Genomic DNA, 542,324 nt, shown 5'->3' with positions numbered 1-542,324 from the left:
CTTTCAAACAAATAAACAAAACTTATTTTTAAAAGTTGACACACTGCTATATTTAAAAAAGAAAGAAAAAGAAAAGAAAGAGCTTATCAAACGAGGATCCTTCCTGAAGCTTCAGCCTACCTATCTAGAAGCAAAAGTCTCAGCCACAAGCCAGGGCTGGGGATGGGGATGGGGATGGCTGAGCCAGCAGGTATGACTTGCCCAAGGACACACAGCAAGCCAGCAGCCCAGGCAAGCCTCCTGCAGGGGGGGGGGGGGGGTGTTCTTGGGCACTAGCCTTGGAGAGTGCAGAGCAGCCAAACGTGGCTTTCCCATGGAAAGCAGTGGAAGATGGCCCCTGTCACCCATGTGGGAGACCCAGATGGAGTTCCAGAATCCTGGCTTCAGCCTGGCCCAGTCCTGGCTGTTGCAGCCATTTGGGGAGTGAACTAGTGGATAGAAGTATTTCTCTGTGTGTCTGTTTCTCTCTCTGTTTCTCTCTCTCTCTCTCTCTCTCTCTCCCCTCTTCCCTTCAATAAATAAATCTTTTTAAAAATATATATACACTGTGGCATAGCAGATGAAGCCACCGCCTGCAGTGCCAGCATCCCATATGGGTGCCGGTTTGAGTCTTGGCTGCTCCACTTCTGATCCAGTTCTCTGCTATGACCTGAGAAAGCAGTAGAAGATGGCCCAAGTCCTTGAGCCCCTGAACCCATGTGGGAGACCCAGAAGAAGCTCTGGCTCCTGGCTTCAGATTGGCCCAGGTCTGGCTGTTGTGGCCAACTGGGGAATGAACCAGAGGATGGAAAACCTCTCTCTCTCTCTCTCTCTCTCTCTCTTTCTCTCTCTCTCTCTCTCTCTCTTCCTATTTCTCTCTCTCCCTCTCTACCTCTCCTTCTCTCTCTATGTAACTCTGAGTTTCAAATAAATAACTGAATCTTTACAAAAAATTAAAATTTCAATATACATATATAGAACACAAAATGTCCTAAACATTTCTAAGCTTAAGGTTCAGTGACATTAAATATCTTCATAATGTTGTGCCACCATCATCACCATCCACTTCAGAACTTTCTCATCACGCCTAAACTAAACTCTGCATCCTTTAAATAATTCTTGGGCCGGCGCCGCGGCTCACTAGGCTAATCCTCCGCCTAGCGGCGCCGGCACACCGGGTTCTAGTCCCGGTCGGGGCGCCGGATTCTGTCCCGGTTGCCCCTCTTCCAGGCCAGCCCTCTGCTGTGGCCAGGGAGTGCAGTGGAGGATGGCCCAGGTGCTTGGGCCCTGCACCCCATAGGAGACCAGGAAAAGCACCTGGCTCCTGGCTCCTGCCATCGGATCAGCGCGGTGCGCCGGCCGCAGCGCGCTGGCCGCGGCGGCCATTGGAGGGTGAACCAACGGCAAAGGAAGACCTTTCTCTCTGTCTCTCTCTCACTGTCCACTCTGCCTGTCAAAAAATAAATAAATAAATAAATAAATAAAAATAATAAATAATTCTCCATCCCCCCCTCCTCCTAAGCCCTAGACACCATCGTTCTACTCTAGGAATTTGACAACTTTCAGAACCTCGTGTGAATGGAGTCATACAATCAGCCTGGGTCTTTACAGCACCACCGTCTCTGTGCCTGTCTACCTCTGCCTCTCCTTCCTGAAGACCAGGTACGATGCTAACCCAGCATGGTCCAGCTTCACCCCCAGAGTTCAAAGGTCATCACATCTGCCAAGGTCCTTTTGGCAAACAAGGTAGCACGACAGGCCCCCAGGATTAGGACCTGACATCATAGAGAGGCCATTACTCAAGCTGCTACAATGAGTGAGGGAGAAGGAGTTTGTATCTGGGAGGATCTGCGGGAGGAGGCGGGTTGAATGTGCTTTGGGAGATGGGGTGAAGGAGGGTGCTGCTGCAAGGGTGAACTCAGACACGGGGAGGAAAGCCAAAAGGTTTCCAGGCAGAGAGGAGGTGAAGGTGAGCGGGAAGGGCCAGGAGAGGGGACGCTGGAGCTGATCTCAGGCTGCTCCCGGAGCTGGTGCCTGGGCGTGGAGGGAGTGAAACATCCTGATGCTCCTTCCACAGCTGAAGTCAACAGGAGGTTGACCCCTGGTGGGCTATGTCCAGTGATCTAAGCCCCCTCAGCCCCTGCTGTGCTGGGTGGCCTTGGGCTCTGGATATCGTCAAGTTCAGATCCAATTTGCTCTTACAGAGGCTGACTGAGTGTCCACTATACGTGCCAGCTCCAGACTGGAACCAGAACCCTGGTTGCTGGGCTGTGGGCTATGCCTCTCTGCTCTAGATCTCAAATCCCAGACCCACTTTAGAGAGGAGCCATGGAGCAGGAAGCTGTGACACACCCAGCCTACCTGCCTCAGAGACCTTCACAGAGCAATGGCTGTCCCCGTCCTCAACCTGGGGCTGGGTGTCAGGAGGCCTGGCTTCAGGCGCTGGCTTCTCTACCAAGTGGCCCGAGGCTACTCACTCTCTGATACCATTTCCTCACCTGTCAACCTTGCAGAATTCGACCAGTCTGTCCCTTAAGAAGGATCCTGGTGACAATCCCAACACTAGCCACGTTCCGGAAGCTCCCTGCATCTCTGTGTCTTATCCATTTACTGGGGACAATAAGCCCTGGGCAGTTATGGGTTAGGGTCAGGAGCATGTCAACCATGTCTCATCTTTTTTTTTCTTGGAAGGAAGAGAGAGAGAGTAGAGGGAGAGAGAGATTTTTTCCATTCACTGGTTCACTCCCCCAATGCCTGCAACAGCCAGGCCAAAGCTAGAAGCCCAGAAGTGAATCTGGGCCTTCCACATGGGTGGCAGGGATCCAAGTACTTGAGCTGTCACTGGCTGCCTCCCAGGATGCACAGAAGCAGGATCAGAAGTGGAGCCAGGAGTTGAACCCGGGGACTCCAATAAGAGATGCAGGTGTCTTAACCACAGAGCCACACACCTGCCTCCCCACCACACCTCCACCATGCTTAAATGCTATCCCTCGCTGCATCTGCTGGCCCCAGGGATGACTTTTCCTACTGCACACCATCATTTCTAAAAGCAGAAAGGCACAACATGACCTTTGCTCATTAAGCATTGAAGCCCTCCATGCACACTCCCCGCCCAGTGGGTTCAGCAGCAGCTACATAGACGCAGCTGGATGAAACTCTGTCTTCTCTCATTAGTGAGGACCCCTTGGAACACATTATCCAACTTGGTGGGGGGGTGGTATTTTCTTCACTTGCAAAATGGGGAAAATAATATCTAAAATACATGAGAAAACATAGGCCAACCATCAGCACACTTCCATACTCAGTTAAATGGATACTTTTTAAATTTTTGTTTATTTGAGAGAGAGAGAGAGAGAGGAAGAGAGAGAGATGGAATCTCCCATCCACTGGTTCATTCACCAAGATGTGGCCAACAGCAGCTGGGAGCTTGGAGCTGGGACCCACACATGAATGGCAAGTACCCAGCAAGTACCCATCAACTGCTGCCCCCCAGGACCCGCACCAGCAGGAAGCCAGAATCAAGAGCAGAGCTAGAGGGCACTGGAGTGCAGTGCTGGTATTCCGTATAGGCACCGACTCTATTCCCAGCTGTTCCACTTCCTAACCAGTTCCCTGCTAATGCACCTGGGAAAGCAGTAGAAGATGGCCCAAGTCCTTGGGCACCTCCACCTGCATAGGAGAAGCAGAGAAAGCTCCTGGTTCCAGGCTTCAGATTAGCTCAGCTCGGGCTGTTGCAGCCATTTGGAGAATGAACCAGCAGATGGAAGATCTTTCTGTCTGTCTGTCTCTGCCTCTCTGTCTCTGCCTCTCTGTGACTCTTTCAGATGGAATTAATAAATCTAAAAAAAAGAGAAAGAGAGAGAGAGAGAGCAGAGCTAGGACTTGAACCTAGGCACTCAGATTTAAGACACAGGCATCCCAATCAGCATCTTAACCACTAGGCCAAATGCCTGCCCCTTCGTCACCATCATCATCTTATCTAGACTCAAGGGTGAGGTGTCCTGAGCCAGGGCTCTGCCCTCCCAGAGCAAGGCACAGACACAGAAAAGAATATGTGAACTATGTGATGTGGCAGGCACTATAACTTCCGCCCTCACAATGACTCTATTGTTCTTCTCATTTTATGGGTGAGAGAACCAAGACACCAAAGGGTTAAGCAATGTGGCCAAGGTCCCAGAGCTAGTAAACAGCCAAGTTGGCTCTCAACCCCATGGTTCAAAGCCTTTATTTTAACCACCAGTGCGGAGAGGAGGGGGGAGAAGTAGATGAAGCAAGAAGTGGATTGGGTCTTAATTCCAAGGCTAGACCAGCCTCCCACCCACCCTCCCCACCGCATCACCCCAGTTTGGCCCACAGCCCACTGTAGGTGTGAGGCATTTCAATGAGCTGTTAATTATAACTATGTAGTTAATTTTAACTACTACCTTCTTCCAACGGCTGTGGTTTTCTCAAAACTCAGAGCCCTGGATGACAGCAGGTGGAGTAAGAGGGCTAACTTGTCACTCAAGTCCTGGAAGAAGTTGGGTCTCTGAGAGCCACACTTTCAGGTGACTGTCAACTCCCTCTATGAGATGAGACAGAGGAGGAGATTCAGAGGAGCATAGGATGGCTCAGAGGTTACAAGCACTGGCCGAAGACATCACCAATGCTCTTCCCTGTGGGCCATTACCCCACATGGCCAATTCACCACCCAGTAATCAATCAACCTGTCACTGAGCCTGGGATTCCAGAAACACAAAAAACAGGCTCAAAACTCTGAGGCAGGAGCAAGCATCGTGGTATAGCAGGTTAAGCTGCTGCTTGGGTGCCTGCATCCCATATCAGAGTGCTGGTTTCAGTCCCAGCTACTCAGCTTCTGATTCAGTTCCCTGCTAATGTGCCTGGGAAGTGGCAGATGTTGGCTCAAGTTGAGTTCTTGACACCCACATGGGAAACCTGGATGGGGTTTCTTTGGCCTGGTCCAGCCTCAGCTGTTGTGGGCATTTGAGGAGTGAACCAGCACAAGTAAGATCCCTCTGTCTCTCTCTCTCTCTCTCTCTCACTCTTTCTCTCTCTCTCCCTCTCCCCTGCCTTTCAAATCAGTAAGTCTTTTTTTTTTTTTTAATTCCCTTGGTTGGTTCCATTTTGGGGCATGGTTTAAGTAGTCAAATCATACAAACAGAAAGTAAAATGGCTGTTATCAGGGGGTGAGGGGAAAGTGGGGAGTTCTTATTTAATGAGTACTGAGTTCCAGTTTTACATGATAAAAAGAATTGTGGAGGTGGATGTTGGTGATGGTTGTACTTGTTACCAGAGAACCAGATACTCAAAAATGGTGAAGATGGTAAGTTGAATGCTCCAGGTATTATATTACATTTAAAATTAATAAATTTAGGAGCCAATGTTGTAGTGTAGGGGTTAAATTACCACCTGCAACACCAGCATCCCATATGAGCACCAGTTCAAGCCCCTGCTGCTCCACTTCCAATCCAGTTTCCTGCTAATACACATGGAAGAGCAGTGGATGATGGTCCAAGTGATCGGACCCCTGTCACCCATGTGGGAGACCCGGATGGAGTTCCTGACTCCTGGCTTTGGCTTGGCCCAGCCTCGGGCATTGCTGCCATTTGGGTAGTGAACCAGTACAAGGGAGAGATCTGTCTCCATCTCTCCTTGTCTCTCTATAATCCTGTCTTTCAAATAAATAAATAAAATTTTTAATAAAAAGTTATTTGTATATTCAACAAATACCAGTAGAGTATCTGTTTAAGCACTAGGAGTGCAGAGTAAGATAAACATAGCCCCTGCCTTTCAGAATCCTAAAACCCACGCACAGGTTTAATAGGCATGCAGGATGGAGCTCCTGGTCAGCTAGTGAAAATGTTTTGGAACTAGACAGAGATGGTAATTGCACAACATTGTAAACATGCTAAATGCCCCTGGATTGTTCACTTTACAATGGTTAATTCTATGTTCTGTGCATTTCAAGTCAGAAAGGAAGAAGAGGAGGGAGGGAGGAAACACGCCCAAGTCACCTGGCCTAGAGATAAAAATCGTATTCCCCAAGCAGATAACTTCTCCCCAAACTGCTGATCCCCAAAGTCGCATGCATTTCACCTCAGTGGTCCAACGTGCCATTTGCAGAGAATGGAAAGTGAATTTATTTTGCCACCAAAAGAACACTCGCAGGGCAGGCCTTTAGCCCAGCAGTGAAGACGCCAGTCAAGACACCTGCATCCCACATCGGAGTGTCGGAGTTCAAAACCCAGCTTATCTCCTTACTTTGATGCAGGCCCTGGAGGGCAGCAGATGATGGTTCAAGAAATCGAGTTCCTGCCACCCACATGGGAGACCTGGATTGAGGTCCTGGTTCCTGGCTCCCAGCTTTAACCCCTACCAGGGGCTGTTGCAGACATCTGGAAAGTGAACAAGCACATAGGAATGATCTCTCTCTCTCTCTCTCTCTCTCTCTCTCTCATACATTTTTTTAAATAAGAATGTGAAAAATGTGCTCTCTATCCCATCTAATGGCTCATCTTGATAATTCTACACTGAAAAACTAATTCACTCAGAGTATGGAGGTACTGAGGTCACAAACTTGCATGAGACATCCCTGCCTTAGGCCCCTCCTGGTCCGTCAAGGAAAGCGTATGTGTGACATGAGGTGCTGGACCCTGTGCAGGGAAAGTGACTCTCTACTCTCCACCTGGCTCACAATCCTCTCGTCTCAGCTTAATTATCTTCCAAGATGTCTTCCAACCTGCACCCCATCCCTAGACTAAATGCTCAGAGAACCCTGATCCTGTCCGTCCGATATTTGTCTCAATGTTCCAGTTTACATTTATTTCTATAACTATGCATTTACTATCTGAAGTCCCCACCAAACTCCAAGCTCCAGGAGGGTGGTGCTGGTGTCTCTTGGCCACCATTGGAGCTAGAACTGGGACTGGCAAATAGTGGATGCTCAGTGAATATTAACCAGGTGAATAAATGAATTAAAATAATGGCCATATGGGGCCGGTGCTGTGGCATAGCAGGTCAAGCTGCTTCCTGCAGTGCTGGCATCCCATATGGGTGCCAGCTCGAGTCTCAGTTGCTCTACTTCCGATCCAGCTCTCTGCTATGGCCTGAGAAAGCAGCAAAAGATGGCCCAAGTCCTTAGGCTCCTGCACCCACGTGGGAGACCCAGAAGAAGCTCTTGGCTCCTGGCTTCACAGCCATTGTGGCCATTTGGAGAGTGAACCAGCAAATGAAAGACCTCTCTCTTTGGCTCTATAACTCTGCCTTTCAAGTAAATAAATAAATCTTTTTAAAAAAATTATTTTGTGGGGGTGCAAACTGTTGAAATCTTTACTTAATATATACTAAACTGATCTTCTGTAAAAAAAAAAAAAAAAAAAAAAGAAGAAATTATCAATTCCCAACTTGACTCTCACTGGGATTAAACATGACAATAGGTCTGATCTGATTTCATCATCATTTAAAAAATCATCTATTATTTTTCACTTTATGTTTCTGTGTGGGAGCAAACTGTTGAAATCTTTACTTAATGTATGCTAAACTGATCTTCTGAGAGAATCGAAAATGAATCTTGATGTGAATGGAAGGGGAGAGGGAGTGGGAAAGGAGAGGGTTGCGGGTGGGAGGGACGTTATGGGGGGAAGCCATTGTAATCCATAAGCCGTACTTTGGAAATTTATATTCATTAAGTAAAAGTTAAAAAAATTATCTTGTGATAATTACCTCTGATAGTGAAGCAAGGGGAAGCAGAACATGTCTATTTTGTCCCACTAAGGAGGGAGAGAGAGGGGCAAAAGAGACCATCATTGCAAGGGGATATTTGCACCAAGTTTTCTCTTCTTTATTTTATTTATTTTAAAGGCAAAGAGACAGCAAGAGGGGCAGAGATCTCCAGTCTGCTGGTTCACTCTCCAAATGCCCACAACAACTACAGCCAAGTCAGGCTCAAGTCAAGAGCCTGGAGCCTAATCCAAGTCTCGCATGTGGATGGCCAGGACCCAGTTTCTTGAGCCATCAGCGGTTGCCTCCCAGGGTGCACATTAGCAGGAAGCTGCAGTGGGGAGCAGAGCCAGAGCTCGAACCCAGGCACTCTGATATGGGTTGCAGCCATCCCAAGCGGCATCCTAACCACTATGCTAAATGCTTACCCCAAACTGAGACTGAAAGGACAAGTTAGAGCTCCGGAAACAACACAGCTGGGGAAAGGTAGGGATATATGTATTCGGAGAACTAGGAGTGCTGGCTGTCTGCATGGCTGGGCAGAAGAGCAGGAGATAAGGCCAGAAATGTAGGCAGGAGTTGGACCCTGGAGAGCTTGTGTGGCACACTACACAAGCTGCATCTCCTCCCACAGAATACCAGGGAGCCAGCACAGCAGGGGGTCCCAACTCAGAGTAGATTTTAGACATCCATTACCTCCCAAAAATTGTATGCACAATAGTGGTCACATCTGTGTTTTCTTGGAAAGTGGACCCGAGGCTTTCATCAGATTCTCAGAAAGATCAGTGACCCAAAAACGGGTTAGGAACAACCACCTTCTCTCCTACCTCACCCCAATTTCATGCCTTTCCTAGTACTCATAACAAAACATAAATATCTTGTTTCTCGGGCAGGCGTTTGGAGTAGCAGTTGGAATTCCATACCAGAGTCATGGAGTTCAGGTCAGACTCAGACCCAGCTCCCTGCTGATGGACACCATGAGAGGCAGCAGGTGATGACCAAGTACTTGGGTCCCTTCCACCTGCATTGGAGACTCAGGCCGAATTTCTAGCTCCTGGCTTCAGCCTGGCCCAACCCTACCTGTTGTAAGCATTTGGGGGAGTAAATCAGCAAGTGGAACTTTCTCTCTCTTTCTCTCTCTGTTTCTCTCTCTCTCTCCATTTCAAATGCATGAATATAAATAATAATAATAAATTTCCAAATGTTAAATATCTTATCTCTTTGCTGGCCTGTTTCTTGCCTGTCTTCCCCGTAGAAGGCAGGTTCTTAAGGGCATGGACTTTGTCTTTCTTACTCACCGCTCTATCTCCACGTCCAGCACGTGTGGCCTAGAATCCATGGAAGCTCAATAAATATTTGTTGACTAAATAGATATTATTGTAGATACTTGTGTCATGTGGTGAAATACACGTGACTCAAATCTGTGCTTCAGTGGTGTTCTGTACAACCCTCGTGTTCTGCTATCATCAAACTGTCTTCTATCCACAGGACTGCTTTCATCCCACTAAACCAAAACTCTTAATGAATTAAATATTCAAACAATAAGTCTCCATCCTCCCACCCTTACCCTGTCCCAGTTACCCTGACAACCACTATTCTACTTTCTGTTTCTAGAAATTTCACCACTCATACATGGAAGCCAGTCCCTTAGCATAACATCCTCAAGGTTCCTCCACATTTTAGCAGAAGTTCCCTCCTTTTTAAGTCAGTAATATTAGAGAGATGATAGACACACTCATTGACGAATATTTGAGTTGCCTCCAACTTTTGCCTATTGAGAATAATGCTTCTTTGAGCCTAGGTGTGTAGTTATTTTTGATTCTTCTTGAAATAAAAAGCAGTCATAGAATGGGCGAATGGATGAATGAATGCACGGATACATGATCTGATGGCTATGAGAGACACGTGGAAGGATGGGTAGGGGGGCAGGTGGATGGCTAGATAAAGAGCTAGATAACGGAAGACAGGGTGGATAGGGATAGATGGATGAATGGATGGATGATGGGAGGGTGGGTGGGTGGAGATGGGTGGATGGTTGATGGCAGGAAGGATAGATAAGGGATAAATGATGGATGAGGGAAGAGTTCGTGGATGGACGGATAGATGGATCGATAACAGAGGACAGGTAAATAGGGGATGGATGATGGATGAGCGGATCATGGAAGGATGGGTGGATATGGGATGGATGATGGATGGGGAAGGGTGGATGGATGGATGGATGGATGGATGATTGGATAGATAATGGAGGCATGGGTGGATGGATGGCTGGATAGGAAATGGATGCCTGGATAGGGAAAGGATGATAGGAATTGGATGACCAGACGGGAAATGGATGGCTGGATGATGGAGAGATGGATAAATGCATAGATGGGTAATGGACAGATGGCTAGGTGAATGAACATACTCTGTTTCCTGCTCTGGCTGTCACGGCCTACCTGTATGACATATCAGGCATCAGAGATACTATGCGGTAACAATAATCCCACAGTGACAATGGCTGTAGTACTGAGTTAAAGGGAGTTCCAAAATACTTATAAAGATGAGTAACTCTGTGCTGGCTGCTGAGCACAGTTAGCAGACGTCAGAAAAGCGTTGTGTACTGAAACCCAAGGTGGTGCTGACTAAGGAAGAATGGGGTTTCCCAGCTGGGAACGGAGGAAGTAATTCAAGTTGGAAGAAACCACATTCAGGTTCAGATACGGAACAAGCAAAAAATCAGTCCAGAAGCTAAAACAGGATCAGTGACTCTCCAGGGACTTGAGCCACAAGGAGGCTGGCAGTGTGTAGGTCCCTATGCCGGGGAAGTGTGTTTAAGGAAGAGTGCAGAGGGAAGAGGTTTTGAGGATTTGGAGCTCTGCCCTGAACTGGCTCCCAGAAGTTGCTCATCTCACCATCTGAAGCAACTTCAAGAACCAACTCCAGAGTCAGGTGTTTGGCACGGCAGTCAAAATGCTGCTTGGGACACCCACATCCCATACAGGAGCCTGAGTTAAGCCTTGCATGCACTTCAGATGTACACCCTAGGTGATGACTCAAGTCCTTGGGTCACCCACGTGGGAGACCCAGACTGAGTTCTGGGTTCCTGCTTTGGCCTGACCCAGCTCCAGCTGTTGTGGGCCTTTGAGTCATAAACTAGTGAATGGAAGATCTCTCTCTCTCTCCCTCTCTCTCTCTCTCTCTCCCTCTCTCTCCCTCTCCTTCCCTCCCTCCCTCTCTCTCTCTAACAAAAAATAAATAAAACTAATTAAAGGAGGGGGCATTGTGGTGTTTGTACAGCAGGTTAAGCCACCACTTAGGATGCCAGCATCCCATAGCAGAGTGCCTGGATTCAATCCCCACTATGCTTTAAAAAAAATTATTTATTTCTCTGAAAGGCAGAGTAACAGAGAGAGGAAGAGAGACAGATCTTCCTTCCTTGGTTCACTCTCCAAATGTCCACGATGGCCAGAATTGGGCCAGGCTGAAGCCAGTAGCCTGGAGCTTCTTCCTAGTCTCCCACATGGGTGGCAGGGGCCCAAGAACTTGAACCATCTTCCTCTGCTTTCCTAGGAGCAGTAGCAGGGAACTGGATTGGAAGTGGAGCAATGGGGACTTGAACCGGTACCCATATAGGATGCTGGCTTCACAGACAGTGGCTTAATCACTATGCCACAACACTGGCCCTCTCCCTCCACTTCTGATCCAGCTTTCCACTAATGAACACCCTAGGAGGCAGTAAGTGACAGCTTAAGTACTTGGGTTCCTGCCACCCACATGGGAGACCCAAATGGACTCCCTGGCTCCTGGTTTCAGCCTGGCCCAGCATCAGCTGTTGCAGGCCTTATTGAAAAATAAATTAAAATAAGCAAATAGGAGCCAGTTCAAAACCATTGCCTGCGACACCAGCATCCCATATGGTAGCCAGTTTATGGCCTGACTTCTCCACTTCCAATCCAGCTCCTTGCTAATGGTGTCAGAAAAGCAGTGGAAGACATCACAAGTGTTTGGGCCCCTGCCACCCAAGCAGGAGACCTGGATGAAGCTCCTGGCTCCTGGCTTTAGCTTGGCCCAGCCCCATTGATTGCTGCAATTTAGGGAGTAAACCAGTGAATATTCTCTCTCACTCTCTCTCTCTCTCTCTCTCTCTCCTCTAACTTTCAAATACATAAATCTTTAAAACATAACAAATATATCGGGGTGGGCTCTGTGGCACAGTGGGTTAAAGCCCCAGCCTACAGTGCTGCCATCCCATGTGGGCTCCAGTTAGGGGCCCTCTTGCTCTACTTCCGATCCAGCTCCCTGTTAATGTGCCTGTGAAAGCAACAGAAGATGGCTCAAGTACTTGGGTCCCTGCACCCACATTCCTTGATACTGATCCAAATGAGTTAAAAATTAAAATCATAGATAGATATTTATAGTAGTGTTCTACACAATTGCCAAAGATAGGAAGCACCCAAGATGTCATCCCTCAACAGATGAATGGATAAACCAACTGTAGCACAGCCACACAATGTAATGTCAGCCGGTGAGAAACAGAGGAGCGATCAAGCCATGATAAAACAGGGGAGAAGTTTCCGTGCCTATTACTATGTGGAAGAAAAGAGACTGAGGGGCCAGAGTTGGGGTGTAGCCACCCCCTGCAGTACCAGCATCCATATGGATGCCTGATAGTATCCCGGCTGCTCCACTTCCCATCCAGCTCCCTGTTAATAGCATAAGAAAAGCAGCAGATGATGGCCCAAGTACTTGGGCCCCTACCACCCATGTGGGAGACCTGGATGAAACCTCTGGCTCCTGGCTTCAGCCTGACCCAGCCCTGGCCACTGCGGCCAACTGGGGAGTGAACCAGCAGATGTAAGCTATGTCTGACTCTGTCTCTCTGTCGCTCTCCCTCTCTCCCAGTAACTCTGACTTTCAAAATAAGTAAAAGAAATATTTTGAAAAAGAAAGAAAGGCAGAAAATAAGTCTGAAAGTCTATATACTATTTGATTCCAACTTTGTGACATTCTAGAAAATACAAAACTACAAAGACTTAATGTCAGGGATTAGCAGGGAGGGATGGACAGGAATGCTGAGACTTTTTAGTGCAATGAGACTACTCTTCATGATACCATAATGGTAGACACTTCTCATCATACATGCGTCAAAACCCACAGAATATACAGCACTAAGAATGAACCCTAAAGTAAACTATGGACTTTGGGCGATAATGGGAGTCGATGTAGGTTCATTGATTGCAATAAATGTGCCTATCGGGTGTGGGATTAACAGTGGGTGTGTGTTGGGGCAGGGATACATGGGAATTCTCCATAGTTTGTACTTGGTTTTTCTATAAACCAAAATAGCTTTAGAAATAAATAAATAGGGCCTGGTGCTGTGGCATAGCATATAAAGCTGCCACCTGCAGTGCTGGCATCCCATATGGCTGCCAGTTCGAGTCCTGGCTGTTCCACTTCTGATGCAGCTTTCTGTTATGGCCTGGGAAAGCAGTGGAAGATGGCCCAAGTCCTTGGTCCCTGCACCCACGTGAGAGACCCCAGAAGAGGCTTCTGGCTCCTGGCTTCAGATTGGCTCAGCTCCAGCCATTGCAGCCATTTGGGGAGTGAACCAACGGATGGAAGACCTCCCTCTCTCTCTGCCTCTGCCTCTCTGTAACTCTGACTTTCAAGTATATGAATAAAATCTTTAAAAATTAATTAATTAATTAAGCCCATTTTTCAAATTATGCACACACATACCATGGGACCCAACAATTTCAATTCTAAGAATTTATGTTGCAGATAGGCTCACATAATTGAAAAAAAGTTTACAAGTAACATAAAAACACATTCATAAAGCACTTTATTAAATACTTTGACATATTCAGTTTTTAAAAGATTGATTGATCTGTTTGAAAGGCAGAATTACAGAGAGAGATAGAGAGACAGAGAGCAAGAGATCTTCCATCCACTGGTTCACTCCCCAAATGGCCGCAACAGCCAGGGTTGAGCCAAGCCAAAGCCAGGAGCCAGGAATTCTATCCAGAGCTCCCACATGGGTGCCAGGGGCCTAAGCACTTGGGCCATCTTCCACTGCCTTGCCAGGTGCATATCAGGAAGCTGGATTGAAAGCAGAGTAGCCAGGACTCAAAACCAGCACTCCAATATGAAATGCCAGTGTCAGAAGCTACAGCTTAACCTGCTATGTCCCTACACTGGCCCCTGATACAGCCATTTAATGGAATAATACTATGCATCTAATTTTCTTAAGAAAAGACAGTTTGCTAGGTTCCAAAATCAAAGTTTGCAGAACAACTTACAATGTGTCACAAAAAGTCAGGGAATGAGAAGGAAATACAGGGACATATTTCCTTCTATGAGGAAAGTGCATGGAAATGCATGTTATAAGAAAGCTATGCATGGATTCCAAAATTTTTCTACATCAAAATAAACTTATCTTTTAGTTCCATTTCTTCATGACTTTTTTTGAAGTACCTTCAAATTTAAGTTAAAAACTTCTCTTGAATAAAGAAGAAATTGACAAAATTGATGGCCTTCAGGGAGAAAATCTGGGTGACTTGGAGGCTTTCTCTATGCACACATGTTTGTGTATCTTCCGAATCTTGTGGACGTACTAGTCACTAGATCAGCAAATGGTGGAAGGAACAGAGGGAGACAGGAAATGAGGAAAAAGAGGAGGGATGAATGTTTCCCCTAGGATCTTTGACCATCCAAGCCATGAGAGACCTCAGCAATCTTCTAACTCAACTCCATAATACCTTCACTGACTCAAACAAATGCTTTCTGGAGGACAGGCACAGCAACTAAGACGCCACCTGGGATGCCTTTATCCCATACCAGAGTGCCTGGGTGTGAATCCCAGCTCCACTCCCCACTCTAGCTTCCTGCTAATGCAGACCCAGGGAGGCAGCAGTTGGTGGTTCTAGTATCTGGGTCCCTGCCCACCATGTGGGAGACCCAGATTGTGTTCCGAGCTGCTGACTTCAGCTTGGCCCAGCTCTAGCGGTCACAGGCACTTGGAGGAGGCCAGGGGAGTAAGCCGGGAGATGGAAGATTTCTGCCCATCTCTGTCTCTTGTCTCTTGGCCTTCCAAAGTGAATAAATAAAATTTTAAAATAAGTACACCTTCCTAGCATGGGTGCCCCATATTTACCTTTCACTTCCAGGAGCTCTAAGATAACAAGATTTGAAACTATGGGCATAGATGGTCTACTGGAGAAAGATCTTAGAGATTATCAGTAATAAACTGAGGCCCAGGGAAAGATCAGGTCTTGATCAAGGTCACCCGAGAGGGGTGGTGGGACAGCTCAGCTGAAACCCAGATCTGCTGGCTCCTGTTGGTTTTACGACCTACCCTAGGCTTAAAGTACAGCAAAGGAAACAGACTCAGAGTCCATGTTTGTGAGTGTAACCATAACACGTTCTCTCCACCCATCTCGTCAACGCTGGTGGTGGAAAGAGCCATCCTTCCTGTTCCAACACCATCTTCATCCACGACCCACAGAGACTATTACTACAGAGTCACTGTAAACAAAGCCCACACCCACCTTCCTGAATGATGGGCCAACTCTCCCTGCTAAGGCACAAACAATGATAGGACAGAAACTCAGTGACAGCATGACCTTCTACCTGAGAAAGAGGGAAAAAACTCTACCCAGGATTTTCTAGAGGTACTAAGCAAATTCCTGAACAGGAGTTTTCCAAGTTTGAGGAATGCTAGCAGGAAATGAGAAAAGAAAAGAGGAATAACACTCTCCTCACCTTGAAGGACAAAGTGCAAGGGTTTACCCTATCTATCATTTTCAGTTAAAAATAAAGTATCACATAAATAAATTAAATAAGCAATTTTTAAAATAAAATATTCTGTAACACACCCAAAAATGAAACCATATACACACAAATATGTAGGCAAGGACTTCAAAAAGTTCATGGAAACAAAATCACTTTTTTTTTTCCATTAACATTTATTTGAAAGGCAAAGAAAGAGAGAGAGGTAGAGGATAAACAGATAAGAACTTCCGTGTGTTGGTTCACTCCTTGAATGCCTGCAGCAGCCAAGGCTAGGCCATGCCAAAGCCAGGACCAGGAGCTCAATTCAGGTCCCCCACAAGTGGTAGGTACTCTAATTATTTCAGCCATCACCTGCTGCCTCCCAGAGTACACATTAGCAGGAAGCTGGAATGGGGAGTGCAACTGAGACCCAAACTGGGGCTCTGATACGGGACCCAGCCATCACAGCTGGTGACTTAACCACTAGGCCAAATGCCTGTCCCTTCATTATCCTTTAATTCCATTTTTCCACGAGCATTTTGAAACCCCTTCATGTATAAACATCCACACAAACATGTATCTACATAGAGTCATATCCAAATATCAACTCCAGAACAAAACATAAAAGTCTGGGATGAAGAGCTATCGACTCTAAATTGTTCTTAGACAAAGAAGTGTCACACTGATGTAAACTGAAAACTCCTAAAATCTCCGTCTTTGGAGTGATTCTGTTACCAGAGGAGGGCCTTCCAGCTTTAGGTCGGCTCTCGTGGGTAAGCATAACAAATCCATCCTTGCTGAGACTTCAACTGCGGGTGGAGAAAGGAGATGGTTCAGCATCGTGCGTGAAAAGAGCAGAGAAGCCACGCAGATGGTTTCCATCTGGCATCAGGCCATGCATCCAATCACCAGGCTTCGTTTTTAACAGAAGACCACTGCAAGGTCCACTTGCTCGGCCCTCCAGAGCTCTGGGCAGACAGCCCAAGTCCAATTTTAATCTCTTCTTTGGACTTATTCTGACTCATTCACTGTTTCCACTTCCACTTCTTGACAAAGTACCAGGGCTGGGAGAGTTTCCTCCCGTGCAAAGTATACTCCAAAGTCATGGGTTCCATGTGAAAAGGCTGTGAGTTCTTCGGGGACAAAGGCCACCTTAAACTACAACTGTGATTAATATTGCGATTACAGCCCCCCACCCCAGCCCTGATACCTGATACGGGAGGGCTGCCTGTGCCCTCCTGAGCAAAGGGAATTGCTAGTGAGAGATCTTAAGGAACAGGTCCTTCAAAGCCTGAATCGGGCATGTGTCTGGTCTTACATTTCCACAAAGGGTTGAGAGCACTGAACCCACTCCCCCATTATATAATAAGGAAATCAAGACCCAAATAGTAGGCGTATTTTGTCCAATACTAGTCCAATCTCTGCTACCTCTGAGAACACTGCTCAGAACAAACCCTTACATTTCTGATAAAACTTAACTTACATCTACCCCATGACCCAGCCATCCCACTCCAAACCACTGGCTGAAAGAAATGAAAACATATATCCATGAGCAGATTTGCACATGAATTTTCATAGCTGCTTCATTCATAATGACCAGAAACTAGACACAGCCCAAATGCTCATTAATAGGTAAATATATAATCAAATTGTGTTGTATCTACTCACTGGAATACTATTCACCAACAAAAAGGAACAAACTACTGATACAAGGTACTTTAAAAATTCATGGAAAGTAGAATTAAAAGATATTTAATTTAGTGCAAAAAATTTTTGAAATCCATGAATATGAGGGATCTTTTTTAAAAAGACTCATGAAATGTGTATTATAAAAAAACTATGCATGGATTTCTTTAAGTTTTATCTATTTATTTATTTATTTGAGAGGTAGAATTACAGACAGAGAGCGGGAGAGACAGACAGAAAGGTCTTCCATCTGCTGGTTCACTCTCCAGATGGCCACAATGGCTGGAGCTGGGCCAATCAGAAACCAGGAGCCCAGAGCTTCTTCTGGGTCTCCCAAGCAGGTGTAAGCACTTGGGCCATCTTCCACTGCTTTCCCAGGCCATCAGCAGAGAGCTGGATTGGAAAGGGGGAAGCCAGGACACAAACTGGCACCCATATGGGAAGCCAATGCCAAAGGCAGAGGTTTAGCCTACCACACCACAGCAACCAGCTTATGCATGGATTTCAAAAATTTTTTGCACCAGGGCCGGCGCCGCGGCTCACTAGGCTAATCCTCCGCCTGCGGCGCCGGCACACCGGGTTCTAGTCCCGGTCGGGGCGCCGGATTCTGTCCCGGTTGCCCCTCTTCCAGGCCAGCCCTCTGCTGTGGCCAGGGAGTGCAGTGGAGGATGGCCCAGGTGCTTGGGCCCTGCACCCCATGGGAGACCAGGAAAAGCACCTGGCTCCTGGCTCCTGCCATCGGATCAGCGCGGTGCGCCGGTCACAGTGCGCCGGCCGTGGCGGCCATTGGAGGGTGAACCAACGGCAAAGGAAGACCTTTCTCTCTGTCTCTCTCTCACTGTCCACTCTGCCTGTCAAAAAAAAAAAAATTAAAAAAAAATTTTTTTTGCACCAAAATAAACTTTTGTTTTTTAATTCCATTTTCCACAAACTCTGTGAAGTGCATTCACACATACGACAGGGATGAATCTCACAGACACTGAATTCAGAAAAGAAGTCAAACCAAAGAGGACACACAGTACTACTGCATTTCTATGTGGCTCTGTGACAGGCAATATCAACTGGTTTAGAGAGATATGAAATAGAAAGTAGCTATCTGGGGCAGGAAAATGCAACCAGCTGAGAAGGGTCCCAGAGAACTTGGTAGAGTGAGATGGTGGTTACGTGAGTGTAAACATTTGTCAAAACTCATCAGCCATGACACTTAAAATCTGTGTGTTTTATTGCATGTCAGTTATATCTTAATACAGTAATTTAAAAAGAGAGGGTGGGCATTTGGCACAGTGGTTAAGTCGCTGCTGGGAATGCCCACGTCCTGAGTTTGAGTCTCAGCTCTGCTTCCAATACCAACTTCCTGATAATGCACACCCTGGGAGGCAGCAGGTGAGGTTCCAGTGGCTGGGTCTCTGCCACCCACATGGGCGACCCAGATCAAGTTCCCAGCTCCTGGCTTCAGCCTGGCCCACCCTGGCTGTTGCAGGCATTTGAGGAGTGAACCAGCAAATGGAAACGTGCGTCCTCTCCTCTCCTCTCCTCTCCTCTCCTCTCCTCTCCTCCCTTCCCCTCCCCTCTCCTCCCCCCTCCCCCCTAATTTAAGAAAAATAAATAAAGGTAAGCCCCTACAATTACATTGCTCTTTTTTGCTAACAGAGCACATTCCCACCTCCCACATACACTTCTTTTTTTATTTTTTAAGATTTATTTTATTTATTTGAAAGAGTTACAGAGAGAGATCTTCCATCCACAAAGGCTGGAGCTGAGCCAATCCAAAGCCAGCAGCCAGGAGCTTCTTCTGGGTCTCCCACACAGGTGCAGGGGCCTAAGGACTTGGGTCATCTTCTACTGCTAATGGCCTGGGAGGTGGATTAGCAGGGAGCTGGATCAGAGGAGCAGACGGGACTCGAACTGGCACCCTTATGGGATGCCAGCACTGCATCCAGGGGCTTTAACCACTGAGCCACAGCAGGGCACACAGCCCTCTCGGTGACAGCAGCCTCCACAGTGTCTACAAGTTTGAAACAACCAATGCACCAACTTGTCACAGTTTGGGCTGGGCATTTTTTTTTAGCTCCTCCACATCCCAACCATCTCACCCCAGCCCTGTGAAGTCAGCGGGGAATGGGCACCCGGCTCTGCCACCTGGGGCAGGTATGAGGAATGCCTCTCCGGTCATCGGATGGGATCGGAGGGTACGAAGACTGACCCTCATTTGTCAGCTCAGAGGGGCCGGGATCTCTGAGTCCCACGATGGTGCGGCAGCAGGACTAGAGCCCAGGGCCACGGAGCTTCCCCCTGCACTTTTCACTCTCTCCTCTCCCGTTTCAGCCCAGGGCTTGCACCTGCTGCTCTGAGTGCTCTCGGATCTCTCCTAAGCTCTTCTTTCCCCTGGTAAACTTAGGGCTCCTCAGGTCCTGCCCTCGGCTAGTTCTCAACGACTCCAGGACTGTAAAAATTCATCCACAAGGTGGTTTGTCATGAAACAGGTCCCAGCTTTCTTCCCTCCAAGGCACCCACCACCGCCAAGAGAATAAGACCTTAGTAATCGAAGTATCATTTTCGATCCATGAGATTGCCAGATGTCTAGAAGATTAATAATAAGACCCAGTCCTGGAAAGAGTAAGAGGAAACAGACACCTTCATACACTGAAAGCGAGAGTACAGATTTGTATGGTAATATGGCCATAGCTATCAAATGTTTAAGTTATATTCTCTGACTCAGCAAGTCCACCTTCTAAGTCTCCATGATATGGAAATATTTACAGAGGTGAAACCAAAATATTCCACATGCATTAGTAATCAGAGAGAAAAGCTACAGTAATGAGTGTCCGCTACGAACGCTAAGAAGTTAGTGTCCACTATAGGAGCTAGGTTAGACTATAGAATCCTACTGAGTTTTTTTTACATAACAATACATTGAGGCTGCTTGAGAAGCCTGGAAGGCTCTGCCTCCAATTCCAGCTTCCTGCTGATGCACACCCTGGGAGGCAGCTGGTGTGGCTCAAGTATTTGGGTCCCTGCCACACCCATGCGGAAGATCCAGATTGAGTTCCTGGGTCCTGGCTTCAGCGTGGCTCAGCCTTGACTGTTGCAGACATTTGGAGGTTGAACTTGGGGATGGAAGTTCTCTCTCTCTCTTCCCTCTCTCACTGTCACTCAGCCTTTCAAATAAATAAATATTTAAAAATAAATAATCACATGTTCAACTCATTAATGTCTAGGATAATAATAGCTCCAGCTGGCCTGAATATCACAAAAAATAGAGAATTTATTAAGGAAACAAATACATCAACACGATAGAATAATTTGTGGTCATGCAAACGGATGATATAGATCTACAAAATGCTATTCACAGCCCAATGCAATCTTATAAATAAGTGACTTTATCACTTCTCGGCCTTTTGGCTAAGATCAAGTGCAGTATAAATAAGTGATTTTTATTTATAAATAGACAATATAAGTACATGTAACATATAACTACATTACACTTAGTATCCACTTCGAAGTCAGAAAGAATTTATATACACCAGATGTTAACAGTGCAATTTACAGAATTAGCACTATGACACTGGCATCCCACAAGTGCCAATTTGAGTCCTAGAGGCTCCACTTCCAATGCAGCTTCCTGCTAACGTGCCTAGGAAAGCAGCACAAAAAAAAAAAAAAATAGCCCAAGGACTTGGACCCCTGCAACTCACAAGAGAAACATGGATGGAGTTCCAGTCTCCTGGCTTCAGCCTAGCCCAGCTTTGGCCACTGTGGCTATTTGGGGAATAAACCAGCAGACAGAAAATATCTCCCTCTCTCTCTCTTTCTCTCCCTCTCCCTCTCATTCTCTCTATTCCTCCCTCCCTCCATCTCTCTCTGTAACTCTGCTTTTCAGAAAATAAATAAATCTTTTTGTTTAAAATTGTTCCTCTTGAAAAAAAAAAAAAAAACAGACTTCTTTTGGCCTTCAAATATCATAATCTGGCCGGCGCCGCGGCTCACTAGGCTAATCCTCCCCCTGTGGCACCGGCACACCAGGTTCTAGTCCCAGTCGGGGCACCGGATTCTGTCCCGGTTGCCCCTCTTCCAGGTCAGCTCTCTGCTATGGCCCAGGAGTGCAGTGGAGGACGCCTAAGTCCTTGGGCCCTGCACCCCATGGGAGACCAGGAGAAGCACCTGGCTCCTGGCTTCAGATCAGCGTGATGCGCTGGCCGCAGCGTGCTGGCCGCGGCGGCCATTGGAGGGTGAACCAACGGCAAAGGAAGACCTTTCTCTCTGTTTCTCTCTCTCACTGTCCACTCTGCCTGTAAAAAAAAAAAAAATCAAAATCTGTAGCTATCAAGTACCTTACATAAAATGACATAACATTTGCATAGAACTTACACACATCCTCTCATACACTTGAAATCATCTCTAGCTGATTTATAATAGCAATCACCTAGATTATTTATAACACCGCACACCATGAAAGAGCATGCTGCATACTGTATGCTGTATGTTAGAGAATAGCAAGGAAAAAATTCTCTGTGTGTTCAGTACAGTTGCAATTTTTTTTTCTTACTATTTGCAGGCCAGGATTGGTTGAGCCTGTGAATGCAGAACCTACAAACATGGAGAGCTAACCGTACATAATATGTCAGGCGGTAATAAATGCTAAGAAAAATATAAAGTAGGGGCAGACCCTGTGGGGTAGCAGGTAAAGCCACTGCCTGCAGTGCCAGCATCCCATATGGGTGCCAGTTTGAGTCCCGGCTGCTCCACTTCCAATCCAGCTCTCTGCTATGGCCTGGGAAAGCAGCAGAAGATGGCCTAAGTCCTTGGGCCCCTGTACTCACGTGGGAGATCTGGGGGAAGCTCCTGGCTCCTGGCTTCGGATCGGTACAGCTCTGGCCATTGCAGTCATCTGGGGAGTGAACCAGCGGATGGAAGACCTCTCTCTCTCTCTCTGCCTCTCCTTCTCTTTGTAACTCTGACTTTCAAGTAAATAAATGAATCTTTAAAAAAAAAAAAAAAGAAAAAATATAAAGTACAACCAAGATAGAAGGGAGGTCAGGGGGATTGAAGAGGCTTTTCCTGAGGGTGAACCATGTAGGTGTCTGGGTAAGGGCCCACCAGGTAGGGAGAACAGCAAAGTCCCTTAAGTGTGAAGATAAGGAGAACAGAGACCGCAGAGGCAAATCCAGGACTGGGCTGTCACTTAACCCAGCAGCATAACAGAACGGCAAGAAGAGTGGACCAGGAAGCGGGGTTCCTGGATTGAAGTCTTGAGTCTGCTACTAACTGGCAGTGCATCCTTGGCCCAGTGGCTTAGGCTCCTGGGACTCAGTTTCCCCGTGTGTCTAACACAACCAATGATCTTTGCTGATCCATCTTCAGGTGTGGCTCAGAGGGAGGTGAAAGGTGTGGCAGTGTTTTGAGCACACGCAGTTTCTCTTCGAGGGGGAAGGGGATGAGTCGTGGAAGGACGAAGACAGCAAGGGGCCCTTGTCATTTTGAAGGAAGCTCTCTAGTAGGAAAGCACTAAATGAGGGCTCAGCTGCTCTAAAAGATGGCCTGAGTACCCTGAAACTCGCTCTACAGCCTCCTCCCAGGGCCACGTTGCAGGAACCAGGCAGTATGAAAGGGACTGTCTTTGCAAACTCCCTACCTAGAAATGCCTACGTGGGGGTATTTGGCCTGGTCCTTAAGTTGCTGGTTATGGCCCCCACGTGCCATATCTGAGTACTTGGGTTTAATCCCCAGTTCTGGCTCCTGACTCCAGCTTCCTGCGAATGCAGACCCTGGGAGGCAGCCGTGATGGCTCAAGGAATCAGGTACCTGCCTCTCACATGAAGATCAGGATTTAGTTCCGGGCTCCTGTCTTCAGTCCCACCAGATTTGCAGGCATTTGGGGAATAAACCAGCAGATATAGATTAGATAGATTATACATAGATATAGATTAGATATAGATATAGATATATCTCAAATAAACTTAACATTTAATGCCTGCATGATCTGGATGTGACTTGAAGTGCTGTCGATTTCTGATGCTGTGTGTGTGTGTGTGTGTGTGTGTGTGTGTGTGTGTGTGTGTGTTGCAGGGGTGAGAAATGTCCAGTCCATGGGCCATCTAGGCCTGTGAAATCATTTGGTCTCACCCTGCCAAGGCAGCCACAGATAGGGCTCAAAATTCCACAAATGTATACAGCTGGCTAATTTTTAAATTGATAATATCCAAATGCAGAAAAACAGTTCCCTACCCTTGGGGTTTAAGAATGGCCACAGACAGGAACCAGTCCTAAGCAGTAGGGAAAGGACAGAAAATATATACAGAACAGTGGAGCCACTTGAGGGGACAAGGTGAAGTTCAGGGCCTTGAGCTACAGCTTCCTCCACAGGGGCAAAGGCAATGACTCTCTGAAGAACCATGGTTGGAAGAACAAGAGTCATCATTAATCAATCGCTGGCTAACATTTATGGAGCACTACAGCGCATGCTTTTATTTATTTATTTATTTATTTTTGTTATTTATTTGAAAGAGTTACAGAGAGAAGTAGAGACAGCGAGAGAGGTCTTCCATCCGCTGGTTCACTCCCCAATTGGCCACAATGGCCGGAGCTGCGCCGATCCGAAGCCAGGAACCAGGAGCTTCTTCTGGGTCTCCCATGTGGGTGCAGGGGCCCAAGGACTTGGGCCATCCTTCACTACTCTCCCAGGCCATAGCAGAGAGCTAGATCGGAAGAGGAGCAGCCGGGACTAGAACCGGCGCCCATTTGGGATGCTGGCACTTCAGGCCAGGGCTTTAACGCACTGCGTCACAGCACCGGCCCGTTTAGGAACATTATCTCCTTTAATTCTCACAACACCCCTGTGGCACAGGCGCTATCATCCCCAGCTTTTGGGTAAACAAACTGAGAGTTAGTCTTAAGAACTCGCCTGAGCTCATACAGCTAAGGAAAGACAGAACTAGAATGTGAACCACTGTTCCTAGTTTCATGCTGAAAATGTGAGAGACAGAGACAGACAGTGTTGTGGTGCAGAGGCCTAAGCAATTGCCTGCAGCGCCAGCATCCCATATGAGCACCGGTTCGAGTCCTGGCTGCTCCACTTCCAATCCAGCTCCCTGCTAATGCACCTGGCAGGGAAGTGGAAGATGGCCTGAGTGCTTGGGCCCCTGATCCCACGTGGGAGACCCAGATGGAGTTGCAGGATCCTGGTTCAGCCTGCCCTGCCCAGCTGTTGTGGCCATTTGGGGAGAGAAACAGCAGATGGAAGATTCTCTCTCTCTCTCTCTCTCTCTCTCTCCCTTTTCTTCTTTATCTCTCCCTCTCTCTATATATATAACTTTACTTTTCAGATAAATCTTTTAAAAAATAAATAAATAAAAGAGGAGCTGGCACTGTGGCATAGTGGGTAAAGCCACCGCCTGCAGTGCTGGCATCCCATATGGGCACTGGGTCGAGTCCCGGCTGCTCCACTTCCAATCCAGCTCTCTGCTATGGCCTGGGAAAGCAGTAGAAGATGGCCCAAGCCCTTGGGCCCCTGCACCCACATGGGAGACCAGGAAGAAGCTCCTGGCTCCTGGCCTCGGATCAGCTCAGCTCCAGCCATTGTGGCCATCTGGGGAGTGAACCAGCAGATGGAAGAACTCTCTCTCTCTCCCTCTCTCTCTCTCTACTTCTGCCTCTCTGTAACTTTGCCTTTCAAATAAATAAAATAAATCTTTAAAAAACTTTTCTCTTAATGAAGAAAGGACAAAGACATTCTCCAACAAACAAAACTAAGGGGGCCATCACTGCTACACCGGCACTGCAGTAAGTGCTAACAGTTCTTCAAGCTGAAATAAAAAGATGCTAAACAGGAAAGCATACGAAAGGATGCAGCTCATAAGGTAATTTTCCTCATAAGGATAGCAAACATGCCTGCAAGTGTGAAGAATGTTGGGGATACAGAGACAAATAAAACCAGGCTCTGATCTTTGCAGACCAGTGGGGAGACAGACAACAAGGAAGCAGCTGATCTCTGTAGGGTACCTACTGCTGGGTGAAAAGTCCTACAATTTGGAAACATTAATGATAAGGATCTGTGGAGGCCGGCGCCGCGGCTCACTAGGCTAATCCTCCGCCTTGCGGCGCCGGCACACCGGGTTCTAGTCCCAGTTGGGGCACCGGATTCTGTCCTGGTTGCCCCTCTTCCAGGCCAGCTCTCTGCTGTGGCCAGGGAGTGCAGTGGAGGATGGCCCAAGTGCTTGGGATCTGCACCCCATGGGAGACCAGGATAAGCACCTGGCTCCTGCCATCGATCAGCACGGTGCGCCGGTAGTGCAGCCGCGGCAGCCATTGGAGGGTGAACCAATGGCAAAAGAAAGACCTTTCTCTCTGTCTCTCTCTCTCACTGTCCACTCTGCCTGTCAAAAAAAAAAAAAAAAGGATCTGTGGAAAGGGGAAAAGGAGAGAACAAGACAGAAAGCATGGATGGCATAAGACAAGGAGCGCAGGGGCAAGTTGTAGCACCACTGTGTACTGCAAACAGCTGATGCTCAATAAGTATTTGCCAAATGCGAGGCAGCTTGGGGTGGGGACAGAATCCCAGGCTTCTCTACCACGAGCGTGGGGGGTGACCTTGAGGCAGTCTCACCCGTGCCCTGGGCTCAGTGTCCTCAGATGACCCGGGAGACATGGGAAGCCACCTCTGTTCCTGCAGCTCAGCCAAGCAGGGGCAGGTTCCTACCTGCGCAGTCCGCAGAGACGGGCGCCACCCTCTTCAGGTCACGCCTGTCTCTGAAGCCAGAAGCACTCATCGTCTTAAGAAGCATGGTCACGCCCTCATCCTGGAAAACCTGGAGACTCCTTCACAGCTTGGCTGGGGAACGCAGGGATCCCACGAGCTGCCCAGCCTGAGTCTGTCCTTAGGACATTTGGGGCAGAAAAGGGGCAATCCCTAAATTCAGGGTGAAGATAATGAGGGTAGGTTTTGTTTTGTTTGGTTTGGTTTGGTTTGGTGGAGGGTCTAAATTTGGTTCGTCTGATGAGAAATATATAAATGACATTTAGGAACAATCATTTTGAATGGAAAAATTTGGAAGTGCATAAAACCAGACAATTCCAGATATGTGGTGTAGCAGTTAAGGCGCCTCTTGGGACACCTACATCGCATAGGGGAGTGTCGATGTTTGAGTCCTGATGCCACTTCTAATTCCAGTTTCCTGCTAGCATCCCCCCACGAACGCCGAGGGTGATGGCTCAAGAACTCAGGCCCCTGCCACCCACATGGGAGACCAGGATCCAGTTCCAGGCAGCTGGATTTAGCCTGGCCCAGTCCCAATGGTTGTAGGCATTCGGGGAATGAACCAGAGAAAGGTTCTCTCTCTCTCTCTCTCTCTTTCTCTGTGTGTGTGTGTGTGTGTGTGTGTGTGTGTGTGTGTGTGTCTCAGATAAATAACTGAAAAAAATTAAGGAAGGAGAGTCAGACATTTGGCCTAGCAATTAAGATGCCAGTGAGGATGGTGTTGTGGCATAATAGATTAAGCAACGCAGGCATCCCATATGGGTGACGGTTCACATCCCAGCTGCTCCACTTCCGATCCAGCTCCCTGCTAATGCACCTGGGAAAGCAGCAGAAAATGCTGCTTGGGCTCCTGCACCCATGTGGGAGACGTGGATGAAGCTCCTGGCTCCTGGCTTCAGCCTGGCCCAGCCCTAGCAGTTGCAGCCATTTGGGGATTGAACCAGCGGATGGAAGACCTCTCTCTCTCTCTCTCTCTCTCTCTCTCTCTCTCTCCCCCTCTATATATTCTGACTTTAAAAAATAAATATTTTAATATACCATTATAAAATTTAATCTAAGTTTCATAGTAACCACAAATAAAAAATCTATAGTAGATCACTATCAAAAATCATCAAATTGGAAAGAAAGACAGCAAGAGGGGAAGAAAGTACCAAAGGATCTATAAAACAAAACAGTGAACAGAATGGCAACGGTGAGTCCCTCCCATGAATAATCACTTTAAATGTAAATGTAAAACTCCCCAATCAAAAGACACAGTGCAGTGGCAAGCATTTTGGTACTGAAGGTTAAGCCGAGGCCCTGGTTAGGGTGAAGGCCATGCTGTTGCTGATCCGGCTTCCTGCTGATGCATCCTGGGAGGTAGCAGATGACGGCTCCAATGCCTGGGCTCCTGCCACCCACGTAGAAGACGCGGAGGGAGTACCAGGCTCCTTGCTCTGGCCTAGCCCAGGCCCAGCTGTTGCAGGCATTGGGGGAGTAAAGCAGCAGACTTCCCTTTCACTCTCTCATTCGTTCTCTCTCTCTCTCTCTCTCTCTCTTTCTCTTTTTTTTTTTTTTTTTTGACAGGCAGAGTGGACAGTGAGAGAGAGAGACAGAGAGAGAAAGGTCTTCCTTTGCCGTTGGTTCACCCTCCAATGGCCGCCGCTGCAGCCGGCGCACCGCGCTGATCCTGGCAGGAGCCAGGAGCCAGGTGCTTTTTCCTGGTCTCCCATGGGGTGCAGGGCCCAAGCACCTGGGCCATCCTCCACTGCACTCCCTGGCCATAGCAGAGAGCTGGCCTGGAAGAGGGGCAACCGGGACAGAATCCGGTGCCCCAACCGGGACTAGAACCCGGTGTGCCGGCGCCGCAAGGTGGAGGATTAGCCTATTGAGCCACGGCGCCGGCTTTTCTCTTTCTCTTTCTCTTTCTCTCTCTAGCTCTGCCTTTCAAGTAGATTAAAATAAATACACTGTTTTTATAACAAAAAAAGAGTGGCTGAATTATTCTTAAAACAACTATTTGTTGTCTATAACAGACTCTCTTTAGATATAAGGACAACACAAGCTGAAATAGAAGGGATGGAAAAACATATTCCAAGAAAATGGAAACCAAAAAAGAGCAACTGTGGAAACTTGCAACAGACAAAATAGACGTTCAAGCCGGCGCCATGGCTCACTAGGCTAATTCTCCACCTGTGGCACCAGCACCCTGGGTTCTAGTCCTGGTGGGGCACCGGATTCTGTCCTGGTTGCTCCTCTTCCAGTCCAGCTCTCTGCTGTGGCCCGGGAGTGCAGTGGAAGATGGCCCAAGTGCTTGGGCCCTGCACCCGCATGGGAGACCAGGAGGAAGTACCCAGCTCCTGGCTTTGGATCGGCGCAGAGCCGGCCATAGCAGCCATTAGGGAAGTGAACCAACAGAAGGAAGACCTTTTTCTCTGTCTCTCTCTCACTGTCTGTAACTCTCTCTCTTTCTCTCTCTCTTACTGTCTAACTCTGCCTGGCAAAAAAAAGAAAAAAAAAAAAGAAGGAACCAAGAGGGAAAGCAGAAAATATCTAGCGAAAAATGAAAACATAGCAGACCAAAATGTATGGGATGTGGGCAAAGCCATTCTAAGGGGCAGGCATTGGGCACTGTAGTTAACAACACTTGGGACACCACGTCCCACATTCCAATGCCTGTGTTCAGCTCCCAGCTCTCCAGCTTCCGGGCAATGCACCCCCTGGGAGACAGCAGATGACGGCTCCGTAGCAAGGTGCCTGACACCCAAAGGGAGACTCTGATTGAGTTCCAGGGCCTTGGTTTTGGTCTGGCCCTGCCCTGGCTGTTGCGGGCATTCGGGGAGAAACTCAGCAGATGAAAGATCTTTCCCTGTCAGTCTCTGTCTCTCTCTTTGTCTCTTTCGCAAATAAAAATGAAAATAAATAAATTAAAATTTAAAAGTAGTTCTTTAAAAGGGAAGTTTATAGCAACAAATGCCTATGTTAAAAACACATGACATTGGGTCCGGCGCTGTGGCCTAGTGGGTAAAGCCACGCCTGCAGTGCCAGCATCCCATATGGGCGCCGGTTGAAGTCCCGGCTGCTCCATTTATGATCCAGCTCTCTGCTATGGCCTAGGAAAGCAGCTGAAGATGTCCCAAGTGTTTGAACCCCTGCCACCCACAAGTTCCTTCATCCTGATGAAGTTACTGGCTCCTGGCCTTGGCCTGGTCCAGCATGGATCATTGTGGCCATCAGGGGAGTGAACCATCGGATGGAAGACCTTTTTTTGTCTCTCCCATCCTCTCTCTGTAACTCTGACTTTCAAATAAATAAATAAATAAATCTTTTTAAAAAATCACAGCAGGGAAACAAAATCATTTCTAACTAATATGTGCTGAAACAGCATATTAGTGATAGTTCTATTTGTTGAATGACAAAATGCAAAGTTAGAAATTTCCATACAGATAGAAATGAAATGTACAGGAGGCTGCGGCGCCACCTTGTGGTGAGACCCAGCATTGAATGCGGAGGCGTTAGCAGAAGCTAAGCTAAACAGCAGTCACAACTGAGAGGCAAGGGCCTTGTTCTGGGGTCTCACTGAAGTAATGGAGGCCTCTCTTCTTCCTAACCTCCTTCAGATAAGATCAGGACAGTCAAGATCAGGAACCCTGAAAGCTGGGACCAGCAATGTGGCATAGCAGGTTAAGCCACCACCTGTGACGTCAGCATCCCACATGTGCGCCAGTTCAAGCCGGGGCTGCTCCGCTTTGAATCAACTTCCTGCTAATGCACCTGGGAAATGCTTGGGCCCCTGCCACTCACACGGGAGACCTGGATGGAGTTCCAGGCTCCTGGCTTCAGCCTGGCCCAGCCCTTGCTGCTGTGGCCATTTGCAGGGTGAACCAGCAAAGGAAAGATCTCTCTCTCTCTCTCTGTCTCCCTCTGTAACTCTACCTTTCAAATAAAATGAGTGTAATAGCACCAATGATCCCAATGGCTCAATGCACCAATGGGAGAGGGAGAGGGAGAGGGAGAGGGAGAGGGAGACGGAGAGGGAGAGGGAGAGGGAGAGGCTCTCCCTGCACCCGCATGGGAGACCAGGAGGAAGCACCTGGCTCCTGGCTTCGGATTGGCGCGGCGCCGGCCATTGCAGCCATTTTGGGGGCAAACCAACGGAAGGAAGACCTTTCTCTCTGTCTCTCTCTCTCACTGTCTAACTCCACCTGTCAAAAATAAATAAATAAAAAAGAAAGAAAGAAAAGGTGCTTCAACTGCTCCCGTGAGATGCAGTCTCCAGTTTGTCACAGTCGCCATCAGCCCACATTGCATCCTCTCACTTGAAGGTAGCCTGGACCCTGCAGGACATGCCACGGAGGAGTGAGTCAGGACACGGAGTGTTCCAGGGGAACACGCGGCCAGAGGGATTCAATCCCCTTAAGTGATACGTGGGAAGACTGACGGCCAGATAGAAGGGACACCAACTTGCAAGTGACGGAGTCAGAACTAACCCCCGATCCTTCCGCCTCTCCAACGACCAACTCTTCCCTGCATAAGGCCTACTACTCCCTAGGGAAGCCCCAGGAAAGGTGCAGGAATCCCAGCCCAACCACACCAGCTAGGAGCAGAGATGCAGACGAATCGGGCAGGAGGCCCTGCTCCCAGGGATTGCTTCACGCCGTCCTCTGTCCCTTCCTTGAGTGAGTCAGGGCTGACTTAAGCAGCTTGCAAGTTTCAGGGGCCGGGTCCAGGAGCCACCTCATCTGTACTTTCCTAGGGAGTGCAATGACAGGGAAATGCCTTTCCCAGACACCTGAAGATGCCCCAGATCCCACCATCAGCTCCTCCTTCCCCTAGCCTAGGACTCCGTCCTGTGTTTAAACACAAACAGGCTGGGGAGAAATCAGCCAACCCAAGCCTCCTCCGTCCCTGTTTCTCATGAGGTCCTGTCACAGCATGTCTTCCTGGAGGAACGGAGGAAGGAAAGAAAGAGGGGCACCCCAGGCCGGCGCCGCGGCTCACTAGGCTAATCCTCCGCCTAGCGGCGCCGGCACACCGGGTTCTAGTCCCGGTCGGGGCGCCGGATTCTGTCCCGGTTGCCCCTCTTCCAGGCCAGCTCTCTGCTATGGCCAGGGAGTGCAGTGGAGGATGGCCCAGGTGCTTGGGCCCTGCACCCCATGGGAGACCAGGAAAAGCACCTGGCTCCTGGCTCCTGCCATCGGATCAGCGCGGTGCGCCGGCCGCAGCGCGCCAGCCGCGGCGGCCATTGGAGGGTGAACCAACGGCAAAGGAAGACCTTTCTCACCTGTCTCTCTCTCTCACTGTCCACTCTGCCTGTCAAAAAAAAAAAAAAAAAAAAAAAAAAAGAAAGAGGGGCACCCCAGAAGTGGGGGAAGACAACAGGAAAACCAAACAATGGAAGGAAACTCGGCTTTCAGACCCGGTTTAGCTGATGATTTGATTCAGCATACACAAGGACGCTTCAAAAAGTTCAAGAAAAGGGAGGGGGCCTGCAACCTAGCAGTTGAGATAGCCACATCCACATCAGAGCGCCTGGGTTCAACGCCTGGCGCTGGCTCCTGACGCCGGCTTCCTCCCAGTGTAGCACCTGGGAGGCAGGGGCAATGGCTCAAGTGGTTGGACTCCTCCCCCCGATGTGGGAGACCCGGATTGTGTTCCCACCTCCAGTGTCAGCCCCAGCTCAGCTTCAGCCATTGCAGGCATTTGGGGCATCTCCCCCTCTCCCTCTCCCGCTCCCTCTCCCCTCTCCCCTGTCTCCTCTCCCTTCTCCCCTCTCCCCTTTCTCCTCTCCCCTCTCCCCTGTCCCCTCTCCCCTCTCTCTCTTCTCCCTCTCTCTCCTCTCTCTCTCACTCCTCTCTCTCTCTGCCTCTCTCTCTCTTTCCCTCTCCTCTCTCTCCCTCTCTCTCTCTCTCCCCCCAACCCTCCCTCCCTTACACTCAAATAAATACTTTTAAATTCATGGAAAATGCGTACTATGAAAAAACTACCCATGGGTATCCATTTTCTGCCCCAAAATAAACTTTTATTTATTTACTTATTTATTTGAGAGGCAGAAAGATAGCACAGGTTCTCATTCACTGATTCACTGCTCAAATGTTCACAATGGCCGGTGCCGCAGCTCACTAGGCTAATCCTCCGCCTGCGGTGCTGGCACCCCGGGTTCTAGTCCCGGTCGGAGCGCTGGTTCTGTCCCAGTTGCTCCTCTTCCAGTCCAGCTCTCTGCTATGGCCCGGGAGTGCAGTGGAGGATGGCCCAAGTCCTTGGGCCCTGAACCCCATGGGAGACCGGGAGGAAACACCTGGCTCCTGGCTTTGGATTGGCAGAGCGCACCGGCCATAGCGGCCATTTGGGGGGTGAACCAATGGAAGGAAGACCTCTCTCTCTGTCTCTCTCTCTCTGTCTAACTCTGCCTGTCAAAAAAAAAAAATTTTTTTTTCACAATGGCCAGCTCTGGGCCAGGTGCTACAGCCAGGAGCCAACAACTCAATGCTCATCTCCCACATGGGTGGCAGGAACCAGTTACCTGAGATGTCTTCACTGCCTCTTAGGGTCAGCATCAGCAGGAAGTGGGGGCCGGGAGCCAGAGCCAGGCATTGAACCCAGGCACTCTGGTGTGGGATGTGAGCACCCTAACTGCCAGCCTACACTCCTGCTCCTTAGACTTGGCTTTGTAATTGCCTTTTCCATGAATGTTTTGAAGTACCCTCATTTGTAACTGAGGTTCTAGGCACTGTGTGAGATGCTGAGGATAAGGCAATGTAGTCTTGGAGGACATCCAGGCAGTGCCTCCCGCTGAATGAACTATTTGCTCAATTCCTCCCCCTTCCCGCACACACACACACACACACACACACGCACACCTCCGACCTCCTTAGCTAAGCCAGTCAGTAAACTCAGAATTGTCACTTCATGTTGCATCCTTTTTATTACAGGATGCTGTATGTTCATTATCTCAATAATTTTCTGAAGCAAAAAGGGAAACCTAGTGGTTCATATTATCTCACACAGTTTCTAGGAAAGTTTGGAGGCTGGTGCCTGACTCTGGGAACACTCAGTAAATCAATGATTGGGGCCAGCGCTGTGGCATAGTAGGCTAAGTAAGACTCCACCTGCAGCACTGGCATCCCCTATGGGCGCCAGTTCAAGTCCCGGCTGCTCCACTTCTGATCCAGCTCCCTATTAATGGCCTGGGAAAGCAGTAGAAGATGGCCCAAGTCCTTGGGCCCCTGCACCCACAAGGGAGACCTGGAAGAAGCTCCTGGCTCCTGGCCTCAGATGGGCCCAGCTATTGCTGTTGTGGCCATTTGGGGAGTGAACCAGTGGATGGAGGTCTCTCTCTGCCTCTCTGAAACTCTACTTCTCAAATAAAGAAATAAAATATTTAAAATAAATAAATGATCAGTGAAACTCTTCCAGAAGGTAAGAGAAAAAGGCAGCCACTGTTTGGTCAGAATACTTGGTCCCTCTGGAGAGCCAGTCATCCCCAGGTACAGGAAAAGCTCCTTTCGCATCTCTGACGTCACCTTGATCCCCCACCACAACCTTCTCCTGCTGGGAGAAGCCAAAAGCAGGGCTCAACGACAGGAAGTGGCAGATCTCAGGGTGAGAAATATGAGATCTCACGGTGAGAAACATGGGAGCCCTTCTTGTCACAGACAGCCAGAGGCAAGAACCAGGTTCCCCACTAGACCCCCCCAACTCCTAAGGGACGCCTACGAGGCTGGAGCCAGGGGCAGCACCGAGGGTGGAAGCTGGCCCAGGAGTTTGGGCCCCTGCCACCCACATGGGAGACTCGGGAAGCTCCCGGCTCCTGGCTTCTGCCTGGCTCAGTCCTGGCCATTGCAGTGATCTGGGGAGTGAACCAGCAGATGGAAGATTTCTCTTTCTGTCTCCGCCTCTCTCTATAATTCTGACTTTCAAATAAATAAATCTTTTTTTAGAATGGTTTAATAACTAAATGTTATGTTGTATATTTTACATTTTTATTTTGTAAAGATGTATTTGTTTATTTGAAAGGCAGAGTTACAGAGAGGCCGGGCCCACGGCTGAGCCCAGTCTTTCTCCACAGCAAAATCCTCCCAGTGGTCTCTATACCTCTTCCCCATAGCCTTGAATAGAATTTTCCTCACTCGGCTTTCCCAAGTATCATAGAACGATCTTTTATTTTCTTTAACAAAATATAGAGATAAGAGCCCCTCAATTCACAACAGCTAAGATACGGAATCAACCCAGATGTCTGATCACTGGATAAAAAAAATGTGGTGTGTATATACACTATGGAATATTACTCAGCCATTTAAAAAAAAGAATGACATCCTGTATTTTGCAGCAAAACAGATGCAACTGGAAACCATTATACTTAGTGAAATCATCCAGTCCCAGAAAAATAAATATCATGTTTTCCCTGATCTGTGGTAAGTAATAAATTATAAAAATGTAATTTATGAGCAAAATTGACATTCTGAGATTAGATAATTGTCGACAGCCCTTGTCTCTCCTGTTCAGGAACACGGGGATTTTTTCTTCTTCTTCTTCCTCTTCTTACTATTTCTTGGATTCTTTACTTAGTGCAGGGTTAAGCGTATGATTACAAAATAAACAGAGAGTCTGTCGTAAAAATTAAAAGAAAGAATATGAACGGAAAGAGCAGGGAGAGTGAGAGCATGGCCGGGGGGAGGGAAGGGTGGCAGTATCACTGTGCTCCTAAATCTGTATATACGAAATACAGAAATGTGCTCACCTTATATAAATAAAAAAATTATTTTTTATTTTGTTTCTCTCTTACAGTTTTATTTTCCCCAAAAAAGAAACCTTGTATTTAAGGAATACAAACTTCATGCATTTCATAAGTACAACTTTAGGAATACAGTGATTCTTCCCAGCATACCTGCCCTCACACCCACCCTCCCACCCCTCCTCCTCCTCCCTCTCCCACTCCCAGTTCCATTCTCCACTAAGATCCATTTTCCATTAACTTGATACACAGAAGGCCAACTCTATACTATGTAAAGAATTCAACAATTTGCACAAGAAAAAACTCCTCCTCAACAGTCTTAAAGGGGCCAGTGTTGTGGCACAGCAGGTAAAACTGCCGCCTAGGATGCCGGCATCCCATATGGGCACTGGTTCAAATCCCAGCTGCTCCACTTCCAATCCAGCTCCCTGCTAACGTGCCTAGGAGAACAGAGGAGGATGACCCAAGTGCTTGAGCCCCTGCAACTACATGGGAGACCTGGAGGAAGGTCCTGGCTCCTGGCTTCACCCTGGCCCATGCTGACAGTTGTGGCCATTTGGGGAGTGAACCAGCAGATGGAAAATCTTGTGTGTGTGTGCATGTGTGTGTGTATGTGTCTTCCTATCTCTGTGTTAATTCTGACATTCAAGTAAATAAATCCTTTTAAAATTTTTTTAATTAAAAATAATACAGATAAGATCTTAGAGGCTCCAAACAAAGGTTGTAGAGACAGAACACAGCTGCACTCAGTGCTAGCTTCCGTGACCTGCTACTTGTATAGCCCTGGACAAGCTCTATCAAAAGTCCTCAGAACTCTGATGGGCCCACAATCCCCTGGGGCAGGACTTCACCATGGCCTCAGCCTTCCAATGGAAAGAACTGGGTGCCAGTATCCATTTCACAGGGGCTGCAATGATGATTAGGTGACACTGTGTGCACAGAGCCAAACACAGATACAAGCATTGAGTGGGCACAGATGAACACAAACAGATTCTTTCTTTCTCTCTTTCTTTCTTTCTTTTCTTTTTTTTTTTTTTTTCTAAGTGTCTGTCTTTCCAAATTCAGTCATCTGAAGGTTTGGTGCAGTTTGCCTTTTGGTTTTTGGTTTGGTTTTGGTTTTATATGTGTGTGGTTGTTTGGAGAGAGAGACAGAGAGAAAGGTCTTCCTTTGCCGTTGGTTCACCCTCCAATGGCTGCCGCGGCTGGCGTGCTGCGGCTGGCACACCGCGCTGATCCGATGGCAGGAGCCAGGTGCTTCTCCTGGTCTCCCATGGGGTGCAGGTCCCAAGTACTTGGGCCATCCTCCACTGCACTCCCGGGCCACAGCAGAGAGCTGGCCTGGAAGAGCGGCAACCGGGACAGAATCCGGCGCCCCGACCGGGACTAGAACCCGGTGTGCTGGCGCCACAAGGCGGAGGATTAGCCCAGTGAGCCACGGCACCGGCTGTTTGTTTGGTTTTAATGTGGGCTTTGTTTTATGTTGTGGGGTTTGTTTGTTTGTTTGTTTGTTGCTGCATAGGCCCAAATGGATAAGTAAGTGTCCCTGCACACACAGCAAGTTCTTTGCTAGGCTGTTTGTGTTTCCTGGGAGCATGTATACAGGTGTAGACACATTCCATGAAAGGCACATGCTTGCAGCCGAGCAGGTATGCACACGTGCACCTGCATAGATATAAAAACATTGCTTCTTTACAAAACATTATTGCCGCCGGCGCCGCGGCTCACTAGGCTAATCCTCTGCCTTGCGGCGCCAGCACACCGGGTTCTAGTCCCGGTCGGGGCGCCGGATTCTGTCCCGGTTGCCCCTCTTCCAGGCCAGCTCTCTGCTGTGGCCAGGGAGTGCAGTGGAGGATGGCCCAAGTCCTTGGGCCCTGCACCCCATGGGAGACCAGGAGAAGCACCTGGCTCCTGCCATCGGATCAGCGCGGTGCGCCAGCCGCAGCGCGCCAGCCGTGGCGGCCATTGGAGGGTGAACCAACGGCAAAAGGAAGAGCTTTCTCTCTGTCTCTCTCTCTCACTATCCACTCTGCCTGTCAAAAAAAAAAAAAAAAAAAAAAAAAAAAAACCCAACCAATAATATTGCCAGTAAACACATTCAAAGTCATTTCCTCCTCCTTATCAAGGCATCAGCCAAGGTTACTGAGTAATTAAAGATTAATTGCATTTTAATTGAAGCCTCTTGTCTGACCCAAAGGTTGTAGATATTGGAGAGAAATATGATGACCGGTCATAAAAATCCTGGCCTAGAGGGTGGCGTGGATCACCAGGCTGTACGTGTCGCCAGCTCTCCCCCATCCTCTGCCCAGGCTTCCCAAAGATAAGAAGGCTGATTTGGGGTGCCCTTTGTCTTGGGACACCCTGTCTGCTGCCCTCCCAGAGAACTCCTCGGCAGGATCAGAGAGGTCAAGCCTTGTGGACTCATGAATTCTGCCCATTCTCTGCAGCCGGTTCCCTTTGCTGTGCAGGAACCCGGGACGGCACCTGCAGAGGAGTGCTGGGTGGGGCAGTGGTTAACAGCACAGGCAGTGAAGACGGACAGGGCTGGACTTCACACCCTGCGGCTGCTGCCTCCCAGCCAGTAAATGTGGGGCTGGATGACTTTTTATTCTTTAAATTTTTATTTATTTTCATTTTCACTGGAAAGGCAGAGAGACAGTGAGAGAGAAGCAACATACAGAGAGACAGTGAATTCACTCCTCAAATGCTCACAACAGCCAGGGCTGGGCCAGGCCTAGGAGCCCAGAATTCCACCCAGGTCTCGCACATGAGTGGCAGAGACCCGTGTACTGGAACCATCACCTGCTGCCTTCCAGGTTACACATTAGCAAGAAGCTGAATAAAGAAGCAGAGCCAGGACTCAAACCCAAGCACTCTAACATGGGACGTGGCTGTCTCAAGCAGCGGCTTACCCCACTGCGCCAAACTTCCACCCCAGTGACTTCCCTGCTCTGAGCCTCTGTCTCCTCAACTATGAAACATGGATTCAAACATAAAAAATTCCTTAAAAAAAAAGAAAGAAAATTCCTACCTTGTCGCAAGGCTTAGTTAAGAACTTACGTAAGATCATATCTAGTTAATAATAACAGCAAATATTGATTGAGTACTTGTTCTGTGTCTATCTATACAAATGTCATCTCTTAATTCTCAAAACAAGCCCAAGTGGAAAATATCATTACAATCCCAAGTTTTGGATGAATAAACTGAGGCACTTGCCCAAGGTCACACGGTGGGCAAGAGAGGAATCTGAACCCAGGCACTCTGACTCTTATAATGTTGCTCTTAACAACAATAATAAGACAGGAGGCAGTCTAGTGTACGGGGAGCTTGTCTGTCCTCAGATCCCATTCGTGTTACTGTGTCTCCTTGCTGTGACTTGGATATTTGGGAGTCTTCCCAAAGGCTTGATCTCCAGGGGCCCGCATTGTGGTACAGCTGGTTAAGCCACCACCTGCAATGCCAGCATCCCATATGTTGGCAGGTTCAAGTCCCCACTGTTCTACTTCCAATCCAGCTCACTGCATGCACCTGGGAAGGCAGCAAAGATGGCCCAAGTGCTTGAGACCCTGCCATCCACATGGGAAACCCGGATGGAGTTCCAGGCTCTTGGTTTCAGCCTGGCCCAGCCACTGCTGTTGAGGCCGTTTGGGGAGTGAACCAGCAGACGGAACATCTCTAATTTTGTCTCTCTCCCTCTCTCTCTCTCTCTCTCTCTCTCTTTCAATTAAAGAAGCAAATCTTAAAAAATTGGGGGGGGGGGTTGGTCTGCAAAGTCTTGTGCTAATAATATTAAAAGGGTGGAGACTTAATTCTGATTATGGAGTTTAGAAGTAAGGCATTTAGGGCTGACACTATGGTGTGGAAGGTTAAACCTCTGCCTGCAGGGCCATATGGGTGCTGGTTTGTGTCCCGGCTGCTCCACTTCCAATCCAGCTTCCTGCTAATGCTCCTGGGAAAGCAGCAGAAGATGGCCCGAGTCCTTGGGCTCATGCGCCCACATGGAAGACCCAGAAGAAGCTCCTGGTTCCTGGCTTCGCCCTGGCCATTTGGGGAGTGTACTTGCCCAAGGTCACATGGCGGGCAAGAGAGGAATCTGAACCCAGGCACTCTGACTCTTATAATGTTGCTCTTAACAAAAATAATAAGACAGGAGGAAGTCTAGTGTGCGGGGAGTTTGTCTGTCCTCAGATCCCATTCGTGTTACTGTGTCCCCTTGCTATGGCTTGGACATTTGGAAGATCTCTCTGTCTCTCTCTCTGTGTATTTCTGACTTTCCAATAAATGAGTCTTTAAAAAAAAAAGAAGGAAGGAGGAGGAGGAGGGGGAGGAGGAGGAGGAGGAGGAGGAGGAGAAGGAGAAGAAGAAGCGGCCGGCGCTGTGGTGCAGCGGGTTAAAGTTCTAGTCCCGGCTGCTCCTCTTCCAATCCAGCTCTCTGCTATGGCCTGGGAAAGCTATAGAGGATGGCCCAAGTCCTTGGGCCCCTGCACCCACATGGGAGACCTGGAAGAAGCTCCTGGCTCCTGGCCCTGGCCGTTGCGGCCATCTGAGGAATGAACCAATAGATGGAAGACCTCTCTCTCTCTCTCTCTCTCTCTGCCTCTCTTTGTAACTCTTTCAAATAAATAAAACAAATCTTTTTTTTTTTTAAAGTGGGGCATTTGGCAAGTAGTTGGACTGAATCAGGTTGTTAGGGTGGTGTCCCCATGACCGAATCACGGTGGCTTTACCAGGAGAGACATAGACAAACCATGTTCCTTCTTGCCGCCTAATGCGCTGCACCACCGTGGGCCTCAACTAGCAGGAAAGCCTTCACCGGAGGCCAAACCAACAGAGCCCACCCAGCCTTGCACTGGGAGCCTCCAACACCAGAATGAACCTCTGTGCCTTGCTGCTGCTATTTCATCATGGTGACACAGCTGACTCCCTTCCCTCCTTCCCTCCCGTCTCACTCCCAGATTGCAGTCTCTGCTCTTCTTTCATCCAGTAGACATGCATCAAACAGCTACTACAGGCCAGGCACTATGCTGGCCCTTGGGGATGCAGCACTTGACAAAATAATCAAGACCCTTCCAAGCCCTGGCATTTGCTGGGAACTGCAGAATAAGAGGAGCCAGCCATGCAGACAACCAGAGCAGGAGCAACCCTGGCGGCCCTATGGTGGGAGTGAGTGGGGCCGGCATAATAAAAGGAGGGACAGAGGGCAGTGCGGACAGCAGCAAGCAGAAGAGACGGCACGCGATGACCTCTGCCCCTCTCTGGAGCTCCAGCCCTAGAGCCACAGCTCACTGCACATAGCTCCCTGGGAGACGCCTAGACCCCCTGAATGTGCTGTGTCCCAAACAGAGCACTGCTTTCCCCAGATAGAAGCCCTCTTCCTCCCTGGCCAGCCACTGCACAAAAGCCCAAGATGCAGACCTGGCCAAATCTCTTCTTGAACTTCTAGAACTTGTCAAGTTCTTTCTCCTGCCATAACCCGTGCCTTGGTTCAACGTCACCAACCCTGAGCTCTTGGCGCAGTGTCTGGCCGCTGCCAGAGACACCTTCTCAAATCAAACAGGTGAACACACAGAGGAACTTCAAAAAGTTCATGGAAAACAATGAAATTACTTATTTTAATGCCGAAAAATGTTGAAAATTCATGCATTTTTTTTTCACAAATTTTTGGCAGGTCCCTCATAGGCATGCATTTCAAGACTTTTTTCCACCAAAATAAGCTCATCTTTTAGTTCCATTTTCCACAAACTCCTTGAAGGACGCTCTTAGAACTCCTGCAGTGTGAAAAGCTCATGGTTCCATTTTTGCCCCAGGATGAAGTCTAAACTCCTTAATCTGGCATGGACATCCTTCACAGAGAGGTCTGAGGCTACATTTTCAGAGTTTTCTCCCACTCACCATCCACACATCTCAATACCAGCTCTATGTAATTATCCTCCTTTTATTATTTGTCAGTTGAACTTTTATTTCTGCATTTCTGCATTTTATTCCAAGAACAGAAAGAGAGAGATGGCAAGAAGAGATCTCCCATTTACTTGGTCACTCCCCAAATACTCAACAGCTGGAGCTGAACCAGGCTGAAGCCAGGAGCCAGGAACTCAATCCAGGTTTCCCACACAGGTGGCAGGGATCCAAGTACCTGAGCCATCATCCACTGCCTCCAAGGTGCACTGTAGCAGGAAGCTGGAACCAGAAGTGGGGCTGGAGGGCCGGTGCTGTGGCATAGCGGGTGAAGCCACTGCCTACAGTGCCAGCAACCCATTGGGCACCAGTTCTAGTCCCAGCTGCTCCACTTCCAATCCAGCTCTCTTCCAGTCCAGCTCTCTGCTATGGCCTGGGAAAGCAGTAGAAGATGGCCCAAGTTCTTGGGCCCTTGCACCCATGTGGGAGACCCGGAAAAAGCTCCTGGCTCCTGGCTTCGGATCGGTGCAGCTCTAGCCATTGCAGCCAATTGGGGAGTGAACCAGTGGATGGAAGATGTCTCTCTCTCTCTGCCTCTCCTTCTTTCTCTGTGTAACTCTGACTTTCAAATAAATAAATAAATCTTTAAAAAAAAAAAAAAGAAGTGGAGCTGGGACTTGAACCCAGGTACTCCTCTATGGAACGCAGGTGTCCCAGGAAGTGTCTCAACTGCTGTATCAAATGCCTGCCCCCTGCTTATTCTTCCATGCCCACCAGGAAATAGCCGAACTGTTCCCTTACCGAGAATCCCTCTCCTGCTCTCCTCTCCCTGTATAAATATTGTTCCACCATTAGAATATATCATACTTCTCCACTAAAGCTTCCTCTGACACCTCCAGGCAGAATCACCCTCCCTCCCTTCCTAAGTCCCATAACACACAATATTCACAACACAGTATTGAAAGAAAGACTTTAGCACTTAAAAATATTCCAGAGTTTATTTGAGCACACAGCAATTCACAGAGTACTGAAGCCATCTCAGCCTAAAACAATTATAACAGCACCTATAGCACTCATTAAATGCATTTCTTATGATACGCTCACATCTCCCACCAGACTAAACTCAGAGGAGCCAGGACTCATTCTTGCTGAGCATGATGTCTACTATACAACAGATGCTCAGACAGTATTCGTTGAATGAATAAAGTGCTAGATGGATGGGTGGGTGGGTGGATGGATGAATGGATGGAAGGATGGATGGATGGGTGGATGGATGATGGATGGGTGGGTGTATGGGTGGTGAGTGGATGGATGGAAGGATGGAAGGATGGATGGGTTGATGGGTAGATGGGTGGATGGATGGGTGGAGGGGTGGATGGATGGAAAGAAAAGCCAATGAGCCTCAGAAAGACCAAACTCTGGCACAAATCAAGAATCTGCATGAAAACACCAAAACCAAGAACTAACGAAAAGCAGATTGTAGGCCGGCACCGCGGCTCAGTAGGCTAATCTTCCGCCTTGTGGCGCCGGCACACCGGGTTCTAGTCCCGGACGGGGTGCCGGATTCTGTCCCGGTTACCCCTCTTCCAGGCCAGCTCTCTGCTGTGGCCAGGGAGTGCAGTAGAGGATGGCCCAAGTCCTTGGGCCCTGCACCCCATGGGAGACCAGGATAAGTACCTGGCTCCTGCCATCGGATCAGCACAGTAAGCCAGCCGCAGCGCGCCAGCCACGGCGGCCATTGGAGGGTGAACCAATGACAAAGGAAGACCTTTCTCTCTGTCTCTCTCTCTCTCACTATCCACTCTGCTTGTCAAAAAAAAAAAAAAAGAAAGAAAAGAAAAGAAAAGAAAAGCAGATTGTCAGAGCTAACCAAAGACCTGGGGGACAGTAAGATCCTGCCCAGGACAAGTGATCTGTCCAAGGTCACCCTCAACAGAGCAGAACTGGAAGCCACAGAAACTCACATCCAGGCCCGCTTCCACCCAAAGTTCAAAGATGAAGGAAGTGAGGTGGTCTGGTACACAGGGGCTCCAAGGAGCTAACCCTCAGCACATCATAACGTGATCTCATTTGTAGATAGGTAGATGAGGCTAGCTCTAATCCAATATGAGTCCTGTCCTTAAAAAAGTGGTGGGAGGGGGGCCGGCACCACGGCTCAATAGGCTAATCCTCCACCTGTGGAGCCTGCACACCAGGTTCTAGTCCTGGTCGAGGCGCCGGATTCTGTCCCGGTTGCCCCTCTTCCAGGCCAGCTCTCTGCTGTGGCCAGGGAGTGCAGTGGAGGATGGCCCAAGTGCTTGGGCCCTGCACCTGCATGGGAGACCAGGAGAAGCACCTGGCTCCTGGCTTCAGATCAGCGCGGTACGCCGGCCGCAGCGGCCATTGGAGGGTGAACCAATGGAAAAGGAAGACCTTTCTCTCTCTCTCTCTCTCTCTCTCACTGTCCACTCTGCCTGTCAAAAAAAGGGAGGGTGGAGGGGGAATTGGGATATGGAGACAGACATTCTAAGGAGAACACAGACATGAAGACACCCAGCCACCAGCCAAGGAGAGAGGCCTAGAGAACAGATCTTTCTCTTGTAATGTTCAGAAAGAACCAACCCTGCCACTGCTCTGAGTTCAGACTTCAAACATCCAGAATCATGAGTCAATAAATTTCTAGGGGCTGGCACTGTGGTGTAGTGAGTAAAGCCACTACGGATCAGCGCAGCTCCAGCTGTTGTGGCCATCTAGGGAGTGAACTCTGGGTCCATCCAAAGCCAGGAGCTTCTTCCAGGTCCCCCACACGGGTGCAGGGGCCCAAGGACTTGGACCATCTTCCGCTGCTTTCCCAGGCCATAGCAGAGAGCTGGATTGGAAGTGGAGCAGCTGGGACTCAAACTGGCGCTCACATGGGATGCCAGCACTGCAGGCGGTAGCTTTACCCACTACACCACAGCACCGGCCTCCACAAAGGTATTGTCCTTTTGTCTAAAAGGCATCAAAGCATCTTGGCTTTGGCCATTTCTTGGGACTCTGCTGTCTGTGGGGAACTCCACGTGTACATAAAATCAGTACTCTATCCTGTCCTGGCCCAGTCCCAGTCAGTGCGGCCATTTGGCGAGTAAGCCAGCAGATAGAAGACCTCTCTCTATCTCTAGTGTATAGAGAGAGGCCTTCTGTCCACTGGTTCACTCCCCAGTTGACTGTAATGGCCAGAGCTGTGCCAATTCAAAGCCAGGAGCCTGGAGCTTCTTCCAGGCCTCCCACACGGTTGCAGGGGCCCAAGGACTTGGACCATCTTCCACTGCTTTCCCAGGCCACAGCAGGGAGCTGGATCAGGAGTGGAGCAGCCGAGACTTGAACCGGCGCCCATATGGGATGCCAGCATTGCAGGCAGCAGCTTTAGCCACTACGCCACCATACTGGCCCCAATAAACAAATCTTTTTTTAAAATAAAGAAAAATAAAAACTTCCAAAACCCAGTCCACTTTTCAGACTCAGTGATGACATGGAAAAGTCACAAGACTGTCTCCAGAGACCTGAGTTGAAATCCCTGCTTTGCCATGTAACCTTGTGAAATCAGAGCCCCCGTATGTGTCCTCCCCTGGCCTCAGCTTTGCCTCCAGGAAAGAGTCAGGCTTGGGCCGGGTGACCTCCTAGTTCCCTGCTCCCTCAGCTCTGCTCTGGGCTGCACAGGGTCCTGAGGCTACTTATTCTGGGAGGGACTCCAGGCACTTCCCTAAGGGGTCAAGCAGATTAACCATTGGGCTGGGTCGTGCCAGGCAGGCTGCAAAATTTAACCTGGTCACTCTGGTTTCCGCTTTTAATCTTTAGCCACGGGAACTCTGGCGAGGCGTTTGTTCACCTCCAGCCTTGTGGTGCAGGTGCCATTCTCCCTCAAACTCTCAAGCAGGGTGCTTCACTCCCCGCTCAACTTCCCCTCCCACCCCCAACCCCAGTCAAGCTCTGCCAGTCCCCACCGCCTCTGTGACACCTTTCCTGACTCCCTGGGGACCCCCAGAGTACAGCCTCCTATGATCATCTTCACGAAGCCATACCGTCAGCCCCCTGCACACCCACAGGTCCCCATCCCTGGAATCAAGTCAACCAAGGATTAAAAATGTTCAGGGGAAAAACTGCATCTCTGCTGAACATTCACAGACTTTTTTTTTTCTTGTCATTGTTCCCTAAGCAATACAGCCTAACAACTGTTTGCATAGCATTTACTTTGTCTAGGGTATTCTCTGTGATCGAGAGACGAGTCAGAGCACAGGGAGGGGCTGGGGGCTACGGCACAGTGGGCTATGCCAGTGTTTGCAAAGCTCCACATCCCACATCAGAGTGCCAGCTGCAGTACCAGCTGCTCTGCTTCCAACCCAGCCTCCTGATAATGCATCCTGGGAGGCAGCAAACGATGGCCCAAGTGCTCAGGACCCTGCCATCCACATGGGAGATCTGGATGGAGTTCCAGGCTCGCAGCTTCAATCTGGCCAAGCCCCTAGCTGTCGCAGCTATTTGGGGAGTGAAACCAGCATACAGAAGATCTCTCTCTCTCTCTCTCTCTCTCTCTCTCTCTCTCTGCCTTTCAAGTAAATCAAAAGACATTGGGGCCGGCGCCGCGGCTCACTAGGCTAATCCTCCGCCTAGCGGCGCCGGCACACCGGGTTCTAGTCCCAGTCGGGGCGCCGGATTCTGTCCCGGTTGCCCCTCTTCCAGGCCAGCTCTCTGCTGTGGCCAGGGAGTGCAGTGGAGGATGGCTCAAGTCCTTGGGCCCTGAACCCCATGGGAGATCAGGAGAAGCACCTGGCTCCTGCCATCGGATCAGCGCAGTGCGCCGGCCACAGCGCGCTGGCCGTGGCAGCCATTGGAGGGTGAACCAACGGCAAAGGAAGACCTTTTTCTCTGTGTCTCTCTCTCACTGTCCACTCTGCCTGTCAAAAAAAAAAAAAAGACATTGGAAAATGACCACAGGTTCTATGCAAATATTGTACCATTCTATACAAGGAACTTGAGCATCCATAGACTGTTGTATTCACAGGCCGGGGGGTAGCTGGTCCTGGACCCAACCCCAGGGACACAGAGGGATCACTGGATTATCTCCCAGCATGAGGCCCACTGCCCAGGTGCATGGTGACTATCTCCCGTGGGTATTTTTTTTAAAATATTTATTTTATTTATTTGAAAGACAGAGTTACAGAGAGAGAGAGAGGCAGAGAGAGAGGTCTTCTATCCGCTGGTTCACTACCCAAATGGCCGCAACAGCCGGAGCTGCGCTGATCCGAAACCAGGAGCCAGGAGCTTCTTCCAGGTCTCCCACATGGATGCAGGGGCCCAAGGACTTTAGCCATCTTCCAATGCTTTCCCAGGCCACAGCAGAGAGCTGGATCAGGAGTGGAGCAGCTGGGACTAGAACTGGCACCCATATGGGATGCCGGCCTTTCAAACCAGGGCATTAACCCGCTGCACCACAGCACCGGCCCCTCCCATGGGTATTCTTATAGTAGAAACCACACCATATCCCACACTTTATCCTATGAATGTCACGAGGTGGGCAGATGAGGATGCTGGAACATTTGAAATGCTTTTCACTGAACTGAAACACCAGCCCTGGCCGTGAGAAAACGTTCTTAACTCTTCAAAGCACAGGTTGCTCTCTCAGCCCCTTGGGTCCTCCCAGGAAACTTGTGGACAGGCTAATCACTGAACAGATGAGAATCCAGAGACCACAGAGGGGAAACCTCATAAGGCCATGTGGCAGGTTCATGATAGGGTCCCAAAATGCATGTCAGTGTTCTCACCTCCCAGTCCCAGGCTTTGAGGTGTGTGCAGCAGATACTGGCATCTTAGCTCCAACCATTGAGAAATGGGTTTTTTTTGTTTGTTTGTTTTTTGTTATTTTCATGCAAATTGTTGAACTCTTTACTTAGTATAGAGTTGGTCTTCTGTGTATCAAGTTAATTGAAAAATGGATCTTAGTGGAGAATAGGGCTGGGAATGGGAGAGGGAGGAGGAGGAGGGGTGGGAGAGTGGGTGGAAGGGCGGGTATGCTGGGAAGAATCACTGTATTCCTAAAGTTGTACTTATGAAATGCATGAAGTTTGTTATCCCTTTTAGTAATTTTTTGTTGTTGTTGTTCTAATACTATTGGTTGAACTCTGTAATTAACACACAATTATTCTTAGGTGTTTAAATTTAACTGAAAAGTGATCCCTGTTAAATATAAGAGTGGGAATAAGGGAGGGAGGAGGGCTGGCGCGGCGGCTCACTAGCCTAATCCTCCACCTTGTGGCGCTGGCACATCGGGTTCTAGTCCCGGTTGGGGCGCAGGATTCTTTCCCGGTTGCCCCTCTTCCAGGCCAGCTCTCTGCTGTGGCCAGGGAGTGCAGTGGAGGATGGCCCAAGTACTTGGGCCCTGCACCCCATGGGAGACCAGGATAAGTACCTGGCTCCTGCCATTGGATTAGTGTGGTGCGCTGGCCATGGCGGCCATTGGAGGGTGAACCAACAGCAAAGGAAGACCTTTCTCTCTGTCTCTCTCTCTCACTGTCCACTCTGCCTATCAAAAAAAAAAAAATAAGAGAGGGAGGAGATGTACAATTTGGGACATCTCAATCGGACTTGCCCCAAATGGTAGAGTTAGAAACATGCCAGGGGTTCCAATACAATCCCATCAAGGTGGCATGTACCAATGCCATCTCACTAGTCCAAGTGATCAATTTCATTTCACAATTGATCATACTGATAGGTCTAAGAGTCAAAGGGATCACACAAACAAGACTAGTGTCTGCTAATACTAACTGATAGAATCAAAAAGGGAGAGAACGATCCAACATGGGAAGCAGGATACACAGCAGACTCATAGAATGGCAGATGTCCTAAACAGCACTCTGGCTTCAGAATCAGCCCTTAAGGCATTCGGATCTGGCTGAAGAGCCCATGAGAGTATTTTAGGCATGGAAAGCCAAGACACTCTGGAAAAAAAAAAAAAAAAAAGAAGACCTAAATGAAAGATCTCTGCGAGTGAGATCCCAGTGGAAAGAACGGGGCCATCAAAAAAAGGAGGTACCTTTCTCTAAAGGGAGGAAAGAACTTCCACTTTGACTATGACCCTGTTGGAATAAGATCAGAGTCGGCGAACTCAAAAGGCTTCCATAGCCTTGGCAACTCATGACTAGAGCCTAGGGAGATTACTGACACCATAAACAAGAGTGTCAAATTGTTAAGTCAACAACAGGAGTCACTGAGTACTTACTCCTCATATGGGATCTGTCCTTAATGTGCTGTCCAATGTGAAGTAATGCTATAACTAGTACAGAAACAGTATTTTTACACTTTGTGTTTCTGTGTGGGTGCAAACTGATGAAATCTTTACTTAATATATACCAAATTGATCTTCTGTATATAAAGATAATTGAAAATGAATCCTGATGTGAATGGAATGGGGGAGGGAGCGGGAGATGGGAGGGGTGTGAGTGGGAGGGAAGTTATGGGGGGGAAGCCATTGTAATCCATAAACTGTACTTTGGAAATTTATATTTACTAAATAAAAGTTTAAAAAAATGTATGATGTTTGTATTCCTTAAATAAAAGGTTTCTTTGGGGGGAAAATAGAATAATATAAAATTTACTGCAAAAAAATTAAAAATTAAAAGTGGCTAATTTAAAAAAGAAATCTCTGCACCAAGGCCCACACCCAGCTAGGAGTGTTCTGATCCCCAGTTGAGCACACATCCTCCAAGGATACGCCCCCACATCCCACAGATCCCATTCAAACAGCACCCGTGGAAGCAACAGGGGCATCCTCTGCCCACTGCTCTCCTAGAGTGGAAGCATGAAGTGCTAGGTCCCTCCCCACGCCAGCAATTCCACCCTCCCCACGCACAGAGAGGCAAGGGCACCAAGAGACCGGGCCACCAACCGCAACCTGAACTTCAGGTGGTTTTATGGTTTCGCAGTTAACGTTTGCCCTTGGGTTATTTCTGCTCCAGGAGGGAAGTCAGAAAGTAGGAGAGAGATGGGTGGGTGCAGGGGAGATAAGGTACCAGGTCATCTGCAAGAGGCACCTGCCCTGGAAGACTACATGAATGCTACAGGAGTGAATTATTTATTGAATTAATGAATGTATCTGTTCCCAATATTATATCAGTTGGCTGCATTTCAAGGAGGGGTGGCAGGTGAATTTACACAGGACAACAAGAGACAGTCTGGGACCTGGACCACTGTGCTGAAAGACAAGGTCTCTCAACTTCAAGGCATCTCCACTGTGGTTGGAGAAGGGGACACATGAAAATAAAGTCTGGGGGCTTCTGAGCTTCCCCCCACCCCAATCCCAACCCACATCCCATCAATCACTCACTCTTGATCCAAGTCCACAAAAAAATCCAAGTCCTTTACCAGAAACACCCTAATTCCCCAGGGCAGCCTCTCTCCCACCAAGACCCACTCAAATGTCCCGTTGTCCCTGCAGCTCCAGCAACCCATTCTCTCAGGCAGAGACTCCTCCCACTGGAGTCCCCCAAGCATCACACACATCGTCACCACCACACACATCACGACGTAGCACATGCACCCGCTTGGCTGTCAAATGCTGCACTGCTTGGTGTCGGCACTCAGTAAGTGTACACTGTGAATCTGTCACGGACGGAGGGAGAAACCGAGAGGCACCCTGCAGAAAGGGCTGGTGCTGGTGCACTGCCTACGTCGCTGGTATCCCACAAGAGCTCTGCTTCTGTTCCAGCTCCTTCCCTGCTAAGGTGCCTGGGACGGGCAGCAGAAGATGATGCTGGTGCTTGGGCCCCTGCCACCCACCTGGGAGACCCAGATGGAGCTGCAGGCTCCTGGCTTCACCCGGACCAGCCTCAGCCATTGCAGCCATTAGGGAGTGCGCTGGCGAATGGAAGACACTCTTTCTTTCTCTCTCTGTCTCTCTGTCTCTCTCTCTGTCTCTCTCTTTCAAATGAAATAAATAAGCCTTAACAGGAAGAAATGAAGGAAGGAAGGAAGGGAGGGAGGAAGGGAGGGTGGGAAGGAGGGAGGGAGGAGGGGAAGGAGGAAGGGAGGGAGAGAGGGAGGGAGGGAGGGAGGGATCCTGGAGCTCAAACCAGAGCAGCAGGTGCAGCTCACAAATGACACACAGGTTGTCATCACTGTCTCCTGGTGTCATCAGGGTTGGCATGGCAACCCCTCCCTCTCCAGAGCCAGGGTCCCCCACCCCATCTCCGACCATTCTCTTGAGACCCAAACTGTGAATGATCTCCCACCCCAACACTGCACTCCTGGAAGAGACCAGCCTGACTCCTGCCTTTCACTCTGGCTGTACCCCAACAGGAGGGCCCCCCACACACACTGGAAAGTCTGCCAGCCAAGGCTACCCGAGACCCAAAGGGAGAGACTCTTGGAGGCCAAAGAATCCCAGATAAGCAGGAAAGGGTAGGAGGAGGTGGAGAGAAGAATGCAGGGGGGTGGCTGGAGCCGAGCTTCTGATAAACCAACAATAAGGAATCTGTCAGGGCAAAGGGGCAGAGCTCTCAAAGACACAATTGTTCCCCAGTCCTAGAGCCTAAGGCCAGGCCAAGTAGAGATGGTGCCAGCAGGACATGGAGACACAAGGGGCTCCCAGGCTGCATTTTAGCACCTAGGTGAGCTGCTCCTCAGTCATTTAGGGAATGCCCTCGGGGCAAGGTTATTTGTAGGATCTGAGGGAGTGCTTCCCAGGCTACACCACTGGCACAGTCATAAAACTAACCCCTGGATGACACAGCTCTACCCAACCCAGCTTCCAAACAGGGCTTGAATCTGTTCAAGTACAAAGAATGGGAGCTGGCACTGTGGTGGAGAAAGTTAAGCCGCCACCTGCGACACCGGCATCCCACCGGTTCAAATCCCAGCTCCTCCCCTTCAGATCAGGCTGCTCCCTGCTAATGTGTCTTGGAAAGCAGCAGGAGATGGTCCAAGTGCTTGGGCCCCTGCAAGCAGGGGGAGACCCAGACGGAGTTCCAGGCTCCTGGCGTTGGCCTGGCCCAGCCCTGGCTGATGTGGCCATTTGAGGAATGAACCAGAGGATGAAAGCTTTCTCTCTTCTGTCTCTCCCTCTCTCTCTCTCTCTCTGTCTCTTCCTCTCTCTGTAATCTGGCTTCCATATAAATAAATAAATCTTAAAGAAAAAACAAGTTTAACAGAATTACCACACGGTACAGCAAGTCCACTCCTAAGTATAGGCCCAAAAAAATTAAAAACAGGTAGTCAAATAAAACTTTGCACACACATTGGCCGGCTCCGCGGCTCACTAGGCTAATCCTCCACCTTGCGGCGCCGGCACACCGGGTTCTAGTCCCGGTCGGGGCGCCGGATTCTGTCCCGGTTGCCCCTCTTCCAGGCCAGCTCTCTGCTGTGGCCAGGGAGTGCAGTGGAGGATGGCCCAAGTCTTTGGGCCCTGCACCCCATGGGAGACCAGGAGAAGCACCTGGCTCCTGCCTTCGGATCAGTGTGGTGCGCCAGGCGCAGCACGCCAGCCGCGGCAGCCATTGGAGGGTGAACCAACGGCAAAGGAAGACCTTTCTCTCTGTCTCTCTCTCTCACTGTCCACTCTGCCTGTCAAAAAAAAAAAAAAATTTGCACACAAATGTCCACAGTGGCACTATTCACAACCACCAAAAGATATAAAGAACCCAAATACTCACCAATTGATGAGCAGATAAGCAGAGCATAGTGTTATCTCCACAATGAACTATTATTCAACTATAAAAGAGGAATGCAGTCCTGATGCATGCTACAATACGGATGAACCTTAAAAATATCACACTAAGTTAAGTTACATTCAAAGGGTCACACATGGTGTGATTCTGTGTCTAGGAAATATCCAGAATGGCAAATCCACAGACTGAGAGCAGCTGAGATTCGAACCGGCACCCATGTGGGGTGCCGGCGTCGCAGGGGGCGGCATAGTGGGTAAAGCTGCTGCCTGCATCCCATATGAGCAGCTCCCCGCTAATGCACCTGGGAACTTGGGCCCCTGCCTCCTACATGAGAGACCTGGATGGAGTTCCAGGCTCCTGGCTTTGGTCTGGCCCAGCGCCAGCTGTTGCAGCTATCTGGGGAATGAAGCAGTGGATAGAAGATACCTCTCCCTGCCCCCAAATCTGTCTTGGAAATAAATAAAATAAATCTTTAATTTTATCTTGTGTAGATTTCACCTTAATTTTTTAAAGACTTAGTTGTTTGGTTGAAAGGCAGAGGCAGAGGCAGAGGCAGAGGGAGAGGGAGATAGAGAGAGAAAGAGATCTTCCATCCTCTGATTCACTCCCCAGATGGCCACAATGGCCGGAGCTGAGCTGATCTGAAGCCAGGAGCCAGGAGCTTCCTCTGGATCTCCCACGTGGGTGCAGGGGCCCAAGGACTTGGGCCATCTTCTATGCTTTCCCACCCCATAGCAGAGAGCTGGATCAAAGAAAAGCAGCCAAGACTCCAACAGTGTCCATTTGGGATGCCTACTACGCCACAGTGCTGGCCCCTCACCTCAATTTTTATTTTTTTTAAAGATTTATTTATTTACTTGAAAGTCAGAGTTACACAGAGAGAGAGGAGAGGCAGAGAGAGACAGAGAGAGAGGTCTTCCATCCGATGGTTCACTCCCCAAATGGTCGCAATGCCCGAAGCTGTGCTGATCCGAAGCCAAGAGCCAGGAGCTTCTTTCTGGTCTCCTACGTGGGGCCCAAGCTGGATTGGAAGAGGAGCAGCCCGGCCTCGAACCGGCGGCCACATGGGATGCTGGCACTTCAGGCCGGGGCATTAACCCACTGTGCCACAGCGCCGGCCCTCACCTCAGTTTTTAAAAACACACTAAGGGGTCAGGGCCACGGCTCACTTGGCTAATCCTCCGCCTTCGGCTCCAGCACCCCGGGTCTAGTCCCAGTTGGGGCGCCGGATTCTGTCCTGGTTGCTCCTCTTCCAGTCCAGCTATCTGCTGTGGCCCGGGAAGGCAGTGGAGGATGGCCCAAGTGCTTGGGCCCTGCACCCACATGGGAGACCAGGAGGAAGCACCTGGCTCCTGCCTTCGGATCGGTGCAGCACACCAGAGGCCGTAGCAGCCATTTGGGGAGTGAACCAACAGAAAGGAAGACCTTTCTCTCTGTCTCTCTCTCTCTCTCTCTGTCTCTCTCTCTCACTGTCTAACTCTGCCTGTCAAAAGAAAAAGAAAAAACACACACACTAAGGATCTAGGCTGTCAGGGCTGGTAAAGTCATGTGCGGGCCTCCCCCTGGGCTGCCCCGCCCTGGATGCGGGGCCTCTCTTCATCCTCTCCACGTGGGGAAGCCGCAGGTGCCCCTGGAGCCCAGAGAGGTGTCAGAGCAGGAAACTGGGCCAAAGAGCAGCTCCTTAGCACTGACCTTCCCTCAACCTCCCTAAGCGACTCCTTCACGGGTTTGCACAATCAATTATTCACCAGCCTGCCAAGTGCCATGGGGCAGAAAACCCACTAGGGCTCTCCTGTGGAAGGGGCCAGGCTGGCCAGGACATTCTCTCTGTTCCCCCTACAAAGACACATGCCAATCATTTACTGAGGGCCTACGATGGGCCTGCATGGCACACGGTATTTGACACGATTGCCAAGTGGACTCCTACCTCCTGATGCAGATATTACCAGGACCACAGGAGGACTTTTGTGGGTCCCAGGCACTGTTGCCAAAAGCTCCATCTCATGACTGCATTGGGATAAAAATACAGTCTTAACATTCTGTATTCACAGATCCTCTTTGACTTAAAAGTTCATCTTTTCCTCCTGCATTAATAAGAAACTAAAACATTTCCACAGGTCCCTACTCCATAGAGCATGGGACCTAGACATGGCGCCTCCAGTCCTGATGGATTGTTATCATTCAGAGGGAAAAAACTGCAGTTTAACTTACAGAGCTAAAAAGGTGACAGGAATAACCTATGGCCAATTCAAGGTAGACCACGGTATCAAGAAAATTCAGCAGAGAAAGAATAGTGATTTCAACAGAAGGTACTGGGACAGCTGAATATTCAGATATGAAAGAATGAGGTTAGATCCCTGCCTCACGCCGTATACCAAAAATTAACTAAAATCAGATGAAAGACCTAAAGGTAAGAGCTAAAACCAGAGGGGCCAGCACTGTGGCAGAGTAGAATGTATGCAGCACTGGCATTCCATAGGGGTACAGGTTCATGCCCCGGCTGCTCCTCTTCCGATCCAGCTCTCTGCTTATGGCCTGGGAAAGCAGTGGAGGATGGCTCAAATGCTTGGGCCTCCACACGTATGTGGGTTAACAGAAAGAAGCTCCTGGCTCATGGCTTTGGATCACCTCAGCTCCAGCCACTGCAGCCATTTGGGAAGTGAACCAGCAGATGGAAGACCTTTCTCTCTGTCTGTAACTCTACCTCTCAAATAAATAAGTAAAATCTTAAAAAAAAAAAAAGCTAAAAAATATTTTCTTTTAAGACAGATTATTTATTGATTTATTTGAAAGGCAGAGCAACAGAGGGGGAAAAACGACACAGAAAGAGCGAGCGAGCGAGCGAGAGAGAGAGAGATCTTCCATCTACTGGTTTACTTCCTAAGTGGCTGCAACAGCCAGGACTGGGCCAGGCTGAAGCCAAGAGCCAGGAACTCCATACAGGTCTCTCACATGGATGGCAGGGGCCCGAGCACTTGGGCCATCTTCTGCTGCTTTCCCAGGCCATAGCAGAGAGCTGGATCAGCAGTGGAGCAGCTGGGATGCAAACAGGCACTCTGCTATGGGACATCAGCATCCCTAGCAGGGGCTTAACCTGCTGCTCACAACAGCAGCCCCTGCTTCTCAGATATGACACCTAAAGCACAAGCAAGCAGGTAAAAACGGGCATACTGAACGTCAGAGAAAAAAGGTTTTCAAACTTTTGTGCTTCAGAAGGTACTACCAGCCAGGCAGGCATTTGACATTGTGGTTAAGATGCCACTTGTGATGTGCACATCCCATGTCCGAGTTGCTGGATGCAAGTCTTGGCTCTGCTCCTGATTCCAGCTTCCTGCTAATGCCCACCCTGGGAGACAGCAGGTGATGGCTCAAGTGGCTAGGTGACTGCCACCCCTGTGGAAGGTCCACATTGGGCTCTCAGCTCCTGACTTTGGCCTGGCCGAACCCTGGCTGTTGTGGGCATTTGGAGGAATGAACCAGTGAATGGGAGATCTCTCTCTCTCTCTCTCTCTCTCAATCTCTGCCTCTCAGCCTTTCAAATAAATAAATATTCTATTTAAAACAGATATATCAAGAAAGTGGAAAGAAAACCCACAGCAGCAAATACCTGCAAGTCACATACCTGATAAAGGTGCAGTATACAGAATATATACCTTTTAAAGATTGACTTGAAAGGCAGAGTGACAGAGAGAAAGGAAGAGACAGAGAGAAAGGAAAAGACAGAGAGAGAGAGAGATCTTCCATCTACTGGTTCACTCCCTAAATGGCTGCAACAGCCAAATCCGGAGGAGGCAGAAGCCAAGTCTGCCACATGGGTGGCAGGGGCCCAAGGACTTGGGCCCCCTTGCACTGTCTTTCCAGGCACGTTAGCAGGAAGCTAGTGAAGAAGCGGAGCAGCCATCACACAAACCAGCAGCCTCACAAGCCACAGCTTAACCTACCGCGCCACAACACTGGCCCAGGTGACAGACTACATCAAGAACTCTTATCAACGGACAATAAGAACAACCCAATATAAACATGGGCAAAGGACTTGAACAAAAATTTCTCCAAAGAAAGATATATAAATGGCCAAAAAACATAGGAAATAATGTTCAATACCATTAAGAAATTGCAAACCTGGAGCCGGCACAGTGGTGCAGTAGGTTAACCCTCCACCTGTGGTGCCAGCATCCCATATGGGCCCCGGTTCTAGTCCCGGCTGCTCCTCTTCCAGTCCAGCTCTCTTCTGTGGCCCGGGAGGGCAGTGGAGGATGGCCCAGGTCCTTGGGTCCCTGCACCCGCATGGGAGACCAGGAAGAAGCACCTGGCTCCTGGCTTCAGATCGGCACAGCTCCAGCCATTGCGGCCATTTGGGGAGTGAACCAACAGAAGGAAGACCTTTCTCTCTGTCTCTCCCTCTCACTGTCTATAACTCTACCTGTCAAATAAATAAATAAATAGAAATTGCACACCAAAGCCACAATGAGATAGCACTTCATCCTCACTAGACTAGCTATAATTTGGTTTTTACTGGAAGTAACGAGTGTTGGCAAGGATATGGAGCAACCAGAATCCTCCTACACTGATCATGGGAATGTAAAATGGAGCAGCCTTTTCAAAAAAAAAAAAAAAAGCAGTGTGACAGTGGCTCAAAAACGTTGACATAAAACTCAATTCCACTCTCAGTTATATGCCCAAGGGAAACAAAACAGACAAACACACAAAAGAACTGTACATAAATGATCATCATTTTTCACAAAAGCCAAAAGATGGAAATAACCCAAAGGTCCATCATCTGATGCACAAACAAAATATGGCTCCACAAGAGACTATTACCCAACCATAAAAAGGAAGGAAACATAATTCATGAAGGAAGCCAGACACAGGAGGCTAGGACTCCATTTATAGCAAATGTCCAGAAAATTCCGCAAATCTACAGAGACAGGAAGTAGAGGGGTGGCTGTCAGAAACTCTGCAACAGGAGATGGTGAGGACTAATGGGTGCAGGTGAATCTTGGGGGTGATGATATGAAATTACAATGGCAGTGACCAGAGCTCAAATCTATTTCCCAAACACTTGAGAGCAAGCTACCATGCGGCCTTGTTGGCAAGCTGGCTAATCCTCGCTGGGCTCTTCACCTCTCTCCTTTACTCACACATGCCCCTTATCCTCTCCCACACCGTGGGTCCTCTGAGCACCAAAATCAAGTGGTTCCTTCTAAGTACCGCGTTGTCCAGATCAGCTCTGAAGTCCAACCTCCACAACCTTGACACAATCAAAGCCCCTCAAGATCTGGCACCAACTTTGTCTTCCTAGGACTCTTCTCCACATGGCCAACGTTCGGCCAAACCACTCCCCCTGCTCTTCCCTTTCCTGGAAACCCCACCCTCCACCCTGCGTGGCCAAATCCTGCCTCTCCGCCTTAACACCACCTAATGCCCCCACTGAGTTCAGAGTTACCCACACCCTCACCTGGGCATTAACTGTACTTCCTCCGAGCTCTCATGGGCCTGTATTTCTACCTCCACACATTTCTCCCTGTAGTATAATAATTGGGGGGACGGGCATTAGACCCAGCAGTTACAATATCATTTAAGAGGCCTGGGTTTAATTCCTGGCTCAGGCTCCTGATTCCACCTCCCCCTGCTAATGCAGACCCCAGGAGGCAGTGGTGATGGCTCAAGTGGTCAGATTCCCAAAACCCATATGGGAAGCCTGGATTGAGTTCCCAGCATATGGATTTGGCCTTGCAGCCATGTGGGTATCTGGGGAAAGAACCAACATGTAAGAGTGTTTCTCTCTCTCTCTCTCTCTCTCTCTCTGTGCATCTCAAAGAAATAATTTCTTAGAGTATTTAGCCATATATTCCTTGAGGAGAGCAAAACAAAAAACCCACAGCAGCCAGCAGAGGGACTGGCAAGCTCAGGGAAGTCACAGCAAACTAACCCAAGCGACTCCAGCCTCGGCCCCCCACCCCACCCCATCATCTCACTGCTCTCTTGTCCCTAATGGCAGCTTTCCTATCAACTGGAAACATCACAGGCAGTTTGAACACGATGTTTAGAATGCTAATGGATGAACACCGCATTTATTTCATATAGATTAACCTCTGTGAGCTTTATTGCCTCAGTTGCCTTGACTGCTCAGCTGTTGGCCCACAGACCCTGCTCAGCCCAAGGGCTGGAGAAGTTTTGGCGGGAGCTCAGTAACTTTCAGAGCTGTGCACCCTCAGGACCCCTCCTGCCTCTCCCTCGACTCCTACTGAGACAGCCAAGGAGCTGATAACTCCAGAGAGTGTGCCACGTTGTATGCAGACACGGTCCCAGGAAGGGGAGCCAGGGAGAGGGAGACCCACCATCTCTGTCCTGAGCTTCCTGTAGGATTGCACTAGTCCCAGACTACTGCTGCCCCCTGGTGGCTCGATGCACTGCCACCTACAAAACCCCACCAGCCTTACCCTCTAAGTAAATAGATAATGACATGAGTGTCATTTTAAATTTTCCAGTACACATGTTAAAAGATAAAAGAAGTGAAATTAATTATAATTATTAATTATAATACTTCTGTAACCCAATATATCCAAACTATGAACATTTCAACGTGAGATGAAAAGATTATTAATGAGTTAATCTACATGCTTTTTTCCACTTGAAATGTGGAGTGTATTTCACACCTGCAGTACACTTCAATTCATAGAAGCCCAGCAGCTTATGTTTCCATTTCTGTTTCCCATACCTTTTCTCACCCCCCGAAGGTAATGTTATCCAATATTTTTAGGGCACCTATGTTTTTCACTACAGCCCACCCCACGAGGTCGGGGGTGGAATTTGCCACTTGTAGGAGCGTGTCAGGGCTCAATCCGTTTCAGGTTTCAGATTTTTAGGATTCGGGGCACTCAGCCTGGATCTGTTCACTCTGCCTACACCATTGCTATCACCCTCGTCCAGGCCAACACCACGTTGCCTGCTCTGTGAGTGAGTCCCAAACCCTCCCACTTCTGCCCCCCTGCTGCCTTCTCACGTCCTGCACACCCAGAGCAGCCAGAGGGAGCAAACCACTCCCCTGCCCGTGTGCCACCTCCAGCTTCCCGATGCTTCTAGTAAAACCCAAACCCCTCACCCAGCTTTGCCACACTACCCCCATTACCCGGCAACTCACTGCCCATCACTCTCCCACTGCCTCCAACCTGCTACACTCATTCCCACTTCCTGCCCCGCCCCCCCGCCTGGAACGTCCTTCCTGGCTGGCTCCACCTCATCAATCAGATCTCTGGGCGGCCCTCCCCCACCTGCTTGTCTGCAACAGTCCCCTCATCCGTCTTCATATTCTATCCTATAACCTTGCTTTTATTGTCTTCACTCGCTGAAACTACTGGTCTGGCTGGTGGGTTGTTTTCTGTCTCTTTCTACCATAAGCTCCACAAGAGAAAAGATTTCCCTTATGGGGCCAGCACTAGGGCACAGCAGGCATCCCATGTCAGAGCTACAGTGAGAGTCCCAGCCACTAATGCACCTGGGAAGGCAGTGGAGAGAGAGAGAGATCTTCCACCTGCTGATTCGCTCCCTAAATGGCCACAACAGCCAGGACTGAGCCAGAATGAAGCCAGGAACTCCATCAGGATCTCCCACGTGGGTGGCAGGGGCCCAAATCCTTGGGCCATCTTCCGCTGCTTTCCCAGACACATTAGCAGGGAGCTGGATCAGAAGTGGAGCAGCCGGGACTTGAACTGGCATTCGTATGGGATGCCAGCATCACAGGCGGGCAGCAGCTTAACCCTCTGCGCCATGACACCAGTACCCCATGCTTTAGTCTCCGTCTGAGCACCCTCTGCGACCCTCGTGGCACAGGTCACAATCCTGACTTGAGCTTGTTAAGGTCGAGAACGCCCACCGCCCGAGGAACGTCTCCAAAAGACTTCTCTCATGCAAATTGCAAAGGGTTTTCTCTTATTTTTCCAGCATGCTGGGGCTCTCTGATCAAACCAGAACAGAGCAGCCCCGAGGAACTACAGCATAGGGTTTATAAAGGTAAAAACCGCAAAATCCGGAGGGGGGGGAATGCACGGTGCTATACATGGTTGCTAAGATCAAAAAGAGAGTACATAGTTTACTGGGGTCAACATAACCTAAGACCTAGGTGAAATTAATATCCATCATAATCTTGACAATACCAGTCACAATCGTACAATTATCATTTATGATCTTGACATTAATCCAAATTATATGTAAGACATAGACAAATCACATCTTTATCATTAACCCAGGTGCAACCTTTCTACTTTTAAGCTTGAGCAATCATGCTAGGGGGTTTTCTGTGCTCTGTCAAGGGTGATGTAGTGCACTGCTATTGTCCGACTATTTGAGATCATAGTTTCAGACCAGAGTCTCACGGTGGGGGTTGGGGGGTGCTTTCCCAGAATGCAGTCTCAAGTGCTCCAAAATGGAGTCCCTACTGTCAAGGTGCCACTTCAAGCTGATTCACTGAGTTTCTCTTTTTGTCGGCCCATCTAGACTCTGTACTTGCAGACTCTGCACTCCATAAACGGGGGCAATGAATGTGCAGTCCAAACCCTAGCCTGCGCCGATACCCAATAAATACCACTGAATGAATAACCGGCTCTTCCTGGTACTTCCCAGCCCTGCCCAGGTAAATGATCCCTGGACGAAATCCTACCAAGGACCCTATAAGAACCCTGCCTGTTCCTGGTGTCCTTGGGAGACCAGGAGCTATAGCTCCTGCCTCATGGGACCACGCAGGCAGCTGAGTGTGACGGGAGCCTGGTACCCTGGCTCAAAGAATGGGGCAGAAAGAGGGAGAACCTTTGTCTCCAGGGTATGCCTGCCAGATGCTCATTCAAGCCCTGCCCTCCCTCCTCCAGTGTCACCAAAGCTCTCCTCCCAACAAGCGTCTTAAGACGGAGGGTTTCTGACCCCTGGTACCACGCTACCACCCGCCCCAGTACCCACCCCTATCCCACTGGGCTGGGTGTGAGGTCAAGGACTTCACTCCCACGAACCAGGTCCAGGCAACAGTCTGTTCCCCACCCCCACCACTGAATCCAAACAGAGTTCCATAATGCTCTTGGAGGATTCCACCCTCCCCCAGCCCCACCCCCACTCCAGAAATTTTCCTTGTGTTCAAATCTCAGACATTTGAGATCTTGTAGTCTGAATTCCTGCCTGTTACAGAAGCCCAAAGAGAGGGGCTGGGGATTGTGGCTTTGCAGGTAAAGCCACCTCCTGCTGCGCTGGCATCCCACAGGGGAGCGCCGATTTGTGTCCTGGCTGCTCCACTTTTTTTTTTTTTAAGATTTATTTTATTTATTTGAAAGACAGAGTTACAGAGAGAGGTAGAGACAGAGAGAGGGGTCTTCTTCCACAGAGAGAGGGGTCTTCCATCCACTGTTTCACTCCCCAGATGACCACAACAGTCGGAGCTGTGCCGATCTGAAGCCAGGAGCCAGGTGCTTCTTCCAGGTCTCCTACATGGGTGCAGGTGCCCAAGGACTTGGGCCATCTTCTATTGCTTTCCCAGGCCACAGCAGAGAGCAGGATTGGAAGAGGAGCAGCCCGGACTCGAACCAGCACCCATGTGGGACGCCAGCGCTTCAGGCCAGGGCATTAACTCACTGTGACACAGCGCTGGCCCCACTACTCCACTTCTGATCCAGCTCCCTGCTAATGCCACCTGTGGATGGAAGCTCTCTGCCTCTCCTCTCTCTCTGTAACTCTGACTTTCAAATAAATAAAATCTTTAACAACAACAACAACAACAAAAGTAGAAGCAGCAGCCCAGAGAGAAGAAGGGATTTCTCCTGGGTCACAGACCCATGGCCAGAACCCCAAGCGCCTGTGGGTGCAGGTCACAGTCCATGGTTTCCCGTGGGGCCCAGGGACTGAGGCCACCCTGCCTTTTCTTTCTTTATTTTTTTAAGATTTATCTTACTTATTTGAAAGGCAACAAAAAAAAGAAAAGAAAAAGAAAAAAAAGAACTTAATACTTTACTCTTTTAGTATTTTTTATGTTCTACTTAAAACTATTGGTTGAACTCTGTAATTAATACACAATTACTCTTAGGTGTTTAATTAATGCTACAACTAGTACTCAAATAGTATTTTACACTTTGTGTTTCTGTGTGGGTGCAAACTGTTGAAATCTTTACTTAATATATGCTAAATTGATCTTCTGTATATAAAGATAATTGAAAATTAATCTTGATGTGAATGGAAGGGGAGAGGGAGTGGGAGAGGGGAGTGTTGTGGGTGGGAGGGAAGTTATGGGGGGAAGCTATTGTAATCCATAAGCTGTACTTTGGAAATTTATGTTCATTAAATAAACCACAATATGGTTTCATTTCACCCCTATTAAAAAAAAGAAAGAAAGAAAGGCAATGTGACAAAGAGGGAAGCTGAAGAGAGAAAGAGATCTTTCATCTTTCCGGTCATTGGTTCACTCCCCCCAGTAGCCACAACGGCCAGGCTGAGCCAGGCCAAAGCCAGGAGCCTGGAACTCCATCCGGCTCTCCCATGTGGGTGGCGGGGCCCAAACACTTGGGCTAACCTCCGCTGCTTTCCCAGGTGCACTCGCAGGGAGCTGGATCTGAAGCCGAGCAGCCAGGACTCAACAGGATGCCGGCCGTGCAGGTGGCGGCTTAACCACCGCACCACACTGCCGGCCCATCTGCCTTTTCCTTCCTCCGTTCTCCATCTCAGGAAGACCACGGGAGTGTGGTCATAACCTCCCCTCCCCTGAACTTCACCTCCATTGCTTCATCTCCAACCCACAGCATGGGGCAGGCTAAGGGGGCAGGAGGAGAGTTAGGGAGACCCTTTCCCATCTGAGAAAGGGCCCACTGGAGCTCAGAATGGCTAAGTGACTGGCCCAAGGCCACACAGCGAGGCAGAAGCCACACCAAGACCAGACCCCAGGTATCCGGCCTCCAGCTCAGGTCCCGGGGGGCGCTGGCAAAGGCCAGGAGCTGGGCCACCCACCAGGCCGCCCCTGACACACAAGAAGAGGGTAGCGACCAAAAGCACAGCCTCTCCAGGTGTGCACAGTGAGAGGCTGGACTTGGAAGCGTCTCTCCTCTGCTGCTCCAGGGCCAGCTCAGATGGACAGACGGACCTGTGGCGCGGCCACCGGCCTCTCAGCCTCCGCCTCTGCCTTCCTCCCCACCCCCACCCCCACCCCCGCCCCCACCCCCGCCCCCACCCCCGCCCTACTTGCTACCAACTCACCGCGCGCGGCCTCCGCCCTCGCGGACCAGTTGCTGCACCCAAGTGGGACGCTCCATCAGTCTCTCAGATCCCTGCGCGGCCCTGCAGCGCCACCACGCGGCCGCGCCCGGGAGCGAGCAAGACCGATTCCGGCGGGAGTTTAGTGTGGGCGTGGCCTGCGTGGGAGGGGCTACGGCTTGACGTCAGAAGGGCGGGGCACTCCAGGAGCGCCCTTTCCGGGAAGTCAATTCTCTTCTGGGTCTGCTTTGCTCCACCCAGGGCCCCGTACTCCTGTAGACCTGTCTGGGGGACCTGACGCCTGGGGGACCTGCGTGTGCAAGTGCGGACAGGAGCTGGTGGGGTTTGCATTGATTCTGTAGCCGGGCCCAGAGCTGTCCTCTCGACCCCCAAACTTGCCGCTTCCACCCCACCCCTTCTGGTCCTCAGCCGCTCACCTGCAGACTCACCTGTCTGCCTTCCCAGTGGCCGGTCTGCGGCGTGGAGAACACCGGCGCGCCCCTAGGTGGCAGCAAAGGCCTAGAAGAAAAATGGTAGCAGGGTGGCGCCTCCCACCCTAACCCAGAAAGATGGGGCTACCTCCTAGAGGAGAAAACTGGGGTCCCTAGTGATTTGAGCCCTAACTTCCGCCCCAGGGAGCAGAGAGGCTAACGGGGAGGGACCGTGGAAATTGGCAGTTCAGAGCACGGGTGCCCGTGGCGGTGGACCTGTCCTCGTCTCCCTCTCTGGCTCCCTTTCTCTACCTATGAAACTCTGGGCAAGCAGGGTGTCTGCGCACTCGGCAGAATGCTTGGCACACCGCAAAGGCCCTGTCTTTACGATCATTAAGTAAAGCAAGGCCTGGGCGTTTGGCCTCACGGTTAAGGTGCCAGCTGGGGACACCCACCCACACCCCGTTTCCCTGTGCTTGGGTACCAGTCCTCGCTCCACTCTTATTCCAGCTTCCTGCTCGTGCACACCTGAGAGGCAGCAGGTGATGGCTCAAGAGGTTGGATCTTTGCCATCCATGTGGGAGATCCAGATTATTTAGGAAATAAACCAACAGGTGACTCAATCTTTCTCTCTCTCTCTCTCTCTCTCTCTCTCTCTCCCTCTCCCTCTCCCTCTCCCTCTCCCTCTCCCTCTCCCTCTCCCTCTCCCTCTCCCTCTCTTCTCTCTCCTTCCCTCCTCTCTCTCTCTCCCCCCTATCCAAACATGTTTTAAAAACTGAACAGAAATGTCAAGCAAGCTTCCACGGCTCACCAAGGCAGTGGTGCCCCTGGTTGGCATCTACACGTGATGTCTTTTTACTGTGTCCACAGCTGGGCTGCAGGCCCCAAGTCATTCAGTCAAACTCATTGTGTTTTAGTGGAGGTATCTTGTGCGTGCAATGAAAATCCATTATCAATTGACTTCGAATAAGGGGGAAGATCTTAAACAATCTGAGCGACAGTTGAAAGGCCTGAAAATCAAAGCTGAGGCCTCCCTGAAGGAGGAGGAGGAGGAAGAGGAGGAGGATGTTTGTGTATTTTATTTATTTGAAAGGCAGAAAAACAGAGAGAGACAGACAGACAGGCTACTAGAGAGCTTTCATTTCCTGTTCAAATGCCCACAGCAGCCAGGGCTGGGCCAGGCCAAAGCCAAGAGCCAAGAACTCAATCTGGGTCTCCCTCATGAGTGGCAGGAACCCAAGCACTTGAGCCGTCACAGCTGCCTCCCAGGGTGCATTTCAGCAGGAAGCTGGAGTCGGTGGGGGAGCCGAAACTCCAAGCCAGGCCCTCTGATAGGGGATGAAGGGGTGTCGTAACCACTGTGGCGAACGCTGCTCCTATTCACTTGTGTCTTGTTATTAATTTTGATTTAACAAAATATTTTATTTTTATTTTATCAGAGAATTTAAAAATGGGCATTTTCTATCTGCTGCAACAGCCAGAATTGGGCCAGGTCCAAACCAGGAGCCTGAAACTCACTCCATGTCTCCCGGGGAAGGGTGTGCATTGGCAGGAAGCTAAATCAGAAGCAGAGGAGCCAGGACCCACAGCAGGCACTCCAACAGGGGATGTGGGCACCACGGGCAGCAACCCAACCTCTGCAACAAACGCCCACCATGTCCACTCTTTTGTGGCCCAGGGTCCAGCACTTGGAGGCTGCAGCAGATCCATCGTTGTTTATTGATGGGTCTGGGAAAGGCACAGGGCCCTCTCCACCACGCCGGCCCCCAGGTCTCAGCTTGGTGGCTTTCCCTGCAGCTGCTTCTTCCCAAGGGAGACCAGGCTTATCCTCCCTGCAACCTCCTACTGCAAACCACAGTGCAAGATTGGGAATGAGGCTTGCAAACCACAGGCTGCTCCCAGACAGCTGGTGAGGAGGAGGCTTCTCTCTCAACACCCAGCTGGTCCCCGTACCCTGCCTCTCCCACTTCTATCCACAAGCCCAAACCCCTCTCTCTCCCCCAACCAATTTTTTTTTTTTGAAGATTTTATTAAGAGGTCTTCCATCCATTGGTTCACTCCCCCAAATGGCTGCAACAGCCAGGAGCCAGGAGCTTCTTCTGGGTCTCCCACGTGGGTGCAGGGGTCCAAGGAATGAGGCCATCTTCTACTGTTCTCCCAGGCCATTGCAAGAGAGCTGGATTGGAAGTGGAGCAGCCGGGATTCGAACCGGTGCCCAAATGGGATACCAGCACTGCAGGTGGTGACTTTACCTGCTATGCCAGTGCCGGCCCCCAGTAATAACTTTTAGGAGCGCCCTGCCTGGGACAGTCCAAGAAGCCAGAACAAGAGCAGCTGCACGTCCAGTATCCCTTATGGTGGTCAGCAGTCACCAACTACACAGCCCCCCACCCCAGCCAGCAGCTGCACAGGGCCCTGCCCCTCGTGCAGGTGGATTGGATGTCAGACTCTTCACCCACTGCCCAGGAAGGCCACAGTCCTAACTCAGGTCCCCTGTGCTGTCCTTGCTGCCTTGACAGGTTGTCTCCATGCCTCCCTCCGACCGATAGCCTAAACCTATCCGTGGGGTCTTCAGCAAGTGCTGGAACCCGCCTCCGATCCCCTCCCTGTGAGATGGGGCCAGAGAGGAGCCGCCGTCCCAGGGCTGCCGTGGGAACAGTAAAAAGCAGTTCTCCTGACCCTGATTAGGGGGTCTGTGACAGTGAGGGCCTCATAAACACAAGAGATGGTCGTTATCAGGGCTGGCACTGTGGCGCAATGGGTTAGGCTGCTGTCTGTGGTGCTGGCACCTCATAGGGCACTAGTTCAAGTCCTGGCTGCTCCACTTCTGATCCAGCTCCCTGCTAATGCACCTGGGAAAACAGCAGAAGATGACCCAAGTACTTGGGCCCCTGCACTCACGTGGGAGATCCGGTTGAACCTCCTGGCTCCTGGCTTCAGCCTGGCCCAGCCCTGGGTGTTGCAGCCACGTGGGGAGTGAACCAGCAAATGGAAGCCCTTTCTTGGTCTCTCTGTAACTCTGCCTTTCAAATAAACCTTTATTTTTAAAATTTCAAATAGAAACCTACTTCTGCACACCTTTAAAGGGACACTCTTGTTTAAGGCTGGCCTTGATGGTATGTGCCAGCTTAAACGTTAGACCCAAGTCGTACCTCCTGCCTCAGCTTAGTCCCAGCCCTGCCTCCCTCTCCTGGCCTGAGAGAGCTGCAGCCTCACTCCCCCAGCCCACATCACTCCAACAAGGAACCTTAGACCCTCGCGTCGACCCCCTGCTCAGTCCTTCAGCAAATCCACCTCCCCCTCCCAGATATATCCGCGCCGGCCCCTCCATCTCACAGCCACCTCCCAGTTCCCACCACCCACGCTTCCTCCTGCACTAACTCCTCTCCCACTCTTGAACACACAAGAGGTGGCATGATTTTCTTTAATGCAAACAGGATCCTGTCTCCTGTGGCTCAAAACCCTTCCTCCAGGCTGCCTTTGCTGGCAAGATGAAAGCCAAAGCCCGGCCCCCAAGGCCCTTCGAGGCCTGGCCGCTGCTGCTCTTCCCTCTCCTCCCACTCTGCCCCCTCCCGATCTCCACCTGCCCCCATCCCCACCCCAACCCCACTGGCCTCCTGCCTCCTCCTTTGGCACCTGCTGAGCCCTCTCTGCCAAAGGTCTTCTCCTCCACCCCACACTTGAATTAACTCCCCTCCTGCCCAGGCTGTTTCAGACTTCTCCAGAGTTCAGGTCCCCTTGCCTATATCATACACACACTCACACACATACATTGACACACACACATACTTACACTCACACACACACACACTCATCCCTGACACGCATGGGGAAAGCTGAAACCTGTACTCATTGGATGAGCCCTAAGTAAGAGAACAAAGCCAGGCACTTGCCTGGTGATGGGTGTTGGGGGCCCCATGTTCTGGCTGGCCTGTTATCACTGCCTAATCATGGAGGCATGCTCACTCAGGGTCCCAATTTTGTGACATTAGTTACTGGAAAGGAGATGGGGTTCACCCCAGAGCCCCTGCTCTTTCCCAGCCCCACAATGAATTCCCACGTTCCCCTGATAACACTCAAAGCCTTTTCTTTGTGCTCAGATTTTTCTTCGTAACATGCTCCCTGCACTGCCCTCCAAGCCCCACAAATATATAAGAGGTCTGTTTGCCCATTTCTCTGCGGAAGTGTCCTCCTAGAGAGTTGTCATGGCAACCGAATGATGTCACTGCCTTGGAAGCGGTTGCCTAGGAGATGAGTGGTGTCACTTCCAGGAGGCGGTTCCCATGGAAACCGTCTCAGTGGCTCTAGGGGGTGGCCAGGAAAGTGAAGGGGGCGGGTGGGGGGGTGAATGCAGGAAGGACCCAAGTGAAGGGTGGAAGGAGAGAGGGAGGAGGGGGATGGAGTCCAGGGAAAAGGTCAGGAAGAGGGGGAGGCCCAGCCTGGAGCAGGTGAAAAAAAAAAACGCAGAACCACAGCATTCCACACGTGGAGAGGTCTCCGAGCCCACCGAAGCAACAGCCTCATTTTTTTTTTTTACTTTAAAGGTTTATTTATTTATTCGAAAGGCAGAGTTAGAGAGAGGCAGAGGTCTTCTATCCGCTGGTTCACTTCCCAATCTGCCAGAGCTGGGCTGATCTGAAGCCAGGAGCCAGGAGCTTCTTCTGGGTCTCCCACTTGGGTGCAGGGGCCCAAGGACTTGGGTCATCTTCTACTGCTTTCCCAGGCCACAGCAGAGAGCTGGATCAGAAGCAGAACAGCCGGGACTCAGTCAGTGCTCCACCATGGAATGCCGGCATTGCCAGCAGTAGCTTAACCCATTGTGCCACAATGCCAGCCCCTCTTTGTTTTTTACAGTGGTTCATTGGTAGATTTGACAGGAAATGAAAGATTGCTGCATTTGGTTTTTCAAAATTCCAGCCTCGAATCAACAAAATATTTACAAATTCAACAACTTTTTTAAGATTCCTTTATTTGAATTACAGAGTTACAGAGACAGAGGGAGAGAGAGAAATAGAGAGCTTCCATCCGCTGGTTCACTCCCCAAACAGCTACAACTGCTGGAACTGGGCCAGGTCAAAGTCAGAAGCTTGAGTCTCCCACGTGGGTAGAAGGGGCCCAAGGACTTAGGCCATTCTCCGCTGCTTTCCCAGGTGCATTAGCAGGGAGCTGGATTGGAACTGGAGCAGCCGGGACTAGAACCAGTGCCCATATGAAATGCTGGCTTCGCAGGCAGGAGCTTTATCCAGTACACCACAATGCCAGTCCCATCCAACAAATTCTTATTCTGAGTTATGTGCTAGGCCTGGCAATAAACCTGAGTAACATTTTTACAGCTGCTTTTTCTTTTTTTAAGATTTATTTATCCATTTGAAAGGCAGATTAACAGAAACAGACAGAGTCAGAGAGAGATCTTCCATCTGCTGTTTCACTCCCCAGTGACTGCAACTGGGCCAGGCAGAAGCCAAGAGCCAGGAACTTTCTCTGGGCCTCCCACATGGGTAGCAGGAACCCAGGTACTTGAACCATCATCCACTCCCTTCCCAGGCACACTAGCAGGAAGTTGGATTGGAAGTGGAGCAGCCAGGACCAGGACTCAAATAGGCAGTCCAGTGTGGAATGCCAGTACCACACGCGGCAGCTTAACCTACTGTGCCACAACACCAGGCAGACACAGTTACTCTTTTTGTTGTATTTCCACCATAGAACGTTAGCCCCCATGAGGACAAGGTCCATGTCTATGCAATTCACCAAGGCATCCCCTGGCACCTGCCGGGCATCTGCCACGTAGCAGCAACTCAGGGCGTTTGTCGAATGGATGATGATGGAATGACAAATGGGATTGTGAGGTGTGGACCCACAGGGACAGGCTATCCCTAGGAGCCTGCTATCCCTAGGCTTCTAGGAGCTCCTCCTAGAAGCTTGCAGGGAAAAGGTAGCATTTCACAGACAGGATTTAAATAGAGCAAGAAAAGACCTCCAGGAGGGAGCCTGGTGGTGTGTTGCTCTCAAAAGCAAGACCGCAGGCTGAACAAGGCAGGACCCTGGAGAGAGATTGTTGACTGGTGGTGCTTAGCACCTGTAGGTAACTGACTTTCTGGAGTGCAGGACCTCCAAGGCTCAAGAGAAAGAAAGCATTCAGAGATTGCAAACTCAGTCTAGGGATGAGGATGGGACAGCAAGAAACAGCCCAATGTGGCTGAAGAGGCAAAGATAAAGAAGGTAACAGGAAGTCTGGCTGTCGAGGGAGGAAGGGGTCTCATTAAGAAGCCCTGGAGGGATGGGGGTGGGGCCGGCACTGTGGCACAGCGGGTTAAAGCCCTGGCCTGAAGCACCAGCATCCCATATGGGTGCCAGTTCAAGTCCCGGTTGTTCCACTTCTGATCCAGCTCTCTGTTATGGCCTGGGAAAGCAGTGGAGGATGGCCCAAGTACTTGGGCCCCTGTACCCGCATGGGAGACCTGGAGGAAGCTCCTGGCTCCTGGCTTCGGATCAGCACAGTTACAGTCGTCATGGCCAACTGGGGAGTGAACCATCGGATGGAAGACTCTCTCTCTCTCTCTCTCTCTCTCTGCCTCTCCCTCTCTCTGTATAACTTTGACTTTCAAATAAATAAATAAATCTTAAAAAAAAAAAAAAAAAAGCCTGGGAGCCTGTGTTGAGGGTGCAGCAGATTAAGCTGCATCTGATGTCGGAGTACCTGGTTCAAGTCCTGGCTACCCCAAGCTTCCAATCCAGCTCCCTGCTAACGCATCATCTGCTAAGCAGATGATGGTCCAAGTGCTTGGGTTCCTGGCCACCCGCCTGGAAGGTCTGGATGAAGTTCCTAGCTCCTTGCTTTAGCCTGGCCCAAGCCACAGCTGTCATGGGCATTTGGAGAATGAATCAGTGGATGGAGGGTCTCTCTCTCCCTCCCCCCACCTCAGTCATGATGCTTTCAAATAAAGAAATCTTTTTTTTTTTTTTTTTTTTTTTTTTGACAGGCAGAGTGGATAGTGAGAGAGAGAGAGAAAGGTCTTCCTTTTTGCCGTTGGTTCACCCTCCAATGGCCGCCACGGCTGGCGTGCTGCAGCCGGTGCACTGCGCTGATCCGAAGGCAGGAGCCAGGTACTTATCCTGGTCTCCCATGGGGTGCAGGTCCCAAGTACTTGGGCCATCCTCCACTGCACTCCCTGGCCACAGTAGAGAGCTGGCCTGGAAAAGGGGCAACCGGGACAGAATCCGGCGCCCCGACCAGGAGTAGAACCCGGTGTGCCGGCGCCGCAAGGCGGAGGATTAGCCTAGGGAGCCGCGGCGCTGGCCTCAAATAAAGAAATCTTAAAAAAAATTTTTTTAAAGCCCAAAATGTTAGGTTTTCAGCCATGGCACCATGAAAGGGACAAGAACCTTGAAGCCATCCACACACTTTGTGCTACCGCCCAGCCGTCTGAGCCAAGCACAGTCACTTTTCCCCTGTGAACCTCTGACTCACATCTCCAACCTAGTTCACAGGAATTTTATATAGCTTTGAATTTCAAGACATACGTAAAGCCCCACTTAGTAAAACGAGGCCACGGAAGAGAGTAGGCAAACATTTCTTTATGTCTTCCCTTCCTGGCACAGTTTCTGTCCCCAGAATGGCATGGGAGTTGTACTTAGGGAAATGAACTTGACAATGGATTCCTTCGACCTTTCTCGACCTTTTGGAGCCTCTGCTGTGCTGGGTGCCGTCGGGGTTTATAGTCAGGTGGAGGTGGAGGAGAGACATACGCAGCAACTTAGAATAATAAGGCAGTCTGACCAAAGGGTAGCGGAAGCTTAGATGTCTCAGGAGAGATAACATTTCACTGCACCTTGAGGGGAGAAGGTGATTTGGGTAGGGTGCTAGAGACGAAAAGATAGACACAGAGGGGCTGGCTACCGTTACCACCTTTCCACAAGTCTCCTGCTTTCCAGATGGGAATTTAAAGCACCAATGGTGTAATGGAAAAAGCCTTGAAGTAGGTCAGTCCCAATTTTTATCTCGTGTTACTTTTCATCTTCTTTTTTAAGATTTATTTATTTATTTGAAAGTCAGAGATACACAGAGAGACAAGGAGAGGCAGAGAGAGAGAAAGAGGTTGTTCATCTGGTGGTTCACTCCCCAGTTGGCTACCAGGGCCACAGTTGAGCTGATCTGAAGCCAGGAGCCTCCGGGTCTCCCACGTGGGTGCAGGGGCCCAAGAACATGGGCCATCTTCCACTGCTTTCCCAGGCCATAGCTGAGAGCTGGATCAGAAGTGGAGCAGCCAGGGCCTGAACCAGCCCCATATGGGATGCTGGCACTGCAGGCGGTCGCTTTACCCACTATGAAACAGCATTGGCCCCCAATCTCATGTACTTTTGAACTACTTGTATACCCAGCTTTCTCATCTGTTCAAAATATCAATGTTCTACACTCCAGGGTCACTATAGATACAGAGACCACATATACAAAGTGTCCAGATCATTTCAGGTGGGGCTGGAGCTGTGGCATAGTGGGTAAAGCCACCGTCTGCAATGCCAGCATCTTATAAGGGCGCCGGTTCGAATCTCTGCTGCTCCAATTCCGATCCAGCTCTCTGCTATGGCCTGGGAAAGCAGAAGATGGCCCAAGTCCTTGGGTCCCTGCACCCATGTGGGAGACCCAGAAGCTCCTGGCTTCCAGCTCCGGCTGTTGCAGCCATCTGGGGAGTAAACCAGCAGATGGAAGATCTCTCTCTCTGCCTCTCCTTCTGTGTAACTGACTTTCCAATAAATAAATTTAAAAACCACCTCAGGTGTCTGAAATGGTTACTTTTTCATCATCAGCCCAAGGACAGGGTTTTATACTGGATGTTGTGAGTCAGTCCAGCCCTGGATCAGGGTTTGTGCTTGCCCGACAGGAGGGTCTCCTGAGAGCTGAGGATCCCCCTGGGGGGGCAGGCATTGTGGAGCACTACGTAAGCCAACACCCAAACCCCGTATCTGAGTGTCTGGTTTGAGTCCTGGCTGCTCCTCCCCGCTTCCTATTCAACCACCTGGGAGGCAGTGGATGATGGCTCAAGTACTTGGGTTCCTACCACTCGTGGGAGACCCTGATGGAGGTCCTGGCTGCTGGCTTCAGCCTGGCCCAGCCCTGATTGTTGCAGGCATTTGAGGAGTAAACCAGCAGACAGAATATCTCTAATAATTTTTAAACAACAACAACAACAAAGAGGAATAGGCTCCACAGTGCTTTAGCAACTGTGAAGTAGTCTTCAAAGGTAAGAGCAACTTTTTGCCTATGTCACATCAAAGCCAAATGTCTCAGCCACATAAAGCTTTTAGCTTTAAAATACCTGACCTGAATAGAAGTGAAACTTGTAGAAAGCCATTTCAGCTTAAAATTGGGTCAACCTGGAACCAGCTTCTTAAGAGTACTTTTTAATAGACCTAGGGGTCATATTTCTACCTCAGAATGAGATAGTTTAAATGCCCATGCTTGAGTTCCATGATCCACAACACAAATCCAAGGACAGTCTACTGCCAAGCAGCACTGAACAAAGTTTTTAAGGCCTGTGTTGGGGCCGGTGCTGCAGCACAGTGGGGTTAAAGCCCCAGCCTACAGCGCCAGAGTCCCACATGGGCATGGGTTCCCAGCTGCTCCTGTTCCAATCCAGCTCTCTGTTGTGGTCTGGGAAAGCAGTAGAAGATGTCCCAAGTGCTTGGGCCCCTGCACCCATGTGGAGACCTGGAAGCTCCTGGCTCTTGGCTTCAGAACAGCTCAGCTCAGTTGCAGTCATTTGGGGGGGCGAACCAGAGGAATGGAAGACCTCTCTCTGTAATTCTTCCTAATAAATAGAATTCCTTAAAAAAAAAAAAAAAAAGACCTCAGTTTAACCCACTAGAACATGTTCAGTCCTAGGTACCTGAAAGAATTGTGAGCTAGAGACCACATCACATAAGGTAGTTAATTGAAGCCAAGTCTCAAGAGACACCTTGGGGGCGAAGCAAATGAGGGAGAATTGAAGGGGTTAGGCTTTTTAAACACAGCTTTTCATTCTTAAATCCTGAAAGCTTTAACAGTCACTAAACTGGGGCTGGCACCGTGCTGCAGTGGGTTGAGCCATTGCCCGTGACAACAGCAGCCATCATCAGAATGCTGGTTCAAGTCCCAGCTACCCTGCTTCCACTGTGGCTCCCTGCTGTTAAACCTGGAAAGCAGATGATGGCTCAAGTGGGAGACCTGGATGGAGCTCCTGGCTTCGCCTGGCCCAGCCCTGGCTGTTGTGGTCATTTCGGGATTGACTCAATGGATGGAAGCTCTCTTTCCCTGCTCTGTTGCTCTGCCTTTCAAATGAATTAATAAATCCTTTAAAAAAAAATCATTTGATTATTTCAGGGATCCAGGTTGTACCCTTAATTAATGTCTTACTACATCTAATCTAGAAATAAAATGAAGAACATTTAAGGACATGCCCGAGCTCAGTATTTACCTCCAGTGTCAAATATCAACACCCCGGAGGGCATTAAACCCCTTTCCAAGTTACACACAGGCCACAACATTTCAGAGGTGCTATACTATGGAAGAAAGCTGGGCTCACTTCCAAGAAATCAGTTACGGGGAAGAGTGATTATCAGCTGGGTTCACAGGAAACTGCTGAAAATCCCCGAGTCTCACACGTGTGCTGCAAAACACGTCACAGGCTCACAGGGCAGGAAAACGTGGGTACTGTACTACAAAAGCCTGCATGTTTGAGACCTACACAGGGCTTCAAAGTGACAACCGGTTCAACAGCTCCTGGAAGAGGGCAAAATCAAGACCATACACATGGACAATATCCCCAAAGCAGCATTTATTATTTACCCATTGGATTCCAAACATTTATTTTAGAAGTCTGGCATTTCATAATCACCCATCTTGATTGACAGTGGGCTGACACACATGGCGCGGTCAGAATACACAAGGACAATAGCCAAAGAGTTACAAAAAAATAAATCCATGATTCTTAAACAATCGCAACCAAAAAAAGAAAAAAAAAGTTACACGTATCAAAACTTTAGATGCATTGCATTGAAAAGAAGGGTTTGTGCACGTCATAATTTAAAGAGGCAAAACAAGGCGCTACTGAAACCTCACATTAAACAGTTTATCATAAAGCTGACGGGAAGGAGCAAGTTGTCTTTCTGTATCAGCTTCCCTTAACAGTTTCCCATTAGCTGAGGAAAGAAGTGGGAGGGGTGAATTCATTTTTGCATGCACAAGATGTACTGCTTAACAAAACACTATCAGCTTGTTTTAAATATCCACTGTAGCCCGTGTTGGCTAATTCTCCTTTCTAAACGCCCCCATTACTTTGCCTGAATTTCCCATAGATCTACAGGCATAGTAAAATGCCCCATTCAGAACTCACTTCTCTGCACAACTCAACAAGGGAGCTCCTGTGGGCTCAAAGTAACCATCAGTCCAGCAATGCCCATGAAGATTTAGCTGCAGCTGCTTCCCAAGGGACAGGAGAGCAGCCCGGAGTAGCTGTGCTGCCAATACACATAGGTTTAGCACTAGATACTTAGTGATTGTGGCAAGGAAGAATCGGTGATGATGAGGGTGGTGGGTGAAGGGTGGGCCAGGGGACCCGAAGGAGCTTCAGTTGCCTTCTCCGGCGTCTTCATCCTGCTGGTCGCTCGTCCAGAGGGTGAGGTTGTCTCGCAGCAACTGCATGATGAGCGTGGAGTCCTTATAGGAATCCTCGTTTAGCGTGTCCAGCTCAGCTATGGCGTCATCAAAGGCTTGTTTGGCTAAGAGGCAGGCCTGCTCCGGAGCATTCTGGATCTCGTAGTAGAACACCGAGAAGTTGAGGGCCAGGCCCAGCCGGATGGGGTGCGTCGGCTGCATGTGCTCTTTGCTGATCTCAAAGGCTTCCTTGTAGGCGGCCTCAGATGCTTCGACCACGCTGTTCTTCTTCTCCCCGGAAGCCACCTCGGCCAGGTAGCGGTAGTAATCGCCCTTCATTTTCAGGTAAAACACCTTGCTCTCATACTGGAAATCATTGCAGTTCTTGATGAGGAACTTGTCGAGCAGAGCCAGGACATCATTGCAGACGGTCTCCAGCTCCTTCTCGATCTTCTCCCGGTAGGCTTTCACTTTCTCCAGCTTCTTTTCATTTCCATCCGCCATGGTTTTCTGCTCAATGCTGCTGATGACCCGCCAAGAGGATCGCCTGGCACCAACCACGTTCTTGTAGGCCACGGACAGGAGGTTTCGATCTTCATTGGAGAGGGGTTCATTCAGCTCGGTCACCTGCAAAACATTGAAGGTAAACACTGAGAACTGACTCTCAAACCCCTGGGAGACACTCTCCTTGAACGCCACCAACACTCCCGCTCAGGAACAGGGTTACAGACAGGGGAATAAAAGCCGATCCTGGACAAGACCAATGGACCCCAGATGAAGGGAGACTGCAGGCCGACAAAGAGATGAATAGTCTTAAAACACCATGTGATAGACCCCGAGAAATTCACAGCTGAGGGCTTCTAAGATGTTGCATTCATCCTGGTGGAGGAACAGGCATCAGGGTGACCACAGAATGGCTGCAGGATGCTTGGTCCACAGCGATGGCAAACAAACACCTGAGCTTCACCTCCTCGGCAAGATATGGAAGACCAGGATCCCCTGAACAGGTGTTCAGAGATGGGACAGGAAGTGTGTTTCAGATTCTACTTCCAGCTCTACTCTTTGCACAGGTACAATCACAGGTCAGATACGCATTAAAAAAGACTGATGTGTTAGTGACAATAAAACGCCCTCAGCCTCTGCTGAAAGGAAGCAAAGCTACCCAGCGGCTAGCTTCACCCTGACCGGGCCCCAAGGTGGAAGAGCAATTATTCATGTGTTTCACGTGGAAGAGTTACATCTGACGAGCCGGAATCTCCCTCAGAGCTCTATGCCATCAACTCCAAGTGAGCCGGTTATGCAGCTGGAGAAGCACCACACTGTGTCTCCCCAAGGAGGTACGCTCAAGTCCTGACCTGTGGTACTTGCAAACTTGACCTCAGTTGGTTTTTGCAGACATAATTACTTAACATGAAATCGCTCTGGATTAGGGTGGTGCCCTAAATCCAACAACGGGTGCCAGACACACATGGAGGGAGGGGGCCACGTGACAAGGGAGGCAGAGACTGTAGCCACACATCTGCAGGCCAAGGAACACCAAGGGTCGCCAAAAGCTAGAAGAAACTAGGAGAGCGCAAGGAAGAGGGCACACAGCCTTGGAACACCTCCCTTTGAAATGTCTAACTTCCAGAACTACAAAAGAATAAATTACTATTGTTCTAAGCTTATGCGACTTTGACTGGCAACCCTACAATCTAATGTTGACTTAGAAAACCCTGGTCTGGAGCCCAGCAAAGCTACCAACTTGCAAAACTATTACTGGGGGCTGGCACTGTGGCATAGCAAGTACAGCCACCACCTGTGACCCTGACATCCCACACGATATACAGGTACAATCACAGGTCAAATAGGTATTAAAAAAGACCGATGTGTTAGTGACAATAAAACGCTCTCAGCCTCTGCTGAAAGGAAGCAAAGCTACCCAGCGGCTAGCTTCACCCTGACCGGGCCCCAAGGTGGAAGAGTTACATCTGACGAGCCGGAATCTCCCTCAGAGCTCTATGCCGTCAACTCCGAGTGAGCCGGTCATGGATCACTGGTTTGGATCCTGGCTGCTCCACTTCCTGTCGAGCTCCCTGTTAAGACTGCCCAAGTGTTTGGGTTCCTGCCATGCTCTTGGGAGACCCAGCTAAAGACCCACTTCAGCCTGGTCTAGCACTGGCCACTGCAGTCATCTGGGGAGTGAACCAGCGGATGGAAGACGTCTGTCTCCGCCCTCTCTTTCAAATAAATATATATATACATTATTTTTTTATTTTATTTTTTTGACAGGCAGAGTGGACAGTGAGAGAGAGAGACAGAGAGAAAGGTCTTCTTTGCCGTTGGTTCACCCTCCAATGGCTGCCGCGCTGCGGCTGGCGCACCGCGCTGATCTGAAGCCAGGAGCCAGGTGCTTCTCCTGGTCTCCCATGGGGTGCAGGGCCCAAGCACTTGGGCCATCCTCCACTGCACTCCCTGGCCACAGCAGAGAGCTGGCCTGGAAGAGGGGCAACCAGGACAGAATCCAGCGCCCCGACCGGGACTAGAACCCGGTGTGCCGGCGCTGCAAGGCGGAGGATTAGCCTAGTGAGCCGCGGCGCCGGCCTAAATAAATATATTTCCAAAAAGTATTATAAAATCGTAATGACAGGACATCCACTAATGCAAGGGAAACCAAGTTCAATGGAGAAAGTTATCCAAGTGCATGCAGAGACACATGCTTAAAATGGACTGAGAAAATGGAGCAGTGGAGAATCAAGTTTTATGCAATGATTTATTTGAGAATTAGCACTTCAAGAACATTAAGTAACAAACATTATTATTGGCCGGTGCCGCGGCTCACTTGGCTAATCCTCCACCTGCGGCGCTGGTACCCCGAGTTCTAGTCCCAGCTGGGGCGCTGAATTCTGTCCTGGTTGCTCCTCTTCCAATCCAGCTCTCTGCTGTGGCCCGGGAGTGCAGTGGAGGATGGCCCAAGTGCTTAGGCCCTGCACCTGCATGGGAGACCAGGAGGAAGCACCTGGCTCCTGGCTTAGGATCGGTGCAGCGCCAGCCATGCGGCCACCTGGGGGGTGAACCAACGGAAAAGGAAGACCTTTCTCTCTGTCTCTCACTGTCTAACTCTGTCAAAAAATTATTATTATTTATGTAAAAATCAGAAAATTTGTGTCAGTCCTTACAAAGTAAAGCAAGCAGTGCCTGGAAGTCTCTCCCGTCCCCAAGCCTCAGCCAAGATAAAATAACTGCCTCTTCTAATTCCCCTTTCCCTGCCGCAGGACCCCTATCCTTTTTTGCAAATTCTTAACCCATGATTCTCTCTCTTCCTTTGCCTAGTCCAACTGACCAACCCCCTTTCTTCCTCGGTGGCAGTCTTTAGCCAGAAACTGCTGTGCCCATTCCCCTGGGGGGCCGCCTCCCTTCCACTCAAGCCTGGGAGCCTCAGCCCTCACGCACGCGTTAGTCTCCATGTTCTCTCACTGACACCTGCCCCAGCCCAGAGAAATGTCCTGTCCACCAATTCACAATCCATGCTTCCTCCAAACCCAGTTAAAGACCTGGAACCTCCCCAGACTTCTCCAGTAGGTGCCTTTAAACAATCATACTTACATTTGCTTACTGGAACTACAAAGAAGCTTTGCAGATTACTGAATGATTTAGTCTTTTAAAAAGCAACCCTTCTATCTGAAAGTTCCATCCCAAATGCTCTGACAAGTCTCAGGATGCTTGCCCTCCCTAGAGTGACTCACTTTTCTCAGTAAAACAAAACACGAGGCAAGGACAGAATTTACAGAACTCCTTAGATCTTGCAGTAATTAAATCCAATTAAGGCCACTTGACATTAAGATATAAATGACACTCATAAGGAGTCACAGGCCGCTTCAGCCCGTGACTAACAAAGCTGCTTCTGAGAGACTACTGCAAAGATGCATCGAGGCAACGTCCAGCGTGCTATCAACGCTGAGCACGCCCGAGCAGCATTTCAACTTCACTCAGCGCCTGCACAAGCAGCAGGGTCCTCACTCAAGCCCCGGGCATCTGCAGCTCAGTGGGAGCAGGCTGTGACCTCACACGAGAAACTAAAGCACACAGGATCAGCTCAACGGCTCTCCGAGGCCTCCCTCGGCCCCAGCTCTGTCCGATTCCATCTTTCCTGAGTGCCACTAAGAGGTGTGGTAAGACATCAGAGTGACCCTAGTAACCTAAGTGTGGGCGTCCCTTCGGCCGTACGAGCACAGTCTTCTCCATCGGGAATAAACTGCCAAAAAAGGCTACTGGGCAGTATTTATGACACCTTCTCGAGAAAAATCATTGACTGGGCGTGTTGGTGTTTATGTAACAATCAGCTGGTTGCCAGCCAGTCTGAATGAATCACTATCAGCATCAGCTGAGGGTGACTAACAGAACCCAGCAAGCAAACACCGCGCCTCAGGACCCCAGCCAGAGCCCAGCTGGGGACTAACTGGGTACGTTTAAATAGAATCTTTTTTTTTTTTTTAAATACCCCTGGTTATAACTCGGTTAACAGGAAGCTAATGGAATGCAGCCTACTACTTGATCAGACAACTAAAGAAAACTGCACTTTCCCCAAATTGAAATCAGACGGTCTACTGGCAAAAAACTGCAACCAGTCTTGCCTGGTGACATTTCACGGCAGTAACTTGCATCTATGTTAGCACCGGTCCCCAACACTTCAACTACCTAACTGCTAGGGCCAGCAGAGCCCATGCGGAGATCAGGCAGATCCCGGGGGCCGCCGCAGGGCCACGGAAGGGAGCAGGCTGTGCAGCAAACACCGAGAGGAGCGTTCCGGCATCTCTACCGTCGTAGCTTCCAAAGGAGCCAGCTAGGGACAAGAAGCAAAGACCACACACAGAATTCCACATACAAGAGGCCTCGACTACTGTTCTCAACCTTCCTTCCGTTCCAACCCTGGAGTTACACGTCTCGCCTCCAGCACAGCCGCTCTAGGCATAGTTTTCAAATGGCTGCGACCCCGCTTCAAGGGGATGCCCCTACACCTGCTCACAGCCTCTGCCTTCCTGATCTCCTGCCCACCTCCCACCCTACTCACACGGTTCTAGAAGACCTTCGAGTGGCGAGCCCCTCCCTGTAAAGGGCCCTCCCCTGCACCTCCCTGAGGGACTGGACTTCCTGCCAGCCACACTACTGATGTCCTTACCACAGCCTTGGGCCACACCAACTCCCAAGCCCAGGGCACTCACTTCACCCATTTTTCTCTTCATCATTACTCAAAAGTCACAAACAACCCAGCCTGCTAATTCTTTATCTTCCTGTGACACCATTCGCTTACTCAAAAATCCCTAGGGGCCTCCTCCCACTACCCACAAGGCAATAAACTATGTGTTTGTGAGTAAAAATAGACCCACTGCCAAAAATAGCACAGGGACTATTTAGGAAAATTCAAAGTTCTTAATCTGGGAAAAATCCGGCATCAAAAGTAATACTGAGCACACAAAATGCCCCCGAGCTGCCAGGCGCACTGTCAAGGGCAGGGGTGAAGTCACTCCTGAGAGCCCCCATCCTTCTTGGCTACACACACCTACACGCACGCGGCCGCTGCCTGGTCCTGCCAGAGCTGCTCACACCCACAAACCACCAACCGGCCTGCCTTTGATAGGAGTTTATAACACAGGGAAATGACTCTCGTGAACAACTGGATAAACATAACCACATCATAAAACCTCCTCCCCCTGGCAGAGCCCTGAATGTTTGAGAGCGAGAAAAAGCTAGAGGAATCCAAGTTGTGGCTGACCCTTTCCCAAGATGACACACAGGAAGTGAGGATCCCGCCTCAGCCCCAAGATGGCAGACTACCCAGCCTGAGACCACGCGACCACGCCCTACTGCTGGGAAAGGCTGAGACCTACCCTACCTAGCCTCAGGGGGAGGCCACAGTGCTATCAGGCCGCCAGATAGGCTGAAATGCTAGCCCAGAGCGGACCAACTTTTGGTAATCCATATTCATTCTAAGCTGATATTAATCAAACAAAAAAGCCCTGCCTGTGACATCACCCAACATTTTCACAGGGATTGGCAGGGATTACATACAGCCCCATCTGAATAGCTTTAGCACATGCTACTGTCCCCTGGAGCCAGCAGGATTTAAAGCTTCAAAAGCTGAGCCAGGTTCCGGGCCACAGGAAGTGCCCACACCCAGCACTGCAGAGGGAATGCCACGGCAGCAGAGAGCACAAGGCGGGCTGCCTCCACCTGGACAACAGGGCACGTCTTTCAGCAACTCAAATCTGCGGGCCTACGAGACTTGCACACTAAAGGTAATAGAGACATAGTGGTGCCAAGGATAAGGGGGAAAAAATTGCAGCTCGGAAAGTTCATGGGAGATGGAATTAAAAAGGTAACCTTATTTTGGTGCAAAACACAATGTAGGCATCCATGCAGTTTATCATAGTGCAGGTTTCCAGGAACTTTTTTGAAATACCCAAATAAACCTGCATTTCTTAATTCATAGCAGGAACTCAAATCCAGTACTTGGCTCTCTGAGCTAACAAACGCCGGCCTTCAGAACAAGCAAAATCTAGGTTTATGACTTTCCCTCTTCCACTTCTCTGCCATACAAAGAACCATAAACAGTAGATTGTTTCTAATCAAACTTGGCTAAAATGACTTGCATCCAATAGGTGAGAGGACTTTAGTAGGTCCACTTTGTGCAAGCGCTTGGAACCTGACTGCATGCCACAGGGACTTCTCACATAGTGGCCAAATTGAGAGTTCAAGCCCCAGCTTGACAACTTAGCAGCTTTTATTCAATAGTGAGAAAATCTTTAAGTCTCACTTGTAAAATGGCGTTAATAACACTACCTAGCCAGAGCTGTTAGACTGAATGAGAATGTCCACAGGGAATAATGGTGATTACTTACTGAGAACTTAGATGGAAAATCCCACACACTTGCTGGATGGGACACATGGTCTATTTGGGGTACCCCTTTCCCAAACCATACTATTTCTGGCCCAGTCTGTGCATAAAATCCCAAAGATGAGCAAGCACATTCTGGGTTTAAGGGAGCACTGGGATCCTTAACCGTGGAATAAACTCCTGTGGGCATAACTCAGGAACCCAAACCAGATGGAGGCCACCGTTCAGGACGGCAAAGCTGTATTAGCCCCCTGCAGTACCTTGTAATTCAGACTAGTGCAATAATCCAGGGCTTCTTCCTTCCTCAGCCAGTATTTACTGCCATTGACCACTGTAAGAAAAAGAGCTCCCTACTTTTTAGGCATCTCAAATAGTCATCCCACCCTAGCCCCAGCCTGGGTACACCTCGTCATCTTTGTTACTGTCTGCCACAGGGATCACCTCTCCCCGGGGCCCCTCAGTCATGCTCTCCATTTACACGCCACCTGCTCGTCTCCTCTCTTCCCACGACTTCACAGCTGTTGCAATCAGAGCCTTTTGCCACTGGCTGGGCCAAGCGCCTCTTCCTCTCCGTCTCCTGTTTCCTTAAACTGCACTTGTGTTCCCTGCACTCAAGTTTGCTCTAAATGTTCCAAGTCAGCCAGAGCTGCCTCTCCTGGTTCCTCCAATCAGTGTTCAGATCACTTCTACAACTTCACAGCTACCACGTGTTTAACATAAAATAGACTAGGGAAATAGAAGCGTTAAGGTCTTCCTTTGCCTTACACAGAAAGGGTGGGTTCTAGAAAGTTCTAGAATCTCGGGATAATGAAGCCACTAGGTGTGAGGACAGCTTGAATGAAGATGCTTCTTTATGCTTCACCCCCGATGTATTTCCTGACCTCTTCAAATTAAGAGGTGAGGCAGAGAATTCTAATTCGGAGCCGATCTGAGGCCACCCCGTTGATTCCAGTATGCATTCTTCTTACAGCTTACCCACGCTGTATCTCCAGGTGACGCTGGTAGAACAAGGATCAGTCGTTACAGGCAGGCAGTATTACCAAGCGACCGTTTCAATTAGAAGGAGACAGAACAAGTTAGACTGAAACAGACTTGTCAGTAACACCATGACCAGGTTTTCTACTCGATGCCCGGAGACGCAAGTTTCAAGGTCAGAGGAGCCATGGGCGGCTCCCCCTGGCTCCGGTGTTCCGCTCCATCCTCCCTAGTCCACTTACCTGCCCTTCCACCTCCCTGACGAAAGCCCGCATAAACCCAGGTGCTTCCTGCCAAGTCACTCTGCACAAGCCCTGGTTAGGGGCTATGCTAATAATATGGGGACCGATGGCCCCAGCAACATTAAGAATCCAACCTACAATTTAACAATAGAAAACAAGAAAGTGCTCTCCAAGGACCCTGCCAAATCCTTTCTGATGTTCCATTAACGAGATAAAATATTTTTTTCACAAGGCAAATTGACAAAAAAAAAAAAAAAAAAAAAAAAAGTTCTTTCACAGGAGTCACCCTGAGGGAACAGTTTATCACAATTCCGAGATGACATAATTGCAGCTTGGTGGAATTCTCCAGGCTGGATGGCTTTTCCAACCCACCCATCATTTCAGAGATGGGCATTACGGATTCCTGACATGCTCAAGGGTCCATTATTTGCAAAACCCTATCTTAACGCCTCCAGCCACGGCCATAGAAGCAGTGGCAGCTGCAGCAGGAAAGCATTTTTCAAGCCTGCTTATCTAGATCAGGAGGCCAATTTTTTTCTCTTACTCAAAACTCAATTTTGTTCTGAGAACACCTCTCCCCCTTCTTTCCTATTTCCCAACGCAGGCTGCCTCAGGTTCCCAGAATGTACCTTCCAGCTGTTTTTTCCTTAACCTCAATTCACCTTCAGGCCCCATCCCTTCTTTCCAAATCTCCATTTCCCAAAGGACTCCTAATACTGCAGCTCACAAGGCGGGCAAAGGCCCCGGGCAGCATTAACCCCAGTAGCAGGCAGGCAGAGCGGAGAACCAGCCCCTCTAAATGTGACTTGATGCAGGAACAGAGGCAGAATTACAGCCCCTCACACCCAAAATCAAGCTTTCGGGTCCCTTCATGGACATGCTCTCATAGTCACTATCGTTTCTGTAAGATTTGCGAACGCTGTACTTTAGATTCATTTTTTTTAAAAGCCCCCAGAATTTAAGATCAGACTCCCCCCCCCCCCATCTAGGCGGTTCCCTTGTTTGCATGAAGGGCTCCTAGCTCAGCACAATAGCATACAGGTTCACCAATGCACCAATGCGTTGTGGGCTGCGGGCTTCCCAACCCATGCAGCTAAACGCGTGACAGTGACAAGGACATCATAGAAGGGTAACTCACCTACTTGTCTTTCTCACTTGGAAAATCCGAAATACTGGTCTCAGCTACCTATGTCACCCGCTATTATCAAAAGCCTTAAAATGAGCTTTTTCAATGATTCTAAAATATTGGGGAGCTTATAAATTTGCCTTTTTTTTTTTTTAAGAAATCTCTTCCAAAAGCCAGCAAAACGACACAGGCGCTCCCATCCAGCTTAAGCCAACTAAAGCCTGCCTACCAAGCTGGCTAAGATGCATTTTTTCGGAGTCTCAGCCCCAGAATTTCTGACTCTTTGGGAGGTATCAAGATCGTGGAGTTCAAGGAGGCTCCTCCCAGGTCGTACGCTGGATGAACCCAGCACGCAGCTCTCCTGGCCGTGTGACCTTGAGCCAGGGAGAAGCAGCGTTCATTTGGAGACAATGTAAGATAACACGAAGCGCCAGGGACAGCGAGCTGGTAACCGGAACTCGGGAGTCTCAGAACCGCAGGTGGTGTCTAAATCCACGGTATGTGCTAGGGTGTGGCCGGCCACCACTCCTTCCCCGGAAATGGAGCTGCAGAATGGGGACCTGTGATGGCCTCGGGGAAGCAAAAGGCACACGGGTGCCTGTCCCCTGCCTGCAAGCAGGCTCAGCCTCCAGGCAGAGGGCGCGACACCCAACCTGGGGCGCCACGGCCTCCCCCCGCCCCGCTCCCCACCCTCCACCCCGAGCCCGCGTCCACCCGCCTGGAATGCAGGGAGGGGGGTCTTCGCACACAAAGCCAGACCCCGGGCGTGCGAAGGTAGGCAAAGCACGATCCAGGCAAGCAGAGCCGAAAGGAATTTCGGATTGCACAGGTTTCAGATCGTGGCTGAGAAACCCAGGGCAGGGCCCCACTCCCCAAGGTGGTTTTTTGGTTTTTTGTTTTTTTTTTTTTGGAAACAAGTGAGGGCCTTGGAGAAAGGCGGGAAGGAGGTGTGAGCCCCCAGATCCCGTAGAAGCGTCTAGAAGGGCTGCGGCTCCCTCCCGTTTCCCTCACGGCTGAGGATGCAGCGACCCCCGCCCGCCCGCCCGGTCCCCCTGCCTTCGCGACCCTGAGCGGTTCCCTCCCCGGGGACCCCACCCCACCCCACCCCACCCAGAGCCCGGTGTCAGGAAATGGCGGGCGGGCGGCCGCGCCCAGCAGGGTCGCCCGGAGCGGGACCCAGCGCCCGCCGCCCCATCCCGCCTCCTCCACGCCGGGCCCCCCGGCCGGCCACGCGCGGGCTCCCGGCGCGCTCACCGCCTTCATGGCGGAGGCCATATCGTCGTAGCGCTCCGCCTGCTCGGCCAGCCGCGCCCGCTGCAGCAGCTGCTCACGGTCCCCCATGTCGCTCGCGGCTCGGCCTCGCCTCGCGCCCCACACGGCTCGCTCGCTCGCCCGCCCGTCCGCTGCCCGGTCTCCGCGGAAGCCCGCCGCGCACGCGCACTGGCTCGCCGGCCGGCCCGAGGCTGCAGGCAGCGCCGCGGCTCGCGCCCTCTCGCTGGCTCGCCCCGCGCGCTCTGGCTCTCGCCGAGGACGCCGCTGAGGGAGGAGAGGCAGCCGCGCGGGGGGGAGCGGGGGAGGGGAGGACGGGGCGACGCCTGCGCACTGGGAGCCGCCGCGCCGGGCGGCGGGAGTGGGAGGGGGGGAAGGGCAGGCCAGCCCTAACGGTCTATTTCAAGGTGACGTCACCTACTATAAATAGCCGCCGCCGCCGCCCCGCCCGGGAGCCGCGCAGGCGCCGTGCGAGTGCTGCATTTTACCGCCGCAGAGGTGGAGGTGGGAGGTGAGGGGAGGAGACCCGGGGTGGGGACTGCAGAGCCTGAGGAGGGGGCGCCGTGATGGCGGCTGAGCCATGGAGAGCGTCCCGGAGTCCACGCTAGGGATCTGGCTTGAGAGGAGCCCTCCACCCCACAAAAAGCAAACAAATTCGCTTTTGGGGAGAGGCCGGGAGGCCGCGCGTCCTGAGGGCCGGGTCGGACCCGCCCGCGCTGGCCGGAGTCTGGTCTGGCCGCGGGACCGCGCCCGGTCGGGTCTGGCCTCCGGGGCAGCCCCGTTCCCGCCCCTGCACACCCACTGGGCTCCCACCCACCCCGAGAAGTGGTCTTGGGGCCGACTGTGGCGTCCACGAGGAGGTCCGGGGTGGGGGGTGGCGCCTCGGACAGTGGCGCTCAGGGACACCTGCTGGCTGGGAAGCAGGCGACCCGGAGCTGGGCCTTTATAGGCAGGGCCCCATGTAATCCTCACTCCAGGGAGTGGACGCAGCTGGTCGCCCCGTAACCAGAGGCAAAGCCGGGTGGGCGGCTTGCGGGAGGTTACAGAGCCGCGAAGTGATACAGCCAGGACCTTAGGGACGTGCAACAAAGGACAGCACAGGACCTGGGGGAGAGGCTGGGCACCCAACTCTATTCCCTGCACTGAGTACGCGTCCCTGCCCGGAACAGCAGAGATCCAAGCAGCAACAGAGCAGCCTGGGGCCCAGCCTGAGTTCGAATCTCGGCTGTGGTCCTCGGTCCAGCTTCCTGCTAATGTGCACCCGGGGAGGCAGCGGGGATGGCTTCAGTAATTGTTCCCCTGCCGCCGAGGGGAGGTGCGGATGGAGTTCTGGGCTCCTGGTTTTGGCTTGGCCCAGCCCCGACTGTTGTGAGCATTGGAGGAGTGAACCAGTGGATGGACGATATCTCTACTTACCTTTCAAATAAAATGGGGGAAAACATTTTTTTTTTTAAGAGCATGTAAGCTGGCTCTTGAAGGAGAAGAAAGTCAGGCAAAGACATGAAAACTGGGCTTGAAGAGCTGCTCAAAGAATTACAGACTAGAAGTCGGCATCTTGGAAAGGCGTAGCTGATGAGACCTTCCGCTTCACCACGGCCCAACCCCCTTGTCCTGAGTTCTAAGGAGGAGCGGCTGGGCCCACTGTGTGCAGTCAGTGAGCTGAGCTGGGGCTTCCACACCAGCTCTCTGCCTCCAGGCCTCTCTCTGCCTGCCCATGAGGCTAAAATGGGGACCTTGGTACCCGGGAAGCAAGCTCTGAGAGGCAGGCTGGGAAAAAGTTCTCACGCCAAACTTCACCGTGCTTTGAAGAGTCACTTTTGCCGCTGGAATCGAGGTTAACGAGCCAGGCTGATCTCTGCTCCTGGGGAATATCTTTAACAAGCGTGATGAATAGTAATTAATCATCCGAGAGGATAGGGTTCCTTGAGAAGTGAGAGGAGGGCCAATCCTGGGTGGAGGAGACTTTCTCGGTTCATTCCAGTTCTTCTGGTCAAGTTGGATTGCGGTTCATTTCAAAACAGGGAAAGTTAGATAGAGCTGGAGCATTCTAAATAATTGACGTTGGAGCCGGCGCTGTGGTGCAGTAGGTTAATCCTCTGCCTGTGGCACCAACATCCTATATGGGCACTGGTTCTAGTCTTGGCTGCTCCTCTTCTGATCCAGCTCTCTGCTATGGCCTGGGAAAGCAGTGGAGAATGGCCCAAGTCCTTGGGCCCCTGCACCCATGTGGGAGACCTGGAGGAGGCTTCTGGCTCCTGGCTTCCCAATTCCAGCCGTTGCGGCCATTTGGAAAGTGAACCAGTGGATGGAAGACCTCTCTATCTCTCCCTCACTGTCTATAACCTGTCAAGTGAATAAATAAAATCTTTAAAAAAATAATAATTGACATTGACTGTGCTATGGTTTGTGACTCCCCCAAAAAGCTTAGAAGCTTAATCCCCGATGCCACTGTCTAGGGAGGTAGGACCTAGTAAGAGGTATTTATGTCGCGAGGCTGAAGCTTACTTCTGATTAGAAAGGGACTGGAAGGAACTCGCTTAGGGCCCTTTTTTGGTTCTTCCGCCTTCTGTCATGGGATGGTGCAATGAGTGTCCTCGCCAGATGTTGAGTAGGGGTCAGCGCCATGCCCTTAAGATTTGCCAGCTCCCAGAACTGGAAGCCTGCTTGTCAAATCCAACGATGTGACATGGTCTACAGCTCCCTGGGCCTCTTGAGTGCCCTGCGCCTGGTACTCTCCTGTCTCCCACCTGCTGCTCCAGCTGCTCCTCATCTGTCCGTCTCCTGTGTGAGCTTGTCTTCTAGCCCCCTCCTCCCCTAGAAGTGCCAGGGCTCCTCTGTTCAAGTTCAAGGCCCTCTCCTCACTCTGCCTTACCTCCTCACTCTGCCCCAGCCTTGCTCGTTCATGAAGGAAAGGGACCATCTGCCATGTCTCCAGTGCTGAGTCAGGTGCTCTGCAGAGATGGATCTGCTTCTATTTTTTTTTTCTTTTTTGCCCCTTCAAAATACCTCTAAGGTGTGCACAACTTCCCGTCCCATTTTACAGAGGAGGGCCCACACTCAGAAATGTTCCATGGCCTGAGCAAAGTTACACAGCAGGGAATGGAAGAACCGGGATTCAAATGCTGGTCCATCAGACTGCCAAGCCTGAGAGCCCCATGCTTAGGAAGGGCTCCAGGTGATGCTGTTCCTTCAGGGCCGGACACCATGTACCATATCAGAGCGCCTGGGATCCAGTTCCACCTCCGCTTCCGAACCAGCCCCCTGCTAATGCGCCTGGAGGCAGCAAATGATGGTCCAAGTATTGGATTTGTGCCATCTACTCGGGAGACGTGGATGGAGTTGTTGTGGGCATTTGGGGAGTAAACCAGCAGATGGACGATCTCCTTCTCTCACTCCCTCTCATCTCTCTCTCTCTCCCTCTCTCTCTCTCCCTCTTTCTCTCTCTCACTCTCACTCTTTCAAATAAATCAATGTCACACACACAGCCACACAGCTTCTCACCTTGTACCCCCCACCTCCAACCAGCACCCATCTTATTTGCCCTCAGAAGAGAGCTGCCAACTCCTCAAAGCCTCATAAACAAATTCCAGGACATCCACCTGGGACACAGGTCACCTACTCCCAGGGCTCTACGTCCCCATCAATCAACACAGCCTTTGAACAACTCCAAAGAGAGTCCTGAACGAGGTGAAGGAAGCCAGCGACTCACACCACTGTCCCAGGGCTCAGAGCAGCTCCCCAGCACAGGGGCCAGGTCTGCATCTTCACCTGGTACGAGGTCTCCACTCCAGGACCCATGCAAACCACATCCCTCACCGGGCTTTCTGAAGACCTGTGTGTTGCAGAACAAGAAGAAAGAACATGCTTCTAGACTTGGGTTCCAATCCTGCTGTGCTCACGTACCAGCTGCAGTCTCTGGGGTGAGGTACCTGCAGTAAGGGTCTAAGCACATGTGTTGGCTAGGACGGCTGAGGGGAACAGCAAGCACATGTATGCATACGGAGCGCACCAGCCATCGCAGGGAGATGAGCATGATAAGCCCTTCTTCCTTCATCCCACCCTGAGCCGACGGTAACCGCCGGGCGAGGCTGATTTCCAAAGCATTCCCAGAGCTCTCCTGCGGAGCCCAGTGAACAGATGACCCAGAAAAGCCAGTCCCGATTTTATTTTATTTTATTTTTTTCTTCTCAGTTATTCTGGAACACTCGGAGCTTCCTGAGAAGTCTGGACACCGAGGGACATCTGACAAAGACCTGGTTTTGTCCCCGAGTGATGGCGTTCACACCGTTGCCATGGTTACCCCAGCGCGCTGGAGGAGCCACCTGCACACAAATTGGCGTCGCTTGCTGATTTTTTGTTTGTTTGTTTGTTCCTCCCGGGCACTCCAGGCTACCTACTGCCCAGGTGACCATTGGCAAGATGATCCCCAGTCGACCATAATAACACCACCAACACCAGCATCCACAGCAGTTCTTGCTTGTTAATTGCATTCCCTCTGCCTGGCTTGAGCATCAACACTTTATCCTCGGCTGTCATCTCACGAGTCCTCCTCTGGGTGAAGGTTGCCGTCTCTGTGACACAGATGGAGAAACTGAGAGCTAGAAGTGTCAGATGCTGGGGGCCAGCACTGTGGCATAGCTGGTAAAGCCGCCTGCAGTGCCGGCATCCCATATGGGTTTGAGTCCCGGCTGCTCCACTTCTGATCCAGCTCTCTGCTATGGCCTGGGAAAGCAGTAGAAGATGGCCAAAGTCCTTGAGCCCCTGCACCCTCATTGGAGACCCAGAGGAAGCTCCTGGCTCCTGGCTTCGGATTGGCGCAGCGCGCCGGCTGTAGCAGCCATTTGGGGGGTGAACCAGTGGAAGGAAGACCTTTCTCTCTGTCTCTCTCTCTCACTGTCTAACTCTGCCTGTCACAATGGCACAGCTCCAGCCATTGTGACCAACTGGGGAGTGAATCAGCAGATGGAAGACCTCTCCCTCTCTCTCTCTCTGCATAACTCTTTCAAATAAATAAATAAATAAATCTTTTTAAAAAAAAAAGAAAAAAAAATGAAGTGTCAGATGCTTGCAGCCACTCAAAGCCTCCTCCACGCACATCTATTTCCTGCTATGTGCCTTGACCGCGGTGTCCTTCTGTACCAAATCCTGTCCCTCCCACCATACCCGCCATCTCTAGGACTAGCCTGAGTTCATTTCAGGAGCATCCAGGGCTCTTCCAAAGCTAGTCCCGAAAGCAGACCGCCACCCAAGGCAGCTTCTGGCACTAAGAAGTGCCCAAATGTCCTCGTAGCGGCAATCTGTGAGCTGGTGGCGCTCACAGCCCATTCGCAGCACCCACCTCCCCGGTGCTTGCTCAGAGGAGCCCAGCTCTGGGGGAGAAGGCAAAGATGTTACTTTTGCAATCGCAGTTAAAATCCAGAGGAAAAAAAGGCTTTTGCTTCAGTTCTGCAGATGGCCTGGGAGTCTGTGTTTCTCAGAGAATTTTCGAGATCCTTTGGCGTGGACCCTCTGGATAATGAATGGCCTCGAGGCTCTGCACAGTTCCCACCTGGGGAGGGGCTGCTGCGGTTGAGCAAAGCTGGAGCAGGGCCTGAGGATGCCACGCCTTCACCTCCGAGCCTTGGGGTTTCCTATCTGTAGAATGGAAGGCTGTGCTGGTGGGTGGACGGCAAGCATCTTCTGTTTTTCCAGCTTTCAAGGTGAAGGGTGTCTTACCAGGGCAAGGTCAGCAAACAGCGGCCTCACAGCTCAATAGGAGAAACGGATGGTTCAGAAGCCAAGCATTTGGACCACATCAATACAGGAAATGAAAAAGGACACCAACTCCGACCCCATAGCCCGCCGTGGGGCGGCAAGAGCCAGGACACTCCCAGCCAGGTAAGCAGAGGTCATTATTTTATTTTATTTCTTTTTAGGAGGCACAGAGAAAAAGCACTCCCATCCACTGGTTTATTCCCCAAATGCCTACAATGGCTAAGGCCCGGCCAGGGCTGGAGCCAGAAGCCAAGAATTCAATCAAGGTCTCTCACATGGGTGGGAGGAACCGAAGCACCCAGGCTAATATCATCCACTGCCTCCCAGCATGCACTAGCAGGAAGCTGGAAACTGGAGTGGAGCTGGGCATCAAACCCAGGCACTCTAACGTGGGTGTTTGGTATCTTAACTGCTAGGCTAAATACCTATTCCCTATTATTACTGTTAAAGTGTGTGTGTGTGTGTGTGCATGTGTGTATGTAATTTATTTTTATTTCATTATTTTTAAAAATATTTTATTTATTTATTTGAGAGGTAGAGTTACAAACAGGGAGCCAGAAAGGTCTTCCATCTACTGGTTCAACTCCGAAATGGCTGCAATGGCCGAAGCTGCACCCATCTGAAGCCAGGAGCCGGGGGCTTCTTCCAGGTCTCCCACATGGGTGCAGGGGCCCAAGGACTTGGGCCATCTTCCACTTCCTTCCCAGGCCATAGCAGAGAGCTGGATCGGAAGAGGAGCAGCCAGGACATGAACTGGCACCCATATGGGATGCCAGCACCACAGGCAGAGGCTTAACTTACTATGCTACAGCACTGGCCCTTAGTTTATAAATGTTTATTTTCATCTACTTTTTTTCCTCAAATCTAAATTTTTTTAAGATTATTGATTTATTTGAAAGGTAGAGTTATAGACAGAGAGGGAAAGACAGAGAGAGAGAGAGAGAGATCTTCCATCCACTGGTTCACTCCACAAATGGCTGCAATGGCTGGAGCTGGGCTGATCTGAAGCCAGGAGCCAGGAGCTTCCTCTGGGTCTCCCATGAGGGTGCAGGGGCCCAAGCACTTTAGCCATTCTCCACTGCTTTCTCAGGCCAAGCAGAGAGTGGAGTAGCCAGGACTCACACTGGTGCCCATATGGAATGCCGGTTTTGCAGGTGGCAGCTTTACTCACTACGCCACAGTGCTGGCCCCCATCATCTACTTGAAAGGCAGGTCGTGTGTGTGTGTGTGTGAGAGAGAGAGAGAGAGAGAGAGAGATCTTTCATCTGCTGGTTCACCAAATGCCCACGACAGCCCAGGCTGGGCCAGGCCAAAGCCAGGAGCCCAGAACTCCATTCAGGCCTCCCATGTGGGTGGCAGGGACCCAAGTACTTGATCCATCGCCTGCTGCCTCCCAGGGTGCAGTCACAGGAAGCTGGATTGGACACAGAGGAGCCAGGACTCCCAGCCTACACCCCAATGTGGGATATGGGCATCCCAAGCAGTGGCTTATCCCACCGCACCATTCTTGGCCCCTGTAATTGATTTTAAATTGACAGAATAGTAATTGTACAAAAAGTTCATAGAAACTGGCATTGAAATATAGGCTTATTTTGGTGCAAAAAATTTTGGCATGGAGGGGGGTCGTCCAAAAGTTCATGGAAAATGTGTATCATGAGAAAAGTATGCATGGATTTCAATTCTTTTTGCACCAGAATATGTTTTCAGTTCATTTCCATAACTTGTTGAAGTTCCCTGGTACATATTCACAGGGCACAGTATGACACTGCATTCCATGGACACAGTGACCGCATCCAGGGAACTGGCACAGGTATCATCTCACACACTGACCATTTCTTTGCATTGGAAGCATTCAAAATTCTCCCCACTTGCTGTTCGGAGATATTTGATTAATTGTGGTCACCACAGTTACCCTGCTGTGCTATAGAACATTAGAAGCTATTCCTCCTGGGGCCCACATTGTGGCACAGCGAGCTACTCTGCCACCTGCATCATCAGCGTCCCACATCAGAACTCCAGTTCAAGTCCAGGCTGCTCTGCTTCCGATCCAGCTCCCTGCATGTGCACCTGGGAAAGCAGCAGAAGATGAAGCTTCTAGCTCCCGGCTTCAGCCTGGACCAGCCCCAGCCATTGCAACCATCTCTCTCTCTCTCTGCCTTTCAAATACATAAATAAGTAAATAAATTGTATATTAAAATATAGTTATTGCTGCTGTCCAGCTGCCCCTGAGGTTGTTTTTGTTGTTCAAGCTCACAGATGAAGAAAACAAGGCCCAGGGCAGTGAGGTGTCTTGCTTAGCTCCGGCACAGAGAGTAGGAGCAGGAGCCAAGTTCCAGACCCCTCCTCCCTCACCACCCCTCCCGCTGCCAACCGCAACCTTCTGAGAACCGGAGAACACTGTTTTGGTTGCAGAGCTGTGAGCCTGTCATCGATTCACTGCTGCCTGAACCGAACCCTGGGAAGGGAGGGAGAGGGATGCGGAGCAGGCACCACGGTTCGCGCCCAGGCAACTGTGCTAAAATCATCTCTTCCTCCCCAGAATATTAGTAGGAGGCAAGCAGATTGCCACTGCCTTCTGTCTTCTTCCCGTCCCCGGCTCAGGAAGCAAAGAGGAGCAAAGCTGCAGGAGAGGGCTGACTCCAGCGGGCTCATCTCCCCACAGCGCTGAGCTGCCCTCAAGACAGAAACCGCTCCACCTGGCCTTCCCAACCTGACCCGGCCCATCTCGCCAAGGTCATCACCCACTCCCTGGATAGCCTACGTCCTCCAGGTTCCAGGACCCTGCCCAAGAGTTTCTAGACAGTTCTTTCCCACCCCTCCACCTCATTCTCTGCTGCTTTTTCCTTCAGTTCATTTCTTTTTATTTGAAAGGGGGGGGAAGAGGGAGAGAGAGAGAGAGAGATCGCTTCTCGGCCTTTTGGCTAAGATCAAGTGTAGAAAGAAAGATCTTCCATCTGCTAGTCCCACTCCCCAAATGCCTGCAGCAGCTGGGCCAAGCTGAATCCAGGAGTCTGGAATTCCATCCGTGTGGGTGGCAGGGACCCAGTGACCTGGGCTGTCACCGTCCGCCTCCCAGGGTGCACATCGGCGGGAAATGGAATCTGAAGCAGTGCCAGGACTGGAGATGCCGGCGTCCCAGGCAGTAGCTCCCTGCTCATGCGCCATCTTAACCCCTGTGCCAAGCGCCCGCCCCGTTCTCTGCTGCTTCAGTCCTTTAACATCCAGAATAATTCTTACCTCCTCTAAAGAGCCTCCCTGGTTTCTTCGGCAAAAAATACTCTCGCCTTCCACCCACTCACACTGTGATTCCGGTATCTGCCACCTGCACTGAACGACTTGGCTACGATCGGTGCTCACTGGACAGCTACTGGGTGACAAGCACGTGGCTTGATGTCATACGTGATCTCCCCTAATCCTCATGACAACCATTGCCCTTCTACCCACGAAACAGGCAGACTGAAGCTCGGAGAGATGTCCGTCAACCCACAGTCTGGGCAGGATTTGAACCCAGGTCTCTTGTTGACTGTAGGTTTCGCACTTGGTCGCTTGAACCACCTCCTTAGGAAACTGACACGCCCCTGGTAGAACGGAAACACCTGAGCACAGGGCCTGCGTTTCGTTCACAGCCTGAGTCCATGGAAGCCCTGGCTGAAGCTCCTTAACCCAGCAGCACTGCATGAATGCAGAATTGAATCCAATTACATCCTCTGTTACAGACACCCCACCCTTGCACCCCTCTGCATGAGTGACACCAGTTCGAGTCCCGGCTGCTCCACTTCCGAGTTAGCTCCCTGCTCATGCGCCTGGGAAAACAGCAGAAGATGGCTCAAGTACTCACATCAGAGACCCAGATGGAGTTCCTAGGCTCCTGGCTTTGGCCTGGCCCAGCCCCAGCCACAGTGGTCATTTGGGAAGTGAACCAGCAGATAGAAGATTCTCTCTCTCTCTCTCTCTCTCTCTCTCTCTCTCTCTCTCCCTTTCAAATAAATGAGTAAATCTCTAAGGAAAACAAAAAGCAAGGGTCCCTGGGCCCCAGGCTGGCATGGGCGCCTCTCCTGGCCTATGACGCTGGGCGTCTCCTCTCCTCCACCAGCAGGGAGCCCACGAGGCCCCATCATCCTCACAGCCATATCCCCAGAGCCTAGCACTGTGCTTGGAAGACAGCAGGTGCACATTTGCCCAGTGCCTGGTTGCATTACACCGGCATCAGGATGCTACCCCAGCCCTGCAGGAGCCGAGGCGATCAGAGAAAAGCTGTTGGATTCCTGCCACACCTTACATTAGCAGCATCTTCTCCGAGGCCCGACAGGCAACCCAGAGCCTGCTGAATTCCGGTCACCGCTTCACCTTGGGAAGGCAGCTGCCGCCGCAGCCCAGGAATTGACGTCAGCGCACCAGGGGCCAGGAGCTGCCCCGTTAATATTTAATGCGGCCCTTACTGCGGCAGAACTCCAGGCTCCACGAGCTGGAAGGGGCTGTGCGGAGTCCCCACGGGGTCGTGGGGCGGGCACGGATGGGAAAGGGCTTCGTGAACTAAAGCCCCCAGGCAGATTATTTATGCCAACCCATGTTAGTCCCCGGCTTAACTCAGAAAGAGCAGGGACAGTGTGCGCCCGTGGTGGGACAAGGACTCTGCTGACCGAGCCCAAGTGCTAAATGAATGGGGGATTAGGGGGCTCTCGGGAAGGGGGGACATTTCCTGGAGACAGCGGGAGGGCAGAGCACTGGCACCAGCCAGATCTGCTGTGTGACCGGGGCAGTTACCTGGAGCCCCGGAGCCTCAGTTTTCTTGTCTACGAATTGAGGACAGGGGCTGGTGCTGTGGCGTAGTGGGTAAAGCCGCTGCCTGCAGTGCCGGCATCCCATCTGGGCACCAGTTCGAGTCCCGGCTGCTCCCCTTCTGATCCAGCTCTCTGCTATGGCCTAGGAAAGCAGTGGAAGATGGCCCAAGTCCTTGGGCCCCTGCATCTTCATGGGAGACCCAGAAGCAGCTCCTGGCTCCTGGCTTCGGATTGGTGCAGCTCTGGCCATTGTGGCCAATTGGGGAGTGAGCCAGCAGATGGAAGCTCGCTCTCTCTCTCTCTCTCTCTCTCTCTCCCTCTGCCTCTCCTTCTCTCTCTGTGTAACTCTGACTTTCAAATAAATACATCTTTAAAAAAAAATGAAGGCAGTGCCTTGCTATGGAACTGCTGCTGGGTAGTAGGCCAGCACCAAACACCAAGATCCTTCTCGTAAAAGCCAGGCATGGGAGGTGAGGCCGGAGAGAGGCAATGGGTGGTGTCCATCATGCACTGATCATCGGCCACAGTGACAGTGGAAGGAAACACGACATCAGGACACACAGGACGGTGACACTTGAGCCCCACATCTCAGATGTGGACTTGTCACCATAGTGAGAGATGAGAGAGAGAGAGAGAGAGAGAGAGAGAGAGAGAAGCTGGGTGGAGAGCCGCGGGATGGCCGAAGCAGAGAGAGCCTCTGCACCTGCTCTTTGATTGTCTGACTGCCTTGTTGGACGGAAGACAACACTGAGGGTCTGGGAGGAAGCAGTGCAGCCCACGGGCTCACATGGCAGAGCTGGGGTCTCACCTGGTGTGCGGTCCCCGGGGACTTCATCAGCTGAGGCGTCTCTCCAAGGCCACCTGCCCAGTGGAGGAGGCAGAAGAGTCGGCAGACATAAGATGCCCCCACAGCCCAGTGGGGAAGCCTCATCTGCTCCCTGGCCTGCGCGATAGCAGGAACCGCACCCCCGGCCTCCTCCTGGTCTCCTTCCGGTCCATTTTCCCACCGCTCCTGAGGGCTTCCCAAAATGTTCATCTGCCCAAGTGGTCTCCCTGCTTCAAACTCTTCTGTGAGCACACACATAGGATCGTCTGGGACAATGCAGTAGGCCTCATTAAAAAATGAAATTTGGATGAATGGTAAATGATGTTTTGGCAAAAGAATGCCCCAGAGAGGCTGGAATTACGGCACAGCAGGTTCAGCGTCACTTGCAGTGCCGGCATCTCATCTCCAAGTGCCAGCTGGAGCCCTGGGTTGCTCCACTTCCAGTGCAGCTTCCTGTTTATGTGCCTGGGAAAGCAGAAGATGATGGTTCAAGTGCTTGGGTCTCCTGCCACCCATGCTGGAGAGACCTGGATGGAGCTCTTGGCTTCTGACTTCAGCCTGGCCCAGCCCTGGTTGTTGTGGCCATTTGGGGGAGTGAACCCGTAGATGGAAGATCTCTCTCTCTCTCATCTACTGCTTTCCCGGGTTCAGCAGCACGGAGCTGGATCAGAAGGGGAACAACTGGGACTCAAACTGAACACGCCGGTGTCACAGCATCAGCTCTGGCCACGGACAACTGACAAGACCGCCTCCTCCCCATTGGGGTGTCTGCTGAGTCATCCTCTCCAGAAATGCCTGTCGCGACCATCCTGGGTAACACAACCTCCTCTGCCGCACCCCCCACCTCCCCTCCAGCCACTGCCCACCCATTATCCTTGTCCATTTGGACTCATGCTGTCTCCACTTGTGGACTTCCTGTCCATCTCTTCCACTAAGCTCCAGCTGTCATGAGAGCAGGAACCATAATGATTTGTTCCCTGCCCTCTCCCCAGCACCTGAGCGATCAGCTCTCAGAGCCTCTTTGAGTCGCCCGGGAGCAGAGAGAGCATCGCTGTGGTTTGAAGTCAGGCGGCCTCGTGCTGGAATTCGGGCTTTGCTGCTGTGCGACCTTGGGCATGCCGCTTAACCTTCCTGAGCACCTGTTTCTGCAGCTATGAGCATAAATGGACAGCAAGGACCTGACTCCTCAAGTGGTGATGAGAATTCAGCGAGGTGGTGCATATTCAACACAGCCGCAAGCACACAGAAGCAGTGTTAAAACGACTGTGAGCGCTGGGTGTTTGGCTGCCCGGGACACATGCATCCATCACAGAGCACCTGGTTCAACTCTCGGCTCCATCTCCCGCTCCAGCTTCCTCCTAATGCTCACCTTGGAAGGCAGCAGGTGATGGCTCAAGTACTCAGGTCCCTGTTGCCCATGTGGGAGACCCTGATTGAATTCATTGCTCCTGACTTTGACCTGGCCCAGCCCTGGCTGCTGCAGGCACCTGGGGAGTGCATAGTGGATGAAAGGTCATTCTCTCTCTCTCTCTCTCTTTGCTTTCAAATAAATAAATAAGTACATCTTAAAAACCAGATTGTGGTTAAGCTTATGAGCATGAGGGAGGGAGAGAGAGAGCAACATTTATAATTGAGCATGGGCCCTCCCTGGAGACTGGGGCCACGCCAGGGTCATGGTGTGGAACCCCTGGGCCGCACTAGGGAGCCTGAGTGTAACTGGCACTGTTTCTTAACTGAGGGGCAGACCCCCTCCAAGCAGCCCCCAGTGCTCCTGGCGGCCCCCTGGTGCGCACACAGCCGTGGTTTGGAAGCAGAGCCCTGGAGAGGATGCCGGAGGCCTGAGTTGGAGGTCTAGCTGTGGCACTGCTGTGCTGTGTGCCCCAGGAACCACCCACTTGCCCCCTGTGCACTCTGGTGTTCTCATCTATAGAGTGGGCCCACCCATCCTTGACTCACCAAACTCACAGGGTTGTTGAGATGATCCAATGATATTGACGGAGCTTTTTTGAAAAGCATTCACTGCTAGACCAACAGAATGGTGGGAGTGGGGGTTGGGGTAGCCATTAAAAATGGAAGGAGGGGCCAGTGCTATGGCATAGCAGGTAAAGCTGCCGCCTGCAGTGCCGGCACCCCATGTGGGTGCCAGTTCCCCTCCCGGCTGCTCCACTTCTGATCCAGCTCCCTGCTAATGCACCTGGGAAAGCAGTGGAGGATGGCCCAAGTGCACGCATGTGGGAGACCTGGAAGAAGCTCTTGGCTCCTGGCTTCAGATCAGTCCAGCTTCAGCCATTATGGTGGCCATTTGGAGAGTGAACCAGCAGATGGAAGACCTCTCTCTCTGTGCCTCTGCCATTGCCTCTCTGTAGCTCTGCCTTTCAAATAAATTAATTAAAATTTTTTTTTAAAAAAAGGAAAGGACCCCTGGATCCTCGAGCAAGGACCCCAGTGAATGAAGTCTTTAAGTCAGGCAGTATAATGTGGAATCAGATCCTGGCTTGCAACTTGCATAACTCTGAGTAAGTGAATTAACCCCTGGCATTGCCGGAGGTGTGGTTTTTCCTCTACAGGAGACAGAGACAAGAGAAGGCCTGGGAAGAGGCTGGCAGATACAGGATAGAGCCATCAGTGTACCAAGCCTCCCCTTCCCCCACTACCCCCACCAACCAGGCAGCGGGGGAGGAGCCTCCCCCACCTGATTCTGAGCTTAGGTGGGGGCTACCTGTTCCCTCTGCCACCTTCTTCGAGCCGCCTTCTGGATCCCAGCCGAGCTCAGGTAGACAGTGACTCAAGCCATCCTGCAGAGACTGGTCCCCCTGCCTCTGTTGCCATGGCGCCGCAGCACCGCCTGGCCAACCAGGAGAGAGCCGGGTATCCGAGCCTCTGTTGCTAAGGCCAGAGCAGGCCGGCTAGCCAATGGGAAGGGCGGCAGAGTGGAGCCACCGTGGAAACCCCAGCAGCGAGGTTCAAACCCTGTTTTTGTCTCCAAGTCTCGTTTGCAGAAAGCCGGGCTGGGTTTTCTGTCCTCCTTTATTTGTCTTTATTTATTTATTGTGCAAAGAGCATCTTGTAGCTTCAAGAATCCCGGCAGGGACACAGGAGAGGCAGAAAGGACTCCAGCTTAGCAGGGCACAGCTTCCGATGTCCCTGGGACGCTCAGCCTCACCTGGGGCTTAGCCCATCCCCACAGGGAGTGGCTGGAAGCTGCAGAAAACCCACCCCATGCCGGCATCCACAAAGGGCTCACCCCCAAAGGAGGCTTTTCTGCCCTACAGTTTTGGGAATTTAACCAAAATGCCTGCCCTCTTCTTCTGTAGGGAGAGTGGCGCAGAGGGAGAGAGCCAAGGTCAAACACGGGGGCTGCCTCTCTCTGTCGGACTCAGATTCCTTTACCATCTTTCATTCCGCAGCTCGTGCTGATCCCACCTTCGGGCCTCGGCCGCAGCAGATCTTGGGGGAGGGGGGGACGGGTAACTTGCGAGGTGGAAGGAACCCTGTAAACCGTGTCAGCGGACTCAGATACCACGCAGGTTGCTTTCATGCCCCTACATAGCAGACTAAGAGAGTGCTGTCGGTTCCAGGGCTCAAGTCCCAAGGGGTGAAACTGCCCGCTGGGAGTCACACAGCGTCCTGGGTGCAGAGCCGTGACCGGAAGTCCCAGCTTCCATTCCCCTGCCATGTGCAACCTCCTTCCACCAGGCTCCACAGCCTTGGGCGGGCATGCAGGCAGGGAGCTGTGCACACTCACTCTTCCCACACTCTTTATTTTGCAAACATGAGCATAATAACAACTGCTGGGAAAAGCGTGTCCCCCTCTCCCCTTCCCCACTCCCTCCTGGCTGTCACTCTGTTGCCTAGCAACTGTTCTATCCAGAAACCTGGGCATCATCCTAGACAACTCCCTCAACTCTCATCCCTCCAGCAAGCCCCTCGTCCACGCCTTGCCCACTTCATATCCTAAATGGCCTGGAGTCCATCTACTCCTCCTCACCACCCCCTCCCCTAAACTTGTCCTTGGACCAAGGTTCCGCCCCAGAATTTCTGGGACAATTCCCCCGCTCATCCCATCCCCTGCTTCTATCTTCCATAGCCACAGCCAGAACAATATTTTAAAAATATGACTCTGGGCTGGCTAATCCTCCGCCTGTGGCACTGGCACCCCGGGTTCTAGTCCCGGTTGGGGTGCCGGCTCTGTCCCAGTCCAACTCTCTGCTGTGGCCCGGGAGTGCAGTGGAGGATGGCCCAAGTGCTTGAGCCCTGCACCCACATGGGAGACCAGGAGGAAGCACCTGGCTTCTGGCTTCGGATCAGTGGAGTGCGCTGGCTGTAGCAGCCATTTGGGGGGTGAACCAATGGAAGGAAGACCTTTCTCTCTGTCTCTCTCTGTCACTGTCTAACTCTGCCTGTCAAAAAAAAAAAAAAAATGTGACTCTGACCATGTTACCTGCTGCTTGCTTCAAGCCTGTGAGGACAGAACCCAGTCCTTAGCAGGCTTGAGAGGCACTGTTAGGCCACACCCCCCGCTTCCTCTTGCCCTTGCACCTGCTCTCCCCTCTCTGCAGGAACATCCATCCCTCTCCAGCCTGGTCCATTCAATGGTCACTTCCTTAGGGAGCCTCTTCTGGAACCCTTGACTAGGTCAGATGGCCCTGCGGTGGCTTCTCCCAGCACCTAGCACAGTCAGTTTCCCACTTATTCTTGTAGTTACTTGATTCTTGTCTGTAAGCCCTGCGTCACTCGATGTAAACTTCCTGAGGGCAGTGATTTTGCTTTGTTCTCTGCCTGAAACATGGATGGGTGGATGGATGAGTGGATGGATGGATGAGTGGATGAGGCAGGGAAGTGAGTATGAATAGATGAATGAATGAATGAATGAATGAAAGAATAGGTGGGTAGGTGGATGTGTGAAGGGACAAGTGGAGGATGGATGGATGGGTGGATGAGTGAATGCGTGGGTGAGTGGGTCAATGGATGGATGGACAAACGGGTTGTGGAAACAAGTATAGATGAAGGAATGAATAGATGGGTGGGTGGATGGATGGATGGATGGATGGGTGGATGGATGGATGGGTGGATGGGTGGATGGATGGATGGGTGGGTGGATGGATGGATGGATGGATGGGTGGATGGATGGATGGGTGGATGGGTGGATGGATGGATGGGTGGGTGGATGGATGGATGGATGGGTGGATGGATGGATGGGTGGATGGATGGATGGATGGGTGGATGGATGGATGGGTGGATGGTTGGGTGGATGGATGGATGGGTGGATGGTTGGATGGATGGATGGGTGGATGGTTGGATGGGTGGATGGATGGATGGATGGGTGGATGGATGGATGGGTGGATGGATGGATGGATGGGTGGATGGATGGATGGGTGGGTGGATGGATGGATGGATGGATGGGTGAATGGGTGGATGGATGGATGGGTGGATGGGTGGATGGATGGATGGATGGGTGGATGGATGGATGGGTGGATGGGTGGATGGATGGATGGATGGATGGGTGGGTGGATGGATGGGTGGATGGATGGATGGGTGGATGGATGGATGGATGGGTGGATGGATGGATGGGTGGATGGATGGATGGATGGATGGGTGGATGGATGGATGGGTGGGTGGATGGATGGGTGAATGGGTGGGTGGATGGATGGATGGGTGGATGGATGGATGGATGGATGGGTGGATGGATGGGTGGATGGATGGATGGATGGGTGGATGGATGGGTGGGTGGATGAATAGATGGATGGGTGGATGGGTGAATGGGTGGGTGGATTGATGGGTGGATGGGTGGATGGATGGATGGTTGGATGGATGGATGGATGGGTGGATGGATGGATGGGTGGATGGATGGATGGGTGGGTGGATGGATGGATGGATGGGTGGGTGGATGGGTGGATGGGTGGGTGGGTGGGTGGATGGATGGGTGGATGGATGGGTGGATGGGTGGGTGGATGAATGGATGGATGGATGGGTGGATGGATGGGTGGGTGGATGGATGGATGGGTGGATGGATGGATGGGTGGGTGGATGGATGGATGGATGGGTGGGTGGATGGGTGGATGGGTGGGTGGGTGGGTGGATGGATGGGTGGATGGATGGGTGGATGGGTGGGTGGATGAATGGATGGATGGATGGGTGGATGGATGGGTGGGTGGATGGATGGATGGGTGGATGGATGGATGGATGGATGATGAATGAGTGTGTAAATGGATGCTCCCACTGTCCCCCTTATTTAGGTCTAATCATACCTCCCTCCAGTCTGTGACTGGTCAATCTTCCCCTTATTCTCTCGACATGTACCAAGCATCTCCAATGTGCCAGGAATATACCCAGGGTGCTGTGGGAACCCAAAGAGAGAGGGATTCCCATGCCCACGGAGCTTAGATAATACTGTTGGCTCTTTCCAACTCACTCTCTGCTGTGTGCCAGAGATCCCTGTAGGTTCTCTTCCCACGAGGTTCCCTCTCTTTCCTACTCCTCTCAGGCTTTCCAGATTCAATTAAGGTGTCTCCTCCTCCAGGAGGTCCTCCCTGATTGGTCAGCCGTGCCTCATCTCCCATCGTCAGAATTGCCCTGGAGCACTCTTGCTGGTGCCTGCTCATCAACCACTTTATCTTTTCCTTTTTTCTTTTTCCTGTGAGTCTCTTCCTGTCCCCTGGACTATAATGAGTAAGCTCCATGGGAACCGATACGAGGATTCACAGCTCACAGAAGAACCCAGGTGTGTCCAAATCCAAGGCCAAGATCCTCAACCAGCATCCAACAGCCCAGTGAGGCTGCTGCACCCGTGCCTGAACACAGGGTGGGGGGAATGGGGCCACCTGTTCTATTGTTGAAAGCCTGCCTGCCAAACACTTTATTCTCAACCTGCTGGAAATGAACCCATCCGAAACTGCTACCCAGTGACCCTGCGTGTGCCCCCAGAGCAAGCGAGTTCCCTCTTCCACATGGCAGCCTGTCAATAATTCACAGCCAGCTCTCGTGTCTCCCCGGCACCTGATCTTTTCCAGGGAGGAGCTGCAGAGCCAGGAGTGGGCTGACTTGGAACTGGAAAACCCAGGTTCAGCTGTTGCGGTGCATGGCCAGTGAGTTTCAAAAGCAAATTAAGTAGGTGATTTTGAAAAAGTAAGGACAGAAAAAAAAAAATCCCCAAGCCCTATCACCCTTGGTTCCTAAAAGAAAGGGCAGCCTGACACAGAAAAAAAAAAAAAAAAAAAAAGTAGGGCAGACCATCTCAGAATTAATTTAGCCTTATGAAAACTCCTTACATTGTCCCTGTTTTCTTTCTATTTTATTTTATTTTTTTCGTTTTGCCACGTCCTGGTGCCGACTCTGTGGGGGACTGGCCCAGGTTCGAGAAAACACTCTGCTATAACCCCATTAAAGCAAATACTGTCCACCAGAAAAACCGGAACAGGGCACTGTAACATCAGGACGCGGTACTTGCCCTGTTTCGAGAGGGAAGGAAGGGCTGAAAGCATCTGGTACCGCGAGACCCTGGAGCTCAGGAAACCAGGCCGACTTCTCCCTGCCGGCACGGCTTCCTGTCCGGCTGCTGTCTCAGCCCAGAGAAGCCTGGGACCTCCAGGGGTAGCCTATGGCCACGCTGGGCAGCGTCTCGAGCAAGCAGATCCTCCTGGACTTCAGGAGGACTCTGCCAGCCCCAAGGCAGGAGGCCAGTGAGAAAGGGCTGGTTGGTGATGCGACAGCAACAGGGGCCAGCGCTGTGGCTTAGCAGATACAGCCACCGCCTGCAGCATTGGCATCCCTTATGGGTGCCGGTTCAATTCCTGGCTGCCCCATTTCTGATCCAGCTCCCTACTCATGCAGAAGAAGCAGTGGAAAATGGCCCTGCTAACATGGGAAAGCCATGGACGATGGGCCCAAGTCTTTGGCAGTGCCAGCATCCCATATGGGCGCCGGTTCAAGTCCTGGCTGCTCCACTTCCAATCCAGCTCCCTGTTAATGCAGCGTGAGTAGTGGAAAATGGCCCTGCTAACATGGGAAAGCCGTGGACGATGGCCCAAATCCTTGGGCCCTTGCACCTGCATGGGAGGCCTGGAAGAAGCTCCTGGCTCCTGGCTTCAGATCTGCCCAGCTCCAGCCATTGTGGCCATTTGGGGAGTTAACCAGTGATTGAGGACCTCTGTAACTCTGCCTTTTAAATAAATACATACATCTTAGGGGCCAGTGCTGGCCTGGATGTCTCTCCACGCACGCGTTCATCCGTTTGTTCATTACATTGAACACCTACCACACGCACGGCACCGTGCACGTGTTGAGAGGACAAAGAATGATTTGATCTCTACTCTCAAGGAGCTTTGGAAGGGCAGATGTTCATCCAAGGTGAAGGGGTAAGTCTGAACTTAGGAGCGTGGTAAGAGCTACGACGGAGGTACCTGTTGACACTCAGAGCGTGGTATAAGTCAGCGATGGTGGCAAGAATGGCCGAGCTGAGGCGGGAAGGGAGAGCAGGCGTTGCGCGGGGGAAGAAGGAGGCTTGGTGTGGGACCAGCATGCACTGCATGGAGCAGGGGAGAGCCTGCCATGGGAAAGGGGTGGAAGTGAAAGGAGAGGATGGAGGGGTTGGAGAGGCCAACTTGAAGGGATCGGGTCCTGTCCCTATTAAGTGAGACAGGAAGCCACTCGCTGCTGTGAGAGGTATTGAGCAAGAACGGTGGCACGAGGCCCGTATCACCACTTGGAGGCGGAGAGGAAACAGCAGTTGCTCTTGCAGGAATCAGACTGATGGTGGTGGTGGTGGTGACACTAACGATGATAGGATCAGCATCGCTGCTTGCGCGTGAGCTCGGGTTCGAGTCCTGGCTGCTCTGCTTCCAAGCCAGCTCCCCGCTAATGCTCCTGGGAAGGCAGCAGGTGATGGCCCAAGTGCCTGGGCTCCTGCACACCCACATGGGAGACCCAGATGGCGTTCCAGGCTCCTGGATTCAGGAGTGTATTGAGGGATTGAGCCAGCGGATGGAAGATCTCTTTCTCTCTCCCTGTCTCTGTCACTCTGCATTTCAAATATGTAAGGTTTTTTTTAATGATAAAAAAAATCAGGTGCTGGCTCTGTAGCAAAGCAAGTAAAGCTACTACTTGCAGTGCCAGCATCCCATATGGGTGCCGGTTCAAGTCCTGGCTGCTCCACTTCTGATCCAGCTCCCTGCTATGGCCTAGGAAAGCAGTAGAAGATGGCCCAAGTCCTTGGGCCCTTACACGCACATTGGAGACCCAGAAGAAGCTCCTGGCTCCTGACTTTGGATTGGCCCAGCTCCACCCATTGCTGCCAATTGGGGAGTGAACCAGTGGATGGAAGACCTCTCTCTCTCTCTCTCTCTCTCTCTCTCTCTCTCTCTCCACCTCTCCTTCTCTCTCTGTGTGACTCTGACTTTCATATAAATAAATAAATATTCTTAAAAAAAAAACAGAGCTAACATAACTGCACACCAGGTTCCCTGTGCTGTTTAAGCATTCTATGAATTCATTCTTCACTCTCACACATTCATTCATTCTATCCTCACACTGAACCCTACGAGGCCGGGTCCTGTTATCCCTGTTTTAGAGTTAACAAACCTTAGGCACTGAGAGATGAAGGAATTCATCCAAGAGGCACACAGCAAGTGGGTGGTAGAGCTGGCGGGTAAGGGAGTGACCCCTGATCACTTAAAGAAATCACTTTCAAGTCACAGGACAGGAAAATGTCACCCTGGAGGAAGAGGCTGGGGACAACAACCAGGAATAACCATGATTTGTGATCTAGGCCTTTAACCCGTGAAGCATTTTTTTTAAAGATTTATTTATTTGAGAGGCACAGTTACAGACAGAGAGAGGGAGAGACAGCGAGAGGTCTTCCATCCTCTGGTTCACTCCCCAGATGGCCACAACGGCCAGAGCTGAGCCAATCCAAAGTCAGGAGCTTCCTCCAGGTCTCCCACATGGGTGCAGGGGCCCAATTACTTGGGTGATCCTCTGCTGCTTTCCCAGGTGCATTAGCAGGGAGCTGGATGAGAAGTGGAGCAGCCAGGACTCGAATTAGTACCCATACGGGATGCACTTCAGGCAGACTTAGCTGACTACACCACAGCGCCAGCCCCATCCCACATCATTCTACCTAGATAAGGGTCTTTCCAGCCTTTGGAATCCTGGTGGGGGTGAGGGGGAGGAGGGTTCTGGGAGTCTCAGGGCCGACCGTGGGGGTCCTGGAAGCAATCCCCTGTGGATATCAGGGGATGACTGTATACATTTGTTCATGGGAGAATGGCGACTGAGTGTGTGAGCCATGCAGAAGCTCATAAACCACAAACCAGCCAAGACAGTGGCTTGCATAAGGGGCTGTGTCCCACGGAGTCTACATCCTGACCACTGATGGAAACAGTATCCACTCTTCACTGAGACTCTGCCCAAACAGACACCCGTGGTGCACTGGGAGACAGATGCCCAGCTCCGGGAATGGGACAGGTCCCCAAACCAGGAGCTTCTCTGCTGTCCTCCCGCCCGCACACCCACCCTGTCTGGCTCCCAGCATTAGCTGGCATCTTCCACTTCCTGAGGGAGGGAGCCACGGTGACAATGGTGGGGTGGGGTATACAGATCACCTCTTCTCTGGCAAGGGGAACTGCCCACCCCCGCCCCGTTTCGCTTCTGCTGTGAGGTCAGACACATCCCGTGAGTGGGACCATCCGGGGAGCACGCCTGTCCTGGTGGCACCAACAGCCAGGACAGCCGGGACCAGCACGCGATTCTCATGGCTGTGCAGGGGACGCCAGCCCCCAGCCCTGCCCTCCCAACTTCCCAGCTTGGCAGGGCTGCTCCATCCATTTTGTCTTGTTTTAAAATTTATTTATTTATTTTGAAAGTTAGTGTTGCAGAGAGAGAGAGAGACAGAGAGACATAGAGAGACTTTCCATCCACTGGTTCACTCCCCAAATGGCTGCAATGGCCAGGGCTGGGCCAGGCTGAAGCCAGGAGCCAGGAGCCAGGAGCCAGGAGCTTCTTCCAGGTCTCCCATGTGGGTTCAGGGACCCAAGCACTTGCCCCGTCCTCCGCTGCTTCCCCAAGCGCATTAGCAGGGAGCTGGATTGGAAGTGGAGCAGCCAGATTTCAATGCTGATGTCGCAGATGGTGGCTTCACCTGCTACGCCACAATGCTGTCCCTCTCCCACACACACCTTGCTTCTCCCCCTGCCCCCATCTCATCCTCTCTGAGGAGAGAAGCTTGGAGTTGGAGAAGGCAGCTGGGCTCTGGCTCCTCTGCCACGTGTGCTCAATAACTCACTTCCCTGAGACTCAGTTTCTCCCCTTGAGAAGTGGGGGTCCCATCACTTGCCCTGCTCAAACAAGGGGTACCCACTTCTCTGGGGTTCCACATGCAGGTCAGCTCTGGCTGATCTCTGCTCTCTGCTTCTTCCTCACCTTTCCCAAGCTTCGGATTAGCTGGTGCTGTACCAGGTTCTTGGCGCACCTCCTTCCTGGGCACACTTGAAAATGAACTCTCCGGGGTGGAGGGCATTGTGGTACCATGGGTGAGGCCACCACTCAGGGTGCCCGCGTGTTGCGTCGGAGGGCTGGTTGGAGTCCCAGCTACTCAGCTGCCAATCAGCTTCCTGCTAATGAGTCTGGGAAGCAGCAGGTGATGGTTGAAGCACTTGAGTTCCTGCACCCATGTGGGAGACCCAGATGGAGTTCCTGGCCCCTGGCTTTAGTCTGTCCCAGTTCTGGCTGTTGTAGCCATCTGGGGAGTGAACCAGCAGATAGAAGACCTCTCTCTCTCTCTCTCTCTCTCTCTCTCTCTCTCTCTCTTTCTCTCTCAACTCTGGCCTCCATCAGGGGAGCAGTTACATCTCTGCTTTAAAGGTACAGAGCAGAGCCAGCGCTGTGGCATAATGGGTAAAGCAGCAGCCTGTAGCGCCAGTATCCCATAGCGGTGCCGGTTCAAGTCCCGGCTGCTCCACTTCTGATCCAGCTCCCTGCTCATGGCTTGGGAAAAGCAGCAGAAGATGGCCCAGGTGCTTGGGCCTGGAAGAAGCTCCTGGCTCCTGGCTTCAGCCTGGCCCAGTGCTGGCCATTGTGGCCATTTAGGGAGTGAACCAGTGGAAGGAAGAGCTCTCTTTCTCTTTTTCTCTGTAGCTCTTTCAAAGGAAGGAAGGTCAGAGCACCCTGTGTAGGCCACCAGGCACTGTTGGGAGGCTGGTCACCCGGGGTCCTCACCAGGACCCCTGGAACGAGGCTGCTGGGGAAAGCCAGAGTTCGAGTGAGGTGAACGGACCTGCTGGGGGCTACACAGGGGGTTGGCACCAACGTCAGACAGGAACCACTGGCGACTCCTTCTCCGAATGTTTTCACAACCCTTATCTCCCAAGTCCTCCCGCTCCGCTCTGCCTTCTGCCTCTCACCTCCCAGTTACGCAATGCGGACCAGATGGAGACCCAGGCGGGGTGGGGGAGGGGTGGTTCCGCAGGGCCACTGGTGAGAAAGAGCAGCAGCCAGACCTCGGCTCCCAGAGGAGAAAGAGGGTCCGGGCCCTGGCTGTCCTGCCCGAGGTGTCCAGGTATCGAGCTTGGGTGTGTGTGGAGCCCATTGTTCTACCCAGATCCCCGGGCCAGGAAGAGCAAAGCGCGACAGGCGAGCAGGCTCCCCCCACCCCACCCTACCCCCTGCAGCTGGCGTGACCCCAAGGTAAAGGCTGGCTCAGGGCTCCCCGACAATGGGCCATTTGTCTGGGAAATCGGTTGTTGGAAAGTGCAGGCTGGGAGAGGCAGGTGCTGAGATCTCTCTCTCTCTCTCTCTCTCTCGTCTTCTCTGCTTGTGGTGCCAAGGCCCCTCCAGCCCCACTCTCCTGAGCCCATCCTGCTCACCTGGCGGGAGAAGCCGTCAGACCCCAGCCCAAATGTCCCTTCCCCCACCGTGTTCCCTGACTCCCCCGAAGCAGAACCGGGCCCCTGCTGGATGCTTGTGGTGCTGTTCCAGACCTCTCCCAGAGGCTTTTGCACACCTGTTTTTCCCTCCACCAGAGAAGGCTGGGCCTACATTGGTTCAGCTTTGCATCCAAGTTGAATGAATGAATGAATGACTTCAGCCAGCTCTAAATGAGCATGTTAGGTAGCCTGGGCACTGGCAGTGGGTGGCCAGGCTGAACTCTCTGCCCTCAAGAAGCTTCTAGATGATTAGAGAGGCTACAGGGCGAGGAAGAGACAGCAAGAGCCAGCCACAGTGTTGAGCACCAAGAACGACGGGGGTCCTCATCCTGGTTCTGTCTGGAACTCGCTGTGTGTCTCTAAGCAGGGCTCTTAACCACTCTGGCCTCAGAATCTAGGAAGAGTAGTTACTGCAGGCGGCCAGGGATGGGATTGCGATTCGGGAGGCAGGTGCACAGCCCAGCTGTGAAGGCGCCCATGTCCACCACGGGAGCGCCTGGGTTCCGTACCCAGCTCTGGCTCCTGATGCCAGCTTCCTGCTAATGCAGACCTGGGAGGCAGTGGTGATGGCTCAAGGAATCGGGTTCTGCCTTCCACCCACTCGGGAGACCTGGATTGGGTTCCCAGCTGCCAGCTTTGGCCCCCCGGGGCCATTGCTGGTATTTGGGGAATGGACCAATGGGTGGAAACTCTCTGTCTCTCTGCTTCTCAAAGTGAAAAATACAAGGGAGAGGGGGAGGGAGGAATCATCCAGGTCTCCATATGCAGAGGCAATGGCAGGTGCCTCTTCCTGCAAAGTGTGTGTGGGGGGGTCCCCATGTGGATTTCTTACCTGGTCAGATTCGAGTCCACAGTATGTCACTCGGCCACTTTTTTTTTTAAAAAGATTTATTTATTTGAAAGGCAGAGTTACAGAGAAGCAGAGGCAGAGAGAGAGAGAGAGAGAGGTCTTTTATCCGCTGGTTCACTCCCCAGATGGCTGCAATGCTGGAGCTGCGCCGATCCAAAGCCAGGAGCCAGGAGTTTCTTCCGGGTCTCCCACACGGGTGCAGGGAGCAAGGGACTTGGGCCATCTTCCACTGCTTGCCCAGGCCATAGCAGAGAGCTGGATCAGAAGTGGAGCAGCCGGGATTCGAACCAGCACCCATATGGGGTGCCAGTACTGCAGGTGGCGGCTTTACCCACTATGCCACAGTGCTGGCCCCACCCTGCCACCATTGACATTTGTAGTAGGAGCTGCCCCATGCATTGTAAGCTGTTTAGGAGTACCCACCAGATGCCAGTAGCTCCCTCTGCGCTGTGACAGCTCCAAGTGTCTCCAGACGTTGGCAAATGTCTCCTGGCCGGCTCTAGGCCCTCCTCCCATGCAGTACCCACGGGAGCGCGGGGGTGGGGTGGGGGGGTCAGGGAGGGTGTTTCCAGGGTACTGAGGGCTTGCCTCTGGCAGTGCCCCTGCTTACCCTCTCAAGCTTGTCTGTACCCAGGACATCTGACCTGGAAAAGGGACTCTTGGGGGCGGAGTTTTTGGCATGGCAATAAGACGCCCACATCCCATACCAGAGTGTGTTGGTTTGATTCCTGGCTCTGCTTCCAATTCCAACTTCCTACCAGTGCACACCCTGGGGAGGCGGCTGTGACAGCTCACCTCCTTGGGTCCCTGCCGCCCACACGGGAGACCCAAATGGAGCTTCCAGGCTCTTGACATTGACCTTGGCTGTTGCAGGCGTTTGGGGAGTGAACAAGCAGATGGGAGCTTCCTCTCTGTCTCCCTCTTCCTTTCAAACAAAATGAGCATCTAGTTTTGTTTCTTTAAACGTTTTTTGAAGAAGAGGAAAGATCTGGAATCTTGTGGTCCCCCCAGGGTTCCTCCCAGACTCATTGCCAGGAAGGGTTCAGATGAAAATTCCAGGGCTCAGAGTGCAAGGGGTTTGCACTGCGACTCCCGGGGTCCCCAGCCCTCATGGGGGAGGAGCTGTTCTTCCTGGAAGGACTCAGCCCTGATTCACCGAGGAAACAGATCCTTAGCCAGAGAAGCACATGGAGGTCAAATCTGGAAGCTGGCAGGGACCGAGACCTTGGCACCTGCTCTGCTACCAAGAAATGCCACAAACCCCGAGCATGCCGAGCCAGGCTTAGGGCAAGTGTGTGGCACTGCCCAAGAGTACCTGAGGCTGCAGCCAGCAGCTACGGGCCAGGAGGGAAGAACCTTCCAGAGTCTTCCAGATAGGAGCCCTGAGAACAGGCAAAGGCTCAAAGGCGCCGCCTGCTCCCTGTAGGTGAGGACCCTGTGGGGCTGCACCACACCTGCCACACCGTCAGCTGGATGGATCACAGGGGCCCTGGCCGGGGTCCCAGGACGGAGCTGCTGTGACACTTCACTGACCCAGCAGGTGGAGTGGGCAGGGCCGGGGCTGGGTGGGTGGCGGTTCCACACCTGATCTCCAGCCCAGCTGCTGATTAGCCACATGGCCCCGGCTCCACCGCCTGCTGTCTGGCCTGTTGATAAGATTAGGTGATGAAAAGGGCTGCAAAATCCTTTGAAATCCACAGATAGTTTTCTCATAATTTTTCACTTCCATGTAGTTTTGGAAGGTCCCTTGTATGCCTCCCTTTTTAATCTGAAGGTTGCATTTTTTTTTATAAGAGACTTGTTTACTTGGAAGTCAAAGAGAGAAAAAGAGAGAAAGAGGGAGAGAGATCTTCCATCTGCTGGTTCACTCCCATAATGCCTGAAAAAGCCAGAGGCTGGTCCAGGCCGAAGCCAGGAGCCGGGCACTCCATCCAGGTCTCCCACGTGGGTGGCAGGGGCCCAAGCACTTGGAGCGCTATCTGCTGCTTTCTCAGGTGCGTTAGCAGGAAACAGAGCACCTGTGACCCACACCAGCACTCTGATACGGGATGCTGGCATCGCAAGCAACCGCACTGCGCCACAGCTTGGGCCTCAAGTGAGCATTGTAGCTATTCTGATGGATCTCTTCCTGGGAATGGGATCCAGGTGTGCAGCCGTACTGACCCACACCAGCACAGCTGGCCCTCACCCTGGCAGGTGCAACCGACTGCAGTTTGAAAATTTTAAAAAGAAAAAAAGTGCATCCATACAGAACATGAACAGACATTTTTTTCCCTTGTCATTCCTTTAACAATACAATAGAAGTTTTTACATAACATTTTACACTGCATTGGGTATTATAATCTAGAAGTGATTTAAAGTACATGGTAGGGTGTGCCTGGGTGCTACGCAAATACCGTGTCATTTTATGTCAGGGGCTTCCGTATTCTTGGACTTGGGTACCCATAGTAGGGGTCCTGACACCAAACCCCCCCCCCCCCCCGTGGAAACCGCGGGATGACGTTGGCCGGTCCTGGTCCCGCCCACCCAGGCTTTGGCCAAGTTCTGGGCCTCGGCGGTCCTTAGCTCTCCATTGGCTCCCATCACCGTCAGTCAACTGCCTTTCCGCCCTGCTATTGGACACCCTGCGTCGACCACCTTGCTTTCCATTGTGCTGCGGGAAGGAGCTTGCAGAGTCTGGGGGAGGGGTTTCTCGCACGGACCCCCTGAACGTCTGATTACAGGGCAGAGTCTCAGGCCTGCCGAATCAGAAGTCGTGGGACGGAGGATCTGGAGTCTGTGTTGGAAGCGGGTTCTCACCGGGGGGTACATCTGAGGACCACTGATGGGGGTGGGGCAGCTTGCGGGCTCATTGCTAGTTCCTCTGGTAAGAGGATGTGTTACTCTGTCTCGTGTCTCTTCCTGGCGCGTCCCCTGGAGGTTCCCTGTATCCAGTTTCTATGCGTATGCTCGGGAAGCCGGCTGGGACTGCCCCAGCTGGGATGCGGGCTGCGTGCACCCTGTGCACAGCCACAGCCTCGCAGGAGGCAGGGCGCTGTAGGTGGGAGGCCCGTCTGCTCCCCATTCCCCCACAATCCCCACACCGCGCAACGTGGTGCCTCTGCCAGCGGACATTTTCCCCAGCACAGGTTCCTGAGCCCCCACACCCCTCAGCAGCCGAGATGACCACAGCAGCCTCACAGGCTGCACACGGGGCCGCTGGGCTCTGCCTCCTGTCCACCCTGCAAGGCTCAGGCTATTTCCCCTTTGCCGCCCTGCAGCCTCTGGCCCCCTTCTCTAAACTCTCGGGGTTCAGAGTCTGTGGCCATCGTCCTCATCCTCACCGCGGCTGCCATCTCCGGACGGAGGGAGGGGTTACTGTCTTAACTTCACCCAGCTCCTTCCCTGTGGTCCTCGGGACCCCTGGAGGTGGTAGTCTGTCCACTTGTTTTGCAGCTGAGCAGACACAGGCTCAGAGAGGTCCGGTACCTCCCTCAGGGTCCCACGGCTGGCAGGTGGCCCTGTTGGAAACTGGATCCAAGCACCTGCCCCCTGAGCCGGCCCTCTTAACCACCACGCTACTGGCTGCTCATCTTGGACAGGTCACTCTGGGCCTGATCCTTTTTTTTTTTTTTTTAAGATTTATTTAGGCCAGAGTTGTGGCACAGCAGGTTAAGCCACGGCTTGCAAAGTCAGCATCCCATATGAACACTGATTCAAGTCCCGGCTGCTCCACTTCTTTCTTTCTCTCTTTCTTTCAACAGGCAGAATGGACAGTGAGAGAGAGAGACAGAGAGAAAGGTCTTCCTTTGCCGTTGGTTTACCCTCCAATGGCTGCTGCGGCTGGCGCGATGCGGCCGGCGCACCACGCTGATCCGATGACAGGAGCCAGGTACTTCTCCTGGTCTCCCATGGGGTGCAGGGCCCAAGCACTTGGGCCATCCTCCACTGCACTCCCGGGCCACAGCAGAGAGCTGGCCTGGAAGAGGGGCAACCGGGACAGACTCCGGCGCCCCGACCGGGACTAGAACCCGGTGTGCTGGCGCCGCTAGGCGAAGGATTAGCCTGTTGAGCCGCGGCGCCGGCCTGCTCCACTTCTGAGACAGCTCCCTGCTGATGCGCTTGGGAAAGCACCAGCAGATGGACCAAGCGCTTGGGCCTCTGCACCCACGTGGGAGACCCAGAAGACGCTCCTGGCTCCTGGCTTCGGTCTGGCCCAGATCTGGCGTTGAGGCCATTTGGGGAGTAAACCAGCGGATGGAAGATCTTTCTTTCTCTCTCTTTCCCACCCACTCCAGCCCCCTGCCTTTCAAGTAAAATAAAAAAAAAAAGCTTTTAAGAGGTTTATTTGAAAGAGTGACAGACAGACACACAGAGAGAGAGAGAGAGAGAGAGAGAGAGAGAGAGAGAGAAATCTTCCATCCACTGGTTCATTCCCCCACTGCCTGCAACTGTTAGGGCTGGGCCAGACCGAAACCTGGAGCCTGAAACTCCACCCAGGTCTCCCATGGGGTGGCAGGAACCCAAGTGCTTGAGCCACCACCTGCTGTCTCCCAGGCACATTAGCGGGAAGCTGGACTGGAAGCAGGGTAGCCAGGACTCAAACCAGAACTCTGATCAGGGACACGGGTGTCCCAAGGAGCGGCTTAACCCACTGTGCCACAGCGCCCACTCCTCACCTGCTTCCTCAACTGGGGGAAAATGAAGGGGTTGGACCAGAACCCCTCCACGCGGAGGCTGCTATGGGAGCACCCTTATCTCTACGTACCCCTGGGTGATCCAATGGACATCATGTGCGTGTCTGAGCCTTGGCTTCACCTCTCAGCGGGAGTAAGTTCTTCCCAAGGCTCAACTTAGGGAGTCGGCTGGACAATGTCCTTACAGTGCTGGGCCGTGCCTTGTGCACCTGCTCCTCTGACCTTTGTGACTCTCTCATTGACTGAGGGTGGTGGCAGAAGGGACAGAGACTGAAGGAATTCTCACCCTGGTGACAGAAGAGCAATGCTCACAGGGAGTGTGTGTGTGCCCACGTGTGTGTATGTACGTGTGTGTACGGCGCCTGGGGAGAAAGGCGAGGCCCTGGGCTCGGGAGAAAGAACAACCCCCACGGTTAGAACACGGCAGGGCTGGCAGTGAAGCCCAGCTCCTCCTGGCCCTGAGCTTTGTGGTCAACCTTCTCGGTACATCTGCGGACGGGCTTCTGATCCTCTGTGTGCGTCTCAGTCAGTGTGCCGTCGCTATAACAAAATACCCAAGACTGGCTAATTCGTAAAGGGTAGGAGTTTATTGGGCTCATGGTTGTGGAGGCTGGGAGGGTCCAGCTAGCATCAGAGGAGGAACTCCTTGCTGCCTGCAAACACGGCAGAGGCCGCCACATGGCAGGACAGAGCCAGTGTGCAAGCTCAGGTCTCTCCCTCTTCTTACAGAGCCACCAAATGCCAACAAGGGGCCCCACTTCATCTAATCCTAATTTCTCTCCCAAAGGCCCCCACCTCCCATACGGACTTGGGGATTAGGTCTCTCCAACACATAAGCTTTGGGGGACATAATCCAACTCAGCAAGCTCAAATTAACCTACACATTCCCTGAGGGCTAGCTCTCCACCTGGGCAGCAGGAGGAGGAGAGGTGGACAGGTCTGAGGGCCAGGTTGGGTAGGTGCGAGGGCTGGATGAGGGTGGTAGAGGAAGGCTTTGAGTTTGATTCTGGCTTCCACGACAGCGTGGAAGGCAGTGCCTGTCAGAGACGGTAGGATTGTAGAGGGACAGGTGTGTTTCACTCTGACAGATGAGTGACCCAGTATCCTTACCTCATCAGCTGCCCCTCCACCAGGGCTTTCCTGGGTCATCTCTGGACGAGTGACCGAGAGCCAGGGTAGCAGCTGTCCTCACCCACAGGAGACTGAGGGCCACAGGGGAGGGGGCCACCTGAACAGCCAGTGGCCGCGGCTTCTGGTGCCATCCCTCGGGAGGCTGGGACGTGACGGCAGCCTCGTGGGAGCACACGTCGGCTTCCTGCACATCTGGCTTTCGATCCCCCGGCCACCCTGGGAGGTGGATTCCCCTTTTACAGAGGAGCTGACACTTGTAGAGGGGACATGGTCCATCCTGGGGTGGGGGGGAGGCGGGCTTTCCTCCAAGGCCTGCCCCATCCAGGCCAGGAACCACCCATTGCGCTTTCTCACATAGCGGAGGCTACTGCAAGAAGTTTGTGGGAAATGCAATTAAAAGATAACTTTATTTTGGTGTTAAAAAAAACCTCTGAAATCCATGCATTTTTTTTTCACATTATCTCCCATGACCTTTTAGAAGGTCCCTCTTATATATAGTTTCCAACTATTTTTTTTGGTACCAGATTATCTTTAAATTTCATTTTCCCCTCAATCTTTTGAAGCAGCCTTGTGTTAACAAATCTGTTCTCTAACGTTTCGACACACAGCATTAATAGCTGCCTTTTAGGAGTTCAGTTCCAGTCATCAAGAAGTCCTGCCCAGTAACGCAGGAGCGCAGCTAGTAGGGAGACTGGGATGCAGCACCCAGTGCCCAGCCTGCAGTCCAGGCAAATTCGCTCTTTCTCTGCATCTGGTCAGCAGCCATTTCTCCAACATCTACTGCTACGCTGCACAATTAGGAACAAAAAGGTGAACAAGACAGACCAGCTTCCGCCATGCCACAGTGCAAATGCGTGAGCGCCATGGCGGAAAAGCTCAATGTACTGTGGGCAGGTGCAACCGGGTCCCCAACTCTGTTTCCTTGGAGGAATGATGTCAGAGTTAAGGGCTGGAGGAGGAGGAGCAGGGGTGAGTGAGGCCAGGTGAGCCTGGAGAGGAGGCGCGTTCCAGGTAGGCAGAGGAGCTGGCTGTGTCCTGTGGACCGCGCGCCAGCCAGAGACAGCATGGGGTGAGCAGGCGCTTGGCCTGGCGTTCAAGATGCCAACTGGGGAGGGGGTGGTATTGCAGTGCAGCAGCTAAACCACAACTTACAATGTCAGCATCCCATACGTGAGCACAACCTATGTATGTTGTATACACGTACATTCAAGTCCAATCCAGCTCCCCGCTGAGGCGCCTGGGAAGACAGGCCAAATCCTGGGGCCCCTGCCACCCACGTGGGGGACCTAGTTAGAGTTCCCGACTTCTGCCTTTGGCCTGGCCCAGAGCTGGCCATTATAGTCATTTGGGGAGTGAACCAGTAGATGGAAGATCTCTCTCTGTCTCTCTGTCTCTCCCTCTCTGTCACTCTGCCTTTCAGATAAATACAAATAAATCTTAAAAAAATAAAGATGCCAATTGGGATGCCCGCATCTCACACTGCAGCGCCTGGCTCTGAGTCCCAGCTCTGCTGCATGGCTACTGCGTGGTGATGGCTCAAGGAGCTGGGTCCCCGGCACCCACGTGGGAGACTTGGATTGAGCTCCCGGTTCTGTTGCAGGGCAATAAGGGAGCAAACTAGTGGATGGGAGCTCGCTCGCTCTCTCAAATAAATAAATTACTAAAATTTCATTTAAAAAGCCAAGAAAGGAACAGCATAGCCAGGGAGACCAGATTGTACAGGACCACGTGGGCTGCACCCAAGATTGCGGAATTCAAGTTATTAAAGAGCTCTGAGTGAGTGGTGAGTGTTGGAGTCCTTTTTTCTTTGTAAGACTCTGACTGACGTGAGGCGAAAGCAGAGGTGAGTCAGGAGGGTTCTCCTAGGGGTGAGGCAAGCTGGCCTCCGGGGAGCAGCACAGGGCCTGGGCCACAGTGGGGGCTCTAGGGAGCCGGGGACGAGGGCCATCAGCAGGGCGTGAATTGCCCGCAGCTGAGGGGCGGAAGAGTGGCAGTTACTGTCAGGCTTGTCCCCTTGGCCTGTAGCTCCGCGACCCCTCCGAGCAGGCTAGGGCAGGGCACTGGGCCCGAGGCACCCGCTAAGCCTAATCCTACTCAGCAGGGGAACCTAAACCTAAGGGAGGGTCAACGGAAGCTTTTCTTTGTCCCCCCCCCCCCCCCCAGGATCGCAGATGTCTGCATCTCAGAGCCTGCTCACCCACTGAGCGAGAGCCATGTCCAAGGGCCCAAGCCGGCCGTCACTGCACGCTGGTCCTGACCCGACTCTCCTCCCTCCTGTCCAAAGGCCTCTCGGTCGGCTCCCGGCCAGTGACTTCTGAAGCCCTCCCGCGTCCGTGCTGGCTGCCGTGGCCCTGGCCACGTGGCACCAGTGCCCAGCCCCAGGTCGGGACGGCGTGGCTGAGCGAGGAGCTTTATTCTCTTCTGGTATGTACAGGTATTTACAGCTGGTGTGGGTCTATGGTACATTACTTCACAAAGCTATCTTACACCCTGTGCACATTCCTGGGTGGGCAGCAGCAGGTGCTGCCCCGAATACCCCATGGATGGTGGAGAAAGGACGTGAACACGAGCTGCCCTGCTCGGAGGCCATCTGGGGGGCTGCCTGACCCCGGGCCCTCCTCCGGGCAATCTGTGCCATCCCCGCCCCCCACCACCTGCTCTGGGCACTTGCTGGTGGGCTTGGGGCAGTCGCAGTGTCAGCGGCTGGCCCAGTCACCCACAGCCTCATGGGAACCCTGGGCCCCGGGGCACGGGGTGGGGTGGGGGGGTTGGGGGGGGCTCACCCCATGCCCCGGGGCGCCGTCCGGCCTCACGGGGCGCTCGCGTGCATTTTCTCCAGGCAGCTGGCCCAGAACGCGAGCAGCCGGTTGTCGCGGTTGCCACAGAAGTCCGTGAAGTCCTTGAGCAGCCGGTCGGCGAACTTCTCATCGCCTGTGGCGCTCGAGCGCCACGTCTTGGTCAGCATGGTGTTGTAAGCCCAGTTGTAGCCCACGCGCTCCTCGCAGAACATGTTCTGGTTGGTGGAGCTCGTGGAGTTCCGGCGGCGCCGCTGCTGGCCCGAGAACTTGCGCTTGGAGTAGGGCAGCTGCAGAAAGACGGTTCCTGCAGGGGACCGGGAGCGCGCCCGGAGTCGGCGTCGGCACCGGGACCGGACCTCAGGGCGCGCGCTGCGGCCACAGCCACCCACCCGGGCTCCTCACCTGTGACGTGGATGTACTGAGGCTTGTTCTCAGCTGGGAAGTTAAAGGCGGAGGCAGAGTATTTATCTTGTACGAAGCCAAACCTGAGCGAGGACAGGAAGGCACACTGATTAAGCCTTCCCCTCCACTCCGCCGGCTCCCACTTGCGGCATCTTCGCCCCGCCCCCACGACTGGACCCAGGACCTCCAGCTGGGTCTCCCACATGTGGGCAGGGACCCGGTCACTGGGGCCATCACCATTGCCTCCTGGGGTCTTGCATTAGAAGGAAGCTGGAGCCAGGCACTGAGTCTGTGGCTCAACCAGCAGGCTGAGGCCGACTTCAGAGGGCAGCCCCTGTGTTCTCAGGCTAAGCACGTAGAAGGCTCCATTGAGGCCTCGGACAGGAAACGGGGTGAAGCGCCTTAATTGGACTCTTCCTCTTTAAAGTGAGGGACACAGATCTGGGGCGGCCTGCCCCGGAAATGGGCAGCAGGAGCCATCTCTCATCTACGACTTGTTCTGCCCCGTTCCTCTCCGATGACTTCTATTCCTGCTTCTTCTGTATCCATAAAGCGCACCTGTTCCAGCCCTACCTGCAAAGGACGCGGTAACGGAGCTGGCTCTGCCCTCCAGGGTGGAGGGTTTTTTTGTAAGAAGAGTAGGGATATAGGCCCATGTCCTGGGTTCCCCGGCGGAGGGGCTGTGTCGGAGCCTCCATCTAAGCTGCCAGCTCTGCACTGGTGTTGCCTCATTACTTAGTGAAGAATCGTGAAGCCAGATATGCAATTGAGGTGGCTAGGCTGACACGCGCTGGGAGCTTCCTCTCTCCTGCCTCCTCCCAGTGTGGAATGGTCTGCACTGTGCCATTGCGTCCAGCTGCTTTCCAATCCGGCCTCTCAGTGCACTCAGCCTGGGCCAGCCTGACAGAGCGCACTCACCTTATTTCTTCCTTAGGTCACCACGAAAGACCTCCCCCTTACCCCACGGCAATTTAAATACATGGTCTCTGGCCACCTCCCAGCCCACTCAAGGAGAAGGTGAGTCAGGATCCCAGTGGGGGGGAGGGGCAGCTCTGATCCTAGAAAGGGGGTGTGGTCACCGTCACTGCCCAGGGGCTGGTGGTCACGGCAGGAGGGGCCCGGGAAGATGGGCGCTTTTCTAGCGCTTTCTGAGACGGGCCTATGTGTCCTTACACAGCCACATTCCTGCTTAAGAATTCCTCTCCACACAGACGCTACAAGTTAAACAAGTGCTGTGGGTGAGGCACTCTGCTAGGCGGTGCCTCCCAGGGGCCCCCGAACCAGTGTGTGTCTGGAGAAAGGGCACGAGGAATTCAGGGCGGAGGAAGAATCTGACAGGTGCAGAAGATGGGCGGGGCTGTGGTTATGAGGTGGGCGGGCTCGGGTGAAGGGGACAGACAGGAGGTCTGGTGAGTGTCATCCGGGGACTGGCCAGAAGGCTGTGCTGGAAATCAGAGGCTGGGGAAGCAGGCTGGAGAGGAACGGGCAAGTGTTCACAGAAGCTATGAGCAGGAACCGGCCTGAAGGGGGACCAGGAGGATGCTGAGCAGAGAAAAGGCAGGTCTGACAGATACCAGTCACATCCTGAGTGACAGCCAGCCAGCAGTGAGGCCCATTGGGGCCCGGAGCAAGTGGAGTGGACTGGGCCCGTCTGCCTTCCTGCCGACCATGGCGCTCCCTCCCTTCTGCCCCAAGTGTGCCCCTCTCCTGCTGGAAGGAGGGCGGCAGCTGCCCTTGTGTTCACTGCAGTCTAGGCCTGTGGATGAAAGGACGGACCCCAGGGCAGGGTCCAACAAGGCAGGCCGGGGGCAGCTTGGGAGGTGGGGCTGAAGAGCCTGGCCTCCATCCTGTGGCCATGTGCTCATGGGAGTGTACGCGTATGGGGCGTGGGGTCCGGATGGCCTTGGCTGAAGCTGCATGAACAGGGAGAGGACAGAGAAGATGCTGAGTGGACTACACGTCACCATGGGTGACGTGAACCAGCAACCGGATACAGACCCAGCAATGTCTTTCAACGCACGTCAAGAGTGTCCTAACACATTTTTTTTTTTTTTTTTTTGACAGGCAGAGTGGACAGTGAGAGAGAGAGACAGAGAGAAAGGTCTTCCTTTGCCGTTGGTTCACCCTCCAATGGCCGCCGCGGCCGGCGCGCTGCGGCCGGCGCACCGCGCTGATCCGATGGCAGGAGCCAGGAGCCAGGTGCTTTTCCTGGTCTCCCATGGGGTGCAGGGCCCAAGCACCTGGGCCATCCTCCACTGCACTCCCAGGCCACAGCAGAGGGCTGGCCTGGAAGAGGGGCAACCGGGACAGAATCCGGCGCCCCGACCGGGACTAGAACCCGGTGTGCCGGCGCCGCAAGGCGGAGGATTAGCCTAGTGAGCCGCGGCGCCGGCCAAGAGTGTCCTAACACGTTTTATCATTTCTCATTTCTCGTCATCTGGATGGCTTGGCGCAGGGGGCGAGGCTAAGGCGAGAGCTCTACACTCTCCCCTCACCCGGAAGGAGGTGGTTACGAGGCCTGCAAAGCGACAGCTATGGGAACCCAGGCAGAGACCCCCTGTCGGGGACCAGCAGCAGCCGGGAGAAGAGAGCCCTTCCCCGGGGACCACACGGGTTTCACTGGGGTGCCTGCTGCTGCTTTCTTCCCACTGCTCCCTCTTTGCCCCGACACCAACCTGTGTGCAATGGCTTCCTGGAAGAGGTGCATTCGATCCCAGTACGTTTCGGGTTCAAAGCCTGAAAGGAGAAAAGGAGAGACGCCGAGCTGTGGGCACCAGGGCCGAGACTCTCCCCGGCTCTGGCCTTCGCCACCCTTTGCTCTCCGGCAACCCTTGCTTCTGGAGCCTAGGTTCTGCTTTTCCCGCGCTCCTACTATGGCCAAAGCAAGGCTGGAAACGGGCTGAGTCCTTGGCGGCCAGTGTGGGCTGCCGGCGCTCGACACGAGACTCAGCTTATGAGTCGAGAGCTGGCGGGGGCGTGATATTCCAGAACAAACAAGAGTAACGTGAGACGCATGCTGGCTGCTTCCGAGGAGTCAGGGCAACAAATCCTGATGTATTCTGCTACCCGCCTGCAGCTTCCCTGCGAGGACAAGGCGATGTCACCAGCTCTGCTTCTGGGGGTGGGGCAAGTGGAACAAATAAATACGGAAGTGAATCTGTGACAAGTGATGGCTTGAGGGGAGTGGACGCGCTCCCTTCCCATCGCCGTGAAGACCAGGAGCTGCGCACAGAGGTGAGAGGGCTGAGCGGGCTGTCTCATAGCAACAGGCCGTGCAGCAAGGGGCTGCTGTTCTGGGGCCGGGGTTCCCAGAGCCGTGGCCATCCCAGGCCCAGAGCCGTGGCCACCCCCAGGCCTACAGCCATGGCCATCCCCAAGCACAGAGCCGTGGCCACCCCCAGGCCTACAGCCATGGCCATCCTCAGGCCCAGAGCCGTGATCACCCCCAGGCCCAGAGCTGTGGCCATCCCCAAGCACAGAGCTGTGGCCATCCCCAGGCCCAGATCCGTGGCCACCCCCAGGCCTACAGCCATGGCCATCCCCAAGCACAGAGCTGTGGCCATCCCCAGGCCCAGAGCCGTGGCCATCCCCAGGCCCAGAGCCGTGGCCATCCCAGGCCCAGAGCCGTGGCCATCCTCAGGCCCAGAGCCGTGGCCATCCTCAGGCCCAGAGCTGTGGCCATCCCCAAGCACAGAGCTGTGGCCATCCCCAGGCCCAGAGCCGTGGCCATCCCCAAGCACAGAGCTGTGGCCACCCCCAGGCCCAGAGCCGTGATCACCCCCAGGTCCAGAGCCGTGATCACCCCCAGGCCCAGAGCCGTGGCCATCCCCAGGCCCAGAGCCGTGGCCACCCCCAGGTCTAGAGCCATGGCCATCCCAGGCCCAGAGCCGTGGCTGTGGGGAGCAACTCGGACTATACTGTTACTGGAATTAAGACTTATTCTATGCATCTGCTCTCCCACTGTGGGGAGCAACTCGGACTATATTGTTACTGGAATTAAGACTTATTCTATGCATCTGCTCTCCCACAATATGGCGCTGGGAGAGGAGAAAACAGCTTCTACGCAGCTGCCTCCAGTTCAACCAATAAACTGTAGGACCTACTCCTGATTGGAGGAGAGCAGCGTACTCGGCGTGTGGGCAGCCGAGTTAGGATTGGCGGAGGAGGACTATAAAGGAGGAGAGAGACGGCATGCACGAGGAACATCTAAGGGGAACATCTAGCTGAAGGAACACCCATGCAGCCCCCGAGAAAGCCGGCCGGCGGTGTGCCGCTCCCCTGCGGAAGTGGGGAATGTGGCCAGGGGGAACTGCCCTTCCACGGAGGTGGAGGGGATAGTAGCCAACCCGGGAAGAACCAGCAGCAAACCCGGGGAGGGCCGAGCAGACGAAAGAACAGCGCAGGGTCCTGTGTCGTTCCTCCACGAAGAGGGGGAGCGACACGTGGCCATCCTCGGCCCAGAGCCGTGGCCATTCCCAGGTCTAGAGGCGTGGCCATCCCAGGCCCAGAGCCATGGCCACCCCCAGGTCTAGAGCCATGGCCATCCCAGGCCCAGAGCCGTGGCCACCCCCAGGTCTAGAGCCATGGCCATCCCAGGCCCAGAGCCATGGCCATCCCAGGCCCTCCGTGGCTCTGCTGCTCTTTCCACAGCTGAGTGCTCTGGCTGGGAGGGATATTTGAGGATTCCAGGCTACTACAGAGAGAAAAAAAAAAAAAAAAAGAGCTTGGGCTCTCATAGGGAAAGACACACATGCACGGCACATTCTTGTCAGATGTTTTAAGATTTTGAACTCCCTTTTACAGGGAAGCAGAGATAACAGGGAGAGAAGAGGCCCAGAAGCAAGAAAATCGATTTTCAGATTCAAGCCCTCGTTCCTTCAAACCAGGATGCCTTTCTTCCGCTGTAACCATGGCAACTGGCAGAGGCTGCTGGTCTGGAAGACTCGCTTATAACTGGCAAAGAAAGCCATCAACTCACACACACACACAAAATGGCCTCTGATGCCAGCCCTGAGAACAATCCCGTGCGTTTGCTGCAGGGCTGCAAAGACCCCGAAGGGTCTCTGGATGGTGTGGGGGAAGATCCCTCTGTCCTCAATATTTGTGGAAAGCAACAGTGCCAGGAAGCTGCCGGGTTCGGGACGCGTCTCCCGGGAGCACCACTGAGCGGTGTTTCAGGGCTGCAGATGTGGCCCTCTCCCAGCCGCACTGGGAGGCTCCATGAGGACGCGTGTCCATAAAGAACGCTCCGGAAGCAAGCAAGCAGGCAGGCGAGCGAGCGAGCGTATCGTGGAGCCTGTGGCCTCCAGTGGGGAGGGGACTCTGTGGGGCTCGCCTGGAACCCAACCCTCACTTCGGACCTCGTTGAAGTGTCCTCCAAGTTGTAAATAAGGCACGCCCAGGTGGGCCTCTGCTAGAAGAGCTGTTTGCACGAGGGCAGCCTGTGCCCATGGAGAGTACAGGAGCAGGCAGCGTGGCCCAGGGCCCTCCCCCGACGTGGCTGTCTGCTGCTGCTGACCACGCCACAGGCTTACAAGGGCATGGGGAGCACGGCGGCTCCTTTACATCCAAAGTTGCTTCTTTCACATTGATATTCTCCGTGGCCGAGATGCCACACGGCTCCTGACGTTACCGGCGCCAGCTCTGGCTTTTCTTTTTAAAGAAGTATCATCTGTGAACTCATTACAAGCTTTTTAGGAGCTATTTATACCTTCGTCCGCAAGGAACGCTTGGGGACAGAAGGCTATGTGCTGCGGCAGGCAGAGCTGTCCTTTGACATCTCGAACCTGGCAGACTGGGGTTGAGTGGCAGGTGGGGCGAACCTGTGTGCTCTCCCTTTCCCATGAATGACCCTGTTGCGGAGGGACTGGTCAGGGTCTTCCCACTCTGCTCTGTCTTGCCTGAGATGTGGGATTGGAGCCGTGTGCACTGTTCCAGGGCCCGACATGCCACAGCTTTGCACAACAGGCACTGTTTCCTGTTTTGTTTTGCTTTCCATCTCCCCATCTCCCCACTCTGTGGCCTGTTTTTGTTTTTGTTTTTTTTCCCTGCAGGGGACGGCATACGCGGGCCTCCCTCCCATGGGGTTCAAATCCCTGCAGCCCGAGCCAGGCAGGCTGGAGCGTGTGGAGGAGGAGCAGTGAGTAAGCTCCAGATGCAGCCAGCACGACAAGCCCTCTGCCGCCCACCGCTCTGCCCCACCCCTCATGGCAGTCTTCCTGGGAGGGCGAGGCAGCTCTAGCCAGGCTCACTTTAGGAATAAGGGATTTGAGGCTCAGAGACATTAAGCGATTTGCCCACTCGGTACAGAACCAGGGTCAAGACCCTTGTTAAAAGGTCTCCTCCCCAGGGAGGCCCCCGGAGAGGTGCCCTTGGGGGCGGGGGATGGTGTGTGACTGGCCTGGCCGAGACAGACGCTCAGGGGTGGGGGGTCTCTTACTGTCAAACAGGTGCTCGCTGCCCTCCTTGAGCAGACAGCTGATGTTGAGCGGGATGAAGAGCTGGGCTCGCAGCGGGTCGCCGTACAGGTAACTGGGCAGCGCAAAAGGACCCTCCAACACCGGGACCAACAAAAAGCCACAGGAGGTGGCCTTCCGGTGCCAGCCCTGGACCTGGTGGGAAGCAAGCACAGAAATGAACGGCATTGCCTCCAGATTCTTTGAGACGACACACAAGACTTCCCTAGCAGCAAGCCCGCCTGAATGGCGCGGGCGTATTGATCGGCGTGTTCATTTATTCATGATCCCTGGCTCCAAACCGGCCCTGCACAGGAAATAGCACAGTTTAACCTCCTGACGGATACGCAAGAAGCTGTGAGTTAAGCATACAGCTCATCTTCGTGGCCCGCGCGCTCTGACTTCAGGTCTTTCTTAAGGAAGAACAGACTGGAGAGAGCTGCCACCCTTCTGGTTCCACGAGACGGTAGAGGAAGGTCGCAGGATGTAGGTCCAGTCTTTCTAACTTTGCCCTTTGTCAAGAATTCAGTGAGATCAAAGTCCCGAATGGGAAAACGGTGCACCCAGGCCAGCGGAGAGGACTTGGTGTTGGGTGGGAGGTGACTGTGGTAGTCTCTGGCCAAAAGCAGTAAGTCCTGACCTGACAGGATGACAGCCACTGTCTGGCCAACCTCCAAAGCCCACCTGCCCATATTCTTAGGGAACAGTGGCAATTTTCTAGTTCTTGAGATTTTTTTTAAGCCATAAAACTGAAGCATATTGAGGGGAAAAAAAGTGCTAACCGATGTGGCTCTGGTATAAGATGAAATTTCTGCAAATACTGTTTTTTAAGAATATGGTTAAGGGGGCTGGTGCTGTGGCGCAGTAGGTTAAAACCCCAGCCTATGGCGCCAGCATCCCATGTGGGTGCCAGTTTGAGTCCTGGCTACTCCACTTCTGATCCTGCTCTCTGCTAATGTACCTGGGAAAGTAGCAAAGGATAGCCCAAGTCCTTGGGCCCCTAAACCCATGTGGGAGACCTGGAAGAAACTCCTAGCTCCTAGCTTTGGATTGGCCCAGCTTCAGCCATTGTAGCCATTTGGGGAGTGAACCAGAGGATGGAAGATCTCTCTCTCTCTGGCTCTACCTCTCTAACTCTTTCAAATAAATAAAATAAATCTTTTTAAAAAACCCACGGTTAAGAGGTGTGGCACTGTGGGTTAAGCTGCTGCGTGGGGCACTCGCATCCCATATCCAAGTGCAGCACCAGTTCAAGTCCTGACTGCTCTGCTTCTGGTCCAGCTTCTTGCTAATGTGCCTGGAAGGCAGCAGACGATGGCTCAAGTACTCAGGTCCCTGCCACCCATCTGGGAGACTCAGATGGAGCTCCCGGCTCCTGGTTTTGACCTGGCACAGCCCAGCTCTTGTGGGCATTTGGGTGAGGAGTGAGCCAGCATATGGAAGGTAACTCTGTATGTCAAATACAGATTAAAAAAAAACAAACAAACAGGTAAACACAATCATATAAAAAATTGAAGGGGACCACACTTAGCTTTCCTCCTCAGAACACTCACACCAGCTACATAAACCAAGATCCCTGCCTGATCAAAATAGTTTGACCTTTTGTCTTATGCGATATTTATCCTAAAAATATATAACCTAATATATAACAAATGTGGACACTGCCTTACGATAATAATTCACTTATCTGGGACAGTTCTAAAAACTTGGCAAAGTAATTATGCAGAGACGCATGGTGCTCAGTGGGCCATACGTGAATATATTGGAAGAGTGGGCTTTTTCAAGAGTGGTGCTCGGCTCCTCCGAGGAAACCAACACCCTTTTCTGCGCCCAACCCTAACCACGGGTGTGTGGCTTTAGAGGCTGTGGTCCTGTCGTCTTGAGGTTGGGTTGTCAGTCAGAGCCTGCAAGCAAGAAGCTCAAGCCCACAGGGTCCGAGGGTTTGTTTTACTGGAGCGAGGGAGCGGTCACCCCGGTCACCCCAGGCTCGCTCTGCTGGGGTAGGACGAGGAGTTGGGCGTCCTGTGAGATTTAGGCCTTTACGATGTTCCCTAGATGACCACCTTTTCCTGGTGCCACATGGAGGCAAGCTGCAGCGGACAGAGACCTGGACAACTCCCTCCCCCAGGACAGCACATCTTTATGGGTCAAACCCGAGACTGCGGGCTGCGGACAGAGAAGTTTGCCCACCACTGCTGTGCTGGTTTCTAATGGGAGAAACACAATGTGTATAGGACACATCCCATGCTGCATGCCTGTGTGAACGCACAAAATCTCTCTGGGAGCACACTCAGCAAAGTGTAGTGGTGGCTGCTTTCACGTGGAAGCCCTAGGACACAGGGATGGGAGACAGGTGTGCTTCCGTTCTTGACCTGTGATCCTCCGCTAGGAGTAATCCCTCCACCCTGGGACAGGTGACAACATGGAGACTATCTTTTTTTTTTTTTTTGAGAGGCACAGAGATGGGGCAGGGCGGGTGGGAAGGAAAGAGACAGGGACAGACAGACAGACAGAGCACCCATCCACTGATTCACTCCTCAAATGCCTGCAATGGCCAGAGCTGGGGTGGGCTGAAGCAGGAGCTGGGAACTCAACCACTTGAGCCATCACCTGCTGCCACCCAGGGTGCACACTGGCAAGCAGCTGGGGTATGGAGCCTTGGCACTCAGGTATGGGATGTGGGCATCTTAACCACTAGACCAAATAGCTGCCTTTAGAGACATTTCTGGTTATCATAGTTGGGGGTGTGCTATCGGCATTTTGTAGGCAAAGGCTGGGGACGCTGCCCAGTGTCCTATAATGTACAGTCCTGCCCCTCCCCCCCAATCCAGCAGACAACCACGCAGCCCCAGATGTCAGTAGTGTCAAGGTTGACAAACCTGGATCTACTGTTTCTGTTTAAACTTTTAGCAACGTTTACATTTTTCTTATAGTCGAAGTGAAAGGCATCAGGAGCCTGGACTAAAAAGTCCCAGTGACGTGAGTCTCTACCAAGCACCCTCCACGCCCCTCCGCGGGGTTGGCCGCAGGGCGCGGCCACGTGCGCCCGGGCTCTCACCATCTCGAAGAGCACTGCCGCGGTCACTGCCATCCAGTGCAGCTTGATCTCGAAGGCTGCGTTCAGGGAGAAGTTGCCATGGTAGTAGCAGCTGCACCACTCCAGCCGGTCCGTGCGGTTGTTCACGTCGACGTCCAGGGTGACGGTCCTCTGCTCTGGGACCGTGGCGGCTGAGGGCGTGCAGGATGGGCCGTGGGAAAGAGAGGGAACAGGAGGCGTGGGATGATGAGGAAGAGTAGAAACAGCTAAGCACGCAGATGTGAAACTGCAGAATCGCCCAATGGAAAATCATAGATTCTAGAAATTTCCTGGGAATCATCTTGTCCCGGAGTTAGCAAGCTTTTTCTGTAAAGGGCTAGATAATAAATACGTTGGGTTTTGTGGGCCGAGTGGTTTCCATTGCAACTACTCAGCTATGCCGTTACAGAGCAAAAGCAGCCATGGATCGCGTGTACATGGATGGGCTCAGGGATGTTCCAATCAGACTTTACCTACAAAAACAGGTGGAGCTACCCTGTATGGTGCTGTGATGGCGGCTATGTGTCATATACACCCATGCAAACCCACGGGTTGTACTTAAGGAACCCTAAAGTAAACCATGGTAACCTGAGTAATAATGATGAGTCAGCACCAGTCCACAGATTGTAACAAATGCACCACTCTGGTGGAGGGTGCTGATAGTGGGGGGAGGCTGGGTGTGCGAGTGTGTGTGTGTGTGAGAGAGAGAGAGACAGACAACAGGAGATATATGGAACTTTCAGCTGTGAACCTAAAATTGCTCTAAAAGATAAAGTCTATTATTGTAAAACAAACAAACGGTCAGCCTGATTTGACTGATTAGGTCTTCCCTGTCATTTACAGAAGTGGAAATGGTGACTCAAGGAGGGGCGACGCCTTGGCCAAGGACACAGGGTCAGAAGCTGAGCCAGACGGACCCCCAGGCCTTCTGGTTTCAGTGACCCACAAAGGGACAATGGGACACAGTCTAGACCACAGTGAAGAGGAAGTCTTGCTTTTCTGGTTTCAACCCGGAAAGCTTACAGTTCTACAATCTTTTCTTAAGAAACGAAACCTCTGAGCAGACATTCGGCCTAATGGTTAAGACACCAGGTGGGATGCCCACATGCCAGGCTGGAAAGTCTGGGTCCAAGCTCCAGCCCCTGACTCCAACTTCCTGCTAATGCAGACCCATCAAGGCAACAGTGACGGCTCAAGTAATCAGGCTCCTGCCACCCACGTGGGACACCTGGGCTGAGTTTCTGGCTCCTGGTGTCGGCCCGGCCCTGGCCTGGCCGTTGCAAGGATTTGGGGAGTGAATCACTGGGTGGGAGCCTCTCTCAGACAATCAAGTTCCTGACCACAGTGATGGCCAGAAGTAAAAAGGCCCACAGGGCTCTGCTCTGCTGTGCCTGGGGCGGGGGGGCACTGCCACACACAGGGCTTCCATAAACTCTGACCTGCCCCTCCCTCTTCCCTGCCCCATGGTTCTCCTTATCTGAAGCAGTCAGCTTAGTTCTGGGCTTTGCAGGTAGAAGCCCCGAATGGCTTTTGTCACTGATAAGGATAAAGAAGCTCTGAGTCAGCAGTTTTTATGGGCCTCTGTTGGGACACTGGATGGAACCCAGGCGTGCTGCTTACCGGTCCTTCTAAACTAAAACAGGCGAAAGAGGAACTTCTGGACTTGGGGTTGCAAGAGCTCGGCTCTTGAATTTCTCCACTTGTACCTCTCCTCCTCTCTGTCTGCTCCTGTTATTCCTCCCTCCCAGCTTAAGCCGTGAGCTCACCGAGGCTCAGTGTACCAAGGCCTGGCCGTGACCCCTGTGGATACAGCTCAGCTGGCTGTGGCACCGAAAGCTAAAGAACTCGGTGGCTCCACTTGTTTAAAGGCTCGACAAGACCAGATTCTGTGTCTGCCTCACATTCCTGATTTAGGACATCCTCCAGAGAAGCTCCTACAGAAACTGTCAAGACGGTCTCGAGAGCCAAAATGACGACGTGGGTGGGTGTTTGGCACCGCAGTTAGCTCACTGTGTGGGACACCAGCATCCTTTATCAGAGGGCCCGGCTGAAGTCCCGGTTACTCAGCTTCTGATCCAGCTTCCTGCTAATGTGCACTGTGTGGCAGCAGGTGATGGCTCAGGTATTTGGGACCCTGCCACCCACATGGGAGACCTGGAATGAATTCTGGGCTCCTGGCTTTGGTCTGGCCGAGTCTGGGGATCTGTAGGCATTTGGAGAGTGAACTGGTAGATGGAAGATCTCTCTTGGTTTATCCTTGTCTGTCTTGGCCTCTATGCTTTTCAAATCAAAATGCACTTTAAAAAGTGTTTCAATGACGAAATGTCCTTTCAACAAGCAAAAAAAAAAAAAAAAAAAAAAAAAAAAAGATGATGCAAGGGTGACAATACCTGAAGCATTTTCCAGAAGCAATAACCAAGGAGTAAATGCAGCTAACGAGCTGGGACCATGCAGGCACCTCTGTGACACCTGCACTGTCTGGGTGGGGACCGTGCTCATGCCTAGGTGATAGGCAGCTTGTCTGTTCCCAAGCTGGCAGCATGTTCAAGAGGACTACTGTCTTTCTGACAAGTGCATAGTTAATTGCTTAGGGTCGGAAGGTTTGCAGCTCCTAGCCCTAATGTTCCAAATTCAATCCCCCCCCCCCCCGATTCTGTCAAACTGCATTCATGCTTTTTTTCATTGATTGAAACCGACCAGCCACTAAGTACTGTCCTAGGTGCTGGAACAGCCACTGAATAAGACAAAACTCATCCCACAGCTTACGTCCCTGCGGAAGTAGAAAATACACACATACGACATGTGGTGCTACAAGCAAAGGAGACAAAGAAGCAGAGTCAGAGAGGCCTAGAAAGGGCTGGGTGGGATCAGGGAAGGTCTCACTACACACAACCTTGGAAGAGAGACGTAGGCAAGTGAGGGAGCAGCAAGAGGAAGGGCCTGCAAGCAGAGTGTGGCTGATGTGTAGGGCAGCCAGAGTGGTGCGGCGCAGTGCCCAGCAGGTGAACAGGAGACAGGTCACAGCCTCGACAGCCTGCGGGCTGCTGAAGTGAGCCGAGCAGAGAGGACGCTGCCCGGAGGAGGAACTTGACCCGACCTCCATCTGAAGGGGTCAGCCGGGAGGTGGCTGCAGTGATGCAGGCTGGAGATGATGGTGCCTTGGACCAGGGTCATAGAGGAGACAGTAAGGAGCAGTCGGCCCTGATCTACACTGAAAGTCAAAAAAAGGAACCCAGAGCCGGGGCCCCCTTTATGGCATGGTGGGTAAAGCTGCCACGCGTGAGGTCAGCATTCCATACGGGCACTGGTTCAGGTCCCGGCTGCTCCACTTCCAATCCAGCTCCCTGCTAATAGCCTGGGAAAAGCAGCGGAAGACAGCCCAAGTGCTTCTGCTCCTGCACCCACGTGGGAGATCCAGATAAAGTTCCTGGCTCCTGGCTTCGGCCTGGCTCAGCCCTGGCTGTTACAGCCATTTGGGGAGTGAACCAGCATATAGAAGATCTCCCTCTCTCTCTCTCTGTAGCTATGACTTTTGAATAAATAAATAAATCTTAAGAAAGGAAGGGAGGGAGGAGGAGAGAAAGTGCAGGCTTGCTGGTGGGCTGGATGCAGGGTGGGAGGGAAAGAGGAGCATGGGAAGCAGCTGAGTTTTTCTGGCCTAAGGGACCAGGATGCCTGGAAGAAGCAGGGCTGGGGTGGGAGCAGCAGAGCTGTCTGAACACGGGACAGGAAGTCCTCTGGTGATGCACAGGTAGGCGGGTGGAGGGGTCCTGACCCAGGGAGCATGGTCTGGCGTAGAGACAGGAGCTTGGGAGCATCCAGATCTCGGGGTAATGAAGGCCTCTGGCCTGGAGGAGCTGCTAAAGCCTGGGGCTGTGACACTGAGCAGTCAGGAGAGTTGGTGAAGGGCGCTGATGAGCGAGCAGGAGGGAGGGCTGGGAAGGGGGTGCTGTCTTGAGAGCTGAGCGGAGAAGAAGCTAATGGAGGAGGCAGGGGCTATCTGACAGACACTGCGGATGGGGCTGGGGAGCTGGCGACTCAGCCACGCGGGGCTCCCTGGTGACAAGCCGCTCCAGTGTGGGCATGGAAAGAAAGCTCACTTGGACTTCTCAGTTGTTGTATCTGCTGGGCTTGACTTTTAACAATGGAGGAGTAAAGATGCCCGGGTAGAGGGGGCAAGTTCCCAGACAGGGGACGGTGTGGGAACGCTGCCGAGCACTGTGCGTGTCCCCGCGCATGTGTGGAGACCCCGGCTTCGACAGGTTGTGGTGGGCGTCATGCACAGCCCTGGGTGGGGAGGCAAGGGGACAGGGACAGACATGGCTGCTGGCAAGGGCAGACGGCAGCAGGTGGGAATCCAGGGTCTACCTCTGAGGACTTCCATGTTCCCAGTGACACAGGATGCTGAGGCTAGGGGTGGCGAGCAGGGGGTAGAGAGTTGGTGGTGCTAAGCTGTGTAACGAGGGAAGTGAAGATGCAGGGATGGTGAGGAAGAGGAGGAAGGCGGCAAGACCAGCGGGTTGTAGGTCCTGGTTAGGGGGCAAGGGCTTGCCGGGGTCGGGGCTGGGGAGGAATATGCTGGAAGGCCAGCGGAGCTGGCAGGGAGGGAAAGACAAGAAAAGCCACACTGGGGACCGCTAGGGTTTTCCAGCCAGGGCCAGGACCTGAGTGTCTTCCATCAGCAAGGACAGCCGCTGCCCTGGGCCATCGCGCGAACCACCCCACAGCCTGATGGGCTCCGACTTCCGTCTTCATGAGGCTGAAGTGCAGCGTTTAGAGCTCTCTGAGGATAAACTCCAGCTCCGGCCCTGAGTAGAGGCGGAGCCAGGGCCAGCAGCTTCACCGTGCCGAGCCTCGGTTTCCTGAGCTCTGAAACGTAAGCCAGAGCCTCCATGACAGGACCCAGCTGAGGATCATGTAAGATGACTCTCCGGTTGGCCCACGAAGGCTCTAGAAATCATGCTGTTGTCACCACTGCCCCATGCTGGGCAGGGCAGAAGCAAACACAGATGGCATGGCCGGCCAGCGGAAAGCACAGGAGGAGCCCGGGGGCCAGCACGCAGCAGAGAGGGCACTGCTTTCTAACACTGAGGCTCTAGCTTGGACCATGCATTCTGCCCCCCGTCTCTGAAGGCAGCCCTTTCCTACATGCCAGGACACCTGCTTCCAGAACTTTCTGATAAGCATCAAAGCTTCTCGGGTTCTTGCTGAGTTCTCCAATCACGGCTCTCCCTGAAGGGCAGCGGTTTTCAACTGCCCCAGAAACAGTTTTGTCTATATACACCCCACCCCTCAGGGGACACCTGGCGGTGTCAGGAGACGCTGTGCCACACAGGGGGTGCTAGGGGTGTAACTGGCACCCAGCAGAGGCCAGGGATGCTGCTCACCATCCCAGGTTGCAAGGACACCCCCATAGCAAAGAATCACTTGGCCTCCAATGTCCAAAGTGCCAAGGCTCAGATAAGGTTTGGTACTCCTTGCAGAAGATTTCCGAGAATAATTCCTTTCAACACACCAACAGAAAAGGAAAGTTTTCTGAATAAATGACAGCTACCTCCCAACTTAAAAGGACCAAAAGTGGGGATGGTGTTGTGGTGCAGAGGGTTAAGCCCCCACCTGCAGCACTAGCGTCCCATACCAGAGTGCCGGTTTGAGTTTCAGTGGCTCTGCTTCTGATCCAGCTTCCTGCTAATGTGCTTGGTAAGGCAGTGGAAGATGGCCTAAGTACTTGGCTCCCGGTGACCCATGTGGGAGACCAGGATGGAGTTTTCTGGGTGCTTGGCTTTGGCCTGACCCAGCCCCGACTGTTGCAGGCATCTGGAGAGTAAACCAAAGGATGAAAGATCTCTGTATCTGCGTGTGTGTGTGTGTGTGTGTGTGTCTGTTGTCTCCCTTTCAAATAAAAAACCAAATCTTTTTGTTAAAAAAAAAAAAGACCAGGCCGGCACCACGGCTCACTAGGCTAATCCTCCGCCTTGCGGCGCCGGCACACCGGGTTCTAATCCCGGTCGGGGCGCCGGATTCTGTCCCGGTTGCCCCTCTTCCAGGCCAGCTCTCTGCTATGGCCAGGGAGTGCAGTGGAGGATGGCCCAGGTGCTTGGGCCCTGCACCCCATGGGAGACCAGGAGAAGCACCTGGCTCCTGCCATCGGATCAGCGCGGTGCGCCAGCTGCAGCGCGCAGGCCACGGTGGCCATTGGAGGGTGAACCAACGGCAAAGGAAGACCTTCCTCTCTCTCTCTCTCACTGTCCACTCTGCCTATCCAAAAAAAAAAAAATTAAAAAAAAAAAGACCAAAAATTACCAGATTCACTTTGAAAACCATTTTGCTAAAATGTGTCAGCACAGCTGCTGCCTGTAGGTACCCCCAATTCTCTGCTTCTAAGCTGGGGTGGTACTCAGTGACCTATGACCTGACTTCCCAGAACTCGGCAAATAGGCTGCACGTGCTGGCCATGACCTCTTCCTACAAGGGCGACATCTGGATTTGTGGCAGCCCATTGAGTTCTTCAGAAATCCTGTCGCTTCCTTCAGCTTGCAGGTAAATAAAACGTCACCATACATAATCCAAAGTATTTTTTTCTTTTTTAAAGGCAGAGAGACAAATAGATCGACACACAGACAGACAGACAGAAATCTTCCAACTGTTGGTTCTCTCCCCAAATGTTCACAACAGTCAGGCTGAAGCCAGGACCCAAGAACTACTTGAGTTGTCACCTGTTGTTTCCCAGGGTATGCAAAAGCAGGAAGTAAAATTGGAAAGGGAGCCAGGACTCGAACACAGGCACTCTGATACGGGATGTGGGCATCTTCACTGCTGCGTCAAATGATCTGGTATTTATTTAAGGTAACCCACTATGTCTCTGTCTCAAAAGGCAACCCTCTCAACGCTCTCTTGAGTATGGCTTTAAGGTTTAACTCCTTGCCCCTCAGAGAAGAGAATAACCTTTAACTTGTATCTAAAAGGAAAAAGCAGACTTTAAAACTTGGCTACTAAAAACAATACTTGGGCCGGTGCTGCAGCTCACTAGGCTAATCCTCCGCCTGTGGCACCGGCACCCTGGGTTCTAGTCCCGGTTACAGTGCCGGATTCTGTCCCGGTTGCCCCTCTTCCAGGCCAGCTCTCTGCTGTGGCCTGGGAGGGCAGTGGAGGATGGCCCAAGTGTTTGGACCCCGCACCCCATGGGAGACCAGGATAATTACCTGGCTCCTGCCATCGGATCAGCGCGATGCGCCGGCCGTGGCGGCCATTTGGGGGTGAACCAACAGAAGGAAGACCTCTCTCTCACTGTCTAACTCTGCCTGTCCAAAAAAAAAAAAAAAAAAAAAAACAACCTTGATTTAGTGGAGAAAAAGGCCACGACACTCGGTCTTGAGACACTTCCTGTATGCCATAACTCACAAATTAAGGTTGTACTTGCTGGGCCGGCGCTGTGGCTCACTAGGCTAATCCTCCGCCTTGCGGCGCAGGCACACCAGGTTCTAGTCCCGGTCAGGGCGCCAGATTCTGTCCCAGTTGCCCCTCTTCCAGGCCAGCTCTTTGCTGTGGCCAGGGAGTGCACTGGAGGATGGCCCAAGTGCTTGGGCCCTGCACCCCATGGGAAACCAGGAGAAGTACCTGGCTCCTGCCATCGGATCAGCGCGGTGCGCCGGCCGCAGCGGCCATTGGAGGGTGAACCAACGGCAAAGGAAGACCTTTCTCTCTGTCTCTCTCTCTCACTGTCCACTCTGCCTGTCAAAAAAAGAAAAAAAAAAAAAAGGCTGTACTTGCTGAATTCTACGCTTTCTGTGTTGGTAAGAGGTCTTCCTGACACCACCTTTGCTGTCAGACTTTGGCTTGTGCTTCCCACTGGTGTGAGGTAACTGCCCTTTGATGTGCTGCTTCTTAGAAGCCCTTCTTGGGCACGAACTGCACAAGATGAGCTTGCTGCCAGCTGTTCCAGGGGCTCGCAGGCCTGGGGTGTCAAGCCCCAAGTGGTGCTTGAGGTGAGTCAGGGCGCTGGACGTGAGCACCCCAGGATAACGGGGAGCACGTGGCCTCTTTGATCCCCAGAGACTTCGAGCAATTGGAGAGTAAGAAAGGCAAGGAGGCCAAGGAGGGGAGGAAGGAGGGAGAGCAGTGCCTGCCAGGGTGAGAGGTGGAGAAGCTGCTCCTTCCTTGGTTCTGCCACATGTTCTCCGTCTCATGCAGTGCTGGCGAGGAGAGAGCGGAGCCACTCCTGCGGCCCCCAGGTCTGAGGCTCCGGGAAAAGGAGTGACTACTAAGATCTCCATTGTGTCCTACACAGGGATTCCCACTAGCTGGGTGTCTGAAGGTAAGTGGAGTATAACGTGGGCTTTCACTGGAGTTCGGTCTATTAGGTTTGCTTGCTTGCTTCCTTCCAGAGGGTTTCAGGATCTCATGAGATAAATCCCACAGAGCATGGATTTTCTGAAGATGCTCCCATCTCAACCCATCTGCCAGGTCTTTCAGAGCACAAGTTCCAGTTTCCTATCATAGGTCACTACCATTCAATAAGCAGGTTCACCCCTGTCCTGAGGCATCCCAGTAGACATCCCTCAAGGTGGTCCACACATATGGGAAGGAAGGGATGATGGGAAATTTTTGCTCAGCATAAGAGTCTGCAATGCACAACCTTTGGGTTCCTTCCTGTTCTGAGATCCCAGGATGCTGTACCTCTGGGGAGGGGCCCTGGCAGGAAGCGAACCTGCTGTGGTCAGCAGCTCATGTCCCCTGAATCCTGAGGGCCTCTTGGGCAAAGTGACCACATCATCTCTCCTCTGCTGTCTGTGCAGGTTTGGCATCACGCTCTCATGTGAGAGGTGCTAGACGCTGTTGGCTGGGATGATGGACCCACTCAGCCAGTGGAAGACAGCCTGGGAACTCACACTGTGACAGACACAACGGCCAGCTGTGACAGACACCACAGTTCTAATCATGGTTCATGTGGCATCGTGACCTTGGCTGGCCACCACCCTCCCCCAGCCACCCACCAGCACGTCCCCAGGTGTCACCTGTGTCAGGCACCTACCTAGAAGCGCAGCTGCCTGGCTCCGTCCTCCAAAGCTGCGGCTAAAGGAGCTGTGCCTGCTTGCGTAGGAGGCTGGCCGGCTGGGCAGCCAGGGCAGGAGGAAGGCGGGGATCTCGGAGTGCAGCAGCTCTTCGGCCACGAAGGCCACCTCAAACCACTTGCGCTGGAAGCTGGCAAAGTCGTCCACCCCCGCCGTGTGCCAGGTGGTGGTGGGCTGCTGCATGGTCACTGCGAGAGGCAGAGGGGGAGCAGGAGGGGCTTTCAGCACAAATGCTTACTTTCTGCCCGACACACCTGCTACAGTGTGGACGAACCTGATGCTAAGTTACAGAAAAGTCAGACTCACAAGACCACTGTACATGGCTGGCGCTGTGGCTCACTTGGCTAATCCTCCGCCTGCAGCGCCGGCACTCCGGGTTCTAGTCCCGGTTACAGTGCCGGATTCTGTCCCGGTTGCTCCTCTTCCAGTCCAGCTCTCTGCTGTGGCCCAGGAAGGCAGTGGAGGATGGCCCAAGTCCTTGGGCCCTGCACCCCATGGGAGACCAGGAGGAAGCACCTGGCTCCTGGCTTCAGAACGGCGCAGTGCACCGGCCGTAGCGGCCATCTGGGGGAAGAACCAACGGAAAAGGAAGACCTTTCTCTCTCTCTCTCTCTCTCACTGTCTAATTCTGCCTGGCAAAAAAATAATAATAATAAAATAAAAAAAGACCACTGTACTGTATGATTCCATTTAGATGAAATGTCCGGGACAGGTAGATCTGAGACAGAGGGCAGACCGGTGGCTGCTGGGGCAGGGGACAGAGGAAGAGGAGCTGAGGAGTGACTGCTAATGGGGGCTGGGACAGGTTTCTCTCAGGGGTGATGAAAACTCTGGAACTAGATAGAGGTGACAGGTGCACAACACCGTAAATGCACTAAATGCCCCTGAACTGTTCACTTTCAAATAGGCCATTTCATTGTATGTGTGCTTTACTTCAATCAAAATAGTTTATCCTCACATTTATGCCTCTAGTTTTAGAGTATATGAAACTAATATTTCTTTTCAACTTGAGGGCTAAACAGGTAATCTACTGGTCAAATTTTGAGCTGAAGGGCAAGGGTGTTAATGGATGTACTAAAGGGGAAAAGTTTGCCTAGGTCTTTTTTCTACGCATCTTTGGACAAGAGGCCACGGGGAGTGGCACCAGCTGCTTCCTCTCCCCCATGATGCCTTCAGCCCAGAGGTGCTGGAGCCAGCTGCCTGCAGGATGTGAGTCGCTTCCAGCCAAGGGCTCCGTGTGAGCTGGGCACACTTGGAGACGTCTGAATTCTGGGTGCCCCCAGAGCTATGAGAGCTGGCTCTGATGTGCCAGATGTGATTTCCAACTGAGAGGGATTACTTTTTCTCATTTTTGGAAAAAAAAAAGGTTCCCTATCCTCAGATTCAACTAACAGAAGATGGAAAAATATTTGAAAAAATAGCTTTTTTTCCTTGCCATTATTTCCTAAACAATATAGTGTAATAACTGTTTGTGTAGCATTTACGTTATGTGAATTGTTTTATGTACCGATGATTTAGGGTGGGTAGGAGCAGCTGTGTTGGCTCTTTGAGAACCCCATGCCATCTCATATAAGGGGCTTGCGCACCTGTGGATTTTGGCATCCTCGGGAGTCTTGGAACCATTTCCACAGACACTGAGGAATGACAATACTTAAACTATCCTTTGGAAAACCTGCTAGGACTTGACGGTCTTTCTGGAGACCCAGCAAGTGCGAGGGGCTATAAATCAGGTCGGCCCCCATCCTGTTATATCAGAACCACCTGTGCCTGGTGGTGGTGGGGGCGCCATCATTCCAAACAGCTACCGTAGAATGGCTGGTGGGGATTTCACAACACCGGGTCCCTTGGCATCTTTCAGGTTTGTCTTCTTCCTGCACTGTCCTCACCGAGGACACACTGTAACTTAAGAAGCCCCCCCTCACTTAAATTAGACACAAATGCTCTGGGAAGCAGGTACATCTGTCAACTTAGACCCCAACCGCACCGTGGAGCGCAGAAGGCATGGTCATGTGATACAGCAAGTTCCCAGGAAAAAATTCCCAGCCCTGGGGGTAATGGCCAGTGCCCTGGCTCTGACCTCGGTCGGGCTCTTTGTCCATTACGATCTTGTAGAAGTAGAAGCCGTAGATGAAGGTCCGCCAGGCTTCCCCAGATGCGTGTGTGATGAGCTGCTCTTCCAGCATTTTCTAGGAGAGACATTGAACTCTGAAATTCCTATGGAGGGAAATCCCAGAGAGGCAGCCAAGGGAGGGCCAGGGGCACTGAGGAGAACCCTACCTGCCACCCCGGATTAGACACACCTGCTGCCCTATGCAAATGAGCCTGGTGTCAATTATGTCATAAAATATAATGCATTCTATTATGCTTTCAAATATTTCAAGCATACAGAAAAGTACAAAGATATCAAAGGGATATCCAAAGGGATACCACTTTCAGGTTTTTAAAAGTTAACATACTATATATAGGCCCCCTTATCTGCAGGGGACCCATTCCAAGACCCCCAGTGGATGTATGAAACTGCACATACCCTATATATGCTACATTTTCACTACACATACACAAGTGTAACTTATAAATTAGGTAGAGAGTAACAATAATTAATAATGAGACAGTGCAACTACAATAATATACTGTAATAAAAGTTATATCCATGACTTTTCCCATTCCTGTCATGTCATGGAATGTCTACTTCTAGAGTTTGCCATTAGTCTATTTGGACCAAGACTGACTGGAGGCAAGGTTGACTGGGAAATCAACACTGTGGATAGGGGAGGATTACTGTAGAAACTTCAGATCTATTTTAAAAAATCCCTATGGATTTTCCCAATCCCATTCCCCTTCCTCTCTCTAGAAATACATGGTTAGTGACATATTATTCTCAGGCATGTTTTAAAGAACTTGATTGTCTAGACAAACATTGATAAAGAAAATGAGAGGTCTGACGTTTATATTTCTTTGAAAGGCAGAGAGACACAGGGATGGGGGACAGCGCTCCCATTCACTGGTTCACTCCCCAGTAGCCCCAACAGTCAGGGCCGAGAGGCCAGAGCAAATCCAGGATCCTGGAATTCAATCCAGGAATACTCATGGTATTCATGGGCAGCAGGGACCCACTTGAGCCACCACCCGCTGCCCCGCCCTCACCCCAGGGTATACATCAGCCAGAAGCTAGAATCAGGAGTGGAGGCAGAACTGGAACCCGGTCACTTCGAGATGGGATGTGGGCATCTCAAGTGGCGCCCTAACTGCTGAGCCCAGTGCCTGTCCCTGGGAGGTACTTTTTAGAGAACATGAGTTATCTTACACTGAGTGCATACTACCATATCATTCTGCAGACTGGGTTTTAAGCCCACAACGCTGGTTTGAACTGCTGCAGTAGCATTTCACTGCATGAACGAGGAGACTGCATTTTCTGGGAGACAGAAGTACATCAAATTATCAGGGAAAGGCCAAGCAAAACAGACATGGAGAGCCTGAGAGAGAAGTGCCGGCTGCGTGCTGATTCAGACCCATTACTGAATTCCAGCAGTGCTCTCTCTATGGACAGGATGACGTGAACTGGCTCAGTCAGCTCTGCCTTGCTCATTCTCCTCCTCTCTTGTTTAATGCCAGTCCTAAGCAGTGTAATTAAATTCAGTCAGCACCAGGTAAGTGCCAAGCAACATGCCAGACACCGGTGGTATGGAGATGAGCAGTAAGAGGTGGTCCCACCCCCAAAGAGCTGGTCTAGGCAGGAGACAGATGAGACACAGACGGATTCTTCATTCTGTGCGCTAAGGGCTCTGACAGAGTAAGTGCAGGGTGCCGGGGGCCTCTGAGACACAACCGTGAATCCAGCCTCAGACCTGGAAAAAGCAAACTGGAGGGAATTGAGGGCTTCAGGTCCCAGGGAAGGCACTCCCTGGAAATCTCTCCCAGACATTTCTCCAGAGTTCAAAAGGGCACAGATTCTGCCCAGGACATTTTGGTATAGACGATAAATCCTGCCAGATTTGACAGTCAAGGTACAGCATGTTTCAAAGCGAGATGTGCTCTTTCTTCAATTCCAGACAGGACTTGCACTTATTACAAACAGATCCTCAGAGTGGGCATTCGGCCAAGCAGGAAAGATACCCACACCTCTCACTGGAGTCCCTGGGTTTGGTCCCCAGGCGCGTCTCCTGACTCCAGCCTCCTGCTGCTGTAGACCCCAGGAGACAGGCAGCGGATGGCTCAAGTAATTGGGTTCCTGCCACCCACCTGAGAGAAACTGGGGACTGAGTTCCTAGTTCTCAGCTCCCAGCTTAAGCCCCAGCCCAACCCTGGCCATTGTGGGCATTTGGGGAGTGAACCAAAGGAGAATCCAACAGAGCTCACTTGCTCTCTCTCTCTCTCTCTCTCTGCCTCTAAAATAAATACAAATTTTAAAAACAAAACACAAACAGGTCTCCTCCCCAGCCTACTGGTTTCATCACTGGGAAGCCTGACTGCTTATGAGACAGGCCCTGGTTTCCTAGGGATCTAAGCAGACGGAGCTCTGCGGGCCTGGCCTTGCCGTCTCACCTGCATGATGTCGATGGCCATGGCCTGCGTCTGGACGCCCTCCACGTTGTTCACCAGCCAGTGCACCACCTCGGCACTGATGAAGCAGCACGGCGAGAGGCCCTTCTGCTCGGAGAGCAGCTGGACTCCTGTCCTGGGTTCCAGTGTGGGGAGCAGGGAGCAGGATGCGTGTGGCAACAGATAGAAAGAGCAGATGAAAAAGAAGGGACTCCCAAGACAGCAATTACCACCCGCCCCCACCCCCCCATAAAGTAATTTCTCTATGCTGCTCACTAGGCCCAGAGAAATTTCCATGTCAGGACACAAATGAAGGTGCTGTAGGGGACAGAGGGGGAAGGAACTGGCCCTACAGGATGTCTACACTTGTCAGGCACTGCACTAAGAACATGACCTGATTATTCCATTTCTGGGTGGTGGGGAACGTCTGGCCCATGGGCCGTGTAAGGTCTGGCCCTGCCACGGCGACCACAGGCGGGATTTGAAATTTAATAGATCTACAGCAGGCTAATCTTTAAGCTGCTATTTGTGTATGGCCCGCAGATGATGTTATAAATATCCTAATGGGCCTTGGCAGAAGAAAGGTTCCTCACCCCTGAGTCCTGACGTCAACTCTGTGACTTGACCACTTTGTTAAAATTCCATTTTACAAACAGAGGCTCAGAGGGGTCAGGCGGCTTGTCCCAGGTCCCACAGTGGTGGACAGGCCTTGGGGCACCTCCTGCCCTTGCGTGCGCTCAGGTGACAAGCCACTTACGAGGGGTGCTTCATGGCTTCCAGGATCTCTGCCAGGGTGGAGGACGAGGTCAAGGAGCTTGCTGCCTGCTGCTGCGAGCTATGACACAGGGCATCCGTCGGCACAGCCGGAGAGCACACACAGAGACAAGAACACAAACGTTAGGAATGCCCTCTGCCTCTTACGGAGCTGGACAGCATTCTCCTGGGTACACCTCCTGGGAGATTTCCTACTTCCAAAATATACTGTTAAAAAGCAAAAACAGAAACCAGACTCAAAGTGGCTTTGTGTGCAGATTTACCCAATGTGTCAGGCCCAACCATTTCCCAAGGCATCTCGCTAGACGGCTCTGGTTTTGTCCCAGGGGTCACTGGCCAGAGTCCTAGGTGTGACAGTTAACAGCAAGAGGATGGAATCGCAGGGTCAGTGCTAATAACCGTGGGGCCTCTAGCTTTTGGTGACCTTGGCTGCCTAGCCCAGGAAATGGTAATGGGGCTGTCCATGTCTTCATGGTCGCCATGAAGCTCAGGACTACAGCAAGTGGAGGACTGGCACGCAGGAAGCCCCGGATGGTGGACACCACCAGACGGAAAGATGGATGATGACAGCTCCTTTGAAGCCCAGGTTGGTTACAGGAACCAAGGAAGGCCAAAGGGCTGGGAAGTGTCGGGGTCTGGAGCGGAATCCGAAGTCCGGATCTTTCTACCACCTGTCGCTCAAGTTCTTCCTCAGTGGTGTGACCATCCCTGAGCCATATGTAATGCTCAGGCAGCTACGTGGCCCCTCCCACTCTTTGGGCCAGTTCTGGGGCTTATCCATAAACTCTTCAGACTCCTTAAACCTCTCACTCCCCTCTTCCTGACTGCCTGCAGGGTCCAGGATGCCCTGTCACATTTTAAAATCTCAGGGTTAAGGAAAAAAAAACCTTTAAATATCCTTGAGGGACAGGCATTTGGCACGGCAGTGAGGATGCGGCCTGGGACACCCGTATCTGAGTGTCTGGGTGTAGCTCCGTCTCTGCTCCTGATTCCAGCATCCTGCTGACATGCCACCCTGGGAGGCAGCTCGTGATGGCTCAAGTACTTGGGTCACTGCCACCCATGTGCAAGACTGAGACTGAGTTTCCAGTTGCTGGCTTCAGCCTGACCTAGCCCCTAGCTACATATCCTAGCAGATAAGGATATCTCATTTCAGACAAATCAATGAAAACAGCTCTCCTAAGAAAATAAAGACCTTGGGGCCGGCGCTGTGTTACAGCAGGTTAAAGCCCTGGTCTGCAGTGTCGGCATCCCATATAGGTTCTAGTCCCAGCTGCTCCTCTTCTGATCCAGCTCTCTGCTATGGCCTGGGAAAGCAATAGAAGATGGCCCAAGTCCTTGGGCCCCTGTACCCGCATAGGAGACCTGGAAGCAGCTCATGGCTCCTGGCTTCAGATTGGCTCATCTCCAGCCATTGCAGCCATTTGGAGAATGAACCGGTGGATGGAAGACCTTCCTGTCTCCCCTCTCACTGTCTGTAACTCTACCTCTAAATTAATAATTAAAATCTTAAAAAAAAAAAAAATCTGGGGCCAGCCCTGTGACATAGCAGGTAAAGCTGCTGCCTGTAGTGCTGCCAACCCATATGGGCGCTGGTTTGAGTACCGGCTGCTCCTCTTCCAGTTTAGCTCCCTGCTATGGCCTGGGAAAGCAGTAGAAAATGGCCTAAGTCCTTGGGCCCTTGTACCCACATAGGAGACCCGGAAGAAGCTCCTGGCTCCTGCCTTCAGATAGGCTCAGCTCTGGCCATTGCAGCCATTTGGGGAGCGAACCAGCAGATGGAAGACCTCTCTCTCTCTTCCTCTCTCTGTAACTCTGCCTTTCAAATAAATAAATAAATAAGAATCTTTTTTTTTTTTTTCAAAGACCTTTAAGATGCACTTCATTCTAATCCCTGAGTCTCTACTGAGTCCCAGAGACGGGACCAAAATCCACCCTGTCTGAGTGAATGTCTTCAACAGCAGAGAATTCAGATCCTCTAACAGCAGTGATTTCCCCATGCCAATTTCTTCTGCTGGGAAATTCTCTACCATGGCCCAGAATCTGTTCTGGGTAACTTTCGGTCATTGCCCTGATTTTAGAAGCCACGGTGTTTCCGGTCTTCTTAGTTCCAGCCTGAATATCCCCCAGTTCCTCTGCTCTTCTGAAAACAGAAGAGAACCTGTTGCAAAGGGGAAACGGACAGACGCACTCCTTCCCCATGCCCAGCTAAAAGCAGCCTAGATTTACGACATAAAGGAAACTGACTAAGTGCCCACAGGGGCCTGCCAGGTGAGCACACCAGACAGCTTTCCGCTCTCACTGAAACAGATGCAAAAATTCTCAAATCATTTAGTCAAGGACAACTCGGTCAGTACACTGAGGGACCAAGAACAGCTTGGATGTTTGGCGAAGCAATTAAGTCGACACTGAGGATGCCAGCATTCCAAATCCGAGTTCCCGGGTTTGAGTCCTGGCTCTGATTCTATCCAGCTTCCTGCTAATGTGCATCATGGGTGGCAGCAATGAGGGCTCAAACAATTGGGTTCCTGCCACACATATGGGTGACCTGGATTGAGTTCCTGGCTCCTGGCTTTGGCTTGGCCCAGTGTCAGCTGTTGTAGCCATTTGGGAGTGAGCCAGTGATGGAAGATCTATCTCTCTGTATCTCTCATCCTCTGTCTCTTTTTCAAATAAAATAAATTTTGGGGGCCTGTTCTGTGCCATAGCGGGTAAAGCCACCGCCTGTAGTGCCGGCATCCTATACAGGCGCCAGTTTGAGTCCAATCCAGCTCCCTGCTAATGCTATGCTCCTGGGCAAGCAGCTGAGGATGGCCCAAGTCCTTGGGCCCCTGCACCCATGTGGGAGACCCAGAAGAAGCTCTTGGCTTCGTATCAGCTCAGCTCCAGGCATTGTGGCCATTGTGGGAGTGAACCAGCCGGTGGAAGATCTCTCTCTCTCTCTCTCTCACTCCTTCCTCTCTGTAACTTTGCCTTTCAAATAAATGAATAAATCTTAAAAAAAAATTAGAAGTTGGGGTGCATTACTCCATATATACATACAATTATTACATGTTGGTTAATTTTTTTTAATATTTAAAGACAAATTAAAAAAAATCTAAAGCAGAGGCACTTGAGGCGAATGAGGCACAGGACTAGGAATAGAACAGGCATGTCCAGCCACAATAAGGGACTCAGTCACTGTTCATTCATTTCCATCCTGGCTGCAGGCTACCAATGCAAGATGTTCCATGATGGCCGCCAGGGAGACCAGGACAGACATAGCCTGGACCCCTTCCCAAGGCCCTGCACACCTGCATGGTGTCTGACACTTTTCTACACCTCTGTGGGACCCTTTCAGCCACCCCGTGAGGCTGGCAGGGAGGGGAAGCTTAGTGCATCCTAGGTGCAGATAAGGCCTGACTCACCCAGGGACCCACCCAGAGTCAGAACCTGGCCCAGGGCTCTGGACTCGCAGCCTCTACAGCCTGTGGGGTTCAACTGTCCCTAGTCCCCAGGGTCACGAGTTCAGCTTTTCTGAGTCTCACCTGCTGTCGCTGGAGTTGGTGGAGGGGAAGCCCTGTTCCCCGACATTCTGTGCGTTCCCCAGGGTCTGGCTGTTGCCTCTGTCCACAGACTGGCCCATGGTTATCCCCAAACTGGTGCCATCCAACACGGGAGGGGCTGTTTGGTCCAAAGATACCTGTAGGAGATTTAAAAATTAATACTCAGACCCAAGAATAGTCAACAGGGAAACATGGTACACAAGCTGCACTGGTTCATTTGGTCAACAAGTATTTGCCATCAGTCAATACAAATAAACACCACTACCACCTCCCTCCACCCAAAAAAACCCACCTTGATCTTGAAAGAGACTTCCAAGCATGACCTGTTCCATTCCTCTCATTCCCAGTCCCCCTCGTTGCTGGGAGATGAGCCAAGGAAGACCAGAGACCTCGTCCAGCTTTGTGGGTGCTGTCAGAGCAACTGGGGAGCCCCACACTCCACACCAAGGCAGCTGGGAGACCATCGCTCACAGCAGATCCCCAGGGCCAAAGAAACTTTCTCAGCACCTGACTCAGGCCACAAGATTCAGGCTAGAGGACACTCCTCAGAAAGAGCAGAGATGTCAGAATCTTTCCTCGGGAGACTGGGAGGAGGGAGAGAAGGCGTTGAGAGACTAATGGGTGAGCATCACAACGGGCATCCTCCATCTCCCATGACTCACCCTCTTCTGCCCCAACCCCTCCTTTCCTATACTGGTCAGTGGCCCCATCAGTCTTCCCAGTGACTGCCCAGGTTCAGTCGCTAAGGGCATCTGACAGTTCCCTTCTCCAACTGTGCATCTCAGAGAGGCCTCTTTCTGGGGTCTGCCTCTGTAGGCTCATGTGCATCTTCGAGTCCTGCCTGGACCTCCTCCGACCAAAAAGAGCTGGAACGGCCTAACTGCTTCCCTGACTGCAGCATCTCCTCCCCCCAAACCCCTTCCTGTGAGCCACCTCCACTTGCATCTTCCAGATACTCCACAATCTTTCCAGTTTCCCGGTGAACTACCTCTAAGGACCCCGAAACCACTTTAAGGATGTTGAAGGTCTCACACAACATTTGCCTGACCTGTGATCTCAACCAAACCACTCACACAGACATTTCTAGCCAAATCAAACCCTGAGTGTACAATCTTATGTGCCCTGCCATCCTGGGGTTCCCTTCTCCATACACCCACTGGTAAAAACCCATCAGTCTTGAAGGGCTATTTCAAATGCCACTCCCTTAGTAAAATGCTCCCTGACCCGCTCTGCCCCAGTTCCCAAGCAGAATTGTCTTCCTCCCTACACTGGATCTTTGTGAGCTTTTGCTGGCAGCTGCCAGGCTCTGCCTCATGTGACGGTGTTGTATCTGTCTCATGTCCTGTAAGACTGATGTAGGGCAAGACCACGCCCTGGTTATCCGGATCCCGGCACCATCCACCAAAGGTTGCCTTCTACAGAAAATATCTGCAGAGAATTAGAAAGGCTTCCAGAATGGCCCGCGCCGTGGCTCACTAGGCTAATCCTCCGCCTAGCGGCGCCGGCACACCGGGTTCTAGTCCCGGTCGGGGCGCCAGAGTCTGTCCCGGTTGCCCCTCTTCCAGGCCAGCTCTGTGCAGTGGCCAGGGAGTGCAGTGGAGGATGGCCCAAGTGCTTGGGCCCTGCACCCCATGGGAGACCAGGATAAGTACCTGGCTCCTGCCATCGGATCAGCGCAGCGCGCCGGCCGTGGTGGCCATTGGAGGGTGAACCAACGGCAAAGGAAGACCTTTCTCTCTGTCTCTCTCTCTCACTGTCCACTCTGCCTGTCAAAAAAAAAAAAAAAAAAAAAAAAAAAAAAAAAAAAAAAAAGGCTTCCAGAGCATTTCTGCAAAAATACAAGGCTCTTCCTGGTTGCCTTTAACTTCATGTTCCTGGGTACTACTTCCACAATGGAGCCTTATATTATCAGGTATTTTGCTCAATGACGTAAAAGCTGCTCTTTTAAAAACAGGGCTTCTCAACCCTGGCACTACTGTCTTTTGGGGTCAATAATTTTTTTGTTACCTACTAGGTGCCAGTAACACTCCACCAATCAACCCCCTCTCCCAGTCATGAACAAAAAAAAATTTCCCAGGGGCTGGCATCATAGCATAGTGAGTAAAGCCGCCGCCTGAGACTCCAGCATCCTATATGGCTGTCCGTTTGAGTCTTGGCTGCTTCACTTAAATTCCAGTTCCCTGCTAGTGCACCTGGGAAAACAGCACAGGATGGCCCAAGTGCTTGGGTTCCTGGGAGGAGGCCCAGAAGCTCTAGGCTCCTAGCTTCAGAATGGCATAGCCCTGGCCGTTGTGGCCATCTGGGGAGTGAACCAGCAGATGGAAGACATCCCCCTACCCTCCCCCATACCCCAATGCTGCCTTTCAAATAACTAAAAAATATTTTTTAAATGTTTCTAGCTATTATCAAAATATCCTTTGGGGGTTAAAGCTGGCTCTGGTTCTGAAATTAACCTTGTAGTCTTCTATGGCAGGCTCAATGGTTTGCAAACAAAAGACCACAGAGCTGGCATTAGATGCACGCCCGCCTGGGCTGATGGGTTAAGTCACCACCTGCAATGCCAGCATCCCATATGAGTGCCAATTCAAGTCCCGGCTGCTCCATTTCTGATCCAGCTACCTGCTAAGGCACCTGGGAAAGCAGCAGAAGATGGCCCAAGTGTTTGGGCCTGTGGCATCCATGTGGGAGACCCAGATGGAGTTCCAGGCTCCTGGTTTCAGTCTGGCCCAGCCCAGGCCATGGTGGCTATTTGGAAAGTAAACCAGTGGATGTAAGATTTCTCCCTCTGTCTCTCTCTCTCTCTCTCTTGCTGTAACTCTTCCTTGCAAACAAATAAATAAATCTTTTTTCTTTTAAAGGACCACATAGTGGTGCTGGTGCTGTGGTGTAGTAGGCTAAGCCTCCGCCTGTGGCATCAGCATCCCATATGGGCGCCAGTTCATGTCCCAGCAGCTCTTCTTCTGGTCCAGCTCTCTGCTTATGGCCTGGGAAGGCAATGGAAGATGGCCCAAGTGCTTGGACCCCTGCACCCACAGGGGAGACCAGAAGAAGCTCCTGGTTCCTGGTTTTAGATTAGTCCAGCTCCGGCTATTTTGGGAGTGGCCATTTTGGGAGTGAATCAGCAGATGGAAGATCATTGTCTCTGTTCTCTCCCTCTGTATGTAACACTGCCTCTCAAATAAATAAGTCAATAAACAAATCTTTAAAATAAAAAGGACCATGCAAGCTTTGCTGGCACCATAAATACATAGACAATGCAGCAAAAGGCAGCTTGCAATTACCAGTCACCATCTGCCTCTACCCAGCAAGGATTAAGAACAGGTACCGGCCAGCGTTGCAGCTCAACAGGCTAATCCTCCGCCTAGCGGCGCCAGCACACCGGGTTCTAGTCCTGGTCGGGGCGCTGGATTCTGTCCTGGTTGCCCCTCTTCCAGTCCAGCTCTCTGCTATGGCCTGGGAGTGCAGTGGAGGATGGCCCAAGTGCTTGGGCCCTGCACCCCATAGGAGACCAGGATAAGCACCTGGCTCCTGCCTTCAGGTCAGCGAGGTGCGCTGGCCCTAGCTCGCCGGTTGTGGTGGCCACTGGAGGGTGAACCAACGGCAAAAGGAAGACCTTTCTCTCTCTCTCACTATCCACTCTGCCTGTCAAAACAAAAACAAAAACAAAAACAAAACAAAAACACCAGGTACCATGCCCTAAAACTAAGACAGAACAAGCTAGCTGAGGAAGACTAGATCCAGCTCTTAACACACACTAGGACTGGCTCACAGGCCCTGCCTGCCAGGCCCTGGTGGTGTGGTTCTCTCTCACCTACTGCACCCTGAGAACTGATCTACCAGCCCAATCTGGAGATGCTGCCCCAACCTTAGTCACTTGCAGGTTGGCTTGCTTTCTGATAGGGGTATTACGGAGCTAGCTTCTAAATCACATTCTCTCTAAAGGATCAGGTAGTAGACATTTTAGGTTTTGTGTGTGCTATCTGGTCTTTATCGCAACTACTCAACTCTACAGGAAAGCACCAAAGCTGCCATAAACAATACATAAATGAATGGGCATGGCTTTGTTTCAATAAAACTTTATTTTACAAAATCAAATAGTGGGGCATGTCTTCCCCATGGTGCCTGACCCCTCCTCTAGGTCACCCAAATTCTGCCTTTCAGGAGGCTGCACAGAAAGGCATTTGTTCATTCTCTCTCTTTTCTAAGATTAGCTTTATTTATTTGAAATGTAGAGTGACAGAGGATAGGGAGCAAACAAAACTTGAAATTCATATAAAGGTTTTTCATAATACATTACTTTTCCATGAACTTTTGTTTGTTTCACACAGAGAGACAAATAGAGCTCCAGTCTGCCGGTTCACTCTCCAAATGCCTACAGTGGCAGGGGTTAGGCTGTTAGCCAGGAGCTGGGAACACAATCCAGGTCTCCTGCAAGAGTGGCAGGAACCCAGTTACTTGTGCTATCACTGCACTGGCAGGAAGCTGGAGTCAGGTGCAGGAGCTGGGAATCAAACTCAGGCACTCTGCTGGGAAACACGGACATCTTAACCACTAGGCTGAACATCTGCTCCTTCACGAACTTTCTGAAGACCCCTCTTATACGCAATTCCAAAAATTTTTTTGCAGTAAAAAAATTTATCTTTTAATTTCACTCTTTCTTAAACTTTTTGATGTACCCTTGAATAATTTTAAAAATTCAAAACTCCAGTCTAATTATAAGGAAGAAACAGATAAACTCAGGTTTGGGGACATTCTACTGAATACCTGGCCACGTTGACCCTTCAGGGTTGTCAAGGTCAGGACCAGGGCTGTGGCACAGCAGGTTAAGCCTCTACCTGCAGCACCAGCATCCCACATGGGCACCAGATTGAGTCCCAGCTGCTCTACTTCAGGTCCAGCTCCTTACTAATGCACCTGGGAAAGCAGTGAGAGAAGGCCCAAGTGCTTGGGCCCCTGCATCCACATGGGAGACCAGAATAAAGGTCCTGGCTCCTGGATTCGGCTTGGGCTACCCCAAGCCATTTGCGGAGTGAAGCAGCACATGAAAGATCTCTCTATGTGTTTCTCTCTCCCTCTGTAACTCTGACGTTCAAATAAATAAATCTTTTTAATTTTAATTTTATTTTTTAAAAGATTTATTTATTTATTTGAAAGGCAGAGTTACAAGAGGCAGAGGCAGAGAGAGAGAAGTCTTCCAACCAATGATTCACTCCGCAGATGGCTGCCAACGGCTGGAGTGGCACCCATCTGAAGCCAGGAGCCAGGAGCCTCCTCTGGGTCTCCCATGTGGGTACAGGAGCCCAAGGACTTGGGCAATCTTCTACTGCTTTCCCAGGCTATAGCAGAGAGCTGGGTCGGAAGTGGATCAGCTGGGACTCGAACCGGCGCCCATATGGGAGGCTGGCACTGCAGGTGGCACTACATCACAGCACCCTTTAAAAAAAAAGCCCACCCCCGCTTTAAAAAAAAAAAAAAGGCTGTCAAGGTTATAAAAAATCAAGAAAAGACCAAGAAACAGTCACAGAACAGAAGAGACCGGAGGAGATATGACAACTAAACGCAAGGTGGTGACCTGGGTTGGCTTCTGGAACAGAAAAGTATGCTAACAGAAAAAGTGGTGAGATCTAAATGAAGTCTGGTGTTTACCACGCGCGCACACACACACACACACACACACACTCTTCAGGAGTGAGCACTGTGGCACAGAATAAGCTGCCACTTGTGATACCCACATATGCTACCGGAGTGCCAGTTCTAGTCCCACCTCCAACCCAGCTTCCTGCTAATGCAGCAGGGAGCCAGTAGGTGATGGCTCAAGTAGTTGGGTCCCTGCCACCCATGTGGGAGACCCAGATCCCTTCACAGCTCATATCTTTGGCCTGGTTCAACCCTGACTGTCATAGGCCTTTGAGGAGTGAACCAAGGGATGGAAGATCTCTCCCACTCTTTCTGTCACTCTGCAATTAAAAACATAAATAAATCTTTAAAAAATAATAAAAAAAAAAACTAAACAGAAAAAGAAAACCTTCAGTAGCAGCACCAATATCCAGTGCCCTTGGGGAAGGAGCCCTGGATCCCCCATCCCACGCACATGTCACAGCCCCACTGTCTCAGACTGGGGGATGATGAGCCACCAGGAGGCAGCCAGATCTGCCAGCCCCGCTCCCCAGCTGTGCCTGGAGGCTGCCAGAGATGATGCTCTGCTTCCTGCACCTGAGAGGCAAACGGCCCAGGTGTTGCTGCTGCTTTCCGGCCACCTCCCTCCTTTGGGGCAGACAGGGGTATCATAAAAGGACCCATGGCAGAATGGAAAACAGCTCGTAGGGCAGGAGAGCTGGAGAGTCGCTCCCACACGCCGGCACAACCTGCATGTTCTCCGAGGTTTATATTGTCAGGGAAGGGGACTGTCATCCCAAACCAACACCTCCTCTCTGCCCTCATGGAGCTTACCATCTGCGGGTGGGAGGGGAAGGCAGACACTAAATAAAGGATATTCGTAAGTGGTTTATTCGTCACGCTTGTCTCCCACAGCACTTGGCACTGCCTACACTCGCCAGGTGCTTGGCTTTCGCTATCTCAGCTGAACTGAATTTCCCCCGCAGGTGCAGCCTCCTTCCTCCACACCTCCACCCTAACTCCTGTCTGTGAATGGTTATTTGTATTTTCAGATCTCACATCACTCCAAAGAAACAGACATAATAAATAGGGAGCAGGCGCCTGGCGCAGTGGTCAAGACTTCGCCTGGGACAGCCTCATCCCCTAGTCCCAGCTCTGCTTCCAGCTCCAGCTTCCTGCTCTTGTGCATGCTGGGAGACAGCAGGTGAGGGCTCAAGAACTTGAGTTCCTGCCACCCACATGGGAGGCCTGAATCAAGTCCCAGGCTCCTGGCTGTTGCAGCTATTTGGGGAGTAAATGGGAACACAGGAGATCTGTGTGTGTCTCTCTCTGCTTTCCAAATATATAAAATAAACAAAACGTTTTAAAAAGCAAGATAAAATAAATAGAAGAGAGAATTCAAGAAAGAAAAAAGAAGGGTAGAAGTGTGGAATTATATTCCAAGTACATTTTGGTCTAACATTGACTTCTTAAAAAAGATTTATTTTATTTCCCTGAAAGGCAGAATTACGGAGACACAGAGAGAAAGAGAAATCTTTTTGCTGGTTCACTCCCCCAAATGATCGCAATAGCCAGGGCTGGGCCAGGTTGATGCCAAAAGCCAGGAGCTTCATCCAGGTCTCAACGTAGGTGACAGGGTCCCAAACACTTGGGCCATCTTCCATTGCTTTCCCAGGTGCATTAAAAGGGAGCTGGAAGTGGAACAGCTCGGACTTGAACAGCCAGGTGCCCATATGGGATGCTTGCGTCACAGGCGACAGGTTAGCCCACTATGCAACAACCCCAGCCTCCAGCCATGACATTTTTAATGTCTGGAGTTGTGCCGTCCAATGCAGTGGCTACTAGCTCTACGTGGCTATTTAAATATAAATTAAGATGTAAGAAATCAGGTCCTCAGCCACACATTCAAAAGCTCCACAGCCAGGGTGGGACTGGGGACTACTGTGCTGTTCAGTGCAGATCCAGAACATTCCAACACTGCAGAAACGGCTACAGTACAGCACTACTGCAGGGCAGAGGGTGCCAGACAAATGCGTACAGGGGCTCTGGGCTCTGGGCGCATCTGGCCGAGGGTTACAGAAAGGAAAGGGAAAAGGACGAAAGCTGCTCTGAGGCTACATGACTATTACCAGAAACGAACCCAGAGCCCGGTGTCTAGATAGTTTTACAATGTAAGACAGAAACAACGATGTGATTTCTGTATGAAATCTCCAGATTTTTTAAAGTATTTTCAATCAATCCAAAAATTTAGAAAATGCAGCAAAGTCAAACATGTTTTGAGGATATTTGTGACCACACTGAATGTCCTTTCAGGCCAACTGCCCTCCCACCCGCCGAAGTCTTGCATGGGGACTTCTGATAAGAGACGGAGTGGCAGTGGGAGGTTTGGGTGAGGGCAAGGGGTGGTCAGTGGATCCCAGGGGTCTGGGCATAGGAGCCATTTGTTTATTCACATCTCCCAGAGAAAGAAAACAGCAGAGGGAAAAGAGCATTGCCCAGACTGCCCCAGAAAACTCCCTCCATGACCCCATGAGCATGCTACAAACCGCTGCCCTAGCAGGGGTGGCCCCAAAACACCCTGGGGCCACCACAGGGGACACGTCTGGGACTGTGAGTCATCTCCACCCCTCCCCTCCCACACAGGTTAAACTGAAGTAGGGCTCCAAGCCTGAGTCTGATTTCAGGTTTTGGTAGAAATGATCGACAGGGATGGCGAAGGCTTCTGTTCTTTAAAATTAGCTTTTGTGGGAAAGGAGTTTGGTGCAGCCGCTAAGCCACTGCTTGAATGCCCACATCCCGTGTCAGGGTGCTGACGTTCGAGTCATGGCCCAGCTCCCTGCCAATGTGTACCCTGGAGCAGGCCGTGCACTTGCATCCCTGACACCCACAGGGGAGACCTGAGTTCCCAGCTCTTGTCTTCAGCATGACCTGGTCCCAACTGTTGCAGGCATTTGGAGACTGAACCAGTGGATGAAAGATCTCTCTGCTTTTGAAATAAATACAAATTTTAAAGATTTTAAAATAAATTTTTGGTTTCTGTCTTCCCCACCAGTATCTCAGAGGGAGTATCAGATACCTCTTATATGCCTGGGGCTGGGCTTGGATTTGAGGAACCAACAAGGCACATGAGGGGCAGGTGTGTGGCACAACAGTCACGATGTCACTTGGGACACCAGCATCCCATCTTGTCTGGGCTTAAGTACCGGCTCTGCTTCTTCAGAGCCCAGTGTCTTGCTAACGCACACCCTGGGAGGCAACAGATGATGAATGACTCAAGCACTTGGGTTTCTGCCCTTAAATGTGGGAGACTGAGCTTGAACTCCCAGCTCTTGGCCTCAGCCAGGCCCAGCCTCGGTTTTTGTGGCCATTTGGGGAGGGGACCAGCAAATGGAGAATCTATCTGTCTTCTTTGCTTTCAAATTAGTTCATTAATTAAAATGTACACATGAGGGGCCAGCGCTGTGGTGTAGAGGGTAAAGATGGCATTGGTTCAAGTCCTGGCTGCTCCACTACCAATCTAGCTCCCTCCTAATAGGCCTGGGAAAGCAGCAGAAGACGGCCCAAGTACTTCAACTCCTGCTCCCACATGGAAGACCTGGATGAAGCCCCTGGCTCCTAGCTTTGGCCTGGCTCAGCCCCAGCTGTTGCAGCCATCTGGGGAGTGAACCAGTGGATGGAGCATCTGTGTGTCTCTCTCTCTGCCTCTGTGTCTCTGCCTTTCAAACAAACAACAAACAAGTGCACATGACAGACATGGCAGCCACTCTCTCAGAGCTTACATTCCGGTGGGGAAAGAGGAGTGTACACAAGATCCCAGTTGTAACAAACACAGAGTGGAACTCTGAGAAAGTGCTGGAGAAAGAGGCCCTGGGGCTACGCAAGTCCAGGACATGGCACACGGTTAGATAACCAAGAATTAGCCAGACACAGAGAGAACAGCTCAGAGGAATACTGTGTGCCAAGGCATGGCAGCAGGAAGAAACTTAGCGCCTACAGCAGCTGCTGGAGCCTGAGGGTGAAGACGAGGATGAGGATGAGGATGAGGTACAAGGTGAAGCCAGAGAGGAAGGCGGGGCCTCAGTGAGGCAGGAGTTCTTAGGTCACGGAAGGATTTCAGTCTTTATCCTAAAGGAAAGAAAGCCATGGAAGGCTTTAATCAGGGCTGGCACAATTGAAATTCACTGGGGATCAGTGTTGTGGTGCAGTGGGTTAAACCAACATTTGCAACGTCAATACTGCATACTGGAGTCCTGGATGCTCTGCTTCCAATCCAGCTTCCTATTAATGAGCCTGGGAAGGCAGAGAAAGATGACCCCAAGTGCGTGGCTCCCTACCAATCATGTGGGAGACCCCCTGCAGAGCTCCCAGTTCCTAGCTACCACCTGGCCAGCCCTGCTGGAGTAAACCAGCAGTTGGATGAGCACTTGCGCTCTCATTCTCTCTCTCTCTCCCTGTCACTCTGCCTTTCAAACAAATACGTAAATTAACAACAACAACAAAAAAAAGAGGTGACACTAGAGGCAGGGGTGGGGAAAACAGATTGGAGAGGGCCAGGATGGCGACAGGGACACTACGCAGGGTCCAGATGCGAAACGGTCACTTGAACTGGGGGTGTGGCAATGGAGATGGGAGTGGAGAAGAGACGACGCTGACCATCAAGGGCTAGGGTGCTGAGAGCTAGGCCTCCTTATGAGAGTCACTGCTGGGGACCTGGGGGGCAGGGGGACCAGAGAGAACCCAACACTGGCTCCTGCCTCATGCGCAGGGGCCTATCCTGGCCAGCATGTCCCTGCAGGCTCCCAGCAGTGGGAAGAAGCCATCATGAGGCTGACTTCCGGGCAAGGCCTCACTATCAAGTGTTTTCTCATGCCCTTTAAATTCTTAGTTTGCGATGATAAAAGTTAGTCCCCAGAGGACAGGATACAGAGAGGAAGTGTACCTCTGCTCTTGATACCAGATAGAGAATGACACATTCATTACCGTCAGGATGATGAATCGGATGTAGCACAATGGACCATGTTCCAAGACTGGTGCATAGCTCCAAGACCCGGAGCCCTTTAGGCACGGCTGTCTGTTTTCATTTTACAGCTACTTCCTTGGCTTAGCAGAATCAGAGTCAAGGCTGATATGCCCTCCCCTTGGACAACAAGAACCTCTTCTCACTTAAGAATTGTTCTGGAGAGAAACCACAGGCAACACCCTTGTGACTCAGGCAGAGCTGGAGGAATTAGGCACCTTCGGAGGCTCAGGTGGGTCATCCCAGAACGGCAGGGCCGGAAGTGGTAGGAGATGTCTTCTAGTCCATACCCATTGTCACACGCACACTCGAAAGAAGACAGCTGACAGCCCGCTCAAGCTCATTCACTAGTTTGTACACCTGTCCTCCCGTCTCTGCCCCTCTACTACCTCCGTCACCCACACACAGAGGTACACGTGGAGCATCACTCTCCCAGGGTCTGAGCTAACCACAAAGAGGCTTCGACCCATTTTACTCTCACAATAAGCTTGTAAGGGGCACGCGGCTATTGGTCCCATTCTAATGATGTGAAACCCAAGGCTGGGAGAGGCTGGTGCAGTTGCTACTGAGTTCACAATCACCTATGGACTGACAGGTGGCCGGGTGCCAGAGCCCACACTCTCTGACAGCCTTTTCACATTTGGCCCCTTTCTCCTAGGAGCTCACCACACGGCCTGGCACTTTCTCGTCCTGGAGTAGGGTGGACAGAACAGGTAGCAGGGAGAGGGAACAGGCACTGATACACAGATCCCTCGTAAACAGACATCACAGCCTGGCATCATGGTCATATTAATCCTAATCACGGCTGGTTTCCACTGTGTACCCGCTGCACACCAAGCTCCAGGCCAGTCGCTCACGTATCTCATTCGTGCTGCATGTAAGCTTTAGAAGAGTGCTACTGAGTTTCCAAACGTGAGGGTACTTCCAAAAGGCTGTGGAAGCACGGAATTAGAAGTATGAGTTCAGGGGCAGGCGTTTGACCTGGCGGGTTTGTGTTCCAGCTCCACTCCCAGACAGCTTCATACCCAGGCAGACCCTGGGAGGCAGCAGGTGACGGCTCAAGTAGCTGGGTCCCTGCCACCCCCCTGGGAGACCTGGGCTGAGTTTCCAGCTCCCAACATCAGCCCCGGCCTGGTCCCAGCCATTGTGGGCACGTGGGAAGTAAAGGGGCAGATGGAAGTTCTTCTCAGAAGGAGTGGGGGAAGGAGAGAAGGGGAAGAGGGTGAAGGGAACGGGGAGAGGAGAAGCATGAATTTATTATTTTGCTGCAAATTTTCTTCATAATACATGGAAAATGTACATTATAACAAAAAACGACGCATGGATTTCAAAACATTTTTGGAACCAAAATAATGTCATACTTTTAATTCTATTAACATTAACTTTTGGAAGTCCTCCTCATATAGAAAGGTTTTCTAGCCGGCGCCGCGGCTCAATAGGCTAATCCTCCGCCTGCGGCACCGGCACACCAGGTTCTAGTCCCGGTTGCCGCTCTTCCAGGCCAGCTCTCTGCTGTGGCCAGGGAGTGCAGTGGAGGATGGACCAAATGCTTGGGCCCTGCACCCCATGGGAGACCAGGAGAAGCACCTGGCTCCTGGCTTTGGATCAGTGCAGTGTGCTGGCTGCAGCGAGCTGGCCGCAGCGGCCATTGGAGGGTGAACCAATGGTAAAGGAAGACCTTTCTCTCTGTCTCTTTCTCTCTCTCTTGCTGTCTACTCTGCCTGTCAAAAAAAAAAAAAAAAAAAAAAAAAAAAAAGCCAGGAAAAAAAAGAGAGAAAGGCTTTCTAGTTACTTTTTCATCATTGAAATGCAACTTAATAGCTTTGATTTCAGTCCCTTGAAATTTGTTGAGAATTGTGTATGATTTCCAATCCTGAAAACTAGTTTATGAGGTAATTTTATTTTATTTTATTTTTTTTAAATTTTTTTGACAGGCAGAGTGGACAGTGAGAGAGACAGAGAAAAAGGTCTTCCTTTTGCCGTTGGTTCACCCTCCAATGGCCGCCGCGGCCGGCGCACCACGCTGATCCGATGGCAGGAGCCAGGTACTTATCCTGGTCTCCCATGGGGTGCAGGGCCCAAGGACTTGGGCCATCCTCCACTGCACTCCCTGGCCACAGCAGAGAGCTGGCCTGGAAGAGGGGCAACCGGGACAGGATCCAGCGCCCCAACCGGGACTAGAACCCGGTGTGCCGGTGCCGCAAGGCGGAGGATTAGCCTACTGAGCCGCGGCGCCAGCCCATTTATTTTTATAAATGAGGAAACAGCTCCCTGTACGGTGCTGATGCCAAGATTTGAAAGTAGCCTTCTGGGGGCCAGTGCTGTGGTGTAGCAGGTAAAGCTGCTGCCTGCAGTGCTGGCACCCCATATGGGTGCCACTTCAAGACCCAGCTGCTCCACTTCCAATCCAGCTCTCGGCTATGGCCTGGGAAGCAGTGGAGGATGGCCCAAGTCCTTGGTCCCCTGCACCTGCATAGGAGACCCAGAAGAAGCTCCTGGCTCCTGGTTTTGGATCAGCCCAGCTCCGGCCATTGTGACCATTTGGGGAATGAACCAGCAGATGGAAGATTCTCTCTCTCTACCTCTACCTCTCTGTAATTCTGCCTTTCAAATAAATAAATTTTTTTTTAAAGAAAATAGCCTTCCAACTCAATGAGCTTTCTCCCCAATTCTACACTGCATATTAGAAAATAAAGCAAATTTTATGTTATTATGCCACAATAATCAAAACAAACATAAACAAAAGGAGAGAAAGTACAATTTAACTTTGAGTACACGTCTTTTTAATAACACATCTAGTGGGGAATGAAAACTTCATCCCTCCCCTGAACCTGATCTCAGTTTGTGGCTTTCATAAGTCTGATCTTTATTTTTAATCTCAATTGTGGGAACTCATCCACTTTTGCTCCCCCGGCAAATTCCATCACATGAGTGCATTACTATGTTATAGGATTTGGTAGACAACTCTCCTCTAGCTCTGCTGATAATTCTTGTGTTAAATTCGAATCCAAGTCCCAAACTGTTCACAAGAGTGCCTCTCGGAAAATAAAGGAGTGGAAGGATCAGCTAAGTCTATTTTAAAACAAAGATACGAGGGCCAGTGCTATGGTGCAGTGGGTTAAAGCCCCGGCCTGCAGCGCCAGCATCCCATATGGGCACCGGTTCAAGTCCCAGCTGTTCCACTTCCGATCCAGCTCTCTGCTACAACCTGGGAAAGCAGTGAAGGATGACCCAAGTCCTTGAGCCCCTGCACCCACATGGGAGACTCGAAGTTTCTGGCTCCTGGCTTCAGGTCTGCACGGCTCTAGATGTTGAGGCCATTTGGGGAGTGAACTAGCAGATGGAAGACATCTCTCTCTATGTCTCTACCTCTCTCTGTAACTCTTTCAAATAAAATAAAATAAATCTTTACAAAAACAAAACAAAAATAAAAACAAAACAAAGACACAGTATATGCCTCTAACACATGATTCAGAGATCCCGACGGGGATTTGCCCTGGGCCACACTGCTTACTGTGAAGACGCAGGTGAGCCATCCAAAGACTGGCACACACAGCCATGGCAAGCTCTGGTCTCCTAAGAAAGGGAGGACCCCAACGTTAACCAAATCCTCACCTGCCCCTGACACAGGGGGCTGGATGGCGGAGGAGTTCGGTCACTCCCTAGCTGAGTGCCTGCTGACCAGCTAATGTCTTCCGATCTCAGTTCCCTCATCTGGAAAATGGGGTAATGATGCCTCCACATTATAGGTGGTTGTGAAAACTTGGGCAGCAGCTGACGGAGTGGGTTCTCAGCAAATGCTGGTTTTCTCCCAAGTCCCATGCTCCCTACCCTGCCCCACCCACTCTGCATTAGTCTGTCTGACTGTTTAAGATTCTCTAACAGGTTCTCTGTAACTAACTCAACTTCGTATACTACCTACAGGCCTCAGTGAAGGGCGGGGAGCCCTGTTTCTCTTCACCTAGGATCTATCAAAACAGTAATTACTAATGCTAATTACAGAGCAGGTCGAGAATCCAGCCTGGGAATCCTGGACCTAAATTCCCACTGCAGTCCAAATGGTATAAAGCACAACTTCTTTCCCCCTTAATTTTTCTACTTGTAAAATTGGGAGCAAACTTTGAACTCTTAAGTTATGTTGTAAGGATGAAATAGGATGATAATTCATGTGGCTGCACATACTAAGTGAAGAAGGCTTGGGAGGCCTTCGGAGATCTGTTCCAAACCCTTTATTTGACAAATGAGTTGAACGAACCCAGGGGCTAAGTGAGCTGCCCAGGGTCGCACACCATTAGCCTATGACGTGGTGCGTGGCTGCTAATAAATGCTTGCTGTTCTTCACCACTTCCTGTCACACGGTTATAAATTTATCTGGCTGTGCTGGGAGGAAAAAAATAAGTCTCCAGTCCTCAAGTAATGCTGCTTATAAAACCCACAGGGGAAGACCTGCAATGCAGTGAGAAATCCGTGACAATGATGTGAAACAGGCAGCAATGAGACATGCTTGAGTCAACGCTGGTGGGCTTGTTTGTTCTCTTACAGCAATCTCTCCGTACCCCCTCTTTCACCACAGTGAAAACCGTGGACCAAGGAACGTCCACTGCAGAGAACAGGCTGCATCTCAGCTGCCCCTCCGACTCGGTCTCAGCCCGATTCCATCTGTTCAAACAGAAGGCCAGCTCATGGCTTCTGCTAGGAGAGCCGAGGCACGTTTGGGCTGCCAAGCCCTGGAGTTTGACTGACCTGAGGGTAGAAGGCGGACGATGCCGTGCGTGGGCTGCGGACAAACTCCATAAAGAAGGCCCCGTCCTGAAGTCAGAGGAGGAGGAAGCAGCAGCGGCGGCAGCAGTGGCAGCAGCAGGTGCAAGGAAGCAAAGAAATGCAATGTGCACCAGTGGTTAACCATTGGGGGAAGGAGAGGGGGGTGACAAACGAAAGAATAAATAAATAAATAATAAAAACAAGGAGGGAAGGAGAGGAATATGGACATATCGGGAGAACTGGGGAGGGGGAGGAGGAGGGGAGAGAGAGAGAAAGATCCACCCGGAAAGACAATATCCCAATGCAAGACAGGAGCAGGCATGCACACCTTCTCGGGCAGAATCTCCCATCCGTGTGGGAGAAAGCACCTGAGCTAGAAGGTGTGCCCAAGATGCCTCAGGTCTCACCAGAGCGTAGCTTGGTTGCTTTTGCCCTCCTACATAGCTCTGAAACTCCTTCAGACCTATGTCAGGGAAGAGGGAAAGGCCGTGGGGCAGCTTGGTGGGGACAGAGGGTGAAGGCAACATCCTGGCCTCCCACCTGGCTGGGTGGCCAGCAGCCCCCTTGGAGAAAGACACTGAGGCATGAGAGGGTTTTTTTTTTTTGTTATTGTTGTTATGGTTTTTTCCCCTGTTAACTAAACGTGGCAGCCAGATGGGAGAAGAGGATTCAATGCAGGAAATGTTCTTGCTAAATCTTCTGGGCACGCGGCGGGTACAGAAGCAGCCATACCTTCTCCTCCGCTGGTTGCCTAACAAAATCACCGGGAAGCCAGACACACAGGGTGCCAGCTACGCAAGCACTTATGAAGGGTTCCCCGAAGCTGTAGTCCCCTCATTACCCTACCCTTCTGGGGGGTGCATACGGCACTTTCTGTGTGCTTGAGTCTTAGGGAAATTTACCACTGGCACTTGATATATGTCAAGGCCCCTGCCTGGAACTGCTGAAATACTTGGTTGCCCTTTTTTTTTACCAATACTCCTGCCACTTCCTATGAGCTACTATGAAGCCAAGTAACAAACCTTGGAAATGTGTGGCTGTGAAGATGCAGGTACAGGCGCCAGCCAGCCTACCCCACCCTCGCTCCTGGGCATCTAACATGAAGCTGCCTGGAGACGGGTCGGGCACTTCTGAGCATGTCCATGGGGCTCTTCACTTGGGCCATCTCATAGCATCTTTGCTTCTCCCCGATGACTTGGGCATCTACCTCCAGGCTACTGACGGCTGCTAGATGAGGAGTTCAGTGTCCAGTCGGAAGATGAGGAGAGCGATCTAAACAGCTGTCTAATATTTGGTCTTTGGTGCACTTTAATCTTAATTTGTGACGCCACACCTTCTCTACTTTTCAGTCTTGCCCTTGGCACTGGGTGTGGTCCTCAAAGACGGCAATGAGTAGAGGGCAGAGCTGGTGGGCAGCACACGAGGGACTCATGTGCATCTCATTTACCCCATTTGTGCTCCTTCTCTGCCACAACACATACCAGCAGAGGAGCTGCTGATGCTCAGCTTTGTGTACGTGCAAGAGGTGAGAAGACGCTTTCTGGACCAAAAGGTTGTTCTTCACACACACAGACTGTTTGAGGGGACTATCGTCACTCATCCCCTAGAACAGAGGTGAGCCAACTCTGGCTGCAGGCCAAATCTGGCCAGCCACCTCGGCTTCTACGGTCTGTGAGCCACGAATGGGCTCTTAGAATTTTAAAAGGTGATGGAAGTGCCTACACAACAGCCTTATTTTGCCTCCTGGCCCACAAAGTCTAAAATATGTATTTGAATTTCCTGACCTCTGGTCTATATGGCCTACAGGTTGCCTACAGTCTAAGTTGATACCAGATTTCAATCCGTTCATTGGAAGGTCTAATTCTAGTCATTTCTGCTAAGGAAATAATTAGAGATGTGGTAAAATAATTATTAAGAGTATCTCCATGGTGGTATTTTTTTTGGAATTGTGACATACAGAATGGTTTTAAAAATGAACTACCAAGGCCGGCGCCGCGGCTCAATAGGCTCATCCTCCACCTAGTGGCGCCGGCACACCGGGTTCTAGTCCCGGTCGGGGCGCCGGATTGTTTCCTGGTTGCCCCCATTCCAGGCCAGCTCTCTGCTATGGCCCGGGAGTGCAGTGGAGGATGGCCCAAGTCCTTGGGCCCTGCACCCCATGGGAGACCAGGAGAAGCACCTGGCTCCTGCCTTTGGATCAGCGCGGTGCGCCGGCCGCGGCGGCCATTGGAGGGTGAACCAACGGCAAAGGAAGACCTTTCTCTCTGTCTCTCTCTCTCACTGTCTACTCTGCCTGTCAAAAAAAATTAAAATTAAAATTAAAATAAAAAAAAATGAACTACCAAACGGGTGCCATGGCTCACTTGGCTAATCCTCTGCCTGCAGTGCCGGCACTCCGGGTTCTAGTCCCGTTTGGGGCACTGGGTACTAGTCCCAGTTGCTCCTCTTCCAGTTCAGCTCTCTGCTGTGGCCCAGGAAGGCAGTGGAGGATGGCCCAAGTGCTTGGGCCCTGCACCCATGTGGGAGACCAGGAGGAAGCACCTGGCTCCTGGCTTCAAATCAGCGCAGCGCTGGCTGTAGCAGCCATTAGGGGAGTGAACCAACAGAAGGAAGACCTTTCTCTCTGTCTCTCTCTCACTGTCTATAACTCTACCTAATAAAAATTTAAAAATAAAAAAATGAACTACCAATTTGTTTTTAAAAATCAGAAACCATTCACATTTTAAACAAAAAAAAAGTTGTAAATGAAGGCATATTGATAAGATGAAATATTATGTAACTGTTGTAAAAATCATGCTTTTGGAAAAATACTTAATGACATTGGAAGTTTTCATGACATGGAATAAAATAAACACGGGGATGGATATACAATATGGCCACAAGTTTGAAAAAAAATAAAAGATAAGCACACTTCCAAAAATTTGTGTGAAAAAAAAAAATGGAATTAAAAGATGTTTGCGGGGCCGGTTCTGTGGCGCAGTGGGTTAACGCCCTGGCCTGAGGCGCCGGCATCCCATATGTGTGCCACTTCAAGACCCAGCTGCTCTACTTCTGATCCAGCTCTCTGCTATGGCCTAGGAAAGCAGTGGAAGATGGCCGAGGTCCTTGGGCCCCTGCACCCATGTGGGAGACCCGGAAGAAGCTCTTGGCTCTTGGCTTCGGATCAGCACAGTTCCAGCCGTTGTGGCCAACTGGGGAGTGAACCATCAGATGGAAAACCTCTCTCTCTCTACTTCTCTCTCTGTGTAACTCTGACTTTTAAATAAATAAATAAACCTTGAAAAAAAATGTTTGCTTTGGTGCAAAAAATAATTGAAATCTGTGCATAGTTTCTTCATAGTACACCTTTCCTATGAATGTTTAGAAGACCCCTCACGTATCTATTGAATCTCCTCCACCTCCCAGTGCTAGAGACCAGACGTGACAGTGAACAGTCCCCTCACCCTACCACAACAGTGATCTCAGAATCTGAAATCCCAGGAGAAGGAGTTGACATCACCAAGTCTATCGGTCTTAAAAGACACAAGAAGCCTGAACTATGGTGTCTTCTGTCTCTACTGTGCTTAGTACTCCTTATAGATTCCTAACATCTTGGGTGTTGGTTTGCTTCCCCCTCCAAGATGCTCCCATTTCACTGTACTTCTCGGGAATCTAAGAGAACTGACAGGGATTTCACTATCAACAAAGAGGGAGCTCGGGGCTGGCGCTGTGGCGAAGTTGGTTAAGCATCTGCCTGCAGTGCCAGCATCCCATATGGGTGCTGGTTCGACTCCCAGCTGCTCCACTTCCGATCCAGCTCCCTGCTGATGGCCTGGGAAAGCAGTGGAAGATGGTCCAAATGCTTGGGCCCCTGCATCTATACAGGAGACCCAGAAGCTCCTGGCTTCAGATAGGCCCAGCTCTGGCTGTTGCAGCCACTGGGGAGTGAACCAATGGATGGAAGAGGAAGACCCCTCGGCTGGCACCGCGGCTCACTAGGCTAATCCTCCATCTGTGGTGCCGGCACCCTGGGTTCTAGTCCCGGCTGGGGTGCCAGATTCTGTCCCGGTTGCTCCTCTTCCAGTCCACCTCTCTGCTGTGGCCCAGGTCCTTGGGCCTTGCACCCACATGGGAGACCAGAAGGAAGCACCCGGCTCCTGGCTTTGGATCAGTGCAGCAGCGGCCGTAGTGGCCATTTTGGGAGTGAACCAATGGAAGGAAGACCTTTCTCTCTGTCTCTCTCTCACTGTCTAACTCTGCCTGTCAAAAAAAAAAAAAAAAGAAGAAGAAGAAGAGGAAGACCCCTCTCTCTGTCTATAACTCTACCTCTCAAATAAATAAATAAATAAATAAATCTTTAAAAAAAAAAAAAGAAGAAGAAGAAGGCGGCGCTCTTGTGGATGCTGCTTCAGTAGTTTTCTAGTCCCCTCTGGGAAAGCTAAGAACGTCCCTGCAGAAAAAGCAGGTGGCCAGTGTCCAAGCCCAAGGCAGATCTGGGGCCTTTACCAACAGGGTTCAGCTTGCACTTAACTAGACGTCAGCTTCCTGACCACTGTGAGCAAGAAAGCTCCTGGATAAAAGGGCTCCGGGTAGAACACACCCCACCGCTCAGCACACCGGCCCTGGATTCGAAGGGTTGTCCGTTCTGCCCTCCGCACCGGGCCTCCGCGAGCACGGCGACAGCGCCCGGCTGCAGTGGCCTCCTTTACCTTTCGTGGGCTGTCCACGTAGGTGGGAGTCATGGCAACGCTGCCGCTCTCGGCTGGCTGGGCGGCGCTCTTCCCCCCGAGCACGGCCGCCTGCTGGTCTCCCAGGCACCTGGAAGGAGGACGCACACGTGATCGCAGCTCGCTCAGAGCTCCCGGCAGAGCATCAGAACCAAGACGGCTTCGTGGCTGCCCTCTCTCCAACCCGCAAGTCTGCCTTACTTCGCCTTCAGCCCCTGCACCGACCCTGAAAAACCCTGAATTTCATTCATTATCCTGAATAACGAGTCCTCCGTGGTACGGCAGAAAACAGCCCGATTTAAAAAGCATTTCGGCGGCATCTGGTGCTTGCTTCCTGTTTTGAAAAGGAAAATGACCTCGTTTAAGTGACTCCCTCCACGAACGCCATTCTTTTAAGTCCTCTGGGAAGACAATTTTTCTCTCTTTTTAGTCAATACACGAGCTAAAGCATATTCTGAAGGCTGGGGCTGCTTAATGTCTGGCATAAACTAAATAGCAGGAAAGATTAACTTTCTCTATATTTCTAAGGGATTTAGGCTAAATCACCCCAACGTACATGCTTACATCCTCATCTCCCTGCACAAAACACACAAATTTAACAGAATCTTGTAACATAAGACAAGTATGGTTTTCTTATGACACTGCAACTCATCTCAGTTCTGAGATAATATATATTCACCCCTTCACATTTATTTTCCTAATTTTCTATTCTAAAATTAGCCACTTAAGCTTAAGTTACATTGTTTTACTGTATCATTGTGCTTCTTTAAAAAATGCTTACTTATTTATGATTTTCATCTGCTTGAAAGGCAGAGTGACAGAGAGAGGGAGAGAAAAAGAGATATCGGGCTGGTGCTGTGGCTCAATAGGCTAATCCTCCACCTTGCGACGCCGGCACACTGGGTGCTAGTCCCGGTCGGGGCGCCGGATTCTGTCCCGGTTGCCCCTCTTCCAGGCCAGCTCTCTGCTGTGGCCCGGGAGTGCAGTGGAGGATAGCCCAAGTCCTTGGGCCCTGCACCCCATGGGAGACCAGGAAAAGCACCTGGCTCCTGCCATCGGATCAGTGCGGTGCGCCGGCCACAGTGTGCTGGCCGCGGCGGCCATTGGAGGGTGAACCAACGGCAAAAGGAAGACCTTTCTCTCTGTCTCTCTCTCTCACTGTCCACTCTGCCTGTCAAAAAAAAAAAAAAAAAGAAAAAGAGAGATATCTTCCATTTGCTGGTTCACTTCCTAAATGCCTGGAACAGCCAGGGCTGAGCCAAGCCAAAGCCAGGAGCTAAGCACTCCATCAAGGTCTCCCACGTAGGCGTCTTGCCCAACGGCTTGGGCCATCACCTGCTGCCTATCAAGATGCATTAGCAGGAAGCTAGACCGGAAGCAGAGTAGCTGGGACTCAAAGTGGCACTCAGATATATAATGTGGCCATCACAACAGCAGTCTAACCTGCTGTGCAATACCACCACCTCTTTATTTTTGTTTGGTAAATTTCAGAAGGGTCACATGGTAGTCTTAAATCCTAAGTTATTGCTGTAAGATAGATAGATAGACAGGCAGGCAGACAGACATCCTTCGGTATCTGCAGGGAATGAGTTGCAGGACCCCTAATGGATACCAAGATCCATGCATGCTGAAGTGCCTCAAATAAAATGGCATAGTACTGGGGCCAGTGTTGTGGTGAAGCAGGTTGGGCCGCTGCCTGTGACGACGGCGTCCCACTTGAGTCCCAGCTGCTCCACTTGTAACCCAGCTAGCTCCCTGTGGGTACGCTTGGGAAAGCAGCAGAAAATGGCCTGAGTGCTTGGTCCCTGCCACCCATGTGGGAGACCTGGATGGAGTTCCAGGCTCCTGGCTTTCGCCTGGCCCAGCCCTGGCTGTTGCAGCCAGCTGAGGAGTGAACCAGTAGATAAAAAATTTCTCTCTCTCTCCCTTTCTCTCTGTAACTCTGCCTTTCAAATGCGTAAATCTTTTTATAAAAAAAATAAAATGGCATAGTATTTGCACATATACTCCACACATCGTCCAGTACACTTGAAATCATCTCTAGACTACTTCTGATACACAATACAATGCAAATGCTACGCACATAGTTGCTATGCTATGCTGTTTAGGGGTAAAGAAAATATTCTGTACATGTTCAGTACAGATGTCATTTTTTTTTTCCTGAAGATTTTTGATCTATGATTGGTTGAGACCAGAGATGCAGAGCCCATGGATACAGAGGACCAATTATACTGTGCAGCAGACACCACGAGATGGGACCCCAGTGCCTGCACGGCTGCCTGGCTGCCATGACTAGGGGTGTAGTCCAGGAGGCTCTGACGTCAGTCCCCTCAGGGACAGTCCCAGCTGTATACTGTACAGCAGCCTTCTCTGAGCCCATACCCCTCCCCTGGCCTTCCCATGAATGAGGGGTGTGTGTATGAGTGTGTGTGTGTGTGTGTGTGTGTGTGTGTGAAGGCCTTGGCATGTTGCCCCAACCTAGCTCATCTCTGACGGCTGGGTGTGAGATCACCCAGGCTGTCTCTGGGCCAGTGATGCAGTTCAGCTTCTGCCTGTATCCACTCCTGTTTTTGCCCCCTCCCTCTCACAGGGGTTGAGCCCAAGAACTTTCCTTAATAAATACCCTTCATGCTGTACTCCACCTTGATCTAGGTTCCCCAGGAATCCAATCTACATTTCTTATCTTAAATTCTGACATTTTTGCTTCTGATCATGTAGCAATCTCCTATCAAGGATTAAAATCTGTTTCCATAGTAACATGCTTCATTCTCTTAGCATTTTCTATCATGGAAAAAGCCAACATACTTAAAGAGTTAGTATACTGAATGCTTACATGCCCAGCCACATTTAAACAGCTAGAGCCGGGGCCGGCGCTGTGGCATAGCAGGTAAAGCCACTGCCTGCAGTGCAGGCATCCCATATGGGCGTCAGTTTGAGTCCTGGTTGCTCCACTTCCAATTCAGCTCTCTGCTGTGGCCTGGGAAAGCAATAGAAGATGGTCCAAGTCCTTGGGCCCCTGCACCTGCATGGGAGACCTGGAAGAAGCTCCTGGCTCCTGGCTTTGGATCGGCACAGCTCCGGCCATTGCAGCCAATTGAGGAGTGAACCAACAGATGGAAGACCTCTCTCTCTCTGCCTCTCCTCTCTCTGTGTAACTCTTTCAAATAAATAAATAAATCTTTAAAAGAAAAAATAAACAGCTAGAGTCAATCCTGTTTCATCTATCTGTCCTATCTACTTGTGCCAATTATTTTGAAGCAAAACTCACACATGGTATTATTTCATTCATAAATACTGCAGTGACTCAAAGAGAGTAACTCCTTAAAAAACATGACCACAATTCTGTCACCGTATTTAAATGTTTAAACATTTTCTAGTATCAAATGTTTCCCTAGGTCTCTCCTCAATCTTTTTATACTTTCTTTGCTCAAAACGAGAGTCAATTAAGGTCCCTGCTTGGCAATAAGCTATGTCTCTTAAGTCTCTTTATCTTTCCTTATCTTTGCAATTTATTTGTTCAAGAAACTTTAGGGTGGTTTAGCAGCTAAGATGTTGCTCGGGATGTCTACATCCCATAACAGAGTGCCTGGGTTTGAGTCCCAGCTCCGCTTAACGATTCCGGCTAATGTATACCACGGGAGGCAGCAGGCAAGGACTCAAGTAGCTGGGTCCCTGCCCCCAACATGGGAGACCTGGATTGAGTTTCCAGCTCTGGACTTCGGCTTGGCCCAGCTTCCGCTGCTGTGGGCATCTGTGGTGTGAACCAGTGGATGAAAAGTCTCTGCCTGTTTCTCTCTGCCTTTCAAAGAAAGAGAAATCACTCGTTTGTCCTATGTGTGTACAGCCCGGATGTGTAGGTTTGTGTCCCTTTATTGCTTACATGTTCCTCTGTGCCCTGTACTTCCTGAGAACTGCCAGTTCCTTCCAGGGAAACAGATTTAGACCCAATTTTGGGCAAGAATTCTTCCTAAGTGGTGCTGTGGACTTCCATCTGGAGGCGTGCCGGCCGGCTGCCTCTCTCTGAGAGACTACACACTATGCTACTGTATCATTCCTTCTGCATTTCTTAGCTGGACTATTTTTGAAAAGAAAGCATTTCCCCCACACCAACTACTTGGTTACTCTGTGGTGTGATTCAGAGGAAGGGCAGGATGCACCCTCGATTCTTTCACGTTCACTGATAACACACTTTCCCTCTCTATCACATTGCAGCATGTGTTTCTCTGAGCCTCGTCTGCAAACGCAATGACTTTCTCTAGCATTTCCTGAGGGCTGCAGTAGCAGGTTGCGACAGGGACAGTGGTGGCAGGTTACTTCCCAGTAGCCTCCCTGCTATGGTCTGGACATGGTCTGCTGTTCTAGGGTCCGTTGCCCTCAGAGGCTCTGAGTCACTCGGGGAACTGCTCTCAGCAAGGATGAACGTAGTTCTAGATGGAGCCCAGTTGGTTCCCATGGAAGTGAGCTGTTATAAAAGGCGAATCCCTCTCTGGCTTCCTGTCTTGCCACACAATCTCTCTCTCTGATGCATTCCCACCATGATGCCATTTGTCATGATGGTACCCAGCCAGGGGCACCCTCACTAGAGCTAGTGTCACGTTGTTGGAATTCTCAGCCTCCAAAATTGTGAGATAAATAGAAGGGCATTGGCTCAATGGTTGACGCCTGTATGACACACAGGAGGGCCTGAATCTGAACCTCGACTCCACTTCTGATCCAGCTTCCTGCTAATGCATACCTGCGGAGGCAGCAGGTGATGACTCAAGTATGTGGGTCTGGTGGTGTAGCGAGTAAAGCCACCACCTGCAGTGCTGACATCCCATATAGGTGCTGGTTCAAGTCCCAGCTGCTCCACTTCTGATGCAGCTTTCTGCTGTGGCTGTGAAAGATGGCCTAAGTCCTTGGGCCCCTGTACCTACGTGGGAGACCCAGAGGAAGCTCCCGGCACCTGGCTTTGGATGGGCGCAACTCCAGCTGTTGCGGCCATCTGGGGAGTGAATCAGCAGATGGAAGACCTCTCTCTCTCTGCCTCTGCCTCTCAAATAAATTTTTCAAAAAAATAAAAAAGTATGTGGGTCCTTGCCAGGCCACAGAAGATCTGGATTGAGTTCCTAGCTCCTGAATTGAGCCTGGATCAGCCCTGGCTGTTATAGGCATCTGGGGAGTGAACAAGCAGATGGAAAACTTCACACACACACACTCACTCTCTCTCTCTCTGCTTTTCAAATAAATAAGTTGAAAAAAAAAAAATAGACATCTTTTCTTTATCAGCACCAGACACTTCATTATAGCAATGAGAAGTGGACTACTCCACCCTCAGATGCATTCTGATGCACACGACAACCCACACTGAGTTGCCTTTTTTTTTTTTTTTTTTTTGACAGGCAGAGTGGACAGTGAGAGAGAGAGACAGAGAGAAAGGTCTTCCTTTTCCGTTGGTTCACCCTCCAATGGCCGCTGCGGCCAGCGTACCGCGCTGATCCGAAGCCAGGAGCCAGGTGCCTCTCCTGGTCTCCCACGTGGGTGCAGGGCCCAAGCACTTGGGCCATCCTCCACTGCCTTCCTGGGCCACAGCAGAGAGCTGGCCTGGAAGAGGGGCAACCGGGACAGAATCCAGCGCCCCGACCGGGACTAGAACCTGGTGTGCCGGCACCGCAGGCGAAGGATTAGCTTATTGAGCCCAGCCAACCTTTTTTTTTTTTTTTTTTATCTATTTTATTTATTTGAAATGCAGGGTTATAGAGAGAAAAGGGGAGAGATATAGAGAGAAAAAGGGAGAGATATAGAGAGATGTCTTCTATTTGCTGGTTCACTCCCCCAATGGTGCAACAGCCAGGGCTAGGCCAGGAGCTACATCTGGATCTCCTATGTGGATGTAGGGGCCCAAGGACTTGGGGCATCTTCTGCTGCTTTCCCAGGCACATTAGCAGGGAGCTGGATTGGAAGCGGAGCAGCTGGGACTCAAACCAGCGCCCAAATGGGATGCCTGTGCGGCAGGCAGTTCAACCTGTTAGACCACAACAGTGGCCCCATGAGTTGCTTTCTACATGATGATCTGTAGACTAGGAATCAGGGATTCAGAGAAGAATAAGACCTTGCCCTGGTCCTTGTCTTTGTCCTTGCCCTTAGAGGTCCCTTGTTTAAGCCTCAGGGAGAGGGAACTGCCAGCAAATGACCAGTTACAATGCATTTGTGCTTATGTGAGAACAAGCACAGGGGACTACACACTGCCTTGGGAGGAGGCTGGCCAGAGCCTCCACAGGGACAGTGACATATGTGCTGCGCGGGCCTCGAAGGGTGGGCAGGAGGAAGACACAACACACAGAAGCAGGAAGAGTAAAGCATGCCGGTCACATGACACTGCAGGTGCACGGGGTGTTGCATCACCCTGGTGCCACCAGCACCCATCACAGCCACCCTGGACAGGACATGAGCGTGCAGTCTGCTCAGGGTCTCCCTCTTTCTGCCCTGACTCGCCTGTCATCAGGTCATCCCCATCGGAGGGGAGCAGAGAAGCCTGCTAGCTGGCACCTGCTGCCCAGACACGGCCCCACTGCTGTGAATCAGACAGAGCCGAGACTCCAGGGGCTGCTGACTTCCATGGAAACCCGGACTAGACGCGCACGGCTGCAGCTAGACACTGAGGGCAACTGGAAGAAATCGGTTACGGGAAGATGGGGAACTAGGGGTAAAATTTTTAGAAGTCTTTCTTGTGCTGCTGTAATGCAGTTCTTCCTGATAGAGATAGAATGGAATCTGCTCAAAGCAGCAAAAAGAAAATGAAAAGCACACAAATAAGAAAAACGCAGTGGTGTGAGCAAATGTTATATAAAGGTCTGGCTCCTGCTGCTCTACCTGCAGGCTTGAGAAGATGCAGCACCGCACCCAGGAGCCGCCATCTGGGGCGAGGACTAAGGCGCAGGTCTCTGTCCTGCCTCCCGCCATGAGATTAGCTGAGTTTCACCCTTCACATAGTGGGGTCCCTGAGACTCCCAAGGTATCCCCCTCCCCTTCCAGTCTAAGCAGAAAGAGACTCCTTGGTGTGTACTAAACAATGACTCACCGACAAAATTAAAATAAGATCCCTTCACCCCCAGCTTCACACCCCTCCCGGCAACATATGTTCCTTGTTCTCTTTCCCAGGGGGAAGGACTGGTGATCCGCTGCAGGGAGAACCTGCCAGGCAGAGTTGTGAGGTCTTTCCTTGACTTGATAATGATATTTTCCAGAGGAGCTCCCAGAGCCCTTGGTAATGAACCCGACCTGTCCCAGCTTTCCTTCTCTCCTTGGCCTCCCCCGGGGCCCTGTGCTGGGTCCGTCACGTCTCTCCCTGAAACCCCCACTTCCCGTTGGATCAGCACCCTTCATCCGGCCTCTGCTGCCTCCTGCCTGGACTAGTGAGGGCTTTCTAACAGGACTCTGCCCCTGCGCCCACCCACCTAGCCTTCACCAACACGGGGCTCTTTTCCTGAAAAAGCACTGCTGCCAAAGACACCGACTGCCTATTTTAAGATTAAGAAGTTGCTGTGATTTTTTTTTAAGTAAGTCATATGATGGTGGCTTGCGGCTGAGTTGTTTTATTTATTTTTTATTTTTTTATTTTTAAAGAGTACTTATCTTTCAGAGACACATTCTGAAATATGACAGGTGAAAGGACATGACCTCTGGAATTTGATAAAAAAAATGAAAGGAAAAGTGAATGTTGAGTGGGATGTAAATGAAAGAACATTGACCGTTGAGTACATAATCGCTGAAACTGGGGCATGGGGAAACCCAGTTATACTTACTGGTCTACTTTTTCTTATCTGTCTGAAATTTTCCATTAAAATTAATAAAAAAAGATTTCAAGGATCCTGCTTGCTAAGGGAACATGAAAGTTCAGGAGAGCTCAGCACCCACCTTCCAATACTGCCTTTTTACCTGTGTCTCCCACCACACCTCACCCTCACTTCTCTGTCCCTTTCGGAAACCCTTTGTGTGCAGGCTTCTGCTGGGCACGACACAGACCCTCACATCAGACAGACAAGGTCGAGTCTCCCCTAACACGCTCACCCCCGGTCTGTACCGACTGAAGCAGCCTTGTCCTCCGTCATTCGATAAATACCCATATGCACCTCCTGCGTGCCAGCACGGCACGCACAATCTCTGAGCGAGTCTGGGGAAGGTGAGCAAATCCACTCCTGAGGCCCTTGGTGGGATAAGAGTGAGCTCTCTGCTGGACGTGAGCCTGGCGTGCTGGCAAGCACAGACGGGAACCTGATCTAGCTGGGACGGTGAGAAGAGCTGGAATGGCTGAGGCAGGTCCAACCCGTGCCAGGGTAGGTGCCAACTTAAAACTCACCTCCTGCGACCTTTTCTCTGCCCTGCCAAGCAAGCTATGGTCCCACGGGTCTATTGCCACCAGTAGCACTTACAGCTTAGAAAGGAGTTGCACACCCAAAGGCCTAGAGAAGCTGGCCCAGCAGCATGAGCAAGAGTGCAAATCTGAGGCCAGGGGTGAGCCAGAGGCATGTGCCCCTTCTAAAGTGCCCACCCACCGTGGACCCTGGGTTAGCTCCCTCTGCTACTTCAAGCAAAGCTGGATATAATATCACTTTATATTATATGACCCATAATATATGTATACTAATCTATACGTTTATCACATAATCAGACATCATGTTACATATGTGTGTTTTCATGTAAAAAATTCAAAATCCAGATTTTAGGTGAAATCTTCACATCAAAAAATTTGGCTCAAATCTATTTATGTGTGTGTGTGTGAGTGTGTGTGTATTTTTAAAATATTTATTTGCTGTGGTGCAGTAGGTTAAGCCACTGCCTGTAATGCTGGCATCCCATATGAGCTCTGGTTTGAGTACTGGTCACTCCATTTCCAATCTGGCTCCCTGCTAATGTACCAAGGAAAGCAGCAGAAGATGCCCTAAGTGCTTGGACCCCTGCCACCCACATGGGAGACCTGGATGGAGTTTCAGGCTCTCAGCTTTGGGCTGACCCACTCAGGCTGTTGGTGGCCATTTGGGGAATGAACCAGTGGCTGGAAGATCTCTCTGTCTGTCCTCTCAGTAACTCTGCCTTTCAGATGAATGAAATACATTTTTTTAAAAAATTTATGTATTTATTTGATAGGCAGAGTGACAGAGTGAGGGAGCGTCAGACAGAGAAAGGGAGATTTTTCCATCTGCTGATTCACTCCCCAAATGGTCACATCAGCCAGAGATGAGCCAGGGGCCAGGAACTCCATCCTGATCTCCCATTTAGGTGGCAGGAGACCAAAGCACTCGGGCCATCATGCATTGTTTTCCCAGGTGCATTAGCAGGAAGCTGGATCAGAAGCAAAGTAGCTGGGACTCAAATCAGCACTCTGATAGGGTATGTCAGCATTCCAAAGACAGCTTAACTTGCTATGCCAGAATGCCAGAGCTTGGTTCAAAAAAATTTTTTTAAGAATTTTTTTTTTTCTCCAAAGACTTATTTATTTGAAAGGCAGAGTTACAAAGAGGCAGAGGCAGAAAGAGAGAGAGAGAGAGAGAGAGGTCTTTCATCCGCTGGTTTACTCCCCAAATGGCCACAATGACCGAAACTGGGCAGATCTGAAGCCAGGAGCCAGGAGCTTCTTCCAGGTCTCCCACGTGGGTGTAGGGGCCCAAGCACTTGGGCCATCTTCTACTGCTTTCCCGGCCCATAGCAGGGAGCTGGATTGGAATTGGAGCAGCTTGGTCTGCAACCAGCACCTATATGGGATGCTGGCAGGGCAGGGGGCAGCTTTACCTGCTACGCCACAGCACTCATCCCCTGGCTCAAATTTTTAAAAATACTCCGTGAGGGTGAGAGTTTGGTGCAGCAGTGAAGATGCTGCAAATTAGAACACTCACATCCCACATCTCAGTGCCTGGCGTTTGGCCTCAACTCCACTCATTTCTACCTTCCTGTTAATGTACACCCTGGGAGGTGGCATGGGATAGCTCAAGTACTGGGGTCGGTCCCTGCACCCACACTGGAGACCAAGAACGCATGAGTTCAAAGCTTCTGACTTTGACCTTGGCCCAGGCCTGATTGTTACAGTCATTGAAGGAGTGAGTTGGTGGATGAGAGCACTGTCTCTCTACCTTTCAAATACACTGACAAAATAAATAAATACATTTTTTAAAGTGATTAAAAAAAATAACACACAAAGAGGGGCTGGTATTATCAGGCAGCAACTTAGGCAGCCACTTGGCACACCAGCAAGCCACATCACAGTGCCTGGTTCGAGTCCCAGCTACTCTACTTCCCACTAATGTGCCAAGGAAGGCAGTGAAAGATGACCTCAATACTTGGACCCCTGGCCCTGCCAACCATGTGAGAGACCAGGATGGAGTTCCTGGCTCTGGGCTTTGGCGTGGCTCAGACCTGGCTGTTGTGGCCATTTGGAGAGTGACTCAGTAGATGAAAGATCTGTCTCTGTCTCTTCCTCTCTCTATAACTCTTCCAGATAGATAGATAGATATAGAAACAATAGAAAAAAAAAAAAAAAAAACACTGTGTGGGCCAAACTGGACGTGTCTGTAATTTAAATTGGGCCCCAGACTACAAACTTAGAGCTTGTGGCCTGTTAGTGGACACTCGGCAGGCATTGGTTTTCTTTTCCAGTCACTACCCTCCTCATTGCAAGCTCTCTGCGGATGGAAATTGTGTCGCCCGGCTCACAGCAGCAGAGCCCTGGGGGAGGGGTGGGAGGGACCAGTGAGTCTCCATGCAGATACTTACTTCTGGCTGGCCTCCATCTCCAGCAGGGCGGACAGAGCTGAGGCTCCCTTCTTCCCGACAGGGGGCCCCGCCGACTCCAGGGAGTGTGTGGGAATGGGCCCGGTCATCTGTAAGCCCTTCATGGTGGCCCCTTTCTAAAGCAGAGAAGAGAGACGGAGGCCATCAGGCCGAGAGGGCTCTCTCAGAGGACGCCACTCTCGCCCGAGCACCTGCTGCTGCGTCTTCGGGCTCTGGGAAGCCAGCAAACGGAGCCGAGGGGCACGGGTTCTCGGTACTCCTTCGCACTCACACTGAAGGCCCCAGGTACCTGCTAGACTGGAACTACCTCAGGCATCAACACATTTTCCCTTCACCACAGCTCTGGCAGGTAAGTACTGGGATCCCCAATTTACAGAAGAACCTGAGGCTCAGAAAGCTTTCGCAATTTACCCCAAATCCTACTGCAGCTGGAATTCGAATTCCAGTTGCCTCACTTCAAAATCAAAGTTCTTTCCAGTATACAAACTCTGCAAGGAATGTTTCTAACCATGAGTGATGCTGCATACAAAAGCCAGCTGGCATGGTGGGGGTGGGAAGGGAGAACCCTGAACTTGAGGTTAAACACAAAAAAATAAAAACACAGCTGATGACAGAATGCTACCCAGTCATCAAAAAGAATGAACTACTGATGACACAACGTGGAGGGATCCCAAAGCATCATGCTGAGTGAAAGCAGGCGGCCTTTGGAAGGTCACGTGGTGTGTGAGTCCATGTTTGAGACACCAGAAAGACACAAAAGCTGAGTGACGATGGACAGGGAGTGGCTGCCGGAGATTCCAGACAGGGCAAACATAACGGGTAGTAAGAGGGAGTGTTTTTGAAGGGAGCGGACTCTTCTATATCCTGTCCTAGTGGTGGTTGCTAGACCTACAGGTTTGCTAAACTTCATAGACCTGTACATTCATGTTCTCTCTCAGGTCAATCACATTACTATGTTAATTAAAAAACACAGCAAAACCATGCAGAATCTCAGATCTTCCCTTAGTGGCTGGGCAGCCTCAGACATACCCCACAACCCCCAGGGGCATCAGTCTCCCCACTGGGCAGCGCGTGGCTGACATGAACGCCCAGGGATGTGGGAAATCAAGGTGACCTCACAGTAAGGAAGGGCCGTGGCTGTTAGCTCCTGAGAGGGTTTCTACCTGCAGAGTCAGCAGCGCATCACACAAGCAGCAGTGTGGACGCTGGGTCCCAGGTGGGGAGCATACAAGCTGCTATGTCCTCAGCTACAGAGGGCAGCCCCGCCCAGTCACCCCTCTCCAGCCTCCTTCACCCTGCCGTGGGGGATACTCTGTTTTGGATTTAAGAACAATGTTGGGCAGCTGCAGTGTAAATAAACCGGCCAGTGAGAGGCCTATGAGAGAGGAGGAAGCAGACCTCGCCTCCCAAACCAGACCCGGTCCCCAAGGAGCCCCAGGATCCCTTACCCGCATCATGCGGTCTGAGCGGTGCCGCCTGCGGATCCGGTTCAAGCCCTCCACAAAGCGGATAAAGCCGTCCAGGAGCTGCCACTCATCCTCGTCAGCTCGGGGCCTGTCCCCATAGATGTCGCAGTGGGCCTCGCCCTCTGTGATACGCTTGGTGGCAGTGACGCAGGCTGGCAGCAGCAGGAAGCGGGTTCTCCAGAACTTCAGAGACTCAATTAAGCTGCGGAGGACCAAGGAGATCACAGGGGCAGTGAGAAACAGCAGATTCAAAAAAAGCACTCCCTGGGTCAGCGCTGTGACGTAGTGGGCTAAGCCGCCACTTGCAGCACCAGCATCCCATAAGGGCACCGGTTCAAGTCCCAGCTGCTCCTCTTCCAATCCAGCTCTCGGCTATGGCCTGGGAAAGCAGTGGAAGATGGCCCAAGTCCTTGGGCCCTGCACACACATGGGAGACCCAGAAGAAACTCCTGGTTCCTGGCTTTGGCCTGGCCCACCGTTGGCCATTTTTGTGGCCAACTAGGGAGTGAACCAGTGGCTAGAAGATGTCTTTTTCTCTCTCTGTGTAAGTGACTTTCAAGTAAATAAATGAATCTTAAAACACACACACACACACACACACACACACAAGTCTTGAAGAATCTCAGGAGGTCAGGATGCTTCTCTGTACCCAGGACCTGGGTCCAATGACATTGTGGCTTTATATTACCAGAAACCTTACATAAATATTGAGAATTAAAAATGAGATACCCTAGCTGAAAAGCCCATGAGAGCATTTCAGGCATGGAAAGCCAAGACACTGTGGCAAAAAATGTCCTACATGAAAGATCTCTGTGGGTGAGATCCCAGTGGAAAAAAGGGCCATCAAAGAAGGAGGTATCCTTCTCTGAAGGGAGGAGAGAGCTTCCACTTTGGTTATGGCCCTGTCTAAATAATAACGAAGTTTGTGGACTCAAAAGGCTTCCATAGCCTTGGCAGCTCATGACAAGAGACTTGGGTAATTACTGACATCATAAATAAGAGTGTCAGTTGTTAAATCAACAACAGGAGGGGCTGGCACTGTGGCGCAGTGGGTTAATGTCCTGGCCTGAAGCACCGGCATCCCATATGGGAGCTGGTTCAAGACCCGGCTGCTCCACTTCTGATCCAGCTCTCTGCTATGGCCTGGGAAAGCAGTAGAAGATGGCCCAAGTGCTTGGGCCCCTGCACCAACATGGGAGACCTGGAAGAGGCTCCTGGCTCCTGGCTTCAGATCGGCGCAGCTCCAGCTTTGAGGCCAACTGGGGAGTGAACCATCAGATGGAAGACCTCTCTGTCTCTCTGCCTCTCCTCTCTCTGTGTAACTCTTGACTTTCAAATAAATAAATAAAATCTTAAAAAAAAATCAACAACAGGAGTCACTGTATACTTGTTCCCCATGTAGGACCTCTGTCCTTAACGTGTTGTACTATGAGAATTAACAGTACAGCTAGTATTCAGACAGTACTTTATACTTTGTGTGTCTATGTGGGTGCAAACTGTTGAAATCTTTACTTAGTATAGAGTTGATCTTCTGTATATAAAGATAATTGGCCGGCGCCGTGGCTCACTAGGGTAATCCTCCGCCTTGCGACGCCGGCACACCGGGTTCTACTCCTGGTCAGGGCGCCGGATTCTGTCCCGGTTGCCCCTCTTCCAGGCCAGCTCTCTGCTGTGGCCAGGGAGTGCAGTGGAGGATGGCCCAAGTGCTTGGGCCCTGCACCCCATGGGAGACCAGGAGAAGCACCTGGCTCCTGGCTTCGGATCAGCGCGGTGCGCCGGCCGCGGTGGCCATTGGAGGGTGAACCAACGGCAAAGGAAGACCTTTCTCTCTGTCTCTCTCTCTCACTGTCCACTCTGCCTGTCAAAAAAAAAAAAAAAAGATAATTAAAAATGAATCTTATGGGGGCCCAGCACCGTGGCTCATTTGGCTAATCCTCCTCCTGCAGCACTGGCATCCCATATGGGCACCAGGTTCTAGTCCCAGTTGCTCCTCTTCCAGTCCAGCTCTCTGCTGTGGCCCAGGAGGGCAGTGGAGGATGGCCCAAGTCCTTGGGCCCCTGAACCCACATGGGAGACCAGGAGGAAGCGCTTGGCTCCTGGCTTCAGATTGGCACAGCGCCGGCCGTAGCGGCCATTTGGGGGGTGAACCAACAGAAGGAAGACCTTTCTCTTTCTCTCTCTCTGTAACTCTGTCAAATAAATAAATAAAAAATCTTTTAAAAAAATGAATCTTAATAAAGAATGGGATGAGAGAGGGAGTAGGAGGTGGGACGGTTTGGGGGTGGGAGGGCGGGTATGGTCTCCTTTGTATAAAGTTAACTGGAAGTGGATCTTAGTGGAGAATGGGACTGGGAATGGGAAAGGGAGGAGGAAGAGAGTGGGAGGGTGGGTGTGAGGGCAGATATGCTGGAAAGAATCACTGTATTCCTAAAGTTGTACTTATGAAATGCATGAAGTTTGTATTCCTTAAATAAAAGGCTTCCTTGGCAAAATAAATAAATAAATAAATTTTTAAAAAAGAGAGAGAGAGAGAGACCAAACGATACCAGCTGAGTCATCAAAAACAGTGAGAACACGATCTGTGCTGACGCTTGCATCAGAGGCCGCCTCCTTCTGCTGCACTCAGGGGCATTCAGTGCATTCACAGCGTGTGGTGCAGCCATCGCCACCACCCAGCTCAGCACCAAGTTTTTAACCCAAGTGCAGGGGGGCTTGTGTTCTTCCATGTTTCTTTTCTTCTAAAACAGACATCATTTCATCATTGGAAACGGACACGCGTGTTAAGAAATGCGCTCGTCCCAGGCGGCAGGGATGGAAGGCCGTGGCCTGCTCTCTGACCTGAAGTCCTCGGAGCCGGCAGAGCAGATGTACTGGTCCAAGTAATTCCACTTGTACTCCTCCAGCCGCTCGTGGGAGAACTCCACCCAGCAGGGCACGAACTCCGAGTCCGAATGGGAAGGGCAGAGGCTGTAGGCGTAGTGGATCTGGGCGGATTCATAAGGGTACCTGGAAAAAAAGGAGGGCATGCCCAGACATGGAAAAGAGAATGCTAGGTTGGGTGCTATGGCACAGCAGGTTCACCACCATTTGAGACGCCCATCCCATGTTGGGCAGTTTGGGATCAAGTCCCACATCCCACATTTTTGTTTTTTTAAAGATTTATTTACTTAATATTTGAAAGAGTTACAGAGGGAGAAAGAGAGAGAGAGAGAGAGAGAGAGAGAGAGAGAGAGAGATCTTCCATTCACTGGTTCACTCCCCAAATGGCTACAACGGCGAGGGCTGGGGCAGGTCAAAGCCAGGAACCTGGAGCTTCTTCCATAGGTAGCAGGGGTTCATGCACTTGGGCCATCCTCTGCTGCTTTTCCCATGCCCCTAGCAGGGAGCTGGATTGGAAGTGGAGCAGCTGGGACTTGAACTGGATATGGCATCCATATGAAATGCCAGCTTCATAAGTGGCAGCTTCACCACTATGCCATAATGCTGGCCCCCAACTCCGCTTCTGAGCCAGCTTCCTGCTAATGCACCTGGAAGGAACAGACGATGGTCCAAAGCAGTAGGGTCCCTGAAGAGAAAGACCCAGATGGAGCTCCTAACTCCTGGCTTCCACCTGGCCCAGCCCTGGCTGTTGTGAGCAACCGGAGAGGGAGCCAGTGGATGGAGGCCCTGTCTTCCTATCACTCTGTCTTTCAAATAAGTAATTTCTTTTGTTTTTAAAGAGCTTTCCTCCCAATTCATGTCTTATCTTTCCTGTCTTGTTATGTTTTGCACCATCCTTGGCATTTGACACTCAGTTGTGGGAACCAGTTCATCCCAGGGGACTAAAAGGGAAATTTCTTGGAACTTTTTTTTTTTTTTTTTTTTTGACAGGCAGAGTGGACAGTGAGAGAGAGACAGAGAGAAAGGTCTTCCTTTGCTGTTGGTTCACCCTCCAGTGGCTGCCGCGGCCGGCGTGCTGCGACCTGCGCACCGCGCCGATCCAATGGCAGGAGCCAGGTGCTTCTCCTGGTCTCCCATGGGGTGCAGGGCCCAAGCACCTGGGCCATCCTCCACTGCACTCCCTGGCCACAGCAGAGAGCTGGCCTGGAAGAGGGGCAACCGGGACAGAATCCGGTGCCCCGACTGGGACTAGAACCCGGAGTGCCGGCACCACAAGGCGGAGGATTAGCCTACTGAGCCGCGGCGCCAGCCCGGAACTTCTTAAACCTTTCCATTCTTTTCCCCTCATTCTTTAGTTTAAACTGGCTTGCCACTATGAATCATGCTAAACATTAGACACTGAGCCAGTCCCTTCCGGAAGTGGGTGGCTATCACCCTGAAATAACCCTAGAAAACAAAAACTCCAGATGGAAACCAACCACTCAGCTTCCCCAACTTGGATTATGTGCTTTCCACGTGATCTGGGACAGGAACTGAAAACCTGGACTATCCCAGGACTCACTTGGGAAGGTACCGTGTCACCGTGATCATCTTGTCCTTTAGCGTCACTTTGTGGAAAGTTCTGCCCATACTCAGCCAATACTGGTCTTCCTCTTCAGGGCGGTTCCGAGACACAAGGCCTAATAGGGAAACAAACAACTTCCTCCATTGAGCTGAGCATGTCCCTACAACAGGCAATCAGTTCTCATCCATGCACATTCAGTAAGAGAGAAGCCGAAGGGATGACATCATTTTCTCTTAAGGGGCAGCTTAATGATGAAAGTTATGCTTGATTGAAAAAAAAAAAAAGTCTTGTGCCAAGTGTTTCGTGCAGCTGTTAAGATGTCAGTTGTGGGGGCCAGCATTGTGGCAAAGCAGATAAAGCCGCTGCCTGCGACATCAGCATCCCATATGGGGGCTGCTTGCGCTGCTCCACATCTAATCCAGCTCCCTGATAATGTCCTGGGAAAAGCAGAGGAAGATGGCCCAAGTGCCTGGGCCTCTGCCAAACACACGGAGGACCTGGAAGAAGCTCCCAGCTCCTGGCTGTGGCCTGGCCCAGCACCAGCCATTGCAGCCATCTAGGGAGTGAATCAGTGGATGGAAACTTTCTCTCTCTCTCTCTCTCTCTGTCTGTCTCACCCTCTCTCTATGTGACTCTCTGAAAGTCAGTTACACAGAGAGGAGGAGAGACAGAAAGACATAGCTCTTCCATCCACTGGTTCACTCCCTAACTGGCCGCAACAGCTGAAGATAAGCTGATCCGAAGCCAGGAGCCAGGGGCTTCTTCCAGGTCTCCCATGTGGGTGCAGGGACCCAACTACTTGGGCCATCTTCTACTGCTTTCCCAGGTGCATCAGCAGGGAGCTGGATCAGAAGTGGGGCAGCTGGGACTCAAACTAGCACCCATATGGGATGCTGGTGCTGCAGGCCGGGACTTTAACCTGCTACACCACAGCACCAGCCCCATATAATAAATCTTAAAAAAAAAAAAAAAAAAAAAAAAAAAAGACACTTGAGATACCTGCATCCCATATTGGAATGTTTAGGTCAAGTCCTGCTTCCTCCACTTCCAATCCAGCCTCCTGTTAATGCATACACTGAAAGGTGGTGAGTGATGACTCAAGCACTTAGGTCCCTGCCACCCACATGGAAGACCCAGGTTGAGTGAATCAACAGATGGAAGATCTCTCTCTCTCTATTTCTCTCTGCCTTTCAGATAAAATTAAAAGGAAAAGTCCTGAATATGGAGTATTTTTTTATTACTAAGCCAACCAGCAGTGGACTAGAGCCTTAAAGTGCTAACGATATGTGGATGACACCCTGGGGCTGAGCCTGATGCTTCTTCTAGGGAGGAAAGTTCTTGGCTAAGTGTTAATAGGCTAAGAGACAACTGTGGGACCAAAATGGAATGGCACTCCACCAAGCCCCAGCTGCCCACCCTGGCATCTGAGGCCCTACCCCAGTGGGGCAGCCAAAGCAGCTTCCTGGCCTGTGTTTCCGTGACACCCGCCGCTGCTGCACCAAATTTCAGTCTTAAAGAACAGCAATTAATGGGCATCAATTTCCCTCCTCCAAACATTTGCTCAGGCTGCTTCTTTTGCCTTCCCTTCCTGGGCCACCACTGAAATCCCACGGCTCGTTTAAAGTCACTGTCAGGTGCCACTTCCTCCAAGAAACTGTCAATCAGCAGTCTGAATTCTTCCTTTCGTGTAGCTCGTGAGTGTCTCTCACGCCCTTATATGAAGAGTTGAGTCGGGCCTCAGATGCTCATCTCTGTATTTTCAATGACATCTAAGAAGGTACCAAAGCCAGAGGAGGTCTTCAAAACACAGGAGTTGAGTTGAACTGAACTCAGGAAAGAGGAAGACAATGAGTGACTAAGAAAACGACAAGTGCCTAAGAGAGTGAAAAACTGTGCCTCCAAGAATAACTGAGTCCAGCCAAGGTTTCCTTGATCTAGGAATGAGACGCAGGCCTGCCCTTCAGCTCTGCAAGTCACGCAGTGGCAGACAGCATGGGAGCGGTCAGGAGAAGAGAAGGGGCGACAGCGGAGGCTGACGGGATCTTCCCTGTGAATGCAGACATTTCCCAGATGGTGCCCAGGCAGCAGCAAGCCAGTCATGGAGGAAGAGGCTGGGCATCCACTCGGAGCCTGGGGTCAAAACCTCAGCTCTCCTATTTGCCAGCTGTGTGATCTCAGCCCCAATTTTCTTTAATTAATTTATTTGAAAAGTAGAGTTATAGAAAGAAGGAGAACAAAGAGAGAAAAAAGAGATCTTCGATGCACTGCCTCACTCCCCAAATAGTCACAATGACCAGAGCTGTGCCAGGCTGAAGCCAGGAGCCTGGAGCTTCTTCTGGGTCTCCCATGTGAGTGCAGGTGCCCAGGGACTTGGGCCATCCTCTGCTGCTTTCCCAGGCACATTAGCAGAGAGCTGGATCAGGAAGTGGAGCAGTTGGTGCCCAAATGGGATGCTGGCACTGTAGGCTGTGGCTTAATCCATTGCACCACACACTGGCCCCAAGCACCAAATCTAATCCCATTTTCTGCAACTAGGGAATGTCCCCGTTCACGCATTCCTTCCCTGATGCAACAAACGATGTCACAGGATACGGTTCATAAACATCGAGCATGGGATGGTAACCTTCTGAATCAGGTGTGGCCAGGTTACTCCTGTTCTAATCCTGCACAGCACAAACTGTGACGGAACTGTACGCTCGGGGTGAGCTGTTTTAACCTGTGCACACTCCGAGGGCAGGGCTGCTGCTTCTCTGCTCCCTGCTGGAACAGGGCCTGGCCCTCAATGGGCCTTCAATAAATCTACAACGATTGAACTTTTCTGGTGCCTGTCACGACAGTTCCATTTCTGTTACTGCAGAAGTAAGACGGATTAAATTCACCAAAGGAGAGAAATGACCACAAAGGGTACAGTTGGGCAGGCGGCCTCTGGCCAACTTATTATACCACGAGGCTCATGAAATCATCCAGGAACAGCACTGGGTGCTAGAGGAAGAACAGTGTCCCCTCTGAGGGTCACTGGCCAGCTATTCCAGAGAACAGCAAGTAGGCAGCCCAGATGGAGCCGGCGACAGCGAGGGCTGCACGTGGGATAGAGAACAAAGACTTCCACACACACAGTCCTGTGAGGGCTGGGTCTCCTGGCAGCTCTGGTTCACTCCCTGAGCCCCCTCACACCAGCCTTCTTTGGGAAGTCCAGGAAATATCACAACGCCTCCTGCTCCGAGGCCTCCGCACACACAGATCCTTCTGCCTGGCATGCTCTTCCCTTGCACTCCCACGCCTTCCCTGATCCCCAACTGCTTCTCCTCAAAACCCCTGCGCACACTTCAGGGCTGAGTTCAAATGTCCGCTTCTCAAGGAAGCTGTGCCTCCCCCTTCAGACTTCTGACCAGACCAAGTCTCAGATTAGTCGGTCCCACAGCTTCTCGGCTTTTCCCCCCTCAGTTTTTATCACAACATCTCATTCTCTCTGACAGCTGGACTAGTGTTGTTTTTCCCTGCTGTGCTACAAATCCCTCCCAGAGGAGGGGCTTCAAAGACAATGGTGAATGAATGAATGAATTCATATATATATATATGAATATGAATATATGAATTCATATATGATATATATCATATATATTTCTGTTACTGCAGAAGTAAGATATGTATACATATATGATATATATATGATATATATATATCATATATATATAGCTGCTGCATGCTAGCCACCATGGCTTCCATTTATGAAGACAAAAAGATGAATCGGAAATAGTCCTGGCACTTAAAGAGGTTAATATTTAGTAGGGTCTGGAGTATGACCAGAAGGCAGCATTCAACAAATGTCACCGAAGGCTTTTTCTCAAAGACTGCATGACCACTTAGCTCCCACTAGTAGGTTCACACTTCTCTGATAGCTCTGGCCAGAGCGGCTTTAATGGAGCCAAAGACAATCTGAGGTTTGCAATGAGGTGATGAGTGGGGTGGGAGTCTCATTAGCAGGAGACGAAGATAGCGCATTGATTGTTCCAGGAAATGGTGACCGCTTTCTGATGCCAGGCACCCACGCTTAATTCTCTTTGTTAGCCTTATTTCAGAAACACTCCCCACGGCCTCTCATTCTATTAGTGTCACCGATTCTTGGCCACTTTGCAGCCTCTGCCACTAACAGATGACCCATTCATGGCTTCAGGTCACTTAAGCTTCAGTGATGGAGAAGAGAAAGATGAGGCCAGGACACGGGGAAGGGCAGGGAGACCAAGGGTAAACTTCAGGTTTAGGGACCATCTGAGAACCTGCTGGGTGCCAGGCACCATAGTGGAAACAGTTAACGTGTGTTTCTGGGTTTAGAATATTCACTATAGCAGCTCAATTCACAATAGCTAAGACCTGGAACCAACCTAAATGCCCATCAACGGTAGACTGGATAAAGAAATTATGGGATATGTACTCTTTAGAATACTATACTGCAGTAAGAAACAACGAAATCCAGTCATTTGCAACAAAATGGAGGAATCTGGAACACATCATGCTGAGTGAAATAAGCCAGTCCCAAAGGGACAAATACCATATGTTCTCCCTGATCGGTGACAACTGACTGAACACCAAAAAGGAAACCTCCTGAAGTGAAACGGACACTATGGGAAACGGTGACTTGATCAGCATAGCCCTGACTGTTAATGAACAACTTAATACATTATCCCTCTTAGTAGTTTTTTTGTCTGTTCTACTTAATATGACTGATTTAATTCTGTAATTAATACACAGTTATTCTTAAGTGTTGAAATTTAACTGAAATGTGATCCCTGTTAAACATAAGAGTAGGAAGAAGAGAGGGAAGAGATATATAATTTGGGACATGCTCAAGCTGACTTGCCCCAAATGGTAGAGTTAGAAACATACCAGGGGACTCCAATTTAATCCCATCAAGGTGGCATGTACCAATGCCATCTCACTAGTCCAAGTGATCAATTTCAGTTCGCAATTGATCATAATGAAAGGACTAAGAGTCAAAGGGAGCACATAAGCAAGTCTAGTACCTGCTAACACTAACCGATAGAATAAATAAAGGGGAGAGTGATCCAACATGGGAAGTGAGATACTCAGCAGACTCATAGAATGGCAGATGCCCTAAATAGCACTCTGGCCTCAGAATCAGCCCTAAAGGCATTCAGATCTGGCTGAAAAGCCCATGAGAGTATTTCAGGCATGGAAAGCCAAGACACTCTGGCAAAAAGATCTCTGTGAGTGAGATCTCAGTGAAAAGAACAGGTCTTCAAAGAAGGAGGTACCTTTCTCTGAAGGGAGGAGAGAACCTCCACTTTGACTATGACCGTGTCTAAACAAGATAAGAGTCGGAGAACTCAAGGGGCTTCCATAGCCTTGGAAACTCATGACTGGAGCATAGGGAGATTACTGATGCCATAGACAGGAGTGTCAATTGGTAAAGTCAACAACAGGAGTCACTGTGCACTTACTCCTCATGTAGGATCTCTGTCATTAATGTGCTGTGCATTGAGATTTAATGCTATAACGAGTACTCAAATAATATATTTCACTTTGTGTTTCTATGGGGGTGCAAACTGTTGAAATCTTTACTTAATGCATACTAAACTGATCCTCTGTAAAAAAAAAAAAAAAAAAAAAGAATAGAAACTATCAACTCCCAACTTGACTCTCACTGGGATTAAACATGACAATAGGTCTGATCTGATTTCATCATCATTAAAAAAAAATCATCTATTATTTTTCACTTTATGTTTCTGTGTGGGAGCAAACTGTTGAAATCCTTACTTAATGTATACTAAGCTGATCTTCTGTATATTAAGATAATCGAAAATGAATCTTGATGTGAATGGAAGGGGAGAGGGAGTGGGAAAGGGGAGGGTTGTGGGTGGGAGGGACGGTATGGGGGGGAAGCCATAGTAATCCATTATTCGTACTTTGGAAACGTATATTCATTAAATAAAAGTTAAAAAAAAAAAACATAAAAAAAAAAAAAAAAAAAAAAAAAAAAGAATATTCACTATATACCTTGACAGCGCAGGACTGGCCTGGCTGCCTGCTATTCCTATATGTTTTCTTAGCCAGGTTGTACCATTCCTGGACTTGGTCACATCCTCTCCCTTAAAAAGAAAGCTGCAAATTAGAGTATTTAAGATAAATCTGCACCTAAAGAAGACTATTTCCAATGAAAAGTAAAACTGAGGGAAAAAAAACCACTTTCCTGCAAAACAATTACTGTCAGTCCATCTTATCTGTGGAGTCTACATCCATGCATTCAACTAACCATGGATCAAAAATACTTAAGAGAAGGGGACAGCGTTGTGGCAGAGAAGGCTAAGCTGCTGCCTGCAACACTGGCACCCCGTATTGGAGCACTGGTTTGAGTCCTGACTGTTCTGTTTCTAACCCAGCTTCCTGCTAATATGCCTGGAAAACCAGCAGAAGTACTTGGGCCCCTACCACCCACATAGAAGACCTGGATCGAACTCTGGGCTCCTGACTTTGGCCAGGACAAGCCCCAGACATTGCAGCTGATGGAAGATCCCTCTCTCCCTCTCTGTCTCTCTCTCACTTTCCCTTTCAAATAAATAAGCAATAAATCTTAAAAAAAATTGATAAAAACAGTGACATCTGAACTAAACATATACAGATTTTACTCTCTTCATTATCCCCTAACCAATATAATACAGCAACTATCTTAGTATTCACAGTGAGTTGAGTACTATAAGCAATGTGGAGATGATTTAAAGTTTATGGGAGGATGCATGCAGATTACATGCAAATACGATGCTGTTTTACAGAAGGGACTTGAGAAACCATGGTGTCTGCAGGTGGAATCAATCTTTTCTAGACACTGAAGGATGTCTGTACTCCTAATCTATTTCCTATTGTCTTGAAGCCTTACTTGCACAAATTGAACAGAAAAGACAAACGTTGGTCCCAGGAGAGATACTTACCTCGGCTGTAGAGGGGGCTGCTGCTCAGCGGGGGTGGGACCGCGGGGTTGGGCTTCTGGGCCTTGGGCTGCACTATGATCTGGTAGCCCTGCATGAGGCGCTGACATATGAACTCTTCAAACACCTGCTGGGCCGTCATCTGCACGCCCTCCTCATCCCTCCTGGAAAGACAGATGATCACATACGTGCATGTGCTTGGCCGGGAGCAGTGACCCTTGAGCGAGTCCCCAGTTCCACTCTCTCCTTTGCTTCATCCCCAAAATAACCATTTGAAGGCAGCTCATAAAACGAACCATTTGCAAACCAGGTTTGGAAGAAATTATGGTTTGAAGGAGTATAAAGAGGCAGGTGGGAGAGGCATTTAACTTAGCAGCCAATTAAGCTGATTAAGATGCCCGTGTCCCATATCAGAGTATTGGGGTTCAACACCCGCCTCTAGGAGATGGCATTGTGGCACAGTGGGTTAAGCTGCCACCTGTGACACCAGCATCCCATGTGAGTGCTGGTTCAAGTCCCAGCTGCTCCACTTGCAATCTTTCTGCTAATGTGCCCAAGAAAGCAGCAGATGTTCCAACTATCTGGGCCCCTGCCACCCATGTGGAAGACCCAGATAGAGTTCCAGGCTCCTGGCTTCAGCCTCAGCCCAGCCTTGGCCACTGCAGGCATTTAGGGAGTGAGCCAAGGGGTGAGCTCTCTTTTTCTATCTCTAGTCTCTCTGTCTCTCAAATAAATAAAAAAATAAACATTTTAAAAAAGTAGTGGGTAGGCATTGTGGTGTAGAGAGTTAAGCCACCACTTGGGATGCCATATCCCATATCAGAGTGCCAGTTTGAGTCCTGCATATTCTACTTTCCCTCTTTTTAATATTTACTTATTTATTTGAAAGGCAGAGTTACAGAGAGCCAGAGAGAGAGAGAGAGAGAGAGAAAGAGGTCTTCTATCCACTGGTCCACTCCCCAGATGGCCACAGTGGCTGGAGCTGTGCCAATCTGAAGTTAGGAGCCAGGAGCTTCCTCTGGGTCTCCCCCATGGGTGCAGGGGCCCAAGTGCTTGGGCCATCTTCTACTACTTATCCAGGCCATAGCAGAGAGCTGGATCGGAAGTGGAGCAGCCGGGACTCGAACCAGTGCTCATATGGGATGCTAGCACTGCAGGCAGTGGCTTTACCCACTGTGCCACAGCGTTGACCCCTCTTTTTTTTTTTTTTTTAAGATTTATTTATTTGTTTGAAAGGCAAAGTTACAGAGATGCAGAGGCAGAGAGAGAGAAAAGAAGTCTTCCATCCGCTGGTTCACTCTCCAAATGGTCACAACGGCCAGAGCTGGGCCAGGCTGAAGCCAGGAGCCAGGAACTTCTTTTGGGTCTCCCATGCAGCTACAGGGGCCCAAGCACTTGGGTCATCTTCTACTGCTTTCACAGGCCACAGCAGAGAGCTAGATAGGAAGTGGAGCAACTGAGACTCGAACTTGCACCCATATGGGATGCCGCCACTGCAGGCGGCAGCTTTACCTGCTATGTCACAGCACCACCACCCTCCCCCTCCTTCTTTCAACCTAGCTTTCTGTTAATATAGGCTGGGAGGCAGCAGAGGTTGGTTAAAGTGCTTGGGATCCTGCCACCAACACAGAAGACCCAGATGGAGTTCTAGGCTCCTAGCTTTAGCCTGGCCCAGCCCAGGCTGTTGAGGCTGTTGTGGGCATTTGAAGAGTGAACTGGTAGAAAAAAATCTCCCTCTCCCTCTCTCACTCTTTCTCCCTCTTTCTCTCCCTCTCTCTCTCTCCTTCTATCATTCTGTCTTTCAAGCAGATGTAAATAAATAAATATTTTTAAAAATTAATAACAAAAAAGACAAGTGATTCAATGCCTGAATGAGTCATCTCAGAAAAAAGACCATATTTAGTAGGCCCAAACAATTGCATTAGGGACCCAAACACAGTCAATGAGAAGTTGCTAATGTCAACAGAACTCAAAGGAAGTGAACAGTTCTTGCATCAGAAAGTTTCCCGGCCGGCGTCACAGCTCACTTGGCTAATCCTCCACCTGCGGCGCTGGCACCCTGGGTTCTAGTCCCAGTTGGGGCGCCGGATTCTGTTCCGGTTGCCCCTCTTCCAGGCCAGCTCTCTGCTGTGGCCCGGAAGTGCAGTGGAGGATGGCCCAAGTACTTGGGCCCTGCAGCCGCACAGGAGACCAGGAGGAGGCACATGGCTCCTGGCTTGGGATTGGCACAGCACACTGGCTGCAGCGCGCAAGCCGCAACGGCCATTTGGGGGATGAACCAATGGAAAAGGAAGACCTTTCTCTCTGTCTCTCTCTCTCTCACTGTCTAACTCTGCCTGTCAAAAAAAAAAAAAAAAAAAACTTCCCAAACAGAAAAAGAGTACAATGGGCTTTACAACCCCATGTTCAGACACATCCGGAACCCTCGCACACAAGGCCCAGCGCCTTTTCCTTGCACACCGACCTGTCGATGTCCGCCTCCGGGAGCAGGTCGTAGCAGCCCTCGGTGTAGTCGTTCTGCAGGGCCTGGCGGTCAGGGAAGTAGTCGGTGGTGAGGGGGAGGCACGCCGGAGTAGTGAGAGACTTCCAGTCCACTCCAACTGTGCAACAGAAGCCTGGCACTACAGGGGGAGCAGACAGCGTCAGAACTGCCTCGCGTAACGGGGAAAAAGGTATGTGCGGTCACCATGGCAGGTTTGGGACAGAGGGGAGGCAGGGAGGGGAGGAGGGAGGGGTGGGGGAAGACAGATCACAGTGACGGGTGATAAAATTGCCGGGACAGGCAGGGAAAAGAGGAAGGGCGGGGAGGGAGAAAGAGAGAAACAGAGTTTGTTAGACAACGCAGTGCACATGCTTATCCAATCCCATCATGCAAATGGGATTCAAAGCTGGTACTTTTCATTTCCTGCTGATCGGGAGCTACAGCCGCAGTGCCAGTGGGGTTACCGCAGGGCAGGCAAGGTTACAATGTCGAAGCAAATCAATATTCCGAGAGCAGACGGGAGGCTCAAGCCGGAGCCTCTCCCGAGGACTGCAGCGTGGCTGGGTAGGGAAAGGAGGAGAGCTCAGCCTGATTTGGGAGCAAACAGCACACAGCAGCAGAAACAAGGCATGTTTTCAGAATGGCAAAAAAACAAGTAACAGATCCCAAAGGGTAGGAGGAAAAATCCAGGGAGGACTTCTGGGAAAGTTATGGGGCCTGCACTTTAAGAGGTAGAGTTTAACAATCCAGAAACGAGGGCGACACTCAGCCGAGTGGGCCGGATCACGTGGGTCTGTCTGGAATTGTCTGCTCCTCTTTTCAAAGCAGGGCTCTCAACCTTGCTAACTACTGGCCTTTTGAATCAGCCAATCCCTTGCACTGTCCTGGGCCCTGTGGGTTGAGCAGCATCCAGGGACTCTACTCACGAGGTGCCAAGGGCACCCCTGGTTGTGTCTGCAAGATGTTGCCACACGTCCTCTGGGGAGCAAAATTCCCTCTGGTTGGCAATCAGTGAGCTCAAATATGGCAGTCATCTCTCCCAAGTGAAGAGACCTCGCTCAGCAAAAGATTATCTTGTAAACCTCTGTAAGAAGGACTAATAGGAAGCAGAAAACTCCTAGACCTTTGCCTCGGGGTCTTGAGCTGGAGAGTCCCACACCCTACATTTCTCCAGTGCTATACAGCTTTGGATGCCATGCAGCCCAGGCTATGTCATCAGTCTTCCCATCACCCTCACGTGGATGTGGAAGATGACTGGCGTGCTGAGTCACCATGGGAAGATGCCCCATGTGGCACCACTGACTTGGGGGAGATGACTTAACCAGCAATGGGCCCCACTCCAGGGTCTACCACAGATCTTCAGGAACGTAAAACATGGCCCATTAATCACCTCGATTTCCCTGGATGGCAGATGAGGAGGAACACTGGTTCTTACTTCCTGGTTAGAACCAAGAGCAAAAGGAAGAGACCAGATCAAAGCCACACTGGGGACACCAGGGACAGTGGACAGCTGTATCCTTCTGGCATCAGCATCCTGACCCCCAGGACGAGGAAAAGCTTGCAATGTTTTCTGCCGGGCACGTAGTAAGACAGAGAACTTAAGTGCCTGGTTCAAAATCCCATAATGAAAAGGCTCCTGATTTCTTGTTGAATCACATTCTGTCATTGGAGAAAGGGTGTGGCCTCATTTTGAAACCCAGGTCAAAGAGAATTAGCGCTTTTAAAGAAGGTCTCTGAGGAACTCCTACCACATAGCCACTAAATAGGTAACGAGATCCAGTGCTGGGTTTACGGAGGAATAGGGACAGCCACTGCTTGCCGGCAGCTTTCTGCCAGCCACACTATGGGGATAGTGTCAGGGGCACGAATTAAAAGGAAAAGTACACCCAACGTATCATGTACTACACCTGTAGTGTATGCTCTTGTTAAGAACTGGAAACCATTCCAACAGTCTCCGATCAGAAATGATTATTCAAACCAGGAGATAGCAATGTGTTTGATATTGCCATTAAAAATGACTAATGGGGTGGGCATTTGGCACAGAGGTTAAGATAGGGCTTGAGATGCCAATATCCCGTACTGGCATGCCTGGGTTTCTGTCCCAGCTCAACTACTGATTCCAGTTTCCTGCTGGTGTGCTTCCCGGGAAGCAGTAGGTGATGGCTCAAACATCTGGGTCACTGCCACCCACCAGGGAGACCCAGACTGAGTTCTGGGCTTCTGACTTCGCCCTGGCCCAGCCACAGTTGTTGGTATTTGGCGAGTGAAGTAGTGGATGAAAGATTTTTGTCTCTCTCTTTTACATAAAATGAAAATAAATAAAAAAAAATTTTTTGACAGGCAGAGTGGACAGTGAGAGAGAGAGACAGAGAGAAAGGTCTTCCTTTGCCGTTGGTTCACCCTCCAATGGCCGCTGCGGCCGGCGTACCATGCTGATCCGAAGCCAGGAGCCAGGTGCTTCTCCTAGTCTCCCATGCGGGTGCAGGGCCTAAGGACTTGGGCCATCCTCTACTGCACTCCCGGGCCATAGAAGTGAGCTGGCCTGGAAGAGGGACAACCGGGACAGAATCCGGCACCCTGACCAGGACTAGAACCCGGTGTGCCGGCACTGCAGGCGGAGGATTAACCTATTGAGCCATGGTGCCGGCCAATAAATAAATTTTTGAATGACTAACAAGAGACTCCTGAAGAAATAATTGAAAGGTTTATTAAGTTAATAATAAACAGGACCAAAAAACTTGCTGATACGTATACACTGGTGACAGCTAAGTAAAAAGAAGGGTTATCAGATGGTAGAATGTTCCTTGCTGTTTCGTTATTGTAGAAATGTACAAGTTCTCTTACTGCCTAGCTATTTAAATAGAAAAAGAAGATCAAAACAAATGCAAACTAGCCAAGGATTTTCAACTATAGTGTGTAAATGGCTCCATTAGAGCTTACCACTTCCCTCTGACTTCATTCCACATTTGAGGACTGTGGATAGCTCTGGGTTGGCACAAGGGCCTTGTGGGAACTCTATTCCCTTTCCTATGTGCCAGTGAGGCAGGCCACTGAGCCACAGCTGTCTCACCTTCCACCTGAGAGACTGATGAGTCTGCCTCACAACATCACTTCCTCCACCCCAGAGACACGTGGGCTTCCAGACTGTTCTCACCCCACAGGGCTTCCTCACACTCTGATTACCCCACCCATTCCACCCTCCTCTCTGGTCATGTGCCCCCCTCTTACTTGGGTCTGGAGAGGTAGAAACATTGTCCTCTAACGAATCCTTATTCTGGGTCCTAGGATTCATACCTGTGGAGAGATTACAAACAGCTTGTCTTAATGCTATGCACTTTGCAAAAAGTTCCAACAGTTGTAGCAGAAAAAAATCCCAAAGTCGTAGCTGAACACAAACATGTGAACCAAAGGGCAAATTCTGTGCTGAATAATTCAAACAGCACAAGAGAATCAATCAAAGCAAAATGGGCAATCAAAAATCTGGGAATGAGCCAGAACTAAGGTTATCAATAACATTCTTTGCCCAATGAGAGCTTTAAATGCACAAGTGTGTTAAGTACACAAAAAAAACCAAACTGACTCATAGTCTAAAAAAATGAACACATCTCAAAGTCATTTAAAACTAATTAGAACAGTCCTTGGCAGATGTAAAATGACCTATTTAAATTCAGTTCACTCATGATTCACCCTTATCTTCTGGAATTCTTCCCCAAATTTCAGTTTTCTGGAATATGGCACAGGACACCGAAGTTCACTACTTTACCAGGAAAACAATGATTTTTACCCATAATGGGGCTGAAAGGAAAAAGAGATTCTTTAAAATGCAACTTACTGATTGTGAAGTAACCTAATTTTAAAACATAGGTGTCAGTACTTACAAGTCCCTTGGAAAATATAAACATTTACTAGAAAACTGTGGTGCCTTGAAAAGAACTAGAAAGATCCTCAGATATCTGTCAACCGTAATCCCTAAGGAGGAAGTTGGAGGAAGGGGTGGGAGGTGGGAAGAGAGCTTGGGCTTTTAACTCTACCTCCCTTTGTGCTGTATCAATCCTTTTATAACAAGAACAAATATTTACCAATTCCTATGAAGTCTTTCAAAGAACAAGCTACAAGCTGATAGAAAGCATTTGCAAATCAACTATCTGGCAAAGGGCTTGTATCCAGAATACACAGAGAACTCTCACAACTCCAGAGCAAGAAACGAATAACCCAATGAGAAAGTGAGCCAAAGATCTGAACACTTCAGCACACGACAGGTGCAGAAGACAAACTACATAAAAGGATGCTCAATGCCATCAGTCGGTAGGGAAACAGCAAATCAAAAACACAGCAAAGAGACCTCTACTTCATGGACTACAATGACTGGTTAAGTGCTGCTAAGGACTTGGAGCAGCTAAAACTACTACACCACACAGCTAAGAATGTAAAATGGTACACTGCTTTTAGAAGACAGCTTTGACATGCATTTACCATCTGACCCAGCAGTTCCATGCCTAGGAATTCACACAAGAGAAACAAAAACTTAGGCTCAGACAAAAACATTTTTCATACAAGATTATGTAAATGTTCCTATCAGTTTGACTTATAGTCACCGTAACCTGGAAACAACCCAAGTATCTTTCAACTGGTGAAGAGTTAGGCAAACGGCAGTACATGGAACACTAGTTGGCAATAAAAAACAAATCAGTGTTGATGCATGCAACAACGTGGATGAATCACAAACATGGTGTGCTCAAGAGATCACACATGTATGATTCAATATGTACATGTTGCGCGGGGAAAGGCGAAAGCAGAGGGATGGGAAACAGAATGCTAGTTGTCAGGGGATGGGGGTGGGCAGGTTGAGAGGGAGGGGGGAGAGTTGAAATATAAAAGGGCAGCACATACTCAGGGAAGTGATGTAAATGTTCTTTTTGTTAAAAAAAAAAAAAAAAAAAAACAAAAAAAAAAAAAAAAACACTTGATTTGAGAGGCAGGTGGAGAGAACTGTCATCCTCTGGTTATTCCCCAAATGCCTACAACAGCCAAAACTGGGCCAGGCTCCGCTGGTCACTCCCCAAATGCCTGCAACAGCCAAAACTGGGCCAGGCTCTGCTGGTCACTCCCCAAATGCTTGCAACAGACAAAACTGGGCCAGGCTGAAGCCAGCAGCTGGGAAAATAGGTCTCCCATGTGAGTGACAGGGATTTCAACTACATAAGCCATCACCGCTGCCTCACAGGGTACGTATTATCAGAGAACAGGAATTGGGAGCAGAGCTGGGACTTGAACGCAGGCACTCTGATGTGGTAACAGGGCTTCCCAACCTTCGTCTTAACTACTAGGCCAAACACCTGCCCAACTCTCTAAAGCTTGATCTTGGATGTAGGACTCTAGACATTCTTAAAACTCATAGAATCATACACTAAAAGACTGAATTTTACTGTATGTAAATTTTAGAATAATTTCTTTAAGTTTAAAAAGGTGATGTCAGTTGACTAAAACAATTCTAGAACTTCTTTTTGGGAATTGTCTGCAGAAGACTTTTTTTTTTTTTTTTTTTTTTTGACAGGCAGAGTGGACAGTGAGAGAGAGAGACTGAGAGAAAGGTCTTCCTTTGCCGTTGGTTCACCCTCCAATGGCCGCCGTGGCCGGCACACTGCGACCAGCGCACCGCGCTGATCCAATGGCAGGAGCCAGGAGCCAGGTGCTTTTCCTGGTCTCCCATGGGGTGCAGGGCCCAAGCACCTGGGCCATCCTCCACCGCACTCCCTGGCCACAGCAGAGAGCTGGCCTGGAAGAGGGGCAACTGGGACAGAATCCGGCGCCCCGACCAGGACTAGAACCCGGGGTGCCAGCGCCGCTAGGCGGAGGATTAGCCTAGTGAGCCGTGGCGACAGCCCTGCAGATTTTTTAAAAAAAATTCCTACTACGGTAATAGAAGATATAATTTATTGGGTCAGACAAATACAGTATTTTGTTTCATTCAAACCCACCTCCTGAGGTATTAACCTTTCTCCAAAGACCAGGATACTGAGGCTCAGGTAAGTAACTCACTGACAATCAGGTAAGAAGTAGATGTAACCTGTACTGAAATTCTTTCTACCCAACTTTACAGATGCCCTTTTTCTTTCTTTCTTCCTTCCTTCCTTCCTTCCTTCCTTCCTTCCTTTCTTTCTTTTTTAAGATTTACTTTTTATTTGAGAGAGAAAGTGAGAGAGAGATCTTCCATCCACTGCTTTTCCAGGTGCTTCAGCAGGGAGTTGGATTGAAAGCAGTGCAGCCAGGACTTGAACCAGTGCTCCTGATACGGAATGCAGGCATCATAAGTGGTGGCTTAATCCCCTGAGCCACGATCCCTACCCTGTATGCTCTATTTCTTAATATTCATAGGAAGCACCAGTTTGTAGCTGTTGAAAATGTTATTTGTTCTTTGTCAATGGCCAGAAGCCATTTGAACCTAAATATTTTAAAAAAGCTATCTCAGCTGACACCACTCATTTTCAGGCTAACATAAGGCCTGACTATAAAGAACCAATGTTTGGCCGGCGCTGTGGCATAGCGGGTGGAGCTGCCGTCTGCAGTGCTGGCATCCCATATGAGCGCTGGTTCGAGACCCTGCTGTTCCACTTCTAAGCCAGATCTCTGCTGTAGCCTGGGAAAGCAGAAGATGGCCCAAGGCCTTGGGCCCCTGAACCCATGTGGGAGACCTGGAAGAAGTTCCTGGCTCCTGGCTTCGGATCGGCCCAGCTCTGCCTCTCTGTAACTTCAGTTTTCAAATAAATAAATAAATCTTTTTTTTTTTAAAGAAACAATCAGGCAGTCTATTATTCAGTGTGAGGATAATAAAGGAATAAAGTATAAAGGAAATCACAAACCTGGCATTCCTAAACATTCTGAGTAAGGGGAAAATTATCACATACATCATCACCCAGGTTTGCATGTGAAGTTTGATCATAAGATTTTTTTTTTTTTTTTTTCAAGAAACAACAATCCAGAGTTAGTCTACAAGACAACTGAAATCCGTATACTAACAACCTGCCACGGTGTAGCAGGCTAAGCCACTGCCTGCAATGTCCAATCCCGTATCAGAGAGCTGGTTGGAGACCCTGCTACTCTGCCTCCAATCCAGTTCCCAGCTAATGAGCCTGAAAAGCAGCAAATGATGGCTCAAATATGTGTGTTCCTGCCACCCATGTGGGCGACCCAGCAGACCTGTGACATCTCTAAGGACATAATACATATGTGTGTGCACATACTTACACACCACACACATGTGCACACACACACATGCATACACAGGAATACATTTTAAGAAAAAGTAACTCAGCCAGCGCCGTGGCTCAGTAGGCTAATCCTCCGCCTTGCGGTGCCGGCACACCGGGTTCTAGTCCCGGTCGGGGCGCCGGATTCTGTCCCGGTTGCCCCTCTTCCAGGCCAGCTCTCTGCTATGGCCCGGGAGTGCAGTGAAGGATGGCCCAAGCGCTTGGGTCCTGCACCCCATGGGAGACCAGGAGAAGCACCTGGCTCCTGCCTTTGGATCAGCGCAGTGCGCTGGCCACAGCGCACTGGCCGCAGCGGCCATTGAAGGGTGAACCGACGGCAAAAGGAAGACCTTTTGCTTTGTGTGTCTCTCTCTCTCACTGTCTACTCTGTCAAAAAAAAAAAGTAACTCAAGAATTTATAGAAATATTTTACGGGGTTCCAGGACGCCACTTATACACAGCTGCCATGTAGTCCCAGCCTAACACACTGCCTTTTGGAGCTTTATTTTTAGTCAAAGAAACTCTCTGTGGCATTTGAAGAGCCCCAGCAACTGAAGATGATGGAGAGGCAGCTCCTGGGTGCACGAGCTCCGCTCCAGCTCAAGATTCGGGAAAGCAGCCTCAGAGCTCCAAGCCGGACTTGCAGTTGGGGCGTCAGTGCTGAGAACAGTCACCTCAGGTCTCTCTTTGACATCTGTTCAACGTTGAGAAGTGCGAATGTGTTCTTCGGTTGTAAATCTCAAGGCCAAAATAGGTACTCAGAGCAGGACACGGAGGCTGGCCCTGGGCCCATTTCTCCTCTCTTGGCTACAGAGATGCCTCTCACTCAGAAACAACCTGACCTGGCCTGCGTGCATGTCTTGCAGGCGCCTTCTTCCAGCCTCAGTGTGCTATAACTTATTTCTTACTTTAGCCCTGCTGCATGTTCCCAAAACACAATACAAACTAGGTGCAGATTCTAAGGCCCAAAACGGAAGAGAAAGAAAGCATGCTACCCACTTATTTCCTTTTTCAAAAGTATCTTCCCCTAATGAAGGTGATGACATCGGACTAGCAAGCCTCCTAAACTGGAATCCTGTTCAATAAACAGGAGGGCAAAAGCCCAATCCCACCAAACCCTTGGGTCCACCAAACCCTTGGGTCCTGCTGGGAAGTGTGGTAAAAAAATAAGCAAAGAGTGCATCTATAAAGGCCCTTGTCAACAACACTGAAGATGAAATTCTACGAGGCTGCAGGGAAACCCATCAAGAACCACTCGGGTGAATCACAACTCCCGTGTGAGTCACGTCCAAGCGCAGGAGCAAATCTGAGTCACGTGTGAGTGCCTGCAGGCAGGGCAGCCATCGAGCCTGGGGAGGTGAGGGCAGGGTCACAGACGAGATCTGCCTGTTTCTTTTCTGTTTTTCTTTTTAAATGAATCAAATGTTAACTACTTGTAGTTTTAAATCCTGCCTTGTCCCAAAACAAGGATTCGATGGGACAATCTTTTGATCCAGGAAACACTCTGCGGGGCAGGCAGGGGAGTGCGAATCTTTATGCCCATGACACAGATGAAGAACCTGAGGCTCAGCAAAAGCCAAAGGCTCAACTGCAGACGCCGGTGAGGACCGGGCCGGGCCGCCGCTCTCTGTTGTTGGCACTGCGCCTCTGGCACATCCCTCTAAGCAGAGACCATATGTTCAAAGCACACCGTATCACCAGCACCACTCGCAGTCCAACTCCCCACAAGACGGCCTTCCCCTCACTGGTGCTGGCCCACGGGGGAACGATTTCCTACAGAACCCCAGGTCACTGAGAAGACAGAACTCCCTGAGGTAGGCAGAGTTCGTGTCTTAACTACTTTTGTTTCTTCTCAGGCCTCAGAACAGGGCCTCGAGTTCAATAAACATTTTGAGAAGAGGTAAGAATATGGTGACTCTGAAGAAAACAAATCATATTCCGAGAGGACTGGGGATGGCTTGAAAGGAAAAGTTATTTCAAAATGGAGCAAGGAAGAAAAAGACTTCCCTGCGTCTTTGAAAGAAAAGGATCCCGTCAATCATTCAACAAAGTTATAGGAGAGAAGAAAAAACATTACAAAGAAAAAGAAATATTCGTCATTGAGAGAAAACTAACCTCGGAAGGCTTTTACGATTCATTCAGCCAGGAACTGTGTTAAGCTCTGGAGATCCAAACATAAGCAAGATAAAAATCCTTGCTCTCACGAACTTCACAATAAAAAAGAAGTGAAAGTAAAAACAAGCAGGATGTCCTGGGGGTGCTAGGAAGAAATATTAAGTAGGAAGAACGAGCGGAGGGTGCAGGGTGGTGAGTGCCAGTTCAGGTGACCTGAAGCGAGTGAGACAGCAAGCTGTGGCTAGGGAGGCCACACAGCTGGACATCTCTGAGACTGGAAGTGGACATTCCTAACAACCAACTCAAACCAGGGCCGTCCTGGGCAAACTCAGACGTATGGGCCTTGGGCAGGAGGCTCCATGGCGTCAGAGCAAGAGCAGAGAGGAGTGCGAGAGAAAGGACTTGGGCTTCAGAATGTGTGAGGTGGGGAGGGAAGCAGGGGGCGAGGTCTGAGAGCAGCAAGGGGCCATGTGACATGGAACTCTGTTGGCTACCACAGTGCCTACGTGCACTTTGACTCCGTGTGAGCTGGGAAGTCCCCAGAGGGTTTCATGATCTGACTTCTTTTTTAACCATGTTCTCTCTGAAGTGCTGTGTTGAAAATAAATGATAGGCAAGGGCAAGGGAGGGAGCCTGGACCAGTCAGCAGGCTACCGTATCCTGGCAAAAGATCATGGTACCTGGGACCGGGCTAGAACTAGGGGAGGTTAACATTTTGGATATTCGGGGCCCGCGCTGTGGCGTAGCAGGTAAAGCCGCCTCCTGCAGTGCTGGCATCCCATATAGGCACCAGTTTGAGTCCCGGCTGCTATTTTTTTTTTTTTTTTTTTTTTTTGACAGGTAGAGTTATAGATAGTGAGAGGGAGAGACAGAGAGAAAGGTCTTCCTTCCATTGGTTTACTCCCCAAATGGCTGCGATGGCCGGTGCTGCGCCAATTCGAAGCCAGGAGCCAGGTGCTTCTTCCTGGTCTCCCATGTGGGTACAGGGGCCCAAGGACTTGGGCCATCCTCCACTGCCTTCCTGGGCCACAGCAGAGAGCTGGACTGGAAGAGGAGCAGCCGGGACTAGAACCCCGTGCCCATTAGGGATGCCGGCACCGTAGGCGGAGGATTAACCAAGCCACAGCGCTGGCCTCCTGGCTGCTCCATTTCTGATCCAGCTCTCTGCTGTGGCCTAGGAAAGCAGTAGAAAATGGCCCAAGTCCTTGGGCCCTGCACCCATCTTCTTTTGGAGACCCAAAAGAAGCTCCTGGCTCCTAGCTTCGGATCAGCCCAGCTCCGGCCATTGCTGCCATTTGGGGAGTGAACCAACAGATGGAAGACTTCTCTCTCTGCCTCTCACATAAATAAATAAATCTTATAAAAAAAAGATTTTGGATATGTCCTGAAGACAGATCTGACATTCACTGGTTAATGGTGATAAAAATCAGAATATTTTATCTGGTTTGTTTCTGTGGTTCACCAACACAATTCTTCAGCTAGCCCAGTGTCCCATGTGGCTACAGACCACCTCGTGATGAGCTCCAGTCCCTTTGAAAACACAGATCACAGGTCATAAGGGGACTGTGAAATGCTAAGGGTAAGCCTAATTCACTGTATCATCCTGACTTGAAACATAACCCAGGGAGCCCACACCTTCTCTAAGAAGCTAAACATTCTATAACATATATAACTGAACACTTGCATGCCAATTAATAATACTTCTTTGAGGACACTGTGGTGCAGCACATTAAGCTACCACTTGTGACACTGACATCTCATATTGGAGCGACAGTTCAAGTCTCAGCTACTCTGCTGCCAATCCAGCTCTCTGCTAATATGCCTAATGATGGCCCATGTACTGGGGTCTCTGCCACCCATGTGGGAGACCTGGATGTAGTTCTGGGCTCCTGGCTTCAGTGTGGCCCAGTCCTGGCTATCGTGGCCATTTAGGGTTTAAATCAGCAGGTTGAAGATCTTTCTTTCTGTATCTCCCTCTCTCTCATCACTCTGCCTTTCAAATAAATGAATAAATCTTTAAAGAAAAATAATAATTCTGTGACTCACTCATGTTTCTCACATGTGGCCACCTAGCCTTGGAAGTATAAATTCATTTGTGAATTAAATGTGCTAAATATTAAGGGGAGAAGATGAATTATTCAAACTCCAGCAGGCTAGTGGGGACAGACATGGAAGCCAACAGTGGAATCCCGATGTCCCAGGCCACAAAACTGGGTAATGCACATGGATTTGTGTGAAAACAAGCTTAATATCTCCTGGGAGAGTACGGGCAGGAAGAAGAATCTACAGAGCAGGTTTCCAAGAGGAAAGATTGCTGGAGCTAAACCATAAGTACTGAGTTGCTGTCTGCCAGGAAGAATGAGGGGTTGAGGATAGCAAACAAGCATATTCTACACAGAGGGACTGGTCCATGCAAACACGTGTAAGGACATTTGAGAATGCATGCACTTCCAAACATTTCTGCACCAAAATAAGCTTACTTTTCTTTTTCGTCTCACTTTGCACAAACCTTTTGAACTACCTGCATCATTCTTTGGAGGAGCCACAAGCAACAGCTGAACATAAAACACGCTCCAATAACAATGATGGTCTCCATGCACGTTCAACACTGTTCAACACTTGAGTGATTTACTGCATTTAACCTTTTTTTTTTTTTTTTTTTTTTTTTTTTTTTTTTGACAGGCAGAGTGGATAGTGAGAGAGAGAGAGAGAGAAAGGTCTTCCTTTGCTGTTGGTTCACCCTTCAATGGCCGCTGCGGCCAGCGCACTGCGGCCAGCGCACTATGCTGATCTGAAGGCAGGAGCCAAGTACTTCTCCTGGTCTCCCATGGGGTGCAGGGCCCAAGGACTTGGGCCATCCTCCACTGTACTCCCGGGCCACAGCAGAGAGCTGGCCTGGAAGAGGAGCAACCGGGACAGAATCCGGCGCCCCGACCGGGACTAGAACCCGGTGTGCTGGCATCGCAAGGCGGAGGATTAGCCTATTGAGCTGCGGCGCCAGCCTGCATTTAATTTTAAAGAGAATGCTCCTCACAGAAAAAGAAACAGATACCCAGGGGTTCGGTCACTGGCCTGAGGGTCTCACTGACACCAGGTGGGGGATCAGGCCCCCTGTCCTGAGGCTCTACACACCATGCCATGTGGAAGTGGCGACAGGCTAAGGACACAGAGGTAGGCAGGAACCAGGTGACAACCACCAGTACAAGCCATGAAGAGCCACTGAAGGCTTTCTCTGTGGGGAGGACTGGCGGATCAGATCCGCGTTTGGAAGGAACTTCAGGAGACAGCGTCGGAAATGAATCAGAGGAAAAAGATCACAGCGGGAAGATCATTTAGGAGGCTACTGCAGTGATCCTGTCCATAAAGGACAGGGGTCTGGACACAAGCAGTGAGAACGGAGGTGAGGCGCCACCTCCCCTCACCTTAGAAGAGACAGGAAACAGAATGGGTTGGAAATTGGTGAGAAATGGATTCAGGCACTGATACATTAAGGATGAGGGGCCTGGGAACACCCAAGCAGACAGGCCCATCAGGTAGACGGATCCATAGTTCAGGAGCCCAACAGTGAGAAGGTTGAGCCAGAGACCCAGGTTGTAGCCACTGCTTTCTTTTCTTTTTTTAAAGATTTATTTTATTTATTTGAAAGACAGAGCTACAGAGAGAGGTAGAGACAGAGAGAGAGGTCTTCCATCCTCTGTTTCACTCCCCAAATGGCCGCAACGGCTGAGCTGCGCCAATCTGAAGCCAGGAGCCAGGAGCTTCTTCCAGGTCTCCCACATGGGTGCAGGGGCCCAAGGACTTGGGCCATCTTCTGCTGCTTTCCCAGGCCATAGCAGAGAGTTGGATTGGAAGTGGAGCAGCTGGGACTAGAACCGGTGCCCATATGGGATGCCAGTGCTTCAGGCCAGGGCGTTAAGCCGCTGTGCCACAGCGCCAGCCCTGCCACTGCTTTTCAATGTGTGTGTGTGCCAAGAAACCCTTAGCTGAGAGCATCCCATGATGGTGTCATCTGAGGTTCCCTTGCAACCAGCACCTAGAAGGACTCCTGGAGCTCTCATTCTTTTTCTCAGTGAGTCTGAGACTCACTGCCTGGGGAATCATCTGGTGCAACTGAGCTTTTTGCCCAAGGCAGCCAGACTCATCAGAACCTGGCGCTGCTACCACCTGAACTTCTAATGCTCTTGCTTCAGGTCAGCAATGAAATTAGTTCAAGGTGTAGTCCAAGTCCTACCCTAAAGAGCCTGAGAATCTCAAACTCTTGAGTTCCAAAAAACTGGCTCCTTGATTTAGCAAAACAGAGGCCGGCTCCACAGCTCACTAGGCTAATCCTCCGCCTTGCGGCGCCAGCACACCGGGTTCTAGTCCCGGTCGGGGCACCAGATTCTGTCCCGGTTGCCCCTCTTCCAGGCCAGCTCTCTGCTGTGGCCAGGGAGTGCAGTGGAGGATGGCCCAAGTACTTGGGCCCTACACCCGCATGGGAGACCAGGAGAAGTACCTGGCTCCTGCCATTGGATCAGCGCGGTGTGTCAGCCACAGTGCGCCAGCCGCGGCGGCCATTGGAGGGTGAACCAACAGCAAAGGAAGACCTTTCTCTCTCTCTCTCTCTCTCACTGTCCACTCTGCCTGTCAAAAAACCAAAAACAAACAAACAAACAAACAAAAAACAAATAGAAAGCATGCCTGATGCCTAGGTAACATTTGCAGCACCTGGGATGCATGCACGCAAAATGTCATCTCATTTGCAAACTTTTGTTCACTTTGTTTTCTCACTTAAAATGAATGAATAAATGAAATCGTAAGTACTTATGGAATATCTTACTGCCAAACCAGTTTCCAAGCCTTACCCATACACCTCTACAGATATCGTTGAGTGAACCTACCAATGTGTAAAGGAAAACATCAATAGCCAGCCTGATACAATTTCACTTTTACTAGACCTTCCTTAAGCCAAGTTTTAGAAATGCAAGTAGGGGCCAGTGCATAGTGGGAAAAGCCGCCACCTGCAGTGCTGGCATCCGTATGGACACCAGTTCAAGACCTGGATGTTCCACTTCCCAACCTGCTCTCTGCTATGGTCTGGGAAAACAGTAGAAGATGGCCCAAGTCCTTGAGCCCCTGTACCCACATGGGAGACCTGGAAGAAGCTCCTGGCTCCTGGCTTCGGATCGGCCGCTGTAGCCACCTAGGGAGTGAACCAGCTGATGTCAGACCTTTCTCTCTCTCTGCCTCTGCCTCTCTGTAACTCTTTCAAATAAATAAATAAATCTTAAAAAAAAAAAAAAATAGAAATGCAAGTAGCTTTGTAGATCTATAGACCACTAAGGCACAAAGTACCAGCCTTTTTTTTTTCCCCGGTTTTAATGTTTTCCATTGCTCATGTATAATACCTGACCTCTGGGACTCAAGCTATCCAAACACGTTTCTTGATACCTCCAAAGGCACTCCAAATAGTGTCATCAGATGAAGACAGCTGACTGAGTCAGAATAGCTGGCTACTGGTTTGAGAGGTTGGTTTAATATCTTTCCACCTTGGGGCCAGCATTGTGGCACAGCAGGTTAAACCTCCACCTGCAACGCCAGCATTCCATATGGGTACTGGTTTGAGACCTAGCTGCTCCACTTCCAATGGCTGGGAAAGCAGCAGAAGGTAGTCTGCATGCTTGGGCCCCTGCACCCACATGGGAAACTTAGATCTGGGCTCCTGGCTTCGGTCTAGCCCAGACCCGGCCATTGCAGCCATTTGGGGAGAGAACCAGTAGATGGAAGATCTCTGTCTCTCCGCCTCTCTCTGTAACTCTGCTTTTCAAATAAATAAGAAAAATAAATAAATATTAAAAAAAAATCTTTCCATCTCTGGGCATCAAGTTGCCCATGTGTAAAATCCATTTAATACCTCATGCCCTCCAAGGATGACGGGAGTTGTGAGATATGAAAGTGATTCCAGACAGCATGGAACCTGCCCTCCGTGTGCCCCTCCTCCAATAGACTCCTCCCCTCCCAACTCTCCTCCCAAGCTCTTTCCATCTGGGGTGTGTGCTCACTTCTGTTAACACCCTTCTCTTTCCTGCTCACCTAACTGGGGCCATGCTGTACCTCTCTGGGTCTCTCCTGACTATTTGCTGGAAGTGGGTTAGCTCTCCAAACCCTCAAAAACAGAAAGGTCCTCTAGAGCAGAGAGCACACCTGCTCTGTCCCCCGCCTTGCCCTCAACATCTAGCACCCCCTAATCACGACTCCCTGACAAGAGCGATGATAAATGTGGTTTGACCAACATGTTCTCAGCTAAAAATGTAATGTGTCGCCCATTTATAATTCCATGCATTATATAGCACTGCTTCTAAATAGGTCACCCAAAATCGTGGCTACAATGATCCCAGAATAGACATGGCCCTGCTTTTCTGGCCCTGTGTGTCCCTTTCCAATGTGAGCCTGTGCTGAGCCATCCGGCTCTGTCACCTCTCGGACCGGTTACCTGTGCCGCTGTTGCTAAGCAGGCTGGCAGAAAGCTCTTCTGTTCCGCTGAAGCTCAGGAAAGACAGGCCGTCGCCAGGCTGGCGGGATGTGCTGTGCCTGCAGAGAACAGAGCCCAGCCACCTGGCTTAGTGCAGATCAGCACCAGGTTTCCCTGCTCACCCTGCGTCCCGGGGGATTTTCATCAAAAACGGGTCTTGCGTACTCAGCCATGCAGACTGGTGACTGCTGGGGTCCGTATCTCAAGCCACCAGATCGCAGGGCTTGGTTCGTGGGCCAGCTCTGGCCTCCTGCCCTGGCACCCAGCTGCTGTGCCCCAAGCTGTACGCGAGCACCTGCCCTTTCTGTCCTATGCCTCCCCCTCACTACCAAGGCCACATGCAAGGTGCTGAACAGATGCTTCAGAGTCGAGCAGCGAAAGGGGGCCGTGCCCTGTTCACATCCTTCATCCAGCCCACGGATGTCAAGGTGACTCAGAGAGGGCCCCAAGATATCTCTCTGCAAAATGCTTCCCAAAGCAGCGCAGGAACAGCGAGTCCAGGTATAACCAGGGGCTCATGCTTGTCAAGGCTTACGTGACTTTCTTTCTACACTGACTAAGTGCTCTGTGAAGCAGAGATCTGGATCAGAAAGAGTTGTTTCCATACACACAGGCCTTGAGTTGCCTTGCTTCTGGCACCAACTTGCTCTAAACTCAACAGTGGAATGAATTTCTCAATGACTGGAATGGCAAAAGTCATAGAGCGAGCTGCCCAAAACACACAGTGGCGATCACTTGTCTGGGCACGCCAAACCCAAAGTATGTTCCCTCTCTATTTCGTCCTTGACTAAGATGCAGAAGAAACCCAGGTTTGAGGCTCTGGTCACATCTCAGGCAAAAATGTCCGGCCGTTTGCTTAGCACTTTGCCCAGGGAAGGGGAGGAGGCTGACAAAGGAAGGCTCTGTGCTCACACTGTCTTTCCAACTCTTATAAAGGAGACGTTTTATTGGCAGCCTGTCCCACACTGTTTCGGGTGCCAGAGACTGTTCTCAAGTTACCTTCTGGTGCCCCGTGCACATCCTCACCTTCCAGCAGCTTCGTGATACGCTAACTCCAGCAGCTCTGCCGAGGAGTGGGCTGGGTCCCTCTGCCCGCTGTCCTGCAGCTCCGCCATATTCTGCCGGGTCTGGTGATGGATCTGGATGGCCTCCCCGGATGGTCCTACCCAGACAGACAACCACTGAGCATCATTCCTGCCTGACAGGGGGTGCTGTGCGCTTCACAGCCATCTTCCTTCCTCCTGCTGTTGGGACACAGGTGTCGGAGAGACTGAAACAAGAACAGGCCACAGGGGGACACTGCCCAAGGGACCCTCTGGCTCCTGTCCTGGCAGGGCCTGTCCTGCGGTGGGGCCTCCTGTTTTTCATCCTGTCCAGCCTGCTAAGAATACTTTCAGAGGCTCTGGCTCCTGCATATCAATGAAGATGCCGTAGAGAAATACAGAAGCACAGCAGGGTGAAGACACGGGTGAAGCACCAAGGATTCCAGTGATACAGTGATGACTCCGAGAAGCCGAAGAGGCCCAAAAAGATAAGAGGAGGGGACAGATCAGGATTGGTCACGCCTACTGAAGAAAGCTTCCTGGAGAAGGAGACGTTTCGGAGCTGTGTGCTACACAAGGTCAACAGGAGTTGAAGTCGGGGGGACATCAGGGTAGAAGAAATGATATTTGTGAAATCCCAGAAGTGAAAGGGAGGCAAAACGTGTGCAGGGGACCACAGGATTAGTTGAGAAAGAAAAGAGGCCAAGGCCGGCGCCGCGGCTCACTAGGCTAATCCTCCGCCTAGCGGCGCCAGCACACCGGGTTCTAGTCCCGGTCGGGGCGCCGGATTCTGTCCCGGTTGCCCTTCTTCCAGGCCAGCCCTCTGCTGTGGCCAGGGAGTGCAGTGGAGGATGGCCCAGGTGTTTGGGCCCTGCACCCCATGGGAGACCAGGAGAAGCACCTGGCTCCTGGCGCCTGCCATCGGATCAGCCGGCCACGGCGGCCATTGGAGGGTGAACCAACGGCAAAAGGAAGACCTTTCTCTCTGTCTCTCTCTCTCTCACTGTCCACTCTGCCTGTCAAAAAAAAAAAAAAAAAAAAAAGAAAAAGAAAAGAGGCCGAGGACGCGGGTGAGGAGGCAGGGGGCTGGAGAACCTGGCCCAGGAGGACCTCAGGTAGGAGACGGCCAGGTGGGCAGGAGGGGGAAATGAAGCCGACAGTGTAGGTGTGCGTGAAGGGGCAAGGGCAAGGGGGAAGAGCCGAAGGCTATGGACGAGGCCTCCAGAGTTCTCCTAAGAGCTCTCAAAGGGAGCCAGTGGAGAAAACGGGTGAAAAGAAAAAGCAGAAAGAAACAAGCAGGGTGACCAATTCCAGCAGAGACAACGAGGCGCAAAGAGGTGTGAGGGTGAAACCCAATTATAGCAAATGAACAAGACGTATGTAACTTTCAAGCCCTAAAAATAAGCAGAAGGACACAGCTAGACATTCTCAGGCATTTAGCAGGGTGGTTTCCATGAAAACAACCCTGGGCTTTAATGCATCTGTACCTTCCCAGCCCAGTAAGAGCCCATTAAGCTGATGCTGAATTTTAGCCAGAGCTTTATAAAACCTTGCTGTCATCTTCTTCGGCACACAGCACAGATCGGAAAGGATGTGGTAGGAAAAAACAATGAACTTGGAAAACAGCAACAACAACAAAAAATTTCAAAAAAAAAAAAAAATCAATATCCAGAGAGAGCTAAGAGAAGCAGGAATGAACAAAAACAAGGGACATCAGTCCTAGGAGAGAAACCGGGTGGCAAAGCATAATCCCTTCCAAATAGAGCAGGAAGTCCTTCGGTTTATACAGCCAGTCGATTACAAGGCCCACTGAAGTCTACCTTCGAGGAGCCTCACGAGGTCCCTGGGACGGGCAAGGGGGTCATCTTACTAGCGGACAACAGAGCTTCAGAGTAGTTGAGACACTTGACCAGGGCTGGGAGCTGCTAGTCAGAGGCTCCCTCCTAAACAGCCAACTCACCCACAGGAAAGGTGTGCATCCAGCGCCTTCTGTTGGACGTCAGCTTCATGGGCATCCGTGAGGGGGCGAAGGGGTTAATCAGCGCTCGCTGCGGCGTGTATCCGCCAGGTCGAACGTGTAGCATGGACTCTGCACTGCCTACGTGGAACCTCCCTGGTGCGCTGGAGTCTCGCTGCGGCGGCTCCATCATGTTCTCCAGGGCGTCTGCCAATTTTCACCGCGTGGAGGCACAGAGAAAGCACACAGCCACGATGAAATCAGAATCAGGAAGACTTTTAGGCCAAGGTTGACAAGAATCCTGGACATCACAAGCGCCAGGGAAGGAGAGAAACATGTTCAAACTACAAAGACATGAAATACATTTGGGTTTCTTTTTTTAAATACTTGGCAGAAAAGAGCTCTGATTCCTAAATTATTGGCCTAACGAAGCACACCCAAACCTGATGAGAGGACCACACGCCGCCTGGTGACACTCGATCTTGAGCTGCGAGCTATGACTAAATGATGTGAATTGGATTGTCTCCCTTGGGGAAGGGGTGAGTGTATTCTGTATATGGGAAGAACAATAAGAATAGCTATTTGGGCCAGCGCCGTGGCTCAATAGGCTAATCCTCCACCTTGTGGCGCCGGCACACCGGGTTCTAGTCCCGGTTGGGGCGCCGGATTCTGTCCCGGTTGCCCCTCTTCCAGGCCAGCTCTCTGCTATGGCCAGGGAGTGCAGTGGAGGATGGCCCAGGTGCTTGGGCCCTGCACCCCATGGGAGACCAGGAAAAGCACCTGGCTCCTGGCTCCTGCCAGGATCAGCGCGGTGCGCCGGCTGCAGCGGCGGCCATTGGAGGGTGAACCAACGGCAAAGGAAGACCTTTCTCTCTCTGTCTCTCTCTCACTGTCCACTCTGCCTGTCAAAAAAAAAAAAAAAAAAAAAAAGAATAGCTATTTGGTGACCAGGAGGGCAGACCCTGGCAGAGGTAGCCGATAATATCCACTAAACCAATATGATTTGCCTTTTGAGTACATGAAGACTATGGTGTCCAGTTCCTTCGCACCAAAGCCACATGACTTAGTTCCAGCTAATGGAACCCGAGCAGAAGTGACATTCTCCAGCTCCAGGCTTGGACCACAGATACCTCCAGGCGTGATCTCCACTCTCTTTTCTTCTTCTGCGGCAATTCTGGAGACAAATGTTGATGACCATGGTGTTCCAGGATGGAACGAGCCTGGGTCCCCAAGTGACTGAGTAGGTCAGCACTCTCTCCTATTGATTAAGTGGACTGGGACATGAGTAAACAACCGAATATTATGTTTTAAAAAAAAATTCCTGGAGAAAAAAAAAATAAAGAAATGATGCAGCTAGCCTTGATTAGGCAAGGAGATGGCATGACAGATTCAAGCTGTCCCATCCAATGACCTGCTACAGAGATGGAGTCAGCGTGCTACACAAACTCAGTGGACCAAAAGGAAGAAACCCACCAGCTCCCCTGGGTGTATCTCACGTTTGCTAAACAATCACCCAGATTAGCAAGTGGGTCCAGTACGTGCTAACTCCAATGCATCAAGGAAGCTGTCTTGTCCACCATTGTCTACACAATGCCCAAGACAGAACCTCGTATGTAATAGTCCGTTCCTCAAGTTGATGTGCATTCAGATCTCCACAAAAGCTCTTTCTTTTCTTTTCTTTTCTTTTTTTTTTTTTTTTGACAGGCAGAGTGGACAGTGAGAGAGAGAGACAGAGAAAGGTCTTCCCTTGCCGTTGGTTCACCCTCCAATGGCCGCCACAGCAGGCGCGCTGTGGCTGGCACACCGCGCACAAAAGCTCTTTCACATTGTAAATTAACAAAATGATGCTATAATTTACCAAATAAAATGGGGTGTGGTCTAGTCAGTTATGGAAAGAAGAGAACCTCATTAAAAGAAAGGTGAATACTGGTTCTAAAAAGAAAGGAAATGGGCATTTGGCACAGCAGTTTAAGTTGCTGCTTGGGAATCTCACATCCACTTCTGAGCCAGTGTGCACCCTGGGAGGCGGCAGATGGGGCTCAAGTATTTGGATCCCTGCCACTGACATGGAAGACCTGGATTGAACTCCAGGCTCCTGGCTTTGGCCTGGCTTTGTCCCAGCTGTCGCAGGCATTTGGAGAATGAATCAGCAGATGGAAGATCTCTGTCTCTGTCTCCTGCTCTCTCTCTGCCTTTCAAATAAAATGAAAAGAGCGAAAGATTAAAATTAATTTTAAAAGAATGAAAAATATGACTAAGGGAAAAAGTGACTCAGAAACACAGGCTGGGAAAAGAGGAAGTGTTTCTTAGGTTACAACGGGAGGGTAAGTGGATGAGAATCCCTACATGTAACAGAAACAGAAAATTCAAGGCCTATGGATTGTGTCCCTTTAACAATAGTCCAATGAATAGCTTTTGGCTCTTCTAACACATTCTCAAGCAGCATTAAAGGACAGTGAAATCAACTGTACTATATAGATAATTATTTAAAACATCTACTTATTTATTTATTTGAAACAGAGAGACCAGGCACTCCCAATATGGGATGCAGGCATCCCAAGTGGCTGCTCCTATGTAGAAAATCTAATAAAAACAGGCATTTTGTAAGCAGTAGGGCAGACCCAGCAGATGTCCACTACATCCATATGATTCTCCTTCTGGGTATACAATAAGACTACGTTGTCCAGTTTCTTTGCATTGAAGCCAAATAACTTAGTTCCAGCTGATGGAGGGGATCTGGCTATTGGAATGATAAAGGCTTCTTAAGGACTAACATTTATTTTAGTTTGCCTTTTGCTAAGGACTTTCTAGGAATATTTTCAGCAAAATGGTAGTCATTGTTATGCAAACTTAGATAGTTCCAAAAGGGGGGGGGGGCAAGGAGAGGGGTGTGAGCTAACCTAGAAATTTGCAAATGTATTTTAATTCTTTTGAATACTACACTTAATTAATGGAGGTGACACGGGGTCTGCTCTTTAGTCCTGTAATTAAATATCTGCTCCTTTTTCTTTTAGAATTTCCTTTTCATGCTGTGAAACAAACTTTTCCATCAAACATTTCTACAGACCCTTAGTGTGATGTATATAGTGTCTGATGGATAAAGCGTTCTGTTCCCCAATCCTGCAGTCCCTGGATGGCTGCCCCTACTGACGTGCTAGGTCACGGAGAACACACCTTGCCCTGTAGAAATCCTTCCGGGACGTCAGAAGGCAGCTCATGTACACAACACTCCTAGGGCTGTGCTTGAAAGCCTGCAGGGGTAGGCTTCAACTTATATTCTTGTTGTTGTTGTTGTTTTTAATTCAAGAGGCAGAGAGACAGACTGACAAACAGAAAGACCTCTATCTGCTGGTTTACTCCCCAAACACCTACAGTGTCTGGGACTGGTCCTGGGACCACGGCCAGGTCTCCCACAGGGGGACTGATGACTTAAGCCATCATGTATTAGCTCACAGGGTTTCCATAAGCAGGGAGCTGGGGCTGGAACTCAAACCAGGCCCTGTGACGTAGGGCCTGGCCTCTTAATCACTCAGCTGAATGCCTGCCCTGATGTGTGAAGGAGATTGATTAATGGGGTGTGGCTATAAAGGGGTGGCAAGGAGCAACGTATCTGAACTGTGACGATGGTTACATGAATCTATCCTGATAAAACAGCATAGAAACATACACACACACACACACACACACACACATACAGCATGCAAAACTAATGGAACTGAATAAGCTCTGTAGATTACTCCCATGTCAGTTTCCCGGTTTGGGGATCATTCTGCAAATATGCAAGGCCACTAGGGAAAGTGAGCATAGGGGACACAGGAACTCCCAGTAGATTTTGTGCAACTTCCCATGAGCCCTTAGTTATTTCAAAAATAACGTTTTTGAACAAACAGCAGGAGAGGCCTGTAAACTCTGGCTGCCCTTGCTACTGGACAGGCAAGAGCAGTTGCAAGAAGAGCAGCGGCTGGCTTCTATGACTGTGGGACAGAGGGGAGAAACCTTAAAATAAAAGTCGTGCCCTGGTGTCTTGGGGAAGATTGGTTCCAAGATCCCTCATGGATTAGCACAATCCTTATAGGAAATGGTGTAGTTGTTTGTAATACAAACTATGCACCACCTCTCGTATACTTTGTCATCTCTAGACTACTGACAATCCTCAATACAATGTCAACAGCTGTTACACCAAGTTGTTTAGGAAATGACACGGGGGAACAGAGTCCATACGTGCTCAGTATGGGCATGACTCCTGTTTTTGGGTGTTTTCGATATGTGGTTGGTGACTCCATGGATGCAGAACCCATGGGTAGGGAGAGCTGACTGCACAGGACACAGATGGAAATGAGAAGGAAATAAACAAACTCTTTAGACCACAGACCTAAGAAATATGATGTATTAACACATATATCAGGGTATCCTATTGTTACGGTGACAGGGAAGAAAAGGTAGAGACAAAACACACCTACCTATTAGCTAAGGAGAGTCACGCCCACTGCACTGGCACTGACATAACTGAGATGTAAGACTGCTACCCCAGCCCTGGTCTCTACTCCTATCTCCCACTCTAATAGCGAAGGCCCTGGCTCTGCCCAGCTCTGCGTGTGCTTTAGCACACTGACCTCGAGTGCTGGTGTAGCCCAAGGAGCTGCTGACTTCATACTGGTGCAGGTGGGGGTGTGGGATCATCAGGATGTTGGCACTCTTGCCCAGGGAGCTGTCGTCGGAAGCCTGGCTCCTCACTTCCTCAGTGGGCAGTGCGCGGCTAGGCAGGGAAGGGCTGCATGAGACGTCACAGGAGCTGGCACTCTTTCCACTGTGATGCTCCCGCTCCCGCACGGCCCTGCCAGGGGAGAGACAAAAAGTTACTGACCAGCAAGGGACGATAACCCACCTCAAGTCAAAACCCGTCACCAGCCCAAGCTTCCTAGGAAGCCAGTAATGAAAATCTGACATCTGATCTACAGTTAAGACATAAAGCAGGGCCGGCACCGTGGCTCATTTGGCTAATCTTCTGCCTGTGGCGCCAGCATCCCATATGGGCACTGGTTCTAGTCTCGGTTGTTCCTCTTCCAGTCCAGCTCTGCTGCGGCCCGGGAGAGCAGTGGAGGATGGCCCGAGTGCTTGGGCCCCTGCACCCACATGGGAGACCAGGAAGAAGCACCTGGCTCCTGGCTCCGAATCGGCACAGTGCCGGCTGTGGCGGCCATTTGGGAAGTGAACCAACGGAAGGAAGACCTTTCTCTCTGTCTCTCCCTCTCACTGTCTATAACTCTACCTGTCATAAAAAAAAGGAAGGAAGGAAGGAAGGAAGGAAGGAAGGAAGGAAGGAAGGAAGGAAGGAAGGAAGGAGAAAGAAAGAAAGAAAGAAAGAAAGAGAAAGAAAGGAAGGAAGGAAGGAAGGAAGGAAGGAAGGAAGGAAGGAAGGAAGGAAGGAAGGAAGGAAGGAAGGGGAAGGGGAAGGGGAAGGGGAAGGGGAAGGGGAAGGGGAAGGGAAGGGAGGGAAGGAAGGGAAGGAAGGGAAGGAAGGGAAGAAAGGAAAGAAAGGAAAAGACCGGCGCCGTGGCTCACTGGGCTAATCCTCCACCTTGCGGCGCCGGCACACCGGGTTCTAGGCCCGGTCGGGGCACCGGATTCTGTCCCGGTTGCCCCTCTTCCAGGCCAGCTCTCTGCTGTGGCCAGGGAGTGCAGTGGAGGATGGCCCAAGTGCTTGGGCCCTGCACCCCATGGGAGACCAGGAGAAGTACCTGGCTCCTGCCATTGGATCAGCGCGGTGCGCCGGCCGCGGCAGCCATTGGAGGGTGAACCAACGGCAAAGGAAGACCTTTCTCTCTGTTTCTCTCTCTCACTGTCCACTCTGCCTGTCAAAAAAAAAAAAAAAAAAAAAAAAAAGAAGAAGAAAGAAAAGAAAGAAATTCAAGACAAGACATAAAGCAGCAGGGACTTGGCTCTGAGCAGCTTGAGATGTTATATGAGAAAGTGGGAGAGGCTGCTCCACTTCCCATCCAGCCCCCTGCTAATATGCCTGGGAAAGCAGTAGAAGATGGTCCAAGTGCTTGGGCCCCTTGCACCCATGTGGGAGACCCAGAAGAAGCTCCTGGCTTCAGATTGGCCCAGCTCCAACCATTGTGGCCATTTGAGAAGTGAACTAGTAAATGGAATATCTCTCTCTCCTTCTCTCTGTAATTCTGCCTTTCAAATAAATAAATAAATCTTAAAAAAAGAAGGAAGGAAAGAAGGAAGGAAGGGGGGGGGGGTGAACGACAGCCCTGAAACAGCCAGAATTTTTGGATCACCGCTGTCCAGAAACGATCACTCCAGCATGATCCCTCCCAATCTCACTAAATCAACCCCACATCACTAAAAATGAGGGAGCAATGCAATGCAATGCAAGATAAAGAACACACTGAGAAGTCTTGCCGGTCTCCCTCCTACTACAATCGAACCTAAATCTAATCAGGTATCCAGAGATAATGGCTAGTTTACGGGAAGTGCATAGAATAGCGGAAGAGTTATTTTTTAAAATTATTTCTTTCTTTATTTATTTTAATTTTTGACAGGCAGAGTTAGACAGTGAGAGACAGAGACAGAGAGAAAGGTCTTCCTTCCGTTGGTTCACCCCCCAAATGGCCGCTAAGACCGGTGTGCTGCACCGATCTGAAGCCAGGAGCCACGTGCTTCCTCCTGGTCTCCCACACGGGTGCAGGGCCCAAGCACTTGGGCCATCTTCCACTGCACTCCTGGGCCACAGCAGAGAGCTGGACTGGAAGAGGAGCAACCGGGACAGAATCCAACGCCCCAACTGGGACTAGAACCCGGGGTGCCGGTGCCGCAGGCGGAGGATTAACCTAGTGAGCCATGGCGCTGGCCTGCTGGAGAGTTAAATGTTGCAAGGTAACAATCTGCTAAATGAAGAAAGCAAGACATTCTTCCGTCACCAACAAAAAAGCCATCCAACCAAATGCCACATGTGGATCTTGCTTAGACCTCAGTTAAACAAACCCACGGCGAAAGCACGACTGAGACAATGGGGAAATCTGGACATGGACTTAGATCTCAGTTAAACAAACCCACTGCGGTGGAGAGCCGGCCATGCCCTAAAGAACTCTAGACCCCGAAGCTCAAAGCAACAGGGTTCATAAAGGCAAAAACCATGAGAAAGGGAGGCGGAATACATGGTTACTTGGGTCAAGCTGACCAAAGGCCTATGCGAAAACGGTATCAATCACAATCTTGACAATAGACAAATTACAATCTTAATATTAACCCAGGTGCAGCCTCTCTGTTTTAAGCTTGAACAATCATGCTGGGGAGTTTCTATGCTCTGCCAAGTAGGATGCAGTTTCTGTTACTGTAGGAGTACGGCTGTTATCTGAGTTTTTAGGTCACAGTTTCAGACCAGAGTCTTGTGGTAGGGGGTGCTTTATCAAGATGGAGTCTCGGGTGCTCTAAAATGGAGTCCCTACTGTCAGGTTGTTATTTCAAAGCAGTTAGTGTTAATTTTATTCCTAGCAATTATGCATAGTAATGGTTTTTTTTTAATTTATTTTTTGACAGGCAGAGTGGACAGTGAGAGAGAGAGACAAAGAAAAAATGGTAATATTTTTTAAAAATTATTTTTTTACTAAGAAGTATACTGAGGTATGTTCAGGCAAAGAAAAAAAAAAAAAACCACAATGGTTGGGATTTGTTTTCAAATAATCCAGGCAAAATTAAAAAATTTGGGAGAGGTAATGATGAGACAAGCCTGGCGGGCCATCATTGTAGCATAGCGGGTTAAACCTCCGCCTGTAGTGCCGGTATCCCATATGGGATATTATGCCAATTAGAGTCCTGGCTGCACCACTTCTGATGCAGCCCCTTGCTAATGTGCCTGGGAAAGCAGCAGAGGATGGCCCAAGTGTTTGGGCCCCTGTACTCATATGGAGACCTGGAAGAAGTCCTGGTTCCTGGCTATCTGGGCGGGTGAACCAGTGGTTAGAAGATCTCTCTCGCTGTGACTCTTTCAAATAAATAAATAAATCTTAAAAAAAAAAAGAAAAAGAAAAAGTAAATAGAAACAAGCCTGGCAACATGATGAGAGTTGTACAAGTCTCTCCATATGAGTATGTCTGAACATTTCTTTAGTTTTAAAAATATATATACTGCTTCAATAGGCTAATCCTCCGCCTAGCGGCGCCGGCACACCGGGTTCTAGTCCCGGTTGGGGCGCCGGATTCTGTCCCGGTTGCCCCTCTTCCAGGCCAGCTCTCTGCTATGGCCAGGGAGTGCAGTGGAGGATGGCCCAGGTGCTTGGGCCCTGCACCCCATGGGAGACCAGGAAAAGCACCTGGATCCTGGCTCCTGCCATCGGATCAGCGCGGTGCGCCGGCTGCAGCGGCGGCCATTGGAGGGTGATCCAACGGCAAAAGGAAGACCTTTCTCTCTGTCTCTCTCTCTCACTGTCCACTCTGCCTGTCAAAAAAAAAAAAAAAAAATATATATATATATATATATATATATACTGCTAATAAAACATAAAACTGCCCAAGGAAAAAAAGCTCTAGAAGCAGCAGGAAGAAGGATCAAAAGCACAGAGAGGCAAAATTCCAGAACAAGACAGAAAGTCTTCCAATCGGGCTGCCTCTGGCATCAGGGCTCTTCTCTTTCTTCCTGGAAAGATTTTAAGCCAGAATTTAAACAGAGTCTGAAAATGGATCCCAAGTGCTGACGACATGCTCACTACTTCAACAGTAAATATTTGAGCCCTGGTATATGCTCAGCCATGGGCGAGGGACAGAGCACCGAGGAAGACACAGTTTGTGTCTCACGGAGTATACACCCTGGGTCTCAGAAAGCCAGTTCTCCTCATCTGCTTTGATTAGACACAGGAAAACCAAAGATGGGGCTGGCACTGTGGTGCAGCAGGTTAAGCTGCCACCTGCGGTGCCAGAATCCCAGAGCGCCAGGGTTAGTCCTGGCTACTCCACTTCCAGTCCAGCTTCCTGCTAGTGCACCTGGGGAGGCAGCAGAGGTTGGCCCAAGTGCTTGGGTTCCTGCCACGCACATGGGAAACCAGAATGGGCTTCCTGGCTCTTGGCTTTGTCCTGGAACCAACCTGGCCATGGTCGCCATTTGGGGAATGAATCAGTGGATGAAACATCTCTTTATCACTTTGCCTTTCAAATAAGTAAGTCCAAAAAGAAAGGAAGGAAGGAAAGAAAGAAACTAATCAAGAACCTTGGACTCAGAGGATATTTCTAAGGACTCAGAAGAAGAAAAGTCCCTAAGTAGCTTTGACTGAACTCCTAAGCAGCATACACACATAGAAGGGTTACTGTTAACACACTCCGAGCTCTAGCCATTTTTCAGAATGAGATGTCAGAATGGGATGAAGAAAGAGAACACACCAGCAATCATGTTGGCCCCATAAGCTCGTGTGCCAGAAAATAAAGAGACATAGTATTCCTATAGTCATCTGTGCTTAAACCTGCAGGTTCAAGACATGTGGAAAATGGACGCATGGTATTTGGTCAACTTTGGGGGGAAAACACAAGCTACAGAGTTCTCTTCTGCACATTCGTTTAAAACAATTCTACACAAAGATCCAGCTTAAATTCCCAGGCTCTAAAGTACGAGAAGAAAATATGAAATACGCTAACTATAGAGGCACAGAGGGCTTTCTTATACAAGAGCTGGGAATGAACAGATCAGTTAAGTCCAACCACATCACAGTTAAAAACCATGTGATGCAAACTCCACAGAGCAAACTTAACAAGCAGGAGTTAAAGAAAACCTCTTGGCATCTGGGAATAATAAACCTAAAAGAATCTCTGGGCCCAAGGATACAAGTATCTATTAGTCCCAGCCCAGTGAGAGGAGAAGATTCCGGAAGCTGTGCACTCCCTCTCTTGGCTATAAAAAGCCTAAGAACCCTCTCCTTATTCTGAGACAATTCTTCATGGCAAGGTAACTGGATGGGCTGTAGGGCCTGAAGACAGGATCCTTAACGATCTACACAGCATGGCTTCTGTTTGGCTGATTTTAGCTTAAAACATTTTCAAGGCTGCAATCATACAGGTACCTATTTGGGCGTCAGGTTTCCCTGCATGGTTTTTGCATGCACCCCCAAGAGAATCGTGAGGCAAACCTGCAGGTGGCGAGGCGCTGAGCCCGGGACGGGCCAGGCAGCCTGAACACTTGCGCATCGTAGGCATCGTAATCCACTTGGATGGGAAGGGCGTTCTCAGATTCTTTTGGAGTTCCGAGAGCTGAAACACACAGGGAACATAAACTGCCATCTGAATCCATTTTATACAGATGCCTCTGGAGGGCCCTCACCAAAATTTGCAAGCCCAGGTGATCGTCCTCTCCCCTGAGCAAGTGGAATAGTCGCCCATCCATCAGACTGTTGAGATGAAATAATTTTCAAAGTGATCTAGAAACAGTGTAGCACTAAATAAAGGCGAGGTATTCACAGCATTTCTTTCTTTGTGGTACTTTTTAGAAAATATCATTTTCATACAGTTAATAGTTTGAAGCTTCCCATCCACGGGGACTGGTGTTCTGGTGCAGTGGATAAAGCTGCCATCTGCAATGCCAACACGCCATATGGATGCCAGTTCATGTCCCAACTGTTCTGCTTCTGATCTAGCTCCCTGCTAATGGCTTGGGAAAAGCAGTGGAAGATAGTCCAAGAGTCTGGGCCCCTGAACCTAAATGGAGGACCCAAATGAAGCTCCTGGCTTTGGCCTGGCCCAGCCCTAGCCATTGCAGCCATTTGGGGAGTGAACCAGAGGCTGGAAGATCTCTCTCTCTCTCTGTCTCTCCCTCTCTCTGTAACTCTTTCAAATAAATAAATAAGTCTTTAAAAAATTTTAAAACTATGTAAATAAAACTTTCTATCTGATCACTATAATTGATCTATGGGGAAAATGCAGATTTTCTCATCATCCATTTTTTTTTAAAGATTTATTTATTTACTTGAAAGAGTTACACAGAGAGAGAAAGAGAGGCAGAGGGAGAGAGAGAGAGAGAGTTCTTCCATCCGCTGGTTCACTCCCTAGATGGCCACAATGGCTGAGCTGTGCGGATCCAAAGCCAGGAGCCAGGAGCTTCTTCCGGATCTCTCACGTGGGTGCAGGGACCCAAGGATTTGGACCATCTTCTACTGCTTTCCCAGGCCACAGCAGAGAGCTGGATGGGAAGTGGAGCAGCTGGGACTCGAACTGGCACCCATATAGGATGTTGGCACTGCAGGTGGCAGCTTTACCAGCTATGCCACTGTGCCGGTCCTGGCTGCAAACTTTTTATGTGGCTTCACCTAACCCTGTTGCCACGGGTTAGCTGACTCTTTCTAAAAATACTGAAAGAAGATCTCAAAAAATACTCACATGTATCACGGCCATTTTTTGCTTTCTCGGAGGCAGACTGTAAAATTAAATAGATGATTAATTATTACCTCTGTGAGAACAGAATTTATTTTAAGGCACAGTTATGTACATGGCTGCTCCCCTGGACACAGACCCTGTGTTAACCCTCCCTGTAACCAATGGAAAGCCACAAGCTAACAGCTGACACCTAGCTACCATGATGCCAGGCCCTGCTGGGTCCTCTACTTCCCATCGCACATCCTGTTTACTATCAAGCCTCCATTTGGTGGGGGCATGGACCCCACTTGACAGGCAAGCATATTCAGTTCTACAGCAAAATAAGAGCCTTGCAAAAGTCACACAGTTAACAGGCAACAGAGCCAAAACCCAAGCCCGAATCATTAGACTCCTGCTGCATCCATGGTTATGTTTGTTCTACCATGGCTGGGTCCCACCTGATTGAATGACCAGACAAGGCACCTCTCTGTAGGTGTAGACCCACCAGAGCCAAACAGGCCACAGATCACCTAATTTGCTAAAATGGAGTGGTGGGTGCGGAGCTGCTAGAGCCATCATTTCTGTCATTTTCTTAATTATTCCTTTTCAGGACCCTTAGATCTCCCATAACAATGCTCATTCTTGCTTCCTTTGCTCCATTTTGCTGAGAATGGTGGTGGTAAAGTCATAAAAACCTCAGAAGGCTGCGACATACGTTGCCTGTCATCGTCCTCACTGCTACATGAGCAGCTTCAGGGTCTCAATAAACCAGTCACATCACAATAAAATAAAATCTTTGTCATCTTTTTGTGAAACGCATTTCCTGAGGCTGGCATTGTGGCACAGCAGGTAAAGCTGCAGCCTGTAATGCCACCCACCCTATTTGGGTGCAGGTTCGAGTCCTGACTGTTCCACTTCTGGGGCAGCTCCTTGCTAATGTGCCTGGGAAAGCAGTGGAAGATGACCCAAGGGCTTGGGACCCCTGCACCAACATGGCAGACCTGGAAGTTCCTGGCTTTGGTATGGCCCTACCTTGGCCACTGTGACCATTTGGGGAGTAAACCAGTGGACGGAGGATCTCTCTTTCCCTGTTTGTCCCTCTCTCTCTGTAACTCTGCCTTTCAAATAAATAAATCTTTAAAAAAATTTTTAAAAATATAGTGCCTGCAGTCTAAAGTTTGTCTTGCTATTACTTATCAAATGTATACAATGATAAAGTTCCAAGACAAATTTTATAAGCCCCATTAATGACAGGGTGGGGAGTAGGGAAGAACTGGGGGCAGTGAGCAGGAAGGGGAGGTACTTCAGGACCAACACATCAACGTCACTGTGTAACAGGGTCTCTCAAAGGCACTGATGCTTAGTGAAACCTACCTTCTTTCCTGCAAGTTTTATTCGTGGGGTGAAACTGTTGCAGAACAGCTGGCTTTTGGAGGTGTAGAAACTGTAAAGGCAACAGGGTCATTAATGTAACCTCTTTTATTATAAACCTCAAGAGACAGTTGACAAACCAGGTATAGATCGACTCCCTCCATTGTAACTGACTTCGCTTTGGACTTTGCTCTCTTCCCAAAAGTAACCTGTTTTGCAATGGTTATAAAACGGTAACTAGGGACCGACTTTGGCACCGTATTTTAAGATGCCACAAAGGATGCCTGCATCCTGTTTCAGAGTGCTGGGCTCAAGTCCCAGGTCCACTTTTAACTCCAGTTACCTGCTAATGCAGGTAATGGCTCGAGTACTTGGGTGCCCAGCATCCATCCATATGGGACATCTGGAGGAAGCTCCTGGATCTTGGTCTTGGCCTGGCTCAGCCCCAGCTGTTGTGGGCATTTGGGGAGTAAGCCAACAGATGGGAGATCTGTCTGTCTGTTTCACTGCCTTTCAAATACAATAATAATAAAAATAATTTTAGGGGCTGGGGTTGTGGTATAGCAGGTAAAGCTGCTACCTACGATGTCAGCAGCCCATATGAGCACCGGTTTGAGTGCCAGCTGCTCCACTTCTGATCCAGCTCCCTGCTAATGTTCCTGGGAAAGCAGCAGAGGATGGCTCAAATACTTGGGACCTTGTACCCATGTGAGGGACCCTGAAGCAGCTTCTGGCTCCTGGCTTTGGACTGGCCCAGCTCTGGCCTTTGCGGCCATTTGGGGACTGAACCAGGAGATGGAAGATTTTTCTATCTGTCTCTCCCTCTCTCTCTGTCTTTAAATAAATAAATAAATCTTTATAAAATAATAATTTTTAAAAGTATGTCTTTAACTGCTATTCTTTTCTTTCCCATAATCCATTTCATGTGCTCGTGCTAATTCCTAACTGGGTGAGAATCTCCTTATGGTTGGGATTAAATCTATCTACCCCATGATGCTTTTCCACCTTGATAACCTGTCCTGATGCTGGGCCAAAGGAAGGTCCTTATCACTCAATAACTAATCAATCTAGGCATCTCACATGGGTGACAGAGGCTCAATTACTTAAAAACTATCACCTCCTGCGTCTAGGTGTGTGTATTAGCAGGAAGTCGGGTACTCCTACGTCAGATGTGAGCACCTTGAGCAACATCTTAACCACTGTGTCAAATGCCCACCCCACATGCTCTACATGCAGGGGAATCCAAGGCAAGTATTACAACTTTGATTTCCACATTTTCCTTACCAAAGATTTAGTGTTATAATCAAACTTAACAGATTCACTTTAAAAAATTTTTAAAGATTTATTTTATTTACTTGAAAGACAGAGTGACAGAGAAAAAAAGAGAGAGAGATCTTCCATCCACTGGTTCCCTCCACAAATGGCCGTCATGGTTAGGCTGGGCCAGGAATTCCATCCTGGACTCCCACATGCATTGCTGGATTGCAGGGGCCCAAGTACTTGGACCATTTTCTGCTGCTTTTCCTGGAGCATTATCAGGGAACTGGAACAGAAGCAGAGTAGCCGGGACTTGATCCAGCACTCACATGGGATGCCAGAGTTGCAGGTGGCAGCTTACCCTGCTGCACTACAATGGCTGCCCCCAGAACTTAACAGATTTAAAGAGAAAATACCAAGAAAGCTATTTGAAACCCTCATCTATTATGACTCAAGCTCACACCCACCTGTGGTTTATCCAGTGAGGAATATTATAGTCATCGCCCAGACGAGAATCGCGAGGAGTGCTCCGATTATGCAGCTGCAAGGAAATACAGCCAATGAACAGATAAGCTGATAAACAAGTAGGGCGTGGGACTACTCCAACTCCTTTGTTTTCAAGTATACTCAAACTGGCCTTTAGCAAGTAAATCCCAAATTACCTTGAACAATGGGACAGCGTGCAATGGTTGCTCTCCCATGCACACCAAGTCCACGCCAATTCCTAAAAAAAGAAAAGACAAAACGAGCTGGAGGTGGGGTGGAGGGTGCAGGACAGTAAAGTGTTCCAGACTACTAATGATGCAATGAGGCAAAGCGGATGAACCACCCTGTAATTTATAGCCTTATCAGCATGGCTTACACAGCAGTAGATGTGTTTTATCTCCTCTCTGCTGAGCCCCATCATACCCCTGTGAAGCAGCAGGTCAAGTAATCAAGTGTCTGCCACCCATGGGGGAGACCTGGATTGAGTTCTGGGTTCCTGGCTTCAACCTGGCTCAGCCTCCACTGCTGTTATTCAGTGCTTGACAGTTAGCCTTTGGCTGCCCTGAAGGTTGTGACTTGCAAAAAAAAAAAAAAAAAAAGGGAATAAAAGAAAAAAAAGACAACCAAGCCTCCCTTACTTAAACGTCAAGGCCAGGAAGTAAAAAGAACTTTATAATCTCAGCAAAAACTAAAACGATCCACATCACTTAACAGAGCTTCTTTATTGCACGATCAGGATTTACCTTCCCATAAACTGTGAGACATAAACTGTGAGACATAAACTGTGAGACATAAATTGAACTGGGAAGCGTGAGACAGAGTTGGGGATGCATGGCTCATCATGGCGGGGGGACCAGGCTGCATGATCTGATGGTGCTTCCCAAGGTGTGCTAATGGCACACTGGTCCCTTAAAACAACACCCCCAAGTAAAGAGCCAAATATGCTTGCAAATTCAAAGGACTGGATTCACCCTCAGGAGCCGGCGCTGTGGCATAGCAGGTAAAGCCACTGCCTGCAGTGCTGTCATCCCATTTGGGTGCCGGTTCAAGTCCTGGCTATTCCACTTCTGATCCAGCTCTCTGCTATGGCCTGGGGAAGCAGTGGAAGATGGCCCAAGTCTTTGGGCCCCTGCATCCACTTGGGAAGCCTGGAGGAAGCTCCTGGCCCCTGGCTTTACATTGGCGCAGCTCTGGCCACTGTGGCCAACTGGGGAGTGAACCAGTGGATGAAAGACCTCTCTTTCTGTCTGTCTGTCTCTCCTTCTCTCTGTGTAACTCTGCCTTTGAAATAAATAAATCTTTTAAAAATAAATAAATAAAAACTCTGACAAAGACCTGCAATCATGGGATCTGCTTAACTGTGGCATGACCGAGTATCTCCCAAAGCTGTCTTTCCAGGAACTCTTCATGTCTTTTTAACGCTTGCTGACATCCCCAGATCTTATAACAGGCAGAGCGCCTCCCTTGTGGAACTCTTCTCATTCTAAGCATCAGTAAAAGCCCAGGGTTTCAAGGGAAAGTCAGGCTATGAACTTGAGACTGGGCACAAACGAGGGGGCGTTACCGTTATCTATCATCCGCTGTTTGGTCAGGATCATGAGTAGGCGGTCCACTTCAAAGACACCCACCCCGGGCGTGATCACCACGGACATCTGCCCAGTTCGGTCGAAGTTGCGGTTGATGTAGTGTTTGTCAAATACTGGAAACGAAACAAAAAATGCCCTGGTGATGATGACATCACAGCTCTCAGAAACCAGCCTCCAGTGAGCATCTCTGTACTTGTGCAGTGTTTTGTCTGTAGTTGTACCATCCAAATTCTTGTTAAAGTGCACATGTGTCTTTCCTCTCCCACTTAAGAACTGTGCGGACGCAGTGGCATAGCGGGTAAAGCTGCCACCTGCAGCGCTGGCATCCCATATGGGTGCCGGTTTGAGTCCTGGCCATTCACTTCCCATCTAGCACTCTGCTGTGGCCTGGGAAAGCAATGGAAGATGCACCTGTGTGGGAAACCTAGAGGAAGCTCCTGGCTCCTGGCTTCGGATCGGTGCAGTTTTGGCCATTGCAACCATCTGGGAGTGAATCAGCAGATGGAAGACCTCTGTATCTCTCTGCCTCTCCCTCTCTGTAACTCTTTCAAACAAATAAATAAATCTTTAAAAAAAAAAAAAAAAAAAAGAACTGTGTGAACACAGGACCAAGTTACTGTCACTTTGGTTGATCCTCCCCACTGACGCCATAAATGCTCAAATTTCATGCTGCTAATTGAAACCATCCATAAACGAGCCTGTGGTGAAATATATAAAAAACCCAAATATTAATTTTCAACACTATTTAAGAGAGTGGACTGGAATCTTGGGATGGCTTGATGAAAAGCTGGCAGGTTCATTTTTTATTTCTGGCCTCTGCTATTTTTACTATGGAAAATCAATGATAATCAAATACAGCTCTAAAAAGTTAGTAATGAATCTCATGCTCTCACATTCCCCAGCAGCTGGGAACAGACATGTGGGAAGATGACAAGCAGAATGCTTTGACCACGCATCATCGCTTCCACCACTGGCAGGTGCCAGGACACTGAACCAGAGCCGGGCAACCAGACAGACTTTTCTCTACTGGAAATGTGGGATTCTGAACAGAGAGCAGAGACACTGAATGTAGTTCTAGAAGTTTCTGCTGCTACAGTTCCCACAGCTACCAAGGTCCCCATCTTCAATAAAGATATTCAGGCCGCCCTACGTATCCTTAGAGTAAATTTCCCTTTTTTTGTATAAGCCAACTCAGTAGGTTTCTGTTATCTGCAAACCACCACATCTCCCAACTAATACATAAAAGCAGGGAAGAAACCAAATTGATGACAATAACTCCACTTAGGACAGGATTGGAGATAGATATTTTTACTTGAATTCTAGGAATATGGATTACTTTTGCAGTTTACCAAAAAAAAAAAAGTGGATTTTTTTTTTTTTTTTAAATTTTATTTTTGACAGGCAGAGTGGACAGTGAGAGAGAGAGACAGAGAGAAAGGTCTTCCTTTGCCATTGGTTCACCCTCCAATGGCCGCCGCTGCAGCCGGCGCACCGCGCTGATCCGATGGCAGGAGCCAGGATCCAGGTGCTTTTCCTGGTCTCCCATGGGGTGCAGGGCCCAAGCACCTGGGCCATCCTCCACTGCACTCCCTGGCCACAGCAGAGAGCTGGCCTGGAAGAGGGGCAACCGGGACAGAATCCGGCGCCCCGACCGGGACTAGAACCCGGTGTGCCGGCGCCGCAAGGTGGAGGATTAGCCTATTGAGCCACGGCGCCGGCCTAAAAAAGTGGATTTTAAAATTAGCTAAAAGCAGTTGAGGAATGGGGTGAAAAATAACAACACAGTCTGTAGTTAAACAAAGAGTTCAAGAGAAAGTCCCTCCAAGAAACAGAGGAGAATACCAAGTTAACTTCCCACGAAAAGACCCAAGAGCTAAAATGTTGGTCATTAAAACCATCCAGCCACAAGCTATTGCTTTGAATTACCTTAAGCAGTAGGCGGGGCCAGGCATCATCAACTCAGACTGGTTTGGGGGACGATAGCTAAAGAGAAGTTCACGGCCACATGTGAGCAAGATGCTGGCTCACTGTGGCTGGTGGTGTCACTCACCATTGAATGACAGGTTGATGGCCTCTAGGTAGTTTCCTTGGGCTGAGGTAGAATTGTCTCCTTGAGGAAAGCCCTCTGAAACAAAAGATACAGGAGATGGGAAAACATGTCATGAAAGAGGAACACTTAAAAAAATACTGATTGGGGCCGGCACTGTGGAGCAGCAGGTTAAAACCCCAGCCTGTGGTACTGGCATCCCCTATGGGCACCGGTTCAAGTCCTGGCTGCTCCACTTGTGATCCAGCTCTCTGCTATGGCCTGGGAAAGCAGTTAGAAGATGGCCCAAGTCCTTGGGCCCCTGCATGCATATGAGAGACCCGGAAAAAGCTCCTGGCTCCTGGCTTCAGATCAGCTCAGCTCTGGCCGTTACAGCCATTTGGGGAGTGAACCAGCAGATGGAAGTCCCCTCTCTCTCTTGTTCTACCTCTCTCTGTAATTTTTTTCATATAAATAAAATAAATCTTTCAAAAAAAAAATACTGATAAGTAGGCAGTGTCTGGCTCCATGGGGCCCTCCACTCTGCTGTGGCTAGGATGTCGTTTGTCCCCCCCAAGGATCCATGTGTTAGAAGACTGGTCCCAGGGTGGTCATATTAAGAGGCAGTGAAGCCCAGTACAACGTTTAGTTGTCCTCAGAAGGCACGGATATCATTTTTATAGGACCCAGGTTAACTCTCAGGAGAGGACTGTTATAAAGACAAATCTGGGCCGGAGCCGTGGCTCCATAGGCTAATCCTCCACCTTGTGGCGCCGGCACACCGGTTCTAGTCCCGGTCGGGGCACCGGATTCTGTCCCGGTTGCCCCTCTTCCAGGCCAGCTCTCTGCTATGGCCCGGGAGTGCAGTGGAGGATGGCCCAAGTCCTTGGGCCCTGCATCTGCATGGGAGACCAGGAAAAGCACCTGGCTCCTGGCTTCGGATCAGCACGATGCGCCAGCCATAGTGCGCCGGCCGTGGCGGCCATTGGAGGGTGAACCAACTGTAAAGGAAGACCTTTCTCTCTGTCCCTCTCTCTCTCTCACTGTCCACTCTGCCTGTAAAAAAAAAAAAAAAAAAAAAAAAAAAAGGCAAATCTGGCCCCTTCGATCCTCTGAGCCATCCTGTCTCACCAGGGGATTACTCCCTCTCCAGTGCAATGCAGCGTAATGCCAGGCAACCACGGGGCCCTCACAGAGCAGGTGCCAGGATATTTGGATCTTCAGACTTCAGAGCTGTGAGCCTGGGCCTGGGGTTGTAGAACAGTGGTTAGGACACCACTTGCAATGTTCTCCTATCAGAGTGCTTCAGTTCTAGTCCCTGCTTTCCTTCCCATCCAGCTTCCAAATACTGTGCACCCTGGGAGGCAGAAAATGATGGCTCAGGTACTTGGGTCCCTAGCACCGACATAGGGGACCCACATGGAGTCTGGCTCCTGGATTTAGCCAGGCCTCACCTTGGAGGTTGTGGGCCTTTAGGGAATGAACTAGCAGATGGGAGATATCTCTCTCTTTCCCCTTCTCTCTCTCCTTTCAAATAAATAAATTTAAAATATTAAATCTTTCAGATAAATAAGCTTATTTTCTTTATGAAGTACCCAGTCTCAGGTATTTTATTCCCAGGATGGAAAACAAACTAAAGTACACATAAACACACACACACAGTATTAGGGACCTTGTTGAACTTGCTAGATATGGATCCAGCAGGAAATAGAAACCCAACAGAGCAAAATCTCTCCATAGAAATGCAAGGCAAACAAGTGTGACCCTGTTCTCTTCCTCCAGCCTCCGATCCATACCTGTTCCCCCCCACACACCTTCAGTTACACGGATGCAGTACCTGCCTGTTCCAGTCGCACCAACACTGGATACTGGATGAAGAGCTTTTTAATGGTCACAAGGAGGGAGGTCCACTCTTCTCTTCTCTCATTCTGCACCACTACTCTGAAAGGGGTATCATAAAAAGACATGAAACAGCTGTGACATACGGGATTTCACGGTCCTTGCAAGGTTGCAAGGGAAGAAGATGGGATTCCAAGAGTTAGGAGAACTTGCCAGAAATAGTAAGTCATAAAGTCAAATGCATTTGGCCAACATTAACAAGCGAAAGTCATTGCATTAATAGTCCTGGAGCATGGATATGAACAGTCTCACATATTGTTGAGGTCACACAAGTTTGGTGTGTATTAAAAAAATACTTAAAAAAGAAGAATATCTGTGTATATGTACTACAAATACAATAAAAATGCCCAGGTTGGGAGGCGGAGCTTAGGGAAAGCAGAAATGGATGGATGGGAATTTAAATACAGTATATTTATTTACAGTATATACCATCTGTACCTTTAAAAACCATGTGACTGTTCCCCCACACACACACACGCAAATTTTAAATTTTAAAAGAAAATTTGGGGGCCCAACATTGCAGCATAGCAAGTTAAGCCACCGCATGTAGTGTCAGCATCCCATGTGAGCGCCGGTTCAAGTCCTGGCCACTCCACTTCCAATCCAGCTCCCTGCTAATGTGCCTGGGAAAGCAGTGGAGGATGGCCCAAGTGCTTAGACCCTTGTTCCTGCATGGGAGACCCAGAACAAGCTCCTGGCTCCTGGCTTCAGATCAGCCCAGCCCCGGCTGTTGAGGCCATTTGGGGAGTGAACCAGAGGATGGAAGACCTCTCTGTCTCTCTCTCTCTCTCTGTGATTCTCCCTTTCAAATAAATAAAACACATCTTTAAAAAAAAAAAAGCAGGGGGTGGGGGCGGCACTGTGGTGTAGCGAGTAAAGTAACCACCTGTGTGGGGAGCAACTCAGACTAGACTAAGTTACTGGAATTAAGACTTATTCTATGCATCTGCTCTCCCACAATATGGCGCTGGGAGAGGAGTAAACAACTTTTACACAGCTGCCTCCAGTTCGACCTATAACCTGCAGGAGCTGATCCCGCTCCTGATTGGAGGAGAGCAGCATACTCGGCGTGTGGGTAGCAGAGTTGGGATTGGTGGAAGAGGACTATAAAGGAGGAGAGAGACACCATGCACCAGGAACATCTAAGAGGAACATCCGGATAACATCTGAGCAGCCCCCGAGAGAGCCGGCCGGCGGTGTGCTGCTCCCCCGCGGAAGTGGGGAAAGTGGCAGGGGGAACCGCCCTTCCACGGAGGTCGAAGGGACGGTAGCCAACCCAGGAAGAACCAGCAGCAAACCCGGGGAGGGCCGAGCAGACAAAAGAACAGTGCAGGGTCCTGTGTCGTTCCTCCGCAAAGAGGGGGAGAGACACACCTGCAGTGCTGGCATCCCATATGGGCCCCGTTTCGAGTCTTGGATGCTCCTCATCTGATCCAGCTCTCTGCTATAGCCTGAGAAAGCAGTAGAAGATGGCCCAAGTCCTTGGGCCCCCACACCCACGTGGGAGACCCAGAAGCAGCTCCTGGCTCCTGGCTTCAGATCAGCATAGCCCCAGCCATTGCAGCCAATTGGGGAGTGAACCGGTGGATGGAAGACCTCTCTCTCTCTCTCTCTCTCTCTCTGCCTCTCCTTCTCTCTCTTGTAACTCTGACTTTTAAGTAAATAAATAAATCTTTAAAAAAAGATTTCCCTTAATCTTATAATTTTAGTTCTAGGAAGTCATCCTAAAGAAACTGAGACATATAACTATGTATTTTTCAGTGGCATAGATCATTTTAAAAATTAGAAAAAATTAGTATAATAATAAAGAATTAAATTATGAAAAAGTTTGACAATATTATATAGCCATCAAAAATAATGTGATCAATTTTTGTAATTAAATATGGATAACAGATTTATGAAAGTTAGGAATTCTATTATCTCTACTTATGTATATTTGATTTTATTAAAAGAAAAAGACATCATGCCAATTTTAAGTTGTGTTAAACAGAAAAAGATTAATTTTCTTATATTTTTAAAAGTGATTCCCTGGGGTGGGCATTTGGCAGAGTGGCTTCAGCTGTTACTTGGGACACCTGTATTCCATATCAAAGTGCCTGATTCGATTCCCAGCACCTCCGCTGCTAGTTCAACTTCCAAATAATGTAAATCCTGGGAGAGAGCAGGTGATGGCTCAAGTATGTGGGTCCCTGCCACCTACATGGGAGACCCAGATGGAGTTCTAGGTTTCGGCCTGGCCCAGCCTTGGCTATTGTGGGCATTTGGTAAGTGAACCAGTAGAGGGAAGATCTCTCTATCTCTCTCTCTCTGTTTCTCTTGCTATCTATGCTTTTCAAATAAAATGAAAATAAATAAATTAAAAGTATTTCACTTTGGGGCCAGTGCTGTGGTGCAGTGGGTTAAAGCCCTGGCCTGAAGTGCTGGCATCTCATATGGGCACTGGTTCGAGTCCTGGATGCTCCTCTTCTGATCTGGCTCTCTGCTATGGCCTGGGAAAGCAGCGAAGATGGCCCAAGTCCTTGGGCCCCTGCACCCACATGGGAGACCTGGAAGAAGCTCCTGGCTCCTGGCGTTGGATCAGTGCAGCTCTGACCGTTGCAGCCATCTGGGGAGTGAACCAGGGGATGGAAGACCTCTCTCTCTTTCTCTACCTCTCTCTGTAACTCTGTCTTTCAAATAAATAAAATAAATCTTAAAAAAAAAAAAAAGAAGTATTTCACTTTGGACTGCAAAGTTAAAGTAACAGCAAGATTCAAAGCAAAAAAACAAAAAACAAAAAACAAAAAAAGATGAAAAAGTAAGCTAAGAAGAGGATCTTGCCAGGAATGGCAAGTACTGGAAAACAGAAAGAAGCACAAAAGATTATCTAATTTGGAGCTGGTGCTGTGGCTTAGCAGGTGAAGCCACCATCTGCAGTGCAAACATCCCATAAGGACACTGGATCGAGTCCCAGCTACTCTGCTTTGGATCCAGGTCCCTGCTAATGCTCCTGGGAAGGCAGTGGCGGATGCATCAGGTAATTGAGCCCCGGCACCTGAGTGGGAGACCCACAGGAAGCTCCTGGTTTCTGACTGGCCCAGCTCTGACTATTTGCGGCCATTTGGTGAGTTTACCAGTGGATAGAGGCTCGCTCGCTCTCTCTCTCTCTCTCTCTCTCTCTCTCTCTCTCTCTGGAACTCTGCCTTTCAAATGAATAAACTAAGTCTTTAAAAAAAAAAAAAAAGGATTATCTAAGCTAAAAGCAATGCATGATTCTAGAAAGAACACTGGATCTGATATAAGGGAAAGTATGACAGTTACCAAAATTTGAGTATGAGCTCTAGGTTAGGTAATAATATTTATAGCAATGTTAATTAAATGTCCTGAATATCACAATATTTTGGTTATGTAAGAGAATGTCATTATCTGGGTCTCCCACGTGAGTGTCAGTTTAATCTGCTATGCCACAGCACTGGCCCCAAAACTTTCTATAACTTCTGTCACTCATTGCTACTCATCTATAATCACCATTTTAAAATCCCCTCCTCCAAAAATTACAGTATAAAAATTATTTGGGGGGAATGCTACTATAAAAGTTGAAAAAAAATTTTTTTTTCTTTTTTTTTTTTTTATGCTGGCTAGGGCTTTAGGAAGGAGCTAGCTACAAAGAAATACATTTAAAGCCCCAGGAGGAGAAGATTGGCATTTGAGATGTAAACGAAATTCAAAGTCAACTGTTACTGAAAAACAGATATTATCTCCAAGTCCAGGGTAAGACGGGAAATTAATAAGGAGTTTTTCCCTCTTAGTTACAGAAGCAAGTAGTCTGAGAAAGACTGAACCATTAGAGGTATTTCAAAAGGCTTTACCAAGTACAAGGGCATTTCCAAAAAGCACATGGAAATTGGAATTAAAAGGTTTTTTGATCAAAAAATTTTTTTAACTATATGCACATTTTTCATTGTACCTACTTCCCCTAGAACTATCAAGACTCTGTGTACAGATTAAAAAAAAAAAGCTTTGTGGCCAGTGCCGTGGCTCACTAGGCTAATCCTTCACCTGCGGCACCGGCACACCGGGTTCTAGTTCCAGCTGGGGCGCCAGATTCTGTCCCAGTTGCCCCTCTTCCAGGCCAGCTCTCTGCTATGGCCAGGGAGTGCAGTGGAGGATGGCCCAAGTCCTTGGGCCCTGCACCCACATGGGAGACCAGGAGAAGCACCTGGCTCGTGGCTTCAGATCAGCGTGGTGCGCTGGCCGCGGTAGCCATTGAGGGGTGAACCAACGGAAAAAAGGAAGACCTTTCTCTCTCTCTCTCTCTCTCACCGTCCACTCTGTCCAAAAAAAAAAAAAAAAAAAAAAGCTTTGCATAAAAATATTTATCATGTAACTCCATATTGTGTGAACTTTCTGGATTTCCCTAGTATAGTCAGAGGTAATGAAATGTGCACATTACCTAAAGGACTGTTTTTCATAAACATGACATCTTTGGGGGCGAGCGGGTTAAGCCGCCCCCTGTGACACTGGCATCCCATATTGGTGCTGGTTCCAGTCCTGGCTGCTCTACTTCCAATCCAGCTCCCTGATAATGCACCTTGGAAAGCAGCAGAAGATGGCCCAAGTTCTTGGGCCCCTGTACCCACATGAGAGACCCAGATGAAATTCCTGGTTCCTGATTTCAGCCTGGCCCAGCCCTGGCCAGTGTGGACATTTAGGGAATGAACCAGAAGATCTCTCTTTCCCTTCTCTCTCCATTCTCTCTGTAAGTATGCCTTTCAAATAAATAAATAAATCTAAAAAAAATCTTTATAACTTAGATAATAATAAAACAATCAATCTAACACTTTCTCAAAAGCAAATGGCCTTTTTTATTTATTTATTTATTTTATTTGAAAGGAGAAATGACAGAAAGGAAAAGAGAAAGAGATTTTTCCATCAGTTGGTTCACTCCCCAACTGGCTAAAAGGGTCTAGGCTGGTCCAGGCCCAAGCCAAGAGCCTGGAGCTCTATCAGGGACTCCCACATGGGTGGCAGGGGCCCATATTACTTAGGACCTCCTAAATTAGGTTCTCCCAGGTACATTAGCAGGGAGCTGGATTGGAAGTGCAACAGCCAAGATTGGAACCAGAGCTCCGACATGGGACGCCAGTGTTACAGGAATGACTTTGCTCCCTGTGGCACAACACCAGCTGACCAAACAGCTTTCTAATGTCCATTTTAATGTCTACGCTATCCTCCAACTGAAGTGCCAATAACGATGCAATAAATTTTGCCACACATCTAAGAACTTAAAAAAGTCCTGAAGTCCGTGCAATTAAGAAACCCCATCAAATTGCATCTAGAGCCGGCGCCGCGGCTCACTTGGCTAATCCTCCGCCTTGCGGCGCCGGCACACCGGGTTCTACTCCCGGTCGGGGCGCCGGATTCTGGCCCGGTTGCCCCTCTTCCAGGCCAGCTCTCTGCTGTGGCCAGGGAGTGCAGTGGAGGATGGCCCAAGTGCTTGGGCCCTGCACCCCATGGGAGACCAGGAGAAGCACCTGGCTCCTGCCATCGGCTCAGCGCGGTGCGCCGGCCGCAGCGCGCTGGCCACGGCGGCCATTGGAGGGTGAACCAACAGCAAAGGAAGACCTTTCTCTCTGTCTCTCTCTCTCACTGTCCACTCTGCCTGTCAAAAAAAAAAAAAAAAAAAAAATTTGCATCTAGTGCATTTCCATTATCTCACCAACTGTTCCCTATTTCAGTGGCACCATTGAGAAACTAGACTGTGTACTCTCTCCCTCTCTCTCTGTCTCTCTAAGTTAAAACAAAGAAAAGCAGATCAAACATAAGTTGTTTTGAGGACAATTAAGGAAATCTGCACATATATTAGACAATGGATAATATAGAATCATAATTAATTTCATCAAATGTGATGATATTGTGGTTGTATATGAAAATATTATTATTTTTTAGTTTGTATAGGAATAAAATGTTATATCTATAATTTAAAAATAAAATTTAGCCATAAGGGGCCGGTGCCATGGCTCACTTGGTTAATCCTCCGCCTGTGGCACTGGCATCCCATATGGGCGCCAGGTTCCAGTCCCGGTTGCAGTGGAGGATGGCCCAGATGCTTGGGCCCCTGCACCCACATGGGAGACCAGGAAGAAGCACTTGGCTCCTGGCTTCGGATTGGCGCAGCGCCGGCCATAGCAGCCATTTGTGGGGTGAACCAACAGAAGGAAGACTTTTCTCTCTGTCTTTCTCTCTCATTGTCCATAACTCTACCTATCAAATAAATTTTAAAAAAATTTAGCCATAAAAATGATGTAAATAGGGCAAAATAACAATAAATCCAGGTGTTGAATATACGAGTTCATTGTATTATTATTCACGCTTCCCTTTTGCATGTTCAAACTCTTCACAATAAAAAGCTTAGGAGGTCTAAATGAAATATGGCGTCTTATATTGGATCCTAGATACAAAAAAAAGCATACAAGTAGAAAAACTGAAGGAATCTGGAAACAGTCTGAATTTAGCTAACAGCAATGTCCCAATGCTAATCTCCTAATTTTGACAAATGTAACCTGATTACGAAATGTTAACATCAGAGCGAACCCAGTAAAGATATACGGGAACTCTCTGTATTATCTTCTCAACTTCTCTATAAACTAAAATTTTCTTTCAGTTAGGAAAGAAGCAATCAATAAATAATCAATAATCAAATAATCAATCATAGTGAAGCAACTAGCATACTTGTAAAAGTCTTCATAGAATCGCCCCTTGTGGTCCTGTCTAATTGAGGCTCGGTTTACTTCAGGAAATTCATCTGAAATAGACAAAATGAAGTAGGTGGATTAGACTGAAAAGACAAATTCAGAGTTTTTGTGGCTTGCTCTAGTTCAAGATATCCTAGTTCAAGATTTGTATCACACACACAAACACAACTGTGTATCTATTAAGTTGGTTTAGGATGAATCTCGCATCCACTAATGGACTGTGCTATTCCGTTGTACCTGATCTCCTAACGGAAAAGGTGGGAAAGAGGAAACAAAGGGAAAGAAGGTAAAAAGGAATGGTCTGGGTTAGGGATAAGGGACGCATAACAGAAAGCAATGGTGGGAGAAAGGGTTACTCACCAGTAGATTTTGCATCATAGAAAGTTCTAGAAAACAGGACCACCGTCACTTCATGACTACAATTCTTCTCCTAGGCATGAGTAGAGAAAGAGAGGGCTCAAGTTGACATCCTGTACTTCATTCACCCTGATCCAGCGTCCACGTATCTAATACTCTCCGTTCTAGGAGGCTCAGGGGCAGTGCAGGGCATAGGATAACTCCACGTAACTGGGGCATGCACAGTGTGCACACAGAGCATTTATACTGTGTTAGGGACTGTAAGTAATTCAGAAGTGACTCAAAGTGTACAGGGTACATACAAATATTATACCATCTTATGAAAGCAATGTGAGCACCTGCAGGTCTGGGGATCCATAGGCGTCCTGGAACCAATCCCCTGTGGATAACTGAGGATGGCTATATGCCCAGGTGTGGAATTGCTAGGTCATATGGTAATTCTTCTTTATTCTTTTTTAAAAAAATATATTTTTTTTATTTTGAGAAGTAGCAAGAAAGAGAAAGACAGAGAAACTTCATCAACTGCTTCGGCTTCGCTCTCCAAACACCTGCAATAGCTGGGGCTGCGACCAGGTCAAAGCCAGAACCAGGAATGGGGTCCAGGTCTCCTGTGTGGGTGGCAGGGACCCAATTACTTGAGCCGTCATCACTGCCTCCCAAGGTCGTTAACAGGAAGCTGGAATTGGGGGTGGAGCCAGGACTTGAACCCAAGTGCTCCAATACAGAATGCAGGTGTCTTAACTGCTATGCCAAATGCCTACCCCATGGTTCTGTTTAACTTACTGAGTAAACACCAAATTGTTTTCCACAGTGGCTACACCATTTTATGCTCCCAAGAACAACAGACGTGGCCTTCAATTTCTTGGCCTCTTCTTCTACGACACTTATCGTATTCTGATTTTTTAAAAATTCTTATTTTGGGGGGTATCCTTCTAGATGTGAACTGACACTTCATTGTGGTGTCAGCTGGCATTCCCCTAGTGATTCACCTTCTCAGGTACCTGCTGGCTAGGTGCACATCTTCTCAGTCCCCTGCCCATGTGTTAGAGTATTTATCTGTTTGTTACTGAGTTGTAAATGTCTCACTTAGTTTTTGGATACTAGACTTATCAGATAGGTAATTTGTGAACATCCCCTTCCATTCTCTGGGTTATATTTTCACTTTGATAGTGTCCTTTGGTGAAGTTCAACGATCAATCTTTTCTTTGGTCCTTGTGCTTTTGGTGTCATATAAAGAAACCATTGCCAAATCCAAGGTCATGAAGATTACCTTTTAATTTTCTTTTAGAATTTCATAGTTTTAGCTCTTATATTTGCATCTGGGCTCCATTTTGGCCCATTTCTGAACATGAATTGAGGTAAGGGTCCAAGTTCACTCTTTTGTATGTGGATATTCAGTTATCCCAGACCATTTTTTGAAGACACCATTCTTTGCCCCACTGAGTAGACTTGACACGCTCGTTTAAAATCAACTGACCACAGGGGCTGGCACTGTGGCATAGCGGATAAAGCTCCCGCCTGCAGTACTGGCATCCCACATGGGAGCTGGTTCAAGTCCTAACGGCTCCACTTCCAATCCAGCTCTTTGCTGTGGCCTGGGAGAGCAGTAAAAGATGGCCCAAGTCCTTGGGCCCCTGTACCCACATGGGAGACCTGGAAGAAGCTCCTGGCTCCTGGCTTCAGATCAGCACAGCTCTGGCCATTGTAGCCAATTGGGGAGTGGGCCAGCAAATGGAAGACCTCTCTCTCACTCAGCCTCTCCTTCTCTCTCTGTGTAACTCTAACTTTCAAATAAGTAAATCCTTAAAAGCAAAAAAAAAAAAAAAAAAAAAAAAATCAACTGACCACAGACGTACAGGCTGATTGCTAGACTTTCATTTCCATGTTAGTGTATGTGCTGCCAAAGCAAGCGCCTAGACTTCCATTTCAATTCGACTGATCTATTTACAAGCCCTGATGCCAATATCATGCTGTGTTGATGACTGCAATACTGCTTTGCAAGAGGCTTTTTAAAACTTTATTTTTCTTTTATTTTCATCTACTTTATGGGCAGATACACAAACAGAGAGAGAGAGAGAGAGAGAGAGGAGATTCCATCTGCTGGTTCACTCCCCAGATACCCACAACAGCCAGGGCTGGGCCCAGCTGAAGTCAGGAGTCCTGAACTCCATTCGGGTCTCTCATGTGGGAGGGACTCACGTACATGAGCCATCATCCACTGCTTCCCAGGGGCATTAGCACCAGAGCTGGGTAGAAAGCAGAAAAACAAGTGGAGTAGACAGGACCTGAACAGGCACTTCCACATGGGATGCACTGACCCACATTGCCTGCCCCAGGATGCCTCTTATGTCTTACGCTGGCCTAATTGCTCTGCTTAGTACTTATAATACAATGGTGAATATCAGTGTCAAAAGCAACTATCCCTTTCTTTTTCCTGATCCGAGAAGGTTTTAAGTCTGTCACTACTGAGTGAGTATATTAGCTGAGCATTTTTCACCAAAAAAAAAAAAATTGTTATCAGGCAAAGGTGATTACAGTAATTTAAATCTGAAGTCTGGGTTTTAAGATAGCTTAGTTTAAGGCAGCTTAACAGAAATAATGCATTTAAAACAATCTGCAGGAGCTGGCATTGTAGCACAGCAGGTAAAGCTGCCACCTGCAGTGCTGGCATCCCATATAGGTGCTGGTTCTAGTCCCAGCTGTTCCACTTCCGATCCAACTCTCTGCTGTGGCCTGGAAAAGCAGTGGAAGATGACCCAAGTCCTTGGGCCCCTGCACCCATGTGGGAGACCGGGAAGAAGCTCCTGGCTCCTGGCTTTGGATCGGCGCAGCTTTGGCCGTTGCGGTCATCTGGAGAGTTAACCAGCGGATGGAATACCTCTCTCTCCCTCCCCCGCCCCTCTCTGCCTCTCCTTCTCTCTCTCTGTAACTCTTTCAAACAAATAAATAAATCTTTAAAAAATAAATAAAGTAAAACAATCTACATTGAGTAATGTGTACGCAACAAAACTTAGTACATAAGAAACCTACCTTCCACTTGGTAAACAGATCAGCAAGGAAACCATTCACAGCTTTCTCAAAATACAGATCCCCTGAAAATAAACAATGAGGAGTGAGTAAGGACAATCTCTGTTTCTTGTTTCTAATTTCTTTTCTAAGTAAATAACGGATGGGACAAAAGAGAAGGTGGGTTCTGCCATAACGTTAAAAAAAAAAAAACTCACAAAAGCCAGATGTATAGTGATTCATCCCAAACCTCATCAAAACCAATTTAGTATCTGCTTCGCTCTAACAGGCCATGGCTTCAAGGGAAAGCCTAAGTTTGAAAACAGCCTTGGTGATTACAGACTGTAGCGATATCTCCAGAATCAGAGAACAAGCTAACCTCCAAAGATCATTATACTGAAGTCTGTTAAAGACGACTTGGCAGGCCCCAGACACTCCCCAGTTATCATCTGCAATTCCTGCTGTTCTGAGTGACCTTGTTGACTCATACAAACATTAATTCTTAGTTTTGCTACAGACAAATTTGGATCGTATTGCACCACGAGGCTGGTTGTGTTGGACGTAGTGTCTGTATCTCATAGCAGCCCTACTGCTCTCCACTTGGTATGTCACAACTCTAATGATATGAAACAAACCCGACTGCTTCTGTGAGTGATAGGAAGAGAAATGAAAGACACCAAAGAACTTACAACTTTCATCCTGTAATTCAAGATCTGAGAATTCAGTTATTTTTATGAATACTTTCCTGTACTTCATGGAATGCACATGCTTTCTACCTCTTATCTGAACGTGGTTGAGACGGACACACATGCATACATGTATATGCATTTATCTATTTTAGCATTAGGATACATCTTTAGAGAACGTCAGGAGCTTACTGTAAAATGATACCAACTTGGGGGAAACCAGAAAATTCTCCCTAGTAGCAGTTACAATCAGCACTGAGGAACAGTACCATAAATATCAAAATCCCACATTTCACAGCTCATCTGAATAAATATGTAAACCATAGCTGACGTAGAACGGAACACCACCTAGAATAGACAAGAAAACATAATTTCAGTAGAAAGCGATGATAAATATTTTCAGTTCTGCAAGATGACAAAGTCCTGGTGACCTATTTCACAGCACTGTAAATAAACTTAACTCCATCGAACTGTACCCTTAAAACTTGTTAAGATGGTAAATTTTACAATGCATTTTTTAAATGACAAACAAACAAAAAGCTGATGGAGGAATTTCCTTATTGTGTTGTGGGACTTCTAAAAAGTAAGCTTCACCCACACATTCCTCCTTTCATTTCAACATTATTGAGCTCTTACTCTGAGCCTTGCATCACAGGCAGTAAGGAGACCTCGTCTCCACCCTCTAGGAGCCCATAATACAGGATACAGACATGCAAAATACGACAACTTGTGCAGATATTTTATGAAGGTTCACGAAAGAAATGCAGAAGGGGCTGTGAGTCTGGCGGGGGAAGTCATGGAATCTCATTCTGGAAGCAGACCTTGGGCCGAGACGTGCCAGACCGTGAGCTGTCAGTCTAGTAATGATTGCCGTGGGACCTCCCCTGCCCAGGCAGCCCCAAGGGCAGGTGTAAGAGGCTTTCCGGCTCTGTGTGCTTTCCAGAGGCTGGTACCAGCCCTTCCCTTCTCCACAAAGCTCTGAAGAGGTTTGCCGGAAAGGGAGAAGGTCGATCTGGACACTCCTTTAGCTCCTTAGAGACCTGCTCCTTGGAGCAGAGCTCATTAAAGACTGTTCACTCCCTGGGGCTGTATATACTTCCTGTAACAGGGACTGGATGTTTGTCCCCCCTCTGTAGCGCATGGGAAACCCCAAAACTGGCCAGAAACACACTTTTCCAGATACCTACGATCATGCCCGGGTTTGGGTATTATGAGTGGTTTTACTTCTTTGTGTTTACTTTTCAAAAATTATGAAATCATCTCACAGGAATACACAGAAATATATATCATCTTTTTATAAGAAACATACAAGGTTCTTATCATTATTTTCTCCTCTCCCTAAAGTTATTTTTTAAACAGATAACTTCTTTGACAAAATTACTCTAGACAAGAAGCAGGATGGTTGCCTTTATGTGTGTGTGAGGGGTTACCCACAGCAGTGGGGCACAAGAGAACTTCTTGGAGTGACGGAAACGTTCTATACTTGACCGTGGTGATAGTGATGTGGATATTTTCTAAAATTCAACAAGCTGTCACGTTAAATGGCCTTATTGTGGTTATGGACGCATTTTGCTATGTGCTAATGGTATTTCACCAAGTCACTTCAAAGGATACATTTCTTTTTTCTTTTTTTTTTTTTTTAAGATTTATTTATTTATTTGAAAGTCAGAGTTACACAGAGAGAAGAGACGCAGAGAGATGTCTTGCATCTGCTGGTTTACTCCCCAATTGGCCGCAACGGCCAGAGCTGAGCCGAACCAAAGCCGGCGCCCATATGGGATGCCGGCGCTTCAGGCCAGGGCATTAACCTGCTGCACCACAGCACTGGTCCCTAAAGGATACATTTCTAGACCTTGCTAATACATTCCACATTTGTAAAATACGTGTCTATGTATACGTATGTAAATACATAAAATTGTATGTTTAGTTGTTTTCATTTTATGGATTTTTTAAAATGTGCTCTTCATTTTGAAACTATAAAAGTATCAGTTATTGTTATAGTCAAATTACCTTAATGGTCCATTCCTTTTATTGTTTTGCTTTTAAGATTTTTTTTGTTAATACAAAACTTCACTTTAAGACAATTCATCTTAAAGTCTACAATTCAGTGGATTTTAATATATTTATAATATTTGTACACCATAATCACTACTTCTAGAATAGGTCCATCACTTCAAAAAAGAAACCCCAGGGCCAGAGCTGTGGTGTAGCAGGTAAAGCTGCCACCTGCAGTCAGTGCTGGCATCCCATATGGGTGCCAGCTCTGGTCCCAGCTGTTCCACTTCCAATCCAGCTCTCTACTATGGCCTGGGAAAGCAGTTGAGGATGGCCCAAGTCCTTGGGCCCCTGCACCTGTATGAGAGACCTGGAGGAAGCTCCTGGCTCCTGGCTTCAGATCAGCCTAGCTCCAGCCATTGTAGCCAACTAGGGAGTGAATCAGTGGATGGAAGACCTCCCTGTCTGTCTGTCTGTCTGTCTTTCTTTCTTTCTTTCTCTCTCTCTCTCTCTCCCTCTCTCTCTCTCTCTCTGCTTCTGCCTCTCTGTAACTCTGCCTTCAAATAAATTAATTAATTAAAAAAAAAAAAAAAGAAAAATTCCATACCCATTAGCAGTTACATCCCACACCTCTAGCCCCTATGCCCTGGCAACCACAAAGCTATTTTCCATCTCTATTGGTTTGCCTATTACAAACATTTGACATAAAGGGAATCACACAATCTGATGACTTCCACATCTGGGTTTTTTCACTTAGCATATTTTCAAGGTTCATCTGTGTAGTTGCATAAATCATGTTGCATGAATCAAAGGCAAACTTCATCATGTCTTATTGCTGAATGATATTTCACTGTATGGTTATAGCACATTTTGTTTATATGTTCATCAACATTTAGGCTGTTACCACTTTTTGGCTATCATGAAAAATGCTGCTATAAATGTTTATAGGTGTGGGGCCGGTGCCGCAGCTCAACAGGCTAATCCTTCGTCTTGCGGCGCCGGCACACCGGGTTCTAGTCCTGGTCGGGGCGCCGGATTCTGTCCCGGTTGCCCCTCTTCCAGGCCAGCTCTCTGCTGTGGCCAGGGAGTGCAGTGGAGGATGGCCCAAGTCCTTGGGCCCTGCACCCCATGGGAGACCAGGAGAAGTACCTGGCTCCTGCCTTCGGATCAGCGCGGTGGGCCGGCCACAGCGCGCTGGCTGCGGCGGCCATTGAAGGGTGAACCAACGGCAAAAGAAGACCTTTCTCTCTCTCTCTCACTGTCCACTCTGCCTATCAAAAAAATAAAAATAAAAATGTTTGTAGGTGTTTTTGTGGGAATGCATGTTGTTAGGTCTCTGGTAGACACCGTAGGACTGCTGAGTCATATGGTAACTGCTGATCTGTTTGAAGAACCACTAAACTTCTCCATAAGTGGCTTTTCTATCAGTGATATACAAGGACTCCAACTTTTCAACATCCTCCCCAACACTTGTTATTTCCTTTTAGTAAAAAGTCTTATTCAAATCATTTCCTCAATGTAAAAAAAAGTTTTTATTTATCTAAAAGGCAGGGAGAGAAAGAGATCTCTGCTAGTTTACTCCTCTAATGCCCATGATGCACTCTACTGGGCCAGGCTAAAGCCAGGAGCTGGTAACTCAATCAAGCCTCACACTTGGGTGGGTAGGGATCCAATTATTTGAGTCCTCACCTGCTTCCTCCCAGGCTTCTTATTGGCCAGAAGCTGGAACTGAGACCTGAGTCAGGACTCGAACCCAGGTCCTCTGATATGGGATGTGGGCACTCTAGGCAATATCTTCAGTGCTGTGCCAAACATTCGCCCCATTTCCCAAACTGTTATTAGCAATGTTTGCCTTTCTGTTTGTAATAAGTCAAACATTTACTTTATTTGAATATTTTTGAAAAATACTTTGAAACTTCTTGGTAATTCTGGTTAGAACTTTATATCTTTTTATTTATATGTATGACACATTAATTAATGTTGTTATTATTTAGGACTTGGATGCTTTTTCATTTTATCATGAAAAATCTGAAACATGTTGGGATTAGTGTGGTGACATAGCAGTAAAGCTACCACCTGCGAAGCCAGCATCCTACATGGGTACTGGTTCAAGTCCCACCTGCTCCACTTCCAAACCAGATCCCTGCTAATAGCCTGGGAAAAGCAGCAGAAGATGACCAGAGTGTTTGGGCCCCTGCCACCCACATGGGAGACCCAGATGAAGCTCCTAGCTACTGGCTTCAGCCTGGCCCAGCCCTGGCCATTGCAGCCATTTGAGGAGTGAACCAGCAAATAGAAGATCTCCCTCCCTCCCTCCCTTACTCTCCCTCTCTCTCCATAACTCTTACAAAATAAATAAATAATTCTTTTAAAATAAGTAAATAAATGAAACCTCAAACATGCTAGAAAACACCAACATATTCATTGCCTATTCCTAAATGTAACATGACATTTGCTATACAATTTATCTATAGATTTATTCATCCCTTTAGGTATCAATCAACTCATTATTTTCTCTATAAAAAATAAGTTGAGGGGCCAGTACTGTGGTGTAGTGGGTAAAGCCACTGCCTGCAGTGCCGGCATCTGATATGGGCACTGGTAAGCTCCAGCTCCAGCTGTTGTGGCCATCTGGGGAGTGAATCAGTGGATGGAAGATCTCTCTGTCTCTGTCTCTCTCTGTAACTCTTTCAAATAAATCTTTTTAAAAATATAAATAAAAGGGCCTTGTGACATTAATTAAATGTCACAGTGTTCAGGAGTGAACACTGTGGCACATCAGGCTAAGCTGCTGCTCAGGACGTCTGCATTGCATACCGTTCCATATCCAAGTGCCTGGGATGGAGTCCTGCCTCAGCTTTGGATCCAGCTTTCTGCTAATATGCTTGGAAAGCAGGAGATAATGGTTCAAATGAGTGGGTCCCTGACACCCACATGGGAGATCAAGATGGAGTTCCTGGCTCCTGGCTTAGCCTGGCCCAGTGAAAGCTGTTGCCAATGTTGGTGAATCAGCAGATGGAAGATCTCTCTCTCTCTCTCCCCTTGACTTTCAAATAAATAAATCTTTTTTAAAAAGTTATAACACTCATCTCATTTTACATATTAAAATTTATTTTTCTTGGCCAGAGCCATGGCTCAATAGGCTAATCCTCTGCCTGCAGCGCCGGCACACCAGGTTCTAGTCCCAGTTGGGGTGCCAGATTCTGTCCCAGTTGCTCCTCTTCCAGGCCAGCTCTCTGCTGTGGCCCAGGAGTTCAGTGGAGGATGGCCCAAGTGCTCAGGCCCTGCACCCGCATGGGAGACCAGGAGAGGCACCTGGCTCCTGGCTTCAGATCAGCGCAGTGTGCCAGCTGCAGTGGCCATTGGAGGGTGAACCAACGGCAAAGGAAGACCTTTCTCTCTGTCTCTCTCACTGTCCACACTGCCTGTCAAAAAATAAAAAAAAAAAATAATAAAATAAAATTTATTTTTCTTTTAAAGATTTATTTATTCAAAAGGCAGAGTTACAGAGAGGGAGAGATAGAGACAGAGATCCTCCATCCACTGGCTCATTCCCCAAATCAATGGCTAGGGCTGGGCCAGGCTCAAGCCAGGAACTTCATCTGGGTCTTCAATGTGGGTGAAGGGATCCAAGGACTCTGGCCATCTTCCGCTGCTTTACCAGGCACATTAGCAGGGAGCTGGATCAGAGGGAGAGCAGTCTGGACTTGAATCGGCACCCACAGGGGATGCCGGCATTGCAGTTGGTGGCTTAACCTGCTACGCTACGACACCAGCCCTTAAAACACTATTTTTCTAATCAGATTACAACTTTTCTAAGCAGGGTAACATGTCTAAAATTCCATTCAACCAACACAGGAGAAACTACCGAGCGTCAAGAGTCATGCCAGAGAATTTGTAAAACATAGATAGCCTTGCCTTGGGGCAAAACACATGAGCAAGGGTACCCACCACCGTGTGGTACCTGCTAATGTGTTCCTAAATCCAGTGTGCCACACAGGGACTTCGAGCCTGGCGGAACAGGAAGGCTTTCCAGAAGCAGGGGAACCTGAGACTAGAGTTGAGGTCTGGAAGGGGAGAAGGCAGGGTCTAAGCACCTGGGGCAGGAGAGCGCAGCCTGAGCAAAAACACGGAGACAAGGGAGAAAGTGGCTCCTCCAAGGAACAGCTAATTGCGTGTGTGGCTCAGACGCTGGGGGAGGGGGGTAACACATGGAAGTGGCAAAACCAGGGGCCGGCGCTGTGGCGCAGCGGGTTAACACCCTGGCCTGAAGCGCCGGCATCCCATACGGGCGCCGGTTCTAGTCCTGGCTGCTTCTCTTCCAACCCAGCTCTCTGCTGTGGCCTGGGAAAGCAGAAGGAGATGGCCCAAGTCCTTGGGCCCCTGCACCCACATGGGAGACCCAGAAGAAGCTCCTGGCTCCTGGCTTTGGATCACCCCAGCTCTGGCCATTGCAGCCATCTGGGGAGTGAACCATCAGATGGAAGACCTCCCTCTCTCTCTCTCTCTCTCTCTCTCTCTCTCTCTCTGGCTCCTGGCTTTGGATCACCCCAGCTCTGGCCATTGCAGCCATCTGGGGAGTGAACCATCAGATGGAAGACCGACCTCCCTCTCTCTCTCTCTCTCTCTGCCTCTCCTCTCCCTGTGTAACTCTTTCAAATAAATAAATAAATCTTTAAAAAAAAATTCTTAAAAAAAAAAAAGAAGTGACAAAACCAGCTCCAGACTCAACTGCCTCCACTGAATTCTCTACTCAGATGTCCAACAGGCAGCTCACAGCCTGATCCTTTTCATTCACCCCAGCCTGCTGCTCCTGTCTTGTCTCTTTGTTTACACATCACACCCAATCTGCCCGTAGTTTCTGTGTGTCCTTCCCCTCAAATGCATCTCAAACTCTACATACATCTTTCCACGGCTCCAGCTCTCTCCTTAGTTCGCACCACTGTCTTCTGGCTGGACTGCCACAATCCTCCAAACTCATTTCTCTACTTCTACTCTTGTCCTACAAAAAAGCTCTACATCAGAGGCAGAAGGGCTGCTGGAAGCCTAGCCAGTATCTAGCGCTCACTTCTTCCCAAGAAACTGGAAACTGAATCTATTCAGGGAGGCAAAGGACCCAACCAGAAGACTAAACTCCCCAGGCTTAGCAGTTACCTGTGACTATATTCTGCCCACTAACATATAAATGGAAGCAGTGTGCCCCTGAAGGAAGCTGACTTGGCTGCAGGGTACACCTTTCTTGTCTAGCTTCCCTTTCTCAGTCCTCGGCCTAGAATACAGGTGTGGTTACAGGAGCTTCAGCTAGATCATGGAAGCCCTATCTTGATGATGGCAACACAGGAAGACAGAAGCAGCTTTGGCTGACCAGCAGCTGTGACGCTGTCATATCAGCCATGCATTCCCTGTGAACCTATGGACTTCTTTTACATAAGAGAAACAAGCTGACCTGTAAGCATTACAGCCGCTGTTATTTGGTGACTTTGCTCACCAGATCTGAGCGAAAAAATAGTGATCTTCTAAAGCGCGATTCAGGTACTCCCTTGTTTAAAGTCCAGCAGTGGGTTCTAACCGTCCACAGAATAAATCCTAAACTGGTCACAAAGGCCTTCAGGCCCTGCGTGAACTGGTTGTAAGCTGTCTGCCTCCTCTCCAATGTCACTCTTGCTACCTGTCTGCAATATCTCCACCACTCTGGCCTCCACAATCGTCTCCTCTGTCTGGAATGCTCTTCATCCCCACCTTTGCATACTTGCCAGGTCCCACAGCAATACAGAACATGGCTCCACCAGCTAATATAACATTACCGTATTTCTCATGAAAGTCAGGGGTACGTTCTTGGTGACTCTGCCTTGCCATTGTTTGCTGAATGCTTGGAACTTGGAGACGACTTAGTGCATGTCTGACCAAAAGAAACATGGTGAAGCAGAAGATAAAACAATGGCAACTGTAGCTATTGTTTTGTTGCAGGTTCATTGCAGATACCCTTACAGAGACCTCTTGCTCACCTTTGTAAAGAAGGATTCCGTTTTATTCTCCATCTCTATGCCCTATGTCCCTCAGAATGTTTTGTTCATTTCATTGGTTTACTAAAGAGGCCACCCTTGGTCCCTCTCATTTACCCAATTAATTTCCTTTGGGATATTCACTGTAGTTGAGGATTCCTGTGTTTATGGAATGGGTGAGTAGTTGCATCGGTCATCGGACCTCCTACTATGTAAGCTCCTTACCAGCAGGATCCTGTCTGTGCTGTGCTCGGCAGCTGGCACACAGTAGGTGCTTTGATATTTACTTGTTCAATTAAAAAATGAATGAGGTTGCAGAGGAAAGCACACGCCAGATTACCATGGTCCTTGTAAGTCACGCCTAAGAGCTGTGCATTTTAAGAAGACTGAACACCAGAAAACAACAATTTATACACCCTAAGAGTTGCAAAACCTTAGAAAAATGTAATGCCAGATGTTGAAATGGTGAAAAACAGCAGATTTTATACATTCCTACCGGAGTAGAAACTACTGCAAACAATGTTTAAAGAAATTGTCAGTATCTTATGCAGTGGGACCTGTCAGCCAGCAAATACGCTCCTAATCACAGACTTAAAATCAAGTATTGGGTACAAGAAAAGATAGCTAGAAATGACTATACACATGTTTATCCCACTTTAATAATACTCAAAAATAATAAAACAACACACTGTTGAGAGCAGATATACACAAACACACCCATACATACATACATACACACACATATATATGTATGTATGTATTAATACCATGTAAACAACAGGAAAATTACAAACATAAAATTTAGACAACGGTTACCTTTGGGGGAACTTTTTCTGAACCAGGGGTGATTCTGTCCCTCAGGGGACACCTGGCAATGTCTAGAGACATTTCTGGCTGTCAGGACCTGCAGGGTAGGGGATGGAGGGTGATCCTGGCATCTTATGAGTGGAGGCCAAGGGGCTGTGAAACATCCCACAATGCACCAGACAGTCCCCTGCATCATGACTGATGTCATGGGTCAAATAATTCTTTGTTATGGGGGCCAGTGCATGTGACATGCGTAGGACATGCCCAGCAGCTTTCTCACTAAATATCAGTGGTACAACCCCTCACTCGTGACAGCCAAAAATGTCTCCAAATGTTACCAAAAAGACCCCTGGGGGTGCAAAATCGCCCCTGGTTGAGAACCACTGCTGTCAGGGGGAGGCAGGCAGATGGGAACAAGGAAAAGTTGACCAGCATTCTGGACAGAAGGGACTCAAAACTCTGAAAACACCTCTCTTCATGTTTTTGACACGATCTCCCACCGAGTTTATCTTTTGCTATGTATTGGTGGGCAGACTACATCTCTACAATGTTAAATAGATCCAATCAAATGAAGAAAATCAAGACTGCCCACACTGGAGAGATCCAACTGTAAAACATCAGAGTGGCAGAGACTCTGACAATATTACTGGTTCTACCTGGACAAAAAATAGCAACCTCAGGATTATCACATTGTTATTTGTTTCTTGGCTTTGTTCTTGATTTCAGGACTTAGACCTAATGGTATGGGGAACCAAAACCAATTTAAGAAAAAAAAAGAATATTATAAATCTTACCCGGGTATCTTCGCTGATATAACCACACATGACCTTCTCATTCTTGACCCATAGCTCACCAGCCTGTGCCCTAAGAGGAGACACACACACACATACATACACACAAATGTTATTATAAGTCTTAAATTTAACCAAGGAGAAATAGTAGGGGCAATTGCAGGTACCTCTGTCTACTCTGATACCTATATCCAAATGACCTGACTGGTGACAGATTTCCAAAGACAGTTCCATGAACATATTAACAAAGGTAAAGAATTCTTATAATGAATAAAGAGCTCTAAGTCTAGGAGTCCACAGACAAGATATTGGTCTCAAGAAGGGTTTCAGGGAATCTGTAAACCCTCTGAAATGATATGCAAAATTATCTATAGCTTTCATCAAATCTCAAAAGGATCTATGTCATGTAAAAAGTTAGGAAGCACCTACGAACAATTCTATTCATCCCAGCTTTGACACAACAAATTTTAAACAAAAGATCAAAAGAATTCCATCTCAATTAACAGAAATAGGATATGAGCAGTCAGGAGGCCTGAGGGGACAGGGTCCCTTTTCAATGGAGGCTACTCTGCTGAAATAACTATTTTTTTAAATAATTTATTCACTTATTTACTTGAAAGGTAGAGACACAGTGACACAGATAGAGCTCCCGTTTGCTGATTCAGTCCCCAAATGCCCACAACAACAACTAAGGCTGGGCCATGTTGAAGTCGGGAGCCAGGAATTCCATCAGGCTCACCCACACGGGCTGTGAGGATCCAGCTACTGGAGCTATCTCCTGTGCCTCCCAGGGTGTGTGACAGCAGAAAGCTGGAATCCTTGAGCAGAGCCCGGTCTCAAGCCCAGGCGCTCTGATATGGGACACAGGCATCCCAAGCGGCATCTTAACTGCTACGCCAACATCTGCCCCTGCTAAAAAACTGTAAAGGCAACTTGGGACATTTTGCTGGTTGGATATTTTGTTCTCTGCAACTCTTTATTTAAAGATTTTATTTATTTGAAAGGCAGAGTTACAGAGAGGGGAAGAGACAGAGAGAGAGATTTCTCTAAACGGCTGCCATGCCCAGGGCTGGGCCAGGCTGAAGCCAGGGGCCTGGAACTCCATTTGGGTCCCCCATATGGTATCATGGGCCCAGGAACTTGGGTCATCTTCTCCTCTTTAACTGATGCATCAGCAGGGAGCTGGATAGGAAGTGGATGAACCAGGACTTGAACCAGTACACATATGGGATGCGAGGATAGCAGGTGGTAGCTTAACCCACTGAGCCACAATGCTGTGCCTTCTGCAGGTTTTTTTTTTTTTTTTTTTTTTTTTTTTAAAGAGTGTGAAAAGTACAACAAAAAGAGCATGGCTTTCAGAACTGACTAGCCTGGGGAGAAACTGATCTGAGCTCTCAATGTCACTTACTAGTTGAATGGCCATTGGGAAATAACACTGGGAGACTCAATGCCCTTATCAAGAGACAAAGATACATATGCGCGGGGGGATTATACCTGTTTTACAGAGCTATTTTAAAATTAAATTCTTCAGGATAGTGTTAGGATAGGAGGTGCTCAGTTAGGAGGACAAGTGGCTACCGGAAGTGGCAAGAACTGTAACAGCAGCGGTCGACAGAAAACACTATGCTGGAAAGCGGAAGCTGTCACCTGAGGACCTCCTTGTCATCACCCCTCAACCAACCACTCCAGCCTTTTCTACTGGTCTCTTCTTTTCCCCCAATAGAGTCACCTGCCCAGCTCAAGCTCACAGAAAGGGAAAAAAAAAGACTGGACAGAAGCCAGGGAAAACGCTGTGTATAGTGAGTTACAGCCTAGGCTATCCGGAAAATGCTGGACAATAAACCAGCCTCTCAGGGCCTCCCTCATACCTGCAAAGTGAAGTCGGGGCTTCCCAGGGTCCTGCTCTGCTGCTCCAAGAGGGATGCCTTTAAATACTCCTTTGCCCAGTTACAGCTGCAAACGAAGAAGGGCTTCAAGCCTCCCCTGAGAAGACTTCTGTTTCTCTAACTGTATAGTAAGGACCTCAGAAGTTCCAATGTTCTATGAGTTGATGTTTTAGCAGGAAGTACCGTGTATAAAAGCTCCTGAACGCCCCCATGGACAGGCCCTCTAAAACAAGCCCATTGTTAGGGAGCTAATTCATCAACTACTCCTAGGATGTATATGCAAAGTGAGGCTACAAAACTCGGGGTTATATTCTAGTGCCTCAACTCCTTTCTGGAGGTCAGGCCATAATTTTTCTTATTCTTGGTTTTTAAGTAACTGTAAACACAGTTAGTAAGAATACTGTTCTATCCATCTTTGATAACTCCTAGGAAGATCAAATGAGATGCTGTAAATGAGAGGACCTGGTAAAGTGCAGAACAGCTATTATCATTTGATGGAAATAGTTCTTTATTAAAACATACACATATACAGAGAGAGAGACAGAGAGATTTGATCTTTATTCCTAAGCTTTAACTTGTCCTTATCCAAAAGTAGCCAAGAGCCTAATTCCTGGCCCCCTCTCTCTTAAACATCTATGTAATTATTTGAAGGGGGTGGGTGGAGGGGAAGATAGAGGAAGAGAGAGAGAGAGAGAGAGAGAGAGAGAAAGATAGAGAGAGAGGGAGGGAGAGATCAAACTTCTATCCACTGGTTCACTCACCAAATGGCTGCAATGGCCATGTCCAGCCCAGGGTGAAGACAGGAGCCAGGAACTCTGTCTTCCATGTGGGTGCAGGGGCCCAGGTGTTTGGGCCATCCTCTGCTGTTTTCCCAAGCACATCAGTAGGGAGTTGGATTAGGAGCAAAGCAGCTGAGGCTTGAACTGGCACTCAAATATGGGTTGTCAATGCAGCAAGTGGCAGTCTGACCAGCTGCACTACAAACGCCAGCCCCAACCTGTCTCTTTTTGTGAAGTTAAAATAAGGGCTGGTGTTGTGGGTAAAGCTGTCGCCTATGACACCAGCATCCCATATGGGTGCCTGTTCAAGTCCTGGCTGTTCCACTTCCAATCCAGCTCCTGGCTAATGTGCCTCAAATAGCAGCAAAAATGGTGTAAGTCCTTGGGCCTCTGTCCCCCAATGTGGGAGACCCGGAAGAAGCTCCTGGCTCCTGACTTTGGCCTCATCAGCCCTGGCCATTGCAGCCATCTGGGGAGTGAATCAGCAGAGGGAAGATCTCTCTCTCTGTCACTCTGCCTTTCTTTTCTTTTTTCTTTTTCTTTTTCTTTTTTTTTTTTTTTTTTTTTTTGGACAGGCAGAGTGGACAGTGAGAGAGAGAGACAGAGAGAAAGGTCTTCCTTTGCCATTGGTTCACCCTCCAGTGGCCGCCACGGCCGGCGCGCTGGGGCTGGCGCACCACGCTGATCTGATGGCAGGAACCAGGTGCTTCTCCTGGTCTCCCATGGGGTACAGGGCCCAAGGACTTGGGCCATCCTCCACTGCACTCCCTGGCCACAGCAGAGAGCTGGCCTGGAAGAGGGGCAACCGGGACAGAATCCGGCGCCCCGACCAGGACTAGAACCCGGTGTGCCGGTGCTGCAAGGCGGAGGATTAGCCTAGTGAGCCGCGGCGCCGGCCCACTCTGCCTTTCAAATAATAAGTAGATAAACTAATAAGCAAACAAAGAAATAAATAAATGGGAGAGACCTGTGTTAGTCTGCTCTGTCTGAATGATGCCCTGGTCACCCTGGGACTCCAGAGATTCCCCTCCAGCTCTGGATGACTCTGACCTTGATCTTGACCTTCCCAGTTTCTAGAACTACTAGAAACAGTTACCCCGATGGTGTCATTCAGTTTATGGCAACAGAAAATGGACTAGGACACAGCTATTTTAAAATTATGAGAAGAGAAGAGGGTTTTTGTGTTTTTTTAAAAACAGTACACGTATATAAAATTGTATACACTGTATGGTCTCAGGCTACAGGGAAAAAAGGCATAACATTTTGATACAATGATGTTAAAATATTAACTGGTTACTTCTGAGTAGTAATACTATGGGCTTTTCCACAGCTTCTTTATTTTTTTTAAAATGTCTACAATGAGCAAGCACTGCATGTAAAAAATATTTAGCATATGCCTGTGATGGAACATTTTCTCAGGAAGTGACACTTGGGAGTAGACATTTCACCTAGTAGTTAAGATGCAAACATCTCACATCAGGGGCTAATGTTGTGGCACAATGGGTTAAGCAAATTCCTGCAATGCCAGCATTCCATCTGAGAACTGGTTGGAGTTCCAGCTGCTCCACTTCTGATCCAGCTCCCTGTTAATGCACCTGGGAAAGCAGCAGAAGATGGCCAAGTACTTGGGGCTCCTGCCACCCATATGGGAGACCCAGACGAAGCTCCTAGCTTCGGCCCAGCCCAGCCATGGCCGATGCAGTCATTTGAGGAGTGAACTAGTGGATGCAGGATATCTTTCCCTGTCTTTATCCCTATCTCTCTCTCCCTCTGCCTTTCAAATACATAAATCAATAAATCTTTTAAAAAAATATCCCACCTGACATGGGATACACATATCCCAAGCAGCATTACTTAAAAATATCTGACTGCTGGCCGGCGCCGTGGCTCACTAGGCTAATCCTCCGCCTAGCGGCGCCGGCACACCAGGTTCTAGTCCCGGTCGGGGTGCCGGATTCTGTCCCGGTTGCCCCTCTTCCAGGCCAGCCCTCTGCTGTGGCCAGGGAGTGCAGTGGAGGATGGCCCAGGTGCTTGGGCCCTGCACCCCATGGGAGACCAGGAAAAGCACCTGGCTCCTGGCTCCTGCCATCGGATCAGCGCGGTGCGCCGGCCGCAGCGCGCCGGCCGCGGCGGCCATTGGAGGGTGAACCAACGGCAAAGGAAGACCTTTCTCTCTGTCTCTCTCTCTCACTGTCCACTCTGCCTGTCAAAAAAATAAAAAAAAATAAAAAAAAATATCTGACTGCTGATTCCAACTTCCTGCTGATGTAGACCCTGGGAAGCAGCAGATGATGGCACAGGAATTGGGTCCCTGCCACCGACATGAGAGACCAGATTGAGTTCTTGGCTCCAGCTTCAGTTCTGACAACACCCTGACCACTGTGGCCATTATTTGTGCAGTAAACCAGCACGTGGGAGATCTTTTCTCTGTCTCTTTCTACCTCTCAAGTATATCTTTTTTTTTTTTTTTTTTTTTTTTGACAGGCAGAGTGGACAGTGAGAGAGAGAGACAGAGAGAAAGGTCTTCCTTTTTCCGTTTGTTCACCCCCTAATGGCCGCTGTGGCTGGCGCAACACGCTGATCCAAAGCCTGGAGCCAGATGCTGCTTCTGGTATCCCATGCGGGTGCAGGGCCCAAAGACTTGGGCCATCCTCCACTGCCTTCCTGGGCCACAGCAGAGAGCTGGACTAGAAGAGGAGCAACCGGGACAGAATCTGGCGCCCCGACTGGGACTAGAACCAGGAGGATTAGCCTATTGAGCCACAGCGCCGGCCCTCAAGTAAATCTTTAAAAAGAAGAGGATCATTAATAGTACTAATTTTATAAGCAGGAGATATTTTCAGGGAGGCCACCACAAACTCAGAGCTCCAGTAAGAGAAGATAGCAAGGACGTTCTGCAGTATGAGCATCCAGGGGGACACAGGCAACGTGGTTGCTCCAGGGGGCTCTAAGCCTGCCCGCAACAGGTCCGAACCAGAACGGCTGATAATTAAGGGCCAGGAATCCTATGGCATGGCCACTCTGAAGGGTGAGACTGAGAGGGGCTTCCTGTGTTTACATATTTCTGGAATGCAATTTTTCTAAAAGTGAATATATACAGTAATAATAACAATAATAATGAATAAAAGTGATGAAGGAAGGAGGGAAGGAACTATAGCTAGTGTGACTGACCTAAAAACTGTATCTAGGAAAATGAGATCTATTTACAAATGTGATCAAACAGGTTAGGGTTTAAAGTTCATATTTTTAAAAAAAACAAAAGGTCAATCAATGAAGAGATGAAACTTTACTACAATATTTTTAAATGTGTATTCATTTTCATTTTATTTGAAAGGCAGAGAACTCAAGGCCTGAAACTCAAGCCAGATGTTCCATTTGGGTGGTAGAGATGGAAGTACTTGAGCCATCACTGTCTCCTCCCAGGGTGTGCATGAGGAGGCAGCTGGATGGGAAGTGGAGGAGTCAGGGCTTGAATCAGGCACCTGACATGGGATGCACACATCCCAAGCAGCATCTTAACCAAAGCACCAAATGCCTGCCCCTACAGCATTTTCCTTTTAGATTTTTTTTTTTAGTGTTTTTAAAAACACCAATTTAAGTTCAACACTGTAATACATTCAGAATTTGCTCAGAGAAAATAAAAAATATTTATCTTTTAAGAAAAAATAAGGTTGCAAAAGCACAGTCTCAAGCCAAAGAAACTGTCTCATATATCCTTAGTTATAACTAAATTGAAGGATGATGCATTCAATTACCGGGAAATTCTTTTACAATTAACGACTTTAACTACATAGATAACTGTACTTTCTCTTCCTTAGTTTTTTTCTTTCTTCTTTTCCTTTTTTTAAAAGCATGCATTGAGGGGCTGGCATTGTGGTATAGCAGGTTAAGCAATCGTCAGTGACGTCGGCATCCGATATGCGCACCAGTTTGAGTCCCGGCTGCTCTACTTCTGATCCAGCTCTCTGCTATGGTCTGGGAAGGCAGCAGAAGATGGCCCAAGTGCTTGGATTCCTGCACCCAATTAGGAGACCCAGATGAGGCTCCTGGCTTTGGCCTAGTGGATAGAAGATCTGTCTGTCTCTCCCCCTTCTCTGTAACTCTGCCTTTCCAACAAATAAATCAATCTTTCAAAATAAATAAATAAATAAAGGATGCACTGATGTAGTTAGCAAAAGAAAGTGACCTTTGATTCAGTGTAAGAATCCTTAAGTGTTCTGGAAAAAGAACAGACTTTGGGGTTTACATTTAACAATATATGAGCAACACATTAAGATAGATCTTCAAAGACTAAAACTGACACTGTGTTTGGGTTTTCTTTTCTCTATCTAGTGCCAGGCATATGAGGCCATTTATGGAGAGAAACAAGGAATTCAAGAATGAAAGGGATCAGAGAGGGTTTCTACAGGCCAATCTGGGCCATCTCCTGTTTTCCAACAGATCAAAGCTAAGAACGATTTTTACATTTGTAAATATTTGAAACATCAACATATACACAAACACAAAGAGAGGGGGAGAGAATATGCAGAAACCTGAGATCATGCCCACAAAGTCTAAACTATCTTCAGAAAAATATTTCCTTGACAAAGATAATAAACCAACCACTTCCTTTTGTGGAAGCACAGACTGTTTACCTGGCTTGCCCAGTGTCACCCTAACCACAGATCACTGGTACTGTAGGAATAGATCCAGGTTTCTGAACCACTGACTTCTATGGGAGGCATGCAACTAGATTGTAGTCCTGCAGTGCTGGCATCCCATGTGGGCGCTGGTTCAAGTCCCAGCTGCTCCACTTCCTATCCAGCTCTCTGCTATGGCCTGGGAAAGCAGTAGAAGAAGGCTCAACTCCTTGGGCTCCTGCACCCAAGTGGGAGACTCAGAGGAAACTCCTGGCTCCTGGTTTCAGATCGGCTCAGCTCCACCCGTTGCGGCCATCTGAGGAGTGAACCAACAGATGAAAGACCCCTTTCTCTCTGCCTCTGCTTCTGTCTGCTTCTGTCTCTGTGTAACTCTGACTTTCAAATAAATAAATAAATAAATCTTAAAAAAAAAAAAAAAAAGAGCCTTATGTAGCTCAGTCACTGTGCTAAATCCTACACTTATGTACTTGCTGGTAAGTGAAGAGTGAGGCAGGGGAGACACTGTGCACAGTGGGTTAAGCCTCTGCTTGGGATGCCCAGGTCCCATATCAGGGTACTTGGGATAGAGTCCTACATCCACTTCCAATCCAGCTCCCTGCTAGTACACCTAAGAATTAGCAGATGATGGCTCAAATACATGGGTTCCTACTACCCATGTGGGAGACCTGGATGGAATTCCTGGCTTCTGGCTTTGGCCTGGCCCAGTCCTGGCCCAGTCCTGGCTTGGTGAACACTTGCGAGAATGAATCAGTGGATGGAAGATCTCTGTCTCTGCCACTCTGATGAATTAAAGAGAGAGAGAGAGATGTAATACCTACCTGATGCCAGCAAATTCCACCTTCTGGGTGATATAGGCACAGGTGCTGACCTAAGTGGGGAAGGGAGAGAGAGTCAACATACCAAGGCCATGGAAGTCACAGCGAAGGGCGGCTAGCTTTCTAACCTCTTCTAACAACCCCAAGTTTAATTAGCGTAAGAGTAATGGACTTACCTCACAGGAAAACCTGCTGGGGCAGGTCTAACAGGAAGTTCTTAAGAGTCTGGCAAGTGCGGACAGCAGTGAAGACCAGGTGATGAGGGGTTAGCTTCGCAAACATACTTATCTTCATACGTGTTTACATATGTGTCTACATTGATACACTCATTTATAGACTCACAGAGTAGTTTACTTCTCACTTTATCTCTCATTTTAGAAAATGTAAACATTCTTCACCAAATAAAAAATAAGCACAGTTTTGTTCTTAAACTCTACACTCTATGTATGTTCTATGCAACATACGTAGGACTCTATGCAAGTTCTACTGAATAGTTTGTTGTGTCACACACAAAAACTCACAATTCTGAAGAAACTGATCGTTTTCAGAAAATGTTCATTAGAAAGATATAAACTGGGGGCACAGGTGTTGTGGTACGGCGAGTTAAGCCACAGCTTGGGATGCTTGCACTCCAGCTAAGAGTGCCTGATTTGAGTCCCAGCTATGCTGCACTTCTGATCTAGCGTTCCTGCTAACATACAGAGGAGGCAGCAGATGACAGCCAAAATACTTGGTTTCCTGTCACCCATATAGGAAACCTGGATGGATTTTCTGGCTCCTGGAGTCCGCCTGGCCTGCTGAAGGCATTTGGAGAGTAAACCAACAAATGGACAATTTCTGCCTTTCAAATACATCAATGTGTCTTAAAAACAACAATATGGAAAGAGGGTGGAAGATATTCCAGAAAACAGTCTGAACTGGAATATATAAGACCTGCATTCTAGCTATCCAGCTCCGAGCCATCACTAGAGATGATAAGTACCTGCCCATAGGAGACAGGAGGAGCGAAGAAGAGCAACTAAAAATCTGAAATCAGGAGCCAGCATTGACATGCCGTGGGTTAAGCTGTTGCTTGCAATGCCAGCATCCTCTCCTGGAGCATCGGTTTGAAATCTGACTGCTCCACTTCCGATCCAGCTCCCTGCAATTGCAGGCCTCAACTACACATGTGGGAGACCAGGATGGAGCTCCTGGCTCCTGGATTCAGCCTGGCTTAGACCTCGCTGTTGCAGCCATTTGGAGAGTAAACCAGTGGATGGTAGAACTCTCGCTCGCTCTCTCTTTATGTTGTCCTAGTTGTCAAATAAATAAATCTACTCTCCCTTCTAAATCATGTAAACCTCTATCATAAACAAGAATTAGTCCTATAATAGAAAAAGTAACAGACTTAATAAAAAGCCACATCTTACCAAACTTTTCTTTAGTCGCCACATATCCCCACGGCCAATATACTGATCCTTAAAAGTTAATTCCACTAGGTCAAGGGTCACATCCTAAAAGAGATAATCAAATTTATCTTTCTGCATTATTTTACCACACTTTATAGTCATAAGATAATACTACTAACTATGGGGAGAAAAAACTTTTGCAACAGAGAAAACTACTAGACGAGCATTCAATAGCAGAATTCCAACAAATGGAATTTTATTCTACTAAGGAAAGCGTTGGAGGATGGATGATGGCTACAATAGCTCCTATAGCAGTTCTATCCCATTTAGTGCATAAAAGGTATCACACTATTAATTCTGTATTTTAGTCTTAATTCTGCACATTCCTGACATTGTATTATGTGCTTTATTTCCCTATATAATGTTAATAATACCTTTGGACATGGGGCTGGTGCTGTGGCACAGGATAAGCCTGTGGCACCAGCATCCCATATGGGCTCTGGTTCATGTCCTGGCTCCTCCTCTTCCAATCCAGCTCTCTGCTTATGGCCTGGGAAAGCAGTGGAAGATGGCCCAAGTGCTTGGCGCCTGCACCCAAGTAGGAGACCTGAAAACGCTCCTGGCCCCTGGCTTCAGATTACCTCAGCTTTGGCTGTTGCAGCTGTTTGGGGAGTAAACCAGCAGATGAAAGACCTCTGTCTGTCTCTCCCTATCTCTGCAACTCTTCCTCTCAAATAAACAAATAAATCTTTAAAATAATAATATCTCGGCCAGCGCTGTGGCTCAATGGGCTAATCCTCCACCTGTGGCGCCAGCACACGGGTTATAGTCCCGGTTGGGGTACCAGATTCTGTCCCGGTTGCCCCTCTTCCAGGCCAGCTCTCTGCTATGGCCAGGGAGTGCAGTGGAGAATGGCCCAAGTGCTTGGGTCCTGCACCCCATGGGAGACCAGGATAAGCACCTAGCTCCTGCCTTTGGATCAGCGTGGTGCACCGGCCACGGCGGCCGTTGGAGGGTGAACCAACAGTAAAGGAAGACCTTTCTCTCTGTCTCTCTCTCTCACTGTCCACTCTGCCTATCAAAAAATAATGAAAAAAAAAATAATAATAATACCTCTGGGCAATGTTTTTTTAACCTATTATAGCATCACCTCTTAAAGAAAAATGAGAATACTTAAAGCAATTTTAGTGTTTGAATAGAAAGTTTCCATATAGTCTCATATCCAGAATCTTACTAAGACAAGCTTCAGAAAGGAGATGGGAGAGATTCAAATGCAACTTACCTATTACCCTGATCTAAATGATATAGCTGACCACACATCTAAGAGTCTAACACCACTCTTTGCTAACCCATTATTTCCTTAGTGATGGAACCTCCAGGAAGGATGCTAGACACACCTTGGGGTCTACTACATTCACATAGACGTCTTGGTAAGGTCTTAGCCGGAACACTTGAGTCACAGTCTGGTCCACACTGATAGTTTCTGAATCAAAGAAGAAATTCAGTTCAGATAACACATTCTGAACAGCAGGTAAATAACATTCTAACTTATAACTGCTCTGATATTCAACAGAAACACAACTGATCATTTGCCATGGGCAGGAAACACATTCTTTATCCTGCAGCTTAAAATTTAAAGATTTCTGCTTTCCGCTTTACAGGTAAAACAAGCAGATAAAATAAGATCTGAGCCAAAGCAACAACAACAACAAAAAAGGAGTGGAGGTGGAGCAGGCACCTGACCTAGCAATTAGGATGCCAGTTGAAGGGCTGGCGCCGTGGCATAGCAGGTAAAGCTGCCGTCTGCAGTGCCAGCATCCCATTTGGGTGCCAGTTCAAGTCCCGGCTGCTCCACTTCTGATCCAGCTCTCTGCTAGGGGCCAGGAAAGCAGTAGAAGAGGGCCCAAGTCCTTGGGCTCCTGCATCCCTGTGGGAGACCCAGAAGGAGCTCTGGCTCCTGGCTTCAGATCAGCTCAGCTCCAGCCGTTGCGGCCAATTGGGAAGTGAACCAGCAGATGGAAGATCTCTCTCTCTCTCTGCCTCTCCTTCTCTCTCTGTGTAACTCTGTCTTTGAAATAAATAAATTAATTTTAAAAAAAGATACTAGTTGTGATGCCTGGATTCCGGTTGTGGCTCCATTCCTGATTCCAGCTTCTTGCTAATGCATACCCTGGGAGGCAGAAGGTGACGGTCGGGTCCCTGCTATCCAAGCAGGAGATCTGGCTTGGGTTTCTAGCTCCCAGCTTCCACTTGCCCAGCCTCAGCTGTCGTGCCCATTTGGTGGATGGGAGTTCTCTTTGCCCATCTGTTTTTGTGTCTCTCTGTCTCTTTGACTCTCTGTCTCTCTCTCTCTCAAATAAATATTTTGTACACACACACACACACACACAAAAAAAAAAAAAAAGGAGGAAGTGGTGAGAGAGGAGGGGTAAGGGCAGGGAGACATGAAGGAAAATAAACAATTGAAGAAGCAACATAAGATAGCCAAAAGAAGGGGCCAGTGCTGTGGCATAGTAGGTAAAGCCACAGCCTGCCATACCGGGATCCCATATCTCAGCTGCGCCACTTCCAATCCAGCTCCCTGCTAATATGCCTGGGAAAGCAGTGGAAGATGATCCAAGTCCTTAGGTCCCTGCACCCACATGGGAGACTGGGAGGAAGTTCCTGGCTTCGGATTGGCCCAGTTCCAGCAGTTGTGGCCATTTGGGGAGTGAACCAGCGAATGCAAGACCTTTCTCTCTCTCTCTTTGCCTCTGCCTTTCTGTAACTCTGCCTTTCAAATACATAAATAAATCTTTAAAAACAAAATTTGTATCCATAATGAGTCGGTGGAATCGCCACTTCTGGCTCCACTTACAGTCTCCCTGAACCTGAATTTGCTCACTTGTGCAAGAGTCATTCGAAGGATAAAGACAGATGACAAAATGCTTCCAGCTCAGTGCCTGTACACGTGGTAGGCAACCATGAATATGTATTTATCCCCCACCCCCCCCTCACTCAGAGTAGCCACTCAAGAAGAATCTTGTGAAAAAATTTAATATGTTAATGTGTAGAGAAATATACTTTACCAACAGTTTTTTTTGGAGTTGAAGTATAGAGCATCACATATTCAGATCAACTTTTGATTCTAAATAAAGATAATTTCTTCAGTGAACTCAAGAGGTTGACAAATGAGATTGCTTGGCGGTTTTTAAATCTGATAATTTTTTAAGAGGGAGCAGAATGTGATAAGAAGGCAGGTACTTACTCTGATCCAAGGGCTAGTTCTGAGACAGTAAATATACTTAAAAAAAAGATTCTCAGAGAAGTGAGACATAATTCTTACCTTTCTGCAAATCCTCCTTAAGTGACTTGACCTGCAGAAGCAGAGGGCTGGAAAAGAAAGTAACAAGGAGTTGGGAAGCCGCAAGCAGTGACCCTTGGGCTCTCTGTACCCCCACAAAAGGAAACAGACCCCTGTGGACACGGGGTATCTGGTAGCCCAGCAACGGAAGAAAGCTCCCTGAGAAACAAAGACCCTATACCAAGGGACGTGGGTAAATGCTACAGAATTTTCTTTTCTACTTTTTAAATTGTGTTTTAAATGTTTATTTATTTTCAACTACTAGAAAGTCAGAATGGCAAAGTTAGAGAGAGAAAGAGAGACAGAGAGATACCTTCCATCCACTGGTTACCCCCCGCCCCCCATGATGGCAATAACTGGGCGAGGGGAAACTGAAGCCAGGAGTCCAGAATTCTGTATAGCTGTCCCGTGTGGGCAGCAGGCACTGAAGCCTCCATCTGTTGCCACGCAGGATGCATTAGCAAGAAGCTGGATTGGAAATCAAGTGGGCCAGGACTCAAACCAGCATTCCGAGATGGAATATGGTGTCGCAAGCAACAGTTTAACTCACTGTGCCACCAACACCTGCTCGCAGAATTTTCCAGAGTTGTTATCTTCACTTTAAAAACAGAGGGCCTGGTTCACGTCCTGGCTGCTTGGCATCCAATCTCGCTTTCTGCTAATGCATCCTGGGAGGCAGCAGTGACAGCTCAAGTGCTTGAGGCCCTGCCACCCATGTGGCCATGTGGGAGATCTGGATAAAGTTCTGGGCCCCTGACTTTGCCGTGGCCCAGCCCTCACTGTTGTTGGAACCAGCAGATGGAAGCTCACTCTCGTGCTCTCTCTCTCTGCCTTTTAAATAAAATTAAAGTAAATAAACATTACAAAGAAAAACAGGCAGAATGGACCACTTTTAAAATTGATTGATCAAGGGGCAGGCATTGTAGCATAGCAGGTTAAGCCACCACCTACCAGTTAAGCAGGTTAAGCCGGTTCTAGACCTGGCTGCTCCACTTCCAGTCAAGCTCCCTGCTATGGCCTGGGAAAGCAGTAGAAGATGGCCCAAGTCCTTGGGCCCCTGCATCCACATGGGAGACCCAGAAGAAGCTCCTGGCTCCTGGCTTTGGTCTGGGCCAGCTCCGGCCATTGTGGCCATTTGGGGAGTGAACCAGTGGATGGAAGATCTCCTCTCTCTCTCTCTCTCTCTCTCTCTCTCTCTCTCATTCTGCCTTTCAAATAAAAAACAAATAAATCTTTTAAAAAAATCCTATTGATTGCTCAGATCCTAAAGGGTACGAGTATTTTTATCGAAAGGCAAAGAGCAATTCTACCCTTGTGGTCACTTAGCCTAAGTATCATTCGGAAGTGGCCGGCCACCCAGTACCCTTAGCCCTGGGGAGACACTCACCTGTATTCGTCATTGGGGTGAGCAATCTCCACGATGTCTCCAAGCTTGATGTGAGGAAACACTTTGGGGTTCACAACCAGCTCATCGTCTGAAAGACAAGCCAGAAACCTCAAGCAGAAAGCTCGTTCACTTGGGCGCCAGGCACCCTGCGTACATTCTCAAACGGGCCCTCACCGCTCTGTTTCGTTGGTATTGGATGAATACCCTATCCCACAGACGGGGCTCCACTTCCAATCAATGTTTCGAACAATGCTGTGGTTTCAGTATGACTTGGCCCTTGAACTTGGATGTTTTCAACTCCAGAGTCACAATTAATGGTACTAAGTCGGTGGCGACTTGCGACTGGCATGGCAGCACAGTGGGTTAAACTGCCGCTCGCAACGCTGGCATCCCGTATCAGAGCACCTGTCTGAGTCTCGGCTGCTCTGCTTCTGATGCAGAAGCGTTAGCATCAGCATACTACCAACGTGCCTGGGAAGGCAGCAGAGGACGGCCTAAGGTCTGGGGCCCTTGCCACCCCATGCGGGAGACCTGGGTTGTGTTCCTGGCCCCTGGCTTCAGACTCGCCCAGCCCTGGCTGTTGCAGCCATTTGGGGAGTGAACCAGTGGCTGGAAGATTGGCCTCTGTGTGTGTCTACCTTTGTCTTTCTCACTCTGCCTTTGAGGGTGGCCACTTAATCCAGTTACGGTGTACAGGAGGCAGGCCTGGCAGGAGGTCCATCAGGGATGTGCCCTCAGCAGGTAGCTGTCACAACAGAGTTGGTTATAAAGCCTGACCGGGCCCAGCAGCACTCTTTCCGCTTCTCAGCTCTCTCCAGGAGACCCTTCCTCTACAATGCTCTCGGCCCACCCTCACCAGATGCCACACCAATGGGGGCGCCCAGTCTCGGACACGAACCTCTTCTCTTTATGAACTTAGGGGCCTCAAGAAAGGTGATTACCAAAAATGACCACAGGATTCACACAGAAGCACCAAGCCCGTGAGCAGCTGAGTGGGACAGGGCTTGAGCACCTGTGTCTCCAGAGTCCATGCCCACTGCTCCCAGGGAAAAAGCAGCCCCTGCTCTCTGGGAATCAGGGCCTCTGGCACAGTCCCTCATCCCCTCAAACATTGCATCTCTGGCCCCTACCAGGAACAAAACAGCCTGGGCCCCACGATCCATCACCGTCCCTTATATTTATACCATGTTCAGAGCACTCCCTAAAACACTGTCTTAATGGAACCCTCACAGTATGTCTCTGGATCTAACACGAGTGAGGAAATGACCTGAGCGATAAAGTAGCTTGCCCAAAGTGACCAGGCCCGGATTTCACGTGTCATAAAAACCACACCTCAGGTATCTCATTGCAGCAAAGTGGCCTGGAATTGACAGGGTGGCCCCTGACTAGGGCGTTTCAGGTATCCGTTCACATTCAAGGCCAAAGAGACCTTTAACATGTCAGAGAGACATGGTTTTACATGTTTATCTACCATGTCCTCCTACCAGAGGTAGGGAGAACCCTTTCAAATGTTACAAATTCAGAACCATGAAAACATGGTTTCAGAAACCATGAAAACTATTCTGTTTTAATTTGGGGGGAAAGACAACATACTTAATTGTGCTAACGCCATGACAAACATGTATATCCAGACAGAAACAGACTCAGTAAATATTCAGCCTAGGAGAGCGCAGCAATGGGTGAACCCTACATTTTATTTGGTATAATGCTTCCATTGACAGCTGCCTGGGAAGCCCCTCCCCAACTTCACAGTCTAAACTAAGCTCCCTGAGCACATTTTCGTTTGGCTTGGTTTCACTATTTCCTTCTTTGCACGTTTGTCTCATTAGGCTGAAACCCCTGGGGCTCTAGAGACCTTGCCATATTCATTCCTTTTCTGTCTGGCACAGCTGTGCACCTAGTTAAGTACCTGCTGGCTGCATTTTTATTTATAGTCCTGTAGCACCTCACCACCTTTGTCTTGTTCAGGTCAAACATGAACTTGCGCACCTTGAGTACATATTGTATATAGTATGGATACTGTATCCCTGTATTTTTTCTCTTTGCCAAAAGTTATTTATCTGATGTTTTCAATTCTCCTCTACAGATGTTTAGGCAACATCAACAGCATGCAAAGTGTAGTTTCAAGATAGACTGTGAGTGCTAGCAGAAATTGCCTTTCAAATATATCTTTGTTCCAGTGATTATAATGGCTACGTTTATTGTACAAAGCTTTCCATTCTGCTAAAATGCTTTTCATGTATCATCTCTCTTAAGCTTCACAATATCCTATGATATAGAAACTATAGTTTTCCCTTTTTGGCTATTCTAACCCTCTGGGGCTGAAACCTACATAATTTACAAGGGTAATTCAAAAAGTCTGTGGAAAAAATAAAATTAAGAGATAAGTTTATTGGGGTACAAAAATGTTGAAATCCATGCATATGAGTGATCTTCAAAACATTTATGGAACATATATATTATGAAAAAAATGTGGGACTGGCGCTGTGGCTTAGCAGGTAAAGCTGCCGCCTGCAGTGCAGCATCCCATATGGGCATCGGTTCGAGTCCCAGCTGCTCCACTTCCAATCCAGCTCTCTGCTATGGCCTGGGAAAGCAGTAGAGGATGGCCCCTGCACCCATGTGGGAAGACCCGAAGGAAGCTCCTGGCTTCAGATCGGCACAGCTCCGGCCATTGTGGCCATCTGGGGAGTGAACCAGTGGATGGAAGACCTCCCTCTTTCTCTCTCTCTCTCTGCCCCGCCTTCTCTCTCTGTGTAACTCTTTCAAATAAATAGATAAATTTTTAAAGAAAGAAAAGAAATACATGAATTTCTAGAGTCTTCCATTTCAAAATAAACTTAATCTTTTTAATTCCATTTTCCCACAAACTTTCTGAAATACTCTTGTAGGAGCAAATGCATACCAAAAAACACATGTAAAAGACTTGTGCTCTTCATCCAATTTCTGAAGTAAAAATGGTGAAGACGGACCAGCACTGTAGCATAGCGGGAAAGCCACCGCCTGCAGTGCCTGCATCCCATATGGGTGCCAGTTCAAGTCCCGGCTGTTCCACTTCCAATCCAGTTCTTTGGTATGGCCTAGGAAAACAGTAGAAGATGGCCCAAGTGTTTGGGCCCCTGCACCTGCATAGGAGACCCAAAAGAAGCTCCTGTCTCCTGGCTTCATATTGGCACAGCTCCAGCCGTTGCAGCTGACTGGGGAGTAAACTCAAGACCGACCCCCCCCCCTTTGTCTCTCCTTCTCTCTCTGTGTAACTCTGACTTTCAAATAAATAATAAAATAAATCTTTTTAAAGAACGGTTACGACAAAGAAAAATGATTCTTTTACATACAAAAAAAAAATCATACGAAGAGCCCTCCTATTCTGCAGATTCATGTACTCAAGGCACTAAAGGAAACTCTTCTACAGCCCTTGAACTTGCAGATCAGGTAAACCAGGGGCTAGTCTGAGGCAACAGGGGACAGAGCAGAGCCAGCACTTGGATTCTGGTTCAGTACAGGATGACACGGGGCTTCCTGCTCTCTCCTCCCATGCTCAGAAGCCAAAGGTTCATGCTTTGATATTTTTTTTTTTTTTTTGACAGGCAGAGTGGACAGTGAGAGAGAGACAGAGAGAAAGGTCTTCCTTTGCCGTTGGTTCACCCTCCAATGGCCACCGCGGCCGGCGCGCTGTGGCTGGCGCATCGTGCTGATCCGATGGCAGGAGCCAGGAGCCAGGAGCCAGGTGCTTTTCCTGGTCTCCCATGGGGTGCAGGGCCCAAGCACCTGGACCATCCTCCACTGCACTCCCTGGCCACAGCAGAGAGCTGGCCTGGAAGAGGGGCAACCGGGACAGAATCCGGCGCCCCGACCGGGACTAGAACCCGGTGTGCCGGTGCTGCTAGGCGGAGGATTAGCCTAGTGAGCCGCGGCGCCGGCCCCATGCTTTGATCTTAACCTGTCCTCGGCACATGCAGGCTCACTCTCTCACTCAGTGTAAAAACTGGAAGACTGTTTCAGTTTCTCTCATCTGCCAACCCAGGGCAGGCTGGAGTTGCATGTACACGGTACATTTGTAATAAACAGCACAATTAAACCAATGAAAGGCAGTAAACTGGCAACGTGCGCAGTGTCCCTTAGAAGCCCAAAGCAAATGCTTTTCAAAGGGGCCTGTGCTCTCGGGTCGCCACACCCTCCTCATGGTACAACAGTAGCTGCTTCAAGCACACGGGCTGCCTGTCCACCCTCAACTGTCACATGAGCCAGTGCCTACCATTCAAGGCAACGGACACCCCTGAGCCTCAGCCAACTCACACGGGAGCCCCAAAGACCAACAGATCGATACTGACCACTGCCCCCAAAGCCCTTCTTGTGGATGACCAGTTTGTAGACTTTGGTTGTTCTCATCTTGCAGTGTCGGGTCCTTTAGCTGTTCCAAGCCCGGGGCAGAGAAGTCATCTTGTCTGCCTGCCATGGAAACGAAAACAAAAGGATGGAAGGTCAGACTTCTTGCAATCTCTTTTTGATTTTAGGTTCCCCCCTCCACCTGGTGGGCGGGGCGTTGCTCGGCTGACAGCCCCAATCCTTGCGGGTTAGCCACTCCCCCAACTACAAGGAGAGAGGGAGAAATAACACAGCCACAGATCAGGAACTAAGGGGGAACCCAGGCCAGGGTCTGATTACGGACCCGGGGAAAGATATTTTCTCCGTGATACCTATAACAGGAAGATTTGTAGCTGAATGGGACACCATCAATCAGCCAGGCTCCATCGACACCCATCACGAGCGATTATCAAGAGAGAGCCCCGTCGAGCAAAGGACCTGCCCAAGGTCACTCAGAGACTCCGAGGTAGTGCCACCAGACCTCACGGGTCGCAGGTCCTGTCCCGGGCACGGAGGCGGCGAGACGGCGCTCCCACCCCGAACCTGCATCCGCGCCACCTCTCAGTGGACCCTCCCGCCTCCGTCCCACAGCCGAGGCCCGTGGACGCTCAGAGAGGGAGCGAGACTCGTCCAAGGTCACACAGCGCTGTGGGGAGGTGCCGGGGCCAATGCCCCCTCTCCATCAGGTACCCCGACACCCCCATTTCGCGGCGGGCAGCCCCACTCACCCCGCAGCTCCAGAACCCCTTCCCTGCCTCAGACCGGGGTCCCCAGGGTCGGACCCTCGCCTGGTCCCCCCTCACCCTGCCAGCGTCTCCTCCAGCCGCCCAGCCTATGGCCCCCACGACCCGTTCGGCTTCCGTCCCCCAGAGCACCCGGAGCCGGCAGGCCCGCCCCGGCCACCGAGCGCTCACCTGAGAACCCGCGCCGCGCAGGTGGCTCCGCCTCGGGGCCCCGCCCCCTCCCCGCCCCCGCTCGCCGGGCCGCTCTCGCTGGGCCTCCGCGTCGTCTCGGTGGCCGTGCCACTTCCTCATCCGGGGCTCGCGCCGGGGCGGGGCGGGGCGTGCGGCCTCTTGGCTTGGGCGGTGGATTTCCCGCTCCCGGGCCGGGCTGCCGCCTGCCTTGTGGGCGGAACGTCATCCAAAAAAATCCGTGCCCGAGAACCTCATTTCCGACTTCTTGGTCCCCCTAAACGAGGAAAACGGGCGTCTCTGCCCCGGGGTCTTCGTGTCCCTACCGACAAAAGATAGTGTTATTTGGATGAAAAAAAAAAAAGTTTGAAAGTCATGCCGAGGATGGCGGCGGGGTGTTCAAAAAATTGGTGGAAAGTGCGTGGTGTGAAGAAACTTCGCACAAAATAAACATCTTTTAGCTTTCCCACGAGCTTCCTGGTCCTAGATACTGTATAGTGTTCCACAGACGGAGACATTGAGAGGAAAAGACGGATGGACCGCGTCTTGCTGTCACACACGGGACTCAGCCTGACCCCCATCGTCTCCTCGATGGGAAAAAGCTGGGCTGGATGGCCTGACGCTGGCCAAGGGGCTTCCGACAAGTGGCCATCTCCTGCCGTCGGTGCCACCCGCTCTGGTCCACGCCACCGTTTTTTTGTTTGTTTGTTTGTTTTTGTTTTTGTTTTCTTGAAAGCACGAATGCTTTTCCTTTCCGGTTTGGGAGAAGTTGGTTAAAGTAACTATTGAATAATTATAAGCATTTTTTTTAACCTCAAAGGAAATGGAATAATGCAGGCTCAGCTGCAACAGTTACAAAATCTTTGGGGGGAGAGAAAGTTAGATGTAGCAGACCCGCGAAGTTGCTACTTCCAGGAACAACACACCCAGATGCACCTGCTGTTCTCTGTCTTAACCAGCAGGGGTTTGCGGGGAAGCCTGCCCGGCTGCAAGGGGGAGCTAACTGGTTCTCCCAGGGCCAAGGAACCTGAGTGTTTCTAAGAGAGGTCCAGAATCGGCGTCCTGTCTTAGAAATGCAAACAGTTCACTTTTTAAGTTGGCTGCTCATAACGAACGTTCACGGCGTTGAGGGTTTTGGGTTTTTTGTTTGCTTGTTTGTTTTTTGGTTTAAATTCTCTAAAGCTGATCAGGGTGAGGGAGACCACAGCAGATACAGATAGGCCCTCCCCCGCTCCCAATCAGGACAGGTAATACATTTGCCTTGGTTGCCATCTGCACAGTGCCTAGCTCTGTGTCTTTGCACAAGACATTCCTCTCAGATTTCTGCCTTCTCAGATGGAAATAAGACATGTTCTGTCTCTGAAATGAAAAGAAGTGAGCCTGGGTATTGTGGCACAGCAAGTTAAGCCCACCACTTGGGGACACCTGTATCCCGTATCTGAGTGCTGGCTCGAGTCCTGGTTTCTCCATTTCTGACCCAATTTCCAGCTAGTGCACCTGGGAAAGCATCCGATAATGGCCCAAGTGCTTGGACCCCTGCCATCCATGTGGGAGACCTGGATGGAGTTTCTGGCTACTGACTTAGACCTGGCCCAGCTCTGACTATCGCAGCCACTTGGGGAATGAACCAGTAGGTGGCTCATTCAACCCTGCCTGTCTCTCCAACTCCAACTTTCAAATAAACAAACAAATACATCTTGTACAAAAGAATTGAAAGTACTGTGTAAGTATAGTGTATCGTTGACCAAAAGCATGACATTCAGCAAACAATTGATTCTTCTCTAACTACTAGGGAATTCAACCATATAGGTAATTCTTTTGAACCCCAAGGAGCCTAGTGCCTAGCCTGAAGCTAGAAGCAAGGCTAGGACTAGGGTGAGGTCAGTGAGGCACTCACCTTGGGGTACAAAATATTAAGGGAGCACCCAAAAAACACAGTAAGCAAAATAATGTAACATCTTAAATTTTTTTTCTAAAGTTTTTTTTTTTTTTTTTTTTAAGATTTAGTTATTTATTTGAAAGGTAGAGTTACAGAGAGAGGTCCTCCATCTGCTGGTTCACTGCCCCAAGGGCAACAACAGCCAGAGTTGAGCCAGGCTAAAACCAGGAGCCAGGAACTCCATCTGGGCCTCCCACATGGTTGCAGGGGTCCAAGTACTTGGACCATCTTCCACTGCCTTCCCGGTGCGTTAGCAGGGAGGGGGGGCGACTTTACTCATTGGACCCTTTACTCATTGGACCCTTAACCTAATATTTCTTTCTCTTTTTTTATAGTTGTTTTTTTTTGTTTTTTTTTTTTTTTTTTTTTTTTTTGCACAGGCAGAGTTAGACAGTGAGAGACAGAGAGGAGAAAGGTCTTCCTTCCATTAGTTCACCTCCCAAATGGCCGCTATGGCCCGCGTGCAGTGCCGATCCAAAGCCAGGAGCCAGGTACCTATCCTGGTCTCCCATGGGGTACAGGGCCCAAGCACTTGGGCCATCCTCCACTGCACTCCCTGGCAGAGAGCTGGCCTGGAAGAGGGGCAACCGGGACAGAATCTGGCGCCCCAACCGGGACTAGAACCGGTGTGCCAGCGCCACAATACGGAGGATTAGCCTAGTGAGCCGCGGTGCCGGCCAACCTAATATTTCTTTAAAGATCGAAGTTAACACAAAGAATCCATGGTGAACAAAATATGCCATTTTAAAATACGGAGAACAGTGATGGTGCTGTGCAGAGCTATGCTAGAGCCTAAGGCAAAGGCAAAACCAGTAAGCCTGGGTCTCTGAGTCCATTCTGTGGGCATGCAGTTCCCCAGCAAAGCACTCGAGGGTGAAAATGCCATACATTTAGAACATTTAAAAATGCTCTAAAATGAATTAGCTTATCCCAATTGCATCTGTGCATAGTAGAAAAACAATAGCCCATATATAACTGTCCTATATGGGCTCATATAGGCTGTCGATGATAGGGTTGGTCTATGTGTTTGTATATCTCCACCCCAGCTAAAGTTGGGGAAAAAAACCACTCACTCAGTCAAAATGCATGTTCACCGACTCCAAAATATCTTGATCATAGCAAAGAGAATTAAAATCTCTCTCTCCAAGCCTCTGGCTCTTGCCTTGTTGACAAGCACCAAGCAACGAGTTTCTATTTTTAACACAAGGCCAGTGTGATTTTGAGGCAAGTGGATTTTATTCCCTGGATCTCCTCAATTCCTTCCTGGGCAAACATATATTGAATGCCTATTTTTTAGGTGCTGCGCATAGAGCGATGAACAGAACAGACGATTTAAAAGTCGGTAAGGAGATAAAACAGCAATTTCAGCTAGTGTTCAAAGCTATGGAGAAATTCTAACAAGGCGATGTTACTGGAAGGAGGTGCGTCATTTAGATATCGTGGTCGGGGACCTAAAACCTTGATTCCAGGGATCTCTCTCCAGCTGCCGGAGTTGCAAATGCCCCCTATATAAAAGGTGGCGCGGACCACGGAGTAGCAGCAGATTTAGGAGTGTGTTCCCCTTTAAATTCCGAGCCCGAGGGGCGGGGTCGCGGGCGGCTGGGGGCGGGGAGGGGCTTCAGAGGGCGGGAGGTCCGGCGCGGGAAGAGCCGCCCTTTGGAGTGCGCGCGCGCCGTGCGGGGGCGGGACTTACAGGAGTCCGCATGGCTGGCTCGGGCCCCGGATGAGGAAGTGCGGAGGGGGGTGGACGGGGAGGGCGGGGGGAAACCATAGAGACGAAGAGGCGGTAGCGGCCGGAGCGCCCTAGGGCTCCCTGGGCTCCGTAGCTCAGGTGGACTTGGCGGCGACGGGGCTGCAGCTGCAGAGGTCGAGCCGGCGGGGCAAGCACGGCCGCGGAGCAGGCCTCGGGGTAAGAGGCCGGGAACGGGAGAGCTTCGGGCGTAACCGCCCCGCCCCACTCCGCCCAGAGGGCACCCTCCGCCGGGTGGCGTTGGTTACAGGGGCGCCCGGGGGGCCCCCAGCCGTCTGCGGGCGCCGGAGGTGGAATGGAGTATGCGCTGCGGGCGGCGGAGCGACCCAGAGAGGGAGGAGACCGGGCCCTGCGTCGCTAGGGGGAAAAACGGCTTCTACAAGTTATGGCTCCGACGGGGGAGAAGACTGCTCTTCAGCCGCTATCGGGCGGGGGACCCCCCAACTTCTCCCCTTGGGGGCAGGACGACGCCCGTTCTTCCTCTGCGCCTGTCGTGTGTCAGCAAAGGGAGACCCGTCCCGGGGAAGGTGCCCGAGGGGGGGGGACGTACGGCATAAACCCCCCAGATGAGACCGGTACCCCGACTTTGGCCAGCGCCCCCCGTGTGTGAAGAGGGAGACTCAACTTTCCCGAAAGTGACAGAGGGGCTCTTGGAGAGACTAAGCCTTCCCTGCACTTATTTTTCCCCTTCGCCCCCGAGGTGGGGAGGTGGGGGGGATCCTGAATTTCTGGTGCTGTAAGTCGCCCCTCTCCCGCACCCCCCACCCCCACGTCGTGTCGCCTCGCTGCGCTTCTTCCCTTGCAGTCTCTCGGCTGCAGGCGTTCGGAGTGTGACCTTGGCTAATGGCTTAACTAATTTGGCTTCTGTTTTCTTAGCGTTGTCATGAGGGTTAGGGACGGTCTGTGTGCGTGCTGAGTACATAGTAAACATTAAGCAAGTTGTTACTGTTTCTTCATGTGCTTTAAAAAAAAAAAAAAGCTACTGTCTTGCACAGAGACGAGTGGACCCCCCCACCACCGTGTGCTTCCTCCAATCCCCTTCACAAGTGTTCCAAAAAAAACCAAAATTTTCTCCCCCAGAGGAAGACTTTACCTCCTGCCTCGCAGGTGCAGGAAGGGACACTTGCCACAGTCCTCTTAGATCCTAGCATACTTTACTCCGTAAATTTACAAAGAGGGCCTCCCTGGGGTGGGGGGGTGAGGGGGGAGATTCCTCTTTGGGAGACCCTTCAGAGGGAGGGAGACTCATGCCTGAAGCCAGCCATTCCTTTGTCCACAGAGGCCATCAGTGCTGCTCCCTGACCAGTTAGAGATGTCCTCTCCCACTCCCTCGACTTGCTCTGGTGACCAAAAAAAAAAAAAAAAAAAAGGCTTCCTTGTGGTTGTGCACAGGCAGCCACTCCCCCACTCCCCCACTCCCACCCTCCCACCCCTACCCTGCACCAGGGTGATTCCAACTTCTTGCTCTCCCAAGGAGAATAAGACTCTCCCTTGGAAGAACTCCACCTGTAAGTCTATGGGGTGGTGCGGACGGGCTCTCCTTTGAGAAGAGATGGAACTGCTTGCTGCAGGCAGCCTTTGTCAGCGGGCGTCGGGAGCCTTCGCAGTGTGAAGACAGAGGGATCCTTTTTCTGCAGGCTAATAAGGGGGGGAGAGGGAAGCCCGTGCTGGAGGCTTTAGAGACTTCCTGTGCCGTCTGCACGGAGGAGCTGGGCCCTCTGCAGGATGTGCACTTCCCCCGGCTCGCTTTCAGTTTGTCTTGAGATCTTGTTAAAACAGACTCTTCTTTCTGTGCCCCCCTCCAGAAGAGGCCCCATGGAATCCCCTCATGGAGAGTCTGACTGCAGCGTCTGAGTTTGGAAAAGCGGGCTCCTCACCCCAGGTGCAGGAGTGTTGTGGACTTGCGAGGGCCTGATCCTTATTGTGAGTATTTGTTCCCTGACACAAGTGTGGCAGTGCCCTTGGCTGTGGAATTAAAGGGAGGGGGGAGGCTTCAGACTTGGGATTCTTGGGGCACATGGTTTTTTCTGTTTGGCTGTGTCCTTCCTTTGTTCCTGTTTGGGGTTTGTTTATCTTTTTTTTTTTTTCTTTTCTTTTTTACTAAAAATTTTGTACCTCCAGAAAACTTTTTTATGTTGGGGAGTGCTGGAATGACTAACGTAAAAGTTGCCATTTTGTCAGCTTTGTAGTGTTAGAAAATGTATTCTGATGAGATCCCAGAGCTGCAGTGTTAATCCTTCACTCACTGGTGGGGTGGGTTTTTTTTTTTTTTTCCTGTTTTTGTTTGGTGGGGTTGAAATTAACACTAGCAGATTACTGGAAGGCACACTAAAGAAAAGCTTCGCATCCCTTTTGTATGCAAAGTGTTCTTAAATTACCTCAAATGCCCCTGAGTACCCGCAGATTTGTTTGAGCTCAGAACCTTCACTGTTAGGGTCTGTAGGTCTCCTTTGCTGAAACAAAGAGAAACAGAAAAAGCCATCCTTTGGAGTCTGGGGGTTTTTAAGGGTGGCAGGAGATTATTTGGTTGAACTTGTTCATTTTACATGTGAAAAGCAAGTCCTGAGAAGTTCTCAGAACTTTCACTTAAACACAGCTGCAAGGAAGCCTTGCAGGTAGCAGGCTATGGACCCTGGTCTCTACAGGCCCTTGGAGCGCTTTTGCCTTTGAAAGAGAAAGATATAATTGTTCTTAACTCAAAAGAATTACTTTATTGGAATAAATAAATCATTTTACTGCATACTTGGTATAAACATGTCAGGAATAACTCCATTCCCTAAACAGTGTAAAAATGTGTTTGTGTCATGGTAAAAATGACAAGGCAGTAGCAGCTGGTAAGAGTTGTTCATAAATCCATGGCTTACTTTTGCTTATACCCCAAACTAAATAATTACCTGGTGGCCTCACCCAGTAGGTTGATCATAAGTCATTAGTAAGGATTATGCTGTAAATCCCTGTCCACAATTTATAAGCATGTGTTACTCTTGCACTTCAAATTTGTTTTAATGGGAAAACATTGGTGATTCAGGCAGAGAGCTGTTGGGAAAGATAGGATCAAATAAAAAAGGAAGACTGAGTGTGCTTACTAGTTTGTTGTTGTTGCTGCTGCTGGGAATTTGAATCTTGGGAGATAGTGGGGAAAAAGTGACAACATACAGAGGAATCACTGGTGATGACGTCATCCAAGGAAGCAGCATGTGGCTCTCATTTTTCCTACGTGCGTAAAGGATGGGGCATCAAAAAGCTTGTGGAAAACGGATAAGTTTATTTTGATGCAAAAACATTTTTTGAATTTTTAAAAAATTTTATTTATTTATTTGAGAGGTAGAGTTACAAACAGAAAGGTCTTCCTTTTACTGGTTCACTCTCCAGGTGGCCACGACAGCCAGAGGTGGGTCCATCTGGAGCCAGGAGCTTCTTCCCACATGGTGCAGGGGCCTCAAGCATTGGGGCCAATTCCACTGCTTTCCCAGGACATAGCAGAGAGCTGGATCGGAAGAGGAGCAGTGGGATTCAAGCCAGTGCCCTTAGGGGATGCCGGTGCTGCAGATGGAGACTTAGCCCACTATGCCACAGCACCGGCCCCGATTTTTTTGGAATTCCATGTGTAGTTTTTTTTTTTTTTTCATAATATGATGTTCCATGAACCTTTTGAAGATTCCTCATGTATTTTACCAAAATAAGAGTCCTGATGTTTTATTTAGTTTAAAATAAAATCCCAGGAAGTTTTCTGTGTAAAGATATATTTTTGCATCATCTTTTTTGATTGCTCCATTGCACTTAGGAATTTAGGGTTTCTTTTAAGATTTATTTATTTATTTGAAAGGCAGAGTTACAGAGAGGCAGAGGCAGAGAAGGTGGTCTTCCATCTGCTGGTTCACTCCCTAGATGGCTGCAGTGGCTGGAACTGTGCTGACCCAAAGCCAGGAGCCAGGAGCTTCTTCCAGGTCTTCCCACGGGGGTACAGGGGCCCAAGGAGTTGGGCCATCTTCTGCTTTCCCAGGCCACAGCAGAGAGCTGGATCAGAAGTGGAGCAGCCAGGACTGGAGCCAGTGCCCGTATGGGATGCTGGCACTGCAGGGGGCAGCTTTACCCACTATGCCACAGCACCAGCCCCAGGAATTTAGTTTTAAGGGATCTCAATGTGTGTGTGTGTGTGTGTGTGTGTGTGTGTGTGTGTGTGTTTAGACAGGCAGAGTGGACAGAGACAGAGAGAAAGGTCTTCCTTTTACCATTGGTTCACCCTCCAATGGCCGATGTAGCCGGCGCACCATGCTGATCCGAAGCCAGGAGCCAGGTGCTTCCTCCTGGTCTCCCATGCGGGTGCAGGGCCCAAGCACTTGGGCCATCCTCCACTGCACTCCCGGGCCACAGCAGAGAGCTGGACTGGAAGAGGGGCAACCGGAACTAGAACCCGGTGTACGGGCACCACAGGTGGAGGATTAGCCTGTTGAGCGCCGGCCTCAATGTGTCTTAAAATTGTGTTCTGTTACTTCAGTGTTGCAGTGTTTTGATAGAAAATAATTTTAATCTGCATCTAAATATCACTTCGCCTCTGAGGGTTCCAGCTGTTCTTGTTCAAGAACAGTCTTCAGCTGTTCTCACATTCTGCTCAGTAATGTGAGGACGCAGAATTGGACTAGGAGAAAAAGGGGGGAGTGTCTGTTTTCCTTCTACAGCCAATGTGCCTCAGTGTTTCATAGATTGGGAATTCTTAGAATTATGTCCAAACAAGAATGTCAAGAGATAACATAGCTGTAATGGTGTTGAGATGTTATCCTGTGATGACCAAAGCTTAAAATTCTGTTTTGCCCAATGCGAGTTGACAGCCTATATGCAGGCATAGGAAAGGTAGAAGCTCTGTTTTCTCTAAGGAAAAATTTGAACTGTTTTATGTGATTTACAATGTTGATGAAAGAGTAAAGACCTGTTTAGTAGACTTGTATTTGTGCATGATCTTGTGTGTGGAGAAGCATCTGGTAGGACTGGGGTGGAAAGCAAGGAGCGGTGTGACTAGAGACTTCGCAGAACCGAGTCCATAGACTGGAGTGCTAAGTGAGCCACGGGTGGAAGTTCAGATCTGCCTGTGTCTGGGGTGGTGATGGTTCTGCTGCTCCTGAGAGGGGCAGCAGGATCGAGTGGGCCTCTTATTCATCCTTGTTTGTCCAAGCTGTCCACATGTAGAGAGACTGAGTTATGGGAGTGTCACCTCTTGATTTGTAAATCAGCATTGAGAAGAAAGATCTGGGGCTCAGGTCATGCTCATTTCTCTTATAAAATTAACTTTATTAAGATATAATGGAGATATACCATACAGTTTGCTGATTTTTAAATTCTACAATTCTGAGTTTTTTAGTACAGTCACAGGGTTGTACAGGCATCACCAAGACCAAAAGTTTGAATGCTTTTATTATCCCACAAAGAACCTCTGAGCCGTTAGCTCCCATTCTCTGTTTCTCCAGTGCTCAGAGCCTTAGGCAGCCTCTGTTTTTCTGGAGAGATTGGCCTGTCTGTAGCATTCCATGGAAATGGGATCTTACAATATGTGGTCTTCTGTGTCTGGGTTTTTCACTTAGCATAGTATTCTCAAGATTTGTCTGTGTTGTAACATGAGTGTTGGTAGCACATTCCTTTTAATGCTGAATAATGTCCCATTGTATGGCTGCACTGCATTTTGTTTATTCATTCATCAGTTAGTGGACATTTGGATTGTTCCCATTTTCTCTCTACTGTGAGTAGCGCTCCTAAGACCATTTGTGTACAAGTTCTGTGGGACATAATTTTATGTGCATAGCTACAAGTGGAAATGTGGGCCCTAGGGTGACTGTACCCTCAAGGGATGTTCTGAGTGGTGCTCATAACAGGGGTTGCAGGAGAAGGTGAGGTCATCAAGAAAATGAAGCCTGAAAGGAGAGGAGTCCAGGATTAACTGGCGCTCAGTGCCCGGCAGGGCAAGAAGACCCCAGGAGCAGAGGTGACAGACCCAAGAAGCCAGTCCACTGATAAGCTTATCTCGGCAGTATTGCCTGCACTTTGTTCTTCTAATCTGTACCAAGACCCGAGTTGTGTATGTTGTCGGGAAAGGGAAAATCGAGCACTTCCTACTTACTTTCGGTGTCTAAAAAGTGACTCGGTTGTCTCTGCTAACCCCGTCTCCCAGCAAGCACACCCAAGTGGCCTAAAATCTGAAATACCCCAAGAAATATCCATGAACGAGAAGAGAAAGGGGTCGACTCTCTGAAAGGAATCCATTTGTCTCAGCACTGTTTATGGAAAGCCCTGCTGTGTGGAGAGTCTCCTTCAGTTCTCGCTGTACTTGTGTACACAGCAGTTTATTTCTCTTTGCAAAATTGTTTGGATTCACTTTTTTTTTTTCTTTATCAGCTCCCCTGTGTTACCTGAACTTCATGGACCAGCGGTCTGCTATTCTGTGTTTTCTAGGGTTTAAGTTAGCAGTATAGCTTTATATTTTTTTACCTTCAGGGAGGGTCCCTTAAAACCCATCCTTTCTCCTGTCTCTTTCAGGGCCAGAAAAAGCATCTAGGATAAAAGCATGATGTATCTTACTTGGTTAAGCAATTTCTGCCTTAATCGGGTCAAAGTGAGTTTTGTTGGGGAAGTTGCATGTATTTTATAGACTAAAATTGAAGAATTACCAGCTAGGCAACCCTGGGCCTGAATATGTGTGTGTTGTGACTACTTTTATCATATAGTGTTATGAACTACTTAGATTCACAGAAAGTAAACATAACCAACATGTTGGAAGCCTCTGGATGTCTCCTCTCCTTTCACTCAAAGCACCATGTAATATTTTAGGCAGGGGCCTTTTAACCTCCTCAGGTGTGGCATGACGATCTATATTGGGAAGATGATAGCTGTCCTACTTAGCTCACAGGGCTATTGTGAGAATCCAAAGAGTGGTGTCTGTGAAAACACTTGGAAAAATCTCAAGATGCAAGAGAAAATTCAGGAAGGGTTCTGCTGAAGAGTTGGTTCAGTAGTGTTTTGTGCTAGCCTGGGTACTTTTTTTTTTTTTTTTTTTTTTTTTTAAAGATGTATTTATTTGAAAGGCAGAGATACAGAGAGAGAGAGATGTTCCATCTGCTGGTTCACTCCCCAGCCATGGCTGGGGCTGGGCCAGGCTGAAGCCAGGAACTTTATCTGGTGGGTGCAGGGGCCCAAGGACTTGGGCCATGTTCCACTGCTGTCCCAGACGCGTTAGCAGGGAGCTGGATTGGAAGTGGGGCAGCTGGGACTCGAACCGGTACCCGTTTGGGATGCTAGCATATCTTCCTTTCAAAGGGAAAGTTAATGCGTTAGAGTCTTCTGAGTTCCTTGGTGTGGGTTCATTTTACAAATATTCATTGAGTTCAGCAGGGGAATAGAAGTGGACAAAAAGGGTAAGGTTCATGCCCTGAAAACAGTAGAAAACTGTTGTTTTTCTTTTCTAGTTTATGGCAAGTGTGTATGGGTTAGGAATATCTTATTCTCAACCACAGTCACTTGCCCTTCAGATTTAAGTTAAAGTTATTCATAAGGCAATATGCATATTTGAATTGAGATTAGACCAATCAATGTCTCTTAAGTGTTAAGATATTGATTTTTCCACACATTCAGTATATTAATTTTTGGTGCCAGGCAATGCTGGCATTTGAAGTAGAACTTACTGTAGCTGGTTTGCACTGAGACAGCTTTCTGTTGCCCTGTCAAGGTTTTAAACTTTTATCCCTTTGATTTGTGTCAGGGTGAACCGTTTGATGTAAGACTTGACTCCATAATCTGCATCTGCCCCAATGCTGTCATCCGGAATAGAGACTCAGCCAGTTCCGCTTGATTCCTCCATGTCTGCCGTGGTACAGGAATTATACTCTGAACTCCCAGTAAGTGTCTCCAAAGAGCCTCATACTGACTCTGAGCCGAGTGTGATTCCAGATAGGAAACCTGGAGCCCCAAGCTCTCTTGTGAGTCAGAGTAGGGCATTGCCCTTGGAGCTGCAGAGGACTCACGCGGAACGCTGTGGTGAAGAAACCTCTGAGAGCCTGGATCGTGGGGGTGCGCCTGGGAGGTGTGGGCTAGTGGACCCCACAGCAGGAGGTTCTCTGGCTTCTGGGATCTTGGATAGGAAAGAGAAAGCCAAGAGCATGGAGCTAACGGTCTTCAGAGCTGAAGGGGACCAGGCGGAAGGTAGAAGAGACCCCTGTGAGGGAGCGAAGGAAGAGCCTCGTCAGCATTGCGCAGCTGCTGAAGACAGGATCAGCCCGAGCCAGGTAAGGAACGAGGTCGTGACCCAGAGGAGCTGAGCAGCCTTCTCACGGTACCTTACAGGCGCTGGCGGGTGGCTGACGTGCACCCTTGAAACGCTTCCCGCAGAGTTGATGCTGATGTTAACTTGCTTTTGACGATCTTTTAAAACTTGAAGAAGGGAAGTACTTGTGTCGTGGAAAAGTGTCACTTCTCTGAGGCAGCTACTGTGGCTGGAATGTTGAGTCTGTTTGCAAAAGTCATGTCTTATCTCTACATCTGATGTTAAAAAATGGTGTGTACTCAATCAGTGTCAGAATTAGGGTCGCAGGGTGTATTACAGAGTAATACAGGGAGTCCGTTGACCCAGTTAGGGTCAACAATAGAGTGAATAGAAGGGACACACAGAGTGCTCTCAATATTTCAGGAGCTGGTCCTTAGCTTTGTTCATCCAGAAACTTCACTCTTTATTTTCAATTTAACAGAGGTGATGGTCTCTAAAGAATTGACCCTTGCTAATCTACTTCATGAAAGGCTGAAGTATAAATCAGAAAGTCAGCTCTTTTTATAAAAAAAAAAAATGTTTATTTGTTTGAAAGGCAGTTACAGGCCGGCACCGCGGCTCACTAGGCTAATCCTCCGCCTTATGGCGCCGGCACACCGGGTTCTAGTCCCGGCCGGGGCGCCGGGTTCTGTCCCAGTTGCCCCTCTTCCAGGCCAGCTCTCTGCTGTGACCCGGGAGTGCAGTAGAGGATGGCCCAAGTGCTTGGGCCCTGCACCCCATGGGAGACCAGGAGAAGTACCTGGCTCCTGCCATCGGATCAGCACAGTGCGCCAGCTGCAGCGCGCCGGCCACGGCGGCCATTGGAGGGTGAACCAATGGCAAAGGAAGACCTTTCTCTCACTATCCACTCTGCCTGTCAAAAAAAAAAAAAAAAAAAAAAAAAGCAGTTACAGAGAGGGGGAGAGACAGAGATGTTCCATCTGTTGGTTATTGGCTAAAGCCAGAAGCTTGGATTTCCATCACAGTCTCCCACATGGGTGGCTGGGGCCTAGAACCTGGACCATCTTCCACTGCTTTTCCAGGCACACTATCAAGGAACTGGATCGGAAGTGGAGCAGCCAGGATTTGAACCGGGGCCCACATGGGGTGCCAATGTTGCAGGCAGTGGCTCAACCTGCTGTGCCACAGCGCCGACTCCAGAAAGTCCATTCTTCAGTTAATACACAATGAAAACTGGAATCATGACTTGGTAGGAATGGTCACACTGGCTGCTGAGTGTGTCTTTTCTCTGTAGACAAGTTTACATGGAAATTAAAATTGTTTTTGTAAGCTTGAAATTAAGAGGAGGAGGATTTCATTAGGTGAGAACTAATGGGAAGGAATCCATGATAACCTGAAGAACCCAAATCTTTGAGAGAATACACCTGCCAAGTGGACCTAAACGCTTAATTCCTTCTTTGGATGGTGCCCTAGGCCAACTGTCAGTGAACTTTATCTGTGACAGGCCCTGTGGTCGTGTTTTGTAGATCTGCAGTCTCTTTTGGAACTACTCAGCTCTACTGCTGTTGCTTAGAAGCAGCCTTAACAGTATGTTAACGAGTGTGGCTGTATCCCAACAAAACTATTAGCACAGGCTGTTACGGGTATGCAGGCTGTAGTTTGCTGACCCCTTTTTTAGACCCAGTAATATTTTCATGTTCTCTGGGTTAGACTTCATACTACATCTGATAATGCATTATTTCTTTATACAGATTACAGTTAATTGTTATTAGAAGCACCATATGTTGACTGTAACCAGGAATGAAGCAATAGTAGTTAAACATGGTATCAGAGATTACTCTGTGATGATGTACCTTTAAAAACATGAATAGGGATGCACGTCCCAGCACAGCAGTTTAAGTCAACACTTACCCCAGGATACCATATTGGAGTGCTTCTATGAGTCTCTGCTCTGCCTCCAGTCCCTGCCGATGCTCCTGGGAAAGCTGAGCGTGATGGCTGAGTTCTTGAGCACCTGCTACCCGCATGGGAGACGGGTGGAATAGCTGGCTCCTGGCTTTGGCTTGGCAAGCATCCGGATGCTGTGGCCATTTAGGCAGTAAATTAGTGGCTGGCGCCTACCATTCTCTTTTTCCCACTCCATGTTTTTCCTTCCCTGCTCTCCCACTCCTTGTTTTTCTGTTGCTCTGCCTTTCAGCAAATAAATAAATAAATAGATAGATAAATAAATCTTATATATAGTAAAACATATGACATAAAAGATTTAGGATCCAGAAAGTTCTTTGTTATTTTTGATTTGGTGGGCTGAGTCAAACAAGAAAAGTTTTTATTTTGTTTATTTATTTATATTCTTAAAATTTATATTTTATTTTAATTATTAAAAAGATTTATTTATTTATTTGAAAAGTAGAGTTACACAGAGAGAGGAGTGGCAGAGAGAGAGAGAGAGAGGTCTTCCATCCGATGGTTCACTCCCCAACTGGCCGCAACAGCTGGAGCTGCGCCGATCCGAAGCCAGGAGCCAGGAGCTTCTTCCTGGTCTCCCTTGTGAGTGCAGGGGCCCAAGGACTTGGGCCATCTCCTACTGCTTTCCCAGGCCATAGCAGAGCTGGATTGGAAGTGGAGCAGCCAAGTCTTGAACCAGCACCCATATGCTGGCACTTCAGGCCAGGGTATTAACCCGCTGCACCACAGCACCGGCCCCAAGAAAAGTTTTTCGATGTCATATTTGAAACTTTTTTTTTTTTTTTGACAGGCAGAGTGGACAGTGAGAGACAGAGACAAAGAAAAAGGTCTTCCTTTTGCCGTTGGTTCACCCTTCAATGGCCGCTGCGGCCAGTGCGCTGTGGCCAGCGCACTGCGCTGATCCAAAGGCAGGAGCCAGGTGCTTCTCCTGGTCTCCCATGGGGTGCAGGGCCCAAGCACTTGGGCCATCCTCCACTACACTCCCTGGCCACAGCAGAGAGCTGGCCTGGAAGAGGGGCAACCGGGACAGAATCCGGTGCCCCGACCGGGACTAGAACCCGGTGTGCCGGCGCCGCAGGCAGACGATTAGCCTATTGAGCTGCGGCGGCGGCCACATATTTGAAACATTTAAAAAGTAAATGTGATATATGCATTACAAAATATAATACACTCGTATGTATGTATATAAATATATGCATGTGTTTTTGCTTAGCGCATGATGTAAAAGTACAAGATAACTATCTCCCTGTTTTCTTTTTAGTCTTTTTTTTTAAAAAGATTTATTTTATTTGAAAGTCAGAGTTACAGAGAGGTAGAGACAGAGAGAGAGGGGTCTTCCATCCACTGGTTCACTCCCCAGATGGCCGCAAATGGCCAGAGCTAAGCTGAACTGAATCCAGGTCTCCCACATGGGTGGCAAGGGACCCAGTTACTTGAGCCATCACCTGCTGCTTCCCAAGATGCACATTAGTAGAAAGCTGAAATTGGGGTGGAGCCAGGACTCAAATCCTGGCTCTGCAGTGTGGGATAGGTGTTCTTACCACTGTGCCAAACTCCTGTCCCCCGTTCCTGTTCAGAAGCACTCACTTTGTCCCACCTCTACCAAAGGTAAATACTATTTTGAATTCTGTGAAGCAGAGTGAAATGTAACAGATATAAACATAAGGTTTTTGTTCTGAGTTCCAAAATGTGACCCCACAAATGAAAAAACAACAAAAGTACTTGGGGGGGGGGGCGGTTTAGCCGTGTGCTGCCAAGAAAAGCCAGTTTGCTGTTCATATTGCTAAGAGGCAGGGTTATCTCAGCCAAGAGAATATGGTTGTGATCTGTTTTCTGCTGGGTAGGCCAACGCTGAAGGATTGTACTTTGTTGGTGTCATATGGGAGAGGTGAATAGAAACCCAGGAATGCATTCACGCTGAAGAATCCACAACAATGACATAACCTGAAGATATGCTATTGGCGGTCTGGTTGCTGGGTGTCTGACTTGAAAGAGCACTCGAGAGCATGGAGAGAAGCCTTCAAGGATTTGGAGGGCTCTCCAACAGAAGTGGTCCTGTGGGCACTGTTAGGTTCAGTGGACAGGGGACAACAGTAGCTCCTAATGAGTCACAGGACACAGGGTCCTTTGGAAATCTGAACGTGCATACCCCGCAGAAAAGCAAACATTCCACCTGTGTACCGTTTCAGAAGGTTTACAAGACCAGATGTCTTGGACTTCATTGTAAAACACCATACAGTGAAAAGAAACAAATTGAGAAAACACGTTTGCAATGTATATCACAGATAAAGGACCTGTATTTCTAACATAGAAAGAACTCTTGGTTTGAGGAATTGAAAAATAAAGCCCAATTAAAAATTACTTACTGGGGCGGGTGCTGTGGCATAGCGGGTTAAGCTGCTGCCTGCAGTGCTGGCATCCCATTTGTGTGCTGGTTTGAGTCCCAGCTGCTCTACTTCCTATCTGGCTCTCTGCTATGGCCTGGGAAAGCTGTGGAAGATGGCCCAAGTCCTTGGTCCTCTACACCCTAGTGGGAGACCTGGAAGAACTCCTGGCTTTGGATAGGTCCAGCTCTGGTCATTGCTGCCATTTGGGGAGTGAACCAGTGGATGGAAGATCTCTCTCTCTGCCTCTCTCTCTCTGTGTAACTCTGCCTTTCAAATAAGTAAATAAATCTTTAAAAAATTATTTATTTTCATTTTATTTGGAAAGGAGAGAGACAAAAACAGAGAAAGATCTTCCATATGCTGCTCCAGTCCACAAATGGCCAGAATGGCTGGGGCCAGGCCAGGAGTCACTGTTCAGTTCAGGTCTCCCACATGGGTGACAGGGACCCAAGTACATGAGCCATCATCTCCTGCCTCCCAGGATGTGCATTATACTGGGAGCAGAAGTGGGACTTGAACCCATGCACTCCAGTATGGAATGCAGGCATCTCAAGTGGAAACTTTTTTTTTTTTTTTTTTTTTTTAAGATTTATTTATTTGAAAGGCAGAGTTACAGAGGGAAAGAAGGAGAGACACACAGAGAGAGATGGTCCATCTGCTGGTTCACTCCCCAGATGGCTGCAACCATCAAAGCTGGGCCAAGTAGAAGCCAGGAGCTTCTTCCAGGTCTCCCACATGGAGGCAGGGATCCATGCACTCGAGCCATCTTCTGCTGCTTTCTCAGGCATGGTAGCGGGGAGCTGGATTAGAAGTGGAGCAACTGGGACTCGAAATGGCACCCATATGGGATGCTGGTGCTGCAAGCTATGGCTTAACCCACTGCGCCAAACACCTTCCCTTATAACCCGGTTTTTGCTTATTTAAAATTTATTTATTTGAAAGAGAGAGAGAGATCTTCCATCCATTGGTTCATTCCCCAGATGGCTGCAACAGCCAGGGCTGGGCCAAACCAAAGCCAGGATCCAGGAGATTCATCTGGATCTCCCATGTAGGTGGCAGGGTTACAAGTACTTACTTGGGTCACCTTCTGCTGCGTTTTCCAGGCCATCAGCAGGATTGGAAATAGATCAGCCAGGACACAAACCAGATATGAGGTGCTGGCATTGCAGGTGACAGCTTCACCCGCTATGCTTCAATGCTGGCCCCAAAACCCAGTTTTTAAATGGGAAAGACTCTTGTGTATGGTGCTTACTAAATATGTGAAAAGATGGTCAGCCTCATTCATAAGTAGAAAAATGCAGAGTTAACCCAAAATTTCTACTTTTTACATACAAGATTGGTAGATGTGAAAAAATAGGACAAGCCGTCTGGTTAGCAAGGCTTTGAGGAAACAGGCATTCTGCTAAACTGCTCATAGGAATGCCAACTGATACAAGTTCTGAAGAGGAGTTTGGCAGCACTCTAGCTGTGCCCTGACCTGTCGACCTAACACTCTCACTTTTAGGACAAAACATCTATGACACTATGAAAATACATATATAAAAATTGTGTGTATATATAGTTATTCTTTGTAGCAATTTCTAATTGAAAAGTGTTAGAAGCATTTTTTTTAAAGATTAGTTTTATTTACTTGAAAGAGTTACAGAGAGAGATAGAGATAGAGAAGTCTTCCATCCACTGGTTTACTCCTCAGATGGCCACAATGGCCGGAGCTGCGCCAATCTGAAGCCAGGAGCCAGGAGCTTCCTCTGGGTCTCCTTCATGGGTGCAGGGGCCCAAGAACATGGTCCATCCTCCACTGCTATCCCAGACCATAGCAGAGAGCTGGATTGGAAGAAGAGCAGCCGGGACTAGAACCCGTGTCCATATGGGATGCCAGCACTTCAGGCCAGAGCATTAACCTGCTGCGCCACAGCGGCGGCCCCGGAAGCTTTTTTTTTTTTTTTTTTTTTTTTAATGATTTATTTATTGGAAAGGCAGAGTGACAGGGAAAGACAGAGATCTAACTGCTGGTCCGCTCTCCCAAAATAGCTGCAATGGCCAGGGCTGGTCTAGGCCGAAGCCAGGAACCTGATTCTTGGACCATCATTTGCTGCTGAATTGGAAGCAAAGCAGGCAAGACTTGAACCAGTGCTCCACTATGGAGTGCCAGCCACTTAACCTGCTGTGCCACGGCAGCCCCTACTGGAAATATCTTAAAGGTCCCGGTATAGCAGAAGGGGTAGATAAACTGTGGTATGTGGTCATCTCTGCATGGAGATTTTTGCAGCTATAATAAAGAATGAGAAGCTCTCCGTGTACCAATAAGGAGTGATTTCCAGGTGTGTCGGGGCCCCCAAGATCACCTCTAAGTTGTGTGGTTCCTAAGTGTATCTAGGGCTTAGCATTTAATTGTAGTCACAGCTAAGATTTATTCCAATGAAAGGATACAAAGGAAAACCAGCCAAGGGAAAGGGGGCAAAGTCCAGAGGAAGAACATCTTCCTTCAGGAACAAACTGCGACAGTACATGGGGTGTTGTCTATCATCGAAGTTTTTTGTTTTTCTTTTTAAAGATTATTTATTTATTTGAGAGAGAGTGGAGAGTCGGAGACCTACTATCTACTTGGTTTACTCTCTAAGTGGCCACAACTGCTGGGGCTGGGCCAGGCTGAAGCCAGAGAGCCCAGAGCTTCATCCGGGTCTCCCACGTGGGTATGGGGGGCCCAAAGACTTGGGCCGTCCTCTGCTGCTTTCCCAGGTCATTAGCAGGGAGCTGTATCGGAAGTGGACCAGCTGGGACTCGATCCAGTGTCCATATGGGATGCCAGCACTGCAGGCAGTGGCTTAACTCACTGCACTGTGTCGCTGGCTCCCATCAGAGTTTGTTAGAAATCACGTGCCCAGGGTTTTTACTGGGGGCTGGTCATAAGGCACCTGCCCAGTCTTCAGCCTCACAGTAGGAAAGCAGGTGTTCAGTGAAAATCCCATTATTTAGGCACAGTGAGTGGAAACTCTTGAAATTTAGTGCTCAGGTGCTAGCCCAGGCCTGCTATGTTGACCCTTCTGGAAAGCAGTATGTGGTGTTAAGTGAAACCTGTGAAGTGCAGACACCTATGGTATCCTCCTTCCAGGCCAGAAAGGAGGGGAAATAGACGTGTAAACGTTTTTTCATTTGTATGAAACGCACTGTGCACTCGGCAAGGTTAAACCAGAAGCTCGTGAGTTTGATTACTTGTAAGGAGGAAGGAGGAGCAGAGTGGATACTTGGGTGTGGGTAAGGATGAGGATGAATAGAAGGGCTGGGAGGAAATGATGCTTCTGTAAGGAAACTTCTGGATAAAATTCTGACTTCAGTCTTAAAAAATAAATCACTAAGATGTGGAGAGAGACCCAAAATTGCATACAAACTGTAACGGATGATTGCGGCTGTCTTGTAAATGAGTAACAAAACCACAGTGGGGAGGGAATTGCCCACACACTTTTTGATAAGTGTTTTTACTACGTATTTTTTTTTTTTTAAGATTTATTTATTTATTGGAAAGGCGGAGTTACAGAGAGGCAGAGGCAGAAAGAGAAAGGTCTTCCATCTGCTGGTTTACTCCCTAAATGGTCACAATGGCCAGAGCTGGGCTGATCTAAAATCAGGAGCCAGGAGCTTTTTCCTAGTCTCCCACGTGGGTTCAGAGGCCCAAGGATTTGGGCCATCCTCTACTGCTTTCCCAGGCCATAGCAGAGAGCTGGATTGGATGTGGAACCGACGTCCGTCCGTATGGGATGCTGGCGCTGCAGGCAGCGGTTCTATTCACTGTGCCACAGCGCTGGCCCCCAAGATACTTTGTTTTAATGTTTATTTTCATGAATCAGAGAACTCTTCCATCTGCTAGCCCACTCCCCAAGTGTCTACAACAGCCAGGGCTGGGCCAGGCTGAATCCAGGAGCCCAGAAGTCCATCGGGATCTCCCATGTGGGTACAGGGGCCAAAGTTTTTGAGCCATCATCCATTGATAACAATTACCATCATCTGATTATGTGATAAAATATTTCAAAAATGAAAATGTAAAGCAGCAAAAAAAAATTTTTTCCTACTGTATGATTGTGTTGAAAAGATAGAACAACTTGTCGCTAGTAGTTTTAACTTTGATCAGGAATAGGCCACTACTGAGGAGGGGAAAAGAAAGGCAGGAAAAAAAGTATCGGAGAGTAGGCAGAGGGGACTAGATAGCTGCAGGAGCCGGACTTGAGCTGTGAAAGGTGATTCGGGTCTGCACTGCGTTCTCCTGGGAGAAAAGTCGAACACTGGTGCATGCATAAGCTACCAGCCAAGAGGTGGCATTTAAAAACTGTACCACAGCTAGAGAGGTGGGTATGTGACGTCCACGTGGATGATTGACACGTCTACGCCATGCTTGGTTTTGTGGTATGGTTTCTCAGTGCTTAGGTAGAAGCTTGTAGAGTGTTGAAACTTCTGTATCTTGGTTTTTTTTCTCCTCCACACTGGTAGATCTGCCTGGGTTGAATGTGTTGTAAAGGCTTTGGGTCTAGCATGTAACGTTTGTGCTCAACACAGACACAGACTGAGATGTGGCTTGTCTTTTTGCTGTAACATATGAAGTCCTAGTATATGTTTTTGTGACATACAGTAGCTCCCCCCCCCCCTTTTCTGCGGTTTTGCTCTCTGTGGTTTCAGTTACTTGCTGGGTGAAAATATTAAATGGAAAGTTCCCGAAGCAAATCATAAGTTTTGAATAATTTTTATTGCCAGATGTTGTTATGGCTTTTCTGTTTTATTATTGTTATTGTTATTCTCTCTGTGTCTAATTTGTAAGTTAGACTGTATCATAGGTCTGACATTGCAGCCATTTGGGGAGTGAACCAGCAGATGGAAGACCTCTCTCTCCCTCTCTGTCTGTCTCTCTGTAACTCTTTCAAATAAATCAAGTAAATCTTTAAAAACAAAAAAAGTGAATACTCCTACTTCATTCCTTTAGAAAAAAAAAAAAAAAAAAAAGGCAGAGTTGAGACTTGAATCCAGGACCTCTGATACAGGATTCAGGCACCCAAGCAGCATCTCAACAACTGTGCCAAAGGGCTTGCCCCTCTGTTTCCTTTTCAGTCTATTCAATTCCCAATCGTCTTTGAGATTTCTGCTCTGTGGTCTCCAGTCTTTTTGTGAAAATAACTTGGTTTTCTTGACTCAGAACTTTCTTTCCCCCTAAACACACACACACACACACACACACACACACATACACACACATATTCATTCATTCATAGAGTGACGGGGAGTGGGTAGGGAAGAGATTTCCCATCCACTGGTTTACTCCCCAGATTCCTGTAACAGTCAAGGCTGGGCTGGGCTGGGCTGGACCAGACCAGAACCAGAACCAGGAACTCCATCCTGGTGTGGCATGTGGGTCAGAGCTTGGATCCTCATCTGGTACCCCCTAGAGTGCACCTTAGCAGGAAGCTGCGTCAGAAGCGTGGAGTAACTGAGACCTGAAACAGGCACTCCCACAGGGTGCAGGTGTTCCCAAGCAACAGGTTAACCCGCTGTGCCACAGCGCCCACTCCTTGACTCAGAACCCTCTAAGAGAACCTAGTGAGGCAGGAGAGTGGCATGACACTCCACAGCATGTTTTCTCCCCTTCTCCATTAAAAATCCTAACCAAGGAAAGGACTTGGCTGAAGCAGTGGCCTTGGTACTCCTGCAGGATGTGTTGGGGCTTGCAGCCAAGGACACCCCCTTAGAGCAGCAGATAGGACAGAGCTAAAATCTTAGCACTCTTTTCCAGGGGCCAGAACCAGTGTGGTTTAATCATACCAGCTCACCAGAGACCTTTGGAATCAGAAGGAGCCTGTATGTGGCTGACCTGAGCTCAGCTTTCATTTTCCAGACTTTTGCAATCCCTGAAAAGCTTCATGGGAGTCGTTCGAGGTAACATTCTGGAGCCTCACGATGGTGGTTCCAGTGCCCCCCACCCCGCCCCCCGGCAGGGATAACAGTGTCTACTGCCATGAGTGCTAGGCTCTTCTGCTGTGACCCACCCTGTCCTGGTGGGGAGGGTGGGTCTTGGAAGGCATCTCATGTAGTTCACAGGCACCTGGGAGGTTGCCGTCAGCACCTTGCAGCCAGGAGGTGAGAGCCTGAGGCTGGAGTGGAATTCTGATTCCTCATCCTGTAGTCTTTTGCTCCAGCACTCTGCCTCTTCCATAAAGTATTGACATGAAAGAGTATTTCAGGGAACAGTGTCATCTCACGCCTCACAATCAGCCCGAGAACCGGAAAAGCACAGTGTAGTATCAAATGCAACTACACCGAAGTATTTTCTCAACATTTTGTTTCAAGGTAACTTGAGATTTACACAAAGTTGCGAAAATAATGCAAATAGTCTGCATGTAACTCTCATGCCGATTCCTCACATGTTAATATTTTACCCACATTGACTTTTTTCTTGAATAACTTTAGAGCACCCTTGCAAATACTTCAGTGTGTATTTCCTAGCAAACAAAGACTGTGTGTTATTTGGGCAGAGTACATTCATCAGAATCAGGGAAGTAACTCTGATCCAAGTGCTATTATCTGATCTACAGACCAGATTCATAGCTGGCCAATTGTCCCACTACTGTTTTTTCTCACAAAAGAAAAGGAGGAAAACTTTATTTTTTTCCCTGGGGCAGGTATTGTGGTATAGCAGCTTAAGACACCATTTGCAACACCTGCATTTCATGTTAGAGTCCTGGTTCAGGTCCTGACTGATCCAACTTTTTGCTGGTGCATCCTGGGAGGCAGGAACAAGCTATAGCTCAAGTGTGTAGACTCAGGCCACCAATGTGGGAAACTAGATGTACTTCTGGGCTCCTAGCTTTGGCCTGGCCCTGCCCCAGCTATAGTGAGTGGGCATGTGGGGAGTGAAACAGAAGATGGAAGACATGTCTCTGTCTTTTTGTCTGTCTCTCAAGTAGGTGAAAATAAATAAGCATTTTTTTAAAAAAGATTTATTTTATTTATTTGAAAGACAGAGTTACAGAGAGAGGTAGAGACAGAGAGAGAAGTCTTCCATACGCTGGTTCACTCTCCAGATGGTTGCAATGGCCGGAGCTGCGCCAATCCGAAGCCAGGAGTTTCTTCCAGGTCTCCCACAAAGGTGCAGGGGCCCAAGGACTTGGGCCATCTTCTGCTGCTTTCCCAGGCCACAGCAGAGAGCTGGATTGGAAGAGGAGCAGCTGGAACTAGAACCAGCGCCCATATGGGATGCTGGCACCACAGACAGGATTAACCTACTGTGCTACAGCACCAGCACCCATTTTGAGAAATTTTGTTAGCCATTTATTTTGTAAATTGTCTTTTAGTTTGGGTTTGTCTGCTATCTCCTCTCATGATTAGATTGTGGTTGTGCCTTCTGGGGCAAGAGCACCGCAGAAGTGATGTTGGTTCTCCCGTGCCCGGTGCCCGGTGCCTCATTCTGGGGTAGAGGATTGTGTTCACTTGGTTTGAGTGAGGTCTCTCAGGTTTTTCCACTGGAAGTTCGTTTTTCTCTTTGTAATTAATTTGCATCTCTGGGGAGATACACTGAGGCTATGTGACTATTTCCATTTCTCTTTCAAACTTTTAGTTTTAACATCTATTGATGATTCTTGCTTGAGATAATTATTACTGTGGTGATTTCCAAACAGTGATTTTTTTTTTTTTAATTTCCATCATTCCTTCTATGGTAGCTAAGCTTTCTCTGCCTCCCATTTACAAATAATTGCAGTATGCCTTCATGTTAGAATTTATTCACTTTTTTTCCCCCAGATATAGTAGTGTTAACATGAGTTATCCAGGAGGTACTTGTTTTTAATTAAATTCATGCTCTGTGAAACAGTAAAGTTTCAATAGAATTTGAAAGACTGCTCCTACTTCGTGTATGACGCTTGTCCTAGTTCTCATCTCTCAGTTCCAATGTTGATTTATTTCTGTCTGTGTCCATCTGTATTTGCCATTGCCAATATCTTCCTTCTGGATTCTGTTTCTACAATGGAACTTTTCCCTTCGGTGGTGTAGTCACTGGACTAAACCTTGGGACAGGGAAAAGAGGTGACCCAGAAGGGAAGTTTAACATTAAGCAGCCATCATTGATTGGTCATAATCTCCCAGCTAATAAACCTGATACAGATTGAGCATCCCTAGTCCAAAAATCTGAAATCTGAAATGTTACAAAAATCTGAATCTTTGGAGCATTGACACTACATCATGTCATGTGGCAAGTAGCTGTCAAAATCCAGGTGCACTAGAGTGCAGGCATTGTGGTGCACTGGGTCATGCTGCTGCTTGGGACACATACTGTATCAGAGTACCTGGGATCAAGTCCCACCTCTGCTTCTGATCCGCTTCCTCCTAATGCATATCCTGGAGGCACCAATGATTGCTCAAGTGTTTGGGTCCCTGCTACTCCTGTGGGAGATCCAGATGGAATAACTGGTTCCTTGACTTTGGCCTGGTTCAGTCCCAGCTGTTGTAGGCTTTTGGGAAGGATACCAGCAGGTGAAAGATCACTCTCACTCTCACTCTGCTTGTCAAATAAATAAAAATAAACTTCTTAAAGAAGAAAGGCACTCTAGGGGCCTGTGTCTTGATGCAGTGTGATAAGCCACTGCTTGCAATGTCAGTATCCTGTAAGGATGCCAGTATGAGTCCCAGCTTCCTGCTAATGCACCTGGCTTCTACCTGGGTGGCTCCCACCTCTCCTACGCCAACGGCATCAACTGGGCCCAGTGGAAGGGCTTTTACTGCTCGCTCAAACGCACTGAGATGAAAATCCGCCGGACCTGACGGGCTGGTCCTGTCAGGCCCCACTTCCCCTGGCCACCCTGGGCGCGCTCCCTCCCCTGCTGCCTCCCAGCTTCTCACACAGCCACAGCTGATCTCTGTCACCCATCTCCAAGCTGGTGCCGCTCGCCTCCACCTGAGCCCACACTGCCGGCAGCTCCCCACCATTGTCAGAGGCACAGCTGTCCTGGCCGGGGCCAAGCCCCCACGAGACTTGAGTTGCCTCTCAGCTGTCCCAACAGCCCAGAGCCAGGAGCCACCCTCCCCGCCATAGGCTGTCTTAGGTGACCCCGGCACGGTGGTCCCTGCTGCACCCCTGCCTCCCTCGGGCTGTTCTGAGTCTCTCCTGTCCGTGGCCTCCCTCCCAACTCATGCCCCTGAGGGACACAGCAGGGACCCCCAGCCCCACCTCACGTCATACTCAGCTTCCCCCTTGCCTGCCCCAGTCCCCGAAGCTTGATGCCACAGCTACTGCATGCCTCCCCCTTGCCCCCCTGCCCACCCAGAACAGCCACAGCTGAGGTAGATGTGGACACAAGGTCCCCCACCCAGCCTCCAAGCTGGCGTCTTATCGTGGGAGGGGCAGAGGACGACCTAGGTGGGGCCAGAACAGGTGAGGAGTGGTCTCAAGTACCTGGGCCCCTGCCACCCACATGGAAGACTCAGATGGAGTTCCAGGCTCCTGGCTTTAGCTTGGCTCAGGCCCGGCCATTGCAGCCATTTGGAGAGTGAACCAGCAGGTGGAAGATTGATTTCTGGCTCCTCCTGTCTCTCTAACTCTGCCTTTCAAATAAATAAGTCTTAAAAGGCAATTCTAGGCCAGCGCTGTGGCTCACTTGACTAATCCTCTGTCTGCGGCGCCGGCACCGCAGGTTCTAGTACCGGTTGGGGCGCCGGGTACTAGTCCCAGTTGCTCCTCTTCCAGTCCAGCTCTCTGCTGTGGCCCAGGAAGGCAGTGGAGGGTGGCCCAGGTCCTTGGGCCCTGCACCCGCATAGGAGACCAGGAAGAAGCATCTGGCTCCTGGCTTCGGATCTGCACAGCACCAGCCTTAGCGGCCATTTGGGGAGTGAACCAACGGAAGGAAGACCTTTCTCTCTCTCTCTCTCTCTCTCTCTAACTCTGCCTGTAAAAAAAAAAAAAAAAAAAAAAAGGCAATTCTAGAAACATTGTATAAAAGTACCATGAAGCTATAGAATATATAAAGTATATGTGAAACATTAATGTATGTCATGTTTAGACTTCAGCCCCAAACATATCTCATTGATTACACAGATACTTAAAAAAACAAAAATATCTGCAACCCAAAACGCTTCTGGTCTCAAGCACTTTTGATAAGAGATGCTTGACCTGTGGGACCCTACCCCACTGGGGCTCTGGGGTAGTCGCCACAGTGCATAGTCCTGTGGTTCTGAGTCCCTTAGCAGCAGGAAGCCAGTTGCCATTGATGGTTTTCTCCCTTCTCTTCCCGTGAAGGGAGATGGGGAAGGAATGAATTTATAATATCCAGAATGGTTAAGGGGACTTAAGATATTCATATTTCCCATCTCCTGATATTTTCCTTCCAAATGAAAATTACATTGCAAGAATTTGTTTCTTCATTCAGAAGGCATTTACAGGTTGTTGTTTTTTTTTTTTTCTCTACAAGGTGACATTTTTGAATCTATTATTGTCCAGATCTTGAAAAACTTGGTTTTTAGGGCTAGCGCTGTGGCTCAACTGTTAAGTGTGGGGAGCAGCTCGGACTGGACTAAGTTACTGGAATTAAGACTTATTCTGTGCATCTGCTCTCCCACAATATGGCGCTGGGAGAGAAGAAAACAGCTTTTACACAGCTGCCTCCAGTTCAACCAATAAACTGTAGGACTTGCTCCTGATTGGAGAGCAGTGTACTCGGCGTGTGGGCAGCCGAGTTAGGATTGGCGGAGGAGGACTATAAAGGAGGAGAGAGACGGCATGCACCAGGAACATCTAAGGGGAACATCTAAGGGGAACACCTGTGCAGCCCCCGAGAGAGCCGGCCGGCGGTGTGCCGCTCCCCTGCAGAAGTGGGGAATGTGGCCAGGGGGAACTGCCCTTCCACGGAGGTGGAAGGGACAGTAGCCAACCTGGGAAGAACCAGCAGCAAACCCGGGGAGGGCCGAGCAGACGAAAGAACAGCGCAGGGTCCTGTGTCGTTCCTCCACGAAGAGGGGGAGCGACATAATGGTGCCGTGACTCGGATATGAAGCCTAGGCAGGGCTTAGTGTCGTTCCTCCACGAAGACGGGGAGCGACATAATGGTGCCGTGACTCAGATATGAAGCCTAGGCAGGGCTTAGTGTCGTTCCTCCACGAAGAGGGGGAGCGACAGTTAAGCTACCATCTGCAGTGCCAGGATCCTATTTGGGTGCTGGTTCAAGTCCCAGCTGCTCCACTTCTGATCTACCTCCCTGCTAATGTGCCTGGGAAAGTAGCAGATGGTGTCCTAACTTCTTGAGCCCCTGCCATCCATGGGGAAGACCCATATGAGGTTCTGGGCTCCTGACTTCAGCCTGGCCTAGCCTCAGCCATTGTGGCTGTTCGGGAAGTGAACCAGTGGATGAAAGATCTCTTTGTCTCTCCCTCTCTCTCTAACACTGTCTTTGAAATCAATAAGTAAGTAAATCTTTTTTTTTTTTAATTGGCTTTTCAAGCTCAGATTCTAGAGAAGTAGTAGTTTTTATTATACTTAAACTTGAGTTTCCCTTTAGATCCCAATCCCTGTGACTGCTAACATGCTTCCTGGGGTCACAGAGAAGACTGTCAAAGAACAATTGATATTTACAAACAGGTATCTCCGAATCCTCCGTAACCCCTGGATTTTTTTTACTGTAGGAGGATCTCCTGATGCAGTCCAGCAAAGAACTTTCATGCACAGACCTCCCTGGAGATTTTCTAAGGAGTAAAGGTATCCATTTCTCTTCAATCTTTTCTCTTTTCCACTTACACACATTGTTATAGTTCAGTATTGACTTTGCCTCGAGAATATAAGGGTTATAGGACTGTGCCTTGCCAAGCAGGCTTAACTCTGGAAATTGCTTGATATTGGCCATGGATGTACTTGGAACCATTTGCTGTTTTCAAGCGGTGCCTTACTACTACATTCTTACTATTACTACTACTATTACTATTACTACTTATGAAGAGAGATCCCATCCACTGGTTCATTCCGTAAATGTCCACATCAGTCAGGACAGGGCCAGGCCAAAGCCAAGAGGTGGAACTCAGTCCATCTCCCACATGAGTGGCAACCATCTCCACTGCCTCCCAGGATCTGCATTAGTAGGAAGCTGAAGTCATTCACTGAGGCTGGGTATCAAAGCCAGGTACTTCAGTATGATGCAGGATGTGAGCGTCTTAACCAGCATCTAAACCATTAGGCAAAACGCCCGTCCCTGGTGCCTTAGTTTTTTGTTTGTTTGTTTTGTATTTTTTTGTTTCTTATTTATTTTGTTTTTTTTATATATATATTTTTTGTTTTTTTTTAAGTTTTATGTTTTTTATTTTAGTATTTTTTTATTTTAGTATTTTTTTAATTTATTTTTTATTGTGTTTTTTTAGTTTTTTTTAATTTATTTTTAATTTGTTTTTTTTTTTTTTTTGTATTTTTTGTTTGTTTTGTAATCAACCGTCTTTATCTTGGAAACATGGAAGCAAGTGTTCTGACAGAAAGCTATGGCCGCTCTGTAAGAGCCGATCACTGTCCTCCTCCAGGATGTCAGCATTTTAAAATAACAAAACAAAACAAAACAAACCGAAACACAGAACAGGAAAAGCAATGCACAGCACTTGATCAGGACCAACTCCCCATGCCTTCCCGTCCCCCCAGTGTTTCACCACCGTCAGCGACAACCGTGATTGCTTAGTGAATTGGACGTCAGAACCTTCACACGTTTCCGAGTTTGGAAATGAAGGTCCTCAGCAGGTTCCACGGACAGAGACATGCTCAGGCCTGAATGAAAGTCACTCTAATGCTCATCATCCACTTCAGTGTTAGAAACACACACAAACCACAGCAGACACTCATATGCCCTCAAGCTGTACCCTCAGCCACCCCAGCACCGCTGGCTGGCCATGGCGCCTTCTCCTGGTGGACTCTACCCCGAGCCGGGCTGTGCACAGTAGGCGCTGTCACCACACCTGGTCCCTGTGCTTGTGCCCGTCGGCAGACATGTCTAGCCAGCCACGCCAGCACGGGCCTGGGCAGAGGACTCCCCTCACGGCCCCAAGGGCACCATTTGTCCTACGTTCAATCACAGGCTCTCCGCCCTTCCAACAGAAGTGCTGGACACCTTGGCTCTTTTTTTTTTTTTTTTTTTGACAGGCAGAGTGGACAGTGAGAGAGAGAGACAAAGAAAAAGGTCTTCCTTTGCCGTTGGTTCACCCTTCAATGGCCGCCGTGGCCGGCGCACTGCGCTGATCCGATGGCAGGAGCCAGGTACTTATCCTGGTCTCACATGGGGTGCAGGGCCCAAGTACTTGGGCCATCCTCCACTGCACTCCCTGGCCACAGCAGAGAGCTGGCCTGGAAGAGGGGCAACCAGGAAAGAATCTGGCGCCCCAACCGGGACTAGAACCCGGTGTGCCGGCGCCGCAAGACAGAGGATTAGCCTAGTGAGCCGCAGCGCCGGCCGACACCTTGGCTCTTGAGCAGGCAATCTGAGGAAGGGAAGCTGGGTGGAGTTTTAAGCAAGCCTAGGAAGGAGCAGGGGACCAGAGCTCAGTCAGTGTCTGGCCCCCTCCAGAACCAGGGAGCCTGTGCTTGGCAGCCTCGGTGCAGGCCGGAGAGGCAGAGCAGGTGGTCCGCAGGGCGCCAAGGGCTGGCCTGCATATACTAAAGTGCCGGCAGGCTCTGCGGTGCCTTAGTTTTGACAGTAGTTTGTTTGCCTTTTACTTATTTTTTCTACAAAGAGTTCCTACCATTGGCAGTGTGTTGAGCTCTTATTGTTGATGTGAAATCTTTATTTGATTTTGTATAATTAAGTATATATTTGCCTTTTTGGAAGGATTGACTGGTGGAGGAATCCCACCACCGTAGCATAGCACATATGGCAATGTGTCTTGTTCTCCAGGGCACAGATAACAGAAAGTGTTCGCTCTAGGTCACCTTGAGAGTTTTCAAGGCAGGTCCATTTCCATTTCCTTGTATTGCTCCTTGAGGTCCAGAGATTTATACTGTGTTTAACTTGATTGAGGAGGAAGCGGAGGCCCAAATGAGAGTGGTTGAGCCAAGATTCTCTGCATTCCTAAGGCTAAAAATAATGCTAGGCAACTGGACAGAGGACCCTATGCTGGTGTTACACAGTTAAGGTTAATATATGTAGAATAATCAGAACCTCAACAAAAAAGGAAGGTAAAGTAAATACATTACATTAAATGAACACTTTGTTACTTCACTGTAACTTCCGATTTGACTCTGAGCTTCTTGGCAGCCTGGACAGAAGAGGAAGCATGCATGGTTCTTAAGAAGGATGTTTGTCGCAGTTTATCACCCTGCTTCCTTCTGCTGCAGTTTCTCTCTCAGTCTCAGAGGTGACTGTTCAGCATGGATTAGACATGAAAATTTCTCTGAAAATGAGAAATGTCATTTTGTTCATGTCTCGCCCTGTTCTTAAGACCTCTTACTGTGGATGCAGGTTTTTTTTGTTGTTGTGTAGGGGTTTTGTTTTGTTTTGCAGAGTGACAGGGAGAGACAGAAAGAGGTGATCCATCTGCTGGTTCACTCCTCAGATGGCCACAATGGCTAGGCTGAACTATGCTAAAGTTAGGAGCCTGGAACCCATCTGAGTCTCCTACCTGAGTGGCAGGGGCCCAACTACTTGGGCCATCTTCTGCCACTTTCCCAGGCATAGTACCAGGGATCTAGGTGGGAAGCAGAGTAGCCAGAGCTTGAACCAGCACTGTGACATGGGATGCCAGCATTGCAAGCAGCAGCTTAGCCGGCGGCACCACGACGCGGGCTCCTGAGATGCAGTTCAGTGGCCCTCACCCCCAGGATCATTTCAGTGAGTTTCCGGTAGTATTATATTCATTCTTTTTTTCCCAGAAAGTTTATTTACTTATTTTCATCAATTTGGAAAAAGCAACAGACAGATTATTCGTCCTCTGGTTTACTCCCTAAATTGAATGTCCACAACAGCCAGGACTGGGTCAGGCTGAAACCAGTATTCCAGAACTCCAGCGGGGTCTCCGACATGGGTAGCAGGGGCCCAAGCATCTGAGCCCTTCTTTGCTGCCTCTCAGGCACATTATCAGGGCATTGGATCAGATGTGGAGCACTCAAGACTTGAACTGGCGCTCTGATGTGAGATGCTGGCATCCCAAGCTGCAACTTAACCTGCTGTACCATAACACCCACCCTAGTATATTCATTCTTTAGCATATTTTCACCCACATCTTACTACAAAGTTTGCTGATTGTGTATTGAACTACATTTGGATTAACCACTGAACTGGCTTTGCAGACAGAAGCAGAGTAGTTTTCTGCTTAGGAATCTGCCTTCTCTGATCTGCTTGCTCTCCACCTAAAAAACCTGATCCAAGTTGGACATAAACAAGATGAGCTCTTCGAAAAAGTATCTTAGATAAACTAAAATGGAACAGTTTTCTTCCTAACACCATTTTTTTTTTTGTTAATAATATAAATAGGTCAGATAAGTTGTTTTATTTTTGCCTCTCAAAATACTTTGGAGCTTATAATCGGCAGTTCTACTAGTTTTTAGCAGTAGCGACCTAGTGCCTGACTACGTTATGTCCACTCACTCCTCCAGGAACCTTGCAAGGTATTCCTGTAGTATTTTTTTTTTTTTTTTAAGATTTATTTATTTATTTGAAAGGCAGAGTTACAGAGAGGCAGAGAGAGAAAGAGAAGTCTAACATCCACTGGTTCACTCCCCAAATGGCTGTAATGGCCAGAGCTGGGCCGATCTGAAGTCTGGAGCCAGGAGCTTCTTCCAGATCTCACACACCGGTGTGGGGACCCAAGGAATTGGCCATCTTCTACTGCTTTCCCAGGCCACAGCAGAGAGCTGGATTGGAAGCAGACCAGTCATGGGATTCCGGCACTGCAGGCGGCAACTTTGCCTGCTCTGCCACAGCACTGGCTCCAGTGTTCCTGCTGCCCTGCCCCAGGTCATAGCATGGACTTAATTTAAATAAACACACATCCCCTTCTCTGGTATAGCCATCATTTCAGCTCAGTTTGCCAAAGCAAGGTCAAGCATCTTCTGCCTCATCGTTTGCTACAGAATCATCTAAACGATGATTTTTGGAAATCTAACTGTACTGTGTCTCCATAGGCCCCAGCTGACAAAATCTGCACTATGTTCCAGATTATATCACCTAACTCAGAGCACATTAAAGATTTCCTGATGAGAATCTCATACATCTTTGCTACCTTTGTTTTGTTACATTTGCACTGTTCAGCACGGTGCCAGCTGCTTTCATGGTTGTAGGGAGATTTCAGTGTTGTGTAATAATTTATGTTTACTGAGGAATGAATTTGAATTCCTTGCACAGAGCTGTTTAATGAGTAAAGCAAGGCTGTTACACCCTCCCCTCAGAGTGTGATTTTCCTTTTCTCTATAAATGCTACCAAGTTACCATGGTATTCCAGAGTTTCTTTACAGTCACATGTCTACTGCAGCTTAATTAGGTGAAATGAGAACAGGCTGAACACTTCAAAAAGGATGTTTGTGTTAGCCTAAGGAGCCTTTAATTAGCAGGATGCTGTTTTGCATATCATTCTTTATTTCATGACTGCTGTGGGGCAGGCCCAGGGATGGGAGGGGTTGAGGGGCCATTTCAGAAGTCGCTGACTGGTTCCTTTGCCTTGCTGCTGTTCTCAGTTGTCATGCGGGTATCAGCATAATTCTCTGTTTCATGTTTTCTAAAACTGAAGTTTTCGCGTTTGTTTGTTTGTTTTTAGAGTTCCTGTAACTGGACTTGTTTGGAAAGGTTATGTGTGAGAAACGTGGGAAGGTGTTAGTCCCCACTAACTGTTATGGAACTTAATTCCCACAATTGTGATTTCCACAAAGGGTTCCCAGAAACTGGAAAAGCCTTGAAAAAATATATTTGCAAGGGGCGGGGGTGGGGGTGGGGCCCAGCACTGTTGGCAAAGAGGTTGAGGCTGCTTAGGCTTCTCGCACCCCATATAAAAGTCCCTGGGATTGAGGCCTAACCTGCTTCCCATCCAGCATCCTGTTAACGCACAGCCTGGATGGGCCTTGCCGCCCAGGTAGGAGAGCCAGAATGAGTTCTAGGCTCCTGGCTTCTGCCTGCTCCAGCCCAGGCTGTTGTAGGCAGTTGAGGAGTGAAGCATCAGTTGGAAGATAGCTCTTTCTCTGGCTCCATCTCACTGTTTTTCAAAATAAATAAAGATCCCATATTGTCTTTAAAAAATAATTTTGAGAAAGAGCTGAAAGCATTATAGGAGGGAACATCGCTTTATATAAAATTTGGCACTAGATAGTTTAAATGAGAAGAAAACTGAAGGCAGTGTTATAGTGGCTAAAATGCATCCCTGGGTTTGAGTTCCAGCTTCACTTTTTGGTTTTTTAAGATTTATTTATTTATTTGAAAGGCAGATTTATAGAGAGGCAGAGGTGTGTGGTGGGGTGGGTGTCTTCCATCCACTGGTTCACTCAAATGGTGGCAACAGCCGGAGCCTTGCTGATCTGAAACCAGGAGCCAGGTCTCCCACGCGGGTGCAGGGACTAAGGACTTGGATCATCTTCTCCTGCTTTCCCAGGCCACAGCAGAGAGCTGGATCTGAAGAGGAGCAGCCGGGACTAGAACTGGCACCCATATGGGATGCTGGTGCTTCAAGCCAGGGCTTTAACCCACTGCGCCACAGCATTGGCACCTGACTTGGGCCATCTTCTACTGCTTTCCCAGGCCATAGCAGAGAGCTGGATCAGAAGTGGAGCAGCCGGATCTCAAACCGGCGCCCATATGGGATGCCAGCACTGCAGGTGGCAGCTTTTACCTGCTACGGTACATCGCTGGCCCCAATAATTTTTTTAATATAATTTGAAATGAATTTTTCTTGTTTTTTGTAGAAGTTGTATTCCCTGTTTATGTCATTATCCTCTTTTTAATTTACATTTTGGTGGGAAAAAGTTGAAAAATCAGCTAACATCGTATCCATTTAATGGGTAACAGAAAAAAAGTTCGGATGTAGAGGGAATTAAATGTTCTGTTTTTATTACAGTGTGATTTGCATATAAGGAAGTTCACCCTTTTACGTGTGTATCCAGTTGTGTGAGTCTTGACAACACACACCGTTGTGTAACTGCCACCTCAGTGAAGACAGACACTTCCATGACCTCAGCAGCGTCTCTCTGGCCAGCCCCCGCCCTTCACACCCTCGCGTCTGTTGTCTCCTCTCCCTGTAATGTTGTCTTTTCCAGAATGTCACGTGACTGTATTCAAACAGGAGGAGCCTCTGAGTCTGCCTCTGCCATTTGGCACAGTGGACTTAAGGCGTACCTGTATTGCTGTGGATCTCATTGTTCTTCACTTCTTACGACTAAGGACTGGGGCAGATTTTCTCTCACAGCTTAGGTTATGTCTCCATGCTCCCCTGGCCTGTAGCATTTCTGCTCCTGGCTTCTGGTTTTGACCCTGGCCAGCCCAGCTATTGTAATCATTTGAGGGAGTGAACCAATGAATAAGTGGCTTCTGTGTCTCTGAGAGAAAGAACAGGGAGGGAGGAATTTTGGAACAAAAAAAGTCAATGAAATAAAAAAAAAATTACAGTGGAGAACCTTAACAGGAGAGTTGATCAGGCAGAACAAAGAATTTCTGATCTTGAAGATAGGTCTTTCGAAATGACTAAAATTTTAAAAAAAAAAAAAAAAAAAAAAAACTTTTGGGGGAAAGATCTATTTATTTGAAAGACAGAAGGCAGAGTTAGAGAGAATCTTCCATCTACTGGTTTACTCCCCAAATGGCTGCAGTGGCTGGAGTTGTGCCATTCCAAAGCCAGGAGCCTGGAGCTTCCTCTGAGTCTTCCCACACGGGTGCAGGGACCCAAGGATGTGGGCTATCCTCTGCTTTCCCAGGCTATGGCAGAGATCTGGATTGGAAGTGGAGTATCCAGGACTTGAACTGGTGCCTATATGGGATGCCAGCACTGCAGGCAGTGGCTTTACCCTTTACGCCACAGCGCTTGTCCCAAGCATTGGCTTAATCAGTGTGCCAAAGCTGGCCTCCATGATTTTTGATTAATTTCTTTTTATAAGCTGTCTCTGCTGAATTTCCTAAGTTGAATATCATGAATTGTCTTTGTTGGTTGTCTATATTTTCTTATATTTATTTAAATTTCCTTTGAAATATTCTTTTGAGTTGTTTATCATGTGATTTATCAATTTCTTGTTCTTTGCGATCTGTTGCTGGAGTTGTGTTCCATGGGAGGCATCGTGTTACCTTGCTTTCTTCATGCTGCTTGCGTCCCTATGTTGTAACTTGTACATCTGCTGGGTCCGTTACCTCCACCAGTCTAACAGGATGGCTTTCACATTAGAAGACTTTCTGCTGGCAGTGTGACCTGGGGTGTTGGCTGGCTATGTTATGCTGGCTTTGGTTCAAGGTGGGCACTGCAGTTTGGTGTCCACGAAGTTTCTTCAGCCGTAATCAGTATGAGCAATGTACGTGGATCTCTCAGGGGCCTTCGCTGCAGGGATACTGAGATTGCGTAACCAGGGGGCATGCAGCTCCGTTAGGCCAGGCTAGTTTGCTAGCAACTCTGAGAACAATGCGCTCAGCCACCTGGGTGGGCACCCATCAGTTTCTGCAGGTTGTGTGAGGACAGGGCCACCCCGGTGGTCCCAGGGGCATGAGGCACCGTGTGCATGATAGTGGGATGAGGTGATTCTCAGTGTCTGGAGGCACAGGGGCAGTGTCCGATAGCTGCACAGGTGAGCTCACAGCGCCTTGAGGGTGAGCCTGTTCAGAGAGTTCTGCCCAGCCACTTCTCAGGTCCTTACTGGGCAGAGCTTCTGGAGGTGGGCTGCTCAGCTGCTGCTTAGGACCACAGAGGATTGGCAAGGCCACCCAGTTCCTTCCTGGGGTTTGGGTGGGCAGGGCTACTTGGTCTGCTTCCCTGGGCCTGTGTGCACCAAGCATCTCAAGGCAAGCTGTTCAGATATGTTGCAGGGCTGCCTGGCTACTTCCCGGGGCAGCAGGAGAGTGGCCACCTGACTGGGCTTTTCCTGCTGAGCTACTCCGAGTAGGCCACCCGGATGCTTACTGGGAGTGTGGGCAGGTAGATAGGACCTTCTGGATGGTTTGCAGGGTTTGGTTGGTGGAGCTGCTGAAGGCAACTGCCCAGCTGCCTCACCAGATTTCCCTGTGGGCAAGGTCTCAAGAAATGCTGTGTGCTTAGTTCCCTACTTCAAAAGGCCATCGTGGGGCTGATGCTGTGGCATAGTGGGTAGGGCACCGCCTGCAGAGGCAGCATCCCATATGGTTGCTTGTTTTTGAGTCCCGGCTGCTCCACTTCTGATCCAACTCTCTGCTATGGCCTGGGAAAGCAGTGGAGGATGGCCCAAGTGCTTGGTCCACTCACCCACTTGTGAGACCTCGAAGAAACTCCTGGCTCCTGGCTTCGAGTTGGCACAGCTCTGGCTGTTGCAGCCATTTAGGGAGTGAACCAGTGAATGGTTCACTCACTCTCTGCCTCTGTCCCTCTGTAACTCTGCCTTTCAAATGAATAAATCTTTTTTTGGACAGGCAGAGTTAGTGTGAGAGAGACAGAGAGAAAGGTCTTCTTTCTGTTGGTTCACCCCCAAAATGGCCGCTACGGCTGATGCACTGCGCTGATCCAAAGCCAGGAGCCAGGTGCTTCCCCTGGTCTCCCATGCGGTGCAGGGCCCAAGCACTTGGGCCATCCTCCACTGCCTTCCTGGGCCACAGCAGAGAGCTGGACTGGAAGAGGAGCAACCAGGACTGAACCGGTACCCCAACTGGGACTAGAACCCGGGGTGCTGGCGCTGCAGGTGGAGGATTAGCCTAGTGAGCCGCGGCGTCAGCCAATAAATCTTTAAAAATTAAAAAAAAAGGCATCATCATGTATCTCCATGCTCTGCATCAGGAGCCCCTTCCCCTGTGCCTGAAACACTCTGGGGAAATACCTGTTGTTTTGGTCCCTTGTGGAAGGAAGCCTGCCAGGCAACTCAGGGAAGCCATCTTACTGGCGTTACCCCCTATCGGTTCAGTAATAACTATCTTACATATCTATGAGCAGTGTATCTAGTTGAGGAGTTGAACATCTTTTTATTACTAACTCATTTTCAGTGTAAAAAGCTAGCCATTCAGTGGTCAGTATAAATCTGGACAGTGATGAAAGTTTGTGGGAATGTCTTTAGCTATCCTCCTACCTGTGGGCAGCCCTTGTGAATCTGCATGATTGAGTTTCCTTTTGTAAGACATCACAGTATTGTTACCCAGTACACATCTTCCTGGGTAGCAATGGAGGATAAATCAAAACAAAACCAAAGTTTTCTGATGTTATTTATAATTATTTTTTAAAAAGCAGCTTGATTAAGATAATTTACATATTATCAGGTTCGCCTATTTAAAGTATGCAATCAGTGGCTTTTTTATATACTTACACCTTGTGTAACCATCTCCGTAATTTGGTTTTTGTCACTCCTCCAAAAACCCTGTATCCCAGTGGCAGGGCTTCCTCATTCCTCATATTTGAACCACGGATCTACTTTACCACCATAGCTTTGTCTATAATGGACATTTTATGTGACTGGGACCTTAAACAGAGTGGGGTCTTTTGTGACTGGCTTCATTCACTTGGTATAAGGATTTTAAGGTTTCATCTCTGATAAAACACGTATCAGTACTCCTTTCTTTTTGTGGCTGACTAACATTTCAATTTATCCATTTAGCAATTGATGGACTTTTGGATTGTTTGCACTTATTGGCTATTATACTATTATCCAAATATTTATGTACATATTTTTATGTAAGTTTTAGCAACAGTTTTCAGTTCCATTGGATGGAATTGCTGAGTTATATGCTAACTCTATGTTGAGCATTTTGAGGAATTGTCATCTGTTTTCCAAGGTGGTTACACCATTTTGCATTCTCACTAACTATTTAGGAGGGCTTTATTTTCTCTACATCCTCTGAAATACTTATTTTCTGGCTTTTTTTTTTTTTTCTTAGAATGATTGTAACCATTCTAATGGTTGTGAAGTAGTATCTCATTGTGGTTTCAATTTGTGTTTCTCTAATGACTAATGGTGTGCTTATTGGTTATTTATATGTCTTTGGAAGAATGTCTAATGTTGCTGTAGATTCCTTCTGAGAGGAGGAGCGTGAAGAGGGCAAGAGGCGCAGAGTCACCACACAGACCCTGGGAGCCCAGTAAAAGTGGGCTAGAGGCGAGCAGCTTGCAGACTCGTTTATTTCAGTGGTACAGCAGCTTAGGCAGCCAATCTGGTCAAGGGGCTGTCTATGCCCTAACCAATCACAGTCTGTTGCCAGGCAGGCTCTGTTGTCATGTGGTTTCCGAAGCCATCCAATCACAGCCTGTTGCCAGGCAGGCTCCATTACCAGCGGCCATCTTGGCATGGCCTTCTCATTCTACCACGTTTCCCCTCTTTCATTTATTTTTGAACAATGGGAGGCATGAATCTTGGCCATACCATTGTTGACCCCGTTTCCATATGTTTTCCATATGTGGCTGTACCTGTCTTAGGTTGTCTCCCAGGGTATCTTACCCATCATTGACCAGCCCTCAAAACGGGAGACCACAGGAGTACTTGCTCAGATGGAGGTAGGAATGAAGAACAATGGTAATCAGGAATGACATGACTGCACACAGGATGTGGGCCGTTTGAGTGGCTGACCAGAGCTAGTGGGGTATAAAGCAGTAACGTGTGTGGCTATGGGCAGTTCCTCAGGGTAGGATGATATGGCAGGTGTATCCGCTAACAAGGCAGACTCTCAGTCTTGTTCAGCTGGTTCTGGTTGACTGTCAGTTGCAGGCTTGATGTTTCTGGCTGGTACCCAAATGGGCTTCCTGCATTCTCTGGAAAGACACAAGCATATCCTCGGCCCTTGGTTAGCGGAAGCCTTTCTACGGCATTGGAATCCAGGGCCTGAATTCTGTGTCCACTTCAAGATTAAAGGCAAACATGCGGGTCAGATGGGGTCTAGCGGCTGCCCTGAGAGCCTGGGGTGCCCAGGGACTGCCACAAATGTGGGGATCCTCACTGGGTGCGGATGAGATGACCTCGCATGGGTTATTGCCTCGAGGTCATCTAAATTCATCCCACGGATATTTGGGGGGTGGCTGACGTGGCTGACTGGGGATTCCTGCGTTGTCTGCTGTCATGTCATTTTTATTGTCGTAGCTCTCTCTCCCTAAGTCATCAACTGTTGTCTGTGAGGCAGAGGCCTGGAGTGACAGGCTCTTATCACTCAGATTCATTATGTTTGGTAATCTGTGTGGGTTTCTGAGAGGGGGGTATCTTCCCCATGTTTGAGCGCTTAAGAGCGGCATGCCATGCCAACTCTAGTCAAAGGAAAGACACCCACATCATTGCTGCCATAATAAAGCAAATTCCTAGCACCTCAGCGGCTGATGGCATTCTGCAGGGGGTTCCCTACTTTAGATGAACAGACAGTGGTGTGTCAGATTATAAGTATGTCCTGTGCTTAGTGGGGGACTTCCTTGGTTTGTTAAGTCAAGGCTGTATGCCCACATGGTATCGCCGGAGTGTCACCTCTCCCGAGTGGAGGAAGATGACTTGGTTCCGAATTCTGGGATGATCAGTACCTTATGTGAATTTGCCGGGAGAACTGAAAGTAAAAGGAGGAGCTGAGAAGCAGTGTACGCTTCTGGGCAACGTGTGCCTAACCTGGGGTCACTTAGACCGAGGACAAGGACAAGGAAAGGGGCATAGGAGGGGGTTCTGTGCTCACCCTCACAGAACCAAACAGCACACAAAACACCAAGGGGCCTATTTGCTGAAATCAAGGGGGGACCTCGCCGAGACCGACACACTGTCTCTCAGTCATGTTGGGCGCCAGATGTTGAGGTTGATTTGTTCTGAGAGGAGGAGCATGGTGGGGGCAAGAGGCGCGGAGTCACCACACAGACCCAGGGAGCTGGGTGAAAGTGGGCTAGAGGCAAGCAGCTTGTAGACTCGTTTATTTCAGTTGGTACAGCAGCTTAAACAGCCAAGGCAGCCAGTTCGGTCAAGGGGCAGTCTGTGCCCTAACCAATCACAACCTGTTGCCAGGCAGTTTCCGAAGCCATCCAATCACAGCCTGTTGCCAGGCAGGCTCCATTGCCAGCAGCCATCTTGGCATGACCTTCTCATTCCACCGCAATCTAAGTCTTTTGCTATTTTTTTTTAAAAGATTTATTTATTTATTTGAATGTCAGAATTACACAGAGAGAGAAGGAGAGGCAGAGAGAAAGGTCTTCCTCTAGTTCACTCCCCAGTTGGCCGCAATGGTCGGAGCTGCGCCCAGGTCAGAACTGCGCCCATTGGAAGCCAGGAGCCAGGAGCTTTTTCTGGGTCTCCCACGTGGGTGCAGGGGCTTAAGTTACTATGCCACAGTACCGGCCCCTCCTAGATTGCTTTTCAGAACTGCTTTGATCTTACAGAAAGGCTGAACCTTATATGTAGAGTTTCCATATCTCCACACACACAGCAGTGCTTGAAGTTTCTCCTGTATTTTTAATTAACTTATTTTTATTGATTTCAAAGGCAGAGTGACAGAGCCGAGATCTTCCATTACTGGTTCACTCCTCAGATGCCCTCAAAAGCAACAGCTGGGCCAGACTAAAGCCAGGAGCCCAAAACCCAATCTGAGTCTTCCACATGGGTAGCAGGGACCCAACAACTTGACCCATCACTGCTGCCTCTTAGGGTGAACATTAGCAGGAAGCTGGAACTTGAAAGCCAAGCCAAGTCTTGAACCCAGGCACTCTCATGGGATATAGACATCCCAAGCGATGTCTTAACTACTATGCTAGTTTCTTCTGGCACCTGTCCCAATTTCTTCTACTGTTAGCATTTTACACTACTATGAAGGCATTTTTTAGATCAGTGAGCCAATATTGATGCATCATCGTTATCGTTATTAACTAAAGTCCACAGTTCGTCTAGATTGCCTTACTTTTTACCTGATGTCTTTTTCCGTCTCAGCATCCCATTTTCATGTCTCCTTAGGCTCCTCTAATCTGTGACAGTTCCTTTCACTTTTCTTGTTTTGGGTGTCCTTGAGTTTGAAAGAGTACTAGTCATGTGACTTGCAGAATATCTCTCCAGGGCCTGTGTTCTGATACAGTGGGTTAAGCTGCTGCCTGTAATGTCAGCATCCCATATTGGAGCATTGGTTCAAGTCCCAGCTGCTCCACTTCCAGTCCAGCTTCCTACAATGTACTCATGAAGGCAGATGACCCAAGTACTTGGGCCACTGCCAGCCACAGGGGAGATCAGGATGGAATCCTGGTTTTTCTCAGCCCTGGCTTTTGTGACCATTTAGGGAGTGAACCAGTGAGCAGGTAGATCTCTCCTCCTGTCTCTCTGTTGCTCAGTCTTTCCAATAAATAAAATACATCTTTAAAAAAATTTATTTATTTAGTTGAAAGGCAGGGTTACAGAGAAGCAGAGAGAGAGGTCTTCCATCCACTGGTTCACTCCCCAAATGGCCACAATAGCTGGAGCTGGGCCAATCTGAATTCAGGAGCCAGGAGCTTCCTCTGGGTCTGTCACGTAGGTGCAGGGTCCCAAGCACCTTGGGCCATCCTCCACTGCTTTCCCAGGCCATGGAGAGAGCTGGTTTGGAAGTGGAGCAGCCAGGACTCAAACCGCATCCATATAGGATGCTGGCACTGCAGGTGGCAACTTTACCTGCTACACCACAACTCCAGCCCCAATAAAATATAGCTCAAAAAGAATAGCCCTCCATTAGGATCTCTGATGTTTTTCTCATAATAAGCCTGGAGTTACCTGTTTGGGAGAGAGAGATGACACAGAGAATGCCATGTGCATCACTTGCATCAAGGGCACATACTAGCATCATGAACTAGTGTTTGTCAGGGATATCCACCATGAAGTTGTCCTCCTCCCCCAGCCTTTCCCATACCGTACTCTTGAAATGAACTAACTAGGGGCCAGCGCTGTGGCATAGTAGGTTAAGCCCGGGCCTGAAGTCCTGGCATCCCCTATGGGCGCTGGTTTGAGTCCCGGCTGCTCTACTTCCAATCCAGCTCCTTGCTAGTGTGCCTAGGAAAGCAGTGGAAGATGGCCCAAGTGCTCAGCCTCCTATACGCATGTGGGAGATCCAGAAGACTCCTGGCTTCGGATCAGCTCAGCTCTGGCCTTGTTGCTATTTGGGATGTGAACCTGCAGATGGAAGAATGAGAATTTATGCTTCTGCCCATTTTTAAACTTTCCTTTTATATCATCCAGAGAATTCTTTATATATTCTAAATACAAATCTTTTGTCAGATAGATGGTTTACAAATATTTTCTTCTAGCCACTCTCCACTTCTTAATGTTGTCCTTTGAAGCACAACATTTTGAAATATTGTAGTTAGCCTACTGTGCAGTAGAACTCTAAACATGCCTGGTCATTTTCATTTTAACTACTCTTAGATCTCACAAAATTAAGAATCAAGGAAAGCAGGCAACTTTCCTTTATATGGCAGGCACTGTACCACGTGGTGTTGTATTTGTATTATTTAATGTAGCCCTCAATATAGCCATGAATGAGGTGAGTATGGTTCCCGTGCTTTTTACAAAGGTGGAAACTGAGACTCAGGTAAGTAGCAGTCACACTCAAGTCCAGTTTGCTCTTCCCCACCCCATCCCTTTTCTCTTTCCTTTTCTTTTTCTTTTTCCTCTTTCTCTCTTCCTTCCTTTTTTTTTTTTTTTTCTTTTTTTGAAAGATTTATTTATTTGAAAGGCAGGGTATGGGCCGGCGCCGTGGCTTAATAGGCTAATCCTCCACCTTGCGGTGCCGGCACACCGGGTTCTAGTCCCGGTCGGGGCGCCGGATTCTGTCCCGGTTGCCCCTCTTCCAGGCCAGCTCTCTGCTGTGGCCAGGGAGTGCAGTGGAGGATGGCCCAGGTGCTTGGGCCCTGCACCCCATGGGAGACCAGGAAAAGCACCTGGATCCTGGCTCCTGCCATCGGATCAGCGCGGTGCGCCGGCTGCAGCGGCGGCCATTGGAGGGTGAACCAACGGCAAAGGAAGACCTTTCTCTCTGTCTCTCTCTCTCACTGTCCACTCTGCCTGTCAAAAATTAAAAAAAAAAAAAAAAAAAAAGAAGGAAAGGCAGGGTAGCAAAGCAAGAGATCTTGTATCCACCATTCACTTCCCAAAGCCAGGCCACAGCCAGAACTCCCATCTGGGTCTCCCACTTGGGTGGCAGGAACCGGAGTACTTGGGTCATCATCTGTTACCTGCTGGTTGCATTAGCAGGAAGCTGGATCTGAAGCTGAGTCAGGACTCAGCACCAGGCCCTCTCATACAGGATGTAACAGTTATCAGTGGCGGCTTAACCCACCATGCCACAACACCCACCCCCTTTTGTCCTATTAATTACCACTTTTGTACCTAAAGAAATGAATAGGAAAACTAGAAACTCAGGTAATAGCATTTATTGATATAATCTAATTGCGTTTATTTATGAATTCCACAAATATTTATTGAGTATTGTTATATGCCAAGCATTATCCAGATGAAACCAACAAGATTCTTAATGCTTATGGAGTTTATATTCCAATGGGAATTGGATCTTTAAATTAATTTGCCTTTCCCTTTACCTATTTATTGCCTGTTTCTTGTTACATACATACTAATATGTATACACATACATATATACAAGGCATCTTCAGAAAGTTCACGGGAGATCCGTATTATGGAAACACTATAGGGCTGGCACCATGGCGCAGTAGGTTATTCCTCCACCTGCAGTGCTGGCATCCTGTATGGGAACCGGTTCTAGTCCCGGCTGCTCCTCTTCCAATCCAGCTCTCTGCTGTAGCCTGGGAAAGCAGTAGAAGATGGCCCAAGTCCTTGGGCCCCTACACCCACGTGGGAGACCCGGAGGAGGCACCTGACTCCTGGCTTCGGATCAGTGCAGCTCCGGCCGTTGTGGCCATTTCAGGAGTGAACCAGCGGATAGAAGACCTTTCTCTCTGTCTCTCCCTCTCACTGTCTGTAACTCTACCTCTCAAATAAATAAATAAAATCTTTAAAAAAATGCATTGAATTCAAATTATTTTTTGCAGTACAATACACTTTATCCTTTTTTTTAAGATTTATTTATTTGAAAAGCAGTTACAGAGAGGGAGAAGGAGAGGCAGAGAGAGAGAGAGATCTTCCATTCACTGGCTTACTTCCCAACTGGCCGCAATGGCTGGAGCTGGGCCAATCCAGAGCCAGGAGCCAGGAGCTTCTTCCAGGTCTCTCACATGGGTGCAGGGCCCCAACAACTTGGGCTGTCCTCCGCTGCTTTCCCAGGCACATTAGCAGGGAAATGGATCAGAAGTGGAGCGGTCAGGACTCAAACCGGCACCCATGTTGGGTACTTAGGTGGTGGCTTTACCCACGATGCCACAGTGCTGGCCCCTGAGCTTTATCTTTTAATTCAATTTTCTATGAACTTTGTGAACTGCCTATGCATACATGTGTGTATGTCTAGAGCTTTGGCTTTGTTTTCTAGAAGTGAAATAGGTGAAAGTAGTTATGTACTTTAAAAATTTAGGTAATTTCTTTTTACCGCAACCTATACCTAGGATTTCAGAGAAACTGTATAAATAGAACTCCTTTATTAATTGCATTATGCTTAGAAAGTTTTCCACTATGAATATTTAAAACATTTTTAAACTTACTCAAAAGTAGAAAGATTATAATAAACACCCATGGACTTTGATAATTATCAGCTGAATCTTACAGAAAGGTAGTTACTGCAGGTAATTGGGTTCAAGACTGATATTCAACTTAGAGTAATCTCCTGTATATAAAGTTTTATGTATAATTGTTTTTCAAGTAACTTAATCTATGAGTTATCTGAGTTCCAATATTAAGATCATCATCTAATAATGTCATCTAATAATGAGACGACCCTATTAATGTTTTAAAATGGACGCTTCTTAAGACTGTTCTAGTCATGTGTTTTCATATTATATTCAGCTGTAGCTTTGATTTATGGATGTTAAGTAAGATTTAGGTGAAGATGTTTGTTCAGAATCACCTGTTTCTTCCAGGTGCACTTCTAGCTGGCTGTCCTGCCTTTCAGAGAAGCACAAAACCAATGTACTGCACACTAACTTTGTGAATCTTTTCCAGTTGAGTCTTTTTACTTGTTGCCTCTGGTTGCATGATAAAATTCATGAAGGTGGAGTGATTGCATACTGATTTGAATTTATTTCTTTGTGCAGAGCGAAGTGTGCAGATTATAAATGAAAGCGTGGTAGAACCCCCTGCAGAAGTACAAGGTATGAAGGTCAATGGGACTGAGACGGACAGTAGTGAAGGCCACGAGAACGGCAATGTGAGTAAAGGTGTCTCAGCTGGGCACAGCAAAGACCCAGACGTAGACAGAACCATGGCCAGTGGTGAGGTTTCAGAAACCAGCACGTTAATTTCCCTAAAGCCTTTAAATTTTATGGACCCTGGATTAACAGAAGCAACTCCTAAGGAAAAAGCATGTGAAGAATTAAAAACTTGTCCTTCTTGGTTGTCATTATTACCAGGAAACAGTGCCATTTCCAAAGTGGACAATGGGAAGGAGGAGTTGTGTAAGTCAAACCCCGTCTGTGAAGCAGACGACAGTCAGCAACAGACACTTGGCCACCATAAGGAAAAACACAGTTCTGCACGTGGTGATCCCGCAGCCATGAGAAACCCAGGCGCTGCGGAGTCCTCGGGAGAAAATTCAAAAGTTCCGTGTTGCACATCGAGTCTGACGAGTCCGGGATCCAGAATAACATCCTTAGAAAAAGGTGGTTTTGAAAATGATGGTTTGCTGAAGGGATCTGCTGAAAAGACAGACAATTCCTATTTTGGTGAGGATGATCAAAGTAAGAACTTGGCTTCTAGCAAAGAAAATGGAGCACAGCTTTTGAGTCCTGTTAGTGAACGAGGGGAACTCTCCATTATTAACGGCAGGCAACCAGTCAGGGATGCCAGTGGTTATTGTTCTGGTGAGAAAGAAACTGTTGATTCTCCAAAAGAAAATATCCACAGTAACCACTGCGTGCAAGGCAGTCTCCATGCAGAGAGCCCTGCATCCTCGGTGCCCAGTTCTTCTCCTGAAGCCGTGGAAATAGTGTTCAAAAACAATGATTTGAAAGTCACTTCAGATACTCAAGGTAATAAACAAAACAGTTTTTCCTCCTTGGTGCAGATTGAGGAGCCGAAACGGACAACCACTATAGAACCTGGTATGTTACATGAAAAGATTTGTAGTGAAGACTCCGACTCCTCAGTTAGCATCCAGAGAAATCTGGACGGTGACACTCAGTTAAATGAAGTATCATGTCATGGTTTTCTGCCTGAAAGAAAATCCCTTCTGAGTTTAAGGCCAGAAGATCAGATAAGTTCTATGCCTAATGATGGATCCAAACCCCAGGAAGGTACTACTCAGTTACAAACATCTCCAGATTTTGATTACAGAGCTGAGTCAGAAAAAGGTATACAGACCTCACAGGGTGATATTCCGTGTTCAGATGAACAGAGCATTACCTGTGAGATGAATAAACTTTCTTATACCAATGAACTCGTTGTAAACAAACTCGAAAACGAATGTGTTTTTAATCAAGTGCCCCTTAATTCTCAAGACCATACAAAGTTGCCAACAGATTCTGTACTAAGTAGAAACAAAGAGATGCCTTTCCCAGCAAGTGAGGGTGTCCAACAGAGCCATCAGCCTCCTTCAGAGGACGGAGCAGATGTCATTGCTGGTACTCAGACCATTCCCATTGAGACAAAAGCAAAAGACCACTCTCCACCAGGTCACAAGACCTGTGGTGCCACCTCAAACAGTCCAACCTTAAACATCAAACCAGGAAGCCTTGAAGGAGAGAGAGAAACGGCTGATTCAGGAACTGAAGATCTACATTCCCGTCTTCTGTCAGATAAGAAAGAAGCAGCTGGTTCACCTCAAGAGGTCATAGAATGCACGAATGTTCCATCTCAGCGTACCTCCAGCTGTCATTGTGTGAGAAAAAGTGTACCAGAGGAGAACACGTGTTCCACCTGTGCTGCCTTTGTGTCTGGCAGAACCACTGTGGACATCAATAACTTGGCAGCCTCAAGACCCGAAAATGAGCACCGTGTTCTTTGCTCCCAGAGAAGGGAAGACTTTGTGGAAAGTAGTGCCTGTAAAGTGATGTGTACATCAGAGGAAAGTGAACTTGATGAGGCGGAAACTAAAGACAGCCTTCTAGGAGATAAGTTCAGAAACAGAACGGCAGCAGGGATGTTAAACAACGGATCTTCAGCCAAAGCCACCGCTTGCATCAGGTCCAGTGGGGAAGGGGTAGAAAGAAAGGAACGAGATCTACCCGGAGAGACTGCGTTTTGTAAATATAACATCTCTGATTGTGCTGCACAGGGACTAAACCAATCTGCAAACATTCCAAGTCCTGAGAAATTGTTGGAGCAGGCTCCTACTGTTACGTTCTCCAGTTTTGAAAACATGAACCGAGCAGTTGAAACTGTCCATCATAAGGCAGAGGACGTCCTTGACTGGCAGAGTAAACAAAGCAGACCAGGTGGATGCAGATGTGAAGATAGGCCAGCTGAGGAGGCACTGGAGAGGGAAGGGATAGAGACCCTCACAGGGCCTCACAGAGAAGGAAGTCACAACCCACAGGATCAGCTAATCACTTCAGGCAGTAGTAACCCTCTGTCTAGTGGTCCAAAGAAAGGCAACGCAGAAGCAGCCATTGGAAGTGTTTCTGGTTGTGAAGAGTCCACACACGGAATAGTAGATGCTGTCTGTGCAGCCTGTAGTAGTGAACCTGCAGAAGGCATGCTGGGTGTGGAAGTATCTGGCACGCTTGGTAGTGCCATAAGGCAAGGTAGAGTGACATTCCAAGAAACCTTAAGGAGTACCTTGTCTCAGAGAGATATTGCATTTACAGCAACAACTGACCAGGACTCAGCCTTCCCAAATGCTACTGCTTCTGTAGTAGAATCTCTTGAAATAAAAAAATCATGTGAAGAGAAAGTTTGCCAATGTTTAAAAGACTGTGAAATAGAAAAATGTCCAGACTCTTGTGCCCATAAGATGCATAAGAAGGAGTCTTTTGCAGATCATGAACCAAATATAAGAATATTGGACAGAGTAAAGCTGTCTTTAAATGATGTTTGTCCTGAACAGCAAAGTAAAGGAGCATTTCTGAAAGAAACACAAAGAATGACCGAGGGCGCAAAAGCAGAAATAAATGTTCTCCTTGGCAAGGAAAATACCTCTAAGATTTCCTCAAAAGAGTTGTCTTCTAGAGGCCAAGATGAGAACTCTGTTTCCTTCGGGAGACTGGAATCCACTGAGATAATGCCTTTGTGTCCATCTGCTCAAGAAAAATCAGGAAAAAATATTAAAAGTGAAGAAACTGCCCTGAAAAACATTCTCAAGCCAAAAGATGATGAAACGCTTTGTGAAAATCTAAAGGGCTGCTCAGTAGTTCTGCACGAGAAAGGGGAATGCATACCCAGGGACGCAAGTAATTGTAGTGAGGGAGACAGCATGTACATCAGTGTGAAGAAGAATGCTGGCACAGAGTGTCATAGACATTTGCCTTTGGCAGTGGAAACAGAAGCTACCAGAGAACCTGAAGAGTCTCAGAGTGGACGAGTGGGGCCCGGAACCATTGGGGAGGCATCTGATGTGAGTACCAGAGAGCCTGCTGGTGCTGTTGGCGGTGGTGGTGATGACACGAGTGAGATTTCCCAGGCCTTTACGTGCCCAAGGAGGCCCAGTGAAGCTGGAAAACAGCAAAGCGAGGCAACGTGCTGCGTGCAGAAGAAGGAAGAGGAACAGACCCATCCGAAAGGAGCGCTGGAGCGATGCACAGCATCTGATGTGTTTTCAGACGCGGCACAAACTAAGAACCAGCCCAAAGCTGGCCAAGATGAGTCTGCCAAGACGAAAGAAATCACCGTAGCAAAGCCAGCCAAGGAGGACCCAAAGGAGGAAAGCTTCCGCCATCCGTTAAAGGACGCTGCGTTGTGCACGGGCCCTTGCCTCCCTGGTGACCCCCAGAAAGTGCAGGATCCCTCCTCTGCTGGGTGTGATCCGATCTGTGGTGCCTTTGGGAACACTTCCCATCAGAAAGGAGTGCTTCCTGTAAAGAAGCAGCCCCACCGAAGGTGTAAGAGAGTTTCCTGTCAGGAGCAAGTCAGTGTGGGGAGAAGAATGAGTAGAGCGAGCTGCTCTGCCTTTGTAAAGGGTCCCTCTGCGCCCATCCCCACAAAAGCCTACAGGCTTCTCAGTTCACGGGTTGTCTCTGTGCCCACACGGTCAGAGCCTGAAACCCTGCCTACCAGGAGCTCCATCAGCCACATACCAAAGCAGAGGGCTACTCCGTGCCATCTCCTGAGGAGCCTGAATTTTAGGAAGCCTACCAAAGAATCAGCCTTACTAAACAAGCTGTCTGTCCTTGCCTCCAAACTCGCCCCGGCCACAAAGACCCAGAAACTTACACGGTATCGGCGGTGTTCCTCTGAACTTGTTCCAGCGGCTAAAAGCTTCAAGCGGCTCAGATATAAACGGCTCCTCGATGGGTTTTCATACAGTACAATGCTGCTGAACCCACATCTGGCAGCTAGCGCATGGGATAAAAGGCCCGACAGTAAGCCCCTGGCACTTTATTCTCTTGAAGGCATCAAGATGAGCTTCATCGACCTGAGCAACAGGATGCCATCACTGCTGTTTGGTTCCAGAATCTTCCCAGTGTCCTTCCCTGTGAAGTCGGGCTCAGATGGCGCGACTGAGTCCTCGCGGACTTTCCCTGAGCACTGTGCTCCCGCGAGGCTCGCCTTAGGAAAGGCTGCCCAGTGTGCGTCTCAACCTCCCAAGTGGACCTTCTCTTTCTTCCTGTCCCATGGCTGCCCTGGGATGGCCGCATTCAGGGAAGACACTGGCCTCCACAGTCAGGCCCACACTCAGGCCCCTCCACCGCGGCCATCTCCTCTGCCAGACTGCGGGGACACTGCCGTGGTCCAGCCCAGAGCAGACTGCTCTGTCCTTGGCCTTCACACGCTTCTCGCACTTTGTTCACCAGGATGTTATCGAATCTGGACAAAAAAACGGAGCTTCTCCAGCCACATGCCTACTGTGCAGAGGCTTTTCCTGACCCAGTTTACACAGGGCTTAAAGGGGTTGAGGTCTCCAGCCTCCATAGCAGACAAGATCTTTTGTTCTCTGCCCTACTCGGTGGGCAGAGTGCTGTCCATTTGGAGCCAGCATGGACCTTCTGCCTGCTCCTTTGAAATTTCTGCTCTTCAGTCCACTCGCAGCAAGGAGCAGCCAAGTCTGGACACCACAAGCAGGTAAAATCTGTCTGCTGTTTTTTGCAAATGTCCTGCGTTCACTTCTGTCACTGGGGAGAGAGGAGCCCTGCTGGAAAGGCTATTTCAAATTGTCTTTGTGTCTGCATTTTTTGTCTTATTTTTCTGATTATCTGCTGAGAAAATGCAACAGTATTCTTTTCTAAAAATTAATTTAATTTATTTGAAAGGCAGAGAGGGGCCAGCGCTGTGGCGTAGCGGGTAAAGCTGCCACCTACAGTGCCGGCATCCCATATGAGCGCCAGTTTGAGTCCTGGCTGGTCCACTTCCTATCTAACTCTCTGCTTTGGCCTGGGAAAGCAGTGGAAGATGGCCCAAGTTCTTGTGCCCCTGTGTGGGAGACCTGGAACAACCTCCTGGCTCCTGGCTTCAGAGCGGTACAGCTCTGGCCATTGACTCTCCCATTTGGAGAGTGAACCAGCAGATGAAGACCCCCACTCCACCCCACCTCCTCTTCTTGGTTGCTTTGCCTTTCAAATAAATAAATAGATCTATTTTAAAAAAAGAGAGAGAGAGACAGAAAGATCTCCCATCTGTTGGTCTTCTCCCCAAAGCCCACGACAGCCTGGGCTGAGCCAGGTGGGAGCTTGAAGCCTGGAAGCCGAGAAGCCAGGAACTCAATATGGGTCTTGCCTGTGGGTGGCAGGGACCCAGCCAAGTACTTGAGCCATCACCTGCTGCCTCCCAGGGTACACATTAGCAGGAGCTAAAATCAGGAGCAGAGCCAGGACATGAACCCAGGTGCTCCAGTATGGAATGCGGGTGTCCCAAGTGGTCTCTTGACTGCCGTACCAAAGAGCTGCCCTGCAGTGGTAATTCTTAAATGTAGACCCTCACCCACCCACCCCTAATTCCCCTGCAGGGTCTATTTCTCTGTCTTGTACTAATCTTTTCTCTCATTCGTTCCTTAGACCATCCATTCTCTTCCCTTTGCCCCTACCACATAAGGAACAAACATCCATTACAAGCCAACAATTATACCTGGTCCAAATGATGACTTGTAATTATAGCTTCTTCACAAAGCATTACACAACCAGTACTTAACTTAGTAGAAAGGGGTAGAAAGGATATAGGATATTATGGAAGAATCACCAAATGTAGTTTATGCACTTCTGCCTTTAAATTTTTTTTCCCTTTTATTTGGAAGATAGAGTGACAGAAACACACACAGAGAAATCTTCCGTACACTGGTTCACTCCCAACAGTTGAGGTTGAGCCAGACCAGTAAATCCTCTTATTTATAATTCTTTGGGTAAACAGAAACTTTAGAATTTCTAGATTTACCTTTACCATTGCTATAGTTGAAAACTGAAACTCCAGCAAAAAAAAAAAAAAAATCCCTTAATATTCCAAATAGTCTGGAAGAGACCTTGTTCTTTGTCTGGACGGTCTCTTAGGTAGACTTATCCTCTGACCTTTAAAAGCTGCTGTTATATATTTTGTAGTTCCCTGAGCATCCTAGCAGAAAACTATATAAATGAAAGGGTTTCAGGAAAACACACCAGAAATTAAACCTCACTGATATGAAAGAGAAGTTACTATTCTAAGTAATTATCTTATAGTTAAATGGGAACACTCAGTTCTTGTAAGGCAGCCATAGCGTTGCATGAGAATGCTCACAGAATTTTAAAGGGTGGTGTACTGCTTTTATTGTCTGGTGTGGTGTATGGTATATCACTGACTTCTCATCATTACTTGCCTTTTTTTTTTTAAAGATTATTTATTAGAGACAGAGAGAGAGGTTTTCCATATGCTGGTTTGCTCTCCAAATGGCCACAACCGCCAGAGCTGGGTGGATTCAAAGCCAGGAGTCAGGATCTTCTTACCAGTCTCCCACGTGGGTGCAAGGGCGCAAACACTTGGGCCTCTTCCACTGCTTTCCCAGGAACATTATTAACAGGGAGCCTGGGGCTGCTGCTGTGGCATAAAGGGTGGGGCTGCCGCCGGCAGTGCTGGCATCCCATATAGGCGCTGATTCTAATCTTGGCTGCTCCTCTTCTGATCAAGCTCCCTGCTGTGGCCTTGGAAGGCAGTGAAAGGTGCCCCGAGTCCTTGGGCCCCTGCACCAAAGTGGGGGACTCGGAAGAAGCTCCTGGCTCCTGGCTTCGGATCTGCCCAGCTTCGGCCCTTGCGCGCATCTGGGGAGTGAGCCAGCGGATGGAAGACCTTTCTTTCTCTCTACCTCTGGATCTAACTCTGCCTTTCAAATAAATAAATCTTCATTAAAAAAAAAAAAAAAAAAAAAAAGGCCGGCGCCGCAGCTCACTAGGCTAATCCTCCGCCTAGCGGCGCCAGCACACCGGGTTCTAGTCCCGGTCGGGGCGCCGGATTCTGTCCCGGTTGCCCCTCTTCCAGGCCAGCCCTCTGCTGTGGCCAGGGAGTGCAGTGGAGGATGGCCCAGGTGCTTGGGCCCTGCACCCCATGGGAGACCAGGAAAAGCACCTGGCTCCTGGCTCCTGCCATTGGATCAGCGCGGTGCGCCGGCCATTGGAGGGTGAACCAACGGCAAAGGAAGACCTTTCTCTCTGTCTCTCTCTCTCACTGTCCACTCTGCCTGTCAAAAAAAAAAAAAAAAACAAAAAAAAAACAAAAAACAAAAACAAAAACAAAAACAAAAACCAGGGAGCTGGATCAGAAGTGGAGCAGCCGGGACCAGAACCGGCACCATATGAGATGCCAGCACTGCAGCAGAGGCTCAACCTACTATGGCCCCTCATTACTGCTGTTAGGCCACAGCTCTAAGTCGTGTTACCTTTACGCCATGTTGTTCCTGAGGTGGGTGTGCAGGGTCTTCATTTCACCCTGTGACCCTTTTCTTCTTCAGAACCTTTCCCACCTGCCTTGTCTTTCTTGGTGTGGGATGGTTTCTTCCTCCCATGTCTAGCTTTTTATTTTACTTTATTTTATTTAAATTCAAGTGGGGACTTTTTCTTCTCATTGATTCATTCCTGATTTGGTTGGCTCCTTTTCCCAGTATTCTAGCCTTGCCCCTCTTACCTTTTTTCGCTACTCCTTAGGGAAACTTGAGTTGGTACTAAATGTTATTCTAGAACCTGCATTATCTGTGTTTTTCCTTGCTGTTAAACGAATTCCTCTGTCTAACTATGCCTATTAAAAAAAAAAAATTCCTCTTTCTTTTGAGAGGGGATGAGTTGTATGGTCATCACACAGATACCTTGTTAATTAAATCTGCACTATGTTCCAAACTCAGAAGAAACTCAGTTTTACTTTAAGATGCACAAAATAGCACTCCAGGGGCTGGCCCTGTGGCATAGTGGGATAAGCCACCATCTGCAGTGCTGGCATCCATGTGGACACCAGTTCAAGTCCTGGCTGCTCCTCTTCCCATCTAACTCTGCTATGGCCTGGGAGAGCAGTAGAAGATGGCCCAAGTGCTTGGGCCCCTGTACACACATAGGGTCCTGGCTCCTGGCTTTGGATGAGCCCAACTCTTGCCTGTTATGGCCATTTGAGGAGTGAACCAATGGATGAATGACCTTTCTCTCTGTCCCTTCCTCTCTGTTACTACTGCTCAAATAAATAAATCTTTTTTTTTTTTTTTTTTTTTTTTTTTTGACACAGAGTTAGACAGTAAGAGAGAGAGAGAGACAGAGAGAAAGGTCCTCCTTTTTCCATTGGTTCACCTGCCGCATTGCGGCCAGTGCACTGTGCTGATCCAAAGCCAGGAGCCAGGTGCTTTCTCCTGGTCTCCCATGCGGGTGCAGGGCCCAAGGACCTGGGCCATCCACCACTGCCTTCCTGGGCCACAGCAGAGAGCTGGACTAGAAGAGGAGCAACCGGGACAGAATCCAGCGCCCTGACCAGGACTAGAACCTGGGGTACCGGCGCCGCAAGCAGAGGATTAGCCTAGTGAGCCATGGCGCTAGCCTAAACAAATAAATCTTTTAAAAAAAAATAAAAACCGGGGCCAGTGCCATGGCTCACTTGGTTAATCCTCCGCCTGTGGCACCGGCATCCCATATGGGCGCCGGGTTCTAGTCCCGGTTGCTCCTCTTCCAGTCCAGCTCTCTGCTGTGGCCTGGGAGGGTATTGGAGGATGGCCCAAGTGCTTGGGAGCCTGCACCCACATGGGAGACCAGGAAGAAGAACCCGGCTCCTGGCTTCGGATCGATGCAGCGCCGGCCATAGTGGCCATTTTTTTTTTTTTTTTTTGCTATTTTTTTTTTATCTTTTATTTAATGAATATAAATTTCCAAAGTACGACTCATGTGTTACAATGGCTTCCCCCCCCGTACCGTCCCTCCCACCCACAACCCCCCCTTCCCATAGTGGCCATTTGGGGAGTGAGCCAACGGAAGGAAGACCTTTCTCTCTATCTCTCTCTCTCACTGTCTATCTGTCAAATAATAAAAAAAGTTAAAAAATAAAAACCAAAGGCCGGCACCGCGGCTCACTAGGCTAATCCTCCACCTAGCGGCGCCGGCACACCGGGTTCTAGTCCCGGCCGGGGCGCCGGATTCTGTCCCGGTTGCCCCTCTTCCAGGCCAGCCCTCTGCTGTGGCCAGGGAGTGCAGTGGAGGATGGCCCAGGTGCTTGGGCCCTGCACCCCATGGGAGACCAGGAAAAGCACCTGGCTCCTGGCTCCTGCCATCGGATCAGCGCGGTGCGCCGGCCGCAGCGCGCCAGCCGTGGCAGCCATTGGAGGGTGAACCAACGGCAAAGGAAGACCTTTCTCTCTGTCTCTCTCTCTCACTGTCCACTCTGCCTGTCCAAAAAAAAAAAAATAAATAAATAAAATAAAATATAAAAACCAACATCATATGTCAACACATCTATTAGTGATTAATACTAAAATAGATTTCTCCCTTTTTTTTTTTTTGTAAGGTTATCAAAACTGGCAAATCTTACTTTTAATAGGGCTAATACCAAGCTGTATATATAATATACCAGTATATTTTTATCCTTAAAGTTTTTTTCAAAGATTTATTTATTTATTTATTTGAAAGTCAGAGTTACACAGAAGGAGAGGCAGAGACAGAGAGAGAGAGAGGCCTTCCATCCTTTGGTTAACTCCCTAATTGGCCACAATAGCCGCAGTTGTGCCGATCCGGAGCCAGGAGCTTCTTCTGGGTCCCCCAGGCAGGTACAGGGGCCCAAGCATTTGGGCCCTCTTCTACTGCTTTCCCAGGCCATAGCAGAGAGCTGGATCGGAAGTGGAGCAGCTGGGTCTTGAACCGGCGCCCATTAGGGATGCGGGCACTGCAGGCAGCGGCTTAACCTACTACACCACAGCGCCGGCCCACCTCCAAGTTGTTTTGTTTTTTTTTTTTTTTAAATAAAATCTTTAATAATACACTTTTTAACAACTTGGTTAAAAGCTGTGAGACTCAAAGTCATTTTGTTCCCATCCTTTGTCTACCTGTCCTCTTATTTCTCTCTTTTTCCATTTAAGTTGGGAAATAACTTTCCTATTAACCTGTCTCCATTCTGCTGTGTTTCTGGTGGTTGTGAGGATTCTACGTTTCTGTCTCCCTGAGGTCTAATTACGCTAACATCCACGGTAACATCAGAACCTTTCCTGTCCCACTGTGCTGACCTGTCACTTTTGCTCCGCTGCAGCCACACCATGTTACCATATGTGCCTCTTCCAGGCGTGGAAGCTCCATACAGCACCAGCGGCAACCAGATGAGGTAAGGCCCCGATGGCACATGGCATGGCACACAGGACCTGAGAGAGAGAGAGTGTGTGTGTGTGTGCGTGCGTGTGCACTCGTGTATGCATGCACACTATTACTGGAGTCAAGCATAAGATGCCTGTAACCTGATCCTCATTTCTCAGACGTATCTGAGAGTCACATGTGTTCTGTTACTAGTAGTGACTAGAGTGGTGGAACTGACAGCACTTCTGTTTTATGTGAAAATCACTAACCAGCTTACTGTGCCAGAAGTCCCCTCTGAAGCTATTTCTCGCCTTGTCCTTTAGCCAACCTCCGTCCATAGATGGGATTGAACTCCTTTGAGTATTTACTTGTTCAGTTCACCGTCATCTCCCCCCAGAAGTCTGTTCCTTTTTACATTTTTCCATATCAAACTACTCCATCCTAATGAAATGAATTTTCCAGGTTCTTACAGTTTTTTACCTGTGTAGACACAGGGTGTGTCCAGAAATGACTAGAAAACAGCTTAAGAAAACAGCTTAACTGGAGATGTCATTCCTGGAAAGAAGGGAGTTCTTCAGCTCTGCTCCAGAAGTTGGGAAGGTGAACGTGCTGTGGGTGGCAAGTGAAGCCCTGTCATACTTTTCTCCCCTGTCTCTGTGTGATGCTAGGCTGGAGCCTTCGTTCGCTGCCTTGGTACCAAAGTCTTGCTTGGTCACGGAGCCAGCTGTCAGCCAACTCCTGCTTTCAGCCTCCGAGCTCCAAGTCCCTGCATTTGCTGAGCTCGATGGGGTGACAGCAGCGTGCCCACGACCGCAGAGCAGCCCTCCAGAGCAGAAGGAGGTAAGTGCCAAACGCTGGTGGATCTGGGGCTGGTGGCGCTGGAGTCTCCATCCTTGACCCATGTCAGGTGGCAGGTACAGACTGGCCCCGGACTGTCTTTACCCGCCACCTTCCGGGTTAGCTGAATCCTGAGGGGTACTCTGCCAGGAGTTTTTCTGCTTGGCCAGTAAAAAAGATACTGAATTTCTCTGTCTAGACATTCCAGATATTGTTAAAGCTCTATCCAAAGATCTATCTTGTACATTCAGAGGAAATATGATGTTTGAGTGAATGATAGCTTTCTTGAATTTTGCAAACATCTGCCCGCAGTGGTAGGGATTCATATTGATGATCTCAGTACCTGAGCGGAACACACAGTGCTGCTTTCATAATACAATGGGCAGTTGCTGAGATCACAGCAGGAATAGAAGGGGAGTTTGTCAGGAACTGCTTACTAGAATCATCTATAAACAGATGCAGGTAATGTCTTAAGTGTCAAGAAAGGGGTATATGTATATATTTTCATGTATCTTACAGTTTGGCCATCTTTTTTTTCCCTTAACCCTTAAAAATAGGCTGAACCAGAGAAGAGGCCAAAGAAAGTCTCGCAGATTCGCATCCGGAAAACCATTCCTAAACCAGATCCCAATCTCACCCCCATGGGCCTTCCTCGACCCAAAAGGTGAGCTCCTGCTCTCATAGAGCTAGTTCACTTACTCGGGAAGTCTTTTGACAGTGTAATTGCCTGTAAATTATTTGTACTGTCTGAGCCATTTGCTAGACTTGCAGGTATCTGCCCTCAAGGATGAATTGGTGTGTGGCTAGATGGAAGGTGCAGAGATACATTGATGCCTTCTGAGTGATTCTGATTGAGCTCACTAAGCCAGGTGTTAGTTAGGCTGTCCTTTTGTGCACAGAGTTGCAGTTCACTGTGCTCTCCACTCGCTGGGCGTGAGTGTCCCGTGTTTCGGTGAGGCTGTGGAGACTTTGTGGCTTAGGAAACCGAGTTAAGTCCCAGTGTCAGTCAAGGCACACAGGGTTCTGCCCATCACAGGTTTACCCAATCCTAGAACCTAAACTCCCAGTCTCTGTTTGACCTATGTGTCAGAAGTTTCATTTTTTAAAAATATCTCCAGAGTTGTATTTTCTTGTGAAGGATTTCACTCCTTTGTTTCTCATCAGCAAATGGAAGCCTAACGGTGATCCTTTATTTCAGCTTCTTGTTGAAAGTTCTTCAGGAACTTATCCTTAGAGGAAGAACACGAATTTCCAGCATTTAAGATTGCTGCACAATCTTGGGAAGATCCCAGTCTCCCTGAGCCCTGTTCCTGCCAGGTGTCCTCCCAGAGCATTTTCTGCTGTCTTCTCTGAAGCAGACTGCACGAGGCCTCCCCCGCGCTTCTCCCCAGTAGTCCGTCGTCAGTGTTACCCCCTTGTCACGATTTCCAGCCCTTGAAAGAACTGAACTATTTCCTTTTTGGTGCAACCAAGTGGTAGTCCACCAAGTCACACTGTGCCGTCACTAGCGTCACCTGGACCATTATGTTTCATAACCCAGTCCATCTCAGTGTCATGATTTAAGTGCCCCTTTTATTTCACATACCCTGGCCCATGGCAGTGACGCTGACTCCAGTGCTCGAGGGTCCCATTGTGAGGAGGGGGCAGTCGTCTGCCTCACACAGTGCTTCCTACAGCAGTCTGCCCGCACTAACAGCTGTGCAGCAGAGCCGCTCTGCGTCCATATCTCATACAGGGTGAAGTGCATTACAACCAAGTAGTCAGTGTAGCAGCTCATCATATACATTTTTTTTAAGGTTTATGTTATTTATTTGAAAAAGCAGAGGGACAGGAGAGAGGGAGAGACACTGAGAGAAAGAGACCTTCCATCCACTGATTCACTCCCCAAATGCCTGTGTCGGCCAGGGCTGGGCTGAGTCCATCCTGGTCTCCTATGTGGGTGGCAGGGGCCTAAGTACCTAAGTCATCTTCTCCTGCTTTCTCAGGCACATCAGCAGGGAGCTGGACTGAAAGTGGAGCAGCAGGGAATCAAACCACCACTCCAATTTGGGATGCTGGTGTCCCAGGCAGCAGCTTAACCCGCTGTGCCACAATATTGGCCCCTAATCAATATATAATTTTTTTTATAAATTGGGACATTTTAAAGATTATTTATTTATTTGAAAGAGTTAGATTTCTTCTTCTTCTTCTTCTTCTTCTTCCTCTTCCTCTTCCTCTTCCTCTTCCTCTTCCTCACAGGCAGAATGGACAGTGAGAGAGAGACAGAGAGAAAGGTCTTCCTTTGCCGGTGGTTCACCCTCCAATGACCACCGCGGGCTGCACTGCGGCCGGTGCACCGCGCTGATCCAAAGGCAGGAGCCAGGTGCTTCTTCCTGGTCTCCCATGGGGTGCAGGGCCCAAGCACTTGGGCCATCCTCCACCGCACTCCCGGGGCACAGCAGAGAGCTGGCCTGGAAGAGGGGCAACTGGGACAGAATCTGGCGCCCCAGCCGGGACTAGAACCCGGTGTGCCGGTGCCACAAGGCGGAGGATTAACCTATTGAGCCGCGGCGCTGGCCTAGATATCTTCTATCTATTGGTTTGTTCCCTATATGGTCGCAACAACTGGGGCTCAGCTAGACAGAAGCCAAGAGCTCCATCTGAGACTCCTTTGTGAGTGACAGGAGCCCAAATACTTGGACCATCTGCTGCTGCTTTTCCCACGCCATTACCAGGGAGCTGGATTAGAAGTAGAGCAACAGGGACACAAACCGTGCCCAAATAGGATGGTGGCTTCGAAGATCAAGTATTAAGTGGCAATTTTCTTTCTGAGGGGTGACATACTGTTAATGAGAATTGATGGGGTCGATGTTGCGGCATATCACGTAGCTGCAAACTGTGACACAGGCATCATATGTAGGTACCAGTTTGAGTCCCAGCTGCTCGACTTCCAGCCCAGCTGCCTGCTGGACTGCCTAGGAAGAACAGCAGAAGATGGCACAGTGCCACCCACTTGGGAGACCCAGATGAAGCTCTTGGCTTCGCATCGGCTCCGCTCTGGCCATTGCGGTCATTTGGGGAGTAAGCCAGCAGATGGAAGACCTTTCTATCTTGCCCTCTCTCTAACTCTGACTTTCAACTTAAGTCTTCTAAAAAATAATGAGCATTGAGAATAGCTTGAAAAACCATTGTAGTGTTTGAAGCTCTCTTTCCTAAGCATGGTCTATTCTACTTTTTTTTTTTTTATTATTTATTTGAGAGGTAGAGTTACAGATAGTGAGAGGGAGAAACAGAGAGAAAGGTCTGCACCGATCCAATGCCAGGAGCCAGATGCCCCTTCTCAGTCTCCCATGTGGGTGCAGGGACCCAAGCACTTGGGCCATCTTCTGCTTTCCCAGGCCATAGCCGAGAGCTGGATCGAAAGAGGAGCAGCCAGGACTAGAACCGGCACCCATATGGGATGCTGGCGCCACAGGCGGAGGATTTACCTACTGCGCCATGGCACCAGCCCCAGTGGTCTCTTATAAGTAGGCAGTATTTGAAGATAATCCAGGTGAATGAGACGAAAGTCACTCTGACAGCCCCAGTCCACAAGATAGCTGAAATCAGAGTATCCTAACTCCAGCCCAGATATTCCATTTCTAAAGTCCTCTTCTCCAAGTGTTGCTTTCAATTGGCACATACTAGTTATCCAAGTTTATGGTATATGCTTTCATGTTTCGATACATATGTACATTGTATGTCAATTAAGTGCAATTAGCCTGTCACTTCAAGCATTTCTTCATTTCTTCATGATGGTGCTTTCAAAATCCTCTTTCCTAGCTATTTTGAATTATCTAATACGTTATTATAAAGTGTTGTCCCCTGCTGGACAATAAAACAAAATGCAGTCTTCCTATCTGTAACTGTGTGCTTGTGGACCAGCCTCTCCCAATTGCTCCTTCCAACTCTGCAGCCTCCAGCAGGCTGTATTCTACTCTGGTTCTGGGAGGTCAATTCTTTTAGATTCCACAAAAATGAGTCTTTCTCTGTCTGCTTTATTTTACAGAATGTCCTGTAGGTCTGAGATGTCACAAATAACAGGATTTCCTCCTCTGAAGTAATACTCCATTGTGTATATGTGCTATATTTCCTTCTCCATCAGTCGATGGACACTTAGTTGTTCACATCTCTTGATTGTTGTGAATAATGCCAAAGTGAACATGGGAATGCAGATGTCTCTTCAACATACTGATTTCATTCCCACCCAGGAATGGGATTGCTGGGTCATGTGTTCCATTTCTAGTGTGTTAATGAACATTGGTACTGTTTTCCATGATGCCTTCACCACCAGAATGTAAGGGTTCGTTCTCTCCACATCTTTACCAGCGTTTATTATCTTTTATCTTTTTTATAATAGCCATTCTAATCACAATGCGTCATTGCCTCATTTGCCGCATTGTGATTTTTTAAAAAAGATTTTATTTATTTGAAAGGCAGAGTTACAGAGAGACAGAGGCAGAAAGAGAGAGAAAGAGGTCCTGCATCCGCTGGTTCACTACCTAGATGGCCGCAGCGGCTGGAGCAGCACCAGTATGGAGCCAGGAGCCTCCTCTAGGCCTCCCACATGGGTGTAGCAGCCCAAGGACTTGGGTCATCTTTTACTGCCTTCCCAAGCCATAGCAGAGAGCTGGGTCAGAAGTGGAGCAACCAGGATTCCAACCAGTGCCCAAATAGGATGCCAGCACTGCAGGCAGTAGATTTACCCACTGCACCACAGCACCGGCCCCACCACATGGTGGTTTTGATCTGCATTTCTGTTGTGATTAGTGATGTTGAACGTTTCTGCATATACCTCCTGTGTATTCTCTACTTTTGACAAATGTCTGTTCAGTCTTTTGACCATTTTTTATTTGTGTTATTTGTGGGGTTTCTTTGCTGATCAGTTCTATTAGTTTCTTGTATATTTTGGATATTACCCACTTGTACGTATAGTTGGCAGATATTTCTCCCATTCTGTTTTTTTTTGTTTGTTTGTTTTTTTTGTTTGTTTGTTTTTTGACAGGCAGAGTGGACAGTGAGAGAGAGAGAGACAGAGAGAAAGGTCTTCCTTTTTGCCATTGGTTCACCCTCCAATGGCTGCCGCGGCCGGCGCACTGCGCTGATCCAAATCCAGGAGCCAGGTGTTTCTCCTGGTCTCCCATGGGGTGCAGGGCCCAAGGACTTGGGCCATCCTCCACTGCCTTCCCGGGCCACAGCAGAGAGCTGGCCTGGAAGAGGGGCAACCGGGACAGAATCCAGTGCCCCGACCGGGACTAGAACCTGGTGTGCCGGCACCGCTAGGCGGAGGATTAGCCTATTGAGCTGCGGCGCCTGCCTTTTTTTTTTTTTTTTTAAGATTTATTTATTTATTTGAATGTCAGGGGTACACAGAGAGAGGAGTGGCAGAGAAAGAGAGAGAGGTCTTCCATCCACTGGTTCACTCCCCAGTTGGCCGCAACGGCCGGAGCTGAGCCGATCTGAAGCCAGGAGCTTCTTGGTCTCCCATGTGGGAGGCTATAGCAGAGAGCTGGATCGGAAGTGGAGCAGCTGGGTCTTGAACCAGTGCCCATATGGGATGCCGGCACTGCAGGCCAGGACGTTAACCTGCTGTGCCACAGAGCTGGCCCCTACATTTCCCCTATTTTCTTCTTCTTACAGTAGCCTCATAGGTTTGGGTCTTAGATTTAATTTAAGTCTTTAGTCCATTTCAAGTTGAGTTGTGTATGTGGTGGAAAAGAAGGTATCTTTTTTTCCCAGCACCATTTATTTTGTACTGAGTTTTTATTCTGGTCCATGAGTCTGTGTGCCTTTATGCCAGTACTGCAGTTTGGCTACAAAAGCTTTGTAGTATATTTTGTAGTATATTTTGAAGTCAAGTAGTACGGTGCCTCCAGCTTTGTTTTTTGTTTTTGTTTACTTTGAAAACCCAATTGTCTCTCCTAACAAAACTGTATGTAAGAGAGGGAAACAAGTCCAAGACAGGTTTGCATTGTGAGTTCATTCGTCACTGAAAAGGGTTTAGTGATTTGATCCATATATGAAAATGTGATTAAAGATAGATAGGAGCAATCTGAAAGAACTTGTAGGGGCCAGTGCTGTGGCGTAATGGGAAAAGCCACAGCCTGCAGTGCCAGCATCCCATATGGGCGCTGGTTCAAGTCCCACCTGCTCCACTTCCGATCCAGCTCTCTGCTATGGCCTGAAAAAGCAGTGGAAAATGGCCCAATTCCCTGGGCCCCTGCACCACATGGGAGACCCAGAAGAAACTCTTGGCTTGTGGCTTTGGATCTGCCGTTGCAGCCAATTGGGGAACGAACCAGCGAATGGAAGACCTTTCTCTCTGCCTCTCCTTCTCTTTCTGTGTAACTCTGACATTTAAATAAATAAATAAATCTCTAAAAAAAAAAAATACGATGTGTGGGGAGCAACTTGGACTAGACTAAGTTACTGGAATTAAGACTTATTCTGTGCATCTGCTCTCCCACAATATGGCGCTGGGAGAGGAGTAAACAGCTTCTGCACAGCTGCCTCCAGTTCAACCAATAAACTGCAGGAGCTGATCCTGATTGGAGGAGAGCAGCGTACTCGGTGTATGGGTAGCAGAGTTGGGATTGGTGGAAGAGGCTATAAAGGAGGAGAGAGACAACATGCACCAGGAACATCTAAGGGGGACATCTATCTGAAGGAACACCTGTGCAGCCCCCGAGAGAGCCGGCCGGCGGTGTGCCGCTCCCCCGCGGAAGTGGGGAAAGTGGCAGGGGGGCCCACCCCTCCACGGAGGTGGAGGGACAGCAGCCAACCCGGGAAGAACCAGCAGCAAACCCGGGGAGGGCCGAGCAGACAAAAGAACAGCGCAGGGTCCTGTGTCGTTCCTCCACAAAGAGGGGGAGCGACAACAATGATCAGTCCTAAGAGATCATAAAATATAATTAGAACATAAATAGTCAAATTAGCCAATCAGGATAAACAGTCTAGAAACTGACACAGATATACAGAACAATCCAGCATAAGGTGAGGCTGTCCTGGTAGAGGGACTGGAGAAGCCTGCGGAAATGCTCAGGACACTCCTCAGACGTCTGTGTTTTAGGATTTTTTGGTTGCGAGATTGATTTCCCTAGAGCTGTGTTCTTGTATACCCCTTGGACACTAGTGTGAAGATCTCTGTCTAGGGTATGTATCAGCAACCCCTTTGAGGGTTTTTACAGTGTGGTATTATGTGTCCAGTCAGGTTCAGTCGGGAGAAAGAAACCACACAATATTTTAAAGCTTGGGAAGTTTAATAGAACATACTAAACTATGACAGGAGATTAACGGCAAACGTAAAAGACTTCTGAAGGGTTTGCTGGGGCAGAGAGAGAGTACCCAGGGAAGGACAGGCCTGGAAGCGTCGTCGCCTCTGCGGGGTTGGCTTTGAGACTTAGTTGGGGAAGGCGTGATGGCCGCTGGGCAAGCAGTAAACAGCAACTCTGTGGAGTGTGGACGAGCTAAGCTTGGCAGGAAGGCGTGCAGAAGGCGTTGGGGTGCCGCTCTGATGTGAGGCCTGCAGTGTGTGGTGTTTGCTTCAGGGTGGCCACAGGCAGCAACCCTCAGGAAATCACAGTGCCTCTGAGGCCCTGGAGGCCAGCGGGCCAGGAGTGCTGTACGCGTCAGGAAGCCTGCAGCAAGGTGGTCACGGGCTGGGGTGCTAGGTCACAAGGGACCGCGTGCTTTGCCACACGGCTAACGAAGAGTTCCTCCAGATGCCTCCACAGATACCCACTTCCATGCAAGGCACTCATCAGTCATGTGACAGAACCGGGAAGAGAGCTCTCCCTCCTTCCTCGCTGGTCCTGCAGCTCCCTGCTGTGGCACAGCTCCGTGTCACAGACCCCCGAAGAGAGGCACTGACAAAGGGGAACTGAAGGACACGTTCGGAACTGAAAAGCAAGAATTTTGTTTGTAAAGATTTATTTATCAAGAGGCAGAGATACAAAGAAAGAAGGAGAGGCAGAGGGAGAGGTCTTCCACCCACTGGTTCACTCCCTAAATGGCTGCAATGGCCAGAGCAGAGCTGATCTGAAGCCAGGAGCCAGGAGCTGCTTCCTGGTCTCCCATGTGGGTGCAGGGGCCTGAGGATTTGGACCATTAGCAGGGAGCTGGACAAGAAGTGGAGAAGCTGGAACTCAAATTATTGCCCATACTGGACGCTGGAGTCACAGGCAAGTCCTTGGGCCCTTGCACCAACATGGAAGACCTGGAAGATGCTCCTGGCTCCTGCCTTCGGATCAGCATGGTGCACCGGCCGCAGTGCAGCCCGCGGTGGTCATTTAGGCCATCTGGGGAGTGAGCAAGTAGATGGAAAGGCTCTCTCTCTGTCTGTAACTCTTCCTTTCAAATAAATCTTTTTTTTTTTTCTTTTTTTCTGCTTAAAGACATTTCAATAGATGGAAAGGTACACAGTCACAGAGTTAATAAGAAAAAAAGGAAAGCAAAAATAGCCCGGAAATTTCAGAAAAGAAGTTAAATACGATGATCAGTCCTAAGAGTTAATAAAATATAATTAGAGTATAAACAGGCAAATTAGCCAATCAGAAAGTCTAGAAATTGGCACAAATACATAGAACAATTCAATATATGGTAAAGATGTCCTCTCAGATCATTGTTGGAAAGATGAACTATTCTGTAAATGGCTATCAGTACAACTGGATAACATTGAAAAGTAATAAAATTGGGTCTGTATCTTATGCCTTTTACCAGAATAAATGCCAGATAAATCAGATTTAAGTGTCAAAAATCAAATGGCAAGGGTGCTTGAAGAAACCATAGAAAATTTCTAACTGGAATGACAAACTGTAACACAGATCTAGAAATCAGAATAAGTGTGCTTCAAAAAGTTCATGGAAATTAAAGGCTTAAATTTGTTTGGGTTCCAAAAAAATGTTGAAAGCCATGCATATGAGAGATATTTTAAAAGTTCATGGAAAATGCCTGTTATGAAAATATAGAGGATTCAAAATTTTTTTCCACCAACATTTTTTATCCCATTTTCCCACCAACTTTCTGAAGTACCGTTGTACAAATAGATTGAAATATGAATAATGGGGTGGGGGGATATGTTTGGCCTAGAGCTTAAGATATACCTGCTTCCCATATTAGGGTGCCTGGATTTGATTCCAGACTCCAGTGATGGCTCAAGTGATTGGGTTGAATGCTTGAAGTTTGTATACCTCAAATAAAGGCTTCTGGGATTTAAAAAAAAAAAGGGGGGTGGTGGAGATGGAGAGAGAAGAAGGAAGGCAGGGAGGGAGGGAGGGAAAAGAAATAGCAATGGACTAAGATATACTTGAAAAAAAACTAAGATTGAAATTGAACCATATAGAATTTCTGAAAATATAAGTTCGAGTAATGAACCTAGAGCTGAGTGGGAGTTCACCCAGTCCCACTGGGTGGGAGAACTCTCTGGAACAGTTGTTTCCGAGTGCAACACAGAAACAGAAAGTATGGGTAAGAGCTGAGAAGAGAATTGAGAAGGCCTAGCAGACATCGTATTAATGTTCTAGGAGGAGAAAGAGAATAAGGGAGAAGGTAGTGTTTGAAAAGAGAAAGGCTGGTAACAAACAGGAATACCAAGCAGGAACAATAAAAAGAATTTCTTGCCAGTTGTATCATGAGAAAATAGCATACAAAGGTATTGGAACATCCCATCATACTCTGTTAATACACATAATTTTTATGTGTGTATTAAAAGCTTTTCCTTTAAATTGTAGGTATTGTTGTTTAGTTTAGTTTAGTTTAGTTTTTTTTTATTTATTTATTTGAGTGACAGAGAGAGAGAGAGGTCTTCCATCTGCTTGGTTTGCTCCCCAAATGGCCACAATGGTCAGAGTTGTGTCAATCTGAAGCCAGGAGCCAGCAGCTTCCTCTGGGTCTCGTACATGGGTACACTTGGGCCATCTTCTACTGCTTTCCTAGGCCACAACAGAGCTGGATCAGAAGTGGAGCAGCTGAGACGCGAACTGGCACACATATGGGATGCCGGCACTACAGGAAGCAGCTTTACCTGCTAACTCACAGCACTGGCCCCGAAATTGTTTTTTAAACTACAAAATAATATGGGCCGGCGCCATGGCTCACTTGGTTAATCCTCTGCCTGTGGCGCCAGCATCCCATATGGGCTCCGGGTTCTAGTCCCGGTTGCTCCTCTTCCAGTCCAGCTCTCTGCTGTGGCCCGGGAGGGCAGTGGAGGATGGCCCTAGTGCTTGGGCCCTGCACCCACGTGGGAGACCAGGAAGAAGCACCTGGCTCCTGGCTTCGAATTGGAACAGTGCCAGCCGCGGCGGCCATTTGGGGGGGTGAACCAATGGAGGGAAGACCTTTCTCTCTGTCTCTCTCTCTCTCTCTTTCACTGTCTATAACTCTACCTGTCAAATAAATTTTTAAAAATATATAAAATAAATTCTGAAAAGAAAAATGATTTTGAAAGCAGAGAACACTGTGAACAGAGATGACAAATTCTAGCAAACTGAATCCAGCAGCACGTGGAAAGATTTTACAGATGACTGTGTGGGATTTATCCCAGGAATGGGAGATTAGTGGATATAGGAAATGAGTCCACACAGTGGGTATACCATAGTCACAGAGGGGAGAAAACACATGAGCAAAAGATGGAGGAAACACTCGGCAGAACCCAGTGCCCTTTCATGATGAGAGACCCCGCACACTAGGAATTGAAATGGAGGAAGTTCAAATGGATAAAGGTCATCAAGATAAAATCATACTTAATAAGGTAGGTAGGACTGAAAGCGTTCCCCTAGGATCAAGAACAAGAAAAGGATGAGTAGCCGGCGCCGCAACTCACTAGGCTAATCCTCCGCCTTGCGGCGCCAGCACACCGGGTTCTAGTCCCGGTCGGGGCGCCGGATTCTGTCCCAGTTGCCCCTCTTCCAGGCCAGCTCTCTGCTGTGGTCAGGGAGTGCAGTGGAGGATGGCCCAGGTGCTTGGGCCCTGCACCCCATGGGAGACCAGGAGAAGTACCTGGCTCCTGCCATCGGATCAGCGTGGTGCGCCGGCCGCAGCGGCCATTGAAGGGTGAACCAATGGCAAAAGGAAGACCTTTGTCTCTCTCTCTCTCTCTCTCACTGTCCACTCTGCCTGTCAAAAAAAAAGAAAAGGATGAGTGCTGTTAACATTTCTGTTCATTCTACTAGAGATTTTAGGCAAGGCAAACAGCAAGAAAGTGAAATTAACAGTATTCACACTGGGAAGGAAGTAAAACTGGATCACAGACAAAGTTAACTTGTATTTGAAAAACCTTAAGGAGCCCTCTGTCAAAGCTAATGAGTGAATTCAGCAAGGGGACAGGATATAAGATCAATATACAAAAAAGAAAGAAGGAATTCACTTGTATTTTTGTGTACTAGCAATGAATAAAAAGGAAATTAAGAAAAAGAATTCCATTGATAGTCACCAAAAACTATCAAATAGTTGTTGAAAGAACTTAGAGATCTAAATCCATGTGAAGTGTCTGGTGTTCACAGTTTGGGAGACACACTGTTGTCACGTTGCTGCCACCCAGCAGGGTCTTCAGATTCATTGCAATTCCTATCAAAATGCCAACTGAATTTTTTTTTTCCATAAGTTGACAGACTGATCCCCAAATTCATGTGGAAACATTAGGGATCCAGAATAGCTAAAAACAAGCTTGTTTTTAAGTTATTTTATTTTATTTTATTTGAAAGAGTGATGGGGCCAGCACTGTGGTGTAGTAGGTTAAGCCTCCACCTGTGGTGCCAGCATCGTACATGAATGCCAGTTGGCGTCCTGACTGCTCTACTTCCGATCCAGCTTCTTGATAATAGCTTGGGAAAGGTAGTGGAAGATGGCTCAAGGGCCCCTGCACCCACATGGGAGACCCAGAAGAAGCTGCTGGCATCAGATAGGTTCAGCTCTGGCCATTGCAGCCATTTGGAGAGTGAACCAGCAGATGGAAGGTTCCCCTCTGTCTCTCCCTCTCTCTCTGTAACTCTGCCTATCAAATAAATAAATCTTTAGAAAAAAGAACACGTGTTTTAGATTAGATGGTGGTAATCAGTGAGTAACCTTGTGAATATCCTGGAAACCACTGAATTGTGCATTTTAAATGGGTGAACGTGGTGGTGAGTATACCAGAACTCCTTGGAGAGTTATTTTTGGTCTGGGGCCAAAAACAAGATGTGTATAGAATCTCTTGCCACATCAGAGGGTAACAAAGCTCTCATAGACCAAGGGGGTCTAGTCGGAGGGGTTCAGGAACCAGTGTGAAAAATTCCCACTGCCCACAGATGAGACAGGCTTGAACCTCAAAAACAATCAGTCCAGTAGACTGAGGCACATCAGATCACTCAGACCCCATGATGCAATATGAGCCGTTGGCAAACCAAGACCACTCACCGGCCATCTTTGGAGGAGGTTGGGGAATTAAGTCACTGTTTTGGAAATAGGTAACTAAAGGGAAAGGACCAAGCAACCGGTTCCTCTGGTTCCTGCCTAGTAAATGAAGAAGGAATGATAGACTGAGCCAAAATTTGACAGCTTAGTCCCATGTGGGTGGGTAGAGAGGTCTTCAGAAAGTTCGTGGAACATGCATAGTTATTTAAAAACTGTATGTGTTTAAAAAATTTTGGCAACAAAATCTTTTAATTCCATTCTCTATGAGCTGTTTGAGGCACTCATTTAATACACACCTGAGAGTCCCTACTAAATATAAAAATAGCACCGAAACCTCACTTTAACATTTAATTAATTGCCACTTTGAAAAAAATAGAGTATTTTCTATATATTTAGGTCGAAAGAACATGTTAAATGATACTAAGGTGACATAATTAAGAAAATTTGGGGACAGGTGTTTGGCACAGTCATTAAGAATCTGCTTGAGGCTGGTGCTGTGGCTCACTAGGCTAATCCTCTGCCTGTGGCGCCGACACTCTGGGTTCTAGTCCCGGTTGGGGTGCCAGTTCTATCCTGGTTGCCCCTCTTCCAGGCCAGCTCTCTGCTGTGGCCCAGGAAGGCAGTGGAGGATTGCCCAAGTGCCTGGGCCCTGCACCCACATGGGAGACCAGGAGGAAGCACCTGGCTCCTGGCTTCAGATCTGCACAGCACTGGCCTTAGCGGCCATTTAGGGGGTGAACCAATGGAAGGAAGACCTTTCTCTCTGTCTCTCTCTGTCTAACTCTGCCTGTCAAAAAAAAGAAAAAAGAATCTGCTTGGGACGCCTGCATGCTGTCTGTGTGTGCCTGGGTTTGAGTCCTGCACGCCAGCTTCCTGCTGTGGACTCTGGGAAGCTACAGCAGGTGATGGCTCAAGTACCTGGGTCCCTACCACCCAAGTGGGAGACCTGGATTGAGTTCCAGTCTCCTAGTTTTGGCCTGGCCAAGCCTTGGCTGTTGTGGGTATTTGGGAAGTGAACAAGCAGAGGAACCTTTCTGTGTCTCTCTCTTTCATATAAATAAAAATAAATTTTTAAAAATAGAAAATCTGGCCCTCAGGCCAAGTGATCCAATTTCTTCAACAAATAAATTATAAGATAAAAAGAACACAGGATAGCATGACAGTAACATAAATTAGGATGTTATTGATTGGAGTTTAAACCTTGTGTTCTTTGAGAAAAGGATAAAAATAAATATTGACTCACTTCAGTTTATATGCTATGTGCTCATTAAAATTCTCACCAGCCTCTTAAAGAATAGAGTGTAAAATTTCAAGCCATGAGCGAGGGCGGATAAAAAGACCAGTCAGCTAAGAGGGGGGAAAAAAAGCATTAAGAGCATAGAACAAAAAAGAAGTTACAAAGTAAGATAATGGGTAGATTTGTAAGGTAATTGGTAGAAATCTTAATACATTGTTCCCAGTAACATATATAAGAACATATTGTTCACATGAAACATACCTGAAACTTGTAACTAGAAGAACAGAAAGAATAGAATTAGGGGCTCACTAGGCTAATCCTCCGCCTTGCGGCACCGGCACACCGGGTTCTAGTCCCGGTTGGGGCGCCGGATTCTGTCCCGGTTGCCCCTCTTCCAGGCCAGCTCTCTGCTGTGGCCAGGGAGTGCAGTGGAGGATGGCCCAGGTGCTTGGGCTCTGCACCCCATGGGAGACCAGGAAAAGCACCTGGCTCCTGGCTCCTGCCATTGGATCAGCGCGGTGCGCCGGCCGCAGCGCACCAGCCGCGGCGGCCATTGGAGGGTGAACCAACGGCAAAGGAAGACCTTTCTCTCTCTGTCTCTCTCTCTCACTGTCCACTCTGCCTGTCAAAAAAAAAAAAAAAGAGAGAGAATAGAATTAGAAAACCAATATACTCTTCAGAGAATGTGAAGATTTGTTTTTTTCTATTTTCAGGCTAAAGAAGAAAGAGTTTAGTTTGGAAGAAATATATACCAACAAGAATTACAAGTCTCCTCCTGCCAACAGGTAGGTACATAGAGCTGAGAGAAGAGGAGCAGGAAGAAGTATGAAATGATTGATGTAAATCTACAGTCCTTCCACTCCCCAAGAGTCTCTGTGCAGTTAGTATGTTTAGTTCCCACCGCTTGACTTGGGAGCAGCAAGAAAGGAAAGAAATGCGTGTTGGGTGAGATTGGTACAGAAAACATTTTCACTTTGCACTTGTGTTTTTACCAAAGATGCCGACTTCTTCAGTTCTGATAATCACTAATCTTCAGATGCAGTTCCAAACACAAATACAGAAACAGTTTTCCTAGGCCACCGGTGAGTCTGAATTCAGTTCCGGTCGGGGCCTGAGCTGTGCAAGATACAGCAGAAGAGTTCCAGGATGCCACCCTAGGATTATGTACACGTGCGCGAATGTCCTATACACAGTGTGCATTGCAGCATTGCTGAATTATAGCAGAGTGTCGGAAACAATGCAGAATACTCATTACTGGGGTGCTCATTAAATTATAATCCATGGGGCCAGCATTGTGGGTAATGGGTTAAGCCGCTACCTGCAACACTTCCCTCCCATATGGGTCCTGGTTCAAGTCCTGGCTGCTCCACTTTGGATCCAGTGGGGAAGCAGCAATAGATGGCCCAAGTTCCTGGGCCCCTGCCACCACCTTGGAGGCTCAAGAAGCTCCTGGCTTCAGGCTGGCCCAGAGCTGCCCATTGCAGCCATTTGAGGAGTAAACCAGCAGGTGGAAGGTTCATTTACTCTCTGTCTCTCTCTCTAACTCTGCCTTTCAAATCTTTAATCCATCCTTAAATGGAATACACTGTACCTATAGACATTTAATATATACAGCTATTCAAAAATAAGTCAGATAATTTGCAATACATGGAACATGCTTTAAGTTTATGAGGAGGTCCAGAGGAGCCCAGTGTGTATAGTTTGCTGCTGTCTGAGTAAGGAAAAGCAGGAGGAAGAAGAGTTTGGCCTAGCAGTGAAGATGTGGTTAGGATGCCCCCATCTCATACCAGAGTGTGAGGGTCCAAGTCTCAGCTCAGTTTCTAGTTCCGGCTTCCTGCTAATGTACACCCTGGGAGGCAGCAGGTGCATGAAGGATTTGGGTCACTGCCACTCAGGTGGAAGACCTGGATTGAGTTCTCAGCTCCCATCCTTGGCTGGCTGACTTTTGGCAGTCATTTGGAGAAACAGGCTCTCAAGTAAATTTAAAAAAAAAAATTTTTTTTTTTTTAAGATTTATTTTATTTAATGGAAAGACTAAGGGTTACAGAGAGAAATAGAGCCAGAGAGAGAGAAAGATCTTCCATCCACTGGCTCACTCCCCAAATGGCCACAGTGGCTGGAGCTAAGCTGATCTGAAGCCTGGAGCCAGGAGCGTCTTCCAGGTCTCCCATGTGGGTTCAGGGGCCCAAGCACTTGGGCCATCTTCTTCTGCTTTCCCAGGCCATAGCAGAGAGCTGGATCAGAAGTGGAGCAGCTGGGACTCGAACTGGTGCCCATATGGGATGCTGCACTGCAGGCCAGGGCTTTAACCCACTGCGCCTCAGCTCTGGCCCCAAAAATGAAATATTTAAACTAACAAAATAAAGAGTATATGCCATGAGTCAACAGGCTGTATAGACTACAGACTAATCCTGGTGTTGGCTTTTTGTTTCTTTGTGGTTTTTTTGTATGGCCCATAAACTAAGAATGCTTCTTTTCTCCAAAAAGAAGAAAAACAAAACAATTTGTTTTTTGGTTTTTTATTTTATTTATTTATTTGAAAGGCAGAATTATAGAGAGGCAGAGAGAGAGAGAGGTCTTCCATCTGCTGGTTCACTCCCCAGATGGCCACAATGGCCAGAGCTGCGCTAATCCAAATCCAGGAGCCAGGAGCCTCTTCTGGGTCTCCCACACAGGAGCAGGGGCCCAAGGACTTGCGCCACAGTAGAGAGCTGGATCAGAAGTAGAACAGCTGGGACTCAAACCGGTGCCCATGTCTGGTGCCACAGCACTGGCCCCGAAAAGCGAAACAATTTGTAACAGAGGCCTATGTGGCTTATCAAGTTTAAAATAGTTTCTGGCCCTTTACAGAAAAGTGGAAATTCCTGATAATTTGTTTTATTTATGCATGTCTTAAATGACTTTTGGAATGATACACACAAAAAATTAGTGTTTCCTGGGTTTGGAGGTGGTGGTAAAATGTGTTATTTTTTCAGTGTTTGAATTTTATTTCTGTGTGCATTTAACACTTATAAATGCATCTATAGGTTTTTTTTGGGGTTTTTTTTTTGTTTGTTTGTTTTAAGATTGATTTTATTTTATTTGAAAGACAAAATTACAGAGAGAAGTAGAGACAGAGTGAGAGGTCTTCCATCTGCTGGTTCACTCCCCAGATGGCTGCAATGGCCGGAGCTGTGCCGATCCGAATCCAGGAGCCAGGAGCTTCTTCTAGGTCTCCCACGTGGGTGCAGGAGCCCAAGGACTTGGGCCATCTTCTACTGCTTTCCCAGGCCGCAGCAGAGAGCTGGATCGGAGGAGGAGCAGCCAGGACTTGAACCGGCGCCCTTATGGGATGCCGGCACTTCAGGCCAGGGCTTTAATCCACTGTGCCACAGCGCTGACCCCCTATGGGGTTTTTTGGTTTTTGGTTTTTGGTTTTTTTTTAATACTAAAAAAATAATAACAGGTACTGGCCAGAGTAAACAGTGTGGTAAGGATTAGTTAGTACAGGTAGATTTCAGACCCCATGGGCCGAAAGGGTTGGTGAGCTAGGAGATGCACCACGTGAGAGTTGGTCTGTTGGTGATTCGTTTTATACTCCATCCTCAGGTGTCTAGAGACCATCTTTGAGGAACCCAAGGAACGAAATGGTACGCTCATCTCCATCAGCCAACAGAAGAGGAAGCGGGTCCTAGAATTTCAGGATTTTACAGTCCCACGAAAGAGGCGAGCCCGAGGCAAAGTCAAGTTGGCGGGCAGCTTCACCCGGGCCCAGAAGGCAGCTCTGCAGAGTCGGGAGCTGGATGCCCTTCTGATACAGAAACTGATGGAACTGGAGACCTTCTTTGCCAAGGAAGAGGAGCAGGAACCGTCGGCAGGCTGTTGAGAAGCAGTTCGGTTTGGGAGTCTCCATTTTACATGTTTTTAGACCGCCTCGGAAGGGGTTGCCTAATTTTGCCCTACCGCCCAAACCACTCAAGATGCTCAGTCCGTGAGTTTTTACCTTTAAGGTGCAACCATTTAGGAACTGGCGAAGGAGGGAAGGAGGATCCTCTACTTCTACTGCTGAGATCAGAACCTCAGGAATGCTCCCTTTCTCCTGGAAACGGTCCTGTCCCGAATGGCATCTTGCCGTATCCTCCAGCCTCTGCCAGCCACAGGAGGAAGAAGCTGCGTATCTCAAGTAAACACTAGGATTCCGAGGACTCCCCGTATTTGCATGTCCGTATGAAAGTCCCGCTTTGTTTACGGTGGTGCTAAACCAAGATTATCTAGAAACGTGGCCCAGGGAGGGGGCCCCAGCGTCCTGTCCTGCGTCGTCTCCCCAGCTCCTGGCAGCCATAGAGGAAGGATGAGCTGTTGTGTTTTCTAGTCCCTCGAGTGTGTCTGCCCACAACCTGTTTGCGTAAGTGTGTGTGCGTGTGTGTGCTCATGTTGTATGCGTGTGTGGCTTTTCCCCATCATTTTCTGCCCTCTGTGACTGTGGGTCACCAGTGCCAGAGGAGCCCGTCCAGGCCCCATTCGGAGTAAGTTGCACTTTTTAATGTTGTGATGTTGATTATTTTCATTTGTTTTATTTCCTTTTATTTTTTTGTATTATTATTGCTGCATGTTTGGAGCCTTTAAATGTGATTTTTTAAAAACAATTTTCTAACGACATTAAGGAGAAGGAAAATACACGTGTCTTACACGGCAGGCATTGGCCCCAGCTGACGGGTGCGTGGAACAGATATTTTCTCGTTCGTGTGTTCCCAGCAGTCCCCTCCCCATCTCTTGCTTCTTGGTAACTCATGAGAGGGGCACCGTTTTCATGTGGGTTTCCTTCTTGCCCACTAGGTACATGTGTTTATTTTAGTGGTGGAAGAGCAGGTTTCTCTCCCAGTGATTTTAAAGACTCCCAAGATTGAGATTGAGTGTGGTCCCAGTGGGTTTTATCTGAAGTTGTAAAACACAACAAAGTTGAATACAACGGCTTGGCTGCTGCTGAAGGCCGACCCAGAGATTGGTAGCTGTCAGAGCGACCTGCTCCAAGAGCTGGGGTGGGGAGAGTCGGAGTAGTGGTTCAGACCCAGCGACCTGTTCTTGTGGCACAATCGTGAAAGTCCACATGTCCTGTGGGCTCCTGCGTCAGGCATACTGGGAATGCCAAATGCCAGAGGCAGCCGAGTTTCTGGGTCTGGGCAGCAGGAAGCTGGGAGCCCAGCAGGCCTGGAGGCCTCATTCCTTCCCCCTGAATCCTGTGTGCCCTGGCCCTGCTGCCCCTCCTCTCCCTCCCTCGTGGTTTTTCTTTCTCTCAAAACGAGAGTGCAGAGAATTGACATTCCTTGGCTGGTGAGTGGGCTGCTGAAGGCAGCCTCAGGACACTGGTCACCTCTTGCTGTCCTCTTGGAGCCACTGCCGTGAGGCAGCCTCCCGTGGGAACCACGAGCTCCAGGGACATTGCTGGGTCAGTCTGTTAGGGGAGAGCGAGTGGTGCCGTCCAGGAGCATTGGCCGACTCTCCTAGGTTTCTTTGGCTTCCCCCATTTGGTTGGGGTAGGGGAGGTGGAGGGAGGGAATCGAGGGTGTCTATGTGCCTTCCGCGGGTTTACAGTCTGTGCCACACTGGAGCAAAAAAAAAAAAAAACTAAAAAAAAAAAAAAACCTAAAAAACTGACATGAGCCGGATAGAAAGTGCCACATCTGTCTTTGACGCCTGCTGCCTCAGACGTAGCATTAGTCAAAGTGAAAGACAACAGCATGCTCATCTAAGGCTAGGGCCAGACAGGATTGAAGGAGCCACATTCCCGCACCGGCTCTGAATGGTCCTGGTCCGATTCCGCCCGTGCCTGTCTCCAGTGCCCTGGCTGTGTGGACAGGACGGGTCTCGCCTCAGCAACCCTTCCCTCCCCAGGACGGGGCTTCTCAGACACTAGATGCTTCTTCCTTTTGTTTACGGAAGTGGGAGGAGTTGTGTACTCTCAGGGAGCGTAAACCAGCCCTGTTGGCCAGCTCCCTTGCCAGTGTAGATGAGGCGGTGGTGTCATCCGGCCAGTGAAACGTGAGGTGGCATAGCTGTGGAATCACCAGCGTGACAGAGACGCAGCTTCAAGTTTGCCTGTCACAGGCGTGGCCCTGGACACAGCCTGGGGCAGTGATTTGGAACGTTGGCATCTAGGACTGCAGGAGAGAGACACCTGGGCTCCTTCCTTGTCCAGAAGGTGGTGGGGAGAAGCTGCTCTGAGGCCAGCCCTGCCTGTCCTTGAATTCTTGGTCCGCACCCTGGCTGGGGTGCCTCCGCTGCTAGGAAGTTAAGGAGGCACCCTGCTCCAAACTCCCGTAACTTCCCTAAAGTTGATCATCGCCTTCTAGCCAGGCTTGGCCAGACCTGTCTTATCCAGTTTTGCCACCGGCCTGGCCACCTGCAGCGCCGTCAGTTGTCCTCGGAGCCTGTGGTCGCTGAGCATGGTGGGAAACACAGGTGAGCCGCTGGCGTGCCACCCGCCCAGAGCCAGAGGAGTTCTGCACAGTTTGAGGATGGGCTGGGAAGTGAGAGCTGGTTACAGCTCAGCTCCAGCTCACATCTGCAGATGGAGTTCTGAGTTCCCCGTCTGGGAAAGGGAGCAGAAGTCTCAGGTGCGCTCAGGGTTCTGCCCGTCAGCTTGTTGACTGAAGCTTTCCACTTTGCTTTCGTTTGCTTGTTTTGTGTCTTTCAGTGTCTAGCTTATATTAGCCTCCCCCGACTCCTTTGGGCCTCATCTCCCGTTAGTTTGAATGTACCTCATCACCTGTTAGAGCAGATTGTGTCCGCTTCGTCTTACTGACCTTGCCGCTGAGGGAGGTGCAGTGGGAAGACGGGTAGCGTTTGCCTTACTCGGAGCCGGGAGAGCTCAGAAACGTATGCTGTGAATCCCAAAACCCAGCGCTCCTCCAAGAGCTGTGAAAATCATGATACCTTGTCACACTTTTGCCTGAAAGGGTCTTTTTGCCCGGGTGCCAGAGCCAACCTAACGTCAATTCCAGATCCCCCAGCCCAGCCCGGCTCTGGGCACGCTGCTCCGCCCGTGGCTCGTTCCCCACCCACCGGAGGCCTGCGGCGGCACGTCTGAGGCTGCAGGGCAGCCTCCAGCAGCACGCAGCTGGGGCTCTGTCTCCAGGCCGGGAGTCCGCCTCCCGACCAGCACCGTGTTTCTGAAGGTCCGTGGGAGGCCAGCTTTTAGGCAGCGATACTTTCCTCCTGGGGGGAATCGGGAAGTATGCAGTTGGTGCTTTCTTTAATTCCTTTGTTTGTGTACGCATTTCCCCTGGTATCATGGAAAGGACCTCTCAGATAACCACATCGTGGGTGGCTGTATCCAAAGTATAAATAATTGGCCGGAGGTATGGAGCACCCCTCCCTGATTTCTCCTAAGGAGGGGCTCCTTGCCGGAGCTGAACGTCTGCATGTGAGAAGCTGGCTCGGGGAGAGAGACTTAATTCTCCCAGAATCCTGGTCCCGTGTCTTCACCTGGCCACACACTGAGCAGCAAAAAGCGATTTTGACTGTGAAGTGGGGATCCCCAAGTGTGCAGCCTGCCGTCTGGCACTGCAGCCTTCACACCTGAAGCCTGTTAACTGTGTGTCTCCACAAGCCCCTCTCTGGTGCTGAATTGGACCTGCATTCTTGGTGAGAGGCCTCAGTGTCTCTCTCGGGCCAGCCTGGGCCAGTAAATAGCTGCCTGACGTGTTCATATGATCATGGTCAAAAGTTCAGTGAAATTTGTACATTTTTGGTAACATTGGCATACATGATACCCCTGCAGTTCCTTTTCTTTTTGGTAGTTTGTGATTCTAAAATGCTCACTGTTATGTGTGTTAATTTATGAAAATAAAAAAACTTTTTTTTTTGAAAACCTTTCAAATAACTCTCTGGGCTATTTTATTGTTACGGGTTGGTAATAGGTTAAAATTTGCCTGTCATGTTGTGAAGTTTTTTTTTTTAATAGTCATTCCACAGTTATGTATCACATCAAATGTTAATTAATGTGCTCACCATCTTCTGAAGCTTGTCTTGTGTTCACAACATGTAGAGTGGATGAACATTGGTGCAGTGGTCAAGATGCCACTCGGGATGCCTAACACCTTAGATCAGAGGGCCTGGGGCCAGGCCCCAGCTCCGCTTCTGACTGCAGCTTCCTGCCAGTGCACACCCTGGTAGGCAGTGGTGATGGCTCAAGTCCTTGGGGCCCCTGCCAGCCACGTGGGAGACATGGATGGAGTTCTGGGCTTTGGCTTGGTCCTGACCCAGCCCTGGCTATTGTGGGCATTTGAGGAATAAACCAGTGGATGGAAGATGTGTTTGTCTCTACCACTCCGCCTTTTAAATAAATATTTTTTAAAAGTCCTTTCTGGGACTGGCCCAGCAGATGAAGCTGCCATCTACAATGCGAGCATCCCATAATGGGTGCCTGTTCAAGTCCTGGCTGCTCCCTGCTAATGCATCTGGGAAAGCAGTGGAAGGTGGCCCAAGTCCTTGGGCCCCTGCCACCCAGTAGGAGACCTGGATGGAGCTCCTGACTTTGGCCTGGCCCAGCCCTGGCTGTTGCAGCCATTTGGAGAGAGAGCCAGTGGATGGGAAATCTCTGTAACTCTGACTTTAGTCTTTAGAAAAAACTGATCTCTATGGTGTCATGCCCTCTTCCAGTGATGGAGAGCTCACTTCTGCAGTTCTGGGACTTCTCCTTACACTGTTATCTTTTAAATTATTTATTTGAAAGGTGGAGAGATCATCCATCCACTAGTTCGTTCCCCCAAATGGCCGTGGCAGCCAGGCCGAAGGCAGGAGCCAAGAACTCCATCCAGGTCTCCCGTGTGGGTGGCAGGAACCCAATATTTGACCATCACCTGCCACCTCCCAGGTGCATGAGCAGGAAGCTGGAGCAGCGGCAGAAGCAGAACACCGTCCCAAGCACTCTTGACACAGGATGTGGGCGTTCCAAGCAGGGGACACGCCACAACACCCATCCCCCAGGGACTTTTTAATGGTGTTCTAGAAAATCCCCAATTCTTCAACTTGCGGGGTGATTAGCTGACTTTCCTGCCCTCTTTCTCAAACCTCCCAGGTCTCCTTCCTTATCAGTAACTCATAGCTTTGTCTAGTGGCTCCTGAGGAGGCAGATGGTGTTTGAGCAGAGCTTCCCCAAACAGCCCAGGCGTGCACCGCACCCACCTTGTGACAGGTGCGCTTGGTGTCCACTGTGCAGCACCTCTGTTTTGCAGCAGGCCTGAGGCCAGCAGTTCCCACCTGGCTCACTCAGTCACTACCGTTCGGTACCCGGCTCAGGCCGCCGTGTGCTTTGTAGCACCTTCTAGCACTCCCCACACGCAAAGTTACTCAGAAAGTCATGGAGGTGGAGCTGGAAGATGAATTTAATTTCGGTGCAAAAGCCCCATTATTGAAATCCATGCATGCAAGGATGTCAGTCACTGCGTGAAAGCTCCTTGCGGTCAGGAACTGTTCCCCCCCCACACAAACAACCCCCCCCCCCAGGCACCCAGAACATTACATCACTGCCACTCACCACAATAACTTACCTTTCGGTCAACGATAATCCCATGAGAAATCCTATCAGAATGTAGCACACACAGTCGTGGATGGTGCCTACACGATTGTGTTCTTGGTCTGGATTTGCTGTGCTTTTTAGAGTGTGTTCACAAAGAAAGGTTACAGCAAAACTGCTCCATCGGCCCCTATACATCTCACTTTGATGGTTTCTTGATTGCATCAAGGCTGTGTCGAGGGCTTGGCCTATACCATCTAGGCCTGGGACTGTTCACACAATCGCCCAACAAGCAATGCCCAGAGTTCATTCAGGATGCTGGCTGGATGGCACCGCTCAGTAAACACTTGGTGAGGCTGTGAGTTGCTGCACACACCTGCCCAAATTCTCATCACCTGGCCAGCTCTTTGAGTATCTCAAGACCCCTTAGTTCCTCTCCCCTCTGCAGCCATTGCTCAAGGGACCTATTGGCAACTGCTCAGACACTGATGTTGGAACCTGGCCCATTCAGCACAGGTCCAGATGCAGCCATACCCGTGACACCCTCTGAAATTCTGATTGGCTGCAGCCCATCACCAGTGGTGATGGCGATCGGGGTCACCCATACAGCTGATGTGCCTGGGAAGTAGCAGCTGATGATTCAAGTGTTCAGGTCGCTGCCAGCCACATAGGAGGCCTAGATGGAGCTCCTGGCTCCCGGCTCCTGACCCAGTGCTGGGCTGTTGTGACCATTTGGGGAATGAACCAGCGGATGGAAGGTCAGCCTTTCATCCTGCTTTCCCTCTGTCACTCTGCCTTTCAAATAAATTTTTTCTTCAAAAAAAACTCTCATGACCTCTCCCTTAAAATACAAAATTTGAACAAGAGGGATCTACCCACAGGCACTCTTGTTCCAACTTTACACTGCAGCCAGAAACCCCATCCTGGTCTCCCGTGTGAGTGGCAGGGGCCCCATCTTCCTCTGCCTTCCCAGGCGCATCAGCAGGGAGTTGAATTGGAAGTGGAATGTGTCTTGGGATCTAAAATGGGTTTTGTTGATGGCATGTATTGGTTTCCTATTGCTTCTGTATTACCACAAACTTAGTGGCTTTAAAGCACCTGACTTTATCCTCTTATATACTAATCTTTTTAAATTATTTATTTAGTTGAAAGTCAGATTTTACACAGAGAAGGAGAGGCAGAAAGAGAGAAAGAGAGGTCTTCCATCTGCTGGTTCAGTCCTAAGTTGGCCGCAACGGCAGAGTTGGACTGATCTGAAGCCAGGAGCCAGAAGCCTCCTCTGGATCTCCCACACAGGTGCAGGAGCCCAAGGACTTGGGCCATCTTCCACTGCTTTCCCAGGCCATAGCAGATCCAGAGAGCTGGATCAGAAGTGGAGCAGCCAGGACTTGAACCAGCGCCCATATGGGATGCCAGCACTGCAGGCAGTGGTTTTACCCACTACGCCACAGCACTGGCCCCTAGAATCCTTTTTTTTTTTTTTTTTTTAAGATTTATTTATTTATCTATTTATTTATTTAAAAGAGTTGCACAGAGAGAGGAGAAGGAGAGAGAGGTCTTCAGTCCGATGGTTCACTCCCCAGTTGGTCACAACCTCTGAAGCTATGCCAAACAGGAGCCAGGAGCTTCTTCTTGGTCTCCCATGCGGATGCAGGGGCCCAAGGACTAGGTCCATCTTCTGCTGCTTTCCCAGGCCACAACAGAGAGCTGGATTGGAAGTGGAGCAGCTGAGCTTTGAACTGGCGCCCATATGGGATGCCGGTACTTCCGGCCAGGGTGTTAACTCACTGCCCCACAGCGCCAGAGCAAGGCCAACTTCTGGAAGCCAAAAGGGACAACCTGTTTCCTTGTTCTTCTCAACTTCTGGCCGATTGTGTTCCTTTGTGACCCATGCCTGACACCACTTCAACCTGTTGCTTCAGTTGCCACATCACCATCTCCATCTCGCCCACTTGGATTCCCTGCCTTCCTGGTGATGACTTGGGGCTCACCCAGACAACACAGAATAATCTTGTTTTGGCCAGTGCCGCGGCTCCCTAGGCTAATCCTCCACCTAGCGGCGCCGGCACACCGGGTTCTAGTCCCGGTTGCCCCTCTTCCAGGCCAGCTCTCTGCTGTGGCCAGGGAGTGCAGTGGAGGATGGCCCAGGTGCTTGGGCCCTGCACCCCATGGGAGACCAGGAAAAGCACCTGGCTCCTGGCTCCTGCCATCGGATCAGCGTGGTGCGCCGGCCGCAGCGCTCCGGCCGCGGCGGCCATTGGAGGGTGAACCAACGGCAAAGGAAGACCTTTCTCTCTGTCTCTCTCTCTCACTGTCCACTCTGCCTGTCCAAAAAAAAAAAAAAAAAAAAAGAATCTTGTTTTAGGATCCTAAACTTCATGACATCTGAAAAGTCCCCTTCACCTTAGAAGATACCATTCAGGGCCTCGCAGTTAAGGTACTGGTTAAGGAGTCCCTGGGTTTGAGTCCCAACTCAAGCTCCTGACCCCAGCTTCCTGTTAATGCAGACTCTGGGACGCGGTGGTGATGGCTCAAGGAATTGAGCTCCTGCCACCCACATGAGAAACCTTGCTTGCATTCTTAGTGCCTGGCTTAGGCCTGGCCCAGCCCCAGCCACTGTGAGCATTTGCAGAGTAAGCCAGTGGATGGGTGTGGCTGGAGTTGGGGTTCAGCAGTTTAAGCCACCGCTCATGATGCTGGTCTTGGTTTGAGGTCCAGCTGCTCCAGTTCCAGTTCAGCTCCCTGCTGATGCACCTGAGAAGGCATCAGAAGATGGCTTCTGGCCGGCGCCGCGGCTCACTAGGCTAATCCTCTGCCTTGCAGCGCCGGCACACCGGGTTCTAGTCCCGGTCGGGGCACCGGATTCTGTCCCGGTTACCCCTCTTCCAGGCCAGCTCTCTGCTGTGGCCCGGGAGTGCAGTGGAGGATGGCCCAAGTGCTTAGGCCCTGCCCTCCATGGGAGACCAGGAGAAGCACCTGGCTGCTGCCTTCGGATCAGCATGGTGTGCCGGCCGCGGCGGCCATTGGAGGGTGAACCAACGGCAAAAGCAAGACCTTTCTCTCTGTCTCTCTCTCACTGTCCACTCTGCCTGTCAAAAAAAAAAAAAAAAAAAAAAAAAAGATGGCTTCTTGCCACCCATGTGGTCGATCAGGAATGAAGTTCCTGGCTCCTGGCCTTGACCTGGCCCAGCCCTGACTCTTGTGGCCATTTGGGTAGTGAACCAGCAGATGGAAATTACAAACAAAAAATGGCTTTATGCAGGCCTTTGCATTGCCCTGTGTAAAAGATATTTGTTTATTTGAAAGACAGTTCCAGACAGAGGTAGAGCCAGAGAGAGGTCTTCCATTCCGCTGGTTCACTCCCCAAATGACCGCAATGGCCAGAGCTGAGCTGAACCGAAGCCAGGAGCCAGGAGCTTCTTGCGGGTTTCCCATGCAGGTGCAGGGGACCAAGCACTTGGGCCAACTTCTGCTGCTTTCTCAGGCCACAGCTCTCACAGAGAGCTGGATCAGAAGTGGAGCAGCCAGGACTCGAACCAGCGCCCATATGGGATGCTGGTGCTGCAGGCTGGGGCTTTAACCTGCTGAGCCACAGCGCCAGCCCCATAGGGGTGCTCTTTATTTCTTCATGTGGATTCGAGTTACTCTGTCCGGTCTTTAGCCTGAGTATTCCCTTCAGTATCTACGACATGGCAGGTTTACTGACAAAATTCCCTCAATTTTTGTTTATCTTCAACATCTTAATTTCTTCATTAAAAAAAAAAAGTATGGAGCTGGTGCTGTGGCGTAAGCAGGGTAAGCTGCCACCTGAAACACTGGCACCCCAGGTGGGCACTGGTTCAAGTCCTGGCTGCTCCACTTCTGATCCAACTCCCTGCTAATGTGCCTGGGGAAGCAGCGGAAGAGAACCTATATCTTCTATCTCTTCATCTCTGTTTGTAACTCTGCCTCTCAAATAAATAAATAAATCTTTGGGGGGGGGCAGTGCTGTGATGAGGTAAGTTAATTCTTTGCGGTGCCAGCATCCAATATGGGCACCAGTTCAAGTCCCCACTACACCTCTTCCGACCCAACTCTCTGCTATGGCTTGGGAAAGCAGTAGAAGATGGCCCAAGTGCTTGGGCCCCTGCACCCATGTGGGAGACCCAGAAGAAGCTCCTGGCTCCTGGTTTCAGACCAGCCCAGCTCTGGCTGTTGCTGCCACTTTGGGAATGAACCAGCGGATGGAAGATCCCCCTCCCCCATAACTATTCCTTTCAAATAAATAAATACATCTTTTAAAATAATTTCAGTTCATCTGCCAGTTTTTTCAAATTGTCCCAAATCTCCCCAAAGGAACCTGCCTATAAGTGGACCCTCACAGTTCAAACCCTTGTTGTTCAAGATAACAGCCTTTATACCAACGTTGTCAAGAAACATAATTTTTAATTTTTTTTTAATGGAAGAAAAATGTTATCCACCAAGGCAAAAGTGCCTAGGGCCTAGGAAGTATCCACACTGTCACCACCACCCACACAGCAAAATTGTTTTTGGAAATTGAAAGCTCAAGTCACAAATCCTAGGCTCATTCTGCCACCTAGTGGCAGTAAAGCACCTGCAGGAAAAATGTAATACCCCATCAGCTGTTGAGAACTTGGCTCCTGCCAGGTGCTTTGAAATTATGCTGCGTTGCTTCCTCATGATTCCTCATGCATTAAGCAATCTCCTGAGGCACAGATAAGTCACCAAGGATCAAAATGGTTAAGTTACTCTACCAAAGTGTGGTAACTAGTTAGTTCCCGGGGCAAGGAACACAAAGGAGCTTGATTTCTGGATTTTCCATTGTTGAGATGGGAGGCTCGGATGGGTGAGAATTATAATAATGGTCCACATTTTATAGTTTGGAGACAAGGCAGAACATTTGGAAAGTTTTCAGGATTCAGCACCTTTTATGCTGTCCACATTTTTTTTTTTCAGAGCCAGAGACTGCTTAGGGAAGCGTGAACATTTTTTTCCTCTTATTAAAAAAAAATTATTTTGGGACTGGCACTGTGGCACAGTGTGCTAATCCTCTGCCAGCAATGCCAGCATCCCACATGGGCACAAGTCCGAATCCTGGCTGCTCCTCTTTTTATCCAGCTCTCTGCTATGTCCTAGGAACACAGTAGAAGATGGCCCAAGCACTTGGGCCCAGGGGCACCTGCATGGGAGATCCGAAGAGGCTCCTGGCTTCGGATTGGTGCAGCTCCGGCCATTGCAGCCATCTGGGGAGTGAACTATCGAATGGAAGACATCTCTCTGTCTCTGCTTCTCCTTCTCTCTCTAATTCTGCCTTTTAAATAAATAAATAAATAAATATTTTTTAAGGTTTATTCATTTATTTGAAAGGCAGAGTTACAGAGAGGCAGAGGCAGAGAGAGAGTCTTCTATTCACTGGTTCACTCCCCAGATGGCTGCAATGGCCTGAGCTGGGCTGATCCGAAGCCAGGAGCTTCTTCTGGGTCTCCCACATGGGTGCAGGGGCCCAAGGACTTGGGCCATCTTCTGCTACTTTCCTAGGCCATAGCAGAGAGCTGGATCAGAAGTGGAATAGCCGGGACTCAAACTGGCGGCCATATGGGATGCTGGCACTGCAGGTGGCGGCTTTTACCCGCCAAGCCACAGTGCCCACCCCATAAATAAATCTTAAAAAAAAAAAAAAACAACAACAACAACAAAAAACTGAACTGAAAAATGACCATAGGATTTGAAAGGACATCTCTCCACAGGAAATATGCAAATATTTCCAAGTTGCACGTGAAAAGATGTTCGGTATCATAGATCATCAGAGAAATGCCAATCAAGAGTACAATGAGTTACTTTTTCACACCCATAAGGATTAAGTTACCAGATCCTGGCTTGGGTCTGGGTTGTGAGCATTTGAGGAATGAGCTGGCGGATGGGGCCACTGTGTCTAATAAATAAATAAATTAATTAATAAAATGAGGACAAAATCTCTGGCTCTTTAGTGAGTGCTCATTGGGATGAACCAGCTGATAAAAGTTCTCTCTGTGTCTCTCCCCCTCTTTCTGTAGCTCTGCCTTTCAAAATAAAACTTTAAAAACATATTAAAAATAAAAAAACCCATGGTCAACAAATATATCAAAAAAACATTCTCAACACTAGCCATCAGGGAAATACAAATCAGAAAACCCACTATCACACACACACACACACACACACACACACACACACACACACACATATATAAAGCATCAGACACTGTTGAGAACTGGTTTTCTCCTTAAAACCAAAGACCCGAACCTCGACAGGAGCAAGCACCTCCCATCGGGCACCTAGTTTGAGGACGAAGTCGCTTCTTTAGGAACCCGAAATGGCTTGCCTCTGGGTCCCCTGGCAGCCCAGCTGTGGGTAGTTAAGATGACATGACGCCAGGTGTGCAAAGCGCCCACGACAGAGCCTGGCACTTCATAAACGGTAGCGGAGTCGTTGAAAGCTTCAGCGGCCCCACCTGTATGAGCCCTGAGCGACTAGGGCTTTTGATACGACATTCTCGGACCTTGGGTCGCTGCGACTTTCCAGGCATATGCGGAAAGAGGACTATTAGCGCCGCTCTCAGGGTTAGCGGAGCAGGTGCTCTAACCGTCCACACCTGTCTGCGGCTGAGTGCAGGGGGCGGAGTTCAGTCAACCACGCCCCCAGCCTTTAGCGTTCCTCATTGGCCCCGTGAGGGAGTGTGTGACGTCATACGCGTGCGCCTGGCATTAAAGGGGGGCGTGGTCCGCCGAGAAAGGAGACAAGATGGCGGCGTCCGTGGGTCGCCGCGGTCTGTGCTTACTGCGGAACAGGTACAGCCATGCGGGGAGATTGCTTCGGAGGCGGGGGGCGACCTGAGCCAAGCGGGAGTCGGGGGAGAGGAGTCGTTTCTCTGTCATGGGCTCGCCCTCTAGCTCCGGAGCAGGTGCAATTGCTGCCGCGGAAGACGGTCTGGATTTACTTAGCGTGTGGCCGAACCGCTCTGACTTTATTCTTTTTAGATAGCTGGGGTTGCCCAAGAGATAAAAAAAAAAGAAAAACGAAAAACCAGACGGAATAGGTTGCCCGCTTGTCACCGGAGTCAAGTCGGGTTGAACGCCCTTTCCTCAGATTTTGCGTTCTGTAAGAGGCGGCGCGTGTGGGAAGAGTTCTGGGCTGGGACTCAGGCGATTTTCGCCTCGGGCTCGTCGTCTAGGGTTTACATTAGGTCATTGCAAAATAGAATGCTACGGGTTGGGGACTTGGTTACCCTGGTGACCCTCAGCTCTTGAGTTTTTCGGAGTGGAAGAGACCTGTGGAGTCTTCCAAATCCAGCTCTTTTTGGAGTTGACCAGATAACAGGGCACAGAGACCCAGAGAGGTCGTAGCAGAGCCCCGAGTCCTACGAAGGGATCTGACGCTTCGTGCACGGACCGGAGGGTCGTTATTCTGGGAGGAGTAGCTTGGGAGCATCCGGACTCTCTGGTAGCTGCGACTGATTCGGGGCTTGGTGGCATTTCAAAGAGCTGTGGTTAGAGAGGCACGCCGTGCTTGTGCGATTCTGGCAGGGCTTGTTTTGCCAGTGTAGACCTACGCCTGTGCTGTGTCGGGAGATATAGCTTTGGGGGGCTCGAAGGGCTCTGGTTTGGGACTAAAAGGGAACAAAAGCCATCATTGGCCTCTGTTAGCACTGGAGTGGGGTTAGCTATTAGGATTTGGACAGGAAGCTGGACGTGACTTTCAGTGTGACCGCCAGGTGTGCTGTTTATTAATCATCGAAAATGTGTCAGGAGTTGGCAGAACTAAGAAAAAAAAATGACACTCCTAAAATAGTTTTTTAAAAAAATGATGATGAAGAGGATGTACCTTACTCAGCCATCATTTAAAAAGGGAAAGAAGGAAAAAGCCATGTGTTCATTCCAGCGTAGGTGGACAAGACTGAATTTAGGTGCAGTGGGTGGGTTGAGGATTTGGGTTTAATAAGAACAACTCTGAGTTTTCAGCGGTATTGTATATGAAGATAGAAACTGTACCATACATAAAAAAAAAGATAACATTTCTATGAGTTTTAAGTGAAGTAGTGTCTGTGAGATATGTAAATGAAAGCCTTGTATTTCAGAGAAGTCGTCCAATAACTAGGTGGTATGTGATGGATGATAGAGAATGCAACATTTGGGGGTATGTTTCCCAAACTCGTTTGATAAGAATGGGCTGGGAGGTTTATTAGAAATAGGTCCCCAGGTAGGTCCCCCTCCCCCTGCTAACTCAGGTTCCGTAGGTCCAGATTGAGTCCCTCGCATCTGGCATCTGTCCCGGTGCCCCCACGTGATTCTTAGGTTCAGGTGAGTACGAACAGTAGTGCCTAGCAGTGGTTACTTCTGCAAGGCTTCCTTTCAGAAGTGTTTAGTGCATCCCTACCACTGCAAAACACACTGCCAGGGACAATGGAGAGGGAGAGGGAGAGTGGAGAAATGAAGAATTTAAAAGTGTGTTTGAGCTTTCCAAGGGTGGTGAGCAAGTCTGCGGATGCCTTCCTGGGAGCAGGAGCTGTCATATCCCCTGCTCTGTTCCCTTTTGTGTGGTAACCAATAAAGGCCATTCGTACTGCAAATAAAATTAAAAAAAAAAAAAAAAAAGCATGTTTAAAATACTTGTGGGGCTGACGTTGTGGTGTAGTAGGTTAAGCTTCTGCCTGCAATACCAGCATCCCTAATGGGCGCCAGTTCAAGTCCCCACTGTTCCACTTCTGATCCAGCTTCCTGCTAATGTGCTTGAGAAAGCATCGGAGGATGGCCCAAGTGCTTGGGTCCGTACACCAGTGTGGGAAACCCAGAAGCAGCTCCTGGCTTCAGCCTGGCCCATTGTGGCCATTTGAGGAGTTAACCAGTGGATGGAAGACCTCTCTCTGTCTCTCTGTAACTCTGCCTTTCAAATAAATCTTAAAAACAAGCAAACAAAAAAGCAACCCTTGTATTCAAGGAAGTTTACAGTTTTTTAGGAGAGAGAGGAAACACTTTACTGAGTATTCTGATACAAGGTAGGGCATGGACTAAAGCCTTCAAGAGGTCTGCCCATTGCAATTTTTTTTTTTTTTTTTTTTTAGACAGGCAGAGTGGACAGTGAGAGAGAGAGACAGAGAGAAAGGTCTTCCTTTGCCATTGGTTCATCCTCCAATGGCCGCCGCGGCCGGCACACTGCGCTGATCCAAAGGCAGGAGCCAGGTGCTTCTCCTGGTCTCCCATGGGGTGCAGGGCCCAAGCACCTGGGCCATCCTCCACTGCACTCCCGGGCCACAGCAGAGAGCTGGCCTGGAAGAGGGGCAACCGGGACAGAATCCGGCGCTCCGACCGGGACTAGAACCTGGTATGCCGGCGCTGCAAGGCGGAGGATTAGCCTATTGAGCCACGGTGCCGGCTGCCCATTGCATTTTAAAACTTTCAAGGCTTTAGAAAGCTGGAGAGATGTAAGGACTGCAGTTAAAACGTTACCATCAGGCATGATGTTAAAAATCTTACACCCATGATGCTGTGAAGACGGACCAGGCAGGGTGGACACTGGGCATAGGCAGTGGACCTGGCCATTGCAGCGTGCACTGGCTGGGTGTCAGTCCTGTTTCTGTTCACAACAGTAATATGTAAATGAGGTTCCCGTGATATGTAAATGAGACACAGTAATATGTAAATGGGCTAAGGGTTTTATATGATCGTCCTACTCCTACTAATGAGATAGGTCTTGTTTTTACAAGCAGAGAAAGGGAGGCTTAGAATCAACAACTTCCTAAGGTCACACAGTGATACTCCTAAATGGCAGAGCTGGGATTTGAGCCCCCTGGTCAGACCTGAGTGCTCAGTCGCGGGTTTTAATGGCCTGCTTGTTGGAGGCCCGGGTGTCCCGTGGAATCCACCCACTCCTCTCTCAGAGCCTCTGTTTCACTGCTGAGATTGAAGTCCAGTGAAAAATCAGACAAACCCCTACACTGATCAGTTCACTTAGTGAGTCAATGAGTGCCTACAGAATCCGTTTATTTCAGGGGGTGAGAAGAGCTATGAAGAAAAACGAAAGCCAGGGAATTAAGAGTTAGGAGGGTGTTCAAGATGGGCAAGTCTCAGGCGTGTGGGAGTCAGGGGATAAAGCCACACTGGGAGGGGAGCATTTGAGCAGAGAACCGAGCAGTGTGGGGGTGAGCCACACAGGAGAGGGGTTTGCCCCAAGGAGCAGTTGCTGAGTGTGGGGGCGCAGAAGGTTGCTGCCTGTGGCGGGAACCGGGCATGGCAAGAGGGGAGAGCGGGAGAAGGTGGCACAGCTGAGAGGAGAGGTCTGCAGGGAGGACCGTCTGGTTGCCTCTTCTGTTTGAGAAGAGGTCGCTGTGGCTGTTCTGTGGTGGCCAGGCCAGAGAGGGCCGAGAGTGGAAGCAGGGAGCGCAGGCTGAGAGGTCAGATGGCTTGGGCTAGGGGGAGAGTAGTGGCCGTGATGGAAGTAGGCAGATGAGGGGCTATTTTAAAGGTGGAGTTTTCAGGCCTTGCCAGTGGATGAGTACCATAAGTGGGAAAGAAAGGACTCAAGGTTGAGTCCTAGAGTTTTGACCTGAGCAGCTGGGCGAATGGTATGCTTTTTTCCAACATTGTGAATAAGCCATAATGTTGCTACTGTAACAGGCCCCAGCAGCTCCCCAGTAGAACTGATACAGCAGAAGTTTGTTTCTTACTGTGGTAAAGCCCCTAGTTGGTGGGACAGCTGTTCTCCAAGCAGTTTTTCAGGGATGCAGTCTCCTGGTATCTCCCTCCCTCCCTCCCTCCCTCCCTTTTCTTCTTCTTCTTTTTTTTATATTTAATTTATTTGAAAGGCAGAATTACAGAGAGAGAGAGAGAGAGAGAGAGAGAAAGAGATTGATTTTCCATCTCCCAATGACCCTGATGGCCAAGGCTGGGCCAGGTGGAAACCAGGAGCCAGGAGCTTCTTCCGGGTTTCTGACATGGATGCAGGGGTCCAAGCACCCGGGCTGTCTTTCACTGCTTTCCCAGGTGCATTAGCAGGTGGGTGGCTCAGAAGTGGAGCAGCTGGGACTTGAAGCGGCACCCATATGGGATGCTGGCATCACAAGCAGCAGCTTAACCTGTTACCCCACAATGCCTGCCCCTCCTCTGGCATCTTTAGTACGTATCTTCCCAAGGTCTGCATGTTGTGTCTGCATCAAGCAGGCTGAAGGTAGATGCCTGGGAGGCCTGAATGGTCCTCACTTTCCCTTGGTTACAACTCAGTCCCTTGGCCACACCTTGCCACAGGAGAGGCTGGGAAGCGTAGTCTAGTTAGTGTTCGGAGGAGAAAGTGGACATGGTTAACATGTAGCTTGTCAGCGGGCGCCGCGGCTCACTAGGCTAATCCTCTGCCTGTGGCGCCAGCACCCTGGGTTCTAGCCCTGGTCAGGGCGCCAGATTCTGTCCCGGTTGCTCCTCTTCCAGGCCAGCTCTCTGCTGTGGCCCGGGAGTGCAGTGGAGGATGGCCCAAGTGCTTGGGCCCTGCACCCATGTGGGAGACCAGGAGAAGCACCTGGCTCCTGCCATCGGATCAGCGCGGTGCACCAGCCACAGCAGCCATTGGGGGGTGAACCAATGAAAAAGACCTTTCTCTCTGTCTCTCTCTCTCTCACTGTCCACTCTGCCTGTCAAAAACAAACAAACAAAAAAAACATGTAGCTTGTCTCTGCCACAGAGAATTTGGAGAGGAGCAGGTTGGAGGTGAGTTAAAGATAAGAAGTTCTGCCGGCGCCGCGGCTCACCAGGCTAATCCTCCGCCTTGCGGCGCCGGCACACCGGGTTCTAGTCCCGGTCGGGGCGCCGGATTCTGTCCCGGTTGCCCCTCTTCCAGGCCAGCTCTCTGCTGTGGCCAGGGAGTGCAGTGGAGGATGGCCCAGGTGCTTGGGCCCTGCACCCCATGGGAGACCAGGAAAAGCACCTGGCTCCTGGCTCCTGCCATCGGATCAGCGCGGTGCGCCGGCCGCAGCGCGCCGGCCGCGGCAGCCATTGGAGGGTGAACCAACGGCAAAGGAAGACCTTTCTCTCAGTCTCTCTCTCTCACTGTCCACTCTGCCTGTCAAAAATTAAAAAAAAAAAAAAAAAAAAAAAAAAACTGTTTTGAACCATCAGTTTGAGATGATTCTAAGTGGGGGTGTTGGGGAGCTGCATCCGGGGGTCTCTGGAGGAGCACTGTGGGAATAATTGGTATTTCACTCTGCAAAGCCTTGAGACTGGATGAGTGTCTTGTGAGACTGTGTATAAGTAAGAGGTGAGGTCTGAACCCTGCACAGGGCAACATTTGGAAGTCAGGAAGCCCAGGAGAACCCACAAGGGAGGCTGAGGAGAGATCGCAGAGGTGGGAGGAAAAATCATGGTCCCAGAAGCCAAGTGAGGAATGTGTGAGCAGCTGTGTCTTGTGGCCAAGAGGTCGAGTAGGATGAACCCCAGGATGTGTGCCTTGGTGTTGGTGACCTTGACAAGAGGTGACAGGTGAAGGAAAAACACCTGGCTAAGTGGAGTTGGAGAGAATGGAGGTGAGGCAGTGGAGACAGTGAATACAAAGCTCTTTGTAGGAGCTGGTGATGAAACAGAGCAGCAAAAGGGGTGGAAAGGAGCCGGCGCTGTGTCACCACGGGTTAAACTGCCATCTGCAGTGTTGGCATCCCGTATGGGCACCGGTTCAAGTCGGCTGCTCCACTTCCAATCCAGCTCCTTGCTAATGCACCTGAGAAAGCAGCAGATGGCCCAAGTGCTTGGGCCCCTGCCACCCACATGGGAGACCTGGTTGAAGTTCCTGGCTTTGGCCTGGCCCAACCCCGACCATAGGGAGTGAACCAGAGGATGGAAGCTATGTCTTTCTCTGTCTCTGTCTCTCTCTCTCTCTGTAACTCTGCCTTTCAAATAAATAAAATAAATCTTAAAAAAAAAAAAAAAGCGCGTGGAAACTGGGAAGGACACGAGGTAGCCGGTGAATCTGTGAGAAGGAGGAATTACCGCATTTATGTGAAAGTAGGGGTGGTCCTGTAACAAGGAACTAGCTGACGTGTGTTCCAGGAGCTGGGGCTGCAGTGTGTACAGTAAAGCCGAACGAGTGCTCTGTTCTGAGCGGGGCTCCAGAGGGGAGGGTGGACGTGCAAACAGATCACCTGTGCCCCGCATCCCGTGATGGCGGATAAATGATGATCTCCCATTCGTCCTTCCCCAGCCAAACCTCATTAAGCCTCCTGGAGCCATTCTTTCGGTTAGGGAGTTCAGCATGCATCCTGGAACTCGTAGCAGCAATGTACAAAACACAGCAATTTGCCCTTTCGCCAGTTTTACACTTCCTGTGCTAAAGAATGAGAAAGCAGGGTTTTAGGCTGTTTTGTAGTGGGAGTATCCAGTGTAGGAGATGAGCCTTGTCAGTTGTGTTAAAAGCTGTGCATGCATTGGACCTTCAGGGGTAAATGCTTCTCTCCCTACACACTTTGGTCACCTGTAGGAGAATCCAGTTCATCATATTAGCCACATTGGTCCTGTGCTGTGAGGGTCTTTTTTTTTTTTTTTAAGATTGATTTATTTATTTGAAAGGCAGAGTTACAGACAAGAGATCTTCCATGTGCTGAAAGATCTCAAATGACCACAATGGCTGGGGTTGAGCCAGGCTGAGCCTGGAACTCCATCCTGGTCTCCCATGAGTGGCAGGGCCCAAGCACTGGGGCCATCCTCCACTGCCTTCTCAGGCACATTAGCAGGGAGCTGGATCGGAAGTGGAGCTATAGGAACATGCGCCAGCATCCATATGGGACAGTGGCACTGCAGGCAGTGGCTTTACCCATTATGCCACAGATTCTAAGGAGGATCTTTTTAAGTCAAAAAAATTTCACGTAAAAATAAAGTGCCTAAATCTGATGATGTTTATAGGCTGTCTGTACAAGACAAAATAAATATTCCTGACAATATTATTTAGCATGAAAGTCATAAATAATGATTGCTTTTCACAAAAATATAAGTTTAGGCATTTAATAATAGAATTAATTCTTACATCTACTTTTAAAAATTAATTATTTGAAAGGCAGAGTTACAGAGAGGCAGAGAAAGAGGTCTTCCATCTGCTAGTTCACTCCCCAAATGGCCACAACAGCCGCAGCTGGGCTAATCCGAAGCCAGGAGCCAGGAGCTTCTTCCAGGTTTCCCACATGGGTTACAGGGGCCCAAGGACTTGGGCCATCTTCCACTGCTTTCCCAGGCCATAGCAGAAAGCTGGATTGGAAGTGGAGCAGCTGGGACTCAAACCAGCACCCATATGCCAACACTTCAGGTGGCAGCTTTACCCACTATGCCACGGCGTTGGCCGCCTTACTTCTATATAAAGCTCCAAGGAGAAGAAAAATATTCATTGACAAGGATATAGGTCCATGACTTTAGATTTCAGATCGCTATCTGGGAAAACTGAAGAGCTGCCTGAGCTGAAAGTGCTCTTAAGAGGAGATCCAGTGTTAACTGAAAATGCGCAGGTGGGTCACTGGCTGGCCTAGTCGTTTATTGCCATGGGGGCTGTGTCAGATTTCTACAGGTGAAGATAAAATGAAGAGAAGCAAACTGAATCTGAGCTAAAGCTACAAAAATAATTGGCAATTTTTTTTTCTTAGAATCCCTGAAACTTTATCTCCCTGTGGAAGTAGCTTCTGTGGCAAAGCATCCACAAAAGATGATTCCCCAAATTCTTTTTTTTTTTTTTTTTTTTTTTTGACAGGCAGAGTGGACAGTGAGAGAGAGAGACAGAGAGAGAAAGGTCTTCCTTTGCCGCTGGTTCACCCTCCAATGGCCGCCGCTGCAGCCGGCGCACCGCGCTGATCCTGGCAGGAGCCAGGATCCAGGTGCTTTTCCTGGTCTCCCATGGGGTGCAGGGCCCAAGCACCTGGGCCATCCTCCACTGCACTCCCTGGCCATAGCAGAGAGCTGGCCTGGAAGAGGGGCAACCAGGACAGAATCCGGCGCCCCAACCGGGACTAGAACCCGGTGTGCCGGCGCCGCAAGGTGGAGGATTAGCCTATTGAGCCACGGCGCCGGCTCATGATTCCCCAAATTCTAAACCAGTTGAGCCAGTCAGACCTAAAGTGGATAGAATAGCACAACATGGTCCCCTCTCTCCCAGTACAGACGTTTAAAATGTTAAAATTTCAGCCACGTGAACTAAAAGGAGTCTTCAAAAAGTTCGTGTATAGCAGGCATTATGAAAATACTACTCATGGATTTCAAAATTCTTTTGTACCAAAATAAACTTACCTTTTCATTTGATTTTTTTTCACAAACCTTTTGAAGTACCCTTTAATTAGATCCCTAACGAGTAGGGTCCAGATGTTTACAGATCTGTGCACGCTCTCTTGTGCTGCAGGCCCTTAGCTTTGTGTAGGAGTGCTGGTTCTACTGCTTGCTGTAGTCTTGTGCTTAATTAAGAAGTAAACCCCTTTTGTTTTGTGAAATCATGTCAGACTTACAGAAAGTTAAAAGAACAACACATAGAATTCCCAAATGCTCTTTATCCAAGATCCTCAAATGGCAGTCATATTTGCTCTGTCATTTTCTTTCTCTGTGTGTATCCATATTTTTTGCCCCTGTAGCCCTTGAGAGCAGCTTGTAGACTTGATAACCTTTTTACCTTTGAATAGTTAAGTCTCTTTCCTACAAGGACATTTTCTTACGTAACCAAAGTACAAGTGTCACAACCAGGAAATTAACATTGATAATGATATAGTGAGTCTATAAACTGTATGTTATATGCAGAACCTATAAACCGTACCCAAAATTTTGCCAGTTGACCCACTGATTTTACTTCCAAGAAAAATACTTATGGATTTGTTTTTGCTTGATTATAGTGTCCAAAGCATTGCTTTGAGCCATTTCCTGCAGCCCTTTCAGAAGCTGCCTCCTCAAGCCTTTCGCACAGGTAAGGAGCAATTAGAGGTCAGGCCTCAGTTGTTTCATCTGTAAATTGGGATAAACATAGGGTGTTGTTAAATTAAAGGAAATAGTACACACAGCATATCGCTAAAGCATTGGCTGGCATTATCTCACCATGTTTTTGCCAGCTGCACAGTACTTCATGCTGTCTGGTGTTATACGATTAAGTTGTTCTAGTCTTTTTTCTATTCCAGACAGTTCTGTAGTAACATCTTTATGCATCTTCAATATTAACTTAACGAGGTGAAATTGCTGACTAAGGTTTGTGTATTTCACTTTTGGTGTTCAGCTCAAACTGCTTCTGAAAAGGGCTTAAACTCACAGGAATAGAAATTACTTGTAGGTGTATCAGTTCTCCCTTCAGCCCTGTGGACTGTGAAATTTTCAGTCTTTTAAGAAGCCATTGGAACCGCTACAAAGATGTATGCTTATTATCAAAATAGCCTTTTGAGTCTGTCATTCTCAAAGCTATTTTTTTATTGCCCAGTGAGACTGACTACCTTGGGGATAAAATGAGGTGGTTCATGAGAAGAACAGCAGAAAGCTTCTTACCAGTGTGATAGTTAACAAGAACGTCTGGTGTTGCTTATCTGACGAGGAATTCCATGCTGGAGCACGTGGGAGTCACGGGAACGGTAGAGGGAGAGTCTCAGAAGTTAAGCTCTGATCTTGCATCTTAGGAAGGCAGCCATGTGCTTTTATAAAGTGATGAGCCTAGGGACCAGGCATTGTGCGCAGCAGGGTAAGCCTTCCTTTGAAATGCCTGCATCTCATGGGCTTCTGGATCGAGTCCCGGCTCTGCTTCTGATCCAGCTTCCGGCTGGTGGCAGCAGGTGATGATGACCCAAGTCCTTGGGTCCCTTCCATCCTTGTGGGAGACCCAGCTGGAGTTCCTGGCTCCTGGCTTCAGCCTGGCCCAGCTCTGGCTCTTTCAGATATTTGAGGAATGAGCCAACAGATGGAATCTCTCTCTTTCTCTCCTTCCTTCCCTTTCTGTTGCTCTGCCTTTCAAATAAATAAATGTCTTTAAAATGAAAAAGTAATAAACTCAGTGTAGGAATAGTTAACAAGGGTTCATGGGGATAATTAGAGAATGGAAGAGGTTAATGACACTTGCTCTCGCTTACTTGAAAACAAATGAAACACCTCAACAACCCAAGCACGGTGACGTGAGGAGCAAGCTTCCCTCCTGCTGGAAGTCAAAGGCAGCAAGAGTGTGCCCTCTGGTTTTACACAGGCCACTGATCGTTTAGCTCTAGCTGCCTTTTTTCTTTTAAACAGGGTACATTTAAGATATACAGCATGATGTTTTAATATACTTACCTTGATACACATATACAAGGGTACTTCAAAAAGTTCATGGAAAATGGAATTAAAGGACAAGTTTATTTTGGTACGCAAAAACTTTGAAAGCATACCTAGTTTTTCATAATGTGCGTTTTCCATGAATTTCTTGACCTCTCATATGCATGAATTTCAAATTTTTTTGGTATCAAAATAAACATACCTTTTTCTTTTTAAAATTTTGAGGGGTATGCGGCTGGTGCCATAGTATAGCAGGTAAAGCTGCTGCCTACGGCGCCGACATCTCATATGGGTGCTGTTTCGACTCCTGTTTGCTCCACTTCCGATCCATCTCCCTGCTAATGCACCTGGGAGAGCAGCGGAAGATGGCCCAAGTACCCACATGGTTGAGCCCCTGCACCCACATGGTTAGACCTAGATGGAGCTCCATGCTCCTGGCTTCGGCCTGGCCCAGCCCTGGCCGTTGCGGCCATCTGGGAAGTGAACCAGCGAATGGAAGATCTCTCTGTCTCTCCCTCTCTCTGTAACTCTGCCTTTCAAATAAATAAAATAAATCCTAAAAAAAAAAATTGTTTTGAGGGGTAGATATTGGGGCACTTCAAGTTAAGCCACCATTGGAATGTGCACATTCCATGTTGGAATCCTGATTCAAGTCCCGATTCTTCCACATCCAGTCCAGCTTCTTGTTGTGTGCCTGGGAAGGCAGCAGCCCACGTGCTGGGTTCCTGCCACCTATGTATGAATTCCTGGCTCCTGGCTTTGGCCTGGCCTGAGTGAACCAGCAAGATGGAAGATTCTTTCTCTGTCAATGTGTGTGTGTGTGTGGGGGGGGTGTCTCCATCTCCTCTCTCTGTCACTGCCTTTAAAATAAATAATTAAATTTCAGAGTTTTATTGGAGAGGGAGAGAGCATGAGTGTGTCCTGTTCTCCTGCTGGTTCTTTCTCTAGATGCCTCTGACAGCTGCACCTGGGGCTGGTGCTGGGCCAGGAGTGGTATTCAGGTCTCCCATGTGAGTGGCAGGGACCCAATTGCTTGCACTGTTGCCGCTGCTCCCCAGGGTCTGTGTTATCAGGAAGCTGGGATGAGGAGCTGGAGGCAGGAATCAAACCCAGACACTCCAGTGTAGGATGTAGGTGTCCTGTCTCTGCTAGTCTGAGTATATGCCCTGAGTCACCCTTTTAAGTGTACAGTTCGGTGATATTTAGTATTTTCAGAGCTGTGCAAACATCACCACTAAGTTTACAACATACTTATTCCCTCCTTACCCCCAGCCTCTGGGCAACCGCTAACCTGCTTACATCTCTGTGGACTTGTGTATTCTGGGTGCTTCATTTGCAATCATACAATATGCAGGCTTTTGTGGCTTGTGCTTTTTAAAACTTACTTTCTTGAAACACAGAGTAACAGAGAGGGGTGAGGGAGGGAGGGAGGGAGAGAGAGAGAGCTGTCTTCCATCCTCTGGTTCACTCCCCAAATGACTGCAACAGCTGGAGATGGGCCAATCTGCAGCCAAAGAGAGAGAGGGAGAAAGAGAGAGAGCTATCTTCCATCCACTGGTTCACTCCCCAAATGGCTGCAATGGCCAGGGCTGGGCCAGGCCAAAGCTAGGAGCCAGGAGCTTCATCCAGGTCTCCCATGTGGGTACAGGGGCCCAGGGACTTGGGCCATCTTCTGCTGCTTTCCCAGGCGCATTAGCAGGGGAGCTGGACACAAACAAGTGCCTCTATGGCAAGCCAGTGCTACAGGCCACAGCTTAACCTGCTGCGCCATAGAGCCAGCCCCTTGGGATGTCTTTTTATTGTTGAGTTGTAAAGGCTTTTGAGATACTGCCTTTCAGAAGACCAGGGCCTGGTCAGAATTGGGTGGATTGTTAGAGCAAGCTCACAGAGCCCTGGGTGAAAAATGAGTACCGGGTTCCAAGTCCAGGACCCGTGGGTGGCCCACTGGGTAGCTTCTTGACTTCTCTGTGGTTCCACGTTTCCTGTCTAATTCTGTGCCTCTGGTGGCATTTGGGGTGCACTTAGTCCCCCAGCCTGTCCTTTCTTTATTGATGGCATTTGGAGACACCTGCGTGGCAGCAGCCTTGAGGGTGCACTCACCTTTGTTGAAGGCCTCCAAGATGTGTTGACTCGTGCCAGCTCTCCTGTTGGTGCTTTGGTTTTGTGGCTTTTCCCTATACCTGCTTTCCAGGCTCAAATGTTTCCTCTTTTTTTGTTACAGATGCCAGAAATGTTCACACTGCCCCTGCCCGAGCCTTGTTCCGGCTGCGCCCCCTGCCCATTCTGTTGGCGACAGGCGGAGGGTATGCAGGGTACCGGCAGTATGAGAAGTACAGGGAGCGAGAGCTGGAGAGGCTGGGACTGGAGATTCCACCCAAACTTGCTGGTCACTGGGAGGTAGGAACAGGCGGAACCACTGGGGTTCTCACGTGGGACCGCTGGCCGCCGCTTTTTTAATTGCCCCAAAGTTGCAGTGTTTGAACAAATCAGATAACACTTCTGTGGAGCTCATGTCTCCAGTGGTCTCTGTGCAAATGACTGGAGTCATTGTTTTGGTGTCACAAGAAAGCGTGCTTCTCTTCTGTCCCCAGACTTGCCCCTGGTCTCCCCAAGGGCTCTGAGTGGGAATTTCATGTTGAAGTCCTCTGAGCTCGTGCCTGGCGTAGGTGCCGACACCCTGGCTGCTCTGCTGTTCTTGTCCTTCTCAGTCTGAGTCGGGCAGAACCTGTTGGGTTTTGTGATGTGGATTCGTTCTCACTAGGAACCAGACTCAAGTGATCAAAGTTTTGTTACTAGTACTGCTGAGAATGCTCACATACGCCCCACGCCCCACCATGCTCACGATAGGGACAGCCTGCGCTGTCGTGCAGCCATGTGCGATTCATGGTTCCCGTCACCCATCCAAGGAGGATGCCTTGGACTTCATCAAAAGCAGAGTCACAGAATCCTCTTGGTAAAGGGCGGTTGCGTGTGTGAATGCCGTACCGTTTCCCTTGACCGTGGCAGTTTCCTCGGTGAACTCAAGAATCTCATTAGGTTTGTGAAGGACTTGTAACCAAGGGTGGCACAAGACTGCTTGTGTGGCCCCAGGCACTCGCCAGTCTGATTCGCTCTGTGACAAGTTGGTGTGCTTTTAGAAAATCCCCAGCAGCTTCAAAGGTATCCCAAGAGAATCTAAATGGGGAAGAAATCTACTCCCAAATCATAAGACGCCAATATCGGTAATCTTAGGCATCCACTGTTTGTGTAATGGTGATGACTGCCTTATGTACGTTGACACCTGAAAGATGACTGCAAAGAGGACAGTCCTAGGGCCTGGGTGGTGACAGGACATTGGAGTGCAGTGGCCTGGAGCGGGTGAAGTTAGGAGCACCTGCTGATAAAGGACTGGACTTAAGATAGATCTGTTCTTGTGCTTGCATCAAGCGGCCATAGGACCAGGGCTCCAGCATTTCACTTAAGGGAGAAGAAATGGTTTGGACCCAGAGCTTCATTATAGAATTCAGGAGGGAGAGTCCTGAATGAGCAGTTGGGAGCCGGTTCCTGTTCCACCCCGGCCCCATCTGATCGTTGTCATCACAAATGAGAAGCGGGAGAATTTTCAGGTCAGGCTGGCCATCAGAATTGTTGGGGAGTTTCAGACGTTAGAGATTCTTTCGCCTCATTCCTGGAAATTTGGAAAGCTTGAGTCAAATTTAAGGCCTGTGTTTTCTTTTCTTTTCTTTTCTTTTCTTTTCTTTTCTTTTCTTTTCTTTTCTTTTCTTTTCTTTTCTTTTCTTTTCTTTTCTTTTCTTTTCTTTTCTTTTCTTTTCTTTTCTTTTCTTTTCTTTTCTTTTTCTTTTCTTTCTTTTTCTTTTTCTTTTTCTTTTTCTTTTTCTTTTTCTTTTTCTTTTTCTTTTTCTTTTTCTTTTTCTTTTTCTTTTTCTTTTTCTTTTCTTTTCCCTCCCTCCCTCCCTCCCTCCCTCCCTCCCTTCCTTCCTTCCTCCCTTCCTTCCTTCCTTCCTTCCTTCCTTCCTTCCTTCCTCAGTGAGAGAGAGAGACAGAGAGAAAGGTCTTCCTTTGCCCTTTGCCGTTGGTTCACCTCCAATGGCTGCTGCACCCAGTGTACCACACTGATCCAAAGGCAGGAGCCAGCCTAAGGCCTGTGTTTTTAAGAAGCCCCTGAGTGATTCTGGTGATAAACCAGATTTAGGGACCATGGAAAGTTGAGTTGCAAGCTTCCCATGAGCATTCCACTTTTTTAAAAAGATTTATTTATTTGAAAGAGAGATGGGGAGAGGGAGATGGAGAGAGAGAGACACAGACACAGAGACAGAGACAAAGCCGGCGCCGTGGCTCAATAGGCTAATCCTCCACCTTGCGGCGCCGGCACACCGGGTTCTAGTCCCGGTTGGGGCGCCGGATTCTGTCCCGGTTGCCCCTCTTCCAGGCCAGCTCTCTGCTATGGCCAGGGAGTGCAGTGGAGGATGGCCCAGGTGCTTGGGCCCTGCACCCCATGGGAGACCAGGAAAAAGCACCTGGATCCTGGCTCCTGCCATCGGATCAGCGCGGTGCGCCGGCTGCAGCGGTGGCCATTGGAGGGTGAACCAACGGCAAAGGAAGACCTTTCTCTCTCTGTCTCTCTCTCTCACTGTCCACTCTGCCTGTCAAAAAAAAAACAAAAAAAAAAAAACAAAAAAAAAAAAAAAAAAAAAAAAAAAAAAAAAAAAAAAAAACAGAGACAGAGACAGATCTTCCACCTACTGGTTTACTCCCCAAATGGCTGCAATGGCTGTAGCTGGGCCAGGCCAAAGCCAGGAACTCTATCTGGGTCTCCCATATGCATGGCAGGGGCCCAAGCACCTGGGTCATCTGCTGCTTTTCCAAGTGCATTAGTAGGGAACTGGATTGCAAGTAAAGCAGCCAGGACTTGAACTGGTGTCCATATGAGAAGCTGGCACTAGAGGCTGTAGGCTTAACCCACGATGCCACAATGCTGGTCCCAAAAGGCTCCATTTTTTTTTTAAATTTTTTAAAAAGATTTATTTATTTGAGAGAGTAACACGGGGGAGGGGGGTCTTCCATCCCCTGGTTCATTCCCCAGATGGCCACAATGGCGTGAGCTGTGCCTATCTGAAGCCAGGAGCTTCTTCCAAGGTCTCCCATGCAGGTGCAGGGGCCCAAGCACCTGGGCCATCTTCCACTGCTTTCCCAGGCCGTAGCAGAAAGCTGGATTGGAAGTGGAGCAGCCGGGACTTGAAGCGGCGCCTTTATGGGATGCCGGTGCTGCAGGTGGCAGCTTTACCCGCCATGCCACAGTGCCGGCCCCAAGGGCACCATTTTTTTTTTTTTTTTTTTTTTTTTTTTGACAGGCAGAGTGGACAGTGAGAGAGAGAGACAGAGAGAAAGGTCTTCCTTTGCCGTTGGTTCACCCTCCAATGGCCGCCGCTGCAGCCGGCGCACCGCGCTGATCCTGGCAGGAGCCAGGAGCCAGGTGCTTTTCCTGGTCTCCCATGGGGTGCAGGGCCCAAGCACCTGGGCCATCCTCCACTGCACTCCCTGGCCATAGCAGAGAGCTGGCCTGGAAGAGGGGCAACCGGGACAGAATCCGGCGCCCCAACCGGGACTAGAACCCGGTGTGCCGGCGCCGCAAGGTGGAGGATTAGCCTATTGAGCCACGGCGCCGGCTCAAGGGCACCATTTTTAAGTGGTGAATGAACATTTCTGGTGGTGGTTTCACTGGAACCTAGTCCCTTAGTGTCCCTGAGATGGCCTCACATCCCCAGAGCAACAGAAGACGGCTGGTAGTTAGTGGTAAGATGAGCACCCATGTCTGGGGAGCACCTTGCTCTTCTGAACCCTTTCAGTCTGTTATTTTGTTAGAGCTTTACAACAGGGGCGGGCCGCTGGCCTAGCAGTTCAGACAACCATGTCCTACATTTTGGAATGCCTGGATCTGATACCCACTCCAGCTCTGGACTCCAGCCTCATGCTGATGCAGACCCTGGGAGACATCAGTAATGGCTCAAGTCATTGGGCTTCTGCCACCCATGCAGGAGGCCTGGATTGAGTTCATGGGTTTGGGACTGAGTGCAGCCCTGGCCGTTGTGGGGAACCAGTGGATGGGGGAGTGCTTGCTCTGTGCACGTGTGTGTTCTCTCTCTGTCTCAGATGTGTGTGTGTGTGTGTGTTTTACAGCAACTCATTGAGGTGGGCAAGGCAGATGTCAGCCATTTTGTAAATGGGAAAACTAAATGAGTGGCTGAAATTGTTCCTTGACCAAGATCAGTTGTCACCAAATCCCAAATCCTTTCAACACTATCACATTGGTTATGAAAGGTGGTGTTCCTGGGCTGGCGCCGTGGCTCACTAGGCTAATCCTCCGCCTAGCGGCGCCGGCACACCGGGTTCTAGTCCCGGTCGGGGTGCCGGATTCTGTCCCGGTTGCCCCTCTTCCAGGCCAGCCCTCTGCTGTGGCCCGGGAGTGCAGTGGAGGATGGCCCAAGTGCTTGGGCCCTGCACCCCATGGGAGACCAGGAGAAGCACCTGGCTCCTGGCTCCTGCCATCGGATCAGCACGGTGCGCCGGCTGCAGCGCGGCGGCCATTGGAGGGTGAACCAACGGCAAAGGAAGACCTTTCTCTCTGTCTCCCTCTCACTGTCCACTCTGCCTGTTAAAAAAAAAAAAAAAAAAAAAAAAGGTGGTGTTCCTAAAGAGCTTGGTGGTGATGATGAGAAGTGGAGGTGAGCTTCCACTTACTTCCAGGAAGTGGAAGTGGAAATACTTGCTATTTATTTTTCTTTGATTTTATTATGGTCACCAGTGTGTATCATCAGTACCCAAGCGTAAGCAAGTATTAGGATTGCTAGTTGCTATTTTTACTCAGAGTTTATCAACTCAATGAAAATATCTAAGCTTTCCTATCCACTTTCTTTTTTTTTTTTTTAAGATTATTATTTTTTTTTAATTTGAAAGACAGTTACAGAGAGGTAGAGACAGAGAAAGGGGTCTTCCATCCGCTGGTTCAATCCCCAGATGGCCGCAACAGCCAGAGCTACATCGACATCAGGTCTCCCTTGTGGGTACAGGAGCCCAAGGACTTGGGCCATCTTCTACTACTATTCCAGGCCATAGCAGAGAGCTGGATGGGAAGAGGAGCAGCCAGGACTCGAACTGGCGCCCATATGGGATGCTGGCGCTTCAGGCCAGGGCATTAACCCACTGCGCCACAGCTGTCCACTTTCAGTTGAACAGTTTTTGAGTTCTATCCATGTAAAATATATTCCTTCTCCCACTCAAGTTCATTGCTTTTCATTGTATCTAGTTTGTGATGATAGTTTAACATTGGTTTTGAAATATCCCACAATGTCATTCTAGACACAGTTATCTTAGCTTTAAGGTTTTCTATTGATTTAAGGAGAAATTTTGCTTGATTGCAAATCCTGAAGCTTTATAATAATTATTCTTAAATAAAATTTTAATTATTTTTTTTAAAGTTTTATTTGTTTGAAGGGGAGAGAGAAAGAGTGAGAGATCTTCCATCCACTGGCTCACTCCCAAAATGGCCGCAATAGCCAGGACTGGACCAGGCCAAAACTAGGAACCAGGGGTTTCTTCCATGTCTCCCACAAGGGGGCAGGGGCCCAAGCACTTAGGCCGCTGCTTTCCCAGGTGCATTAGCAGGGAGCTGGATCAGAAGCGGGGCAGCTGGGATTTACTCTACTATGGCTTCTACCAGATTACTCAGTTCTGCTGACAGTGATCACACTATATGTTATCTGTGAGAATGGGAATCTTTCAGCTTTGTCTTGTCCTAATTCCACTTCCAGGGTTTGCTGCATAGTTGACGAGCCTCTCTTTTGTGAGGGCTCTGGTAGCTCAAAATGGGAGGTGAGGGAACAGGCTTCTGGCCTAGCAGTGTAGACACTGCCACTCACATTGGAGGGCCTTGGTTTGATTCCTGCCTCTGGGTCTGGCTCCCATTCCAGCTTCCTCCCGGTGCAGATCCTGGCACAGCAGTGATGGCTCAGCATGTTGGTGGAGTTCTTGTCATCCTCACTGGGAGACCTGAGTTCCAGCTGCTGGCATCTGGACAGCGAGCCAGTGGATGGGAGTGTCCTCTCTCTCTGTCTCTCTGCCTTTGAAATAAGTTTTAAATATGCAAAAGTTTGTGATGTGAGGTCAGTGTGTCAGTTTGAGTGCCCTGACAGTTTGAGCAGTAAGCTGTGATAATGCAGAAGAGGGTTCTTGTTAGCCCTCTTGGGCACCCAGTGGAAGAATTTGTACCTATTTCGTTATACAAATAAAATTTCTTTTGTCACCAACACTATAGAATAACCCATAACTCCCCAGCTTTTGCCACCTCAGTCACTGCAGCTATTTGTAGAGGGAGGAAGTAGTGGGGGGAGCTGGAGAGAAGAGGGGGTGGAGAGTGGAGGGAGGAGGGAGCGTTGCACTGGGAGGAGAGAGGCGAGCTCTGGGTGACATCAGCTACGTGACCTTGCGCGAATAGTTTCACCTTTGTGGGTTCTGTCTGTGCACATTTAAGAAAGGGCTTCTAAGACACTCGACTGCTCCAAGAGTCACATTCTTTTTATGTTAGAAAAAGAAGTTCATGCAGTTGGCTGAGTAGGAATGAAGCTTATGTGTTTGCTGGTAGGAGTTGAAAGGGACTCTGTTCCTGGCGGCAGGCGGGGTGACCGGTACAGAGCGTCAGTCCCTCCTGGAAGGGAAGTGTTCTGCTGTCCCTGGCCGCTTTCCAAAGCAGGCAGGTTCCGCATCTCATAACTTTCCCCCCTCCCTCCCAAATATGTGGTATCACTTTCTGTAGTGTGGAAATAGCTTTGTCCTTTCCTTTTCTAATTACAAAAATGAGTGCTGTTTGAAACTATAAAAGCATTGCAAAATATGCAAATGAAAACAGAAATCACCCAGGATCCCATAGCTCACAGGAAACCAGTTAACATTTTGGTGAGCCTAGTCCTTCCAAGTTTGGGCTATATTTAGGAACATGCATCAATTTAATTTTTGTTTTGAGTAAAATAATGTTTTAAATTTTAAATAAGAATTTCAAGTGGTAAAGAAGGGTTTCTATTAAAAGAAGTCTTTTACCCTTTACCCCATCTACTCATTCCAGTACTACTTTCTGGAAGCAAGTCTTTTTTTTTTTCCCCTTAGTATTTGAGAGGAAATGGTAAGTTGCGGCCAGGCCAGGCCAAAGCCAGAACTCAGTCCAGATCTGCCACGTTGGTGGCAGGAACCCGACCACCTAAGCTATCACCCGCTGCTCCCCGGGTGTGTGTTAGCAGGAGGCTGGAATCAGGAGTGGAGTAGTTGGAATTTGAACCAGGCAGTCTGCGATGTGGGATGTAGCATCTCAAATGGCACTGTGCCACAACCCCTGTCTCTTTTTACAATGCTTAATTGTTGGGGCCGGCGCTGTGGCTTAGCGGGGAAAGCCATTGCCTGCGGTACCGGCATCTCATATGGGAGCCGGTTCGTGTCCCGGCTGCTCCACTTCCAATCCAGCTCTCTGCTGTGGCCTGGGAAAGCAGTAGAAGATGGTACAAGTCCTTGGGCCCCTGCACCCACGTGGGAAACTGGGAAGAGGCTCCTGGATCCTGGCTTTGGATCGGTGCAGCGCCTGCTGTTGCAGCTACCTGGGGAGTGAACCAGTGGATGGAAGACCGCTCTCGATCTCTCCCTCTCCCTCTCCCTCTCCCTCTGCCTCCCCTCTCCTCCCCCCCCACCTCACTCTCCCTCTCTCTCTCCTCCTCCCTCTCTCCCTCTTCCTCTCCTTCTCTGTATAACTCTGACTTTCAAGTAAATAAATTAATCTTTAAAAAAATTATTAGTTGTTAATCTCTTACTGTTCCTACTTTATAAATTAAGCTTTATCATGGGTACGTACGTATGTAAAGGAAAACACAATAGCATATAAAGAGTTTGGTGCTGTCTGGTTTCAGATGTCTGCTGGCAGTCTTGGAACTGTTTTGGAACATCCACCATGGGCAGGGGGGTACTACTGTATCTTTATTGGAAAAATGACTACTCAAGTTCTTTGTCCCCTTTTTAAATTGAGTAGTTGTTGAGTTGGAGAAGTTCTTGGTGTATATATATATATATATATATATATTTAAATATTTATTTTATTTATTTGAAAGAGTTACAGAGAGGGGGGAGGTTTTCATCAGCTAGTTCACTCCCCAAATAGCCACAACGGCCAGAGCTGAGCTGATCTGAAGTCAAGAACCAGGAGCTTCTTCCGGGTCTCCCACGTGGGTGCAGGGGCCCAAGTACCTGGGCCATCTTCTACTGCTTTCCCAGGCAAATTAGCAGGGAGCCGGATCAGAAGTGGAGCAGCCAGGACTTGAACTGGCACCCATATGGGATGCTGGCACTGCAGGCTGGGGCTTTAACCCACTGTACCATAATCACTGTAGTATATTTTGATTATATGATTTCCAATTTATTTTTTCTCTTTCTGTCAGTTTTCTTTTCTTTTCTTTTTTTTTTTTTTTTTTTTTTTTTTTTTTTTTTTTTTTTGACAGGCAGAGTGGACAGTGAGAGAGAGAGACAGAGAGAAAGGTCTTCCTTTTGCCGTTGGTTCACCCTCCAATGGCCGCCGTGGCCGGCGCACCGCGCTGATCCGATGGCAGGAGCCAGGTGCTTCTCCTGGTCTCCCATGGGGTGCAGGGCCCAAGCACCTGGGCCATCCTCCACTGCACTCCTGGGCCACAGCAGAGAGCTGGCCTGGAAGAGGAGCAACCGGGACAGAATCCGGTGCTCCGACCGGGACTAGAACCTGGTGTGCCGGCGCCGCAAGGCAGAGGATTAGCCTAGTGAGCCATGGCGCCGGCCTTCTTTTCTCTTTCTTTACAATTCCTTTGATGATGTGAACATTTTTTGATGAAGTCCAATTTGATTTTTTTTTTTTTTTTTTAAGATCTATCTATCCATTTGAAAGTCAGAGCCACACAGAAGAGGAGAGGCAGAGAGAAAGGTCCTCCCTCCTCTGGTACATTCCCCAGATGGCCTCAACAGCTGGAGCTGCGCCAATCCGAAGCCAGGAGCCAGAAGCTTCCCCTGGGGGCCTTCACGTGGGTGCAGGGGCCCAAGGTCTTGGGCCATCCTCCACTGCTTTCCAAGGCCATAGCAGAGAGCTGGATCAGAAGTAGAACAGCCAGGTCTCAAACCGGCTCCCATATAGGATGCCGGCACTTCAGGCCAGGGTGTTAACCCACTGCGCCACAGCACCAACCACCCCCCCCCCTTTTTTAAAAAGATTTTTAAAATTTATTTGAAGTTCAGAGTTAGAGGAGCAACAGAGTGAGATATTCCATCCACTGGTTCACTCCCCAATGGCCTCAATGGCCAGGGCTGGGCCAGGCCAAAGCCAGGAGCCAGGAGCGTCTTCCAGGTCTCCCATGTGGGTGCAGGGGCCCAAGCACTTGGGCCATCTTCTGATGCTTTCCCAGGTGCATCAGCAGGGAGCTGGATTGGAAGTAGAGCAGCCAGGACTCAAGCCTGTGGTCATATGGGGTGCTGGCACTGCAGATGGCAGCTTTGCCAATTCTGCCACAGCACTGGCCCTGCAAATTTTTCTTATAATTTTTGGGACTCAAATGTCTCAGTCCCATCTGTGGATTCCAAGTTCATGACTCTGAAGTTCTTAAAGTTTTAATTTATTATCATTTTTACTTGGAAGGCAGAGAGATCATCCACCTGCTGGTTCACTCTCTAAATACCCACAGCCAGGGGTGTGCGAGGCTGAATTGAGGGGCTTGGAACTCAGTTCAGGTGTCCTATGTGGGTGGCAGAGACCTGACTACTTGAGCTATCACCTACTGCCTGCAACGGTTTATATTAGCAGGAAGCTGGAATTGGAAGTGGAGTCAGGACCCAAACCAGGCACTCTGACCTGGGACTCAGGTGTCGGAGAGGAACACCCACTACGCCAGATGCCCTCCCCAGCTGCTGCTTACAATGGATGTCTTTCCTGTTGATTTTTTTTTTTTAAGATTTATTTATTTGTATATTTATTTGAAAGAGCAACAGAGGGAAGGGGAAAGGGAGAGAGAGAGAGAGAAGCTCCCAGCAACTAGTTCACTCCCCCAAATGTCTGAAACAGCCAGGTCTGGGCCAGGACAAAGCCAGGAGCCAGGAACTCCATCTGGATCTCTCATGTGGGTGGCAGGGGCCCAGAGACTTGGGGCCATCATCTGCTGCCTTCCCAGGTCCATTAGCAGAAAGCTAGGACTCAGATCAGCACCCTAGCAGGGGATGCCAGTGTCACAAGTGCTAGCTTAACCCACTGTACCACCGCCTCATCACATAACCGTTTTACAGAATCGCATGATTCCAAAGGGTAGCTTGGGACTGTGCTCTCTGAGAGTCACTTGCCAGGCCACTCAGGCAGAGAAGTCAGTGTTACCATTTAGGCTGTGGTGTGGATCGTGTGCAGTTTGAATGATGCCTTTTGGCTTCCAGATGCTTTCCCGTTGATTCCTCGACTGAACTGCTGGTGTCCGTCATGGCCGTGGGCAGAGGTGATGAAAAGTAGAGGAGCTGCTTCCAGGAACGTGTTTCCAGGCAGTGGCGCTGTGCTGGAGCTGTCCTGGGTTCGTGGCCAAAGTGCCTGTTCACTGGGCTGCGCTGGCCTGGTTTCTGACCTTTGGCTTTAGGGAAGAGGGCTATTGACACCAGGGCCTTTGCCAGGAGCTGGCGGTGTGTGAACAGCACAGGATGGAGGACGGAAGGTGCGGGTGTGGCCAGAGCCCTGGCGTGGTTACATCTGTGCAGCAGTTAGGATTCCAGATAAGCTGTCTGTCCCCATAAGCTATAAAAAAGTTGCTTGCCGGGGGCCGTTGCTGTGGCATAGTGGGTAAAGCAGTGCCAGCATCCTATATGGGCACTGGTTTGAGTTCCAGCTGCTTCATTTCCAGTCAAGCTCTCTGCTATGGCCTGGGAAAGCAGTAGAAGATGGCCTGGTCCTTAGGCCCCTGCACCTGTGTGGGAGACCCAGAGGAAGCTCCTGGCTTTGGATCTGCCCAGCTATGGCCAATGTGGCCATTAGGGGAGTGAACCAGCAGATGGAAGACTCTGTCTCTCTCTCTCTGCCTCTGCCTCTCTGTAATTCTGCCTTTCTAAATAAATAAATTCAATCTAAAAAGAAATCGCTAGCCAATTCAGAGGCCTGTGTCTGGTTGCCAGTTTTACTCAAAATGACATGACTTTTTAAGGTTATGTCCCCAGTCTTTGGTGCTGAAATGTCTAATGGAAGATGGATGTTTTCCGGCTTCCCTTTGGTTTGTTTTCATTCCAGGATTGGGATCGAGCTGGTTTTCCTGGTGGAGGCTGAGTAAGGCTGGGGTGGATCTCTGACGGGTGGGAGGTGGCCTGCAGGTGTTTCTCCTGCCCCTGCCGGGGTGCGTCTCAGGAGGCATCTTCGCCATTTCCCATCCACTCATCCTTTTAGCCAACAAGCATTTTCCCACTTTCCCTGTCCTCCACGCAGAACCACAAAAAGACAGGGGCATTTGGTGGGCACTTCCCCCACTTCTCGTGATTAGCCAGTCCACATGGAGGGGAGTTTTCCACGAGGTGGGGGCTTGGCAACAGGGTGACCTCTCAGGAGGGACTTGGGGCCATAGTCAGGACTGGCGGTGAACCTGCCCCACATCCTGAGGGCACAGGCCTGAGCTGTGCCAGTGGGAGGCAGCCCTGAGTCTCAGGGCAAGGCTGCCTTGATCCTTAGGGGCTACCAGACGCCTGGAGGGAGAACGTGTCAGTCTCTCTGCCTGGACTGACAGTTTGGAGGACAGAGGGCCCAGCCCTCGAGGCTGGGGGTCCTCTTCGTCCCACTGGGGGCTGAGAGCCTTGTTTCCAGAAGGGTGTGGAGTCCGCCTTCCTTGCCATTCCGTCTCACTGTGAAGTTCACAGATACACAGTGTCCGAAATTTGAGGTGAAAGTTGTGGCACATGGGACATGTCATCAGGGAATGAGACTTTGCATGGTGAATGCTGGGCTGGGGGAGAGGGTCGCTCCCTCCTCCAGAAGCGATCACAACCTTTTACCTCCTCTTTTTAATGAGGCAGAGAACTGTGCCTTCATGACAAAGCAGCTCTCCTGTAGCTCTGGCGGGCAGGGGGGTTCTTCAGTGTGGGGGACGCTGACCTATGCCATCCTTTCTGCTGAGCAATGGGACACACCCATTCGTCAGAGGTTCGTACCCTGCCAAGGTTCAGCCCAGTTTAAGGAAATGATGGCTGTCCTTACGGTCCTCCAGGACAGCCAGGAGGCCTTAAATATTTACTCAGATAGTCTATACATGATCAACCTCCTCCCTCAGTTGCCACATTCCCACATTAGACTTGATGACAACCCTATTTCTCCACTGATGGTCATGCTTAAAGGGCTTTTGGAGGGAAGAAAATACCCCCTCTACATTCAACATATCAGAAGCCATACTGACTTGCCAGGGCTCTTAGCAAAAGGAAATAGCTGGGTAGATCAACTAGCGTTCAATACTTTGGTAGCGACACTCCAGGAGGCATCCCAGTTACATGGTTTAACCCATGTAAACTGGAGAGGCCTTCAATACAGGTTCCCTCAAGTCCCCGCTAAAGATTTAAAGAGAATAGTTCCGCACCTGCAAATCCTGTCAGCCCTACCTGCGGGTTCCTCCCCTGCAGCCGCAGGGAGTAAACCCCAGGGGACTAAAACCAAATGTCATCTGGCAACTAGACGTTACTCTCTTCTCCCCATTCGGAAAGTTAAAGTACGTCTTTGTATCCATAGACACCTACTCTGGAGCATACTCTTCACTGGGATCCTGACAGTAAGTGCCCAGCCCAGTTAGAGGGGATTCGATGACCCAAACGCAATCATCAAAACACTCCAGGAGGACCTGAAAAAAGACGAAGAGAACTCCAAGAAAGCCCCTTTTGGATGGGCCTTAATGGACTCTTGCCCTACCTCCTCCCTCTTCTTGGACTGCTTCTTGCCCTGCTTTTAATCCTTGCTATTGTCCCATGCATAATGAATAGCCTTATACAGGTTATACAACAGTGCATAGAGGCAATAAGGGTGAGACAGGTTGAGGTTCATTACCAGAGGCTGGTAGCCACAGATCCCCTAAACTGGGGAAGCAACCCCGGTGCTCTGCACATTGCCAATGACGGGTAAGATTCCGGATGGACCGGAACAACCTAAGACAGGCGGTGGAGAAGGCTCACCACACTCCCATAATTACAAGTCACGTGACACCCAGCGACCTGTACCAACCTAAGACAGGACTCATGGCCAAGCGGCCTGGGTTACCAATGACGGGTAAGGGCAAGGACGGCTGGGGGCAGCCTAAGACAGGGACAGCATGTTAAAACAAAAAGGGGGAGCTGTGGGGGACGCTGAATCCGGAGAGGCCTAGAGGAACTTCCTGAGCCTGCCTCGAATTTGAAAACCTGACTTTAAGTTTCAAATCCCTGGTAGCAAACACCCCAGCCCCAGGGCACTTCTGCCTAAGGATCCTTAAGGCGATATAATAGGAGTGGCTAAGACCCTTTTGCATCACAACACCCCACCCCTTGCCCGCATCCACTCATCTGCTCTGTACCATCCGCTCTGTACCTCAGCTATATATACACCTCCCTTTTACAATAAAGTGAGACCCTGCTTCGACTGGGCTCCACACCGCGCCTGACTGTCCCCCGGGTTTGGGGAAGGCTGAGTGGCGGGTGGCGTACTTCCCCTCCTCAGTCAAGGCAAGCTGCGGGCAGCCTGCCTAATTCTCCGGCGGTGGCGAGGAACAGTCACCGCACTTCAGGTCTCAGTCACGGGTTGCAGTTGCGTGTGTGGTCCTCACAGACTTAAAGTGACAAGTTCTTGAGTACTGGAGAGAGGCTCCCAGGCTGCCAGTCCCCTCCCTGAGCTCATGCGAATAACGTAGAGAGGAGGGTGGATGAGAGGTTCTCCTGGTGTCTGTAATTCCTTAAAAGGAGGAACAGGAAAGCTTCCTGAGTACTTTTTAAGAAGACGCCACCTGTCAGGCTTGTTGGGGGAGTGCAGAGCCGTGTGATCCGGGACTCCTGGGGCTCCCTGTTAACATCTGAGTGATCGGAGGGTGAAATCTGGTGACAAACTCCCCTTGGCCTCCATGCTGTCCCTGTGGGGAGGTGTCCCACGGGTCAGAGGACAGAAGCGCTCATGGTGGGGAAGCTTGGCCCATGGCTGTGGGGGCCCTGGGGAAGAGGCCAGTGGAAATCACATCCCTGACCCATGCTTCCCCCCGTGAGCCTCATGGGCCCACAGAGGTGACTGTGGAGAGGGACCTTGACTGCAGAGCCAGCCCTGGTGGGCAGGTGGCTTCTCCAGCCACAAAGGACTTGTCAAGAACACAGCACCCACTGGAGCCCGGCAAACAGGGTGCTTAATGATCCCAGGCTGAGGACAGGAAATCTAGGGTTAATGGCTGTGTCCTGAGTTCCCACCCATGCTGTACCCTCGGTGGTGCTGTAGGGTATGCCTGCCCTCAATTCAGGGGTTCTGTGTGTGGAAATTGGGCTTGGCTTTTCTCCCTGGTACAGGAGTTTTGCTGTGGTTTAAAGCAGAGTCTTCCAATTTTTAAAAATTGTGAACATTTTAAAAAAATATTTATTTTATTTATTTGAAGGGCAGAGTTACAGAGGGAGGGAGGGAGGAATAGGGGAGAGAAAGAGGTCTTCCATCTGCTGATTCACTCCCCAAATGGCTGCATCAGCCAGGGCAGGGCCAGGCCAAAGCCAAGAGCCAGGAGCTCCTTTCAGGTCTCCCACATGGGTGCAGGGGCCCAAGCACTTGGACCATCTTCTACTGCTTTCCCAGGCTAGTTAGCAGGGATCTGGATAGAAAGTGGAGCAGCTGGGACTTGACCCAGCGCCCATATGGGATGCCGGCATTGCAGGTGTTAGCTTAACCCAGTACGCCACATTGCTGGCCCCTTTTGAACACTTTTTTTTTTTTTTAAAGATTGATTTATTTGAGAGAGGGATAAGCAGAGTCAGACATATCTTCAATCCACTGGTTCATTCTTCAGATGGCCGCAACGGTCAGGGCTGTTCCAGGCCAAAGCCAGGAGCTTCTTCCTGGCCTTCCTGTGTGGGTACAGGGTCCCAAACACTCAAGCCATCTTCCACTGCTTTCCTAAGTTCATTAGCAGGGCGCTGGATCGGAAGTAGAGCAGCTGGGACTCAAACTGGCACCCATAGGGGATACCAGCACTGCAGGCGGTGGCTTAACCCGCAATGCCACCATGGTGGCCCCTGTGAACACTTTTGAGCAGAGTAGAAATGTTGAAAGAATTGGAGTTAGCACAGAATAGTTCATAGTTCGTGTGTTGTCCTGTCCACTCGGTCACAGATGGCTGTGTGGTGCGCGCATGCTCACACATGTCATTTATCTCGGAGTCTTTTGAAAGCGCGCTGGGGACGTCAGGGCACTTTACCCCTGAAGGCCCAGCTCAAGGCTCAGCATTACGGGGCAGTTTTGTTCTTCATTTTTGACCTCACCTCAGGGGCTCGTGTTGGGTGGGGGGTCTCAGGGGCAGCTGTGCAGAGGACAGACCTTGGTCAGGAGTGGCCAGGCTCCCAGAGGACACACCCCTCTGTGTTTGCACCGCTGCGGATGTCTGGCTTGTCTTACAGCTTTTTTTTTGAAAAAGTATGGTGCAGTATTCCAGTTCATGAAAACAAGGACAGGCAGATGAGCCCTGTTCGTGGCCCTGGCACACGCCTCACACAGAAAGACAGGCTCGGTGGAGGGCTCCGAGTGCTCCGAGTGCTCCTCCCGCCCAGGTCCCTGTCGGCCCACGCCAGGCACTCCTCTTTGCCATGGCGTATGTGACCATGGGCAGTATCGGACGTGATCTACACAGCTTTTTTTTTTTTAAAGTCTCCCATAAATTCTTTTCTATGTTTTTATTTATGTTTATTTGAAAGACAAAGGGAGCAAGATCTCCCATCTGCTGGTTCATTCCCCAGATGCCCACAACAGCCAGGGACTGGGCCAGGCTGAAGCCAGAAGCTCCGTGTTCACTCCAAGTCTCCCATCAGTGATGCATGTAACTGAGCTATCACCTGCTCTCCCCAGCTGGGAGCAGAGCCAGGACTTGACCCCAGGCTCTCTGCTGCGGGATGTGGGCATCCCACGTGACAGCTCCTGTGCCAAAGGCCTACTTCTCTGCACGTTGTTAAGCTTTGTGTGTCCTATAACTTTTTCTTTAAAAAAAAAATTATTTATTTGAAAGGCAGAGTTAGAGATTGTCCATCTGTTGGTTCACTCTCCAGATGGCCGCAAGGAGTCTGGCACTCTGTCCAGGTCTCCTTTGTGGGTGGGAGGGGCCCAAGTACTTGAGCTGTCTTCCGCTGCTTTCCTAGGCACGTTATCAAGGAGCCAGATCAGAAGTGGAGCAGCCAGGACTCCAAACTGGTGGTCATATGGGCCCCTCCTATAACAACTTATTTTTATTTTATTTTTTTTATTTGACGGGTAGAGTTGTAGACAGAAAGGTCTTCCTTCTCCTGGTTCACTCCCCAAATGGCCGCCACAGCCAGCGCTGCGCCCATGCGAAGCCAGGAGCCAGGTGCTTCTCCTGGTCTCCCATGTGGGTGCAGGGCCCAAGCACTTGGGCCATCCTTCGCTGCCCTTCCGGGCCACAGCAGAGAGCTGGACTGGAAGTGGAGCAGCCCGGACCAGAACCCAGCGCCCGTATGGGATGCCGGTGCCACAGGCAGAGGATTAACCGAGTGAGCCATGGCGCCGGCCCCCTCCTATAACTTCTTGATTCTCATCTGTAAACGGGACAGCTGGTAACTCCTTCATCAGGTTGTCAAATGTGTGAACACCTGGCTCCATGTTGGCATGCAATAGAGATTTAGCAAGTACTCTTTTACTGCTTGCCTAACAGGTGTTGAGAAAACAGTTGTAGTTATTTAAATGGGCAGATAGGCAAGCTGGCAGGGAGCAGAGCCTCGCCACACACACTGAATTCCAGGGGTAGCCTTCTTAGGCTGCTAGAACTGGCCAGCAGGGGTGAGCTCTTTCCGCAGAGACATGGGCTCACTCTGGGGCAGGAGGGCACCACAGAAGGCCTTGGGGCCTTGCCTTTGCTGCATCTGTGGGGACCTGTGACCTGAGGACACACAGCCGCTCCCTCAGGTGGCTCAGGCTGTGCTGTATTTAACCAGCCCTCAGCCCCCGCCCCCCAGTTCCCCAGTCCTTACGTCCACTCCTACCTCCCACCAGTGTTGGTGTAGGTGCACCTCCGGGCCTGTCCCCTCCACGCACTGTGGTCCCCTCCACGCACTGTGGCCAGTGTGTGGAGGAACTGAGGACCGAGCCTGAAGAAAATGTGGGGCTGGAAGGAATCCAGGATGGCAGACTCAGACAGCTGTGGCCTGCGTGAGTCTCCCTGTTGGCCCTGCTCCCCATGGAAGCCCCTTCTCTCTGTCTTAGCGCAGGCTACCCCCTCCTCGGTGCCGGGGCAGGCCCGCCAAGGAGCTCCTGCAGGGGCTCTGCACGTGCCAGGGACTCGAGCAGCCCTGCAGACTGAGGGGACAGCAGGAAGCGTTGCCCATGAGGGAGGGGACCAGACAGGGCTGGGAGGATCTTGTGTGTGGAGAAACAGCCAGAGGCACTTTGTGCTTGTCCAGGCCTCCTGCTCAGACTTCCCGAAGGCTGATGATGGCCTGCCTGTGGCTCCCCTGCCTCGCCTGAGACACCCACCCTCACCAGTCTTCCTCCAGGGGCCTCTGCTGGCCACAGAAAATGAGAATTAACTGACGGCAGCTGCCAGTCCTGCCTTTACTACCATCCATCCCCTGGCACAGGGCGTCGGGCCAGCGGTAGTGCATGGAACGCACTTACTCGGGTCTGACAGCAGAGAGCACAGTGGGCAGACTGACCCTGGAGCCTGCAGAGCCTCCTGGTGGCACCAGATGGCGCTCCCACCCAGAGGGCGTCCCAGCAGGGTGGGAGGAAGTGGGTCTGAAGGGACCTCACCCAAGGTGGGGAAGTAAACTTGCCAGAAGGTTTTTGGGTGTGCTCAGAAATGCACTTGTTAACATTTGAAATCCAGAGTCTTTCCCTCCAGAAAACAGATGTGGTAGGAGGTGGGGAAGGCCCATGGCAGGGTAGTGGGTGGGCTGGTTTATGGGTTTTCCTTTTTTTTTTTTTTTTTTTTTTTGACAGGCAGAGTTAGAGACAAAAAGGTCTTCCTTCCATTGGTCCACCCCCCAAATGGCCGCTACGGCCAGCGCGCTGGGCCAATCGAAAGCCAGGAGCCAGGCACTTCCTCCTGGTCTCCCACGTGGGTGCAGGGCCCAGGCACTTGGGCCATCCTCCACTGCCTTCCTGGGCCACAGCAGAGAGCTGGACTGGAAGAGGAGCAACTGGGACAGAATCCGGCACCCCGACTGGGACTAGAACCCGGGGTGCCAGCACCACAGGAGGAGGATTAGCCAAACGAGCCGCGGCGCCAGCCTATGGGTTTTCTAAACTCTGATCCACCTCGGGGGCTTACAGGGATTAAGCGGAATCACTGGTCTGCATGGTTCTGTAGAGCAGTGCCTCAGAGCTCAAGCAACCGCCCGGCAGAGGAGGGAGGCGGAGTGTGCGGAACCTGGCCTTCCCCAAGATGCCCTGTGCCTAGGGGAGCTGTGTGGCCTGGAGGCTCTGGGGAAGTCAGAGCAGTCTTCCAGGATCTCCCCAGTTGTGCTTGCATCATATGTCAGCATCTGTTTTTGTGCTTTAATTCCTTTTTATCCCATCTGATGTGTGTGCTTGGAGTTCTGAGGCCAGAGAGTGTCTAAAGTCTTACTGGGACTTAGTGCTAGGATTGATTAGTGATGTCTGCTGTGGGCACGGGTAGGAGAATTTGAGGGGCAGCCTGTGTGTAAGGTATTCACAGTCTTGTAGTAGCAAAACCTGAAGGCCTTAGGGCTGGAAATGGACCTTGCTCATCCCTTTCCCCAGTTACCACAGGTACACTGTAGGTGTGGGCCATCCTGCAAGCCCATGACCGGGGCCTCCCATCGTAGCGCTTCTTGGGCTGGACTCCAGTGAGGACAGGTGTGAGGCTGTGTCTCCGTGCCATCATTTCCTGACCCAGGCTGCTTCAGCTCACTTGCCTGTCTCTCCGCAAGCCCTGTGGGTGCCCTCCTCCTATGGCAATGTTTGAGAAACAGTTCTCAGTGGTGGGAAGACACTGGGTTTGCATCCTCACGTCGCAGCCCAGAGTGAGAGGGTGCGTCCTCTGAGCCACCTGACCATTGCTGAGCTGGCCTCGCAGATGGGATTGAGTTCCCAGTGGCAGCCATGGCGGCCGCTCCGGACCTCCTCACCCCCCCAAAAGCGTTCAGCTGCTGCGTTCCATCCTGAGTGGACCTGGGCTTGCTGGGCGCCTGGGGCCTGTGGGTGTGGGGTCTGCTGCCCCAGGCCCTCTGATCCAGGCGGGTGGAAAGACTTGGGTAGGCCCTCTCTCAGCCTGTCCCCAAGCTGGGAAGTGGACCTCCTTCCTGGCTGCTTTGGTTTAGTGGTCAGTCTGGGGTCGAGGTATTTCGGGCGTGGGGTGTGCCTGCCTGGGCGATGGAAGGAGGGCTGTGGAAGGCGGCGAGAAACGTTGAGTGCTTGCTTCCAGGGCTGGAAAGGGTGGCTGGAGGTGGCCTGCTTCTCCCACCAGTGAAGAAGCCGGCCCTCTGTGAGGTCAGCAGCGCGCAGGGGCCAGAGCGGGTTGGGGGGAGTGGCGGCGCGGGCAGCGGCTCTGGGGGCCCCAGCCCCAGGAGGCATCTCCTGGGGGCAGTAGCCCCACCCTGCTGTGCTCTGGTGTGCCGGTGACCGTTACCAGGCGGCTCTTCCCCTTCTCCCCAGGCCTTGGTCCCTCCTCTTAAAGGGGCCCTCAGGGCTCCCTGGGCCTGGCTAGGGCTTGAAGGGAGCGGCAGCTTTAATGGTGTCTGGTGTCGGGCCTCCTGCCCCCGCCCCCAGCAGTCTGAGTGGCTGGAAGCCGAGCCCCCGCCCGCCGCCCAGAGGCTTCTGAGCTGGTGGGAAGGAACGCAGAGCCCAGAGCCCAGAGCCCAGAGCCCGGAAGGAAGCCAGAGCCTGGACCCACCTGCTGGTGAGTGCGCCCAGCCAGGCCCTGGGCCCAGGAGCCACAGGTAGCTATGGCTGGGGCTGCTTAGGGAGGTCCCACGCTGCCCTGCACTGCCCTGCCCTGCTAGGAGCCCTGCCTCCCCGGCGTGGGTGCTCTCAGAACTCTCAGGGGTGCCCACCGGCTCCTTCACAGCCAAGGAGGCTGGGGCCCTGGGGCCTGCGGAGCCCAGCCCTCTCCATTAGGTAGTGGCCGCCGCTTCTCCTGCCCCCCAACACGGGTCACGGGGCCAGGCCGCATGAGCTCACTTCCTCCACGTCCTGTCGCAGCATCCCCTCCTGACGGCAGGCAGTGTGCGGGAAGTGAGGGAGAAGCTGAGCTGAGCACTGCGGGGGCGGACCGCGTCACCACCCCAAGGCCAGGAAGGGGAACCACGCTGCGCCCCACTGGCATCCTCTGAGAGGAGCCTTCTTTGGGAGATGAGGCCGAGTCCTTTCCCTACCTCCTGTCCCCCGCCGGGCCACTGCCTCTCGATGCCAGGTGCCTCTGGGCCCTTCTCTGCTCCCTCGTCCCTCCTCCCACAGTGGTTCACCCATTCTGCATGGGCCCGTGCGGGAAGAAGAGTTGGTGGCAGGTGTGCTTTGGGGCACTAAGGTTTCAGAAGCGGCGAGATTTCTGTAGGGGAGCAGGAGCCAGTTCTTGGGGTGTGTCTGCCTGGACACATAACCACGAGGCCTCATGTACTCAGGGAGATTTTTACTCAGGGGTTCTGGGTGCACAGTCCTGGGCCCTCACTGCCTGCCCTGCGCCACCATGGCCCAAGCTAGAAGCCACCAGGGTCCTCAGGGAACCAGGTCAGAGTCAGGAACACAAGCGCACACCTGCACTCCACACGTGCACATGCACACCCAGTACCTACACATGTACACGTTCGTGCACACCTAATGACCACACACTCGCACTCATACCCACAGCTCTGATGCACTCACACCTAAATACCCACATGGTCATGTGTACACACAGGTTCCCACATGTACCTGATCCCACACACACCTAATACCCCCAAGCTCCCTTGCACGCACGCACACACACACACACACTCTCTCACATGCATATGCATGAACCCATACTCAGTATCTGCACACACACAGCCCTGATACGCACACACACATACCCCTGATAGCTGTACACTCCAGTGTGTGCACACAGGACCCCACCCACAGTAGCTGCTCACTGGCCTGGGTCCCTCTGTCTGACTTCAGTTGGAATGTTCCATTGCACTGTCAGCCAGGGGAGGGCAGGTACTGGTGCCTGTGCCCTGGGCTTTGAGGGGTGGCCTGGGACGTGGCCGTGCTGCTCTGATGTGACGCCCACAACAGTGGGTCCTGACAGGGGTGACCTGCTGTCCCTGTGTTTGGAGCTCCTCTCACAACTGCCACCCGAGCCCCCTCCCCTCTCCCCTTCCTGTGGGAGCAAAGCTGTGTCCTCCCCAGTGTGGAAAGGCAGGTGAGGCATGAGGCGCCGGGAGCCAGCTCCCGGGTGGAAGTGGGGGTCTCTGCGCAGGGCTGCTGTGGGCCGGGGCTGAGTGGGAAGTTCTTCCTCCCCACTTGCTCGTTGAGGAAATGGAGACCCACGGAGCGCCGTGACTTCCAGGGCCTTTCCCACCTCCGGGCAGGATTGCAGCGGCCAGGTTGTCCCCCGCCACAGGGCCCCGAGGTTCTCATGTTCCGGTGGCTGGCCCTCGGGCCACACGCTGGCTTTGAAGTCCTGGTGAGAGCATGAGGTGCACCTCCACAGAGTGCCCTTGACTCCGAGCAGGGAGGGAAGGTGTGGGCACAGCCCTGCCTCGGGGCCCCTCCTGTGGTTCCTCATGCAGAGCCTGAGCCCGCGGGTCTCTCTCGGGGCTGGGAGGGTCAGGGTGCTGGGGCGTGGACCCAGGGACCCCCACGGCGGAGGCTGGAAGCACTGCTGGCTGCAGAAGTGGCTTTGACCTGGGGGGGGGCGGGCAAGAAGGCAGCAACCTCTAGAGACCCCCTTCCCTCATCGTGCAGCTCTGAGCCCGACACAGGGCTGGGGCCCACAGATGGTGATTTGGAGGGGCCATGAGAGGGGAGAGGGACTGGCCTCACTGTGGGCAAGTACAGGTTGGGGCCCCCAGTCTCCCGCAGCGGCTCTTAGTGTTGCTTCAGAAATGTAGCCCCCTCCACTGCAGGGAGGAGGAGCCAGCTCCCCCCTCCCTGCTGGGCTGTCTAGTCTGGCCAAGTCCCTGGCCTTGCAGGCCTTGAGTCCTCGGCAGGCCCCGGCTGGACAGCAGCAGGCCTGAGGGCCCCGGGCAGTGCCGAGGGGGAAAGCAGCGCTGAGGCTCTTGGGAGAGTCAGCTGTGAGACCCTGGGGTGCTGGGCCCAGCTGGTGTGTCTGTGGGCTCGGGGTCCCAGGGTCCCCTCGTCCCCTCCCATCCCTCAAGGACATGCTTGTCTCTCTCTGAATACCGGCTATGAGCAGCTGGGCTCCTCTGCTCCCAGTCCAGGCTCCGCACAGTCAGGCCCCAGGCTCACCCCCCAGGCCTGTTAGCCTGGCAGGGAGAGAGGTGTGTTCTCAGCATGTGATGCCCTGGCCCTGGGGATGGGATGGGGCTCCGTGTCCCAGCTCCAGCATCTTTGGGTGGCGGAGGCCGTGTCTGTGTGGGAGGGGGCTGGTGACGCAACTGCCCTGCCAGGCCTCGCCCTTTTCTGGGTGCAGGGAGAAAGCCTTCTGAGGTCCAGACCTTGGTTGCTTGTTGTCCTGGCTCCCAGGGTTCAGTGACTGTCGCAGCCTGGTGCCGGGGCTGCAGTCCACTCCTCTGGCTGAGTTGGGCCCGCCAGCGCATCCCCATTGGTCCTTGTGCAGGCCACGTCCGAGTTGGAGTCTCTCGTTCTGTCACAGTGTGGTCCTCGCCGGGGTCCTTAAGCAGCAGCTCGGGGGGGGGGTCCTCATTTTGTCATCTGAAGTTGGGGCAGTGCTCCTGCACCCCCACAAGGCTGTGGCTGGGATTGGAGGCGGGGCAGGATGGGCTCCCAGTCAGCCCATGTCAGCCCACCCCTCCCTGGGCCTTGATTGCTGGGCCAAAATGGCCGCAGGGGCATGTTTGCTCTCCTTCCCTGTTATCTGCGCAGGGACAGGCTTTGTCCTGGCTGGGCGTGTCCTGAAGATAGCCTGGCCAAAGTGCTTCTCGGAAGCAAAGATGGGACAGGGGAGCAGGCTGGCCAGCCCTGGGCAGGTTTTCCGAAGTCACCCAGACACCCAGACGCACAGCTGCTGAGGAGGGCTGGACCGGGCAGAGCTGGGCCTGCCTGGAGGGGTGAGGGTGCGATTCCTGGGTTCTCACCTGGGCCTCCCCTGGCTTCCTGCTCATCTCATTCTTCAGATGCTACTTTGTAACCTGAATGGAAAATGGGTCAGGTCCTGGCGAGGGAGGGGCGCGGCCGCAGACAGGCCGACGCTGTGCTGGGGCCGGCCTGGCGCGCAGGGCTCAGGTTCCCACCTTGTGCTCCTTCAGCCTGGCAGTGCCCGGTCCCCTCCCTGATGGGGCTCCTGGGACCCACAGCCCAAAGGCCACGCCTACCTGCTGCCCTCCCAGCTGGGCAAAGCAAGTGGGTGACCTGGGCAGGCTGGCTCAGTCCAGGGCGGCAGGGACAGGGCAGCTAGCCAGGCCTGGGGGACAGAGTGGGCTGGGTGAAGGGCCTTCCGCTCTGAACTGCAAGCCCCGAGCTGGTGGCCTGAGCAGGTGTGTGACCGGTGCCTGTCTGTTTGCAATAGCCCCGACCCTCTAACCTGCACCCGTGAGCTGCTGAGACCAGGGAAGCAGAGCCGCCAGCGCCCCTGGAGCAGTGACAGCGCAGAGCTCCTGTGGCGCGGGGGGAAGGGGAGGAAGGCGGAGAAACAAAGGCGAGCCAGCGAGCTGCTGCGCCGCTCTCCCCGTGCCGGCCCACGATGTGTCAGTCAGAGGCGCGGCGAGGACCAGAGCTCCGCGCAGCGAAATGGTGAGATGCTGCCCGCTGCGTCCTAACCACACCGCGCCCCGCCACGACCTCCGGAAGGTCAGAGTTCAGGTCCAGCGGCCCCGAGGTGGAGGTGGCAGCCAGGGGCCTGGGGGTCAGCCCCCGTGGCTGGAGGGGCCCAGCCAGGGGGGCCTGGGCAGGAGAGCCCGCTTCAGGTACCTGCGGTTCCAACCAGAGGAGGGCCCGGTGGGGGGAGGTGGCCCGGCTGGCTGGGGACCTGGTCCTGTGCTGGTCCTCCAGGTGGTGCCCGGGCCCCCTCCCACACCAGAGCCTGCCTGCAGCCTCGGAGAGGGGCTTCCTGCGGCTCTTCTGGGATTGGTCCCTGCTCTTCTGCAGTGAGCGGGGCGGGGAAGCAGTGCTTCGGCTGCCTGTGCCTGGCCCCTGCCACCGTCCTGCTGCTTTTAGAAACACAGTGGGGTGGGGTGGGAGAGGAGGAAGAAGAGTTGGGGTTGGTGGGTGGCGGGGCCGCAGCTGTCTGTCTGCAGAGCGTGCCTGCCTGCCTGCCTGCGCCCTCACTAACCCTCGATTCCCCGCTCCTTCTGCTCTTGCTGTTGGCCGAGATGCCTCTTTGTTCCTTGGTTTGCTCAGTACCTGGGTGACAGAGGGCACAGGGTCACAGAGATGCTGAGAGTGTTGCCATGCAGATGAGGAGCCTGAGGCCTGGGGGGTGTTTGTGGAATAGGTGGCACTGTGTTCCTCTGATGGCGACGCTGTGCCTGGCTCTGTGACAAGGGGACAGGAGGCCAGGGTTCCAGTGGGAGGATCCCTCCCAGCCTCTGTGACTCCCATGAAGCTGAGCCTGTGCCTGAGTTACTGGATCTGCGCTGGTGGGGAGAGACCCTGCCCTGGCTGAGAGGAGGGGCCTGGGTCATGCGCACGGCCCCCTCATTGCAGGGGAGGTGGCTGAAGGGCTGGGGAGGTCCCCCCATAAAGCCATGGGTGGGTTTTGGAGAAGCTACCTGCTGTGGGAAGAGTGAGCATGCAGGAGGGCAGAGCCAGAGCCAGTAGGGGGTGTGTCTGTGTGTGCACCTGCTGCTTGGGAGATCTTGGCTGCCCAAGTCCTTGATGAGACAAGAGGCCTGCAGCCAGGAAGAGATTTTTGCCAGCTCCTGTGTGCACTGCTGGGGGTTCAGGCCAGGAGCCTCAGGCTCCCTGGCACCTGTGTGAGCAGAGCTGGCCCCGGGTTCCACTCTTCTGGAACCAGGGGACACTGGGGGGTGTGAGGCAGCCTCTCCTCCCCGCCTTCCCCCATGCTGGCCCTGGAAGGCTCCGTGTGAGGTGCCCGGGAGCTGGGCTAAGCCTCCTCCGTCTGGCTGCCCCTATTGGCAGTTTTCAGCCGGCCGGCAGGCTGTAGACATGAGAACTGAGTCTGCCAGCCAGAGGCAGCCGGGCTCTGAGAACGGGGAGGTGCCCGGAGGCACGCCAAGTGTGGGCAGGAGTGGCACTGCCCAGGGTAGGTCTGGGGGTCCTCACGCAGGCTGCGGCTGCTGACCTGGGCTGTGCGCGGACGTGTGTCCTGCAGGTTGCATTTCCCCCAGCTGGCCTTGCGACGGAGGCTGGGCCAGCTGAGCTGCATGTCCAGACCTGCCCTGAAACTGCGCTCCTGGCCCCTGACCGTGCTCTACTACCTCCTGCCCTTCGGCGCCCTCAGGCCGCTCAGCCGGGTGGGATGGAGGCCTGTGAGCAGGGTAAGTGCGCGCAGGCCACTGTGGCCCCAGCGGCCGTGTGGGCTGCACAGGTGACCCGGAGCGCTTGCTGTCCCCTGCCTGCCGTCTTCGCCTGCCTCACTGCTGCCATTGGGGCTCAGGTTCTAGCAGTTCACACTGGGGAGTCAAACTCTGTGTTCAGGCAGAGAGAACTCAGCGGTGACAGGAGTCCCAGTGAATCCCTGGGTGCCCAAGGGGCAGTTCAGGAAGGCGGGAGTCTGTTTGGGAGGAAGCAGGGTGGCCCGGCTGCTGAGTTGAGTTGTCCTGGCCGTCGCTGGTCCCTCTGGGCTTGCGTCTGCTCTTGGCTTGCAGCAGTCTGACCACAAGGATGGAATTCCGGGGGTGGGGGGGAGGGATCAGGAGCGCTCCAGGGCACTGGGCGTCCTGGACAGTAGACCTGGCCAGGTTCTGGCCTGTTCCTGAGAACAGCCTGTTACACAGCAGCCCCAGGCCACTCCAGGTGACTGGGCAGCAGCAGGAGGGAGAGCACAGTTCTGGGAGCCACTGGTTCGTTATCTCAGAGGCGCTGACACCCTGGGACAAGGGGCAGCCGCGGCTGGCAAGTTCCCACTCTAGTGCAGCAGCTGAGGTTTCTGAGAGCTGCCCCTGCCTGGGTGCCTGAGCCACCTGTGAGCGCTCACCTGCCCTCCAGGGCTCCAGACTCCCGGTCCTGAGAGCCCGGCTGGAGGCACCAATGGGGAGGGATTCCTCCCGCGTCATGGGAGGAGCCGCGGGTGCAGGCAGCTGTGTGGGCGTGTCCTGAGTGCTGCCAGGCCTGGAGGGGCAGTGGGACCTGTGTGCAACTCCAGCTCTTGATGGTGCTGGCGGTTAACAAGTACTGCAGACTTGTCCTGGGCACCCTGCCCCTTTCTCGAGGGATTTGGGCAGGGACCTAGGGCAGGGCTGGCACACCCTCTCCCCTCCACCGCTGGGGCAGTTGCACTCTGACCTTTGCGTGTAGTGACTAAAGAGCCTCCGGTCCTGTGTGCGTTTGGCAAGTACAGTCTGGTTCCTAGCAAGAAACGGCCACATCACAACAGCAGCCTGGGGCACTGCGCCGCCCTGGGCGGGTTCTCTCCTGTGGTGTGGTGGGGGGGAACGCACTCTGGAGCTGGGGCAGCGTAGCCAACTCCGCCTCTTGCCCTGTGGCTGCAGGTGGCCCTGTACAAGTCCGTGCCGACGCGTTTGCTGTCCCGGGCCTGGGGCCGCCTCAACCAGGTGGAGCTGCCCCACTGGCTGCGCCGGCCGGTGTACAGCCTGTACATCTGGACCTTCGGCGTGAACATGAAGGAGGCCGCCGTGGAGGACCTGCACCACTACCGCAACCTCAGCGAGTTCTTCCGGCGCAAGCTGAAGCCGCAGGCCCGGCCCGTCTGCGGCCTGCATAGCGTGGTGAGGCCTGAACCTTGCTCGCCCATGTCTTTGGGAACCAGGCCCAGCGTGTCCTGGATGGCAGGGCTGGGTGCCCAGCAGATGACAAGGGGCCCTGCCCTCCCCTCCCCTCCAGATCAGCCCCTCGGATGGGAAGATCCTCAACTTTGGGCAGGTGAAGAATTGTGAGGTGGAGCAGGTGAAGGGGGTCACATACTCCCTGGAGTCGTTCCTGGGCCCTCGCACTGGCACGGATGACCCGCCCTTCCCCACAGGTGGGTCACTGCCCAGGCGGAGCCCGGCAGCCCTGCCGCTGAGGGGCTGAGGGTGGGGAGGGAGGGACGAACAGCTGAGGCGGCTGTGGGTGCTGCAGGTGGCAGAAGGGGCCAGGATGTCCCCTGACCAAAGCCACGGGGCCGTGCTGGGTCCACCTGTCGTCCCCACGCCACAGCCTCCTCGTGTGAGTCCTTCAAGCAACAGCTGGTCACCCGGGCGGGGAACGAGCTCTACCACTGCGTCATCTACCTGGCTCCCGGCGACTACCACTGCTTCCACTCGCCCACCGACTGGACCGTCTCCCACCGGCGCCACTTCCCAGGTGGGTGGCAGCTGCCCTTGGATGTTGGGCCCCGGCTCTAGATTGGCTTCACTGAGATCAAGAGCACTGGCTGGCTGTGAGAGAGCCTGGGGCCGCCCTGCCTCGCAGTGACATCGGGGTGGGTCTCAGGCTGTCCTGAGGCAGGGAGTAGCACGTTCCCTGCCCCACAGGCTCGCTGATGTCCGTGAACCCTGGCATGGCCCGCTGGATCAAGGAGCTCTTCTGCCACAACGAGCGCGTGGTCCTGACCGGGGACTGGAAACATGGCTTCTTCTCCCTGACGGCCGTGGGGGCCACCAACGTGGGCTCCATTCGCATCTACTTTGACCGGGTGAGCAGGGCCCAGGCTTGTGGAGCCAGGGGCTGCGGGGGTTAACCTCCCTCCCTGGCACATTGTTCCTGTTAGGAACAGAGGTCAGAGGTGAGGAGGAGGAAGGAATGGGTGGAGGTGGGGCAGCTAGAGTGGGCAAGAAGGTGCAGGTCTGAGCCCCCTGCCTGCAGGGCTGCTGTGTCAGGACGCTGAGAGCCTTCAGAGCTGGGCTCAAGCCGAGCAGGCCCGGGGGGGGTGCACTCTGCATGGCCTGGCCCTGACGCCTGGCCTCCCCCACAGAACCTGCACACAAACAGCCCGAGGTACAGCAAGGGGTCCTACAACGACTTCAGCTTCGTGACGCATGCCAACAAGGAGGGCATCCCCATGCGCAAGGGCGAGCACCTGGGCGAGTTCAACCTGGGCTCCACCATCGTGCTCATCTTCGAAGCCCCCAAGGACTTCAACTTCAAGCTGAAACCAGGACAGAAAATCCGCTTTGGGGAAGCCCTGGGCTCCCTCTAGGGCCTGCTTCTGGCCGTGGCTGCCGGGGGATCTTTTCTCAGAGGAGCACGGGGATCTTCGAGGGGAAGCCCTGGAGGCTGTGCCGTGAGGGCTGCCCTGGCGGGGCCTGATGATGTGCAGAGAGGGCCTGGATCCTCCTCAGGAGGTAGCCGGAGCACCTGTCACGCCCAGGCCTACAAAGTGTGGGCTGGGACCATCTCAGAATAACTTTGACTTTTTTTTTTAAACACTGTATAAACTCCTGGCTGAGCGTGCACTTGGTCTTGACTTTGCTCTGAGGGTGCTAAGTGCTGCTGCACCTTCCTGCTGCTGCTCCCCGCCTCTGGGCTGTCTCCTGTGGCCCTGTGCTTCTCCTTAGCCCTGCCGCCCCACGCAGTGCACAGGGTGAGGTGCCCCCTTGGCACGGACTGTGGACCTGCCTAGCAGCCCAGAGCAGGGCTGCCCGCTTCCTGTCGTCACACTCGCCTCACCCTGCTCACAGGGAAAGCGCGGTTTTTCTTCTCTGCACTTGTGGCCAAATGACCGTCTGAATGTCTGAGGGCGGCATGAGTGATGTGGACCTTTGCAGGCCCTGACAAGTGGCCTTCTAGAGTGGCTTGAGTCCTCTGCTGGAGCAAGACGGGTCACTGTACCCACCTGCAGGTATCCAGTGCGCAGGGCAGATGGGGCTCGGGTCCCGTCCCCACGGAACACGGGAGAGTTGCTGCTGTTGGTTCAGGCAGAGGAGCCCTGGTGTATGGTGGGTCAGTGCCTAGAAAACCTGTCTCGAGAAACAGGTGCGCAGGCCTGGGAGCCCAGTGCCAGGGACAAGGCCAGGCTTCCTGTTGATCCTGGGGGCACTGTGAATTTCTCCTGCAGGAGAAGTCATTGAACTTTTTCAACTGTATCAGTAGCACAGTATTTTTGTATGAAAAGTGGGAGACTTCTGAACAGTAATTCATTTAATCGCAAAAACATTTTGAAATAAAAAAGGAAAACCCATTGTGGCTTTGTGTTCTGTTCTTACAGACGGCCTGGGGCCAGCAGCCTAGCACAGAGCCTGGCGCAGGGCCTGGATGCGGGCGATGCAGGCCCCAATGGGCTGGCGCTGGGCCCGGAGCTCTTCTGCCAGCAGCTGGATTTGCACTTCCACCTGCAGGCAGGAGCGACAGAGCCAGCTGAGGGGCGGCCCGGCCCGGGGCTGGCCTGGGGCTGGCCCGGACCTTACCTCCTCGAGCTCTTTCTGCACCTTCTGCTCCTCGGCCTGGTCCTCTGGCCGGGGTTCCTCCCTGCTCAGCTCCAGCCATTTGCGCAGGCTGCTTGCTTGGCGCTGGCAGGACCTGTGGGTCGGGGACACCTTGTGTGTGCCAGGCTGGTCTCTCCACGGAGCCTCATAGGCTCCCCCTGGGCCCGGGAAGAAGCACGCCAGCTAATGGTGGTGCAGGGATATGGTGGGGCAGAGAAGGGCCTGGCAGGACCCCTGCCCTCCCTCCAGGCCCAGCAGCCAAACGTGTTCTTCCTCCAGCGAACAGTTCCTGGACAGAGAGTGAGGGAAGCCGGAAGCCCCTCCTCCCCTATGCAGAGCTGAGAACGAGGGGACCAGGCTGCTTCCCTCAAATCTCCGAGGCTGCTGAGGGCCGCTGAGCGCAGCCGGGGCCCGCAGCACTTTGCAGGCTCAGCCCAGCATCCTGGTGGGAAGCACGGCCTCTGTACAGCTCCCCACCGCCCGCGGGCAGTGGCGGGGGCCTCCTGGGCCGCACCTGAGGTTCTGCTTGGTGCTCTGGTAGTGCTGCAGCTGCTGCTGGATCCCCTCGAGCTCAGCCTCCAGGTCAGCGTGGCCTGCGGCGACAGGACAGCGTGGGACATGCTTGCTCTTCACCATTTCCCCGCGGGATGGGTGAACGGCAGGTCCCCACTGCCCTGACAAGGCCAGGCACGCACCTGCAGCTTCAGCACCAGACCCATCCCTCGTGCCCGTGAAGTCCCCCGGGAGGAGCAGATGGGGGTCAGGGACGCTGGTCAGGGCTAGCGGAGCCTGGACATTAAGCCCAGGGGTGTCCAGCTGTGCTGACACCTGGAAAGGAGGAAGGGTAGATGCTGGGCAGAGATGACAGGAGGAAGCCTGGGGAGAGGGTACCAAGTCCTCATCCCCCGTTCAGCCCTGCTGCCCACTATGTCCTGCAGGGGAGGGGCAGGCCAGGCCAGGCCAGGCCAGGAGTCCCACCCAGGCTGGCCCTGCCCTGGCCTGCAGCCCTGACACCTTCAGTCCCTCCAGGGGTGTGGTTCAGCAACACTCCAGCTACTCTGTTTGAAGGTTTACTCAACCCTCTGCATCCAGCCCACCCCGGAGCCCGCCTCACCCCTGCAGAAGCTCTCAGTGCCCAGCCCACCCCGGAGCCTTCCCCAGTTCTCTCCGGTAGACTTCCTCTCACTACCCCATGCCCGCTTCCAGCCTCGTGTCCTTGATCCCACAAGGCCAAACTCACTGCTGGAACTGGCTCCTTCCTGTCCCCAGGCCCACTCCCCCACCCCTCCCCCGCCTCCTAAATTCACCGCCCGGTGATCACAGTCGGCTCCAGGGGCGTCCCTTAGCCTACACTGAGGACCCTCCACCTAGATCTCTGGCTGGGACCTCTCCCCTAGCCAGGCCCCGTGCTCTGCCTTCTCTATGCCTCGCCCCAATCTGGCCCTCACCCGGTTCTACTTCTCTCGGTTCAAGAACTCCTTCCCCGTGTTACTCAGGCCAGATTCTCAGGGTCACCCTGGGTTCCTTCCTCCCCTCTGCTCTCCCAAGTCCATCAGGGGCAGGTCCTACCTCCTCCGGCTCCAGAGGGAATCGTCTGTGTCCACAGCGGCGGCCGAGTCCTGGCCACCTGCATCTTTTGCCTGCGTCACATGGACCACAGGGACCTAACCCCACATGTGCTGCCTGCTGCAGCCTTCAGCTGACTGCTCACTGAGGCCGGCCTGACCCTACATGATCTGCGGTCACTTCAAGGGTCTGCAGGGCCACTAGCACAGAAACTTCCCAGGGGTGGGGGCCTCAGCTGCTGTGCCCTTGGCCCTGGTGTGCCGTGGGCACCTATGCTTGCTGGCTGAGTGAGTGGCTTGCTCTTCTGGTGCCAGGGTGTTCCAGAAATGAGTACAGCCATGCTACGGCACCAAGGGCACGAGAAAGAGCAACATACGGGGACGAGACAAGCGGGTGGGAGTTGGTGACCAGGTCTTTTGGAGAACTTACCCTGGCTGGTGCTTCCACCCGGCGGGGCATGAAGGAGGAGGGAGGCAGCAGCAGCAGCTCTGGGCCTGCACTTGCCACCGGGGGCAGCTGAGGGCTGGGGGCACTCGGCAGGGCCCCAGGCAGGAAGGGCCTCGTGAGGGAAGGGCCTGCTGGTGGGGCCATGCCCAGGCCACACGCCTGCAGCTTTTCGGTCCTGGGCACAGGGAAGGCAGGAACCTGGTCAGCCTATGGAACCCTTCGCTGAGTGCAGTCTGGACTGAGGAAGCAAAGCGGATCCCCCCATCCTATAGCCCCCAAAACACACAGCCTACCGCTGCCCCCCAAGGGTGCCGCATCCTAAGGACGCGTGGCTCTGCACGGGCTCCAGCAGGAAGTGTGGGCGTCGTGGCTGCTTCCTCGCAGAGTGTGCAGCCCTGCTGGGGAGAACACAGGATCCTCAGGCAGACAGGGGCTGCAGGGGCCTTGCCATCTCTAGTCCAGTCTCCCCAGCCCTACAGGAACACTGAAGGCTGGGCTCTCAGCCAAGGTCAACAAGTAGACGGTTGGCAGGGGGTGACCCAGGCTGGGAGAGTGTGCAGGAAATCTGGCAAAATGTGCCTGAGCGTGAGGGGCTGCTGCATGCATGGATCCAACCTGTGTAGTAGCCCTGGTGGGCGTGGGTGCTCCTCCCATGTCCTGGGGGGTGGGAGGGACAGCCTCTGAGAACCTTCAGGGTCTTGCCAAGGTCAGGCAGGAAGGAGCAGAGCAGGGATGGGGGTCCAAGGCCACCCGGATCTTGCCCCAGGGCCCTGGGGTTCTCAGGCAGTGACCACAGGCTCAGCACAGGGTGACAGGTCTGGGGAGACAGTGGCAGGCCCAGGGGCAGAGGCAGGGCTGTCCAACAGCCTGTGGCTCTCCTCAACACCATGTGTCATTTCCTGGGTCAGCAATTAGGACAGGGGAGGGGAGGAAGTGCGGCAGAGGGGCTTCCTGAGCTTTGGCAGGAAAAGGAGAGTCTGGGGAATCCCAGCCCATCCTCTCCCCCAGCCTCGGGGGCTGGGACCTGCTGGAGGGGCTGGGGGCAAGGCCTGACCGCTGGCCCCTCCCTCCCTCCTCAGGGTGGACGACTCACAGCTCCAGCAGAGAGGGCTCCCCGGCAGCCAGGGCCTCAGTGCCCAGGGCGCCCTCAGGCCGAGGGGCTCGGGTGGCGTCCCCAGCAATGCGGCTGAGGAGGGGACCCTCGGATGTCACTCTCCTGCTGGACGCGCTGGGGGCTGGGGGCCGAGGCTCCCTGCCCAGCACCTTCTGTTTCCAGAGCAGGGCACAGCGGCGGACTGCACGGTGGAGACTGTGGGCAGCCTGCAACGTAGCCGCTGTCAGCTCAGGCCGTGCCCGGCTCGCTCCCCACAACAGGCGAAGGCCTGGGGCCTACCTGGACCTGCTGCTGGGCCTGCAGCTGCTGCCGGGCGGCCTTCCTGTCAGCTGCGAAGCGCAGAAGCTGTGTGGCGCCCTGCCGGAGGAGCTGCTGGTGGTAGGCCTGCACTGCCCGCTCCAGCCGCGCCTTCTTCCTCCTCCTCTCCAGCACGAAGCCCAGCCATGCCGTCCACACCTCCAAGAACGGGCCTGAGGCTTAGGAAGCCCTGCTCAGGCCTCCCGGGGGCTCTGCCCAAGATCCACGCCAACAGAGCAGGTGCCCCTTCGTCCCCCCAACCCCAGGCAGGCCGTTACCTTTGCCTGTAGTGAGAAGGCCCAGAACCACAGGGCCTGCACCGTAGCCCGCTGCTCCTGCCTCCTGGCCTCCAGCTAGGGCCAGAAAGATGGGGTTACGTCCATTTCACCTCCTCCAGGAGGCTGCCCTGACCACACAGCCCTGTTCCAACGTGGCGGCTCCTCACTCACAGCCTCTGTGGCTGGGGCTTCCCTCCCTTGCCTCGGAAGGTCCCAGCCTGTGCCTGGCTGCGGGGGGCTCACCGCACTCCTGATCCGTGGATCAAGGAATGACTGGAGGAATGCAGGCAGCAGGGCTCTGGGCAGGCAGCAGGCCGGGCAGTTTAGGGAGCTGGGAGGGGCTGGGCTCAGATCTTGGCTGCAGCCCAGGAGAGCAAGCGGGACCTGCGGGCTGAAGGGGTTTGCTGTGCACAACTGAATGCGAATGAGCTCTCCTGGCTTTTTATCAAGGCCTTGGCAAAGACTTCAAGTGCATTTCCTATTAATTTTGCGGAATTACACCAGTGTGTTTTACATAGGATGCTGCAGAACGAGAAAGCAGGCCTTGAAACAAGTGGCCTACAGGTCAGGTGGAAGGAAGCGGCTGGAGGGGGCCGAGGGTCAAGGGTGACAGTACCAATACTGAATAGAGGTGTGGGCAGCCCACGCCCTACAAGCCGGCGGGAGGAGGAAGTGGGGAAGGTGTACCGCAGGGGCTCTCACCTGCCGTCTCCACTGCTGGAAGCAGGCCCGGCTGAGCCTCTGTGCCCGGAACTGGGTGGCCTGCCTCTGCAGCAGCTGGGGAGAGCAGGCACCCAGGGAGTCAGGTCCCCAACCCAGCAACCAGGGCAAACGTGCAGCCCAGGCCTCTGGGGCAACCACTGAGTGGGCCCAAGCACAAATAAATGTCCACCTGTGGTCAGGAGGCCTGGACGGTGCCAAGGCCTCAGACACAGACCAGAGGTGACTGCACGGCTGTTCATCCCCCAGCTCTGACCAGCCAGGGGTCAGTGTGACCCAGGTTCTCTGCTGAGCCATCTTCCCTTGGGGGCCATGATTCTGAGGCTGGCCACCCCCACCCCCCACCCCCACTCAATGCTCAGGGTGTCTCCTGTAGGACCCAGAACCACCCAGCCACACAAAGCAAGAAGAGGCCCCTCATGAGGCTGTCCCTGGCCTAAACACCCCCCTCCCCGCCCTGTGACAAAGGGGAACCTGGAGCGCCGCCAGCCGCCTCACCTGTTTCCTGGCACAGCCCAGGTGGTGCCTCTTCCACCGGGCCATGCCGTCCTGCAGCAGCTGCCGGCGGCGGTGCTGGGCCGCCCTCTGCAGCTGGGCCCTCTGCTGGGCTGCTCTCCGGCTGCAGTCCCGCCAGCGCAGCAACCAGGTCCGCAGACAGCCTAGGGCAGACCCACACCACGGCAGGCTCTCGTGGGATCTCCACTGGTGACGACTAGCCGGGAAGGTTCAGGGTGGAGCACGTGTGGGGATAGAGCCGGGGTGTCCGGGCCCCTGGGTGGAACCATCTCATGTGGACAGTGGACACTCTCTAAGGTGACCAAGCACCCTCGGGGCTGGGACCAGAGGAGCTGTTCACGCTGTGCCCCCAGGGACCCTCTCCCAGTCCCGCACAAGGAGCTGCCTGGCCCCTGCCTGAGGGAGGAGGAAGAGAAGTGGGGGGGCGGGGAAGGAAGAGGAAAAGCAAAAGAAGGAAGCGGCTCATTCTAACAGGAGGGCAGCCCAGGCCCTCAGACAAGTCCAACCAGCCTGAGTGACAGCCCCAGGGGACGGGCAGTGAGGGGAAGTGCGCTCGGCTGGGCTGCGGGCTGTGTCCCCACTCCCAGAGCTCTGCACTTTGCTTCCCGTCTCCAGATGAGAGCAGGGTTGATCCTGGGGCACAGATGCCAATACGGGGAGCTCGGTCGGGATGGACAGGGAAGGCAGCGATGGCCCCCTGGAAGCCAACTGCGGTACTAGGTGCTGATACTGTGGGTACAGCTCCGTCCCGTCTGCATGTCTCCTTCTCAATCATTTCACTGGGTCCTCCTGACAACCCGGGGTGGGGGTCCAGGGGAGGCCCTTGCCTGAGGTCACGCCCCGGCTGGCTGAGCCTGCCCTTCCTGGGCACTCTGCGTCATGTGTCTTCTGACATCTTCCCCGGCACCCAGCCCCACCCTGCACTGTCAAGCCCGGCACCCAGCCCCACCCTGCACTGTCAAGATGTGCCCGAGACTCAGGTCTGAATAAAAGCCAGGAAACATCCACAGGTATTGGCCATGGACTTGCTACGTGCAACGTCTTGTTGTCCAGCATCCCAAGTCCCTCATACTGTACACAGTGGACACGGCAACCGCAGGGCCTGCCTTCAAGGGCAAGTGCTTCAGAGAAGCAGCTTCAGGCCACACCTTGAACGTGATGCTCCCAGCATGGCCGGGGTGGGCATCTGAGGGAAAGGCAGCCGGCCCAGCCTGGCGTACGTGACGCAGGTGCAGAAGCTCCACCAGAACAAAGGCCAAGGAAGAGGCGAACACAGCCCCCTGGGGAGCCAGAGTACAGCACTGGCTTCTGAGCTGTGGGCACAGGGGGTTCATGGAGGAGGAGGTGCTGTGTGTCTGACCCTGGGGCCCTGTGCACAGGCTGTCAGGGTCCTGCGAGCATTCACACACAGCACAGCCAGCACCAAACCAAGGGGTAGGCGTTTCTGTCCTGGAGCAAATCTGTGAAGCCAGTGTAACACCATGACTGGCTCTCTCTGTGGTCCAAGGTAAACCACAGCAAACTGCTTTCACAACATTCAGATTTTCATTTATTCTAACCATGAGCACCCCCTTCAGAGTGTCGCCTCCCCCCACTGCAGGGCACCCAGGCTGTGTGTCTCTCGCGGGTCTGTGTATCTCGTGAGATACACGCATCTGTGCAGTTCTGGTCCCTGAACACATGAGGACCCGGCTGGCAGGGAGGCAGGGCCCTGACAAGCAGCAGGCTCTGGTAGGACTGCCTCGTCAGGAGCCCTCCCCCACCACCGAGGACCCCCCCCACCTTGCAGACTCATCTCTTCCTGTCTCTGAATCTCAAGCCTTGGCCTTTCACGTTATCATAAACTGGATGGCAACCAGAGGACAGAACTCCACGCTGTGTCCACCCCCGCCCCCCTTCATGTCTTTCCTGGGACCTTGTTTGGAAACGGGGTCAGTGCAGATGTAATTAGTTAAGGTGATGTCGTATGGGAGTAGGGCGGGCCCTCAGTGAGACCCATGTCCCTGAAAGGAACGACCCAGGGACAGGGAAGGACCACATGGAGACAGAGGCGGGTATGATACGTCCACAAGCCAGGGACTGATCGGGCTGCCACAGCCACCAGAAAGAAAGCGGAAGAGGGGCGGGATCCCTGCCCCTGCCCCCCGAGACTTCAGAGGGAGGCTGGCACTGCTGACACTGACCTCACACTTCCTAGTCTACGGCACTCTGATACACAGTGCCAGAGGACCAGTGCACGTGATGAGACAGTGGCGGGGCAGCAGAGACCCCAGGACAGTCACCCTGCTCTTCCGGGCCCCCACTTACCTCTCTCCAGCACCTTCCGGGCCTCCTCGACAGCATAGGCCTCCTGCTGTCGGTAGTAAATCCGCACAGAGGCCACCTCCCGCCACTGGATCAGGACCTACAGGCAGGCGAGGAACTGAGGGGTCATCGGAACGTGTCCTGACTTCTGGGGACCCCCAGGCCCGCGACCGCAGCTCCTGAGGGGAGGAGCGGCTGAGGTGCCTGAGATCCACACAGCCACAGGACACAGCCCCAGGCCCCCCACAGCTAGCCCAGCACCGCAGGCGCTGAGACTTGTGGCAGAAGGGAATGAAGAAGTCATTACATGGGTATAATTCTGTTATTTAGCAAACAGAACATGCACGTATCTGCCCTGTTCCTATGAGAGAGTAAAATCACAGTAGCAAAACACTTAAAAAAAAATAAGTTGGCAGCCAGGGAGGCCTGTGGCCACTCCATACAGCCCTGAACTCCTTTCCCACCTACACGGCCTCCCCCTCTCTACGCCCTGAGGCTAAGCCAAGATTCCTGCTCTCCTTCCTCCTTACCAGGGCGGGGGTGCACAGCCTGGCCTCCAAGTCTGTCTGAAAACAGATGGGGCCTTGACCAGATGCAACTGTTCCCTCCCCCTTGGCTGCAGCTGTCAGGACCAGCGCCTGCCTTGCAGCCAGGGCTCCCACACACGTCTCCTAACGAGGCTGACTGGGGGAAGGGTCTGGCCTGGTGGTGAAGCCACAGACGCCCTCTCCCCATGTGACAGCACCTGGGTTCCAGTCCTGCCCTGCGCTCGCTGGCAGCTTCCTGCTAACGTGCACCCTGGGAAGCAGCAGTTGTTGGATTCCGGCCACCACACGGGAGACCTGAGTGCCTGGCTTCTGCCTGGCCCAGTCCTTGCCACTGTGGACATTGAGGGAGCGAGCCAGCGGATGGGAGCTCTGTCTCTGCTAGCTAAAAAGAGAGGTGAAGAAATACACGGGCAGGGGTTTGGCGCAGTAGTTAACATCCCGCCTGAGAACGCCTGGGTTCAAGTCCTGGCTCTGTTGCCAACTCCAGCTTATTACTAATTGCACCCTGGAGGCACTTGGGTCCTTGCCACCCAAATGGAGTTCCTAGCTCCCGGCTTTGACCAGGCCCAGAATTGGCTGTTGTGGGCATTTGGGGAGTAAACCAGCAGATGAACGATCTCTGTGTCTCTCTCTCTGCCTTTCAAATAAAACGAAAATAAATAAAATGTTTTAAATTTTCTAAATGCTCGGGCTCAGGGACTACTCTGTGCTCTGTCATTTGTTTCTGTCTGAAGGCGCTCTTTGTGGTCCATCATTTTCCTCCCACGGCCACCTCCTGCCAGCCCTCCCCACCCCCTGGGCACCAGTGCTACCACATGGCATCTCCTTGCTTCTACTCCAGTGGAACAAGGTGGTGATCTGGGGTCTCCTCCCACTGAAGATGACCAAGCACCTACCCCCTGGACACTGCGTGCTACCCAGAAAGCCTCTGTGGCCCAGAGCCTGTCCCAGCATCGTCTTTTGATGGAGGAGGAGGAGGGAAAGGAGACTAGAGCTCAGCGGTTCACAGTTTGTCCCCATGTGCAGAAAGTACTGGCTCAAGTAAGAAGCAGTTTATTGACTGTGTGCCGTGTTCTTGTTTCAGCAGATATGGATTTGTAATTCAGTAAAAACATGACATCCTTTTTTAAAAAGCAGTGATACTTAAAAAAAAAACTTTAATTTTACTTGTGAGAGACACAGAGAGAGAGACAGAGAGAGAGAGAGAACACTCCCATCTGAAGGTTCAACCCCTCCCCTCCAAAATGTTCACAGTCCCTGGGGCTAAGCCAGATCAAAAGCCGGGTGACAGGAACACAGTCCACGTCTCCCACGTGGGTGGCAGGGACCCAAGCACTTAGGCCACCATCACTGGCTTCCAGGGTGCATTAGCAGGAAGCTACAATCATGAGATGAGTCAAAACTTGAACTCATGGGGCCGGCGCTGCAGCACAGTAGGTTAAGCCTCTACCTGCAGTGCTGGCATCCTACATGGGTATAGGTTCAAGTCTCGGCTGCTCCACTTTCAATCCAGCTCCCTGCTGTGGCCTGGGAAAGCACTGGAAGATGGCCCAAGTGCTTGGGCCTCTGCACCTGCAAAGAAGGCCCAGAGGAAGCTCCTGGCTCCTGATCAGCCCAGCTCTGGCTATAGCAGCCATTTGGGGAGTGAACCAGTGGATTGAAGATCTCTCTGTCTCTCCTCTCTCCATCTCTAACTCTGCCTCTCAAATAAATAAATATTTAAAAAAAGAAAAAAAAGAAGTCTGGACCCCATGCCTCCAATACAGGACACAGGCATCTCAATGCCTGCCCCTGAACGAATTCTTATCAGAACCAGTACTTTCTACACATGTGGAATTCCTCATGCTTTGGGCCCCTTGTTCTGTCTGAATGTCTGGCACCACCCCCAACTCTTGCCAGGAAATAGTCGCCATACCCCCAGGGTGAGCAGCTTTGCCCTTAACCTCACCTTGGAACAGAGGGTCCTTCTGTAGTGAGCAGATGCTTGGGAAGTTTTCCTGGCTTCATCCACACAGGCCACGGTGTTCTGTCTCCAGTGGCGTAACACCCACCTGCAGGTGCACAGGCCTCAGCAGGGAGAAACAGGGGGACCCTCAGGAGTCATTCCTCCTCCCCGTTCTCCTGGGCTGGGGCTCTCTGCCTCGGGGGACCGGTCACACTGACACCAGGCTCACAGTGTGGCCACCCATGGTGCATTTGGAGAGCACCTGCTCAGTGCTGGGCACTGCTCCCTGTCCTCAGGAATTTCTGTGGGGCCAGAACCAGATGATGTCATCATAGGTGACTCACACTGCGATGATGAGAGAAGTTCGGGGGCCAGGGAAGCTGGAGGAAGGGCGTGTGTGCGTGCGTGCGTGCATGTGTGCGAGCCAGAGCGAGCTCAGGGAGCCCCTCTCCTCCTGCTGTCTGAAGTGCTGGACAGCTGCTTGGAGGGGCCCAAAGGAAGTATGGATGTGTTTAAAGCTAAGAGGCCCACCGCCTTCAGGCTGCCTGGAACAGCACGTGCTGAACCAACATGAAAGAAGGAAAACAAAGAGAGGCAGGAGCAAGGCCCACTGTGAAGGAGCACGTCCAGAGCTTAGAACTGGAGGATGGGCTTTGGGGAAGCTGCACGAGGCTGCCTGAGTGCCCTCCCCAGGGAGACGCAGGTGGCCCGTGATCTCTGCGGGGTGGAGCAGGCCAGGCAAGCAGCCTCGCAGGCTTTAGGGGAGCTGCTTTCTAAAGCCTCACTCTGCAGCCAGCAGACCAGGGCTTGCTGTGGCCAGGCCCGTTCATTCCTCAGCCTGAGCCCTGGGCAGGCTCGGGAGACTCACCGCAGCAGCTGCCTGTGGTGCCGCCTCTCCCTGGCTGTCACCTCCTGCAGGATGCTCCGCACCTGGTCCTGGTAAGTCTGTGGCGGACAAGGAGGGCTGGGGGCCGCCTCTGGGCCCAGCCTGCTCCTTGCTCCAGCCTTCTCCTTGCCTCAGTGGTATGGTTACAATAGGAAACGCCATGCCCAGAGCATGTACAGAGGGTGCAGAAACTAAACCCTCAGTCAAGGCCCACAGGCCCACCCAGACATCGGGAAGGAGACTGCCCAGTGAGGCCGCCATGGGCCCTGAGCCCTGAGCTGCTCCCCACCCAGCGTCTGCTTTCACTGCGCTCTACAAGGATGGAAGGAGCCTGTCCTCTGACACCCACCACCAGGGGCACCTGTCTGTGGCTCGGGGAAGTACTGTCGGGGCACCTGTCTGTGGCTCGGGGAAGCACTGTGTCTCGCTGAGGAAGGAGAAGAGAAACTGTCTTCAGAAACCTCCCCGGCCCCCCGGCAAGCAGGAGGAGAAGTGGCTCCTACCAGCCACTTCCGCAGCGCCCGGTGCAGCACGGCACGCTGGTGATGCAGCTCTGCTCGCAGCAGCTTCCAGCGCTCGGCTCCCCGCAGGGCCAGGCTCTGCAGGCAGAGGGATGAGGTGGGTGGGCCCAGCCTTGCCTCACTGCACACCCTGTGTGTGAGTGCCGAGAAGATACTGAACCTCTCTGTGCCTCAGTCCCTTGCTACGAATGAGGGTCTTGTGAGCAGGGCCCGACTCAAAGTGGAGGCTCAGTGTTTGCTTAGACACTTTGTACCCTCCGTAGGGCCCTGCAAATGCTGAGACCAGGACTCTGATCCCATGAGTTCAGATAAGCATAGCCTACTGCCAGGAACTTGGAGCCAATCATCTTCCCAAAGCAAGTTCGCACTTCTCCCCCTCGGCTCAGAGGCGGCGGCTGCTGAGGGGCTGTGGTGGAGCCCATCTATGTGCCACGTCACACCGTCACACCGTCACACCGACACACAGCTCCACCTGTCCAAGTCACACCCAGACGGCACCAGCGCCACGCCTTACCTCCTGCCACCTGCTCCAGGCCCAGTGCAGGAGCCGCGCCGAGTGCATCTCCACAGCCTGGGCCCTGCCTGTCCTCCTGTGGGCGACACGCAGAGCTCAGCTGCCAGCCTCGATGCAGCCCCCGGCCCCCACCCAGGGGTCAAGTTTCGGGGGCTCTCTCTCAGGGTGCTAAGTACCACCAAAGCCTGCTAAGCTGCAGAAGCTGAAGCCGCTCACCAAGGTGGAGGTTAAATGTGTGCTGATGGGGTGAGTGGCTCAAAGCACAGGGTGGCTATGGAGAGCTCCTGCTCTTCTAGCTACATGGTGTGGTAAAAACTGCCATCACTGCCCACTTCCCCAGGATGGTCCGCTATTCGAACATGGGCCACCAGTCTAATCTGTGGCCACAGTCACTACGAATGGGCCCCAACCAATAAGCAGGATGAGGCCAGTGGCCTCATGAGGCAGCCCAAGGTCCTGCCACCACAGCCCTGCTTTGCTTAGACTGTTTCTGGATGAATTTAGAGAACTTAAAACCAGAGTCTAGGCTGACACAACCCTCGGGTCGGGCATGTGGCATGGCCAGCATGACGGCAGCAAGCTGGGTGGGAGGGGCTCCTGAGGCAGTGCGGACCACTCACTCTGTTCGCAGGACCCAGGCACGGCCCCTCCAGATGCAGAATGCTCTCCTGAGCCTCTCGTGGCCGTGGTGGGCACAGGCCACTGCTTGCCACTCCCGCTCCCGGTGATGGGCTGCTGCCTGCTGGCGCCACATGGACCAGGACCTACGCAGAAGCTGCTGTTCCGCATAAAGGATGGCCTGTGGCAGGATGGGGAGAAACATAGCACGCTGAGCACAGGGGTTACAGGAGCCGGGCAAGAATCTGCAGGACACCGATCATGGCCACAGCCAAAGAAATGGGTGCCTGGGAAATCCATGAACTCCAGCGACAAAGGACACAGATGCCCCAGACCCTGCCCTTGCTTTATGAATCACAGGCAGAAGACCTAGAGTGGGGGTCTGGATTCCGGTGACTTCCGGGGGGAAGGAGGCCCCTCATGTGCCTCCTCAGATGCAGCCTCTTACCATTCTCTCTGCCAGGCGGTTTTCTCGCTGTTCAAACATCTTCTGCCACCAGAGAGAAAACACTCTCTTCTCCAATGTCTCCCTGAAAAACACACATGAGATGAGTGACAGTGGAACAATATAGCCAGGAGCCAGGAGCTTCATCCAGGTCTCCACGTGGGTGCAGGGGCCCAAGCACCTGGGCCATCCTCCACTGCTTTCCCATGCTCATCAGCAGGGAGCTGGATTGGAAGTAGAGCAGCCGGGACTCAGACTGGCACCCACATGGGATGCCACCACCACAAGCAGCAGTCTAACCTGCTACGCCACAGTGCCGCTGCTTCTCTTAAACTAGCATCTCAGGGCTGGCGCTGTGGCGTTGTGGGCTGGGCCTCTGCCTGCAGGTGCTCCTCTTCTGATCCAGCTTTCTGCTAAGGTATGGGAAAGCAGAAGATGGCCCAAGTGCTTGGGCCTGCACCTCTGAGGGAGACCCAGGGGAGGCTCCTGACCCCTGGCTTTGGATCAGCCCGGCTCCAAATGATGCAGCCATTTGGGGAGCGAACCAGCAGATGAAGACCTCTCTCTCTGCTCTCCCTCTCTGTAATTCTGCCTCTCAAAATAAATAAATAAAAATCTTTAAAAAATAAACAAAAAAACCCCCAGCATGTCAGGGTCCTCCAAATCCAAGATCCATGTAACTTCTCTCAATGCATGCCCCCCATCTCTCTAAGAGTACGCTGTGTCTGGGTAATCCCCAAAACGGTCACTCTAAGCCTTCCATGCACCTGTTCAAACATGTGTCCACCACTTACCTACAAGCCCAGTCCAATCCCCTCATCTCATGACTCCGCCTATCCATCCTCATCCCCTGGCTCACAGGAAGCCCCCCTGATACTTCTGCACTCCCCAGCTCTCCCTCCAAGTTCCAGAGACCTTATCAAGGCTGACACAACTGTGCACACAAGGATCTGCCCCCTGAAATTGTTTGTCCACTGTCTCTCGTGCATCAACCTAACCACAAGAATTTAAAGCTCCAACAAAACCATCAAGAAGATGTCTGCTTTGGCCACGCAGAAAGCGGTGGACTTTGGCACTGGAGCTGGGGATCTGACCCACGGCTCTGCCACTCACTGTGTCACCACAGGCAGGTCCTTTATCACTTGGAGGCTGTTCTCTCGGTTTGTAAGGAAGGAAATTATTAACGAAGACGATGGTGTCATAGGCAGAATGAGTTTACATAAGCATGCTTCAAAAAGTTTGTGGAAAAAGGGTGTTTATTTTGTGGAAAAAATTGAAACCCATGTGTACTTTTTTCGCAGTATGCATTTCCACCAACTTTTTGAACACTCCATGTTTGCTGTCTTCCTTCCATGACCTTGCCCACCTCACTGGCAGACACACAGTCAGCAATCGGTCACTTCTTCACTGCATGCCACCAGCATGCAGCAAGGACCTGCCCGGAGCACGTCTGCCCTGCAGGAGCCAGAGATGTTCCTTGACTTTCTAATTCTGATGACTATAACTGCAAGACTTCAAGAAGCCAAGTCTAGCAAAACAGGAACTGAGTGTTGCAGGAAACTCACGCTCGGGAGTGCCTGCCACCTAGCTGATCCCGAAAGTTAACGGGCAGCGCTCATGACTCTCTCTACAGCCAGAGATGAGGACACAGGCTATTTGGAAAGCACTTGCCGTCAAAGATGGACTTCAGCTTTTCCCAGGAGAAACCCTGGCTGACTCCTCCTGCTCAATGAGTCCAGTGAGCTCACATGAGAGAAAAACCAGAAGACTCAGCCTGGGCACTGGGCGGCTGAGAAGCAACACAAGTGGGCAGGGTGGTGGGCAGAGCTGGACTCAGGCACCTGCCCCAAGGCAGGCAGGTGTCACACCGCATACCTGTGAAAACGCACTGCTGTCGAGTGGAGGACACTTTCCTGCTGGCGCCACCGCCACAGTCTGTGCCACGCGTGGAAGGCAGCGGGCAGGGCTCTGTGCTGGAAATGGTCGTCTGCTCTGGCTCGCAACAGCTGCAGGGAAACAACGAATGGCCTCTGTGCTTCACATCTTTTTTTAAAAAAAGACAATGAGCTTTCAAAGTCAGCCTTCTGGAGGGTTGCTTCCCAAACAGTAGCATTTGTTTATTTGAAGGGCAGAGTTACAGAGAAAAAGGGGGAGAGAGATCTTGCAACTGCTGGTTCACTCCCCAAATGGCCACAACAACCAGAGCTGGCCGATCTGAAGCCAGAAGCTTCTTCTGGGTCTCCTACATGGGTGCAGGCGCACAAGCACCTGGACCATCTTATGCTGCTTTCCAAGGCGCCTTAGCAGAGGGCTGGATTGGAAGTGAAACAGCTGGGTCTCGAACCAGTGCTCAGATGGGATACTGATGTTGCAAGTGGCGCTTAACCGATTGTGCCACATTGCCGGCCCCCTGACCCTTGACTTTCTAACAGTGTCGGAAAAGGAGGGTTCCTCCTGAATACATACAACCTTTCAATCCTAAACTCAGTCTTTTTCGAAAGGGCCTCCCTATATTCTGTACCACCTGCAGTAAATGAACTTAAGGGAGCAAGTGGCAATGTCCTCTCAGCAACACAACCCAAAGGGATGTCAGAGAATGAAGGGACTTGAGGCATTTTCCAGATGTGGAAGGCAAGGGCAGCACGAAAGCCATGCCCTGGGTTGGCTCTATCCACACTCCTAAAACTGAGACAATCTCTGGGTAAAGCTCCAGCATGATCAACGGCAGTTGGTTCATCCACTTGCACATTTACTCGTCCAGATAACAGTCAGCACACATTACCGTACACCAAGCATTGTGTCAGGTGAAAGAGACAGGCTGCACCCTTCACAGCCTGGCAGGACTACACAGTGAATGCTGATAAAACCACACAGGAGGAGGGTGGGGCCGGGGGAGGAGAGCACACCCCTGAGCTGGGAGGTAGTGAGGAATCAAGAACCGCAGGGACCATGAGAAGCACATCCAGGGAACGGCTAGCAGCTTACGTGGCCGGAGTGCAGTTAGTGGGGCAGCAACAGGACAGGGTGGAAATCCATCAGGGATCAGCCTCCCACAGGAATCTTGCATACAGCCCTGAAAATTTGGATTCTATCCCCAAAACTATGGAGAATCGGCCAGAATCTCTAGATTCTAGCACCAGATGGAGATGGGGGTTGGGAGGGCAGCACAGAAATAACTGGCAGGGAGCTTGGTCTGTGTGGCCCGACTTACTGCCAGGGATGGCTGGGAAGGGGTGCTTCTCACGCACCACCCAGGCCGCCGCCACCCACTGAGCCTGAACGTGGCCTGGCGCTCCTTCCCAGTCAGCACTCTATGTCACAGCAAGTCCACATTTACTTACTGCCCTGCTACTAAATTATAAGCTCTGTGAGAACAGATATTTTGCCTTCTTTCTACAGGATCACAGGCATAGCAGTTGTGCAATAAGCATTTCTTACATGGATCTGAGTTGAAATTTTCTTTCTCAATCAGCCTTTGCTAATTCGTCACCCTGGCCTCCATCCCTGCCACACATTGTGGGCACCTGTGCCCCACACTGTTCAGCACAGCGTCTGGGCTCTGCACCTGGCCCTGACTCTCCTGAAGTCACGCTGGGTGATGGGCTGACTTACTCCTCCAATAAATGATAAGAGCTCATTCTTTTCTGAGGGCACGAGCACTTCCCTAGCAGATGAACGGGAGTTAGGCAGACTTCCTGATGACACCAGGGAGTTTGGCGGAAACACTTCTGAGTCTTTTTCCAGCACCTTCTCTTTCAAATCAGAACAAGACCTTTTGGAACAGGCCTTTTCCAAGAATAATTCCCAAGCAAATGGATCCAAGAACAGAAGCCGGGAGGGCTATCTGCTGCAAAGCACTCCACACCTGCTTGTATCGCCTCTTCTGGGAATACTGTAGCCACAACTTGATATACTTGTGTTGCAATGTCTTCCTGAAATAAAGCACAACACCAAGTAAAGCCAACTGGTGCCTTCCGGTTTCTAAAATTTTGCTTTGTTTGTAAGGCAGGTAAATCTGGGTGAGCTACTCCTTGCGAACTAAAAGGCACCCTGGGAGCTTCCTTGTTTCATTCTAGGAGAGAAGAAACAAGAATCTGACCGCTAACATGAAATCTGTCAACTCCTAATTTTAGACTGTGAATTGCGTAAAAACTGACAATTTTCTTGCAAACCGAATTAGACCAAGTACAGGGTTGAGTCTCATGGCCTGGGTCTGTGACAGGCTCACTCCCCTTCACACACATAGTGACACTGACAGTGAGAGCCACACTCAGCTTTATAAGCCAGATTTAGAATCATGACACATCCTGGTATCTCTGAATTAAGTCAAATATTCTCCAGGGGTGGGTATTGCGTGTGGACAGTGAGTTAAGCTGCTGCTTGGGTTAAGCTGCTCACAACACCTATCAGCCTGGATCAAGTCCTGCTTCTGCTTCTGATCCAGCTTCCTGCTAATGTGCCTGAGAGGCAAAGATAATGGTCCAAGTACTTGAGTTCTTGCTATCCAAAGGGAGACTTAGAGTCTAAGCCTGGCTCAGCTCCAGTTGCTGCTACCCCTGCTGCAGGGGTCCAAGTCCTTGGGTGTTTTCTGTTGCTTGCCCAGGCATATTAACAGGGAGCTGGACTGGAAGTGGAGGAGCCGAGACTCCAACCAAGGCTCATACGTGATGCCACGTCAGCTCACAGGCAGAAGAATAACCTGCTGTGGCACAATGCCAGCCCCAGGAAACTCGTTTTCACTTCATACTTTCTTTCCTGTTTCTTCTGAGTTTTCCTCACAGATATGCAGTGCTTTTCCTTCTCCAACTGAATGACTAACTCTAAAACATGGGGACACGTCCTGCACCCTTTGAAGAAGGAGCCACAAATACAGCACTTACTTGACAGACCCCTGGACATTAGCAACGCACACGTCCTAAGACACGAGCATCACTCCTGCTCAAAGCCTGAGGCAGTGTAGTAACAGGCTACCAGACACACATTTCACACCACGGTGGCCCAGAACCACCACAGTGATCCTCACTCTACCTCCTGTCCAATCAGACAACATTAAAACACAAAGTCAGGAATCAGGGGGTCCACAGCAAGGCCTCCACCCCTAGGAGGCCTTTGTGAATCAGTTGCACTCACTCATGCAAGGGGAATACAGTCATGGTCACAAGGTGCCTGGGAGAGCTTGAAGATGAGGATGGAGTCCCTACCTGTAGTGGTCCCAGGCGGCGCACACCACGGGGAGCTGCTCTCTTTCCTCCTTCTGCTCAATCCGACACTGCCAGAGGTCCCAGAACCTGCGCAGCAGCTGCAGCGACACAGGCAGGAAAGAGAAGTTTACTAGGTGAAAGGTAAAATCATCGCTCTTCACCTACTGGTGAGTCCTACTCCAACAGGCCATGAGCTTCCCCAAGAGCAGGAGTTACCTCAGTGCGGAACAATCAACACACACGGGCTTGCAAAGTAATTGTGGCTGAGCCAGGGAGCTGTTCATGGCCAATGTAGAAGACAGAAAGAGGATTCCTTCAGTCTAGGGAGAGCTGGGGGAAGAAGCTGTTCTTAATATGGGCCTCATGGGAGACAACAGCATTCAAAAAAAAAATCACTTCAGGGGCCAGTGTTGTGGCATAGCAGGTTAAGCTGCTGCCTGCAATGCCTGCATCCCATATAGGAGCTGATTCAAGACTTGGCTGCCCCACTTCTGATACAACTCCTTGATAATGTGCCTGGAAAAGCAGCAGAGGATGGCCCAAGTACTCAGGCTCCTGTACCTACACGGGAGACTGGAAGAAGTTCCAGGCTCCTGGCTTCGGTCTGGCCCAGCCCTGGCCATTGCAGCCATCTGGGGAGTCAACCAGCTGATGGAAGAAAGAGAGATAAATCTCTTTCTCTCTCTCCTCTCTAACCCTGCCTTTCAAATAAATAAAAGATAAATTTTAAAAATCACCTTAGAAATTAAACTTCTTGCACATTACTATCGATGGGGTAGTCTTAAAAATGTTTACTTCAACCTAATGGAAACTTTACACTTAACTTTCAGTTTGTAGTAACTGCATAAAACAAGGAAATTTTAAAAAAAGATTTATTTATTTATTTATTTATTTGAGAGATAGTTAGAGAGAGATAGGAGAGATAGAAAGGTCTTCCAGGCCCTGGTTCACTCCACAAATGACCACACGGCTGGAGCTGGGCCGCTAAGGAGCCAGGAACCAGGAGCTTCTTCCAGGTCTGCCATGCAGGTGCAAGGGCCCAAGCACTTGGGCATCATCCACTGCTTCCCCAGGCCACAGCACAGAGCTGGATCAGAAGAGGAGCAGCCAGGACTAGAACTGGTACCCATATGGGATGCCAGCTCTGCAGGCGGTGGTTTTCCCCGCTATGCCACTGTGCTAGCCCCTGAACATTTTCATAAAATAGCAAAACACACCCAGAAACAAAACGTGCAAGTAGAGACATCAGGTAAACAAGCCGCTGAAGAGAATGGATTTATAAAGGAACTTTATAAGGTCGACTGAGGTACATTAATGGAACAGACCTGAGGTGCATGACTTACAGTGTATTCATATCACCATACCCCTTTGGCCAGGGTTTAAATCCACAGTACTCAACATCTAGGTCAACCATTAATTCTCTTAGCAAACAGATAAAAAAAATGGGATCAACAAGGCAAACACAAGAGTTTTTCTATCAGCAGGTATGGATTACCTTAGGGTACTAAGGTCTGGAGGCTAAAATCCAGAGATCTTTAAGCATACAGCCATCAGAAGGGGTCCCTCAGGACAGATACTTGGTCTAGCAGTTTAAGCACCCATGTCCCATATCGGAGTACCTGGGTTCTACACTGACTCCAGCTTCCTGCTAATGCAGACCCTAGGAGGTGGCAGTGATGGTTCAAGTAACTGGGTCCTGCCACCCACGTGGGAGACCTGGATAGAGTTTCCAGCTCCTGGCCTTGGCCCCAGCCCAGCCTGGGCCATGGTGGGTTGTCAGGGAGTGAACCAGTGGGTGGGAGTATATTCTCTCTTTCTCTCAGATAATTTTTTTAAACAATTAAAGTAAAGAAGAAAGAGATCCGTTGGCACAGAAAATGGCCCTCACCGTCATGTCGTGCTGCTGGTGAGCCAGATTCTTTCTTATTCGTTGGAGATGGGCACAGGTTACATTGTCTTTCAGGGCTCTAAAGCAAAAGTTCTGGGCAAAGAAGAAAGGACACAACGGGTCACAAAGACAGGAATCAGCAGAGTCTGTAAAAATAAGAGCAGACAAAGGAAGGCGGTGCCCTGATCAGGAAGCGAGAAGCTCATTCAGAGCCACCCCATTCCCAAGTGTTTCTTGGGAATGAATCTCTCTTGAGATTCAGTCAGGAGCCCACACAGCGGCTGTGGTACCTCAGCATTTATCAGCCACTCCCACTGCCCACAGGCACTGCACAGAACAAAGACACCCTCACCTCTGATCAGGGGATCCCCTGACCCACAGGAGAATTCTACAGAGGTCAAACATTAGCTTTTGCCTCTTGAAAAGGAGACAAACTTTTGGGCTGTGGTGGTGTGTTTACCGTGTGGATCCTATGTGTATACTTACACGATCCCAAACGCAGCTCTGCTGGCATCAATAGAAGGAATCTTTGGTGAACAGGGCTTGGGGAAGGGGCAGGGTTTCCAGGCCTGGATCCAGCTCCATGAATAGCACCTCACATGAGATCTGAGCAGAGCCCGCGGTCCCCATGCCCCCACACCCAGGGCTTCAGTTTTCCGCGACAGAAGTAGGAGCCCAGACTGGGAGTGGGCTTTCCTCGGGTGCTCTGTGGAACCCCACAGGCTCCTGGAAGACCTTGCTTCAAGCACAGCCTTGCTGCGTTAGGCTTCCATTACTGAAAAGGGCCTCTGCCGCATAAAGAAGCCCAGGACTAGACCAACTCTAGGGCGCTGCACAGCTCCAAACCCCTCTGACCAGGAATGGAAGGAGGGCCGCCCTTGGGGGCTGAGGTGGGCCGGGGCCCCAGGAGCGGGAGCCTGAGCGAGGCTGATGAGTCCACAGCCCTCTTACCAGCAGGCTGAGCCTGTGGTGCTCTTCTGCCACCTCCGCCAGGGCTGCTTCCTCTGCACAGAGCAGCACGTCTGCTGGGATGTTAAGGCTTGGGTCTCAACACGGTTCCCGCCCCACACATCCCAGTGACCAACCTGGAGGGTCAGGCCCTTGGCCCAGGGAAGCAGCGGGCAAGTTACTTCCCAAGCACTGCCTCGCCCTGAGCTAAGCCACTGCCCACTTCGGTAAACAGTTCCAAAATCCTCCTATCTGAAGCACAACCTGCTCCCTTTCCTGCGCTCTGTTTGGCATCACAACCCAGTCAGATGTTTGAGCTAAAAACCTCTCGAGTTATTTTCAAATGTTTTCTCCTCCCACTCCCCCCATCGACTCAGTTGCTGAGCCCATCTGCTCTCCTACATCTCTCTCCTCTGCTCACCCTCCTGTTCTGTCCTCACCCCCAACATCGCATGGCCCACCTGGCCTGTCTTTCACACAGGCTGTGAGGTGACTAGCTCACCTGGCTGGCCTCTCTCCTCAAATCCAGAATCACCCTTTCTAAAGCACAAATCTGACTGCTTCTGTTCTCTTCTTAAAAACCTCCAGAGGCTTCCCGGTGGCCCTCAGGAGAGAGCCTAAACTCCTGCTCACTGCGTAAGGGCTGCACAAGCCAGTCCCCAGGCCACATGGCCCTCCCCACCCTGCCTCTGCCAGCCACAGCCCCACAGTGCACAACAGGGTGTCCAACGCCTTTGCTCACTCCCAGCCTGCACAAAGTCCTTCCCTCCTCCCGTGGGGTGAACTTGCTATCCTCCAAGACTCCACTCCAACACTGCCTCTTCAGCTCAGTCTCCATTGGCTCTTGCAGGACTTGCTACAGTCACGCCATGCTGTAAGGCTGCATTGTCGCGTCTGTTTTCCCTGCCAGACAATCACCTCCTGTTAGTCTTTGAGCTTCCCCCATCCCAGAGCTTAAGCAGGCTTTACCACAAGGCAGTCCCGTTTCCCACGCTTGGGCAAGTGCTGCGGCATGGGGCAGTGATTAAGAACACATGCCCAGAAGTCGAAAGCCTGACTTTTAAAAGCTCTTGGTTCTGCCAGTGGTTTGCTGTGACAGTGAAAACCACTGAACTTCACCTAAGTCAATGTAGCACAGACACAGTGACTCGTGCTCTGCAGGGCTGCCATGAGGACTCACAGGGCAACGCGCGCAGATGCACACAGTAACATCTCCACAAAGCAAAGCTACGGCGACAGTGGTGGTGTCACCACGCGACAGCTGTGGCAATCTCTACTACTCAGAAGGTGGAGACGAGCAATGGGACGATGACACCAAGAGACTACAGTGAGGAGGGCGGGGACACTGTGAGGGGAGAGAGGGCCCGCGGTGAGGGGAGAGCAGACTGGGCTGCCAGCAGTGTTGTGTTATTTAGATCGGTTGGCGGGGACCTAGGTGTTCGTTTTACTGTTATTCTTTAAACTCTAAGTACATAAGTCCCAAGTAGACAGCACACTGTAAAAGCAGGTCAACAGAAGATAAAGTTGTCTTTGGTAAGGGTTCAGCCTCTATCTCCTGACTTTTGCCTCACCCACTGCTGAGCTCATGCAGCTGAAGGATACAGTGTTTCCAGCGCGCAAAGGCCCGGCGCAGGGCCATCCTCCTGGCCAGCTCCCCCAGCGCAGCCTGCTGGCCATACAAGCTTTGCCTCCGCTCCCAAGCCCACTGCCAATCACAGAAGTGTATCTGAAGCACAGTAGCGCGGTGGAATCGCTGGGCCATTTCTGCAACAGACAGGAACTTTAGTGCTGCTCCCCCCATGCTGGGAGATGAGCTGGAAGCATTAATTTTTTTTCCCAATTTGAAAGGCAGAGAGACACGTACAGTAAGAGAGGGGAGAAGGGGAGGAAGAGAGAATGAAGAGGAGGGTAAGCGCATACTCCTATCCGCTGGTTCACTCCATATGCCCACAGTGGCCAGGGCTGCACTAGGCAGGCCAGCAGCTGGGAAGCGGTGGCATGGACATGAGTTGTCATGGTGACATGAGTCATCACTGCTGCCCCCACTGGATTCGCATCGGCAGGAAGCCGGAATCAGTAACCACAGCCAGGAATGAAAACCCAGGTACTCCAAGTGTGCAGCCTACTCCTCAAAGCGACCTTAAGACGAGCTGAACCCCACCCCGGCAGTCAGCAGGGAGGGATTTGGGGCTCTTCCCCAAAGAATCCTTAGATAAACATTATAAACAGTGGAAGGTCATTAGGAATCCCTAGCTGTTATCTGCTCTCTCAGGAGGAGGGCACCATGCAGTCAGTTACATCACAGAGCGGAGGCTTCTGTGATGAGCCACAGCTGACTGCTGCTTTCCACGAGGACTCTTGCTTCACTTCTGCCTCTGTCCAGACGTCTCCCAGCTAGGACTTCAGACTAAGAAATGCCCTGCAGCTTGACCGCCAGGCTGGCAGAGGTGTTTCTGAGCTTCCAGCCAGGCTGACCCTAGCTCAGCTCCATTTCTTCTCAGTACTAGTCAGCTAACGGCCCGGTGAGCTGAATCCCAGGAGGTGTAAGGCAATCAGTCCTGGAACTCAAACGCTCTAAGTCCAGGCTGGTCTGTAGCTGGTCATGCCGGCCAGCTCAACGCTTTCTCCCCTTACCTGTGGTTTTGCTTTCTAGAGCTTCAGTTACTCAGGGTCAGTGTGATATGAAATATTAAAATTTGTCCTGACTCTTTTGAGAGACTATATTCACATAATTTATTATAGTATATTGCCATTAGTCATTGTCACTAATCTCTTTTAGTGTTGAATTTACAAATTTTATACTTTAGGCCGGTGCCGCGGCTCAATAGGCTAATCCTCTGCCTTGCGGCGCCGGCACACACCGGGTTCTAGTCCCGGTCGGGGTGCCGGATTCTGTCCCAGTTGCCCCTCTTCCAGGCCAGCTCTCTGCTGTGGCCAGGGAGTGCAGTGGAGGATGGCCCAAGTGCTTGGGCCCTGCACCCCATGGGAGACCAGGAGAAGCACCTGGCTCCTGGCTTCAGATCAGCGCAGTGTGCCGGCCGCAGTGCGCCGGCCGCAGTGGCCACTGGAGGGTGAACCAACGGTAAAAGGAAGACCTTTCTCTCTGTCTCTCTCTCTCTCACTGTCCACTCTGCCTGTCAAAAAAATAATAAAAAAATTAAAAAAAAATACAAATTATACTTTATCATAGGTATGTATGCACAGGAAAAACACAGTGTTTCAGGCATCTACTAGGGGGTCTTGGACATATCCCCCAGACAAGGGGTGACATTACTGTACTTAAACTTAAAGTCTTACAAAAGTGGTGGCTAGCTATGTAAAAAAAAAAAAAAAAAGCAAGAAACAAAAGTTGTAGGTAGGGAGTCAGCACTATAGCACAGCGAGTTAATGCCCTGGCCTGAAGCGCTGGCATCCCCTGTGGGTGCCAGTTCGAAACCCGGCTGCTCCACTTCCGACCCAGCTTTCTGCTCTGGCCAGGGAAAGCAATGGAAGACGGCCCAAATCCTTGGGCCCCTGTACCCACGTGGGAGACCTGGAGGAAGCTCCTGGCTCCTGGCTTCAGACCGGCACAGCTCCAGCAGTTGCAGCCAATTGAGGAGTGAACCATCGGATAGAAGACCTCTTTCTCTCTCTCTCTGCCTCTCCTCTCTCTGTGTAACTCTGACTTGCAAATAAATAAATAAATCTTTTAAAAAATTTATCATATGAATCATCATAATCAGTATTTACAGTATATTTAAACCCCTGTTTTGATAAAATGTATGCATAGAGGAAAATAAGTGAATTGAGGGTGATCTATTTTCCTCTTCAATCTCCTTTAGGGGTGGGGGAAGCCACTGTAATCCATAAGCTGTACTTTGGAAATTTATATTCATTAAATAAAAGTTAAAAAAATCTCCTTTGAATAAAAAATCTGTGATATAACAAGGTCACATTCCTTTTTCGTATTTCAAAAAGTTCATGGAAAATGGAATTAAAAGATAACTTTAGGGGCAGGTGTTTGGCCCAGCTGTTCAGATGTCCCTGTCCCCTATCAGAATGCCTGGGTTCAATTCCCACCTCCGGCTGCTGATTCCAGCTTCCTGCTGATGTGCTCCTTGGGGGCAGCAAGAGCTGTTCTACCTAAGTGGGAGACCTGGAATGAGCTCCTGAAGTTAGAGACTGTTGCAGGCATTTGAGGAGTGAATCAGGAGATGGGAGTTCTCTCTCTGCCTTTCAAAACGAAAAGTAAAAATTTTTGAAAGGAGAAAAATAAAGGAAAACTTTGTTTTTGGTGCAAAATTTTGAAATCATGTATTGCTTTTTTGTAATATGCATCTCCCACAAACTTTTTTGAAGACCCAGTGGAAGCATTTCAAAATTTTTCTGCACCAAAATAAACTTAGCTTTCAGTTCCATTTCCCACAAATCTGAATCCCCCTCATAAAGCACTCCTGCCAGCAGCAGAGTGCAAACTGTGACTAGATCCTCCGTCTCGAGAGCCTGGAGTTTCCTACTCACCATTCTTCTGTCGCTTGGCTCTGCGGACATCCAGGTATTCAAGCCAGGCCTTTAAGAATCTCCGCTTTTGTTGATCCTGATGGTGCTTCACTGCGAAGACCGCCTTCTGTCTCTCCCTCTGGCTACGCAGGAGCTGGTCTTGCCACTGACACCAAGCCTGTAAACCAGAGAAAACAACAGTCAAAGGAGCGCCAGGAACAGAGACGGAGCACAGGGGAGGAGGGTGAAGACAGACAGATACACACAGGGCTGGGCCAAGCCAAAATCTGAAGCCCAGAACTCAATCTGGGGCCCCTCCATGGGTGGCAGGGCTCAAGGACGTGAGCTGTAACTGGATGACTTCCAGAGTGCACATGAGCAGGAAACTGGAATGGGAAGTGGGGCTGTGACTGAAACCGAGGGACTCTGAGACAGGATGCGGGTGTCCCCAGGTGCATCTTAACTTCTGTGTGTAATGCTCACCATGATTTTTTTTCCAGATTAAAAATAAAAGTCGGGAAGCAGGGAGGCTTTGGATGCCGAGTATTTGGTCGAGCACCGGTGTGCCTAGGTTCAAGACCTGGCTGCACTCCCAATGCCAGCTTCCTGTCAGTGCACACTCTGGAAGGTGGAGCAATGGCTCCCGTGGCTGGGTCCCTGCTACCTCTGTGGGGCGCTCCCTGCTCCTGATGTTGGTCTGGCACAGCTCTAGCAGTTGCTGGCATTTGGGGAGTGAACCAGCAGTTGAGAGTTCTCTTCTGTCTAATAAATAAAATTGTTAAAAATCTAAAAAGAGAAATTAAAAAACAAAATCAATGGACAAGAAGCAGGGACAGTCTGAGGGATGGTATAATTAATTCAGACTTGGGAAGGGTGTGGGTCTGACCTTTCTTCCAAAGGAGGAGGAAGCCAACTGTCCAGAGGCCCTTCCCCAGGCAGGGTCATCTCAGGGAAGCGCACCTACAGAATACGAGGGTCTACGTGGAGCTCCCTTACGACTGCACTAAAGTGCACCTGTGTGCAGTGATAATGCAGGCCCTGGCTTGAAGATGACTTTTACGGAAAGTCCAATAATAATCATGTCTTCTGTTCTTAAACCCGGAATACCTCTTCTCCTTTCCTTCAGTTGAATAACATCCTTCCTGGCTCACTAAGAAAACAGACGCCAACAAAAGAGAATTTCCTCAAGGTCCCACCATGCCCACACCCTCACCCACACAGAGGCTCTGCCTTCCTGCTCCCAACAGGGGTCGTGGCTACACCCCGGCTCCTCTCATCTTCTCAAATTCATCACTCTGGCAACTCCCCCTCCCGTGCAGTCCCAGTTTTCCACTCTCTGCTAGATTTTAAAAGCCAGCACATGAATGTGCTATTAGTTCTCCCATCCTAAGAGATAACAAAATCTCTTCAACCAAAGGCAATGGGTGATCTATGATTGGACTCTGGACCAGGCATGAAAATGCAACATTATACAGTTTAATATGAACAGTATACAAACATTACATAATCTTACCAATGTTAAACTTCCTGGATATAATAATGATATTATGATTGCACAGGACAATGTCCTAATATTTAACAAGCTGAAGTGTTCAGGGTAAACTTTATGACCATAATTTTAAAATTGTTCAAAAAATATATTTTAGACTTAGAGAAATCAAATGTGGCAAGATGTTAACAAGCGGTTAAACCAGGGGAAGTACAGTGTGTACCTCTTCTGTGCTGCTGTCAGAAATAAAAACTTGAGAGAAACTACTGTCACGGAAACACTTCCTGAAAGGAATGGACCAGTGATTCTCAGTCAAAGCCACAACCCACTCTAGACCACACGTGCCCACCCAGGAACACTCCAGCTCCCTCCTTTCCAAGCTCCTGCGTCAAAAGGCTGTTTTTGAATTTCTCTTCGTTCAGGCAAGCTTTCTTGAACCTCCTGTCGTCAGCTTCCTGAAGCTGCTCTTATCCAGTGATCTTCGATCTCCACGTTGCTTGATGCAAAGGTCTACACTCACTCAGTCCTCACCTTCCCTGCTCCGCCAGAAGCACCTGGCACAGCCGCTCACGGCTTCCTTCCCCTGGCTTCCTTCCCCTGTGTGTCCCTCGTCGTGTCTGCTGCACACTCCTGCACAGGCTCCACCCGGTCCTCTACTCTAACCACACTCACTCCTTCCATTCTTACCCCTGTTGTGCCTTCAGATACCATCTCCTGCTGGGCCCATGCTCAAGAGGCCCTCCCCATATACCCCACTGCCTCCCTGGAGTCTCCCTAAGAAGAGGGCTCCTCCCAGTCTCTCTGCTCAAGCTCACTTCTCCCTCAGCCTTCTCTAATCCAGCCAATGGCAACTCCACTCTTCCAGATGCTCAGGCTCAACCCAGGGAATCCTCTTGGCACCTTTCTCTGGAAGTTCACATATTAAATCTCTCCATTAGCAAATCCTATATGCTATGTCCAAACTATGTCCAGAATCCAAGTACCACCTTACTTACCATCCTTGTCCAAGATCTCACTTTCTATTAAAAAAAATTAACTATTTATTTCACAAGAGCGAGTGAGTGTCCATCTGTTGGTTCACTGCCCAAAGGCCCCCAGTGGCCAGGGCTGAAGCCAGGAACTCATTCCTGGACTTCATGTGGGTAGCAGGAACCCAACGACTTCAGCCAGGGTTTGAACTGGCAGGTAGCTAGAGTCGGGCACTGAACCCAGGTACTCCAATACAGGATGCGGATGTTTTAATCCCTAGACCCTCTGATCCGTTCCTAACAGAACAACCGGATTGCCCTCCTTGGTTTGCTGTGGTTATGTCACTTAAACCCCTCCTTTTCATATGACCTTTCCCTCTCTACCTGTTGTCGCTCCCCCTCTTCGTGGAGGAACGACACAGGACCCTGCGCTGTTCTTTCGTCTGCTCGGCCCTCCCCGGGTTTGCTGCTGGTTCTTCCCAGGTTGGCTACTATCCCTTCCACCTCCGTGGAAGGGCAGTTCCCCCTGGCCGCATTCCCCACTTCCGCAGGGGAGCGGCACACCGCCGGCCGGCTCTTCTCGGGGGCTGCACAGGTGTTCCTTCAGCTAGATGTTCCCCATAGATGTTCCTGGTGCATGCCGTCTCTCTCCTCCTTTATAGTCCTCCTCCGCCAATCCCAACTCGGCTGCCCACACGCCGAGTACGCTGCTCTCCTCCAATCAGGAGCAAGTCCTACAGTTTATTAGTTGAACTGGAGGCAGCTGTGCGGAAGCTGTTTACTTCTCTCCCAGCGCCATATTGTGGGAGAGCAGATGCATAGAATAAGTCTTAATTCCAGTAACTTAGTCTAGTCCGAGCTGCTTCCCACAGAGGAGAGCAGATGCATAGAATAAGTCTTAATTCCAGTAACTTAGTCTAGTCCGAGCTGCTCCCCACAGATCCCCCTTTCTTTTTATTTTTTTTTTTTTTTGGCGTTGATACGCGCCTGTCTTCGGTGTCCCGCAGCACACACTCTGCTCTACTTGCTAGAGTTGCCACAGGCTCTTACAAGTCCTATCAATCAGGAAAACCGAATCCGGGTCCTCTCTTCGCCATTGTGAGGAGGTTTTTAGGCGCTGATGCGTGCCTGTGTTCGGTGCCCTGCAGCGCATGCTCTGCTCTGCCCGCAGGGGCTTACAAAACCTATCAGGCAAACCGAACCCAAGCCTTCTCATTGCCTTATTGTGGGGGAGACTTATTAGTGTTGGTTCGTGCCTATCTTCGGTGACCTGCAGCTCATACTCTGGTCGAGCTGCTTGCTGGCGCTTACCGCCTTAAATCAGGCAGACCGAATCCAAGCTTAATATTGTTGTATTGTGGGGAAGCCTTACTGATGTTAATTCGTGCCTGTCTTCGGTGACCTGCGGCGCATAAGCTGCTAGCTGCCCGCAGGTGCTCATCGCCTCACTTGATTAGGCAGACCGAATCCAAGCTCTCACATTGCAGTGTTGTAGGGAGGCCTTTTTATTTCTCTATTTCTCTATCTCCGGGCATTCCTATTTCTCCCATTTTACTTCTATCTTCCAGCATTCCTATTTTTCTCACTTTACTTCTAAACTTCTGTTTCTCTTATCCCTGCGGCTTCCCGCTCTCATTCTTATCCCCGCGGCTTCCCGGCTGCGCCCGCCCCGAGGCTGCTTCTCGGCGGCTTCCCGGCTGAGCCGCTTCAGCCCGCGCCTCTCTCATCTGCGCAGCTTCCCGGCTTTGCGCGGCTTCCCGGCGCCTCGCCCCGCCGGCGGGTTCCCGGCTCTGCGCGCACGCTCCGCGGTCTCCACGCACTTCGCGCCCGCACCACGGCCTCGCGCCAACGCCCCGTGCTCTCTCTGCACGCGGCGGCTTCCGCGAATGTTTCCGCCACCACCGGCATTCAGTCCAAGTTCCCCGGACTAACCTGGCGAATCCTGGCGGCCCACGTCTCTGCCTCTGGTTCCAGATCTTCGCCTCTTGCTCCCCGGGGTGACTTGAAGAATTCCAAGATGGCTTGGCCTGCACTCGCGGCTTCATCCTCCCTAACATTTCTCTCTACCCGGTATGTTTCCTTAAGTTTTCTTCCAACAATATTCCTCTCATTTCTCCTGGCTACTCCCCACAGTCCGTATCCGAGTCCAAGCCTCCTCCAGGTTTCACTTTCGCTTTCAATCTCCTAGCTTCCCCACCATAGTCCGCATCCGAGTCTATGAAAGCTTTCACTTTCGCTTTCAATCCTAACTTCTTTCCCACAGTCCATATCCGAGTCTATGCCTAGGCTTTCAATAGCTTCTTCCGGCACCTAGGCTCTTTGCTAGTCTCTCTCTCCGGTATTTTCCTGCTTCTTCCCGTTTCTTCCCTCCTAAGTTTCCTATCCGTCCTAGGTTTCCTAATCCGAGTCATGTTTCCTATCCGAGTCACGGCACCATTATGTCGCTCCCCCTCTTCGTGGAGGAACGACACAGGACCCTGCGCTGTTCTTTCGTCTGCTCGGCCTTCCCCGGGTTTGCTGCTGGTTCTTCCCAGGTTGGCTACTATCCCTTCCACCTCCGTGGAAGGGCAGTTCCCCCTGGCCGCATTCCCCACTTCCGCAGGGGAGCGGCACACCGCCGGCCGGCTCTTCTCGGGGGCTGCACAGGTGTTCCCTTAGATGTTCCCCATAGATGTTTCCGGTGCATGCCGTTTCTCTCCTCCTTTATAGTCCTCCTCCGCCAATCCCAACTCGGCTGCCCACACGCCGAGTACGCTGCTCTCCAATCAGGAGCAAGTCCTACAGTTAATTGGTTGAACTGGAGGCAGCTGTGCGGAAGCTGTTTACTTCTCTCCCAGCGCCATATTGTGGGAGAGCAGATGCATAGAATAAGTCTTAATTCCAGTAACAGTCTAGTCCGGTTTGCTCCCCACAACCTGTCTTCTCTGTCATGCCACCACCAGTCTATCAGAGAAACCAAGTCACTTACCCTACAAAATGTCCCACATTTTAGATCTGACTGTCTCTTTGAGGGAACTTGAACTTGTTCCTCTGATCCCTGGATTTCCTATAAACTGACAGATTCACATTAGACTTGGTTGGCATCACTTCCAGCTTTTTTAAGCAAGAACACGAGTGTGGCTGTGCACTGCCCGTTCCATCATCGCTGAGACGCATCACGGCTGTTCAGTGGCTTGGGTGGCAGTCAGCCCATTCCTCCCAGGATGTTTTCTCATCATCTTTCTGTCTGATGATCATTGTCCAGATCCATGTCCTCATTAGAGGTGGCAAAACAGCAATTTTGGAATTCTAGTATTCCTTCTGCATTTATTAATAGCAATCTTTTTTTTTTTTTTTTTTTTTTTACAGGCAGAGTGGACAGTGAGAGAGAGAGAGAGACAGAGAGAAAGGTCTTCCTTTGCCTTTGGTTCACCCTCCAATGGCACTGCGCTGATCCGATGGCAGGAGCCAGGTGCTTCTCCTGGTCTCCCATGGGGTGCAGGGCCCAAGCATCCTCCATCCTCCACTGCACTCCTGGGCCACAGCAGAGAGCTGGACTGGAAGAGGGGCAACCGGGACAGAATCCGGCGCCCTGACCAGGACTAGAACCCGGTGTGCTGGCGCCGCTAGGCAGAGGATTAGCCTAGTGAGCCGTGGCGCCGGCCTATTAATAGCAATCTCTCAGTAAAGAAGCTCTTAGCTTTCGCTCTGATTAGCCCTCTGGTTTCTCGGAGATAAAGCTACATAGTAAAGGTGGGATGTATGTCTGATATGTAGTCAAAGAATCAGAATGCTAATGACCTAAAATCACTGGATGCTCAGAAATGTTCTATCGATCAAATGTGTTCCTGAGTCCTGTGACACAGCCCCATTAGCTGTGGTTAATTACCTCACTTTTCAGAACGCCATATCCTAGGCTCATCTCGCCTATCTTCTGCCCCAAACCTATTATTAGCAATTCCTCCAAAAGAAAGCACAAGGTCCTTTTAGTGTGAAATAGTGGAGGCCACAACTTGGATGCTGGGTATGCTAAATGCCATATGCTACTGCCACTGTTTCTAAATCTTTCTGGGAAACAGAGATAAAAATAAATTTTTAAGGCAGGAAAAAAAATTATGACTTCTTTCAATATTTACATTTCAAATCTGAGGGTTTTTACTTAATTTCTTTCATTTTGTACTTGTATTCTTTTCTTTTACACTGGAAATCTTGATTCCTAGTGACACTGCCAGTTACTTGCTTTATCTTACAATGTATCTATAATAGTTTCAAAAGGGGGGCCAGCACTGTGGCATAATGGGCTAAGCTTCCTCCTGCAGTACAGGCATCCCATACAGGTGCTGGTTCATGTCCTGGCTGCTCTTCTTCTAATCCAGCTTCCTGCTATGGCCTGGAAAAGCAGAAGATGGCCCAAGTGCTTGGCCCCTGCACCCACGTGGGAGACCCAGAAGAAGCTCCCAGTTTCTGGCTTCGGATCAGCCCAGCTCCAGCCGTTGCAGCCATTTGGGGGAGTGAACCAGCAGATGGAAGACTTTTCTTTGTGCCTCTCCCTGTCTTTAACTCTACCTCTTAAATAAATGAATAAAAATCTTAAAAAAAAAAAGTTTCAAAAGAACAAATTAAACTCAGAAGTATTCCATTCCCATACTATTCTCTTCTTGCTCCTTCAGCTAACCATTTTTACATTTTGGGTTTATTTTTCCACTATTTCTTTTTGAAAATACAAGTATAATCAAACACATACACCTCTTTCCCTACTCCCCCCCCCCCCCCGCCTTTTAAGATTTACTCATTTATTTACTTCTTTGAAAGGCAGAATCACAGACAGACAGGGAGACACAGATCTTTCATCTGCTGGTTCATTCCCCAAGTGTTCACAACAGCTGGTCCAAGCTGAAGCCAGGAGCTCAGAATTCCATCCAGGTCTCCCACATGGGCAGCAGGGGCCCAAGTACTCGGGCAATCTAATGGGCATTAGCAAGAAGGTGATGTGAAGCAGAGCAGCTAAGACACAAACTGATGCTCCAATATGGGATGCTGGCATCTCAAGAGGTGGCTTCACCTGCTGTACCACAACTCTGGCCCTTCTCCTTCCCTTTCTTATCCAAAAGGCAGCACATTAAAAACCTGAGGGACTCTGTTGAGAGGTGGGGGAAATCATGTTACTCCTTTCCTAGAGTCAACAGCTCCCCCGGAATAAAAGCCAAAGCCTTTACAGGGTACAGCCTGAAAAGCCCTGTGGTCTGGCTGTAACCTTCTAAACTCACCCTTTCCACTCTCCCTCTCACGCTTGCCAAGATACCATGAGGTTTTCCCAATTTTGTACATGTGACAATTTTCCAAACCTAATGTAAAAATCAGTATAGTATAATAAAAATTCTGGTAGGTTTTGTTGTGGAACTTGACAAGCTGATCCTAAAATTACTAAAAAAAAAAAAAAAAAGTGAAGAACAATCAAGATAATTTTTTAAAAGAACAAGAATAAAGAAGCTCCCTTCCCATTTATAGAGGCGTGGGAGCTTACAGGAGCAGGCACAATAACAATCGTGCATTTCCATATTTCCAGCATGGCTCCATGCACGTTATATACCCCATGAGATAGGCACCACTATTTCAGATAAGAAATCTGACACAAAGGGAGGCTAATTAACTCATTTAAAGGTCCCAAACTAACAGGTGCTGGAGGCAGAATTCCCCCAGGGCAGTCTAGGAGCTTTCTTAGCTGCTTCATTAAATTTTAACTGAAGTGGCATGGCGGCGTTGGCAGAGTGATAGACAAATAGAATAAAGGAATAGGAAGCCTAGGAACAGATCCACGAACAGATGAAACCACGCTGTATAATAGAGGTGGATTACTATCCGCATAAAAAAGATGCAAGACGGCCTAGTCAGTAGACAGTGCTGGAGCCATGAAGTGTCCAGATGGAAGATGCTGAACTAAGATCCTGTTTCATACAGTATGTAAAATTAGACCTAAGGGGCTGGGCATTTGGCTTGGCAGCTAAGAGGCCTATGTCCCAACGTGGGAGGCAGCAGGTCCTGGGTAGAGGGCCCTCTGCTGCCCACTCGGGAGTCTGCACTGTGTTCTTGGCTCCCAGCTCCAGCCCTGGGAGTCAGCCAGCACGTGGGAGCTCTTCATCTCTCTCAAACAAGTAAGATCAAAAAAAACATTTTGAAGTGTGTGGAAAACAGAATTAAAAGGTGACTTTAATTTTGGTGGAAAAAAATGCTGAAATCCATGCATTTTTCTCATAATACAAATTTACATGAACTTTTTGATGTTTAAGAATGCTCTCTCCAGCACTGCTGGTAACTGCAAACAAAGTAGAAGTAATCAACAGCCCATCCGGGTCCGGCACTGTGGCGTAACAGGTAAAGCCTGCAGTACTGGCATCCCATATGCTGCTTCACTTCCTATCCAGCTCTCTGCTATGGCTTGGGAAAGCAATAGAGGGTGGTCCAAGTTCTTGGGCACCTATACCTGTGTGGGAGACTGGGAAGAAGCTCCTAGCTTTAGATTGGTGCAGCTCTGGCCATTGCGGCCATTTGGGTAACAAACCTCAGCAGATGGAAGACCTCTCTCCCTCTCTCTGCATCTGCCTCTCTGTAACTCTTTCAAATAAATCAATCAATCTTAAAAAAAAAAGTCTATCATCAGGTGAGTGGATAAACTGTGCCCTATTCATATGATGACCTAATATACCGAGCTAACAGATCTCTGAATATACCCATGGATAATTCAAAACTATACTGCTGCATAAAGAAAAGCAAGTTGGAAAGTACATGTATAGCACAACACAATTTATCCATTTCCCAAAAAACAGATGCCCTAAAACCTTTTTGAGTAAGAATACACCAATTTTACAAGGAAAAAAGAATACAGGAAACTGCCCACATCAGGATCAGAATAGCGGCTATCCTCAAGGAGGAGAGGAAGCCGAAGGAAGGAGGGGCAGGGCTTTGACAGGGTCCACTACACTAATTTAAGATTCTGGAACAAGACACAAAATGCCAACACCTTTTAAATCTGGGTAATGGGTACTTGGCTGTTAATATTTTTACAATGTTTTATTTTTATATGTTCCTACATTTGAAATAATGTTTTTTAAAATATCAGATGGCTCATTATGTCTGCCCCGACACATTCCTAGAGAAGCTTGTGAGGATCAAGAGATATGACCTGGGTGCATGTCCTTGGTAAACCACAGGAACTTCTCAGACACAACGCATCATCACAATCCACAGGATGAAGTCTGGCCTTACTTACAGTCTTGTGTAACTGTTTGTCTGTATCAGTACTGACTGTTCACATTAGTCTCTGAATGACTTTTAGCTATTCATGTAAGTTCAATCCAACCTTAAACCATAAACACTTGCTACCACTAAAAATATTCAATCAAATCTGTTGATGCAAGCCTTGAAGAGAACTATAAAAAGCAAATTCTAAATATGTTCTGGACAGCGGTAGCTTCAGCAGAATGAAAGTGGCTATCCAAAAGCGGGAGCATCCACACGCTTGTCCATCAATGACAGGAAAGCAGTCTCTTTAGGTTCCCATGTTTACAGCATTTTCCCACCGGTCATCTCCTGAGGTGATGAGTCTGGTAAGGACTAGAGTATATGTGGTTCAGAGAGTGGTTCTGCAGTGTCCAGGATGCTTGGATTAAACCCGGCTCTGACCTTTGCTACATGTATGACCTTGGTTCAAGTAATTTAACCTTCAGAGTTTCCTCAACAATAACTGGGATTTAAAAAAAATCCTATGAAAGCATGTATGCAAAGCACTTAGTCTAGCACCTACCACAAGTGAGACCACAACAGAAACCACCGTTGCTGTTGCTGCTGCTACTGTTAATATTACTGGTGAGACTGTCTCTTATTTCCTTGTTGTTGGCTCAGACAATCTTATGAGGTCAAAGGTCAGGGGTCAGAAAATAAATATTTTAGGCTTTGCTGGCCATGCAGTCTATAAGGCTATAGGCTGCTCAGGCCTTATAGCCTGAAAGCAGCCACAGATAACACATCAATGAATGAATGAGTGGATCAGTGTCCCAATAAAACTATTTACAAAAACAAGCAGCAGGACAAATGTGGTGGATGGGCCAGAGCTTGTTATCTCAGATCTAGACAGCTGTGTGTGCCATCTGCATGTGATCTGCATCTGCTTCCAAAGACTTTGCAATATGTCATCAGTTCAAAAACATATTCCTGGGCCGGTGCCGCAGCTCACTAGGCTAATCCTCTGCCTTGCGGTGCCGGCACACCGGGTTCTAGTCCCGGTCAGGGCGCCGGATTCTGTCCCAGTTGCCCCTCTTCCAGGCCAGCTCTCTGCTGTGGCCAGGGAGTGCAGTGAAGGATGGCCCAAGTCCTTGGGCCCTGCACCCCGTGGGAGACCAGGAGAAGCACCTGGCTCCTGCCATTGGATCAGCGCGGTGCGCTGGCCGCAGCACGCCAGCCGCAGTGGCCATTGGAGGGTGAACCAAAGGCAAAGGAAGACCTTTCTCTCTGTCTCTCTCTCTCACTGTCCACTCTGCCTGTCAAAACAAAAACAAAAACAAAACAAAACCAAAACAAAACAAAACAAAAAAACCCATATTCCTGGTGAGGGGATAAAGAAAAACAAAGATACTCTTCCTACATTTAGTAACTTGGGCTTCCTCCTCCACCCCCCTTTCTTATTCTATTTTCTATAACTGACTTGGCAATCCTGTAATTACAAAACAGACACAGAAAATGACAGAAACTCGGAGTATATCAAAGACCCTAAGAAAGTTTCACCACACCATAGTTTGGGTACAGGCCTTAGGCTTTCATAACTAACCAAAAACTAGTGGCTTCACTAAAAGTAACCTCTAAGATAAGCAAAATTATAAGAAAAAATAATCCAGGTTTTCTTTTCGGTATTTGTTTATTTCCTGTTCTCACAGTTTTCTCATTTGCTGTAGCTAAATAGTAAGGAGGAAATAAGAGCACACTGCCGTTTGTTCAACACGCTTGTAACATTCATAAACCCTGCCCAAGGCCACAGCTAACAAATGTACTCTGGGAACTACTGGTAATCACATCCAGGATGGGCCTGGCATGGCCTCAGTAGCAGTCTTGTCTGATAAAGAGCACAGCCTTCCACACTGCTTCTGCCCATATCAGCACCCTTGGCCCAGCAAAGCTTCCTCTGGGGAGTCTGAGCCCAGTCTGTAGGTGTGGAGCTTGACACATGGACAGACAGCACCCAAACCCAAGTCCACTGGAATTACCTGCAGCTGGAGGCTCAGGGCCCTGTGCTTCACAGCTGACGCATGGAGGGCACGGCTCAGGCAGGCCTGTCCCAGTCGCCGCCTCCACTCTGTCCAGCACACCCTGAAAGAGCAAACCAAAGATGGGGCCAGCCAGAAAAAAGGCCACTCAGATAAGAGAAGGGAGTGAGGGATGGGCTTCAGATCCTCAGCTCTGGTCCTTCCCCCTCACGGTGACATCTCTAGGTTAGTATCTGCTAGAGAAACTGCTGGTTTCTCTCTCTCTCTCTCTTTCTCTCTCTCTCTCTCTCTCTCTCTCTCTCTCTCTCTTTCACACACACACACACACACACACACACATGAGAAACAATTCTGGAGCTGCCAACTAAGGGTTGGAAATTGATGGTTCCTAAGGTCAGATTCAGCCTAATCACTACAGACATATTCTGTTTGGTCTATTTCGTTTAAAATTAATTACTAGAGCAGGCATTTGGCCCAGCGGTTAAGATACCACTTGTGATGCCTGCATCCCATACAAAGTGCCTAGTTTGGAGCCCCAGATCTGATACTGATTCCAGGTTCCTGCTTATGCAGACCCTGGGAAGCAGCAATGAATGAGTGCTCAAGAACTTGTGTTAGACCCAGATGAGTTTCCAGCCGCTGGGTTTGGCCTGGCCCAGTCTCAGCTATTACAGACATGTGGGGAGTAAACCACCCAGTGGAAATTCTGTCTGTCTGTCTCTCTGTAAAATAAACAAAATAGACAAAAATGTGAAAAATAATGATTGTCAACATTTAAAGATCATATTCTGCAGAATAATCGATGTAAGAAGCAACCATGGATTTCCTGCCTCGCTGGATTCCTTCCCTTCCAACTGTCCTGGACAAGTTTTGGTTTCAGTCTTGGTTTCTTTTCCAGTTATTTTCCAATCTGCCGTAGGACAACAGCCATGAGAAAACCAGTCTGCAGGCTCCGCTTTCCAGAAGCTCTACTTGCCTGCTCACTCTACCCACAAAGACCTCTCTCTTCTGAACCTACTCTCTTTTCCTAACCTACACCCTGTTTATCAAAATCACTCCAAAAATCTCCAGCTGTCTTGCAGTATTATTTTTAAGTACTTAGCTCCCTGGATATAATCCCAGCACCAACATAGTACCAGAACATTTTAAGGCCTCAACAAACATACATTGAGTAAATGAATTCATTATACAAAAATATCCGCCACAGACTCAAGCAGAACTGCATACTAATTAAGTATTTAAAAATACTTGCTGAGGGGCATGCACTTGGCACGGTAGTTAAGACACTGCTTAGGATGCCTGCATCCCCTATAGGAGTGCCTGGGTTTGAATTCCAGCTCCACTTCCAATTTCAGGTCCCTGTAAATGCACACCTTGAGAGGCAGCAAGTGACACAACAAGTATTAGGGTCCCTGTGGCTAACATGGGAGACTCAGACTGAATTCTAGGTGATCGGTTTGGGTCTGGCCCAGCCTTTGGCTGTTGCAGGAATTTGAGGAGTGAACCAGTGGATGGAAGATCTCTATCTCTTTATGTTTATGCTTCTGCCTTTTCAGTAAATTAAATGTTTAATTATAAAAATATCCCTGAATAAATTTTAAATAATCTTATTTTTATTTAAATGCCTTTTTTACATCCACTGATGTTCTGTACACTGCTAAATACCCTGCAGGTGTTACCATGTTTATTCCCCATGACAATCGTGAAATATACTTAGTTTGCCTATTTATTTCCCAGATAGTGAAATGACCCAATAGCATGTGTAGGAACACAGATTCAAAACCAAGCTGGTACAGTAGCAAAGCCTCTGCTCTTAACCGTTTTAAAAGCCCAGCTCTTTCCAGCAAGAACTGTGCATTTAATACACCACCATTCAGGACATCCCAGTACCACTAGAGAGGCACACAGGGGTATCAGTTCCATATAAAGCAGTTCCCTGTTATTAAAAGCAGATTAATTGATGTTCCTCCAAAGCTTCTGCAATGCTAATGAGAGGTAGTGTAGCACAGCAGTTAGGGGTGGAAGTAGGTGATTCCTAGTTTTGCCAATTACAGTTTGTGTGAGCTCAGTCAAGCTACTCAACTTTTCTGTACATTGTAAAATGTGCAATAACAGTATATGGCAAAGATTAAATAATACATTTTACATTAAAAAGTTAACATACACACAAACTTAATGCAGGATTTAGAACACTGTAAATACTCAATTAGCCTTGAATATGATTATGTAAAATATAACAGTGAAACAGATTATCAATTAATATTATGCATTATGTTTGAAGAGCTGTTTTAAGATAAGCTTTTAAGAAAATTTTTAAGAAGATGTATTTATCGGGCCAGTGCTGTGGTGTAGTGAGTAAAGCCATTGCCTGCAGTGCCAGCATCCCATATTGGTGCCGGTCCGAGTCCTGGCTGCTCCGTTTCCAATCCAGCTCTCTGCTATGGCCTGGGAAAGCAGCAGAGGGTGGCCCAAGGCCTTGGGCCACTGCACCCATGTGGGAGACCCAGAAGTTCCTGCCTTCTGGCTTTGGATCGGCGAAGCTCTGGCCATTGCAATCAATTGGGGAGTGAACCAGCGGATGAAAGACCTCTTTCTCTCTGCCTCTCCTTCTCTTTCTGTGTAACTTTGTCTTTCAAATAAATAAATACATCCTAAAAAAAAAAAAAAAAAAACAAGATGTATTTATCTGAAGGTAGAATTACACACACATGAGCATGGAGAGAGAGACAGAGCCTGAGAAAGAAACAAACAGACACATCTTCCATCTGCTGGTCCACTCCCCAAATGGCCACAACAGCTGTGGCTGGCCAGACGGAAGTTAAAAGTCTGGGTCGCCTGCATGGGTGACAGGGGCCAAAATACTTAGGCCATTTTCTGCTGCCTTCCCAACCGCATAAGCAGGGAGGTGGATCAAAAGTGGAACAGCAGGACTTGAACCTGCACTCATATGGGATGCCAATTCAACCTGCTACGCCACAACCCTGGCCCCTAACATGGGTTTTATGCTGCTCCCCACATAGCGGTTGGTGAAGGATGACGGCTGCTGCTCTGAGGGGCAATCAAGTGCACTCACCGTAAAATACTCTGCTGCCTGAACTCCACAGCCGTGCTCTGCATCTCAAGCTTGGTTTGCCGAAAAATCACATAGATCAACCAGGACTTCCAGGCCTGTCGCATCTTTTGCTTTGCATCTAGACACACCAAAGGCATTTATTTTAAAGGGTAAGAGGAGATGTGTTACCCTGGGTAATGACAAAAGCTCAAGGCTCTCTGTATTCATCCTTTCTTTGAATCCCTGAATCTCTCTAGCCTTTGTGTGCCCCCTGCTGGAAAAGTTGTGAAGTGCTACAAAATTAACGCAGATCCAAGTACAAGTGAAGACTACATGATGACACTGACAACATTTAAAGAAAGATCAATGTACTGAACTGTCCAGGAAGTCCTTCCTTTACATGTTCCTATTTCTTGTGTGTGTGGTTTCTTTTTCTTTTTTTTTTTTTTTAACAGGCAGAGTGGACAGTGAGAGAGAGAGACAGAGAGAAAGGTCTTCCTTTTTGCCATTGGTTCACCCTCCAATGGCCGCAGCGGCCGGCGCACTGCACTGATCCGAAGGCAGGAGCCAGGTGCTTCTCCTGGTCTCCCATGGGGTGCAGGGCCCAAGCACTTGGGCCATCCTCCACTGCACTCCCTGGCCACAGCAGAGAGCTGGCCTGGAAGAGGGGCAACCAGGACAGAGTCCGGCGCCCCGACCAGGACTAGAACCCGGTGTGCCGGCACCACTAGGCGGAGGATTAGCCTAGTGAGCCGCAGCGCCGGCCTCCTATTTCTTTATAGATGTATTATTCAATAGTTACAGATTAAATTCTATACATCAACAGGCAACAGAGAAGTTTTTTAGGGATACAGATGTAATAATACTGGCATGAACTGGTGATTGCATTTTTTTTTTAAGATTTTATTTATTTATTTGAAAGGCAGAGGCAGAGAGAGATAGAGAGGTCTTCCATTCGCCGGCTCACTTCCTGGATGGCTGCAACGGCCAGAGCTGGGCTGATCCAAAGCCAAGAGCTTCCTCTGGGTTTCCCACGTGGACACAGGGGCCCAAAAACTTGGGCCATCTTCCACCACTTTCCCAGGCCTTGGCAGAGAGTGGGATTGGAAGTGGAGCAGCTGGGACTCGAACTGGCGCCCATATGGGATGTCGGCACCACAGGCAGCGGCTTTACTCGCTACACCACAGTGCTGGACCCAAATTTCTTTTAAGAAAAGATTTATTTATTTATTTATTTGAAAGGCAGAGTGTCAGAGACAGAGAGCTTCATTTCTGCTGGTTCACTCCCTAAATGGCCACAACAGCCAGGTCTGGGCCAGGCCAAAGGCCAGAGTCAGGAATTTCATCCATTTCATCCCAGTTTCCCCATGGGTGGCAGCAACCCAAGCATTTGGGAGCTGCATCACAAGAGAAGCAACCGGGCCTTGAACCTGCACCCCAATACGAGATGCTAGTGTCACAAGCAATGGCCTAATCCCTAGCAACACAATGCCAGTCCCATGAGCTGATAAATTGTTGAAACTGGGTTATCGGTATGTGGAGGTTCCTGATTCTCGCAATTTTGTAGACACTTAATAATCTCCATAATATGAAGCTAAATAAGGAGAAATTATGTTAGAAAACTTGCTTTTTCTAACAATAACTAAAGTAGAAAAAGCAGAATGTAAGAAATGAGTGTAATTGGGAAATAATAAAGAGGATAAGTAATGATCATAAAAGAAAAACAATTTACTAGATATGGGAGGTACGAAAGCCCACAAGTGTCCTTCTATGGTAAATTCCATTTTCATTATGAAAGTTACCACTTGGGGCCAGTGCTGTGGCACAGTGGGTTAAAGCCCTGGCCTGCAGCACCAGCATCCCATATGGGCACCGATTCTAGTCCCGCTGCTCCTCTTCTGATCCAGCTCTCTGCTGTGGCTTGGGAAAGCAGCAGAAGATGGTCCAAGTGTTTGGGTCCTTGCACCCACATGGGAGATCAGGAAGAAGCACCTGGTTCCTGACTTTGGATCTGTGCAGCTCTGGCCACTGCAGCCATTTGGGGAGTAAACCAATGGAAGGAAGGCCTTTCTCTCTGTCTCTCCCTCTCATTGTCTGTAACTCTACCTCTCAAATAAATGAATAAAATTTTTAAAAAAAAGAAAGAAAAGAAAAGGAAAGAAGAGTTACCACTGACTGGGGCCAGTGCTGTGGTGCAGTGGGTTAAAGCCAGCATCCCATATAGGTGCCAGTTCAAGTCCTAGCTGCTCCACTTCAGATCCAGCTCCCTGATAATGTACCTGGGAAAGCAGTGGAGGATGGCCCAAATCCTTGGATCCCTGCACCCACAGGGGAGACCTGGAGGAAGCTCCTGACCCCTGGCTTCAGATCAGCTCAACTCCGGCCATTGTGTGGTCATTTGGGGAATGAACCAGAGGATGGAAGACTTCTCTCTTTCTCTCCATAACTCATTCAAAGAAATATTATAAATTGTTTTAAAGTTATCACTGATGAAGTCAATTTCTTTTCAGAATACAAAGGGAAAAATAACATTATAAAAAAGTTTTTTAGGACATTCTCCAAAATGTGCTCACTAGGAATACAGCTCACCATACCTTATAAATACTGACAGACAAACCAAAATGTACAGGAGAATGTAACAGGTAGCTCCTGAGCCCACCCTGGGCCTCAGAAACCGGCCCACCAAGGTTCAGGAGCACAGTACAATGCTGTGGCTTAGAGTGTGGGCTGCTGAGAGAGACAAGCCAGGTTTCAATACTGACCCTTCCACTCTGTAGCCAAGTCATCTCACACAAGCTCCTCATCTGTGGAAAAGATGCCACCCTCAGAGGTATGTCTGAAAAGCCCAAGTGAAATTATCTATGAAGAATGTCTCCAATTAACATGAACTGTTATTTTTTTTTTAAGATTTATTTATTCTATTTGAAAGGCAGAGTTACAGACAGAGAAATCTTCCATCTATAGGTTCACTCCCCAAATGGCTGCAAAGGACAGGGCAGGGTCAGGCTGAACCCAGGAGCATAGAAACTCTATCTGGGTCTCCCACCTGGGTGGCAGGTACCCAAATACCACTGCTTTTCCAGGCTATTAGCAGGGAGCTGGATTGGAAGTGGACTGGCTGGGATAAAAACTAGCACTCATTATGGGACGCCAGCATCATAGGCAGTGGCTTAACCCCTTGTACCACAACATCAGCCCCAGGAAAACTCCCTTTGATGTTTAAAATAAAGAGTTATTTGTGACATATGATGGTTATTTCAGGCCTTGTCCACAGATCACAGGGAGTATCCACTCAACCTTACACTGTTATATAAAAAGTCTGCAAATAGTTAGTACTTTAGAGAAGCAGGATTCTCAGACTATCTTGTGCATCAGAATCACTGCAGATTGTTCGTGCAAATTAGCGCTCAGAAAATAACAGCTTGGGGCTGGCACTGTGGTGCAGTGGGTTAAGCCACCACCTGTGACACCAGTGCCGGTTTGTATCCCTGCTACTCTACTTCTCATCCAGCTGCAAATGGCCTAGGAGAGGCGGCAGAGGATGGCCCAGGTGTTTGGGCCCCTGCCACCAAGTTGGGGAACTGGAAGAAGCTCCCGGGAGTGAACCAGCAGTTGGAAGACCTCTGTTTCTCTTGCTCTCTTGCTGTAACTCTTTCAAATAAATAAACAAATATTTTTTTAAAAAAATCTGGAAGAAATGAAATGATACTAAGTCTTGTTCTCTGATCATAATGAAATCCTTAACAGAAAGATACCAGAAAGTCCCCAAATATTAGGAAACTAAGTATACTTCTAAATAATCTATGGGGCAAAGAAGAAGGCTCAAGGGGAACTATAAAACATTTTTTACTCATTACTCATTGAAAACAGAAATCTAACATTAAAATGTATATGATGTAGTTAAAGGTGTGTTTAAGGGAACTTTATTTAAAAAAAAAAAAAAGACGTATTTTATTTATTTGAAAGGCAGAGTTACACAGAGAGAGGAGAGACAGGGATGTCTTCTATTCACTGATTAACTTCCCAAATGGCCAGAGCTGGGCCGGGCCAAAGCCAACAGCCAGGAGCTTCATTCAAGTCTAATACATGGGTGCAGGGGCCCAAGCACTTGGGTTGTCTGCTGCTGCTTTCTTAATAGCATTAACAGGGAGATGGATCAGAATTGGAGCAACTGGGACTCCAACCAACACCCATATGGGATGCTGGTGTTGCAGGCAGCAGCCTTAACCATTATGTCACATCACCATCCCCAAAGGGAACTTTATAGCAGTAAATGCTATAGAAAACAAAACCCGGGGCCAGCACTGTGGCATAGCAGGTAAAGCCGCCGCCTGCAGTGCCAGCATCCCATATGGGCACCAGTTCGAGTGCCAGCCACTCCACTTCAATCCAGCTCTCTGCTGTGGCCTGGGAAAGCAGTAGAAGATGGTCCAAGTGCTTGGGGCCCTGCACCCACGTGGGAGACACAGAAGAAGCTCCTGGCTCCTGGCTTCGGATCTGTGTAGCTCCAGCTATTGTGGTCAACTGGGGAGTGAACCAGCGGATGAAAGACCTCTCTCTCTCTCTCTCTCTCTCTCTCTCTGCCTCTTCTTCTCTCTCTGTGTAACTGACTTTCAAATAAATAAAATCTTAAAAAAAAACACAAAGATCTCAAATCAGCAACCTTAGTTTGTACATTAAAGAACTAGGAAAAGATCAAATTAAGACCAAAGCTTGAAGAAGAAAGATCATTTTTAAAAAAGGAGCAGAAGGCCGGTGCAGCGGCTCACTAGGCTAATCCTCCGCCTGCAGCGCCGGCACCCCAGGTTCTAGTCCTGGTTGGGGCGCCAGATTCTGTCCCTGTTGCTCCTCTTCCAGTCCAGCTCTCTGCTGTGGCCCAGGAAGGCAGTGAAAGATGGCCCAAGTGCTTGGGCCCTGCACCCACATGGGAGACCAGGAGGAAGCACCTGGCTCCTGGCTTCGTATTGGTGCAGCGCGCTGGCCGCAGCAGCCATTTTGGGGGGGTGAACCAGCGGAAGGAAGACCTTTCTCTCTGTCTCTCTCCCTCACTAACTCTGTCAGAGAAAAAAAAAAAAAAGAGCAGAAATCAATGAACTTGAAAACAAAGAGATTGGCAAGAATAAAGAACTGGAGGCCGGTGCTGTGGCGTAGCAGATGAAGCCACCGCCTGCAGTGCTGGCATCCCATATGGGCGCCAGTTCAAGTCCCCACTGCTCCACTTCCAATCCAGCTCTCTGCTATACCCTGAGAAAGCTGTGGAAGATGGCCCAAGTATGGAAGATGGCCCAAATGTGGGAGACCAGGAAGAAGCTGACTCCTAACTTCAGCCTGGCCTGGTCCCATTTGGGGAGTAAACCAGCAGGTGGAAGAACCCTAATTCAAAATAAATAAATAAATACATCCTCAAAAAGAAAGAAATGAGCACTGCAGCTCCGCTCCACAGTCTCCCTGCAACCTGACACATGGCAGCAAGACAGAGGGCAGCCCCCTGGTGCATGGGGGACACAGGCAGCACATTGCACCAGCCGGCCGGGACAGGCCAGTTCACACAAATTAGGGCCAAATGAGCTTTTAGCACCAAAACCACAGCGTGTGGGAGAGCCACAGGAATCTGATCCCACAAGAGTCCCCATTCAGGGAACACGTATTCTGAAAACCACAAACAGGAGTCACACAAATCTTCCCTTCCTGCAGGTTGTGCCACAGCAGGGTAAGTCGACGCTTGGGGCACTGGCCTCCCACGCTGGAGTCTCAGCTCCTCTGCCTCCTGCTAACGCATGGGAGGCAGCGGATGACAGCTGAAGTGCTTGGACTCCTGCCACCCATCTGGGAGTCCTGGATTAAATTCCTGGGCACTGACTTTGACCTGGCCCAACCCCAGCCGCTATGGACATTTGGGAGTGAACCAGCTGACAGCAATTCCATCTGTACATCTCTCTCTCTCTCTCTCGGCCTCTCAAATAGCGTCTTCTCTCTCGGACACAATTTGCTTGTCTTTTGAGCAAGAGTAAACATGGGCATGATCTTTTGGACTTCCTTTTCTTACCATGATCCTCTGCTCTGATGTACTTGTTCCTCATCTCCTGCTGCTGGTGCACATAGGTCTTCCAGTTCTGGAACATCAGGTTGTACAAGTAGTACCTGAGGAATCAGAAAAGCAAATGACCGCTCCTCATTCAGCACAGTCTGTTCTCTATGTAGAAGAAAATAACACAGAACCTCCTGACACAAAAAAAACTCTACTGCATTTAAGTTCCAACTGCACGTCCTGGAATCACAGGGAAGCCTACTGTCCTTGGAGCAGTCATTGGCCACCCCTTGGAGCTGTCATGGGGGAAGAGAAGGCCTGATTTCTCCAAGAAGACCTTCACTTCTGGCATTCACAAGGCCACGATGCTTGGAACAACAGTCGTTATCTTAATCAACCTGCACACCATGCAAAACATTTGCCCTCCTCTCCACCAAAACACAATCAATGACACTTCTTCCTTTTCTTGTTCCTTTTCGATTCACATACCATACACTTTAAGACCTTCTTCATTCCATACTTTTACTACTCCAGTTCCTCAGGCTTCATTTCAGCTTACTAGAATTATTCAATGTTAATACCTTAAATATTCACAAATCAGAATTCCTGCCCCCAAAGAACCTAAAAGTATGACTAAAATGAGAATGAATACCATTTTAAAGACACAATGTATAAAATATATTTTTTGGAGGGCCGGCACTATTACATAGCGGGTAAAGCCGCCGCCTGCAGTGCCTGCATCCCATATGGGCGCCGGTTCAGGTCCCAGCTGCTCCACTTCCGATCCAGCTCTCTGCTATGGCCTGGGAAAGCAGTAGAAGATGGCCCAAGCACTTGGGCCCCTGAACCCACATGGGAAACCCAGAAGAAGCTCCTGGCTCCTGGCTTTGGATAGGCACAGCTCTGGCTGTTCCGGCCATCTGGGGAGTGACAGTGGATGGAAGATCTCTCTCTCTCTCTCTCTGCCTCTGCTTTTCTGTGTAACTCTTTCAAATAAATAAATAAATCTTTAAAAAATATTTTTTCTTTCCAAAAAAGGTATAAAATATGTATTCTGTATAATTCCCCATTTTTTTATCCACATATCCATGGAAAAGAGAATATCAAAGAGAAAGCATTTTCCTTTTCTATATTCTTGGTGCTCTATAGTGACTGGGCATATGGAATACTTTCTCACTTTATCAATATAAATTAAAACATATTACTATCTTAAAAAGCAAAATACTCTCAGAATTAGAAATTATTTGGAAGTGAGAAACAATAAGAAATGTCCCATCAAATAATTGGCATGATACAATACACACAGAGTGGTTATTTGAATTAGCTGGGGAGTGCGGAGGAGTGTATGGACCCTGCATGTGAATTCCTACTTGGATTTAATTTAGGATTTTTACCTTACTTTAAAAAAGATTTAAAGAAAAACAAAAAAGCAACCCTATACTTTGGTCCTTATGATCAGAAACATGTCAACAGTTATTTTTGATAATAATATACTGTGTATTTGATACTGTGTAAAATTAAAGCAAAGTGATGCAAACTGACCTGTAGTGACAGTCAGCTCGGACACAGAGCTTCCACTCCTGATGAGAGACCCACCACTCTTCTTTCCATGCTTCAAAGACCTTCCGTAATGTTCGCTGCCTACAGTAAAACCTAGGACAATGAAAAAGAACCAGAGAGCTGGACAGAGTGTCACAGCTGACATCTATTCCCAAATCACAGTTTCGTTTTTAAAGATTTACTTGAAAGGCAGAGGCAGAGAGAAAGAGAGGCCTTCCATCCATTGGTGCGCTCCCCAAATGGCTACAATGGCCAGATCTTGGCCAATCCAAAGCCAGGAGTCAGGAGCTTCTTCGGGGTCTCCCACTTGGGTGTGGGGGCCCAAGGACCTGGGCCATCTTCCACTGCTTTCCCAGGCCATAGCAGGGAGCTAGATCGGAAGAAGAGCAGCCAGGACTTGAATTGGTGCCCAAATGGGATGCTGGCACTACATGTGATGGTTTTACCCACTACACCACAATGCTGCTCCCAAATCACAGCCTTTATATTGCCACTGCTACCTCATAGAAAAGCCAAAATAATAATAAAAAATAGACATAGTGCAAGCATTTGGCTCAGCAGTTAGGATGTTGCTTAGAACACCCACATCCCATATTAGACAGCCTAGGTCACGTGCCAGCTCTGCTTCCAGTCCAGATTCCTGCTAATGAACATCCTGGGAGACAGCAGGTGATGGCTCAAGTACTTGGGTCCCAGGACCGGCACTGTGGCATAATGGGGCAAAGCTGCCACCTGCAGGACCAACATCCCATAGGGGTGCCGGTTTGAGTCCTGGCTGCTCCACTTTGGATCTGGCTCCCTGCTAATGCACCTGGGAAAGCAGTGGAAGATGGCCAAGTGCATGGGCTCTACACCCACCCATGTGGCTTGACAAGGAGGAAGACTATCAGCAGGGAGCTGGATCCAAAGTGGAACAGCTAGGACACAAATCAGCACCCACATGGGATGCCAGTGTTACAGCCAGTGGCTTTACCAGGACACACACTGGCCTCTCTGAATCTCTTTTCATAATTGTGCAGGTTACTAACATGTCCCTCCTGCTCTCCCACTCACAGTTTGCAAAAATTGGCTTATAAAGATACACGTGGGGCCAGTGCTGTGGGTAGCAGGTGAAGCCGCTGCCTACAGTGCCGGCATCCCATATGGGTGCCAGTTCAAGTCCCGGCTGCTCCATTTCCCAACCAGCTCTTTACTATGGCCTGGGAAAACAGTAGAAGATGGCCTGAGACCTTGGCCCCCTGCACCCATGTGGGAGACCCGGAAGAAGCTCATGGCTTCAGATTGGCCCAGCTCCGGCTGCTGTGGCCATCTGGGGAATGACCCAGCAGATGGATGATGCCTCTCTGTAATTCTGACTCCCAGATTTTGTTTGACTTGAGTCTCTGGAAGAATAAGAGTTTCCAATGAGTGCAGGAAGACAGTGGAGAGGCTTGTGGGAAGATCAAGATTTCTGTTTGGGAGCCAGCACTGTGGCTCAGGGGGTTAAAGCCCAGGCCTGTATCCCATATGGGCACCAGATCAAGTCCCAGCTGCCCACTTCCGATCCAGCTCCCTGTTAATGCGCCCAGGAAACCAGGCAGAGGATGGCCCAAGTCCTTGGGCCCCTGCACCCATGTGGGAGACCTGGAAGAAGCTCCTGGCTCCTGGCTTTGGATCAGCTCAGCTCTGGCCATTATGGCCATTTGTGAAGTAAACCAGTGGATGGAAGACCTCTACCTCTCTCTGTAACTCTTTCAAATACATTTTTAAAAATTATTTTTTAAAAAAATTTCCATTTGGGACATACTGAGCTGTGATACCCAGCTGTCATGTGTGCAGGATTCTTGGAGCTCAAGACAGAGGTGTGGACTGGGTGTATGTGAGTACATCTGGAAATCACCGTGGGATTCGATATCACCACGACCATGAGTGAGGTAAGTAAGTCAGAAGCAGTTACAGGGCTGGGTGTTGGGGCATTTAGATGAGGAGGAACTGACAAAGCAGAGTTAGAAGGAGCAGTCAAAAAGGTAGGAGAAAACTGTGAGGGCACAGTATCCTAGAAGTTGGGAGAAGGGCTTCTGGCAGAAACAAATGATGGACTGTGTAAGGCTGTCTGGTAGTCAAGGAAGGAAAAGTTTAGGAATTCATCGCTGCTTTTAGCAAACTTAGCACTCTGAACAAAAACTGTAAGGGTTGAACGGTGGTATCAAAAGCATCATGCAGGGGCCACGGAGTGGCATAGCAGGTAAAGCTGCTGCCTGAAAAGCAGCATCCCATATTTGCATTGGTTCGAGTCCCAGCTTCTCCGCTTCCAATTCCAATTTTTTAAAGATTTATTTATTTTAAAGACATTGTTACAGAGAGAGATAGAGCCAGAGAGCCAGAGAGCCAGAGAGCGAGAGCGAGAGAGAGAGAGAGAGGAAGAGGTCTTCCATCCACCGATTCACACCCCAAATGGCCACAACAGCCAGAATTGAGCTGATCCGAACCCAGGAGCCAGGAGCTTCCTTCCATTCTCCCACGTGGGTGCAGGAGCCCAAGGAATGCAGGAGCCCAAGGATTTGGGTCATCTTCTACTGTTTTCCCAGGCCATAGCAGAGAGCCAGATCAAAAGTGGAGCAGCCGGGACTCGAATATGCGCCCATATGGGATGCCAGCGCTGTAGGCCAGGGCTTTAAAAAAAACCCGCTGGGCCACAGTGCCAGCCCCCCAGCTCCCTATTAATGCACCTGGGAAACCAGCGGAGGATGGGGCAATTGCTTGAGCCCCTACACCCATGTGGGAGATCCAAAAGAAGCTCCTGGCTCCTGGCTTTGGCTTGGCCCAGCAGATGGAAAGGCTATTTCTCTCTCTCTCATTCTCTCTCTGACTCTGACTCTGACTCTGACTTTAGAATAAACAGATAAATCTCAAAAAAGAAAAAAAGGAAGAAGCCCCATGGAGTGGATTTAAGATAGACAAGAAGTGATGCTGGAGGCACTGAGTACGGCCAGGGATTTGACAGAACAGAGAGCAAAAAGATAGAGTGCCAGGCTGCAGAAAGCAGTGGGGGCAAAGAGATTTTTTTTTTTTTTTTTTTGGTGGAGACTTGCATTTATATGAAGGAAATGATCTAGTGAAAAGGGGAAAACTGACAACACAGAAAAGAAAAAAAATGTTGATACAGCAATGGTCTCGGTAGGCATGGGCAGACCGTTAGAGCACAGGTCAAGGACAGTGCCTCAGATGAAGGCATGGATAGCAGTTTCCCTCCTGTTAAGCAAGTGATGGCTACAGATGCTGGCAGCAGATAGATGTGGTGGAGGGACCGTGTGGAGGTATCTTCCACTGCTTCTGTTTTCTTGAGAAAAGAGGAAGCAAGGCCATTAGCTAAGGATAAGGAAGAAGGGGACAGTGTAGTGGTGTACAGGGTAAAACCACAGCCTGTAACACAAGCACACCATATGGGTGCTAGTGTGTGTCCCGGTTGCTCCACTTCCAATTCAGCTCCTTGCTAATGGCCTGGGGAAAGCAGTAGAAGATGGCCCAAGTGCTTGGTCCCCTTCTACCCACGTGGGAAACCCAGATGAAGCTCCCGGCTCCTTACTCAGCCTGGCCCAGCCCCGGCTGTTGCAGTCATCTGGGGGGAATGAACCAGTCGATAGAAGACCTCTCCCTCTTCCCCTCCATCTGTAACTCTTTTAAACAAACAACCAAATAAATAAATCTTCTTAAAAATGAGGAAGAAATATTTCTGAATTAAACGCTATAATTGGGTAAGACTGTTTCATCTACCTCCTAAACTAGCCAAGAATTTTGTTCAGATCTTCTCTTCAGTCTTAAGTAAGGCATAGTCCCCCTATCTAAGAGTACCTTGGGGCAAGCATTTGGCACAGCAGTTAAGATGACCACATCTCATTTTGGAGTGCCTGGGTTTGAGCTTTCGAACACCAGCTTCCTACTGACGCACATCCTGAGAGACAGCAGATGACAGCCCAAATACTTGAGTCCCTGCTATCCACATGAGAGAATCACACTGAGTTCTGGGCTCCTGGCTACGACCTGGCCCAGTCCCAGCTGTTGTAAGCATTTGGGTAGTGAAAAAATGAATGGAGGATATCTCCGTCTCTGACCCTCTATGTCTTTCAAATAAATTAAAATTAAAAAATTTTAAAACTGCCTTATATATTGGCACATGCTTTATGTTTCTGCCCTACTAGTTCAATGGTCATTTTGGTTTAATTTTATCAATGACAAAACAACTCTAATTTATAAAATTAAAATATTCTCTAAGCACAGAAAGGCATTTTCTGCAATTTCTGACACAAGATCATTCCCTTGTTACATTCCTGAAAATAAGAAACAAATAACTCTGTATGGAAAACAACCAGGGGCCAGCACTGTGGTGTAGTAGGTTAAGCCTCTGCCTGTAGTACCGGCATCCCATAGGGGCGCTGGTTCGAGTGGCTGCTCCACTTCCAATCCAGCTCCCTGCTGATGGCCTGGGAAAGCAGAAGATGGCCCAAGTGCTTGGACCCCTGCAACTATGTGGGAGACCTGGAAGAGGCTCCTGGCTCTTGGCTTCAGATCAGCCCTGCTCTGGTGTTGCAGCCATCTGGGGAGTGAACCAGCGGATGAAGACCTCTCTGTCTCTCCCTCTGTCTGTAACTCTGCCTCTCAAATAAATAAACAAACCTAAAAAAAAAAAAAAAAAAAAAAAAAAGACAAACCAAAAAAACAAAGATCAGGATATCCACTATTTCTCCAAAGTAACAAAAAAACCCACCTGATTCAAAAACAAACCACAATTTGAAAATGACAACTCATGACTCATGACAAGCTTCTAAGCCACAGCAACACATTATTAGATTGCCAATTCTGGTAGATGCTTAGAGAACAACTATTCTCACTCTTCGATTCCACATTTTGAGAATCTGAGGCCCAAAGCTGTAACTTGTCCTCAGATCAATCAGCTAGAGGCAGCATTAGAACCAAAACTCAGGTCTCCTGGATTCTAGTCCTTTGCTCATTCCTCTAAACCTTGTGACCACTCAAGAGCAAAGAAAAGAATAAGAGCACCACGTGCAAGTTTTCGTGCCAGTCACTGGCTAACCCAACACCACGGTCAAACCCCTGCTTCCTCACCAGCATCCACCACGGAGGCTGGAAGGACTGCTACACCGACCTCCCCTATTGCCCAAAGAGGCCAGCGACAAAGCTCTGGTTAACGAGAGAGAAGCACACACAGTCGAAAGCTTCCAGGAAGTCTTCTTCCCTGATAGATAGACCAGTTGTGGGTGTTTGACCTAACAGCTAAGAGGCCAGTTAGGCTGCCCACATTAGGTACTGAAATACTGGGGTTTGATTCCCAGTTCAGGCTCCTGATTCAAGCTTCCTACTAGGAAGGGAGCGGTGATGGCTCAAATGGTCAAGTCCCTGCCACGCAAGTGGGAGACGTGATTGAGTTCCTGGCTCTCAGCTTGAGCTCCTGGCCATGGCAGACATTTAGGGAGTCATCTGGCAGAGGGGAGCAGGGCAGAACCCACAATATTCGCCAACACTTCTCCTGAAACATCCCCAGGAGGCAAGTATTTGGCCTATAGGTTAAGACATCTGCATCCCATATCAGAGTGACTGGGTTCAAGCCCCAGATCTGGCTCCTAACTCTAGCTTCCTGTTAATGTAAATCCTAGGAGACAGTAGGTGATGGCCAAAATAGTTCGGTCCTTGCCACCCATGTGGGAGACCTGGATTGAGTCCCTGGCTGTTGGCTTTAGCCTACCCCAGCCCCAGCCATTGTGGACATTGGGGATGGGCACTCACTTTCTCTCTCATAAATAAGATTTTTTTTTAAAGACTTATTTATTTTACTTGAAAGTCATAGTTACACAGAGAGAGAGAGAGGGAGAAGCAGAGAGAGAGAGAGAGAAAATCTTCCATCTGCTGGTTCAGTCCCCAAATGGCCGCCAAGGCCGGAGCTGCGCTGATCCGGAGCCAGGAGCCAGGAGCTTCTTCCAGGTCTCCCACGTGGGTGCAGGTCTCCCACGTGGGTGCAGGGGCCCAAGGACTTGGGACATCTTCCCCTGCTTTCCCAGGCCATAGCAGAGAGCTGGATCAGAAGTGGAGCAGCCGGGTCTCGAACCGGCACCCATATGGGATGCCGGCACTGCAGGCGGCAGCTTTACCTGCTACACCACAGCGCCGGCCCCATAAATAAGATTTTTTTAAAAATCTCTTCATTGGCCCCTTATATCCACCTCCACTGCCTCCTGCAGCATTTCTGTCTCCTATAAATTCCTTGCACAATCCCTTTTAGGCACTGCAGCTAACACAATTGTCATTGTAACCAAATATCACAGCAGTGGGAAGCTGTGGTCCATACAAAGTGAAGCCACTGCAGAGGGGTTTGCTCTTTACCAGAATTGCCCTTGCCAATGCCAATTTCCCTCCCAGGCCCCATGAAGCCAGTCTACTGGTCTCAAAAGCCTTCCTTTTCTTCTTCTGAGCACTTCTTTTTTTTTTTTTTTTTTTTTTTCAGAGACATCTCAGCAGTCCTGATCAACTTTAGGATGATTTCTTCACTCGCTCATTCAGTCATCTAACATGCATGAAGTCACCATTATACTCCATGGTTATATTAGGGACTGCTCCTCCCTCTGGTGGCTGGGGAGAGGCAGGGGCAGGATGTACCAACACACGCCGAAACATCAACTTAATACAAAACAAAAACTTCAACATTTTTACTTTTTTCTGGATCTGACTTGTTACATATTCAGTTAGAGTTTTTCCTCCTGTACTAATCAAGGCTTCTGCTCTCTAATATTTGTTTCTTGTCTTCATCAGGTTTTGATATCAGGGCTATGCTTATCTCTTAAAATGAGCTAGAAAATGTCATCTTTCTCTATTTTCTGAAAGAATATTATTATTATGCTGTTATTTCCTCTTTAATGTATAACAGAATTGACCAGTACTGAATTATCTCTAGGGGAACTTTTTTTTTAAATGATTCTAATATCAAATATATAGGGAGCTACCCAAATAAATTTTTTTCTAATGAGTTTTTTTCTATATGAGTTTTCTATATTTGTGTATTTGGGTCTTTAAAAAAGATTTATTTATTTATTTGAAAGACAGAGTTAGAGAGAGACAGAGATATCTTTCATCTGCTGGTTCACTACTGAGATGGCTGCAATGGCCAGGGCTGGGCCAGGCCAAAAAGCCAGAAGCTTCTTCCAGGTCTCCCATGTAGGTAGCAGAGGCCCAAACACTTGTGCCATCCTCCACAGTTTCTGCCAGGCCATTAGCAGGGAGACAGATCAGAAGAGGGGCAGCCAGGGGCCGGTGTTATGGTGTGGCAGATAGGGCCACTGCCTGTAGTGCTGGCATCCCATGTGGGCACCAATTTGAGTCCTGGTTGCTCCACTTCTGATCCAGCTCTCTGCTATGGCCTGGGAAAGCAGCAGAGGATGGCCCAGGTCCTTGGGTACCGGCACCCAAGTGGGAGACCCAGAGGAAGCTCCTGGCCTCTAGCTTCAGATCGGTGCAGCTCCAACAGTTGCTGTCATCTGGGGAGTGAACCAGTGGATTAAAGATCACTCTCTCTCTCTAAGTGTCTGCCTCTGTGTAACTACCTTTCAAATAAATAAATAAATCTTTAAAAAAAAAAAAAATGAGGCAGCCAGGACATGAACTGGCACCCATATGGGATGCCGATGTCACAGAAGGCAGCTTTACCAGCTATGCCGCAACGCCTGTGTTATTGTTTGTTTCTAAAGATTTTATTTATTTATTTGAAAGTCAGAGTTATAGAGAGAAAGAGGGAGAGAGAACAAGAGAGAGAGATCTTACATCTACTAGTTCACACCCAGTGGCCACAACAGCCAGGGCTGGGCCAGGCCAAGGTCAGGAGCTTCTTCCTGGTCTTCCACTTGAGTAGCAGGGGCACAAACACGTGGGCCATCCTCCACCACTTTTCCTAGACCATTAGCAGGGGTCCCACATGGGATGCCAGCATCGCAGGCTGCAGCTTTACTGGCTACACCACAATGCCAGCCCCTGCATTTGTATTTTTGAAGGAATAGGTACATTTCACACAGATGCCAAAACTATTGATATGAAATTGCTTTTCAAGGGGCCAGTGCCGTGGCGCAGTAGGTTAATCCTTTGCCTGTGGCGCCAGCATCCCATATGGGTGCCAGTTCAAGTCCCGGCTGCTCCTCTTCCAATCCAGCTCTCTACTATGGCCTGAAAAAGCAGTAGAAGATGGCCCAGGTGCTTGGGCCCCTGCTCCCACATGGGAGAGCAGGAAGAAGTACCTGGCTCCTGGCTTCGGAGCAGCACAGCTCTGGCCACTGTGGCCTTTTGAAGAGTGAACCAAGGGAAGGAAGACCTTTCTCTCTGTCTCTCCCTCTCACTGTCTGTAATTCTACCTCTTAAATAAATAAATAAAATCTTTTAAAAAAATACATTGCTTTTCAAAAAATTTAAAAGTAGAGCTGCCTTATGATGCAGTACATATCCTAAGGAAATGAAAACATTGGGATGCTGTCTGTGAAAGAGGTATCTGCACTCCCATGTTTATTACAGCACTCTTCACAACAGCTAAGGTATGGGATAAACCTAAGTGTCCATCAGCAGATGAGTGGATAAAGAAAACATGCTATATGAACGTAAGAGAATAGTATTCAGCCATTAACAAAGTTGAAGGTATTGCTAACAACACGGATGAACCTAGAGAACATTACATGAGGCGAGATAAACCAGGCAGAAAAACATAAATACATCATCTCACTCATTTGCAAGCTCTTAAAGAGTTGCTCTTGTAGAAGTTTAAACTGGGGCCGGCGCCGCGGCTCAATAGGCTAATCCTCCGCCTAGCGGCGCCGGCACACCGGGTTCTAGTCCCGGTCGGGGCGCCGGATTCTGTCCCGGTTGCCCCTCTTCCAGGCCAGCCCTCTGCTGTGGCCAGGGAGTGCAGTGGAGGATGGCCCAGGTGCTTGGGCCCTGCACCCCATGGGAGACCAGGAAAAGCACCTGGCTCCTGGCTCCTGCCATCGGATCAGCGCGGTGCGCCGGCCGCAGCGCGCCGGCCACGGCGGCCATTGGAGGGTGAACCAACGGCAAAGGAAGACCTTTCTCTCTGTCTCTCTCTCTCACTGTCCACTCTGCCTGTCAAAAAAAAAAAAAAAAAAAAAAAAAGAAGTTTAAACTGGTACAATGGTTACCAGAGGAAGGGAAGTGGGCCAGGGGATGAGGAGGGGTTACTCAACAGCTTCAATGTTCCACAGGGGCTGGTGCTGTGGCAGAGTAGGCTAAGCCTCTGCCTGCAGTGCCAGCATCCCATATGGGTGCTGGCTTGTGTCCTGGCTGCTCTTCTTCCAATCCAGCTCCCTGCTATGGCCTGGGAAAGCAGCAGAAGATGGCCCAAGTCCTTGGGCCCCTGCAACTTCATGGGAGTCCTGGGGGAAGCTCCTGGCCCCTGGCTTCCGATTGGCCCAGCTCCAGCCACAACAACCATTTGGGGAGAGAACCAGAGAACGGAAGAGCTCTCTCAGTCTCTCTCTCTCCCTGTTTGTAACTCTGCCTCTCAGACAAATAAAATTGCATAGGAATAAATAAATCTTAAAAAAAAAAAAAATGTTCCAGCAGGACAGGGGAACAAGTTCTGTTATCCCACTGCTCAGGAGGGTGACTACAGTTAACAATAATGTGTTGTATATTTCAAAATAGCTAGGAGAGGAGTTTTAATATTCTCACCATAAAGAAATGATAAACACTAGAGGTGATAGATATGCTAATTATTCTAATGTGATCATATACATATACATATATACATATACAATACATATACATGTATTGAAACATCACATCTTTTCTGGTAAATATGGATGTATAACATATGTGTCAATAAAAGGAAAAAAAAACTAAAACACATTCAATAGAAATCTGTTGTTTTGAGCTAATATTACCTGGCTTTAGAGGGAGATACTCTTCCAAAAGTCATTCGAATCCACAAATATAAGAACTTTCTGGACACACATCTGTAAGAAAGAATATATACATTTTAAAACTCCATTTAGCTACTGGTTTATAAACAGGGCAAATATTTGTGAACCACTTAATATGCCCACATGCTATATAGGAGTGCCTGGTTTCAAGTCCTGGCTCTATTCCAATTCCAGCTTCCTGCTAAGACAGCTCTGGAAGACAGCAGGTGATGGCTCAAGTGGTCGGGTCCCTGCCACCCACATGGGAAACTTGAACTGAGTTCCTAGCTCCCAGCTTTGGTTTGGTCTAGCCTGGGCCTTTGTCTCTCCCTCTCTTTTGTGTGTGTGTGTGTGTGTATGTGTGTGTGTGTGTGTGTGTGTGTAGTCAATGAAAAGATAAAGACTTGAAAGCTAAGATAAAGGAACAATGTGACAATTCATTCACATTATCCTAAATGCCTAATAAATACCCACTTATCCCAAACCTTCCCCTTCAAACCAGGGGGAGCAGCTGTGACCTCCCAGCACTCTGGTCACACCTGTTGTGTGACAAATGATACAATATCACAGCCATGGACCTGCAGGGTGTCTGTCATTTCCTCTGCACTGTGAGCCCAAGAACAGGCTCACAGTATCTGCAGTAGCTAGCACAGTGCTTGGAACACACACTAGGAAATCTAACTGTCTTATGCAGCTGATCTTTGGCCTGGGTCTGGGACATTCCTCCACCTGCCCTTTGTCTGATTTTACGTTATCCTCAGGACCCACTCTAACCTCCACTTCCTCCAGAAGGTCACTGCTGCTTCTATAATGGGGCTGATCTTGCCATGTATGCCTCTGTACCACATCCTTCTCCTCTCATAGCATTTATCATGCCGTATCTTTATGCTCAGCGCTTAACATAATATCTTGGAGAGCTGGCACCTGACAAATTTTTGTTGAATGAATAAATGGACCTTTAACATAACTGACCAATGATCATTTTTCTTGGCCCATGTTTCAACTTTTTCTGGAGGAATCTTTTAACTTGCATAAGGTGGGGCACACTGGAGAACATGAAAGAAATAATTCAATTACAGGTTTTAGGTATGCAGGTTCTAAATATCAAGCTTTCCAACTAACCGTTGTAAGAAAATAAGAATCAGGGCCAGTGCTGTAGCATATCAAGTAAAGCCACGGCCTGCAGTGCTGGCATCCCTTATGAGTGCTGGTTTGAGTCCCAGCTGCTCCACTTCTGATCCAGCTCTCTGCTATGGCCTAGGAAAGCGGTAGAAGATGGCCCAAGTTCCTGGGGTCCCTGCATACATGTGGGAGACCTGGAAGAAGCTCCAGGCTCCTGGCTTCAGATCAGTGCAACTCCAGCCATGTCGGCCACTTGGGGAGTGAACCAGAGGATGTCACACCTCTCTCTCTCTCTCTCTCTTCTGTAACTCTGCCTTTCAAATAATTATATAAATCCTTAAAAAAATCAAATAAGAATCATTCCCTCATTTTAACCAAGGAAAATGAACGGAGAAAAGTCCATGCCAGCAGGCAGCCCACTCATAAGCTCACCTGATGCGCAATTCTCTTAACCGGCCCTGTCGAGTCCCAGTCCGGGAAGTATGATACCGTACTGGATGACTGGTAACAGGAAACTCCCTCCGGATCCCAGAGCAGGCAGAAGACTTCTTGTTGGACAGTATCTTTGGAGAATAAGGTTTCTTAACTGCACCATCCCTGAAAGACCTTAAATTAGGGGAATAAGAGGAGAGAGAATAAAAAGATCTGTGCATGTGATGCAAATACCTCTTAACATACAAGCAAGATTAAACAGACAAGCTCACTGAGACTGAACCTAACCATGCTTCAAGGACAATAAGCAGCCCAATCTCTTGACAGAAAGAGCTGCCAGCCACTGCAGGTGGGTACTGCTAGGTCTGCTCCAGGCAGGAACCACAGAGCTGGAGGGCACCCTGGAGTCATGGCCCAACGCATTCTTTTTTCCTATGCAATTTTAAGAGAACTCATTCATAAACTGGAAACAGCTTCATATATATATACACATATATAAGCTGAATATATATATTTCTGTACATATTATCTGTAAATCATATATATATGAAAGATTTTCAGATAATGTAGCTTTGTTATCAATATGAAATTACACATCTTCACTAAACACTAATAAGTTGCCGGCTTTTCACAGCATCTCAGAAACATTAAGAAATTGTCTTTTACAATCAAGGAAGGGAAAAGTGGAGCTGGTGTTGTGGTGCAGCAAGTTAAGTTGCCATCTGTGATGTCAGCAATGCATATGAGTGCTAATATGCTCCGGATGCTCCGATTCTGACCCAGCTCCCTGTTGATGCACCTGAGAAAAGCAGTGGAAGATGGCCCAAGTGTCTGGTCCCCTGCCACCCACATGGGAGACCCAGACGGAGGTCCTGGCTCCTGGCTTCGGCTTGACCCAGGCCCAGTCATTATGGTCATTTAGGGAATTTACCAGCAGATGGAAGATCTCTTTCCCATAAACAAACAAATCTTAAAAGAAAAAAAAAAATAAGGTGAGCAGGGAGGAAAAGGCAAAGACAGAATCTTGTAGTCCACTCCCCAGATAGCCGCAATGCCAGGACAAAACCAGAAACTTCATCCAGGTCTCCCACTTGGGTGGCAGGAGCCCAAACCCTTGGGCCATCTTCTGCTGCTTTTCCCAGACCATTAGCAGGGAGCTGGATTGGAAGTGGAGCAGCTGGGACACAAACCGGCACCAACACAGGATGCCAGCTTTGCAAGCAGCCCCTGTAGGGTTGGTAATTTAAAAAAAGGGAGACACAGTAATCTGCTTATAATAATGACAAAATCTGGAACAACTGAGTAGCAACAGATTAAACCCCAATGAATAAAATAAAAATACACAATCTATACTGATATATGTAAATAAATGCATGGGGAAAGTTGTGCTGTGCAGAATGCCAATAAATTTGGAAAGGATTATAAAGTCATCATTTAAGAACCATCACATTAATAACTGAATCGGAAACAATCATCAATGGATGCAAAACCAAGTCAGTGCTAGTCTGATGCAGAACAGGACATTAAAAAAAAGCATCTACCCACAAAATACTTATTCATTCTGCAGTGCAGAAATGGAAACGCCAGGTGAATAAAGTTAACATCAACAGTAATGAGAGCAACCCACATGATGTGTCTCTGGATATCACACACCAGGAAGGACAGAGGATCACTTCTGAGGTTATTTCTGCCAAAAATGCCCGACTTGAGTCTAATCACAAAGACTGAGGAAACTCAAATATAGAAAAACACTGAGGAAACCCAATCTGAGAAACATTATTTAAAGGTAAGTAGTCTGAACTGTTCAAAAAGAGGTAAAGACCGACAAAGAGTTCCAAACTGAAGGAGACCTCCAAGACAAATGCAATGTGTGACCTCAAACCGAATCCAAGGCCAGAAAGGAAAGTAATCAAATGGGAAGTTTTCCTTCTCTCTCATTTTTCTACAAATAACGCTATGGGGCAATCAGCCACAACTTATTCTCAAATGGGACAGAGGGGGAAAAATAGCAATTCTCAAGCTTTGTACAGTAGTTATTTCCTCAAATACCAAACCACTGCTTCTAGGGTAAATACAGAGTAAGCTTCCTGCAAGCCTGCAAGAACATTCTCATCAGTTCATAAGCCTGGACTTTATGACCTTCTGCTGACACACTTTACTTAATATACAGTAGCTCATTTGATGTTGAATTCATGGCCAACAGCATGGTCACTCCTGCCTGGAAGCAGCTTCTGGAACGCACACATCCTCTCCATAAGCTACCTCACAGTGTTCCTGTGCTGAAGGCTGCCACCCAGCACTGCAACAATATGCTTGGGGACCATTTTAAACAGGAAAATCATCAACAAAATGCACAAAATGTGACAAACAAGGCACTGCACAGACTGCGAAAAGGACCCTGGGTTACATACAGTGTGACTGCTCAAACGAGGAAGAGCATCATTTCCATCTTTGTTTTTTTTTTAAGATTCATTTATTTGAAAGGCAGAGAGAGAGAGAGAGAGAGAGAGAGAGATCTCCTATCCACTAGTTCACACCCCAAATGGCCACAATGGCCAAGGCTGGGTCAGGCTGAAGCCAAGAGCCAGGAGCTCTAACTGGTCTCCCAGTGAGTGCATGGCAGGGCCCGAATTGGGCCATCTTCCGCTGCTATCCAGGTGCACTGACAGGGAGCTAGACTAGTAGCAGAGCAGCTTGGACTCAAACCGGCTCTGACATCACAAGCAGTGGTTTAACCCACAGCACAGCAGCACTGCCCAGCACTTTTTTGACTTTTTTGTTGACCTCAGCTAAGAACATGTGCATTCAATGATTCAAAGTTTTTCTGCTTTGCACGTGTCCTCAAATGACTGACAACACAGAGAGAACTGATTTGGGGATTACAAATAAGTTTTAGCAAGTAGGTAAATTTTAAAATACAGAACCCAGGGCTCGAGTTGTGGCACAGCAAGTTAGGCAGTCACCACTGCCAGTATATCATATGGGCACTGGTTTGTATCCCAGCTGCTCCACTTCCAATCCAGCTCCCTGCTGTGGCCTGGGAAAGCAGCAGAGGATGGCCCAAGTCCTTAGGCCCCTGAACCCACACAGGGAGACCTGGAGGAAGCTCCTGGCTTCAGCCTAGCCCAACCCTGGCCATGGCGCCCATTGAGGAATGAACCAGTGGACGGAAGATCTCTAATTATGCCTTTAAAAAAAAAAAAACCTTTTTTTAAAAGATTTATTTATTTACTTGAAAGTCAGAGTTACACAGAGAAGAAGAGGCAGAGAGAGAGGTCTTCCTTCTGCTTGTTCACTCCCCAGATGGCCACAATGGCTGGAGCTGCGCTAATCCAAAGCCAGGAGTGTCTTCCAGGTCTCCCATATGGGTGCAGGGGCCCAAGGACTCTTCTGCTTTTCCCAGGTCATATCAGAGAGCTGGACGGGAGTTGGAGCAGCCAGGACTTGAATCGGCACCCATGTGGGATGCCAGCATTGTAAGTCAGTGGCTTCATCCACTATGCCACATTCCCCCCTTCCCCACTTCTGATCCAGCTCTCTGCTATGGTCTGGCAAAGCAATGGGAGACAGCCAAAGTATTTGGGCCCCTGCACCCATGTGGGAGACCCAAAAAAGCTCCTGGCTCCTGGCTTAGGATCAGCCCAGATCCTTCTGTTGTGGTCATTTGGGCAGTGAACCAGTGGATAAAATATCTCTGTTTCTCCCTCATTCTGTAACTCCGACTTTCAAATAAATAAATGAAATTAAGGCTTTCAACTTACTCGCTTTAAAACAAAAATAAAAAGGTCCTAAAAGCCCATGAAACAGAGCTAACTGGTGGAAGGCAGGCCGGGACAGTGCTCTTCTGAAGCCCTGCTACACCAGCAACAGCTACTACTCAGCTCTGACCGTGAGGAAGCCCAACCCCAAAGTCACCCCTGTCCCGTGGCTAGCTCCTCTCATCAGGTCTCTGGGCTCCTCTTTCCCAGGCAGCGACTCAAGCAGCAGCAGAACTACTTACAGCTCTGGGAGCTTAAAGACATTAGTGCTGGTATAAACGACAGGGCCCCAGAAATGAGTTATTCTAGCAGAATCTACACCTGAAGGATGAGATCGTGAACTGAAACTATGTATTTGTTTACAAATTTGTTTACACACTTAGATATAATGGAGTGTCCGTCTTCCCCTAATCTATTCAGTGGTTTCATGTTAACAGAAACCACTCTTATTTGCGTGCATGTGTGTGTACTTGGCATTCATACGTGCTCAGCTTCTAACACAATGTATGGCACATTTTATGGAAGGAACAGAGCAGGGAGATGAAAAAAGACTAAAGAAATACAAAATAGATGAAGTAGAAGCCACTTTAAAAAACACACCATTGGGGCCAGTGCCATGGCACAGTAGGTTGATCCTCAGCCTGCGGCATTGGCATCCCATATGGGTGCCGGTTCCAGTCCTGGCTGCTCTACTTACTATCCAGCTCTCTGCTGTGGCCTTGGAAAGCGGTGGAAGATGGCCCAAGTGCTTGGGTCCTTGCACCTGCGTGGAAGACTAGGAAGAGGCTCCTGGCTCCTGGCTTTGGATCGGCACAGCTCTGGCCATTGCGGCCATCTGGGGAGTGAACCAGCGGAGGGAAGACCTTTCTCTCTGTCTCTTCCTCTCACTGTCTGTAACTCTACCTCTCAGATAAATAAATAAAATCTTTAAAAACAAAACACAGCATCAGGAAGTTGGTGCTATGGTATAGTGGGTAAAGCTGCTGCCTGCAGTGCTGGCATCCCATGTGGGTATCAGTTAAGGGTTCTGGCTGCTCTACTTCTGATCCAGCTCTCGCTATGGCCTGGGAAAGCAGCAGCAGATGGTCCAAGTCCTTGGGCCCCTGCACCTGTATGGGAGACCTGGAAGAAGCTCCTGGCTCCTGATCGGCACAGCTCCAGCCACAGTGGCCAATTGGGGAGTGAACCAGAGGATGGAAGACCACCACCCCCACCCCCACCCCCCGCCTTTCTCTGCTTCTCTTCTCTCTGTGTAACTCTTTCAAATAAATAAATCTTTTAAGGCTGGCACCACAGCTCAATAGGCTAATCCACCGCCTTGCGGCGCCGACACACCGGGTTCTAGTCCCGGTCTGGGCGCCGGATTCTGTCCCAGTTGCCCCTCTTCCAGGCCAGCTCTCTGCTGTGGCCAGGGAGTGCAGTGGAGGATGGCCCAAGTGCTTGGGCCCTGCACCCCATGGGAGACCAGGATAAGTACCTGGCTCCTGCCATCGGATCAGCGTGGTATGCCAGCCGCAGCACGCTGGCCGCGGCGGCCATTGGAGGGTGAACCAACAGCAAAGGAAGACCTTTCTCTCTCTCTCTCTCACTGTCCACTCTGCCTGTCAAAAAAATAAATAAAAATTTAAAAAAAATCTTTTAAAAAAATTCCTGAAGAATACGGAAGAAGCCTAGCTTAATTAAAAACATACAAGGGCTAGCACTGTGGCACAGTGGGTAAAGCCGCCACTTGTAGTGCCAGCATCCCATATGGACGCTGGTTCAATTCCTGGCTGCTCCATTTCCTATGCAGCTCTCTGCTGTGACCTGGGAAAGCAGTAGAAGATGGCCCAAGTCCTTGGGCCCCTGTACCAGCGTGGGAGACCCGGCAGAAACTTCTGGCTCCTGGCTTCGGACAGGCGCAGCTCCAGCCATAGCGGCCATCTGGGTAGTGAACAAGCGGATGGAAGACCTCTCCCCCTGCCCCCTGCTTCTGCTTCTCTGTAACTCTGCCTTTCAAATAAATAAATAAATCTTTAAAAATATATATGCCAATGGGGTTTAAGGATTCGGGCTAGAGGTTAAAATTCTAGTTTGGATACCCACATTCCACAACAGAGCACCTGGGTTCAACCCCTGGCTCTTGATTTCAGCTTCCTGCTTGTGCAGCCCCTGTGAGGCAGCAGTGATGACTCAAGTAACTGGGTTCCTACTACCGACGAGCATATCTGCACTGAGTTCCCAGTTCCTAGCTCTGGTTCCTGGGCCACTGTATATGTGGGGAATGAGCCAGCAGATGAGTCTCTTTCTGCCTATCAAATACATACATATTTTTAAATCAATGGGAAAAGTATGACAAGCCAAGGAAAAAAAAGAGGTGAAGAGAAATACACAATTTAAAAATGTTCATCCCTAAGCGCTCAGGGAGAGGTACTTCATGACCATTTAACCACATCCTTTGCAGATGCATCCCTGCAGGGTCTGCTCGTTCTCCCCATCCTTATCTAGGACCTCTATACACCCAACAAAGAAGTTAGGCCTGGGGACACACACGCAACTACGAGTATGTATTTAATGTTAGACATCTTACAATGAGAAAACAAGGTACCCAGAGCTGACAGCAAGTATAGGATACACATCTAACAGAAGGAAATGTAGATCTTTTCTGGAGGAAGGCCCCTTCATCAGGTGCCTCAAGACATTTCTATAATTCAAGTCCTCATTAACAACAGGAAATCTTAACATATTTCTCTCAAATGATTAACAGAGCAAGCTCACACCAAATTATTTTAATTATTTTATTCCAAGCCTGCTATTTCCAACATTCATATAAGAATCTGGTTCTGCTCTTTGCTTTGCTTCTATAATCTTGTGTCCCCCTTCCTCAAAAATCAAACTTGAATCCACTTATGTTTCAAGATCCAATTATCAATTAGAAGAAAAAGATAGAGGACATAAAAATACGCCACAGGAATGTAACAAGTAGGAAGCCCTACAAATGATTCCCAACTAGTTTCAAGGTAGGAAAAACATGGAGGAAGAACCTCTAGATGAAAAGAAATCCACACCACTTTCTCCATGCAGGGTGATTAGCGGGTCTGCTCCTGTCTCACAACCTCCACCGCTCTACAATTATGACAACTGCAGCTCATTCTTTAATTTCTTAAAACAAAACTGGCTTTGTGCAATCAATCTAAATGCTACTGATTTGAGTCTGGTTGCTTCTGCAGGGGCAGCAGAAACTCTTAGCATTCTGGTCTTGGAAAACAGTATTCCTTGCTAGAATGTGTTATTGTATCACTTAGGTTTAAATATGAAAATCATGGCTGGCGCCGCAGCTCACTAGGCTAATCCTCTGCCTGTGGCGCCAGCACACCGGGTTCTAGTCCCGGTTGCTCCTCTTCCAGTCCAGCTCTCTGCTGTGGCCCGGGAGTTAAGTGGAGGATGGCCCAAGTGCCTGGGCCCTGCACCCGCATGGGAGACCAGGAGAAGCACCTGGCTCCTAGCTTCGGATCAGTGCAGTGCATCGGCCGCAGCAGCCGTTGGAGGGTGAACCAACGGTAAAGGAAAACCTGTTTCTCTCTCTCACTGTCCACTCTGCCTGTCAAAAAAAAAAAAGTGTAAATATGAAAATCATTTATTATATAATCCACAAAGAACATTCCTAACTACAAGCTAAAGAGTAGAAACACATCAAGATTGAGTTTTTTTTTTTTTTTAAGATTTATTTATTTACTTGAGAGGCAGAGTTGGAGAGAGAGGGAGAGACAGAGACAGAGACAGAGGTCTTCTATCCACTGGTTCACTCCCCAAGTGGCTGCAATGGCTGCAGGTGAGCTGATCTGAAGCCAGGAGCTTCTTCCAGGTCTCCCATGTGGGTGCAGGGGTCTAGGCACTTAGGCCATTTTCCACTGCTTTCCCAGGCCATCACTAGGTAGCTGGATCAGAAGTGGTACAGCTGGGACTCGAACTGGTGTCCAAATGCGAATGCCAGCACTGCAGGTGGTGGCTTTACCTGGTATGCCACAGCGTGGGCCCCAAAGATTTGGAGTTAAAAAACAAAACAAAACCTTGATTCCTTAGATCAGGAGCTACAATGTCTATGAAAATCACAGTAATCCCCTGTACGCGGAGATAACAGTGCACAGGACTATGCAACTCAAAGGAGACAGTGCACTTCACAATCTAAGGGCGAATTCTGCTAAGTACACCCAGTGTGCTGGCTGACTTGTTCCCTCAGGTTCAGCCTCATGACAGACCTCAACAGAACAACTACATACATGCTGAGTTTGGCTCCAAACTTGGAGGTTAAAATTAAATTCCTTTCTCTTAATTTGGTAGAGTGGTTTCTGATTTCTAAAGCATAACGTCATCAATTTATCCATTTGGAACTGATGACAGGTGAGCCCATGCCAAACACCATTCATCCGTAACTGACCCTTCTTCACAGGACAGTCCAAACCAGAAGTTAAATTACCAAAAGGTTTCACTTTCAGTAGAAGGAACATGAAGAATCATGGATGACCACAGGAACAAATAATCACCTGTGTTACTACAATGAGGTAGCAATCCCATGGCCTGAATTTTCTGCTTTAAAATGCTTATGATTGAGGCTAGCATTGTGCGTAGCTGGCAAAGCAGCTGCCCGCAACACCAGCATCCCATATGAGCACTGGTTTGAGACCTGGCTGCTCCACTTTCGTGCCAGCCCCCTGCTAATGCACCTGGGAAAGCAGCAGAGGATGGCCCAAGTGCTTGGACTTCTGTACTCATGTGGGAGACCCAGAAGAAGCTTCGGGATCCAGGCTTCGGTGTAGCACAGCCACAGATGTTGTAGCCATTTGTGGAGGGAACCAGCAGATGGAAGATCTCTCTTCTCTCTCCTTCCTTCTCTAACTCTGCCTTTCAAATAAATAATCTTTAAAAACAATTTGTAGTTTTACTAGAAAAGCAACATAACATGGCCACACAAATACTTGTACAACAGACTGGGTACTTTGCCTGGTGGTTAAGACACCCACATCCCATACTGGAGTACCTGGGTTCAATACCTGTCTCCAGCTCCTGACTAACTCTGATAATGCACTCTGGGAGGCAGCAATGACGGTTCAAGCAATTAGGTTCCTGCCACCCACCTGGGAGACTTAGACTGAGTTTCTGGCTCCCAGCTTCTACCTGTCCCAGTCTTGGTCATTATGGGCATCTGGGGAGTGAATCAGCAGATGCTAGCAAGGTCTGTCCCTCTTTCTAATTAAAAACAAAAACACGGACACCCCTGTACACAGCAACATCACTGACAATAGCCAAAAGGTGAAAACAACTCAAATATCCATCAACTGATAATGGACAAAATGTACAAAGATGCAATTATAGCACTTCAGCTATAAGGAATGAAATTCTGATACATGCTATAGCATGAACGTTGAAAACATGCTAAGTGAAATAACCAAGACACAAAAAGGACAGATATTTTAGGATTCCATTTATATAAGGTACATAGAATAGGCAAACTCATAGTGACTACAAGTAGAATAGAGGTGGGGCTGGCATGGTGACGCAGTGGGTAAGCTGCTGCCTGCTGTGGGGAGCAACTGGGAGCAACTCGGACTAGACTAAGTTACTGGAATTAAGACTTATTCTATGCATCTGCTCTCCCACAATATGGCGCTGGGAGAGGAGGAAACAGCTTCTACACAGCTGCCTCCAGTTCAACCAATAAACAGCAGGACTTGCTCCTGATTGCAGGAGAGCAGTGTACTCGGCGTGTGGGTAGCAGAGTTGGGATTGGTGGAAGAGGACTATAAAGGAGGAGAGAGACAACATGCACCAGGAACATCTAAGGGGAACATCTATCTGAAGGAACACCTGTGCAGCCCCCGAGAGAGCCGGCCGGCAGTGTGCCGCTCCCCCGCGGAAGTGGGGAAAGCGGCAGGGGGAACCGCCCTTCCACGGAGGTGGAAGGGTCGGTAGCCAACCCGGGAAGAACCAGCAGCAAACCCGGGGAGGGCCGAGCAGATGAAAGAACAGCGCAGGGTCCTGTGTCGCTCCTCCACGAAGAGGGGGAGCGACATCTGCAACACCAGCATCCCATCTGAGTGCCAGTTGGAGTCCTGGCTGCTCCACTTCAGATAAAGCTCTGTTAATGTACCTGGGAAAGCAGTGGAGGATGGCCCAAGTGCTTGGGGCCCTGCACCCCAGTGGTTAGAGCTAGAGCTAGATGGAGCTCCATGCTCCTGGCTTTGGCCTGGCCCAGCACTGGTTGTTGCACCCAGTGGGGAGTGAACAGGCAGATGGAAGATTTCTCTGTGTCTCTTTTTCTAACTCTGCCTTTCAAATAAACCAATCTTTAAAAGAAAAAAAAAAAAGGAAGTAACAAACAGGTGGCAGTGGAATAAATCGGGAGTTAATGTTCAACAATACAGACTTTCTTGTGGGGATGATGAAAAACTCTGGACTAGATAGTGGTGATGGGGCCAGCACTGTGGTGTAGCAGGGAAAGCCACCACCTGCAGTACTGGCATCCTATATGGGCACTGGTTTGAGTCCTAGCCACTCCACTTCCGATCCAGCTCTCTGCTATGGCCTGGGAAAGCAGTGGAAGGTAACTCAAGCCCTTGGGCCCCTGCACCTGCATGAGAGACCCAGAAAAAGCTCCTGGCTCCTAGCTCTGGACTGACACAGCTCCAGTTGTTGCAGTCATTTAGGGAGTAAACCAGCAGATTGAAGACCTCTCTCTCTTTACCCCTGACCCTCTGTAACTCTGCCTTTCAAATTAAAAAAAAAAAAAAAAAAGTGCTGATGGTAACACAGCATTGTGAAAACCTGTATATGAAATGCCAAGGAATCTGTACAATTTTAAAAATGGTTACTTTATGCAATTTTACAAAAACCTCTGTATTATAAAAGCCATCGGAGTAAACGAGTGATGTGTTGTTACAAGGCTCAGACAGTCCAGAAGTAAAAGAACCTTGCCTTTGTGAAGTTTGAGGATGTTGCCAGGATAGTAACTCAAACAACAAACAACTACTTTTTGGTAAGAGAATCTTGGTGCATTATTTTATGCCATCTGAAACGGTACAGGAAGAGCTTATTTTTAAGATTTATTTATTTATTTATTTGAGAAGTAGAGTTACAGAGAGAGAGAGAGAGAGACAGAGAGAGGTCTTCCATATGCTGGTTCACTCCCCAACTGGCTGCAGTGGTGGAAGGGAGTGGATTTGAAGCCAAGAGCCAGGAGCTTCCTCCAGGTCTCCAATGTGGGTGCAGGAGCCTAAACACTTGGGCCATCCTCTATTTAGCAGAGAGCTGGACTGGAAGAGAAGTAACCGGGACTCAAACCAGTGCCTATATGGGATGGCAGCACTGCAGGTGGTGGCTTAGCACACCGTGCCACAGCTCCGATCCCAATGATAGGCCTTCTAACAAGTGAAGTGCTCCATTTCATCAGCCATCCTATCCAGCAGTGAAATGGAACAATCAGAATCAGACACGTTTACAAAGGCTACAGGTAGAGGACCGTTTAAAAGGGAGGAAAACTTGCTCCGATTTTCAAATTAGCTTTTAAGAAAGGAATTAATTATCATTTTCCTTCACTGATTTTACAGAAAAAGGGGAGGGCGGGTATTTCAAACACCGACTTTCTACAAATAGTCAGGTTTTACTTAAGAAAAAGAAGCTTCATGTACTCCTAACCCTCCTATGAAGACTGCATAGTCAGGGCCCCACACGCTTTATACAGAAACATTTCTGAAGAGATGAAAATGTTAAGTGGCTGAAATGAATGCTGATTACAAAGCAATCAGTGATTCTGAACGTATTATGTGTACTGTATTTATGTACTGTAGTATGTGTACTGTACATGTACTTTTTCTCCAGAAAAATGTGATTGTTACAAGGTTGACTGTATTTTACAATGAAATATAACTGTCGACAAGATTTCTACAGTAAAAACAGACTGTTTATTGAAGCCAACAAAGAGAGCAAGCAGGGACTCTGGCTTGTCTGCTCCTGCTAAGGGACAAGAGTGCAGACCGGCCTGCAGTGGCTGGCTCACACTTTGTCCTGGTCTCCTCCAGTTTTCAGATTTCATAGCTCCCATGGTTATTCTGCCTTGACAGAAAGGTCACCATGAAATGCAGGTTTAAGTACTAAGCTACAGAGTCACCACCAAATAAAGACCACCAATCATGTTTGACCAATTACATAATTGTTGTATTCATTAAAATTTAGGGTGGTTTAGACTTCAATACAAGGGGTTAAAACTGGAAGGTAAATTATATATAAGACAGCAGCTCAAGTGTTACAGCAGGTTCATTCATGTGTTCAGTAATGTTTAAGTGTTAATACAGATCCAAAAATGACTTCTTTTCCCCAATAATGTTAAACAAGTTTCTATCATGGATTAATGACTACCTTTTGAATCAGTATTATTAATATGAGGGTGTATTTCAAGGTTCAAACAGTGGTCAGCAAAGAATTTCTCTACAATTTATTTGTATGCAAGCATAACTTAAAGAGTCTTACTTAAAAATAGTAAAATTCCCCCCTTTTTATCCATTTTCAGTTTTTGGTGCCCCTGAAATGTGCTTTGGTACTAACTAATCCAGAGTCATTAAAACATACATGCCGGGTCTGGCGCTGTGGTGCAGCAGGTTAATGCCCTGACATGAAGCGCAGCATCCCATACAGGCGCCGGTTCAAGTCCTGGCAGCTCCACTTCTGATCTAGCTCTCTGCTATGGCCTGAGAAGCAGTAGAAGATGGCCCGTCTTTGGGCCCCTGTACCGGTGTGGGAGACCTGCAAGAAGCTCCAGGCTCCTGCTTCAGATCAGTGCAACTCCAGCCATGTTGGCCATTTGAGGAGTGAACCAGAGGTTGTAACACCTCTCTCTCTCTCTCTGGCTCCCTGTAATTCTCTATTTCCAATAGATAAATCTTAAAAAAAATAAAATAAAACATACATGCCATTGGGGCCAGCACTGGCATAGAAGGTTAAGGCTCTGTCTGCAGTGCCAGCATCCCATATGGGTGCCAGTTCAGGTCCCACCTGCTCCACTTCTGATCCAGCTCCCTGCTAATGTGCCTGGGAAAGCAGTGGATGATGGTCCAAGTGCTTGGGCCCATGCACTCACATGGGAGACCCAGAAGAAGCTCCTGGCTTCGGATCAGCCCAGCTCTGGCCATTGTGGCCATTTGGAGAATCAATCAGCGGATGGAAGATATCTTTTTCTTTCTCTCCCTCCCTCCCTCCCTCCCTCTCTCTCTCTCTCTCCTTCTATGTGTGTGTAACTCTAATTTTCAAATAAAAAGGGGAACAGCACTGTGGCGTACTAGGCTAAGCCTCCGCATGTGGTGCCAGCATCACTTATGTCCTGGCTGCTCCTCTTCCGATCCAGCTCTCTGCTCATGGCTTAGGAAAGCAGTGGAAGATGGCTCAACTGCTTGGGCCGCTGCACACACATGGGAGACCTGGAAGAAGCTCCTGGCCCTTGGCTTCAGATCAGCTCAGCTCTCGCCGTTGCAGCCATCTGGGGAGTGAACCAGCGGATGGAAGACTGCTTTCTGTCTCTCCCTCTTCTGTAACTCTGCCTCTCAAATAAATAAAATCTTCAAAATAAATAAATAAACATCTTTTTTTTTTTTTTTTTTTTTTTTTTTTTTTTTGACAGGCAGAGTGGACAGTGAGAGAGAGAGACAGAGAGAAAGGTCTTCCTTTGCCGTTGGTTCACCCTCCAATGGCCGCCGCGGCCGGCGCGCTGCGGCCGGCGCACCGCGCTGATCCGATGGCAGGAGCCAGGAGCCAGGTGCTTTTCCTGGTCTCCCATGGGGTGCAGGGCCCAAGCACCTGGGCCATCCTCCACTGCACTCCCTGGCCACAGCAGAGGGCTGGCGTGGAAGAGGGGCAACCGGGACAGAATCCGGCGCCCCAACCGGGACTAGAACCCGGTGTGCCGGCGCCGCTAGGCGGAGGATTAGCCTAGTGAGCCGCGGCGCCGGCCCAATAAACATCTTTTTTTTAAAAAAAAGGAAACTGGTCTCAAAAAAGTACATGCAGGTAGCCTAGAAGTGATATACAGCAACCCATTATTTAAAAAAAAAAATGCTGCCAAAAGAAAAAGGGAAAAAGGGGGTGAATAAGTATGTGAATTATATCTCAATAAAGTTAAAAAAAGCATTATAGGATCTTAGAAAATCTGAACAGTCTTGAAAATTATAAAGAAAATATAAATAGCTTCTAATTCTGCTCTAAATGTGCTGTAGGAATTTATACTTCGGTGGTAAAACTATAAAAAGGGGGTCACACAGTGGCGTAGCAGGTAAAGCTGCTGCCAGCAGTGCCAACATCCCATATGGGCACCAGTTCGACTCCCAGTTGCTCCACTTCCGATCCAGCTCTCTTGCTATAGCCTGGAAAAGCAGTGGATGATGGCTCAAGTCCTTGGACCCCTGCACCTGCGTGGGAGACCCGGAAGAAACTCCTGGCTCCTGGCTTTGGACTGGCCCAGCTCTGGCCATTATGGCCATTTGGAGAATGAACTAGCAGGTGTAAGACCTCTCTCTCTCTCTGCCTCTGCCACTCTGCCTTTCAAATAAATGAATAAATCTTTAAAAAACATAATGCAGATGAAACGTGTACATTATACAAAAAATTTAAAATATCAATGATAAAAACATTCTTACCCTAATTCTTACCTCAGCAGTCATAATTCAGAAAAAAAATCAACTTTCATTAAAATGTTATTACTTTTACAGTAAAATGTTTACAAATTTTTACACACTATAACTTCAGTTGTCTTTTTGGTCAAGTCTCATTTCTCACCTGGAATCAACCTTCTTCTCCATTCTCTGTTTAACCACTTTTTGACAGAAATTCACCCGTAACCTGATGTGCACTTCTTGGTGTGCAGATTCTTCATGAATTAAAAAGGTTTTTTATCTTCTAACTGCAAGAAAAAAGGGAATAAAAGAGAGAATAAATAAATTATTTACATCCTCTTAGGAGTCACATTTCTGAATAGCTGCTAAATCAACACTAGATGAACATGGGAGGTCTTTCACTTAAAATATCCCTTTTAAATCACATTGTTTAAAAAAAGATATTTTGGGGGTAGGCATTTGGCACAGTAGTCAAGCAACCACTTGGGATGCCCACATTCCAAATCAGAGGGCCTGAGTTCAAGTTTTAGTTCCACTCTCCATGCAGCTTGTCGCTAATGTGCATTGTAGTGCAGTGGGATTAAGCCGCCACTTGGGATGCCCACATCCCATACTGGAGCCAGGAACTACACTTCTGATTCAGTAGATGACATCTCGAGTAGCTGGGCTCCTGCCACCTATGTGGGAAACCCAGATGGGATTTTGGCTCTGGGCTCCAGCTTGACCCAGCCCCAGCTGTTGCGACCACTTGGGAAATGAACCAGGAAATAGAAGGATAAGTGTCTCTGTCTTCTCTCTTTCTCTGGCACTCTGCCTCTTAATTTTTTTTTTTTTGTTGTTGTTGTTGTTGTTGTTGTTACTTTCTAGGAAAGAAAGCTGAGAGTAAGCTCCATTTTTTTTTTTAAAGATTTATTTACTTGAAAGTCAGAGTTACACACAGAGAGAAGGAGAGGCAGAGAGAGAGAGAGAGACAGAGAGAAAGAGAGAGAGAGAGAGGTCTTCCATCCGCTGGTTCACTTCCCAGATGGCCACAATGACCTGAGCTGCGCCAATCCGAAGCCAGGAGCCAGGAGCTTCTTCTGGTTCTGCCACACAGGTGCAGGGGCCCAAGGACTTGGGCCATCTTCTACTGCTTTCCCAGGCCGTAGCAGAGAGCTGGATCAGAAGTGGAGCAGCCAGGATGCGAACTGGCGTCCATATGGGATGCCGGCAATGCATGAGGCGGCTTTACCCACTACGCCACAGCGCTGGCCCTGAGTAAGCTCCATTTAACAAGCATGACTGACTATCCAAGTAATGCTCCAGCACCTTCAACTTCCCTTCACAAGAACACCAATAGAAATTAAGATTTCTGGGGCCGACGTGGTGGCAGACCAGGTAAAGCTGCCACCTGTGACATCAGCATTCCATATGGGTACCAGTACAAGTCTTGGCAGCTCTAATTCCCATCCAGCTTCCTGCTAATGTGCCTGGGAAAGCAGTGGAGGATGGCCCAAGTCCTTGGGCCCCGGCCACCCATGTGGGAGACCTGGAAGAAACTCTTGGCATTGGACCAGCCAAGCCCCAGTTGTTGTGGTCATCTGGGGAGTGAACCAATGGATGGAAGATCTCTCTCTCTCTCTCTCTCTGTAACTCTTTCAAATAAATAAATAAATAAATAAGTTTCTTATTTATTCCCCCCTCAGGTCTTTTTTTTTTTTTTTTTTTTTTTGGAGAGGCCAAAAAAAAAAAAAAAGAGGGGAAAAAGCAAAAATAAATAAATAAATAAATAAAATAAAAAAGAAATGAGAGGCAAAAAGAGACTAAGAGAGAGGTTCCAAACCTCCCCCATCTTCTGATTCACTCCCCAAATGCCTGCAAAGGTGGGGATTCAAGCTGGAAGCTAGAAACACAATACAGGTCTCCTATGTGCATGCAGGAACCTAACCTCTTCAGCAATAACTGTTGCCTCCCAGGGTCCACACAGCAGAAATCTGGAATGAGAAGCTAGAACCAGGGATCAAAGCCAAGTACTCCAAAGTAGGACAAGAGTGTCTAAACTGGCACCTTAGGGGCTAGGTCAAACACCCTCTCCGTGGATTAACTCTATGGTTGTCAAGGTTACTTATAAAAATTTTCAAGTAGTTTTTGATCTGTAGCATATATTACTGTGCAAAGGTTTTACTTTTTGTGTGTGTGAAGATTTACTTTATTTGAAAGGCAAAGTTAGAGAGAGAGAGAGAGAGAAAGAGAAAGAGGGAGGGTGGGAAGGGGGATGGAGGAAGGGACAGAGTTTCCATCTGGTGGCTCACTCCCTAAATGGATGTTAACAGCCACAGCTGGACCAGGCCAAAGCCAAGAGTTTCTTCCAGGTCTCCCACATGGGTGCAGGGGCCCAAGCACTTGGACCATCCTCTGTTGCTTTCCCAGGTGCATTAGCAGGAAACTGGATTGGAAGTGGAGCAGCCGGGACTCAAAGCAGCATCCATGGGAGGCCAGCACTGCAAAGTATCACCATATGGGAGGCCAGCACTATAGGCAGTGGCTATCCACTTAGGCCATAATGCTGGCCCAGAATTTTTACTTTCAATTGGTGATCATATGTATAAAAATATTAAACGTGAACTAATAAATAAGAGTTTTAGGTATTTCTTAGTACAAAGATTAGTGTTGGTTGAACTGTGTTTCAAAAAAAGATACACTAATATCCTAACATCTGATACTTGTGACTGTGACCTTACTTGGAAATGGGACCTTTGCAGATATAATTAAAATGTAAGTTGGGGCAGGTGCTGTCTACAGCAATTAAGACACCTGCTTCCCATATTAGACTATCTAGGCTCGTCTTGGCCCTGGCTCCAAAATCTGGCTTCATGATCACACAGACCCTGGCACGTTCAACTAGCAGGGTCTCTGCCACCCACATGGGAGACCTGGGTTGAGTTCCCAGCTCCTGGCTCTGGCCTGGCCCAAGTCCTGCTGTTGTGGGCATATGCAGAGTAAACCAGTGGTTTGTTGGGAGCTTTTTCTGTGTGTCTCACTTTTTTTTTTTTAAGTTTATTTATTTATTTGAAAGTCCGAGTTACACAGAGAGAGAAGGATGTGTGTGTGTGTGTGGGGGGGGGGTCTTCCATCCACTGGTTCACTCCCCAATTGATCGCAGCAGCTGGAGCTGCACCAATCCCAAGCCAAGAGCCAGGAGCTTCTTCTGGTTCTGCCACACAGGTGCAGGGGCCCAAGCACTTGGGCCATCTTCTACTGCTTTCCCAGGCCACAGCAAAGAGCTGGATCAGAAGTGGAGCAGCTGGAACCCGAACCAGCACCCATATGGGATGCCGGCACTGCAGGCGGTGGCTCTACCTGCTACACCACTGCACCGGCCCTCTGGCTCCACTTCTGATTCTGGCTTTCTGCTAATGTGCATCCCGGAAGGCAGCAGGTGATGGCTTAAGCGCTTGGGTCTTTACCACTCAAGAGGGAGACCTGAACTGAGTCTGAGTGCCTGGCCCAGCCCCAGCCGTCGCCGGCATTTCGAGAGCGAACCATGGAAGCGCTCCCGCTCTCTCGCTCTATCACTTTGCCTTTTAAGCAAATAAACTTTTTTTTTAAATGACAGGATTTACAAGAAAGGAAGAGGAAGAGTTAGTTGAAAACGAGATGAGGGAAGATAAACTATGAGCTAAGCACTTATCTCCCGGAAATAAGTCAACAGAACGTGTTAAGCCAATCAAGGAATAACACTGCAAGCGTATTTATTTGTAATTTCTAAATAACATCAAGAGAGAGAGCTAGAAGAATGGGCACAGGAACTGGAGTGCAGGGCCCTTCTCCGTTACAAGCCTTTAACGTTGCTTAATTTTTTTAAACTGCTAATTACGTAGGGGACATGCATGTAAAACGTATCTTAAAGTAGTTTCTACAGCAATCGGCAGCGAGAGACCAACGGCCCCGCACTTCAAAAAGCGAGGAGATTCGTATTTAAGGTCCCGAAGTTTCCAACAGCTTCTCCCAGGAAGCCGTAATTGACACCTGCGGGCCCGGTGCTCACCACACACGGGTGGCTGCCACCCTCCTGGGACGGGCAGGGTACCCAAGGCCACCAGCTAACCAGCGGTGGAGCTCATTCCCAACAGACACTCAACTATACACATCTGCACACAGCCAGCTGATCCGCCAGCCAGGGACGAAAAGCCAAGACTCCCACCGCCCAGGAGCGGGCATTCATGGTCCAGACCACTATCCTCCCCCTGCGGGGGTCAGGTGCGGTCCCCGAGGTCCGCGGACACCAGCGTCTCCCTCGGGCCACGCCGGAATCCCCGCACCCCTAGCCCGGTCCCGCGCACGCCTGAGGAAGCTCTAGGTGGTGGGCTCCGGCTGCGGCCGGGCTCGCTCTAAACGCGCGGCGAGGCCACGCGGACCAGCAGGAGCGCCGGACGAGGAGTGCGGACTCCGCGCGCTCTTCTCACCTCTCCAGCCCCGCGTCTGAGGAGTGTCGCGCGGCGTGCACTGTCGGAAAACAACGCGGAGACTCAACAGGCCCCGCTTCGAGGCACCTGCGTTCGCCGCGAGGCTCGCACCCACTCAGAGGCTGCGCACACGAGCCTTCCGGCCTGGCCCCTGCGAGAAGTCGCCTCGGGAGCCGGCGGACGTCCACCGGCCTCCTCAGGCCCGCGCGGCCCACGCCCGCCTTCGCGCTTCGCGCGCCTCCGGACGCCGGTCTCGCGCCGGCCCCGCCCCCGTTTCCCTGGCGACGCGGCGCGCGACAGACACGCCCCGCCCCGTAACCTAGAGTTCGCGCAGCCTCGGTGAGCCCGGCGACACACCTCCCTCAAGCCGCGGCGGCGCCCAGGCGTGGGGAGATTGGCCTCGAGGTCTGCGGGTGGATGCGCTGTCTGGGCCACCCCGCAGACAGGTCTGCACCTACGTGTCAGCTTCCTACGGTTCCCGTTAGGAGCGGGAGCGACGACTCCCACTGCGGCCAAGTAGTAGTGATGAGGCGGACGCGGACGGAAGTCCTCCTTCCCCTACCTGCGAACTCTCGCGTGAGCCGCTCTGGCTCCCGGTTCTCAATGGTTCTCTGAGAGCGCGAGTCAGAACCCGTGCGGGGCGCGCGCGCGCGGACGACGGAGCTCTCGGCTACTTGGACTTAGGGGAGGGAGCCCTGCAGCCCTAGAGTTAGAATCCTCTTACCTCGTCACATAACCCTTGCTTTTAAGACGTAATTAATAAGTAGCTTTTTTTTTTTTTTTTGACAGGCAGAGTGGACAGTGAGAGAGACAGAGAGAAAGGTCTTCCTTTGCCGTTGGTTCACCCTCCAATGGCCGCTGCGGCCGGCGCACCGCGCTGATCCGATGGCAGGAGCCAGGTGCTTTTCCTGGTCTCCCATGGGGTGCAGGGCCCAAGCACCTGGGCCATCCTCCACTGCACTCCCTGGCCACAGCAGAGAGCTGGCCTGGAAGAGGGGCAACCGGGACAGAATCCGGCGCCCCGACCGGGACTAGAACCCGGTGTGCCGGCGCCGCTAGGCGGAGGATTAGCCTAGTGAGCCGCGGCGCCGGCCAATAAGCAGCTTTTTTAACCGAGTGTGGGTGGGGTAAACGGGACGTTCTGATGCCCTTGTCTCCAGTGCTTTGTGAAAACGTGAGATTTCTACTAGAGAAAGCAAAAGCTAGCATCATGTAAATGTTTGAAGGATTTTACGGTGAAAACATGAAAAAATAACTTGGGCGACTCAAGGAACACAGGTAGTTCTAATTTTGCTCCATTTCCTAGTCTTTTTTAAATCACCAAGCAAGTTTAGTGGGAGATACACCTGACAGACCAGGCGGGCATCTCAGGAAAGAACTGAGAGGTGGTCGTTAGCTTCTATTTAGTTTTTAAAAGTGTTTGAGAAATTCTACTGTAGCAGACCCAAGAACTAACTTTAGGCACCAAGTAGGTGTTTTTTTTTTTTTTTTTAAGATTTATTTATTTATTTGAAAGTCAGAGTTACACAGAGAAAGGGAGAGAGAGGTCTTCCATCCATTGGTTCACTCCCCAGATGGCTGCAACGGCCAGAGCTGTGCCCACACGAAGCCAGGAGCCTCTTCTGGGTCTCTCATGCAGGTGCAGGGGCCCAAGGACTTGGGCCATCTTCTACTGCTTTCCCAGGCCATAGCAGAGAGCTGGATGCCAGGACTTGAACAGGCTCCCATATAGGATGCTGGCACTGCAGGCAGTGGCTTTACCCACTATGCCACAGCACCAGCACCAACAAGTAGTTTTAAAATGACCTGAGTTTATGGCTGGCGCCGCAGCTCAAGAGGCTAATCCTCTGCCTTGCGGCACCAGCACACTGGGTTCTAGTCCCAGTCGGGGCGCCGGATTCTGTCCCGGTTGCCCCTCTTCCAGGCCAGCTCTCTGCTGTGGCCAAGGAGGGCAGTGGAGGATGGCCCAAGTGCTTGGGCCCTGCACACATGGGAGACCAGGATAAGTACCTGGCTCCTGCCATCGGACCAGCGTGGTGCGCCGGCCGCGGTGGCCATTGGAGGGTGAACCAACGGCAAAGGAAGACCTTTCTGTCTCTCTCTCTCTCTCACTGTTCACTCTGCCTGTCAAAAAAAAAAAAAAAAGACATGAGTTTCAAACTCCTAACCAATGCTGTAATATGTATTAGCTGTAAAACTGGCTTAAAAGGACTTAAGGATAAATCCATGTACCTACCCCTGGAGGTACAAGCTGACTTGGTGGTTACTTTCTTCCTATCGTGTGCCATCTGCCACCATCAACTTTGGCCAGTTTAGGACTGGGCGAGAGGCTTTTCCACGAGAGTAGTAATGAAGGCAATTAGGCCCATCAGGAAGGACTGGAAGGTAACAGCCCCGTACAGTAACAGCTGGTGCAGCAGTACTTAGCCTGGTGACAGGTTCTGTTAAGTACTTCTCGTATGTCAAAAGATGTTAGGCGCCAGAAGGCGGTGCAGACTTTGCTAATAATTTACGGTTCGGCCTTTGGTAGTTTGTCTTCCTACTCCTCACAGTCTGACAGCATTAGGTGACAACTGTGGAACTCTTCAAACCCTGGCTTCTCAGAATAAGGGGTCATCCTTGGAGCAAGACAACCTGAACAGGAACAAGGCATTCAGCGAGGTACAGTCCCTGCACTGCTGAGGGTGACGGCCCTGAACCCCTCGTTCCTGGCAGCAAGCTCTCACAGGTGCTCCTGTAAGGGCCAGGCTTCTGTTTTTCTATTGTTCCTGGATGGCTGATTCCCCAGACTGACTGAAGCTTTGACTCCCCTATGCCAAACTCTGAGCCCACAATTCGGTTTCAAACAGGTTCTTACAAATAATTTCGTAAAGCACTAGAAAAAAAAAGTTCTTTATTCTTTCCAAGGCCCAAGGGGGTTCCCAAACTGCTATTTGAGAATTGATTAGTTACAAAAGAGGGCATCCATAATTACAAGTGATCCTTCCTGCCAGAAACAATAGCAGAAGCTACAATGAAACAAGGATTTACAAGCTTCAAGCTCTTGCCTGGCACAGGTGAAGAGTTAATGGCTGCCCTTCCTTAGTAAATTACTATAATTCCTAAGTAGTTATCTTCTCCTTTTACAAGGACAAACAGACTGAGAGGTGAAGAAATGGGTTGGGACCCACATTCCAGAGGACACTAAAGAGCCCAGTTCAAGAGCAGGTCCTAACCAGAGGGATTGGAGGGCTTGGGAAATTCGTTCCAGGCCCGTCACAATAGCTGTGATGCCTTGATTTCATGTACAGCTGTGGCAGTTGAAAAACATGCTCAAATTCTTTGACACTCTGCACATATATTTTAAAAAACAAAACAAAAAAAAGTCGTCTAAGTTCCCTTCCCTTGAATACAGGCCAGCCTTAGTGGCCCCGAGAGAACAAGCGTGGCGCATGGCAGAACAGACTTCAAGGCTAGGTTAGAAAAACGCAAGGCAGCAACTGTCTCGTTCTGCCTGGGGACACTCGCCCTTGCCATCTAGTTCCCACACCATGAAGAGGCTCAAGCCACAAGGAGAGGTTGTATGCGTGTTTTGGCCCACACCACCAGTGGTTCCAGCTCACAGCCACCATCAGCCGCCAAACACCTGTGGGCCGTTAGGTGATCCTAGCCCCCAGCCTCAGAGCTACCCCAAGGCAAGAGACCAGCTGTCTCCACAGGAACTATTGACAGAATTGGGAGCAGAAGAAATGGTTGCAGGGGGCTGCTGACGTGGCACGACAGGCTAAGCCTCCACTTGCAGTGCTGGTCTGTGCTCCAGCTGCTCCTCTTCAAATCTGGCTCTCGGCTGATGGCCTGGGGAAGCAGTGGAAGATGGCCCAAGTGCTTGGGCCCCTGCACCCAGGTAAGAGACCGGGAGCAGCTCCTGGTTTTGGATCAGCTCTGCTCTGGCCATTGTGGTCATCTGGGGAGTGAACCAGCAGATGAAAGACCTTTCTCTCCCCCTCTGTAGCTCTACCTTTCATATAAATTTTTTTGAATGGTTTCAGCCACTGTGATGTGGAGTGGTTTCTCATAGCAAAAGAAAACCAGACCAGTGCTTTTCGTGGTGTATTTTCTCCAGGGCTCTCTCCAAGCCTGGAAAGTCCCCTCTACCTTTTTGCTTACTAGATGAGGAAGTGGATGCCCGGCTCAGGCTTCACAGTAAGTCACAGCCAGGATGTAACAGCTCAAGCATGGGCCGCCCTCACTACACCATGTTGGCAAGGGGAGTCGACTTACTTTTCTCAGCTTTAGGAAGAACCAAGATTCCAAAGGAAACTTTTGTACAAAAAAAAGGCTGCTATTTGCTTATAAGCATGGAGCACTTCACAGATTTACCAGCCGTTCCTGTACAGGGGTCATGCTAAGCTAACTCCGTTTTTAGTGTACACACTGCCCATCGAGCTCCTCAGATCCTATTGAATCTCGACATCTGTCCCCTGTGTGTCTCGTCCTCCCCCCACAAACCAGCGCCAAGGATATAAATGAATAGCTTAACTTCCCACAGGCGGTAAGGGATGGGGCAAACTCAGGCCCAACTAGGCAGACCTTTCTTTCCTGCCTCCCGCCCGCATGTTAGTCTTGTAAGAAACACGTGGACATTAACAAGGCGGAAAGAAACCCAGGGGCGGCGCTGTGGCGTGGTGGGTGACGCCGCTGCCTGCAGTGCCCGCATCCCACATGGGCACCGGTTCAGGTCCCGGCTGCTCCTCTGCCGATCCAGCTCTCTGCTGTGGCCTGGGAAAGCAGTAGAAGATGGCCCAAGTCCTTGGGCCCCTGCCCCCGCGTGGGAGACCCGGAAGAAGCTCCTGGCCAGCTCAGCTCTGGCCATTGCGGCCAATTGGGGAGTAAACCATCGGATGGAAGACCTCTCTCTCTGCCTCTCCTTCCCTTTCAAATAAATAAATCTTAAAAAATAAACCAGTTATCAGTGTTCCCTGTTGCCGAGGGGAGCTTAGCGACCACCCCCCAGCCTGGTTGCACAGGTGACGGGGTTCAGAGGAAATCAGCCTCTCCAAGCCACGCAGACTTCGCCCGTGGGTGATCTCACGGCAGCTCGGCGGTCCCCACGGGATGGGAAAGGCGGGCCGGCGCCATCCCTGCGGCCCAGACCCCCGAGCGACCCTCCCCCGCACTGCCCACAAACCGCTCTCTGCATCCGCGCCGCCGGTCGGCCCGAAGCGCTTCGCATTCGCCATCCCGTCCTCCCCACCCCCAAGCTACTCTAGTGCTTCTTCCCCTTCCCGTGCAGGCCAAGGGCAGCTTTTGGGCGGGAAAGACCATTTCCAGCGAATCCGTCAGACGCCTTCACCAAAGGCAGTCGTGACGAGTTGACTCAATAATACAGCACCCCGTATTCTCGCTTAATCATAAACTCAGACAAGAGTAAAACTCAGATCTAACTCACACACAAAAAAAATTAAAAAGCTGAGGTCCAAGCCCTTCAGTGAAAAAAAAAATTCACCAAAATCACCAAATCCCCTAACGCAGATTCCCACTGCCCAAGCACCAGAGAGCGAGACTCCCCGACGCGAACCTCACAAGCTGAGCGGCGGCCAAGCTCGCTAGGCGATCGCGCCGGGGCCGCAGGCACGCAGGACCACCGCGCCCAGCCGAGCGGCGTGGCGCGGCTCTCCAAGCTCGGCCCGCTCCGCCCCCGCATCGCGCGTGGGAACGCGGCGTCCTCTCCGGGGCTGTCCACGGCGACCGCCTGAGCACCCCGGGGACGACTTCCGCCGAGTCTGCCGCAGCCGCCTCTCAGCAGCCGCCGTCTCCTCACGGCCGCCGCCTCCCGCGCCGGCCGGGCCCGCGCGGAGGACCGGATCCCGGGGAAAGGCGCCGCGATGTTTGGCTTTTCCGCCCGGCACCGCGGCGGACACCTCACATCCGGGCGCGCGGCGGCGAAGGCGGCGCCGGGGCCGGAGTGCGTGGTGGGAGTTATTAAGGGAGCGGGGTGGGGGGTGGGGTGGGAGGGAGGCGGAGAGGAGGGGAGGAGGGGCGGAGGGCCGGGCCGCGGTTACGGCGGCTGACGAGAGACAGCCCGAGCTGGTGGGGAGGGGGGGCGAGCGCGAGCGCGTAAGGCCGCGGGGAGCAGCGCTTGGACCGGCGCGGGCGGCGGCCAAGGCGAAGGGCCGCCGGACGGCGGAGGCGCAGAGGAAGGGCCTGGTGAGGGCGGCGGGGGTCTGGGGCGCCGTGCTCCCTTCCCCACTCTGGGCTCACGGGGGAGAGAAGAGACGCGGCCGGGCGGCCGGGCGGGCGCGCTGCTCCCGGGGTCGCGTGCGTGAGCGCGGGCGCCGGGGCGCGCGCGGGGGGCGGGCAGGGGCGCGAGGCCCGCGGGGCGGCCGGCTGGGCTGGCGGGGCCCGAGCCGCCAGGCTGGGCCGGGGCGGACGGCGGCGGGCCTGCGCCCGCTCCAGCTCGAAACGCCCGGGCCGGGGGATTCGGCCTCCCGGTTGGCTCCGGCCCGCCTCCCCTCCGTGAGTACCGTCCCCGCCCTTCCTCCGAAGGAGGCCGCGGGGCCGTGGCCAGGGCCTACTGTGCGCGAGGGGCCGGGGGTTGTTGGGGTCGAGGCCCGGGGACGCGGAGTTTCGAAGCTGAATCCGGCGCTGCCCTTTCCTAGTCACGGACGCCCCTGACATGGCCACAGGTGCGGCCGGCCCGGCCAGGGGCGCTCGGGCCCCAGCCCCGGTTCCTGAGTCCTGGATAACAAGGGGCAGCTGGCGCCGTCCCTTGGCAAGTGACAGGGCTTTTTGCCACGACCCGACTTTGCCAGCTCCCGAGCCCCAGCCACTCTCCCACCTGCCCCCCACTTCGGGAAAGTTCCCCGTCCCCACGGATGGCAGCGTCTCATTCTCGTTGCTCTTTGTAGTAAAGCTCTTGCAGATTGAGCCTTGGCTTGGGCACCTTCCGCTTGCTTGCTCTGCTCTCTTGATGCTTAGACTGTTTTGCTAGTGAGCATAACTTTAGTGCCCGGGGTTCTGGTTCTGGGTGGGTGGGTGGGTGGGGGCTTTTTTTTTTTTTTTTAAACTATCTATTTTAGGAGAATTTTTAAAAAAGTTTCAGTGCCTTAAGCAGCCAGAACTTCTGAAAATCGACTGTTCTTGATGACAGTTTTGTGATGGCTTATGTTTCAGGTGCGAAGAATTCTAGACCAGGGAGCCATGGATAGGAGAAGTGTGGGGGAAACAGAAAATGGAGATGCTTTCGTTGACCTGAAGAAGCTGCGGGCCTCCAAATCACCGCATCGTTACACGAAAGTAGGCGTTGTTACTAATGAAATAGTGTTGCCTTATAAGGGGGGGGGAGGTTAGTTACATTGTGTAGATGTGGTGAGCTCCCTCCCATTGGCCCTATAGAGTAAATATTAACTACATTTAGCAAAGGGTTGCTTGGAGCGTTTTTCTGGAAGTGGGAGTATGGAGAGTCTAACTTGGAATTTGATCTAGGTGGCTTTTAGGTGAAGGGAATATCGGGTCAGATTCCATATGATTTTCTGAATCTGGGTTGCAGCAAGCTGGGCAAACAGTTGTGAAATTGCCAGTCCCCGGCTTGCCTTCTGTGGCGTGAGCATTCTCTGAGCTGCCTCTCGGAATCAAGAGGCAAACTGTAAGAATGCCCTTGGGTGTGTTTGATCGCAGTTAACTGAACTTTAAAATTCTGTTTACTTCTTGGTATTAATTGGATGTGGGCTCTCAGAAGTAAGGTTTCAGTCGGATTGTATAGCCTCAGCCGGCGCTGCGGCTCAACAGGCTAATCCTCCGCCTAGTGGTGCCGGCACACCGGGTTCTAGTCCCGGTCAGGGCGCCGGATTCTGTCCCGGTTGCCCCTCTTCCAGGCCAGCTCTCTGCTGTGGCCCGGGAGTGCAGTGGAGGATGGCCCAAGTCCTTGGGCCCTGCACCCCATGGGAGACCAGGAGAAGCACCTGGCTCCTGGCTTCGGATCAGCGCGGTGTGCTGGCCATTGGAGGGTGAACCAATGGCAAAGGAAGACCTTTCTCTCTGTCTCTCTCTCACTGTCCACTCTGCCTGTCAAAAAAAAAAGTGCCTCAGAATCTTTTCTGCTACTGATGTTTTTTGATAGGACGCAGCCATAAATTCATTTCTGGGTTTCTGAAATGTTCTGGAGTACCTTGACGTGAAAGATTGTGTTGTAGTTGGACCTGTATCTGTGTTTTAGGCCTACTAGTAACATGGCTTCATGTCCCTGGTTTCCTAGGATACTGATTAAAGCCACTCCTACTTTATATACTGGCATCACAACCCTCACCTACCTGGTAAAATACCAGGATTAATACTCATTTTCAAATTTCAGATTTCAAATTTCAAGTTAATACTCAATTTCAAAAAGCAAAACACCTGATGGGGAGGACAGTGGGTCCTCATGTGTAAAAACCTCCTGGTTGTCTGCTGTCAGCACGAGAGAATGCGAGTTGCTGGGAAGTTCTGTCACTCTGCGTATAGACTGGTCTTCCCAGCCGCAGCGTAGGTAGTGTTTCACTATGTGAACTTGTTGTGGAAAATGTTGGCAGGTGAACGCTGAATGAAGAAAAGCTTATCCAGTGGAGGGAAACTGGTTTGAGGTGTTTATAAGCATACGTGGTTTCTAATTTCCCAGCACTTTTTGAATGAAAGTTCTGACTGGTGGTTAGGTTGGAGAGTCTAGGCAGAGAGCCTTTTGAAACATTTCACACACTGGTCTAGGGTGGCACTCATGTACATTTCTATATTTATGCTTAAGTCACTTTTAAGAGGATGTTATTGATCTCAGGATAAGGACTCAGGTTTGAAGTAAAGGTTAAGAAACTCACTGTTGTGCATTTTTGACAATCCAGCCTCAGAATTCTGTCAGACCTAGATAAATGTGCCTTAAATAACTGGTTAAGAAGCATTTTTTTAATTGACAGTAGAGCTTGCTTTTAACGGTCTTTGTACCAGGTTTAGTCAGGAATAGGTTTACTTTCTACTTCATTCAAGAGGACTTGGCAGGGTGCGGGCCAAGTGGTATGGTAGGTAGGGTTGCTGCCTGAGAGGCAGGCATCCCTTGTGGGCGCTGGTTTGAGTCCTGGCTGCCCTGCTTCAGATCCAGCTCCCTGCTGATGCGCCTGGGAGGGCATTGGAGACTGTCTCAGGTGCTTGGGGCCCTGCACCCATGTTGGAGACCCGGAAGAAGCTCTTGGCTTCTGGCTTCGGATTGGCCTAGCTCCAGCTATTTATCGGATGGAGGATCTCTCTGTCTCTCTCTGCCTCCCTGTAACTCTGCCTTTCAAATAAATAAATCTTTTTTTAAAAGACTTAGCAAATGGCAATTTTTAAAAAAAAAGATGTATTTATTTGAAATGCAGAGTTACAGAGAGGCAGAGAGAGACAGAGGTCTTCCATCTGCTGGTTCACTCCCCAGATGGCTGCAACAGCCAGATCTGGGCTGATCCAAAGCCAGGAGCCATGAGCTTCTTCGGGGCTTCCCATGTGAGTACAGCAGCCCAGGGAGCTGGGCCATCTTCTAATACTCAGAGAGCTGGATCGCAAGTGGAGCAGCCGGGACTTGAATCGACACCCATATGGGACGCCGACACTGCAGACCGGGGCTTTCACCCGCTGCGCCATAGCACTGGCCCCGCAAATGGAAGTTTTAAGGTAAGATAGAATTTAGGCTATGTTAGGATAAGGCTTTCATACATAACGTGTTTCTCAGCACGCAAGTAACTGTGGGACACGAAGAACTAAACCTGTCTCTCTTTGGAAGGAGCATAAAACCATCCTGCATTCTGAGCACTACGATGAGTATTCTGTCAGTTATACAACTGGAATAATGTTTGAGCCATCCTATATCCTGTTGGACATTTTGAGACAAATGATGGCAATAAAGCATTTAGTCACATTTCCGTCACTTCAGGTTCACAGGCTAGAAGGTCTAGAAGGAGTCAGAGGAAACTCTTCTCATGAGTGATTTTTAAGAGATTTATTTATTTGAGAGGCAAAGAGAGAGATCCTCCATCTGCTGGTTCATTCCCCTGATGGCTGCAATGTCCAGAGCTGGGCCAGTCAGAAGCCAGGAATCAGGAGCTTATTCCAGGTTTCCCACACCGGTACAGGGGCCCAAGCACTTGGGCCATCTTCCACTGCTTTCCCATCTTCCACTGCTTTAAGCAGAGAGCTGGATCAGAAGTGGTGTTGAACTGGCCGCAGGGTGTTGAACTGGCATTGCAGATGGAGGCTTTACCTGCTGTGCCACAACGCAGGCCCCATGAGTGATTTATTTTATAGGTGCCATGTTCTGTGGAAACTTTTTTTTGACACGCAGAGTTAGAGAGACAGAGAAAAGTCTTCCTTCCATTGGTTCACTCCCCAAATGGCCACTATGGCTGGCACGCTGCGCCAATCTGAAGCCAGGAGCCAGGTTCCTCCTCCTGGTCTCCCATGCGGGTGCAGGGCCCAAGGACCTGGGCCATCCTCCACTGCCTTCCCGGGCCACAGCAGAGAGCTGCACTGGAAGAGGGGCGACTGGGACAGAATCCAGCGCCCCATCCGGGACTAAAACCCGGGGTGCCGGCACCACAGGTGGAGGATTAGCCAAGTGAGCCACGGCGCCAGCCGGAAACTTTTGTAAACAAGATCTTTACGGTATTGAAAACAACACGCACACATTGACCAAATGAGAGTGCCCCAAACCTTTGGCCCTTAGTTTAGCAGTCGTTTGCCTTCTGGGAGAAGGTTAATAGTCTGCCACTAAGAACGCAAAGTGTTCTCCCATGAAGGTGGAAGAAGACAGATGTTTGGTCAGGTGCTTCCCAAGGTGCATAGCAGAGTTCCCTTGTTTGTGAGGACATTCTGTAGTCTATCTTGCTCCTCAAGCATCAGTGTGCCTGGGGATCCCTGGAGGACTTGGTGAAATGTGAATTCTAAGTGGGCCTAATGAGTGGGATTTTTAACCAGCCCCCAGGTGGAGCCCATGCTGCTGGCCCACTGTCCTTTTTTTGAGTAGCAGGGTCTTGTTCCTCAGAAAACTTGATAAACACTGGTGGCGCAGCAGAGCAGCTCAGATGCATGGCAGTCTTAGGGTTCAGAGAGTTTGTTGTGCTTCCAAGACTCCCAGGAACTTGAACTGGTCATGTTGGGAACTCTTGGGCCTACCTCGAAGCCTCAGTGATGAGGAACGGGGATGATTACAAGTGGGTTTATTGGATGCACCTGTTAGGCTGGTGTTCTTTTATTTATTTATTTATTTATTTATTTTTTGGCAGGCAGATTTAGAGAGAGAGAAAGGTCTTCCTTTCCATTGGTTCACCCCCCAAATGGCCACTATGGCCAGCGCTGTACCGATCCAAAGCCAGGAGCCAGGTGCTTCCTCCTGGTCTCCCATGCGGGTGCAGGGCCCAAGCACTTGGGCCATCCTCCAGTGGGCTGGTGTTCTTGAGCCCTTACGTTATAAGCTCAGGTTTATTTGGCTAGGCCAGTTTCTAAGGCCAGAAGCTATGTGTTCATAGTTTTTAAATGCGCATTTTAATAGGGATGAGTTGTGGCCGGCGCCGTGGCTCAACAGGCTAATCCTCCGCCTTGCGGCGCTGGCACACCGGGTTCTAGTCCCGGTCGGGGCGCTGGATTCTGTCCCAGTTGCCCCTCTTCCAGGCCAGCTCTCTGCTATGGCCTGGGAGTGCAGTGGAGGATGGCCCCAGCCCTTGGGCCCTGCACCCCATGGGAGAACAGGAGAAGCACCTGGCTCCTGCCTTCGCATCAGCGCGGTGCGCCGGCCGCAGTGGCCATTGGAGGGTGAACCAACGGCAAAGGAAGACCTTTCTCTCTGTCTCTCTCTCACTGTCCACTTTGCCTGTCCAAAAAAAATAAATAATAAAAAAAATAGTGATGAGTTGTGTCAAAGAACATTTGGAGGTTATGGTGTGAGATCCGATCTGGAAGTCATGGCCAAAAAGGGGATTTACACAGTGGTTCTCAAAATGTTGCTGAACTGGTGCTAGCTCTCTCTAATAACTTGTTAGAAATGCAAATCCCAGTCCACTTCCCAGTAATACAGAGTCAGAAACAGCCCAGCCCAGCTGATGTTCAGATCCATGTTTTTTTCTTCAAGTGATCAAACTAATTTCATGAAATGTGCACACTTGTGCTGTTGCTTTTCTCCTTCCGTATTTCACCACCAGCTCCTTATTAAATGCCTTCACTTACCAGGTGGACCAGGAATAGAGGCAGAGGACACTGAGAACATTCAGCTTGGTAATGACCAGTGAGTAGTAAGCTTGCGTGTTAAGTCCATCCACTAAAAAGTAGGTTTTGGATTATCTGAGTTTAGCCTCATGTGGGTGCTTTATTGCCTGGTCTGGTTGTAAATTGAGACCATTTTAGTCATTAGTGTCTGCAGCACACTATCATGATTTTAAAGCATACCACCCTGATTTGTGGCTGGTAGGCCAGTTGGGTCATGGCAATGGGTACAGCCCTGTTTGTGTCTTTGCCTTAAAACCATGAGGAAAACAGATGAGCAATCTGAAGGGGACATATGTGAATAACCTTTGCCTTCATACAGAGGCAGGAGACTGGAAGTCCAGCCTCTAAGAGGAAAGTAACTGATGTGCATCCAACTTTGAACTTGGGAAGCAGATGTCAGTTTTTGCTATACAAACTTCTTGTTTGTTAACATTGTATGCAACTTTCATGAAATGAGTTGAGTAGTAACCTCTAACAGGTGGCATTCCAGTGACACATTTAGCTACAAACTTCTGAAGCTAATATAAAAAAGGATGCCAGTTTATTCTGGGAAGTCAGAACTATGGCATGAAAAATCAATATAGAATCCTAACATGTCAGCTGTCCAGAAAACCTAGCTAGCTAAATGGAAATTCTTTTTTTTTTTTTTTTAAAGATTTATTTATTTGAAAGAGTTACACATAGCGAAGGAGAGGCAGCGGGGCGGGGAGGGGAGTATCTTCTAACCACTGGTTCATTCCCCAGTTGGCTGCAACAGCTGGAGCTGCACGGATCAGAAGCAAGGAGCCAGGAGTTTTCTTCCAGGTCTCCCATGCAGGTGCAGGGACCCAAAGACTTGGGCCATCTTCTGCTGCTTTCCCAGGCCACAGCAGAGAGCTGGATCCAAAGTGGAGCAGCTGGGACTTGAACCTGCGCCCATATGGGATGCCAGTGCTGTAGGCAGCGGCTTTACCCATTATGCCACAGCTCTGGCTCCTGGAAATTCTTAGAAGGGCTAGTGGGCAAGAGCATAGAGACTCCTCTTCTCTTCTCTTCTCTTCTCTTCTCTTCTCTTCTCTTCTCTTCTCTTCTCTTCTCTTCTCTTCTCTTCTCTTCTCTTCTCTTCTCTTTTTTCTTTTAATATTTATTTATTTATTTGAAAGTCAGTTACGGCCGGCGCCCTGGCTCAATAGGCTAATCTTCCACCTGCGGCGCGGCACCCTGGGTTCTAGTCCCAGTTGGGGTGCGGGATTCTGTCCTGGTTGCCCCTCTTCCAGGCCAGCTCTCTGCTGTGGCCCGGGAAGGCAGTTGAGGGTGGCCCAAGTGCTTGGGCCCTGCACCCTCATGGGAGACCAGGAGAAGCACCTGGCTCCTGGGTTCGGATCAGTGTGGTGCGCCGGCCGCAACGGACATTGGAGGGTGAACCAACGGTAAAGGAAGACCTTTCTCCCTCTGTCTCTCTGTCTGCTCTGCCTGTCAACAAACAAACAAACTGCTTAGGGAACAAGGTGGGGCTGCAAAATACAACTCCTTGGCAGCCAGCTTCAGATCAAGACGCCCATTCTGTAAATGTCACGGGACCACCTGCACTTTAATGTCAAAGCAGAAAGCTCTGTTGAGGATGGTCCTGTTTTAGGTTTCACTCTAGTATTTACCTGCTTGCTTACGTACTGGTTACAGTGCTTTTATCGCTTGCATAAGCACATTTAAAATCTAAGGGGTGTGTGTGTTGTTTGCTTTAAAGATTTTATTTATTTTGAGAGGTAGAACCACAGACAGAGGGAGAGAGAAAGGTCTTCCATTCACTGGTTCACTCCCCAAATAGCCACAACGGCCAGAGCTGGGTGGATCTGAAGCCAGGAGCTTCTTCTAGGTCGCCCACACCTGTGCAGGGGCCCAAGCACTTGGGCCATCTTACACTGCTTTCCCAGACCACATCAGAGAACTGGATCAGAAGAGAGCAGCCGGGACACAAATGGGACCCCACATGGGAATCCAGTGCCACGTGGCTTAGCCTACTGTACCACAGCACCAGCCTCTGGTCTCCCCCCACCACCACCAAGGTTTGTTTTTCTTTGAAAGGCAGAGTTACTAGGAGAGAAAGAGAGGTCTTCCATCCACAGGTTCACTCCCCAAATGACCACAATAGCTGGGGCTGCACCAGGTTAAATCCAGGAGCCAGAAACTCTGGTCTCCCAGGTGTGGCAGGGATCCAAATACATGTGCCACCTTCTACTGCATGCCCAGGCCATGTTAGCAGGGAGCTGAATCAGAAGTGGAACAACGGAGGCTTGAACTAGCACTCATTTGGAATGCTGACATTGCAGGTGGCAGTTTAACCTGTTGCACCACAACGCTGACCCCTAAGGTTCATTTTTAATGTGTTGGCCAGACCAGCAGAAAAACACAGGCTTTCCTATCTTTTCATTCCCATTTTCTTAGTTTCATATAAATTCTTTGACTAGAAGAAAGTCTTTGCAACAAGTCATTAAATGCTTGGATGAATTCAGATACTAACTCCTGCTTAGCACCTCTGCATGATCTGGTTAGATTCCTGATCTGCCTGCAAGATCTGTTGTAAACAGTACTCTTTGAACAGCCAACTTCTCGGAGAAAGGATGACAGAATGTGTCCCACACAGCTCCTCAAGTTGTTAGTGCTTTGCCCTGGCTTTATGCTCTTTTCAGAACAGCTATGTGACTCTAGAATGAAGTGTCAGGTCAGTTCAGCACCTGTGTGAGAGCCTGCTGGGCCAGGCCCAGTACTAGAGGGCATAGGGTGGGGAGGGATTGGAAAAGAAGTTTGTTACAGACAGATCCTAACCTAATTGCTGCTCTCAGGACATTTGACTCTTTTAGGAAGAGCCCGGCATGCAGGTGGGGCACTGGGGAACTTCAAGAGTGCTTTGACCATTAACAATAAAATCAAATTTTTTTGAGATTTATTTTTATTTGAAAGGAAGATATAGACAATGATCTTTCATCTGCTGGTTTATTCCCCACAGCCAGGGCTGTGCCAGGCTGAAACCAAGAGCCAAGAACTCCATCCAGGTTTCCCACATGAGTGTCATGGACCCAAGTTCCTGGGCTATCATCCCCTGTCTTTCTGAGCATATTAACAGGGAGCTGGATCCAAAGCATAGTAGCCAGGACTCAAACCAGTCTTCTGGTTTGGGATGTAGGCATCGCAAGTGGCGGTGTCTGCCATGATGCCCGCCCCCCCCCCCAAATTGTTTTTTTTTTTTTAAATTCCACCTGAAAATTAAAATTAAGCTTGTTACACCTGCGTTGAATGTAGCTCACAAAGGCAGAGAATATCCCCCCCCTTTTTTTTTTGACAGGCAGAGTAGACAGAGAGAGGGAGAAAGGTCTTCCTTTGCCGTTGGTTCACTCTCCAGTGGCTGCCGCAGCTGGCGCACTGCGGCCGGCACACCGCGCTGATCCGATGGCAGGAGCCAGGTACTTATCCTGGTCTCCCATGGGGTGCAGGGCCCAAGCACTTTGGGCCATCCTCCACTGCACTCCCTGGCCACAGCAGGCTCACTAAGCTAATCCTCCGCCTAGCGGCGCCGGCACACCGGGTTCTAGTCCCAGTCGGGGCACCGGATTCTGTCCTGGTTGCCCCTCTTCCAGGCCAGCTCTCTGCTGTGGCCAGGGAGCGCAGTGGAGGATGGCCCAAGTGCTTGGGCCCTGCACCCCATGGGAGACCAGGAAAAGCTCCTGGCTCCTGCCATCGGATCAGCACGGTGCGCCGGCCGCGGCGGCCATTGGAGGGTGAACCAACGGCAAAGGAAGACCTTTCTCTCTGTCTCTCTCTCTCACTGTCCACTCTGCCTGTCAAAAAAAAAAATTAAAAAAAAAAAAAAAGATAAATGTGACTTAAGTGATATTCTGAATGTCAGAATGTCAGCAGAATGTATGGTCCCTTCATCCAGAAAAAAACTGGATGAGGACTTTAACTACTGTTGCTTGGGGTTACATTCAGATTCATTTGCTTCCTGCTTTAATACTGATGACCGGAGTCGGATATGTTAGTAATTTCCAGATGGGAGGCTTGACAAATTTTCTTCATTGAAAACTGCTACAACTAAGAAAATCTGTTTATACTTCTTGGGTGTGTGCAGCTCTTAGGCAATTAGCAACTTGTTCTTGCCTGGTCAGGTTTTAGTAACCTGTGTAGAAAATGAGTTCTCTTTGCATTAACTTTTCTATTGTCCAAATGAGAATTTTAGTGGATTTGTCTGTGACTGGTGAGTTCTTGTCCTTAAATCTCAAATGGGCAATCTCATATTCTCTTCAAACACTCAAGGGGAAGCACCACTCTCAGCTACAGTAGACATTTTCCAAGGAGTTTGCCTTTAGGCAAAGTTGAAAGTCTTGTTTGGAAATACCTCAGCAGGTTTCCTTTCCAGGAATAATTGATGTTAAGGGCTCTTGATGAGATGACAAGTTCAAGAACACTTCTCTCTGAGAGATTGAAAGGGCCATGGGGCAGGGACGTGTCGTCTGTTGCTGGGCACTGAGCTTGGCGCATAGGAAGAGTTCTGTGGAGAGTTCTGGAAAGAAGTTCCTGGTTTCTCTCCTCCCCACTTGAGTGGGACGTCCTCTCAGGTGAGATACCGTATGCTCATCTTAGGATGTTGCTGAGAGGCGACATGTTTAGCTCTCTAAACTGGATGAGGAAGATCTTTTTTTTTTTTCCTCTAAACATCTAGGTGAGCTTTGGGCTGCATTTTGAGAAATGGTCAATTAAAAGCATTAATTCTTAGTTTCTGTGGGGGTCCACTGGCAATCTTCTAAAGGTAGGAAATTGGAGAAATGTATTATTTATTGATTTATTTTTTGACAGGCAGAGTTAGAGAAACAGAGAGAAAGGTATTCCTTCCGTTGGTTCACCCCCCAAATGGCTGCTACGGGCGGCACGCTGCGCCGATCCAAAGCCAGGAGCCAGGTGCTTCCTCCTGGTCTCCCATGCAGGTGCAGGGCCCAAGGACCTGGGCCATCCTCCACTGCACTCCTGGGCCATAGCAGAGAGCTGGACTGGAAGAGGAGCAACCGGGACAGAATCCGGTGCCCCAACTGGGACTAGAACCCGGGGTGCCGGCACTGCAGGCGGAGAATTAGCCAAGTGAGCTGTGGTGCTGGCCAGAAATGTATAATTTTAACATAGATTATTTCGACGAGGCAGGGATGTATTTTACGTTCCTCAAGGCTCTGGAACTTGTTTACGAAACCCCACTCTGACTGTAAATATAATTCTGCAGAGATGTTTACAGTCCCAGTGCCTTTTACAACCCAAGAATTTGTATTTTTTTGTTTGTTTGACAGGTAGAGTTATAGACAGAGAGAGAGAGACTGAGAGAAAGGTCTTCCATCCGTTGGTTCACTCCCCAAATGGCCACCATGGCAGTTTCTGCTCCGATCCGAAGCCAGGAGCCTCCTCCTGGTCTCCCATGAGGGTGCAGGGGCCCAAAAACTTGGGCCATCCTCCACTGCCCTCCCAGGCCACAGCAGAGAGCTGGACTGGAAGAGGAGCAACCGGGACTAGAACCCAGTGCACATATGGGATGCCGGCGGCACAGGTGGAGGATTAACCAAGTGAGCCACAGCGCTGGCCCCGGAATCTGTATTTTTATTCAGTTGGGTGATGGTGGTTTTTGTTTACCCAGTGTGAGTCTATTGGTGAAGAAAGTGACTGTTGTTCCTTTGTAGACAGGTGAGCTGTGTTCTTAGAGGTGCACCCTGGTACAAATGAAGTTGGTAAGGTTAATCCAGTGTACAGCCAGCTTGCTACTCTGCCTCCTGCTCTTACAGGCCTGTCAGGTTTGCACGATTGCTTACTGGAGCATTTATTCACACTGTGTGTATGCCACACAGGAAAAGTCAGCAGAGAAAATTGGAATACTACAGCAGTGGTAGTGAGAATGTTTTTACCAACCTGAGCTACTCTGGTGTTTATCAGTCTGTAATGAGAGCAGCAAGTCTATAAGAAGAAAGATGACGGGGAGCAAAACATTAACCTCTGGTGACTGAGCCACTTCACTTCATTTACTCAAATTTTTGAGATATAATTTATGTAAAGAAAATTTGCCTTTTTTAAAGTGTACCATTCAGTGGTTTTCAGTAAGTTTACAAAGTTGTATAACCATTCCAGAACATTTCAATCACCTGAAACAGAAACCCTGCATCCATACACAGTTACTCCCCGTTGTCTTCTCCCCCAGCCTCTGGATTTACCTATTCTGAACGTAGAGTCCTATGGTGAGTCTGGGCTCTTTCACTTAACTGAGTGTTCTCATTGTTCATCCTTGAAAGTTGGACATATCTGTACTTCACTCCTTTTCATTGCCAAATAACATTCCATTTTGTGGATACAGCACATTTTGTTTATTCATCACTTGATGGACACACAGATTGTTTTCACTAAACGTGGAATGGCCAAAAGGCTTTTGTGTGTAATAATAAGGGGATTTGTGTGCAGATTTGGTGACCATGTTTTCAGAATTCTTTGGTCTATACTGAATATTAGAATGGTGGGGTTGTGTGGTATAACTGATTAACTTTGGTTTTTTAAGGATTTATTTGTTTGGAAGGCAGAGTTACAGAGAGGGAGACACAGAGGTCTTCCATTTGCTAGTTCACTCCTCAGATGGTCACAGCAGTCAGGGCTGAGCCATGCTGACTCAGAAGCTTAGAACTCCATCCACATCTCTGCTGCTTTCCCAGTTGCATTAGCAGGGGCTGGATTGGAAGTGGAGCAGCTGGAGCTTGAACTGGTGCCCCTGTGGGATGCTGGCATCTCAGATAGTGGCTTGACCAGCTGTGGCACAATGCTGGCCGCAACTGAGTAACTGAGACACAGCCACTCCTCCACAGCAGCTTTATTTTTCCTTCAGCAGTGTTTGAGAGCTCTTGCCAACATGTGTTATTTTGCCTTTTTAAAAAAATTATTATAGCCATCCTAGTGGATGTGAATTGGCATCTCACTGTCATTTTGAAATGCATTTCCCTAGTGACTAATGATGTTGAACATATTACATGTGCTTGTTGGCCATTGTGAATCTTCTTTGGAAAAATATTTACTGAAATGACTTGCCTGTCTTTTTTTAAGATTTATTTATTGATTTGAGAGAGTTACAGAGAGGCAGAGGCAGGGGAGAGAGAGGTCCCTCATCTGCTGGTTCACCCCCCAAAAGCTGCAATGGCCAGAGCTGGGCTGATCGGAAGCCAGGAGCCAGGATCTTCTGGGTCTGCTACTTGGGCCATTTTCCACTACTTTTCCAGGCCATAACAGATAGCTGGATCAGAAGTGGAGCAGCCGTGACTCGAACCAGCACCCATATGGGATGCTGGCTTTACAGGCGGCAGCTTTACCCGCCACACCACAGCACTGGCCCCTTGCCTGTCTTTTTGTTGAGTTGTATATAGTGTAGATACTAGATCATTATCAGATACGTGATTTGTAAATGTATTTTCCCATCCTGTGGGTTGTCTTTCCATAAAGGTTATTTTAACAAAGGTAACAAACTGCCTTACTAAAAGGGAGAGGAGCCAAGGAGAAATGACGGCTCAGTGTAGTAGATCATCCTAATGGAATCCTGGAACAGAGACAGCCCAATAGTTTAAAGTTAAGAAAATGTGAATTAAATAGGGGCTTTAGTTGATACCTATGTATCAGCTGTCTCATTAATTATAACAAATGTGTATCATACTAATGTGTAGTGTTCATAATAGGTAAAATTGGATGAGGGATACATAGGAACCTCCTCATATCAAAAATATCAAATATTCCAGCTGTCTGCTGTGGCCTGGGAAAGCAGTAGAAGATGGCCCAGGGCTGGCCTTGTGACATAGCAGGTAAAGCCACTGCCTGCAGTCCCAGCATCCCATATGGGTGCTGGTTCAAGACCCAGCTGCACTATTTCCGATCCAGCTCTCTGCTATGGCCTGGGAAAGCAGTAGAAGATGGCCCAAGTCCTTGGGCCCCTGCACCCATGTGAGAGACCTGGAAGAAGCCCCTGGCTCCTGGCTTCAGATTGGTACAGCTCTGGCCATTGTGGCCATCTGGGGATTGAACCAGCGGATGGAAGACCTTTCTCTCTGTTTCTACCTCTCAGTAACTCTTTCAAATAAATAAATCTTTAAAAAATATATCAAATACATGGGGCTGGCATTGTGGCAGAGTGGGTAAAACTGCCACCTACAACACTGGCATCCCATGCGTGGGCACTGATTCGTTTCCCTGCTGCTCTACTTCAAATCCAGCTCCCTGCTAATGGCCTGGGAAAAGCAGTAAAAGATGGCCCAAATACTTGGGCTCCTGCTACCCGTGTGGGAGACTTGGATAAAGCTGGCTCAGCCTGGCCCAGCCCTGGCCATTGTGGCCATCTAGGGAGTGAACTAGCATACAGAAGGTAGATCTCTCTCCAAGTCTTTCCCTCTCTCTAACTTTCAAATAAAAATATATGTTTTGGGAAAAATAAGTATCAAATACCTAATACCAAAAAGTCAAAATATATCAAATACCTAAATATAAAAGTTAACTAGGAAATGCTTAGAAGAAAACATGGGTGGTATAAAACTGGTTTAAGTAGAGAGACCTTAGCTATGATACCCAGAGCACAAGTGACAAGGGAGAAAAAAACAGATAAACTAAACTTCATCAAATTAAACTTTATATTTCAGAGGATACTATTAGTGAAGAAAACAGCTTTTCATCCTCTGTAGTTTGAGTTTTGGCCATTGCACTTGGCCAGAGATACACCCTTGCACTAATGGTATTAAAATATTTATGATCCCCACCAAAAGGACCAAAATTTTATCTTTCTGGATGTTTCGTGGCTTTGTTAAAATGTTTTAATCGTTTCCAGTTGACTCCTAAGTAAATAGATAAAATCATCAAAGTTTTAGCAAACCAGTCTGGTAGTAGAGAGAGAGCACCTATCACTTGGGCTCCCTATTATCTTTTGGAGTTAAAAGTTTCAAACAAAATCTCATTGTTAGGAAACTTACATATGAAGAATATATACATTTGGTTGTGAAATACATTGTTTTTGGTTTAACACTAGGGTTTTGGATTAATGTTTGGATTTTGGGGTGTGGGTAGAAATGGATTTGCAGTAATCTTTGTTACCTCTGATGAAGAAAGTTGCTTTGCAGTTATATGTATTTCCTGTATGGCAAGGTTCTTCCTGTTTCTATGGGAAAGTTCTTAAGCCCTCCTAAAGGATTTCTGTATTGTGATAATCTAATACCTGCATAACTGCTGTTGGGCCCTGCAACCACAAATGTCTCTCACCCCTGCAGCTCTGATCCCACGTTTGGCCTGCAGATTTCTCCACTGGCTATTTTGCTGGGGGTATGTCATTGCTTTGACAGTTCTTCAGAATTTTGAACAGCTTCTAGGCATTTTTTTTCCTCCCAAGATTTATTTATCTATTTGAAAGGCAGAGTCTCAGAAGCAGAGAGAAGAGGTCTTTGATCTGCTGGTTCACTCCCCAGATGGCCACTACAGCTGGAGCTCGTCCTGTTTGAAGCCAGAAGCTTCCTTCTGGTCTCTTATGCCAGGGAAGAGGCCCAGGCACTGTAGCCATCTTCTGCTTTCCCAGGCTATCAGTAGAGAGCTGGATCAGAAGTGGAGCAGCTGGGATTCAAACTGGCGCCCAGATGGGATGCCAGCACTGTAGGCAGCGGCTTTACCCGTTATGCCACAGTGCCAGCCCCTAGGCATTTTCTTTTTAAAGATTTTTATATTTATTTGAAAGGCAGAGTTAGAGAGGGAGGGACAGAGAAAAGAGATCTTTCATTCACTGGTTCACTCCCCAAATGTGCACAACAGCCAGGGCTAAGCCTGGCCAAAGCCAGGAATCCAGAACTCCACCCCAGTCTCCTAAGAATAGTAGAGCCCCAAGCTCTGGGCAATCTTCTGCTGCTTTCCCAGGCACATTAGCAAGGAGCTGGATAGGAAGTGGAGCAGCTGGGGCTCATACTGGTGCCCACATGGGATGCCAGAGGTTTAACCCCCTGTACCACAGCCCTAGCCCCATTTCCTTTCCTTTCCTTTTCCCCTCCCTCCTTCCCCTTCCCCCCTTCCCCTCCCTTTCCCTCCCCTCCCCTCCCCTTGGCATTTATTACATGCAGTGCACAGTGGGGTGGTCACTTGGTCCACCAGTGGCCACAATGTGGGGCCATGCACACGCACTCATTTTTATGTATTTGAAAATCTGTTTCTCAGTTTTACATGTTTTTTGGTTTTGTTTTTTTTTTTTTTAGATATTTCTGCCCTATGAGATATATAATTCATAATGATTGATATCCTAGTTTCTGTTTTGTTTTTAAGATTTATTTATTTTTTTTGAAAGGCAGAGAGAGAGAGGTCTTCATCCGCTGGTTCACTCCCCAAATGGCTGCAATGGCAGGAGCTGGGCCAATCTGAAGCCAGAAGCCAGGAGTTTCTGGGTCTCCCATGCAGGTGCAGGGACCCAAGGACTTGGGCCATCCTCTGCTGCTTTCCCAGGCGCATTAGCAGGGAGCTGGATGGGAAGTGGAGCAGCCAGGACTGGAACTGGCGCTGCAGGCGGTGGCGTTACACACTACGCCACAGCACTGCCCCCAGTTTCCTAGTTTTAAGACTAAAATGTGGCCGGTGCTGCAGCTCAATAGGCTAATCCTCTGCCTGCGGCGCCGGCACACCGGGTTCTAGTCCCGGTCAGAGCGCCAGATTCTATCCCGATTGCCCCTCTTCCAGGCCAGCTCTCTGCTGTGGCCTGGGAGTGCAGTGGAGGATGGCCCAAGCGCTTGGGCCCCCACCCCATGGGAGACCAGGATAAGCACCTGGCTTCTGGGTTCGGATCAGCGCGATGCGGTGGCCATTGGAGGGTGAACCAACGGCAAAGGAAGACCTTTCTCTCTCTCTCTCACTGTCCACTCTGCCTGTCAAAAAAATAAATAAATAAAATAAAATGTCCTTTGGCCCTAGAGCATTTTGGTGTCTTAAAGAAAACATTTAGAGACTTCAGGTTTCTGAAGATACTGAATGAACTTGTAGTGTGCTCACATGAGGGATGCCCAAACGCTGGAGAGCAAATCTGCCCCTCCATCCTTGCCCCAAGGTGGAAGCAGTGATCTGAGAAGCATCCTCCCTCCCATGTGAGGCCTGTGCTATGAGTGGCAGAGGTCACCACACAATGGCATTTTTTTTTTTTTCCAAATCACTTGCAGCACTTTACTGGTACTGAAAGTTTGGGAATTCCTTTTTTACTTTATTAGGGAGATAGTAACGTTTGTGTATATGAGCAGGGTGTGTGTGTGTCTTACATTTGTGTACTCACGAATGCTTGCATTTCCTGAATTTGCTGAAGGGGCTTATGAGCAAACTCACTGCCGAGGCTTTGGTTTCTTTTTACCATTCTCCACTTGAAAGAACAAACATTTCTCATAGAAATGGATGTTCCTAGGGCTGAGACTGAATAGATACATGATAAGCCAGAAAATAAGATAGTGCTTTAAAGAAAAATTACAGGGGCATGGTGAAAGGACATAGGAGCCAGCTTGAAGCGATTCCCACTGGCAGAACATGTCTGTCCATACCCGTGCAAACAGGCAGGTGAATGCAGGTGAAGGAGAGGTGTGTGTTTACAGTGTAATGTCAAGTGCTGGCTGATAAACAGAGCTGGATTGGAAAACGAAGAATGGTTTGGGCAAGAATCATTAATGGTTTATGACACATTAGGTTAAGTACTGCTTGGGCCACCGCTGGAGTCCCAGGTTTGAGTCCTAGCTGCTGCACGCTTCTGAGACAGCCTCCTGCTACTGCACCTGGGAAGCAGTGGATGATGGCCCGAGTACTTGGGTTCCTGTCACTCATGTGTGAGACCCAGAGGGAATTCCTGGCTTCTAGCTCCTGGCTTTGGCATTGCCCAGCCCTGGATGTTACTGACATTTAGAGGGTGAACCAGCAGGTGGGAGATACCTCTGTTCCCCTCTTTCTTGTCATTGTCTTTCAAATAAATCTTTTTTAAAATTTCGGGGGGGGGGTGGGTGTTGATGAAGGCCATGGTATTTGGATGACTGTAAAGTGTCCTATAGGATGGGCATTTTGCCTAGCAGTGAAGATGTGTGTGTCTCGTGGGAGTACCAGGTTCCATGGCTGGTTCTGACTCCTGACTCCAGCTTCCTCCTGTTACAGATCTTGGAAGGCAGTGATAGCTCAAGTAACTGGGTTCCTGCCATTCATATAAGAGACCTAGAGTGAGTGTTCCAATGCCCCGTCTTCACCCCTAGCCCAGTATCAGCCCAGTGTCAGCCATTGCAGGTATATGGGGAATGAATCAGGGGGCGAGAGGACGCTTGTGCATGCTCACTCCCTCCTCCCCAAATAAACACAAATTTAAGCAAATGAAAATAAAAGTATTGACCTACAGATTGCATACTAACTGCAAGTAGGAAAATAGAAACTGGAAAGTAGCCAACAGAGAAACTGGAATACCTTGACCAAGTGATTAAAATTAGTGTTGCTAATGGGAACAAATGGGTGTCATGGTCACCCAGAGTGTCCTCTGAGAAGGATGCAGCGTCGCTTCGGTTAGTGTTCTGCTCCAGTGATGCTTCACTTCAGCCTTTTTTTTTTTTTTTTTTTTTTTTTTAAGATTTACTTATTTATTTGAAAATCAGAGTTACACAGAAGAGAGAGAGAGAGGTCTTCCATCCGTTGGTTTACTCTATGATTGGCCGCAACAGCCGGAACTGTGCCAATGTAAAGCCAGGAGCTTCCTCCGGGTCACCCACATGGGTGCAGGGGCCCAAGGACTTGGGCCATCTTCCACTGCTTTTCCAGGCCCACAGCACAGAGCTGGATCAGAACTGGAGCAGCCAGGACTCGAACTGGCACCCACATGGGATGCTGGTACTGCAGGCAGTGGCTTTTACCTGCTATGACACAGCACCGGCCCCTAGCCTCAGTCTTAATCACAGGGGAAGACATCAGACAAATCCAAAATGAATGATTGTCTCTCTTAAAAAGACAATGTTCTTCAGCAGTGCCAATGTTGTCATAGGCAAATATTCCAGAAGAGAACAAAATGCTAGAACAGCTACATATCAGGACATTATTTGGTCAGCTGACAAAATTGGAGGTGAGCGGGTAGGTTAAAGTATTAGTGATTACTGTGGTTATATCAAACACACAGGCCATCTTGCCTGGGATGTGCAGAAGGAAGTCTGTGTATGCCAAGGTATCCATTGTATGTAATATTAACCAAGGATGATAAAATGGTCAGTGACATCATTTTCTGTAGGGCCAGATTCTCCCATGAAACCAGATATGGGGACCAGTGCTGCGGCGTAATGGGTATAGCCTCCGCCTGCAGTGCCAGAATCCCATATCGGTGCCAGTTTGAGTCCCGGCTGCTCCACATCCAATCCAGCTCCCTGCTATGGCCTGGAAAAGCAGTAGAAGATGGCCCAAGTGCTTGGGCCCCTGCACCCACTTGGGAGACCCAGAAGAGGCTCCTGGCTTTGGATCAACACAGCTCTGGCTGGTGCAGCCAACAGGAGAGTGAACCAGCTCATCCCATGAGCGCTCTCTTTCTCTCTCTCTCTCTCTCTCTCTCTCTCTCTCTCTCTCTCTCTTTCTCTTTCTCTCTCTTTCTCTTTCTTTCTCTTTTTCTCTTTCTCTTTCTCTTTCTCTCTTTCTCTCCCCCCCTTTCTTCTCTCTCTGTGTAACTCTGACTTTCAAATAAAATAAATCAATCTTTAAAAAGAAAAAAAGAAACCAGATACAGGGTTGCAATAGAAGATCCACATTCTTGGGAAATTGATACGGATACTTAGGATGAAGAAGGATGACTTACACAAGTTATTCTTAAAGGGTTTAAAGGAAATATATATACATATACACATATGCATAGAAAATTATGCAGCCTTTGGGGAGAAGAGTAAGCACATGAGTTCAGGCAAATAGTATACAGGTGTTTTTTGTGAGAACTTCAAGAAAACCCAAGGGGCCAGCATTGTAGCATAGCGGGTAAAGCCACTACCTGCAACGCCAGCAGTCCATATGTGTGCCAGTCTGTGTCCCAGCTGCTCCACTTCAATCCTGCTCCCTGCTAATGGCCTAGGAAAAGCAGCAGAGGATGTTTGGGCCCCTGCCACCAAGTGGGAGGCCCAGGTGAAGCGCCTGGCTTTGGCCTGGCCCAGTCTTGGCCATTGCAGCCATCTGAGGAGTGAACCAGTGAATGAAAGATCTTTCTCTCTTGCTCTTTCTAACTCTCGCTCTCTAATAAATCTTTTATTAAAAAAAAGACATTTATCCCCTTGTAAATCAGTGTCTAATAGGTGTAAAAGTAGTTTTATCTAAAGCTGAAGCTTTCATTCCTTGATGAGTATTTAGTGTTGTGGAATGTATTGCTGGAACTAAGAAATGTTTTAGCAATACACTGATTACTGTTAAGTTACTTGATAATTCTGTTTGAACTTTTTCATGGTCCAACTCCGTTGCTTCCTGGAATAAGCCAAGAAATAAATAAGAATTGTATGACATGCTTAAAATGGACACTGAGAACAGAAGAGTGTAGCCTGAGAAACGTGATTCAAAGATCTCCATTTGATTTCTCTTTCTAGGAGGAGCTCTTGGATATCAAAGAACGGCCCCATTCCAAGCAAAGGCCTTCCTGTCTCTCGGAAAAATATGACAGGTATGGGTGTCATTCTAGTCATTAACTTTTTAACACACCAGCATTAGCAGACTGCGAATTGTATTGTTTTGAGGGTGGGCAGAAGGAAGGGTAGGGAAGGGTTTCAGGAAGTTGTGACATAGGTTTCAATTCTCTCTCAATGAAGCTAAAAGGAGAAAAAGGCTCTGACAGGGTCACACAGAAAGCAGAATAAAGAGTTGAACCAGGAGTCTCCCCAGGGCTTTTCTCCCTGCTGATGGTTCCTGTGCTGTGCCTTAAGTGTTTCTTCAAGGGTCTGCCCCAGGCATGCTGATCCACAGGGTTCTGAACCCTTTATTTGTCCCTTGCTCCTCCACCATTGAGCCATTGCATTATTGCATTTTAGGTTCCTTCGAAAGAGGTGGAAGACTTTCATTTGAAAAATCCATTAGCCAAAATGGTCTGAAAAACTGCAATAACCTTGTATTGTATTTCTTGTGGTCACCTCATTAATTCCCTAAATATCAAGGTAGATGTTTCATATTGGCTTACATTTTTCACATTTAGAGTATCCTGTGTGTTTAATGTATTTGGTGCAGAAGACTTTTGAAGACTAGTATGTACAATAAGGCCTGTTAAACCTGGATGCCTTACCACCTTTCACTGATGAAGGTGATATTTGAATAACGGCTGTTCCTGTGGTTAGGATTTTTCATAATTCTCTGATTAGCTAGTTTTTCTTTGCTAAAGTCAAAGTTTTTTATGCTTCAAGTTAATATTTGTTAACAGCTTTCTTTTTGGCGTAAAATGAAGTTGCCGTGGGCAGATACACTAGCTTTTATTCTTTTATTTTTTTTTTTTAAGATTTATTTATTTGAAAGAGTTACACAGAGAGATGAGAGAGAGAGGAGAGAGAGAGAGAGGTCTTCCATCCGCTGGTTCATTCCCTAACTGGGCACGACGGCCAGAGCTGCGCCGATCAGGAGCCAGGACCTTCTTCCAGGTCTCCCACGCAGATGCAGGGGCTCAAGGACTTGGGTCATCTTCTACTGCTTTCCCAGGCCATAGCAGAGAGCTGGATCGGAAGAGGAGCAGCTGGGTCTCAAACCAGCGCCCATATGAGATGATGGCGCTTCAGACCAGGTTGTTAACCCTCTGCACCACAGCGCCGGCCCTTAGCTTTTATTCTAAATTAGAAACTTGTGCCTAGAATTAATAAGAGTGATGGAGGTGAGAGCTGCTCATTCTGTCCTCTCTTCTCTGAGAGAATTAAAATTTGTTGGGCTCTTATGTCCCGAGTTACCCTCATAGCCATCCCAGGAGATAGGTAATACTTCCTCTGTTGGGGGGCTTTGAGACTAAGAAGTAGACTCACTTATGCAAGAAATGTTCAGTTAGTGCCTGCCATGTGTGGTCAGTCCTGCACCAGGTGCTCTCACACACCCTGCCCTCATGGAACGTTGGTTGTGGAAGGACTCACACAGCTGCTCCTGCGAGGAGACTGTGACAGGCTGTGAAAGACAAGGGAGGATTTCAGTGCTGCTGAACAGCATGGCCTGACCTGATCGGGGGTTTGGGAATTCCTTTCTGCAGGAGGCGTGGTCCAGTGACTTGTCCAGAATGCCCTCAGCGGTGGCAAAGCCAGTTTAGTCCCAGATTGTTGGCCTCCAGAGCCTCTGCTCTCTGCCCTGTACCGCTTGCCATCCCAATGGAGAAGAAATAAGATAAAATCTACACATTTTAGGTTCCTAAGAGCTGTCGGTCCTGCTTGTGGGAGTACTGAGACTGTGCATGGAAATTTGGGAAAATACCAAATATTCTAAGAGTTACTTCTGGTGAAAAAATTATCCTCCCTACCCCTCTATTAATCTTCTGTAACAAGCTAGGGGTAATCAGTATTTGTGGAGCATTTTGTCAAAGGCCGGCCACAGGTACTGTGATCCATATGTACTCTAGGGTTGTGGGCTGAATTGTTTCATTTAGGGACAGACCATTGATTCTCGAGTGATCAATACTACGTGATTGTCAGTAAGGTGTTAACTGAATTCATATCTGTTGTTTTCATCTCAAAAGAGAACCATTCTGAAAGCACCCATAAACTTTTATATAGAAAAGAGGTTTCTATAAATAATTACCTCAAGAGGTTTGGACGTTAGGCTCCCTGTGTAGTTCATGGGTTCAAGTGCTAACTTTGTGCCTCTTGACCTGCAGCGATGGTGTCTGGGACCCTGAGAAGTGGCACGCTTCTCTCTACCCAGCTTCAGGGCGAAGCTCACCGGTGGAAAGTCTGAAGAAAGAGTTGGAAACAGACCGACCTTCCCTGGTGCGCAGGATAGTAGGTGAGCACAGCCACTCCTGGGAGCAGTGATTCTGGGGACGTGATGTTGGCTGCTAGCTTCATTCTAAGCTGTGAGAGTGTTAGGCATTGTAGAGGAATGTCATTATCAGGAAACTGATTTGCCAACCAAATTTTTCATAAGTTAGGGTAAAGTCGTAGTCTTCTTATATAGCAGTGGCATCCAGATTGTGTATGTGCTTTTGAATTGAAAGTGCTGATGTCTTACTGGATTGAAAAAATGTGGTTGGTAACATAGAGCTGTCCTGGAAATACTTCATCTTACATACGAAAGTAGTCCTCAGGTATAAATTGGTTCCAGCAATTCTTAATTCATAGTGAACTATGATCTGAATACAGGGTTTGGAAATGGTTTGAGAATAGCAGCACAGTTTGATCTTTCATACCGTTTACCCCTTTATTCTAGAAAAGATATTTATGAATGAAGTGGAGATAGTGCAGTGGTGTCCCTCCAACAAAAAATTTATCATGTGAATCATTAGATATCACAGAGACTATTAAAATGATAAGACCTGGAAAGAAACCTAAATGTCCAACAGTAGAAATGGGTTGAGTCAGCTTTGATACATAGATATGTAGTAATGTTACCTTGTTTTTTTTTTTCTTTTTTTTAAGATTTATTTATTTATTTGAAAGAGTTACGCAGAGAGAGAGAGAGAGAGAGAGGTCTTCCATCTGTTGGTTCACTCCCAATGGGCCGCAAAGCCAGAGATGCGCCAATTCGAAGCCAGAAGCTTCTTCCAGGTCTCCCATGCGGGTGCAGGGGCTCAAGGACTTAGGCCACCTTCCACTGCTTTCCCAGGCCATAGCAGAGAGCTAGATGGGAAGTGGAGCGGCCGGGTCTCGAACCAGCACCCATATGGGATGCCAGCACTTCAGGCCAGGGCATTAACCCACTGCACTATAGTGCCAGCCCCAACCTTGTTCTTTTTTTTTTTTTTTTTTTTTTTTTGACAGGCAGAGTGGACAGTGAGAGACAGAGAAAGGTCTTCCTTTGCCGTTGGTTCACCCTCCAATGGCTGCCGCGGCCGGTGCACCGCGCTGATCCGATGGCAGGAGCCAGGTACTTACCCTGGTCTCCCATGGGGTGCAGGGCCCAAGGACTTGGGCCATCCTCCACTGCACTCCCGGGCCACAGCAGAGAGCTGGCCTGGAAGAGGGGTAACTGGGACAGAATCCAGCGCCCCAACCGGGACTAGAACCTGGGGTGCCGGCGCCGCTAGGCGGAGGATTAGCCTAGTGAGCCGCGGCACCGGCCCCAACCTTGTTCTAAAAATGTGTTGCAGACATGTTTCTTGGCAAATGATATTCGTGATAATACAAAGTCATAACCAAGTTGTACAAAATGGTACATAGTGTATCCTTGTTTTTGGGAAGAAAAAAAAAAAAAACAGACTGCACAGAAATTCTAGAAATGTATATGCCAAAACATTCCAGAAACTGTGAGAGGATTAAAGCCAATTTTTCTTAAGGTGAGCTAGTTTTTAGTTTTCTGGTTTTTCTAGGAAGAGATTTTTCTGTGTGGTGACACTTTTTTTAACACCTTTATGGAGAGATAATTTAGATACAGTAGCCTGCTGTATGATAATTAGACTTATATACACCTGTGAAACCATTACCACAATCAAAGTAATAAGCATTGACATCACCCCGGAAAGTCCCCTAGTATCCCAGAGTCTCTTCCATTAACACCTCCTCACACTTCTGCCCCTGGAAAGTGCCAGTCTGCTTTCTATCAGGATACGTTTGTTTGCATTGCCTAGAATTGTATCTCAGTGGAATTATTACGCTGTGTGCTCTTGGTATGTAGTTTCTTTCAGAAAAATTGAGATTTGTCCATGTTGGTGGATGTGTAACTATTGCCTGGTATTGCGTTGTGTGGATTCCCCACAGTCTGTTGATCTGTTGGTGATTATATTTGTTGTTTCCAGTTTGGGGCTGTTAACGGACATTCATATCAAGTCTGTGTATGGACAGCTGCTTTTCTCTTGGGTAAATAAGTCCCTAGGAGAAGACTGGCTGCATGGTATACTAGATTCATGTTTTGTCTTTTTTTTTTTTTTTTTTTTTTTTTTTTTTTTTGAAGTTATACCGAGAGAAGGGGGGTCTTCCATCCGAAGGTTCACTCCCCAATTGGCCGCAACAGCTGGAGCTGTGCCGATCCGAAGCCAGGAGCTTCTTCCAGGTCTCCTACACGGGTGCATGGGCCCAAGGACCTGGACCATCTTCTGCTTTCCCAGGCCATAGCAGAGAGCTGGGTGGGAAGTGGAGCGGCCAGGACTTAAAACCGGCACCCATATGGGATGCTGGCGCTTCAGGCCAGGGCGTTAACCCGCTGCGCCACAGCGCCAGCCCCTACATTTATGTTTAATGTTTTGAGAAACTGCTCAACTCTTCTGTAGAGTGGTTGTACCATTTAACACTTCCTCTAGCAGTGTTAGAGTTTGCTCACTCACTCCACACCCTCACCAGCACTCGGAATGGTCAGTCTATTTTAATTTTAGCCATTGTAATGGGAGTATAATGGTAATACATGGTTTAATTTGGATTTCCCAAATGACTAATGTTGTTGGGTACTTTTTTGTGTGCTTATTGACCATCCATATAACCTCTTTGGTAAAGTGTTCGAACTGTCCATTTTCTAATTGGTTTCTTTACTTTTTTTTTTTTTGAAAGGCAGACTTCCAGGGAGGGAGGGAGGGAGAGACAGACAGACACACACACACACACACACACACACACACACACAGATCTTTCATCCACTGGTTCACTCCCCAGATGGCTACATCAGCCACGGCTGGGCCAGGCTAAAGCCGGGGAGCTTGTTTCAGGTTTCCCATGTGGGTGGCAGGAGCCCAAGCACCTGGTTCATCTGCTGCTGCTTTTCCCAGGCCATTAGCAGGGAGCTGGATTGGAAATGGAGCAACCAGGATTCAAACCAGGGCCCATGTCAGATGCTGGTGTTGCGGGCAGCAGCTTTACTCACTACACCACGATGCCGGCCACTACTATTGAGTTTATATTATATGTTCTGGGTAGAGGTTTTTACTGAGAAATAGGCTTTAAAACACTTTCTCCCAGTCTTTGGCTTGACTTTGTATTCTCTAAAACAATGTTTTCCAACAAACAGAAGTTTTAATTTTAATGCACAATGCATTTGTTTTGTTTTGTTTTAAAGATTTATTTATTTATTTATTTGAAAGTCAGAATTACACAGAAGGAGAGGTTGAGAGAGAAAGGTCTTCTGTCCACTGGTTCACTCCTCAGTTGGCCGCAACGGCCAGAGCTGCACTGATCCAGAGCCAGGAGCTTCTTCCAGGTCTCCCATGTGGGAGCAGGGGCCCAAGCACTTGGGCCATCATCTACTGCTTTCCCAGGCCATAGCAGAAAGCTGGATCGGAAGTGGAGCAGCCGGGACTTAAACCGGCACCCGTATGGGATGCTGGCTCTGCAGGCAGCAGCTTTACGCCGACCTCACATCTGTGGGGGTTTTTTATTTTGTTTTTTGTTTCTTTTTTTTTTTTTTTTTTTTGGACAGGCAGAGTTAGAGAGAGGCAGAGAGAAAGGTTTTCCTTTTTCTGTTGGTTCACCCCCCCCCAAGTGGCTTCTACGGCCAGCGCGTTGCCACCAGCACACTGCGCTGATCCGAAGCCAGGAGCCAGGTGCTTCCTCCTGGTCTCCCATGCAGGTGCAGGGCCCAAGGACCTGGGCCATCCTCCGCTGTCCTCCTAGGCCAGAGCAGAGAGTTGGACTGGAAGAGGAGTAACCGGGACAGAATCCGGTGCCCCGACTGGGACTAGAACCCAGGGTGCTGGCGCCGCAGGTGGAGGATTAGCCTAGTGAGCCGCAGTGCCGGCCTTGCATTTGTTTTTAAAAAATTTATATGCTTAGTATTGTGCCTAAAAAAACTTTGTGTAACCCAGTGTCAAGGATTTCCTCTCTATTTTCTTCCGTAATTTTTATAATTTTAGTTTTTACTTTTGTGGCTATGATCCATTTTGAATTAATTTTTGTGTATGATATCAGATATAGATTCAAATTTATTTTGGGGGATATGGGTATCAGTCTGTTTAGCACCTTCTGTTGAAGAGACTTTTTTTTTTATTAAAGATTTATTTATTTCACAGGCAGAGTGAGAGAGGAAGAAACAGCATCCATGTGCTGCTTCACTCCCCAAATGGCCACAAGGCTAGGGCTTGTCCAAGCCGAAGCCAGGAGCCCTGGAGCTCCATCTGGGTCTCCCACGGACTCGGTCATCATCTGCTGCTTTCCCAGGTGGAGCGGCAGGGAGCTGAAGTGGAAGCAGAGCAGCGAGGACTCCAGTCAGCACTCTGAAGTGGGATGCAGGCTTCTCGATCAGCATCTTATCCTGCAGCCACCCTAAACTAGGGCCCTGATACTTTTTAAGGAGTTGTATTTTTCAAATATTGACGCCTACTGTTGCTTCTTGACAAAAGCATTTACTAACAGCCACGTAGATAAGGACTTAGACAAAATAAAACATTATAAAGACTAATCATAGAAAGTAGTTTATCATAAAGTACATTTGGTGCTCCAGGGAGAAAAAACAGGACTCAGTCTTATGCAAATACAATGTCCATGCTACTCTGAATCTGTTGATAAAGCCAGTTTTTCAACCCTCCCCCTAGCACTGATGGAATTAACACCTATGGGGAAAAGTACCCTTTTTGGTTTGCTTAACTTTCTCTCCCACATATTTCCAGACCCACGGGAGCGCGTGAAAGAAGACGACTTAGATGTTGTTCTCAGCCCACAGAGACGCAGCTTTGGCGGCGGCTGCCACGTAACAGCTGCCGTTAGCTCCCGGCGCTCAGGCAGTCCCTTAGAGAAAGACAGCGATGGACTTCGCCTGCTTGGCGGGCGTCGCATCGGCAGTGGAAGGATAGTCTCTGGCCGGGCCTTTGAGAAGGACCACCGTCTCAGCGAGAAGGACCTGCGGGACCTGAGAGACAGAGACCGCGAGAGGGACCACAAGGACAAGCGCTTCCGGGTTTGTCTTCAAGCCCCTCTGGGTGCCCCGAGTGCCTGAGGCCTTGCTACTCAGTTCTTTTTTACTGCAGCCTGCTCTTAAACCAGATCGGAGGAGAGAGAAATGGGGGCCGGGAGTGGGAGGTGGTGATGGGCCTCCAGTCCCCAGTGTAGTGTCTTCATTTCACTGTTGAGTGTTGCTCGGTTTAGTAAGACCTTGACTGAAGTAGAAATGCTTTGACTAGAACTTTATTTTTTTATTAACCTTGCTTTGTTATACTTTTCCAGAGGGAGTTTGGGGATAGTAAGCGTGTCTTTGGCGAGCGTAGAAGGAATGATTCTTACACGGAAGAAGAACCAGAGTGGTTCTCAGCTGGACCCACGAGTCAGTCTGAAACCATTGAACTTACTGGCTTTGATGATAAGATACTAGAAGAAGATCACAAGGGGAGAAAAAGGACGAGACGGAGGACGGCCTCGGTGAAGGAAGGTCAGCACACACCCTGGGAGGGAAGCTCACTGCTCTGAGACGAGCTGGGGCCAGCACTGGCTGACCTGGGTGCTCAGGCCGGCACAGGTGGTGGGGAAACGGCGAGCTTTGGATGTTGCAACCTGATTTTGAAACTGCTTCCTATGTGAGAATTCACTGAGTGCAGGCTGTGCTGGATCTGCCTGCCATACTACACTGAAAAGCCTCATGTTGCCATGTGAGAGCACCGTGTACGTGGAAGGGGGAAGGGTTCAAACCCCCAGAATGAGGAAACAGGTTGGAAAGAATCAGGAGTCTCACTAATTGTGTGCTAGACACAGCATGTTTCTTCTGTCTATTCAGTTCTAACAACCCTGTGCAGCGTGTGTGATTCTTATGCCCATTTCGTTGATGAACAAGTGGAGGCTCAGGTTTAAGGCCTGTGCGTCTTGTCTGTGATGGCTGAGGGAGTAAGCAGTGAAGTTGGAGTTGAACAAGATGTTTTTGGGCTTCAAATCCCACCTCCTTCCTTGTGGGGAAAGATCTTCCCAGGTCAGTTACCTCTGAGGCCTCTCCCAGACTTAGTTCTCTGAGCTGAGAGCTGAGGTCGAATGTCTCCCTTCCTAAACTCCCTTCCTAAACAGTGAAGAATACACTGATGGAATCTTAACAGGTGGGCTTGTTTCTCATAAGATAAAAGCAGTCAGTGCCTGCGATAACTTTCAGGGTTACTTTTAAATTTTTAATTATTTGAGGCCGGCGCCACGGCTCACTAGGCTAATCCTCCGCCTTGCGGCGCCGGCACAACGGATTCTGTCCCGGTTGCCCCTCTTCCAGGCCAGCTCTCTGCTGTGGCCCGGGAGAGCAGTGGAGGATGGCCCAAGTGCTTGGGCCCTGCACCCCATGGGAGACCAGGAGAAGCACCTGGCTCCTGCCTTCGCATCAGCGCGGTGCGCCGGCCGCAGCGCGCTGGCCGCAGCAGCCATTGGAGGGTGAACCAACAGCAAAGGAAGACCTTTCTCTCTGTCTGTCTGTCTCACTATCCACTCTGCCTGTCAAAAAAACAAACAAACAAACAAAAAATTTTTAATTATTTGAGACCAGAGAGAGAGCCACAGATAGCGCTCCTGTCTACTGGTGTACTTTGCAAAGCCCACAGTGATGGGGAGGGGCCGGGCACCAGAGCTGGGAACCAGAAACTCAGTCCAAGTGCCCCATGTGGGTAGGACAGGAACCCAGTTACTGAAACCATCAGTGCTGCTCTGCAGGAAGCTGGACTGAGAAGCCAGACGTTCGCCTCAGATCTTGTTCTCCAGCGGGCACTCGGTCATCAGTTCCAGTTCCTTTATGCCTCGAGGTTGAGTTGTAGATACACTAGGCAACGAAGGGGAGAGCTGTGTTAATCCCTAAGTGAATAGTCCCTGCCACCATAAAACGAGGCATGTCATTTCAGCAGAATTAAGCTAGTGGGATTTATTTAAAAGGATAAAAGAAGGGAGACATCCCAGTACTCTGTCTTTTGCTGATACATCCTAAAATACAATAGAATGTTGACATTATCTTTGTTCATGAAACTGATAGGAAACTTGGGAGGCTTTGCTATGGAATTGCCTCTTATTTTCAATTGAACTAAAACTATAGCAAGTGTGCCTTCTCTCCTGATGATAAAGGTCAGGCTGTGGTGAGAAGACACTTGTCTTCTCTCCTTAAGTGAGATGAAATCTAGGTTTCAACCATTCTTTTTTTTTTTTTTTTAAGATTTATTTATTTATTTAAAGTCAGAGTTACACAAAGAGAGGAGAGAGAGAGAAGTCTTCCATCCACTGGTTTACTCCCCAATTGGCCACAACGGCCATTGGTGCGCCGATCTGGAGCCAGGAGCTTCCTCTGGGTTCCCCATGCAGGTGCAGGGATTCAAGGACTTGGACCATCTTCTGCTGCTTCCCAGGCCATAGCAGAGAGCTGGATCGGAAGTGGAGCAACTGGGACTCGAACTGGTACCCATATAGGATGTCAGCACTGGGGGTGGCAGCTTTACAGGCTACGCAACAGTGCTGGTCCCGGTTTCAACCATTCTTACATCCACAAGTGAAGAAGCCAGAAGAGTGAGACAGATTGGCAACAGCCCCTCCTCCTAACAGACGGGGGCTTGGGAAGAGGGGGCTAGCACGAGATCCTCTCTTGGCAGAGCCTTGAATAGAAACCAAGGACCTAGTTCACCCTGCTAGTTAATGGCAGAAGGTCCCTAGGCTGTCTTGGCTGCTGTATAGAATGAACCAGTACTCTGTAGATTGATCCTGGCTGCAGAAATGAAAGGTGAACAAACCCAAGTGTTATTCCCAGGGGAGGGATGATGCGTCCTTTCAGTCATTTTTGTGTCATATCCAGCTTTTTGCCGAACTGAGGTGGCAGCAGTTCCCAGTGGCACATACTATTGCTGGGAGCAATGAACAGGCAGACATGGTTCGTTCATGCTGCCAGATATTTTTTTTAAAGGTGCTTACATTACATTTTTATTTTTTTTTATTTTTTGACAGAGTGGACAGTGAGAGAGACAGACAGAAAGGTCTTCCTTTGCCGTTGGTTCACCCTCCAATGGCCGCCACGGCCGGCACGCTGTGGCCAGCGCACTGCACCGCACTGATCCGAAGCCAGGAGCCAGGTGCTTCTTCTGGTCTCCCATGGGATGCAGGGCCCAAGCACTTGGCCATCCTCCACTGTACTCCCTGGCCACAGCAGAGAGCTGGCCTGGAAGAGGGGCAACCGGGACAGAATCCGGCGCCCCGACTGGGACTAGAACCTGGGGTGCCGGCGCCACAAGGCAGAGGATTAGCCTAGTGAGCTGCGGTGCCGGCTAGATTTTTTTTTTTTTAAAGATTTATATATTTACTTGAAAGTCAGAGTTACACAGAGAGAAAAGGAGAGGCAAAGAGAGAGAGAGAGGTCTTTCATCCGCTGGCTCACTCCCCAGGTGGCCACAACAGCCGGAGCTGTGCCGATCCAAAGCCAGGAGCTTCTTCTGGGTCTCCCACGCGGGTGCAGGGGCCCAAGGAGTTGGGCCATCTTCTACTGCTTTCCCAGGCCACAGCAGTGAGCTGGATCAGAAGAGGAGCAGCCAGGACTTGAACCGATGCCCACATGGGATGCCAGCACTGCAGCTGGTGGCTTTTCCCACTATGCCACAGCGCCAGCCCCCGCTGCTGCCAGATTTTAAAGCTGGTAGATATTGAGTACCTCTAGAGGGCCCAGAGCTTGGTTAGAGTGGTGAGTAAAACAGTTTGAATATGTACTCTTTCTATAACCAGGGAAATTAGAAATTGTTCTGTTTTTAAAGATTTATTTATTTATTTGACAGGCAAAGTTAGAGACAGAGAGAAAGGTGTTCCTTTTTCCGTAGGTTCATCCCCCCAAATGGCAGCTACAGCCAGCGCACTGCACCGATCCATTTTTATTTGTAAGTCAGTTACACAGAGAGAGAGAGAGAGAGAGAGACTGACTTCAATCTGATGGTTCACTCTCCAATTGGCCACAATGGCTGGAGCTTCGCCATTCCGAAGCCAGGAGCCAGGAGCTTCCTCTGGGTCTCCCACGCGGGGGCAGGGGCCCAAGGACTTGGGCCATCTTCTGCTGCTTTCCCAGGCCATAACAGAGAGCTGGATCAGAAGTGGAGCAGCCAGGACTTGGACTGGTGCCCATATGGGATGCCGGCGCTTCAGGCCAGGGCGTTAACCCACTGCACCACAGCGCTGGCCCAGGGAGAAATTGTTAAAAACCCCTAGTGATGGAAAAGACAATTTTGGGTTTTCTGCTTTGTAATGAAAGCATGTGCTGATTCTAAAATGTAATAAAGTGTTCTTAGTTATCTGCCTGGGCTCCTGGCTTTTGAGTGTGTCACAGTCACTGGCCTTTACTGGTGTACACTGCCACCCACTGGTGCTGCTCTCAGCTGTCAGGCCCAGCCTGCTTTCTAGAGAACTCTGCTGGCTGAAGTTGCATGCACCCTTTTTGCTGCTTTCAGAAGCCATTCTTCTGTTGATGTCCAGTCTCAACACAAAATCAAAGTAAATCAGTAGTTTCTGCTGTAAATGTATGAGCAAAGTGCAGATGCACCTTCCTGGTACTCATCCCTGAACTGGGAAACAGAACTTCAGCAAATGTCTGCTGCTTGTCCTGAAGTGGGCATGGCAGGTTCTGGTTGATAAAGCTGGGTCAGGGAGAAGCACTACCAAGTGGAAAAGGACACAGATTGCTTGGCCTTGATTAGGTTGTTACGTTGATTGCTTTTCCTGGGGCTCAGTCCTTAACTGTAAAGCGCTAATGCAGGCATTTCAGTTTAACGGTCAGTCTTTTAGGAACAGGGTTTGCCACTGGCAGCTGGCCACAGATGTGTGCTGACCCACTGGAGACATGGCCCGTTGCCATGTCTGTTGATGACATACACGTGTCTCACTGGTTGCTCTGCGCTCTCTTCAGGTGTCTCTGAAGGAGCCTTGCCGCTTGCTCATGTGGAGACTTTGGGTAGGCCAACAATGGAACCTGTCAGCTGTTTCATATCCCTGCGTTGCTGTCTAGATTTTTGGAGGGTTATCAGAATGAAAGCAGAAGATTGCATTTAGCTCCTCTTGGTCTAGAATATCATGACTGTGATTGTTGGAGACTTGTGCAACTTTTTATATTTTTTCTTCTGGGAAGACTTTATAATCTTGGAAACTATAGACAGGTCGCTGATAGGTGCTTTTGCCAGAGGGGCTGTGGGAGTTCTTTTCATCAAATAAAATACTAAATGCATAGTATTTCTCAGTGCATTTTTTTAAATAAAAAACCTCCAAATGATTTTTTTTACCCTAAGGATTTTGCTTTTTACCCATTCTCGGGCTAAACTAAGATATTAGATACCAACTGGCACAGTGGCTCACTTGGCTAATCCTCCACCTACAGCGTTTGCACCATGGGTTGTAGTCCTGGTTGCTCCTCTTCCACTTCAGCTCTCTGCTGTGGCCCGGGAGGGCAGTGGAGGATGGCCCAAGTGCTTGGGTCCCTGCACCCACATGGGAGACCAGAAGGAAGTATCCGGCTCCTAGCTTCGGATCGGCGTAGCCCCAGCCATTGCGGCCATTAGGGAAGTGAAGCAACGGAAGGAAGACCTTTCTGTCTCTCTCTCACTGTCTATAACTCTGTCTGTGTCTCTCTCTCTCACTGTCTAACTCTGCCTGGCAAAAAAAAAAAAAAAAAAACACCTTAAATATTAGCATCTGGTCAATTCACTTAGCCCTTATTTTCCAAAACAGAAATAACTGAATATTATTGACTTTATATATGTGTGTGTGTGTGTGTGTGTGTGTGTGTGTGTATTATTAAAGCTAGTTGCTAGTGAGCCTTTTTGTTTGTTTATTTGTTTTGGATTTTTAGTTATTTGAGAGGTAGAGCTACAGAGAAATAGAGGTCTTCCATCTGCTACTGTACTCCCCAAATGGCTGCAACAGCTGAAGCTGGGCTGATCGAAAGCCAGGAACTTGGAGCTTCTTCCTTATGGGTACAGGGGCCCAAGCACCTGGGCCATCTTTCACTGCTTTCCTAAGCCATAGGCAGAGATAATGAATTGTTGTTGTCTAAGCTACTAAGTGTTTGTAGCTTTGCCTTTCAAATAAACACAGAGAGGCAAAGAGGTCTTCCATCCACTGATTCACTCCCCAAATGGATACAGCGGTCCAAACACTTGGGCCACCTTCTACTGCTTTCCCAGGCCTCACAGAGAGCTGGATGGGAGGTGGAACAGCTGGGACTTGAACTGGCGCCCACGTGGGATGCTGGCCCTGTGGGCAGTGGCTCTACATTGTTGACTTTTAAGTGTGCCCAGCACTAGAGTAAGACAAGGTTGACTGGAGCAGGTTTCCATCCCTTAGAAGGCTCAATCTCACCAGTTACTATATAGTGTGATGAGCACTCAGTCATAATGCAAGGGATATGAAAAAGGCTGTGAATAATTTACTTGGGAGGGCAAAAATGGGTAGGCAGGGCAGTCTTCTTAGAGTAGGTGACATTTGACCTTTGCCTTCAGGGGTGAGCTACAATCAACCTGTCGGCAAGTGAGAATCACTCTTGCCCATTTCACATGAGTAAATATCTTAGGCTGCTGTGCTGTGTGTTGAAGTGGTGGGACAGGTATGTGAACAGAGGCAAAGGCACATTAATTTAGTTCTATTCTTAAGTAGTATACTTGCAAGAACTATCTTTTGGGAAAAAATATATTCAGGGCAAATGTTTAACATAGCAGTTAAGCTGCTTAAGATGTCCATTCCCACACTGGAGCGCCTGGGTCAGTCTCTGCCTGCTCCTCGTTCCAGTTTCTTGTGACGCAGACCCTTGGAGGCAGCGGGTGATGGCTCAAGTGGTTGCAATCCTGCCATCCACATGGGGGATGTGGATTGAGTTCTGGCTGTTGGTTTTGGCGCTGGCCAGCCCTGGCTGTTGTGGGCACTGGGACAGTGAACCGGTGAACCAGCAGATGGGAGCACTCTCACTCTGTCTCCCAGTTAGTAAATTAATTAATTAAATCGTTTCATGTGATTTTAGAAATAAAATTTTCCCATTAGCAGAACTCACTACACTGTAGGAAACTTGAAGTATTTGAGGAAGGGGACCCTGAGCGTTCCCTGTCAGCTTTGTGACCCGGCTTGTTGGTAAGGCTCTTGTCCTCCTCTGGTTCCCATAGGAGGGAGGCTGTGCAGTGGTCTTATTCTGTCCAGGGCAGTACCTGCACAAGAAGTCAGCTTTTAACATGGTCTGTGGCTCTTGTGCGCGTGTGTGTTGAAGGCCGCAGCCACAGAGCCCGTCCTGGTGCCCTTGATGAAGCTGTTCTGTGCTGGTTCTGCTTTCAGGCCTAGTCGAGTGCAATGGCGGAGTGGCTGAAGAGGATGAGGTGGAGGTCATCCTTGCACAGGAGCCTGCTGCTGATCAGGAAGTGCCAAGGGAAGCGGTCTTGCCTGAGCAATCTCCAGGAGAATTTGACTTTAATGAGTTCTTTAACCTTGATAAGGTGCCATGCTTGGCTTCGGTGAGTGTAGTAGCACACTTACTAATGTGGATAGAGCAACTGTAGGGTTAAATCTGACATGAGTATTTACGAATTTTTTTTTTTTTTTTTTTTTGCTGGTTGCTTTGGGGGTTTTGGCTTTAAATATGTGAATTTTTATTGGCTTTGTCTTGAAAGCCTCAGTGGAAATGACTAAATGAGAATTCTGTACCAATTAGCTTTTTCTAAGCTGACCCCATTGTAATAAAAATTCTTCAGACATGTAAAAAAATTGTCTTCCCCCGTCCCTCGCATTGGTTCACTCCCCAAATGCCCACAACTTCCTGGCCAAAGCCAGGAGCTGGAAGCTTAGTTTGTGTCTCTCATGGGTGGCAGTGACCCGAGTATTGGAACCATCGCCTGCTGCCTCCCAGGGGTGTGCATGAGCAGGAAGCCAGGCTGAGGAGCAGAGCTGAGACCTGAGCCCCAGAAGTGATGTGGGATGTGGTGTCTTAACCATGAGGTCAGATGCCCATTGCCCGTGTTGTCTTTTTTAAAATTGAATGGTTTGTCAGTAGGAATGGGTGCTGTGTTTTGTTTAATTTTTATTTAAAAAATAGAGACAGATCTTCCATCTGTTAGTTCAGTCTCCAAATGCCCACAATAGCCAGAGAGGGCGGGGCCAGGCCAAAGCCAGGAGCTTCTTACTGGTCTCCCATATGGGTCACAGGGGGCCTAAATACTTGGGCCATCTTCCACTGCTTTTCCCAGGCTGTTAGCAGGGAGCTGGTTTGGAAGTGGAGCAGCCAGGACACAAACCAGCATCCATATGGGATGCCAGCGTCACCAGCAGCAACTTTACCCGCCATGCCACAACACCAGCCCCAGGATGAGAGACAGTTTAAAAAGCTATTTGGCCAAAAGTGTCTGTGTGCTCCAGATTGTTTTATTGACAGCACCAAATATGTGCATTTGACTAGTCCTTTAGTGTCAGTGGCTCGTGGAATTTTACTTAGATTCTATTCCTTAACTAGCTGCTTATTGTTTTATTACTACACGAGCAGACAAAACTAGCACAGGAGAGCAGGCAACATCAGCTTGTCTCCTTTGTCGTCTGCCTGCTCCTCTGTGCCCAAAAGATGGCCACCCAGATTGGCCGAGTAGGTGGAGCAAACCACCAATAACTAGACTTCTTAAATTCCCTCTGAAGAGGCAGCTTTTATTTCCACTCTATTATTAACAAAGTCATGGCAATACCAACTTGCTGTAAAAGTTTTTGAGCATTTGTTCCCATTTGGTGAACTTGCATGTTTGAACACCACACTTGTCCACAGCATTGCACTGGTTGGAAACATGTGCAGTGTGGCTCCAAATCAGCTATGGCAACTGTTTGGTTGTCTTTTGGTTCACTCTCATGATGAGGGTCATATTCAGATGCGATCTTAATTTACATAATACAGACCGAGTGGTCCTCTCAAATTCTCAACTTCTTGGGGCACAATGATTTATTTGAAATATTTCTTTTTGTTTTTTAAAGATTTATTTATTTATTTGAATGGCAGAGTTATAGAGAAGGAGAGACGGGGAGTGATCTTCAATCCGCTGTTTCATTCCCCAAATGGCTACAATGGCCAGGGTTGTGCCAGGCTGAAACAGGGAGTGGAGCAGTCAGACTTAAACTGGCGCCCATGTGGGATGCTGGCACTGTAGGCAGTAGCTCAACCTGTAGTAACATGAGAGATTAAGTATCTTTTCATAAATTAGTCACTTAAATTTCCTTTTTTTTTCTTTTTCTTTTTTTTTTTTTCCTCCCAAGGATTTATTCACCTGGAAGGTTGAGTTAGAGAGGAGAGACAGAGAAAGACTTTTCCATCCACTGGTTCATGCCCCAAATGGCTGTAACAGCCTAGGCTGGGCCAGGCTGAAGCCAGGAGCTTCATCCATTTCTCCCACATGGGTGACAGGGGCCCAAGTACTTGGGCCATCTTCCACTGCTTTTCCAGGCACGTCGGAAGTGGAATAGCCAAGACTCAAACCGGCGCCTCTATGGGATGCTGGTGTGACAGGCAGCAGCTTTGCCCACTGCTCCACAAAGCAGGCTCCCATGTGATTTATGTTTTATGTTAACATCAACTATGTAGTGACTCGCATGTTTTGCATTGTCTTGGAAGACAGATGGAAATCTTGTGGAAAGTTTTTATAAGTAGGTCAAAATTTGAAGACAAAGGAAACAAGCTCTTAGCAACGAAAATGTAGACAAACTGAAAACTTAAAAAATGTGTATCTTCCATCTGCTGGTTCACTTCCATTATTGCAGCAGCTAGAGATGGGCCATGTGGAACCCAGGACCTGGAATTCCATCTTGTTCTGCTATACGTGTGGCAGGGCCTCAAGCACGTGAACCATTTCTCTGGCCTCCCATTGTGCACTAGCAGGAAGCTGGATCAGAGGCAGCATAGCTAAGACTCGAATTGGCACTCCAGCATGGGACAGGCATCCTAGTGGCAGAAACAGAGTAGCTGGGATGCGAGTCGGGCCTCCAGTGTGGATGTGGTGTCATGCAGGCTTAACCCACTGTATCACAACACCTGCTCCCTGGCTCCACCCCTGATTCTGAGCTTCCTGGGAGGCAGTGGGTGATGGCTCTAGTAGCTAGGTCACTGACACCATGTGGGAAGTCCCAGGTTGAGTTCTTGTTTCCTAGCTTTGGCCTGGCCTTTTTTTGACAGGCAGAGTGGACAGTGAGAGAGAGAAAGGTCTTCCTTTGCCGTTGGTTCACCCTCCAATGGCTGCCGTGGCTGGCGCGCTGCGGCCAGCACACCGTGCTGATCCGATGGCAGGAGCCAGGTGCTTCTCCTGGTCTCCCATGGGGTGCAGGGCCCAAGCACTTGGGCCATCCTCCACTGCACTCCCTGACCACAGCAGAGAGCTGCTGGCCCTTTACTTTTATAATGCCTACTTATTGTATTCTTTGTATAGTCTCCAGTTTTTCACACTGAGACATCACTTACAGTGCTTACACTTTAATGCAAAATTGGTGCACTTGAAAGTCAGCATTACTTAATGTGTAAGAGTCTGTAAGTGGAGTGGGACTGAAACTGAATAATTCCTCTGAAGATGAAAATTCCAGAAATAATCATCAAATTGGGCTCTTCACTTAAAATTCCTGAAAGAAAAGTACTTTGTGGCTTAATTTGAGTATGGATCATGAAAATATTCTTCGAGATAATAATAAAAATGTAAATCTAACCTTCCCCTGCTAAACTTTGAAAACTACGGGTTTCAGACTTCAAATCACAGTAACCAGTTCTGCCATTGTTGTACCAGTTTTTAGAAAAAATTTTGTGTTCCATTTATCAGTGCTTATAGAAGGGGAAATATGTACCTTATTTTTAAGAATATGTCTCATTTAAATGAAAGAGAAACAGATCTTCCATCTGTTGGTTCATTCCCCATGTGGCTGCTATAGCCGGGGCTGGACTGAGCCAAAGCCAGGAGCCAAGAGCTTTCTCTGGGTCTCCCACATGGGTGTGGGGGCCCAAGCACTTGGGCCATCCTCTACTGCTTTCCCAGGCACGTTACCAGGGAGCTGGATTGGAAGTGGAGCAGCCAGAACTTGAACTGGTGCCCTTATGGAATGCCAACATCACGGGCAGCAGCTTAGCCCACTGTGCCATAATGCCAGCCCCATTGCTTTATCTTTTCTAAATATTGATAGGAATACTGAAGAAATATCAATTAGGTATTTAAATGGATTTATGATAGAATTGAGAATTCACATTTTAGAGTTTGTTGATTAAATTTGTAAGAAGGATTAGTGGGGTTCAGCATTGTGGTACATCTGGTTTAGCTGCTGTCTGCAACCTGCCTTCCCATATCTGAGTGCCAGTTCAAGTCTCTGCTTCTCTGCTTCCAATGCAGCTTCCTGCTAATGTGCCTGAGAATGCAGTGGAAGATGACCCAGGTGCGTGTTTGGGCACCTGCCACCCATGTGGAAGACCAGGATGGGGCTCCTGGCTCCTGGCGGTTGCAGCCATTTAGGGAGTGAACCAGCATATGGAAGATCTCTCTTTCCTCTTTATTTTTCCCTCTCTGTTGCTCTGCCTTTCTGATTAAATAAATCTTATTTTTAGAGGATTGGCCATAGAATGATTATTTTGAAATAATGTTGAAGAAATTATCTCTGACCATAGTATACCATTTTATTGCCCTTTTTATTAAGTTGAAACTCTGGAGGTTGGATTTGAAAGAAAATAAAAACCTGAAAAGTACCCACTAAGCTCAGGCGAGTTAGAAATCCGTTGATGTTGGTCGGCGCCGCGGCTCTAGGCTAATCCTCCACCTGCGGCGCCGGCACACCGGGTTCTAGTCCTGATCGAGGCACCAGATTCTGTCCCGGTTGCCCCCCTTCCAGTCCAGCTCTCTGCTGTGGCCCGGGAGTGCAGTAGAGGATGGCCCAAGTGCTTGGGCCCTGCACCCCATGGGAGACCAGGAGAAGCACCTGGCTCCTGCCATCGGATCAGTGTGGTGCACTGCCACAGCGCACTGGCCGCAGCGGCCATTGAGGGGTGAACCAATGGAAAAAGGAAGACCTTTCTCTCTGTCTGTCTCTCTCTCACTGTCCACTCTGCCTGTCAAAAAAGAAAAAGAAAAAAATCAGTTGAGGTTTCCTTTCATATTCTCACATTTTCTAAAGTTTGACTTGGAATGAGGGTCTTAATAAGATCTCTTTTTCTCTCTTGGCTTCTAAAATGGTCAGGATTGAATTTCATATGATGTTTTTTACAACCTTGACTAAGTTTGCAGAGGCTTTCTGTTCATTAGTTCCCCATACATGACTCCTGGTGAAGGCCTCCTGTGTGCTTGACAGGGGAAGACCTTGTTCTGGTGCTAGTTCTATTTTGAAGCTGCCATCTCGGAGCACATGGTGGGACATGGGTTTCTAATGCGGGAAGGAACAGAAAGTGCAAACAGTGGTGCATGGGCTTTGTTAGGATATGCCTAGAAAGTACATCATGGTTGGTTGTGAGCCAGTTTGTGTTACAAATAAAAGGAAAAAAATTAAAGGTGCTAAAATCCTGAGTTCTGAGGTTATTTACCTTCACACCAGCACTGTGAAGGATGTTTTCTAAGTGAGCTGTTCTTAAAATTTGAACCTTCTTGTCCTCTTTCACCTACAAATGGTTGTCTTAGCTCCCATTGTTTTTCTCTTCAGATGATAGAAGACGTCTTGGGAGAAGGCTCCGTCTCTGCCAGTCGGTTCAGTAGGTGGTTCTCCAACCCGAGCCAGTCAGGGAGCCGATCCAGCAGCCTTGGGTCGACGCCACATGAAGAGCTGGAGAGACTTGCAGGTAACATGGCTGCAGGTTCTGGCTTGAATGCAAACTGGAACTTCCTCTGACAGGATTCACTCTGTCTTTGTTAGAGGTCCATTAGGGTCAGAGGGTCTCTGGAGACTGAAAAGCCTTTCCTTTATGTCCTTTTAATACTGTTCAAGATGAGTTTGTGTGCTTTATTGAGACAGTTAATTTAGAATATGTTTGTTTGCAATATCAGGTCTGGAGCAAGCCATCCTCTCTCCTGGACAGAACTCGGGGAATTATTTTGCTCCTATACCATTGGAAGACCATGCTGAAAATAAAGTAGACATTTTAGAAATGCTACAGAAAGCCAAAGTGGATTTAAAACCTCTTCTTTCCAGCCTTTCTGCAAATAAAGAAAAACTTAAGGAGAGCTGTAAGTGTTGATGAGAGTCTGCTTTAGATATCTGAAAAGCTCTGGCTACTCATGGTTCTGACATCTGCTGTTTGACCAGAAGTGAATATGTGGTGCAGTTGTTCATATTCTGTTACCAAAGAATCCTCTGTCAAGCAATGCCTTGTCCTCGAGAACCCGGTAGGCCCCATGGTGAGAACACTGCCTCCGAGCCTCCGCTTGTAACGCTCAGGAGGGTGTTTCCCTCTCCCAAGCCTAACTTGGCAGTTCCCACAACTTTGCCCCCGTCTACCACGTTCTTGCTAAGGCTCCAAGCCCTCAGCGTAAACCTGCAGTGACCACAGCGCAGGTAACAGTCTTGCTGATGTTGGGCTGTTTGGACTCCTGCCTGAGGTCGTGCAAGGCTCATATACTTCTGCAGGACGCAGAGCGGGATCTGGTCACGTTTCAGAGCATAGCACCTCAAGGTCGTGGTCCCCCAGTTTCTGACATGTAAAGATCTTAGGTTGAGTTGATGCCTTCTCTTAATAAATACACCACGAGATTTCCAGTGTTTGCAGTTTGTCTAGCTTCAGCGTCCGCCTTTACAGAAACCTCCCTTCAGTTGTGAAGTAAATCATTTCAGCTGAGCCATGCCGGTAACCAGGGAGAAGCCCCACCACAGGTCCCTTGCTTGTGTAACTGGAATGTTCTCAATTTTCCAGCACATTCGGGGGTCGTGCTTTCCGTGGAAGAGGTGGAAGCAGGGCTCACGGGCCTGAAGGTGGACCAGCAAGTGAAGAACTCGACTCCCTTCATGGCAGAGCACTTAGAGGAGCCCCTGAGTGCTGGAACCAGCAGTCGGCCACTCAAGAAAGACAGCGATATGACTGCTTTCAACAAGCTAGTGAGCACCATGAAGGCGAGCGGGACTCTGCCTTCTCAGCCCAAAGTCAGCGTAAGTATTTGGCCAAACCCAAGCCTTTTCTGCTTTTCCTTTTCTGTTCACTTCCCACCGAAATATGTGGACTTCTGAACAGGCATCCTGAACGATGTGGAAATTCTTTAGTGGTCGTCTGTCCCTCTTCTCATGTGTTCCTTGATTATCGATATATTATTTTGCTAGAAAAACAGGCTTGTGCTGAATATATCTCTGTTGTGGGGGGCAGTAGGAAGACTGTAAAATCGAATCTTACTCAGTGCCTGCATGCCTTAATTACTGCTAACTGTCTTTGGATGAGCTGGTTATTCAGATACTTAAGTTCCTGTAGCTTACTGCGTTATTACAGTAAAATCTTCACACCTTCTGATGACTCACCGGTATCTGGGACTACCTGCTTCTTTGATGATTGGCAGCTGACAGTCATATTACAAATCATTTGTGATGTAGATTTTACTGAAGATAGTTGCATCCTGGTAATTTATTGATGGAAAAGCTGGTGGTTTTAAAATTTCTTTTTAAGATGCATTTATTTGAGAGGCAGAGTAACAGGAAGAGACAGATCTTCCATCTCCTGGTTCACTCCCCAAATGGTGGCCACAGCAGCTAGTGCTGGGCCCTGTTGAAGCCAAGAGCCAGGAACTCCATCCACATCTCCCTCCTGGGTGGCAGGGGCCCAAACACTTGGGCCATCTTCTGCTGCTTTCCCAGGCACATCAGCAGAGAGCTGGATCAAAATGGAGCAGTTGCAACTCAAACCAGCACTCTAATACAGGATGCTGGCTCTTCCAATTTTTTTAGAATATTATTTATTTGAAAGAGAGAAATAGAGACAGAGGAGAGGTCTTCCATCTGCTAGTCACTCCTGAAATGGCCTCAACAGCCAGAGCCGAGCCAGTCCGAAGCCATGAGCCAGAAGTTTCTTCCGGGGCTCCTGCGTGGGCGCAGGCCCCAGCACTTGGACCATCTTCCGCTGCTTTCCCAGGTGCATTAGCAGCGAGCTGGATCAGAAGTACAGCAGCAGGAACTTAACCAGGTGCCCATATGGGATGCTGATACTTTAACCCACTGAGCCACAGCGCCAGCCCCCAGTCCCCCCCCCCCCCCCCCGGTTTTTTTTAAAGATTTATTTATTTGAAAGGATTATACAGAAAGAAAAGGAGAGGCAGAGAGAGAGAGAGGTGTCTTCCATCCACTGGTACATTCCTCAGTTGGCTGTAATGGCCAGAGCTGAGCCAATCAGGAGCCAGGAGCTTCTTCTGGGTCTCCTAGGCAGGTGCAGGGGCCTAAGGACTTGAGCCATCTTCTACTGCTTTCCCAGGTCATAGCAGAGAGCCAGATCGGAAGTGGAGTGGCTGGTGTCTGAACCAGCTGTAGTGGATCGGGTAAAGCCACTGCCTGCAGTGCCAGCATCCCAAATGGGTGCCGGTTCAGATCCTAGCCACTCCAATTCCGATCCAGCTCTGCTATGGCCTGGGAAAGCAGTAGAAGATGGCCCAAGTCCTTGGGCCCCTGCACCCATGTGGGAGACCTGGAAGAAGCTCCTGGCTTGGCGCAGCTCTGGCTGTTGGAGCCAGTTGGGGTGAGTACCAGCAGATGGAAGACCTCTCTCTCTGTCTCTCCTTCTCTCTCTGTGTAACTCTTTCAAATAAATAAGTAAATCTTTAAAAAAAAAAAAATGACATGAAGTTAGATTACAGGGTGACTGCATTTCAGTAAATGCAAGTGTATAGCATATGTTGGTCATTGTCCTAACAATTTTTAGAGTGGTTTTTAGCCATGGTGTGTTAATATTGCTGTCACTTGTCCAGATAAAGTAATGGGAAGCAGAGTTAACTCTGAATAATGAAAGCATAAGTGCAGATTTACTCTACTTATTAAGTTACAGAATTTACTGAACCAGGTTTTCCCTTTTTATCTTCACCTCTTTGCCAGAGAACTTCAAATTAGCCTTAGTATGATTGATTTATTTATTTGAAAGGCAGAGTTACAGAGAGACAGTGAGGCAGAGATCTTCATCTGCTGGTTCAGTCACCAAATGGCCGCAATGGCCAGGGCTGGCCAGGGTGAAGCCAGGAGCTTCATCTGGGTCTGCCATGTGGGTGCAGGGACCCAACTACTTGGGCCATCTTCTGCTTTCCCAGGTGCATCAGCAGGGAGCTGGATCAGAAGTGGGGCAGCTGGGACTCAAACTGGCACTCATACAGGGTGCCAGCATCACAGGGCCGTACATTATGCTTGTACCAAGAGAAGACAGCTGAGTTTTAGCATTCCTTATCTGTGCACCACTTAGTGATAGGAAGTTCAACCTGCTGTGTTAGAGGTCCCATTATTCCTGGCCTTGGGCTGACCCTCTACCTCTGAAAGGTATCTCAGATAGACTGCTAGTTCTTTGTATGTGGCCAGCAGTTACAAAGGGATTTTCTTGTATGCTGCTTTAGTTATTTCTATACAGAGAATTACTAGGTACAGATGTTTTCAAATGGGGACCAGGTGGGAAGAGTGAAAACCGTCCTGTGTTTGTTAGTGCCTTCGTGTCTTGGTGACGGGTGCCCACTGCAGTCGGGTGGGTCAGATCTTGCATTTAGCGGCTGCTTCAACTAAGAGTGGCTGAAGAAACAGGCAGGAGAATTCAGGAGCTTGAGCGTTTTGTCCCAGATAGGCTCCTAGAGCATTAACACAGCTGCCCCGGAATCGTAAGGGGAATTGGTTGTTGGGGATTCAGTGCTCTAAAAGTAGATCCGCTTTCAGCTGAGGGAAGGAGCCTCAAACTCCTGCTTAGAGGAATGAAAGATAAAACCCAAGTGACTGAGGAAAGACTAATAGAAACTCAGCCTAACCTAGGTAACTATGGAAGTAAGCACACCAGGTGTTATCCCACAATACCATTCAGTTTGCATGTGAAGTCATAAATCAGTATCTGAAAACAGTGTCCTTGATTAGTATTTCTGTGTACATTGTTTCTCATCCACCTCCACCCATTTAGGCTTAGTCATGCAGTAGCATCCCCCAATAGATATGTTGGTTCAATCTAAACTCCATTTTAAATTGAATTATCAGACCATCTTCCAAATATAGAAAGCTATATGGTATAAAGTTGCCCATTTGTTTTTGTTGGGTGGAATTAAATGATTCTTGCGGAGATTGCCCATTAAAATCGTGCATTTAGTCTCAGTCCCAGAACTGACACACCCTGGGAAGCTGACACACTTCAGACTGTCACACCCTGGGAAGCTGCTGTGGGCTTGACAGCGTCATCTAGTGGCAGGGTGGGTGTGTAGAATTCTGCTTCAGTGAAGTGACAATAGGTTGGAGAGTTTGAATTTTGTCCCATGAGACCCATTTTAAAACAACTTGCTTAAAAATGTCCTAAATTTCCTGAAAGATGAAACTCTGAGATACAACAATGTGACCAAACTTCTGTGTTAATTAGGTTTTCTGTTTCTGTTTTTAAGATTGATTTATTTGAAAAGCAGAGGAAAAACCTTCCATCTCCTGGTTTACTCCCCAGATGGTTGCAGTGGCCAGGGCTGAGCTGGGAGCCAGGAGCGCCATCGGGATCTCCCATGTGGCAGGGACCCAAGCACTTGGGCCACCTGCTACTGCTTTCACAGGTGCATCAGCAGGGAGCTGGATCCATAGCGGAGCAGCCAGGACTCAAACCAGCACTCAGACGGGATGCTGGCCTCAAAGGTGGCAGCTTAACCCCCTGTGCCACAGCGCCAGCCCCTAGGTTTTTTCCTTAAAAAATTGAATTATTTGAGAGGCAGAGAACTGCTGTTTGGCAGTTCACTGCATAAGTGCCTGCAGTGACTGGGGCTAGGCAGAATCTGAATTCAGGTCTCCAAGAACTCAGCTCCTTGAGCCATCACAGATGCTTTCCAGGGTCTGCGTTAGCAGGAAGCTGAAGTCAGGAGCTGGTATCGCACCCAGGCCCTCTGACACAGGCTGTGAGCTCTTAACCACTTGGCCAAACTCCACCTGCTTACTGCTTATTCACCGTATGTGGTGAATAATTCCTATTAAAGATAGAGTAGTAAGGGTCTCTCAAAAATTTAAAATCCAAGTTATGAAAATATTTTGAGGCTTTTACTGCGTGTGCTTCGATTTCACTGTTTTTTCTCATCCTTAGGTCTCCGTGTTAGGAACAGTGGGCTGGAGGTTAGTGCAGGGAGGGTCTCTGAGCAGACTTTGCATGTCCACTCCCTCCCAGATCTCTGGACCCGGGTGATGACAGAGTAGAACAGTTGGTCTCAGTTAGTCTTCTGTGACGTGAACATCATTCTGCTCTTAAATGTCCGCTCCTTACGGAGTGTTTTATGCTTTCTTGTGGTCCCCAGTTAATCCATAACATGTGTTAAGGTTAAAACCAGTTTTCCTTTGACTTTTTTAGCGAAACCTTGACAGCCATTTGATGTCCCCTGCTGAGATCCCAGGCCAGCCTGCCCCTAAGAACATCCTGCAGGTACTTTCCAATCTTACGCTGAGGCCTGGGCGTCCTGGACAGTCGGCATCCGAACTGGCTTTGTGTAGCCGTGCAGCCCTGGGCCGCAGAGCATGAGCCCTGTTGCCTGGCAGTCAATGGTGTGACCTTGCTGCCTGACCTAGCTCTGTATTGCTGTCACTCTCAGGGAGGAAGTGGGCTGGCAAAAAGAGATGGCAGAATAAGCCCTTGATTTCCGGTTTGCAAGTTCTGTGGAACTTGGAAGTGTCCGAGCTGTGTTGACAGCACTAATGGACAGAGATGTTGCCAGCTGAGCATTCAGAAATGAGCTGCATGTACACGTGCCGAGTCCTTCAGTGGAGCATGAGGGACCCATCACGTGCCTCCCAAACGCTGGTCCATACCCGGAGGTTATTCACAAGGGTCTGACTTCTCTGCCTCTAGGAACTTCTGGGTCAGCCCGTTCAGAGACCTGCGTCTTCCAATCTTCTGAGTGGCCTCATGGGAAGCTTGGAGCCTACGACATCGATCCTGGGCCAGAGGGCACCGTCTCCCCCCTTGTCACAGGTGTTTCAAACTCGAGCAGCCTCAGCAGACTACCTTCGCCCAAGAATACCGTCACCGATTGGTGAGTGTCCTGACCTGACCGGCGCCCCCGCCCTCGGCGCCCTAGCCATCTTCCATGCACATCCTTAAGAGCTAAGAAGTGTATTTGTTAGCTCCTCTGGGGTGGGGAGAGGGGGTGGGCGTGGTTACCCAGCTGCCTTCTAGGTGAGTATGTTCATATTTCTTTTTTTTGCCTTATAATTAATCTAATGGATTGCAGGTCGTCAGTCTGCTTCCTTATTTAGGGAGAGTCCAGAGAGTGAATGAGCCTCCTCTTGACTCAGACGGCAGAGAGGGGCCACCCTCTCCAGGCTGCTGAAGTTGCTGTCGGTTGTGAGGCTGTGACTGAAAGCAGCACTTGCGGAGAGCTGGCCCAGCAGTGTGTGCCGGGATCTTGGGTGTCTGTGGTCCTGGGGGACCACTGTAGGCTGCTGGCCAGTGTGGCCCTGCGCAGGGCCACAGAGCCGTCTGCCCACAGAGATGCCGTGAAAAGGACGTGGCCTTCAGAGCGCTGGGCTCTGCTGGGGTACCTGCTGGCTTAGTAACAGTGGCTTAGTAACGTTGCTGGGCAGGAAGGTTCTCTCCCAGGGCTGGGCGTGGCCCTGAAAGGGACAGAGCTGACAGCGTAGTGGGGAAGGTGGCTGTGCCAGAAATTCATGCCTTTAAATGCTCTGATGGACGCCCCCAGCCCACTGTGGGGCACAGAGGAAGTGGGCTGCTGTCTGCCCGGGGACGCCCCCAGCCCACTGTGGGGCACGGAGGAAGTGGGCTGCCGTCTGCCCGGGAGTCGGTGCTTCCTGAGGAAGAGCAGCTTGGGTTCGTGGCAGTGCCTCTGCCTCGCGGCGTGTGCCTCCTGACACTGTGCCCTCACTTTCCCAACAGCTTTCACGCCGGGACCACAGCCGCTACTTGGAGACCCATTCCAAGGCACACGCAAGCCCACGAGCCCGGTCTCGGCCCAGGTCAGCCTGTGCTTTCCCACCTCACACCCAGTTTCCTTGCTCTCCACCCTGCCTCTGCCGAGGGGGTGGAGGCCTGAGACTGCTGAGTAAAGAAAAGGAGACTTGAGCTCTGTCACAGGCGGCAGCCGCGGTCGGGCAGCCTGCAGGACGGAGCTGGTGGTGGGAGGGAAGGGGAGAGTGGGACGAGGAGCCGTGTCGGCAGAGCCCTGACTCGTGCTTCGCTGCCCTTGGTCCGCAGATGAGCCAGCTGGAGTTGCAGCAGTCTGCCCTGGAGGGGCTGGCCCTGCCTCACGACCTTGCAGTGCAGGCTGCAAGCTTCTACCAGCCTGGTCTTGGCAAGCCACAGGTGGACAGAACCAGAGATGGATTCAGAAACAGGTAAATGATCCTGCTCATGTGAGAGTCCAGTTTCCTGAGATGAGCAAGTCAGTCCCCACAGTGTAACTGCTGCACATGCTGATGGCACTGCCCAGTACGCGGTGGGGACTCCATCCCACTGTCCCAGTCCTGCCAGCCAAGGAAGTCAGAAAACTGAATTCTGCAGGGGGCATAGGGCGTTCATCCTGTGTGGTTTTCCTGTGTACTCTTTATATTTTTCTCCAAATTCCATTCTGCTGGTTAGTCATGTGGAAGGCAGCTTACTGCCTACCTACTTTGCCTTACAGCATTGTTAAGAGTAAATGTATTTTAAGTTTTAAAGTGTTCCTGCCAGTTAAAGGATTTATTTCTACAGGTGTAACCAGCACAGGGCTCAGAGCTGCTTACAGGTAGTTCATGGCTTCAGGCCCCTCCCTCTCCCAGGTACGACCAGTGTGAAATGAAGTGAACCTAGGGGTAGACGAAAGCCAACTAGGGAGCCACGTGGTTCTTTTTTGGAAAATAATACAGGTAGTGAGAATTGCATAGAACCTGTGGGGACCTTGTGACAGGGAGAACCCCTATTGCTTACCCAAAAGGCCTGTGTGAGCCTGGGCCAGTGCCCCTTTTCCCTTCCACAGTGGCTGCTGCCCAGTCTTTGACTGCCTTACCTGAGTTTCTGTCAACAAAATGTGCATCCCTGAACAGCAGTTTAGCACTAACCATATAATACTCAGTAATGAAGAGGTATTTGCGCTTTGTTGTAATTCTTAAAATTCCTGCCAGTGCCTCAGTGCCTTGCTTCCACTGGTTCTCAAGGAACCTTCCGAAGACACTGGCATAAGCACATCCTGTCAACAGTGCTCCTCGGCCTACCTGAGCTCAGGACTGGCCTGCTTTCTCCCATAGCATCAAGAAGTCTGCTCACTGACACGAGGTGTGGCATTCAAAGCATCCTTTTTTTTTTTTTTTTTTTTTTTAAAGATTTATTTATTTGAAAGGCAGAGTTAGGCAGAGACAGAGAAGTCTTCCATCCACTGGTTCACTCCCCAAATGGCTGCCACGGCCAGAGCTGTACCAATCTGAAGCCAGGAGCCAGGAGCTTCATCCAGGTCTCCCTCATGGCTGCAGGGGCCCAAGGACTTAGGCCATCCTCTGCTGCTTTCCCAGACCATAGTAGGGAGCTGGATCAGAAGTGGAGCAGCTGGGACTCAAACAGGCACCATGTGGGATGCCAGCGCTACAGGCAGCAGCTTTATCCACTATGCCACAGCGCTGCCCCCTCAAGGCATTTTTGACATGAAATTTTTTATTTTATTTCATTAGCCCTGTAAGGTAGATGGTAGTAAATAACTGCATTTTACTAATACAGAAACTTAATTTTGAATAAAAAATTCATAGAAAATGTAATTAAAAGATAAGTTCATTTGGGTGCAAAATAGTATTGAGTCCATGCACAAAATGCTTATTTGGGATACGCATTTTCCATGAAATGTTTTAGGATTTCATACTTTTCCATTTTTGCAGCATTAAAAATAAACTTTTAATTAGCTGTCCATGAATTTCTAAGATGTACTTATTTATTTCAAAAGAAGAATGACACGGAGAGGAGAGAAGAGACGGCGAGCTCTTGCATCTGCTGGTTCCCTCCCCAGATGCCCTCAAGAGCCAGGGCTGGGCCAGGCCAGAGCCAGGAGCCGGGAGCTCCATCTCCCATATGAACGATAGGAACCCAAGTGCGTGGGCACATTAGCAGGAAGCTGGATTAGAAGTGGGGAGTAGTCAGGACTCGAGCCCACACTCCCATATGGGATGCAGGGTGCAGGCCTCCCAAGGGAGAACTTTGCCAGCACTCCCCCCATCTTTGAATTTTTAACTACCTTTGTAGTTTTTATTTTCTGCCTAGCTCCCTGCCATCTGCCTTGAATACAAGAATTCAGGGCGATTTCTGTTCTGTTGCTGTTCACTGCTATAACCCCCACCCCAGACTACTTCTAGCACGTAGTAGGTGCTCAGGTGTGTTTACACTCACCTGGGACTCCCAGACAAGCAGCTGGCCTCTGTGGCTGGGAATGCGCTGAGCCGACTGCTCACGCTGTATGCCGGACTAGCTGGAGAAACACCGCGGCTTTAGGAGTCTCAGAATTTCAGAAACATTGATTATACTTGGATTTTACTCTTTGTGGCACAAGGTTTGATGTAGCTGAAATTCAGCAAAACTTTCATTAGCCAGCAAACTCAGACACTTTTTTCTCTTCTCAGCCTATTTATTTCTGTCAACATTATTTCCTGTTTTCTTGCCACCTTAAGAACCAGTAGAGTGGCTGGGGAGAGAAGTCTGTTCTTCTACATGTATTTGGGAGGCCTCAGATCAGACTTGCCTGTGGACCAGGTAGCAGGGCGTGCTGCAGACCTGGGTCCAGAAATACCGGATACTCTTGGTTCTCTGATTTGAACCGGTTTATCATGGAGCACCAGTTCTGAGCCGGATACTTTGCTAATTAGTGTTCCCTGTCCTCTAAAGCACTGCCAGACCTTAGAAAGACCGTCCCTAGCCTACCTCACTGCTGTAGTCTGCAGAGAAACCGTATGCAGCCCCAGATAACTGCCACCCCGAGTCCCTTACCTAGTCATCTGCCTGAACCGTTGGCTTCTCCCTGGTTATACCCAGTGTAATGGAGCTGCTTCCCTGTGAAGCTTCCCCAGAGTCCCTGGACTATCCTGTCATTCCTCTACCCGGCCATTTTCCCAGCATGCCTGTTGGAACTTGACCTCTGTGCCATGGTTTGCCCTAGGCTGCCACCCCCCCACCCAGTACTGACCACTCGTGAAAAACAGGCCATGCCTCGTTAGCCTCCACTCTGCCCTCAGAACTTAGTCTGTGCTTCTGCATATGTTAGACACTTCGTAAATGCTTAGGGAAATTGGACAAGGGAGAGAGGAAGTCAAATCTCTAAGCAAGCCAGTCTTGAATACTATGTGGGTCTAAGGCTTGGGGTTGGAGTGACTTGGGGCTCACAGTGATAACTGTTTGTTCACAGGCAGCAGCGAGTGACCAAGTCACCAGCACCCGTGCACCGAGGGAATTCCTCTTCCCCCGCGCCTTCTGCCTCCATCACAAGCATGGTCAGTGACCTTCAGTGACTGGGAATGACTGCCCAGCTGCTCCCTCCTGGGCTGTGCCTGTGTCACCCTAGTGCATGGCTCTAAGTGCCCGTCAGTGCCTTCCACAGAAATCCTAATGTGATCTGAGGGTTCTTCAGAAAGTTTATGAAAAATAAAATCCAAAGGATAAGGGCAGGCATCTAGCTGACTGGATTCTGACTCCAGTTAAGACATTCGCGTCCTACACTGGAGTGTCAGGATTCAGTTCCTGCCTCGGGCTCTGGGCTCCGGCTTCCCGCTAACATAGACCCTGGGAGGCAGCAAGGATGGCTCGAGATACTGGGTTCCCGCCATCCCTGTGGGAGACCTGGGTCGGAGTTCCTACCTGCAGACCGAGCCCTGGCTGCCACAGGCATTTGGGGAGGAAAGCAGCAGATGGGAACGCTCTCCTTCTCTCCAATAAAGGAAGAAACTGTCTTTTAAAAAACAAGTTTACTTTGGTGCAAAAACAAAGGTTCAGCGTGCAATGTTTCTTGCTGCACGCTCACCATGAACTTTTTGAAGACCCTCATGTACTTTGATAGCCACCTATCTCCTAGGTCTTGTCAGCATTCTGGGGAGGCCCATGTGATGAGGAAAGTGTGTGCCAGTGCACAGACAAGCCTGGGCCCTAGCACACAGGGTGCTCAGCAGCTGCCGTGGGAGGCAGGAGAAGCAAGGCGAGGGTCCTGGGCGCAGGCACCGTGGGTCACGCCAAGGAATTCCTATTCCAGTCTCCACGTGACAGGAGTTGGCCCAGGTCTGTTCTAGAACACTTCACTCCCTGCAGGCCTTTTACCAGACATCTGGTCCCCGCTGGCAGAGGAAAGAAGATGCTGTGCGCTGCAGGACTCCATGTAGGTCTCTGTCCTCCCTTAGAAGAGGGTCTGGTCTGGTAAACACTGTCCTGCACCCAACATCAAACTGGAAGTGAACGGTGCAGAGATGAGAACGACGACCAAGTGAATCGTAACAGCCAAGCAGACTCAAGGGACCTGTGAATTTTCTGGTAGCTGAGAAAAGAACAGGGGGACATTGGGAGCAGGAGTAATTCAGGTCCCGAGGTTGTGTCTGAAGCGGCCCTTCCCGATGGCAGGGGGCTGCTCCCGGCTGCCCTCCCCGCCTAATCCCGGGCCTGCATGGACAGGACCAGGAAGCTAGAGCTCTCCTTCCTGGTAAAGCTCAATCTAGGGGGCTTTTTCCCCTTTGTCCTTTCAGAGTCGGTGTGACTGCAGATAATGATGTTCCCTTCCCCCGCCTCCTCTCCCTCTCCTCCTTTTTGAGATAACATTTAGACTACAGTAAAAAGCCTTAATGCTTCACCAGATAAGTTTAATGAAAGTGACTTGTGAGCAAGGATTAACGTCCTTGGGACACTGCCTGTTTGCCCTGCTATGTTGCTTTTCCTCCTCCATCTGCAGCACAGAACGGGAGAGCCAGCCACGTGACCGTGCTGAGCTCACCAGCAGGGAAGGGCGCGTAGTGCCTGTGCTCACGCCACCTGTTTCTCTCTGCAGCTCTCTCCTTCCTTCACCCCTACCTCAGTGATCCGTAAGATGTACGAGAGCAAAGAGAAGACCAAGGAGGAGCCAGCAGCCGGGAAAGCCGCTGGGAGTGAGAGTAAAGAGGATGCGCAGAAGGCCAGTGAAGGTACCGCTCCAGGAAGTGCGAGCCTGGGCCAGACCCCAGCTGCTCTGCACCACGGTTCTGTCAGGGAGAGGGCTGGACCGGCTCAGGCACTTGGCTGCTCGCACGTCTTCCCGCCCTGAGTGGTGTCACTGCTAGTGTCAGACCAGAAGAATGAGCTTCGTTTTAGCCTTGTTGCCTGGCAAATTAACACAGTGTGCCCTGACTGGACTTCTGGAAGGTTCTCTTCAGTCTGTGGAGCTGGGTGATACATACAGGAGGTTCAGGCAAGCCTTCTAGAAGGGTATAGAAAACCCTGGGGGGCCTGTAGGAGCTGCCCAGTCAGGACTGTGAAGGAAGGGGTGAGTGACAGGTTAGGGTTTACCCAGGTACAGGGCATTGGTCCCAGAGCTTTTGGCCGGGCTTCAGAAGGCTTCTTGGGGGAAGGAAATCTTGTTGGTCATCGTGAGGCAGTTCAGTCTGTCATAGTTGCTGTTTAAGCTTTCTGTAGTGACGGTAATTTTACACTTGATTCTTTTTTCCCTTTAGGCTAAAAAGCACATTAAACCCAAATAGCTGAGCAGATGAGACTAGCACCCATACAGACTCGGGCCACAGCCGTTTGGGCAGAGCAGGACTGACAATGCCAGACCCCTCGCTTTCCCGTCCTTCCTGGGCTAGGGTGACTGATGGACATGGGCTCTATAAGAGCTGTCACTTGTAATGCTTCAGCCTTGGGTTTGTCAAATTCCTCTGCTCCAGCAAGAAGTTGGGAGAACAGAGGACTAGGGATTGAGTAGTCCCAGCTCTGTCGGTAACTGCCCTTGTGACCCTGACCCGTTTGCAAGGCCAGTGATGGTCCCTGCCACAGTCCTCATGATGTACTGATGGGAACGAGCAATCACTGTGAGCTTTTTCAGGAATTGAGTTTATTGGACCATTGTGAGGCCAAAGTGTTTTGGAAGGTTTGCCAATACTGAACTTTCCTGTCTGGATCCTTACAGAAAACCTCCTGTCGTCTAACTCTCTACCCAGTGCTGATCGGGACTCCTCGCCCACTACAAATCCCAAACTGTCAGCGTTACAGCGGTCTTCGTGTTCCACACCACTGTCCCAGACCACCAGCCGAAATTACACCAAAGAACAAGATTACCGCCCTAAAGCAACTGGGAGGAAAACGCCCACCTTGGCGTCCCCAGTTCCAGGAACACCTTTCCTCCGCCCCGTCCACCAAGTTCCCCTCGTTCCCCACGTCCCTATTGTCCGGCCTGCTCACCAGCTTCACCCGGGGCTGGTTCAGAGGATGCTGGCCCAAGGAGTCCATCCACAGCATCTCCCAAACCTGCTGCAAGCTGGTGAGTTTCTGACCGGTCCTGGGTGTCAGCATGATGAAGTGCTGTGCCACGGGAAGGGGAACTGGGACAGCTTTCTGACGGGCGGGCAGTGGGTCCCCTCCACCATTTCACTCCAGTCAAGATTGAAGTTTTCAAGAAACTTAGACTGCTGCTCAGTAGTCTTATCTTCCTGCCCAACAGGTGTGCTTCCTCCTGGGATGGACCTGACTCATTTACAGGGATTATCTGGCCCAATTCTGGGTCAGCCCTTTTACCCTCTGCCTGCTGCTAGTCACCCTCTCCTAAACCCTCGTCCTGGGACACCTTTGCATCTGGCAATGATGCAGCAGCAGCTACAGCGCTCAGGTAGGTGCAGGTCTAGGTCATATGAGCTCAGGAGGATGGCTGAGTAGGCTTCAAGCATTTAGGACCAGTTTGCAGTGGAGGAAGCAAATTGACACATTTCTTTAACTTGACCTGACAAGCTGAAGGTGAGGGAGGGAGCAGAGTGGAGTGAACCAGCCTTGATGGTGTGGGGGACACAGGTCTCTTAGGAGACAAGGCTGAGCCTCCTTCCGAGAGGCCAGCAGAGGGCGGCCCCAGGGTGGAGGCTGGTACTTCGGTGCTGTGGCGGGTTTCTGAATAGCTGTCCCAGGTACTGTCTTCGGGAGTTGTTGGCATTCTGGAAAGGAGTTGTCTGAAGTTCCTAGAGTAAGTCATCTGGTGCAGACTGGGGTTTGGCCTTGTATGGACAGGGCTTGAGGGAGGCAAGAGCCTGAGAATGCCTTCCCCTCCTGCTCGGTGATGCCCTGCCTTCTCTCCACAGTTCTGCACCCTCCAGGCTCTGGTTCCCAGGCGGCAGCTGTCAGCGTCCAGACGCCCCCTCAGAACGCGCCCAGCCGCCCAGGCCTGCCCCACGTGCACTCCCAGCTGGAGCACCGCCCCAGCCAGCGGAGCAGCTCCCCCGTGGGCCTTGCCAAGTGGTTTGGGTCAGATGTGCTCCAGCAGCCCCTGCCCTCCATGCCTGCCAAGGTCATCAGTGTGGACGAGTTGGAGTACCGCCAGTGAGCAGCACCCAGGGCCGCACCCAGTCAGGACTCTGCTTCCTCATCTTGGGTGGGTTTATGGGCTTTTTTTTTTTTTTTTACTTTGGAGCACTTTGTGCAAAGCTGTTTTGGGGGGAAGGGGGCACGCACCCCATGTCTGCATTATGACAGAAGGATCTTAACCAATTGAGTGGGGCCTACATGGTCTGAACACAGGAGGCACAGTGTTGTCATTCCTGGAAACAGTCTTTCTTTTTTGTAAGATATGTGAATGAAGTGTTGGTGTCTTCACCAAGAGGTGGCACCTAAGGGTTCTGAGGAAATAAATGTATAGACCCTTATGTACAGACCTGTGTATAAACAACTTTTGTATATACATATAGGATAGCTTTTTTGAACTTATACAGCTGTACATAAAAGTAGCTGATATTAGTTAAGCCTGTGTCAACAGTTTGGATTTTTTTCACTTGTACATTTGGGACTTTTTTTCTTTTGGTTGATTAAAGTTGCATATGCCCAGTGTGTGGATGAAGCCAATGCAGTGTCGTGTTTATTTCTACCCTGGATGTCATGGGGGAAATGATCTCTAGTTACATTTCCTGAAAACTCGCTGACCTGAACTCTGGATTCAGGGAGAAGCAGCTATGACCAGAACAGATGAGCTGAGGCTGCGCTGGCCGTAGAGGCAGCCTTGAGCTAATAACCAGGATAGCTGCAGTGCGCGCACCTTTCCAAGATTAAACGCGCCTCGAGGAAACCATCTGCTACCCGGGAGTCACGGAACAGAATATTCCTGTGCAGCCACGTTGATTGATTTTTACAGAGGAACCCTCCCAGCCCGCAAGCCGTGTTACCTGGCTCCTCGTGTTCCACCTTGTTCCTCAGCTCTTTACGACCCTCCTTTCAGACTAGAAACTGGTGGGACAAAAATGAACAAATGTAGCAGCAGGCAAAGGGCAGAGCTGTCATCAGTGACTAGCTGGAAGGAAGAGTGTTGCCAGCTGTACAGGGTTGAGCAAAGCTATTCAGCTGTACACTGGACTGCAGGAAGAGGTGAACAGAGGTAAAAGAGGAAGAAGAATGTGACCCACCAGGAAACCTGGACGGTAAGGGCAGAGAGGAAATGACTTTTTAAAGATTTATTTATTTGAAAGAGTTACAGAGAAGGGAGAAGCAGAGGTAGAGAGATCTTTCATCTGCTGGTTCTCTCCCCAAATGGCCACCACAGTCAGGACTAGGCCAGGCCAAAGCCAAGAGTTTCATCCAGGCCTCCCATGTGGATGGTCTAAGCACTTGGACCATCCTCTGCTGCGTTAGCAGGGAGCTGGTTCACAAGTGGAGCAGCTGGGACTCAAACTGCCACTCAAGTAGGGTGTGGCACTGTAGGCTGCAGCTTTACTTGCTGTGCCACAGCCCCAGAAACAATGTCTGGCAGGCATTAGATGAGTTTAGAAGCAATCAGGGCTTGAAGGATATACAGAATAATAAGGGGCTGCCTCGGCATCTCCTGTGGGTCCCAATTTGCGTCCCGGCTGCTCTACTTGTGATCTAGCTCCCTGTTAATGGCTTGGGAAAGCAGTGGAAGACGGCCCAAGTGTTTAGACTCGTACCACAGGCCTGATCCAGCCCCAGCCATCGCAGCCATCTGAGAACCAAAGGATGCAAGATTCTCAAATATTTCCTTAAGGATGTTTTCTACATCTGTTACTTAACTCTTATTTTTTAAAGTGAGAGAGCTGAGAACCACAGAG

The 542,324-nt window shown here is 49.7% G+C and overlaps 6 protein-coding genes, 2 long non-coding RNA genes and 1 pseudogene across 56 annotated transcripts; 5 read left to right on the top strand and 4 right to left on the bottom strand.

Moving 5' to 3' along the window:
- The first annotated feature begins 20,515 nt into the window (after positions 1–20,515).
- LOC127484780 (U2 spliceosomal RNA) lies at positions 20,516–20,630 on the top strand (annotated as a pseudogene).
- A 53,786-nt stretch (positions 20,631–74,416) lies between these two features.
- On the bottom strand, positions 74,417–85,001 carry YWHAH (tyrosine 3-monooxygenase/tryptophan 5-monooxygenase activation protein eta). Its single transcript, NM_001171356.1, has 2 exons — positions 84,915–85,001; positions 74,417–75,070 (listed from the first exon to the last, which is right to left on the bottom strand). Exons 1-2 carry the CDS (start codon positions 84,999–85,001, stop codon positions 74,417–74,419), a joined length of 741 nt encoding a protein of 246 aa, NP_001164827.1.
- On the top strand, positions 83,541–98,684 carry LOC138847383 (uncharacterized). The gene is made up of 2 exons (XR_011385161.1): positions 83,541–84,157; positions 89,121–98,684. It is a non-coding gene; the product is annotated as an uncharacterized lncRNA (long non-coding RNA).
- On the bottom strand, positions 89,368–99,133 carry LOC127484739 (uncharacterized). 2 transcript variants are annotated; one of them, XR_007911942.2, is made up of 4 exons: positions 98,247–99,133; positions 97,660–97,777; positions 96,273–96,325; positions 89,368–89,500 (listed from the first exon to the last, which is right to left on the bottom strand). It is a non-coding gene; the product is annotated as an uncharacterized lncRNA (long non-coding RNA). The 2 variants fall into 2 exon arrangements; XR_007911941.2 differs by having other exon boundaries at positions 96,273–97,777.
- A 19,129-nt stretch (positions 99,134–118,262) lies between these two features.
- On the bottom strand, positions 118,263–271,590 carry DEPDC5 (DEP domain containing 5, GATOR1 subcomplex subunit). Of its 14 annotated transcripts, none has more exons than XM_051826696.2 (43): positions 271,454–271,590; positions 270,506–270,623; positions 266,175–266,262; positions 264,770–264,816; positions 262,842–262,927; positions 261,466–261,549; positions 260,060–260,109; positions 251,940–252,009; positions 242,611–242,689; positions 241,680–241,741; positions 238,653–238,722; positions 238,270–238,342; positions 231,497–231,600; positions 229,684–229,758; positions 227,612–227,746; positions 226,224–226,285; positions 226,029–226,102; positions 224,308–224,377; positions 222,958–222,994; positions 221,715–221,835; positions 216,208–216,428; positions 211,598–211,801; positions 209,621–209,756; positions 208,556–208,653; positions 195,950–196,015; positions 192,704–192,887; positions 190,243–190,403; positions 183,296–183,413; positions 181,693–181,860; positions 178,837–179,056; positions 177,371–177,504; positions 166,607–166,715; positions 161,901–161,966; positions 146,507–146,661; positions 142,963–143,040; positions 142,209–142,341; positions 139,744–139,852; positions 137,627–137,854; positions 128,578–128,747; positions 125,504–125,675; positions 121,740–121,800; positions 119,065–119,147; positions 118,563–118,966 (listed from the first exon to the last, which is right to left on the bottom strand). In XM_051826696.2, the coding sequence occupies exons 2-43, from the start codon at positions 270,561–270,563 to the stop codon at positions 118,674–118,676; spliced, it is 4,812 nt and encodes a 1,603-aa protein (XP_051682656.2). In that variant the 5' UTR covers positions 270,564–270,623; positions 271,454–271,590; the 3' UTR covers positions 118,563–118,673. The 14 variants fall into 14 exon arrangements, 10 of the variants coding, with proteins under 10 accessions (XP_051682662.2, XP_051682656.2, XP_051682660.2 ...); XM_051826700.2 differs by having other exon boundaries at positions 192,704–192,860; XM_051826697.2 differs by having other exon boundaries at positions 271,343–271,458.
- A 3,537-nt stretch (positions 271,591–275,127) lies between these two features.
- PRR14L (proline rich 14 like) lies at positions 275,128–346,903 on the top strand. Of its 10 annotated transcripts, XM_070065849.1 has the most exons (11): positions 275,148–275,298; positions 276,945–277,062; positions 282,884–283,406; positions 299,380–299,452; positions 316,975–317,087; positions 317,290–322,093; positions 327,692–327,763; positions 328,401–328,572; positions 329,127–329,233; positions 342,925–342,996; positions 345,800–346,903. In XM_070065849.1, exons 6-11 carry the CDS (start codon positions 317,433–317,435, stop codon positions 346,074–346,076), a joined length of 5,361 nt encoding a protein of 1,786 aa, XP_069921950.1. In that variant the 5' UTR covers positions 275,148–275,298; positions 276,945–277,062; positions 282,884–283,406; positions 299,380–299,452; positions 316,975–317,087; positions 317,290–317,432; the 3' UTR covers positions 346,077–346,903. The 10 variants fall into 10 exon arrangements, with proteins under 10 accessions (XP_069921951.1, XP_008270382.3, XP_008270383.3 ...); XM_070065850.1 differs by lacking the exon at positions 282,884–283,406 and having other exon boundaries at positions 275,128–275,298; XM_008272160.4 differs by having other exon boundaries at positions 275,135–275,298; positions 316,975–322,093.
- Positions 346,904–358,395: 11,492 nt separating this feature from the next.
- Positions 358,396–400,587, top strand: PISD (phosphatidylserine decarboxylase). Of its 10 annotated transcripts, XM_070065844.1 has the most exons (10): positions 358,458–358,534; positions 367,573–367,643; positions 371,184–371,359; positions 394,855–395,078; positions 396,619–396,784; positions 397,958–398,194; positions 398,310–398,448; positions 398,625–398,771; positions 398,942–399,102; positions 399,382–400,587. In XM_070065844.1, exons 4-10 carry the CDS (start codon positions 395,029–395,031, stop codon positions 399,604–399,606), a joined length of 1,125 nt encoding a protein of 374 aa, XP_069921945.1. In that variant the 5' UTR covers positions 358,458–358,534; positions 367,573–367,643; positions 371,184–371,359; positions 394,855–395,028; the 3' UTR covers positions 399,607–400,587. The 10 variants fall into 10 exon arrangements, with proteins under 10 accessions (XP_017205075.2, XP_017205077.3, XP_069921945.1 ...); XM_017349587.3 differs by lacking the exon at positions 394,855–395,078; XM_070065845.1 differs by lacking the exon at positions 367,573–367,643 and having other exon boundaries at positions 358,459–358,534.
- On the bottom strand, positions 399,793–484,627 carry SFI1 (SFI1 centrin binding protein). 13 transcript variants are annotated; one of them, XM_008272154.4, is made up of 33 exons: positions 478,732–479,000; positions 474,450–474,573; positions 459,895–460,068; positions 458,323–458,394; positions 448,379–448,489; positions 446,855–446,949; positions 440,830–440,947; positions 437,757–437,859; positions 426,088–426,244; positions 423,190–423,351; positions 421,591–421,661; positions 420,640–420,732; positions 418,752–418,849; positions 417,416–417,482; positions 415,426–415,556; positions 413,554–413,635; positions 413,108–413,286; positions 412,488–412,563; positions 411,956–412,051; positions 411,435–411,511; positions 410,570–410,672; positions 408,077–408,173; positions 405,752–405,912; positions 405,236–405,310; positions 404,534–404,608; positions 404,238–404,414; positions 403,938–404,164; positions 403,138–403,242; positions 402,827–403,019; positions 401,527–401,659; positions 401,346–401,424; positions 400,814–400,925; positions 399,793–400,738 (listed from the first exon to the last, which is right to left on the bottom strand). In XM_008272154.4, the coding sequence occupies exons 2-33, from the start codon at positions 474,470–474,472 to the stop codon at positions 400,634–400,636; spliced, it is 3,627 nt and encodes a 1,208-aa protein (XP_008270376.3). In that variant the 5' UTR covers positions 474,473–474,573; positions 478,732–479,000; the 3' UTR covers positions 399,793–400,633. The 13 variants fall into 13 exon arrangements, 12 of the variants coding, with proteins under 12 accessions (XP_008270376.3, XP_069921941.1, XP_051682500.2 ...); XM_070065840.1 differs by having other exon boundaries at positions 403,138–403,239; XR_011385157.1 differs by lacking the exon at positions 403,938–404,164 and having other exon boundaries at positions 478,732–479,002.
- A 117-nt stretch (positions 484,628–484,744) lies between these two features.
- Positions 484,745–541,110, top strand: EIF4ENIF1 (eukaryotic translation initiation factor 4E nuclear import factor 1). 5 transcript variants are annotated; one of them, XM_008272127.4, is made up of 19 exons: positions 484,745–484,917; positions 485,884–486,006; positions 505,563–505,636; positions 507,806–507,933; positions 512,675–512,961; positions 513,228–513,429; positions 520,287–520,462; positions 525,636–525,771; positions 525,977–526,156; positions 526,840–527,072; positions 531,448–531,519; positions 531,943–532,126; positions 532,987–533,066; positions 533,305–533,444; positions 536,465–536,549; positions 538,085–538,217; positions 539,198–539,548; positions 539,729–539,893; positions 540,354–541,110. In XM_008272127.4, exons 2-19 carry the CDS (start codon positions 485,911–485,913, stop codon positions 540,593–540,595), a joined length of 2,964 nt encoding a protein of 987 aa, XP_008270349.2. In that variant the 5' UTR covers positions 484,745–484,917; positions 485,884–485,910; the 3' UTR covers positions 540,596–541,110. The 5 variants fall into 5 exon arrangements, with proteins under 5 accessions (XP_008270349.2, XP_008270352.2, XP_008270350.2 ...); XM_008272128.4 differs by lacking the exon at positions 484,745–484,917 and adding an exon at positions 485,070–485,226; XM_008272129.4 differs by lacking the exon at positions 484,745–484,917 and adding an exon at positions 485,253–485,396.
- Positions 541,111–542,324: the final 1,214 nt, after the last annotated feature.

Source organism: Oryctolagus cuniculus, chromosome 21, assembly GCF_964237555.1.
Source record: "Oryctolagus cuniculus chromosome 21, mOryCun1.1, whole genome shotgun sequence".
Lineage (NCBI taxonomy): Eukaryota > Metazoa > Chordata > Mammalia > Lagomorpha > Leporidae > Oryctolagus > Oryctolagus cuniculus.
This window is presented reverse-complemented; position numbering and strand designations above follow the sequence as displayed.

What these genes read in the sequence shown, in the direction of transcription:
- YWHAH (NM_001171356.1), bottom strand. Translation starts at nt 85,001, where the DNA reads ATGGGGGACCGTGAGCAGCTGCTGCAGCGGGCGCGGCTGGCCGAGCAG. An exon ending in TGGCCTCCGCCATGAAGGCG is followed by an intron (nt 75,071 to 84,914) that starts GTGAGCGCGCCG and finishes AATGTTTTGCAG; the next exon opens with GTGACCGAGCTGAATGAACC.
- DEPDC5 (XM_051826696.2), bottom strand. Translation starts at nt 270,563, where the DNA reads ATGAGAACAACCAAAGTCTACAAACTGGTCATCCACAAGAAGGGCTTT. An exon ending in AAAAAATGGCCGTGATACAT is followed by an intron (nt 221,836 to 222,957) that starts GTGAGTATTTTT and finishes TGTGTGTTTCAG; the next exon opens with CTCTCGGAACTCCAAAAGAA. An exon ending in CAGGAAGCCATTGCACACAG is followed by an intron (nt 119,148 to 121,739) that starts GTTGGTGTCGGG and finishes GTCCTCGCTCAG; the next exon opens with GTTTGGCTTCGTACAAGATA.
- PRR14L (XM_008272160.4), top strand. Translation starts at nt 282,933, where the DNA reads ATGCTGTCATCCGGAATAGAGACTCAGCCAGTTCCGCTTGATTCCTCC. An exon ending in AGTCTGGACACCACAAGCAG is followed by an intron (nt 322,094 to 327,691) that starts GTAAAATCTGTC and finishes GCTCCGCTGCAG; the next exon opens with CCACACCATGTTACCATATG. An exon ending in ACCAGCGGCAACCAGATGAG is followed by an intron (nt 327,764 to 328,400) that starts GTAAGGCCCCGA and finishes GTGTGATGCTAG; the next exon opens with GCTGGAGCCTTCGTTCGCTG.
- PISD (XM_017349588.3), top strand. Translation starts at nt 371,184, where the DNA reads ATGCCAGAAATGTTCACACTGCCCCTGCCCGAGCCTTGTTCCGGCTGC. An exon ending in TGACCCGCCCTTCCCCACAG is followed by an intron (nt 398,449 to 398,624) that starts GTGGGTCACTGC and finishes CCCACGCCACAG; the next exon opens with CCTCCTCGTGTGAGTCCTTC. An exon ending in TTCGCATCTACTTTGACCGG is followed by an intron (nt 399,103 to 399,381) that starts GTGAGCAGGGCC and finishes CCTCCCCCACAG; the next exon opens with AACCTGCACACAAACAGCCC.
- SFI1 (XM_051826540.2), bottom strand. Translation starts at nt 474,472, where the DNA reads ATGGAGAAGAAGGTTGATTCCAG. An exon ending in GCCGCCTGGGACCACTACAG is followed by an intron (nt 417,483 to 418,751) that starts GTAGGGACTCCA and finishes GCTTTATTTCAG; the next exon opens with GAAGACATTGCAACACAAGT. An exon ending in GCCTGGGTCCTGCGAACAGA is followed by an intron (nt 412,564 to 413,107) that starts GTGAGTGGTCCG and finishes TGTCGCCCACAG; the next exon opens with GAGGACAGGCAGGGCCCAGG.
- EIF4ENIF1 (XM_008272127.4), top strand. Translation starts at nt 485,911, where the DNA reads ATGGATAGGAGAAGTGTGGGGGAAACAGAAAATGGAGATGCTTTCGTT. An exon ending in AGAGCTGGAGAGACTTGCAG is followed by an intron (nt 525,772 to 525,976) that starts GTAACATGGCTG and finishes TTGCAATATCAG; the next exon opens with GTCTGGAGCAAGCCATCCTC. An exon ending in AGAAAAACTTAAGGAGAGCT is followed by an intron (nt 526,157 to 526,839) that starts GTAAGTGTTGAT and finishes TCAATTTTCCAG; the next exon opens with CACATTCGGGGGTCGTGCTT.